Source organism: Pan troglodytes, chromosome 6 (genome assembly GCF_028858775.2).
Source record: "Pan troglodytes isolate AG18354 chromosome 6, NHGRI_mPanTro3-v2.0_pri, whole genome shotgun sequence".
NCBI classification, from domain to species: domain Eukaryota; kingdom Metazoa; phylum Chordata; class Mammalia; order Primates; family Hominidae; genus Pan; species Pan troglodytes.
In genome coordinates, this window is record NC_072404.2 from 27,934,895 (window position 1) to 28,511,610 (window position 576,716).

The 576,716-nt window shown below is 40.8% G+C and overlaps 3 protein-coding genes, 3 long non-coding RNA genes and 1 pseudogene across 18 annotated transcripts; 2 read left to right on the top strand and 5 right to left on the bottom strand.

The window, feature by feature from the left end:
- Positions 1–7,769: 7,769 nt before the first annotated feature.
- Positions 7,770–10,569, bottom strand: LOC134810413 (uncharacterized). The gene is made up of 3 exons (XR_010158355.1): positions 10,482–10,569; positions 8,199–8,251; positions 7,770–7,857 (listed from the first exon to the last, which is right to left on the bottom strand). It is a non-coding gene; the product is annotated as an uncharacterized LOC134810413 (long non-coding RNA).
- Positions 10,570–16,320: 5,751 nt separating this feature from the next.
- Positions 16,321–257,111, bottom strand: RAPGEF5 (Rap guanine nucleotide exchange factor 5). 9 transcript variants are annotated; one of them, XM_024357764.3, is made up of 26 exons: positions 256,787–257,111; positions 217,255–217,305; positions 214,656–214,762; positions 209,234–209,355; positions 207,604–207,772; positions 190,455–190,521; positions 166,615–166,663; positions 129,808–129,881; positions 118,817–118,942; positions 92,899–93,017; positions 92,351–92,439; positions 66,068–66,146; positions 60,359–60,503; positions 58,494–58,591; positions 55,837–55,867; positions 54,803–54,881; positions 52,448–52,597; positions 48,406–48,503; positions 44,906–45,028; positions 43,069–43,247; positions 38,052–38,142; positions 34,968–35,018; positions 34,073–34,160; positions 29,065–29,129; positions 23,642–23,696; positions 16,321–20,547 (listed from the first exon to the last, which is right to left on the bottom strand). In XM_024357764.3, exons 1-26 carry the CDS (start codon positions 257,015–257,017, stop codon positions 20,432–20,434), a joined length of 2,652 nt encoding a protein of 883 aa, XP_024213532.1. In that variant the 5' UTR covers positions 257,018–257,111; the 3' UTR covers positions 16,321–20,431. The 9 variants fall into 9 exon arrangements, 8 of the variants coding, with proteins under 8 accessions (XP_024213532.1, XP_024213537.1, XP_024213535.1 ...); XM_024357763.3 differs by lacking the exon at positions 16,321–20,547 and adding an exon at positions 23,209–23,459 and having other exon boundaries at positions 256,787–257,086; XM_024357767.3 differs by lacking the exon at positions 29,065–29,129 and having other exon boundaries at positions 20,455–20,547; positions 256,787–257,082.
- On the top strand, positions 61,882–64,023 carry LOC129144528 (large ribosomal subunit protein uL13-like). The gene has a single exon (XM_054687416.2). It carries the CDS (start codon positions 62,856–62,858, stop codon positions 63,525–63,527), a length of 672 nt encoding a protein of 223 aa, XP_054543391.1. The 5' UTR covers positions 61,882–62,855; the 3' UTR covers positions 63,528–64,023.
- LOC107975730 (uncharacterized) lies at positions 112,948–114,500 on the bottom strand. Its single transcript, XR_010158354.1, has 4 exons — positions 114,004–114,500; positions 113,739–113,877; positions 113,338–113,549; positions 112,948–113,072 (listed from the first exon to the last, which is right to left on the bottom strand). It is a non-coding gene; the product is annotated as an uncharacterized LOC107975730 (long non-coding RNA).
- On the bottom strand, positions 247,108–247,773 carry LOC743746 (elongin C pseudogene; annotated as a pseudogene).
- A 62,297-nt stretch (positions 257,112–319,408) lies between the features above and the next one.
- STEAP1B (STEAP family member 1B) lies at positions 319,409–400,030 on the bottom strand. 5 transcript variants are annotated; one of them, XR_010158356.1, is made up of 6 exons: positions 399,901–400,030; positions 394,560–394,674; positions 393,115–393,627; positions 392,357–392,520; positions 350,813–350,926; positions 319,415–319,801 (listed from the first exon to the last, which is right to left on the bottom strand). XR_010158356.1 is itself a non-coding variant. In XM_063814115.1 (5 exons), the coding sequence occupies exons 2-4, from the start codon at positions 394,641–394,643 to the stop codon at positions 392,395–392,397; spliced, it is 723 nt and encodes a 240-aa protein (XP_063670185.1). In that variant the 5' UTR covers positions 394,644–394,674; positions 399,901–400,030; the 3' UTR covers positions 319,409–319,801; positions 392,357–392,394. The 5 variants fall into 5 exon arrangements, 4 of the variants coding, with proteins under 4 accessions (XP_063670185.1, XP_063670188.1, XP_063670186.1 ...); XM_063814115.1 differs by lacking the exon at positions 350,813–350,926 and having other exon boundaries at positions 319,409–319,801; XM_063814118.1 differs by lacking the exon at positions 319,415–319,801 and having other exon boundaries at positions 350,846–350,930.
- Positions 400,031–454,269: 54,239 nt separating this feature from the next.
- LOC107975731 (uncharacterized) lies at positions 454,270–466,207 on the top strand. Its single transcript, XR_001719123.4, has 4 exons — positions 454,270–454,368; positions 455,423–455,662; positions 457,198–457,384; positions 462,556–466,207. It is a non-coding gene; the product is annotated as an uncharacterized LOC107975731 (long non-coding RNA).
- The last annotated feature ends 110,509 nt before the right edge of the window (positions 466,208–576,716 follow it).

The following is a 576,716-nucleotide window of genomic DNA, read 5'->3' on the forward strand; positions in this document are numbered from 1 at the left end:
CTCTGTCAGTTGGTGGGATCTGACTTTGAAAACTTGTTCGGGTCTAGCAACTGCGTAAAGGATGAGGACCTTTTCACTGGGATGACTGCCCTTAGCCATCTTCGATTTTGTTTGATTGTACATGTTGGTCAGTACCTTTGATAGCTGTCCATTCATTCTGTCCCTAGGGTTACTGTGTCCTGTCACCCGTCTCCATTAATGTTCAGACTCTGCTGTCACTGTATTAGTAACCACCTAGGTTTTGTGACGACTGACCACAACCACCTTCTCCATTGTTTGGGGCACCTGTTGGCCTCACTGTTGTCTGTGAATTCAGTTTTGTGATGTTCTATTTTATCATCATCCCTTGGCTATGGAGGACGGTCCCAACACCAGTGCATTCTTCATCACTTTGCTGAAAGGTGTGTTCTTCAGGTCCTCCTCCAGAGCAGTCTTCCAGGGGGTTTTCTGGGCTAATAGTGGACCCACTGCAGCATGCACACGGTGATGCTTCTACATGCCAAGGAGCGCCAAACATGGCCAGCAAACCACCACAAATCTCAGTTCATTTTCCAGGGCTGCTGTCACAAACTACCACAAACTAGGTGGCTCAAACTACAGAAATGTATCATCTCACAACTCTGGAGGCTAAAAGTGTGAGATGAAGGTGTCAGAGGCCTGGCTCCTTCTGAGAGCTCTGAGTGAAGGGTTTGTTCTGGGCCACTCTCCTTGGCCCGTGGATGGTGGTCTTCTCCCTGTGTCTTCACAGCATCGTCCCTCTGTGCATCTGTCTTCAAATTTTCCCTTCTTTTTTTTTTAGACGGAGTCTTGCTCCGTCGCCCAGACTGGAGTGCAGTGGCGCAATCTCAGCTTACTTCAAGCTCCACCTCCCGGGTTCATGCCGTTCTCCTGCCTCAGCCTCCTGAGTAGCTGGGACTACAGGCACCCGCCACCACGCCTGGCTAATTTTTTGTATTTTTAGTAGAGACGGGGTTTCACCATGTTAGCCAGGATGGTCTCGATCTCCTGACCTCGTGATCTGCCTGCCTCAGCCTCCCAAAGTGCTGGGATTACAGGTGTGAGCCACTGTGCCTGGCCAAATTTTCCCTTCTTAAAAGAACACCGGTCATATTGGATTAGGAACCCTACTCAGCTCCAGAACGACCTCACCTTTACTTCACTAATTACATCTGCAAAGGCCTTGTTTCCAAATAAGATCACTTTGAGGTGCTGCGGGTTAGGACCTCAACATATGGATTTTGGAGGACACAATTCATACATAACAATACGTATGGTAGCAACGATTATTAAACACCTTTTATAAATTCATGACTTCAAAGAAGAGCTCCTGAATCCCGGTTTTGGGACGCAGGGAACATTACCCCAGTGGTAGTAGCCCACATACCCCCACATTCTGTACTACAGGACACACGGGCAAGCCTCCAGATTCTTGGAGGATGGACCCACGTGGGTGACATCTGCAGGTATAGAATGAAGTACAGGCAAGAGGAGAGCAGGAAATGATTAATGAATATTCATAAACTGTGATTTTTTTTTTAGTATTTTAAAAAGATGCTTTCTTAAACTTGTCTTCTTTTTATATTCTCTTCGATATGTTGCCTCAAGCACAAAAATGAGGAAAACTACTGCACTAACAATCTGATGAAAAAGTTGGACTGTTGGCTTTCCTCAGCTGATTTGTGGTCACTACTGGGCTCTCGTTGTCTTCTTGAAGTCTCACTTTAGCTCCTGCCAATCAGACAGCCTCAAAGCCCAGTGTCGGGCAGTTGGGATCTGAGTCAAGCAGTAATCAGAGCGGTTAGGCTTGGTCAGTATTCTCTGAATGAAAATTTTGCCGATGAACCTTTTTCTGCAGAGAAGTGGCTGGGCACCCTTGCGAGATGAGAACCACCAGATGGCGCTGAATCCTCAATAAGAAAAGAGCCTGGTGTGTCTTTCAGGCCCTGAAGGCATGATAATCTTGGGGACCCACAAAAGTGTTTTCATTTATTTTAAAATCAGAAGAAAAAAAAGTGAATATAATACTCTTGGATTATATTCACTTTTTTACTAATGCAATCATTAAATATACTTTCTTTTTTTTTTTTTTTTTTTGAGACCGAGTCTCGCTCTGTTGCCCACGCTGGAGTGCAGTGGCACGACCTTGGCTCACTGCAAGCTCCGCCTCCCGGGTTCACGCCATTCTCCTGCCTCAGCCTCCCGAGTAGCCGGGACTACAGGCGCCCGCCACCATGCCCGGCTAATTTTTTGTGTTTTTAGGAGAGACGGGGTTTCACTATGTTAGCCAGGATGGTCTCGATCTCCTGACCTTGTGATCCGCCCGCCTCGGCTTCCCAAAGTGCTGGGATTACAGGCGTGAGCCACTGCGCCTGGCCCTACTTTCATACATATACTTTTAAAAAGTGTGTGTGTGTATAGAGGCAGGGGCTCAGGGAGCCAAAGTACGCAGGAGTCATAATGGGGACCCGGCCTGGTTGTTTTTCTGTATCATACGTGGGATGTGGATCAAAAGTGTCAGTGAATTTCATGTCAGGTCCAGGCGTGTCTCTCTTTGTGGACATCTTTCAACTGTATGCATTCATGTATTTGTTTAACTCAATAGGTCCCTTCTCAGTCACATGTTCTTTTTTTGTTTGTTTTTGTTTTTGTTTTTTGAGACCAGGTCTCTCTCTGTCGCCCAGGCTGGAGTGAGGTGTGATCTCGGCTCACTTCAACCTCTGCCTCCCAGGCTCAGATGATCCTCTCACCCCAGCCTCCCAAGTAGCTGGGACTACAGGTATGAGCCACCAAACCCAGCTTATATATATATATATATATATATATATTTTTTTTTTTGTAGAGAAGTGGTTTGCCATGTTGCTCAGGCTGGTCTCCAACTCCTGAGCTCAAGCGATCCACCCATCTTGGTCTCCCAGAGTGCTGGGATTACAGGCGTGAGCCACTGCGCCCAGCCCCACATGTCCTTTTGATTCTACTTCCTAAATGTCTCTCCAGTCTGTCACCTTCTCTGTAAATCCACTGTGGCCACCTTCATTCAGGCCACTGGTACGTTTCTCCTGGACTTTTACAATAGCTTCCCGTTGGGCGTTTTGTTTCCAGCCTTGTCTTCTACATATATATCCAAGGCAATCTTCTAAAAATCAAATCTGCTCATGTCAGTTTTTTGCTTTAAAACTCTCTGTGACTCTTTGCTGCCTAAAGTGGCTGTTTCTGAGGTAGGGTGTGTGTCCTTGAGGAAGCAGGTAAGGTAATTCATGGGAGCGTAGAAGAAAAACAGAACCCTTGTTTGTATTTACCTTTAATTTGATCCTTTAAACACTTGTATTTTTTGTATGCTTTATTTATTTACACAATACATGTACATTATTCATAAATATAACATGTATTATATTGGGAAAGGTATGGGTACCTTTCTTTTTTTCTTCACCAAAAGGATGCATCATCAAAAGTGTTTGGAGACCTTAAGAATGATGTCCAAATTCATTAGAATCACAATAGGCCTCTCTGATATGAATCAGATTTACCTTCGAGATCTTACCTGCTTAGTTCTAGCCACACAGGACACCCCAGCTGTAAGCTCTTAAGCTTTCATGCATTTATGAACATTCCATACACAGAATGCACCTCCCCAATCATCATTCCTCACCTAATCAACTCCAACTCCTCCTTCACCATCCAGCTCCCTGGGATCCTCTCAGAGTTCCTCTCTCCTGTGTGCTGCCTTAGCTGCCTTAGCGTAGGTTGGTGCAAAAGTCATTGCGGTTTTACACAGTGAATTTTAAATCATTAGAACTAGACTCAAACACATCTGCATTAATCAAAACAGGAACCATTGCAATCAACACATTTTTGCCAATGATTAATAAGTTTGTTTATTCCTGTAGTGTAAAAATCCATGCTTCGGGATTCGACGAACTCTTGGAATGCATTTTCTGCATCCTGCTGGTTGGGGAAGCATTTTCCCTGCAAAAAGTTATCGAGATGCTTGAAGAAGTGGTAGTCAGTTGGCGAGAAGTCCGGTGAATGTGGCAGATGAGGCAAAACTTTGTAGCCCAATTTGTTCAACTTTTGAAGCTTTGGTTGTGCATTGTCATGAAGAAGAATTGGGCCCTTTCTGTTGACCAATGCCGGCTGCAGGCCTTGCAGTTTTCGGTGCATCTCATCAGTTTGCTGAGCATACTTTTCAGATATAATGGTTCCGCTGGGATTCAGAAAGCTGCAGTGGATCAGACCGGCCGTAGACCACCAAACAGTGACCAGGACCTTTTTTGGTGCAGGTTTGGCTTTGGGAAGTGCTTCGAAGCTTCTTGTGGGTCCAGTCACTGAGCTGGTCATCACCAATTGTTGTATAAAAGCCACTTTTTGTCGCATGTGGCAATCCAATTGAGAAATGGTTTGCCGTCGCGTTGAATAAGAGAAGACACTTCAAAATGATGATTTTCTTGATTTTCGATCAGCTCATGAGGCACCCACTTATCGGGCTTTGTCACCTTTCCAATATGCCTCAAATGCTGATGTTGAGTTCTTCAGCAACTTCTTGTGTGGTTGTAAGAGGATCAGCTTCAATGATTGCTCTTAGTTTGTCATTGTCAACTTCCAATGGCCCACCACTACGCTCCTTGTCTCCTTGAACTGCCACTGCACTGTACATTCGTTAGCAGTTCCTGGGCCAAATGCATTGTCGATGTTATGAGTTGTCTCTGCTATTTTACGACCCATTTTGAACTCGAATAAGAAAATCACTTGAATTTGCTTTATGTCTAACATCATTTCTATAGTTTAAATACACATAAAATAAACAGCAAGTGATAAGTCATTAGCAAACATAAAGCGATAAATGTCCATTAAAATGATGTATAACATAACCACATTTATTTAAGAATGGATTCCAGTATTATACAGCAAATTCCAACAATTCAAAAACTGCAATTATTTTGCACTCACCTATTTGTTTCATTTTATTTTTCTTTTACCATGTGAGGAGCACGTTTTTGTGTGACTACATTTATAGAGCAGCTATTAGATGCAGGGCACAGTGTGAGTCCATTTCTGTATGTCATTTCAATTCATCTGTCCTCTAAGTGACCAACTCATCTTGATATGCCTGGGATTTTCTAGGTTTTAGCACTGGAAGTTCTGTGTCCCAGGATGCCCTTCAGTCTCAGGCAAACCAGGACGAGTTGTCAACCTATAAAATAATCCATCATGCAGATGAGAAAGTCAAGGCTCAGAGAAGTTTTAAGAACTTAGCTGAGCTCAAGAAGCTAATTAGGGGTGGGACCTGGCTGTATCCCTCAGAAAATCCGTGCTCTGTCCATCATGTTGTCATGCTGCCTGTTCATGGGCAGGGACTGGTCTCATTTCACTTTGTATCTTCATGCCTGCTGTGATCCCTGGCATATCTGATGAATGCATGAATGAGGTCACCAATACATAATCAAACATTTATTACATAGCGACCCCGTGAACTAACTAAGGCATGCCTCCTCCCATCCTGTGATTCTGCATAGTCACAAAATGTTAGAAAATCCGACTCAGAGATGATGACTTGCCCAAGGTCACGGTGCCAGAAGGATGGTAGAGTGGGAGCAGAACCTGTGTTTCCTGACTCATACTCCAGGGATCTTTCTTTTCTTTTTTTCTTTTTTTTGGAGATGGAGTCTCACTCTGTCACCCAGGCTGGGGTGCAGTGGCGCCATCTCGGCTCACTGCAAGCTCCGCCTCCCGGGTACATGCCATTTTCCTGCCTCAGCCTCCCGAGTAGGTGGGACTACAGGTGTCTGCCACCACGCCCGGCTAATTTTTTGTATTTTTAGTAGAGACGGGGTTTCACCGTGTTAGCCAGGGTGGGTCGATCTCCTGACCTTGTGATCCACCTGCCTCGGCCTCCAAAAGTGCTGGGATTACAGGCATGAGCCACTGCACCCGGCTGGGATCTTTCAATTAGAGCTCTACATGAAATAAACTGAGGGGCAGAGGAAATAATGAGAGACGACTGGGCTCTTTTCAACATCTAGCCGAAGACACTAAAGCAGCTCTGAAATGCCAGCATTTGCACTGTTTAAAAAACCCAAAGATTGGGAACTTATTTTCTTAAAAGGAAAGAAGAGTAACACGGTCAAAAAGGAGTGTTTTCCGCATTGGGAGGGCTTTGTACTGGAAAGAAACGGAGGAACTGCCACATTTGGCACCCAGAAGGATGCTTTTTTTTTTTTTTCTGTGTGAATCCTCCCCACTCCCACCTCAGCCCACCCCGCAACAGTCAAGCTTTGGGTCCAAACCAATCTGGCATCTCTAAAATGGAAGCACTGTTTGGAGACAAAGTGGCCAGGCACTGCCGGCCAGAGAAAGGACAATGCCCCACACCCACGGCCTGCCCGCACTGAAATGCCTATTTATCTCCATTTTTATCGACATCTCTTGGCTTCCAGGCCCTGTTTGTGCTTTGTCCTTGGTCCTTATTGACCTATTGGATTCGGAGGGGAAGCTCAGCCGCAGGCAAATGGGTATTTTAATCCACAATGGAAAACATGGGTTCCTCTAGCGCCACTGGCAGCTCCCAGCATCTTGACCCTGACCTTTTCAGCAGCGTGTGGCCACACACTCTACCCAGGCCAAAGAACGAAAGGGCCCCAGGGCACACACTGGGGCCAAGAAAAGGAATTGAATGGTGGAATGTTGCTGACTTTTCCTTCTGGATCTGCCTTTGAGACTCTTGCATGGGGAAAAAAGGGTGAAGAAGGGGCAGAAACAAAGCTTAGTCTTTGTCTGATTCAGTCTTTGCACTCCCCCTGCCCCCTCCTCTGGCAGGCCATGGAGGCCACACCTGGCACACCTGGGTATGTTCCAGATGCTTATAAAGGTCCAGGGAAGCAGGGCTGCTCAGTCATTGTGAGGATCTGGGAAATTCTCAGTCCTCATGGGTTCTGTGAGCAGCCAAGGTGATCAGCCCTGACAGGATGGTCAGGATGGCAGTGAAGAGGCTTGATTGATTGACAGGTGAGCAGACGATGGGACTCTCGGCAGCCCTAATCAGCGAGAGAGTTGCTTCTGAGCACAGCTCAGCTAATGTCCCATGCTGTTCCGGAGCCTCAAGGAAGGATGGGCTGATGGTGGTCCCAGGCCTCCTAGACCAAGTGCAGCTGGCGCAGACCTCTGGCGTGGTTGACTCGGAACCTGTTCTGGGAACGTGAACTTGGATTCACCTTAGCAATAAGTGCTCAGGAATGTGTTGGAATTGCTGCCAGCTCCTGGGACAGGCAGACCCCAGAACACTGGAAGAGATCTGAAGCCCTGGCACCCCTACCAGCCCCATGGGCTCCACACTCAATCAAGCAGGTCATCGGTTATCTCTACCTTCACATGGCCTGGAAGCCCAGCAGGCAGGGTTTGCTCTGTGATGTGACAATGCTGCTGAGTCTCCTGTCACTCACCGCAGCACCTCTGCGTAGTAAACGGCGTCTTTCCTGGGTCTATGACAGTTACCATAGCTCTTCCAGGACCACAGAAGTACCTACCTTGTTCTGGTTTTGTGATCAACACTGATACCTAAATGTAAAGAAGGCAGCCGGTGCTTGAGGGGACATCTAGTGTATTGGGAGGTGAGGAGCAGGCCAACTAGTTCAGAGGCTCTGACTTGGTTGGAGAGGGGTAAACCCAGGTGTTACGAGGGTGCTTGGTTGGGGGGAATCTGGTGTAGGCTAGAGGGGCCAGTGCAGGTTTCCTGGGGGTGCTGAGACCTGGGGCATGAAGAAGAGTTACTTACGTGAGGAGGAGAGAGGAGATCCAGGCCAGAAAGTCCACATCCACTACACCAGAAGCTCCACCCGTTCCGGAACCACACTCCCTGGACTGGCTCTGGAATGTACACCCATGTTTAGCACAGCGCCTCCTAGTGTTCCCAAGTCCCCACTCGCTACTTGGCTGTTGAACAAATAAGCTCCAAGGTCTGGAGGTGAGTGCCTGAATGTTTTAGCTGGGCTGGAGTGGACCTGAGGAAGGTGTCCCCTGGGGTGTGGGGCAGGGACAGGGAGCAGAAGCCAGAGGTGAGGCTGGGGAAGGACAGTGGCTGGGAAGTTGCTTTTGGACACTTGCACTTTCTCCTGAGGGCCAGCGGTCGGAGTGGGGGAAGACTGGAGACCTGCTTCTCCATCCTTTCCCTGCCCTCACTTTCTTCATTTTCTTAGGAGCCAACAGACCTGTGCAAACCTCAGCTTTCCCCCGTTCAGCTCCTTTTCCATCTTCTTGATTTCTGTATTTTAAAAAAAACAAGGCTGCATTATATTGTAGGAGAACAATAACCCACTGGACCACATCCTGGTAAGGAAGAGCTGCAAAGCCATGGCCTCATCACTGTAGACGTAAGCTTCCAACAGTGCCCCAGTGTGGCATTTGATTTAACTCAGCCCTTCAAAAACATGCGTTTCTGACTTAAATTCTGCACACCATCACCATATCCCCAGCAGATGTCGCTAACGTCTCACATTTTGGTCATGCCAGCAGCACGCATCTCAGGCAACAAATATTTATTAAGCAGCGAATGTGCATTGTGCGCCCGGCTGAGCACTTTGTAGATAAAAATTCCTGGGGCATGACCCAGGACATGAAGAAAAGTTACTTAAGTGAGGAGGAGAGAAGAGATCCAGATCATTTTTTGATGACAAAAGAAGGTAACATAAAAAAATAATGGACCGTCTGAAAAGTTCTTTCCCATTGAGGTACAAGTTTGTTTCTGGCTATGCAATGTGAAATTGGAATTGAATGTCTGGGACCACCTCAAAGCTTGTTTCAAAGGCCTATTACTACGTGTCTTTTAGACAGATTTTATTTCAGCTTGCCTAATTGAAGCCTCTGGAATCTCTAATGACAGAAGTGTAATTCATATTTCTACATTTCTTCTGGAAAGGAAGGCCCGAATGAGAAGGCAGCACTAAACAAACTGTGAAGTCAAAGTTGAAGTATGGTTGCTAGAGGAAGAGTGTCGAGAGCCCCATGAGGTGGTTGCCCTCTGAGATGGCTTGTTGCCCAAGTGGGTGGTGTCTATTTGGTTGGACTTGAAGAGGTTCTGTGCATCGAAGTTGCTCCACATGGCTGTGCTGACAATGCTTGGAGCTTGGACCTGGAGGTTTGAAGCATCATTATTTAGCAAGTATTCATCCAGCACAACACCCCAGCTCATAGAATGGCTTTGACTGGTGAAATCCCAGATGTGGATGATGTAGAAAGTCCCCTAAATCAAGCACACAAGTCAGACTTGGTACAAAGAGACTATTGTTAGTTCCAATCCATGTCTATCTAGTGGACATCTCAAACCAAATATGTCCCGAACTGAGTTCCTGCTATTCTCCTTCAAACCTGCCATCTCCAAGGTCTTTTTCATTGCAATTAGTTGCAATTCCATGGTTTCAGCTGGTCAAACCAAAAATCTTGTGGTTAACTCTTAACTTTCTCTTTCTCCATATCTAATTTATCAGCAAACCATATCAGATGTATCTTCCTAAATATATCCAGAATGACTCTATGTCATATCACCCCATGCCACCACCTGGTGGAAGTCACCATGGTATTTGCTTGTATTATTGCAATAAGCTCACTGATTTCCCTCCTTCCACCTTTGCCCCTATTTGGTCTGAAATTCAGTAGCCAGAGTGGTCATGTCCTTCTCTGCTTAAAATCTTCCACTGGTTTCTCATCTGACTTAAGGTAAACATCAAGGCTCCATGTGATCTGGCCCCAGTTATCGCTGACCTCCTCTGCTTCTCTTCCTTTCCTGACTGGCTCCAGCTGCACCAGGATCCTCGTTGGTTGCTGAACTCCAAGGGGCACACTCGACACCTTTGCACTTGATGTTCCCTCTGCCCAGAATGCTTTTCCCCCAGGGATTTGCATGGGTGGGTCCCTCACTTCCTTCAGGTCTTCCCAGCAAAGCTACATGAGTTTCTCGGGGCTACTGTAACAAAATACCACAGGCTGGGTGGCTCAAACAACAGAAATGTATTGCTTCACAGTTTTGAAGGCTGAAAGTCTGAGATCAAGGTGCTCGCAGGGTCTGTTGCTTTTGAGGGCTGTGAAGGAAAGGTCTGCTCCAGGTACTCCCCTCCATCCCCCACCCCCAGCATGAGTGGCCACCTTCATGCTCACATGGGTGTTCTCCCTGCCTGTGTCTGTCTCCAAATTTCCCTGTTAGGAGAACACCAGTCACATTGGATTCAGGCTCACACTAAAACCTCATTTTCAGTTGATTACCTCTGTGAAGACCCTATCTCAAAAAAGGTAATATTCTGAGGTATCAGAGATTAGGACTTTAAATATTAAATTCTAGGGGGACACAGTTAAATTCATAATAAATACCTTCCCTAGTTACCCTACTTAAGATCCCACCCAGTTAGGGAGGCTGGCACTCCCTAATGCCCTTCCCTGCCTTAGCTTTTTTGCTCTTGAGAACCTTATTACCATCTAATGTGCTGCTACATGTTACTTACCTGTTTTGTTTATGGCCTTTCTTTTTCCTTGGATCAAAGGTCCATGAAGAAGAGGTCTTTGCCAGGCGCAGTGGCTCACGCTTGTAATCCCAGCACTTCAGGAGGCCGAGGTGGGCAGATCACGAGGTCAGGAGTTTGAGACCAGCCTGGCCAAGAGACCAGTCTGGCCAATATGGTGAAACTCCGTCTCTACTCAAAATACAAAACTTAGCCAGGCATGGTGGCAGGTGCCTGTAGTTCCAGCTGCTCCGGGGGCTGAGGCAGAAGAATTGCTTGAACCCAGGAGGCGGAGGTTGCAGTGAGCCAAGATGGCGCCATTGCACTCCAGCCTGAGCCACAGAGTGAGACTCTGACACACACACACACACACAAAAGAAGTAGGGGGGTCTTTGTTCATAGTTGTTTTTCCATCACCTAGAATAGTACCTGGCATACAGTAGATGATCAGTACTTAGGATAGAAGATGGAGCTGATGAGGGCCACTGTAGACTAATGTGAATGAGCTAATATTACCAGGTAGAGAGAGGTGCGGGGGGCGGTCAGCTATTGGTTGATTTAAGGAAGAAAAACACCATGCAAGTATAACATGGGGCCCAGGGTGAACCATCCCTTTTTTGGCCTCTCCTGCTTTTACAATGGGGACTTCAACTCAACCCAGGCCTCAGAGTGCAGGCTCTGCCCTTTAGCTTGCAGACTGCGTTCTAAATGAAAGCAGAGATTTCCTCCAAGCACAGAGCACACCACAGAGCACAGTGGACAGCCTGCTGTTTTCAGGCCCTTGTCAGAAATGATGACGCTTCCATGTGGCAAACCGGCAGCTCAAGGTTTGGAAGGGGAGCTGCTGTTCAGGGATTCCTGGCCTGGAGTCCCTGCAGAGGGCCAGCAGGGAAAGGAATGGGGTGGCATCTAGCAAGAGCGCTTTGCCCAGTCCTCAGAGAAGTTGTGGCCCAAGGTCTAGTCAGCATTTTTGCCTCCAAACACAGGAATAATAATAACATGAATACTAACAGGAGTATTATCCCAACTTGGCAAGCTATAGGAAGATACCTTCATGCAGATAAATGAGCCAATACTTAGGGAGCCATTGCTTTGTCCTGGCATTGTGCAAGGCATGAGGGGATTCCAAAAGGAAATCTCTCATATTCGTATTTCACTTTAGCATGAACAAAGAACTCGCACATGCATTGTCCATTTCATTCTCACAACTGCCCTGTGATAGAAATGTTCTATTATCTTGTTTGACAAGAAGGGGAATGAGGATAAGAGAAGTCAAATGACTTACCCACAGCCATGTATATTCAATGATTGAGGAAAAATGTGGGTACACATCTTCTGGCATGCATCCTGTATTAATAATAACAGGCCGGGCGTGGTGGCTTATGCCTGTAATCCCAGCACTTTAGGAGGCTGAGACTGGAGGATCGCTTGAGCACAGGAGTTTGAGACCATCCAGAGCAACATAGCGAGATCTCTTCTCTTAAAAAAAAAAAAATATATATATATACACACACACACATACATACATATAAGCCCAGTGTGGTGGTGCTCACCTGTAGTCCTAGCTACTCAGGAGGCTGAAGCTAGAAGATCCCTTGAGTCCATGAGTTCAAGGCTGCAGTGAGCTAAGATCATGCTGCTGAACTCCACTGTGGGTGACAGAGTGAGACCTTGTTTTTAAACACACACACACACACACATACACACACACACACACACATAAAGTATCACTAATTGGATGTGAACTATGTACCAGGCACTGTATTTCACACTTTATATGCACTTTCTCATTTTACTTTTCACACAACCTTGTGAGGTAGGGAGCATTTTATGAGATGCAGAAACAGCAGTGAAGAGCAAGGTAGAAACTTTCGCCAGTTTTCCCAGCTCTTGATAACGGAAGGTGGTTCCTGAAAGAGTAGCAGGTGCAATCGGCTGCAGGAATTCAGATAAGAGATGGGGGCAGGGGCTCGATGTCAGATGGGTCATCCAGGAGGGCTTCAGAGTGCACCAATCCTTATTTGGTAGGTAGAGAAGGAGTTCTGGGCACACTGTGTCGAGTGGGCAGAGAAGGGACAGGCCAGACCTGAGTGCTGGGGCCCGGCAGGGAGGCTGGGAGATGAGACAGGATGGGGCTGCACAGCTGGAGGCCAGGAGGACAGTGAGGAGCCAGGCAGACCAAGTCCCTACCATTAAGGAGGCAGTAGCCAGCTTGGCACTTGGCAGCATGCCCTGATGCATTGATTCCAGGGGCTTTTCTGTTTGTTTATTGCAGGCATTCATCCCTGGTAGGACTGTGGAGTCAGCAGTGGGCACAGGACAGGGAAGGGGTGAGGTGTTCCTTTCCGGCATCCTCCCACGGCCTTTTCCCTTCCAGCTTCTGAGGCCTAGCCCAGGTCAACTGAATACAAAGAAGCATGAACTGTTCTTATTTCCTACATTAGTCAAGTCACTTAAAAAAAAAAACAACACCAAAAAACTAATTAGTTCTGGCAACTGCAGGTCTACACCAGCTTTCCTAACCACCGTGAGCTGAAAGGGTCTTAAAAGTCTCCTGAGACGGCTGTCATCTGATTTCTGGATTGCCCTTGCAACCATCTCTGCTGGTTGATTTCGGGTCTGTTTGCACATCTCTGATGGGGAAGAGCTCATTGTCCTGAAGGCAATTCTGGTGGCCTGGGCTCCTCTAGTTAGGGCCAAGACACACACACACACACACACACACACACACACACACACACACACACACACACTTACACAGAGGTATATATGCATCCTTCTCAGTCTGGCCTCAAGATTTCCCACCTTGAAAGGGACTTGAGAGTTGAGACACCACAGCCCTGTTGTTGCTGTAGAACTTGGGAAGGGCAGGGCGCGGTGGCTCATGCCTGTAATCCCAGCACTTTGAGAGGCTGAGGCGGGAGGATTGCTTGAGCCCAGGAGTTTGTGACCAGCCTGGGCAACATGGCAAGACCCCATCTCTACAAAAAATACAAAAATTAGCCACGCATGGTGGTACACACCTGTAGTCCCAGCTACTTAGGGGGCTGAGGTGGGAAGATCACCTGAGCCCGGGGAGGTTGAGGCTGCAGTGAGGCATGAGCTGTGATCATGTCACTGCACTCCAGCCTAAGTGACAGAGTGAGACCCTATCTCAAAAAAAAAAAAAAAAAAAGAACTTGAAGAACTTGGGCAGCAGCTCTTGCCGCTGTCTCAAGGCTTCCAGGTGGGCTAATTGCTTTAATTGCTTTTGAGACTTCAATGTCTTTGCCCTTTGTTGATGTTGTTGTTTTGTTTTTTGGCCGGGACCCCAAGAACAAGGTGACCAGTAGAGGGATTTTCTCAGGAAGTGATTTTCACTCAAGTTGGGAACTTTCACACAACTTGGGAACTTCCAGATGTCTGTGAGTAAGAGGGGCCTTCCAGAGACAAGGGTACACTATTACTTCCCATGGTGGCATTTCGGGCAAGCCAGCCTCTGAGGCTGGGACTGCTGTTCAGGGTCTTCCAGGGAGAGGAAAAGTCCAACCAGGAGAGCTTGGCGTTTCTACCCACCCATTTCCAGGTTGGAAACCTGGGAATATAGGAACCACCCTGAGATAATGGCGTGAATCCCCAACAGGGGAGCTTGTTCTTTTAGGGGAAGATTTCCAGACCTGTTGAGATCTTCTTCATGGTGTGGCTGTAGCAGAAAATAATGGTGACATGATATGGCTAGACAGGGGGGACTTGGTTTACCCTGGTTCACAAGTGTCACGTGAGGGGAATTTGGAAGTTCCTTAACTCCAGGCTGGAGGGAGAGCAGTGGACTCAGAAGGTGGCTACAGAGTCTACTATGGGACTGCCGTGGTGAGCAGTGACATGACCTTGTGGCAGAAATGCCCATAAAGCTAACCATAGGGTACTGTCTGAATTCCCAACACTTGGAAGACCCCCATCCCTAGGATAAGGATGGATGATTAGAAGCCACAGTGGGGCCAAACACAGGCCGAGTTTCTCCTGGGCAGGAGAAACAAAATAAAGAAATGCGACTGGACCCAGCTCTGAGTCTGGCTGGATCAGGGATCTGAGTGCGTTCCCCAGGAGCCCTGCACTAGCTCAGTCCTCAGGATGCCACTTTCTGCCTAGAAAGTCAGCCCTGCTGCTTAGGTGCTGGGAAGGGGAACTGCTATGGCTCTGTTTAGGCAAGAGAAATTCCTGCTGCCTTCAGTAACAGGAGTACTTCAGTAAAGAACATCAGCAAGTCTAATGCTTTAGGAATCTCATTTGTTGAAAGTAGTGAATGAAGAGCAAAGGCTCATGGGGTATTCAGAAGACCTCAGACAAAAAACCTCATACGCAACCTCATGCCTTGAGTAGGATTCTGTTGCTAGTGCACCAGGGCCAGGACCAGAAGTTTCATTTTGAGTTTTGCGTTTTGCTAACAAGAACAGGCTTCTGAGTTCACGGGAGCCCTGTGCATCTTCCCAGTACCAGCTATCCCACTCGAAATGGAAGAAAATCTCATCACATCCTTAGCAATGGGTATTTCTCTTTCTTTCCTATTCCCTTCCCAAGCTGGAGCCTAGGGCTTCTTCCCATTCTCCCTTCATCTCCTGCATTCTCCAGGTTCCAGGAGGACCCCATGGGGTCAGCCCCTACAGATGAAGTGATTTAGGGATCAGGACTTCTCTCTGCTTCCAGTGGCTGCCTTAGAGACAATGCCCTTGTGTTTTCTCTTCCCATTTCCCCTTGTTTCACAGAAGTGCCACTTCCTGGTGATTAAAAACCCAAGAAAATTATCTTCAGGTCTTCTTTCCCATTTCTCATAAAAAGCCAAGCCCTTTGCATGGATGTGCGACAACAGGTGGCTTCATCCACGAGGTACTGTGCTGAGCCAATACTGCCGCCCACAAGTGGACAGAGGGAAAGGGCAATTTGTCAAGAAAAGATTGTCCTGAGAGACTGTATTAGTCAGCTGAGGCTACATTCTGCTGAGTAAGAAACCACTACCAGACCTCAGAGACTTCTAGTGATGATGTCTGATTTCTCACTCAAGTTAGACGTCGTTCACAAGCCAGGACTCTGCTCCATGTTTCCTGTGATCCAGGACCCAGGCTGACAGGGGTGCCTTCATCTGGAGCAGGGCAGGTCTCACAGCACAGTAGGCATGGCAGGTGCAGGCTACCTCATAAAGCTTCCACAGACATGTCTCCCCATTTTTCACTGGACAGAGCAAGACACTGGGCCACTCCTGGGTTCAAGAAGGTGAGGTTTATAATCCCCCTGCAAGGGGGAGATGGACACATGCCAAAGGCCAAACTTGACCTTGATGGGCAAGATGTACAAATTTCCTGTTTATACAGAGAGAAGATGCTGAACACTCACACAGTCTGCGCTAGTGTATATACCGCCTGGCATCCCACTGCCCCAGAGCATCCTTATTATCCCTGTGCTGCTCCATCCACTCATGGCTCTTCCGCTGTCAGGACCTCTATCCTGGGCCCCGGGCATCACCACTGGGCTGGTAGCTGCACTCAGTATCTGGGCTGGTGAGGGACAGTTCCTGGTCCTGCTCAAGTAGGGTGAGGCAATGACAATGGTTGCCAGATTCCCCAGATTTCAGACTCTGAGAACACTGATGCAATTTCCAAAATAGGGTGTTTAGGTTCTGCAATAACCCAATGGCAGGATAAGCGATTTAGGCTTCTATGGGCTGCCTGAGAACCTCTTCATCTACTTGTAGCTCTTTCAGTGAGCAAATGACTTCTGAGTTCCAACCCCCTGAGCATCATATGCTGCCAGAACAGAGCTATTTAATCCACACACATCACAGAGAAAGCAAGAAACTAAGAGGCATGAATAGTGTCTTTAACATAGTCTCATATTTGGAAAAGCAGTTTTAAAAAAACAATTGAAAATACAAGATAAGGTAAGGGTTACTTATATAAGTTTTAACCTTATATTGCTTGGCCATTTTTACATATAAATTATTGCTTACTAGCTTCGATAAATACACAGCACAGTCATATATATATATATTATATATATACACAGAGGCAGAAAGCATGGAATATGGGAAAGAAAACACTGTTAATGGCAATTCTGGTAACTCAACAAATGTTTCATATTTACCAGTTCTTTAAATGGTGGAAAACTACCAAGTGTAGTCCCTGAGAAGTTAGGTAGACACCCTGATGGCGGGTTCTCTATCTTCTAATTGTTAATGCAAGCTGACAATATCACAGCAGCCCTAATTAATGATACATTAAAAGGCAAGATTTCTTGCTTCAGGTCACTGATTTCATCCCAGTATTTAATAACAGTGTAATACGAATACAATAAATAGACTATGCAAATAAATATTACTCTGCTAAAAAATGTTTAGTATATACAGCTTTGCTTTTTACAGTAATACATTTGCATCTAACTTTTTGGCAATTTTTAAAAACTTCCCCCCCGCCCCCCCACCAGTTTTAAGCAAAACTGGCCCACTCGCTAAGAAGCAGGCTGAAATTTTAAGGACATGTTTTTGAAACATTTAAAAGAAATCCTGTGTTGGACCACTGCAGAAGACCCGATCGCCCCCATTTTAATGTTTTTGTCCAGTTTCTGAAAAGCCTGGATTGGCTGCGCCATTTAGGAACATTCCGTTCCGGATCTGCGGTGTCTGTGCTGGCTAGAACAGACTTGCAGGGCTGGGATATGGGTAGCAGTGAAAGCCCAGCTCCAGGGATAAGAAGTCATCACTGGTACTCTCTCTTTCATGCCACGATTTCTCCTCCACTCAGAGGCAAGTATATATTCATGCAGCATCCTCTCCCTGTGGACTAGGCAGTGTGAGCACTGACCTTATCCACAGGCTTCTAAATTGGGTGTATGCTCCACACTACCTGTTTGTGGTTCTCGGTCTAGGGAAATGAATTTATTCTAAACATAATTAAGGAAACTAGAAAAAAGTGAATGCAGGTCATGTGTATCATTGTAATCATTTGGCAATTATACAGATGACAAAGAGCAAATTCAAAACACCACACTCTAGGGAACACCTGCAAATGTGTATGTAAAAAAAAATTTTTTTTAATAGCAAGGTTGTGATTTTGCCTACGGGGTCCTGCATTCTGCTGTCTTGTGCTAACTTCTAAGCAGGGCTAGTTTGCTGGAATGCTGACGAATCCAAAGACCCACAGGACTGTCTGAGAGTTGTGCTGTAACAAAAAGAGCCCACTTAGAAGTGCCCCTGCACCACCTGGTGCCGAAGGTGCCAGATTACGTAAGATTTGCAGAGTGAGCGAAGATTTTATGCAATAATAAAACTCCAAATGAGAGCTGGCAAAGAGCTTAGCCATCTTCTAGACCACGCTTCTAGCCAGAACAAACCCTATTCTGAAGAGGCCTTGGTGAATATCCAGAGAGGGTGCATGGCCCATCCTATTAACAAGGAGCACTCAAGCCCCACCACTGTCCACCAGTGAACAGCTCAGATTCCTTAGAAAGAGCTTTCTGTTGAGTAAAATCTGGTTCTCACAATTCGGGCTTGAATTCTTTAATTCCAGATCTAAGATTCTGCAAAGCTTTGGAAGCTTCTGAGAGCTGCTGCCTGGCAAACCTCTGGAGACAGTTGTTAAACTTCAGAAATATGCAGAGATTTTAGACATTCAGAAGACAAGGATGGAAAAGCAAATCTTGACTGCACAAAATCCTCCCTTCCCTCTGCTACCCCTAGGACCACCTAACCACGGCTGGAGGAATTGGTGAACAAGCATCATTTTCTCCCCAGCCAGTTTACACCCATGTCATGTGAGATACTCTGAAGTCACTGTACAAAATGCATTTAAATACCACATTTGTGTAGCTTCATCTGGCTTGGTGGGCATATCTGACTTGGGGTCTGAGCAGCATGCAATATGCTGAAATAGTTCTCCATGGAAAATTAGTCCCCTAAAGGTAATGTTCTACTAGGAGCAATGTAGTTCTAATGTAAATAAAAATCCAAATTTTGAAACACAGAAACAATGTCAGGATGGCCTTATATGATTACACTGGCCAAACCTTAGTCCAGGGCATAGGAAAAAGGTGAGAACACGTGCTTGTGCTGTAAGCCCATGCTATTGTTAGTAACTGCGTGAGGAGGGCTTTGGAGGGTTTGCTCAGCCCAGCCGTGAGGGAAGTCTGCTCTCCGGTTCTCACGGCTCTGGTGTCCTGTGGGCCACATTGCATGACGGCAGCATGCAGCATTTCTCTGAATCGACCAGCCCTGGAGGATGCCCTTCTATAAAACCCTGTAAATGTTCAGGACTGAAATTTTACATGCTGGGCCAAACTAAGTCTCTCTCAAAGTTCCCCCAAACCTTCTCTCCACATGGTTCCTTCCAGCAGTATCTCAAGCTCAGTGTGGTTCCTGAGCCCAGGAAACAGCACTGCTATAAAGATGTCAAAAAGCATTGGACACGCCTCAGTAATGAGGATGAATGAGGCGTTGATGAGACAAAAAGGAAACAGGTCTGTGTGGGCATGAAAGAGATGAACAGGCAGGAAGAGTGAGAAGTGCACCAAGACTCCTGCATTTGGAAAATGAAGGGACCAGGCCCTTGCATTTTAGCAAGGTGACAAGTATCTAGCAGGCAGGGGTGGATTTCATTATTTTGACCCATAGGCTGTTTTGTTCATGTGAAGGTTGAAAGAAATCCTCTAACCAGTCCTTGAAAATATCAAGAGGTCTTATTTGCTACAGGAGCCTCAATTGGTAAAAATGGGAATAATAAGAAAAGATTTTAGAAGACTCAGATTTTGAAAAAAAAAAAAAAAAAAAGGCAAATTATAGAAAGGCTCCCTGCTTTGGCTGGTAGTTGGACTATAGGACTTCTAAGTTGCCAACATTAATCAGACATTTGGCTATTTCAGGGCATTTTTCATTTGCCAAAACACTAGTAATTACCACTATCTTATTACCTAGAGAGTGCTAAGTGCTTCACTCATTAAATGTCACTTAACCTCCCTGCACTGGCTGCTGTCATTCCATAGTGTGGGCAAGGAGCCTGTATGAGGTATGCAAAATGCATCATCAGGCACAAGAATGCAGACTTTTGTGACTCTGTCACCTCAGTAAGCAGTTGGTGAGTGTTTGCAATGTGTCAGGCACTGTGCTTTTTCAAAATCATATTATGTCCAATAAAAGATGAGAGCCTGCTTACAAGTATAAAGAAAATCCCCAGAAATTAAACAATGAGTCAATTTCTTAAAGATTACTATTTTTCCTTACTGGCAAAGCAACTTCATCTACCTTGCCTATAGCTGCAAATCAGTTGTACAGAAACTAATTTCACCTGCAAGCATGTGTCAATAGTTGATTGTGGTGCAAAGTGATGCACACCTTGACATTGTTCATCTGCCCATCAGAGCATGGATGCTAGCTGCAGTCCTCACTAACTCCCTAGACACAAGTGGCTTTTGGTGATGTCACAGGTTGTATCAACAGAAACCTCTCCTCCCTGGAGATCTAGAGATGCTGTCTCTGTCATCAGGTGTTCAAAAGAATGACTTCTTTGACAGCTTATGGACAGTAATCTAAAACTAGGCAAAGTAAAAACTCCTTCCTGTTTCATGCACGCTCTTAATGAAATATTTGGTCATTGCATGTCAAGACGTTGTCTTGTCTTGATGCTGGCACATCTCATATTGAAAACTGGACTGGATCAACGATGTGATCATAAGAAACCAGCCTTCTCCATCTCAAGAATGCTTCTGACTCTCCTTCTGCCTTCTTGTCCCGAGAGTAGCATGGAGAAACCTCTCCCCCTCTCTGGTGGCTGACATCACTTCCTGAACACACTTTGGCTGGCTTTCCTGTGAATGTCTTGGGTTATACTGATAAAACTCAGCAACTTCTTTTCTCACAGGAAAGCAACGTGCTTGGCATAGACATTCCCGTAGCTCAAAGTGCTGCAGATACAGGGGAGGTGAGGCAGTGGGGCTCACACCCGAGGCTCGATCCTGTGTGAGAGCTCAAACAGAGCCTGCTGGCTGTCAATGACATACAGGTGATTAACATAGGACTTTAACTCTTGATGCTCTTTTGGAGACAGGTCACCTGTTGTTTAGAGGGGGAAAAAAGACAATCTCAGGAGAGCAGTAATGCTGTATCTACATACCAACAAAACCCCACACTAAGGCTGAGTAAATGTACCAGGTGGGTTCTCATTAGTCAGAATCCCATAAGAGGTGTCCTTGTCCTACAGTAGAAATGCTTTTTCAGCTCAGAATGGATTCCTCAGGTCAGGCAATCAGACTGGCAGGATACTTATAGCATTTATTACCTAACATTGTATATTATTTAGAAATTACGTTATTATCTCATTCCACAGATGGGGAAACTGAGCACAGTCACGCAGCAAGTTAACTGTCACAGCCAGGATTCGGACCCAGGACAGATGGTTCCTGAGTCCTTTTAGGTAGCCTTTTACAGCAGTTACCTGTTTAAATGGCCAGCACTGGGTCCTATATCTCAGTCTAGAAGCGTTGAAAATCGCTGATAATGTATTTAGCATATGAATGCAATCACTCTTTTTCTGTTGTTTAGATTTTGTACAATTCTTTGGTATTCTCATTTTTTGGAAAAAAAAATTTAATGGAGCAACTGAATGAACAGATACAACAGAACAGACTCTAAGATGTGGTTAACAGACGAAATAGCTTCAGAAAGTATGTGTATGGACTAAAGTCTACCCAGAGAAGGACAAGACAAGGGGCTTTTCCACTCACATATCTAGGGCAGTCATGGAATCGAGGGGCCAAAGGAGGCTTTAGTGCACTGTGAACACATCCACACCCTGCTAGCGTCCGTGCTGATAAGGAACCAGGATGAAGCAGCATGAACCACGAGGCAAGCCCGTGCACCATAGTCAAACACACACACACACAAGCAAACCATTTGAGGCTGGGGAACACTGGCCAAACTGCACTACAGTAAAACAATGGAAAGGTGAGTGGCGAAGACATCATATCCTGTTGCTTTGTAGATTATGCATGGGACAGGCAGGGTGAGCTGCTGGAGCTCAGTTTGAGCAGAGGGAAGGGAAATGCAGGAGGCTGAGCATTTTCTTATAGCATTTTTTTTCTCTTGGTGAAACCCCCTTTTTTCTCCTCTATAACAAATGCATTTTATGAGGAAATAATTTAAGACCTGTATGACATGGGTGGCTTATAATTCTTAGGTTTAATAGAAACAAGGCTTCCTGGTTTTAGCAAGTAAACACACTAGGAGTTAAAGTTTATACCATCCCACCTGTTTGTAAGTAACAAAAAGCTGTTTTATTCCAGAATGCCTTCTCTGGAAGACGTTGAGGAAGTTAAACATTGGTTTGGATAACACGATGCTACAAAGGTAATTTTATGTTAATTTTCAAGCCTTAAAAAGATGGCACAATGAATGGTTCTAACCATGGCAACTGACATTTGCATGACACTTTATAATGCATAAGTGACTTGATTAACATTTTCATATTTTATCCCAAATGCTGACATTGGTTTACTATGCTCATATAAACTGCTAAAATGAATTCGGATAATTCAGTTCCCAAACCAATTTTTTAAAGATACTGTATATAAATATTAGAACATAAACTGGCTTGATAGTTACTTAAATTTCTCCTTTGCTTAGTGCCACACAGAGGGTTGCTCTCTGATGAGTGGGAGGTTCAAGGCAGGTTCAAGGCAGGTTCAAGGCCACACAAGTTAGTATAACTATCACCTTCCTGTCTATACTTGGAGCATATATAAACTAGAGTTCCTTGGTTAAGTGAGACTGATATCTTAGAATTAGCTGAATCCCCAGTAAACACTTGGGAAGCAAAGGAGGATAAAAGCAATACGAAGCTGCACTCATCAGCATTATGCTTATACATTTCAGTCAATCTCTGTGGTGATGTTATGATTACTATTTTTATTGTAACTGCATTGCGCTTGTATGCTTGATGAAGAATTATATAGGTATATTAAAGTGGTACTAATTGATGTGAATATTTAGAAAATTAGGTCCTGTATTTATAAGTCTCCTTCTCAAAGAGAAAACATAATCCACACAGAAGTCCAGTTCCTAACTTACTTTGTTGGGGGACAATATTGCCAGCCTAGACCAGCACTGAACAGAAAAAAATTCTTAAGCAGGTGTACTCAATTGTTAGCAGTACTTTTCTTGAGAAGTAGGACTCTGATTTTCTACTTTATATATACTTCTATATTGTTGAAAAAATTGCTTTACAATGGGCATGTCTTACTTAAAAAATGAAGTTGAACTGAGTGGTTGCCTTTGATTAATTTATAATTATTGAACTCAATTTTCTACTTTTTATTACCCTTTGTATCCACAGGATCTGTAGAGGGCAAAAGAGAGGGCAAGGAGGTAAGGCAGACTCAGTCTGAATAATGGCTAAATAAGTGAATCTCTCTGAGTCTCTGCTTTTTGTTCTACACCTACAGGGTTAATAATCCCCATTTGCTAGGACTGATGTTAGGATTCCATTGCCCATGTGAAAGCTCCTTCAACTCAATGAAGTTGATTTCCTTCCTTCCTGCAATGTTCTAACACCACTTAAACATAGTATAAATTATGGCTGAGATTTAAAAAGGAACAAATATTCCTACATACATTAGTCTCAGTGGGGATTCTACAAAAGTGCTCAGAACCACACTTTTGCAGCTGAAAGGCAGCTCCAGACAGGAAGTTTTTGTTGGAGAGGAGAAAAGATTCTGGAAGGCTGCTTTAGGCACTTTTACAAGCTATAGTCCTATTCCAGGAAGGCTCCACGCAAAGAGGTTAGGGACAAGGTCACCCCTGCTAAACTCACCAGTGATTTTGAGCCAATGGACAAGCAAAGCAAGACACTGTGGGGACAGGAGTCAGCGGGAGTTGCAGGGAGGAGGTTTCTGAGTGTGTAAAGTCACTCTTCACAGCATAAACTTGCTGCCATGAGGGGATAATAATCTGCCATATCTTGTCTTCCTCTGCATCCCAAACATGCAGTGAGGAAACAAAGAGACAATCTACTATATATATACAATATGCATATGTATATACATATGATACTTTTCAATCTGTTTAAATTGATTACCACCCAATACTTGTGACCACAGTTGGTACCAACGTAGAGTCAATTTACATTCCGCACCTGACTTCAATTACTCACCAAACTGGTTAGTCCTGCAGTGTCTCAGGGTTCGGACAGTGTCTGCGATCATATGCTGTAAAGTAGAACAGGAAACACATCAATGGAAGGGTCGTTGAGGGTGTTACTGAAGAAGCAGTGCCTGCTAGGATGGAAGGATAATCTAGCACTCTTGGCTGTAAAGAGAAGAACTGTATTTGGAGCTGGATGTAGCTTTGATTCTATGGAGCTTGGATTATCAAAGAATATTTAGTCCTTATCTGCAAAAACAGTGGCACCAGAATGGGTGAGGTGGCTCTCACCTGTAATCCCAGCACTTTGGGAGGCTGAGGTGGGCGGATCACTTGAGGTCAGGAGTTTGAGACCAGCCTGGCCAATATGGCGAAACCCCATCTCTACTAAAAATACAAAAAAATTAGCTGGGGGTTGTAGCAGGTGCTTGTAATCCCAGCTACTCGGGAGGCTGAGACAGGAGAATCGCTTGAACCTGGGAGGCGGAGGTGCAGTGAGCCGAGATCACATCACTACACTCCAGCATGGGTGACAGAGTGAGACTCCGTCTCAAAAACAAACAAACAAAAAACAGTAGCACCCAATCCGGGTTGCACAGGTTCTTACTGAGCCATGAGAAAATACATTGTAGAGAAGTGCAGCACCCCCAGCCCCAGTCATCCTGTTCACATTTGCACATGTGTTTCACTTCAGGGTATGTGTCACCTCCTCTCCATGAAGCCTTTCTGAGATGTCCCTCCTGGACTTAGAGGCTCCAATCTCAACATCCCCACTGCTCTTCGTACAGCACCTATTGGCTTTGTGTCATTGTCATTGCTGTTGAACTTTTCTCCTTCTTTAGACCAAGTACCACCAGAGGGCTTTGGATGTGCAGAGCCTACTATGTCAGACACATTGACTTACACATAATGTGCTGAATGGAGGTAGGAATTCTTGTAGATTCAAAGGTTCAAGTATCTTAAAGTGTAACTGGAAATGAGATACTGACAAAAGATGAACATTTTCTAAAACATTAACATCATTTTTTTTTGTTTTTTGAGAACGGAGTCTTGCTCTGTCACCCAGGCTGGAGTGCAGTGGTGTGATCTTGGCTCACTGCAACCTCTGCCTCACGGGTTCAAGCAATTCTCCTGCCTCAGCCTCCTGAGTAGCTGGGATTACTGGCATATGCCATCATACCTGGCTAATTTTGGCTAATTTTTGTATTTTTAGTAGAGATGGGGTTTCACCATGTTGGCTAGGCTGGTCTCGAACTCCTGACCTCAGATAATCCAACCAAATTGGCCTCCCAGAATGCTGAGATTATAGGTGTGAGCCACTGTGGCCGGCCAACATCAACATCTTTAGAGACCATTTTCTGTTCATAGTTTATATTCATGTACAGTCTTCAATATTCTAATTTCTTTCCTTGAAGTCCTCACTGATTCCCAGGCAAAAGTCTTCTTTTTTTTTTTTTTTTTTTTGAGATGGAGTCTTACTGTGTCACCCAGGCTGAAGTGCAATGGCGTGATCTCGGCTCACTGCACCCTCTACTCCCCAGGTTCAAGTGATTCTCCTGCCTCAGCCTCCTGAGTAGCTGGGATTACAGAGGCATGCCACCACACCCAGCTAATTTTTATATTTTTAGTAAAGACGGGGTTTCACCATGTTGGTCAGGCTGGTCTTGAACTCCTGACCTCAGGATCCACCCACCTTGGCCTCCCAAAGGGCTGGGATTACAGGCATCAGCCACCCCACCTGGCAGGCAAAAGTCTTCTTAAATGTACCGCTGCTTTGGACAAGATCCCATCATCTTATACTTGTGTACTTGCAAGAGTGAGCTGTCTCTACCACTTTTAGTTTTTCATGTTGAAGGAAGTAGCATTTTGGAAGCATATATGTATATGCCATAAGAGGAACTAGAGTGCAGTATGTTCTCTTCCAAAATGCTATGCTAGCTGGCTTAATTGCCAGAATAATCTCTAAATACTATTGTCTTCATGTTCTAGTTCTCTTGAGAATCAACAGTAGCTCTCTACTTTGTTTCATATCACAATACAAACATCATCCTATTATTCAAGAATTAATATCATTCATATCTGGGCCTCCAATTTGGGTCAACATCTTACATGTCCCAACTATACACACTGAGCATAGGATCACCATATACAGCAAACCCTCAATGAATTATTGCTGAAAGAATATTAAACACTAAAATATGTTCTTACTTAAAATTCAGAAGAAATACAGAAATATTATTGGAATATGACCTACTGATTGAATTGTTGTCATAACCGTATTTCTAATGCCCTTCTATTCGATAGCGGAAAATTGAATAGGACAGTGATTATTGCAGTAGCTCAAGCTGCATTTGTAAAGGAAATGAGACCTGACTCATGTCTGTGCATGTATTGTTCAGTTTCCTTCCCCAAATTTTACCACTTTTCCCAGGTCAGTTTTCTCATTTTAAGCTCTGGCGTCACATTGATTTCTATCATATGCCATTTGCGTAGCTTGTGCAAGGCTCAAACTGATGTAAGGCTGGGTAGTGGGTGTGGCATTGAAACCTGAGTTCTGGTCTTCATCTTTAGGCTTTCTAAAGGGGGAGGGGGTAGACAGGGTAAAAGATGATGCTCTTAACATCGAGGGATAAAGAGAAGAAAAGAAACCATTTGTTTCTTTTTATGAAACAGTTTGAGATGAAAACATTTCCAGTAGCTGAGGCAGCAAGGAATGTAGCATAAAGAACAGAAATCTCATTAGACCTGATGAGGGCTTCTGGATTTTCATGGGGTCTGACTCAGTGTACTGGCCTGCATCAGTCAGATAAAGATAATACACTGAATTATCTGTTAGCTGGCTTAAGTTAATATCCATCATGAGGAATTGACTTTTCACAAGTTAATTCACTTAGGTTCTATTGGTTCATTATCGTGAAAGATGATCCTGTTTTAGCTTTAGAGAAACTCAGTCCATTACTAAGAAATATTCCTTGAAAATAGTGTTTCTCCTAGAAAGGTCAGTCTCATTCTCCAGCATCCAAGTGTAACACAATGCTATATATGACATAAAACTGCTTTTTGTCCTGGACACAGTTTTATCCTGTCTACTCTGTGTAAGGAGGGGTCAGCATGAGGCATGCTGTGGACCAGGAGCTCACTAGTCCCAGGCGTGGAGCCTGCCCTCTGAGGAAATGAAGAGCCCGTGCCTGCCTGACGGGCTTGCGTGTGCGCTGTGTGACTGCTGTGTGCATGCTGAACTGCACCCATTTCTTCATTCTTTTATAAAATAAAATTTCTCTTTAGGAATTTAAAATATTATTTATGCCATGCTATTCCCTTAAACTTTCTCAAAGAATTAAGGGTATGATGATTGACCCTAATAGAAGTCATATCATTTAGACCTCCTTCATTTCCAGCCCTGTGGTTAGTTGGCAGTCTTGGCATATTTGAGAGCTGGCGTTAAGAGGCTTCTGCTGGATTACTGGAGAGAGCAGGGGAGGGCCACAGACGCTGGTCAGAAGGAAGGTGGGAACAAGCTTTCCACAGCTTGTTCCCATTTGTGACTTTATGGACTTGTTCAGGTTTTTTTTTATTATTATCTTGTCACTTTGGTGGCACTATCTGAGGGGGAAATGACATAATGAACTTAACAAATTCACTGGTTCACTTTAGGGAGGTCAACCTCACGTCTGCCCTCAACAACAGGCAACAGCCAGCTGATAAAGAGTTTAGTTGTTCTCCCACGGCCCCTTGCACTAGTCAGGGGAAAGGATTACTAGGCCTTTCCAGGGAATTCCACTTGGCGTGACACACCTCATCCCACATCTTCACAGATGCTCCACAAATCTCATGTGTTGTTCTTAGGGAGATGTGTTGGCCAGGAAGCGAAGTAAATATTGACCAAAGGCTTCATATTCCCGCAATTGTTTCATTAATCCCAAACGACAGGGATTAACCTGCTTAGAGGCAAGAATTCTAGTGCCTGCAGCCTTTCATTAAGTGCCCTGTGATCTTCAGAATATCACACAGCAACACAAAACACGTACAAAAAAATAACACTTTATCCATTTCTGGCTCTGTTGGTTTGACTGTAGCATCTAAAATAACTGAGCTCTGATTCCAAAACACTTACTGCAGAGACAGACTTGAAAATGTATTGACAGAGCCACTTAGAAAAGCACTAGCTGTGAAGTGATGGTCTTCGGTGTGGTTAAAATGGAGATAAAGCAAGATATTCCAAGACTGTATTCTATATTCCAGATGCTTGGGTTTTGGGGGTTGTATAAGAGCCAACTACACTGTTCCCAAGCTGCTTCACCCTACATGTGGGGAGTTGGCTGGGTGAGCAGAGCAATGTACTTCTGAGGCAAAGGTCAGGTGCCAAGCCTCAGCAGGACTCATCAGTTCCCACTGTTCTTTGATCATGGTCTGTGGTCCCTGCCTCACTTAACCTCCTCTCAAGTGCCTGACTCAGTCTCACAGGGAACCAGGGTCAGTTTCTGCAAGAGTTCACACAAATCCATCACCATTACTGAAAAGGTCACTCAAAGGTCAGGATCTGTGGAGCAGGGTCACTGGTATTGTCTTTAACCATGAAGGACAGTTTACTCTATGACACTAAAGTTCATCTGTCAGATAAATCCATTCCTCTTGCAGGCAGGTGGGTCTCTTAGGAGTACTTCTATTTTACAGTTGCTCAGTTCTTATGGGTAACCCCTCCTTTGCTCAAGGGCAAGTCAGAAAGGCTTGGAGGGGCCCACTGTATTACAAAGCACCTGGGAATGCCCTGGAAATCATTCAGGAAGCAGTGGTTCAGAAACATTTAGAGAGGATTGCCCTGGGAACCTCTTCCTTGTGAGGAGGGAGGGTACTTTGCCTGAGCCGCTCTGGCCGTGGTGCTCAGGGATGGCACCCTTTGTCCATAGGCTGATAAAGGAGTGGCCCTTCCCTTCACACAAGACCCTGCAAATTCCAGCCTCACATTTAAGCTTGGAGTCCTGAGAGACAAACATATATCCCCAGGAGAGGAACTTTCTCCCTCTGTGCCTTGAAAGCATGCAGGCTGAGACACTGAGAGATGCCTATAAAGCAGTAAAACATAATCTCCTGAGTGTGGATTCCTCCTGACAGCAGCCTTACAGTTTTAGCTCTGGTTCAATAATATACCCTCAATTCTTCATCTTATCATATTCCATTTTTAAAAACAAAAGGCAGATTTTCATATTTGGTTCACAAAAACCTTGCTAACATACTTGTTGTTAATTGGAATACATTTTATTGGCAGCGTACAACATGCAGCAAATAAGCTCCTTGAATGAAGCAAATAAGCTCCTTGAATTCGCCATGCATCCAATGGAGAAAAGTACTAAAACTATTTGTTTCCTAGAGCAGGAAAGAAAGGCATACATTTCTGTTACTGTAAAAAAGGGAGAAGTAATGAAATTTACGTACCAGCTTTTCAAAATTGACAAGATTATCCAAAAAAGTTTTATTTCCTTCATGAATAAATGTTACATCTGAAAATTAAAAACAAAAAGATGTATGTATCATTAGGAATGGATCATGAGTCAGGGCTGAAGAGGTGTAGGTACAATGCAACTTATTCATTTTTCCTAAACATTATGGATCATTCCATGCACTTGGAGAGGCAATTTGAAATTGGATTTATGTGTTATTTGATGTAAAAGTGCATAATTTATGTGTGTGTGTATATGTGTGTGTATAAAAACAGTGTGACCTTACTGAAAGTATATATTTTGCACTCATAATGAAACGTTTGACTTCAATCTGCTTAATATAAACTAAAGCTAGTCTATAACTTAATTATTCCATTATGTGTTTAAGTCAGAAGACTGAGCAGAAAAGGACTGAATACCCAGAAACAACAGGATTTTAGTAAGTATGTGTTTGCTTTTTACAAATCCCTGGCAAAGTGTATGGGACTTGCTTTACTTAAAACAACTAGTTAAGATATAGATTTAGATGTTTAAATTTAAATTTTTGGTTCCCAAAGTTGATGTCGATTGTGTACCAGGAATAAGTGAGGAAAGAGGCAGGCTTGAAAAAGTCAAGATGTCTGGCCCCATTCGACTAGTAGAAAGCAAGCATCACTGACGAAAATAAAAGGAGGAAAGTACAATGAAAGTGCATTTTCAGAGGAAGATAAAGTTAAATTTGGTTTGAGGCTCACTGCATTTAAATGAGTGAGGATGTTCATTAAATATCTCCTGTTGGCTGCAGTAAACAAAAGAGTGCCTCCTCAAGACATATAGATTTGGAAATTAGTTACATTAAATAAAGGTAGCAACTGAAGCTCTGAGAGTGGATGACTTAGCCATAATCGGATCAGAGGGTGGAAGACAGCATCAGGGAATCCTCGCAGACAAGTATCACAAAAATAAATATACTATAATTTAAAGCATGTGCAAATAATCATGTTATATTACATATATGGAGAACCAACCAAATAAAAACAGCCTTTAAAAATCTTGTAAAAATAACCTGATAGAAAAGAGGGGAAAAGAATGTCTTAAAAACTCCTATAAATAGAAAAAGAATGTATTTGCTTTTAATCAAGACTTTTATTCTGCTGGTCCCTACGGGGTAATTATGAGATAGGTGCTCCTAAAACCTGCCACCAAAACTCTGGGCCACAAAGCTTTTACTGTCACCAGGAGGTGACAATAGTTACACAGTTACAGCACACACTGATGCAACCCTTTCCTCAAGGCGTTATACACAGCTTCCAATGTGGACTGAAATGTTTTCATAAGCTTCTTTTCCTTTCCTTTCTTTTTTTTTTTTTTTTGCTTGTAAACTGATGTCCTAGTAGGAAAACGATTCACAACTAATTACACAGTCTCCTGACAAACTCTCTGGTTATTTTATTATCTTTTGAAATTTTGCTTTCAGAAAATAATTACAAGCTTTCATTCCGTGACACGGTATTTAGAAAAGAGAAGTCAACACAGGTTTTACCTTTTCTGTGTAGCAAATGCAAACCTGTGCACACTGTCTACATTAAACACCACCTGAAGGTCTGGCCTCTACTAACTCTCCAAGAATTCCAGATTCCAAACAGCTTCTCAGAGTGGCTTAGTCCATTTCCCCTGCGTTACAGGTTTATCCCTCACCTGCCCCTCACCCCTCTTCCTAGGGATGATGAGGAGGGCAGTGGCAATAATGACATCTTACATTTATTAACAGTGTTAGACATGGCTCTAAAGAGCTTTAGCTGCATTAACTCATAAGGTAAATTCTAGGAGGTAAGGCTGTGAAGAAACTAAGGCCCCAAGGACGTCTATGGCTAACCCATGCTCACAGCTATATGTGTCAGAGCCAGGATTCAAACAAAGGGAGGCTGGCTCCCCCTCACCACTGCGCCTCTCCAGGCACCTCAAGTGGAAAGGACTTGGCTTTTCTTGCTATCAGGTGCAGTCAACCTGCTCAATTTATAACACATGAGCTGCCCCTGCAACACTGAAAGTGCTTCCCTCCTCACTCCCTTCAGGCAGTCCCTCCTGCCGGCAATCTCTCCTCTTCCTAGGTAGTCCCTCTCACTCTTAGCTCTCAGTAGAGTGTGTGGCGGCTCTATTGAGGGGCCAGGGCCTGTCAGGCTGGTACTGTCTAAGCATAAGGCAGGGAAGGTGTCAAGGGTGCTGGCCAGGTGAGAGGGGAGACAGGCTGGAAGGTGCTGCAGTCCGGGAGAAAGGGAAGAGTTCAACTGGCTACAGGTTTCGATGCAGTTGAATGGCAGGTGCATGACACGGAAGGTATGAGAGAGAAACAAATGAGAGGTTGGGCTGAAAAAAACGAAGATGTCAGAATTTAAGCCATGGGACAAGAAGCAGTTTTGGGGTATGAGAAATGAGCAACTGCCAGGCCTCTTTCACCTGGAGACACCTGAACACACCCCAAACATCTCCTGAAATAGAACTGCTCAATGAAATGACTTTGAAGAGATGGCAAGTGGAAGAGGAGGAAGAAACATCCAAGAGTCCCAACATTCCTTCCCTTCAGAGACCCGCACAAATCTGCAACAATAAACTCCTCCACTCTAAGACACATATATGAAACCCACCACAGGAACCCCAGTTTATCCTCAAACAACTAGATGATTCACTCCATCTCCAAAAATAGCACATGATCTACGACTCCTTAGATCCTTAGCTCAGCTGGGTCTTCTCCCCAGCACTTAGTGTTTCCCATTCGTCCCTTTCTGACCAAGATTCCACACCACAGTAAGGGGAAAGTACATCAAAAGGCAAGAAATTCAAATAAGAAAGAGGAAGATTGAGGGCTGGAAGGATCCTCAGGTAATCCACTTAATTGATAATCTGCAGGCTTATTGGGAACTGACTTTCAAAAAATGCAATATGGGGGGCCTAATCCTTCTTAAACACCAAGGAGTTCAATTTGGTCCCATTTTTCTAATTAAAAGCTACTCAAAGTAGGAGGCACAAGAGAGGGGGAGACAAAGAGCTTACATTAAAAACTAAGTTGGTTGTTCTAAAATAGTTCATTGAAACTTTAAATTACGTGATTAAAAAAGCCTAAGAATTAATGTTGTATATTTTTGCCAAAATGTCTCATCTTAGGCATAATATACATGTTTTATATTTTCATCACATTTTCCTTGGAAATTATTTCAGACAAAAACAGTAACTTTAAGTACAATGAAGTACTAATACTATATGATTTTATAATGACAAAAAATTAAGACAAAGGAAAACTAAGTGCTTATTTAAATTCAAGGAAGCTTCTAATAAGAAAATAACAAATGTTTATTTCTTATTCTTTTGAAATGAGTAAATGTGTTTTCAGTAGAAAAAGGGAAATTTGCCTTGCTGCCAACAGAGGTCTCGATAAACTCAGCAGAGCAGAAAATTGCATCCGAGCTAAAATGTAAGTGTGAGACACTTGACTGCATTAAATATTTTGGGGGGAAACCACTAATATATGGCAGAAGGCTCTGTTCATATCTAATTAAGTTAAAGAAATATTGTCAACTAATTTCTCATTACCTTAAAAGTATGTGTTGTTTCAAAATTTTTTCTTCCTGCAATCAATTCCTTTCCTACATCAGTCCTACTTTCTATTGTCTTTATTTGTGTCTAAATGATCCCAAGTGTTACTTCCCACCTGCCACCTCCCACCCTCTAATTGAAGATATTTTATTCCACAAATAAAAAGCACAGACCTTCTCTTAAAAGCAAATAAATATGAAGAGTCAAATAAACTTTTAAATTATTATTTGGGCACCACAGTGTCTCTTTATTTCACGCATTTGTATTTAACAGAATATTTTCGGCTTGGATGACGCATCTGTGCATATCTATCTCCATTGTCCTAATATTATATTCTTGTTTCACAGAGATTCTTGCTTCATATCTGATGAAGGAAGACTCAGTGAGTAGCTGCACGATGCACAGCAACTCACAATAATTTTCCAAGCTCTGGCTGTTCTTGAGAGAAGCTGAAGAGGAAATGCCAGCTTTATTGGGTAGACGAGGAGCGTGGTGGCAATGGGAGGAAGTGGGGAATGAGGATGGCCAGGCCAACCACCAATCCACTTCCCACACAGCTCATTTCTAGAATCACGTGTATGGGTCCAGCCACTGGGGCCTGGCCTAGCACAAGTTACAAGCCTCTGAAGAGAAGAGGCTGGATGAAAGAGTATTCCTACTAAACCTCTTGAAGGAATCAAAATATGGCCAAGGATAATGCCCACACCCCCTTTCCCTGGAAGCATACAGGTAAAGATTTACACTGAATGTCAGCGGTATACACCAGATTAAAAAGAGTTTCCTTTTATTAATCCCCTCGGTTTGAAAGAGAGATCACTGAAATCTCATCAGTAAATTTAACTAACATGTTTCATGATGAATTATTTGGTGCTTAGTGGGGAGTGGTCAGTGGAGTAACTTGCAGCTATCAAATATTTTCCCAACTCAATTCCACTCCTGAAGAAAGGAAGTACACTTCTCCATCAACACTTTTCAAAAGCTATATTACTTGTATTGACCAAAGGTACTTCTCATACAACAGCAAATTGTGGGCTGCGTCTCTTAAGTTTAGGTTGCAAAAATAGAACATGATTGATCACCATTTGGGTTCTTTATGCCAGCCTTATTCTTGGTTGAATTCGGTGGATTGTTGGCTCAAAGAAAGTAATACAGGGCTTAGAAGTAGAGTAAAAGAAAAACACAAATGTTTCCAGTGCCAAGTTTTGTGAGTCAAGTGAAAATGCTTTGGTGTCTGCTCAAACACAATTACGTATTCTAGGCATCTCAAAAATAATCGGCTATTTGAAAAACAATCACAAGGCAACACAATTAGGTCTGAATGTCAAAATAACTGTAAAGAGACAAAATGAGAGTCCCTTTTTTGCCCTCAATAGTTAGAGTAATAAATTTCTGAAAGATGAAATTACATGGCATAAAAGATAGAAAATCATTACCTTTAAGCAATAAGGGCATGAAAGGGATTTTTGGTGGCTTCATCTTTTTGAATGCATCTCTGTAGGCTTTGTGATTTAGGGAAGGATCCTGCCGAACCAAGCAGATTACAAAGAGAAAGAAAAATCAATGTGCTATAGAAACAATTCTAAATCTACCTTTGCTACACAATTTGAACATAACTTAGATATAGAGAGATTCCTCCTAAGAACAAAGTAGATAAAGGTTTCCTAGGAGAATAAACTCACTAAATTAGGGCAGGAAATCTAGGCAATGAATGAAATTCAAGTTAAAGGTTTACAATAAAGGGAAATGACCGCAAATGAGAGACATCTTTTGATTGTCCTATTATTTTCCTCAAAGAGGTCCTTTAAGTACAGTTTCCTCTGCATAATTTATATCATGAATTAACCCAAAGTCTCTTGTTAGATACACCACCAAGAAAAGCTGTCCTTGTAACGCACAGAAAATGCAGAGAAAACAAGAGGATACTGTTTTTTTGTATTCTAAAAAGAAACTATAATTTTTAAAAATCTCAATCTAAGAAATTGTAAAAAGGAGAAAAGGGAAAAAGAAAATGCATGAGACACTAATTGCATGCTAAATTTATACTGATTAATTTTGCAGGCTTTGAAATGGACTATACTTAAAAGCCTGCCTTCTGAAAAAATCACACTAAAAGGATTATTTTCACTACGTTTTTAGAAGGAGAGGAAGAAGCATTAACTGTCAACTTGCTTCCCTCCATAAGAAGCAAAGCTACAGTTTCATAAACAAGTAAACTAGTCTAGGCTACCTGACACGGTAGAGTACAAATACCAACCACTATAATGTAGAAAGAAACTAGACCCTAGCAATTATTTTGAAGAATAAGTCCCCTTTGGCTCAACTACTTACTGTTAAACTTTCAAGTTCAGAGAAAAGTTTCTTAAACTTCCCAGGGATTTTCTAAAAAACAAACACAAACAAAAAACAGAAGGTCACAGAAGTTGGTTATTTTCAGAGGCATCGAAGGGAGTTTTCATTACGTTGTTTATCTGTGTCACATTTCTGAACATAAATACCTCTATCATCTGTTCTATCCTGATTGCTTCTCATTATACAATTTTCATCATCCCTTTAATGTGATCTTCCTTAGGAATGCTGCTTAAAACAGCTTAAAATAACAGCCACATGATTCAGGAGTCTAGTTGGTTAGACATTCCACATACTGGTGGTCATTTAATAAAAACTTAGATTTCAGTTCCATACCCTACCTTTGACAAATGCTCTCATCTTCTTAATAGTCTTCCTGAGTGGGAAATAATTATGTTGGCTGACATTTTTAGCATAGATGATGAAATTTTATTTCACAGCATCGGGCTAAATAGTGAAGGGCCAGGAAGACCTTAAGTGACGAAGCCTGCACTTTAATGAGTGGAATCAATGAATTGAAGAGCTCAACCATAACAGGTACCATGCAAAGTGACAGGGGATGGAAACATAGGCCATCCTCCCAAATAAAAATTCAGGCCTAAGGCAGAAGGGCCTGGAATGTTCCAGCCTGCTTTTAACATGGCTAAGTAAAAAATTGGGTGCCTTTCAATATTGACTTAGTAATCTTTTGTGGTAAACAGCACATATTTAAAGGCAGCCTGAGTTTGAACTCTGACTCTGCCCTTTCTAGCTATGTGGTTTGGTGTGTCAGCAAGCTCTCGGATCTGTTTCTTCAGCTGAGGATGTAGAGACCACTCATGAAAAGTACACGGTCCTTGGCTGGTACTTAACAAATGCCAGCTATTAACACTAACAACAAAGTATAAGAAGATATTTCCGGGATTTTTTGTTTCTAAAAGGAATCAAAACAATGAGGCAACTCCTAAAATAATTAGACTTTTACATTATTTAGAGATAGATTTTTTTCAATGTGATAATTTTGAATCTGGACTCAGTTTATCACAGCAAACAGGTAGTTTAATCTGTTTGGAAACTACACACACACACACACACACACGCACGCACGCACACACACACCCCAACAAACAGAGGACAAATTAAATGAGAAGACACAAAATGGAGATATTTGCAACTGATTCCAATCTTTCTTCTAAGCTGCCTACCTTAGTCTGTGGGACATCCCTCACAAATGTCCCAGTGGCACCTCAAATCCAACATGTCCGAAGTCGAACTAAGTGATCTACTCCAGAGATCAGCCATGGAACAAATCTAGCCATGAGCTACTTTTAGGAGGTCAAGTTTTATTGGATTGCTGCCACACCCCTTCATTCAGGCACATACTACAGCTGCTCTTTCACTCCAATGGCAGAGTTGAGCAGCTGCAACAGAGACCATGTGGCCTGCACAACCTAAACATTTTTCCTCGCTGGCCCTTTACCAAAGCAGTTTGCTGACCTCTGATCTATTTCTTTTCCTGTATTATCTATTCGGGAAGTGTGATCACTTTCCATTCATCCAGTCACCAGACCTGGAGATCCTGTGGTCACCTCTGCCTGAGATGCCCATCCCCACACTCCAGTAACTCCCAGCTGGACCTCGAAGGCCCTGCAGCTTGAGGCTTCTCATTCAAGTTTTCTCAGCTACCCAGAGGCAGAATGAGTCCCTCCACTTGCTCTGCCCTGGTCCAAGACTTCTGTTATCACAGGCATGCTCAGTTCTCATGTAGCCATCTCCTGTCTGCTATGGCACTGATGCAGTGCTCTGCACATAGCAGGCAGTCAATGCGCAGATTAAACATAAGCTGGTTGAATCTAATTGAGTTATTTCTCCTCTCAATTTTTCCAAATCAGTTTCATTCAAGGTTTAATTCAAATTCGCTCCCCACTGACCCTTGCCAGCCATTTGTTTTCCTCCTACTCTAATGAATCGTGGCATCTGTCACCCATGTCTTTCATCTTGCTTTGTGTGTGAAGGTCTTGTTTGCTTAAGCAGAGCAGGCGGGGCTTTCATTTCTTTTCTTTTGGGCCCCTTTAAGGAGGACTGACTCTGACCCTTGGGTCAGCACAGTGCATTCCTTCAGGGTATGACCCCTGACTGAAAGAAAGCGAATCCACAGGTTGCCCAGAGACCTATTCCGAGAAAAAGATAGCTGGCCTATCAGCTTTTCTCTTGTAGGAGTTTGAGTTGGGAACCATGAAGAGAATGGCACAGTCAGTGATAGGAACTAAATCTGAGAGGACTGTGAGGGAGGCTGAGGAGACCACAGTGAGCCACACGCAGGCTAGAGGCAGAGGCATGATGCTTAAAGAGCAATGATGAGGGGAGAAGTGGTACATAGGAAGGTAGCCAGTCAGGAAGGAAAGGAGAGCGAAGGAAACAAAAGCCCAAGGAAGGACGGTGAGGGGACCATGAGTGAGGCAGAGTCCTGCGCCTGTGTCTGGCTAAGTTTAGGGGTATCCCCAGTTTCAGGTCTTCCCACATGAATGTCGCAGTCCACACGTCAGACCTTGTGCGAACTTGAGTGGGCCTCTGCATCTCAGAACCCAAACAGCCTTCGGCGTGCAGAGCCAGAATGTGGGAGGTCTAAAACTTTAGAACGTTTTGTGGATCCTCTTTAAGAAAAAGAATATAAAATTACTTTGCTTTCGCAAATTTTACAAAAATATACATCATCCATGTGAACACATTGCCAGGGGCCCTGCAAGTGAGAGGCCTCGAAGCTTAAACTCATTAGCATCACAGCAAACGCACTTCTGAGCACACATCATCATGCAGGGAGACTGTGGGGACCAGCCTGGAACGAGAACTGCACTATCAGGCAGGACAGAGGGGAAGACTAATTCTAGCTGGGGAGCACGTTACCATTTTTATCTAGTTCAGACACATTATACAACTGTTTAAAGACCATTTGATCAAAAAGATCCCTACCACCTTGACATATGACTTTCAAACATTTTTAGTTTAGTAGTACTTATCTCATTTAATCCATGTAAATTACTTTATTTCCATTTTATGTGCCCCTCACCATGGGACTCCAAGGCTCACCTCCCAGGTCTGTGACAGTCGACTGACAGAAGCAGTGTTGAGACCCATCACAATGGCAAAGAAAGAATTCAGGTTTCTCTGGGCTTTGCAGCTATAAAATAAAAGAGAGTAGAGGACACTTTGAGGAAACATTCTTTCCCCAGATAATCACAAAAGATAAAGCTGAAAAGACCCTCCTAGGCCACAGAGCTCAGGAATTCTGCTCTACAGCCTACGTACCCCTTACTGCTCTTCAGCTGTCTCTAATGCCAAAGAAATGATTCCAAACGCCTCAGCTCACTCTTACCTAAAGGAAAAGATCTGTGCTCTTGACACCCTCCTCATATTTCACAAGATTCCTCCTTTTTTACCTATGTTGTGTGCATTTACAATTTCAACTGAGCACTCTTTTAAATTCATGTTTCTTTATATACGCCCCACTCTCCTTTTAACAGTTCACTAGTCCTGACTCCTTCATCAAAACACGTTTTTTCATTTTTTGACAGACAAGCCCTTCTCACCTCACAGGTCTAAGCTCCCCCTCCCATTACATTTAGGCACATTTTCTTTGCTACCAACAAAATAGCTACTATAATATGTATATATTTTAAATACGGCATATATTAATGGGAATACTGTTCCACATTTCTCAGTTAAACAAGGAAATGAAATGCAAAATAAGATCATGTTGAGCTCCATTCACTTCTTGAGGCTATCCACTCTGCATAACATCAATCATGCCCAGAGACTTAACTGGTCAACATTCCACTAATTTCCAAAGCCAGCTAAGAGGGCTTGGAATGGCAGGGGGAGCTCGGGATTTCACGGCAGCCAGAATAGCTGTGAATTCCAGGCACTCCTTTATCTGGAGAGCATTACAAAACAACCTCTCTGAGATAGGGCTTTAAAATAATAAAAAAAATTACCCTCCCTTGATCGTTTACTATGTAAAAACATGAAGTACTTAGCAGTAAGCAGAGTGTGTATCAGGGGCCTTGTGATGTTTGTTTAGCTTCCCTCAGATGCCATCCCTTCTGACCTCTCCACCAATGTCTCACATGGAATCTGGGAATAGTGTAGATCTTGCCTGCTTCTTCAGTTAAATACCATGTTATATTATATACTATGGATTATTTACTATCATTAACAGCTATGTAATATTTTATCAAAAGAGCATATTACATAATTTATTCCTCTATTGTGGATGATTTTCAATTTTCCCAGTTACACAGAATGCTGGAATAAACTTTTCACTGTATTTGTGATTTTTTTCCCATTACATTGGACTTCCAGTCATTCCATGATTGGTCAAAAGCTGTGAAGACATTAAAGGTTCTCGATACATAATACAAACCGCTGTCTCCTAAAGCTATACCGATTCCCAGCTGCATACATAGTGTATGAGATTACCTAGTTCAGAATCAGGAGAATAAGCTGAGCTGTGGAGTAAGTAGGGAGACCCACAGCAGCTGTGCTCTGGCAGGCCCTGCCTACACTGGCATGCCCAGAGCCGGCCCCACAGGTTAGGTACTGCCTGAGTCCAGCTACACATGGCTCCAAGCAAGGAAGGCTCAGGCCTGGGGGCATTCTAGAAGTTCCATCCCCAGAACAGTGGAACCTAGAAAGGCCGTGTTGCCTCCACACCTCATGCCAAAGGTATCTGGGGTGGACACACATCTTGCAGGCACCTTGCTGCTGAGCCTCCACTGGGCATGGTCTGTCCCTCTCATGGTCCTCCTGTCCAGCTTTTGGCTCTGCCAGCAGTTCCTTGGTAATTGTGAGGCCCTGTACCTTCATCCAAGTGACCCCTTACGTGGTTTTTTGCCAACTTTCTCCTGGGTCGACCCCACTTGGTATATTCCATGAATAAACTCCAATAAGATACCTCCCAGTCTGTGACTGGGAAACCTACCTGCATTTGAGAATCACTGCTTTCACATGGTGACTCCCCTTCCTCCTGCTGTTCACTTGCCTCATTTTACTTTTTCTGACTCTTCACAACCCTGAACGTTCCCACCAGCTAGAACAGACTTGAGTTAGTGCCATCTCCTCCTGAGTTGATGTTTTGAAATACCAGCCTCCTCTGCAGAGGCTCTTGTGGTCAGTAAGAACTGTTCCATCCCCCTGCTGGAAGCTCCAGTTCGAAGTCTCTCTTGCCCCTGGGTCCCTTCACCTTAGGATATGATGGAGGCCCCACTGCTTATGCAATCTCTGCTAGATAGTAGGTTCCTTAAGGCTAGAGTATACGTCTAATCATTTTTACATTCTGCCCATCACCCAGTTTCCTAGTACACAAGAAGCCTTTTAAACAGCATTTGCTGAAGTAGAAAACAAGAACTTCTGGGGAAATGATTTTATCATTATTCATTATAAAGATGTCTATTATTCTACTTTTTATTGAGCTTAATTTATCTATGTGAAATCTTAGAATTCCTATCTTTTTATCTTTTAGCTCCTCATGAACAATTTTCCTGGTCCATATAGCTTTCTTTTTTAGTCATATTTTAAGGAAAAAAACCCATAAAAACACACATATAACTAACATCTAAATCTGTTAAGAAAAAAAAGGAATTAATACAGACACACTTTCTGGAGAAGACAAATTGATACAGTGCAAATATTAGATGCCATTCCAGGCTGGAATCCTCTGTTAACAAGGGTCATTCATTCCATGATAAGAACAGACTGTCTGACACTAAACATTCCAGTTCAGCAAACACTCCTTTTGTCTTTGTGTGAGGAAATAAAATCCACTCAATCCACAGAGGTGGGGGATGGGGATGGTGAGAAGGAGGGGAAACATGAATATGCAAATAGGATGCCTCAGGCAGGAAAAACGCTTCATGATTGTGGAAATTACTATTTTCCCTTGGTTATTCCTACTAGCATGATTACAGGGAATTTAACTTTATGTTTCTGTTGGCATTCTATTCCATGGGTTAGGGATAGAGACCACTACCATAAAGCATTCAAGAGCATGGGGCCATATGGAGAAGATGTGAATATATTTCATTTCCCTGAGGATAGATATAATCTTATAGTGGGAACTGAGCTGGGTGGTGTCATCTTACTCCTTGGAACATTAATTTCCCACTTATCCACATAATTAGCATTTATAAGAAAGCTTTTTACCCAAAAGAGCCTCACCTTTAGGAATTTTACAAGCCATTTTGGAACACAATGGCCAAATTTTTTTTAAAAAGCATTCACCATAAAAGCAATCAATAAGATTTAGGCAGATCTTGTTATATATCCTTCCATGCCCAGTCACACCAAATACCAGGTCAGGAACCTCCATGGTCTCTTCTTGCCTAAGAAAAATTATCCTCCTCTTGGGGTCTCTTTGCTACAGTTCAACGTGCTAGTTTCAGACCAACCTTTCTGAAGGATAACTCTGATCATGTCTCCTGCCCAAAAACTTTCAAAAAATCCCTTCTCCCTTCTCAATTCAGTTCAAACCCTTCAATCTGAAATTCAAGATCTTTTACAATTTGGTCCCATCTGTCTTTGCAGATCATTCTCCCAAAACTTCCTTACAAATCCCCCTCCACTCTAAATCAGAACAGATTACTGTCTAACCACAGGCTCTGCTTCATTGTCTCCACTGAGTTGGCCTCCCACAGAGAGTGTACTCTTTTGAATTCCTACCTGTCACATCCCACCCAGAATTCAAATAGATTCAAAGGCAACTTCCTTCACCAACGTTTTCCTGATCCTGCTTCCCACACCCTTGGGGTATGAGCTCTCGCTCCTCTAAAGCCTCAACAGACTTAGATCTTCTTCTAGGGCATTCTCCCATTCTGTTTTGCACAGGAGCCAGCTGAGGTATAGAATTACCCACTGACACACTGCACGCCTCACAAAGGCAGGAACTGGTGTAGACTCAGTCTGATTTCCCCACACTACCTTGTACACATCTGTACATGTAAGTGATCAATATATAGTTTCTGAATATGCTGCACTGACATGTACTTGAAAACTGTTTGATATAAAAACTACTTTGGAAGACAAAGGAGAAATAAAACTGGAAGCGCAGGAAGTAAAAGGAGCTGGGGAAGATTTTGATTCATGCTCCCTGCTTCTGCTGGGGAGCTGTCCAAAGAACAGACCCTTGATATGAATCTGATATTTTAAGAGATGCTCCTAGCAAGTTACTAAAATTTCATTCAACATTAACTGAGTCATTGCTATTTACCAAGTTCTGTACCACGCACCCAGGTATAATGATTGATAAGAAATAGCCCCTGTTCTTTGAAAGCGAACACAGCCTAGTGAAGAAATCCTATATAAACAGATAAATTTAATAAATATAATAAGCTTTCAGAAGGTAAAAAGTATATCTGTGCAGAGGGGAAGTAGAGGCAGTAGCAGAAGTAGTACCCCTGCATTTGAAAATCGGGTAACTTCAGGAAGGAAGGAATATTTGACTGAGGTCTTGAAGAATGGTAGCAATTTGCTGGGTGCAAGTGGCCATTCTTGGCAAAGCCAACAAGTGTTCAGGGTTGGAAGATGGTGCTCATGGGAGGGACAGACATTTAGAGTGGCTAGAGCATGGGGTGCACCCAGGGATGAGGCTCAGGGGGTGGGGCCAGCCAGTGCAGGGCCTTCTAATGAACGAGTTCGCAAAAGTTCATACCGTGGGCCTCAAGGAGCAATGAGCAGGTCCTACAATGCACCTGACGTGTAATGATTCCCACTTGTGCACATCATCATCCCCTTTTTTCTTGCCTCCTGTAGCTCACCCAGGCACACTGTAGTTCAGCTGCAGAATGAAGGATGTGTGTACTGCCTGCTTATTAGTGCTGAGGCAGAGAGCACAGTGCTTCTGTCTGATATTTTGACATTTACTTTAAGGTATAAATACTTGAAATGCAAAGACATAAATATTCAAAATTGGACCTTTTCAACCATTTAGTCATTTAACTCCATATTACACGTTTATATCCCAACCCTTATCATCATAAGAAAAAAAGAAAGAAGAACAATGTACGCTCTCAAGAAGACTAGAGGAATGGCACTTCTCACACTAGAAACTTACTGAGCCGCAATTTTGATGAATTTTTTCACCAGCTGCACTCGCTTGCCCAGCTGGCTGCAGAGCAGAATCTCCGTGGCCACCCAAAGCTGGACCTCATTGCATCTCTGGAGCAGAAGGCTGAGATTTGCAGTGTGTTCCCCACTTCCCTGTCTGCTGAACGTGAAGTAGATCAGCTCTTGCTGAAAGAAAATGTATTCATGCCAGGGTTTATTTATAGCAAAGTATGGTTGATACAAAACTCGGTCAAATTTTAAGAGCTACTTCAGGTAGTTCCTCCCATATTATTAATACGCTAACAGAGAATATGGTGAATAGTAATACATTAAATTCAAAATGAGTTAGTTTTAGAGGTGCCTCATTCAATAATGTTCACCTAGAATCCTTATATAAGTGATTTTTCAGAATGTAAGGAAGACATCTTTATATACAAATCTAAGATATCCTGAAGTTTAAATCATAGCATAAAAGGAATCCCCAAATTTCCCAAACTTGTCATGTTGAAAAATTCAAGTGAAAATGAACGCTAGTAGTACTAGTATTTGTTAAGGTGCACATCAGACCCTCACAGGTCTGTTCTCTAAGACAGTGGTCCTCAAATTTTAGTGTGAATCAGGATCACCTGGAGGACTGCTGAAGCACAGATTGCCGGATCCCACCCCTAGAACTTCTGATCCTGTAGGGGTGTGGAGGGGCTGGAAATCTGCATTTCTAACAAGTGCCCAAGTCCCGCTGATGATGCTGGTCTGAGTACCTGCTCTTTAAAAACCACCAATATAAAACATTGTCAAACCATAAATGCAAAGAGAATGAGATTAGGGCAAGGTCTGATAATTTACGAAAGCAAACAAGACCAGTAACTATTTATATAGATGGACCATGTGCAAAGCAATAGAAGAGATTTGTTTTTAAATGTGTTTGTGTGCATGTGTGTGTGTGTGTGTGTGTGTTTTACAGAGGTAATCTACATTCTTCCACTGCATAAGCAGGGATATATCCCAGTCTACTAACACTTCCAAAGACACAAGTCATTTAGTCTGAAGGAATTCAGTACTTGCTCACATTCTGATCATAATATTGAAATCTGTTTAATGAGAAAATATGAGGACATTTGGGTCTCTAAATTGGGCATGAGGTTCCTTCTTCAGAAGGAAAGGCCACTTCAGAATGAAAAATTTCACTACATGGCGAAGCAAATGCAACATATGGTTACAGAGGGCTCTAACATTTTTCATCTCCTGATTCCTGTGAGGGTTTTCTCTGGACAAATGTATTCATGAATCGTCAGTAGCATTTTGCTATTTCCCAATCTATTGTTTTAAAAATGTTATAATCTGTCCTCAAGTGAAAAATTGATGGACATAAAAACTTGAAATATATCCAAAATTTTCAATAAATTACTTGAAGTCTTACAATGCAGTCTAAATTTGTAGAATGTTCTTAAGTAAAAAGATGGATATGTGTGTACATACATAAATATGAATATGATTCTTGTACAACTATCATAAACTTCATGGAAAAAATAAACCTATCAATATCAAAGATAAAATGGTTCATCAACCCCATTAGAGCCTCATCTCCAAATACATATATATATTTATATGCATGAAATACAGCATATTTATACATTACACAAGCATATGCTCACACTAGGGGCAAATAAAAGCATGCTCACATATTCTGATTTTTTTAGAATTGAGTCAGTCTTTCAATATATTTCAAGTCCCCAAATATCTTTTGGACCACGTTATTCTAGCATAATTTCATCACCGCACGCATTGATATTCTTCACAAAGAATTCACAGTTAAAACAGCATTTGTATTTTCACTCCTCATTTACCTCGTGAATTGAATTGAATAGACTCCAATCAAAATTCATTAATTCCAGAGCAAGATCCCAAGTGTTCATTCCCAAAATCCTCATCGACCTTTGCTGTGATTCCTCATTTTCTGCAAATGGGTTCTAAACCAACAGAAGCAAAAAGATCCTCAGTAATTCCCAAATGTTTTGCACTGCATTGGCTGGCTGTGGAAAGGCACTAGAAGCTCAGATTAGCAAAGTAATCTTTTCAGAGTGCACTTAATATTTTCCCTGGTCTGTTCACCTTCAGTGAGTTACAGCCAATTTAGGAAACGGTCTTGGGAACAGTAGAATGTGATCAATGATACTTCAGTGAGTTCGCCCGCTCCTCCCCCATCTCTCTCCCCTACCCCCACGTGCACACATGCACGCACAAATCTGATTATAAAACACTGCCCTGGCAGACAGCATAATGAAAGCGAAAGCCCCGAAATCACTTTGGCTTCTGGTAAGAATTAATGTGCCGGCAGGGTTAGTATAAAAACAAACAGAAGAAATGTCATGGTGCACTTCAATAAAGACAGACATGGCGTTTACAGGAAATATGTTTAGCAAGTCTCATCCCAGACACACATTTACACGTTTTATTAAAATGCCCATAGAAAGTAAAAAAGTTTTAACATGAAATAAAAAATAGAAATTATTTCATTTATATCCCATGGTAGATTATTATTTTAAGTATCAACTGCTTTCCCTACGTAAATAGGGCCTAACAACTATGAGGCTGGTAACAGTATTTCCTTAAGATATGGCATAAAAGTATTAGATGCCATCACAACTTTCAATCTATTTCACCACTAAAGTTATTAAAAAGATTATTTGGCATCTTTCCAAAATAGTTGATGTTTTCTAATGAAAATATAAATTCTCCCATTTGAAGCGTTAGATTTGAATAATAACTTTAAAACAAACAGAAGGAACCTTGCAAAAATAAATGACATAGTAGGATAAAGGGAATATTCCAGGTGCCAAATATTAATCAACATTTCTAAACTGAAAAATAAATAATTTGCATTTTAGAAGTTTTACATTGATGAAAACGTTTCCTATTTTTTAAAAAAAACCTAATGACTGAAGATCTTCACAGAGCTTTCCCACAGATTCAGTCCTCTCAGCAGCAGGTCAAGGTCCACTTTGTCTCTGTATCCCCAGTGTAGGGCACACTGTGGTGCTCGGAAAGCAATGACCAAACGAACCAGCTAACAAATTTAGAGGTGTTGAGGTGGAGGAAAAGCTGAGGTTTCTCAGGGATTGGTCTGGCTAGGCTAAGACCAGACAGACTCTACTGCTGACTTTCTAAGAAAGACCCAGAGTGAGGAAGTAACACACATACCTGCTTAATAATTTGGAGGTGTCAGGATACTTCTACTTGGCTCTTTGTCCCCATTTTCTCCCTAATTGGGTCCCTTACCCAACTCGAGTTATTAACTCTATTTATTCAACGTTGAATAACTCTATTTATTCAAGGTTGTCCATTGCCCTTGCCAAGGAACATTAAATTTTTCTATCTCATTCCTTCAGTGCTCTAATTCCTGTTTTCTAAGAAGATTAATCTATGTGAAAGTGATAGTAGGTACTGGTGTTTTCAGGTATTATTCTTCCCTTACAATGTTAGATTTTAAATGACATCTTTTGGTGATGAAATATCTAAATCTATGATTCCAGTAGGACAATTTTAGGTGGTGTCAAGAGTTGGCAGGGGAGGCTTTTGAGGGTAGGATGGAGTCTGGCTTCTCTTGGAACATATTTCACAGCACCTATTTATTCCATCAAGGCATTGCCCAGGCCTGCCTTCTTTTCTGAAGGTGGCCTTGGACAGTGGTAGATTGAGCCGTGGGGATGCACAGGAGGGAGCTACCTGAGAAGGCCATGTATGGGTGGCAGAGGAGGCATGGAGGATATTCAGAGTGGGGGTTTCCTCTACTGCAACAAGCCCCACAGTAGCTACATGTCAGATCTTCCTCCTTCATGGGGAGCGGTAAAATCAATCTCATTATTTACTCAAAAATGCTGTGCAGCACCCAGTTGGTTATGTTTCACTGACAGAATTACACAGGACTGTGGCCTGCTGAAGGACAGCACAGGAAAGGTCCAAGTAAGGCATGTACAAATGAAAGAAATGTGCAGGGGCTTCAGAGTCAAACATATAATCGCATTTAAAAATCGAAGCACTCTCCCTGACTTGGCTGTATGAAGCTACAGTGGTTACTCAGCCTCTCTCGTGGGGTTACTGGAAGTGTTAAACGAGATACCGTATGTAAATTACTCAGCACATACAGATCTGGTAATAAGTGATTAACATTATTATGATAGCTTAATATCCTGCAGACAACGTTACATAAAATGTCTTTCCAGTAGACATATATCTGGACATAAAACTATTATCAGTAGTTTGGGTTAACCTACGTGGTATGCAGGTTTCTCAATTATACATACAACAGGAGCCAGTGAGAAAGACCCACCCCAGCGATGGCTCCATGAAGAGACGGGGACTCTGAGTTCCAGACACAATCGCAATCTGCTAGAGCCCACTTTTTCTAGATGACAGATCTGAAGTCTGGTCCTCCTATTCAGAAGCCAATCCCAGGACTGAGGTCTTTAGGAACCACAGCAGCAATGAAATCACCCACTTAGGCATAGGTGTTCTTAAATTTTGGACTGAAAGTAACTTAAAGTGTGGGTTCTACATTTCTCCAGACTCTTTATCTTCAGTGGCAGCTAACGCCCCATCACCATGACCCCATTCTACACAGAGAAGGCAGGTCATCCATGCTTTTCTTCAAGGGAATGGAACGAAGTGTACCAAATGTACTGAAACAAGGGACTCTTTCTCCTTAAATCCACCTAGGATGCATTTCTCAGCCTCATCTTCATATACTCACCGAAAAAGAAGAAATGAAATTAAAATTCGATGGGAGAAGGAGTCACCTATCTCAAATCCCTTATTTCAGGGGCTTAGAAAGGGTTTCACTTAGGCAGGGTTTAGAATTCCTCAAGTTGGATTGAACTGAATTGCTCAACCCCTTTTTGATTTGTAAAAGTACTGTTACTTGGGAATTGTATCATTGGATAAGGGAAGAAATAATTTAATTTTTTTAACATTCATTATAAACACATAAAACCTACGCTTTATGTGGTACGTGTGTTCCTTTTTTTTTTTTTTTTTTTTTGAGACAAGGTCCTACCCTATCACCCGGGCTGGAGTGCAATGATGAGATCACAACTCACTGCAGCCTTGACCTCCTGGGCTGAAGAGAGCCTCCCACCTCAGCACACACCTAGGGACAACAGGTGTGTACTGCTATGCCCAGTTAATTCTTAAATTTTTTTGTAGAGACAGGGTCGCAAACTTCTAAGCTGGTCTCAAACTTCTGAGCTCAAGCCATCTTCCTGCCTTGGCCTCCCAAAGTGCTCAGATTACAGGTATAAGCCACCTCGCCTGGCCTGTTTGTTTCAAATACAAGGCTGAAGGTCCTTACCAAAGTGTCCGCCAGGTCTTTCCGGTAGACATATATTCGACCAGATGCCTCGAGGGATTTGGAGATGACTAAGTCATTTGGCTGAAGTTCATGCTTTTCTTTATTTGAAAAAAAAAAAAAAAAAAAGGAATAATCAGAAATACAAGAGTAGCAGCAGTAGGCCTACACAGTACACTTAAAAAGTGAAACTTGCCAAAGACAAATACTTAAAAGTAAATAGAACTTAAAGTGGATTAATTAAGTTCTGCACACTCTATACAATGATACCAGTGGCATCACAAATAGCTCTCACTGCTCAGCGGTCAGAAAGTGGAGTCCTCTTGCAGTTATTTCCTATAACATTTAGTCATTGTTTGGAACACAGAACAGTTTAAGACAAAAAGTAAAATTTACTCATCTAAGATAACAATACCATGTTAACACTGGTTACATTTAGTTCTATTTTGTTCTGATTTTTATATAACCATGTATATATATACACGCACAAATAATTGCATTGATTTGCAATGATTTATGCATATGCATTTATAACTATTGCGGATACACATATACATTTGCAATTATTCCATAGTTTTATATTCTGATATTCTTATAAGCACTTTATCCACTTACCAAAATTATTTACATATGTCATGTTTAATTGGTTATATAATAGTTCATTATACCATCATTTAATCTTTCCTCTACTGTTGAACATTTAATGGTTAATTTTTTTGGTCATATAAATTAGATGGCATGATGTGTGCTAAGTACTGGCACAGGGCCTGGCACATAACTGGGGTTTGGTAAATGGGATCTATTATTATAGCTGCCATAATATATATTGCTGAAGTCAATATCCTTATGTTTAAATCTTTGTCTGCTTATAAATGATTTTCTTAAGACAGACACCCAGTATTAGAATTACTAGGTCAAAGGGAATGAATATTTTTAAAGTTTTTGATACAAACTACCAAATTGTTTTCTGATTTTTATTTTTTAAAAAAGAAAGACAATATATTTTCCTAAAAAATAGGTATAAAACTTGCACACTGACCAACACTGATCATTACTTTTTTTTTTTTTTTTGAGACAGAGTTGCACTCTGTCACCCAGGCTAGAGTGCACTAGTGCGATCTCGGCTCACCGCAACCTCTGCCTCCTCCTGGGTTCAAGTGATTCTCCAACCTCAGCCTCCCGAGTAGCTGAGATTACAGGTGCCTGCTACCACGCCTGGCTAATTTTGTATTTTTAGTACAGATGGAGTTTCACCATGTTGTCTAGGCTGATCTTAGACTCCTGACCTCAAGTGATCCGCCTGCCTTGGCCTCCCAGAGTGCTGGAATTACAGGTGGCAGCCACTGCACCCAGTCTGATCATTACTTTTGGTAAGTTTACTATTTTGCTAATACAAAAAGTAGATTCTCTGTTTACTTTGTGTTTCTTAACTAGTAGGTTGAATATTTTTCATATATTCCTCCTCTATCTTATTTCTCTTGTTGCAAATTGTTCCTATCCTTTGACCATTTTCTACCACAATTGGAGCCCTCTTATAACATAATAGCTTTCTTCCTAGAAAATGCCCTCCTCCTAACCACAAAATGCATATGGGAGTAGGCTAAAGTCATATTAAAGTTTATTTCACTGTGACACAATCAACTTCTCCTAAGGTAGCTGTTCAGTTATGCAGCATGATTGGGAAATGCAATATTCCATATGCCTTTTCTAGATAATTGGCCCAAATGCAAAGTGTTGTTTTGAACATTTCTGTTTAATGCAGAGTATACAAATAATAATCTAATATATTCTTTATGGCCCAGCATTATAAAGATCCACAGTACTATAATGTTGGGCTGGTGACATGTATAGCGGATGGTCTCACACAGCTGGATTCTTAAGTTCCATCTCCTGGGTTCCATCTGCTCCTTCTTTGTTCAGCTATAATTTCTTGCAGCCCTTTCTGTGCCTATGTATACCTTAAATCTGAATTTATGAGAGCCATTTATACTTTATAGAATAAAATGTCATGACTTTCTGATAGCATTTTTCCATTTGCTGAGAAACATTTTTCCCCTTATTTTCAGGTTTGTCACTATAATATGAAAGATTAAAACTGACAGAATTTTAACTTCTGAATAACTGGGTAGTTTATTGTTACTACATACGTATAACTACCCTGGGTAAAAAACAGCTAAAGACTTACTAAAGCTATGAGAATGATACTATTGTTCCTTTTAGAAAAATCCATAAAACCTCTAACATCTCTGATATCTTAAAACTTTTTTTTTGACAAAAACAAAGAAAAAACTCACCATTTCTTTTTGAAGTAGGACTAAAATATAATTTATTAAAAATTATGTAACTAGAACAAGGAATGCATTAAGCTTTTGAGATTGTTTTCTTTGTGAAAACATTATTGTTTGGGGGATAAAAAGATGCAGGCAGAAAGGTTCTCTACAGAAAAAAGGAGAGGATGGAAAATAATGGCACATTGCCAAATCTGTGGGATAATTCAAGAGATATGCTGATATTTCTAGTGATGATTAGCAATGGGTCTATATACATTACAACGCTATTGCCCATCCTGATGAATCTAATTTAATAGAGTGTGAAAATGGTATTTCACAGCCACCAAATAGATATTGGGTAGTGAAAGAGCCGCTCATTAATTGCCAGCTTCTCACGAGGCCCTGGGTTGACTCTCAGTCAGCTCCCAAAGGAGACGGGTCTCAGTTTTGCTGCAGAGTTCATTCAGCTCTTCCTTCTCTGGCACCTTCTGTCTGAATGGGGACCCCAGGATCACTCTCTGTAGTGGTACTACCTTGAGAGGTGGATGCTTAAGCTTAATACTGCTTAATTAAGCAGTATTGATAAAGCTTAATACTGTTTAAAATCCTTTTATATTTTTGGTCACTTGAAAATTAAACATAACATACATTTATCATACCAATTTGAAATATATTATTAAAAATCGAACCACTCTCTGATTAAAATTCATTTAGGCCATATGTTTCTCAAATTCTTTTTTCTAGATCATGTTTTGCTAAGATATACAATTAGAGTCCTGGGAGAGGTGGAGGGATTCTTATGTATTAGGCCCAGGGAGAAGGGCTTCATTTGCATACGTAATCAACCAGCTTGTAGGACCATTTTACCTCCCTGTGAGCAACAAAGCCATAGGAACAAGATACTTTACCCTCAAATATATTCTGATATTCATCTCCCAACTGCAGAATGATAACAAAGGGTAAACAGGAATGCGGTTAATCTGCTCCCCTCCCCTGCCCGCATCTCTGGTTAATTAGCCCCCACAGCGCTCACATTTTTCAACTACTGATGCTAAGTCACTTTCTTTGTATTTTTTTCTCAGGGTTAAGGAGATATTCAATAAAGATTGCAAACCAAAAAAGGAGGCCAGCAACATTGAGATCTGACAGGCTCCAGTGAAAACGAAGGGGTCTGTTCAAGCCGCACAGATCAATAGTGTCAGCTTGTAATCTGTGTGATCTTATTCAAAACAGACAATAAACCATTCTCTGAGGATAAATAAGGCCCAACAGAAGGAGAAGTTGTAACCAGGCCTCACTCCCCACGTCCACCTAAAGGAATACTGCCATGTGAGCTTTCAGCTTATTGTACAGTTTGTCTTTCAATAGGGAGTCTTTAACTATTAAATTGTCAGCCCGCAATAGGACTGGTTCAAGGCCATCTTTCCTTTTTTTTTCCACCCCAAAGTAATTTCACTCTTTAGCAATTTCCCAAGTTAATTTAAATAGGAAAATAGAAGGCTTATCTAGAGTACAAAATATGAAAAGCTTTATAATGTATTTCAAAACACTGGCATGCCTCTCTATTCAGTTCTTGGGGAGGAAATTCAGTATCCCACAGTACCCAACTGTTGTCATGGAAACACTTCTGGTAGGCAGCTTCTTATTGTTACTGTGGTCATCCAGCTGCGGGCCCAGAAGGGAGGAGCTGCACTTTTACTCTACAAAAATGTCAACTCCCTCCTTTTGAAGGAGATCAGTGAAAGATTAATATTCAAGGGTAGAAAACAACTTACCCCCAGAGAATGTGATGGCCACCAGAGCCAGATCCTCTTCTGCATACTGGATCTTTTCTGCCACGACTTTTAGGATCTCTTGGGCTATACTGGAAACTTTTGCCTTCACACTGACATAGGAGTGCTCTGTTATATACACGTGGCAGAAAACTGCACAAGTGAAAAGAATTGTTTGGAAACAGAGAACAGTGGTCACGAGGTATAGACTGTTCCAAATCAAGGCACCTTGATCAACTTTTCTAAATCAACCCACCTTGCTATTCTCTTCAGTATAACACATATAGAGTTAGATTTTTTATATATGTACATGAGCACCTGAGGGTATACGTCTATAAATGTGTGCTTGCAAACACATGAAACTCAGATGTTGTAAAGCCAGCCAACAAGCACAAGTAGTATTTAATCTTTTCATTATGTAATGAGAGACCCGAGTCACGCAAGTGTGTACTCACTGTAGAAACCATCTGACCATAATACAGTGGAAACTGTGGTACACAGACTGTATTTTTAAATCCCTTCTTTGACAGTTGCTGAGATCTCCCAAAGCTGCATATTAAAGGGTCTAATTCATAAATTTTTCCTTTACACTCCATTTCAGGACAATCTCAGTGGCCCAATCAAGAACACCGTATTTTGCTATTAGAATTCTCATAAGCTTATCTAAAAATCTGTCATCTGCCTTGGTTTTTGAGTTCAGCTTTCTCAGTCATTTAAGAATGACTCCATTTCTCCCATCAAGGTAGTGATGAATTTAGTTTCCAAATGGAGGTCACATTTCTAGCCTTTTTAATTTCCTTTTTGTTGTCTGTGGTGCTAATAATTATTACTAGGACATTATCACTATCAGGGTGAATGGGTCCTGAAAAATGTTTTCTTTATGATATTAATAGCAGAAGCTGTTTTAATAGCAATGGAAGTAACTGACACATTACCTCTTATATCAGCTACTATAAATGTATAAAATGCACTAGCTTCTTTCAAATAGACAGAAGGACAATAATATACTTAGATATTCTACTCTTTGGTGTTGCAAAAAAATTGAGAGTGAAGCTTCTGGAGAAATTTTATATGCAGTTTAATTGGCACCACAAAAATAAACCCAGGAATGTTTTCATAGAAATACAAATGAAGCAAAAGTCTAACTATGAGTTTATATGTATAGAACCTCAAAGTAAACACACCATCAGGAGACACTTGACATACTTGGTTTGGTTGGGTACGTCACTAAAACAACAGCATGTAACAAATAGTTGTTTTGTATTTTGCCAATAGACTAGTGAGAGAGAAAAAGGCTCTCCTCCTTCCATAGAAAGATGGAATTTTTAAGCAAGGCAAAATCTGGTCTATAAACCACTATATGCAGGGTAAGTTTACATCTTGCTAAATAAACTGATAAAAAGAGTCTGGGGGCCTCGAAATACTTTGCCTCTTTGCAGCTCAGCTTGGAAAACTACACGATGAAACTTTAAGACAAATGGGCAAGGAAGGTCAGCAACGAATGAATTAGGAAGTTAGATAATTTTATTTTCTCTTTCACTTGGTACGGATGACACTTAATATGAGCCAACAGAACCATGTATCAGCAGCATTATATGCAAACACTATCTAATGTAATAAGCATCCTTGTGACTTCTTTTACAAGTTCCAGAAATTGGGCAAATATTAAATGATCACACTCAGAATTTCAGCATATGAAGAAAGATGAGGCAAAAGAGAGAGTCTGTGAGTTATAATTGCATTAAAATTTTAATTTGCTGTGTTTTCCAGCTCTGTGCTTGACTCAATCTTTATCTAAAAGGAGAAAACCACTGTTAATATTTCTTATTTCACGCAAATAAGCAGTGACTGAGGACACAGCAGATGGGCAGCACTGCCCACACAGCCTGGCCTTGCAGGAGCTTCTACCGTACAGCCTTCTCTCCACAGGAGTTTCTTCTCGTGGACTGAGTCATGGACTGACTCAGCCCAAATCTGCACATTGACTTTGGTGATCCTTCCAGTTAGTCATAGGCAATGGGCTGATGAAGGCAGGGAGGAGATGGTTCTAGGAGGAAAAGGCTGAGTCTCCTGTTCATTTTTACCTCTTCTCAAGAATGCAAGGAGGCTCTAGGCATTGTCTCCTTTCCTTGCTTCCCAAATTATAAGTATCCTTGGTGCTTGGGACAGTATTATGTGATCTAAGAAAACCATAATGCTCAAATAAAGAAAAGAAAAACCATGCTGTTTGAGGCTAACGTGCTTATCTGAGGGGTGACAGCTGGAAATGAAGGTTAGTCAGGCTGATACGCCAATGTAGGAGAAAAATGGTGGCTAACTGCTACCCACCCCCAAACCCTCACTTCAAACCATACTCACTTTCCTCCGTTTCAGTCACAGTTCCTCTATGCTGGAGCCAGTTCTCCTTAAGACTGAATTGGTGGAAAAGGGCTTTATTCTGTGAGATGGGAGAAAGAGAACAATGAATGAATACATTCCTGCCCTTTGGAAAACCATAGCTGTTTACAACATGTTCCAAAAGAACTAGCCAAATTTTTTTTAAATATGAAATCCACCCATCCAATCTTAGAGAAATAAACTGGGAGTCGCCTCAACTAATGCAAGTGGTGGTGGAGATTCTGAGCAATCTGATGGGCCTGGGCTAAGGCCAGCAGCAGGCCAAAAGCCCCCATATTTATTCCCTGCAACATGATTTTTCACATCTGGCTATTACAAACATCCATAGAGTCTCCTGAGATAAACATCATTTCCCCATTCCAACATTAACCTATAAGGTATAAGTTATCACAATCCGATCCTCTGCTATTACATTTTTCATGGAAGCAACTTTGAGATGGTTTCAGTACCTCTGCTGTAGTACAATGACTTTCCTAAGGGACACAGGCATGCTGTTCATTATGATTATCCACCTGATATAGCTGTGTCTCCCAAACTTGTGCCTGACATCTCAGTCCATATTTCTCCCTCATCAAATTGGACTGAGAACACATTCCCACTTGCTACCTTCTCTTTCGGTTGCAAATATTTTCTTTACAAGACTTCTTTCCTCTTAGAGTCAAGATTCCTTCTACCTGGATTTTGTTTTTTGACATAAACATTATTCAAATTTATATCACTCCAGGGATAGCAGGGAGTCCCAAGACTCTAAAATGCACCACAAAATCAGCAGAATGTCAAAAAGCCAAGGGTACACAGCTAAAATCGGATCTGCACCAGCACAGGGATAACTAAAGCAAAGCAGGAAAGCGCAGGGAAGCTGCAGCCCCAGGCGCCCCGCCTTGTCGTGTTCTGCTCGAGGCAGTATTCATTTTAATTATGAAACACGCCAAGGGAGGCAAGGCAAGGTCTCCAAACCGGATCACCTAATTTTAGGTATAGAAGCATCTGCTTACCTTTTTTTGTGGTGAATATTCATCTACAGTGCTGAAAGGAAAAATGGCAAGAAGTCAGTCTTTGTCTCAAACCCAGAATAATGCAGTTATTGTTACGGAAGACTAATTTTCCAGCACCAGGCAGAGGATTTTGCTCTTTAAAAAAAATAAAACACAGTATTCATTAATTCACTATGTACAACACATTTGATATTGGGCTCTGAATTTCAAATGAGCCAGGAAGTAAAGAAGTTATGGATTCAACAGATGTACTTTGCCTTCTACCCACAGAAAGTGAAGCTCAGAAGTGAGGGAGGAACTGGATCTGCTCAGTCCATGGGAATTCAGTCCACAGAAATGAGGATTTTTTAAAATTGCAATATTCAGTCCGTAGAAATAAGTTTTCTCATACAGTGATAGTGACAGATTTTAGGTGAAATTATTGCTATTTAGATAGCTAAGTCATTCAGCCAAGGCACATCTTCTCCAGGATGTGTCTCTGTGTGGTGGAACTGGGAACACTCTGCCCATCTCTGATCATCTCCGCAGATGCCCACCTTCAAGTGCCCTCTGAAGGCCAGCTCCACTTATGAAGGAGCCAGTACTGGGGCCAATTTCATACATCATTAGGTGAACTATAAATTAAAGGTATCAATCTTGCTCTCAGAAAGAAACACTTTCTCCTCTATTTGTGTACTGGGGCTAGAGAAAAAAAAGTCATGAGTTTTACAGTTAGGGCTTGAATCTTACTCTAGAATCTAAAGCTATTTCATAATCTTATAAAAATAGACAAAAATCATTTTTTTTTTGAGACAGAGTCTCACTCTCTCACCCAGGCTAGAGTGCAGTGGCGTGATCACTCTTCACTGCAGCCTTGACCTCCAGGGCTCAAGTGATCCTCCTGCCTCAGCCTCCCAAGTAGCTGGAATTACAGGCATGTGACACCACGCCCAGCTAAGTTTCTATTTTTTGTAGAGACGGGGGTCTCACTATGTTGCCCAGGGTAGTCTTAAACTCCTAAACTCTTGGACACAAGTGATTCTCCCACCTCTGACTCCCAAAGTGCTGGGATTACAGGTGTGAGTCACTGTGCCTGCCAAGAATCATTTCTTAATATCATTTTCTTATTTTACTTTATTATTTACCATTTTTGTGTAGCTTTTAAAATGGAATGTATTAAATTTCCATTAATGTATTTGATGAAATGTGTTTACATGTATTAAACCATGAAATAAAGTTTCCCAGCTGTAACAGGTCTGCCTCATAGCACAGAGCAATTTCCATATGGGGAATTATTTTGAGGACAAGGTTGTCCTTTTTTTCTTTTTTTGATTTCATTCATTAGTTCATATTTTCATATAAGTCTTAGGCTATGGAAACATAATGTAGACTGCAATAAAAGAAGACCACCAACATTTACAACATCCATCTCTAAGGTACAGTGCTAACTTGCACTTTACTTTTAAATCTCTCAATGTAAGATTTTGATGATTGAGGACTATACACATGGTTTGCTACCTCAGATGAATTTGCAGTGAGGTCTCCCTTTACTAAAATTAAGTCAAGCTTTAAATCACAAATTAGTAATCTGAAAGGCTTGAATTAACATTTTCTGAGAGGTGCAATTTGTGACTGTTGAAATCTTAACAGAAGCTTTTCACAACTTGACAATGTATGTGCTTTCTGTTTACGAAATAGAAACTGCACTGTGAATCAGATAACAATTTTCCCTTTTAGATGAACTCTGTGGCTAAATCTGAAAACTGAATGACTTGATGTTTTCTTTTACCAAAATTAGTAAGGGGACTTAATGGTAATATCACTAATAGTAAAGTTGGGTGTTGCCAATCTGAAAGATTAATGAAAGATACCTAGGGGACACTTAGACATGCCAAGAGTCATTGAGTAAATGGCTTTTTAAAGTCTTTCTAAATTGATAAAGAAACCTCAGGGAACCCATAAAATTGAGCTTTTAAAATGCTCCACAGGCCGGGTGTGGTGACTCACACTTGTAATCCCAGCACTTTGGGAGGCTGAGGTGGGCGAATCACCTGAGGTTGGGAGTTAAAGACCAGCCTGGCCAACATAGCTAAATCCCATCTCTACCTAAAATACAAAAAGTAGCCAGGTGTGGTGGTGCACCTCTGTAATCCCAGCTACTTAGGAGGCTAAGGCACGAAAATCGCTTGAACCCAGGAGGTGGAGGTTGCAGTGAGCCGAGATTGCGCTGCTGCATTCCAGGCTGAGCAGCAGAGTGAGACTATGTCTCAAAAAATAAAATAAAATAAAATGTTCCACAACTCCCTGGGACCTATTTATAAAACTTTTCCTCCCCATTCCATAGAGATAGTTACAAGCCCCAAAATGACAAGTTAAACAGACTTTTAAAATTAAGTAATAATTTACTAATTGTTTTTACGTACCTGGTTGTTATGGCCCAGGTTATTTTTACTATATAAAACAGGGTTAAAACAATAGTCAATAAGCTGAATTCCGTGTTCTTTCATTTTGAGTTATAAGAACAAAACACACAATTTACTACTAGAAAAGCTAAGGCATCAAGATGAATCTGAGTCAAAATGTTCAAAATCAACTTTTATGTATAAGGCATTCCAAATTCTATCATATTTGCTGCTGTTTTCTTTCATTAACTATAATTAGGAAAATGAAATACTTACTGACGACGGTGCATTCCAAGTATCTTTTGAAATTCTTTCAATTCTTTTTCAAGTATTGGATATTCATAAACATCATCCAGTACATTCCTATATATGGTCTGGAGAAAAAAGACAAATGACAGCTCAGTGGTTGAATGCCCATTTTGTAGGGATTAAGACTCATACCATGGCTATCCTAACACAGGAAATAAGGAGGGATTCAGGACAATGTACGGGTTTCACCAGGTGCCAATGAGATCCAGAGTGGGATCATAACTCGCAGCTCCTCTCTCAACTGCCATGGCTCTCTATCTGCTTTCAGGGCCATAGGTGGAAATTCTGGAAAGAGAATTCTAGAGATCCCTAGCTGGCTGGCTACTAGAGATTTCCAGCCCATTCTATATCTTAAAAAATAATAGGCCGGGCATGGTGGCTCACGCCTGTAATTCCAACACTTTGGGAGGCCAAGGCAGGCAGATCATGAGTTCAGGAGATCGAGACCATCATGCCTAACACGGTGAAACCCCGTGTCTACTAAAAATAAAAAATAAAAATAAAAAAAAAAAATTAGCCATGCGTGGTAGCGGGCGCCTGTAATCCCCAGCTACTCGGGAGGCTGAGGCAGGAGAATGGCGTGAACCTAGAAGGTGGAGCTTGCAGTGAGCCGAGATTGCGCCACTGCACTCCAGCCTAGGCGACAGAGCGAGACTCCGTCTCAAAAAATAAATAAATAAGTAAACAAATAAATAAATAATAGTAATAATATAGGTTGGGTGTGGTGGCTCAGGCTGTAAATCCCAAAACTTTGGGAGGCTGAGTAGGGAGAACTGCTTGAGCTGAGTACGAGACCAGCCTGGGCAACAAAGCAAGACTCTATCTCTACTAAAAAGAAAAAATTAGCTGAGTGTGGTAGTGCATGCCTTTAGTCCCAGATAGTCGGGAGGGTGAGGTGCAAGGATCTCTCAAGCTCAAGAGTTTGAGGTTGCAGTGAACTATGACTGCGTCACTGCACTGCAGCCTGGGTAGCAGAGCAAGACCCTGTCTCAACACACACACACACACACACACACACAATTCCACATAATCATTTGGGAGAAAAAAGTCAATTGAATTAAATTAAGCAGTTGCTTTGCAAACAACATGAGTTTAAAGAGTTGGTTAGACTCGCTTTTAACTGGATGCCTAAATGACAACTGAATGTTGAGTTCAAAGTAGTTTCCTTCATGAAAGGCTGAGTCTATTTAGGCAGTTGCCTCCTCTGAACTAGAACTCTTCCTTGCTAGAATTCCATTGTATTCCTTCTCTGTCCTAACCTGCAGACTTAATATGATTTTGGTGGCCAAAGGAATCCAACTGTCTTGCTAATCATCTCTCCAGATAATCATCTGTGTTGAAAAGATATTGAAGCCTATTAATTAGAAAAAATAAATCAGTTTGTCTCACTCTAAATGTAAAACTAGATTATATCTATTTTACAAATTATTGCTTAAAATTCTCAAAGTATACCATGTCTGACAAATGTTTCAAAGAACATATATTGTCAATATAGTTTTTAAATGATAAATAATGTTTTATGCAAATATTATATATAGAGGACTGGTTACTTTAAACTTATAATGAATATCAACATATTAAGCTATATCAAATTTTGAATGTTTTGGTTTACCTTCCTTAATTATTTCATTAGCAATCAAAATTTCCATGACTTTTAGATAGAGAATATCAAGCTTCAGAAGTCAAAATAAACTTAAATATTCTCTGAATCACAACTTGACTATCACAAGAAAGCTGAATGACTGTTACCTACAAATGAGATTTTTAAAATGCATAACTAAAAACAGAATCAGTTATTTGGCATCAAAGAATATCTGGAAATGTTTGATTACCTTTAAAAACATTTTTGAATGTTCATCTTCATGTAACCAGTCTTTGTACAGAGCAATCCACTGGGAAACAAGATGCAAGACTTTACGTTTCCTACGCGGAACATCTGAGTTTTCCTCTTTGCCTTGATACTTCTTAGCAGAATAGGTGCAAATGGTTAAGAAAAAATTATATTGTTGAAAATTTTAAAATATGAAGACATCCATTTACTCTTATTTTTACAAAATATGTGAAGGCATACGAGTGTATAAACATGCAGGAAGAATAGAATATGCGTAGGGAGAGCAAAAGGTGTGCACTGAAAAGAGCAAAAGTAAACTGAGGAAAATGACTGAAGTATACTCGGTGGGCAGCCAGGAAGTGAAGGGTTGGACCATTTCACTGACAGCTGCTGACATGGTTTCATAGGCAACATGCAGTTAATGCCAGCCCAAGGAGATACTAGGTGGCCCATTAATTTCAACAGTGCCTCCAAGAAGAGAGCTAGCCTCACTACACAGGTGAATACTATTTCAATACATTTTAGGTCAGAATGAGGCCAGATGCTGTCTAGTCCTCAGAAATTCACATTCTGTAAAACCAGCTGCTTCTAAAGTAGTTCCAAATGAGTATAGATTTCTGCAACAGAATTTGTAACATGATTCAAATGCCCACTCCTAGGAACTTACTTGAAAACATTGGATACATGTGTGAACACAGAGGTAAAAGGGACTGCTAATTTTCATTTTAAAATAAAATGAAAATTATTTCATTTAAAATAAAAAAAGGAAATAACCTAAATGCCTCAGCAACTGAGAACAGTTGACTAAGTTATTATATATGCATTTAATGGACTATTCAGCAGCCAGAAAAATGATGGCCCAGCAGTACATTTACTGACAGAGAATATGCACAATGTATTGTTGAGTAGAAAAGCAAGTAAGAAAAGAATATGTTAGGACGATCTACTTCTGTTAACAATGTTTATTTATATGATTAATGTCACTATCTGGAGGGATATATATTGAATAGTTAACAGTGGTTTCTCAAGGTAATGAGATTTTAGAGCATATGAATTATTTTTATTGTACTTATTAGCATTTCCTAATTTATACATGATGACCATATGTAAACTATGCTGTTAAAATTACATAAAAATAACAACCTCAAAGGCAAAGTGTTTAAATGACTAGGAATGCAACAGCAGCTTGGCATATTCTAAACCAATCTATTCTTGTTGTCTCCAAAATGATAAGTTGAGTGTCTTGGACACATTAAAAAGATGACTAGGAATAGGGAATGCTATGACATCAAACACTTGAGGGTTGTTGGACAGCATTATATATTCTTTAACACTGATATACAATTGCAAAATTGAAATAAACTTTATTTCAGGCTTTGCTAATATTTTAAAATATAATTTAGTCAATGTCTCCCCATCCTGCAAAAATACATTAAGACCATCTTTGATTTCCACCTGTGAAATAAACTCAGGCAAACACAAAAAAAATCTGTTTCTATTTCTTTTAGTTTTTCTCTTGAAAGGCAAAATATAATAACAATTTATCTAGGCCAACCATGGTGGCTGATGCCTATAATCCCAGCACTTTGGGAGGCTGAGGCAGGAGGATTGCTTGAGCCCAGGAGTTTAAGGCCAGCCCAGGAAAGAAAGTGAGACCTCATCTCTACAAAGAAAAAAATTAACTGGGTATGGTGATGGACACCTGTAGAGCCAGCTAGTTGGGATGCAGAGACAGGAGGGTCACTTGAGCCTAGAAGGTTGAGGTTGCAGTGAGCCATGATCGAGCCACTCTACTCCAGCCTAGGTAACAGAGCAAGACCTGTCTCAAAGATTTATCTTACATTATTTCCCCTTAAACAAATGTTCTTCTCTTCTTTTCCTGTGAATATAATACCTTCACTAATATAAAGAAAAGAAATCAAGAAAATTAAGAAATGCAATTTTTTAGGTCATCATATGTAAATGAAGATATGAACTTTGTAGTCAAGCTGCATATATATGTTCTACAATTATGGACTAGCAGAATAAAACAATTTCAAGAAGCAACACTTCAACCATTCTCCATTCATAGTTATCTGTTTTACCTTGTTTTCCTCCCTGCAAGATATATATTTAAAATATATTTACCGGTTAAATTTGCATTTGTATTAATCTGATTTCCAATATTAGGATACAGACATTCTTTTACATTTTGTCTATGCTAGATTACACTGATTTATAAATTTAGCTGCTGATGGAAATAATGGGAAGGCATGTGGTGAGAGTTATAACTTCTATGTAATGCACAGAATATTAGCTGGCTCAGAGCTATGAATTTAATGCTCTTTATGATGCTATTAAATACTATTACAATAAAAATACTTATCTAAAATATCTAAAACCAGCACAAATAGCTTTAATCTATAAATAATGCTTTAAAACCACTGGAAAAAAACAAATAATTTAGACCACTTCTAAGAAGTTGGTTGTAGTGGAATATGTAACACATCTTCACTAAGATGTGCATAAAAATATCTCACATTAAATATAGATTCCCCTTTTCCAAGCGGCTGCCGAAGATGGCGGAGGTGCAGGTCCTGGTGCTTGATGGTCGAGGCCATCTCCTGGGCCGCCTGGCGGCCATCGTGGCTAAACAGGTACTGCTGGGCCGGAAGGTGGTGGTCGTACGCTGTGAAGGCATCAACATTTCTGGCAATTTCTACAGAAACAAGTTGAAGTACCTGGCTTTCCTCCGCAAGCGGATGAACACCAACCCTTCCCGAGGCCCCTACCACTTCCGGGCCCCCAGCCGCATCTTCTGGCGGACCGTGCGAGGTATGCTGCCCCACAAAACCAAGAGAGGCCAGGCCGCTCTGGACCGTCTCAAGGTGTTTGACGGCATCCCACCGCCCTACGACAAGAAAAAGCGGATGGTGGTTCCTGCTGCCCTCAAGGTCGTGCGTCTGAAGCCTACAAGAAAGTTTGCCTATCTGGGGCGCCTGGCTCACGAGGTTGGCTGGAAGTACCAGGCAGTGACAGCCACCCTGGAGGAGAAGAGGAAAGAGAAAGCCAAGATCCACTACCGGAAGAAGAAACAGCTCATGAGGCTACGGAAACAGGCCGAGAAGAACGTGGAGAAGAAAATTGACAAATACACAGAGGTCCTCAAGACCCACGGACTCCTGGTCTGAGCCCAATAAAGACTGTTAATTCCCCATGCGTTGCCTGCCCTTCCTCCATTGTCGCCCTGGAATGTACGGGACCCAGGGGCAGCAGCAGTCCAGATGCCACAGGCAGCCTGGGGCATAGGAAGCTGGGAGCAAGGAAAGGGTCTTAGTCACTGCCTCCTGAAGTTGCTTGAAAGCACTCGGAGAATTGTGCAGGTGTCATTAATCTATGACCAATAGGAAGAGCAACCAGTTACTATGAGTGAAAGGGAGCCAGAAGACTGATTGGAGGGCCCTATCTTGTGAGTGGGGCATCTGTTGGACTTTCCACCTGGTCATATACTCTGCAGCTGTTAGAATGTGCAAGCACTTGGGGACAGCATGAGCTTGCTGTTGTACACAGGGTATTTCTAGAAGCAGAAATAGACTGGGAAGATGCACAACCAAGGGGTTACAGGCATCGCCCGTGCTCCTCACCTGTATTTTGTAATCAGAAATAAATTGCTTTTAAAGAAAAAAATATATATATATAGATTCCCTTTGTGTTTGTGGTATTATTTCATAAAAGGCAGAGTGCAAATATACAGAAACAATCATAAAGAAAGACTTCTGGCTTAAAATGTTTTAGAGTTCATGGGTTTTGATTATCGGTAAAAAGGCTCATAAAAATCTGAACTAAATTTTTGTATATAATATCTTAGTCAAAGACTCAAAACATATATATCCAAGTTAAGTTCTAGAGATTGTTTAGGGACATCCTATAGGACATTAAATTATTAAATGACAATCACAAATAATATTAGGATCATAGTTAAAGAATGTAGTTTAAAGGCATCTCATTTGTTATAAGTATATTTTATATTACTTAATGGGTGGTAATTGTTTTAGAAATATGTTAGCATTAAAATGTAAATGAAATTAGCTCACAGATATTTTTCCAAAACACTTTTGAAGAAAGATGTTCAAAATCTTATCGCTATTGCTAAATGTCTTAGCAACACTCCACTTGAAAGCTGTGAAGGAAATCTGCACATATTATTGAAACTTTCCAAATTCAAAACTAAATAACATTTCAAGATCAATTTTATGAACTGGTTCTAAAAAGTGGCAAAATATCTACTACAGCTTTGTTTGCTCATAGGATATAGTAAAGCACTAAAAGTAATAATCATTTCCAGTTATATATTTTTTTAAGAGAGATGTTACTTTATGTCCTTTATGAAGTTTTAAAGTATTCTTTTAGGTGGGAAAATGCTGTAAAGTTGGGAGACACGTAACAATTATTTAACAGAGAAAGGATATTAAATAAGCATTATCATTAGGTCTTTTGTTTTTGAAGGCAGTCTCCCTCTGTCATCTAAACTGGAGAGCAGTAGCACGGTCTCGGCTCACTGCAGCTTCAACCTCCTGGACTTAAGTAATCCTCCTCCCTCAGCATCTCATGTAGCTGGGACCACAGGCGCATGCCATCATGCCTGGCTAGTTTTGGTATACCTATATATATATATACACCAAATATCTATCTATCTATATACCAAATATATGTATGTATATTATATATATATATTATATATCATATATATATATATATCATATATATATTTTAGAGATGGGGTCTCACTATGTTGCCCAGCTGCTCTTGAACTCCTGGACCCAAGCAATCCTCCCACCTTGGCCTCCCAAAGTGCTGGAATTACAGGTGTGAGCCACGACACCCAGCCATCATTAGGTCTTAATAGAACTTTAGTATACACAAAAGCAATCCATTTTCCTTAAAATTTTCATGTGGTTTAGAGTGGAATCTTCAGTTTCATTTAATAAAAACAGCACAGCAACTGCTTATTTAAACACTTAAAATGCGTCTGAATACATTAAATACTGTGAAGGAAGAAGATCATTTGGAGACTTTCAGTAAGTTTACATGGATTTGTTTTGTGGCATTTCAATGATCCTATGTTGCATCTCTTCTAGTTAGTGAATAAAATTATAAGGCTTCCTTAACTGGTCATTAACCTTCTAATCACATCCATCATTCTAAGAGAGCATGCAGTGACAAAGCTGTGAAAAGATGACAGTTGATTCCAGGGGTTAGGTTCGACCTCCCATGTGGGGGAATGGCCTGTCTCCCCTGAGATACTTGCCAGGAACATTATATCACATATATGCATTTTCCTTCACAAGTGGTCTGACCCTTAACTGATTCTCCTTTAAGTCCATTTATTCCATGATCTTCCCATTCCACACAATCTCTTGACTCTGGGGTTTACCCAGCAGGCCAATTTTGCCTCCAGATTTCTAAGCAATCATGAGGCACAGATGTGAAGCGAACATAATATAAACAGTATAATATAGCCACAACATAGAATGTGAAAACAGCTGTTCACATTTCCAGTTTCCCCTGTCTGTCTCATTTCATCTTCTACCTTGGATATCATTACATTAATATTTAACATATCCACACTCTACTATGGGGTTGAATAAATTAAGGAAGGCAGTTAATTCCTAATGTGGGACATCTGTCTCAGAGGAAGTGGACACAGCAGCCTGAAGATAATGAAGGATATTGCCTTAACAGAGCCTGGCACAAGTCATCAGTTGTCATGAAGACAGTGTACGTGAGAAGGAAGTCATCCAGGAGGGTCTCTGCAAAGGAAAAAAAAACAAACACAAGGTAAGCAAAGAGGTGGATAAGAAGAGCAGCTGCTTATCTGGGCCCCAGAACCATGTGCATGGCAGAAATATGATAAATATTGATAGCTGTGGGAGGGATTAGGAGAATTTTAGCCAGGAAAGACATTATTTATTAAAATTAAGATATGAAAAACTCCTTATATCAAATGCCTCAAGCAATAAGATATTTTTGTTGCAGAGCTCTCTAAACATACAATTTTGTTATCATCTTGTTTTCCTGAAACTTCATTTATATTTGTGGGTAAAGATGATATAGAAAACAAATGCATAAATAATGTGCTTTAAAAAATAAATTTTACAAGACTTCTGAGGTGTACACTCAAGTCCTACAGGGAATAAAGCCTTCATGTGTTAATAAATTAAGGTTTTTTCCAAAGCCATTTACTTAAGTCTAGGGCAAGAACAATGAATAATAAAACCCGGAAGACACATATCAGGTTCCAAGGCCATTCACCTTTATCTCTTAAATGCATCTTTAAGAAGCTGGGAAAGTGATGAGTGATTTTCTTAGTCTTGAAGAGAGACAGAACTGAGTCCAGTTAAAATTGGAGAGCAGGTACAACGTATCACAACATACTTCTTCCTAATTTCTTTTTTCTACCAACCAAACCAGGTTACATTGTTATCATCTTTGTGCTTTAAGTGTTCTTGGAAGAGTTCAGTTTGTATACAATATGGAATTGCTAAAGAGGCAAACTCTGACCTTCAATGTAATTTCCAATATGGTACAAAAGATTATATGCAGAATGTAAAGTGGTGATTTTGCCACAACAGTCATTATCTAGTCTCCTTAACTTAAAATTCATTTTACAATATGATTTAATTTTCATCTTTTACATTCCAGACATCACATTTTTAGTTATATAAAACAGTAATAAATTATTAGAGTAATTAGCTTGTGTACTGTTGTTATGGACTGAATGCTTATGTCCTTTGCAACACCCCCACTCCTGCCACTTTATATGTTGAAACCTTACCCCTAGTATGATTGATGTATTAGGAGGGGGTATTTGAGAGGTAATTAGGATTGGATAAGGCCATGAGGGTGGAGCCCTCATGAATGGCATTGCTATCTTTATAAAAGTCCTGAGAAAGCTCCTTTCCTCTCTCTACCATACAAGTATCGAGGAGACTGTGGTCTATGAACCAGGAAGCAGGTCCTCACCAGACACTGAATCTGCTAGCACCTTGATCTTGGACTCCCCAGCCTCCAGGCTGTGAGAAATAAATGTCTGTTGTTTAAGCTTCCCAGGCTATGGTATTTTGTTATAGCAGCTTGAGCTGACTAAGACATACACTCAATAGTGCTTATGGTCTCCAAGATCTACATGTTATAATGATGATGTGTAAGTAAAAATAATTGCCCAGTATAGAGCCCTATAGCTCTACATTGAAGACTGGATGAAAGAAAATCTCCAGAATTTTTAGGAATAACCAGTAATATTTACTTTAAAAGTTAATCAGAAAAACAAGGTAATATTTATGAACACAAAACTCTGATATACGAGGTTGTGGATGACATCTACAGTTCTATATTAGCTGCAGGGCATAACTTATTTCTGCTTGGTTGCAGAATATCAAGGAAATCGTAATCCACATAGGTAAGTGGTTGCAAATGGTAGGTTTTTCAAAAGTTTGCTTTTTAATTGCAAGATGCCTGTAATTAAAACGAACCAAGGGTGTTAATGAAGAGTATTAACAGAATTTATCTGAAAGATATTTTATTTCTAAGTTCATAGTATTCCCTGTCAAAATAATAAATTCGACAAATTTTCTTATTTGATTTAAAACATGTTTTTAAAAGTCTAAACTTACATTGTTGTATCACACTGCAATATGTTAGCAATCAGTAGTCTAACTTACTATTACTCTATGGCAAAAGCGAATTCCTAAACAGATATACCTGGGCCTTGCTGGGCATAAATTAGACCTAGCACAAAAAGGCTGTGGTGGCGTGCTTGATCCAACAATGTCACATGAATGGACATGCACAGCCTGTGTATGCAGAAGAGCCAGGGGCCCCCTACTAGAGTCTCTGTTTATGGAAGTTTCAAATATATGAACAAGGCACGGGAAGGTTTACTTTACTTGTCTCCAAACAAGTTAACCTGGCAGCTCAAGTTAATCACTGGTCATCCTAATGAGAAATTTGGAATATATAATGTGTGCCTTTCATTACAGTTTTTAAAAATAGTTTCAATTAAAATCAATCACTTGCATATTAGCTGGAAATCAAGGATATTTTGGAAATACAATTTGAAAACGATCCCTCTGGGCCTGTTGAAGAGTAATGTTTACAAATTACAACATTTCTCTGTGTTAAATGTGGTTGATGGAAATCCTCAACCTTTCAGGTCTGATTAGAAATTAAGCTGAATCTGGCCAGGTGTGGTGGCTCACGCCTGTAATCCCAGCACTTTGAGAGGCCAAGGTGAGTAGATTGCTTGAGGCCAGGAGCTAGAGACCAGCCTGGCCAACATTGCGAAACTCCATCTCTACTGTTAAAAAAAAAAAAAAAAAAAAAAAAAAGCTGGGTGTGGTGGCATATGCCTATAATCCCAGCTACTCAGGAGGCTGAGGTAGGAGGATGGCTTGAACTCAGGCGGTGGAAGTTGCAGTGAGCCAAGATCATGTCACTGCCCTCTAGCCTGCGCAACAGAGCGAGACTCTGTGTCAAAAAAAAAAAAAAAAAAAGCTGAATCTTCCCAGATACTCAGGAGGCTGAGGTAGGAGGATGGCTGGAACCCAGGTGGCAGAGGTTGCAAGTGAGCCAAGATTATGCCACTGCACTTTAGCCTGGGTGACACAGAGAGACTCTTTCTCAAAAAAAAAAAAAAATTAAGCTGTTTCTTTTTTGCACTCAATGTTAGACACAAGCAGCAAGGACAACAGAGTAGTTTTTTTGTTTGTTTGTTTGTTTTTGAGACTGTCACCCAGGCTGCAGTGCAAACTTCGCCTCCCAGGTTCAAGTGATTCTTGTGCCTCAGCCTCCCAAGTAGCTGGGACTACTGGCATGCACCACCATGTCCAGCTAATTTTTGTAGTTTGAGTAGAGATGGGGTTTCACCATATTGGCTGGGCTGGTCTCAAACTCCTGGCCTCAGGTGATCTGCCGGCCTTGGCCTCCCAAAGTGCTGGGATTACAGGCGTGAGCCACTGAGCCTGGCCAACAGAGTAGCTTTGAATCTAGTTTAGGGTTTTCAATGGCTCTTGTAGATAGGAGCCACCAATGCGCAGAAACCACTGGGTGACAGCACTGAGAGGGAGCTGGCATTTAAAATGCTGGATGTGACACAGAGGTTCAGACTCTTTGGGGTGTTCTTACACTTAGCTGCATTTAATGAGGTTAGAACTATTCTCTCATCAAGATTTACTTCATTAGTAGCTGAGATTAAAAAGAACACCATTAAACCATTAACTTTGACATAACCAGTCATTCCATTCCAGAACAACCTTAGATAATGAACTGACTACCAGAGTCTGGTTGGATGGTGGCAAACCCATTTGGCATTCAATTCAATTAATCAGCTCACATATGACAATATTTTGTTAAGGGCTTTGACCCAGAAATGCTTATTTTCTCCTAAGCCAATATCATATTTAAAATTCAACAGCATTTACCTAATTATCTGTCATAGAAATATTAATTAAAATAAAAACAATGAGGCTATATAAAAACAGCTCCAGTTGAAGTCCTAATAAAGAAAATAGTTAAAAATTCTAATGAATAGAACAGATTCCCAATACTCATAACTCAAATATCTCTCTATTTAACTACTATATTGTCCTAAATTTTTCTATACAAAGAGCTTTCCTTTATTCTTTTCCAGCATTCATGTTTTTTTTTTTTTCTGCTGTGCAGATTCTGAAAGTAATTGAGTGGTATGAATGAAAATACTATAATCAAAGTGATGCACTTCAAATAAAAGTGCAATTTATAACAGCCATGCTTCCAAAAAAGAGGCTGTCCCATTGGTATTTAGAGATATTTTTAGAACCATGATGGTTATATGAATGATCCCCTGAAGACTATTAGCCGACAATAGCCATTTAGAAAGACTTACAAATCCACTGGCATCCAAATTAAAACACTATAATTATCTATTACACTACATAGTACTTAATAATAATTTAAGACAACAGGCAGAAAAGCATGTTTGTATACATAAAAGTATCTTTCATTTAAACAAATTCATAGTTGCCATACAAATTAACACTCTGAGTAAAAAAAGTATTCATTTTGATTTCTAACTTTGTGAATACCTAAGCATATTAATATGCATATATTACTATACAAAACCTTTTTCTTTCATATCCTTTCTCTTTTTTGAGATGGAGTTTTGCTCTTGTTGCCTAGGCTGGAGTGCAGTGGCACGATCTCAGCTCACTGCAACCTCCACCTCCCAGATTCAAGTGATTCTCCGGCCTCAGCCTCCTGAGTAGTTGGGACTACAGGTGTGCACTACCACGCCCGGATAATTTTTTTATTTTTAGTAGAGATGGGGGTTTCACCATGTTGGCCAGGCTGGTCTCAAACTTCTGACCTCAGGTGATCTGCCCGCCTCAGCCTCCCAAAGTGCTGGGATTACAGGCATGAGCCACGTTGCCAGCCATTTTCTTTGATATTCTATGCACTAAGTAAATTACTAAATCTAATCCTAAATTATTGGCTTATCAATAAATTTTTGGGACTATCCTCCCCACTCCAAAATAAAATAATACTTTCGTAGTGGCTTTTTGAATACAAGAAACATCCTTGCAAGTAAAAAAGTAACATCTTGATAATCATTGAAATTGGAAAGTAAATACTTCTATAGTTTTAACTATTATAAAACTTGAAATAAAATATATATAGAAATGGTTTTGAAATCCATGCATGTAATTAGCTATACTGATGTCATATAGGACTTTTCCCTATCATCTGCTACTATTTTAATTTTTGGGGGTTTTTTTTGAGATGGAGTCTCACTCTGGCACCCAGGCTGGAGTACAGTGGCATGATCTCAGCTCACTGCAATCTCCGCCTCCTGGGTTCAAGCTATTCTCCTGCCTCAGCCTCTGGAGCAACTGGGATTACAGGCACACACCACCATGCCCGGCTAATTTTTGTATTTTTAGTAGAGACTGGGGTTTCACCATGTTGGCCAGGTTGGTCTCGAACTCCTGACCTCAGGTGATCTGCATGCCTCGGGCTCCCAAAGTTCTGGGATTGCAGGTATAAGCCACCGTGCCCGGCCTATTTTAATTTTTAGGTCATATAAAAATAATTATCTAATTTTATTTAATTTTATTTGAATGTATTTCTCTTGTATGTACCAATTAAAACATTTTTCTCTGTCTCATTTTAAGTATATGAAGCTCTAAAAATTCCCATTTTATTTCTGCAAAACACAAGTATCCCTAGAGCATGCTAGAGTTGTGTCAAGATGGAATAGTAAGAGGTTTGGTACAGACCATTTTCATGGAGTTCGGTTACATATAAATCTAATCAAATTTTAAAAACTGATCCAAATGTTACCAAAAGGTCTAAGCTTAATGCTTTCTTTGTAACATAAAAACAAAAAACAAAAACAAAACCCTGAAGTCTAAAAATCACTAAAAGTATAGTGTTACGTAGGAAAAATTATATAAATCTACCTTGGTTATTTTTCAACACTCATAAGCAAAATGCACTGTGATAATGAAACCACTCATCTGTTAAAGTGAATTACCAAGAAAGCAAATTAAAAGAATTTTGACAGGCAACTGCCTATAGTAGCCATTTAATCCAAGTATGGTAATGTGAATATTCAACATTTCTGTATTAACTCATATTCCCTGAAGTACTATTAGCCGTTTTGTTTCACCTGTATTTCTACTTCAGATGTAATGGAATTTAAGGCACTCTAAAATATATTCTACTTAACCTTTATTTTAAGAAGCCAAGAAAAGCTTTGAACATGAAAAGGCCCATTTCTGGTCCTGGAATGTTACAACTTGCCATTATTTTTTGAGAAGCAGTGCCAAAATGTACCATGTAATTTGATTAAGCACAAATAAAATTTTTTTCATGTTCAGGTTGGAATAACAGATTAAAGTGCTATGCCATTAAAAGCAATGCTTCTTTCCCTGTGTATCTTACATTTCTGAAAGTGATATTAACGACCTCAAACGCAGCTTTTTACTACAGCTCTTAAATTCACTTAATCCCTGCCAATTCTTACAGGCTCACCATAGCGTTTTCTTTAGCCATTCTAACATAACCAAATCTTGAGATCTAGCTTTATTTTTAGGTATTTGTGGCAGAAAAAAAGTGCTTACTTATTTAACGCTGTTTATATATCAAATCTTAAAAGTCACCCCTTTAAATGAGAGGAACTTACTACAGACAGGGCTTGGGGACACTCTTCAAATAATCAAATCTGTTTTTATTTTAACTTGTAAAATTCAGTTTTAGAATCCTGTCATTCCTTCTTCAAGAAAGAATGATTTGAATACAACAGGTATTCCGTTCTTAGCTATGCTTAATTCTATACACTGCCTTTTAAAAATGTTACTAGGAGGGGCATAGAGTAATAAACAGGGGGCTTGTCTACCTTCTCCAGGCTGCGGCACTCAGAGAAAGGGTGCAGGTCACCCTGGGACTAGGAGCGGTGAGCGGCCTCATAGCTCCTGTTGTTACATCCCCAATCAGCTGCTCTCAGTGTCTAGGTACAATTGCAGCCCATTCATGGCATATGCATGCGTCTGCCAAGTATGCTGGGAAGCTCAGAAAACAGTATAAAGAATACTATGGAAACAGACAGCTGGAAATCTAACGGGGTAGCCTAATGCATAGTCCTTAATCTCTCTAGGCCTTAGTTAAGTCACCTGTAAAGTGGCTATCATATCTATACCTAGCAGAGTTACAGTGAAGATTAAATAAGACAGTGTATCTAAAGCAACTGGCAGAGAGCCTGGTAAACCCTAGGCACTCTAGATAAATACTACCTATTATTTATTTTTATAAAATAATTTCAACCTTGTCCCAATTCTCCAAGTGCTACCAATCCGCCAACAAAAACTTGAGAACTATGAATTTCCAAGAAGAATTGGAGGAGGAAAAGGAGAAGCAAATGTGAGCAAAGCAACGGATGTGGGTGGGTCTGTGGCTGAGTCACAAACCTGTGGTCTTGTGACTTGCAGGTCTTGTTTAGTCCCTAGAGATGCTTTCTGTGAGTTGACAAAATTTAAAAGTCAGAAGATCTGGCAACACCAGGGCCACATCTCCTATGGCAACCATGTTTAGAGCCAACTTGCCTACTTTATGCAGGAGGCACTCTCCAGTTCATCACCCTTCTGCTCTGGCAGTCTTCACTCACTCACTTTTACTGCCTGTGGACATGCAAGTTGGTAAGTCTTGGTCTACAGCACAGTTGTGTAGTAGCAATAGAAGAGATCACATAGTATAATTGAAAAGTAAAGCTAGAGAAATAGGTTGGAGGAAATTCCTGAAGGATCTTTGAATGCTAAACTAAGGAGCTTGGGGCTTATTCCACAGGAAAAGGGAAGTGAAGGGAGATTTTCAAGACCAGAAGTGACAAGAGAGATATGAGTTAAGCTTGCTTCATCAGGGAAGTCAGATTGGATAAGGGGAGGATAAGGGGAGGGAGGTGAGTTTGCTTTTAAACTTGCTGAGCTTGGGTTCCCCAGGTTACTCTAAGGAAAGCTATTAGGAAAAAATATCAAAGACCAGAGCTTGCCAAAGAGGGTTACAGTTATGATTGTGGGAGCCAGCACCTAAAGAGGATGGCTATGGCCAACATGATTTCTCAGAAAAATAAGCAGCAGTCTAAGGGAGTGGGATATTCATGTTTGGGCGATGGTAAGGGAAAGATGAGTTAAGGAAGGGGAAAGAGAAGGAAGAGAGAAACAGAATAAAGAGAAACGAATGTACAGTCAATAGCCTCCTTTCTGTAAACAAATGGGACACAAATGTAATAACCAACAAGAAAGAAAAGGATTGGAAATGAGTGTTAAATGCTGCTTGAAGAGGCTTTATCGGGCTCAGGACTCAAAGAGCACTGGATTTGTTATGTGGACAGTCCCTGGTTTGATGACCTTAGAGAGATGCCCCTTGGTGAATGGTGGGGGCATACTCTAGTTAAAAGGAACAAAGGATATTCTGATAATCAGTGCTCACACCATATATCACACTGTTTTTTCTTTTTTTCTCCAAAGACTCCTCCTAAAGTTGTAGAGCTCATTGTTTAGTAAGAGCAGTTGCTCTCACAAGGAGCTGGGATGAAAAATTTCTCAATAATCAATACAATTATCATTTTATTTAACTGTATAGATTAGAATGTGGGGATTGTCATGGGCACGAAGCCTTCAGCACCAATCTGCCAGCATCTACCAACAAAAATTAATATCCGGCTCTAAGATTCACTCGGTCCAACTCGGACCTCTCGGAGTTGCTGCATGGTTGTCTGATTAACATCACACACGTGTTCTAAACATACAAGCTGTGTTCCTTAGTGTTTGTCCATTAAATGTTCTTAACTTTCAGGAAACAAAGAAAATTAATTTAAACATAATATCCTAAATTAGAAGCCTGAGATATGGTTATTACAAGCAAATTAATAGTCATTCTAACAACTCAATCAACTTAGGACATTGTAATGTTTTTACCTCTCAAGCACCAAAAGGTTCTGTATTATGAACTTTTTTCAAAACCTGAAATACATCATCATTCTCAATGTTAATATTAGCATTAAATTTCAGAAAAATAACATTTTATTTACTTTTTTTTCATGTATTAGTACGTTCTCATGCTGCTAATAAAGACGTACCAGAGACTGGGTAATCTATAAAGGAAAGACGTTTAAAGGACTCACAGTTCCACATGGCTCAAGAGGCCTCACAATCACAGTAGGGGATGAAAGAGCAAAGGCATGTCTTACATGGTGTGTGCGTGTCAAAGGCAAAAGAGCGTGTGCGGGGGAACTCCCCTTTATAAAACCATCAGATCTCATGAGACTTATTCACTATCATGAGAACTGCAGGGGAAAGACTTGCCCCATGATTCAATTCCCTCCCACCAGGTCCCTCCCATGACATGCAGGAATTATAGGAGCTACAATTCAAGATGAGATTTGGGTGAGGACACAGCCAAACCATATCAGTTGGTTAACAGAAATTCTAGGAATTCTAGACAGACTTATTTTCTTCCAAGTTTAGCAATGAATAGTCAACTGCCTGTTAAGACTAAGGATTGGCAGGATAGCTAGATTATATTAAAGATAAGAAGATATTCTACAAAACTAATTTAAAGTAAACATAAGTAAGCACAATTAAGGCTTTTTGTTTGTTTGTTTGTTTATTTTTGAGATAGAGTCTTGCTCTGTCGCCCAGGCTGGATGGAGTGCAGTGGTGTGATCTCTGCTTACTGCAGCTTCCACTTACTGGGTTCAGGCAATTCTCCTGTCTCAGCCTCCTGAATAGCTGGGACTACAGGAGCCCACCACCATGCCCGGGTAACTTTTTTCTATTTTTAGCAGAGGTGGGGTTTTACCATGTTGGTCAGGCTGGTCCCAAACTCCTGACCTCAAATGATCCACCCACCTCGGCCTCCCAAAGGGCTGGGATTACAGGCGTGAGCCACTGCGCCTGGCCAATTGAGGCTCTTTCGAAATAATCTGGCACAGGATCTTACATTTACCGACAATTTTCAACACAAGAAAATTTACTTTAATGTATTGCCTGTATTTAAAAATACTGCTAGGACAAATATATCAACCAGGGGCTGACAGCAGACATGCCTCTGGGTTCTGGTTCCAGAGCTGTTATTAGTGTTCTTTTCAATAACACACAGCTGCTTTCTTTCTCACACAGGTGAAAGGAAGACTCATGTTTTTGGGTCACAGAGAAAGGTTTGGTCAGCAACCATTTACTGAACTTCTGTGACTAAGGGATGACAACTGTGCCCTCTGCCATGGAGAATGGAAAGTTGTTCACAGAGCTTGGGAATCTGATTGGTGAGATAATTAAATGACCACATAAGGCATCCTCCACACCCCAGGCTGATGAATATCACACTCCTGTGAATGTCTGGGCAGTCCTCCACACCCCAACCCCTACCCAGCATATGTCATTGGCCTTGAGTCACCTAAGATGTTCCTATCAAGTTGTTTTCCATGTAAGTGCCAGGATGCTGAAGTTCCTTTATTCCTACTCAAACTTTATTTTGTCTTTATTTTCTAGGGAGCCCCAAATTTGTTTTGAACCATATCTATCTGGCCATGCACCAGGTAGCCAGAGTGGCTTCAATGGGCAAGGAAAAAAAGTAAGGGAGGAAAATGATAGCGGCCTCACTAGTTAAATATAATCAAAACAGCCACCCTTTATTGACCACAAACTGTGCCAGTGCTAATGATAATCACGGAATCACCACCCAACATTCCACACCTGTTAACACTAAGGGCTTTACCTACATGGCCTGCGCCCCTCATATCCACCCTAGAAGGTAGGTTGCACATTATCTTTTTTGAGGTGACAGCACTGAGGCTGAGATGAATAAAGTGAATAACCACCCAGGGCTCCTCAGCAAGATGATGTCTGAAGGGCCTAAGTCCCAGCCCTGGTTCTTTCATTACACTATGCTCTCCCGAGAGTGTGGACCCAAATAACCCATCCGGTTTATGGGAAAAGAAAATGCAGGAAAGTAACAGAATCTCCAGGTTTGGAAGAGGGAGTAGAGTCACAGACACAAGAAGGTGGTCTTTTATTGGTCTTAAATCACCAAAGATGCCCCTATAAAGTTGTTTTCTAAGTGCCAGGATGCTGGAGTTCCTTTATTCCTACTCAAATTTTATTTTGTTTTTTATTTTCTAGTGGACACCTGGCCATAGCAAATAGATACGAGATCAGCCAATTTGCTTTTCAAAAGGTAGAACTGACAATCATGTGGAAGGACTGAAATGGTCCACAAATTCCTAATGTTTTTAAGATTGACCAGTTACACATATTTATATTTTTTAAAATCGAAATGTAAAGGTAAAAACTAAAAAAATTGTTTACAAAAGGCCAAATCATAAAATTCTTCCCTCCTTTCTAGATGAATTCTCTATATGAAAGATTATACTGAAAAAAACCATTTTTCTACTCTCAACACATCAACTGAGTTTCCTATAATTCAATTCTGACACTACCTGGAGATAGCACAGACCTCACAGACCAGAGGCTCAATCCCACAAGACTGCATCCCACTTCAGATGCCAATCACAAGTCTCAGGTTGTCACCTGTACTTCTGACCAGTGGGCTCTATATCAGGGTTCTCACAACCACCCTCTGCGGTCTGACAAGTACCTGTTAAGGGCTCACTAAACTCAGGGAAACATTTACTCACACTTACTGCTTTATTATAAAGGAGATGAAGATGAACAGTCAGGTGAGTAGTTACACAGCATGAGGTCTAAAAAGGTCCTGAGCACAGAAGCCTCTGTTTCCGTGGGCTTTGGGTTCACTATCTTCATGGCACATGGATGTGTTCACCGACCTGGAAGCTCTCTGAATTTCATTGTTTAGAGTTTTTATAGAAGCTTCATTAGGTAGGCATGATTGATTAAATCATGGACCACTGGTGATTAAGTCAATCTCCATCTCCCTCCCCTCCCCAGACGTTGAGGGCTGGGACCAAAAGCTCCATCCCTCTAGTCATACCTTGTCTTTCTGGCAACCAGCTCCCATCCTGAAGCTATCTAGGGACCCCAGCCACCAGTCATCATATTAGCATACAAAAAGATTCTCCTATCACTCTAGAGATTCCAAAGGTCTTAGAAACTCTTGTGCTAAGAATAAGTGATTAAAACCAAATACTAAAACAAAAGATGCTCCTATCACTTCTATCACTCATGAAATTCCATGGTTTTAAGAGCTCCAGACCAGTGGCAGAGACCAAGTATGTATTTCTTATTATGTCACAATAATAGAATATTATATACAATTAGATACTAAAATCTACTCTATAAGAGTAGATTTATTAATTTGTGCCATTGTTTAAATAATACTTCTTCCAAGCAATAATATATGGAATATTTCTTAGTTCATGTTTAATTTCTTATATGAAAAATGTTTCTAACAATGACAAGAATTTAGAGTGAATGATGTATAGTTCTCAAACATGAAATCAACAGCTCAAATCAGACATAAGAAAAGTACTTACAGCTAACTAAACCTTGCATGCTAAGCATATGTAAGATTATTCTAAATATTCACTTGTTGAGGAGGATATCAGAGATAATCCAAACCACTTCACAGGCTTTTTAAAAAAATGACTATGTCAGAGGCATTTGAGCCAGAGTGACTCCATCTTGAATAGGGACTGGGTAAAATAAGGCTGATACCTACTGGGCTGCATTCCCAGAAGGTTAAGGCATCCTAAACCACAGGGTGAGATAGTAGGTCTGCACAAGGTACAGGTCACAAAGATCTTGCTGATAAAACAACATGTGGTAAAGAAGCCAGCCAAATCCCACCAAAACCAAGATAGTGACAAATGTGACCTCCAGTTGTTCTCACTGCTCATCACATGCTAATTATGATACAATCGCATGCTAAAAGACACTCCCACCAGCACTACGACAATTTACAAATGCCATGGCAACAATCAGGAAGTTACCACATATGTTCTAAAAAGGGGAGGAACGTTGAGTCTCAGAAAAACTCATGAATAACCCACCCCTTGTTTGTCATATAATCAAGAAATAACTATAAGTATCCTTAGTCCAGCAGCTCAAGCTGCTGCTCTGCCTATGGAGTAGCCATTCTTTTGTTTCTCTACTTCTCTAACAAAGTTGCTTTCACTTTACTCTATGGGTTTGCCTTGAATTACTTCTTGCGTGAGACACAAAGACCCTCTCTTGGGGTCTGAATCAGGACCCCTTTCCCTTGACAATTATACAATGCGTTAAAACATAGTATGTCCATATTTCTTTGAAGAAACAAATATATAATTATGGTATTGGGTCTACAGTATCAAAACAAACTTAACATAAGCTTCTATTTACAAAATTACATGCCATTTGCCCCTTTTTTGGGAATCAAACTTTGATTTTTTTTTTTTCCTGGGCATGTTGCTCCCCTGATATTTTAAAGTCACAACAAAACAATATACAATATATTTGCCAGCTTCACTTGCAGCTAGATGTGGCCACAAGACTAAGTTTTGGTCCATGAGGTAAAAGCAGAAGCCGTGTGTGATGGGCAAGTGTGCTCTTCATGACTTTCTTCATCCTGCTGCCTGGACAGTTATGCTAGTGTCCATCAGGGCCCAGGAAATCAAGTTCAAATAAGGAATCTCAGGACTGACTGACATCAGAGTGGCCTTATCGGCTGCGGACTGTATTTCTCCATACTTATTTTCACATGAGAGAGAAATACATTTATACCATGTTTAAATCATCATTAGAGCTTTTCTGTTATATGCAGCTGTGCCTACTCACAAATAACACATGTACACTGAAAATTTCCAGAAGCTCAAGTACATGATCTGCAATATGATCTGGTTCTCAATTTTCTCAATTATCAAAAGTAGGAAAGGTGCATTCAAGGAGTGTTAAGTATTGTTAATTCATCCTGATCTCACTACTGTGGATTTCTAGAATGTGCTGACGAAGACACAGTGCCTTGGATGTTTGTTTGTTGCTTTGTTTGGAAGAACAAACACCCTCCCTGGGAGACTATCAAACAGTGCAAATTGTCATAATAATTCTGAGATATGCACACTATGCCAATCAGCATCGGCAGAACTTGGGTTAACTAAAATTGTTCTACAGAAGCCATCAGTAAATGAAAATGGCTGGCAATGCCTTCAGATACAGATCAAACTGAACCAAGACATCAAAGGTCACATTTTATATATCCAACTCTGAGAATCAGAACCAAAATTAGGATGAAAAGATCACTCTGCTCTCTTTTTCTTAAAAAAACATACGACATGACAGTAAATTTAAAATCTGTAAGCTGCTACACAAAAGAAAATATGTGATATCAAGCAAGACTCAAAGAAAACTTAGGGGGAAAAAGCTTACTTGCTGTCAGTACTACATAAATTCTTCTTCATAACAGGTGAAGAATATTGAAAGGGATATAATAAGAAAAAAATAGCAGAAGCTTACATATACCCATTCATCTAAAACCATATTTGTTTTTAGACTGAGAATTTAGGTAGCAATATCCAGCCAGGTATGCAATGGAGAATTTTAAATTGTACTTTTCATGTTCCCACTAAATGAAGCTCATTTAAAGGATTAAAATATTTCAAAGTCAGAAGATTCACCAAATATCCTAAATGCCAGACAAGAACGCCAAGTCCAAGTCTGAAGCAGAAAAGGCTACAGAATTGTTCTGAAAATTATTTTCTGTCACTATTTAGATTATGACAAGATGTTCTGGGATTTTGGTTGTTGTTGTTTAGTTTCCCACGTTTCTGTCACCCGTATTTAACAACTCTAATTTCATATTTATTTTCGAGATTCAAGGGAAGGACTGCCAGCCAAGTAGCAGCCTTAAGTACAAGGCAAAAAAGCTGCAAACTGAATGAAAGAAAAGGTTTCAATTGTAGAGTAAGAAAGCCTGAGGCAGAAAATGAGGATAATGGGAAATGGGAGGGGAAGGTTATAGTGCCAAAAGGCTGATGGGAAAAATGAAGAGAAGCTCAATTATAGGTAGGTTAAAAGCAAACATTCTCCCACACAAAGAATATCTCTTTTAGACGTGGGCTTGTCAGAGCAATTCTATGACATTACACCCTTTCAATGAAGCAATAATTGATTGAAACATGCTGTGAGAGATTAACATGCAGTGACTGTAATCAACAAATTGCCATCCACTAATACTCCTTCCTCACACTTTATACGACTATCTGAAGTACACACTCTTACACAAAAAAACACTTTGTTCCCCCATTTTCTGATAGAATGCTAAATTTTACTTGAGGAAGATGTCATAAACATTTTAAAATTCAGACAAGGACATCTGATTATCTCACTTTAAATCCAACAATCGTCTAGGGAGATGACACAAGATCTCTGAGAGAGAGAAACACAGAAAGAGAAAGAAGGAGACAGAGGTTTTTCAACCGTCGACACTGTCTTAAACACAGTTTCAAGTAATTTCAGCTGCCGATGTTAGAGTGAAACTATCATTTTGCTAAAATTACTAGGTTGTCAAACCCACAACTGACACAATATCTTGTCTTCATGAATTTCAGTATCTCTTGTTCCCTTCAATTTGCTACTCCAGAAATGCCCCACTTAAATCACACATTTAAACAAGTTCCTGGAAATACAGCCAGACACTAACAAAACCACATGCGTTTCTACTAAAGCGCAATATTAAATATGCCAATAGACACAAAACTTACTGAGAAAATATGGCAATTTACACATTTTTAAAGGTTTTAGAACAGAAATTTCCTTTCAAAAGAAATGAAACCCCAGTTAGCACTAACTGAACTGGGAAATGATGCTGTAGAAATTATTTTTCCAAAGAAATAGAAAAGTAATATATGTAGCCTTCTTCCTTAAAGGGTACACCCTGTTAGGGAGACAGGATATCAAGAGAATATTAAAAAAGGTATTATCTGTCTCAAATTTATTTTTATTAGAAAAAACAAGTTATACTGAGGATTTATGTTTCAAATGCAGCCTTCATCCTACGTCAAAGAGATTATATAGATGTAAGCCAATATCTTATCCATATAACAATAAAAGCAAGGACTATTATTAGGTCCTCATAGTTTGCTATTAGATTTTATATTTGAGGCCGGGAGCAGTGGCTCACGCCTATAATCCCAGCATTTTGGGAGGATGAGGCAGGTGGATCACCTGAGGTCAGGAGCTCAAGACCAGTCTGGCCAACATAGTGAAACCCTGTCTCTAGTAAAAATACAAAAATTGGGCATGGTGGCACACACCTGTAGTCCCAGCTACTCGAGGGGCTGAGGTAGGATAATCTCTTGAACCCAGGAGGGGGAGGTTGCAGTGAGTCAAGATGGTGCCATTGCACTCCAGCCTGGGTAACAGAGTGAGACTCCATCACAAAAAAAAAAAAAAAAAGATTTTTATATTTGAAAACAGATTGTAATTTTATATATTTGATTCTCTGAAACTTGACAATTTGTGTACATACTTATGGCAACTCTCAGTGGAGCAGAATATTTTATTACTTGTAATAATTTATCCTCCAGTTGTTCTAGAAAATTAGAAATTTACTTAACTACAAAGAAAGAACCAAAGTTCTCTATGGAAGTCTAGCTAAAAAGATGAGTATCAAGTTGGGCATCTGAGGTAATGTATTTCAGGTGAGGCAAATTAATGTAAATAAAGGATAAAATGAAAACAACATATGCAAATATGAATAAAGTAGAAAGTCCACTGACTTCTCCATCTTCCATGCTGGCTGCAGTTTACACAGGAAAACCGGGGTTCAGGAGTTGAGGTCAGCACTGAAACTGACTTCGAGGAAATAAGCAGTCACATGCATATGTCATTTAGGTAGAACACCGTGTGCAGGAACCTCCAGATTATCTCACCTTCAGCCTCTAGGACAAAACCTCCACTCTAACCTGTCAGAAAGTGGTTGACATTTTCCTTCAAAGTATTTAAAGAAGAAAGTCCATAAACTGTTAAGATGCCCAAGTTTTCCATAATTCTTATAGTCTGGAAGCTAAGGATCTAATTTCTAAGGTCATTGTTCCCCCTCATGTACTCCTTTTTCCATTTCCTATCTTCAGATCCTCTTGAAATTAATTTCCTAGAACCCTATAATACTTTCGTTTGTTTCTGGCATGCTCTAGACTTCCACTTGAACTTTCCGTTTACAAAGTCTACTGTAAAATGGTCAACCTTTTGTGGCAAAAGCCACATCTGCGAAGCCAACTGTAGTTTCCCTTTAATTAAATATTACAAGTTTAGTTACCCAATGTCTTATTTTCTACTTTATAAATAAATATACATATACATTCCTATGCATTTATCGTAGTAAATTCTAACAGTGGACACAGAATAAACAAGGGTGGAGGATGAAAGCAAATCATAAAATTAAAAGTTTAATGAAAGTATCCATCTCTCCACATAGTTCACTAGAAATATTAGGTAACCATTGAATAAACTACTCTACATTTTTCTGAATACTTTCTTATTTGGAAAACTGTAACATTGGCATAACCTTTCATGCTGAAATTGTTTGTAAAATTAAAATTCAGATAATAAACTACAGCTCAAATGTGGTATAAACATGAAAATGATGCAATTAAAAAATGCATTCCAATGATCCATTCTCATTCTAAATCGAGATTGTTTCCCTGAAAGGTATGCTATACTCCTATTAAATATATCCCTATCCATTAAATATCTTCCTTTGCCCATTGGTTGTGTTGTAATGAAAACTTCCACATTTTTCCGTTATTAATCAGTGTATGTTAATGATCTTATGCTTCAGCTGGGTCTCACTTCACTTCACCTTGCTTCATTAACAACAAGGGTATTAATTAACCCACAATCTACTGGCAGTGTAAAAGCATCAGTTCCCTTGTTATCATACATAATATTGCATGTTCAAAGGTGGTGAGAATAGATTAACCCAGAAGATGAGCACCTCAAATGAAATCCACAGTCAAAATTTAATTTTTAATCACTTCTCATGTGAGTAGTCTGATACAGTGTCAGCTGGAACTAGGACCTCTCTCTCTTTCTCTCTCCTCTCTCTCTCTCAACCTTTTTGAAGCAGTTACCTCATCCAGTGGCCATTCTGCTCACAGCTGGAATCCAAGAAGCAGGTCTTTGTGCTGGAGATTAGAACGCTCTTAAGTGGGTACTGAAGCACCTGATTTGGGGCTTATAGCTTGAGTTGAATGTAGATTTTTACTTCAATTATGCCTTTCATCCATGATTCCAGTCTCTAGCAAAAATAATCTTTGGGATACAACTTGGAATATATTTGGGCTCATTTCCCGATTCAAATGGTGGCTCAATCACTAAGCAACTGAATTAACTTCTACTCTACCTTGGCTTCTATGTCCATTAAATGGGGATAATTATCTTGCAAAAGGATCCATCTAATGGGACAAGGTTTGAATAAATAAACTGGTGTCTGGAGTAATCTTTGAACCTGGTTCTCATAGCTAGAAGGGTCCTCAAATGTCATCTGGCCTAAAGCCTCTGCTTTTATAAGTGAAACAACTGAGAAAATTTCTACACAATTCTAATTATCTCATCACTTTGTCAACACTAATTTATAAAGCCTTCCAATGCTTCAATTATGGTCAACAAATACCGTACATTATATTCTCCATGCTAGTAATTAGGAGAGAAGCTCAAGGAACTACCAAAATCCAAACCAAACCAAACCAAAACAAAAACCACGGCACACACATTATAAAGTAGAACAGAAATCATATTCTAACTTGAGCACTTTTTCTCTCTTGACACCATTTTGGGGATTTGTACTGTCACTGTGGACAGCTGTTTCAAGTCTTTGCTTTATCTGGAAAAACAAGCCCTTACCAAACAGTGGTACTCTTCATCTGCATCTGAGGCACACCCAGGGCAGCTGGAGTTTGTGCTAATGAATTCAGTCTCTCACTGATCTTTTTTTATTAGCATGTATGCAAACAAATTAATCTAATTTTTTTTTTTTTTGAGACAGAGTCTTACTCTGTCGCCCAAGCTGGACTGCAGTGGTGCGATCTCAGCTCACTGAAACCTCCCCCTCTAGCATTCAAGCAATTCTCATGCCTCAGTGCCACCACTTCTGGCTAATTTTTGTATTTTTAGTAGAGGCGGGGTTTTACCACGTTGGCCAGGCTGGTCTCGAACTCCTGACCTCAAGTTATCTGCCCACCTTGGCCTCCCAAAGTGCTTAATCTAACATTTTGAAGTGACAGTTTCTTAAAGCTGAAAAAGACTAAGTAGCAGCCCAGTCCAGTTATTTGCCTTGGATAAAGCGATTTTCACAGTTTAAGATGGTAAAAGGCTGATATCCTTATCAAACATTTCCACAAATGCAGATTCTATGGGTTCTAACAATAGTGATTTACCAACTGGGGATACCTATGCATACTTCAAATTTCTTTTATGTTATTTTTAAAATTTCAATTAAGTGTATTTCTTTTGATTCTGAACTTCGTTGCATTTGACCAGAAGTTTCACATTAATTCTTAAAATACTTTAAATACATTAAAATATCCTCCAGCTTTTTTATTTTTAAAGACATGGATATAGTTATCCCAAATTAGTGCCCATAATGGTATTGGTTATTTAGCAACCCATCATCTAATACACAATATTTTCCTACTTATTTTATTGTCTGATTCCCTCCAATAGAATATAAGCCTTCAGGAGGGTAAAGAGTTTTGTGTCTATTTTGTATCCCTGGCATTTAGAATAGTGCCTATGCATTAGGAGGTCAAAGATATTTAAAGGAATTAAATAAATAAAGGAACTAATTTTTTCTAAGGTATTCAGAAACTCAATAACTAAAATTCACAGTTACATTTTTTATAGAAGCAGTGTATAAAGCTAAAAGTTAAGGAATTGCCGAGAAATGGCTAGTAGAAGAGATATGATGTAGTATGTTTCATCACTGAGGGAAAATTGCTGCTTTTCTCCTGCAACACTATTTCTGAATATCCCAAAATGGCTTGGTAATAAAATTCTGCAAATGGAATTTAGTAGTAGAGTGATAAATCAAAGCTATTCTTTAGAAATGTTATGGCATAATTTCTCAAAGGAACTTAAAAAGTTTCCCATTGGACAAGGTTATATAAAAACAGACTTAAATCATCACCAGGTATGGCCACTGAGCCTTGGATTCTAAGCTTAATACCCCGTTAACATTCTAACAGCTCTACGAGGCTGAAGAAATGTAGCAGTAATATGAAGTTAGACCAAATTTCCTAAGCCCTCGTGCAAGGGCTATGTGATGGTGTTTTCAGCATAAATTGACTTTGGAGGTCATCTACACCAATTCTCAGGTCTCCCTCCCACCTAAAATTCTATGGTTCTGTAACATATTTTGCAAGGAAAGAAAATATAGATCCCTTTGAATCAAAGGGTTTTAGTGATGAAAGATACTTCAGAGATCATTTCATTTATTACTTGCTCAAAGTCTCGGGCTGTTTTTTTAATGGAGCCCAGATTCGGTACTCAAGACTTTAGAATCTCATTTTAGTAACCTTTCTACTCTGCTATATGCATTTTCTCCTTTCTTAAAACATTATTTCTCTCAGAAGCATTCTTGGCTGTGAAACCTAAGGACCATCCAGGAATTTGTGTCATGTGACAGAACCCACACAAAAATCCAAATGGCTTTTCATTATAGTCCCACCTTCTCACTCGAAGAGATGAGAAACCAAACATTTTGTGTGTCCAGTACCTCTGTTCCCTCTGATGGTGTCCTTTTATCCAAAACCACTTTAATGGAAGGACTGGCAGTGTAGGTTTGTCAGTTATGAACTTCTCAAGCTGCAGAACTCCAGGACAGGGGCCAGCGGACATGCGGCTGGACATACAGTCCTGTCAGAGGGGCGTAAAGGGGGAACGTTGTTCCTAACTCTCTGTATATCTATAACCAATAGAAACCTGGAATTGGTCTTTCAAAACATGGAAGTGAGACAATGTTCTATTTCAGTGTCTTTCAACTTGGCTGCGGATTGCATCACCTGGGGAACTTTTAAAGGCCTTAAGGCCTAGGCCCCAACTCAGCCCAACTGAATTAGGATCTCTGGACATTGCTGTTTTGTTAAAAGCATTGCAGGTGCTGCTAATGTGCAGCTACAGATAAGCTACACTGGTCTGTTTATTACATGACCTTACAGAAATAAAAAGATATAAATACAAGATAATGCCATGTGCATATCAATTGTACAAAATCATGAAAAGACTTACCGCCATCTAAATATTTACGTACCCTCAAACATTTTTAGTACAGCAAAAGCCATGCTGCTACGGGGTTATTATGGTCTGGCAACCTGGGAGAAAAAGCCTGGAAGAGAGGCACCCAGGATCATTCCAGGAAAGCTAAAAGGCAAGGTAAGCAAGGAAGAAGTTCACTTACATTGTCTTCTATCTTTCCAAGGGGAAGAAGAAAGATATTCTTAATTTTCCTCCATGAAAATTACATAATTAAATATCAAGGGATTATCATGAGCTTGGTGTTGGCAGGAGACAAGATTAAAAAGTTAATAGAAAATGAGGTGCCTGCCCTCACTTTACTTAATGTTTTATCAGTGCAATGCTTAAAAAACATCACAGCTGGGCGCAGTGGCTCACATCTGTAATCCCAGCACTTTGGGAGGCCGAGGTGGGTGGATCACGAGGTCAAGAGATTGAGACCATCCCGGCCAACATGGTGAAACCCTGTCTCTACTGAAAATACAAAAATTAGCTGGGCATGGTGGTGCGCATCCGTAGTCCCAGCTACTTGGGAGGCTAAGGCAGGAGAATCGCTTGAACTTGGGAGGTGGAGGTTGCAGTGAGCCGAGATCGCGCCACTGCACTCCAGCCTGGTGACAGAGTGAGACTCCGTCTCCAAAAAAAAAAAAAAAAAGTCACTAGGTTGACCATCAAGAGCTTCTGGACTCTATCAGTTGAGTGAGACACTCCTATAATATAAAACAGGCACTTTCACAGAGGTTGTTTCCTCTTTAGAACAGTAACGAACTCACTTTTTCAATCACATGCTCGACCTACTATGTGCTGCTAAACGCCAGCTCCCCAACACTGAGGTGTCTCTGAAAGAATCAAGGCAAGCTGTGTAGACATGTCCACACAGAGGCATGCTAACAGAACATACTGAATGATAACCTCATGAAATAAAAAAAAAAAAAAAAAAGCAGCCATATCTAAAAGAAATCAGGTCAGGCCTAATGAGAATCAGCTGGTAGGCTTTACCTACTCCTACCATTCTATTCTCTGTTGGCTTTTTTTTTTTCTTGGAAACTTGTAATCATAAGTACATTTTCTTCAAAAAGATGAATAAGGAAATGGGAAATAACATATTTCCTATGTTTTCCCTAAGGTAGACCTGTCGTAACACAGATTCAGAAAGAAAAATCAGTAAGAAGGGGTTTCTCCATGTAATCCACAGTTTTCCCCCTGCTTTGAAACAGAAATCATCATTCACTACAGAAGTATCTGTAAGCAAAACACACTTTATCCTCTCTAGGGAGGAGAAAGGGTTAACTAGCTACAGTCACCAGCAGGACCACCACAGAGCAGGACTGGCTGGGCCCAAACCTGCTCCCCCGTCCCTTCAACTCCTCTAACTCACAGCTCCTTGTTTTTTTTCTTTCTTACCTTCCTCGTAATTCTCTCATGTAAACCTCATGCCCAATGATGTTTGCCCAATTTCTGAGAAAAGATAAAGCTCCAGAAATAATTTGATTTTCCTCTAACATTTCAAAATATTTCAAGTCAAAACCTGAACCTTGGGAAAAAAAAAAAAAAGGAAATCTTTGAAAACAGCTTCAATCACTGTCCAGGTTCACAAATATCTAGTTACCAGACTCATAGTTTCCCTACTTTAAACAATGAAGAACTATCAGACAAAAGAAGAAATGTTGAAAAATTTAGATGACAACGAATTTCATTGCTGCTTGCTCTCAGGGAGTGTTATTGCTAACTTAGTAAACAAAAAGGGAGCTTGTCACAGATGAATGAACATTTCAAAACTGGCTGCAAATAAAGACCCAAATGCCTGGTTGGTTTGCTTGTTCCTTATCAGCACTTCCCATTGATCTTCTCTTTAAAAGTTTAGGAAATTCACTCGGCTAGGCAGAGCGGCTCACACATGTAATCCCAGCACTTTGGGAGGCCGAGGCAGGTGGATCACGAGGTGAGGAGTTCGAGACCAGCCTGACCAACATGGTGAAACTCTGTCCCTACCAAAAATACAAAAATTAGCCGGGCGTGGTGGTGGGCCCCTGTAATCCCAGCTACTCTGGAGGCTGAGGCAGGAGAATCGCTTGAACCCGAGAGTCAGAGGTGGCAGTGAGCCAAGATCATACTCCAGCCTGGGTGACAGACAGACACTCCGTCTCAAAAGAAAGAAATTCACTCATTCACTCATGCATTCCTTCATTCCATAGATATCATACTGGATGACTTCTTGCGCCTTTCACTACAAAGGAGGAAAGATACGTACTTGAGGGATTATGAAAATAGTATACATAGTAGGTGTGTGCGAGTCAACTCATTTAAGAAAATCATTAGTAAGTTGCTTTTAAGCATCTCTAGAATTATTTTTCCTTTAAAAAGCTTGATTTGCTGATAGAATACTATATGAATTTAGTTGTTTCCTATTCTATTCTTGAGTCCAGTAACAACAGAAATGCCTTATCTTAATAGCCCTGGCATTCTCCTCCCGGCTATATTCAATGGAGTAAACTTTATCTATTTGTATGTTAACATCAATCAGTAATCACTTCCACTTGTCCTGTGGGAGCACAGAGGGCCTCCTCTATTGGGTCCTGCACCTACATTTTCACAAATTAGTGACTTTTGTGGGAAAGCGATGAGAAATTACTCACATCTCTTGTTCAGTTATCTTCCCCAGCCTCTGGTGGGTCCAAAAATGTAAGAATCCAGAACAGGCTCATCCCAGCCTCCAGGACCATTCCTTTTCTCCCATGGACCCTCTCCTCCTCACTGCTATTAGGCCATGTGGAGGGCCACCATATGGCTACACGCGGCCCCAGATGGCTCCAACTCCCTAAAAGGGGCGCTCAAGAACATAAAAATGCTGCTGTGTACTTTTATTGCAGCCCCTTCTCATTTTCCTCCATCTGTCCTCCATATGGTTTATGCAACTCTCTTCAGCTCCTGCACACCCGGGCCTTTGATAATGAGGGTTGCTTACCTGACCGAGATAAAGAACTAGAATTCACCTTTGTCAGCGACAAGGGGTCCTGTTACTTTAAATATCTGATTTGCTTAGTATTTGAGCTATTAATATCTCCTTTTCTTCAATTTGCACATGACATTTATTTTATATTTATTATATTTCTTATAATCTTAGTAACAGAAACCACATGGTGGATTTTCTGTTGTGTTTTCTCCAAGTGCCGTTCTTGAAGTTTGGAAGAGCTACACTGACTTCCACTTAGGCATCTCTTTTATATACACATTAATCATTTTCTCCAAAGTTGACTTTTCCATTTTCGTAAAATCTTTCTTTGGTGAAAGTTGTTACCATTTTTGCCACTCAGATGTCTCTGCAAAACTCTAAAGTTTCATTTGTGTCTCTCCCCCAAACTCTAAGGAAATGAGCAGGAATTAGGTGAGGTGACCCCAACCAACCCCTTCTTCCCCACTTAGGTTGGTGCTAGGAGAGTCAAGCCATGAAGTCCTGGTCCGCTTGGCTTTGTGAGCACATGGCAGAAGTGACACATGTGATCCCAGGGGTTGGTATAACTGAGAAGAAAGCAAGAATAAGTCACTAGACAGGATGCAAACCACTATATTTCCCAATAGCAGGCAAATTCTGACATTAGCAACAATAATAAGAGTGATTTGTCATTCTCAGTGTTAAGTAGTGGGAACCTGTGAGCACCTGAGCCATTTTCTCAAAAGTAAAGAGAACACAAACTAATGACAATTAAAAAGAAAATGAAATGAAGCTAGGCCTGGGCAGGTTATAATAATTTCCCTGCTTACTAATGTGACCCAGACACAAAGTCTTGCACTATAGAACTGTAGTGTTATTAAGAAGAAGTAAGTATTCAATCTTTCCAAACCTCTACTAAAGTGTCTTTTCCATGACAGATAATTTGTCTGTATTCTAGTTCAAAACACCTGTGTAAAGCAGTCTGGTAATCAGTAGACTGAAAATTAGACCCACCTTCCATGATGATTATATTTGATGAAGCAGAACATGGGAATAGTGCTCAAATGCACAAAATATTAATCTATAGACATACAAAATCAACCTAGCAAATGCCAAGAGAATATGTTTTTCTTTTAGCTGTTTGTTTAGTGCATATAAATGACAACTACTGATTTTGTCTTCAAACATATGCAAAATAAGGTATCTATCTGAATTTTAAAATTACACAATAACTTTACTGTAGGACACATGATTAGGTCATTTTGATACTGTTTTTTTGCCCACTTATGTATTTCACACATACTTGTTTCTCTTATTGTCCTTTAGAATGCAAAATAGACCCAGACATCACCTATGTTCAGACAAAACTCCAGGGACACAAGGAAATTCTTGTTCCCACCTAAGCTGTCATTTCACAATCCTTCTTGCATGGTAAAAACCTAAGGAAACTGTGGGTCTCACAGGTGCTATGGTAGGAGCAAACAGTGCATTTTAGTTAAGGGATCAAGTTGCAAAATGCAGGCTACAGTCAGAGGCCTATTCATTGGAATAACTGCTCCAGCATGGAACAAATTACAAATTCTGGTTAAGAGAAGCAAGTACTCTCCCTTCTGAGATAAAGGAAGTTACAGGTAAGTCATTTTGTAAGTGGAATAGTAGTGTTTCCAAAAGTGTATGGGTAAAAAAGCAAAATGAGTGTTTTACTCTCAGATTAAATTTAAAATACAAGAAGTCTGATCAATAAGGCTTTAGTGCATTACAATTTCTGCTCTGAAAAGCTTTGAGTATCATAGTCTGCACCTCGGGGCTTGTTCTGACCAGGCAGTTTGTAAACCACTTGGAAAAAGGCAGAAGTTGCCACTAAGCATGTAGCTGCTGAGTAGTTGCATTAATTGTTGACATTTCAGCACGGAGGCTGCTGCCCCCAGCTCAGCACTGCCTACATGCCAGGTGAACGCCTGCTAACCCTCCTCCCCCTTGTATTTCTTTCCATTGAACATGGGCTATTGAATGTTGGTCTCTTGCCAACTGCCTTTAGGTGAGATTTGGGAAAAATTGCCAAAGATACAAGAACAGCTGCCTTCATATCATTTTCTTTGTACAGCTACTTCCCAGGGAGCTGCTTGGGATCTACATGTGTCCATTTACTGGATTTAAACAAATCAGCACAAGGCAAGGGACGAGTCGCACAAAGCATATGCTATTTCTCCCCACCCCGGTTTCAGCTAACAGTGGGAATCTTGCCCCTGAGGGTACTGACAAGGGCATCAGCTGCTATCAGTCTGGAAGCATGAGCTACTCAGAGCCTTACCTGTTTCTTTGTCCTGGACTTCTTCCAGGTGCAAGTCATTCAAAAGGTGCTCCAAAATCTTCTCCGGGGTCCCGGACACCACCACATATCTGTCAGAGAGCAGAGAGTCCACTGAGTCATCCTCGGTGGAAGACTGCGAGCGGCTGCTCCATTCATCGTCCTCATCCTCCTCGTCGATGTATTTGAAATAAGGCACATCGAAGGTAGGCAAGGGCAGCTCTCGGTCTGAGAGCGCCGCGGCGGAATCTTTCCTCTCCAAATGAGGGTCAAAGACCCTCAGCCGGGAGCTGCCCATTGTGAACGGTTACTAACAAAGGCATCCCCTAAATGCTAAAAGATCTTGCCATCCCTGTCCTTTCACTGGGAACTGAGTCCATCTGGCTGCTAAGAGCTCTGCAGTCAGCTAGAACGCTGGAGAGGCGGAGAGAAAAGAGAGGGAGGGAGGGTAGAGGAGGCAGAGAGCGAGTGAGATGGAGCAAGGGAAGGGAAGGCAGGCAGGGAAAAGGAAACGGGAGCGCGTGCCTCTGTGGCTGCAGGGAAACTCTCACCTCCAATGGCTCTCCGCACTCCCAGCTGTGGGGGCTGGGCCACAGCACTGCACTTTCTTCAGCACCAGGACGCTCTGGTCTTGCTCTTTAACCTGAACAGTCGTCACTTCATCATCTTGCTTTAATTGTGGACAGGGATGATGGATGAGAGAAGGAAAAAGAGAGAGAAAATTAAAAGTGGGGGGAAACTGGAGCTAACTAAAGCTGTATTTTCTAGAGTTGCTTTACAGTATCATCTCTTCAAAGATTGAGAATAAATTAGGAGTCTGGTCAAAAATCTCCCTCTAATATTAAAGTATCCAGGCTCAAGTGCTATGAAAACTTAAAACATTAGACAGACATAAATACTTTAAAGGAAATAGAAAACAAAGTGGAGGTGGAATTCAGAGTTTATTTTTAAAACTACCTAAACAATTTAGGGACTACAAAGTTCAAAGTTTCAAAAAGCACAACATACTAATTGCATGTATACTATATTCTCTTTTACCTGGTAGATGTTTATTAAACACTCTATTAAAGTTGAATCATACAAAATATACATTATTTAAACATTAAGACAATGAGTAAGCCCTATTCAGTAGTTGTAATCAATACATATATTCATTTACTTTACACCCTTACTTTAAAAGGCGGGCAAGAAAAAAAAACTACCCACTCCATCATTCAATTCAATTTTTTTTCAGACTTGAGATGGCCTTCAAATTTATCATGTACTAGTTTTGCCAGACTATAAGCAAAAATGGATCTCTAGTTAGAATCTCATCTAGGCTGAAATTCGGATGCCATGGATGACTGCACAGACTTTCTTCACCTCAGTTCCTTTTTAAAAAGGAGAGATGGCTGAACCATCATTCATTTCTGCACACACAGCTTCCACAGCCCAGAGTGAGTGTGGCCCGCTGACGTGGCTCTGTCACAGAGGACAGCTTGCTGCTGACCCAGCAGGGTGGCCTCCAACTCGGAACCATGAACACTTTCAGAGTGTTTAGTGTGAAATTCTCCTGATGTGCAATACCCAGTAAGCGTACGGTAGCCCGGGAGAAAGGAACTATAAGATGCATGTCCGAAAATCTAGCTTCCCTATTTCTGAGGATTTGAGCAAAAGATTAAAGGAAGAAAAGTTGACAGTAAGTAGGTTTCACCTTAAAGATGATGTCACCTCTTTTAAAAAGGCACTATGTGCTTAGGGCTCCTAGCACGTTTACCCTACTTACAGAAAATCCTACCTACCTACGGTCAGGTACAAACATGAAAGAGGATATCCCCACCCCCAACAGAGAAAAAAATATCCATTCTGCCTTATTAATTGGTTCTACAGGCTAATCAGGGATGTCAATGTATTTGATTCACCTTTCATAAGAATAGGAAGGCACTAATCTTGCCCTAATTGCCAGCCAAATCACTGATAACAATTGTGACTTTACCTCCTGGTATTCTGATTCCTAAGAAAATGCAATAAGCTAATAATTTAAGTCCTCCAGGATTTTCTTAAAAACGAAAAATATTTGTCATTCTAAACAGCAATATAATTTTATGATCATTCTTTTTTAATCTTTTAGTGGTAAATAATTTCACTATGTAAAACCGATGTATTACATTTCAGCAAGGTCAGACGCGTGCAGTTACTGTGGCAATTAATGCTGGATATTCATTGTTAAACTCCCTGAGGACGACAGTGGGACTCCCGTAACATGAATACCAATGTGTAATTGCTATCTTTCATTTCTCCAAAGGGGTTCCTTTGTTATCTATGTGGCTGAAGTGAAATAAGGTGGCTGGAGAGAAGTGCATATATTGACCCAAAAAAACCCCAAAAAAAACGAAAAACAAAAAACAAAAAAACAAAAAGGCAGAATGAGGGTCTGGGATGCTGAGACACACAGAACAAACAAATAATTCTGTTCTCTGAAAGGACAAAAATCTTTCCCTGGTTTCCTTTAATCATGCGCCAATACTCATTTTATATGAGCTTGCTGTCATTCTGAAGTACGTTTTACATTCTATGTGCATGTGATATATGGCATTATTAACTTCCACAGGCCATGCACATACATATGGATGGGAAGGGCTTCTCTAATGCCTGTGTAACTAATATGTATTACATGGCTGTGCACACAGCAGCCACACTCTGCCAGGCAGGGGAAGAGCTGAATCATATTGATGTACTATCAATAGCATCTATGTCATTGTGATAGTTTTCCATTTTGAAGACCTATTAAAAATAAAGAAGAGAAAAAGCAGAAAAATTAATGTACAAAGGGAAATATGTTATCTAAAATTGCCATAAAAATGTAATAATCCTACGAATTACATCTGGCTCTCAAGAAGGAAAGGTAAATTAATGTTTCCTGACCCATGCATGCTTAACTAATTTCTCATCCTGAGAAGGAACAGAAGTACCATAGTTGAGGTTCTGGGTATGAAATTTTATTCTTGTGCTTGATTGGTTAAGATTAAAAGTATTAAGAGAATTAATAACAGAAAATATATTCAATGACAAATAGTTCATGAAATGCAGGTAAAGTATTAAAACACTTAATTGACATTCATTCAACAAATAGTGAGGGCTTGCTTCCTTTGCATAAGGCACTGTTCTGGACACCAAGCGGCAAGTGAAAATGAGTGAGGCAAGTACCCTGCTCTTAACTGACAAGTTAATAGGCTCCATGACAACGTAAGTATAACTGGGTCAGCACCCTAAGATGTGGCCAAATGCAAGAGACAATGCAAAAGTAGAATCCATGGGATCTGACAATCAAAGATAACTATGGGTGACTGACAGAATGGAAATACCATTAAACAGGGGAGAATGTGTATGAAGGAGCGGCTTTGGTGAGACAGATGCTTCTGATTTTAAACGCTGATGTTTCGTACTAAGACAGCCTGCCTGCCACAGACGTTTAGCAAGCAGTTAGAAATAAAGAACTAGGCCTCTGGACAAAGGTCAAGGGTAGAGACAAATTTATGAATTATTTAAGCTTTGGTAATGGATGAGATTGTTAAGGAGGAACAGTAAAGAGGCAGAACTATGAACATTGGGGATTAAAGGAGCTAAAAACACACTAAGGGGAAGAAGTAAAGTGGGAGAATATTCGAGTCATGGGGGAACCTACTTACAGAGAGAACATGAAGACCACTACCAAGATGAGCCAGGAGGAGAGCCAGGAGAGCGCTGTATCAGGAGACCCCAGGAGAAAGCCTGCCTGACACTGTAACATTTACAAAGATGGTAAGTCTAAGAAAAAGTGATGATGAGGTCACTTTAGGTCAGGAGTGGGGAAAATGTGTTAAACTGTGAGTCAACAAGGAGGAAGAGAAGACTACATCTTGGAAATTTCATTATAAAGGAAATAAGTCAGCTTGAAGAGACCCATTCCTCCAAAATCAAACCTGTCTGAAACAGGCAGTAGAGAGAACCTTTCAGATGGCAAACGCTGAAAATCATCTAGCTTGACACAACGACACTCAAGAAGTCATACAAGTAACACGAGTTCCAATGCTGTTTGCCCTTAGGTCTGTGAACACATTAACTGAAGACGTTAACTGATAGGAAGGCATTTGTAGCCAATGGCTTGTTATACTTCTTTTCATCTCACAACTTTCTTGGCCTAACTCTTATTTATCCCACAAAGTTCACTTCAAGAATCACCTCCTCCAGGAAGCCCCCTGGTCTTCAGTTTGATCTTGTTGGCCCTTCTGTGTGACTTCACAGCACCACATGTACCCTTATAATTCAGCACTCTCAGGAGCACTTACTGATGCACTTTCTGTCCCCGCCTTGCCCAAGCTCACTCGTGGGCAAGTACCCTATCTTCTTTGACTTTGAATTCCCAATAGTTAGCCAGGTCTTGACATTTCACAGACACTCAATTAACATTTACTGAATATGTTTATAAACAAAAGATGAATGAATGCATTTGCATTTTAAAGTGGAGGTTTAGAGAGCAACATATTAAATCTCTTTTTTCTTTTTTTTGGGGGGGTGGTGGTAGGAGGACATTCTCACTCTGTCACCCAGGCTGGAGTGCAGAAGCACAATCTCCACTCACTGCCACCTCTGCATCTTGGGCTCAAGTGATCCTCCCATCTCAGCCTCCTGAGTACCTGGGACTACAGGCACACACCACCAGGCCCAGCTAATTTTTTATTTTATTTTGTAGAGACAGGGTTTTACCATGTTGCCTAGGCTGGTCTTGAACTTCTGAGCTCAAGCAATCTGCCCACCTCAGTCTCCCAAAGAACACCTTAAATCTCTAAGAATACATTTCAATTGGTGAATTGTGATACAGCCCAGAGAGAAGGGACATTTTGCTGAGAGGCGCTCTTCCTAAGGAGGGATCGTCAAACTCTGCTGGTGTTCATCAAACTCCACAGGGCACTGGCCTGCCCTGCTTTGCATCCTGACCATCAGCTTAGCTGAGGCACTCAAATAGACTGGGCTAACCTGAGAAGAACAGCTGGCATGCTTGTTACACTGGACAATGTCAAAGCTAGGCAAGGAGTTACATATACATCAGATCAGAAGACCTGCTTTAATTCAGGGTCTTAGCTTGAGAGTAGCTCATGTGAGATAGCACCGAGCCTTGGCCACTACTTAAGATAATATAAGTATTTTGTGAAGTGTAAAACATCATGCAATTATTAGTTACTGGACCATTAATACCTAATATAATTTTATTCCATAATGGTAGAGGTAATGACAACTCAAGAACTAAGGAGACAACGCTGCTATATGCAACAAACAGAACCACCAGGAATGGGCAATTGGGGAGGAATCAGCCACAACCAGGCAGATAAACCTATGACAACTAACACTTACTGAGGGCTTACCATACAGCAGGCAAAGCTAAGGGCTGAAGATCCACTACTTTACCTAATCACTATAATGATCCTATGAGACTAATGCTATGAAAATTCCCATTTTACAAATGGAGACAGGAGCCTAGAGATTATATAAGAAAGACCACAGAGCAGACAGATGGCGAAGCTGAGATTGAACCCAGACAGGCTCGACACCAGTGCCCTTAACCAGAACCACAGATGTCCCCTAAGATGGCCAATGCTCTATATTCTAGATGACAGCTATCAAAGGAGATGTCACTTTCCCTCGTGCTGACTGACAGTGCAGGGCAATCTGTTGGTTGGTCAGGCAACAGGGAGGTCTAGGCCAAAGTGAGAGTCAAAAGTTCTAGCATAGCCGGTTTTTAGTTCTGGATGGCCTGTCTGGTTTGGGAAAGCCATACAAGGGCTTTCATTCTAAGAGAGGAAGAGAGTTGGCAGGAGCTGAATGCAGTGGTATGACCACAGCTCAACCAGCTCAGATCAGGCAGCACTCAAGACCCAGCAAGGGGAAAATGAAGTGCCGACCAGACCCGAATCAGTGACCAAGGCAGGAACAGAGCTAAACACGGCAGGGACTGGCTTTAGAGGAAGGCTGTATTTGTGGGCACCTATGTCTATGCAACTTGGAACACAGAGACATGCAGGTTAAGGCTGGTGGAGATGGGGCTCCCGGTATATAAGCTGCCTCGGGCCTGATGGGCTCAAGAACTGGGTAGACATGAATTATAGACTTTAAAATGGCTAATTTTATGTTATGTAAGTTTTACCTTAAAATTGAAAAAAAAAAAAAAAAAAAAGGAACTGAGCAGAGATGAGTCTGTGGACACAGATTTGTTGGCCAGGGGACACATGAATCTGCCCCAGGGAGCCACAAAGGGCTCTGAGAAATAAGTCCTGAGAGGTACAGTTCAGGTAGCTGGAAGGTCCGAGAAAGAAGAGTTCAGGAGGATAAATAGCAGCAGATTATTTCCACTTTCTGAGCCACTCTACCCTGTGGGAGAGGAAGCCCTGGAATTACTCATGACATTCTAGAAAGGCGACTTTCCACTAGTGGGTGATGAGATAAAAGTGGCTGACTGGGGACCAATTTAAAGAAGTGCTAACAGCAGAGATGGACCCAGCTCTCTCTCAAGCTGAAGCGGAGTGTATCAACAATATCATAGAACAAATGAAGACGATTCTGGATCAAGAGTCAGGGCTATGCTCTGCACCCTTTCCAACACAAAGATTCTACAAAACTAATCTTGATTCCACTTTTCTCACAGAAGCCCAAAGTGTTGGCTCTCCTAAATAGGAAGAAGGCACATGATTTAGCAGTTAGGTATCTCTTCCCATCTTGTACTATGGAAATTCACATAAAGCCTAGCTGACCAAGCCATCAATGCCCACATCTGTGTCTGTTATATAAATGTGGGTACAGCAGAATTATAAGACTTATCTGAAAAAAAAAATCTCCTCTGGCCAAAAAGAATTTTATTCGAGAACAACCCTTAGATAATTTGCTGACAATGTATCTCATGATTCTTTTTCTCATGAAAAAAAAGTAAACAGATGTTTTTTAAAAAGGTCAAAAGAATATTGCTGGCAAGATAGAAATGATTAAGAGAGAGATTAAGTTAGCAGATGTGTGTCAAGGTGAGCCACTTAGACTCACCCGACCACAAAGGAGCTGGCCTAACAAATATGTCTTTGTACACGATACTCTGGCAGAAGGAGAGTATTTAGATAACGACAATTAGTTCTTTCCTTTTTTTAATCCCACACATATTAAGATTAATAACTCTAATGAAAGCCCAAACAAGATTAATAGGATTCATCATCATTTATAAAATCTAGGTAAAGTCTGACTTTTATAGATATGAAAATAAACATATATTTATTATGGAACTTGACCAAACTCCAACAGAAAACCAATATGCATGACTAAACAGAAAGCTTCTGGCTACTAGAGAAAAACTGTATGTATTAAATCTCATTGCCTCTAAGAATATCATCATACAAAACAACTTGTCTAATAACCCTAAAACCAGAGCAAGCCTAGGAATTTGATCCCAGGGCCAACTTCAGCTAGTAACCTACTGCACAATAGGGCAGAAAAGATGGGATAGACTGTAGCATCTTGAAATATAAAGTCAATGTCTTTTTATTATGAATATATTTCAACATGCTGTATTAGCTTGACAGATCATTCTGGATACTGGCAGGAAAATGCACACTCAGCAAGGGTTTTGAAAGTGTTTAATGAAGGGGCTATTTACAGCTGTGTAGGTAGGTTTGATGAAACTGAGCAAAAATGGTGAGAGATAACCAGGACTAGAAAAGAGGGAGATCTTAACTAGCCCTGGGCTGGAAGGGGTAAGGGGAGGTAAAAAGTAAGTATTGGATCCCTTTGGGAGCTGGAGGCATAAATGAGAAGCTACCAATGAGGAGCTGCAGTCACTGCCAGAACTACAGAAGGAAGCCAGACAGAGGTAGGAGGAATATCATGACCTTTCTCTCCTTCCACCCTCTGATCTCTTGCCGATGCTTCCCACTGGCTGCATCCCATTCAGAGCAGGAGGACAATAAATCCAGGGTGATGCATTCCACAATGTGTGGTGAGGACTCGCTGTCCCAGCACAGTGCAGACGTGAGAATGGAGAAAGGGATGCAAATAGAGACAGCCCAGCATGCTTCACATTTCACAGTTTCCAGAGACGCTTGTGTTAAGTTTTCATTAATTTAGACTACACCATATTGGTCATGTATTTCATCTTCCTGCTGTCCAGAAAACAACTCAAAAATCTAAAAGCTTTAGGGTAGGGTGTGTTAGTATTTTCCTACTTGACCGAATCCAATTTCTACATGCTTTATGGTCTTAACAGTCTTTCTTGTCTAGTGCCTATATCAGTTTACTGTAATTTAGCTTCTACAGCTTGCTTCACACTCTGCACTTCCCATGTGACCTTTGAGAGTGGCCAGTCAATCACACAGGTGTTACTGTTTATCATAAAAGCTTAAATTTTATTAAATATTTTCCAGCAGGCTTCTAGTTCCAATATAAAAGTTCTTGGCTGATGACCAGGTTTGGGAGTGGGATGCAGGGTAGAAGAGGGAGGAGAAATGGCAGGGTCAGTTCCACTCTGATGACAGCTGCATGAGAACAGTGGCTGGTTTGGTTTGGTTTTACATCCAGAACAATGTCTGTTAAATGAATGCATGGCCTGGCAAATGATGGATAAGTGGACAGATACTGTAAATCAGAATGGCTCAAGGTCAAGGACAGAGAGGTCAGCAAAGGCAAAGAGGCAGAGGTTCAGTCTCAGAGGAACTAAGTCCAAGGGGTAGGCTTGGGTAGAAAAGGAAAATTCAAGCTTGAAGTCTGCAGAACGAAAGGACAAAATCTAGTCCACTGTAGCTGGGAACCAAAGCTTAAAGTCAGATCTAGGCTAAGTCTGAGTAATGGGCATAGCACTCTGACAGCAGAAATGGAGCTTGATTCTGACTCCAGGGTCTTTGGAGCCAGTTCTCACCCAGGAAGAGGCCTGTCCTCAAAGAAGGGCTGAGTTCACAGCTGCAGACAAGGCTTCAACCTATACTGAGAGGACATGGGTTACAGGGCTTGCCTTATCTACAGCCAAATCCTGGCAGCCATCCAATAGCTGTTTTGCTGGGAGAATAAAAATATACTCCCCAAATTCCAAAGCATTATCTAAAAAATAAGGGTATTATGCATCTTCCGGGACTTTTAGGCACTAAAAAAGATGATAAAGGCCCAGCACAGTCCCCTGCCACCCCAACTATAGTTCAATCACCAATGACTAGATAAATCTAATTTGTTTAACAATGTACACATCTTACCAAGAACCCTTCCACCAAGCCGCAAGCCAGGGATATCGTCCATTTCTCTCTATTTCATGGGTAATAACCAATTCTGAATAGCATAAAACTTAAACTCAGATGATGGCAGCCCTTCAAAGAACTTACAGCCTGAATCAAATTAAACTGATATCCACCAAAGCAAAGACAGACCTGGTTCAAATCCTAGAGTTGCCACTTTCTAGCTGGGTGGTCTATCTCTCTGAGCATCAGCTTTCTTGCCTGTGAAATGGGATAATCCCTACCTTATAGACCCAGTTGAATACTGGACACAGAGAAAGCCCTCAGTAAATACAGGGCAGAAAAATATACAAACTATATTGTAACTGTATGCCATCCAAGTATACTAACACTGAAGTATTACAAAATTGAATTTCTATCAGGGTCTTGCTATGATTTTGTTTATGTGTATGTGTATATAAATATCATCCAAATTTTAAAAACACACACAAATAACATAAATTTTTTTCCACTGCAATGCAAACCGCTGCCTATGGTGCTGTATGTGCTACTGAGAGGCAGAGGGCATCACAGGAGTTAACTACAGAGCTCACGGAACCTGCAGAAAAGGAGGTTCCAAGCCCCTCTGCCAGAGGAGGACTAGGGATGATGAAATTGATCATTTTCATGGGCGTGTGGGGCTGTTTCTTTCTGGTACTCACCTCCCCGCAAATCTCACTCGCCAAGAAGTGTACACCTCTAGAGACCAAAAACTAAAAGAAGGGAGACAAGGAAGTTCAGTTGTCTCTCTGACTGTTACATTTTTAACACAGAATGTCAAGAGATGGCTAATGCTCTATGGGCTCTTGGTCTTTGGTCAGGGTGACTGATGATCTGCAAAGGCACGGTTGCATCCTTCATTGTTGGCATGACTGGAATATACACAGGAGAAAACACAGCAATGACAAACAAGGTGTGATGCCAGCCACGGTCACCTGAAGTGAGCCAGCTGGAATGCCACTGCTTTCTGCTGCTCCTTGTTCCAGATATGGTGGTCATTTCCTTCTGCAGAGACTCGGAGGTACATCCATTCGCCCTGGTTAGAAGGCCCGAGGGAATAGGCGAAGGGTCAGCCAAACTAGGAAACCACTGAGATTTTTTGAGCCACCTACCACCTGCATGCTGTGGACCAGGGCTCCTCAGCAGTGCCTCAGTTCCCTGAAACCAAGCAGCCTGGGTCAACGGGCAACTGAGGCATGGTACAGTGTGCACACATGACCTGACAGAGGCCTATTTGAGATCACGTCGGAAGAAATGAGGATGCAGAAATCTAAATTAGATCCTTAAGCATTTCCTGAAATGTAGAAGAAGAAAGGGAAAAAAATTGCCAGTAACCCGAATCACTGCTTTTCACTAGCAGCCCAAAGGTAGGACAGAAACCTACACTAAATTATGATTAAAGTTTCTACATTCTGGTTGCAGATATATTTGTCCCGTGGGGTTTGAATAATCCATGGCAGCAGTTTTACAGAAGCCTTTACAACTGAATAACAAGAGGATAACATGACTTTTCAGAGCAGCATAAAATAGCTAGCCCTGACTGGTTCCTATGGCTTTGACTTCTCCTCTCAAATTCCTCCCATAGGATCTGAAACTTAGTTGTGTTTGATACCTCCTGACTCAGTGAAGAACTAATTCATAAACTGAAATTATTTGAAAAAGCTAGTTCTTATGTCTGAGCAGACCCAGCAGAAGTATTCTTCAAACTTAAAAAGGAAATAAACTCTAAAAAATTGAAAGGCTTCAAGTCAAAGAACTCTATCACTCTTCCCAAATTTCCTGTGTGTGTGTGTCAATGAGCATCTGCATGTGTGTACGTGAGGAAATGCTTGTGTGTGTGTGCACACATGCCTGTGGAACTTCCATGAGGGCAAAGTAGCAATCAAAAGGGGGAGTTTCAGTATTTATGCAAGTTATGGAATGAAAAATTTCTAGCTACTGTAGCAGCTGCCAGATCACATGGAATGGGAGTGAGGAGATACAAAGCATCTTAAGTAAACACTCTTGTTTTTTCATGTTTTGTACATTCCTTGGTGTTTTTAGGGAGGCACGCCTTTAGTCTCTGCTGTAGCCATCTCAGAAACTTCATTTCACAGTTTGAAACAAGGTTGGGATAAAGGTAGACAAAGTGGCACTCTTGGTGCATGGAACAGTAACAGGAAGTTGGTATTAAAAATAGGTTAAGAGAATGTAAGATGTAATGAAATATTGCTAAAATGATTTGAGAGGCAAGCAAAAAATTAAACAAAAACCCAGAAGGTAAAAAGGAAGAGAGAAGGTTAAAATAAGACAAAGATGAATTTGCTTGCATAGGGGTAGATCTCTCCTGCCTTTTTTTCCAAGGGAGGGAATAGGTGTGGAGAGAAGAGGAGGACAGACTGGAGGAACAAAAAAGGAATTAGTATTTAAGTGAGGAATTAGTATTAAAGTGATAACACATATGAAAAACAAATTCTCTTTTCCTGAATATTAATGTGCACCTGGAGGGCCAAAGAAGGTCAAAATCCTCACGTACAAACCTCCCCAGGTAAGATCTTTGCTCCACAACCTGTGATCCATTAAAGTCTGAACGTCTGCATCCACTCTTTACCAGGGATGGATTCTTCCAAAGACTTTTCTGTATTACAAAGTGACTACCGGTGATGAACCTTCCTGCCTTTTCTGCTTATCATTTCCAGGTTAATTCTCTAAGGTAGAAAACTTCTTATTTAAAACTTTAAATATCCAATGAACTGAAATCCTGAAGCTGGTACAACTTTGGATTTTTACAGATGTGATTTGAAGTACTTGACTGTGGGAAACATTTCAAACCACCCATAATTTCCTTCTCTATCAGCTCCAGTTCCACAAACACTGACTGAAAGCCTAGTGCTCAACACTGGGGATAAAAGTTCAAATAAAACATAGGCGTGCTCTCAAAGAGTAAATTCTTCACGTGACAGACATGTAAGAGACAAAAATCTGCATGTTTTAAAAACAGTAATTTGGAGCTAGGCTGTGGGTAGCAGCTAATGAACCTAGCCAATATCAAGAACTAGGTTACTTTCTTGGTATTTCTAAGGGTTCAAGGCAGTAAGAGCTAGCATTTCCTTCATTGCAGAGATTTGGGAATTCCAGATTTTGATCCTCCTCAGGACATTCTGATCTCAGAAAAACAATTCCAAATATTTAATGACTTGACTTGAAATATCATTTTAATGTCCTGATAACAGACACTTCTAGCTGGATATGCTAGATCAGCCATCTGTCCCGTATCAACACCATTTCACAGAGTAAATTTTGAGAAGTTCTATCCACTGGAGTATTTTTAGAACATAAAAGAACAGAATGATTCTTGGCATTGATAGACATATTCGATCAGAGTGAAAAAAGAGCTACTCAGAACTTCCTGAGTAATCAATTGGTATCCTTTATAAAATGGTGACATTTTCCCAGAAAGAGTTCAACACTCAAAGCATGGATATTGCAGAATTTGGGGGGAAGGGTGTCTTCAAGTTAAGAAAGGTATTTTAAAGCTAGAAGAAATCTTAGACCTCTAATATCTTAATTTATTAGATCAGAAGACTGAAGCTCAGAGAGGTAAAGTGATTTACTAAATCAGCACTCAACATGTTAACTTGGGAGGCAGTTTGTTCATCACAGAATTTCAATTCTTCCAGAATAAAATGAATGTCTTTGATGCTAGTAATAAAATAGTAAATTAACTGAAGAAAAATTATGCATGTGATAGTTGATCAAGAAATCTTACCTTACAAAAATAAATCACAGCTATATTAAAAAATCCAAGTGAGGCCAATCTCAGTGGCTAATGCTTATAGTCCCAGCACTTTAGGAGGGTGAGTTGGGAGGATTTCCAGAGCTAAGGAGTTGGAGACCAGCCTGGGCAACATAGTGAGGCCTTGTCTCTACAAAAACACCAAAAAATTAGCTGGGCGTGGTAGTACATGCCTGTAGTCTCAGCTACTCTGGAGGCTGAGGTGGGAGGATTGTGGCTCCAGTGAGTTGTGATTTTTCCATCACACTCCAGCCTGGGCAACAGAGTGAGACCCATGTCACAAGAAAAAAAAAAAAAAAGATCTGAGTGAAAAGTGCAACTCCAAAAGGAATAGAAAAAATAAAATAAAATTTTACTGAATGAGGAAGGGATTTCTCATTTTAAAGACAATTTTAAAAATAAAAAACATTTCCACTCATGTGTATAAAAATAACTAATTAGGAAACAAACTAAGTAGAAAACAAACTGAGGGAAACAATATGCAACAAATATGACAAAATTTTATATCCTTCATATGTAAATAATTTGTCCAAATCAATAAGAAAATTTCAGTGAGAAAAATGAGAAAGGAGAAAAATAAATTACTTACAGAAGAAAGAGAAATAGGTTGATATAAGTTGCAAATATTCAACTTCACTAGAGATGTACACTTGAACAAGATCGTATTTTCCTCCCTCTCCCTTGCCCACCATCAACCTGACAAAGATAACATAGTTTCTCCTACTCAAAATTGTAACACTCAATGAAGGTGAAAGCTAGGATGAAGGGATTACAAAACAAGTAATTTCATATATTGCTGATTTAAGTAAAAACTAGCACAAGCTTTATGGAAAGTGGTTGGGTAAAAACATAAAAGATAGTAATGCAGTTTATATTTATAAGTAGTAATTCTGCTACTAGGAATTTATCCTTAAGAATATAAACTTAGGTAAAGATTTTTGGAGAGTTGTGTGTTATAGCTTATAATAGCAAAATTCCCCCAGGGAAGGGTAGCTAAGTAAAGCATGTCATGAAAATATGAGGAAAGCCTCAGAATACAAAGACTGGGGACAGCCGGGGGTGGGGGGAGGAAATAGTGGTTTATCATTAAATTTTTATTTTCTTCCTTGTAACTTTCTATTATTTCTAAATTCTCTATGAAGGGCATACATTACTTTTACAGTAGTAGAACAACTTTAAACAACAAAAATTCTTTAACAGAAATGTGCTATAAATTCCAGCAAGTTGCTTGCTACTTTACTCTGGACTGTTAAACACCTGTAAACCTCTTCCAGATGAAGCCTGTTTTCAAAAACAAATTCAATCAGTGAAACATGCCAAGGACTATGTATAATATACTAAATTTTTTTTGACAAGTATATTTTGTAGCTAGAAAATGGGGAAGGGAATGAATTGTAAACTCCAATATGCAACCTCCTTTAGATTTGAGATTTATAATCTTTGTCATTTATGATTTGTGTCCTGACCTGGCCATAACCCAGGAAGTAAAAAAGATGATGCTTAATTTAGCAAATGCCTTACAGGAATGTGAGAAAACAATTTTCTGGAAACAAACACCTTATTCAAAGTGCACTCTTTCCTCCCATCTGGAAGCCTTTCCTGGCCCTCTCTTCTGTGTGTTTTTGCCCTTCTTCTTTACTGGGTTTTCCTGTCTGGGTTTTCACATGCTTCTGTCTCATTTCACATGCTTCTGTCTCATTAAATGCTGGTATCTTTGGGGCTCACATCACACCTTGCTCATTTTGTCTCTGTTCTATTTCATGTGATGTCTTGTTCATAGGTGCTCAACAAATGCTTTTCTCAGTGAATGAAGGTAAGAATAAATTAATCTTAGCCAGATATTTTAAAATTTTGCTCTACTTATGAAAAAAAGGTTGTACTGACATTAAAATTATTTAGGCCATCAACAAAGTTAACTTTATGTATTGTCACTGAATGACTACACTGGTGGCAACAAGCTAAATAGCTATTTGGTTGTCTTCTATCTTCACTAGTATAACTCTTTCTAATCATCTCTGTGAGTTCAAATGAAGGAATCTGAATTAAGCTGCTGATGGTGGAGAAACTGTCTGATCAGCTCAGCACAGATCATTAGGGATGATCATAAGGGATGCTGGCCTCTGTCTGAAGACCTCAGTGCAATAACCAGTGTGACCAAAATCCCTGTGTCTCTGGCTCATCACACTCAGCTAAGGAATAATTCCCTTCACTGGGTCTTCCACAGGCCTGTGCTGCCCAACTCTTCCTTCTTTATAGGGTTCCCTAGACTGAGATGTCTGCAGCCTACTATCATCAATCACTCAGAAGGAAAAGTCACCATTTTTTGCTTCTCTAGTCTGGATTGAAGCAATCTAAAAACTTGGGTTTGGACCAAAATGAGACCAGCAAGACACTCTTTTGCTACGTTCTTCTCCAAAGATTCTAGGGAAGAACTGGACTAGCCAGATATGGAACGTAAAGTAGAAGTCAGAGCTAAGATGCAAAAATCACCAACCACAAAGGGTGGGGCACCATTACTGGTGCAGCTGCAGATGCTGAAGGTACCTACAGCCACTCTGATCATTATTAATAAGGTTCTTTCCAGGGTGTGGTGAATTTTGTCAGGTCTGTGCACATCTCCTCTATGTGCCAAGATTATGAGTAATACTAAAGGAGAGGAACTTAGATTTACTGACTTGGGATGGAAATGGGATCTACTGACAATTGAGATAAAGGTCAGAGGTGATTGCCAAATTATAATGGCAATGGCATTTAATAGTTCAACAAGTCATGAAAGGCTTCTGTGCACAAACATCTGGCATTCAAGTATGTTCCTGAAAGACAATCAGAATCAAATTGGCTCTCTCTTTTGTTCCAAAGTTTCTTTTCTCAGATTTTAAGGAATAGGCAGAAGTCTGCCTTGTCCAGGCTCAAGATCTTCCTTTTATCCCTTTCTTGGCTTATCCTTTAATCACAATCCTGTAAGCGTAAATCAATACCAACTTGGGCCATATGTGCTCTCATCTCTCCATTTCGTATCCTACAGTTTTTACTTACATATCTTCTAAAATTCTACTCATACATATTATTAGAGAGGACAGTATTATGTGTGTAGCTTCAACTATCCTTCCCCCCCACCATTTTTAGAGTTATACCTGAGTGTTGTTTTAATACTGAGATAATTTTTAGACATGTGCTTCCAGATGGGTGTTTAATGAGAAGAACTGAATGATCCCATTTATTTTTTGCTGGCCAAATTGTTTGTGCCCACTTTCATGAGTCACTAATTTTTGAGGGGCTAACTGCTAATAGGTAGGGGAGGAGTAGTTCTAAAGAAGTGTTGTCTTAGGGCAAGGGTCACGTCAATCAGCCCAGCCTCACTTTAGGGCCCCACAAAATCTAACTTCAGGAACACAAAGAGTTAAAAGCACAAAGCCTGAATTAAGAAGTTCTCTAACAAACTAAAGAATTACACTTTTTGTTAACAAACTATTAACAAAATTGCTTCTGATTACAGAGGCTAAAAGGTATTTACTTTTGCTAGAAGATATTATCAATGGAAATGTTTTAACATTTTCTTGTGACTAATGCACTTCCAAAAGAACTAATGGTCATAGAATATATTTTCCCCTTTTTAGATGAAACTGCTTATAATCCTATTTAGCAGGTGCCAGTTTTAGAAATAAAGTTTTCCTTCCCCAAGCCATCAAGACACATGATATCTAAAGTTCTTTCTAATGCCTATGACTCTCAGAGGAAAACTCCAGACTACTCAGACTGATGGTGAAAAATAATACATCATCACAAACCCCCAATTTGTAATAACAATAAGTTGACTGAGCAGGGAGAAAGTGATAGCATCCAGCAACCATAAAACTCACTTTGGGATTTTATTATGCATTGTGCCATCTGGGGAATGTTAGAATTCTTTATTCACAGGGGTGTCAACATAAAGCTTGTTCTACTTCTCTAAATCCTAGCCAAGGCAAGATCATGAAAGGTTTTAAGAACTATCTGTAGGAAGTACCACTGTCTCCTCTCTTTGATGGTGGAGGGCAAAAATTTTACCTTGACACATTCCACCCCGACTCCCACCTCTGAGGTCACCCAGATATGCTTTATGACTCATTAAGTTTTTTGAGCCTTCTTGTGACTCCATACCTCCAAGCCACTTTCTGACATCTTAATTGTCTCATTATCACCATTATTCTCTACTATTATGTGTTTCTTGGATCTTGAGGTGCCCCTAATCCTTTACTCTGACTCACTTTGCCTCAGTCGTGCCCAGTCATTCCTGGAACCTGAACAAAGAGGACATTTACAAGGATTTGTTAAAATGGTTGAGCCTTGTTCACTTACTTATGTACAAATGTGCCATAAATGAACATACATGCCACATCTTATTTCTCCATTTTTTTTTAAATGTAGGAGGGAAATGCTGGAAAAAGAGGGGAAAACTGCAAAATTCAAAAACCTATTCCAGTTAAACCTAAGTACTGCAACACTGATCTCTTCAGACCAAAACAATCATCCTTTTTGCTTCAAAAAGAGAGCAGATAATTTTAATACAAAAAATAAAGACAAATTTTTATGTAACAGCAAACAAGAACTTGGTCATGTTATAAGTAAAATACGCATATTTCGCATGATTTATTAGAAAAAATGTACTGCACACTTGCCCACAGTCTGTTATGTTCTGTTATGATATTTTCAGCAATCTTCTATTTTTGCTATCTTAAAACAACATTTAGGACTGCTGGATGCCAGATGGAATTTTTCCTTTCCACCCACTTCCCACTGCAAAAGGAAAAAAAGGTTCTTTGCATCCTACATGGACATCTTTTATAAATTTCTTTTCCTCATCTTTAGCAACCAAAGTATATGAATGACTCAGAAATCACCAAACTTTGGCTGAATCAATATGAGGCAAATATACAGCACAGTAAGTTGTATTTAAAGCGAACATATCTGCCTGCATGGTGTTTATTAACAAAAGATATTCACATTATATGCATGCACAAAATTCATTTCTACAAAAACAGGACTGACTCCAAGCCAACTTGTTAAAGAAAAATGGTGATATAGCAGTATATTTTAGGGAAAAGGTAATAAATTAGAAGTGAACTATCACTGGACATTCTGTCTTCCTGGAACTGAAGTCCCCTGACTTGAGCTGCCCACAGCAAATCCTTTGCATGTATGCTGGTTACTACTTAATGTGAAATCGACAGAGAGGACTGTGAGGAAAGTGGGACCAGGAAGCTTTGAAGGAGTGTGACCCATTCTCCTCCTTCAAATCTGTTCCCACATTGCAACGGAGGAATGTTAAAAATTTAAATCTAATCATTTTTCCCTCTTGCTTAAATTCTACACAAAAGCTTCCTATTGCTCTTAGCACACAATGTTTGGATAAACCCACAGGTCCTGCATCCTCCAGCTCCTGCGTCTTCTTCACGGGGCCCTACCTCTCCCATCCACAGTCCACACTTAGGCTCCAGCTGGTTGCTTCTGTTTCTAAAGCTGCTCTCTTCTCCACATCAGGCCCCTTGTGTTATCACGTGTTCTTTTTTTTTTTTTTTTTTTTTAGACGGAGTCTCGCACTGTTGCCCAGGCTGGAATGCAGTGGCACAATCTCGGCTCACCACAAGCACCGCCTCCCGGATTCACGCCATTCTCCTGCCTCAGCCTCCCGAGTAGCTGGGACTATAGGCACCCGCCACCATGCCCGGCTAATTTTTTGTATTTTTAGTAGAGACAGAGTTTCACCATGTTAGCCAGGATGGTCTTAATCTCTTGACCTCGTGATCCACCCGCCTCGGCCTCCCAAAGTGCTGGGATTACAGGCGTGAGCCACCACACCTGGCCTCACATGTGTTCTTTCCTCTGCCTGGAACACCCATCCCTCCTCACTTTTCATAGCTCTCCTGACCCTTCAGATTCTGTCTCTCTCTCTCTCTCTCTCAGGGAAATGTGCATGACTCCCTAGACTAGCCAAGGTTCCTGTTAAATGCTTCCACAGCACTTGGATGCTGACCACACAGGTAAACTGAATTCAGTCTCTGAGTTTCTCGCAGAACATCAGTTCATGAGGTCAGAGATGTATCAGGGCAGTCCTTCGGGAACCAAGCCACACTGTAAATTGCTGCCTATGTCTCTTTACTTCTTGATATCTCTTCTTTTTATTTTTCCAAACCTTGGCAGTATACAGTTATCATGAACAACTCTCCATCTGTCTGTGCATCCTTTCCCTAAACTTTTTGTCTTAAAACATTCATTATAAACCCAAATAACACTAGCCTGACAAAAGTTTCTAGTGTTGCCTGATCAGACACCAGACTACATGGTAGTAACACTGTTACATTAATGCAGATCAGGCCTTGATGGGGGTAAAGAAGAAAAGAATATAAGGTCACCTGGGGTCTGGAGTGAGATATACCACTGGGGGAGGAGGGTGATGGCAAAACAACAGTGGCAAATAACCTGCTTTTCAATACTTCACTTTAATGATTTTTCAAGCATATTGCAGATGATATGGCTATTTTAATTTTACAAGAATAAGAACCTAATAAAGCTAGGAGCAGCATTTGTACAGCAGAGAATAAAAGGACCCTTTGATAACATGAGTTTGATAAATCAAACAAACTGAGCCAGTATCAATGTTCTTGATTGAGCCTTTTAAAATAAACTTGAGCACCGTCAAAAAATAGCATAATGACAAATTCCTCTCTCTTCAAAACCGCTCAAACTAATTTTTTAAAAATGTTAGGACTTGCAGTGGGCTTCTTGTGAAAACCTAAAAATACAGCTAATGAGCAGATGGTTCCACCAGACAGCAGGAGCACACCACTGACTTTCACTGGTAGTTAACTGCTATTTTTCTGGAGGAAAAGCTAGAATTTAAAGAGCACACACAGTGAACCAAACTTGTAAACCTTGTTCCTAAATAAATGAGAAGAGCATGGTTTGCTGCAGTTGTGAAATGTGTTTGCCAGATTTTACTTCCCTCTAAATGTCTTATTTAGAGACTTCATTAAATGCTGTCTTGAACGGTTAACTGTTTTCCATGTATAAATTGTTTCCCCAGCTAGACTGTAAACTTCTTGGAGGCAAGAACTAGCTACTTCTACTTTTTTGTTACTCTGTGGCCATATTATTCCCTATTAAAAATGGACTATAATAACTCACTCCAGGAAGCCTAATTCCAATGAAAAGATACTTTAATACCAATCCAACACAAAGTCAGGATTTTGTTATTAAGAAAAATAACCTGGTTTCAGTGAGGTGATTTCTCAGTTTATAATTGGGCAACTTAATTTATTATGAATTGCCTATTATACCCTAGTTGTGACTTTCAATTCTATTACAGTAATGTTAGAAAGTTCTACTTCTCTTTAGTAAGTAGTTTCTTGGTTAAACTAAATTACTGATAAACTTCAAATAATGCTGGGGTTGCTTGAAACTACTCACCTAGAGGTACAATTATAAGTTTGAAAACAATGATAAAACCTCTTTTCCTTTTAGTATTTCATATAGAGTAAAAAGAGGATTTTCACCTTATATTTAACTGCTTAAAAAGAGACAAAATGAAATTTGGGAAAAGGTAGAGACCAGCTTTTAATATGTAAATAAGTGTGACAGTAGCCAGAATACTCCAAACCACTTCTCCCCTCGTAATCCTTAAACAAGGAACCTTTGACGTAGGCAGAATTCCAGGATGAGGCTGCAGGAAACAGGGAAAAGGAAATTCCGGTTGAGGCTGAGTGATAGAGACCCTACCCTGGCAGCAGACTGTGCCAAGATGCAGTTTCACAGTGTGCAAAATCCCCTTCCCACCCATCCATATTTCATGAGTGAATTAGAAAAGGGGAAGGAAGTAGGGTGGGTCCCCAGACTTAACAAAGGAACAGAAGAAAATGGGGTGGGGCAAGGGAGGGATACAGACAGGATCCCTAGGGAAAGTATTGCTGAACAAAGTTTTCACATACATTTTACAGATACTGCTCATTTCTACAGTTGGAAGTCAGGAAGTCAGGTTAGGAGCTATTGTTGGTATTTCTAATCCACAATTTAATACACTACAAAGCATAAACTACATTTCGGGAAAATACAGGTTCAGTTTTCTGGTGAATAGTGCAGCTATATTCCTGGAAATGGGACCCACATCCATCTAGTCATATACTTTGATGTAACTATTTTACTGAAAATAAAATATGAAAAGTTTATAAGCTTTTCAAATCTAAGTTACGACTGGGCAAGCACCTTTTCTTTTTCTGCATCCCCGCCCCCCAACCCCCATCCCTCCCTACGTATTCTTTCTGTCTCTGTCCTCCAGAGCTGCCCTCTGAGTGCATGCCCTCTTTCGAAGGACTGCTGTGGTTCCGGTTACCTTGGCTTCTGGGCCACCTATCAGTCCTCACTCCAGTGATGAAGGCTGAAGGAAGACACCCTCCAGAGGCAATCAGACTTGAATTCACTCTGGACCCAAGTCTGCTTAATCACTCTTCAGCTCCCTCACTATTCAGTCACTGTTCAGTCAGATTGAAATAATATAATTTATCTCATGAAGGCCCTGCCTCAACCATCTTCCTTAGGAAAAGTTAGAACCCCACCTAACAATCTGTCAGTGAGATAAATACTAACATCTCAGCTACCTGAAGCAAACTGCAGGCAAACAAATGCTCAGTCGTTCCTCATTATTTCTAGAATGAAGTAAAACTTCTCAGCCCTCAAAATCCTCCACAGTCTGGTCCCAATCTCATTTCTCATGAAATCTTCCTTCTCCTGCCTCCCCTCCCACACCCCCAACTCTTGGTATTCTGGAAACATGAAATCGTTTCAGAGTTCCAAAAAACATCTAATATTTTGGTATCTCTGTAAATTTTCTAATGCTATTCTTCCCACTAGGAATACTCTTCTTCAATGTGGATTCTTTAAATCCAACCCAAAACCTAATTTAAGGTCCAGGTCAAACTACTTCTGCCCTATGAAAGAATCCTGCTTTCTCAGGTGTAAATTTTTCTTCAAACTCCTATGTATCTCTCTTGGGATTCTCTTCACTGCTTCCTTGTATCTCAGTTAGTTGTGCTGATATCTTTCCTCCACAACTAGACTATACTTCTTGAGGGCAGGAGCCACATAGTTGGGAGCCACCACAGTTAGCCTGGCTCCTCTATGACATCAGCTTAAACAAAAGTTAGCAAATGAATGGATGACAGAGAGTATTCTAGAATAGAAGTATAGTAACACCAACTCAGATTACAGAGATCAGGAGAGCCACCCTAAAATCCCAGTTAATTCTGAGGAAGGCACACATATTGCAGCAAATGCCAAAGCTCTGGCCAAATATGTCGGTTTATTTGAGAGCTACCAGAGATTCTCTCTGTTTAAGGTATTTTCAAAGGGTTCTGGAAAGAAAAGTTTGTGTAGTCCCCATAGTGTTTGCCAGAACCCCACCTAACAATCTGTCAGTGAGATAAATACTAACATCTCAGCTACCTGAAGCAAACTGCAGGCAAACAAAGCAAGGGAAATTGCTTACGTAGCTTTTTGGCAAAGGTGGTAAGAAACAGAACATTCTTATGTCTGCCACTATACCAAAGAATCCTTACAAATTGCTTAATATAAAATAGCATGCACATCCCCCATTGCTAGTCACTGAATTCTGTCAATTTTACTGTGTAAATGACTTTCCACATTTACTCCCTCCTCAGTTCTTATGGTCATTGCCCCAGTTCAGGCTGGCACCTCTCACTTGACTCACTATGGTAGCTTTCTAAAGGTTCTTTCCAACATTTCCCTCTTCTTCACTCAATTCTTCCTCTAAAGCAATGCCAGAGAGATCTTACAAAGGCCACATCTGATTATGCCACTTCCCTTCTTTGATGGCTTTCCTTTGACCAAAAGGCAAGTTTAAGCTCCTTAGGGTAGCTGGTAGACTTTTTTAGCTTACCAGTCTTTCATAATGGAATTTCAGGCTGACTCCCAGCCCACCCCTCTCCATTCCCTAGGAATCACCAGGACTGCAGTCATGTGTCTTCCCATGGGTCCCTGTGCCTGAAATGCTGTCCCCTGCCTTCTTCTATGACCATTAGTCATTCTTCAGGGTCAAGCTCAAAGGTCCCCATCTGATAACACACGTCCCTTGCTCTGTTGGCACAGTCACAGAATTAAGGCTAGGAAATACAATGCCTACATCAGAGATAATTTCTTTAAAGAACCAACAACTCAATGTTAACTCTACTATCATAATGTTTAGAAGACACAGCCCATTTCTTTCCCCTTCTGAAAGTCCTCCCATAATAATTTTCAACACATAGGAATGAGTGCTTGCTCATTGTGCCTACAGCTAGTTAATAGAAAATAGAAAAATGGAGTGCTTCCTGAGAAGCTTGTGATAATTATACATTTAACTTCTTAAATTTCAGAAACACCTTGGCAAAAGCATAGAGTGAAGCATTTCTCTAATGGCATGCATTTATAATCACAGCATTTAGCAGTTAAGAAAATATTAGAAATGCCTACTGAGAAAGCTGTAATCCCCTTCAATTTGTAACAAGATGTACCAGCAACAAAGGCTTTATTCTATCAAATTTATGTCTTTGCCTGTGCAGTAGTGCTACAAATTAGCTCTCTCTTTGGCATCTATGTGGCATTCTAGAACTGGAAAGTAATGAACGTTAGTCAAAAGAATGACTCAATAGGCAACTTGGATTCTAACTCAAATTTTATCACTGTCGACTTAACTAGCTTTGGCCCAGGAATGGTGGATGAAGTCGATGAAGCATTTTAAAATCATAAAAGAAAGGAAATCTGTATGTAACTTCAGGGTTTGGTCATTATTGTTATAACAAGAAGAGGAAACTGCAGACCTAGGTTTACGTTAAGTAAACTGCAGTTTCCTCTGTCCATGCTGTGTGTCGGAACTGAGTTTCTATGAAGAGCAGATGACTGCTACTGTAAAGAAAGCGAGGACAGGAAAAATGAAAACGCTGCACCACCTTCATGAACACTGTGAACTTAAGGGGTAAGCAAAGGTATAGGCACATCAAATGCCCAAGACATAAAAGATTGAAGTGAATTAGCAGGTGGTTTTTATTCCTAATAAATTACTGCAAAAACTGTAACCATCTAGTACCAAATAATTCATTTAGTGGAGGACTACATCAATATCAGCCTTGAGAGTTGAGAGATTCCACTGGTGTCATCCTGCAGAAGGGAGATGACAGAATGGCTTTGTTTATATTTATCACTAGAAGGAAAGATCCCTAATATTCCTTTCCTTGTTTTAAGCTTCACAGGAAAGTCTACATAGAAAAAGTCATAATTCCAATGTTTATTTACACACCATCTTTCCTCTCAGAAACAAAAACGTTTCAGAGCTGTTAATGCACCCATCATATGACAGTCACGCAAGAAGTAAAAAATGTTAGTGTTCTGTTTTACAAGTGAAATGAAGGTTTAAAGGTGACAGAGCAGATAACCAGAGCAAAGCTGCAAATCTTCAATCACTAAATTTCTGCCTCATGTTAAAAGCCTTTACAATTATCAGCCCCAAGTGTAGATTTCCTTTTTTTTAAATTATACTTTAAGTTTTAGGGTACATGTGCACAATGTGCAGGTTTGTTACATATATATACATGTGCCATGTTGGTGTGCTGCACCCATTAACTCGTCATTCAACATTAGGTATATCTCCTAATGCTATCCCTCCCCCCTCCTCTCACCCAATGAGAACACAAGGACACAGGAAGTGTAGATTTCTATAGTTACAGATTTGAAGAGTATTATAATCTCATTGGCCGTGACTACTTATAATATTCTGGACTGAACTAAATATACAACAAAGACAACACAGAGGTATCTTTTTAATAAGTGCAAAGTTGTTTTGTCATAAGCCTTAATCATAAGCCTAAAGCTTATGATCTCTAACTTTGGTGAAGTGGTACCCTACTGTTCTACTGTTTGATTTTTGAAAGATCTTACCATACCTGAAGTTGTTACTGGTTTACTGCACCTAATTTGCAATCAGTTGTAAGATGCAGCATTCATTTGAAGAACCGTAAGGAAAGAAAAATGCTCACAATTAAACTATGACATGTTTTCATATCATCAATTGTTAAGACTATTGTGGGGGAAATGTGCATCTTGAAATCAATAAAATATGGCATATGAAAACTGTTGCTCATGTAATTAAAATGAATCAAAAGGAAATTTTTTGAAAAATTTAAGCCGCACACTAGGATACTCAAATATCCTAAGGACACAGCAGAGGTTAGGAGTCAGTCTATGATATAGTCAAACTTCAGGGTACTTTTAACAACTTGAACAAGGTGCTAAAGTTTTCAATAGTTCCAAGCAAAGCGAAGGTTGCCTGAGACCTACATCCACACTTAAAGTCAATAGTCGCCTCTGAAATAGTTCAATCACAACGCTTTGAAACTGCCTAATTATTCTCTTTCTTGAGACACCAACTGTTACAATTTGATGTCTCACTGTTAGAGAAGTGCTATGTTATTAAACTAAGCAGCCAGCCAGACTTGAGCATCTTACCTCCTCCCCTTCTCAGTAAAACCCTGCCATTTGTATTAATAGACTTGGAGCAGAAAAAGCATGAAGCAATGTTTTCCCCCTTGGAAAGGGTTGAAAACAAAATCTCAAGGAAAAATTAAAGTCAGAGAAAGACACATGTATAAGCGCAGAGGAATTTTCCCCTTCATGAGCAATCCTGGATAGTGCAGCACTGAGAGTGAAGTCTCATAACCAACAACAACCAAGTCAACAGATAACAATGTGTGGCACAAGAAAGTGGTCCCATTGTCTTCCCAGCATGACGGCAGCACTCTCAGTTCTAAGGCTCAATCTGAATAACTGCTTTCAGGAGGACCAAGCGGAACGTCCCTTTCCTCCAGCTTTAACTATATTCAAACAATATAACTCTTGTTGGAACACAAGCCTTCATAAGATACTGGGAAAACTCCCTTCTGACCCTCCCACTTGGTGAGAGCATCTCTAATCTCTTTTTGTGTTTTCATCTATTTCTAGTGACTTAGGACACATTCATTTGGCAACTAGATCCACCTCTGTACTAAACATAAAAATATGTTGAAATGTTTTTTCAAAATTCATGTTCTACAAACTATATGATAAGGCAAAACTTCCAAAATCAAACTTGAAAGCCACCCAAGCAGGATCATAAATAGATAAGGATTCATATTTGCTTAAATGTGTTCTCATATTTCTACATAATTTACTTTTGAGAAGAGTCTCTTATAAATCCAGTGTCATAAGCCACTTGCTTAGAGCTATGAGCAGCTGTCATTTTTACTAAGGAGGATGCTCTTGGGGGGAAAAAACCCCCCAAACCTAAAGAATCTAAAATAAAATAGTCTTTCGTTCAAACATGCAATCAGGCAAAAACATTTTCCACCCCTTCAAACCTGCATCCCCAAGAGGCAAAAGGCTTACGTGTTCAGACTTCTCCTGTTCTTTTTTGTCCGTCTGCAAAAACTGATAGTTTTCTTTTGCCAGCTTCTGGACTAGTTCAATTCGTCCGATTTCATCTCTTTCCTGGAGCTTGCACATCACCCCTGCCTTAAGAGTTGGAGAAAAAGCGAAGATATACTTAAAACCACAGTCCCAGGACATGACACCACCGCAAAGTTCACCTTATAACAAGCTCATCTTTTCCACTGCCTGGATTAAATCATGGTCTTGGTAAAATACTTTGCCTTTCAAAAATTGAAGTTACATTATTATAATCTAAGAGCACCATGCCAAAAGACTTAAAGTTGAGTCTGCGTATCACTCTACTTTAAGAGGGTGAAGGACAGAGCAAACTAAATCATTTGCTACTAAGTGTGCGCCTGATAGGCTCCTGTTTGTTTGTTCCTGACAGCCTGTTTCCTGTTACATAAGCAGAGCCTAGCAAGAGGTTAAAAACTCATGGGAAAGTTAGCCAGGAACCACACTGGTGAAAGGGTGAACTGATACAGAGCCCTAAAAATAACAATATGCAACACCCCAATTCTTTAGCTCCACAACAAATTATTCCGTATATAAATAAACCCTTAACAAGAAGATCACAAGATAATTTTTTTCACAATTGGAAAGTTACCATGGGGCATTAGTAAAATACCACTAATAGTGCATAAAAGATGGTGAAATATTTTGCTAAAAATAAGACACTGGAAAAAGAAAGCTCGAAATTTCATTCATTGGGGTTTGGAAATGATCCATAAAGCATCATATTTTACATTAGGTCAAAGTGCCTAAATAATAATAGGAGGAGGAAGGTGAATCTAAGACTTTGAAATAGGAAAAAAAAAAAGTTCATTCTAACACACTAATTATGAAGTGTTTCTGCTCAAATTCTTTCCAAAATGGTTCATACTGACATACCAAGACATGATCTAATAAAGAAATCCAAAGTTATACTTGGCAGGAGCAGTCAAAACTATGGAATCCGTTTTCCTCAACATAACCTACAGGATTTGAATATACTCCATAACATGACCAAATACAGCAAAGGGGCCGGCAAAGAATCCAAACTTCATGATCTTAACGGTTTGTGCTAAAGATACCCATGTTGTTGAGTGGGCAGCAGAGAAATGGAACTATCCATGCAAAGCAATGACTAAATCTTTGTTTCCAGGGGCAGTGGTATCTCTTAATCTAGCAGTTTGTCGAACTAGGAAGGAAATAAAAAATTTCTGACGTGGCCCACATCACAGACTCCTAGAGGACAGCAAGTGGAATTCCTCCACCAAAGTCAGAGATTTTTACAACATCCCTCACAAGTGGCTTTTCAGTTCCTTTCTAAAGTTTCCTTGGACAGGGACCTAAGTTTATCTTAAGACAGTCTGTACTCTGTTGGGTAGCCAGGATTGTTGGAAAGTCCCTTATTCTTATCACACTAGACAAAACTGAAACCATTTAACTTCAATCTGTGAGGACTAGTTTTGCCTTTTAAAGCAATGGAAACTAGGCCTATTCTTTATCCAATGTGACAATCTTTCAAATATTTAAATACAAACATTTATTATATTCTCATTTTAATATTCTCCAGATATATATCTGATATGGTTTTGCAGTGTCGCCACCCAAATCTCATCTCGAATTGTAGTTCCCATAATCCCCACATGTTGTGGGAGGAACCAGGTAGAGGTAATTTAATCATAGGGGCAGGATTTTCCAGTGCTGTTCTCGTAGTATTGAATAAGTCTCATGAGATCTGATGGTTTCATAAAGGGGAGCTCCCCTGCACAAGCTCTCTTGCCTGCCGCCATGTAATACATGCCTTTGCTCTTCCTTCGCCTTTTGCCATGATTGTAAGGCCTCTCCAGCCATGCTGAACTGTGAGTCAATTAAACCTCTTCCCTTTATAAATTACCCAATCTCAGGTATGTCTTTATTAGCAGCATGAGAGCAGACTAATACAATATCCCTAGTTCCCTAAATTATTTTATTCATTCATTCACTCAACAGAGTAAAGGATTTATTTGAGCAAGAACCTACTATAAGTTCTGAGAATATGGTAGTGAACATAAAAAAAAACAAAGTTCTGGCCAGGTGTGGTGGCTCATGCCTGTGATCCCAGCACTTTGGGAGGCTGAGGAGGGTGGATCACCTGAGGTCAGGAGTTTGAGACCAGCCTGGCCAACATGGTGAAACCCCGTCTCTACTAAAAATACAAAAAATTAGCCGGGTGTGGTGGTGTGCACTGTAATCCCAGCTACTCAGAGGGCTGAGGCAGGAGAATTGCTTGAACCCAGAGGTGGAGGTTGCAGTGAGCTGAGATCACGCCAGTGCACTGGACGACAGAGCGAGAGTCCGTCTCAAAACAAAAACAAAAACAAAGTTCCTTACGTCCTGGAGCATACATTCATAATGTAACATACCAATAGGAAATATCGAGTGGTAATATATGACAGAAAAAACAATGAAGCAGGGTAAGGGGACAGATAAATAACTGAAGGCATTATTAAGATAAAAATGTCAAGGAAGGGTTTTCTAGTAAAATGACATCTGAATGGTGACCTAAAGGAAATGAGGAAGAGGTGATGTGGATATCCAGAAGGAAGTGTGTTTCGGGCAGAGGAACAGCAAGTACAAGGGCCCTAATGCTCAAGTGTGTTTGGCATGCTCAAGGATAAGCAGAGAGAGCGGCAGGGCTAGAAGAGAGCTGTAGGGAGTAGACTGGTGGCACTGGTTGAGAGGTAATGCAGGAGCCCAACACACAATTTCCTTATAGGCTGTATAAGGAGTTTGGATTCTTTTTCTGAATAAGACAGAAATCCTTTGGAAGGTTTTGAACAGAGAATTAGCAAAATATGATTGACATTTTAGCAGGATCATTGTATGTCCTGGGTTGGACTGGGGGAAGTAGTTGATGCTAGAAGACCAGTTAGGAGCCTGGTTTTCACATAAGACATGGCTTGGAACTTGTGCTAGTGGTGAAGGTGGTACATGTGGTTCTAACCACTGGATATATTTCAAAGGTAGAGCCAGCAGATTTTGCTGTTTGGGAGTCTCCAAAATATTTGGTCTGAGTAACTGAAAGGATGGAGTTGCCATGGGGGAGGCAGGGGTTGATCTGGGAAGGAAAATGGCTATTGACATCCAAGTGGAGTTGCTGAGTTGGAAGTCTGGAGGTTCAGGGGAAGTCCAGGCTGAAGATATGAATTCCAGAGTCATCAGAATACAGATGGTATTCCTCTGGTTTTACCAATGGAATGGTGTAAATCCAGGAATTGAGTCTAGTGTTTCGATACTGGGAAGATGAGGAGTAATCAATCAGAAAAGGAATCTGAGGAGGACTGGCTCCAAGAAGCGAATCTGGAGAGTAGTGAAGCTGCTTCAAGGAGGAAGAAGTGAAAAACTCTATCAAATGTTGCTGAAATATCAAACAAGATGGGCTCAAAATAACTGACACTGAATTTGACAAAAGTAATTGGTAACTTTGAGTGGAGAAATTTCTGTTTGAACTGATAGGGACAAAAGCTTTATTAACATGAGTTCAACAGTAAATAGGACACAATTCTTCCAAAGAGGTTTGTGACAAGAAATGAGGCACTAGCTGAAGAGTGTCCTTGAAGAGAGTTTCGCTTGCTTATTTGCTTTAACATGAGGGCTATTCCAGGATGTTTACCTTTATTAGAATTCCAGTAGACAGCAAAATTTGATGATGCAGGAGGGAGAAGGGGGCATTTTCAAGAGTAATGTTCTTGAGTAGGAAAGAGAAGATAAAGATCTACTCTCAGGAAGAAATATGAATCTAAATATTTCATCCAGTGAAACAGGAGAGACAGTGAAATACAGGGGTAAATATGCAGGTACGTTGGCGTATTTGGTGGTAGGGACATGCAGAAATTCCTTTCTGAAGGCTTCTATTTCCCAGAAAAATAAGAAGCGAGTTATAATCTGAAAATAAGAAATTGTGGGGAGATGCTGCTGGAGGCATAAGAAAAGAAGGCATGTTAATAGTCACTTAGGTTACAAGGACTGGCAAACTATTTTGTAAAGGGCCAGACAATAAATATTCTAGGCTTTGTAGGTCATGGGGTCTCTGTTGCAACTGCCCAATTCTGCAAGAGATAATACGTAAATGAATGAACACAGCTACATTCCAATGACATTTTATTTATAAAAACAAACAGTAGGCTGTGGTTTGTCAACTCATGGCCTAAGAGAAGGGGAAACTGGGCAAGGGAAGTAGAATAAAGATTGCCAAGCACTACTAAAGGCCCACTTGATTTTTATTTTTAGATCCTTTTATGCTCCTAGCCATCCTCCTTAGGGCATATTTCTGTTTGTCAGGATTTTAATGTAGTCCATAATCTGAGACAATGGTAAATATATGGGCCTATCATTAAGATGCTCTTTTAATCTACACTAAGAAGGGTAAAAAAGTTTCAATGGTGTTATAAAATAACCACGAAGGCAGGGAAACTAGGGCAATTTCTACTTACAAATAAACATTACTTAAATGCTTTGACACTTAAATACATTTCTATTATCTAGAAAATTCATGTACGTCAACCAGCGAGGATTTCTTCTCTCTCTTTCCATGTCATCTGCACAGTGTTTAATACACTGTCCTGGCGGTGGAGGGAGGATGCTAATGACCCTCCAAAATGCCAACCTGGAAACCTGTTCTGTGGTTTAATCAGTGGTGTGATGGATTTAGCCCCGATCTTGCTCTGCTCCCCAGTATGGCCCTCCCATACAAAAGACAGCATGTGGGGAATGGAGGCCCAGACAGTGGTGGGACACAGATGAGAGTACTGGATAGCCATAACTAACCCGTCACCATGGGGAGCCTGTTCCCTCCTTTCACCAGCACTGGCTCCAAAGCAACTCAGCTAAGCTCCCACAGACTCGATTTGGAGACAGTCTGTCCTTCTATCTGTAGGTCCCAAGTACAGTGTTTTGGTTTTCTTTTTTTTTTTTTAATCAGCTGATTACAGCATCATCAATAAAAGGCCGAAATTAAATAGAGGAAATTTAAGGTCTTCACTATTTTTTGGATTTCTGTGTGAACATGATTTTTCAAGGAACTCTGAGCATTTTTCACATATTATTAGAATCCTAAATATAAACTTTTCTCTCAGCCAAGTGCAGTGGCACACGCTTATAATCCCTGTGTTTTGGGAGGCCAAAGCAGGAGGATTGCTTGAGCCCAGGAGTTAGAGGCTGCAGTGAGCTATGATCACACCAATGCACTCCAGCCTGGGCAAAAGAGTGAGACTCTGTTTCTCTCTAAAAATAATAATAAATAAATATGTAAATAAAATGAACTTCCCTTTCAGGAGGAAACATTTTCATTACAACCAGATACTTGGGCCCACGAAGCAAATATGTATTTTAAAGGCAAAATACTCTTACTTTTTAAAATGGGCTTCAGGCTAACTTATTTCTTTAATTCTACATCTTATAATTAAAGAGAAAATATTGTGTTTTGATTTTCTGGTTTCCAAATAACTTCTAGATGCATTTTCACAAGGTAATCAATTATATAGCATTCCTTATATTACAACTATCAAAAAAGATTTTCAAGGAGGTTATGAATGCTTCTTCATTCACTGGGAGACTTTAAACCCATATATCCCAGATGATTTATAAGGCAGTGCTATGAGGAAGCATCATGCCAAACTAGATGTTCCTCAGGGTCCCTTTCAGAGCTCCATAATTTAGTAATTTAATTCAAGAAACCCATGAATTTATTAATATATTGTGGGAGCTTTGTTATGGCAGGAGAAGCAAGATAACTAACAGTCCTTGATCTAGACTTTCACATCCCTGGTCTATTTAATTTCTCTGTGTAAAATTAATTATAAACAATTTACCTAACACTGCTAAGCCAGAAAAAAAAATAAAAGATTAATGTATAACTGTCAGAAGAGTTATTTAGGAGCTTTATTTCAAGGTCTGTTTTGAAAAAAAGTCTCCATAATGTATAATTAAAGTTATTCATAGGATTTTCAGCCTTTGAGGAGAGAAATGTTATGAATGTAAACGAAAAGCCTGTTTCCTTTATAAATGGAGTCATAAAAATGTTGGGTCCATCCCCTCAATGGCAGAATGAAGCGTGGACAAGATTCCTGTGGGAAAGGCCACATGGATGATAAATGAGCATCTTACTGGGACAAAAGCACAGTTCTTTGTATTAAAACATTCTCTGCATTATCTTAACTTTAACAACCACTTTTTCTAAAACACCTAGGTAAAACATGCTGCAAAAATTGCTTATCAAGGTCAGGGAAACCAGAAAGAAAGAGTCCACCTTTCATGAAAGCACTTTTGCAATAACAGAATGCTATTCAGTTCAAATTCAGGATATTCAGATAAATTTTTATTGATTACTATGTAATATCTTAATTTCATTAAAAATTAAGCCTAGAAGTTCATATAATTTTTTTGCTATTTTAAACAGAAATATAAATGACAGAATAAAACACTGATGAGCTTAGATGATAAATTATTCTACTGTATGCACCTTATTTTGAAAACAGAAAATATTAAGAATTTTTTTCCAGGAAAATTCAGAAGACAGTTCATAGTCAAAAAATAACAATAATTTTAGGGCAACAAATATTCATTTTCTCAAATTTCTTCAGAGAAAAAAGTTAGACTATGAAAAAGCTCTCCCTGTTAGGGATAGAAGAATATGCCCCCTTGAGAATTGGGAAATGAACCACGAAGCATCCACAGTGAGAAATGTACCTAATGGAAAGTGTGATAGTCAGGGCAGGTGAGGAATCCCTAGGGAGTCACTGGTATGGGCCTCAAACACCATGCTGGGGCATCAGGGAGCTTTAGAAATCATTTCATAATTCCTAGCCCGTCACTGTCCAGGCAAGGCAATGGACATTCAGTTTCTCTGGTCCTACTCCTTTGTGGAATTCCTTGTGTTCAAACATCACCTTTGTATAGGATGGACAGACCCATACTATAGAAATACTGTGTAATGCTGCATCCTGCCAGAGCATGCTGAGAGCTAGGAATAAGGCAGAAACCACACTTACATGAAATTTATGCTGTTATTTCCCTCAAGTACTTTCTTAATCTTTTGTATTTAGAAAATTATCCCTTCTGATTAAAATCAAAATATAGAATTATAAATTTACATAATATATAGTATTATAAATTTATATAATTGAAAAAGTAAGGGGTTCATTCACTTCACATGCTTGATTCCTTTAACATTCAGACTAAAGTAGGGGGGCCACCAATATTTTCTCTTGTTTTGACCTAAGAGAAATTATAGCTCAGACATGTATACATTCTTGACCACACTGGTAAGCAGGGTAGCAAAGTTAAAAAAAAAAATTAAAAAGTTAAAAAAGAGAATAAGCAAACTCAAATAATATCAAACATAAAAGATTTAACAGGATAATCAATTTTCTTTGACAGTATTAAATAAGAGCTTTCTTTAGTATGCATATTTTTAAAAGTTATAGTCTGACTACTGATAAATTAGTTACCAAATATTTAGCAGTTAATTTGTATAATAAATAATTATTATCACTTAATAATAGAATGATTGATTCAAATGGAGGATAGGAGACAATGAAAATATTCACTGAATCCAGTGGCCAATGGCTAATGGAATCAAAGCAAGAATTTCCAAAGTTCAACACATTATAAATTACTCAAGGCCAAGTGTAGTGGCTAACGCCTGTAATCTCGGTACCTGGGGAGGCTGAGGTGGGCAGACTGCTTGAGCCCAGGAGTTAGAGGTCAGCCTGGGCAACACAGCAAAACCACATCTCTACAAAAAATACAAAAAATTAGCTGGATATGGTGGTGTGCACCTGTTGTCCCAGCTACTCAAGAGGCTGAGGTGGGAGGATCACTTGAGCCCAGGAGGTTGAGGCTGCAGCGAGCCATGATCGTGCCACTGCACTCCAGCCTGGGTGACAGAGTAAGACCCTGTTGCAATCAATCAATCAGTCAATTAATAACTAATTAAAGATCTCATTAGAATTCTTAAAAGCTAGAACCAGGCAAATTTTCAGTACATTTTGACAAAGATTCTTAAATCCTTTTATCCTATAATACAGTGAAGGGACTAGAATATTTTGTGTCTGCAAAGATACCATCTGGCAGAGAGTAATGCTGCAACTTGGCCCAGTTAGATACTTTAAATATTCCAACCAAAAAGCAATGAGATAGATGGTCAGAGTGACAATAACTGACAGAGGCTGATTTGTTGGGTGCTTACTGTGTGTCAGGTGCTGTTCTAATTGCTTCACATGTAGTCCTTTAATCTTCAGAACAATCTAACAATTATTTCCATTTTACAGAGGTTAGAAAGGCAGTTTGCATGCTGTTTAAAGCAAGGACATCAGAACCAGACTGCCCTGGTTTCAGACCTGGCCCCGTCCCTTACTGGCACATCTATAAAGTGGTAGTAATTAAACTATCTATCCTGGAGGGTTTGCTGTGATGTTTAAATACATTAATAAAAACAAAGAACCTTAGAGTGTCTAATATATATGAAGTGCTGCCTAAGTGTTATATACAATAATACTGCTCCCAGTATTATTACAGAAAAGGAGGGTAGGAGCACAAGAGAGTTAACTTGCCCAAAGGTTTTTTGTTTTGCTTTGTTTTCTTTTTTGAGATGGAGTCTCGCCCTGTCACCCAGGCTGGAGTGCAATGGCAGGATTTTGGCTCACTGAAACCTCGGCCTCCCGGGTTCAAATGATTCTCCTGCTTCGGTCTCCCAAGTAGCTGGGATTACAGGCACCTGCTACCACGCCCAGCTAATTTTTTTTTTTTTTTTTTTAAAGTAGAGACAGGGTTTCACCATGTTGTCCAGGCTGGTCTCAAACTCCTGACTTCACGATCCACCTGCCTTGGCCTCCCAAAGTGCTGGGATTACAGGTGCGAGCCACCGCGACTGTTACTCGCCCAAGGTTACTGTGCCAGTCAGGAAAAGAATCCAGGCAGTGTGGCCCCAGAGGCAGCGCCCCTAGTCTTTACATTATGCTGCCCAACATTTACTGAAACTCTCCTATGTGCCAGGATTGCCAGGAGTGTTTTATGTTGCTTCATTTCAACCTCAGGACAAGTTTATAATATCTCCATTTTGCAGAGATGAAAACCATGCATGCTAGGTACTGTCTAGCATAGTGGGGACACCATGGGGACAAAGACTTAGGCGACCTACAGGATCTTCCAGGTTTATAGCCACTAAGGAACATCCCTTAAGGAAGAAGGGCTGGGATGTAAACCCAACTCTAAATGCTCTCTTCACTCCACCCACATGTGACAGCATTAAAACAGGGAGTTTCTTAAGCAGAAAAGGTATTTTTAGTGAGAGTAAGAAAAAAGCAGCCAACATATGAGAGATCTCTGGTAGATGGGAAGCCTGTGTACAACAAGGCCAAGTCTCTCTGGGCTTAGTAACCATCTTAACCTTTTATAGACCCAAAGTTTTCAGCAGCCTAGAGGCACATTCCCCACGGTAACATATTTCATCATGTATGCGGAAGAAGGAATCAGAATCCACTTAACTTGCTTAAAATATGCTCTGGAATGAAGACTGAAGTAATCTGAAATACTGTGAAGCCTGGCAAATAGGTGCTCAAGCCATTAAATGTATATACATCAATCAAATAAATTGTACATATAAATTACACACATACGTACATACCAATGAGCATACATTTTTATTTCTAATTCTGCCTATGTATCTGATGGCAAAATTCTAAGTTTTCTTTAAGCTCACCTCGCATGACTTGAACTACTTATTCCATCCAGAGAACTTATATAGATGGGCCTGCAGAATTAAACCAATAAAACTGGTGTTTCCACTATGGTAGCAGATCAAGCTTTCTTAGACACACCAGAGGAGGTGACAACTGCCTTCCTTCCTAACCAGCTTAGGCCTATAACACTCATAATGATGCCATGCTGCCCAGTGAACTTAATTCAACTTTCAAACCTAAGTAGAATCTGTTCCTAATCTAATTATCAATCTACTGGTTTCATGATTTCATCCCTCTGTATGTCCTACAGATACACAGTTATATAATCATTGCTGAATAAAAATCACAAAATCCTGAACAGTAAGGTCTGTGTATCCTTTTGAGAAATAAAATTGCATTCAAACAGACATTTACCCATAGAATAAGTTCAGAACAAATAAAGAATAACAGTATTTTAAATTTAGAAACCCTTGTCCCACTAGTAATTTAAGGATTTAAGAAACTTGGAGAAAGTGGTAAATACACTGAGCTGGGGAATCCCTGCACAGGTTTGCTTGGAAGCCTGCAGTATAATTTTAATATGAACTTGAGGACTGTTCCATGTTTAATATTACCACAGCAAAACAATGTGACTTTATTAAAACATTACTGTCCATGCAATCTTTATTGAAAAAGTTAATGTGATTCTTCTGACCAGAATCAACAGATTTGTAACCTTAAAGGCGAAGTGAGATGAGTCAACTCATCTTAAACTCATTTTAAAAGTCAGAATTTTAAAATGCTCCACTGTTATATAAAGTTAACAGCTGGCAGCACTAGGGTGTCCAAAGTTTTTATGGTGCAATAGTATTTGGAGGTATGCTACCTAAAGCATATTCATGCCGTGATTTAGCTACTGGGAGGTAGCACAGAACCTCTAGCAAGTTGGTGCTGTCAGCTGGCCCATTCTCCACTGCCTTCTTCAGGGGAATGTCTGCCCTTCACTCATTTCCCTTGCTTCCTCTGGGAAGTAAAGTGTGTCTATCTGACCCTCTCCCATGAATCAAATTATAAATATAATTACGAATTTAGGACCCTTTGTGTGAAATACCTTTATATCAAAACTGAGCACTTTATTCCCAATAACATGGCTATTTACAAAACATAAAAGGTAAAACCTATATCATTTTTTAACACCTGCACTGTCTCACCACCCTCAACACAGAAGGGTATGATGAGGGGCTGTCACAGAATTGATCATACCTGAGAATCTGGAACACTTTCGGCTTCTGTTACAGCTACACGTTTGTCATTGTTTTCTTCATCTTGTTCAATTGCTTAAAAAAAAGAACACCATTAAACAAATGTATCATCATACAAAAAATGCTTCAGATAATTTTCTTTCAGATCGCAATTTAGCGGGAAAAATGTTAGATAGATTCACAAAATGTAAACATTGGCATTATTTTTTGTTAATCAAATGTGAAGTTAGCTAATAGCACTGGGTACTTCTCCTGCATATTATCTCATGTATTAAATCAATGGCAGTGAGAAAATTCAATCTTAATTCTGTTCTTCACCTAAACCCATCCAGACATCACCATATCAGCATTGTGCTTTACCAAAAGGGCAGCTGGGGGTATAAGATGAAGACTTCTATTCATTTCATGTGAGAACAGCCATATATATATTTTTAATGTGGCTTTCTGGCTGGCAGTTTAAATGTCATATAATAAAGGAAGCACAGTATTTATATCTGGGTTGCTCAGTGCATTGTTACCACAAAATTCCATTTTGTGGAGTCTTGAATCCGTCTATCCCTTCCCAGCATCCCCCTATCCAAGCCCTTATCACCCTTTCTTCATGGGTACAATGACCTCTTACACAAAGCCCTGACTCCAGCCTCTCATTAATCCAATCCAGCTTGGGAACAATGCTAAAATAATCAGTCTCAAAAAATATAAAAACAGCAAGTGCCAGACTTTGGCTTATGTATTGCTTATCTCATGGCATCTGAACTTCTCCTGCTCATCACTGAAGGGCTTCTCTGAACTCTCTAGCTTCCTCCAAATGTCCAATTTCACACTGACATTCAACACCAAAATGTATTTTACATAACTGGGATCCACACATAATGACTGGATTACTTTTCTCTTTAGATAACATATTCTTCTGTTTTAACAAATATTTACGGAGCAGCTATTATGTCCATAGCAGGAGATGTGACATTCAACAAGCCTGGAGAGAGTAGAGACCACAATAAATTCAGATCTAAGCCTAAGAACATGGGGAACCACGAAAGAATTTTAAATTGGGAAGTGCATGATTTGATGCATATTTTTAAAAGTTCTTTTTTGCTTCTTTGGGAGAACAGACTTGAGAGAAACAAGAGCGGAAGCAGGGAGACCAGTTAGGTGACTGTTGCTGTAATGTTGCCTGCAGATGACAATGACTCAGATCAGGGAAGTGGCAATGAGCAGGAGAAACAGGGAACACTGGAGCTATATTTTTTTAGACAAAATGGACACAACTTGCCAATGAATTGAATATGGAGAGAGAAAAAAGAGATGAAGGAGAAGCAATCAAGGATGACTCCTAAATAGTTATTCCTTGTATCCATCATGCCATTTATCCTTTTTGCCCTCTTCATCAACAGTAGGCCAAAGCATACCAACCTAGCTGACAGTGAGGTCACCCACTGTACTTATTGATTCAGTTTACATTATTCTGTGTACTTTTTTTTTTTTTTGAGATGAAGTCTTCACTCTTTTTGCCCAGGCTGGAGTGCAGTGGCACAATCTTGGCTCACTGCAACCTCCACCTCCCGGGTTCAAGCGATTCTCCTGCCTCACTTAGCCTCCCGAGTAGCTGGGATTACAGGCGCGCACTACCATGCCCAGCTAATTTTTGTATTTTTAATAGAGACAGGGTTTCACCATGTTGGCCAGGCTGGTCTCAAACTCCTGACCTCAAGTGATTTGCCTGCCTTGGCCTCCCAAAGTGCTGGGATTACAAGGTGTGAGCCACCACGCTCGGCCTGTGTACTTTTAAATATTGTGCTCTCTGCTCTGTATTTTTTAAAATATCATTTCATGTACTTTTTGCTTTTGTATGGCATTCATGCCTGCTGTGTGGTGCCCACCATGGAGCCTACCTATAATGCTGTGCATACAGTAGGGCTCTGCAAATGCTAACTGGCATGAACAATGTATCCCCAAGTGATCAAAACTGCACTGCTTGACTATGCCTACTTATATAATAAGCTACTTCTTTTGTAACTTTATGAAAGAAGAAAAGAGATAAATTCTTCTGTTCACGCTTTGGATAACTAGGATAACTCTGACCAGCTGAGCATCTAAAGGCAAGGTAGGAAGAGGTGAAGAGGGTAGAAGCTTTTCTTCTATTTTTCAGAGAAAAGTTCCATTCATGCCTGTTCAAAGGGGGTTCCCTGTTGCTACTGTTGCCCAGCTAGGGAGGAAACTTAAGAACAAAGAAAAACATGCGTGTTTTCTCTGAAAAACTAGAGGCAAGACTATAAAGGGAAAAATAAAACATAGAATAACATCCTAAATTCCACTTAAAAATGCAATGGGCTATAGAAGTAAGGAACTCCACTTAACCAATTGAAATAACAGAAGAAGCCTTTCCTCATCCTGGAATGCAGAGTAATTTTCTTGGAGGGCAAGCTGATCATATACTAATGTGAAATAACTTCACATAAAAAGCAACCATACTTTGGCACTTCATTTGTGCTTTATTTGAATTTTTGCTCTTTAAAGTGCTAATTTCAATGAAAATGAAGAAAACTAAATTTCAGAATATTTTAGCCTACTGAATTCATGTTTTTGGTTTTAAAACAACAATGCTGTAGGGTGTAGGCATTTCTTTTTCTTACCTTATTATACTAGAACATAGAACATGCAGGACACTAAATAATAATTTCAGATTGACAGTTAACACACTTTTTTTGAGGCAGGGTCTCCCTCTGTCACCCAGGCTGGAGTACAGTTGCACAATCATGCCTCACTGCATCCTGGACTTCTTGGGCTCAAGCGATCCTCCCGTCTCGGCCTCCCAAAATGCTGAAATTACAGGTATGAGCCACCTCACCTGGCCTCACACTACTTTTTAAGCTTTAGGAATAATTCTTAATACATAGAAATAGAACTAAAGGAGGAATAGATGAACATAAAAGCAAACCTAGGATAAAGTGTCAGTCCTGTATTTATTTCTAGATTATCCCCAACAACAATGCTATGTTTATTGTCACATCTTTAAAGACCTCAAAATCGGTTGCCTAGCATTACGCCAAAACTAACAGGGTGAGAATTAGAAACACAAGCAAGTTAAGGGACTTGGCAAAGCTAACTCTGTAAGCTAAATCTGCATAATGGACAAACTCTCAAAGTTCTGCTGGACTCAACCTCAACCCCCTAATGACAAAGAGAAGACAGCGTAAATAACATTATTTTCTTGGAAATAGGAAAAATTATAATTCCAAGAATGCATCTTGGGAGCAAAAGTGTATTTATCCTAGACAAGGATTTATGATTATCCTATGAAGTTGCATGCATAAAATACATATGGTCCCCTAAAAGGGAGAACTCTGTTGACCCTTTAGTTCATAGATTAATGTCAAAAAATAAATAAAAACACAATTTCTCTCTTTATGCCTTCCAGTGGTGTGGCTCATGTGGTGGGAAAAGGAGGAAGGAGTTATTTAGATTTTTGAGTTCAATTTTTCTTTTATCTGATCAGAATAAGAGTTGGTTGGGGAAAATTTCCTAGGCAAATATTGATTCTGGGACAGTTCCCTCCAGCGAAACACGTACACAGGAATGACAGCTTCTGGGACCGAGGGAGGCTAGGAGCTTCACTCTCTGCCAACACAAACCATCTCCTTATCTCTCAACACACAGAGTCTAAAAGCAAGTAATGGCCTTTGAAAATAACTTACCATAACAAAAGATACAAGTGCAAGATCTAAAGCATATACTTTGAGTGGTGAGCATTAGTGCCCACAGGAGAACTAAGCATGTATGTGGATTAATTAACACTGATTCGTTAAGGGTACCTAGTTTAAATGTATCTATTTGTAAATTAGCCAAGAGGGATTCAAGGTGAATGACTGTTGAAAGCCTCCTAGGATTGTGGGGCTTAACTTGATAGTGCTTTCTTGTTGCCTTGGGGACAAAACAGGTTTTCTCTCCCCAGGATTTACTAGGATGGGTGCTAAAATGCAAACAAACAAACAAACAACAACAACAAAAAACAACTCTGTCAGTAACTCTATTATAATAATAATACTTAAACACAAAGGGGACTCATGTCCTTTCTAAATGATGTTATTTAATTTCTGCTGATCAACTTTGTAAAGGTAAGAGCCCCACTAACAAGAAAACATTAAACACACAATGACTGTCATGTGCTGACTCTCATCAGGACCATTATTTAAAAATCAACCAACCCATTTCTTTAAAAAAATCTTACGAACCAACCCCAAAGATGACTACAGATAGAAAGTGAGCATTTCAAGCCTCAATGTGAGACATCAGCAAATAGTTAAGAAAAATAACTTATTGGGTACTCTGCCAAGGACTAAAGTTTTGTCAATAATATAATCTTTCACCTGTGTAGCATTTTTACAGAGAGAAAACTCTTTCATTAAGGGTCTCATCTGATGTTCAACCTGAAATGCTGGGCAGATAAAATCACCCCCATTTTACAGATGAGGAAACTGAGACTAGTGAGGTGAAGTAATCTGCCTTAGGCCTCAAACGTAAAATGTACGTGTCGGTGACAGTTCATCACTGCTACAGTCAAGGATGGAACAGAACAGGGCTGGTCAAACTGCACATCAGCAAATCCATTCACATGGATCCTGACCAGGGTTTCTTTTCCCTCTTAATGAAATAGAACAGAATATCATAGGAAGAATAGAAAAATAAAGATCAAAATGTATTGCAACTAGTAAAGTATTTTTCACAAGTATGGATGAGAGGTGTACTAGGTCGGAATCTTTTACATGTTCTGTGGGTTGTGGACATTAAAATGTTAGGAAAACACCATAGTGTTTCCAGGCCACAGGAGGCAGAGCCCAGTTCTTCATTATCTAAATAATCAGCTATTTTTTGTACCATCCTGGAGTGGGGTCACAATATTTACTTTTGGAGGCCCTTCAACAATACTCCAACCACATTCAGCCCTGGGAGATGGCACAGAAACAAGCCTGCAGTGAGAAATGCTTAGACACTATACTCATTTTTGCTATCAATATATAATCATAAATGCTTCCAAATACTCAAATCTTTTCCATTCTTTAAAAAGGAAGAAAAAAGGTAATTGTAACATTTCTGCCTCATCACTGTATTTTTTTAGTGTTAAAATTAGAAAAGTAGGGGTCAGTGTTCACCATCAAGCCATTCCATATGGTATTATAACCTGGCCCATCCAGCGCCATTGAACTTCTCTTTGAAGGTGGACCAATGACCACTACATCTCTGCTCCAGCATGTTTTCTCAACCCCAATCTGTTCAGCTGAACTTGAGACTGTTGACTTAAAACTCTCTTTTCTGTGTCCCTATCATCCTCAAATCTTCTAAAAATGCAAGCTTTCCCCAGGCTCTCTTTTCTCTCTTTGCTTCTTTCCTTGGTGATCTTATCTGTTACTAGGGTTTCCACTTTCACTGCAATACAGTTTATTCTCAAATCTGTCTCCATTTCTGCCCACTTCTCTGAGTTCCAGGCCCACATTTCCAGTCACGAGTTGAATATTTTCATTTCACAGATGGTAACATGTCTGCTACATACAAGCTGCTGTGATAGGTGTAGTGGCACAATCTGCACCTCAAGAAAGAGTAATTGATTTAATACGGTGTGAGGACACGAAGGTCTGAAATCACAAGCATCTTCCTGCTCCTGGGGTATTTCAGTTTAGATCACCACCAAGTACTGAAGCTGCAAATCTCAGGCACCTTCATGGTCCTCCTTCCCGTGAGCCTTCACCTCAATCTCACCCTAAATCCTGTCACTTCTACCTCTGGAATGATTCCACCTGTCATCCTCTCTGCCATGGTCACATCTCATGTAGGCTGCTACGGCATGGCCTCTCCCTCCATCCATTCTCCACACAATTGCTGGAGTTCCATCCCCAGAACGGAAGTCTGATCAAGCCATCCCCCTATCCTGCCTATGCCTGCTTAGAGCACATGAGAGTCACACGGAGATAAATACCAATTCAGGCTCCATAGCCCCATCCCCAGTGTCTCTGATGCCATGGGACTTAGCTCAGGGATGTGCAGGTTTGAAAGCTCTGATACCTGTGATCCCCACTCTATTGAACACTGGCCAATGTTTAGGTGGGAGCCCTCAACCTGGCCTCAAAGGCCAGGCCATTAGGTCTTGGACCCTCCCCCCAGGTGCTGCATCTCTTCCTTTGTACATTTCTTTGTCTCTAACCTAGAATGCCCTTGTCCCTGCCTTCACCCGGTGAAATTACTCTTGTCCACCGGGCTCCCCAGCCCAAACACCAGCTCCTTAATGAAGAGTCTTCTGAGTCCTCATTCTCTGCATCTATGGCCCCTGACAAAATGAAGAGTGCTTCTTCCTAGCCCAACAAAGCTCTTTTTCTGTACACTTGATATTTTTTAGTCAGCAACACAAATATCTGTCTTTGCTAACCTACATTATGAGTTCTTCGAGAGGACAGAGTATATCTTTTCATATTCCCAGTGAAACTGACCCAATAGTCCCACAGATCGTTTTTTTTTTTGTTGTTGTTGGTTTTTTTTTTTTGGATAAACATAGAAATTGACCCTTCTGATCTTAAAGCTTGAGACTTATATTTGTTTTATCTGAGTTCTTTCCTCAGGAAACAACCTTTAGGCTTCTCAAAAAAAAAAAAAAAAAAAAAAATCAAAAGAATTGAAACTCACCAGATCACTGCATCCAGACATGACAGGCCAGACCCTTCATTCATCCTGATTGCTTCCTTTCCCCTCCCTAGTTTCTGCTTTCTTATACCTGTTACATTTCTTCCCTGCTATATTAGCCCCTAGTTTTAGTTGGTCAGGGAAATGGTTTTGAGACTGAGCTCCCAACTCCTCGGCTGCAGCACCTAATTAAAGCCTTCTTCCTTGGCAATAATCCTCGTCTCAGAGATTGGCTTTCTGTGTGGTGAGCAGCAGGACCTAGATTAAACCCCTCATGTTTCAGTAATACCAGCACCTGGAATAATTTCTAGAACACAGAGGTACTAAGTAATGGTCTACTGAACTGAACAAAGGTAGTCAATTCAGACAGTAATAATTATAAGACAGATATAAATAAAGCAAAATGTCAATGCAGTTTGTGGGGAGGGGGTTAACATCATGAAAGGCATCCAGGAAAATGTGGATTCTGATAGGTAAATGAGAAAAGGGGAGAAATGCAGTCGAGAGCTGGCATAAACAAACGTAAACTGAAGAAACCCCTGGGATCTGACATGGGAGCAGGAAGTAGATCATAATTGGAAAATGTTAGAAAACCTCTGGTAGAGGTCCTGGCAAGACTGCACTGAGCCGTGTGGCCATTGAGGGCAGGTTAATAATTTGATACCTCTTTGTGCCAACATTTGTTAAATATCTGTTCAGCATTTACTTATTAGGGCTAGTGAAAAATCAAATTTCTATTAATAAAAGGTGAATACCATTTCTTGGAATTTAGCAATTCACTTTTCTTGAATTATCTCAATTAGGAATTTTTCTGATACTTTAAAAATTATTTTGTAAATTGTAAATTGACAAATTGTAGTTGTGTTTATTTTCTGATACTCATAATTTTTCCAACACACTAAGGAGAGAGGTAAAGCACGTACATGGATAAAATCACATTGCCCAGACCCAGCAACACCCCATGCGTGATCTGGTTTCAGAATTGTCACTACTCACCAACCAAAGCCAAATAGCCTATAGGTTGGTGGCGTTGCCTTGTTAGGCCTTGAGCAATGACATTATGCTCACTGAAAAAGAATACCTCAGTCATTACACAAGCTCAACAAGGAGTATTTATAACTTTTCAGTAAGTAAGACCAACTTCCTTGGCCAAAGTAGAATCCATTTACATTTGACAGTTATATGATTCTTCATTTAAAAAATGAGTTAAATGGGAGCATATATCCATTATACCAGTGATGTTGTAAGGCAGGTGTGTGGTTGGTCCTCTCCTTAATCAGATTCCAAGATTATGCTCACTTTACAGATGGAAAAACTGAGGCTGAGAGATGTCAGATAGTTTGCCCAGAATTATACAGGAAGTGAGTAAAGGAGACAGTTAAGTACACTCAGGTCTGACACTATCTGTACCAATATGTTTTAAAGATTAAATAGCCTAAAATAAATTGAACATAAATGAGGCTGAAAACAAAAAAAAGCAGGAGCTTTACTTCAAACAGTGTAAGCATGAACTGACTTAGATTTCCTACTAAGAACTAAGGAATCTGATGTTTAAAGAAGTGATGTTTGATGAGTCAGTGAGGGATGGGGCTCGGATTGCAATGGAAGCTGGCTGCCTTTCAGTTCCCAGGGCCCTGCTATGGAGATGTGCCCAGGTGGGCCTGTGCTGGGAGAGTGGAGGCAGGAGTGGTCACTGGCAGCAATGTCATTAAGGCCGTAATGACTTACACAATTTTAAGTGTTCCGACCCATTGCCTTCCCCTCAAATCCTCCCTATGCCTTCCAGCCCATGGTTCTATAGAAAAAGATAATAAATGTTTGCTACGTGAAAGAAATGTATTATTTTTATTAACATTTGAATAAAGGCGTGCTGTATGTTTGGGAAAGCCACAGCACTCAGACAGCACAATAAATCTACTGTGGGGAGACTGAAAGCAGAGGTGGCTGAAAAGCTCCCATCTCCCCCATCAGATACTCCATGCTCAGCACACTTGACAAGGGGCAACTCAAGCCACTGAGAGAGTTCTGGGTGGCCTCGCTCCACCCTCCCTGCTGCCTTACTGATTGCATGATTTATCCCTGCCCTACAGCAGAGAGGACTCCATTTCAACTCTTACATCTTTTTTTTTTTTAATAGCTAAGACTCTCCAAGCTTCTCTTCTACTTCTTAATAGGTTTTTACAGTGTTTTCTTTTGATTAAGATTTAATATACGTCCATTCAATGGAAAAGTTATTCAACAGAAAACAATGATAATGTCATTAGAGCAAAAGGTATCTCATATCGGTTCCTTTAATTAGAGCATAAATACTTATCCCACTGGCTTGGGGTAATACAGAGGTAATCAGTAATTGATATCAGTAGCCCGTTTCATTGCCATTCTTATAAGGAAATGTACTGGAAAAAAGGTTTTTTTTTGGCCGGGTGTGGTGGCTCATGCCTGCAATCCCAGCACTTTGGGAGGCTGAGGCGGGCGGATCACCTGAGGTCAAGAGTTCCAGACCAGCCTGCCCAACATGGCAAAACCCTGTCTCTACTAAAAATACAAAAAATTAGCCAGGAGTGGTGGCGAGTGCCTATAATCCCAGCTACTCAGGAAGCTGAGGCAGGAGAATCGCTTGAACCTGGGAAGCAGAGGTTGCAGTGAGCCAAAATCACGCCACTGCACTCCACCCTGGGCATCAGAGCAAGACTCCACCTCAAAAAAAAAAAAAAAAAAAAAAAGTTATCTTTTAATGCAAAGGTGGCTTGTGTATCATCCAACTAAAATAAAACCTTGATAAACAAAAATCAAGTTAACCTTAGCAACAGGTTTGGGTTTTTTTTTTTTTTTCAATATTTTTCTCGAGAGGCAGAAAGGCTTTACTTTTTTCGGTTGTTTGTTTTTTGAGACAGAATCTTGCTCTATCACGCAGGCTGGCATGCAGTGGTGCCATCTCGGCTCACTGTAACCTCCACCTCCCGGGTTCAAGCCATTCTCCTGCCTCAGCCTCCCAAGTAGCTGGGATTACAGGTGCCCACCACCATGCTCGGCTAATTTTTTGTATTTTTAGTAGAGACAGGGTTTCACCATGTTGGCCAGGCTGGTCTCGGACTCCTGACCTCAAGTGATCCGCCTGCCTCAGCCTCTCAAAGTGCTGGGATTACAGGAGTGAGCCACCATGACTAGCCGGCTTTACTTTTTTTTTGTGCCTTTCAATGTTGTGTTCTGGTGACAATACAGATTCAGGTCAATCTGCTATCATCACACAGTAAAATATTGAGCAGCAACGATTCCTAGATATTGCAAAATGTTCATTCACTTAAAAAGATCCTAGTGTACTCCAATACTCTACACAATGTCTCTCAGAAATTAAGTTGTAAAAGATTTATTTCAGCCAGCAAAAGAAAAATGACTCTGAGCCTACCTATGTGTCAGTACAAAGCTCTGTGTGCTTTAGGCCACCTCATTTAGCCCCTCCAACAAGCCCCAGAAGCATGTGCCATTAGCTCCATTGTCCAGAATAAGAAAATGAGCCTCTAGAAGTCACTAAGTCATGCCAAGTGGCTAAGCCAGGACTGAACCTGAGTCTTTTGATTTGCTTTTCACAGCTACTTGATGCTGCCATGGGGATTGTAAACCAGAAAACTCAACAGGTCAGGTCTAAAGGACATTCTTGTTAACTAAAGTTTATTGCAGACATCTACATTTTAAAACATTTATTGCAACTTTTTGCCACTTATATTATGCTCATTAAGTTTTTTTGTTTCTGAATTGTCAGTAATTTTACTGCCAAATCTTCCCAGTAGACATTACAGTGGAATTTTAAAACATACACTGGAGCCACCAAGAATTCCCCAGGTGTCCTTGTGTTTGCAAATACAAGCAGTGACACCAAATGAGCCACTAAATAAATAGAGGGGGCAGGGGCAGTCCAAGAGAAGTCCAGGAAATAAGACTGGAAAATTTGCCTTAACCCCCATCAAAACCTATCCTGCTAGAATTTAAAGGAACTTCCTTTTATTATACATTAGGGAAAATAAAGCATTATTCCTACAATACTTCTTGTACAATTGTTTGTGAAATTACATCAACTCACCAAGTTTCAATTTCATTACTTGTAAACGGGAGATGATAAAAACCTATGGGATGGATGTGTGGAAGGAGGGATGGATTTAAACTACTTAATCAATGGTAGTGACTTTATATTATTATACAAAACATGGTGATATGCTTTTTTGCATTGTTATCTGTGGATGGGATGGTTTTCCTCGTCAGACCCACCTGCCACTGGGGTAGAGTGGAAGATAAGGAATGTAAAAACAAAGTCATTAATATTTATATTCCAACACCCAAAGCAGAACTTTGTGGCAAGACAACAGACTTGAAATGGCAGAATCTGTAGAGATTCTGTTACCTTTCTTTGCATATCATGAACCAACTCTTTAAGTCCCAGATCTTGACCTTCTCTCCTGCGATGCTAAGTTGCAGGCTCCTCCCCTAAAGGAGGAAGTCAGGAAGTGACAGGTTGGAAAAGTTCAAGGCTGTCCCCATATTGCATCAAGTAGACTGTGGGAAGAAGGGTGACAAGGCAACAGAAAGGGCAGGTAAAAAGCTATGGGCCTGATCTCCCTTGGCTGGGCTAGGTCTGACAGGGTGAGGCCAGAGAGATGGCCGAGGGTAAACTGTGGGCAGCGGTGCTGGTTTGCACACAGATCAGTCTCGGCACACAGAGAAGACTGCCCCAAAGTCTGCCCCCAGCACCTCTGGAAGTTAGCAGAGTCACAGCAAGTCAGCAGCTATTTTTCCTGAGTAGCTCTTCTTTCCCAGGATGAGACGGTTCCTAGCACTTAGCAGTTTCCACATGCCCTGGGGATAGGGACTTGCTATGGAGCCTCCCCTTACAAAAGGCAAAGGTCTGGATGGAGCATGTGGCAGGGAAGCCATAGGGTTTAAGTTCTGGCAATATGGGGTGGGGCAGCCAGAAAGGCCTAGAGACCCTGACCCAGCTGAGAAGGGCCCCTGGTCACCACTTCGAATTCACTAGGGCAGAGTGACTGGCATGGTCCATGTGGCTCCAACAATCCCTGCATGCCAGGGAAGGAGTGATCCAAAAGTGAGGACTGAAACCAGCCCCAGGAAGCAGCTACATCTTAAACAGACTTTTCATTATGAAAAGAGTTCAAATTGCTGGGCGCGGTGGCTCATGCCTGTAATCCTAGCACTTTGGGAGGCCGAGGCAGGTGGATCATCTGAGGTCAGGAGTTCGAGACCAGCCTGACCAACATGGAGAAACCCCATCTCTACTAAAACTACAAAACTGGCCGGGCATGGTTGCTATTTGGGAGGCTGAGGCAGAAGAATCACTTGAATCCAGGAGGCAGAGGTTGCAGTGAGCCAAGATCACGCCATTGCACTCCAGCCTAGGCAACAAGAGTGAAACTCCGTCTCAAAAAAAAAAAAAAAAAAAAAAGAAAGAAAGAAAAAAAAGTTCAAATCAGAAACAACTACAATATTGCTCAGTGACAGTGGGTAGCAACTTGTAAGGACCACAGAGCCACTGTCAAAAATAAAGAACATAGCATTTCCCCTCTACATTTCAGTGCAGTTAATAATTCTGAAAGCCTCTATACTACCATTTTTGAATATCAATGTAAGTACTTGCGGCTCACAAAAGAAAGCAATCTCATAAGATTGTCAAATAACGAAACTAAGCCAAAATATATTTGGGGATACAAAAGTTTTTTTTGTTTGTTTGTTTTTGTTTTGTTCTTGAGATGGAGTCTTACTCAGCCAGCCAGGCTGGAGTACAGAGGTGCAATCTCAGCTCACTGCAACCACTGTCTCCCGGATTCAAGTGATTCTCCCAAATCAGCCTCCCGAGTAGCTGGGATTACAGGCACCCACCATCATGCCCAGCTAATTTTTGTATTTTGATAGAGACGGGGTTTCACCATGTTGGCCAGGCTGGTCTTAAACGCCTGACCTCAGGTGATCCACCCGTCTCGGCCTCCCAAAGTGCTAGGATTACAGGCATGAGCCACTGTGCTCAGCCAAAAAAAAATTTTGATAGAGCATTAGTTATCAGCCCAATCTATTTCTTAAGTTTTAATTTTTAATTGACAAATAAGAGTTGTATATATTTATGGGATACAATAGGATGCTTTGATATATGCATACATCGTGGAATGATTTTAGAATGACTATGTATACATTGTCAAGTGATTATATCAAACTAACATATCCATCACCTTCCATACTTATCATTTTTTTACAGTGAAAACATTGAGAATCTATTCTTTTAGTAATTTTGAAATAGATACTACATTATTATTAACTATAGTCACCATGCTGTGCAATCGATATGGAAAAGTTAGTCCTCCTATCTAACTGAAATTTTGTACCCTTTGGTCAACATCTCCCCAGTCCTCTCCTACTGCTACCTGCCAAGCCTGTGGTTACTACCTTTCTACTCTCTACTTCCGTAAGTTCTACTTTCTAAGTTCCACTTTCTAAGATTCCCACATGTAAGTGAGATCATGTAGTATTTCTCTTTCTGTGCCTGGCTTATTTCACTTGGCAAAATGTCCTCCAAGTTTATCCATGTTGTTGCAAATGACATTATTTCCTTCTTTTTCAAGACTGAATAGTATTCTATTGTCTGTGTATATATATACATATATACACATATACGTGTGTGTGTATATACATATATATATACACACACCATATTTTATTCATTCATCTGTTGATGGACACTTCCGTTGATTCCATATCTCAGCAATTGTGAATACCGTAATGCAGAGGTCTTCAACCCCCACGCCACGGACTGGTGCTGATCCATGGCCTGTTAGGAACCAGGCCACACAGCAGGAGGTGAGTGGTGGGTGAGTGAACATTACCGCCTGAGCTCTACCTCCTGTCAGATCAGTAGTGGCATTAGATTCTCACAGGAGTGTGAACCCTATTGTGAACTGCACATGTGATCTAGGTTGCATGCTCCTTGTGAAAATCTAATGCCCAATGATTTGTCACTGTCTCCCATCACCCCCAGATGGAATCATCTAGTTGCAGGAAAACAAGCTCAGGTCTCCCACTGATTCTACATTATGGTGAGCTGTATAATTATTTCATTATATATTACAATGTAATAACAATAAAGTGCACAATAAATAATGTGCTCGAATCATCCTGAAACCATCCCCCTACCCCAGTCCGTAGAAAAACTGTCTCCCATGAAACAGGTCCCTGGTGCCAAAATGGTAGGAGGCTGCTGCTGAAATTAACATGAGAGTGCAGATATCTCTTCAACATACTAATTTCAATTCTTTTGAATAGATACCTGAAGTAGGATTGCTAGGTCATATGGTAATTACATTTCTAGTTTTTTGAGGAAACTCCATATTGTGGTATGGCTGTACTAATTTACATTTCCACCAGCAAAGTACACGGGTTATCTTTTCTTCATATCCTCGTCAATACTTATCTTTCATCTTTTTGCTAATAGCCATTCTAACAAGTAGCAGGTGATAGCTGACTGTGATTTTAATTTGCATTTCTCTCATGAATAGTAATATTGACCACTTTTTGCAGGAACCTGTTGGCTATTTGTATGTCTTTGACAAATGTCTATTTAAGTTCTTTGGCCATTTTAAAATCAGGTTTTCTTCCTATCATGTTGTTTCAATTCTTTATATATGTTGGCTATTAACACCTTATCAAATGTGTGGTTTATAAATAATTTTTACCACTCTGTGTGTTGTCTCTTCACTCTGTTAATTACTTCCTTTCTTGTGCAGAAGCTTCTTAGTTTGATGTAATCTCATTTGTCTTTTTTCGCTTTTATTGCTTGTGCTTTTGGGGTCATTTCCATAAAAATCATTGCCTAGACCAATGTTATACAGATTTCCCCCTATGTTTTCTTCTAGAAGTGTACAGTGTAAATTCACACATTTAAGTCTTTATTCTATTTTTCATTTGTTTTTGTATATGGTGTGAGATAGGGGGTCCAATTTCATTCTTCTGCTTGAGGATATCCAGTTTCCCAGCACCAATTAAAGACTGCCCATTTTGTATATTTTTCAAGTCCATGTTGAAGGCACTAAGCCATATTTCCTCTCAAATAAATAAAAGCACGTGTATTTTGAATTTCCACATAAACTGACAAAACCACAGGCTACTTCAACTATTTGGCTTTCTTCTTAAAATATCAACATAACGCACTCTTATTCAAGATAGTACTGGAAGTCCATGCCAAGCAATCAGGAAAGAGAAAGAAATAAAAGGCATCCAATTAGGAAAACTATCTCTCTTCACTGATACGATTCTATACCTAGAAAATCTCAAAGGCTCCTGGGACTGATAAGTGGCTTCAGTAGAGTTTCAGGCTACAAAATTGATGTACATAAAACAGTAGCATTTCTGTACACCAATAATGTTCAGGAAGAACGCCAAATCAAGAACACAATCAAATTTACAACAGCCACACAAAAAACAAAATACCTAGGAATACATCTAACTAGAGAGGTGAAAGGTATCTACAAGGACAACTACAGAACACTGCTGAAAGAAATCATAGATGACACACACACACAAAAATGGAAAAACATGGATTGGAAGAATGAATATCGTTAAAATGGCCATACTGCCCAAAGCAATCTACAGATGCAGTGCCATTCCTATCAAGCTACCATTGTCATTTTTCACAGAACTAGAAAAAACTATTCTAAAATTCATATGGAATAAAAAAAGAGCCCAAATAGCCAAAGCAATCCTAAGCAAAAGGAACAAAGCTAGAGGCATCATATTCACTGACTTCAAACTATATTATAAGGCTACAGTTACCAAAACAGCATGGTACTGTTACAAAAATAGACACAAAGACCAATGGAACAGAATAAATAACCTAGAAATAAAGCTGCACACCTACACCCATCTGATCTCTGACAAAATCAACAAAAATAAGCAATGGGGAAAGGACTCCCTATTCAATGAATGGTGCTGGGATAACTGCCTAGCCAATATACAAAAGAATGAAACATACCCCTACCTTTTACCATTTACCAAAACCAACAAGATTGATTAAAGATTTAAATGTAAGACGTCAAACTATAAGAATACTAGAAGAAAACCTGGGAAGCACCATTGTGGACATTAACCTTGGCAAAAAAAAATTATTACTAGGCCTTCAAAAGCAATTGCAGCAAAAACAAAAACTGACAAGTGGGACCTAATTAAACTAAAGAGTTTCTGGACAGCAAAATAAATTATCAACAGAGTGAAGAGACAACCTACAACATGGGGGAAAATATTTGCAAACAGTGCATCTGACAAAGGTCTAATATCCAGAATCTATAAGGAACTTAAACAATTGAACAGGAAAAACAAAACAACCCCATTAAAAAATGGGCAAAATACGTGAACAAACACTTTTCAAAAGAAGACACACAAGCAGCCAATAAACATATGAAGAAATGCTCAACATCACTAATCATCCAAGAAATGTAAATCAAAACTCCAATGAGTTATCATCTGACACCAGTCAGAATGGCTATTACTAAAAAGTCAAAAGATAACAGATGCTGGCAAGACTGCAGAGAAAAGGGAATGCTTGTACACTGTTGGTGAGAATACAAATTAGTTCAGCCACTGTGGAAAGCAGTTTGAAGACTTCTCAAACAACTTAAAATAGAACTACCATTTGACCCAGCAATCCCATTACTGGGTATATTTCCAAAAGAAAATAAATCATTCTGCCAAAAAGACACATGCACTCATATGTTTACTGCAGCAGTATTCACAATAGCAAAGACACGGTGATGCGGTTTTGCTGCATCCCCACCCAAATCTCATCTTGAATTGTAGCTCCCATAATCCCCTCGTGTCATGGGAGAGACCCAGAAGGAGGTAATTAAATCATGGAGGTGGGTTTTTCATGTGCTGTTGTTTGTGACAGTAAATAAGTCTCAAGAGATCTGATGGTTTTATAAAGGGCAGTTCCCACACACACTCTCTTGCCTGCTGCCATCTAGGACATGCATTTGCTTCTCCTTCACCTTCTGCCATGATTGTGAGGCCTCCCCATTCATGTGGAACTGTGAGTCCATTAATCCTCTTTTTCTTTATAAATTACCCTGTCTAGGGTATTTCTTCATAGCAGTATGAAAATGCACTAATATAAATAAAACCAACCTAGAGACCCATTAATGGTGGACTGGATAAAAAAATATGGTACATACCATGAAATACTATGCAGCCATAAAAATAATGAAATAATGTCCTTTGTAGCAATATGGTTGCAGCTGGAGGCCATTATACTACGTGAATTAACGCAGGAACAGAAAACCAAATACTGCATGTTCTTACTTATAAGTGGGAGCTAAACAATGGGTACTTATGGACAAAAAGATGGCAACAATAGACACTGTAGACTACTGGATGAGGGAAAGAGGGAGGGCAAGGGCCGAAAAACTATTGCGTACCATGCTCAGTACCTGGGTGACGGGATCATGCATACCCCAAACCTTAGCATCACGCAATATACCTAGGTAAAAAACCTGCACGTGTACCCTTTGACTCTAAAATTAAAGTTGAAATTATTTTTTAAAATCATCAAAGTAAAAAGAAACAAAAAACAAAAACCCTGTGCTAGAGTAGGCCCTAGAAAAATTCCCTTAGAGAGGCCTGGATCATTCCAACAAATGTGATCTTTTGATGACACTGTCCATTTGGTTACAAGGCTAACCACGAAATTAGTTGACTCATGGAGGCCTGTTATAAACAAAACATATCAACTTCAACTAACTTGGATTTAGGTGCAAATGCTAAGCTTGAATTCTAAGTCTTGGGTTAGTTTCAGTGATGAAGCTGAGAACTAGAGATGTGAGGTGCCCAACGTTCAAACTTCCAGACTGGGTGTGTTGCTCTAATACTTGTGAGGCCCAGTGATGGAATCTGCCCCTTCCCTAACCAGACCAGATGGACACACCACTTCCCTGAGGACCACAGGCTGCTAGGACAATGCCCCCAACTCCTCCACTGTCAGCAAGAAGTATTCCCAGCCAGAGATTATTGATAATCTCCTATTTCCTTAATCTTCCTCACTAATCCCCAGCAGGGCAGGGAAGCTTGCTTTCTTAGGCATAAGTGATAAACGTGTGTCTGCTCTGTAAGGCCTCTCACACAGAGGGGAAGAACTTGCACTTAGCTCTACCTCCGGAACTAGGAGGTAGGAAATGAGCCTTGTAAACATGCTAAAACAATACTAAAAATCAAAGTGAAGAAGACTAGAACCTATAAAAGTAAGATGGCAAATTGTATTGGTCATGCTTTGCTCCCTATTGTAGCCAGGGTGGAAGGAAATCGGCAACATTTCTAAATACTACCATCTATTCCTAAGCCTACAAAGACAACCTCAACTGAAATTTCTCACAGTCATTCTTCTACCAGAAAACAATAACAGGATAAGGTGTAAACTTCCTCAACTGATTTTAATAAGTCTTAAAGCAAATGCTTCATTTTTATTTAATGAAAGTTAGCTACTTCTTGGCAAAAGGAGAACCAGACAAGCCCTTGGGACCTGCACACAGTTTACGAGGATATGGCTTAGTTCAGATACACTTAACTGGAGCCAGGCTTAAAGTTATTTACCCTTTTTGTTTTGTTTTGTTTTTTAAGATGGAATCTCACTCTGTCACCCAGGCTGAAGTGCAGTGGTGCGATCTTGGCACACTGCAACCTCAGCGTCCCAGGTTTCAAGCAATTCTCCCACCTCAGCCTCCTGAGTAGCTACAGGCATGCACCATCATGCTTGGCTAATTTTTGTATTTTTTGTGGTAGAGGTGGGGCTTCATTATGTTGGCCAGGCTGGTCTCAAACCCCTGACCTCAAGTGATGTCTCCACCTCGGCTTCCCAAAGTGCTGGGATTATAGGCATGAGCCACTGCACCCCACCTTATCCTTTAAACTAGTGCAAATCCGCTCAAAAAAAAAGAAAAGCCTTGACAAGTTTAGTATAGAAACTTTAGTTAGAATATTTGCTTATTCCTGACTCTCCACCAAACAAAGCTTGGTAATAATTCTCCTTTTATAAAGCTTTTACTGGTAGAGAAACACTGAAAGTTAGGCAATTCTCCAATAAATAAGTTAGTGGCAGAACTATAACATATATGTTTTATTCTATCGTGACTGGTTTCTTAGACCACCAAACACCCTTTATAAAACACCAGCTCATTCCCTAACTCTGCGGGTCATGTAGACTTTTGAATGTGATTGTCAAAGTCTGGCATCTGAATCACTGAGGGCTAACGGCTGGTTAAAATTTAGATGTCAGGGCCTCAGTCTATACTTAAATAAAGCCCCATGAGGTACAGCCCAGGAATTAGCACTATTAAAAAGTGCTGCAGGTAACTGCTATGCAAATTAAATTTGACGACCACTGCTTTAGAAAAAATACAATTTTATTTAGTCAAGGGGGGACTTTGATGTGGCTATCAGAAAGGGACCTAGGATTATTTTATAAAGTATCTATCTATCTATGTTTCCTGATCTCCAAACAAAAACACTTAACAATAAAATGTACCACTTAAGCTGAAATTGTACATGTCTTCATTGTACGTGCCTTCATTGACTGCAGGGTGAAAATGTCTATCACTAATCTTATCCCCAAAACAAATCTTAATCACTATATGACAGTATTTAAAATACAGTATTTTTATAACCTATCTGAAAAATGCAAATAGCTAGAACCAGGGCTTGCTTATCTGCTTAAAAAGACAATGTCTGATTTAGAAACTCTCAAGTGTTAAGTATTTTTTATTACATGAGTGAAAAGAATAGTATATAAATTTCACTTTTGTCATAAGCATCACTTATCCTGGTGGAATTCAGCTGAAGCAAATTATGCACTTTGCATCACTTACTATGGAATATTATTTACTTTTCTTCACATACCATGTTCATGTCATTTCCAGTTTTACTGAGAACAGTTCCATTTGCATGTCTGTTTATCCAATTAGACTTTTAATGTGACAAAGGATGGACACTAGCTGGGTCATACGGCCAGGACAAAGATTTCCCTTGATAGCTCTTACTTGTCAATACAAATGACGGAAGAAAATGTCCCCGGGGGGAAAAAAGAAGGCCTTCAGTAGATTTTTACTAGGAAAAAAGTCGATAAAATGAAAAAAGTTTAGGAAGGAAAATAAATGATTAGTAATTATTATTCTCATATTCTTGTGGAATAGACAGCAATGTATAATTGAGAGAAGGGGAGCTTCCTAGTACTTGGTACTTAGGACATGACCTCCAGCATGGTACTCTAGTCATCGACCAAGCCTACCTCTGCATTTTATAAAAGAATGGAAACATGGAAACTGAGGCTGAAAAAAGACAGTGATTAATCAGGGGGAACACACCCAGTGTAGGAGTCAAATTTCCTGGCCGCACCCCTAGAACTGCTAAATTTTGGTAGAAGCCCATGTTTTCCACAGAATTTCATAACTCTATAAGAACAGCATATGGCAAGGATTTTTCTTCTTAAGGAATATTTTAGTATATAAGACACATGATTTTAGCCATTAAAGTTTTCCATTTAATTATGTGATCTCCTAATATTTCCTCAAATATTTTAATATTTAATATTTTAAAACATCTACAGATTGCAAAAGCAATATAATATAAAAATGTTGTACCTTACAGAGCAGTCACAGAATTGTAAATTCTAAAAATAAATCATAGACAATGCCACCCCCCCAGCAACCACTCATGTGCCCTCCAATGCAAACCTTTATTTACCCAAATACACAGAATTTGTCAGATACAGGGTTATAAGTGGATGCATGTCCTGTTTAGGGCACCTGGTAATTAGCATAATGGCCTCTTGGGCCCTGCCTCAGAATGCTGGGTGGCATGTATCACAGATTCATCTGGGAAGCAGCTTCCACTCACCAGGGAACCAAGGACAAAGGAGCTGGCAGGCTTCAGGGGAGTAGCTGCCCAGTCAACAGTGTATTAAGGACAGCCATTAGTTGCCACAATCAGTTAATTAGCTCAACAAATGCAAAACCTAAATCATTAAATAAAGTGGCCCTGATTGCACTGCTGACTTCTGATTTGTTATCACTAACCCAGCAGGGTGAGAATGAGGTAGTTCCACAAAAAACAAAAACCTGTCCACATTGGGAAAATGATATAGGATGGGATTTCATTTTCATGAAAGTTGAGCCCTGCCAGGAAGTTTCATTGACAAAAAAAAAAAAAAAAAAAAAGAAGTGGAAGTGCCAGGGAGACCTCTGTGTTTATGCTTTGAAATTCAAATCAATTTAAATATAAATTGCTCTCCCCTTTTGTCATTATGAGAAGGAAATAAAATGTGGGTTTCAGATCTCTGGTGTGTAAACGGTCATTAACTTTCATTTGACCTTGGGTACAGAACTAATATTGGATTTATGCTCATCTAGTTTCCTCACAAAAAACATGTTCCCAGGAGCTGCAATGCTGGAAGCTGCTTCTTAGCTCTCAACTAGAAAACTTGATTCTCTCTTTAATGCCTCTCCCCCGCCTTACACCCACCTCTCTGCTCAATGTCTCAGGAAACTGTTTCTCCAGGCTTAGCAATGTGTATAAAACATGAGCAAGAAGAAGTAGGACACTGAAGAGCTTAAAATCATTGTCCTGGACCACACAAGACCAGACAGTAACCTGCTCTGGGCAACGTCACCTTACTGGCACCATCAGTGTTCAGTTCTTCTTCCCAGGATCAAATTCCCTACAATAGGAACAAGCTTCCACTTACAGCAATTCAATTAGCTTTGTCTACTAAGTGTTACACAGCTTGACTGAAGTGCCCCAAGTATTTTTGAAAACCAAGACCTCAAAAACCTTGGATTCTGGAGTATGCGCTGCTGTAGTTATAATTATTCACCTTCTTGGCAAATCTGTTTCATTTACTATCTTAATGGGCATGACCATATTGAAGGATTAAAAAGAAAATCATCTTGCCTTGCTTTCTGATTTTCTTAATTCTAAACAATTCTCAGGGTTAAAGGAATCTAACTTCTTATGCTCACTACTCTCAGATCTCCTGCTCATCAGGAGAAATCTGTGAAAAGGGCTATTTTCTTTTATAGTATGCCATTGAATGGTTATTTATCATTTCGACTTAATAGCTCTAATTACAAAAGATAGTGTCATGGGACTTTTTTTAAAGGCAATTTTCTTTGTATCCCAGTGGGAGAGTTAGAAAAAATTTACAAAGCATCTGCTGAATGCATTTTCAATTATTCCTGGGCTTTACCAGTGCTATTACTTTCTTGATTGTAAGAATTTTACATTTTCAAATATGCTTTAACTTCACAATGCATTAAGAATTACTGTTTTAAGATTCTTATGATGGTTTTATCTCACTTAAAAAAAAAAAAGAAAGATACAGCCCATCAAACATTGAATTGATCACTGCTCAACAAGAACATGCACCGGTGGAGACAGGATGTGAATATACAAAATTTGTCAGCAAGCAGGGACAGAAGAACGATCTCTGGAAATGTTAGAACAAGGAGTTATTATAGCACTGGAGAAGGAGACAGATTTTACAAACTTCAACAATCAGCATGGTGTTAGGCAAAGCTCTCTCTTTTGGGGAAAACATCCTAGGAATCATCAATCAATTAGGAAGACAAGAATGTTGTGTTGATTATTTTAGGGGAAAACACATGACACTTCTTTCCTCTTGGCTGACAAATGCTAAATAACACATTCAGCGGGGTTATCAGACAATTGGTGTTGGCCCGTGCTGACCACAAATGAGAGTGATGGGCGCTGCCGGACACAGTATCGAGGATGTGGCAAAAGAAAAGAAAAGGACAGAAACAAACCATCTGGAAAAATCAATTCTGAGAGGATCCTGGTCCATCCTTTGAGAGGCTGTGAAAGTCTTGGGAAATGTACGTGGTTGAAAATATCACCAAAAAATAAGCATAAACTTTTAATTACTTAAATACGGCCAACAGACTCCTCTTATAATGTAGCATTTTTTAGCATAAATACTCTTTATTAGAACACTCAGCAATTAGATGGAAAGAAGATCAAAAGGAGAGCATTCAAAATAATATCTCTATAGCTTTTTAAGATAACTTAAATTTCTTCCAAAAAAATTGAGCACATATTATCAGAAAGGTAAAGGAAATTTGAGATGGCAATAATTATATTAAGCAAGTCAGCCTGTGTTTGCTGGCCCTAATTTTATTACTAACATCCATTCTAAAATCCCATTTGTCATGCATTCTCCTAAATATTAGCTATGTATTTACCAAAGGATCAAGGTAAAGTCTAATATGGTGCTACGTTAAAAGAAGAACCTGTCAACTAAAAATAAAAAGTAAAAATTTATAAGACCATAAAAGCAGAAGCTATTCCACAGGTATAAAGGTTATTTTTTTCTTCTACACATGGAAAAGGGAAAGCCTTATTTATACTGTTAAAAATATTCTATCATCAATTTCATTTCTTGTGACAAAGCAATATGAATATCTTGTCTTTGGAATATTCTGCTCCAAAGTAGAATATGCCTTTTCGCTGGTGTCCAGTTTCAAACCTCACAAATGCCTCGCATGGTGAGTCCTGCTAACATGTGACTGCTCCCAATATTATATACATATACTTGAAAAGGGGGCTTAAAACCTCTAAGTTTTCCAAAATCGTGTTACTGGTGATGTGATTGTTACTCACAGTAGATCTGGAAAGCTGGGACTTTAGACAAAGGGTAATCAAAAGAAAAAAAAAAAAAAAAGGCCGGTCGTGGTGGCTTACACCTGTAATCCCAGCGCTTTGGGAGGACGAGGCGGGCGGATCACCTGAGGTGGGATGTTTGAGACCAGCCTGACCAAGGTGGAGAAACCCCGTCTCTACTGAAAAAAAAAAAATTAGCCAGGTGTGGTGACACATGCCTGTAATCCCAGTTACTTGGGAGGCTGAGGCAGGAGAATCACTTGAACTCAGGAGGCAGTGAGCTGAGATCGCGCCATTGCACTCCAGCCTGGGTGACAAGAGCAAAACTCCGTCTCAAAAAAAAAAAAAAAAAAAAAAAAATCAAACCCCTCAGATTGTCTCATAGAGCAGTCCTCAACCTTTCTGGCACCAGGGACCAGTTTCATGGAAGACAATTTTTCCATGGACTTGGAAAGGAAGGGGGAGATGGGATGGTTTTGGGATAAAATTGTTCCACCTCAGATCATCAGGCACTAGATTATCATAAGGAGCACGCAACCTAGATCCCTTGCATGTGCAGTTCACAACAGGGGTCGCGCACCTGTGAAAATCGAATGCTGCCACTGATCTGACAGGTGGTGGAACTCAGTGGGTAATGCTGGCTTGCTGCCACTCACCTCCTACTGTGCAGCCCAGTTCCCAATATGCCACGGACAGGCACCAATCCATGGCCCAGGGATTGGGGACCCCGAGTCTAACAGGTCCACCTTGATTACCAGATCCTGGGGTTTCCTACTTGAATGTTTTACCTGGAGTTCACTGTCATGGCAAATAAGAGTTACCAGGTTGTTGAAACCATATGCCCACCCCAAATGCCTATTTAAGCTTGAATATAGGATTATAAGGTCATATAGGATACATTCTTTGAACATAGGAATCAAAGATGTATCCTATATGATCTTAGAAAAAACAATTTAACGTAAAACATTGGCTTCTCTCTTATCCGTTCTAGCCTCTTAAAAATAATAATGTTTTTAAAAGCTAAACACAATAAGCTAGCTGGGCACCATGGCTCACATCTGTAATCCCAGCACTTTGAGAGGTCGAGGCGGGAGGACTGCTTGAGCCCAGGAGCTTGAGACCAGCCTGGGCAACATAGCAAGACCCCATTTCTACCAAAAAAAAAAAAAAATTATCTGGGCATGCGCCCCGTCCGGGAGGGAGGCGGGGGGCAGCCCCCGCCCGGCCAGCCGCCCCGTCCGGGAGGGAGGCGGGAGGCAGCCCCCGCCTGGCCAGCCGCCCCGTCCCGGAGGTGGGGGGCGCCTCTGCCCGGCCGGCTCTTCTGGGAAGTGAGGAGCCCCTCTGCCCGGCTGCCACCCTGTCTGGGAGGTATACCCAACAGCTCATTGAGAAGGGGCCATGATGACGATGGCGGTTTTGTCGAATAGAAAAGGGGGAAATGTGGGGAAAAGATAGAGAAATCAGATTGTTGCTGTGTCTGTGTAGAAAGAAGTAGACATAGGAGACTCCATTTTGTTCTGTACTAAGAAAAATTCTTCTGCCTTGGGATGCTGTTGATCTATGACCTTACCCACAACCCTGTGCTCTCTGAAACATGTGCTGTGTCCACTCAGGGTTAAATGGATTAAGGGCGGTGCAAGATGTGCTTTGTTAAACAGATGCTTGAAGGCAGCATGCTCGTTAAGAGTCATCACCACTCCCTAATCTCAAGTACCCAGGGACACAAACACTGCGGAAGGCCGCAGGGTCCTCTGCCTAGGAAAACCAGAGGCCTTTGTTCACTTGTTTATCTACCTTCCCTCCACTATTGTCCTATGACCCTGCCAAATCCCCCTCTGCGAGAAACACCCAAGAATGATCAATTAAAAAAAAAAAAAAAATCTGGGTATGGTGGCACATGACTGTAGTCCCAGTGACTTGGGAGGCTGAGGTGGGAGGATCACCTGACTCTGGGAGGTAAAGATTGCAGTGAGCCATGACCACACCACTGCACCCCAGCCTGGGTGACAGAATGAGACTGTCTCAAAACAAAAACAAAAGCAAAACCAAAAACACAATAGGCTAAACCATTTTATACACTTTGATATATCATATATATTGTAATATCTTAGTAAAATATTTTGGTACATGAAGAATACTTTATTTAACCTGAATTCCTGGCTGGTTTATCCTAGAAAGAGGGAAAAAATGTTATTACCCACAACTTGAAGAGTTTATGAGTTTTCAATTCATTCCTTTCAATTTCCAGGAACAAAAGCAGAATAAGAATGCCTTTTCACAAGTTACATATTTACTCTCATTATCTTGAAAATTACTAACCGAGAGTGGGAGTGTGGCTGGAAATGCCAGAGACCAGGTGTTGGAAAACCTGAGTTTGCATTCTGCCTGCAGACTTTCTAGCCTGTGTGAGTCTCAGGGTGGCACCTCCTCTCTAAATCTTGTGATTGAGACAGTGCAAACAATTCCTTCTGGGGTGATCACATTACTCTTGCCTGCCCAGCAGCCATTCTCCCCTCTACTGGTGTTCTTTGTAGAGCCATGTATTTTGCTTGTGCGGGGTTGACTTGACCTGTCTACTTCCCCCTGCCATTCTCCTGCTGCTCCAGAGGTGGGCACTTCATCCTTCCAACAAGATCGCTTAGCAAAGCTTCTTTTGGGGCTATCAGGACAATCCCTCGCTGAGACTGTTAAACTCTACAGAGTCCTTGAGGCAAAAAATTCCCTTTTTGGTTTTCAGTTAGTTTTTCTGTCACATGCACCTAAAATAATCCTGAATAAAATAGTCCCAAGGTTGTGACTGAGGTGAATGAATGTAAAAAGTGAAAACATTGTTAGAATAGGATTTTTAAATATTAGAGCTGGAAGGAATCACTGAGGTTACCAGATTTTACGCCAGCCCCTGCAAGATACAAATTGAAATCACAAAGCTAAGGTCGCAAAGACATGTAATGGCAAAAATAAAACAGAGCCTGGAGGTCCTTCTTTCCTTTTCAAACTTTAAAATCCCAGATACTTTAGTTTTAAAACACTTAACTAGCTATGGGCTAAGGACAGAGAGTGAAATTTAAACACTGCCAAGGAGATTTACCACTATGAGATTTCCGGCTTTCCAGAAATAGAAGCCCACCATGGCACAAATTTCATATGATCTAAAGATAATGAGAGCTAAAAGTGCTTTGGATTCCCTGGAAAAGGGAAGTAACACATCTCCCAAGACACTAATGAGCCAACATTAGCAGGAGAATAAGCAATCCAACAACGAGAAAGAAGTGCAAGGATATCTGTGCAAATTTCTGCAAATCTTATGAAGCCTTAAAATGCTATTCACATCCACTAAGGTTCGCTCTTAGGGTAGAAAACTGTTCAAAGGCACATCCTAATGGCCTTTTAGAAAATTACAACAAATGGATTTTTTACTAAGCTACAGCCTTTAATTATTTATAAAACCTACATTGATTGGCAGTTACTTTTATTTCTGTTTGTACAGTGGGCTGAAACCAAAAATTTTTTACATTAATGCTCATTTTAATAACCTCTTGCAGTTAGACATAAATCTGGCAGGACCACTTGTGCCCTAATTAACAGTTTTACTACTAGACATAAGATAGTAGGGTAATCAATTCCTTCTGTCAAGCTCCAGATGTGCCAGCTATCATTTTAAATACTTTTTTATTTGATGTATATTAGCTTATTTTTCTTCTCCTTTAAAAAATGTTCAATAGTTTTAAAAATAAGAAGCATACATAGAAAACACCATTCTGCTGCTGGAACTCTACTTAATTAAGGCCATGCTTAATGGTTCTGCGTTTGATCATCTCCTAAAATCACAATAAGAAGTTTACCTTTCTCTGACAGTCACTGACTCATTAATGCATTCTATTTATGAAACATATGCTATGGTTTTAAAACAGCAGGGGCCATACTTGTCCTTGCTCACTATTGCATCCTGTGTCTTACACTGCATTCAGCTTATAGTTTGTGCCCAGCTAGGGTTTGATAAAGGAACGAATGAATACAATACCTATGACTTAGGCTCTTTTGTACCTTGCCATTGTTCCTTTACATCCACACTCAATGCCAACTCAAGCATTGAGAATGCACAGTGAATCAGTCAGGTATCTCTAATATTTCCATATTTGAATTCTTTGAATATCGTAATATATATGTTGTTGGTTATTTTTACCCCTAGATTGTTTCCCAAATGTATTGTAGTTCAGGGTGGGGAGGGGTTGTAAGAAAGAAATGTCTTTGTTTTTTCCTAATACAATCTTCTTCATTTATATTGCTCTTCTAATCAGAAAACATTATATTTAATTAAAGTCAGGGGCAAAATAAGAATGACAACTATCATTGATATTATTCAAACTTATACTGCAAGGCTCTAATGAAATATTATAATATGGGGAAAAAGGAATTATATGCATTGGTAAACATAGACAAAACAGTCATCACTGACAGATGATGAATTTGTCCATGCGGAAAATCCAAGGTAATTTTTAAGGAAGCTATTAGAACTCATTGGAGTTAAACAATTTTAAGGGACACAAAATCGAAAAGTCTCATACAACAAAAAAAGAGCCAACTAGAAGAGATAATAGATGTAGGTACAGATAAACTGATTCTGAAGTTTTTATGGAGAGAGAAAAAACTGAGAATAGTCAACACAAGATTGAAAGCGAAGAACAAAGTTGGAAGGCAGACACTACCCAATTTCAATACTTAACGTAAAGGTACAGCAATCAAGACAGTGTGGTATTGTTGAAAGAACAGACAAATAGACCAGGTACGGTGGCTCACGCCTGTAATCCCAGCACTTCGGGAGGCCGAGGCAGGCAAATCACCTGAGGTTGGGAGTTCGAGACCAGCCTGACCAACATGGAGAAACCCTGTCTCTACTAAAAATACAAAATTAGCTGGGCATGGTGGCACCTGCATGCCTGCAATCCCAGCTACTCAGGAGGCTGAGGCAGGAGACTCACTTGAACCAGGGAGGCAGAGGTTGTGGTGAGCCAAGATCGCGCCATTGCACTCCAGCCTGGGCAACAAGAGCGAAACTCCGTCTCAAAAAAAAAAAAAAAAAAAAAAAAAAGAATAGACAAATAGATCAATGGAACAGAATAGAGAGCCCAGAAATAGACCCAAATATAGTCAATTGATCTTTGACAAGGAGCAAAGGCAATATAATGGGGAAAAGACTGTCATTTCAACAAGTGGTTCAGAAACAACTGGATATCCACATGCAAAAGATAAAATAAAATAAAAATAGAACCTAGACACAGACATTACACCCTTGAAAATGAACTCAAAATGGGCCCCAGACCTACATGTAAAATGTGAAATTATAAAACTCCTAGACTATACATAGGAGAAAATCTAGATGACCTTAGATTTGGTGATGACTTTGTAAATATAACACCGAAGGCATGACTCATGCGAGAAAAAATTGATAAGCTAGACCTCATTAAAATAAAAACATTTCTGTTTTGCAAAGACACTTAAGAAAATAAAAAGGCAAGCTATGGAGAGAAAATATTTTACAAAAGACATATCTGATAAAGAACTGTTATCCAAAATATACAAAGAACTCAAACTCAACAATAAGAAAATAAACATACCAATTAAAAAATGAGCAAAAGACCTGAACACATACCTCAATGAAGAAGACATACAATAAGCACATGAAAAGATGCTCAACATCATATGTCATTAGGGAATTGTGAATGAAAACAAAGAGATATCACTACACATCTATTAAAATGGCCTATTAGAATGGCCAAAATCTAGAACACTGACTACATCAAATGCTGGTGAGGATGTGGAGCAAGAGGACCTCTCAATTATGCTGGTAAGAATGCAAAATAGTATAGCCACTTTGGAAGACAACTTGGTAGTTTCTAATAAAATTTAACATACTCTTAACACATGATCTAGCAATCAAACTCCTTGGTACTTACCCAAAAGAGATGAAAATTTACATTCACACAAAAATCTGCATATCCAAAGCTTTATTCATAATTGCCAAAACTTGAAAACAACCAAGATGTCTTTCAGTAAGTAAATGGATAAACTGGTTCATCCAGACAATGGAATATTATGCAGCACTAAAAACCAAGGAGCTCTGAAACCATGAAAAGATTCTGAATGCATATTACTAAGTGAAAGAAGCCAGTCTGAAAAGGCTACGTATTGTACGATTCCAACCATATGACATTATGGAAAAGACAACAACTACGGAGAGAGTAAAAAGATTAATGGTTGTCTCGAACTCCTGACCTCGTGATCCACCCACCTTGGCCTCCCAAAGCGCTAGGATTACAGGCGTGAGCCACCATGCCCAGCCCAACATGGTGAAACCCCGTCTACTAAAAATACAAAAATTACCCAGGTGTGGTGGCAGGTGCCTGTAATCCCAGCTACTTGGGAGGCTGAGGCAGGAGAATCGCTTGAAATCGGAAGGCAGAGGTTGCAGTGAGTGGAGATCGTGCCACTGCACTCACTTCAGCCTGGGCAACAAGAGCAAAAACTCCGCCTCAAAAAAAAAAAAAATTAATGGTTGTAGTGGGTTAGAGGAACATAGAGTTGAATAAGTGGAGCACATAGGATTTTTTAGGGCAGTAAAACTACTCTGTATGACACTATAATGGTGGATACATGTCATTATACATTTCTCCAAACCCATAGAATGTACAACATCAAGAGTGAGCCCTAAACTATGGACTTCGGGTGATAACCACATGTCAATGGAGGTTCCGTTATTGTAAAAAACATAACATTCCAAACCAGAGTGGGATGCTGATAGTGGAGAGACTGTACATGTGTGGGGCAGGAGGTATAAAGCAACTCTCTGCACTTTGTATTCAATTTTGCTATGAACCTAAAACTGCTCTAAAAAATAAAGTCTATCAAAAAAAAAAGAGAAATTTCATTAAAGAAAAAGACTGAGGAACCATCACACAATGCAGAGATTAGGACCAGTAAAAAAAAAAAAAAAAAAAAAAAAAAAGATATTACAAAAAATAGTTCATTTACAACAGTAATCAAAACTACAAGGTACCTAAAAATACATCAAACAAAAACGTCGACTTGTACCGGGAAAGATACCCTATATTCACTGATAGAAACACATTATCTCAAAAATACCTGATTTATATAATAATCTATAAGGTAAATACACGTTAAAAAAATCCCTATAGAGACTTTCATGGAACTTGACAAATTAAAACTTTGAAGAGAACAAGAAAAGTAAGAAGAGACTTGCCTTACCCACCCAATGCCCCACTCTCCCCTGAAGTCTTATTATAAAGCATTGGTAATTAAAACAGGATAGTGTAGGCGCAAGGAAAGGTAAATAGATCAGTGGAACACAGAGACCAGAAATAAATCCAAGCATAGCATATATATAAACTTCATATATAATGGAGTAAGCATTATAGATCAGTGAGCAAAGAATTCAATGAATGCTAATAGGGTAACTGGCTTAACAAAAGGAAAACATTTTGATTTCCACATCACACCATATACATAAAATTAATTCCAGAGGACTTAAAGTCCTAAACGTGAAAAACAAAACCTTAACGCTGTCCACAGCTAGCTATTCCACATTTAGTAATTTATTATGAGGAAATAATTGGAAAAGGGCACAAAGAGATATGTACAAAAATATACATTCAGGTTCTTCTATTATTATTCACAATGGAAAAAAAACTAAAAACCTAAATGTACAACCGAGAATTAAACTGCTAGTATATACAATTAATAAAAATGATGTAAAACTATATTACTGATATAAAATTTAGGCTGGGTGCAGGAAGCCAAGGTGAGAGGATCACCACGCACCTTGAGCTCAGGAGTTTAAGACCAGCCTGAACAACAAAGCAAAACCCCTCTCTACCAAAAATAAAAAAATAAAAAAAATTAGGTAGGTGTGGTGGCACATGCCTGCATGTAGCCCCAGCTACTCAGGAAGTTGAAGTAGGAAGACTGCTTGAGCCTGGGAGGTCAAAGCTGCAGTGAGCTGTGAGCTGTGACTGCGCCACTGCACTCCGGCCTAGGCAACAGAGTGAGACCCTGTCTCAAAAATAATAACAATAATATTAATCCTATAAAAATGGATTTTACATATAGCTACAGTAATCAATATGGTAGTATTGATGGATACCAATGGAATCTGTTCAATGGAACAGAACAAAGAACTCAGAAATACTCCCATACAAATATGCCCACATGACTTTTGACAAAGGTGCAAAAGGAAAGATGGTCTTTCCAACAAATGGTGCTGAGGTGACTGAACATTCATAGGCCAAAAAAAAAAAGAGAAACTTGATCTAAGTCTCATACCTTGTATCAAAACTAACTCAAAAGTGATCATGGACTTAAATGTAAAACATAAAACTAAAACTTTTAGGGGAAGAAAAGGCATAGACAATAATTGGACTCTAGACCTAGGTAAATAGTTCTTTGATTTAAACCCAAAGCATTAAAAGACTCATTAAAAATTAATAAATTGGACTTGATCAAAATTAAAACCCTTTGATCTGTGAAAGACTCGCTGAGAGGATGAAAAAGACAAGCTACAGACTAGAAGAAAATATTTGCCAACCAGTCCTTATCAACAAACAAAGGACTACTACCTAGAATACATAAAGAACTCTCAAAACTCAACAATAAAAAACAAAAAAAAAGCAATTCAATTAAAAAATGGGCAAAAGGCATCAACAAACAATTCACCAAAAACAACATTCAGATGGCAAATAAGCACTTGAGAAGATCAACATTATCAGCCATCAGGGAAATGCAAATAAAAATGACGAAAAGGTATCACTAAACGCCTATCAGAATGGCTAAAATTAAAAATAATAATAATAATGATACCAAATGCTGGCAAGGACGCAGGGAATCTGAGAGAATTTGGAGCACTTACACATGGCTAGTGAGAATGTAAAAATGGCACAGCTACTGTGAAAGATAGTTCAGCTGTTTCTCAAAAAACTAAACATAAACATAGAACACAGCAATTGTACTCCTGAGTATTTATTCCAGAGAAATGAAGATAGGCTCACATATACAAAAAACCCTAAATAGGAATGTTTGTAGTAGCTTCATTCAAAATAGCCAAAGAACTGGAAACAACCCAGATGTCCTTCAATTGGTGGATGGTTGAAAGTATTATGGTACATTCATGCCACAGAACACTATTCAGCAATGAAAAAGAAAGCACTCAGCCTGAGCAACGTAGTGAGACCTTGTCTCTACAAAAAATAAACAAAATTAGCTAGGTGTAGTGGTGTGCATCTGTAGTCCCAGCCACTCAGGAGACTGAGTTGGGAAGATTGCTTTAGACTTCCTTGGTCAAGGCTGTAGTGAGCCGGTATCGTGCCACTGCACTGCAGCCTGGGTGACAGAGTGAGACCCTGTCTCAAAACAAACAAACAAACAAACAAACAAAAACAAGGAAAAAGCTATTGATATATCCAACAACCTGAATGAAGCTTCAGAAAATCATGCCATGTGAAAAGAGCCCATTTCAATAGGTTACATACTGTCTGATTCTATTTATATAATATTTTTGAAACGACAGAAATAGAGAACAGATTAGTGATTGCCAGGAATTAAGAAGAGAAAAGAGGTAGTGGAAAGTCAGTGTAGCTATAAAGGAGCAACATGAGGGATCGCTGTGTTGATGAAAAGGTTAATGTTCTGGTTGTGATACTGTACTGTAGTTTTGCAAAATGTTATCATTGGGGGAACTTGCATAAAAGATACTCTGGATCTGTCTGTATTATTTATTACAATTGTGTGCAAATCTACAGTTATCTCAAAAGAGCACATATAAGATGATCCTTTTATTAAATCAGCAGCATATTAATATATAATATATAATATCTGCCTATTAATTTTAAAAATTTGGTGGCTGGGTGTGATGGCTTACGCCTATAATCCCAGCAGTTTGGGAGACAGAGACGGGTGGATCACCTGAGGTCAAGAGTTCAAAACCAACCTGGCCAACATGGCGAAACACTGTCTCTACTAAAAATACAAAAATTAGCCGGGTGTGGTGGTACATGCCTGTATTCCCAGCTATTGGGGAGGCTGAAGCAGGAGAATTGTTTGAACCTGGGAGGCAGAGGTTGCAGTGAGCCGAAATTGCGCCACTGCACTCCATTCTGGGCGACAGAGCAAGACTCCATCTCAAAAAAACAAAAAACAAAAAACAAAAAAAAAAAAGAAAAAGAAAAAAGAAAAAAATAATTGGAAATAGCCAAAATACAAAGAATTAAAATTAAAATTAAAAATTAAAAAATGTTTGGAAATAAAATGAGTATTAGTGGTTAGATTGGTGAGATGATATATAACTTTCAAATTTCTTCTTCATACATTCCTGTATTATAAAAGTTTTTTTCAATGAGCATGCTCTACTATGATAGCAAGAAAAAATAAAGTTATTTTTATCATGAAAAAGAGAATACATGCTACTGTATACAATTTTATTCACTGGAAAAATTACTATATTAATTCTCCCAAACATCATTTTAAAAGCTGTTTAATATTCCAATGCACTGATCTATCAATTTTATTATTTCCTTATCATAAGGAATTAAGGATTGTTTCTACTTTCTGTTAAAAAAAATGCAACAGATATTCTTCTATCTTAATCTTTACATGCATCTCTGATTATGTCCTATAGCCAGACCTCCAGTCATATAAACCTATTGGATTATAGGGTTACCGGAATATACTGAACAACTGCTTTCCTGAAAAGCTATGAATTTATGTCCCCATCATTAGTACAAGTGTATGAGATCACTTTACTCTGTCCCTGAGAAGATGCCAAAATTGTATTCACATTCCAAACTCCATTGATCAAATAAGTAAGGAAAACAGACATGCTAATATCATACAGTGACATCACAACATAATAAAATTGACTTCATACCAGTCTTTGACATTATGCAATCTAACAAGTGTGGGTCTTGCTTGCTCATCTTCATCTCCCTCCACCTCCAGAAAGTTGAAACTTCTTCATCTGACATTGCAAAGCTACCTCTCTCAGCCTCATTCACTTGCCTCCTTGCAGTCTCTCAAACCCATCTGGCATAATGTGTCCACCCAAATACTCTGTGGATAGCCACAGGACTCACTCCCTCACCAACTTCAGGTCTTGGCTCAAAAATCTCTAAATCAGAGGCTTTCCAATCCCACTCCGTGTAAATCAGCCACCCCTTCTCCAGCCTCCCTATCTGTATTTACTTGCTCTTTCTCTGGCAATGACATGCTATAACTTTTTTATTACTTCTCTACTTTATTCTGAAATTTTAAAAAACCAAATCCTATCCTTCAAGACACTGTCATCCCAACTTGTACGGACTGTACATTTGCCTCTTTATCATGACGAGAATCAAGATCAGCTCCAGCAAAATTTATTTCCAGGCCCTCCCTCCTACAATCTTTTTTTTAGAGTTACTTTTTTGATAAATAATAATTGTACATATTTGTATGGTACATGATATTTTAATACATGCAAATATTGTATAATAATCAAATCAGGGTAGTTGGGATATCCATCACCTCAAACATATATCATTTGTATTGAGAACATTTCAAATCTTCTTTTCTCACTATTTTGCAATATAAAATAAATTATTGATAACTATAGCCACGATACTGTGCTATTGAACAGTAGAGAATTTACTCCATCTAACTATACTTTTGTACCCATTAACCAACTCTTCATCGCTCCTACCCTTGCCAGCCTCTAGCAACCATCATTCTACTCTCTATCTCAATGAGATCAACTTTTCTCGCTGCCACATATGAGTGAAAACATGCAGTATTTGTCTTTCTGTGCTAGCTTATTTCACTTAACATAATGTCCTCCAGGCTTATCCATGATGCTACAAATGACAGGCTTTATTCCTTTTCGTGGCTGAATAATATTTCATTGTGTATATGTGCCAAATTTTCTTTATCCATTTATCTATTGATACATACTTGATTCCACATCTTGCCTATTGTGAACAGTGCTGCAATAAATATGGGAGTGCAGATATCTCTTTGATACACTGATTTCCATGGGATTGCTGAATCCTATGGTAGTTCTATTTTGACATTTTTGAAGAACCTCCATACTGTTTCCCATAGTGGCTGTACTAATTTACATTCCCACCAACAGTGTATGAGAGTTTCCCTTTTTCCACATTCTTGCCAGCATCTATTATTTTTTGTGTTTTTGATAACAGCCATTCTAGCTGGGATGAGGAGAAATCTCAATGTGATTTTGATTTGCATTTCCCTCCTGCAATCTTTATTGATGTCCTTTCTCTACACTGGCCTCCACCTCTGCAAATATAATGCTGTTCACTGGGGAGCCTTATTCATGCTGCCCTCTGTTCAATACCCAAGATTGCTATTCCTTGCATCCTCCTCCCCACTACCTTTATAGCTTCCAGTCTCTATGTCCTCAACATCTGCCAAACCAACAAAGAAAGTAATATGAATGTAATAAGCTAATTCACTCTAAGGTCTTTTGGTTCAAATAGTAACTGAGAAAAAATCAAATTCTTAGGGTTTCTAACTGGAAAAAGAAAGATATAAAATGTACAGTTTGTGTTGCTGAGACATTTCCATTCCATTTTATTTCTTCAAGTTTGGTCATCACTTTGATTTTGTCATAGTCTTTTCGCCTGAAACGTCTTATTCTAGTTTAACATTATCCAAGAAGTACGTCCCTTCTGATTTTCATTCCATTCAGCATTGACCTCCTCCCGCAGCAAAGGATGCCTCCTACTGACATTCCTCCCATCTAAGCAAGCATTTTTCTACTTCAGTGAGTCTCCATTTCATATTGAATTCTAACAGATTATGTTTTTTTCTCCTTTAAAATGTATTTGAAAGCCCCCTTTTCCTTTCCACATGTTACTTCCACAGATTATATCCTATAGGTATGAGGAATCAGACCTATCAATCAATCCTAGGAATAATGTTTGCTTTGAAATCTCATTAAGCAATTCAATTATTTTTAGAAGAAACTACTTTGAGATTTTTTTAAAGCCTTATAAAAAAAGACCACCTCTATAGTACCCATTGTCCTTTGTCATTAAGATACATAATTACAAGGTGATCGGCTTACTTTGTCATGTACCTAGATCCTTATATAGTTGCAATGGACTTCAAACATATTTTTAACTTTAAATTTCATTTTTTCTTGAAATCAAAAATAGATTAGAGCAAAGCAGTGACATTTTATCTTAAAGAACTACATATAACATCCTGTGCTATTCTGATGATAGAACAAATGATTTTTAAAAACAAATGGTATAATTCTTTGCATTCTACACCACAACTTCCTGAGATACACTCAACTGCACACTACCAGATGATATGTGAAATACCCCCAAAGAATTAGAATCTTCCTCCAGCCCCATAAAAGATGACTTACCAGACTTCCTTGCTTTCAAAGCAATAACAGCTGCTAGCTCTCTCTGCACCTAATAAAATATTAGGGGGGAAAATCAAATTAGAAGAAGAAAAATGTAGCCATCAAAAGCAGTACTTTGTTCTTAGATATCCAACCCAAATTCAGAGCTGTTGCAATTAAACCTTAGTTTGCTGCCAGCACTTTTTTGATTTTTGCTTGTTTTTAGTACATGGAAAAACCTCTGCATAGAAACTTTTAGAAGAATCATATTGAATTACTTTTTTAAAAGTTACACAGTTGCCAGAATGTATACATTGTAAAACACTGGTATTTACCCTGTGATGATGGGAAGTATCTAAAAAAAACCATATAATATTCAGATATAATGCAATTATGAATTATTAAAATATACATGATACCATAATAAAGATTAAATATTACTTATCCCTCAAAGATGCTAGTTTATACAGAAATTCTAGTAAAATTGATATAGGTAATCCTGGTTTAATTGGACCTCTGCTCAAATATAATGAATGTTCACTGCAAGTCTGACAGGTTTACAGCAACCATTTTGGATAATATGCCACATAAAAGCAAGCATCATCAATGCATAGGGCAGGTGAAATGGGAATATACTAGATGACCTTTAAAATCCTAAATGTCTTTAACCCTACTTACTTGTCCAAAGTTTTTAGCACTTAATCTCACTCTCATCCTTCCCACTTTGAACACTTAACTCCTTCCTTGAAAACATTTTCAAAGCAGAACACGAAACAGTGACAAAAATAAGCACAGTCACTTTCAAAGATAACATGAAGGTATCAATAAAAATTCCATAATGAGGAAGCTCTCTCCCCTTCAGGACACAATCTCTTAAACTCAGAAGTTTGTGTGTTCAGGTGTTTGGAACTGGTGATGGTGGGGTTTTTTTTTCAGGGGGTGGGGGTATCAGGCAGCAGAATATATTGCAGTAATGACACTTTAAAGGGAGTTCAAGGTTAAATTGCAGATTTGCTATTCAAATTAACGTAATCTACATTCATTTACTGGAAGGCAAGTGTAGCAATATGCTAGACCCTGAGACTCCACCTAGGACTGGCTTTCTCAACAGCCAGGGCATCATCACCCCTGCAGAAGGCACCTTGTCCCATCTGTCTTTATTGCTGCACTTTCCCTGATGGGCTAAGTGAAAGTCATTCAAAAATGCATAGTCTTGATTTAGCTGATTCTTTGACACCGTAAGATTCTCTCAGGAAAATTACATGGCAGTGAGAAGACAATCAGTCCCTCTCCAACCTTAGGAGTTTGAGCTCTGAAAATGCTCACAGTTGGAAAGTTTACAGTTAAAGAACTTAGTGGGAAGAGTACCGAGGCAGACAGAAGTGATGAATAACCACAAGAAAACCTTCGTAAGTACTGGTATGCATACTCAAATAAATTTAAAAAGCATCAAAGTAAAAATATCAATTACTGCATATTTTACATATTTTAATTTGTTTGTAAGGTTTATTGTAGTATTACCAGTTCTTTTTAGGATTTTCTTCATTCACAGTGTCACAAATATTTGGAGTTGGGACAAAGAGGCAGATTATAAACATTCACAAGGGTCTTGTCAATGGTTTCTAGATTCTATGATCTCCCAGGGAAAACCCCACTGTGGCACACACACAGGGAGAAGGCAGAGATGGAAAGTCATGCACGAGGTGGATCACTTAATTTGCTCACAAAGGATCAAAACCAGTCATCTCCAGCTTCCTCTTTTAATTTTCCACACCTGAATTCCCTTTATGGGATTCTCAGTTTTTCCTTTTCCAATTAGAAAATGATGCCCAAAATAGAAACAGCTCAGAAAAGGAAAGGATTATATTCCCACCATTGTATAACACTACAGCTTTTCAAAGAGTTGACAGAGAAAGAAAGGAAAGAATGAGATGAGCTAGCAAAAAATGGAGCATTTCCGGGGCACTTGGGAGGGTGAGATACAGGCAGTGAGAAAGGCATGAAGAACTTCACAGTTCAACTTAGAACCTAGGCTGCTTTTTTACATAAAATAAATGAGATTACTGTACTGTACTACACTACATCAACTGAACCTCTGCCATGGGAGGATACGAGTATTTTATGCAAAGTAGGATGTACGATAGCTTCCGTGTTTCTGCACTGGGAGGGAAAAAGGTTTTGACCAAAAAAAAAAAAGAAAAGAAACCCAAAGATAGGTTGGTCTTCCTACAAGACGCAAAGGGGAAAGTGCTGATCAAGCAGAGCACACACTGGGTAAGATCCCTTTTATGCTGCTACAGCATCTTCACAGTTCTTTTTTGTTTTTTTAAATGACCTAGCAATCAATTAATCATTTAAAGTTGTGTAACTAATGCCTATATTTTGGCTGGAAACTCCACTGAGGCAGGGACCTGTTTGCCTTTTCTTCACATTATCCTGGGCAACTGACACTCACTCATTAGCCCACAAGAGGTGGTTGAAGAGACAACCCTATTTATACAAAGACAGAAGGAGAAAACACAGAAAGGACCGAGGGGAGAGAAAAAACTTCCCGAGGGAGGACAATGAAAATTCAGAGAAGGCATTCCCCTGTCATAAGCTACTCCCAGCAGAAATCTTCAGAACATGTTAGAAGGATTCAAAGCTGGCCTTTGCAAATAATTGTTAGGTTTATATGAAACTGAATTGAAAACTAAAACTCTGAGCAATTACATAAACAGGGACTACACTTTTCTTTGTGTGCTAATAAGGGACCCGTTGGCACTGGAAAAGAAATGTCATACTCCAGTGCCAGTTGAGCCTTCAAATAACTGAGGCTCTGGCTGACATTCTGACCACAACCTCCTGAGACACCCTGAGCAGGAACTACCTAGCTAAGGTGCTTCCCAACTCCTAACATGTGCGGGATCAGTCAGATTGGTGGGAAGAACTATAGGGAAAGGACACAAACCTTCTGAAAGGTCGAAAGGTTCTGCAGAGCCCCAGGGGAGAATAGGTGAAGGCAGCTGTTCTATAAAACTGAGGCAGAGGGCAAGGAGTAGGTACAAAAGAATGTGGGGGAATTTATCTTAAACAAGCTTGCTTACTTGTGTTGACCAGGAACTGACCTTTGATCATCTATGTACACCTGACGTTCCCTGAAAGGGGAACAATGAATGTTAATTACCTACAGGTAGTGTTGGCTCCAGGTTTTTGGCACTGTGCCTGCACTGAATAAAAGCAAGCAGCTCCAGCTTCTCAGGGCTGCTCTCTGGCCACTAGAGCCAGGCAGTCACCTAGGTGCTCTCACACTGCTTACCTGTGTCTGAGTACTCATTTCATCCATCTGCCACAGTCTGTGAGACAGACCTGGTACTAACATAATAAATACACGTTGTCTCAAATCTGTAGATTCTGGAGTCATTTGTTATGCTGAAGAGTCTTTTATAGGACAATGATGATTTTTCTACTGTAATCTAACTGTGTTCTTGGCTGACCTGAGTTCCTCTCACCATGCCTGAAATAGAGCCACTGTTGGGTTAGGCTTGAGAAATGTACCAAATGTAGTAGAACCATGTTCTGATACTGGCCATGGTTTTTATCCAATGAGGATACAAAACCACTGCCTAGGTCATTAGAAAAAAATGCATTGTTCTTAATCTGACAGAAGCAGTAAATTATTAGCTTGGCTTTTCCTGTCATAACCCTTCCCTACTATAATCCTTAACTCCTTTTCAGAACTCCCTGGGACTAGATGTATTTCAGAATTCAAAATTTTACACATTTCAGAAAGGTATCTTCAGTGAGGTCTGGGGCAGCAACTTGTAGTCAGATACATTAATATTTCTTCCATGAAATGCATTACTATTGAAATCAAATGGGATAAAGGAAGACTAGAAAAAGCCTAGAGTTTTGCCACCAAACACGTTCAGTTTTGGTTGGATTTTGCCACCAAGTTAGTTATGAAGAACTTTTGTTTTTCAGAGTTTTTCTAATGTAGGACTGTGAATAAGGGACTGTAAACCTCTACTAGTTTTACATTAAAGTTTCCCTCCCTCATCTTTTTCTCATGTTTCTTCTTTTCCAATTGCTATTTGGTCACTACTTTTTGTCTACTTACTAGGAAATGCTTTCTTTAAATAGCTTGAGTTTTCATCTAGTTCAGCAGTTCTCAAACTTGACTGCACATTAGAATCATTTGGAGAGGTTTAAAAAAAATACTGATATTTAGGCCCCAACTAAATCAGAATCTCGGGAGAGAACCAGGCATCAGTGTGCGTTGTTGTTTCCAAGATTCCTAGGTGATTCTATTGCATCCAGGGTGAGAAATCACTGCTCTATTCAACACGTATCTTACTTTCTCCAAGGCCCCATATTTCAACCTTCATTTCAACTGAAAATTTTTAGTCTGTACTTTCTCCTCCTCTAATTTAATTCATTTGTAAAGGAACGTGGCCTTCACTGTATTTAGATATAAAATTATGCTATAATCCAATCAAATAAGATTCACTTACTATAGTAGCAGTTCGACAGACAAGATTTATTCAAGTACAAAGAAAATTGCAAGGAGGCTTTTGAAGAACCTTCAAGTTTAATTTAAAATATAGTTTACTCAATATAAAACAACTATGCAATTCAAAACACTTGCAGCTGACAGTTATATTTGGCCTTGTAAATGTCTAAATAGAGGACGATTAAAGGACTGATAAAACATATCCCCAATTTTTCCCTCTCCCCTAGTTACCCAACAGAAACTAGAGTCAGAAACATGTTGAAATGTTTTGGCTTTCTATCTTGGATAACCAACATGGCTGTTCACAAAATAGCCTTGACATTCAGTGAGAATCAGAGTCAGTCTTATGTCCAGCTTCTGGACATATTCTGTCTTCTTTTTCCTCTGGCAGTTTAATAGTGCCTTTGGTCTTAAAATCCAAAGGCTCCCAGACCTGTTTTGCATCAAAGCTAAGATTCAAGCAAACTCTGAGTGACAAGAGAGTTTCTCCATGGGAGAGGTTAACTGAGAAGACATGAGCAGGCTTCCTGGAAGAGGAGGCCCTTGAAAGCAAGGTATGAAGCTCAATTAGAAAGTCAAGGAAAGTCGGGCCGGGCGCAGGGGCTCATGCCTGTAATCCCAGCACTTTGGGAAGTCGAGGTGGGCAGATCATGAGGTCAGGAGTTCGAGACCAGCCTGATCAACATGAGGAAACTCCATCTCTACTAAAAATACAAAAAAATTAGCCGAGTATGGTGCGCGCACCCGTAATCTCAACTACTCGGGAGGCCTAGGCAGGAGAATCACTTGAACCCGGGAGGCGGAGGTTGCAGTGAGCCGAGACCACGCCATTGCACTTCAGCCTGGGCAACAGAGCAAGACTCCATCTCAAAAAAAAAAAAAGAAGGAAAAAAAAGAAAAAAAAAAATCAAGGAAACTCATTTTGAGAGGACAGAGCAATATTAGCAAAGGTCTTAGTTACCAAAGTGTTGTCCTTACAAATTAATTTTTAATAGAATTGCCAATTCACAAATTCCCTAAAGGTTTTTAGTAAATCTATTAATCTTAGAAACATTTCAATTTTGATGCCATGATAGAAATGTTTTTAAAATACAGAGCCCATTTTTCTCAGTTTCCTAAACTAAATGTAAGAAGAAACATAATCTAATATTCTTCCATGTTTTATTCCCAAAAAATATACAACTTTTAAGCCATTATATAATGTTAAGCTAGTATGGACTTTAAGAATTCTAGAAAAAATAAATAAATATGCTTCTTAAGAACTGTACTTTTATTTTTTATTTTCTTATTTTTTTGAGACAAGGTTTCGCTCTGTTGCCCAGGCTGGAGTGCAGTGGTACGATCTCAGCTCACTGCAACCTCTGCCTTCTGGGGTCAAGCAATCCTCCCACCTCAGCCTCCTGAGTAGCTGGGACTACAGGCACCTGCCACCATGCCCAGCTAATTTGTTTGTATGTTTTTGTACAGATGGGGTTTCACCATGTTGTCCAGGCTGATCTTGAACCCCTGACCTCAACTGATCTGCCCACCTCAGCCTCCCAGAGTGCTGGGATTGCAGGCGTGAGCCACCATGCCCAGCCAAGAAACTACTGTTCTCCACCAAATAGTTTATTTAACAGATAGTTATTTCCCCAGTAGCTGCTGTTATCACATCAAAGAGGTGTTTGTTAAGCATGCTGTGATGATAAAATGTATCTATCCTTACTCATCTGTTTCAAGGCACTTAGGAGTTTTTTTTTTTTTTTTTTTTTTTTTTTTTTTTTTTGAGACGGAGTCTGGCTCTGTCGCCCAGGCTCGAGTGCAGTGGCGCAATCTCGGCTCACTGCAAGCTCCGCCTCCCGGGTTCACGCCATTCTCCCGCCTCAGCCTCCTGAGTAGCTGGGACTACAGGCGCCCACCACTATGCTCGGCTAATTTTTTGTATTTTTAGTAGAGACGGGGTTTCACCGTGTTAGCCAGGATGGTCTCGATCTCCTGACCTCGTGATCCGCCCGCCTCCGCCTCCCAAAGTGCTGGGATTATAGGCGTGAGCCACCGCGCCCGGCCAGGGGTATTTTTAAATCACTTAAATAGACTTGTTTAATGCAAACAAATATGCATGTTAACTTTATTGTAACTGAGATAATAGCTGGCCATTTAAAGACTAATATATGTAGAAGTGATCTGAAACTAACAAAATGAACTGGAATAAAGTCTTCTACGATTTTAAACGTCTATTAAGTCTGCTACACATACACCTAGTATGATAGAGGTTCACATTAAAAAGATCTGATAGTTGAGTACAAGCATACTTCGAGTTAATGGGAGTTGGATTACTTAGAATGGATAACAGTGTTTTTAGGAACATTACTAGAGGTATGACATTCAGGTCACACAAAAAAAATGGACTCCAGAAAGATCAATATCTGGATTGCATTTGGTTTTGTTAAGGTCCATGAGGAGTAGACAGTATCCACAGGAGAATGACCAGGAGATAGTCACCTCCCTGTAGTTCAACTTGACGAACACAGCCATCCTCATTTACCTTGTCGTCTCTGCACAACTTGACTATTACTCACTCCCTTTTTCTTAACCATTGGGATTCCATGGCATCCCATGCTCCAGGTTTTCTCCTTCCTCTCTGGCTACTGCTTCTCTTCTCCAAAGGCTCCCCTTCTTCTGCCTTTTATAAAGACTTTGATGTCCCTTAGTGATTTATCCTCAACCCTCTTGACCTTCTTCTCTTTCCATTCACTCACATGACTTCAATTATATTTGCATTTCCAGCCCGTATTTCCTGGGCCCTAGATCCCCATAGCCATCTACCTTCTGGACCTGAAAGTCCCACTTAATGGCTCAAACTCAACATTTCCAAAGGTGAATTCACTTTTTCTTTTTTTGAGACTGGGTCTCACTCTGTCACCCAGGCTGGAGTGCAGTGGTCCAATCATGGCTCACTGCAGCCTCCATGACCAGGGCTCAAGCAATTCTCCTGCCTCAGCCTCCCGAGTACCTGAGAGGACAGGCACACACCACCAGGCCTGGCTAATTTTTAAATTATTTTTAGAGATGACATCTTGTTATGTTGCCCAGACTGGTCTTAAACTCCTGGGCTCAAGCAATCCTCCTGCCTCAGCCTCCTAAAGTACTGGGATTACAGCAGTGAGCCACTGAACCTAGACTGAAGTCACTTTTTTACCAATTCCACTGCACTCCACAAATCTGCTCCATGAATGGCACCATCAGACACCATAGTCCAAGCCAGGAAGTAAGGTATCCCTGATTTAGCTCAGCCCATCACTGTCTCCTACTCAGGCCTCTGTCTCTAATTTTTCTCTCTCCATCCCACATCATTCTCTACTCTGCAGTCAGACTAAATCATCCTAAAATATAAATTTTATAATATTATATCTTTTCCCAAAAAACTCTTCAAAGATTTCTCCATGACACTATGACAGAGTCCAATGTCTGATACTGCATATATAGTGTTCTTCTGGTCGGATCTTCAGTATCATCTCTATCTCCATTCCTCCTTCCAAAATCCATGCTCGAAGCTTATTAAAATATGGCATTTGCTATTCCCTGGATGGACTATGCTCTCTCTTTGCCCCAGGTCTTTTCACATATTCTGTCTGGAATGCCTCCCCACCTCCCCACCTTGTATGGCTGTCACTTACTTACCCTTCAGATCCCAACTTAGGTACCATCTTCTCCTGAGTGCCACTCACCTCTCCTGTGTGAAGTCCTGTTTATACTCCAATAGCACTCTATAATTGTTTCAATTATAGCATGTATCACACTCTAATGAAATCTCCTCTTTAGCTGGAGGGCTCCAAAACTAGTTTATAAGCCCGCTGAAATGGACTTCTTTATTCATCATTATGAACCTGACTCCTGGCACCATTCCTGGTACATACATTTGTGATCAAGAACACAAGTAAAATGTTTACAGTTGTTACTGAGAAGGTGTAGGGGGAACATGATCATTAACGTCAAGTATTTCAAAGTCTGAGGCTGAAATTCAGACCAATGGAGAGAAGTTGCAAAAGGACATGTTTTAGCTCAATATAAGAAACTTCAAATACCCAGAACTGTCCACAGTGGAAATGGTCTATTGAATTTGTGAGATTCAATAGGAGATGTTTTACATGGGAAGGTATATATCAGAAGTGCCCCAAGGATCGTTCTAAAGATTTGTTTTAAGAATGTCTCATTTCCTAATCACCCCACTACCAAAAGAGAACAAGCATGTTCTCTTTGGAGACCATGGGGGTTGTTCATGTCACCTGGGAGTTGGTGACATCTGTCAGCCTGCAGTTGAACAGTTGGTGATGTTACGGCCATCTAATCCACCTGACAGAAATAGAGGTGGTACAAATCTGAACGAATAGATAAAAAATAACTGTTGGAAACCATTTCTTGTCGTGGAAATCTCATGAATTTCATGGTACAAACAACAGAAGAAACTATAGATGTTTACAAGAACTCAGAAGAACAGGCTAATGACACTAACATCTTTTCAAAAGAGCAGGTGTATCTGTGTCTTCAGTTTTCAAAGCTGCTCTTACAACCTCTGATTGGTAATTTCTCTGAAGCCCTAACTGCTGAGCTACCTGAATTTCCTGATAAATAAAAATTTGTATATAAAATGTATTTTAAAGAAATAAGTCTATATTAGACATTTTAATTTTTGTTGTAATAATAAAATAAAACATTATGTTTACATCATTAAAATTTTAATTTTTATGTCTCAAGTTACTTTTTTTGTTGTTTTCTGGTAGACCCAGTGTATTATTCAATCTACAAAAAGCTCATAAATGATTCTCAGGTGGATTTTCATGATATAGTTTATTTAACAAAGCATCTCCAAAGCCATAATATAATTTTTAAACTCATGCCTTACTATGTCTTTTATTCTATGTTACACACCATTCCATACATATCTTTTCTCAATCATCGTGCCCTTTGGAGGTAAGATTATAAACTATAGCAACTGTGTAACTACATCAACAGTGAAGTCCCAGACATTCTAGGGATCTTCTATGGTAGCAATCTCTCATTTGTAGGGACAGATTCCTGTAGAACCTTGTAGGGATGTTACATTACAAAGACTGATATTGGGATAAACTCAGATTAGCGAAGACTGTTTCCAGCTAGAAATTCTACGCATAAAAACTGCTAACAAGTGAAGCCTCCTAGAAGAAAAAGATTCAGAACCCGAGATCCAAAAATCTAAAACAAGAGTAGGGAATCTCTAATTATTTTATGCCAACCTTGAGAGAAGCTGTAGCTTCCTGACGGTGGGGTGGAATCACAGTCCTCTACCTCATAGGATTGTTGTGAGATTTAGACGAATTAACATGTATAAATCATCGGGACTGACTGATCCGACACAGAGTAAGTGCTATTTGAGTGTTAGCTATTATCATCCTCATCACATTATTAGAATATAGTTGACCTGAATGACAGAAGGACATATCCAGTCTTTAATTGCTTTAATATTGCATATGTTTAAGCCCTTTCTTCCACCTAAATTATAAACTCTTTCACAATCAGTATTTCCTCCATTTATTATATTTCACCTACCTAGCCCAGTCCCATTGCAACTAGAATAAAAGAGGCTGAAGCATTTCAGTGAAAATGTGTAAACAGTGCTTAAAGTGCTTTTTCAGACTTTACTTTCAGACTTTACTTTAAAAATGAACTTTTAGATTTCTATAGAATTCTGAAGCCTTTATAAATGTATGAAGGACAGACTTCAGGTTTCAAAATTCACTTTGAAACGTCAGAGGTATCAATCAACTTAAGTAGCTGCGCCCTGGCAGCTTCTGACATTCAAAAGAGAACTGCTGTATTAGAATCAGGAGATTATGGGTTCAAATTCAAATTCAAATCCAAATTCAAATTCTTGTATTTAACAAGAAATGTGCATTAGTTTAGTATCTCTTCCATTGCAAATTATCCCCATTTTACTGCTTAATATCCGCTTATTATTTCATATTTGTATAGGTCAAAAGTCCAGTTACAGGGTGCCTCAACTGGGTTCTCTGCTTCTCACAAGGCCTCGTGTAAGGCCCAAAGCAAAGTACCTGCTGGGCTGCACTCCTAACTGGAAGCTCTAGGGGAGCATGTTCTTCCATGCTCATGCAGGTCATTGACAGAATCCAGTTCTTACGTCTGTAGGGCTGAGGTACCTGTTTCCTTGCTGGTTGTCACCCGGAAGCTGCCCACAGCTCCTAGGGCCCTCTTTCTGGTTTTTGCACATGGGCTCCTACATCTCAGAGCCAGCAATGACATGATGACCCCTTCTTAGGCTCAGAATTTCTTTCACCTTGACTTCTGCCATATCGCTTTGACTCCCACAAAAGCAAGTTCTCTCCTTTATTTTAAAAGCTCATATGATTAGACAGAGTCCACACTGACAATCTAGGTCTGTAGCCTTAATTATATCTGTAAAGCACCTTTTGCCCTGTAATGTAATATGTGCAGGTACCAAGTGTGGTATTCATGTTTGGGGGACCATTTTACCCGTTACAGAATGACACGGATCCTGAAAAACAATCCCTCAACACCTTGTTAGGGCCTTAAAGTCACTTGCTAATACAGCCTAGCTCTGGAACATGATTTACTTGCTATAAAATCTTCACTAGATTACACCAAACTCTCTTTCCCTTTACAACTTTCTCCAGTTGTACCCGAAAGTCCCAACCAGGGCCCCAAATTCATCTCAAATTAACTCATTTATTTGCCTCCATTTTCACCCCTTGAGATGTCTCTCAAGTCTTACGATCTATCTAGAATGTTCTTTTCTTTCCCTTATCTAGACAAAGCCTGCATTCCAGTTTCTGCGTGGAGCTAACCTTAATTATCAAGACGTCCATAACTTTTCTGATTTTTTACATCTCATCACCACCACACAGTGTGTGTAATCTGGAAAATCTATAATTTATACTTATGTTAATTTTTAAACAAAATCACTTTTTTGTGGTTTTTGTTGGGTAATTTATAGTAATGTAGGTTTATGTTTGAAATTCAGAAAATGGATAAAAGTAGATGAGGAAAAATCATCCCCAGTCCCAGTGTCCAAAGAGCTAATCCTAAATTCACTCACTGCATGTAACATGATGCTAATTATTAGCTATGAGCTATAAAAATTTATTTACCATATTATTTTATCTATTGTCAATAGATGGTTCATGCCAATAATGTTGATTTTAGGAAAAGTATTGGTATCACAGAACTGCAGGCCAGAAATTATAAAAAGGTCACCTACTTCAGTTCTATACTAGATGCCTTAATCCTCTACACTGAGTACAGAATATAAAATAATAAAACAACAAAACACACACTTCCATAGAACTTATTATGTACCTGGGCACTGTTCCAAATATTTTCCATGTATTCACTGACTTAATTTATGTGCATAGTGCCTTTTGTATCTGACCTGTAGTAACCTGCATAGATAAGCTCTTCAAGTTCCATAATTTTTGTGAAGATAATCTAGAATAACTTAAGTTCATATATGCACACAGATCTCTTATATGTGTTTATAATTCCTTACCCAGCTACATAGCCTATTCAAACCTCTTTACAAACCACTGAAACCTGCTACTAATATTCCACTGAATCCATAGGCTCTTCTGTTTTAAAGAGCAAATTTTTGTTATACAACTAGAAGAGCCTAGTAATAGTTTTTTGGAAGGTTTTAGCATCTATTTTTAAAACTGTCTTTTGCCCATTCAATTCTCAGAACCCCACGTGTGTTTGTCCTGACTCTCAATACACAGTTTTAAGTAGATTAAGTGTTAATCCACTTACAGAACTTTCCTACCTGTAGATGCTTTTTAAAAAGTTGAACTTTATTCCTTGATATTTCTTCTAATCCAAATTCAAATTAAATTAAAATGGTGTTTTAATTTTTCATGATTGGCATAGGATCTATTAAGTTTGAAAACTTGCTCTGTTATCTACTAAGATATAATATATTCTTATGCATAGTTTCATATTAGTATTATAGGTAAGAGGATATTAAATGAGATTTGTCCTGTGGTCTCAGCATTTTCACTGAAACCCAAAGTCAAGAACAATTGGTGAAAAGTGCTCAGACCTCCAAAAGATAGAGCTAGGTGCACCCCCACAGATTCCATTAGTCCTGAAGCAGCAAAATTCTGTAAAACCATGTCGGCAACCCTCGTCCCTTCACCCACTTCAAGGAATTAATAGGGAGACTTGAAGATTATTCAGGAGGGATCAACAAAGACCATTTATTTACAGGGAGTTGCTGGAGTGCTACAAGGATAAATATTATACATACGTACAGACTTCAAGTCAAATGACAGGGGTCTTAATCACTTGAATTGGCTGGCATTTGTTCCTAAAGTTTAGGGACTGCTCTCATCTGTAAAAGTCCAAGAGGGCTGGCAAATGGAGCATATGGAGGCAGAGAAAGAGAAAAAAGCTGTGCTGTGTTGGGATGGCCTCCATTTCCAGGGTTTGACAGGACAATAATGCCCTCGTGCTTCCTATGTGCCAGTAGAGAGTTGGGTATAGGTCATTTTGGAAACAGGTCTCCCGAAAAGGTAGGGTGACCCCAATAGAAGAAAACTGTGAGAAGGAAGCCAGAGGCTGGAGGAACAGTCCTAAAGTTTCAGAAGAAGAGGAAATGACAGGGCCATGGAATTATAATCCAGAGCTCTTTAGACATAGGAATATCCACCAATCCACACAATGGACTCATACAGGAAAAAGAAGAGATTTCTACAACTCTCACACGAGAACCCTGAGGCCGGATTGTAACTGTAGCAGTCAAGAAAGACCTTTCTTGATATGGCGTCTCTTCTCTCTAGCCTCTCAAACCCTGGCTGAGCCAGAAGCAGCACAGTGAAGCAGAGGAGGAAGTAGGGAAAAGACAGAAAAATATGATGGGAAATGTCAACAAAACCAACCCTGGCCCTTTTCCCAGGCTCAGGTTGGGGGAAAGGAGATGCTTTGAAGTGGATGGAAGATTGAAGCTCTGATACTGGACTCAAATGGACTTTTAAATATCTGAAGAAATAGAGACTGCTCTGAGAAAGCTGAAAAAAGCTATAGATCTGCATAAAGATTCACCCAGGAGTGGGAATGAACCAGTCAGAACTTATTCGAGGAAACTGGTAAAAAAGGGTAAATTTTTTCCTGCTTTAATCTTGTTGAGACTAGTTCATTTAATGAATCATTCATATGTATATACTTGGTTTTATAATGAGACTGGAAACATATAGGTACAAAAGCCACTTATTTCTTTTTTCCCTCTTAACTTTATCCCCTTTTCCTTGTTTTATGTCTGGGAATGTTTCTCTTACATCCTGAGCTGATGCTGCAGTATGAGTTTAATCTCTGACATCTAGAATGTCAGCCTAACTAAATTTCATTTAAACAATCTAGGTGAGGAAGCAGTGCCTGCTCATCTCCAATGCTGGGGTAATCTTAGGCAGTGTGAAATTCAAAATTTAGTGAAGAAGAAAAAAAGAATATTGCCTGAAAATATACTTCTGACTTTAAGACTGGTTCCATAACTTCCTCCTTTGGCTTAGGATTGGGAGAGAGAGCAAATGTGAAAAACATGAATAAAATTATAGTCTGCATTTTTACCTGACAGACCCTTTCTTCTCTCTTGCTCTCTAAACACAAATAGGGTTCTGGGGTCTCTGAGCAATTCTTTTAATTGCCATGGGTCTTCCTATTCTTATCCGTAATACAAGGGAATTGGAGAAGATGATTTCTTTCTTTTTCTTTTGAGGCATGGTCTGGCTCTGTCACCCAGGTTAGAGAGCAGTGGTACGAGCTCAGCTCACTGCTACCTCTGCTTTCCGAGCTCAAGCCATCCTCCCACCTCAGCCTCCTGAGCAGCTGGGACCACAGGTGCACGCCACCTCATCGAGCTAATTTCTGTATTTTTTGTAGAGACAGGTTCTCACTTTGTTGTCCAGGCTGCTCTCAAATTCCTGGGCTCAAGTAATCTGCCCACCTCAGCCACCCAAAGTGCTGGGATTACAAGTGTGATCCACACTGCACCTGGTGAAGAAGATAATATCTAAAGCCGTCTTCCCTTCTATCCTTGTTCCAAATAAACCAACCATGATGTTCTCAAACTGAAGAATTCCAATTAACTGTAATACTTCCTCATTTTAATTACTGAGGTACACTGCAGAACATGTGGTGAGGAGATACAATGTGGCTATCTGTTCAGCTGAATTGAGATGAGTTCAATGAAACCAAGATAGCCAACAGGGTTTCCTGGGTTAACTTACAAACCTCATTCTCCTTCGTTATTCTAACGCATCTGACAAAGATGTTACTACATAAAGCTTCTTATAGCACATTCCAATCCTCTCAGGAGCCTCACTGGCTATTTCTGTCTACCACATAAAATCTTAACCTCTCCCTCTGCAATTCTAGACCTTAGTAGACACTTCGCTCTGCCCACCGGATACACGGATTCTTTATTACTGCCTTCTATGCATCATAGACTTCTGCTGAACAGAAATGATGGCCATTCCTCAAACATATCCCATCTTGGCTCTTTCACTCATGCTATTCTTTCTAATTAGATTGCTATTAATATTTTCTATTCATTCATACTGTCCTTTATATTCAACGTATCATTCAAGCCATTCCCCCCTCTCCAGGGGACCTATTTTAAAACCCTAACTGAGCACAATGACTTTTTACTTTGACCTCCACAGTACTTTGTATTCACCACAGAGAACCTTTACAGCTATTCACCTCTACATGGTAAGCTCCTTGCACACATGGACCAAGCTGTATTTTTTTTCCTCTGAATTCACACAATGGAATCACAAAACCTGATAACCAGTCTGAATAAACTTCTAAACTGCTAAATCATTTAGCCATGTTTACCACTATTTTATAATTTCTAATAGGTTAAAAATTAAAATGCTATTTAATATAATTCCATGGGCATCATTTCATAAAATCCTTCAAATTAGGAGAGAATTCCACAATTACATTCCCTACCCAACCTGTTAAAATCTATTCAGTAAATATAAAATGTTTTAAGTGATGATAATGTGGAAAACTGTGTTTTCAACGCACATAGATATTATTTTTAATATGGACTCTTAATTAATAACGCCTGTCTCAAATGCTTCATCTCTCCAATGCAATAGTAATACACCCTGTCATGTGAGACTGAAATGTGACAATGTACGACAAAAAGTATCAAAATGCCTGTGCAAGGTAAGAAGTTAACAAATATTAGCCATTCTTAGCCTCTTACCCATTTCTCACTTGGTCTAATGCGTTAATGCAGGATAATGCATTAACAACTGCAAACAAGTCTCTTCAAAGGTTTCCCCACAAAGAAGTTCATCTCTGAGCTGTTCATAACAGCAAAAGAGTGAAAATAAAATCACAATGTTCAAAATAGAAGAAAATGATTTTAAATCTGTGTAATGGGATACTACAGAATCACTAAATATGTTGTGGCCAGTGCTTTTAGCTCCCAGAACATATTAAATAAAAAGTATAGAACACAAAATAAAATATTTAGGGTTTTTCTGCAAAAAAAAAATTATTCTGTAAAAAAATACACACACACACACACACACATGCACACGAAAAATAACCTAGCAAGTAATAATAATTTATTTCTGGGTCATTTCATTATAGGCACTTTTCTAATCTGCATTTAAAAAAAATGATAAAGTCTTTATATTCAAGTTAAATAATACAAATGTCAACTAAATAAAAAGGAAACTGCAAAGCATAATCCACAGTACTGTTATTTCACTGTCAGACTTCTCATTTGACATTTACAAACATAGGAAATGAATTCACACTATTTCTACCCAGTATCCACATAAAATGTCATTATATTATAATTTTTACAACAATATAAAATAACAGAAACTAATTTAAAATTTGTCTTATTCCATCACCACCAAAAAATTCAAGTAATTTTCACTGTTTTATATGCCTCCTGGTTCTCCTCTATATATGGGCATACCATACAAAGCTATAACACTGACAGAAGTATGCAAAACTTACATTTCATCTAAAGCAGCTATAAGAAGTTCTATTTTAAAGAAATGCACAAAGAAGAAGCCAAATATGAAACATTCATGGATCATCCTTTTAAAGCTCCGTTGGCTTCTTTCAAAGAAGATTTCACATTAACACTTCACAAACCCATGACTCTCAATATCCTAATTGAGAGTCAAATGGTATATTTCTATTTCTTGTCAATAGAAAGTCTATATTTTCCATGGGTATTGCATATCAAAGTGATTTTCATCTCAGAAACAGATATTCAAATATCATAACATACATGTATGCAAACACGCACAATCCTCTTTCCCTATTCCTAAGAGATTCATTGAGGCATTTTACCCTTAAATGAGTTCTGCACACTTACATCTTTCTGAACACATAAAGATAAATTTCCCCCTGCCCTGCATTGCTTCATTTCAATAGGCAATCCAGTATGTATCATCCTGCTTACCAAAACCAAACTCTCAGGGCTAGAGTTAAAAATTAAGTTACCACACAATCTGGGTAGATTTTGATAGTTTCTTTGGAATTAGAGATGATGGCTTAGCAATTAACTTTTAAAAAGTTGTGTGTGTGTGTGTGTGTGTGTGTGTGTGCATGTGCAAACCTGTATATTATGGTATTTGGGGATCTATTACCAGGACGAAGATACGTAATAGACAGAACATATAAGAATTTTTTATTGACAAGCAATAGAAATACACTATTCAGCAATCTATTCGGGTATTGACAGGTATAGGTTTGTGACGTGTTACTCTGAGATCCTACCAAAGGATACAGAAGGAGCTTTAACCAGCATTCCACGTGATCCTAGAGACTGACAGTCCATAGCCCAAGGCCCATTGGATGAGGACAGATTGAAACACAAGAAGAGAAGGTAGTATCAAGTCCTATGGCTCCGTATAAACCACAGAAAAAAGTTGCTACCAGAATATGCTACAATTCCACTGGTGCTTCCTTAATGCCCCTTGGAACTAGATCCGTCTTCTCCGGTCTCACTTGACACTTTCCCTCAAAACTCAATCTGCCTGGCCCTTCCCCAAATCATATAGTAGCTCTTAAGCCACCGGAAGGACTGGAGCCAGCCTAAGGATTCCAAGTAGGAATTTTATGTTCCCTAGAAATAAGAAATATAAGGTAACAAGATGTTCATGATCCTGTGGCAGCCAGAAAGAAGGCTTGTCATTCACTGGGGGTGTAACTTTTATTCTTTGAACAGCCATGTCTGATCAGGCTGCGATAGTCTAAGGGAAGGGATTACCTACACTCCATTTCTGCATTCTCCAGGAAGAAAAAGGCAGCTAGCCAGGAAGAAGGGTGAATAGAAATCCATTTTTTTGCATTTTTAGAAAAATATATTTCTAAATGTGATAGAAATTCATCACTCAATTGTGCTTATCACATACAGATGATCCTTGACTTATGATGGGGTTACATCCCAATAAACCCATCATAAATTAAAATGATTGTAAGTCAAAAATTTGTTTAATATACCTAAGCTACCAAACATCTTAGTTTAGCCTAGCCTGCCTTAAACATGCTCAGAACGCTCACATCAGCCTACAGCTGGGCTAACTCATTTGGCAACACAGAGCACCGTGTGGAGTACCAGTCATTTATCCTGGTGACCATGCAGCTGACCGGGAGCCGCGGCTCACAGCTGCTGCCCAGCATCTCGAGAGGGTATCCTACCATATATTGCTAGCCTAGGAAAAAATCAAAATTCAAAATTTGAAGTACAGTTTCTACCAAATGTGTCTCATTTTTATAGCACCACAAAGTTGAAAAATTGTTACATCAGACCATCATGGTCAGGACCATCTGTATTCAACATGACAAATCCCCCCAACTTTCATTCAACGAAGATTACCCCCAGACCTTGCTGACTTGGCACACAATCTCTTAAACAAGTCTCTAAACTTCTCTTTTTAAAGATTCATCAAAACCCAAACCTCATGCTATTACTGAACCAGTATGAATTTAAAAGTTTCCAATCAAAGAAGCTGTCAATGTTATTCAGCTACTGAACAACAAATTCCTGTCCAAAATAACAATTCTTGTTCAAAGATGAATTTCTCCAATATATCAAATCCAAATTGTAGAGTCACCAAGAAGGACAAACTAAAGGAATCCTTGTCATTTTATAACCTCTCTGGATGAAGAAAGGCTGTAGATAGAGTACTGTGAAAGATACACCCTTCAAAGAAAATGACTGAAGTTTCAGGTGAAAGATGAGACAGGACTTGACTGGCAAGTAAGATTTTAGTCCAGTGGTATTTCTCAGAGGAGGGATACCTGAAGCCCTTATGAAAAGCCCTTATGAAAAGGAATTTAGAAAACACCACTAAATGCATCCAAGGCAGAGATCCCACAAGAAAGTTGGATGAACCAAAGAAAATGAGCCAGAAGACAGAGAAGAACCATACAAATAGAAACATCTAAATGGATAAAAGTTATAAACTGGGTGAGTTCTGACATGGAACACAAGGGTGTAAGAGTGCCCGGTTACATGATCCAAGAGTATCAAGTGTTTTTCTCAACCCCATGGAGCTCTCTTCCTAAATTCTGAACACCCAAATTGTAATTTTAATTTATCTCTTAAGAGAGAGACATAAATTCCCCACCACCACCACCGGGTTAATGTTTTATTCCAGACACTCAGACTCTCTTCTCTTTCACCATCCATGTGATGGCTGACTTCATTGAATCTAGCAGCATAGAGGACACATGACATGCTCCCTGTCCCTTTATAAGGACCTCCCACATACCCATCTTACCAAATAGGCATCTAATATAAACAATGCACAACTTAGCCTAACTCACATCACCTCAGGTGTTTGACAATTAGACTATGAACAAAAGTCACAAATTTCATTCAAACCCAGATGAGATGTTTGTCTTTTCTATTTCTACAATTTCCAACATAAAAACTTAGCCTTAAAAAACAGAAACAACCTAATAGGTTTTGTTCTGGTTGTTGATTTTAAGTAAATATGAGATGGAAGTCTAGAATACGTTTTTATCTCCTATTTAAGAATGTTCATGTTTCTATTTCCTGTCTTTGGATGCTTCCCAAGTACTTCTCAGATCTTTTAAATGCTTCAAAGTTTAGCTGATTTCCTAAATTTACATCCTTAAGAACTGTGGCTTTGAAAGTAATACATAATTCACCATAAAAACTTCCCCATATTTACTTTAGGTTTGAGCAAGCAGACCCCTGGGTTGTAATATGAATATTTTAAATTTGTCTGATCAATTCTGAATACTCTATTTGTCACAAACACTGGAAGAATTCATGTTTAAAAATAAAACAATGCTCAGAACTTCAAGGGTGGAAACTGATGAGCTGTGTCATTCAAAGGCCCTTCTTGGCCTGCCAGCTTTATCACAGCAACAGAGACTTGCAGTCGATGAAAAGAGGTTTCCAAGTTAACAAAATGTGTAGCACCAGAGGATATTAGAAAGGAGGCTAAGGTGATAAGTTAGAATGCGGAAAGTCACACTGCTTCCAGATAATTCCTAGAGTGTTTTTGTAGACTTTATGTAATGGAAAGGGACCATTACAGCCATGTCCTTTTTCCTTAAGCTGAAAACTTCTTACAGAGTTTCACTGTTTAGGTTTCTGTATGTCTGACACTTGGAAAGATGGCTCTTTCCTGAAGACCACTAGAAACATGGCTGGAACATTTTAATTGCTCATGTTTATGTACATTTAACAACCCTACATTTGACTGAATTATAAAGACATTCTTATTTCTACACATGCACCATCTTCTCATGTTCCTTCAATATGAAAACTCATGTGTATCCTCTTCCAGAGTAAAATTTCAGATAATATATTTTTAGATGACAGGACTTTTCCTCCTGATGAACCTAAGAGGGAACCAGCAAATAAACTACTGGGGTTAAAGAAATGAGAAATTTTCTAAGATAGTCACATGCAAAAATCCCACATTTGAATAAAAATGGTGAATATACAAGAGGGCACAGTTGACTGTACTGCTGGAAACCACTGTCCCATTCCAATACCCCCAAAAACACAGACTCTCAAAGAGTACATTGGCAACTCTGTATTACAGACGTCACTTCTGCTTTCCTTTATCATGATTAGGGGTCACAGTAGATGAGAACTGTTCCCTAAGTGATATAGGTAAATATCTTTCTGCACACACTATCACCTAGATAACAAAGTTTATATGCCATTGTCAACAGGAACAACTATGTTATGAAGAGGTAGACTGAGTCCCACTGTCCATTAACAAATGCTTCTAGAATGAACAATGGAATTTTAGAACTTGAAGGAACTTAGCAACTGTCTAGTCCAACCACTCATCTTGGCCAAGGTCACATTGTTGGAAGAAATAAGAATCAAGGCCCTTAATCTCAGTACAGGATATTTTCAATTTTGCAGGCCGATTGCCCCCCAGTTGAAGAGATGAAATTCTCCTCTCTGCCATTTATTTTCATTTCTAAATACCACTCCAGCATCTTACCTCATTTTCTTCAGTCTTTTAGCCTGGGGATTTTTCCAGCAAGATTATGTCAACTAAATCCACAGTGAACACTTTGCTGCCCATCCCTTCCTTTTCAGAGGGTCTTTTGAATGTGACCTTCATGGTATAAACCATTCAGTTATTTCCATTTCCTCTCACTGTCCTCTCGTCTCCCTACTGCCCTCTGCCTATGGCTGTTCCCCAGACTCTATCTTCTACTCGGGTCTTCAATCTGCAACTTCTCCGTGACTGGCTTCCAGAAGCTCTCTGAGCTTCAGACTCTTGTCTCCAGATGTTTCCTGCATATTTCTGTTCTTATCTCCTCAAATGCAACATATCCCCCAAAATCACCTACCTTACTGCATAATTTACTCAACTTCCTAAGAATATCATCATGTCCCCAATCATGCAAGTTCAGAACTTCAGTTATCTCACTCCTCCACCTTTACCCACTCATACTGATTTTTTAAAAATCAATTTCTTTTCTTTTCTTTTTTTTTTTTTTTGAGACGGAGTCTCGCTCTTTCGCCCAGGCCAGACTGCAGTGGCGCTATCTCAGCTCACTGCAAGCTCTGCCTCCCAGGTTCACACCATTCTCCTGCCTCAGCCTCCCGAGTAGCTGGGACTACAGGTGCCCGCCACCACGCCCAGCTAATTTTTTGTATTTTTAGTAGAGACGGGGTTTCACCGTGTTTGCCAGGATGGTCTCAATCTTAAAAAAATTAATTTCTTTGTATTCCTTTTTGAAGTCATCTTTCTTTTGGTTCCCACAAAAACCACCATAAACTAGGTTTTCAACAGCCTCTAACCAATCTCCCTATCTTCAACTTATCTTCACTCTTGAACATCTATTTCATCGCATTAATCTGTTGTTCAAAAAAATCTTTCATTTTTCTTAACCAGGACCTTCTTCTCTAACTTGGTGGGTCTACTTACATTTTTTCATTGTACTTTCTCATTCCTATGCTTGCCCACAATAAATTCCACAGCTAGAATACACATCCTCCTAATTATCATCTCGAAATCCTGACTGTTTTCAATGGTGGTTCAAGTCCAGTGTCTGCAGTGAAGCTTTCTGTTGTGGTCTTGAATTTACGACTTTACTTATTCACCACCTTTCTTTATTCACCACCTTTCTTTGTGCACAATTTCCAACTCCTTTATATATTAGCCTTCTGAATATATCTGTCTTATCTTCTTGGTGTGGCTATAGGAACCAAATCATACATGTCTTTATCACTTCTGAAACTATCCCAATAACTACATTACATTATTTATTATATATTTTTAAATGAGGCATAGTAGGAGAATATTGGAGATAAAAATTCTGAGTTCTGACTCTTGTTTTGTTCTTTCTTGCTGAATGACCTTAGGCAAGCTACTCAAACTCTGTAAGCTTTCGTATCTATAAAATAGACATAATACCACCTACTTCATAGTGCTGTTGTACAGTACAGCTTAGCAGAATGTGTATGTATGTGTGTGTACACACAAACACACAACGTTTAACACAGTTTCTGGCCCATAGTGAATGCTTTTTAAACAGATGGCTAATTATAATTATGCACACCACAGGCACTGCTTTTTGGTCAATATTTTAAACCAAAAAGTTCTAAATATGTTTTCAAAATATGCTGTCAAGATTCCATTTCATGTTTTTTACACCATTGATTATCATATTGATATGATTAGGCTTTGAGTCCCACCCAAATCTCATCTTGGATTGTAATCCCCAGGTGTTTAGGGAGAGACCTGGGGGGAAGTGATTGTATCACGGGGGCAGTTTCCCATGCTGTTCTCATGATAGTGAGTGAGTTCTCACAAGATCTGATGGTTTTATAAGTGTGTGACACTTCCTCCTACCCACTCTCACTCTCTCTCTCTCCTGCTGCCATGCAAGACGTACCTGGTTCCCCTTCCACCAGGATTGTAAGTTTCCTGAGGCCTCCCCAAACATGTGGAACTGTAAGTCAATTAATCCTCTTTCCTTTATAAATTACCCAGTCTTAGGTAGTTCTTTAAAGCAGTGTGACAACAAATGAACACACATATTTAATAAAAAATTACTTTTCTAAGCTGCATTCCAGAAGAGTAGGAAAGACACTTTCAATCTTCAAGCTGTGCCCAGTTGACAAGACCTAGTGTATAAAACTCTGTACAGACCAGTTTCATCCTTACACATAACCCAATCAACCATGATTTTCAGCAATTACCATTTTAATAATGGAGTTAAAGCAGAACTAAATAATTTTTGGGGAAGGCTAGAAAAGTTTCCAAACAGCCAAGTCGATAGGTGCAAGTTCGGTGATGTAGGATTGCTAGAGCCTGTCAAAAACTGAAACTCAAGGATTAGTGACCACAGTCAGCTTTTCCTATGAAGAAAGCCATGAACTCTACTTCAACCAATTACAAAGTCTAATCAATAGCTTTAAAAACCACAATGAAAATGTTGCAATATGGTACATTAAAAACTAGCGACCTGGCCTTTTTTGGCTGAAGTAATACTTTTTTTTCCCTAATGAAAGAGTCTTTTCTCCTTTGTGTAGCAGGTCACAACTTTCCTAGGTTAACGCATACTGTATTTAAAAAATCAGATACTACACCTCCACCTCCACAAAGGTTGCAGGAACTTTCCACCAGAAATATCTATGATCTCATGAAGGGAGGCTCCATCCCCATATAGAAAGTCAAAGCCACTGTCTCCCTCTGCCTTGCCTCATACCTCCCACAATGATGAGCAGCCACAGGGAAAATCTCTCTCTACACCATCACCCAAAGAACTTCCCTTCTAGAACCCCAGCTTCATTATTTCTGCACCCCTAGGCAGGAAAATTGCATGGTCTTACCGCAGATGTTAGACGCACAAGTATTTCATCACTGCTTTCTTCGGAGTCTTCAATTTTCTGATGAGACCTTTGGAAAAAAAAAAAGAACAAATTACTTTTCAGTTTTAGTTGCTCGAATTTATCTACCAAGTTAGGAAGAATAAAGGGCAAATAATGTCATTGTTATTATATTAGCAAAAGTACTCATGAAAATAACAAAGGTTGTGATGGTAACTCCATAGGAACATAATCCTCTTGCAGGCCAAATGTTCTCACAAAATCAATTAGCAAGAAACTCTTTACAATGCACCAATTGAATCCTGAGGATGGGGTATTACTCACCCCATGATACAGCAGAATAACCCTGACATGCCAGTTGTAAAATATATGGGCTTGCACAGAAGGTAGATGCAAATAAAAGGTGGTTAAGTGCTGAAATTTCCTCTAAATTTAAATGGAATCCAGATTTTGAAAATATGAAATGTGAACTTTCCACTGAAATTGAGTTTTAGCCAAAACAAACTTACTATAAAACGGTATTATTATAGGCCTAATACCACTATGGGAATTATGAGGAATACAAAAATGCAGAAGTTTTGTATAGCTTTGTATTTGCTTTCTCAAGAGATTACCGCCCAGCTAAGAAGCTAAGAATATTATGCACGTGTTAAATAACTAATGAGATGTGTAACAATGTAAGATCAGTTTGTTTGTTTGTTTGGGGAAAACGATCTTTTTAACTTAATTCATGAAAAAAGACTTCACCAAATGTATATTCTAACAGACAAAATTATCTACTTCTTAAGAACAATCTTATAAACTACATTTTTTCCTAGTTTGGTCAAAGAAAAAAATTGACTAATGCAATTGAATATATAAAATTGTCTCCAAGATCTATTTCCACAAGCAATCCCTTTCAATGTATGCTGTGGACAGGGGGCGGAGGGGGGATTGGAGGTAACTGCCCTGCAGAGCAGTATTAACAGCATCACAGTCCAGCGATTGATTTCAATCTCAGTAACTACAGTGTGTCAGCTGTAACGCCAGCCTTATGGGGCAGGAGGGCTTCTCCCAGCTCATGGGACAGCTGAAAAGCAGCTCTTTAAGAAAGGAAATGCCAGTTGGATCAATTCTGGCATTGCCTTCTTGTTTCTGTAAATGTTATTAAACCCTTTTCCAGAAAGAAAGTCCCACCCTTCAAATCACAGCAATGCACTACAAACCACTGCCTTTACAAAAATTGCAAGATACAGGTATGAAGCAGTGCTGATGTTGTCAAATAACTTAAGCGCTCATGCAGCAAAGTGTTCGAGATGCTTGCTAACAATCTGCCCAATAAAAACTGTGGGAACTGAGCATTATAACTTGGGATCTTTTTTTAATAAGGTTACCTGGATGATGAGTATTTCGAACAAGCTTTATTATTAAGATTCTCTATTCACAAGGCTTCTGTGGTTATACTGAGAACAGACTGGAAACGCTTTATAACCTCAACCACCAAACCAGATTTATGTGATTAAGCTGAGGTGACTGAAAAGACAGGAAATTAAGAACCAAAGGCACTAGAGGCAAGAGAACAAAACAAGGGCTTCTGCTGCTTTGTCTGTGTCTGTAGTGACACATGGGCTGGTTGTGCCTTTTCATGTTTCTCAGGCCCCAACAGACACCCGAAGTATTAGTTAACGAGCATGAGGTATTTTGCACTAGCACAGATTCTCTCATGAATCTGTTTTCAACAAGCTGCTGAAAGGAACTCAAAATTCCAAGAGAAGCTCTTGTATATGAGACTGGTAACTAACAGTTGAGCTGCTGCTGTTTTAGTGACAAACAATTTAGTCCCTGTTTGGAAGCAAAAGTGTCTTTCATTGATCTTCCAGCACAAACCATGCCTTAGCAAAAACATCTCTTAAGGAAATATGTGTAAGAGGGACAGAGTGATGATCTCCCAAGAGCTGTCCCACAGCCCATATCCCACTGTTATCACCTCAATCACCAAGATTTAAGCCCAGAACTCCCAAGTATCTCTCTAGCTTCTGGCTCTCCCCTGAGATTGCCCTGTTTTTCCATCTGCCTTCAAAGTGGCTCTATGTGGCAATTCCAGGAACTTTATTTTCACCCACATGGGTACCTTACAGGCTAATTCAACCTAACTCACACTGAACTCCTCTCTTACCTCCTGCCCTCAGCTCTCCCCTTGGAATCATGGGTCCTGTTCACCCTAGAGCCATCCCTTCCCTCCTCACTCCGGCCTTTGGGAAGTCACCAGATCCTCTCAATTCCCTTCCTTCCCTGCCAAGCCTCTTTGACAGTCTAGGCTCTCAACTTCGCTTGAACAAATTATTTTAACCACCTTCTAACAAGCTTGTCTCTGGTTTCTCTTCTTGTACCCAGATGCCTAAAGATATCAGGATCACCTTTCTAAAACCCAGATCTGGTCCTGCTCTTCTCCAGACTCCAAACCTTCAAGGATTTTCCTCACTTGCCCACTGAGAGCTCTAGAATTCGGAAATGCTCTTCCTTCCCTGCTAACATGCCCCATGCCCCGCTGCACCAGCACGCAACTGTCCCTCACCTGGCGTAAAAGAAGGTCACGAAGGCAGGACTGGTAGCAACAGGCAACAGCAGGAGAGCCTGAAAAGGGGGAAAGAAGAGAGAAGGCAATACTCGGCCACTCTCCTTTCTTTCACCACTACGGTCACTTTTTACCTTAAACCTCCTCCTCAGCTCTAGACTAAATCGCCCAAAAATACCAGACTCTCTTTTCTCCAGCAAATGTACCTTTTACAAAATTTAAACACATCCTGTTTTAATGTGTGTAAATACTTTTCAGTGCAACCCAGGAAAGACAAAGTTCTCACTTATCCAATCAAAATAAATAAGGAAACAGATGCAGCAGAGGAAAAGCAAGTATAACACTTGCATGTTTTCCATTATTACTAAAGGGAGCTGTGCTGCTCGTGAATGAGAGAGAGAGAGAGAGAGAGAGAGAAGCTCTGGGTCTAGTTTGTCAGTGATTAGAGAAAGAAAATAAAGAAACTCTTACTGGAATCAGCAGGTAATGACAGTGACAAGTGACGTAAGACAGAAAGAGAAGAGAAATAGAGTGACCCCTGGAAGGAAGATCCCTCCCTGAGGGTTTATGCCAACAGATGCTCTCCTTTAGGAATTCCCTGGGTTACCTTTCAAGGTCTCTGCTTACCAGTGCCCCAAGCCAGAACTGATAACTCTCCAGGGGAGAGTGCTGAGTCCTGGTGCTCTAGGCAGATGTCTCTGTAAGTTCAAGAGGTCTGCAATATCTAAGGGTGTCACTGTGAGGATGCAGAGATGACAAAAACCTATGGTCCTCCACCCTCATCCCTCTAACCATCAAACTGGATGCATTATCATTATGTCCACTCCTACCCAAAAGGAAAATAACAAAAAGCCCTGCCCTTCCTATAGTCTTCGTCACCTTAATTGATGGCAACTCCATCCTTCCAACTGGAAGTCATCCTTGAACCCCTTTCTCTCATACTCTGCCTTGTATCCACCCTGAAATCCTACTGGCTCTTCAAGACATATCTCTCACCTGACCATGTCTCAACACCTCCATCACTGCCACTGTGGTCCCAGCCACAACATCTCTCACCTGGACCCAGAAGCCAGCATAGTCTTGCTAAAATGTAAGTTAGTTCATGTCCCTCTACTCAAAATCCTTGAATGACTTCCCATCTCACTTAGCATAAAGCCAAAATCTTTTTATACTTAAAAATATGTAATTAACAAAGATATCTATTCAAGGTGTGCCACATGATTATTTGTGAATACACTGTGATTAGCACAATCAAACTTATTAACACCCATCACCACTCATGCTGTACATTAGACCTCCAGAACTTGCTCAATTTAATAAATGAAAGTTTGTATGCTTTGATCAACATCTCCCCATTTCCCCTACCCATGATGTCTATATTCTAGACAAGTAAGTTTTGCTTAACAAAGCAAATTCCTATGAAAAAAGAAGTGGGATGGTGGAAGAATGAGAATTAGATTTTTCTTGAGATCTTTGATATCATGAATACAAACACTGTTCACCTTCTCAAGAGAAGATGATTTTTCACAGCATCCGGCTACTAGTTATGCTTATAGAAAAAATGTACTAAACGGGAATTATGAATGGGAAAGGTTTCATTAAGAGTCCAGAGTGTATAGTTATATATTAATCTAAACTGAATAAAATTAGATTTTTCACATTTGATTTTGAGGATTTGAGTATTAATGTTTAATATTTAATTAGATGGCTCAATTTCAAATGCTAATATAATCAGGCCTAGATGTCCAATTTTTGCAAAATTCCTGTACTACTCTTAAATATAAGTGTACTCTGATAAAGATAAGCAATCTGTTCCCACACCTGAAATAAGCCTTGTCTATAAACAATGGAAATTTTGAAGGACTTAGTGTTTCCTTGGGAGAGGAGGTAATGAGTAATCACAAAGACTAGGACTAGCTGATTTCATAACACTTTTTACAAAAACAGTTTAAAGTAATAAGTGGAAATTTTGTTCACTTATGATGCCAATACAAATCTTATGCCAAGTTCCATCACAAAAATTTTTTGAAAAATACTAAAAAAAAAAAAAGTTTGTTTACCCACACGGTATTTCCTCCTCTCCCAGTGTCATGAGGATCTAATTAGGAAAAGTTAAGTTAGGAGTACAAAGGGTAGGCTTCGGACTTCGGAATAGCAGACTTGAACTTAAGCTCTCTGGCCAGAGAGTGTGAATCCATCACCATTTCAGAAACTAAGGAGGCCAAGGGATGTCTCATGTTGCTAATAAACATCAGGTAGTAAGAAAAAACCAGGCAGGATAAGGAGAACAAAGGAGGCAGAAGTGAGGGGGTGGTGGAGGTGCTATTTTGTATAGGGTGGTAAGAGGAGACAGGGACCTGAATTTTGGAAACCATCACTGTGAGACGATGTTAAGTACATGACTGGGTGAGGGCACATCCAAAGTGAGAGCAGAAGAAATAAGAGAAGTCCAAGACTGACCTCTACTGTGTTTAGAGGTCACTGCTTCAAAATGTAGGTTTCATTATTTAGGGACAGCCAGTCTGAATAATCTGAGGCAAACAGCTCAAGAGATGACTGGCATTAAAAAGACAGATTTTACTCACAGTTCCCAAGAGGAGGGGGGATGACACACAAGGAGGAGCCACACAGGGAGGCACCAGTGTCAGTCAGGAGGCAGAGGACATGGGGGAAAATGTGGGAAATAACCTTTATTGTGATTTCCCCAGAATAGAACGGGTAAGGCAGGGTAAACAGGCTGAGGATAGACTGTTTGATTAACTTCAGCAGGACCAAAAGCATAGGGACTGCCCCTAACTGTTTGGTACCTGGAGCTGGGGTGATTAGGGCAGGTGAAAAGTAGCCCAGAAGGTGAAAGCCCAATAAAAAAAGTGGTTATGTTATGAGCTCTGGAATGGCTGGCTTACCTATGAAAGGTATGCTCCCAGCAAAGCTAGCAGGTAAGTTCTCTACTATCTCTAGGAATGGACTATTCCTGGGTTGGGCAGTCTCTCCAGGGTCAGCAAGGCCCCAGATGTCAAAGCACTGAAACACAGTTAATACAATCAGGAAAAGGAAGGATTAGCAAAGGAGCCTTAAAAGCAGCAGCTAGTGAGACAGAAGAGCCAAGAGATGTTATCCTAGAGGCCAAGTGGAAAAACTGTGTGCCAAATGCTGCTGTCATGTCAAGTAAGATGAGGACGGAAAAATCAGCATTTTGGCATTTGGCAACATGGAAGACTTCTGTGATCTTGACAAGGTTGCCTTCAGTGGAGTGGTACTGTCGAAAGCCTGAATGGAGTAGATTCAGAAAAGAATAGAAGAGGTAGAGAAAGTAACCATAAATATATCTTTTGAAGAGTTTTGCTGTAAAAGGGAACAGAGACATTGTGCAGCAGCTAGAGGGAGATATAGGGAAATATCAACACATGCTGAAAAGAACAATCCAGTAGAGGAAAAAGCTGATGAAGCAGGAAAAAAATGAGATTTCAGAAATGAGATCCTTGAGTAGGGGTGCAGAGACGGGATCAGTGCACAATGTGAGGAAACTGACCTTAAATAAGAATGTGGACAATGCATCCATTTTTATCAGGAGCAAAGATAGAGTCCACCAATACAGATGCAGGCAGGTTGACAGATTTGGTAAATAAAACATGAGAAAGATAGTTTTTAAAATGTTCCTTTCAATGAAATAAAAAGCAAGGAAAAAGAGGTAAGAGGGGAGCAATTGTGATACAGTTTTCTAGGAGACTGAATATACCAAGAAATGAACAGGACCACCCCACAGCATTGAAGACCCACTCAAGATTAAAGGCCATGAATATAAAATGAGACTGATCATCCTTAGACTCCTTAACGAACCACCTCTTCCATCTACCTTTAAAATCTGACAGAACAAGACGCTAGATGGCCATGGCCAGTGATGGCTGAAGAGAGAGGAAGTATTGATCCTGTGATTTTTTTATGTATATAACTATGTCATCTGCAAAGAGAGATGGCTTTATGTTTTCCTCCAAATATATGCCTTTTATCTCTTTTTCTTGACTTTTTGCACTGGGCTGAGCGGAAGAGGTATACTAAAAGAAGATATATTAGCCTTGTTCTGATCTTAGTAGGCAAGCATTTAGTCTTTTACCATTAAGTATGATGCAAGCTATGGGTTTTGTATAAAGTCTTATCAGATTGAGGAAGTTCTCTTATATTTCTATTTTTCTGAGAATTTTTATCTTGAAGGGTTACATTTTCTCTAATTCTTTCTCTGCATCTATAAAATTTATCATATAATTTCTCTATTTTTAGCTTGTGAATATGGTGAATTATATTGAATGATTTTTGAGTGTTGAGCCATCCTTGTATTTCTAGGGTAAACTCCCCTTTTTCATAATGTATTTATAATTTTTATATGTGAGGAAGATTGTGTCTATACTAATGAGTCATACTGTTCTGTTTTTCGTTTTTTTTTTTTTTTGAGATGGAGTTTCACTCTTGTTGCCCAGGCTGGAGTGCAATGGCATGATCTTGGGTCACTGCAACCTCTGCCACCCCAGTTCAAGCAATTCCCCTGCTTCAGTCTCCCTAGTAGCTGGGATTACAGCCATGCACCACCACGCCTGGCTAATTTTTTTGTATTTTAGTAGAGATGGGGTTTCTCCATATTGGTCAGGCTGGTCTCAAACTTCTGTCCTCACGTGATCCGCCCGCCTCAGACTCCCAAAGTGTAGGGATTACAGGCATGAGCCACCGCGCCCAGCCTTACTGTTTTCTTTCTCTGAAATTTGTCATGACAGTGCTGGCCTCATAAAATGAATGTGAAACAGTCACTCCTCTTTAATTTTCTGAAAGAGGCTGTATAGAAATGACATAATTTGTCTATGGTCATACAACCCTGAAGGTGCCCGATCTTGTCCTATCTTAGAGGCTAAGCAGGATTGGGCCTGGTTCGTACTTGGATAGGAGAAATGACTTAAGTTATTTTTTAAATGTTTAGTTAAATCTGCCAGTAAACTTATGTAAGCCCATTGTTTCCTTGTTTGAAGGGCATCAACTACAAATTCAATTACTTTAGTATACATAATTCTATTCAGATTCTTGTTGAAGGACCATAGGTAGTTAATGTCTTTCAAAGAATGTGTCCATTCCACCTAAGTTTTCAAATTAATGATCATATAGTTGTTCATAATATTCATTTGTTAGCTTTCAAATGTAAGTCTGCAGTGATATTCCTTCTTTTATTCCTGATATTGGCAATTTGTCTTTTTGTTTTCTTCAACACTCTGGTGAGAGATTTCGTACTTTTTTTTTTTTTCCAAAGAACCAACTTAGTTTCATTATTTTTTTTTCTAATTTCTTTTCACTTACATCGATTTTTGTTATCTTTATTAATTTCTTCTTTGTAGTTTGTTTTTCTTTGGCTAGCTTTCTGAGGTGGAAGCCCTGATCATTGATCTAAGACATTTATTCTTTCCTAATATAAGCATTAAAATCTATCGATTTTCCTCTAAGTATTGCTTTAGCTGCATCCCATAATTTTGAGCATGTTATGTTTTAATGTACATTCTATACTAAATATTCCTTATTTCCTTTGGGACTTCCTCTTTCACCCATGAGTTACTTCAAAGTATGATGATTTCCAAATAGTAGATTTTACAAATATCATATTACCTTTAAATATATTATTGTATATGCCTCTTTATCCTTCCCGAATTATCTTTTGTTATAATCATAATATGTATTACATCTACATACACTGAAAAGCCCACCAAATGTTTCCTTTCAATAGTCATATATATTTTAAAGAAATAAAAATAAAAAATGCCTTTGATTTTTATCTAAATATCTACCACTTACGTAGCTTTTCCTTTATTCCTGAATTTCCAACTTTCCCTCTGATATTGTTTCTATTCAACCTGAAATTTTTCCTTTAGATTTCTTTTAGAAACGGTCAGCTAGCAAAAAATTCTGTTAGTTTTCCTTCATCTGAGAATGTCTATTTCACCTCCATTTTTAAAATCTGTTTTCACTGTAGAGGATTGACAGTTCTTTCTCCCCCCTCCACCCTCCCCCACCTTAAAGACTTTCTTCCACTGGCTTCTGGCCTCCATGGTTTCTAACATAAAACCTCTAATTATTTGAATCATTACTCCTCCTGTAGGTAATGTGTCATTTTACTCTAGCTGCCTCCAAGATATTTTCATTATTTGTTTCTTAGTTGTTTTTAAGTATCTAGGAGTATGTTTCTCTGAGTGCTCCTGTTTGGGGTTCACTGGACCTCTTGAATCTACAGATTTGTCTCTCACTCAATTTGGGAAGCTTTTCGTCATTATTTAAAAGTTTTTTTCCTGCACCCATCTCTTTGTCCTCTCCTGGGATGCCAACATGTGTTAGACTTTACTACAGTGTCCACCAAGTCCCTGAGACTATTCATCTTTTTCAATGTTTTTTTTTTCTTGTCCTGCACACTGGATAATTTATAATGATCTATCTCCAGGTCACCTCTATTTTGCTATTGAGCCAATTCAACAAATTTTTAATTTCAAGTATGTTTTTCAGTTCTAAAACTACATTTGGTTCTTTTTTTATTGTTTGTTTTCTATTTCTTGACTAACAACTTCTATCCCTCTATTCATTTGAAATTTGTTTACCTAATGGGGCATAGTTAAAATAGCTGTCATCAAGTCTTTAATAATTTCAATATCTGAGTCATCTCAGGGTAGACATTAATTGCTTTTCCTTTGACAAATGGTCATATTTTCCTGATTATTTTGTGTTAAGTAATTCTGTATTACATCCTGGCCATTTTGAACATAATGCTATACAGCCTCAATGATTCCAGCTGCAGTTCAGTTTTCAATGCCTTTTCTATGGTACCTTGGGTCTGTCCCACAGATGTCCAGCTCAGGAAACTCACATTTGTGTAGTTCATACACAAAATTAATGAATCCCTTCCCTAGGTTTACCCTCTCCTGGATTCCCCTACACTCTCAGACTAGCTGGGGCTCCTCTGCCCAGTTCTGAACAAAACCAAACACTCCTTTTCTATCATCTGCCTGCACTGCCACCACCACAGAGCTCTGAACCTGGGACAAACCTGTAAGAAAAAAGGAGAATCAAGACAAGGATTTCTCCATCCACCCCACCCCATCACACTCTTCAAAACTATAGGGACCCATTTTCCTGATTCTTCTTGCCAGAAAGATGGGGTTTCTACTATAGATTTTGACAACTGTGCCACCACTGATCTCCCTGTCTACATCTGAGGCCTGCCTTTGAGGCAACGCTGGGAAATAAAAGAAACGGAAAGGGAAAACTCACACCTGTGTAGGTCACTTCTCCAAAGTTTCACTTCGTTCCATAATTTGCCTGCTTTTGTTTACTTTTGAGGGGCCTCGGGTAGTTATTGTTTGTATTTTATCTAGAGGTTTCAGCTGTAATCAATACAAGAGATAGGCTGTAGTAGACTTGCTCCATCTTGGCCTGAACCTGTAGCTCCATCAATAGATTATTCTTCATAAGACTCTTCAATGGAATTCGTTATTATCTTGCCATAGTTAACGTCTCATAAACAAGAGGCCAAAAACTCAAGGTTTGCAGCAAAAAAATTAAGAGTAGGGCCAGGCGCGGTGGCTCACGCCTGTAATCTCCGAACTTTGGGAGGCCAAGGCGGGTGGATCACAAGGTCAGGAGATCGAGACCATCCTGGCTAACACAGTGAAACCCCATCTCTACTAAAAATACAAAAAATTAGCTGGGCGTGGTGGCGGGCGCCTGTAGTCCCAGCTACGTGAGAGGCTGCGGCAGGAGAATGGTGTGAACCCGGGAGGCGGAGCTTGCAGTAAGCCGAGATCTTGCCACTGCACTCCAGTCTGGGTGGCAGAGTGAGACTCCGTCTCAAAAAAAAAAAAAAAAAAAAAATTAAGAGTAGATAGGCTGAAAATATGCATTTCAGTTCTATTGTTAAATGTAATAAGATAATGAAAATGTAGAAAACACAAAAGACAGGAATAACCTATAACAAAAACTAATTTTCAATAGTTGGGAAGAGCTGAATATTCCACACAGTAATTACAGATTTTTTAATGAATTTAGAAATGAACTGTATGAAATATTTTCATTTCTCAGGAAATAATTTTGTTTTTTTTCCCACAGCTTCAGAACCTTCGTGATAAGCTCCCAGGTATCACTTGTGGCACACGACTTGCCAGCTTGCTATCTGTATGAACTGAGCTCAACCCCTGTTAGTCGCCGAAGGCCTTACATTATTTACATATCGTCATATCCCTCACAAGGCCAAACACGGAAGCTTAAGATCAGTAGATGCCTGGTAAGTAAGTTGCTCCACAGAGTGCTGGTGACAAGTGGTTGTCTTTTCCCAGACCCTCTGCTCCCTGTTCATCTTCCTCACCTAAACATTAAGAGAAGCAAATTCCACGATCTTGTAATCCCTTTTGGATACAAATATGTATGAAGCTAAATTTGTGGACTTTTCAGAAGTGTCAGCCAAGTGGCGACAGGCAGCATGTTTGGTAAAATCTTTCTATCACAGTAATATTAGCCAGTCAGGACAGAGAAGGGGCTGTTTCAGCAGAAGCCATGTGGCTGAACAGGGTGTATATGGGAGCCACAGCCAGACCTTAGGAGTATCAGCAATGCCAACAGACATCTAGGAAGGCCAATCAGCCAGGCAGGACCACCAGCATTAATCAAGCTGACACCCAACTTACACCAGCCTCATGCTCCAACAGCAGACGCCAACAGAATGCCAAGAACAGTTATATCTCAGGGGCACAAAGGAGCTGGCTGCCCATCCACTCGCAAGACCAGTGAGGACGAAAAAATGCCTACTCTGACAGGAGAGCCTCCCCTGTCCTCCTCTGCCAAGGTCAAGGTGCCCAGACCACTCGCTATGTACCCAGAGGCTACCTTGAGAAACAGGGAGAAATACAGAGACTGGGCTCTTTTACTAAAAGACACTAAAAAGTTAACTAGAGAGACTTTTTAAATTCCTATATTAGAATAACTTTACTAAAGGGTGCTTCTTCCCCCCACCCCCCACCCCCCGCCTTTTTTTTTTTTTTGGCCATTTCTGCAGGATGGCAGTTCATGTAGACAAACATCAGATCACTTAGAGAAAAACAAAGAAGCTACATTTTCTTTCCATATTTGAGTGTAATATGAGTTAAATTTTAGCAGTCCTCTATGTCTTAATCACAGCATAAATGTTAACTATTGTGTAAGTGGTAGGATACAGTTTTATGCATTCAAGCTTCACAGACTGTCTATTCAAAGCCCTACCCACTCCCACCCCTGGCAAGCTGGGAGCTGCTATAACCACAGCTGAATTGAAATAGTCAAGTTCCCTCACAGCCTAAAGGCCCAAACAAGGTAGTGTTAGAAGCATCTTACCAGTCCCAAGGGAATAATTAGACTGCCTTTTCCTACGCTGTTATTTCATCATTCCTCACTGATTCTTCCCTGACTCTCTGCTTAAAATAAAAGAGCTAGAAACAGTACATTCTGGATAACTTGATTTGGCTGTCTGTTGGAAGGAGATACCATAACTGTTCTTTTTTCCCCCAGAGATAGTACCCTTGACAACTGATTCAGTCACTTTTTTTTTCTAATTATCTATTCAGTTTGGGTATAAAAGTTATTTTGTATAAAATTCTGTTTCTTCAAACTAGCTTAGAAAACTTCCAACAGCTTCATTTCCCCTCCTGCTTTAAAGGTTCTTTTTTAAATGAGAAAAATCCCCTTTACTATTTTTAGAAATGCATTTGTATGGAACAAAATTGTGTTTACATAGAGCCATTAAATGGCTTCCTTGCATTATTTTGAAGACACTTAGAAGACAGCAAATTAGAGGGGCCTAACGTAGATAGGCTCACACAGGTAGGTATCAGTAGCCTTTAAACGTCAAAAAGGTTATTAAAAGGAACACAAAATTGGGTTTTCAGCAAATGAATGGACAATGTAAGAATCAAGAGGGCACTTGAATAAAATGGATAGAAACAAAGCATCATAGAACTAAGAATGGCATGGAAGCATGGAATTTTTTTAAATACAAAATGCAAGAGCAGTAAGTTACTGAAAGCAGTAGCAACATGGACTGGAGACATCATGGAAGTTTTGTGGTCAAGGCAGGACTGGGGCTTCCCCTTGAGGGCTGGGTAGAATTTGACTGGAAAAAGGCAAGAAGAGCAGAGGAAAGAGCAAGAGTATCACACTGGCATGAGGAAGTAAAGAGGGGTGGGCCAGGGGTGAAAAGAATGGGATAGGATCATGCATGTGCAACCACAGAAAGTACTGGGACAGTGCAACTGAATGAGGACAATGTCCATGGACATCTTTTCTCTGATCACAGTATATTCCAAGTCTAGATAAGCCAAAGCTCAGATCTCCAAAATTAGGCCAAAAACATTCTACCATAACATAAAAGTTGGCTTATGATTGTAGTATTGAAAAAAAAAAAGGTATATACTGTCTCTCTCTAGAAGAGACCTGCAATGGTTTAATAATTTTATCTTTATATATTTAGTACTTTAGAACAGACAGGTCCATAGGTTCCCCAATGACAATTTTGCTGTATGAGTCAGTTACTACTCCCAAATGCACACATTCACACCAACAGAAAAAACTTGCTGATAAACATGGCATGCTATATAGCGATTCTCAACTCCAGAGCCTAAGATTTGTGTTTACAGTGATCAGTATGACAAAAGACTGCAAGTAATCTGGAGTTACTATTAGGATGCAAATTTTATAATTTTTCATTTTTAGAAATTAGAGTAGACCCAAGGTTTCTCTATAACAAGGTCATTTCACTGGCATTCCAATTTGTTTTCCGAGTGGCAGAGAAGGAGGTGGAGTTAAATCACGAGGACAGCTTGCAAGTTTATTTCCACGGTCCTATGCCCCAGTGAATCTGGGCATGCACATGGGATTATGCACACCTCCATCTTGTGTGCAGGACAGGAAAGGCTGGAAGGAGCTGCTGAAGAACGCCAGTCCCAAACAGTCACAGCTAGCCACAGCCATCTCTGGTTTAAAATCATGCCACTCCTTTTTAGGAAGCTTGTTAAAGTTCATTGAACTGCTCCTTGACTTTTCTCAGGACACTTCTGACCTATATTAAGAGCATATCACAATACAGGACATTTCCTAGAGTCAGACCAATTGAATGGTATCTGAATTCTGCTTTACTATTGCAAGGTCCTTTATAGACAGCAGTGATGGGAAATCCATAATCATTTCACCAGAGCTTAGTCTAACACTTTTATAGCTTCTGTTTATAATTTTATAGGAAGGGGTCCTAGAATGATCCCCATAACTTCTGGGGAAGGACACATAATATCAGGTGTTAAAAGCACAGTCATTAAAGCCAGACACACACAGATTCAAACACTAAAACTCCACTTAATCCTTGTGTGACCTTGGACGGGTTACCCGATCTCTGTACCTAAATTCCCCTCTTATTTAATAGAGATAATAATAGTACCTGTCTTATAACATTCTTCTGAAAGTAAAATAATGAATATAAAGCATTTAGCACAGTGCCTGACCTAAAATTCATTCTCTACAATCAACCTTTCTATTAGCACAGTCTCATCAATATTCTGAAGCTTATTCTCCTAAAAACAGTCCATATTAACTATTCAGTATTGTCACTTAACAGGAGATTTTATTTATTTTTTCTCTTTTTTTTATTTTTCTGGGTACAGAGTAGGTATATATATTTACGGGGTACATGAGATGTTTCGATACAGGCATGCAGTGTGAAATAAGGACATCATAGAGAATGGGGTACCTATCCTCTCAAGCATTTATCCTTTGAGTTACAAAAAATCCAATTGCACTCTTTAAGCTATTTTAAAATGCACAATTAGGTTATTATTGGTATGGTTACCTTGTTGTGCTATCAAAGAGTGGGCCTTATTCATTCTTTCTAACTTTTTTTTGGTACCCATTAACCATCCACACCTCCCCACTAGTCCCCAATTACCCTTCCTAGCCTCTGGTAACCATCCTTCTACTGTGTTCATGAGTTCAATTGCTTTCATTTTTAGACCCCACAGATAAGAACATGCAATGTTTGTCTTTCTGTGCCTGGCTTATGTCATTCAACATAATGCCCTCCAGTTCCATCCATGTTGTTGCAAATGACTATCTCTCATTCTTTTTTATGGCTGAATAGTATTCCATTGTGTATATGTACCACGTTTTCTTTATCCATTCATCTGTTGATAGACACAGAGGTTGCTTCCTAATCTCAGCTATTGTGGACAGTGATGCAAAAAACATAGGAGTGCAGGTATCCTTTTGATATATAACCTTTCTTTTGTGTATACACTCAGCAGTGGGATTACTGGATACTATGGTTGCTCAATTTTTACTTTTTTGAGAAACTTCAAACTGTTCTCCATAATGGTTGTACTAATTTACATCCCCACCAACAGTGTACAAGGGTTCCCTTTTCTCTGCATCCTCCTTAGCATTTGTAATTGCTGTCTTTTGAACATAAGCCATTGTCTTTTGAATATAAGCCATTTTAACTGGGGTGAAATGATATCTCACTGTAGTTTTGATTTGCATTTCTCTGATGATCAGTGGTGCTGAACACCTTTTCATAAACCTGTTTGTCATTTGTATGTCTTTTTTTGAGAAATGTCTATTCAGATCTTTTGCCCATTTTTAAATTGAATCATTAGATTTTTTCCTATAGAGTTGAGTTCCTTATATATTCTGGTTATTAATCCCTTGCCAGATGGGTAGCTTACAAATATTTTCTCCCATTCTGTGGGTTGTCTCTTCACTCTGTTCATTGTATCCTTGCTGTGCAGGAAGATTTTCAACTTAATGTGATCCCATTTGTCCATTTTTGCATTAGTTGCCTGTGCTTGTGGAGTATTGCTCAAGAAATTTTTAGCCAGATCAATTTCCTGAAAATTTTCCCCAATCTTGTAGTTTCATAGTTTGAGCTCTAAAAGTCTTTAAACCATTTTGATTAGATTTTTTATATGGTGAGAGATAGGGGTCTAGTTTCATTCTTCTGCATGTGGATAGCCAGTTTTCCCAGCACCATTTATTAAAGAGACTGTGTCTTCCTCAGTGCATGTCTTGGCACCTTGTTGAAAACGAGTTCACTGTAGGTGCGTGGGTTTGTTTCTGGGTTCTCCATTCTGTTCCATTGGTCTATGTGTCTGTTTTCATGCAATTACCATGCTGTTTGGGTTACTATAGCTCTGTAGCATAATTTGAAGTCAGGTAATGTGATTCCTCCAGTTTTGCTGTTTTTGCTTAGGGTAGCCTTGGCTATTCCGGATCTTTTGTGGTTTCATATAAATTTTAGGATTGTTTTTTCTATTTCTGGGAAGAATGTCATTGGTATTTTGGTTGGGATTGCATTGAATCTGTAGATTGCTTTGGGTAATATGGATATTTTAACAACATTGATTATTCTAATCCATGAACATGAAATATTTTTTCCATTTGTGGTGTCCTCTTGGATTTCCTTCATCAGTGTTTACAGTTTTCATTATAGAGATCTTTCACTTCTCTGGTTAGTTCCTAGGTATTTAATTTTATTTGTGTCTATTGTACACGCTGGTGTAAATGGTGGAGGTGAGGTGGTATCAGTGATTCAGTACTGTTTTTTCTATTTCTTCAGTGCTTCTTTCAGCAATATGGAACTATAACCGGGTATTATGAGTGCTCACCTGATTTTTGGTTCTTATGAAGGTGTTTTTTTCTGTGTAGATAGTTGTTAAATTAGGGTCATTGCCTGGGAGACAATTGGTGGAAACTTCAATTCCCTAATCTTGCTCCACCTCCTTCTCAACAGTCAACTGTCATTTTTTTAACTAATAAGAGTTACCCTTGTTATGGTTATACAGGTATTTCTCTCTGAACCTACTTTCTTATCTATGACATAAAGACCATACTGCTTGGCCCACTAATATCATAGAAGTGAAAGAGTCAACAATATGGGAAAGCATTCTGGACACTGAAGTGTTCTGCATATGTAACAGTTTTTAACTGAAATTTTAATCCATAACTCATAATTCTAAAATAAGCTATCACCATGGATAAACAAAGTCATGTCAGAATCACCACATCATGACTCAAGTCCTGTTCCCAAGCCTTCCCTAATTAATTTTAATTCATTTTAATCATATAGTGATTCAGTATCTTCATGTGATGATTCACGTGTTTTAATTTGCCAAATGTTGCTTCTAGATTATTTTCAGAAACATTCTGTTGAGCTCTTAGGAAAGTCACGACTTGGATAGCGAATAGGATGGGAGTTACTATTTTATTCCAACTTAAGCCCAATCATATGTTTTTTCTTAATTTAGATCATCTACTCCTATAACAATGATAATTTAGAAACCACATGGTACAGATGCTTAGGCATAGGCTTCTGGGATTTAAATACCAGTTATTTATTAGCTGGATTTAATTTTCTGCAATTTATTTTATCTTTTTAAATGTGCATCTGAAAAATGGGGATAGTAACTCCCTCTTAAATGAGACAGTGATCTTAAAGAGCAGAATATAGTCCCTAGACATAGTAAATGTTGTCTAAGTGTAAGAATACAATGGCACAAGAGAGCATCTACTTACAGTTCACAGATGCCACCTCTGGCAGGAATGAGAGGCACAAGTTGCAGTAAAAGCTTGACACCATTTTGCCATTCTTCTTCTCTTTCAAATTCACAGTACAAGTAGCTACATTCATCAGAGGAAAACTGGTAGAAAACATAAGTATCTTGAAAGTATAGATGCTGGTCCACTGTTTGAAACAAAAAATATATAGATCAATTTTTTAAAAGATATTACTCAGAGAGTAATAACTCAGATGATAAATTGAAAGCCCTAATAATTGGGAGCAATCAGCGTTAAGACTATAATTATACATTCTAAGCTCATTCATGTTTATAATCCCATTGAATTGGAAAGGACTTACTGACTAGTCTATTTTTACTACTAGAAGCTTTGGCCAGCATATTCACATGTATTTATATTTTTTCTGCTTCAGAGACAGGTGCAGATAAAATCAATAACAATTCAAAGAGGATGGGGAGAAATCTTTTTTAGTGACCCAAAGCAAATTAGTATATTTAATTAATTTAGTAATACAGAAATACAACACAATGGCAAGTTTTAGATCAATGATTCTCAACTTAGGGTGACTGTGCCTCCCCCAGGGGACATTTGGTGACGTCTAGACATTTTTGGTTGTTACATTTGGAGGGCAGAGCGCTACTAGTATTGGAGGGTAGAAAAAAGGGATGCTGTTAAAAAAAACCCTACAATGTACAGGACAGCCCTTCACAACAAAGAACTATCTAACCCAAATGTCAATACTACCAAGGTGGGGAAACCCTGTTTTAAAGGAATCAAGAGCTAGAGATTTTTCCAAAAGGTATTAGTACAAAATGTTTTGCTAACCAAAAGCCTGAAACTATCAAGTATCCTAATAATACCTCCATTCTTCAAAGGTAGTTAACTAATTTTATAAATAAGAGTATTCGGTGCTAGGTACTATTGACTATCGAAGAAGATTACACCCACGTCCATATCTGTACCATTCTTTCACAACAGGACCAAGGGTATGCCCTTGATATTTATTACCTATAGGAAAAAAGTGCTTTTCAGTGACCAACTAGCAGCTGAGAGACTGGGCTAAATAAATAATCCAGATTGCTCGGTTTCTAATCCTTCAGTTCTCTGGGCTCAACTAAGAAAAGAGATATCCGTCATCTATTTTAGTTGCCAGTTAACATCTACTTTCTGTTCAGTCTAAACAGCTAATTTTCATAGGTCATATATCAAAGTGTTCATGATTACTTAGTCAATTAAAATGGCATAACATCCCACTCACAAAATCAGTTTCTGATGATTATCCTAACTACAAGATAAATCACACACTTAGAGCAACTAAAGATGTCACTGATTTTGAAAAAAGTTTGTAAGCAGCATATTGAGTTCAGAAGAAAGGAAGTAGAGGAAGGACTCCTACAGGTAATACTAGTCTATGAATCAGCAAGTATCTAATAATTTTTGCAAGAATTGTAAGAGAAATAAGTGAATCAAAAGATGACCTGTCACTTAGAAAATAAGAGAGAATACAAACATTTATCTTCAAAAATAATTTCCATCCAGACTGTAACATCCTCTAGAAAATCAAGTGTATTTTCGTCTGATAGCTTAATAAAATAATGATGCTGTGCCTTCAAGACATAATACTAACCTGATAACATAATTCCCATGTCCAGTAGGAGTTGCCAGACTCCTATGGCCATAGATCTGCACTGGACGAAAGGACAGTGTTCTAGAAGCCAGTCTACCAGCTCTGACCCAACGCAGCTCCTCCTGAACAAAAGCAAAGCCATTCACAGTAAGATATTGCTGACATCCATTTGCCAAAAAAAAAAATTGATATATAATACCTTTCCTTTCATGTGCTTGCTTTTTTTAGACAAGCAACCCAAGAATAAATGGCATATACCTCTTATTCATCTTTCAGATTAAAGCTCAAATATCACTTCCTTAGGGAAACAAGAGTCAAATTGTCTTCTACTTTTTCATCAAATCACCTAAAATTTAGTAAGTATATATCTTTACAAAGGAACAATATCTCCTTATCCCACTAGAGAATAATTTTCAGGAGAGCAGGGACTTTATATAACTCACTATTAATTCCCAACAATTAGAACAGTCCACAATACACAGTAAGTTGTCAAAATATATTTGTCTGAAAAATGAAGGAATAAATTTAGCAGCCTTTTATATAGAGATAATGCTTTTACCTTGGTAAGCTACATACCTCAAGTTGGTGGTGATAAACTTTGGTTCAATTATTTATAGATTTTTATCTAGTCCTTTTGAGAACAAAATAATTCCAAGATTAGACAAAATTGGGACCATAGTCAGTTGTACAGAGTTTTGTTTGCTATTCTTCAAACAAAGATTGAACCCTAAAATTTACTCCAAGAACAATAAATTTGATTGTTAATCTTTTTAATATAATCAGTGTAACTATTTAAGCAGCCCAGGTCACATAACCATAAACCCAGATGTGTTGGATTCCACTAACCACGCATGAAAAATTATTTTTGTAATCTGTCTTAAAACACACAACTATATTCAAAAAAATGTCATAACCTGGTTATTACAGGCAGTATCATCATGCCTACTTTTCAGATACATATGAGCCTCAGGGGGAAAACAAAAAGAAAAATTTCTGAAGTGTTTTGTCATTTGCAGAAATTTCATCAAATTTCACTCTCCCTTATGAGAAAAGATCATGAAAAAAAATTTTTTTTGAGACAGGGTCATACTCTATCACCCAGGGTGGAGTGCTGTGGTGCAATCTCGGCTTACTGCGACCTCCGCCTCCTAGACTTGAGAGATCCTCCCACCTAAGCCTCCTGAGTAGCTGGGAGTACAGGTGCTCACCACTGGCTAATTTTTGTTTTTTGTAGAGACTGAGTTTTGCCATGTTGCCTAGACTGGTCTCGAACTCCTGAGCTCAAGTGATCCTGCCTCAGCTGCCCAAACTGCGGAGATTACAGGTATGAGCCAAGCACCTGGCCAAAATGTTTTTTTAAAATAATGTATCATATAATGACTATCTTTATATGCAGTACTGAAGGACCAAGAGATGCCGACATTTATTTGTATTTCTAAAGTAGAAAAATATTGCCTATTTTGCTGTCTCTTGTGATTGGCATAGTTACAAATACCCTAGAATCACACCATAACCAACAATATGAACTGCCATGGATGCTACATTTTCTGGGGTGAAGAAAAATAAAGTAGTAAACTTTTCTGCTGAGATATTTGATCAAACATCCTAGCTTTTCATCAAAAGCTAGAATATATTTGGTAAAGTGTCACTATTTGACAGATACTCTAAGGCAATTAAGCCAATTCTAGACATGTTCAGTTGCAGGTTAGCATAAGACAGCATAAAGATTAACAGTCAAATATATGGATTTCTTTTTTTAGAGAAAATGAGAAAACAGATGGCAACAAAACAGGCAATTAGACCAAACAGTCAAGACTTAACTTCTAATTCTATAGGATATCTTTCATGTTAAAGGTTCAAAGTGTTAATTAACTAATTAATTCCTCAACACCTCTGCCAATTAGCCAGCATCTCAGAGCTTTGAAAGCACTTTTATCTCATGGATTAAATACTGTATCATCTTAATTCATATTCTCAAAACAATGCAGGTCCTTAGCCTGCTCTGAGTGTCTGACATCACCTGGACTATGAAAGCACACAATAAAGCATTTACTAAACAAACTAAACTGTCAAACTGCAAAGGTGGCTAGATGGATACAGCTGCTTGTTTGTTCACAGGTGATATGGAAGAAGCTTCTTAGAACAGGGCTTCTCAAAACCCTGCTTAGGAGTCACCTGGGTGATCTTCTTAAAGTATAGATTCTGATGCGGTAAGACTGGGTGGGACCTCAGATTCCGCATTCCTTTTTTTTTTTTTTGAGACTGAATTTCACTCATGTCGCCCAGGCTGGAGTGCAATAGTGCGATCTCGGCTCACTGCAAACTCTGCCTCCCGGGTTCAAGCGATTCTCCTGCCTCAGCCCCCCAAGTAGCTAGGATTACAGGCATCTGCCACCACGCCCAGCTAATTCTTATATTTTTAGTAGAGCTGGGGTTTCATCATGTTGGCCAGGTTGGTCTTGAACTCCTGGCCTCAGGTGATCCACCAGCCTCGGCCTCCCAAAGTGCTGGGATTACAGGCATGAGCCACCACGCCTGGCCAGATTCCACATTCCTAACAGGCTCTCAGGTGATGCTGGTGACCACAAAGCCCCAATCCCCCAGATCCCCCTTCTCATTGGGAAGGGCTCACTCTGTTTTGGGGAGGCAGGGCTCTGACTCAATATGCTAGAACACAGTACTGTCGTAACAATATTAATTAAAAACTGAGCCCCACTCTCAGAGCAAACTCCCATTTCTGTTGCACATGATCCCTTTCTATTTCCCCCACTGACTTTATCAAGTTATGTTTTAAATCACTTATAAGGATCCACCTACCCCAGGGCAAACATAGGAGTAAAAGTAAACACTATCATTAATATCACCAAAGCATACAAAATGAGGTGGTGTTGTCTCTGCATTTAATGCCTTGTCCCCATGTCTGCTATTGGGGAAACTGGTGGTGACTTTTCATTAAACTTAGTCATACCTAAATCCACAGGACTTAGGGGAGATCACTGAGGAAGAAAAGAGAGATGGTTGGAACAGAACAATCTAAACACGGACAGCAGTTCCTACCCACAGTGTATTTTCAGTCTTGTACTCAATCCAGAAACTGCTCCAAGTACATGCAGATTTGACTCCAGTTTCAATACTAGGTAGGAAAATTGTGATATGGAGGTGATCAGCTCAAAGCCCACGTGACTGCTTAACAAAACATGAATTTACCCAATCTCCAGAGTTGAAAATTTGATTTATCTTAGCATCCTCCTGTCTCTAGTTAGATTTTTAGCAATTAATTCATAGTAATGCGACACTAATCCTTAAAATAAATCGGGTGATGGTATTTAGTGATGTATTCATGCAAAGAAATGACGTCTCAGAAACCAGTGTGATTCTTCCTACAGTATAAAGTGAATATAAAGCATTTGAAAGTTTTGAAAGTGAGTTCTCACGTGGTATGTGGGGAATACTTTACCTCAATTTACTACCAGAAAAATGAAAATGATTCATCCCTAGGTAATCACATGAGCACTTCATGTTTAAACCCAGAATATTAATAAGTCCTTAGATTAGAAAAGAATGGTGGTCCTGGCCAGATCACAGGAAAACACATGCTCTCTCCCCATTCTATTCCCGTTAAACCCTAAATCTGTTCTAATTTGGATAGATGGATTTTTTTCCATGAACCTGATTAATGTTCATCTCCCAATCCTTTTTCAATCTCTATCCATGGAGATCCAATAAAGGGGGAAAAAATGAGAATAATGACTGATGTTACACATGGCCTCATGTAAATAAAATGAATACTGTGAGCTTGCTCACGACTATACTCAAAGACTTACACATATAAATTTAGTTTTTTTAAAAAGGAGAAGTCAGATGTTTCTAAACATGATGCCATCATCTATTTTTTAAAGTGAGTTTCTATGTGAAGTAGTCCAACCACCACAGCCCTTTTACTCCCTGTCCTGTCTACTTGGTCTGGGCTCTAACCTCCTGGTTCTCAGACCTTGGGCTATGAATCCCTAATGGGAGGAAAACAGCAGATCTTGGAGCTTTTTAAAGAGCTCCATGAGTCCATACACAGAAAGGCATTGTTTGTAAACAGAATACACATGTCTAGCCTATGGCATATTTTTCAAAACCTATGTAAATGTTAATGTGATTGATTAAATGTGCTTAATTAAAGTGTTAATTCACTGGGGTTTCTCACCACACTTTGGATTTGCTCAGTTAATGGCTCAGAAGAATATAGATTCTGCCAATTTTGTGATGTTAAAAAAATGGTTGCAGGGAATGGTTACTGACTGAAGAGAAGCAGGAAGGAATTTTCTGAGGTATGAAAATCCACTATATCTGGATAGTGGCTAAATGGATAATGATTACACAGGTGTGTAATAAATAAAAGTTCAAGCTGTACATTTAAGATTTGCGCATTTTACTATACAAAAATTATGCCTCAGTACAAAGGGGGTCGGTGGTCTCACTCTGATAGTCTGGGAATTACTATCCCAAAAACCCAAGCCATGATAAAATTTTTTCCATCTCCAGCAAACAGAAAAAACAGAAATATTATAATGAGTTTATCATAAAGCTAAGTTTATTTAACATAAAGGAATATCCTTTATTCTGAGAACTTCCTACTTTTTGGGTGTCATGAATCCTGAGTCCTCTTCTTACTCTTGATGGGTATTGCATGTCATTTCTTTGAAATAGAAGAGTGATAACAAATGGTAGTGGTTTTTCTTTTTGTTTTCTTTCATAGTTTTGGTATCATTTGGTGTGGCTTAATATCTTTATCTGGCAAAACAAAAAGCTAATAATTTACTTTTGGTTTTTTCTTTAAATTGTTCCATAAAATGAAAACACGCACATCAAGTTTTCTAAGTGACCATGCCCTTGGTCCAGCTGTACTTTAAAACTGGCCATTTACCTACCTGTTTACTCTCATATCTCTGTCAAGGTAGACACCTGCCATCCCTATGCCAACCTGTCTTTCCCTGTTCCTTATGCACTCAAGGAGGAGGCCCACTCTCACCTGGAGACTTAGAGCATGTCTCTGCCCAAGGCATCCTTTCAGGGCCTCAATAAGGTCCCTAAAGAGGGGATCTATATTTATTAAAGACCCTAATGTAGCACCACCCCCTCACCCGCTGCAAAATATCACATCTCAGAGGAAGCAGAGCAGAGACTCTCTCAGGAGCCCATCCACACTGGGGGCTGGAAATTCCATACCCTAACTTCAGAACAGGAGTCAAACTGTAAACAAATGCATGACTAAGTTTAATGAAAAGTCACCACCAGTTTCCCCAATAGAACAAACAAACCGTCCTACTACTGATATTGTCCACCTCTCTTTGATCAAGGTTACAATGTTAACACAGGGTGGTTTTTTTTCCTCAAAGAGAATTTCTGACAAGGTGTTAGAAAACTGTGTTACCTGTAAAACCCCTTGAGGTTCACTCTGTCCTTTATCAGGTCAGCTGCTTGAACGATAATAATATTCCTCAATGCTCTTCCTGCACAAGAAGAATTCTCTCCATAAATCTAAATGGAAAAGAAAGTCACTGTAAATATAGAACAATAATGTGACAATTTGTGAACTACCAATAGCATACTATATATATATATATTTATATATATTCATATATTTATATATAAAATCATAACCAAGTCCATAAGGTTGAGACATATTTTAGCCAATACAGCTATAAACCTACAACTATCTTACTTTATTTTAGCTACTGGTCCACTTATGCTGCTAAGCTATAACTATTCTCCAAATGCTAACCTGCTTTATTTAACTGCAGTTATAAATAATTTCCTTTTACACAAAGTTTTCAGTGTAAAACATCCACTATTTTTTAAATATAATATTTATATCAATACAGCAAATTGAAGACTTTATATTATGCATTAAGTCTGCATATTGATAATGCAAACATACACAGGTCTTGGAAGATGGAAAAACAATTTTCTTCCCTATCTAGTGAACATCTCGAACCATGACACAATTTGACAGCAGGCTGCTTTACTCTTAAGCTTCATTCAACTGCAGAGTTCATAGTCAATTCCAAGCATCCGGTTTCATCTACTTCATAATTCCAACTATCAGATAAAAATTTCATTTAACTTATTTTTTTAAATATTCTAATTCCCCCATATGAGTCTCTGGTTCTTGGAGGATGAAGAAGGGTAGTTCTTAGATCTAGAGGGGGCTAGGTCCTACTTTATAATACTACCTCCTTCTCTATAACCAGCACCTTCCCCCAAAGCACAACGCTGTTTCACAAGCAAAGGGGGCTAAATGAAAATAAGCTATCTTCATACGGTTTATGAAAATTAATATATTACTGGGGGTACATGCCTACATAGTTTTACTTTTTTCTTGGTAAACTTTTTATGTATCTACTATATATATATATATATATATATATAGATATAGATTAAATGTGTATCTACTATCTATATACACACACACATATATACATATATACATATACACATGTGTATATATACACAGACATATATATATTTTTTTGTTTGTTTGTTTGTTTTTTTGAGGCAGGTTCTTGCTGTGTCACCCAAGCTGGAGTTCAGTGGAAAGATCATGGCTCACTGCAGCCTAGGCTTCCCAAGCTCAATCGATCCTCCCACCTCAGCCTCCTAAGTAGCTGGAACTACAAGCACACACCATCAAGCCCAGCTAATATTTGTTTTTTGTTTTTTTTTTTGTAGAGACAGGTCTCCCTGTGCTGCTCAGGCTGGTCTTGAACTCCTGGGCTCACACAATCTGCCCACCTCAGCCTTCCAAAGAGCTGGAATTACAGGTGTGAGCAACTGCACCTGGCCAAAAAATCTGACATCTTCTCTCAAGGCAAACAAATTGATAATATAATGATTATGATTTGGCCAGGAACATCAACCCCATCCTTATACTTCTTTAATTTTCCTGATATCATCTCCTAAATACAAGCTGATAAGGAAGTAGGAAGGGAAGCAAATTATTTTTTAACATGTTAAAACTATTTAAAAAAAAAAAAAAAAAAAGCTTCAACAAGCCAGATGACAGAAAGTATTACCGAGGAAGCAGTGTGAGTAAGCTGACACTTGACTAGTCCTGAAAGCATACAATGTTCATTCACTCAGTCATTCAAAAAGTACATAATGAGCAACTGTCAAGTGTCAGATCTATTCCTGATGGTGGGGATACAGCGGTGGAGAAGGCAGAGAAGGTCCCAGCCCTCACAAAGCTCACAGTCTCCTGTTAGCCTAAAAAATGCAACTTTTTTTTTTCTTTTTTTCTTTTTTTAGATGGAGTCTTGCTCTGTTGCCCAGGCTGGAGTGCAGTGGTGCGATCTCAGCTCACTGCAAGCTCCGCCTCCTGGGTTCACGCCATTCTCCTGTCTCAGCTTCCCAAGTAGCTGGGACTACAGGTGCCCACCACCACGCCCGGCTAATTTTTTGTATTTTCAGTAGAGATGGGGTTTCACCGTGTTGGCCAGGATGGTCTCAATCTCCTGACCTCATGATCTGCCCACCTCAGCCTCCCAAAGTGCAGGGATTACAGGCGTGAGCCACCATGCCCAGCCAAAAAATGCAACTCTTTATTGACTGATTCTTTACTGCAACACAATGATAAATAACAAGGAAGTAAATCTCCTTTTACACAAAACTCAGTGTAAAATATATGCTATTTGTAAAATACAGTGTTTTTAACAATAGCTATATTATATTTATATCATATTTATATTATATACATGCTCTGCCACATTAATTCATTCATGTAAAGAACTTGGAAGATGGGAAAATAATTTTTTTCCCTAGTTCGTGAACATCTTGAATCATGACAATGATCAGAGCATCTCAAACACTTTTGCTGTGTCATCCCAGGTGGTGAAGATAATGTGATCACTGCAGCATCCCTGCAAAACTCTATGTGGTCAGGAGCAAAGGGAACAACTGTAACTTGATAATTGTACATCAGAATTTGTCAATCACTATTTCAGAAAAGGCAGTAAAAGAGAAAGGAATCATACCTGGGAAGGCGTATGTTCAAGGTACGGATTAGATATTCTTCTTGATAGAGTCTATTTTAAACAAAGAAAAAAAATAGTTAGAACCAAATAAACTTTTGTACCAAAAAAGGAAAACATAAGCAACAGTGGCCAGGGCAGGCCCCTGCTATGAAAAAAAAAAAAAAAAAATGAGCTTAAATCTCAAGTCATGGTCCCTAAGGGCTTAGCATCCTTATTTTCACTCAATGTAAATATCTGGTCAACATTTGTAACAACAGGACAGGATATTCCACTTCAATGGCTCCCAAGAGAAGTACAGTAGAAAGACTGGGATTTTCTTGGACCAGTCACTTTATTCTTGATGTGTTTTGGATTCCATTTCTCCTTTCCTTTTCCTCACCCTAACTCAGGCCTTCATCACTATACACTCAACTACCTGCTTCAGCTTCCCAGTGGATCTTCCTGCTCTCTAGTCACATCCCCTTTAGGCCATCCTTCAAACCACAACTAAGCAAATCTCCCTAAATCACCCCTTTGACTTATAGAGGATCCCTTATTGCTTATCCGAGTTAATCCATGCCCCCTCAGCTCACCACAGTCTGCCTCCAACAGATTTCCAGTATTCTCTTTCCAACTCCCAGCAAAGCTTCTTCAGTTTAGCAAGACCTACTTGTCAGAAGAACTTGCCACTCATAACCCTGCCTTTAGTCACGTCAGTCTTCATGTTAAAAGCCTTCCATCTTCCTCAATGCTTCCCAGAATCCCATCAGACTCGAAGTCCAGTTTTGTGGAGTCGGCTCCTGCATGAAGTTCCTCCTGCTGGGGTATGCTCCTCTTTAGAGCTCTGTTTTTGCTACTATTCAGGTGCAGCGCCTGGGTGCTCAGCATTGTTGACTGTTTTTCTGTGTGTGCATTTGCCCCAAGGAATCCATAAGCTCCTTGAGGGAGGGCTGGCAGCTTATACTGCCTTGCTTTCGTGGCATCTAGCACACAATTGTGCATAAAGATGTTTATTTTTTCTATTCATTTATTTAGATATTTATATAACTGTATGAACTTAATAAGTATTTGCTGAATGATTTGAATTGTAGGAGCTAATTTTTCCTGCCTAATGATCCAGGAAACAGCACCATCACCTACATACGCTTAAGCACAATACAGAACTATTATCATTTCCTATTGCAGTATTAAAAAAAGAACAGAGAAACTAACATTTATTGAACTTCCAACCTATGTTTAAAGGCTCTTTCCATCTCTATTCTAAGTCTTGCTATCTTTTGAGATCCTATAGTTTTCAGCCTGCCACCTCCATGTCTTAGAATAATTTGCTAAATGTACAAAACATACCCTACCAGTCATCACTTTCCAGCATCTGAACCTTCTACTAAACTTTAGTCTAAAAAGAGAATTCCCATTCTGCCCCTTCCCCAGGCCACATGGCCCTCACATTACTCCTAATTAAACTAAAATAAAATGTATCAACTCTTTATCCAGAAATGCCAATTGATACCCTGTTAAAGACGTGTAGCTTGATTCAAAGAAAATAAATTTTATAAGGTAGAGAGCCCATTTTTAATTCCCAGCCTTCTGGCCTTGTCCAAATGTACTACCAATCAGCCTCGCCTAGGCCTCATGTACCATGAGCCTATGTAATATAGTCCCTTATTGATATACTGAACAATTTAAAAGTTTTAAATGCACCAGATTATATGAAGATGAATCATCATAATTTATTTTTTTCTCCAAACAGGTAGACTTTTAAAATCACTATGGCAGACCAGAAATGACAGTCTTTATTACTCATCTAATTGCCTGAATCAGCTAAGAGAAGCAAAATAGTTTATATAATCTAGTTAAAGAAAAAGCTTTTAAGCAGAAACAAGCTCTAAAAAAAAAAAAAACGTGGGCAGGGGCATTTTCACAAAAGAAAACAAGCCACTTGCCTTCCTGGCCATTGCCAACCGGAATCTGGCTGTCTACACACTCGTGTTACACTCACACAATTCCACTTAACAGAAACCTCCCCCATGGATGGCTTGCTTCAAAAGGTAGGTAAGGTGAGTAAAAAAGCAATGGGGTTCTTCTATACTGAATAGATAGCAACGTTAGATAAGCTACTGGCCCCAGGAACTCAACAAGCTCAACATAATAACTGTCTTTTACAGGACACAATTCCTAGGTTGGCTGTCAGGAACTCCCTTGAAACCCTCTCTTCACTGGTCCCAGGAGAGCTTTGTTTCATTAACACTCTAGGACAGCTGTTCTCAAACTTGTTAGCTGAGCATGGGGAGCCAGAGAGCTTTGTGGAACTCAGTCAAGCACTGACTCCCTAAACTTAAAACGATGATCACAACTGTACTTCCGCAGAGACCACTTTATGTTAGTTTTCAGTACTGACCCAAAATAGCAAGGGCCAAAGGCTTAAGGGAAAAAGAACATGGGGAATATTCCATGCATTACCTCATTTTTAGCAGGTACTGGGAAAGGACTGTTACTTAATTTTATCAGAGAAACACCATGGGCCATCTTACTGCTGCTGTAAATCACTCAAGAACTGCCCTCCCAGCATTTATCAGCAAGAGTACCGCAAAAGCACCCTTGAAAATGCACCCCCCTCTTTCCATTTTAACATTCTTTCCCTGATATACAATCACTCAGCTGTTTTCATCCCATCTTGGAATCCCTTGGTTTTGTTTTTCCTCTCAGCATCCCAGGGCTTCATCTCATCACTCCTGTGGCAACTTACTTCCATTCATTTCATTTTTGAAGCACTTACTCAGCTGAGCACCCGGCACTGTGGGAACTTCCAGAAACACACACATGGACAAGATACCATCCTTAATTTAGAAAACCCATTTGCCAGAAGGCATAGGATCTAAAGAACCTATTAAGCCCATGAATTCTTTTTCTTGATCCTAATCTCCTTATCAATTTTCTCTGCAATCTTAGATGGCCGGTCACTCGATGCAGGGTATCCTCTCTTAAATGGCTCCCACGGTAATCTCTCATAAATATAATGCCCAAAGTGATGATTCCTTTATCCTATGTATTTTAAATTTCCTAGAATTACTTAAGTTGGATGCAATGATTCTTTCATGAAAGACATATATATCCCAGAGAGATGAAAATACTAATAACATAAATGAAAATAGATTTTAAGTCAAATGTATTTCTCCTTTCCATTTTAATGAACCATGGAAAATGTTTCCCTAACTAATTACAGGCAAACCACATATTTTAAATGTAAACTAGGAAGTTGCAATCCTTTAATATTCATAAATGGACTTCCAGAAAAAAAAAAGGCATAACTCCAGAAATAACTGGTTAGCAACCATATATTACATTTTTTAAGTCAGGTATATATTAAAATTAAAGTGTAATAGTTCATGAAGCTGAGTCTGAAGCAGGCATGGAACTCATTCCAGAGTTGCTAAAAATATCTTGCTAAACAGTGTAATAGACTTAAGGCATATTTTTCATTAGTCCTTAAAAGAGATAGGCACAGTTTCCATCAGTTTTTAAAGGAGATGCCTTAATACTATCCTTAGACTCAGTTAAAGTACTTAGGCTACTAAGGGGTGAGAGAAATAAAGGAAAAAGACTGAATCACTTCAGTCACTACAGAAGCACTACCTGCCCTTTTACTAACATGAACCAACAAGAACTACCAAATTTATTGATAATGCAAGAATTAAGTTCATGACACAACTTTCTGCCAACTTCAGCCACTGTCCCTTTTCCTATTCTGGGTGACCAGGCAGAATATGAAGATGAAACAATGGAATAAATACACTTGAATTTCTTACAAACCCAGGAAGATAAAAAGCTGCATAACTAGCAGGCACATATGTAAAGTGATTATACAATAAAATAATAAAGGCTATGATCTATTAAGCTGCCCAGTGGATTTTTAACACAAGAAGAACCTGTGGGCCCTTCTTCAGCCCCCAGATAAACTTACATCTCAACCAAAGCTTGGTCAAGATTACAAGGACCGAATCCCAGCCAGATTACGGCCTTGAGAATTATCCAGTCGTCAAATTTGGGGATAATGGGTCAGGTGCGGTGGATCACATCACTCTATGATAACATGCTGCACATTATTAAGTAATAGTAACTGAGTTTCTGCCGTGTGCCAGAGACTACACCAAGTTTTTGGGGTTTTTTCTTTTTCTTTTTCTTTCTTTTTTTTTTTTTGAGACAGGTTCTCACGGTGTCGTCCAGGCTGGAGTGCAGTAGCACAAGCCCAGCTCACTGCAGCCTTGACCTCCCAGGCTCAATTGATCCTCCCACCTCAGCCTCCTGAGTAGCTGGGACTACAGGCACATACCACCACCATGTCCAGCTGACTTTTATATTTCTTTTTTTTTTGGAGAGACAGGATTTCGCCCTATTGCCCAAGCTGGTCTCAAACTCCTGGGCTCAAGCAATCCGCCCGCCTCAGCCTCCCAGAGTGCTGGGATTACAGGCGTGAGCTACCGCACCCAGCCTATATTAAATATTTTGCATGCATCACATTACTTAATACTTGAAAAACTATGAGGTAGGTATTATAATTAATCCTATTTTGTAGATGACAAAACTAGACTTAAAAAGGTTAAGAAATCTGCCCAAGTTTGCAACCTAGCTGCAGTTATTGTCCCATACATGTCTCTTAATATAGAATGTGATAATTTAAGAGTAATGTGACAAATAAGTGCGTCTAACTGCAGTAAGAAGTCACAAATAGTATCTGCCAGACCCAGCAGTTCTCAACCCTCGATGTAAATAGAACCATCTGGGAAGCTGAAGAAAAACAAATAAAACAGGTACTAAGGACCCACCCCAAACATACTGAATTAGAATCTCTACGAGGAGACCTGGGCAGTCTTTCCTCAAATTTCCCAGGTGGTTCTAAGGTGCAGCCAGGTTTCAGGAGAACTGTAAAAATAAGTGATTGAGAATGGCAAATTGAACCTCTCCTCATCCACTTCAGCTATGGGACTTGGAGCACTGCTCAGACATCACCTCCTGCACATGCCTTGCTGAATGAAGAAGAGGTACTGTCATTTACCAATAGCACGGGGATCCATGGCTGAACCTCCAAGTGGCTTGTGTAGAACAAAAAGCCACTGTTTCAGCAAATCCCGTCCTGCACCTGCTCATGTGGTAGGTGTTTTCCATACCTAGACATAGCCCTAAGCTGAAGTATCTTCATGTCTGCACAGTAGCGTAGTACCCACATACCTTCAGAAAGAGTCTACCCTTTTAATGGCATCCATGGCATTATACTTAATTTTGACTTCCCATTGTTAAAGGGCGCTATTCTAGTAGAAACCTGTTTCCCTACTTAAAAGCTAAGTAGAAAATGAAAGTGGGTTCAAGGAGTACTTATAAACATTTCACAAACCTTTCACTGCAAGGGAGATAAATCAGCAAGAACCAACAGCTTCTGGGAAAATATACACAACAGATACAACAGAAACAAACCCCAAAGCTTCATCAATTTGATTTTATTTAGTTCTTGGGAAAATTTCTTTTGGGCTGTGTTTACAAACAAGAGAATAGTTTCGCCTACCAAGATGGGCCTTCCTGGTTAATGCAATCACAGAGAAACCTTTAAAATTTGAGAATTAAGTAACTAAAGATTTAGGAAAAATGGTTTAATTAGCGAGCTTACTTATCTCCACTTGTCACTGAATTTCCTAGTTTTATTAACAAGAACTCATTCAGTCATACCTGGACTCCAAGATGGACCCTCCCTACAGCAACCAACGTGAAGAAGCTCCCACTGGCCAAATCTGGGATGATTTGAGCAGCAAATAAATGAATTATTGAATTGTAATTCATAAAATGAATAACCATGAGTCCATACTGATACAAGCAATTGAATAAATAAATAAATGAGGATCAGGAAGAAAGGACAGCCCTTCCTCATGGGATTATTTTAATTACTAAATGCAGTAAAAAGAAGAAAACAGAAAACCACCTTAGGCAAACACCATAGTAATAAATGTTGCAGGCAAAAATCATCAACAGATGCTAACATCAGTGGACAAACCTATGATGAGACATAGGATATTTGCATAAGTATCAAAGTATCTCCCGCCGAAATACTTCGTAAGTACACAGGAAAAAATAACAACTTTACAGTGGAGTTTAGCTCACACCACTTTAAACAAATGATAAAAATTATCGCCTATCATGAGACATGTTGACATCTGCCTCCTGATATGATGAACAGAGAAAGGCACTTTTATGCTATTTTTGTCAAAATGCACACCTGAATATAATGATGAAATATCAGACAAACTCAAATTGAGGGGCATTCTTCAAAGTAACTGGCCTGTACTTTGCTAAAACTGTCAAGGTTAACAGGGAACAATAAAAACTAAGGAGCTATCCCAGATGAGAGGAGACCAAAGGAGCCAGACAATTAAAGGCATTATGTGATCCTGGACTAGAATAAGGAACTTAGCAGGACACATGGCAAATGTGAATGAGGTCTATATTTTAGTTAATCGTGTGGATAAGTGCTGGTTTTGACAATTGTGCTGTGGTTATGTAGAAATGTTAACATTTGGAGAAGCTGAGTGATGCTTATAAGTGAACTCCCTTTGTACTAGTTTTGCAACTTTTAAGTCTAAAATTACTTCAAAATAAGAAGGTTCTTTAAAAAAAGAATAATGACCTTCTTCCTCCCCACAAATGTGGTCTCAAAAATTATTCAAATATTATCTCAAAATACAATATTTATTTCTTTTCTGAAAGCTGCACCGCCCCTCCATAACTTCCTTGGGCTGCACAACAGAATGACTCCACTCAGGTCTCTGGCATCTTCGCACGAATTAATCTCCCGAAAACACCTCCCTACATGTCACCTTATTTTTAACACAACAAATATATATTTGTAAGTTTACTCTCCCTGAGTGCTCACAGTGTTCCAAGTCTTTAACCTAGTGGTCCACACCTTCCTTACCTGTCTACAAAGTTCCTGCTGCACTTCTCTACAGACACTCTGCTTCAGCCAGGCAGGTGGTCTCCTTTTTATGAGACAAACCACATGCATTCCCCCTCCATGCCTGAGCCCTTGCCATGATCTCTGCTCTGTGCACTTTCCTGTATTTCTACATTCTGCCCTACAGTCAATCCACACAAATGCTGCATGAAGTCCAACCAAGCCCTGAGCCTCCCATGATTAATCTCTTCCCCCAAACATTCTAGCACTTTCCATATTTGCCACTGAAATATAGTGCCTCCTGGCCCCATTTGCAGGTATATGCCATCTCTTTTCAACCAACCTAACCCACCAGAGGGAGTCATGCCTTCTATAGATCTAGGACCATCAGTATGGAGAAGGAGCTAACCGCTGACTAGCCAATAGTGATTTATTTCCAACATCACACTGTCTGATAACCTGCCAAGTGGTAAAGCATGATATTACCACCTCAAAAGCTATGAAACCCATCGCCACCACTGCCCCACTCCAATCACCACCTATCCTTTTCCCTCATTTCCATCCCTGCCTTAAGTGGTCATGCATAGACAGTGCAGAGTGTGCATACAGAGCTAGCTGAGTATACACAGAGGGAGTAGATATGACTCTATAAATTATATATATGTAATTTTTTAAAGACGGGTCTTGCTCTGTCTCCCAGGCTGGAGTGCAGTGGCACAATCATGGCTCACTGCAGCCTTTATTTCCCAGACTCAAGCGATCCTTCCACCTCAGACCACAAGTAGCTGGGACTACAGGTGCACTCCACCATGCCTGGCTAATTTTTTATTTTTAGTAGAGATGAGGTCTCACTATGTTGCCCAGGCTAGTCTCAAACTCCTGAGATCAAGCAATCCTTGCACCACAGGCTTCCAAAGTACTGGGATTATATGAGTCACCGCACCTGGCTAAATTTTATATACTAAATGACTTATGAGCTTGTTTGAAAACTTAATGATCCACTTGAATACCGATTATTCCTTTGTAGTGAAAAACATGGAAATTGTTTGTGTGCGGTCGTCAACAGGAAAAATGTTCTCTTTTCAATTCCCACATTACTCACAGGTCAGAAATGAGTTAAAGAAATAAACCTTGGAGTAGCCACCTTTCTTCCCTTCTTTGGCATCTGGATATAAACTACTGTCTTAAATGTGTCTTTTCAATTTGTACATAGATTTTTGAAAGCTGCAGAACAATAAAGGTGATAGTGTAGGGTCTTCTGATGAAAAGAAGAATTCAGGATACTTGTTCCACTTTTTATTTTTCAATTACTCAACTAGGATATATGGAGAGCTTCAGAAATGTAGCAGCAGAATGGACCTCCGGGGGTCACCAGGCCTCCTCTAAACGATGTGAGACAGTGGGGATGGAGATTAGGAGTCCACAGACCAAACCCGGTTGCCACCTGTTTCATAAATAAAGTTTTATTGGAACACTGTGTGTTTACATATCAACTCTGGCTGCTTTACTGCTACAACAGCAGAGTTACATAATGGCCACCAAAGCCAAAAGTATTCACTATCTGGACCTTTACAGAAAAGGTTGGCCAATCCTGGTCTCGATTATCAAACTTTAAAGAACAGGAAGAGCTGTATAATCTCCCAGGCAATATATTCTAGTGCTTAACCAGTTATTAGTAAGAACTCTTAATTTTGAATCAAAATTATCTCCCATTGCAATTTAAGACTATTTCCTCCCAAACTATTTAAGGCACAATTCCACCTCTACTTAGGTTACATAAAAGCAAGAAATGGTAGCTAGAAGTTGTTTTGACCTAAGATTAAAACAAAAAGTAGAAGTACTAGTAAAGGGTACAAAGTTCTAATTATACAAGATACACTATAAAGCAAAGCACCTATGGTTAACAACACTGTATTGCACACTTAAAAAGTCTGCTGAGAGAGTAGATCTTATGTTAAGTGTTCTTACCACAAAAAAAATATTAAAGAGGATGAGAGGAAACTTTTGCAGGTAATGGATAGGTTCGTGGCAAAGTTTATTTCCAAACTCAAGTTGTATACATTACATATGTACAGCTTTTTGTATGTCAATCATACCTTAATAAAGGGGTTAAAAAAAGCAAATGAAAAAGGAGCAATTAGTTTCACTAACTCCTTTTAAATTGGGAATTTTCAATCTATAAATAATCTAGACAACGCTTGACTCCAGAAAACTGATGCTAAAGGCCAAATATACAAAAGTACTAGTAAATCCATAAGTGTAAAGTGTTGTTTCAAATATCTGAATCTTGCACATAACACTCTCTCCGCCTAGAATGCCTTTCTACTCATGTTTAAATTTTCCTATAGATTGTAAAAATACATTCATATGCTCAAATCTCCTGTTAGAATTTATGTGTTTCTAAAGCATTTTGGATTCCAGATTCTTATTTACATTTGAATTTCCCCTGATTCATTACATGAATCTTAAAGGTAGGATCTATATTGTGCTCATACTTATAAATGTCCACAGTGTCCAACATGATGCATTCTGTGTAGCTAATTATCATTAAATGTTTATAAAGGAAAAAAATCTAGCCCTTTTAATACCTTCCTTAACGCTCTTCACCTTCCAGAGTTTCCAGTTCCTTCCTCTGTGCACTGCATCCTCTCCTCCCGGGAGGCAGCCTTGCATCACTGGTAAGAGTGGAGCTCTGGGTTCACCTTGCTTGGATTCAAAGCTCATCAGCACCACTTAAAAGTTGTGTCCTTGGACAAGTTATTTAACTTCTTTGTCCCTCTGTTTCTACCTCTTTAAATGAGTGAAATAAAATCTACTTTTAAGGTTGTTGTAAAAACTAAATGACTTAAAATTGTGATTCCCAAACTTCAGCATGCATCAGACATCAGAGACACCTGGAGAGCTTATTTAAAAGATTGCTGGGCTCCAACCCATGGATTTTGGTTCAGTAGGTCTGGGGTGAAGCCTCAGAGTCTCCAATTCTAACAAGTTCCCAAAGGATCAACCACTAATGTAAAATTATATAAAGAGCTTAGAACAGCACCTGCTATGTAACAAGTGCTTGGTGAATGTTACCTATTGTTATTGTTGAGCACTCAAGAAATTTGGAAATTTTAGTATTACTACGTACATGAATGTGGGTCTCCCCTACTAGACCGTAAGCTTTTCAAGGGACAGGATTATATATTTTTCACCCACATCCCTAGGACGTGGCAGAGTGCCTGTCACAAAGCAAGGCCAGTGGGACCCTAATAGAATTCTCTACATACCAAGAGAGAATCCTCTTACCCAAGGTTCCTCCTGGTCAGAAGGGAAAATAGGATGTGTGAGAAAGAAAATCCTCCTCCTGGAAAATTCCCAGGCATTTCCCATCAAGCATGTTTTGGACATGCGCTATTTCATTCACCGGCTTGAGCCGTGAGAGTTAGGTCCCATTTCCCACACCTGGGAGTCTGGAAGAGCTAAACTGGAACTATTCAACTGTTATTAGCTTCTTGGGACCAGAGTCCTTTCCCAAATGGGTACAGAATTTCTAAGGGCTTCTGCCAGTGTAACAACCTGCCATCACCACTGTTTAGAACCCTAAGTACAGTCAATTTTTGTATATACAAACATTTTACCTGGACAGTGACAAGTGGAAATCCTGTAATTGACACTAAACGTATACTATACCTACATACATACCTACATACATACATTTATTTATCTAAACATCTGTTACCAACTCAAAGCACATTTACTGGTGTTAACAGAAAACAGCAAATTAAAAAGCTATCCCAATGTGTAACACCACCACTTGACAATTCCAAAACACTGCTCCCACAGTCTTCTCTACTGGCCTCCCACCAATGGCTTATCAGATGTGATGTTGCCTCTTACTTTCTTGGCGGAGGAGGTCAAGCAGACACAAGCCCTGGCCCCAAAAGCAGGATGCTGTGCAGCTAAGATGAACAACAGGGCAAAGAGGCCAACAAAAGAGTCACCTGATCTTCAGACTGAAGCAACCTGATTGCCTCAAACTTACTGGATGTATTTTTGCCTCCTCTCTAACTTTTTTCACTATATAGGGGGAAAGTCATATTCAGGTTCCAATTTACATGTAATCTGCTCTGTAAGCTCCAAGAGCAACTTAAAGTTATTTGTGTTTACCTCTCCTGTTTAAGCATAATTACTGTAAGAGGTACTTCATAAGGGGTTCTATTTTTAGAATGCTCTCAATTTTTAATTTTAATCAAACTTCATTTTAAACACCAACAACTGCACTCTTTCTGCTTTCAATCTGCATGAAATTAGGTAGCAAACTTAATTTCTTCTTTTATTCAGCTAAGCTAGAGTAAATCACAACCCTAATTTTTTTCAAAGAGGCCCCTTTTAAAAGTATGTTTACACTGATTGATAATCTGTTTCTAGATGAAAGACCTAAAGTTAATAAAGTGGCCTCCACTCCAAAAGTAGATAACTAGGGAATCAGTCAACAAAATATATACGAATTACAGAGGAAGGCACCTGTTGCTAGGGTATGTTTACTACTTAAAAGGATTCCCCTCACTCTGGTTCCTCCTCCCTTCCCGCAGTCTAGTCCAGACACATGATGAAACATTATGCAGCCATTTCAGATGTTTTAAAGAGCCTTAACACATGGAAATATTTTGATGAAAAGAGAAAAATAAAAATAAGTAAAAGTAAAGAGACAGTATAAGATCAACAATACCCAATAAACAAACAGAATGGAATACACCAAAATGCTAATAGAATGGGTTCTGTGTCATAGCTAGATTGCTGTTTTTCCCTCTTCCCAAACTTCCACATTTTTGATGTTGGATATTGTCAGGTCCAGGGTCAGGATCCAGCCCATGCTGAGGTCCGAAGGCAATGGGTGGATGAGTGGCAGACAGGTGAAAGAACACTCAGGGGGCCACAGGCAGGTAAAAGATATTTTTATTCAGCAGTTGTCTTAGACTGTCTCTGTCTCCACTAACTGCTCCCGCCACTCCCACACACAGCTGCATGGCCAGCTCTCTCTTCAGGGTCAGCAACTTAACTCTTTCCCTCTGGGCACAAGCAAACAGAGCTGTGTCCTGGCTCCCCACAGTCCGTCTACAAGACAGCTATAAAACAATATATAAAAAAGCTATAAAGCAACATAACATTTCCACTCTCATAGCCCTGTCACCTCCAACCCTATAAAGGAAAGACAAAGTTCACAGATAAAAATGATGACTCGACACATAAAGGATTAAGAACAAGTCTACAGACAGAAAGAAATCCACAGGTAAGTTAGCTCTCATGTAACTGCAGTTATGGATGGGGGAAAGTGAGTTAAACCTCTAGGTAAAGAGCTGAGAAAGCAGGACAAGGCTGGGGTCTGCTGGGAAGGATGTTGGCACTAATGCTCCCTTTCTGCCCAGTGAAGTCCATTTGGCTTTCTGCCCATCCTGAAGAGATGTAAGCACAGAGGAGACCATGGATGTAAGGGAAGGGGCCCTGTGCAAGTGTAAAGGCAGACAGAAGACAGTGATAACCTATGGTAGGGAAATTTCAAACAGCAAAGCAAGATGAGATGAGGCAGCCCTTCCATTTCTAAATGGCCCTTTGTAGGTAAAGGATACAAACTAGGCTCTGCCCAAGTTCCTGTTCTAAGAACATCATTGTTCGGAGTGTCTTGTGGCCCATTTGCTAAAGTGCTTAGGATCACTTTCTCTTGCCATTAACCTCTGAATAATCAAATCTAACAACATCTGAAGAAAACAATTCAGAAAGTAAATACTGCAAAGTCAAATATCCGTAACTCAGGAGTCCCCCGTATTTAGATTCCATCATGTCTATACGCAACCAGGTTCTATATCAGCTTCAGAAACAGGAGTGTGATATATGCAATGGATTATAAGACAACAGCTACATTTAATACCTGACCTGAAGGCACATGGTCAATGTCGTTTTTAGTAAAATCCAAACTCCCTCTCTGACCCAGAATACAGGTATTGCATTAGCTACTCACTCTGGGGTATGTAAACCGCATATCAATTTTTAAATTAAAATCATGATCCTCACATATAGGACGCTGGCTTCATTAGAGCTCCACAAGCAAGGATTTCAGCTTTGACCCCTGCCCCACAGCCCTCCACTGTCCACCACATTCCCTCCTGAGTCCCGAGTGCCAACTCTCCAGTTCGACACCAGAGAACGTCAGTACTCAGGCTTCAGCATGCAAACTGCGACACAGATAGCAACCTGTGGGAGGAAACGGGGTTTTAAAGAACCCTGAAATACAGATTCAATTAACTACTTTTCCACACAGATCTTTCATTGAGGGTAAGATTAAATCACCAACATAGTTGTTTTTAAAGCAGTTCCTAAGCTGGACTGAAACTATTTTAAAAGTTGTAGATGGAACATAAAATGGAATGATTGAATCTTATTTCTTTTTTCTAAGATATGCCCCTCTCCAAGGTGGAAGGCCCACAGAAGCTCGATCTTTCTATACCCTCTTAAGTCTGATATTACGTGTGTCCTTGAAATAAAAGGTCAACACCCCTTTAAAAAGTTACAGGAGGTGGGCCAAGCACGGTGGCTCACGCCTGTAATCCCAGCACTTTGGGAGGCCGAGGCGGGCGGATCACGAGGTCAGGAGATCGAGACCATCCTGGCTAACATGCTGAAACTCTGCCTCTACTAAAAATACAAAAAAATCAGCCAGGCGTGGTGGTGGGCGCCCGTAGTCCCAGCTACTCGGGATGCTGAGGCAGGAGAATAGCGTGAACCCAGGAGGCGGAGCTTGCAGTGAGTGGAGATCGCACCATTGCACTCCAGCCTGGGTGATAGAGCGAGACTCCATCTCAAAAAAAGAAAAAAGAAAAAGTTACAGGAGGTACCGAGTTGACCAAGAACATTCAAGAAAGAAGGAGTACATTCAGAACAGGGACAGCAGTAAGCAGGTTACCAGTGATTTCCTTCTATTTCTATTGCATAATCCAACAATCATGACTTAGAGGAAACTTGTTGAAAGTAATGGAAAAACTTAGAACATCAAAGTATTGTTAAAATTCTAGGGTAAAAACATTATATTCTTCCAGCTTGAAAACCACATGATTCTGGAGATTGGTTGCACAACATGAATGTACTTAACAATACTTAACTGTACACTGAAAAATGGTTATGATGAAAAATTTTATCTTATGTGTATTTTATGACAATTAAAAGCAAAAAAAATTTTAACTATATTTGACAGATTCTGAAATTACAAATTTACTTGCAAATGATAATCTCCAAAGTTAACTAAAAACAAAACTAAAGCCTCCCGGTTGAAGGTTCTCTACCAGGGCACTCGAACTTTGCCTGTAAATTGCTGTGCCTCCACGCCCTGGGGAGATTTAATGCCCTGTCAAACCTTCTTCATTTCAGTAAGGTTTTCAATGGCAACATTAGAAAGGTAATCATGAGCAAATGAAGCTCCAGGAGTTAATTAGCACAATTGTATCCCCATGTTTTATTTTTACATATGTACTTAAATGCAGTAAAAAAGTCATCATATAAATAAAGCCCTAAATACAAAGGTAAAATGAGGAGTGTTCCACCTACAGAGAACAGGATGTTCTTCTTTCTGTGAAAAGCACTTTCTCCCTCCACTCTCACCCACATTTCTGTAGTAAAGATTCCACGCTAACAAGAGGTTTTCAACAACTGGTTCCCATTTCTTATTATGGACGAGATTTGACACACACAGGAAACTTGTTTTCGAAAGCTTTCCAGTTATAAATTAATTCCATGACTCATGGGAGGCAATTTCTTTCACATAGTCCTCACCTAAGTCCTATGTATCTCAAGCTGGACAGCAAACACTTCTCACAATCACAGTCCTATTAACCATCAGGTGGCACATTAAATCTTTAGCCACCTTCTCTCTGGCTTTCTTACACCCTTTTACGCCTGAGGGAGCAACCCACTACAGGGTACACAGACACACAATTGGAAGAACCTGTGGCTGTTTTCGTAAATCACTGGCTTTCAAACGTTTTTTTACTGCAACCCACTGTCAGGAGTATATTTTATATGGTTACCCAGGTCACACAAACATATGTGTGTAGGTACATAGCTGAAATAAAATGCTTTTAATCATCTCTTACTCTGCCTACCAAGTGAGATCAACTCTGAGCTCATTATGTGATACAGATATATATTCATATTAAATGCTAACATTTCACTATAGTGATTCTATAATTCTCATGTCAAACTGTCACGAAAAAAACTTTTTAAAAGTTACTTTGAGTCTTCAGATCTTCAGTAGATAAATATTTAAGTATTTACATATTTAAAATCAGGTTGAACTGCATGACTATATACCCAGATATAGTGGGGGGTCAGGGGGAGGAGGTGAAAGAGAGAGGGCAACACTAACCAACCTTGGGCCCAAAACAGCATATTCAGTGCATGGGATATACTTAGTCATTAATGTTTTTTTAAGTAAAGCTTCCCTACAAACAGACTCTGATCTAGGTTTGCCAGAATAACCAACAGTCTTAACAATCTTACCTGAAGGGAAAGATTATTTCAACAAAAGAATGGACAGCTGTAGTTTTCTTTGAGCCAAATTTCAAGAATGAAAAGAGTATTTATTACAGGAATCTCCCATTCTTTTTTATTTCTAAATATTAATGCTGCAATTTTTAAAAAGAGGGGGACCTCTAAAAACCTTCATAGGGGTAGGATGGTGTAAGGTATATGAATGTGCTTTGGTCAAGGAATAGGCTGAGGCACACATCCAGGCCTGCATGACTTGGTGGGATTGGTGCACAGCCACACACCTCCACTTGTTATATAACCTGTTTCTGTAAGCTCATATTTGGCTTGGAGCCACTATTGTTTGGAAAAGGTATAACTGCCCTGCTGGCACTGTACAGGTGCTCTTGTGCTGGCACCCAGAGAAACAGAGAGAGAACCAGAGCTGTCTGTCTTGCAGATGGACAGAGGGGAGCCAAGGCACGGCATGGCTTGACATGGCTTGTGCTTGTGCCGCAAGAAACGGTTAAACTACTGACCCTGAAGGCAAAGGAGAGTCGGCTGCGCCGTTGTGCATGGGGGCGACTGGCTTAAGCAGCCAAGACAGAGCGGACAGTGTTAAGAGAGCTGCTAATGAGAGAGCTGCTGAATAAAACTACATTTCACCTGCCTACAGCGCCCCAAGTGTTCTTTCAAGTATCGCCAATCCACCCACACCCCACGGACCTCAGCATGGGCCCGAGCCTGACCCTGAGCATGACATTTGGGTTAGTCGTGGACCTGACAGATGGGTTGGTCTACCACAAGAGTTTCCATCTTGGCTTTTTCTCATTCAACAAAACAATAGGAGGAAAGAGAAAGAGAAGTGTGAAAAATAATCATGAAAACATAGTATTAATAACACACACACACAAAGTGGCAGAAAAAAAAATGAATACACTATTCCTAAGGGCAGCAGTGTAAAACTAAAGCCCAAAATGTAGACAATGAGGTCTTTATGTATCCTCTGTTGTTAATCATGTTCCAGAATCAATGTTTCTGAGAGAACCATGAAGAACTGAAACAAAGTCCTTGAACAAAGATTGGCAATTTCTGATAAGGGAAAAGCTAAGGCAAGCAAAGAAGAGATTGTGGCATAGAAGGAACACCTGCATCCTGGACAGCAGCCTGGCATTTATTTAGCAGCACTGCCAACATACATATGTATACATATAAGATCACTTAGCAATATGTATTTACCAACCACTGATGTACTGCTTATTATTTTCCACTCACTGTTCTAAGCACTTTTTATAAATATTAATGCATTTATTACTCATAACTATCTTTGGAAACACAGAGAGGTTAAGTCACTTGCCCTCAGTCATTCAGTGGGTGAGGGTCAGGGAAACCCTGGCTAGCTGGATCCAGCTTTTACATTCATAATCTCTACATTCTTCCTGTCCTTCTCTAAGAATGCTCTTGGTTCCTGCTCCATTTGAAGCCTACCTCTCCAGCCGTCCAATAATTCTGCAAGCCAACCTGCATCTCAACATCCTTCCAGTAATTTCAGAGTTGGTCTCTTGTTTGCAATTAAGACCCCTGACAGATTCAGTCCCGAATCCAGTTACAAAGAAGAGTGTTATGTGAACACAAAAGCCTCCACTGTATCCTGCCCCAATAGCAAGTCAATTACCTGAGGAACACTGAGAAGAGGCAATGGGTGGGGATAGGCAGGGGCATGCATGTTTATAAACGAGCCAAATCCTTACCTTACAATCAAGAGCACTTGCAAAATTTATGAAAGCAAGAAATAGTGGTGTTCATTTTCAGTTTCAACGAGGCAAGTGGATTTCATGTGATCAGCTACACAAGTTCACAGTTTTCTACCAGACTCTACTCTGACAAACAGCTATCAGTATCTTTAAGCCACAGTTCCCTGGACTTCACACACATAGAAATTTAAGAACTGGGAAAGGCACAGGTAGATAAAGGGAGTAAACTCTCTCCTTTATATCCAGTCAGTTCCCTCTCTTCCCACAAGAGCTATCTTCTACCTCATCTTCTCACACCTACCCCAAGGCTAGGCTTGAGGACAACTGGCACCATGCTGACTGGGCAATGAAGGTGGAGACCTGGCACTGGGCAGATGCAGCCTGGGGACAAGGTGGGGTGGGTGGGGCATCTACTTCCATTTTCCTGGAGGCCACAAAGCCATATCAACTTTAGGGTGGGGGGACACACAGAATGGTCAGACTGCCATCTAGTTCTCCTTCCCTGAACCAAAACAAGAAACAAGCAAAAAAAAAAAAAAAAAAAAAAAAAAAAAAACAACGAAACTTCCAAAGCTGTCCTAAAGGCAAATACCACCATTTAGTCATTTAAAAAGCAACTCCTTTCCTTCTCTGTCACATAAGGTAACTTGCACAACAGAAACAACTTTTCATACAAACATGCAAACAACCACACTTATAATTTCTTAAATAAGAATATTGGGAATCTAAGAGACTTTCTGTATAGAAAAGACAACCTTTGGTCATATTTCTGACAGACTTCTAGTCCTCTCAACACCAGAAACCTATTTGGTGTTCTTGTTGATTTTTAGTTTTTTGTTCAAACAGAAAGCAAATTACTGAATCCTAAGCATCCCTTCCTTCCCAACACCCAGACTTCTTATTCCCAATGCCTCCATCTTAGATCAGGCCCTCAAGCCCTATCACCTGGGCAACAATCCCTAAGTGACTTCCCTGCCTCAACCTCTCCTTTCCCCACTCTGCACACTCTTCAGAAAGAGACCAATCTTTCTAAAGAAATGCTTTTGTCAACTGATGGTGACTGCCACCTTACATCTGTTACATCATGTCCACATATAGTCTCACCTTTATTCTGCCCCAAACCATGTATCTACTACATGAAGTGGTTCCAAAATGCTCATGTGAGGCACAATACGAATAAGGGCAATGAAATTTAATTTTATAAAATTAAATTTACTTAATTATGAAGAAGGGTCCTTTATTCTGGTGGTACAGAAACAGGCTATACCCTACTGGGAGAAGACTGAACTTGAGCAAAATAAAGAAGTTAATTATCAATTACGTATGTTAGACAGTGGTAGAGGAATAAGGCATGGAGAGGAGGTTGATGTTACAATTTTAAGTACAGCGGCCAAGGGGTCTTCAGACAGCCAGCTGGGAAGCGGTCCCCAGAGAAACTCCAACCAGCCTGTGCACTGAGAGGAGTGTGCACTGGGATGGAGCCACAGAAGTTCGTGCCATTTGCAGTGGGGAGGAGCCTGGCCCCTCCTCTTCCTGGGTGGAACCTGGGATTCAGTCTGCCAGGCGGGAAGTGCACAAGCAGAACTCTGGCTTTCCAGAGGATCCCTGTTTCCCTTTTCACCCAATAAACCCTGCCCTCCTCACCTTTCAAACTGTCTGTGAGCCTAATTTTTCATGGCTGTGTGACAAGGACCCCCATCTTTAGCTGAGCTAAGGAAAGAGTCCTACAACAGGCTCACAGAGAAAATAGCCTTTGAGCAGAGAGGTGAATGGATATCTTGAGAAAGGGCTTCAGACTGAGAAAACAAGTGCACAGGCCCTGAGGTGGTGTCACTGCCCAACATGTTCATCTTGCCTGCTGCCCAGATAGAGCCAAATTGTCAAGACAGGGGAATGGCAATACAGAAAGAGTATAATACGCGTCAAGCTGGCTAAATGGGAGACTAGAATTTTGTTATTACTCAAACCAGCCTCCCTGAAAATTTAAAGGCTAGACTTTTTCAAAGACAGTTTGATGGGCAGGGGCTACGGTATGGGTGCTGCTGGTTTGGTTGGGGATGTAATCGCAATCATAGAGGTGTAGAAAATGGTCCTCTAGTGCTGACTCTGCTTCTGGCTGGGGATAACAGGACCAGTTGTCAAGCGTTGTGGGTCCAAGTGGGGCCATCAGGTCATTAGAAATGCAAAAGTTTTAAAAGACATCTTAAAAGGCCACTCTTAGGTTCTACAATAGTAATGTTATTTACAGGAGTAATTGAGGAAGTTGCAAATCTTGTGACCTCCAAAACGGCTGATAATTGGTTAACTATACCTACATCTTAGCAGAATTCAGGACCCCCTCATAATCCTAAACTTGTGGCCTTTTATTAGTTTTATAAAGGCAGTTTAGTTTGGGGAAGAGCTATTATCATTTAAACTATAAACTAAATTTCTCCCAAAGTTAGCTTGGCCCACGGCCAGGAATGACCAAGGGCAGTCTGGAGGTTAAAGGCAAGACAGAGTTGGTTAGGTCAGATCTCTTTCACTGTCATAACTTTCTGTTACAATTTTTACAAAGGTGCTTTCAGTGGGACCATGTCCAGCGTGATGGGCAAAGCCAGTGGGGAGTACAGCAGTGTAAGAGGACAATACCATGGCTCTTAGATCTGAGGAAGAGACTCTTTTGTTTATAAAGCACATTGTTTGCAATGTTAACACACCACTCACATTTATATCTAATGTAAAATATGTCAGAAATCTCTGAGCAAATAAAAGTACCTATATGCAACCTTTGTTGCCTAATAACTAACCCCGATTGTTATTTTACACTTGGCTTTGTTCTTTTCATACTGTAGCAGCAAGTTTAATTTTTTGAGATCAAAGAACTGTCAGTAGCATAATTGCTCAGTAAAAGTATTTTTAGCAAGTCTTCATTAGAAGGATACTTACCTGCTGCATTTCATTTGAACTAGTGGATCTATTCTACTGCTGACAGATTGCTTTAATTTCTTCCTTGAGGTCTCAAAACCAGGTAAGCCTATTTCTTAGAGTTACAACCCAAATTATTAGTTTACCTGTTACTCAGCACATAAAATAAGTCAGACACCAACCTTACCAAGGTAATGTAGCTCTAACTCTGGTGGGTAGAAAACTCCCAGCTCTTAAATCACCTCCACACTGAAGTTTTGCTCTCATTCCAAACTCAGAGAGGTAGATTCTATATCTTTGCACTCCCCAAAGTATTTTCTGTTATTTTATGTTCTAACACTATAGTTACACTATGTATTTTGAAATTTGTAAAATTTTATAAAACTAAACCATAATACAATCAACATGTTTACCTTCCCCACTGGACTTTGAGTAGCTAAGGACTGGGATAACTCCTTTAGTCATTTGTGTATTCTCAACGTCTAATGGCTGAGGTAGACATTCCTAACATTTGTGCTTCTTTTATCCTTCAAGACTCCTGGGAGGATGACACTTTGTTGGTCCCTTAAATGACTGAGACCATGTAACATGCTTTGACCAATGAAATACGAGCAAAAGTCACCTTGGCCAGAGTATTTAAAAGCCCAAGTGCAATTCTCCATTATTTCTTCACATGCTGCATTCATTGTGGAGGAAGATGGTGACAGGGAAACACACACACAGAGCTGCTGTTACAGTTGGTAGCTAGTCAGACATGAGCAGGGCAGAAGAGGCGCCCCCACCACCAGGAATGTCAGAAGACCATCAGGTGAGGATCAGGCGTTTGTTAACTGTCTCTAAAATAATAATTGATCAGAGCCAGTACCAGGGAAAGGCAGCCTCCCAATTCATAGAAAAAACCTGAAGCTGGTGATCAGCAGCTTCCAGATAAGATCTCAGGAGGTGGGTGAGTGGGCTCAAGCATGCGCACTAAGAGGCAAAATGATGGAGTTTAACTGGTGTATGACCTTATGGGAACACTCGACTGGTAAGGGAAGAACGCCTCAAGTGAGCATGCATACAACTTCAGTAAACACACTGTGCATGCAGCCCCTCCCAACCGCTAGCAAGCAACTGCAGACACTCCACCCCAGAGGAAGAATCAGCGGAGAAAGGATGCAACTGTTATCAATAAACCTTCACTCCTGCTCTAAAACTTGCTTCGGTCTCTCACTCTGCCTTATGCCTCTCAGTTGAATTCTTTCTTCTGAGGAGGCAAGAACTGAGGTTGCTGAAGACCTGTACAGATTCACAGCCAGTAACATTGCCACATAGAAGACAGCTCCCCTGAAGAGCGTCCGGATGCAAAATGTTTTAGTAAGAAAGAAAGAAAGTGTTGTGTTAAACTACGAAGTTTTTGTTGGGGTTTTGTTATTGCAGCAAAAGCTGCAATAACCATCCTGATGGACACATTAGAGTAAGTGCATGACACAGATTTTAGAAGGAAGAAAAGATACCAGGAAATGCAAAAGAGGGTGACTGCATCAAACGGCAGTCTGGGATGTGAGGGACAGGTGCTGCCTGCAGTACACACAACAACTAAAATCATTAATCCACTTTCCTTTGTCTTGTGTTTAGCCTTATATTCCCAAAGCTATTATAATTGTTTAAATAGAAGCTTCTACATTTATTACAATCATTACAAAATGAAACTGGTTTTGACTTTCACAATTTCACTTCTCACCTGAGCAATACCTTCTCATATGTATCCTTTGACCAAGGCAGAGGTCACTATTTAAAGCACGTAGTTTTGAAAATATTATGCTAATCAGCAATCAACACATTTGTAACTCTCCACCCCCTAAAGCAGACCAGGTGGATGGTTACTCAAGCCTTTGCAACAGTTCCCCTTTTCTTCTTATGGGAAGTGGGGAATGTGAGAACTTAAATATTCTAAAAAAAAGTAATAGATTGGGTGGGGTGAGGGCTTCTCTGACAGTTTTAACATGCAGAGGTATGCTTCAATCATCCAAACTCCTGAAAAGGGCATCAAGCACCCTCTCCCATTCCAAATGGAGCCCTCAGCTGGGGCCAGGCAAACTGATGGTTTGGTGCCAGGATGAAGAAACAGGAGTGCTGTGCTGGGAAACAATGACAGCAAACAAGCGGCTGAGCTGATTCAGAGAAGAGAGACTGGGAAAACAGCCCACCAGAGAAGCCTCCAGGAGAAAAGCTCGGGAGAGGAGAACAAGACAACAGGAACCACAAAGCCAAAGGAAACCTAACCCAAAGTGAAGATGGATAGCTCATCCAAGGGGAAGTAAGGAGATGAATCTTCACAAACCAGGAAGAAGGCCGATCAGAGACTTCTGAAGGCCAAACCAGAGAAGGAGATGGTAAGCACAGAAAGTGGACCTGAGTCTCTGAACTGGAAAAACTCCTTTCCCAGCTAGGGGGACAGGGAGAACATTCACTCTAGACTGGAGGTGAAAACAAGATGGATTTGCGGGAACCATCCTTGCCCCAGGATCTGAGCCTGGAAAAGGGATTCCTGTATGTCTGGGTCCCCCAGCCCCCACAGCCCCTCCTCCACACTGAGCTCCTCCTTGTTCCCTGACCAGGGCTTGGGTTCTCTTACCAGGGTATTCCGCACTAGAACCCCTCTCCTCTTCCCTCTGGTCCGTTCCCCCTAAGAGGTGATGCACAGGCATGGCCACTTCCTGGAAGCCTTCAACTAGGAATGCTCTACCTCCTTCCTGGCAGATTTGGGCTCCTGTCCTCTGGGCTTCCATTTGCTTGTCTTCTCCAGGTACCCAGCAACCAAGCTTTACTGGAGAAATGACCAGAAAGAAGAGAAAATGGAGCAAAACCAAAGGGTTCATACACTTGAACTTGTGCCACACTGAGTAACACGAGGTGACTTATCATTCAGCTGCATGAGGTCATCCCTTGACTCCCTCACACATCCATGTTTTCTGACATATAAATATAAGAAAACCCAGTGTATTACTCTGTTTTCACACTGCTGATAAAGACATACCCAGGACTGGGCAATTTACAAAAGAAATAGGTTTAATGGACTTGTTCCATGTGGCTGGGGAGGCCTCAGAATCATGGCAGAAGGTGAAAGGCACATCCCACATGGCAGCAGACAAGAGAAAAGAGCTTGTGCAGGGAAACTCCCCTTTTTAAAACCATCAGATCTCATGAGACTTATTCACTATCATGAGAACAGCACAGGAAAGATCTGCCCTGTGATTCAATTACCTCCCACCGGGTTCCTCCCACAACACGTGAGAATTCAAGACGAGATTTGGGTGGGGACACAGCCAAACCATAACATTCCACCCAGCCCCTCCCAAATCTCATGTCCTCACATTTCAAAACCAATCTTTCCTTCCCAACAGTCCCCCAAAACATTAGCTCATTTCAGCATTAACTCAAAAGTCCACCGTCCAAAGTCTCATCTGAGACAAGGCAAGTCCCTTCTGCCTATGAGCCTGTAAAATCAAAAGCAAGTTAGTTACTTCCTAAATACAATGGGGGTGAAGGCATTGAGTAAATACAGCCATTCCAAATGGGAGAATTGGCCAAAACAAAGGGGCTACAGGCCCTGTATCAGTCCAAAATCCAGCAGGGCTGTCAAATCTTAAAGGTCCAAAATGATCTCTTTTGACTCCATGTCTCAAATCCAGGTCATGCTGATGCAAGACAGGGCTCCCACAGCCTTGGGCAGCTCCACCCCTGTGGCTTTGCAGGATATATTCCCCTCCAGGCTGCTTTCACAGGCTGGTGTTGAATGTCTATGGCTTTTCCAGGGGCACAGTGTAAGCTGTTAGCAGATCTACCATTCTGGGGTCTGGAGGACAGTGGCCTTCTTCTCACAGCTCCACTAGGTAGTAGAGAGCTGTCCCCCAGTAGGGACTCTGTTTAGGGGCTCCCACCCCACATTCCCCTTCCACAATGCCCTAGCAGAGGTTCTCCATGAGGGCCCTGCTCCTGCAGCAAACCTCTGCCATTTCCATACATCTTCTAAAATCTAGGCAGAGGTTCTCAAACCCCAATTCTTGACTTCTGTGCACTCACAGACTCAACACAACGTGGAAGTTGCCAAAGCTTGGAGCTTCCACCCTCTGAAGCCAAAGCCTGAGCTCTATGTTGGCCCCTTTCAGCCATGGCTGGAGCAGCTGGGACACAGGACACCAAGTTCCCTAGGCTGCACACAGCACATGGACCCTGGGCCCAGCCCACCAAACCACGTTTTCCTCCTAGGCCTCTGGGCTTGTGATGGGAGGGGCTGCAGTAAAGGTCTCTGACACCTTGGACCTTTTTCTGCTTCACAACAGAAAAACCCTGGAGATATTTTTCCCATTGTCTTGGGGATTAACATTAGGCTCCGCATTACTTATGCAAATTTTTGTAGCTGGCTTGAATTTCTCCTCAGAAAATGGGATATTATTTTCTATCACACTGTCAGGCTGCAAATTTTCCAAACTTTTATGCTCTGCTTCACTTATAAAACTGAATGCCTTTAACACCACCCAAGTCACCTCTTGAATGCTTTGCTGCTTAGAAATTTCTTCTGCCAGATACCCTAAATCATCTCTCTCAAGTTCAAAGTTCCACAAATCTCTAGGACAGGGGCAAAATGCCACCAGTTCTTTGCTAAAACATAACAAGAGTCACCTTTGCTCCAGTTCCCAACACATTCCTCATCTCCATCTGAGACCACCTCAGCCTGGACTTTATTGTCCTTATCACTACAAGTATCTTGGGCAAAACCATTCAACAAGTCTCTAGGAAGTTCCAAACTTTCCCAAATTTTCCTGTCTTCTTCTGAGCCCTGCAAACTGTTCCAACCTCTGCCTGTTACCCAGTTCCAAAGTCACTTCCACATTTTCAGGTATCTTTTCAGTAGTGCCCCCACTCTACTGGTATCAATTTACTGTATTAGTCCGTTTTCATGCTGCTGATAAAGACATACCCTGGACTGGGCAATTTACAAAAGAAAGAGGTTTAATGGACTTACAGTCCGCATGGCTGGAGAGGCCTCACAATGATGGAGGAAGGTAAAATGCACGTCTCACATGGTGGTAGACAAGGGAAAAGAGCTTCTGCAGGGAAACTCCCCTTTTTAAAACCATCAGATCTCATAAAATTTATTCACTATCACAAGAACAGCACAGGAAAGATCTGCCCCCATGATTCGGTTCCCTCCCACCGGGTTCCTCCTACAACACATGGTAATTCAAGATGAGATCTGGGTAGGTATCAACCCAACTACCCAGAAAGAGAGGGAAAAAAATTCCAGGGTTGATTTTTCCTCATAGAGAATTTTTCTTATACCTAAAGAATTGTAACAACAGAAAATTTGAGATTGGTGGCTTGTTTTGTCTTTATATATTTCATTTATTAAGACAAGGTATTCAGATGTTGGTATCCAACCTTTACCACCCCAATATTATTTACAAAAGTTCTGAAATAGTTTCAACCTAGCATGACATTTCAATATAAAAGAACTAATAAACACGCAGAATTGGTATTAGTATGTGTGGTAGTCCTGCTTCATGGTGAGGTTACTGTAGAAAATGATCTGGATGACCCCCCAAACCATGAAAACTGTGTTTTATCTCACCAACACGCCCATTGCTGGAACCTATGGGCAAAGGAACCAAAGGTGTAATTATCCTATTCGACTATTTGTTACTTCATGAATGTAGTTTTGGCAGGCATTTCAGAACATGTTCAATACACGGTGACAAAATTTAGCAAGATCAAAGTCCCACATACAGGTTTTATAATTCCTGTGTATAAGCTGACGATGCTGAGGGTGTCTGCAGAAAAAAAAAGCAGGGGCAGAAAAAACATTGCTAGGCAATTGCAGAGAAGGAATGCCAATTCCTCATATAACAGCTTCTCCGATTCCAAACCCTAGCCACCTATGTTTATGCACAGAAATGGCCCCTGATTCACATTCAAGTAGTCCTAGCTTCTAACCAGAGGTCCAGGGACCCCTCAGGACCCTCTACGGTGAAGCCCAGCATCACTTTCAAGGCCAGGCCTTCCCTTGCCTCTCCCTCTATCCTCCACCCAAAGAGGGATTGGGCCTCTCTGCCTTGCCATCATACTTGCCAGTGCCCATTCTGTTCACGAGTTTCTTCTCACCATGGCTACACCTCCCACTGTCACATTTTCTAGCATGGCTCTTACCTGGGCTCCTCCATCCATCAAGGGTCCTCTAGAAAACAGCCTATCAAAGATGTGTGGGCAAGGTTCAGAGGCCCAAGGAGATGCTACAGCACAAAGGGACCAGTCATGACAAGCCTTGAACAGTTCGAGGCCTGACAGCCAAGGGGAGACACAGCTGTACTGGAGGCTGGAGAGAGGTGACGCGATTGAGGAGGGACTGCCCAGGGTCAGCTGCCATTATAGGCGGTCACAGACACTGCAAGCACCACAGAGAAAAACAGAGTAAGCAGGAAGAATAGATACTCCTGGCCTCTTGCTCCTCCTGACCTACCACTGACTGAACCCAACCTAAGCCAGAGGGCAACAGAGTCCTGGTGATGAACGTCCACAAAGGCAGCCTCCACGGTGCAGACCAGAACAGGGAAGGGCAGAGTGGACTCAGGATGGACAAACAGAATAGCCAGCATAGCTGCCATGGGCGATGATGCTCCAAATCCTCCCCACTTTTTCCTTTTTTTAAACTGCCAGTTACTCTGTAGAAACCACCAAGGGGGAGTTTCCAAAATTATTCATTCAATAAAGTTCTTATAGTCAGAGTCCTCTATTTGGGTCTGGCCTTCATCATGGAGGTGGTAAACAGCCAGGCAGACTCCTGACCTAGGCAATGTTCTGATGATGACAGTCACCAAACTTTTGAGGCCTTCTAGTCCAGTGTTACAAAGTGTGGTCTGTGGATGCAGCAACAGCATACCCTAAAACTTGATAAAAATGCAGATGATTGGGCCCTGTCCATGAGCTGTTGAACCAAAGTCTCTAAGGCTGAGGCCCTGGAATATGTGTTTTAACAAGCCCTCCAGGGATTCTGATGCAGGCTTCAGTTTGAGAAGTTCTGCTTTAGCCCCACCCTTCACCGCAGCCTGAGGCTAACTTCTCAGAGACCCTGGACTGAGAAGCCCAGCCTAAGGGGCTCCTGACTCTTAACTTCCTCATGATGACCTTCAGCAGGATACCAATTGTGGAGCCTCAGTTTTCTTACTTAATTTCTACCAATATAACCAGTAAGATCTCTTTCAGCTCTTCAGAGAGACTAACTCTGGAATCCCTCAGATCTGCAATTTCAGGCACTGATGATGATGACAGCAATGACAACAGCAGCAGCTCAGGCTTACTGAGCATCCTCTACATAACTAAGTGGGCACTGCCTGAGATTCACAGACGGTGAGGCCGCAGCATATAGAAAAGCTCAGTAACTTTTTAGTCTATTAAAAAAAAGACTTTATTCCAGTTATGAAAATAGTAAAATAAGAATGTATATGAAAGCGCTTTGTGAAGGTAAAGCATTATATAAACCACGACGGAGTGAACACACAACTGCAGAGGGGCTTTTTTAAGATCTAGCTTCATTTGAGATACTCAAGGTAGATTAGAATATGTCTAGGCAGCTTTTTTTTTTTTTTTTTTTTTTTAGAGAGTTATGTGCCAAGAGCAGTGGGAAATTTGAATGCTTAAACAGTATCCAAAAGAAGAGAAAACCACCTGGTAAGATCTCTGACAGACACATAGGGTTGCTGCCACTAAGTACTCTTCTGACACCTCTCCCAGAATTCTGTTTATGGCCAAACAAACCATTTAATCTTCTAGAAACAGATTTATAGATGCGTTCTTTTTACTCTTTTGATATGACAGATTCTGGATTTAATTAGATCCCTTTCCCATTTTCAAATGCTCCCTCTGCTAATGCATTAACTTCTCCCTCTCCAACTGAAGAGATGTGGTTAATATTAAAGAACCATCTTTCCATTTGTCTAAGATTCACCCCAAAGTGTCCTACTGGTTGAGGTGTCATCTCAACACAGAACACTGCTTGGACCTTGGCCAGACAAGGAACAGGAAATAAAACCTGATTCCCTATCCCACCATTGGTTCCCATGACAGAATACTGGTATTCCATTTTAAAGACAGAGACTCACAGAGGTTATTTGATTTACTCCAGGTCATGCAGCCCTTAAGTGGTAAACTCATTTTAAAAAATGTTCTCTTACACCCACAGCCAAACTGCATTTTAATAGATTGAAACAGGCATCATACTTCCCCTAAGCTCCAAAAGTTATTATTATATCCTCTTCTCAACGTAAAAAAATTTTTTTTACAGATTTCATTCCTATGTACAAATTCACAGCACAATATAATGAGTCAACCATTTGCAGTGTTTGTTCATTACAGTCAACATTGAGAGTGTCAGAGCAAGCAGAAGTGATAAGCTGTTCACTTCCCTCAACAGTAACGAGAGATAAAATAAATTTGCCGTCAGCAACAAAGTCCTAAGTGTTAGGCAATCACAAGTATTTGCATGTACACCTCATAACAGCTGCAGGTAAATGATTTGACAAGGTCAAATTCAACTGAACAACAAAACCACCAATGGACTGAGTTTAAGTTGCTAGACCAGTTGGAAAAAAATACAGGAAGACAACCAACTAGAACGCAAAAACCCTGGTTTTCAGAATTGTAACTTTAGTAAAGATTTGTTTTGCCTTGGTAGAAGTCCTGAATGATATTTTCTCTACAGATAATACAAACAGTACAAAATGAAAAGGATTTTATAAGCAAGAAGTCAATGTCCCATGAACAAAGCAGATGAATACAAAACAGATTAACTGAGTCACAGAAGGTAAGATCTGCCAACTCACTATACAAATTACAGTGACTCAAAGGCATGTCTATATCTAATGTCATTTAGTTATATTCATGGTTCTCAGTTTTAGGAAATTTATATGGAAAGTTTAACTTTTAAATTTTGCTCTCCTAAAAAAAGCTGTAAGAAAACTGATAATTATGTATATACACACACAGACACACACACATATATATATTTTAACCCCCCCCCCCACTTACAATTTTGGTTTCTTCCACCTTCAACATTACTCTAAGGCTATTAATGCTTTTTTTAGGAAAAAATTTAAATTTATTCTCTTCTGACATTTAAATCATTACCTAAGCAATATCAGTGTTCATATAGATTGTTAATATAATCTTAATTTAAATTTTTCACACTTCATAAATAAATTCGATTGTTTGTATACCCCATGTTAAAGCTGTGATTTACTATGATATTTCTATAAACTACGTAGCTATATTTTTTAAATAAAACACATGGCTTACCATAGTTCCTTTATTCAAGGACACCAATAATTTTAAGATATACCATCAATTTAATAATAGCTTTATAGGGAGCAAAACAGTAAGTACTTCTTCAAATGATCACAGCAACCGTAAGATACATCTCAATTTTGAAAGTGTCAAAATGAAAAAAAAAGACACTCTAATCAAGGACATACATTAATTATCTTATTTAGAGAGAGGATGCAGAAGAAGTGTTAGACTGTATAATATGGAGTCAGCCTTCTTGGGTTCAAATCTGACTCCTTCTCTTATTGGGTGATCTTAGGCAACTCAACCTATGCCTCATTTTTCTCTTTGGGAAAAGAAGACCATGAGACCATCTGCGACATAAGATTGTTGTTACCAGGTCTAAATGAGTTACTGTTCTTAAAGTACTTCAAACAACCTGATATGATAAATGTTATATTAGGATTTGTTAAATTTTTTTTTTTGGCATATTTGTTTATTTCTCAGTTTGTGAAAATGTCCTTAATTTGCTGATGTAGCAAACAAATTTCAACTTTGATTGCTATGCAAAAAAACAAGATAATCTGCTTTGCAATGAACTTTATATAGTTCAACTGCATACAGGCAACATGCTATATATGAAAAAGTTACTAACTGAACTACAGGTATTAAATACTGAAAAGAGTTAACAGTTTATTATAATTTATTTTATTTAACAATCTAGGAAGTTCGCAGCCATCAGCAGTTCCAGTGCAATTTCAGGTGCAATTGGGAATTCAGGAATCTCGGTGGAGCTGTTAGTGTAGCGAACCTTGTACGTAAAATACATGCATACTTTCGATAGCACATGTGAAGGTATCTCTCTAAAATTGACCTCATTGGTTTCGTTCTCAGCAAACTGACCTGGGCCACTCAACATGGCTTTTATCGTGCCTGATGTTAATGCATGTTCTCTTTTTACAATAAATTCATGGCCATCAGATGATATCAATTTCACATACATGGCATCAGGGCCTTCACAGCCACCATAGGTTTTCTCCTCTCCATCCATTTTGTTCTTATGAAATTCTACTTTGCTTCCCCAGGAACTTTAGTAGTTTCTCGTCAGTCCCGCAGCCACCGCAGCTGGGTCCCCGCGTACTGCCACAGCCCCTATCCCAGGGCCGCCCCCCCACCAGGATTTGTTAAATATTAATAGTTATCATCATGTTCAGCACCACCACCTACCAGGGCTTACCAAAGCATTTGCTATATTTGGAGGTGAATGATTTCCAATTCAACACCAGTAAAATATTTTGATTCAAAAAAAATTTGCTAGCAACTGAATGAGTACTTATATCAAATTTTTAGAGGAAAAGGAGAGAAAAGGTAAGATAATTGTAAAACCATGATGCTGCTTTCTGGAAGGCAAGTTAGAGAAGCACTTTCTAACCAGGGGTCTTGTGGCACAGGCTTCAGAACATCCACAAGCCCTCTGAAATGAGATGCAAAATTATGTCTCAATGTGCATTTCTTTTGCTGTGCTATCTTTTGATTCTCAAAAAGGCCTGGAATCCCCCCACCCAAAACAAAAATAATTAAGAGTAATTCCATGCAGGTAATCATAGTGCATTAAAAGGTAAACATACCAAAATTTAATTTCATTAAAAGATACTGTGTATTCTCAATGATTTTATTCTATTGTAAATAGGTTCAGTTACTTTGACAGGTATGTGTACTTCCAACTTCCTAATCTCAAGTTGCTTAAATATCAAGCATGTTACCATCAGAAACATAAATCCTGGGTTACAAGGAACTCATTCTACCTCTTCCAGTTTTTCACACAGGCCAGAAAAGGAGCTTGCATGCCTTATAAATCTCCAAGTAGATGTGTACTATGGAGCTGAGAAAACAATGACTTCTAGGATGAGTCATCCCAAACCTTCATGTTTCTTGTCCAATGGCTGGTATTGCTGGGAGATGGCTGACAGCTACTCTGCTCAAGCCATGGCCAAAGCTTGTGAGTAAAGACTGATCCCTTCTCATGAAGATAGAGGGTACATTGGTGGTTACCAGAGGCCAGGAAGGGTAGTGGAGAGGAGGGGATGAAGAGAGTTTGATTAACAGGTACAAATATACACTTAGATATAAGTGATGGATTGGGTACGGTGGCTCACGCCTGTAATCCCAACACTTTTGGAGGGCAAGGCATGCGGATCACTTGAGGCCAGGAGTTTGAGACCAGCCTGGCCAATGTGGCAAAACCCCATCTCTACTAAAAATACAAAAATTAGCCAGGTGTGGTGGCACATGCCTGTAATCCCAGGTACTTGGGAGGGAGGCTGAGGCACAAGAATCGCTTGAACCCAGAGGTGGACGTTGCATGAGCCAAAACGGTGCCACCGTACTCCAGGCTGGGTGAAAGAGCAAGACTCTGCCTAAAAGAAAAAAAAAAAAAAAAAGCAATAAGACCCAGTGTTCCACAGATCAGTAGGGGCCAAGAGCAGTGGCTCACACCTGTAATCCCAGCACTTTGGGAGGCTGAGGCAGGCGGATCACTTGAGGTCAGGAGTTCAAGACCAGCCTGGCCAACATGGTGAAACCCCGTCTCTACTAAAAATACAAAAATTAGCCAGGCATGGTAGTGGATGCCTGCAATCCCAGCTACTCAGGAGGCTGAGGCAGGAGAACCACTTGAACCCAAGAGGTAGAGGTTGCAGTGGGCTGAGATCCCACCAATACATTCCAACCTGGGCGATAGAGTGAGACTCCATCCAAAAAAAAAAAAATAGGGTGACTATAATTTAACATTAATTGATTGTGCATTTCATTTCAAAGTAGCTTCAAGAGAATAATTTAAATGTTCCTAGTGTAAAGAAAAGAAAAATATTTAAGGTGATCAATATCCCAATTACCTTTGATTATATTAATGTATCAAATTATCGCATGTACCCTGAAAATATGTATCAATAAAAATAAATAAATGAGTGATCCTGGAAGCCATTACTGAAGAGAGTGGAAAGAGAATGAGTTGTGCTTTACACTAAGACTTGAAATGTTTCCTGCATCCATTGTTTCAATATACCATATGTTGTTATCCTTTCAAAGTTTTAGACACGATATTGCAGACAGGCTACAGTCTTTGAAATCAGGTAGTTCTGGGCTCCATTCTTTCTCTGCTGTTTCCTAGATGGTTAGCCATGGGAAAGCTTTTAACCTCTCTGGATTGTAATTTCCTCATAGGTGAAAATACCTCTTCCCTTCAGGGGACTCTGGAGGTTTCAATCTGAAGAAGACCTACCACAGTGGCATCTGTGGATTTTCCCTTGTCCATACCCATTAACGAATGATTTACCATAATAATGATTTGCCACAACAAATTAAGTCATTGATTTTTACTATTTTATCTTCATATAAAATCTTATGATCTCTCAAAAAGTACTTCCAGATCATATATCATTACTGGAATTATCTATACTCCTAACAAAGATTGTTATGCAGTATTGAGGCAAAAAAATCACAAGTGCTCAAAGTCACTACCAATGACTTATATCCTACCTTTCCATCTATTGCTAGCTACACAAGTTGCCAATTACTGCCACATCAATTTAAGAGAAAGTGCAAGTAGAAATGAAGCCTATTTGTTATGGTATCAGTATTTAGACGCTACATAAATACTCACTCTATGTTGGGATATCATGTGCTTTTAAAAAATAGAATCCAACATTGCATATGAAAGCAAAAATGTTTGTGTCTAGATTTCTATAAATATGTCCATGAAAGTCCTTTTGCATAGAGTAAGCATCCTGCCAGGGACATAACTATTTAAGTTCCAATGTACCCAACACTTTATATTATCTCTATTCATGGAAAAACCTGATCCACTGTGTATGTCATTACAGAGGAAGACATTGAGGCTCAGAATGCTCAGAGAATAACTAATGCAAAGATAATAAGTGATAGCACTGGGATTCAAACCCACTCTGAAGCCACAGCCTGTGTCTTTTCCTGGGATCTAATTATGTCACCAAAGTGTGGGGGTTGGGAGGGAAAGGAAGAAATAAGTAAATAAAATATTAACTTGCCATTGAGTTCCTTTGCTAGAATTCACACGAAATTAAATGAATCTACAGTTTCTTTTCCTTCTTCCCAAATAAATATTTTTGAAGTTGGCATCCACAGAGCTTTATTTTATCTGTAGCCATAGCTAACATAGTTTTACACCAAGGATCAGGATAGTAGTTTGTCAGCAAGCAGAGGCAGCGAAGTCAATATTTCTCAAATAAGTTCAGTATGTGTCCCTCATATCTGATCTGACTCACCCTTCCTGGCAGATGCATGCCTCTCTTAATGGCCTTTATCTTCTGGCTGCCATAAGCAGATGAGAACAAAGTAAGCTGGGTGAATTCACAAGGTTTTTGGATTGACCTTGATCAAGTGAGCATGGCTGATTTTGCTTATGACACATGGACGCTGTTTTGTTTTGTATTTTAGTTTTTTGTTTGTTTGTTTGTTTTTTGTAGCAACATGGTCTTGCTTTGTTGCCCAGGCTGATCTTGAGCTATTTTTAATTTAAGTAAATATTAGTTACCTTTCACCTATAACCACAATGCTTCTCCCCGCTTCCCCTAAACCCAATATGTCAACAATAAGCTTCTGCGTGCTCAAATAAAAGTTAAAAGTCTGACATTATTAATGGCATTTATTTACCTCTCTCAGAGTGGTAAGATAATATCAGCAGGTACTATAAGGCTATCATAGTCTAGAGTAAATAGACCCTTTGCCCTCTCAATGCATTTGAGGAAAACTAAAGTTAATTCAGAGCATGGACTTGGCTCTACGGAAACAGGATACCTAGATGCAAACCTCCCTTCTGGCACACACTCTGTAACCTCGGGCAAATTACACCTGTGTTTCAGTTTCTTCATCTGTAGAATGCAAATAGCAGCATCTAACTCATAGGCTTGTAGTGAGAGTTGAAGTTTATATCAGAATATGCATGGTACATAATTAAGTGCTATGATGTTAGCCATTGATTTCAATTTAAATACAAAGAATAAATGACATGCTTTGCCTGTAAAATAGGTGCCTAAAACGGCGATACATTGGGCATACTGGTATATAATTTGGATCGGTTTCTATTTCTCAATCAATAAAGTCAAGTTTCTAGCAGAAGAGGGTATTGAGTCAGAGCTAAAGCACTCCAGCTTGTACAAAGGGAAAGGGATACTTTGTTCCTTTTTGAGAGGGAATCATCTGGGCAAAGAAAAAGAGAGAACCTCACTCAGAGGGCTACCAGCTGTTCTTCCCAGTTTCTCAATTTTGAAGAGCACAGGCCATAAGAACCCTGGCTAGTGAAGGGTGGTTAAAGAGAATTAGGCCCTTCTGATGACCAATCCAAAAGCTGGGAATCACTGAAGGTCTTTGGTGAGCAATTTGGCACAATTGGTGAATCATTCTGGCTGCTGTAAATGAAACAGATACCAAGACGTTGAAGACAGTGGCAGAGGCTGCAGAAAACATCACAGCAGCCAAAGCCCAAAATAAGTCAGTCCCAGCATTTTGACAGTATATATAGAAAAAGGGAATAGCTGTTATCAGTTCTTTTATTAGGGGGAAAATATCAGTCTTAGAAACAACCTGATGAGAAAGATTTAAAAAGAAACAAAAAAGTAAGGTAGGAGGCTTAAGACCAAGGGAAAAATAATGCAACCACTAAGAGAGGTAAAAGATGGGGAAATGAACGATTGTCAGTTAAAAAAAAAAAAAATTCATCAATGCTCCTTGGGAAAATGGCTGATTTCAGGGTTTCAGGTCGGGAGCAGCAGACTATGGACGAGACACACTTAGAATATCTTGCGCCAGAAAAGTAAGAAAGGTATTTGAGTTTACTGGCCATTTAAAAAGTATACAGGAGACAAAGATAAACCAAGCACCAAAAAGGATATTGACTGAAGTGACAGAAACAAATACATTAAGATTCCTAAGTTCTTAATGACACTTAAAAAAGAAAAACTCACTGGTTCTCACTGGAGATTGTTAAAGCACCAAATCATTACTCTGATAGTTAGTAAAAGGAAAAAATTAAGACTTTTCCCTGTCTATCCTGCACATTGTGAATTTCAGGAGACCTAAATAATTTATGAGGGAAAGTTCTTTATAGACCGAATTCCAATTAATAAATGCAAGAAGAATGATGGATTTAGATCATCACCATTTTGCAACCCCTAATGAAAAGGATCTAGGCTACAACGATCTGTGATACTAAAATCATTAAGTAGAAGACAGACAGCTAAGTGACACTACCTAAACTCACGAATCAATCTTTCCATCTCAAAAAGAGAGATATCCAGACATTATGCGTCTCATGATGTGATGCAATAGATTTTACACAGCACCATCCATGAAGGTTACTTGTCTTTGAACCTGAATCTAATCAAACCTCTATATCTAACTGCCAGATCACAGGAAACAGAATAGAGGAACAAGCTAAACATCACCACAAGGAATCAGTCCAGACAGTAGGATGTTCTACAGCACAAATGAACCACTCTCTTCTGCAAATCACTGGCATGAAAAAAGGGAGGGGAAGCTGTTATAAAACAAATTAGATTTAAAATCCTAACAACTAAATACAATATGTGGACCTCGTTTAGCTCCTGTTTCCAACAATCATAAGTAAAAAGACAACTTTGAGAAAATTTGAATATGGAAATTATATTTTTAAATTATTAACATTTTAGGTGTGAAAAAGGCAAAGTTTTGCTGTTGTTTTTAATGTCCTTATCAGGACCGTAAACTGACAAATTTGTGAGTAAGACGACATGATGTATGGAATTTTGTTTTAAAATGCACTAGCCCCTACAAAAGCCTATGGAGGGGGAAAATAAATGAAACAAGGCTGGCAAAATGCTAATAACTGTTGAAGCATAGGTGTTCATTATACCATTCTCTCATAATCTCTGTTATACAATTAAAAAAATTGAAGGGTTTTGTCAGGAACTCAGGTTGTGCATTACTTTGCTACTGATTTTTAAGAGGTAGTTAGGGCCCTCCCACAATGTACAACTTAGTCTTTCCCTCATTTGTCTTAAAGAAGTGCAAAGAGTCTTAACCAGTATGCATGCTGAATTCAACACAACTAGAAGTGACTGAACTGAGGAACCAAGGAACTCAGGCATATTAACCAAATGGCAGTTTGATTTTTTCCTAGTAACAGATAGCCTACAACGTAGTGAGACCCCCAGTCTCTAAAAGAAATAGGAAAAAAAAATTAGCCAAGCATGGTGGTGTGTGCCTGTATCCCAGCTCCTCAGGAGGCTGAGGTGGGAGGACCGCTTGAGCCAGAAGGTCGAGGGTATAGTGAGCTATGATCACACCACTGCACTCCAGCCTAGGTGGCAGAGCAAAACCCTGTCTCAGAAAAACAAAACAAAACAAAACAACAACAACAAAAAAAGCCTATAATGCACCTGGGTTGAGCAACACAACCCACAAAGAACTTTGTTAATGTCAGTTGATGTCAGATTGTCCAGGTTTGTGGGAGCCCAGGGCAGCATGGATAAGGACCACACATATTCCTAAATCAGATCTTGGTCAATATAGGAGAAGAAAACTCAACTAACTTATGTAATGCACAAAGCTGTGTCTTTACTAGTGGTAATGGATTTCTGTTAACTTATCCCTGAAGTCACGCAGCTCCAGTCTGGAGGTATGGTCCATGAGACACAGAGCTGAAGGTCTACAAAAAGATCCAAGCCATGATTTGTTTGCATTAGCATCACTGCCCAATCCAAGGTGGTTAACCAGACAATCCCAGATGCTAACAAGTCACCAACCAACCAGTCTGATACATATTCTACTTGTATCTCTCTTTCTTTCAAACCCCCTGTGTTTTGGACTGTTAAGTGTATGCCCCCTACAAAATTCTTATGTTGAAGCCCTAACCCCAAACATGACATTATTTGGAGATGAGGCCTTTGATAATTATTTAGGGTTAGACTAGGTCATGATGGTGGGGCCCTCATGATGGGATTAGTGGCCTTATGAGAAGAGGGAGCCCTCTCTTCCTCTGCATTTACCAAGGGAAGGCCATGAGAGGATATACGAGAAAGTGGTCATCTGCAGGCCACAAAGAGAGCCCTCACCAGAAACCTAATCAGCCTACACATTGATCTCAGGCTTCCCAGCATCCTGAACTGTGAGAAAATAAATTCCTGTTGTTTAAACCACCCAGTCTCTGGTATTTTGTTATGACAGCCTGAGCTGCCTAAGACAAGTTCATATTTCACTTGTTTTTCTCCTTCTTTCAACCCCCTTCCTACTCCTTTGATGGGGAAGATTCCAAAATCACAAAGGTAGTTCCAAGGCAGAAGAAAGGGGAAATAAACAGTCAAATAAATAGTCAAAAAGTATGGGTTTCCAACACTGGAAAAACTGACAGTCAATCTTCCTTCAATAAAAACTGGCTATGCACTTAAGAAATGTGTTTGGAAAGTCCCAAAAAGAAATAATACAGTATTAGAATCAAAGAGGGTTAATAAAGCATACATTATTTGAGGTAACCACATTCAGAGTAATTAAAAAATAAAACTAAGTAGGTATATTGACAAGGTATACAACACCCTCCCAGGCAGCAAGAAACATGAGTATGAACGCAAATAAATACTATAGATCTATTTATACAGAAACCCTCAGCAATTCTTGTCGCAGACTGCCTGGCAGCCCTCATGTCTTCAGTATTCTGTGCCATGAAAAAGTAACCGTCAAGGATAATAGAAACATAATTTGACCTACTTTTCCCTAGATTCCTGCAAAGTCTATAACTCCAGTTCTTGTTTATTCCGACACCACATCTTGGGGACACATTTCCTCACTTACTTTGCAGGCAATCCTAAATGCCACACATGTTAAGGTCACTTGTGGGCAATTCCTAAACTCTCTGGGTCACTGACTTTAAGAATGTCCCATCACACACAGAGAATCCTCATAACATCTTCTGAGATGGACCTGGGATGGACCATTTTCCACCTGAGATGGAAAATGCCTAGGAAAAGAGAGATGCAGCCTCGAGAAGCTGAAGACCCACATCAGTTCAGACCTTTCCCTACCCAAAGGAGGGCGCATGAAAACAAGTGGTTATCCCTCACTCTCAAGTTTACAAAAACCCATCTCTGAAAGAGCTAGAAGTCTCCCAGTAAGGTCTTGTTTTAAGTCAGACAAGACTGCATTTTAAAAATTACAGCCAAACGGGAAAGAAAAACCACATTGATGCAGCTTCTCATTAAAGACCACTTAATAATAAATTTTTAAAAGATGAGTAGAACCCACCAAAGGTGCCGCCAAACCCTGGTGAGCAGGGAAATCTGAGTAAGTCAGCTCTGTGTCCTGAGGCCCTGGCGGGGCCTCCTAGGTGGCTTCTTAAAGATCCCAGGAGACAATCAGCAGACCTTCCTGCTTCTCTTAAAAATACAAAACATGCCTGACCTGCTCAGGTCATTAGATGCACTTAGAACTCAACGAGGGACACTCCTTCACCAGGAAATCATATCTGAACACACCATCAGGAAGTCAATATTGAAGGTTCTTGGGGGCGTGCACCCTCCTGCTCAAGAGGGTGTCCAGGAGTATTAAGTGCTGGAGACACCGGAACCCAGGAACTGGAAGCTCACCCAAGAGCTTCCGACTCCTGGGTCTGCCCCTCGGCGGTGGAGACCACCAAAACCAGTCTCGATGCCCAGAGCTTGCAACAGGACCTCCGAAACAAGCACACACGTCGCATGCGTCCTGCAAACAGGGATGCCGCTCGTGGGGTCTGAAGCTTGCGGGTGGGACAGGGCTGGCTGGCTGTTGGACGCTGGACACCTGCAGCTTCCCCTCCGAGAAGAGGCAAACAGCTCGTCTTCAGCCGATGCCCGGTCCCGCAGCCTGAATCTGGGGGCCCTGGGGTTAAGTCAGGTGCAGCTCGGTTGGGGGGGAGGTGTGGGGGCGGGGGAAGCCGTCGCTCAAGGGGTGGCACCTCAAAACCCGCCGTCCCGGGCCCCTCTTCAGCCGAGTCCGGCAGAAGGGCGTCCCTTCCGCCACCTCCCCAACTTCCAGACGCCCCCCTCAGCGGCCCGGGGGGTGGGCGCGGGCTCCACGTGCGCGCCGCCCGTGCCCACTCGGACAGGGCCGGGCCACTCACCCGGCCCCCAGCGGCGCTCCGCTTCCTCCGCAGCGTGAGCCCGCTCCGCAGCAGCGCGGGCAGGTCCCTCAGCCGCGGCCGCAGCGACGCCGGCGGCTGCTCGCGCTCGGGCTCCCGGGCGCTGGGGCTGCGGCGCAGGGGGCCGTCTGCCGCCACCACCGCCGCCGCGGCGGCCAGGGCCGGGCTCTCGCACGGCGGCTGCATCTTGACAGAGCCCACGGCCATCCTCATGCCCTGACGGCGCTGCGGCGCCGGGGGCTCCTCTCCACCGCGCTCGCCTCCGCGCGCCGTCCGCGCCTTCGCCAGGAAGCGAGAGGGCGCGACTGCGGCTCCGGCGCGGGGCGCGCTGCCAGCCGCTGCCCATTGGCGCGCGCCGCGGCCCCCGCGAGGCTCAGCCCCGCGCACCTCCCCTCCCCTCCTCTCTCCTCCCCTCCCCGCCCAGGTGCGCCGGCCCCGCCCCGCCCCGCCCCGCCCCGCCCCGCCCTTTCGCCTGCGAAAGCTGCCTGGGACCTGTCCCCCTCGGATCTCCCACTTGGGACCCGGGAGGAAGAGGGCACCTTGGACACCGGCTCATCCACAGGTGCAGAATTCCCAGAATCTCCGGCAAACCCGCTCTTCTGTCCTGTCCCTGTCCCCCTACCCCTTAGGCTGAAAAGTCCTGCTTCACTTCTTCGAATAGCCAGGGGTTGACTTGGACTTCAACCAAGTGTGCTGGAGAGTCGTCCGCCCTCCCGCGCGTTTTGCACAGCCGGGCCCCTCATCGTAATCTTTACTCCTAGGAACTGTTTTGGCCAAGGAACTTCAAAATAGACACGCTACAAGGCAAACACCATAAGGCAAAATTGCTTTGCGCCGACCCTTCTTGGCACACGCATCCTTAAAGGACGAAGGGAGAAAACTTTTGTTGGTTATGATAGGTGTTGAGCAGAGTAGCTGCAAGTCTGGTGACCTGAAGGTGAATCTCTGTTAGCATGTCAGAACCTGACCTTCCCTGAAAGCCCGCTGCTGTGATGAATGTGCTTGGTGAACTGTAAAGGCCTGCTGTGGTGTGAATCATTGTTTACACCCTTCCAGGAGGCAGGAATTCTGGATCATTGAGAGTGAAACTATTCCAGCAGTGCCTTAAACGCCAGGGAGTGTGAATGTTCACATCTCAGCTCAATCTGTCTTCGACAAGGGCCAGCCAGGCTGTTGACTTCTCATCAGTGGGGCACTGGGATCCCCATCTTTGTCTAAGACTTACAAAAGTTGAATAAGCTTATTCACATTTTTAAAAAATGACAAGAATCGTAGGAGGTCAGGGTCCAGAGTTGGTTTACCATTGTGTCCTCAGCCACTCACATGGTAGCTGCTTGGCAAATATGTATAAAAACATGCCATGTAACAAAAAAGGAGGAACGAACTGTGACCTCTACCCTTAAGGAAGGTAAGATTTAACCTAGGAGTAGACAAACATCCAGAAAAACAAAGATATTGCACTTGTACTCTTGCTAATTGCCAAGTAAGTGTAGATAAGACCACTTCAGGCCACAGGAGAGAGAAATGCTTCTGGCCTGGGATGGGCAAAGCTAAATCCATGAAAGGAAGGAAGTTAAACTGCACCTTAAGGGTGAGCGGGGAAGATTCAACCAGGCAGAAGGAGGGTAGGTGTCCTTCAAGTAAGGAAGAAAGACATGAGGCCGGGCGTGGTGGCTCACGCCTGTAATCCCAGCACGTTGGGAGGCTGAGGTGGGCGGATCACGAGGTCAGGAGATCGAGACCATCCTGGCTAACAAGGTGAAACCCCGTCTCTACTAAAAATACAAAATTAGCCGGTCGTGGTGGTGGGCGCCTGTAGTTCCAGCTACTCGGGAGGCTGAGGCAGGAGAATGGCGTGAACCCGGCAGGCGGAGCTTGCAGTGAGCCAAGATTGCGCCACTGCGCGACAGAGTGAGACTCCGTCTCAAAAAAGAAAAAAAAAAAAAAGAGAGAAAGACATGAGAAAAACACAAAGGTGGTATCACACAGAACTCACTGGGCACTGAAAATATGACATGCTAGTGAAGGGAAAGATGACATAATGAAGAAGTAAGAGAAAATACCAGAATGGATGCTAGTAACACACTGCAGAAGGCCTTAAACCCTGTCACCTTAAGCTGTGTGTGTTAACTGGAAAGGACTTTATAATAGGACTCCATAGTCCATTACAGTTTCCAAATACCTATCACATGCATTTATCTAAGGCTGAAATTGCATTTGTATGTTACCATGTCCGACTCTATCCGTTTTTACAGTGTTAAGATATTGCAGCTCCAGTTGGTAACTGGTCATTGTCTTGAGCCCCAGAGTGCCACTCACCCTCAAACCTCCAACTTCCCCATGACATACAACTAAAGGGTGAACACCTGGCCCACTAGAAGCCCTCCAGGACACTCAGATTAGTGGGTGCTTGTGCCCTATCACCCCAATGACAACATTGAATCATACCATGAACTTACTCTACTCCAAAGTAGAACACGTGTTCCGTCTCCTGGTCCAGTTTCCTGGTCTTCAAACCCGTTCACACAGTTGCTCAATGCAAGGCCAACATTCCTTAGATTCTACGGGACAGACCAAGTGTCTAAAGTTCAAGAAGGGCCTTTGGAAAATTGGTTTAGGTTAAGGTGATAAATGACAAATGCCATTTAGCTTCAGGATAAAAATAGGCAAACAACAGGGAATAGTAGGATGTGTACACAGAAGAGCCACGTCACTGTTTAACTCAAATCAAGCAACCTTTATACTCACTGTGCCCTGTCTGGAATGAGAGTCCTCTGCAATGCTGTCCAACAGAACTTTCTACAATGATGCACATTTTCTGTTATCTGTTTTGCAGCTACTAGCCACATGTGACTGCTGAGCACTTGAAACATGGCTAGGGTGACTGAGGAACTTAATTTTTAACTTTGTTTAATTTTAATTCATATAAATTTAGATAGCAGCATATGGCTAGTGGCTACCATGTTGGATAGTGCAGTTCTAGAAATCCACATTTCTCTCAGTCAGTGTCTTCAGTTTTTAAATTCAAATGTCACCATTTCAGTGAGGCCTTCCATGACCATGTGATCTTAAATTGCAGTCTTTCCTATCCATTCCTTTCTTCATCCCCTTCCCAATGCCCCACAGAGCTTACCACCATCCATATTCTATATATTTTACTTATTTATTTTGCCTATTGTCTGCCTCCCCACAACTAAAATGTATATGACATAAGGACCGGGCTTCTTTTCTCTTTTGTTTAGTATCTAGAACACATGAGTTGAATAATTGAATTATTTCATATATAAGAACTAAGTTTTTCAAACAGCTTAATCTGGATTTCTATACAAAATCTGATTTTGCAGTATGAAAGCTTATAAAAATGTAAATCATATAAAAATGCATTAGAATGAATAAGATCTACTGTTGATAGCACAATAGGGTGACTATAGTTAAAAATAATTTACCGTATATTTTTAAATAACTAAAGGAGTGGAATTGGAATGTTCCTAACACAAAGAAATGATAAATGCTTCAGGTGATGGATAGCCCAATTACCCTGATTTGCTCATTACATATTCTATGCCTGTATCAAAACATCACATGTACCCCATAAATATGTACACCTAAGATTTTCCCATAATAATAATAAATTTTTTTTGAGATGGAGTCTCGCTCTGTCACCAGGCTAAAGTGCAGTGGCATGATCTTGGCTTACTGCAACCCTCTGCCTCCTGGGTTCAAGTGATTCTCTTGCCTCAGCCTCCCGAGTAGCGGGGATTACAGGCACGCACCACCACACCCAGCTAATTTTTGTATTTTTAGTAGAGATGGGGTTTCACCATATTGGCCAGGATGGTCTCGATCTCCTGACCTCATGATCCACCCGCTTTGGCCTCCCAAAGTGCTGGGATTACAGGCGTGAGCCACTGCGCCTGACCAAAAAATTTTCTTTTAATGTAAATCATATTTGTGCCAACCACACAAGTCAAGGAGACCACTTGCCAGCCACTTGCAATTTTTCCTACAGGATGGGGTACCAGAGCTGAGTTTTACTTAAAAGAATGAGATCATCAAAGTCAAAGTGTGTGTAAAGACCCATGGTAAGAAAACACAAATTTTAAGGCTATTGGCAGGATAGCGAAATTGAAGACCAGGAAGATAGCTCTGACAATGAGCTAGCTACAAAGTGATGAGGGCCTGAATTCATTGTGGCAATAGAAACAGAAATGAGGGGTTAGATGTTAGACAGTACAAAAGAAGGCTCCTTGGGCATAGGAGCAGTAGAAAAATACTTCAGATGGTGTTGTGGATTGTATTGTCCAAAGATGGACAGTTCAGCATCTCCTATCTTCCAAGCTCTTCTGCAGTGTGATCTTGCCACTCCCCCGTAAAGAGATGGAGTTTCTTTCTCCATCTCTTTGAATTTGAGCAGACTTTGTGATACAGGAGTTAAGAAGAAATCACTTAGGCAAATAGTAAGGGTATGGGAGTCCTTGGAAAGACTTTCCTTTATAATGAAAAGCAGTACCAAATCATTTTCTAACAAAGAGCAGCCTGTAAAGTGGAGCTGCAGATATAGACAAGCAAGCTGGGAGCTTGCACAGGTGAATGCCAGCAGGAACTAGGGTCTAAACATATTCAAGATGGCGGCTCCAACTTCCCTTTTCTCCCAGCCATGTGTACAGTGAGGAGCAGACAAGATGGTGCAGGCCAAAGGGAGAATTCATTTGCATAATAAGATTAGCATGGGGCGACCAGTCTTCCCCACTTGCTATGTAAACGTCACACCTGATCGAACCAGTCTGTGAGCCCTAGGTAAATCAGACACTGCCTCCTCAAACCGAACTATAAAATCCGGCACATCCACCACCAGCCAGTCTTTTCTGCTGGGAAGACCCCCCTTCTCTCTATAGAGATAGCTGTTTTTCTTTCTCTTCTCTCCTGCCTATTAAACCTCCACTCCTAAACCCCTCATGTGTGTTCGTGTCCTAAATTTTCCTGGCACAGGAGGATGAACCCTGGGTATATACCCCAGACCATGTAGCCGTTTCACTGGTGAATGATCTGGCCAATAGAATAAATAGAGGTGACTTCACCTGTTCTGTAAATAGCCCTTGGTTGGCCTGGCAGCTTCCACTTCCTGCTGTCTTGGATTGCTTGGTCTTGGGATGTGCCTACTCAGAACCCAGCCTCCTTGCAGGGAGAAGCCCAAGCCACATGGAAGCCCTGTGGAGGTGATCTGGCAGCTGAGCTCCCAGTAAACAACCGACATGAATTGCTGCCAGTTTGGGAGCTACTTTGGACACAGTCCAGCTGAGCCTTCAGATGACTCCTGTACTAGTGATGTCTGACTGCAATCGTATGTAAGGAGCTCAAGAAAAAACTACCTAGCTAAGCCCCATCAACCCACCAAACTGTGAGAGATGATAAAGTGTTTGAAGCCACTAAGTCTAGAGGTATTTGTTACATAACAATAGATGACCAGGACACATGGCTCAAAAAATGTGAAGAACATACTCCGTTGTGAATGAAAAGGATGGAAATTTATATCCATTTTTGTACATGCATGAAGAAACTCTGGAAACTTTTTCAAGTCGTTGGAATTGGGCACGTGGGGAAAGGAAAGGTGGGAGATTTTGCATGTACCACTTTTTATATTTTTTTGTTTTTTAGAACATGTGAATATATTACCTATCTTTAAAAATAAAAATTTTAAAAATGGCTCCAGATTTAGAGAAGTCAAAGAGGTAGGGGAAGCCGGTTTTGAGGGTTTAGTTTTATATAGCAGTTATACCAACTAAAGGGTGATCAGATGAAATTCCCACCAGCAAGAGGAGGAGGTGAGCTAGAAATGAAAAGAAAGGACTGGAGAGAGACAAGCAAGCTGGGAGCTTGCACGAGTGAATGCCAGCAGGAACTAGGGTCTAGACATGTTCAAGATGGCAGCTCCATCTTCCCTTCTCTGCTAGCCATGTGTTCAAAATCACAATGGTAAACAGTGGAGCTAGACCAGGGTGCTCAGGGGATAGAGGAGTAGCAGGGACACTCTGTCCCTTGCTGAGCTTGAAGAACATGCTGCAGGTGACTTTCCATCCCCAGTTGTATGGAATTTGGGGCACTGACTCTTATGGCTTCTCTCATTTAATTTTTGTGTTCCTACACAATTACTAAGAATGCTGAGGAAATCATCTGTGAGCTGGTCTTTCCCTTGTGTCATTCCATGCCCTGCCTACCTGTCTTCTTTTAAATGTACAGAATGCACATCAGCCTAATGAAGTCTCCCACCACCACAGCTGTTAGGACTTTGATAAGTCCTCTTTGGAATCCATCTCTTCCCAACATCTCCCATTTTTAAATTTACCCCCATTCAAGATGTTTTGCACTGGTTTAACAGCCCTCAAAAACAGAAAACTTGCATATAATTTTGTCTCTCTATTCAACCCTGCCAACCCTCCAGAATGTAATCACCAAAATGGATTAAATATGAGCACAACCTTCCCAAGGGCTAAGCTGGTTTTTGAGGGTTTAGTTTTATATATATATATATATACACACACATACACACACACACACACACACATATGTGTATATATATAAAAATATGTATATATGTATATATATAAATATGTATATATGTGTATATATATGTGTGTGTGTGTATATATGTATATATATATATAGCAGTTATACCAACTAAACTAAAGGGTGCCCAGATGAAACTTCAACCAGCAAGAAGAGGAGGTGAGCTAGAACTGAAGAGAAAGGACTGGAGAGAGAGAGATGCCAGTGTTCAAAATCATGATGGTAAACAGTGGAGCTAGACCAGGGTGCTCAGGGAATAGAGAAGTAGCAGGGACACTCTGTCTTTGCTAAGCTTGAAGAACATGCTGCAGGTGACTTTCCATCTCCATTTGTATGGAATTTCAGGCAGTGACTCTTATGGCTTCTCTCATTTAATTTTTGTGGCTTCTCTCATTTAATTTTAAGAGAACAAAAAGCAGATCCTTGCAGGAGAAACCCAAGTCTTCCCGTGCTGCCTCTGCTGAGAATGCCAGACAGAACGGTTTGAGTACTTGATACTAACTCTATTTTTATGTTATCTTATGGAATGAATATGCAATTGAGAGAAATGTAGCAAAATAAGGAAACATGTTTCCAACCTAAAAATGTTAAGCCTTATTCATTTTATTTCCGTTTTCAAGAATCATAAATGTAACTATCTGCTATCAGACTGTTCATGACAAACCTGTGTGACACTGTGCTATTATTTTTGTAGTACATCACGCACTATGCATCATGCAAATATCCCCCTTGGGGATGATAAACCTTCTTTATATTATTTGCATTGGTGGCTCCAGCCAGAGACAGTGGCTGATAGGCATGGGTGCCAGATGGGGGCTCCTCCCTATAAGTTCATCTTCTATTCATTCACTAATAATCTTGAAAAAAATCTGTCTGTTCATGCCATTTCATATGCTGTTTACTACCACCATCCTGGAAATTTCTTTTTTAAAGTCAGTTGTGCAAATTCACCAGGCCCTTTAGTACTTAGGACATTTTTGAAAAAAAAAAAAAAAAATCTATGTGGTTGAATGCCCAAGAAGACAGAGGAAAAGGGTGATAAGAGAACTAACTTAACCAACAGACAGCAAGAAAGCCAAGACAATGGTGTCCCTTCTTTGCTTGTGGAAATCTACTCATCTTTACACAGGTCAGACAGTAGCTCCTCCTAGAAGCCCTCTCTGTTCTTTCCATTTGGGATTAATCCTTCCTTGGTAAACCTCAGTATTTACCTAAAATTATGATTCCACATTTACCACCCGTGTTATCATAGTCTATCTCTGCATTTGAATTAAGTCAGATTGGCCCATCTCAGCTATGCAGGATTATAAACCCTTTGAGGGCAGAAATTATTCTTTTTTATATTCTCCTCTCGCATCTAATACAGTGGCTACCATGTAGTAGATTATAAGCAAATAAATGCACGCATGAATGAATGCTGGATGGATGAACAAATGAATGAACAAAATCATGATTAGCTAAACACTGCAATCCTAAGTTAAGGAAAGCAAGACAGAGGTCTCAGCAGATGCAGAGTCTCTGAGGTTGTAGGAAAGTACATTATCCCATGGGTGATGGGAGGCTATAAATGGACACCAGATGGTGGCATGTTCAGATCAGCAGGGAAGGAAGATGATTTTAGCATCAATATGTAAAGTGCTTTAGAATAGGGAGACACTGAAAGCTGGGCAGCCGGCAAAGCAGGTTACAGGATCCCAGGCATGAAGTATTAAAATGGTAATCCATAAGATCAAGTTCATGGAAGCTTCTTCTGTGCTTTCTTTTGCTATTTGTATCAGTGCATTCTGCGTACAGAATTTCTGTGCTAATTAAATGAAGTGGTGTTTGTAACACTGTTTGCACACTTTAAAGCTCTGCACAGATAGCACTGCCTTTCTTATAGGATTGAAAGAGAAGGGGCAAATGAAATGATGCCCTGGATAAATCAGGGCCTGGACCAGGAAAATAGGAGAGAAGAGAGTGGAAAAGGAAACAAGGATTCAAAGTCATGCCCACACAGAAATTAGAAACCTTTAAGAATATGCTTCTCTTCTGTCTGTGAATGTTAAGCATTTGTAGCATTGATCCAAGCTAAATACAGAATGAGCTGTGAGCAAACCTGTCTTAGAGGGTACTGGCAACATTATATGAGCTCACATTGGCTTTTGAAGATCTCCATCAGAAGATATAAATCCGGGCCGAAGTACACTGAAAGCAGCAGAAGGTGTCCCAAGTTCTTAAACATAAAGAAGCCTTTAGCTTAGAGAAAATGACAGCACTCAAGGAATGACAAGGGAGTTGTTTTCAAATATTTTGAACGTGTTGAAAAAGAATTGGACTCATTCTATGCAGAGTTAAGACCAAAGTGGGAAACTACAGAGAAAAAAGTTTCTTCTCAACATAATAAGTGTTTTTCTATCCATTTAAAGTCCTTTTTAAACCTGGAGTGGTCCCTGTCCTTGCAAAATGGGGAGCTTAGGCAGGATTTGGTGGGATTTTGTTTCATCAGATGGAGGATTGGACTAAATGACCTGTAATGTCCTTTCTAATCAAAGATTCAGTTATTTCACTGGCCCTAGTACATAATGAAGTGGCTATAGGGCAGGGATTCTCAGACAGTGATCTGAGGATTCTGGACTTGCTCAAAACCCTTTCAGGGGTTTCCCAAGGGTCCTAATAATACTAAAATGTTACTTTCCCCCTTTTCTCTCATTCTGTCGTAAGTATACATTGGTGTTTTCCAGAGGCTAAAGACGCTGGATGTGGCAAAAGACAGAATGTAGGACCAGATACAAGAATTTAGCTGCTTCTCTTAAGCTAGACATTTAAAGAAATTAGTGAAAGTGTAAAACAATGCCAGCCCTCTCACTAAATTTTGTTTTGATTTGGAAAACAGTTATTTTTCATAAAACATATTTATAACAGCATATAATCAGTTCATTTACTATATAAATATTTTGAAGAAATTTCTCAGTTTTAAACTTTAATATGATAAGCATTCATAGATATAGCTATAACCCACATAGATAAAAGGTCTTTGGGGTTCTATATAATTTAAGAGTGTAGAGGGGTCTTGAAACCAAAAAATTTGAGAACTGCTATTATAGGGCATAGTTAAAAAAATTATCTCTGATATTAGGAAAGGAGGGAGATCTGAACAGGCTGAAAAGCTTTCTGCCTTCCCCACTTCCCAGCTACCTTCATGGAGCTAATATCACTTTTATCCTGACACAGAACTAGTGACTTCCTCAACGGTGAGTACTCTGCAGACCTAGGGTGGTAAAATAGAACACCCATGCTCTGGCATCAGATAGGCCTAGTTTCAAAACCAGGTCTTTCCACCTTCTAGGTATGTGCCCTCAAGTTACTTGGTCTGAGCTTCTACCTTCTGTTCTAACACCTATACAACCAGGTTGTTGAGAAGATTAGACCAAATATGTGCGAAGACTCTCATCAGTGAGGTGGCTTGTAAACTATAGCCAGTGCTCTTTTTGGCACCACGTTGTCTCCATATTGCTGGTGGTGTAGTTATTTAATTCCTAGTGAGTCCCAGGGAAGCCGCATAACCTGATGAATAAACCATGGTCCAGATATTATTTTCATCAACTTTCCTTTGCCACATATTCCCCACTCTAGGCAAACTCCGCATCTTCAGATGGGTTATTCTTGAAGCACCTTGTTTACTGCCAACAATGAAAGTATAACTTTTTCATCCTTTATACTCTAAATACAGTTGTAGGGAAGTTGAACAGACATTGAACATAGAGTTGAAAACCCTGAATTAAGTCTTACATTTATGATTTATTAGCTCTGTGACTTTAGCCAAACACCTCACCTCTCTGAGCCTGTTTCTTTATCTGTAAAATAGAGATAATAAAATCCAACCTTCAGGTGGTTCTGAAGGCTAAACGATGCCTATGAATGCCTATGATAGTTAACCCTGTTAACCATCAGAATATGCATAAATGTCAGTGGCTATTAATAAATCTCACCTCTTCTATGTTCAGAAGTGGTGGAAATGAAAAAAAGAATCCACAATGAATATTTAATCAAAATTATCTCCATACAAACACACATACATACACATTTATTGGATAGTCATATGAAATTTGCATATATTTTTACAAGCACCCAAACTCTGTAAATGGTTTTGGTCAATCTCCCAAATTTGTTTTCCTATTCTTAAGCTTCATATCAAGCCCAATAAAGTGAAACACTAAGGCTTATGTAAATGCTTTATTTATAAATAAACCTACTTGAAAGAGGTAATATTGATAAGAGGAGCATAACTTTAAAAAGAATAACTTTCTTTTTAAAAATTTAAATGTGACACTCTTCTGATTCTGTCTCTACAACTAGGTCCCTAGAGAGGGAGGGTTAAAGGAAGAGACACTCCAAGGGGTAATAATTCCTAACTGCTATTAACAGAGCTGAATCTGTTATCTTCAGGTGCTCTATTATGTCCATCCATTCAGAAATGGGAAAAGCTGGCTGGGCACAGTGGCTCACGCCTGAGTGGCTCCCAGAACTTTGGGAGGCCTAGGTGGGCGGATCACTTGAGGTCAGGAGTTTGAGACCAGCCTGGCCAACATGGTGAAACCCTATCTCTACTAAAAATACAAAAATTAGCCAGGTGTGGTGGCATGCGCCTATAGTCCCAGCTACTCAGGAGGCTGAGGTGGGAGGACCACTTGAGCCTGGGAGGCAGAGGCTGCAGTGAGCCAATATCATATCACTGCACTCCAGCCTGGGCAACAGAGTGAGACTCTGTCTTGGAGAAAAAAAAAAAAGTAGGAAAAGATGTTAGTCATAAAGTTTCTGTTTATTCCAGGTGAAATGTCAAAACCTTCATGGTTAAGGCTGAGAGAGTTTGACTCAGTTCGCCAGCCCATTCAGGGAGAGCTAGTCCCCTGGGGTATCTGCATATTTGTTATCTTTGACTGCTCTTTGGCTGTAAACTTCTTGGGGACTGATGTCATCCTTTCTGAATATTACTTTATAGAATAGTTTTCTACATAGTGGGCATTACATGGAATTGTAATTACATGATTCCAGATAAAAACTGATAGTTTCACTTTTCTAATATGTAGATTGAAACATTCTTTCAGATACTTTTTATAATGGCAACAATGGAATTTTGTACTTATTTAAACAGGAGACTCAGGACTTATTTGTTTATAAAGTTTTAATAGTTTTTCTCAGAGTATATGGACAAGATACATTTTTAGGTCTCTATAGTGTCGACATTAGAAGAGAACATGAGATAAATTCAAGAGTCCATGAAATCATAGAAAAGACTTGGAAACATCGTTGTTTTATCTTATTTCCCTTCTTTCTTACCATATTTCCTTATAGTTTCTAATTCTAAATGAGCAGCACTATTGTATGGTGGTCTCCGGAGCCATACTGGCTGGATTCAAATCCTCCTTCTGCCTTTAACCAGTCATGAGATGTTTAATGGGCCACATCTTTGGAATCAGTTCTCTCGTTTGTAAAATTGGAATGATTTTAGGAGCTGCCTCACAGAATCATTGTGGGAATAAATGGGTCATTATTTGTCAAGCACTTAGAATGGAGCTGGCACAGTCAGTATAAGTGTGTTAGAGATTATCTTCATCATTCTTTACAGTCTGGAGTCCATAGGTTTTAAAGGGGCTGGGAGCCTCCTTATATGAAAAATGCCTGTGTACTTTTCTGGCGAAAAGACACAGGCTTCATCAGACTTTCAAAGTAATGAATCTAATAAGGAAATCTTCTAAGACCTACAGTATTTGGGGCAGAGCCTAACTTCCTAAATATGAGCATGCATAGACAGACCAAAAACAAGACAGATGTAAGCTGCCTCGTTTACACTACGAGGCGTTTATTGTGAATTCAACTACAATGCAAAGGATTGCTCTTTATCTTAGAGGATATCTAACTAGTAGAAATGGACATTCCCCACCACCACCAAAGGACACAAACCTGAAAATGAGCAAAGGTCACTTTCCACACTAGTGTTTGTGAGGTGGACCAATATCTTCTGGCAAGGGGATTTTGGGAGGGATTGGAGGCAGTCATCTTGGGAAGGGACAATTCTAATGGAATTCCAAAATATCTGTTTATGCTCAAATCTTAAAAATACCCTGAAGAAGAGACAATCAGCACAGGATCAGATGTGAGAGGTAAAATGGGAGAGGAGAAAATACCCAAATAAAACATTTGCAGGAGGCAACTTTATTTTTTCTTTGAATTTTGCATTTGTCTTTGTAAGGCAGCACAGATCCTCCATGAGAAGAAAAACAGATGGAATGGCAGCATTTTGTGTCTGTCTTCTGGAGCATTTACTAGAGAATTCACGGCTCCTTATAGTTACTGATGGGTACGCATTTGGATGAATTTTCTGCCATGACAACAGGTAATCCTCATAAAATGTCAGTCCCTAACAAGAGGGCAGAGATGTTGCTTTTCTAGCCTTTCTGCCTTTGAGTTTGCATATTAATAGCCTTGAATAGCTACTCAGTGTTCTAAATAATTGAAACTGCTTTGCTTGATACCTACTTTATGATTGTTGCTTTAAAAATGACTAATTCTTGGCAGGGCACAGTGGCTCATGCCTGTAATCCCAGCAGTTTGGGAGGCCGAAGTAGGTGGATCACCTGAGGTCAGGAGTTTGAGACCAACCTGGCCAGCATGGTTAAACCCCATCTCTACTAAAAAAATACAAAAACTAGCCGGGCATGGTGACGGGCGCCTGTAGTCCCAGCTACTCGGGAGGCTGAAGCAGGCGAATCCCCTGAACCTGGGAGGCGGAGGCTGCAGTGAGCCAAGATCATGCCACTTTACTGCAGCCTGGGCAACAGAGCGAGACTCCATCTCAAAAAAAAAAAAAAAAGAAAAAAGAAAAAAGAAAAAAAGAGAAAAGAAAAGAAAAAGAAAAAGAAAAAAAGATTATTTTCCCTGGACAATTTTGACAACTTCCCGAAATGGGCCTTATGTGCTTGAAAATCTCACTGTTGGTCCACATTAGATATCTATAGAATCAAATTAAATATGATGCTGATTTTGCCTTATGGAAGACATCAATATTTAATGTTCTTTTGTTTTCCTTTCTGGTTTAATCATCGATCATGCCTCGTAATCAAATAATCAATGTTTATAGAACATCAGGAAACAGGAGGCAGAGTTGCCTGGAATATTAAGAACTAAGATCAGGACAACTTGGAGGTACCACAGTGACAGGCTGTGAAACAACCTAGGCTACAAAATAGTGAAAACAGGAATGGAAAGGAAAGGCAGAGCTGAGACCTATTGAAGCAAAATCCCAGAAGATGATGATATGGGACAGAGGAGATGAAAGAAAGGATTCAGGCGAAGGTGATACTGGCTCTCCACAAGCTGCCCAATGCAGTCCTGGTGTTCAGTGCTTTTGTCAAGAATAATTAGATTAAATCAAATCCTCCGTCTCAACAAACTCATTTGACATCATTAAAATAAAACAAAAACAAATAAGCATTTTTAAATTTTGGAAAACAAACTCTGGAAAACTGAACAAGGAATTTTGTGCTTCACCATTCACTGCTGACTCCTTTTGCATTAAGTCCAAACTAATACCCCAACAGGTTGATAGGTGAAATTATCCTACTGAACATGTTTCAAAGACAGACAGGATTAAGACCATCATTTTTTCACAGAATGGCCTACTTCAAAGGAAGCCCATTTAAATGTAACAGCTGGATTTACATGGGTTAGTAGATTTACCCAGGACCTATTTGAAATCTTCCCTGCATATAATATTTTAATCAATGCATAAGCTTTTCTGAATTATTAGAGGGAGAATAATAGATTAACATGCACTTTTATTTCCTTTTTACTGGTAAATGAGCAGAAGGCAAATAGGTTGGCTGAGATACACGGAGTGAGTCCGCCACAGCCCTTAAATTGTGGTTCTGGCTTTTATCCCTATGCTGAAGGCCATGCAGTGCTAACTGCTGATTAAAAACTAAGATGGTGGAGCCCTGAACCTTTCCTGTAAATCCCCTAAGCCAGCAATACTTCTTAGGATTTACACACTAATATAAGAGATTCACAAAAGACACAACAGAGAGCTTCTGTGATAAAACCTTTCCAGAAGAGGCAAAGATGAGTGATCTTCCTGGCAAAACCTCCGAGGAGGTTAAATGTGTGGTCAGGTTAGGTTTCACTAATGCACTTCTCTGGAGGTTTCACCCGGAGCTGTCCTCATTCCAAAACTCCAGGATTTGGGTGTAAATAGTTTGCAGAGGGTTAAGGTAGCCCAGAATGCTGAAAGTTACCTAACTTGGAGTGTCCATAGCATTGTTCTGAGTGGTCTCTGAGAAGACCTAAACCTTCTGACATTCACTATGTCAAACTCAAAGGAGAACAGGTTGAGGGACAGTGATGCTTAGCCAGAGCTTTACTGCACACATAGGACAGCTTGTATCATTCCTAAGAAGTGTTGTCTATCACAGTCCAGTGACAGATTCAACCCCTGGACAAACCAAACTTCACAAGTTATTGCAGCAGCTCCATAAAGAAATATACAGCTCAGCCACAAGACAACCTATTAAAATCATACAACACTGATGCAAACACATTTACCCAAAATATAGATATGATGCAAGAGTATGAGCTAATGAAAGTCAATAGGCATTGAAGGGATTAGGCTTTCATGTTTATAGAAGAAAAAAATGCAGAATGGTGGATTTGAGGCAAAGATATTTACATGAGGCAAAGAACAGGACTGTCAGAGCACCCTTCCCTGCAGGTAGAGGCTACAAGAGTTCACCAGAGGATAGACTACTTACTATAGAAAGAACACAGTGCAGTGTATCAACACATTAAATTAGAAACAGCAGGAGCAAGAACCCAATGTTTTTTCTTTCTTTCTTTTTATTTTTTATTTTTTTAAAATTATTTTTAGGCAGGGTCTCGCTCTGTCACCTAGGCTGGAATGCAGTGGCACAATCATGGCTCACTATAACCCTACAACCTCTGCACCCCACCCCTAACCCCTGGGCTCAAGCAAACCTCCTACCTCAGCCTACCAAATAGCTGGGACCACTGTCATGCTATTTTTTTTTTTTGTATTTTTAGTAGAGATGGGTTTTGCCGTGTTGGCCAGGCTGGTCTCGAACTCCTGAGCTCAAGTGATCCACCCTCCTCGGCCTCCCAAAGTGCTGGGATTACAGGCCTGAGCCACTGCACCCAGCCAAGAGCAGCATCTTTAAAATGGAAGCTTTGTGTACACATATCGGTAGCCAGAAAGCAGGTTTCTTAGTTCTAGTTCCTCCAACATTTTCACACCCTGAAATAAGAATTTCAGAGCTAGTAGTTTACTTGGGAGGTGCTCCTAAGAACACCAATAGAAGAGTGGACTTCAACATGATTAGAGAGGGAAGCCAATAAAAGTTTCATTATTAAGAAAGCTACAACTTGGGTAAATGAAGCTTAACCCTGCTAGAGAACACTGGAAGCCATTGTAGGGTTATCAGAGCTACCCCATTTGAGGGTGGGGGAGCTGAGGTGTTTATGTTCCACGCCCATCTGTCATTGGGCATCAATTCTCTGGCACGTCCTGCCTGCTCTGAGCACTGGTAGAGCAGGTTTCAGCCACCAGAAAAAATCCTTCCACATGCAGAGATGCGATGCTGGCAGTTTAAAGTCTGGCTGGGATGTGCTACAGAGATGGGGCCCCAAAGGGATATGGACAGGACACTGACAGGATCTACACACAGGTCTTCCTCAGAAAATCCCCTCGGTATCAGGCTAGGAGACAGAGGTGAGGCAGGGAGAAACATGCTCTTTCTCCAAAGTATATTTTTCTCCTATTTACTTCTGGCAGATACCCACTTCCAAGTTTCTGAATTTGCATGACTGAAAAGAGGCTAAGGTCCAAAGGAAGAAAGGTGTAATCATTTGTGGACAGCAGAATATGCCACGCCACAATATGCCCCTTGGGCATAAGGATTATTTTAAGCTAAAGACACTTCCAAAACCAGCGTGTACAAGAAGGGCTCTCTGGCCCTCCCCTTTTTCTTCCTGAAAGCAGGAGATAAAACTCCTACGTGAAAACTGTCCTCCCTATACCAGAAGGAAAGTAACATTCTCATCCTCAAGGACCGGAAGTTTAAACTGGGAGAAATCGGCACAAACAAACCTTTTTAAACTAACTGTTATCTTCCTAGCCATTTCTCTATGATTAACTACCCTCTTCTAAGCCCCTTTGTCTTATCACCTTTTTATAATTTACTACTCTTTGTCCAATTCAGTTTATAAGCATTCAATTCTAAATGGGGGGTCATTTCCTTATGAAGCTTCCTCTTTCATGAAACATAAATATTTATATATTGTAAATAAAATGTTTCTCTCTTGTTATTCTGTCTTTTGCTATGGGGGTATAGCTGAGAGCTTGGAGGGGTAGAAAGAAAAGGATTTTTTTTCCTTCCCTGTATAACAAAATATTACAGATGGGGTGACTTAAGCAACAGAAATTTATTTTCTCATAGTTCTGGATGCTAGAAGTACAGATTAAGGTATCAGCAGGTTTGATTTCTCCGGAAGTCATTCTTCTTGGCTTGCCAATGACCACCTTCTCACCATCTCCTCACATGACCCTTACCCTGGTGTTTCTACGTATGTCCAGATTTCCTCTTCTTATATAGACAGCTATCAGATTGGATTGGGGCCCACTCATATGACCTCATTTAACCTGAATTACCTCTTTAAAGGCCCCATTTCCAAATACAGTCACATTCAGAGGTACTGGGGGTTAGGAGTTCAATATATAAATTTGGGAGGGATACAATTCAGTCCATAACAGAGAGTAATTAGCACATTCATTCATGCATTTAGATTTGGATTCATGCATATTTCTGTGATGAAAGAAAAAATGTGTATTAACTAGGTCCAAATAAACAATTCGAGTTGACAGTAAAAATATATACAGAACTCTAGCTGTTGTCTTAAGTTGAAAGAAACCTTTTATGAGTTCCTGAAGACCCCAATCCATGATGTGAGGACCATCTGTAATAAGACCCTCTGGTGTTTGGTTACTCCTGGCTCTACTCTATTAAATCTCGTGTGTGATTTGTGAAAGTTCAGTCACAGCAAGAACTAACCTCTGTTGAGTGCCTCTGATGCATCAGGCGCTGTGCTAAGCAATCTACATCGATTAAGTGATTCTTTTACTTGGGTATTAAATAATTAATATTTAACAGATGAGAAAACTGAGTTTTGCAGAGGCAAAGTAACTGAATGTTTAGGTCTTTATTAAAGCAACTGAACTTGTCTCCTATCTCACAGTCATAGAAACACAAGCTTTACGTATACTGCAATTTTTATGTTTAATTCAATAAATATTTAAGGTGAACCTATTAAGAAATGAGCTCAGCCTTGGAGGAAGGCAGGAAAAATGGGGTAATTTACAAGACTTTGGATCTGTCTCCAAGAGGCTGACTCTAATAGGCCTCTAGACTGTAATAGGGAGAAATAGGCCAATAGACTGTAATAGAGAGAAAGCAGAAATGTGCTAGGTAAGAGGGAGATATAATACAACCAACTGCAGTTCATGGCTTCACGAGAACTCAGGCAAAGAAGGTCTAAGTCACAGTAGGGAGAGTATAGGAAAGCTTAAAGAGGCAATTGGCACTTGAGCATGTAAAGTGCCCATAGGGCACTGATCCGGGTGGGTTCACCCACTCCTCCAGGCTTCAACAGCATGTGCTCACAAAGCTGAATCAAGAAGTAGAGCTCAGAACCCAGGAGCACTTCCATGGAGAAGGTAACATTTAAGAACAAGTACATTGCAGCCGAGGCTCTGTGTGGTGGGAGTCAGAGTAGTAGAGGTGGAAGACAGCAGCCCATGGGCTCAGCATGAACTATAAGTATGTGCTGTTGACATGCAGGAGGATTTAATAAAATTATATGCCAACATTTAAAAATTGGAAGGTTTCTCATTGAACTCTAGATTTTTGCCTACTGTGGATAATCAAAAGATCTGGCTGCCCTGGGCCTGCTTGCCTGCCAGATGTGAGTAGCAGCTTCTCTTTCATTAGGTTAGGCTCTCTCCATTTGTTACAGTCCCACCACTCCCCATTTCCTTGCACCAGCTGACCTCACTCACTTAAATTGCCTGCAGGCCCCTGTAGCAGCTGAGGTTGTGTCACCTGACTGGGAATCATGGTGATTCAGAGGACTAAAAACTGAATGGAATCTGCCTAAATCTTGGCTCTAGCTGTATGATTTGCCTCTCTATACCTCAGTTTTCTCATCGGTTATGTGGGTATAATGGAGTACCAAATCTACAGGAACCACTTCACACGTGTAGATTGCTTAGCACAGCATCTGAATCTTTGAGAGCTCTAAATAGAGGTGGGGTCTTAACCACTGTTGTTGTTCCAGGGTTTTGTTGGTGCGTATGAGTTTGTCTTTGGATAATTACCTCCATTAGAGAAAAATGCCAGTGAGCCCAGGTTTTCAGTTTGGAGCATATTTAGGTGAGTTAGTTTTGCACTGTTCCAAAAGCAGTTCTACAGCTCCCACTCAGCCAAGCCAAGCCATTTCATATATGCATCATTACTCCCAATAGACACCAGGAAAAATAGTCCAAAAAAGCATCTCATTGTTGAAGAGGTGAGTGGCATCTTTTATCAGACCAGGCACAAACATTTCTCTTTAAAAAAAGTCAAAAACATATCCAGTCTTTATTAAACTATGGATTTATGCGACAGGCACACTTAATCAGAACAAATAAAACTCTATTCTAAGAGATTAGGTGGCAGACATCAAAATGCCCCTAGTGATAACACTTTAGACAAGATTAAAGTTAGGAAAAGGGCATTACAGTAATACTTTTAACAGTTACATACATGAATCACATATATTCATAATTTTCCTCAGCTAAGAATAACCGGAGTTTACACACAGACAGGGACTGATTTCATGATCAGGGGAGGCAGGTGATAAGGTGTTGGCTGCCAGATTAATCTACCAGGCATTTTAAATTTGCACTGAATAAATCCTACATGGGATGATGAGGACTGGTCTCCCTTAAGAAGTTACATAACCAAAAGTGGCCAGACTGTGGAGGGTACCCTACTCTGTTCCTTTTGCTGCTATAGTACATGGGCTGAAAGTAGGGGCCAGGTTTCAACTTCCACTCCTTCTGTTAGCTGTATGTCCTGGGCAAGTCCCTTAACTTATCTATACCTCTGTTTCCCCACCTAAAAAAGGCATTCAGTGATTATCTCTTGCACTGGGCTGTATTGACAATAAAATACAGAGTGCTTGGCACAGTACCTGACATATAGTAAGCACTCAATGTTAGCCCTTTATATTGTTATTAATTAAAGGTCAATTGATCACCCCTTTAAACAAAATGCCCAGAGTGTTCACCAGAACTGGAAAGAATTCTGTGTCTTTCTGTTTCTCTCCTGAGCTATCACCTTTGTGCCTGGAAAGGAGGAGGAACATTTGTTTTTCCTTCTCAGTGAAATGCAGGTTTACAAAGATTAAAAGGGTACATATGGGTTTAGCTTGGAGCGTCCAGATATCGGAACTGCTACAAAAAAAGAAGGCAAAGTTGCAGAATTGAGAAAATGACAGCAATGGTTGACCTTGAGAGAGAGAGAGAAAGAGAGAGAAGACAGAGGAAACTCAGTAATTATGTTAGTCTTTCCTGTCATCCCAGCAAATGCAGAAGATGCAAATGTTGTAGTCATTATCGGGTACCCAAAGCTTCATATGGGTGAGCAAAGGTGAACATTTTTAGCATCATTTTGAATTATTGAGGTAACATTTATTTGTAGGAACACATGCAGTCAGATTAACATTTCAGCATTTTCAACTAATAATAAACTTTCAAATCAGGTAAAGTTAACCCCACCGAGGACGATTTCCTATGACTTAGGGGGAAATTAACAAAATGTATTTCATTTGTGAGCAAGTTTCAATATCTCAATATTCTGGATTTACAACCAGACATGGGAATAATAGGTCCATGGAGACTTTGTTAATTTTTTTTTCCCGAAGTCAGCTTGAAGAACTCCCTCCCTGTCATGATCAGGAGGTACAGAACCTGGAGCTGAAATCTTGATGGGCCCCAACAGACATGCATGCCTAGCTAATGATTCTCCTCACCTCTCTCTTAACCTGAGGACTCCTGGGCCATTTGGTGGGTAAATTTTATGACTGACACTAATTTATACAGGCTTTAAAAGAGTCCTTTTCTGCCTTGCAGCCTCGTGTCAGGAGACTGGAGCATCGGGGCTGTGGCAGTATAGACTTCAGTAAAATGCAGGGGAGAGGTGCCTTGGGAAATCTAACTTGGAGCAAATGGATCATCTTAGATAAGGGCATTGTTACGGGACTGAATTAAGATGTCAGCTGAATCTGGGTACAGGCTGTCCTTCCCCTGCCAGAGGAAGCTGTCCCTCTGCTGGGAAATAGCCAGGGATTCAGTAATGAGAGAGAGGCTGAGACGCTTGCTGGACAACAAGATGGGAAGCAGGCACATCTAGAGACAATAATTAGCAACCGGAAGTGAACAGACCAGGGAAGAGGAAAAAATAGCCCAGGCACTTGATTTTGCTTACCTTTTCCTATTGTTATCTGAAAATCACACTGATGATCATTGTACTTGAATCTACAGGGCTTGATTGGCCTATTCATCTACCAATTACAGTTTTGAGCGCTTTATACTTTTGTCTTAAGTTCCTGTAATATAAGTGGCAGGCATGGGTTTAGTGATTGCCTGGGCAGCCTCCTGTCCAGCATGGGGGTTCTTGGAAGGAACCTCCCAGGACTTAACCAGGATGTCTGAAAAAGGCAGAGAGGGAGTCCTTTCCACAGTTCTACTGGGAGACTGGGAATGTAAATTCATGCCACTCACTACAAACGCTGAGAAGCTCCTGAGCATTGCATTTGCTTATGAAACATGCTCTCGACTTGATTAAATGAAAAACGATGTGAACTCTGCCCATGGGTTATTTACCCAGCAGTGAATTCTCTGAGTGTCTGAGTTTCTATTACCATGGAAGTCCCCGTGGGCCTTGGGCTCTTTTTCTCTGAATGTAAATAAGCCTGGTACCTTTGCATTTGTCCTCACATGTCATATATTTTTTTTTTTTTTTGAATGACAGAATCATCTGAGAGGCTGTGCTCTGGGAAGCCAGCTCCTGAGGCCAGGGGTCAGCAAATTCCAGCTCACAGGCCAAATCCAGCCTGCTGCTTTTTTTTTTTTTTAAAATAAAGTTTTATTTATAGATTGTCTCTGGCTGCTTTTATGCCACAGTGCAGAGTTAAGTAGTTGCTAGAGAGACTGCCTGACCTGCACAGCCTAGAATATTTCCTATGCGGTCCTCTATAAAAGAAGCTTGCTGGCCCTGTCACGGGGTATGGCCCCCTCTCCAGACTTCACTGGGAAGCCTGGTAGAGAGTAGGATGGAGGAGCAGGCATAACCTAAGTGGGTTCATTTACTCTTCTCTGTGCAAACGGATCCCTCCTCACTCCTACCACAGGAATTACAAAGTTTCTTTTATCCTTCTTTTACCTTTGACCTTCGGGTGCACAGAGGTCAATAAATTATATTCCTCAGTCCATAGTGCAATATGATTGGGACCAATGCTTGCTTTTTTTTTTTTTTTTTGAGACAGAGTCTCACTCTGTTGCCCAGGCTGGAGTGCAGTGGTGCGATCTCGGCTCACTGCAACCTCCACCTCCCGGGTTCAAGCGATTCTCCTGCCTCAGCCTCCCGAGTAGCTGAGACTACAGGTGTGTGCCACCACACCTGGCTAATTTTTTGTATTTTTAGTAGAGACAGGATTTCACCGTGTTAGCCACGATGGTCTTGATCTCCTGACCTCATGATCCGCCTGCCTCTGCCTCCCAAAGTGCTGGGATTACTGGCGTGAGCCACTGCGCCCGGCCAATGCTTGCTTATTTTGCTTTATTTCATTCGACCTCTTGCTCTTCAGCTTCCTTCACTTCCCTGCTTAGGCATGTTACTCTAAAGTGCTTGATATGCGTGTATTCTTATAAAATGTGGTTGTTAGTTGTATGTTCATGTTTTTAACGTACACAAATTATATTGTACCGTAAATCTCATTTCAGTTCATTCTTTTTCACTGCAAACTATTTTTGCTTGGCATCATATTTTTAAGATTCATCTGTGATGCTTGTGTGCATCTCATTCATTGTTTCAGATTACACCTCAAAGCTTTTAGGGGAAAAGGACAGTAGATTCTTCTCTCAGAAGGCGTGGGACCTCTGGTGTGTGAGTTATTCGTAATACCCATTACACAGTAAACCCCCAGAGAAAATACAGATCTTTCAAGAGAGCTTGGATGGGCACAGTGGCTCATGCCTTTGGGAGGCTGAGGAAGGTGGATTGCTTGAGCTCAAGAGTTTGAGACCAGCCTGGCAACATGGCAAGACCCTCATCTCTGCAAAGAGAAAAAAAACAAAAATTAACCAGGCATGGTGGCAAGTGCTTGTAGTCCCAGCTACTTGGGAGGCTGAGGTGGGAGGATGGCTTGAGCCTGGGAGGTGGAGGTTGCGGTGAGCTGAGATCGTGCCACTACACTCTAGCCTGGGCGACAGAGTAAGACCTTGTCTCAAAAAAAAAAAAACAAAAAAACAAAAAAAAGAGCCTGCCATACATAAATCATAATTACATCCATCAATAGAGATCCTGAATTCTTGACAAATCCTGATATCGAGCCTAGTTAGGAGGCAATATTTCTGAAAAGCATTCTGCATATTCTCAATTAACCACCCCACCCCACCAATATATCTCTACAATCTAATTTGTGGCCAGTCATTTCCAACTATGCATTGTCTATATTGGGTTCTCAGTGAAGGCAGACAAGGTTTGGGGCTTCTCAGAAGATGGAGATTCAGGTGGGCCTACCTCCAAAAAGACAAGGACAGCCATGACAATGTTTGTCCTTGGACAGCTGCTGAATCAGTTCTACTATGCCCCCGGTGTTAGACTGACCTACCAGGACTTCAGCGCCCTCTTTCATTCCCACACCATGGCCTCTATAGGGAGGGATTGTTTGACTCATAAGCCTTCCCAGCCCTTAGGCTCTGTGAGCTTTCAAGGGTTGCCGGGTGGGATAAGGAGGGAATCTCTACAATTTACCAAATAAAGGGGGTTCAATCAATGATTTTGTGTTAGACTCAAGGGAAGAGTATTCAACTTCAACCAATTATTATTCCCACAGAATATTGTAAATCGTTTCCTGACCAAAGATTTTAATCTCAGCTCTCATGAAGATTTAGGCTTTTCATGCATCTTTTCTATATTGTTAAAAAAAACTATGTCTTTTGACATTTGATGCTTTTCCAGTATGAGAGTATGTAATAAATGGTAGACTAAAACTAGGGATCTGCATGCACATTTACAGTAATGTTTGAATTTTAATGATGTTAATGTCAGGCTCCTAAAGGAGATCCAGAAAGTTTTTGTGGCGTACCTAATATACCATTCAAATTAGTACTATTTGTTCTCCATCCATCCAGAAATGTCAGGGCATTACTGATTTACATGTAGGACAGTGTCTTGAGAAGGGACAGTAGTGAATTTAAAACGGGGCTGATCTACTGCAGAGCGTGATGGAGCAACCTTATTTATTGGCCCAGAGGGTTGAGGGTCTGCAGAGGAAGGTGGCAAGGGACTGAGCACAAGGCTTCACTGTGGACAAAATTGTCCCCTAATTTGTCCCTTGGGGTCCAGACCAAGGCCCTTGGCAAGGCTACTAATTAAAGAAGGGGTCTTGATGATCCATAATTCACCCTTTTTGCATCCACTCAATACCTCCTTAAACTCAATTTTCCAAACTTATACAGGGAATGGAGGACTTGTAGTTCCACTGCTGGCTGATTTTTCATCTGAACAATTCCATCCCCCCAACAAAAAGCACACACACACACAAGTTAAGCTTGTCTGAATAAGGTAACTCAGGCCAACTCTCTGCCTTTCTATCTCTTTGTGAATATGACTTCTATCTACACACATCTCAGCATTGCAGACAGACAATAATCTTCCCAATTTGCGTTTAACAAAGGTTAAGCAAACCTCTCTAAAATGTAACCTGGGAAGGGCTATACTTCTCGTGTATAGCTGAAGAGATTGTACACTAATTAAATTGAAGTGCCTATCTAGATTAAAGCAAGAAGTTTCATGACAGGAAAAGTCTTCATCAGTGAGGGAAGCATGTAGCATAATTTCATTTAAAAATGTATTTTTTAGGGTAAACAGTTACAATAATGGAGATTTTCACACAGGAGGTCCCTAGTTTGTTCATCCTAATTAGGTATCTTCTTTTTTTCCCTTACCTTGAGCAAGGGCAATCCTTTTAATCATACAGCAGAATAGAAGCACTTTTTAAGCACTTCAGCAAGTCAGCAAAGGGCTTTCTGCTCATCGGTTGCTCTACTAAGAAACCTTCCTCCTCATTCCTGCTCCCATCCCCAAGACACATTCCAGAGTTTAACTTAACCTCTTTGATGGCTCCTAATGATCTTTATTCAACTATTTGTCATCTTCCCACCCACGTTGAAAGTCACAAAATGTCAAATGTCTTTTTTTTTTTAAAGAATACCAAGATATTATAACTCCTTATGATAGCTGGGCCTAATGAACAGCAAATTTTTTACAATTTAAATGATGGCAGGCTCACACTTGTAGTCCCAGCACTTTGGGAGGCCAATTCGGGTGGATTATTTGAGCCCAGGAGTTTGAGACCATGCTGGGCAACATGGCAAAACCCTATCTCTACAAAAAATACACGAAAAAAATTAGCCAGGTGTGGTGTCTTGTGCCTGCAGTCTCAGCTACTCAGGAGGCTGAGCCTGGGCAACAAAGTGAGACCCTGTCCCCACAAAATAAATAAGTAAATGATGGGCAAAAGGGGAAGTGCCAAATACCCATGGAATATGCTGAATTTGTAAATTAAAAAATACATAGAATCTACAATTATATCAAAATAACAATTTTAATTAAAAAAAAAACACATAAAACCCTAATTTACTAGCCAGAGTTTCATGAACTTAATCCTATAAATATATAAGCTCAACACTTTTCACATTTGCTTATTAAAATGAACATACTGAATTCATTTATATCTGCACTTTGAGACATTTTCTAAAGGAAATAATAAGCCACACTACTCCCCCATCACCTAACATTTTGAGATTATTGGTTCCCTTGAATTGTAAATAGTCTCTTGAAAGTTTCAAGGCTGCATTACTTTTCAAAAAGATCAGGCTAGATTGGGAAGCAATGTGGAAGGCAATGAAACGATGCAGTTTTGTACTTGTTGACACTTCTTAGGATACAAGCCACTAAGCTTTTCTGTCATCCCTTCCTCTCCCTCATCATTCTGACTTATTTTCACCTGGAACCATTTGTTTCTCTATCATTACTGAGCTCTGTGCAGAAAAACGAGATATGTGTCAGAAATTCACAAGCAATGAATAGTTAGTATAAGGCTTAGAGTAAGGAGGTGAAGGAAATATTTCTTTGGAGTTGGCTGCTATAAAGGAGGTACTTCTCTGAATCTGGTTTAATCTTAAAGCTGTGCCCCACTACAGAAAGATTATTTGCTTAAGGGTTCCCATAAGTTATGGGATATGCTAACCCACAACTTCTATCAGGCTCCTAGCTGTCTCATTTGAGATAGGGCCCAAATGTCAGAAGCATTCAAAGCACATGTTGAGTTTATAAGAATATTTCCTTTCAATATTCCTTACTCAGATTATTTGCCAGCAGATGTGGTCATTGAAAAGCTGTAATTAGAAACCGGCACTATAGCACTATAGGCTGAGCACAGTGGCTCTCGCCTATAATCCCAGCACTTTGGGAGGCTGAGGCAGGTGAGACCAGCCTGGTCAACATAGCGAAACTCCATCTCTGCTAAAAATACAAAAATTAGCCCGGCGTGATGGTGCATGCCAGAGTAGTCCCAGCTACTCAGGAGGCTGAGGTGGGAGAATTGCTTGAACCCAGGAGGCGGAGGCTACAGTGAACTGAGATTGTGCCACTGCACTCCAGCCCGGGAGACAGAGCAAGACTCCCTCTCAAAAGAAAAAAAAAGAAAAAAAGAAACCGGCACTATATCAGAATACTGTAGTGGACTCGACTTTCCTTAGAAATCAACATGTTTAATGACATTAATATCTGAATAGTAAGTTTCCTTTAAGTTGCTAGAATGTAAGTTTCTAGAGGACAGGGATTCTTATCTGTTTGTTCACTGACATATCCCAAGAGACCAGGGTAGTGCATGCATGTGTTAAATGCTCAATAAATATTTGTTGATTGAATAAAGTTAGAAGACAAGGTTCAGCTGTGTGCATTAGACATTTGTGTTTGGGAAGTGGGAATAAAGAGGCAGTTAGAATCAACTGTTAAAAGACATGCCGTTGACTCCTAATAGATATTAATCTCTTGGGAGGGTTTGCTTTTCAAAAGAGATTTCCCTTTTAAGTGTAACTGACTCACAGTAATGCAGGCTGGCAAAGGAAAGGCTGTAGAAGCAAAAGCAGTGAGGTTTTAATCTGCATGTCTGAACTCTTTTTAAATTCAGTTAACTATGGTCTTTCCCCACTTTGCAGAATTTTGAGTTTTTCTCCAAAAACTTTTCCTTAAAAATTGTTGTTTTCAACTACAACTTGTGTATGTGAAATATGAGCATGCAATGGTCTTTTTTTTTGTTTTTTGTAGATTTTTTTTTTTTTTTTTGATGGAGTCTCGCTCTGTCCCAGGCTGGAATGCAGTGCAGTGGTGGGATCTTGGCTCACTGCAACTTCCATCTCCAGGGTTCAAGCAATTCTCCCGCCTCAACCTCTCAAGTAGCTGGGATTACAGGTGCCACCGCCATGCCTGGCTAATTTTTGTATTTTTAGTAGAGACAGGGTTTCACCATGTTGGCCAGGCTGGTCTCAAACTCCTAACCTCAAGTGATCCACCTGCCTCAACCTCCCAAAGTGCTAGGATTACAGGCGTGAACCACTGCACCCAGCCTGGTTGTATTTTTTGTAGTGCTCAGCCTAGGTCAGTGTTCTAATTATACCTAAAATCCACTACAGAGCTACCTCTATGTGCTCATGAAAATCAGCAGCCCAGAGATAAGGATCTTGGGATACAGCCTCAGTTCAGCCACAAGCAAATTAACAGTGTGACGTTTGACAAGTCAGGGTCTCTCTGTATCTCAGTTTAAGCATTTGTAAAATGGGTTTAAATCCATCTATTCTACCTTCCTCCCAGGGTTCTATGAGAGTCAATGAATTGAAATGGCCATGATATGAAAACCTTTAAAAAAATATAAGGTAAACAAGAAATGTAAGTAAGAAATAAATAGTGTGGTTGGACTGATGTCTTGGCACAATACTTCACTCTCATTCCCGCCCTAAAGACAACTGAAGGAACCAGAATGTTCTGATCGTGTCTCCTAGAAAATGTATGTATATAATTGCCTGCCTTTTGAAGCTCTGATGGAACCCAAGAGCTCTGGAGTTAGAGAAGGTAGCTTTGGTTCAAGATCGGTCTTCCAATTGACAACTACTCCTCCTGTTAGTTAATCTCTCTCAGCTCCAGTTTCTCCACATGGGAATAATAAATATAAAGAATAACTGAGATGTGCAAGTGATTTGTAATAGTAATAATGACAATGTATATTTGCATATTAGTTTTCTGAGGATCTGGGATTCAAACTCAGGTCTTGTAATTTCAGATCTAGTTCCCTTTTCATTATTCAGAGTCAGACTTCTTATTAGATTAACTTGACATTTATCCCATGGGTATGGAGAAAATATCTGCTATTTTGGCATTTTAAGTGGTATGTGCCTTTCAAAAATATCATTCTTAAGGCCTCACCCTTGTAGCAGGTTGTTATTGAAGAGATAACTTGCAGATTTTTTGTGCGATTTGGTTATCAAGCCTTCTTCTTGATGCAAATTTTGCCTACAGCAACCAGTGTTATGACTAATATTGATAGTTCAAACCCTATAAATAACCCATAGTTCACAATTAAATGCAGAGGTATCCAGGATGGTAAAAATTAGACTGCCCCCACCCTGCCTTGAAAAGATCTGGGGACAGTCTGATCACAGCCCTGCAATTCCCTGCCCTTCCTTCTCTGCCTCATTTTGGGGCTGTCCTAACTCCCTGCAGAAAAGATGACCCTGTTGTCAGCTTCCTGGATGTTGCCTTCCTTTTTGAACTATGTCTACATACACAAAGGTTCTAATTTTTTAAAAAGACTGATTTTGTAACAAAGAAAATATTTTTACTGGGTAGGTGGTAGGGGGTGGGCAGGAAGCAGTGTTGAATCCTGTGCACTGCTGTTACACTACTTCTCCAGTCAAATTTTCAAGGCTTTGCTTGTGGGTGCAAAGTCTACCTAGTGCTTTTTGTGGTATTGTGGTCAAATACACATAACATAAAATTTACAATGTATACCATTTTTAGGTGTACAGTTCAGTGGCATTAACTGAATTAGGGCATAAACCCCAACTCTCCATTTCCCTCTTCCCCCAAGCCCCTGATAGCCTATAATCTACTTTCTCTCTCTGTAATATGTCTAGGTGTCTCATGAAAGTAGAATTGTATAGTATTTGTCTTTTTGTGATCAGCTTATCTCATTAGCATAATGTCTTCAAGGTTCATCCAAGTTGTAGCATGTGTCAGAATTTCATCCCCTTTTAAGGCTGAATAATATTCCACTGTCTGTGTATACCATATTTTGTTAATCTATTTATTTGTTGATGGACTTTTGGGTTGCTGTGCCTTTTAGCTATTATGAATAATACTGCTATGAACATTGGTATACAAATATCTGTTTGAGATCTTGCTTTCAGTTCTCTTTGTTATGTAGCCAGTAGTGAAGTGGCTGGCTTATACAGTAATTTTATGCTTAATTTTTTTTTGAGGAACTGCCTTCCATACTCTTTTCCACAGTGGCTGTACCATTTTACATTTCCACAGCCATGCACAAGAGTTCCAGTTTCTCCATTTCCTTGCCAACACTATTATTTTCTATTTTTTCAATAATAGCCATTCTAGTGGGTGTGAAGTGGTTTCATTGTGGTTTTTGATTTGCATTGCCCTAATGATTAGTGATATTGAGTATTCTGTTGCTTTTTGAATTGACTAACACTCCTTGGCTGGATAGCCAGTGCCCTGTAGCACTGCCTCACATCCTATATGAGCACCCTCTCTGCCTAGCTTTCTATTCTCCATCTTTCCTGAGGGGGGGCCTTTCTGTGCCATCCCTTGGCTCACCCCTACAGAGGCAGGGGATTTTGGCATAGTGCAGCTCAGCATCCCAGGATGCAGGTCAGGGTGAGGTAATAGGGAGACTATATCTGGAAGGGAAAATGGAAACTATCCACCATTCCAATACTTTAACAACTGCTATATATCCATCACAATATCTAGGACAATCATGGGCTCATGGTAGATCATGAATACTTACGTATTAGAATATATTTTTGCCAGATGTATTAAAGCAGAAGTTGGGGTTAAGCCTGTGAACTACCTACTTTACCTACAGTTTCAAATGGTTAATGTGGGTAACCAGTTACAGAATCACCCCTGCCATGACAGACAATTGTTTTGCCTTCCAGCAGTTATGAGTCCCATGCCATAATTCCCTCCTCTCACCATCAGTCCACAGGGTCAATACATGGATAATTGTTGAAACTGGACGATGGGGGGGGGGGTACATAATCTTTAATTTTATGTACATTTAGAATGTTCCATAACAAAAAGTTGATTCAGATAAAGATACCAGGCCTCATCACTGACTGTGTGATGGAACGGACCACCTATAGTCTTATTTATCCATCTATTTTTTTGCATTGGGTAATTAATTTGAGATCTGTGGGCAATTGTTATTAAATTTAATTTTTTTAATTATACAATTCTACAAAGTCTAATGCTTAAGGCAATTTCTATGTCTATGATATATAAGCATAAATTATTTTATAGGTCATTATATATAGTCATTTTAATGTTATGCTTATTGTCTGATGAGTATATAAAATAACATTTAAATAGCATTTAAGTAACTCCTATAATTACACTGAAAAATGTTTCCCAGTGTTACTGAAATCGGTTGCAAATCTTAGATACATAAAGTACTAGAAAAGTAGCCAAAAAAAGAGACAGGGACTCAACATGCTGCCAAAAATAATAATAGAACCTTGAATGTTAAACAGCTTTTTAAAAAGCTCTTCTCTGGAATGAAATGCATTCACTCAAGTTGTTCTTCCCCATCCTCCTGCTTCTTGTTATAGACGTGCCTTGCTGGCTGACTTCCTGATCGGTTGGTGGGCCCAGTCCTACTGAGTCACCCGGCTGCAACTGTTGAGTATGAGTGTGTGGAGCTGGTGGAAACCAGGATGGAGAGTAGGCTGGAGACTGAGCACTTGGGAAAATTTTAAATTGGAAAAAAAACCACAAACGAACGAAAGCACTGAGTTGCTGCTGTGAGGGCAATTTGCTCTCTGTAGGCATCACAAAATGTATTTGATGATTGAGGCCAAAATTGGTCTATTTGTTTTGTTTCTTTGGAGAAAAATGAGAATACCAAGGATCGTCCTCTGGTTGGCATCACGTTCCTCTGTGCACAGTTATTTTCTGTTACAAATGGTTTTTACAGGTCGTATAAGGGGTAATGGGCAAGAGTTAATATTTTTCTGTTGTCACTCTGGAAAGTACATCAGGATCTTTCATTTCAATCTGTCCCTCTAAGTCTGGTTGTCCCTTTTCATGTACTCAAAGGAAAATTGGCATGGGGCCCAAAACGTAGTATGGGGTGTACCGATCTCCTTGGTCTGACCAGTTCAGCTTGGACCCTAGAGAAGCTCAGCCAGTGTGGACCAATTTGTGAAGAAGGCCACCCAGTGCTTTCGTCTAGGAAATGTTCCTAAAGTCAAGTCCATGTTTCAGTGAGTCTCCTCAGTTTTAAGAGGAGGCACAGAATGCCACAACTTCTAAGCTGCCTGCTTTTTAAAATGTTAGTAAGTCATTAAAATTAGATAAGACAAGGCCAGGTGCAGTGGCTCACCCCTGCAATCCCAGTACTTTGGGAGGCCAAGGCAGGCAGATCACCTGAGGTCAGGAGTTTGAGACCAGCCTGGCCAACGTGGTGAAACCCCGTCTCTACTAAAAATACAAAAATTAGCCGAGTGTGGTATTGCGCACCTGTAATCCCAGCTACTCAGGGGAATTGCTTGAACCCAGGAGGCGGAGGTTGCAGTGAGCTGAGATCACGCCACTGCACTCCAACCTGGGCAACAGAGTGAGACTCGGTCTCAAAAAAAAAAAAAAAAAATTAAATAAAACAGTGTGCTTAAAGCATGCAGCACTGTGTCTAGCACACTGTAAAAGTCAATAAAAGTTAGCTCTTATTTATGATTATTCTAACTATGAGCACAACGAACTTTATTCTAAATTACTTATTCACTTAGCAAACAACTATTGAGTACCTACCATATGTCAAGCACAGTTTTAGTCAATATGGATGTGGCAGTGTACAATCGAGCCAAGATCCCTGCTCTCAACAAATGGACATGCTTTGAAAGGGAAAACACAATACAATGTTCAACTAAATAATTCCTTTAACAATTGTCATAAATAAAACAAAATGAGAGAGTGGGGATAGAGAGTGACTGAGGGGAATAGGATGGGGAGAAAAGTTGACTCTAGATGGAGTGACCAAGGAGAGCTTCTCCCCAGAAGGGATTGGATGGTGAGATGGAGTTGCCATGTGAAGATGCAGAGGTGCGGTAACCCAGGCAGAGGGAACAGTAAGAGAAAGGCCCTGAATAGACCCCATCTCAACACTGAGCCCTCTTACCACATGCAGTGGATGTCAGGCTGCAGGCCTCTTTGCTGTCCTTTCAATAGTTTCCGTGTTCAAGGCATTTAAGTACTCAACCTGCAATCAGATTAAATTGCTGCCAGAAGAGCTGTGGTCCTTAGGTGAAAACTCACCCATTTCTACAAGTAATGTAGAATTTTTAGTTTAAGCAAGCATGAGAAATGACTCCTTGGATAAGCAGTGCTTGATTGTCACTATTGCCCATTTCACTGGAAGAGCCCACCTTCCATCTTGGGACCAGGCCCATAACTCACTGCTACTCAAATCACAGAGGTAAGAACCAGCAGATGAGATAGGTTGGCTCCTGCTCTGCTAGTAAGTAACCTGCTATATGCTCTTAACCGGTCACTTAGACCTTCTGTGACTTTGTTTGATCATCTGCAAAACCAGAGGAATGGGTTACACCAGTGCATGTAAAACTTTCATGTGCCTTCCCATCTCCTGAAAACTTTGTTACCTGCAAACTCTGTCTTAGGAGTGTGGGGCAGGGCCTGGGATTCTGCATCTCTAACCAACTCCCAGGTAATGCTGAGGCTGCCCACCCTCAGACCACACTTTTGAGTATAGAGAGTTTAGACTAAGTACCTTCTAGCTCTAAATCTAGGAGTCTGCATTCCAAGCTTACTAGGACTTGAACTTCAAGTCCTTGAACTGATCTTAATCACATAAAAACCTGTGATGACCAAGACAGGTATGAGCTTCCTGCAATAACCAAGCTGTGCTTCCTTCTGGGTTGTCCAACCGTTGCAAGTCAAGATCACTGCCTCACCTTAGCTACCTGGTACTGCAACACCTATGCATCCTGTGGCAGGACTGGTGAAACTCATTATCACTTATCAAAATTGATATGATGAAATGAGGAAGCTTCGATTTCATAAATGTGCCAACATTCGGGCTGGGATGGAATGGTTTGTTTACCCGAATAAGCTATAAAAATGGAACATAATAATTTAATTGACATTATTTGATGGATGAATGTAATCACTGAGTGAGATTCTTTTAAAATCACACCAAATTCCATAGAGTTCTGGAAGTTCAGTGAAAGATGTTATTGTTGATTTTACTTTAATTACTCCTGCTGGGATTTACCTTGAGCGGGTTATTAGGCAGATAACAAATCTAGATTTTTTTAAGAGTGGAAAATCTTTCAACTCTTCTGAGCAATATCAGTGTCCCCTTGGCTTCTTATCCCTAAAAGACATAGCTGAGGTGGTCAGTTTCCCGTGGCTCTCAGAAGATCTGCTCTCTAACAGGCCAGAGGAAGCAGAAGCATGATGACAAATAACTCAGGAAATGACAGACTTTTGTTGCACTATTTAGAGTAGGGAAGAAAGGTAGCATAATAGGGCACACTGTCACTGTCATAAGAATGGTTTACATTTGAATATCACCTCACAGTTTTTAAAGTGTTTTCAGGAAGTGACTATGGTTATCACCATTTTATGATGGAAGACTGCAGGCTAGAGGGAGCTGTGAACTGATAATTGATAAACAGAGCATCTGAACTCAGGTCTTCTATCCAGTGTAATTTTCAGCCTGTGGATAATCCTCCAATTACAGAACCTGAACCCAGTCTTTATGCGTTTTCCCAAGCTCACAGAGCATGGCATATAGAGGAAGAACAAGATTCTATCCAGTTCTGTTGATTCTCAGATTGACATCCTCTGTTGTCAACCCCAAGACCTGTGATTACCTTTGTTGGACTGTTAGGACTACACAATCTATATTTCCCATCAAACATGCTCTCCTGTAGAGAGTTCCTTGGGGATAGACTGAGCCTAGCCAGATGTCAATAAATGGCATAAGATAATTAACTGACATTTCATTCAATCCTTCAATGTTTCTTCTCCCAGACATCAGTCCAAAGGTTCAAAGTGTCAAGGGACAGCCATCCAAGGGGAAGCAAACAAATGAAATAGGACTTGTTCTCTCTAATCCCTCTCAGGCTATGCAGGGCACTCCCTGGGGTAAGGCTGGCCATTTCAGAAAACATACTATAAATACTGTCAGTTCTTACCTGCCTTTTCAATCAGCTTTCTCTTTTTTAAATGTTTGCTAGGAAGGAAGATTCTCCACCTGAAGTGCGTGAACATACATTTCCAAACAGGTGATATCGCCAAACATGACTCATGGAGAAGTCAGTTGTTTTACAAAGAACTTGTAGGAAACAAATAGCAAAACATATTAAATATGCCACTTGGCCAAGAATTGAAATCAGTGCAGGGCAATAACAAAGAAGAAAAGTATTTAGCCATGATTTCTACCTATTGTGAGCTCCTTATATTGTTCACAGGAGCTGCAACAAATATTTAGAAACAATCATAATACATAGACAACAATATTACCATATAGCAAAGCCTCAGTTAGTATTGATTTTATTGACTTTCCAGACACAGCAGGTAGTTGTAACTTACAATTATGCCCATAGGTGAGAGTCTCTATTTATGCTATCATACAAGACATTTAAAAAATTAATTCCGGCCGAGCGTGGTGGCTCACACTTGTAACCCCAGCACTTTGGGAGGCTGAGGCAGGCGGATCACGAGGTCAGGAGATCAAGACCATCCTGGCTAACACGGTGAAACCCCGTCTCTACTAAAAATACAAAAAAATTAGCCAGGCGTGGTGGTGGGAGCCTGTGGTCCCAGCTACTCGGGAGGCTGAGGCAGGAGAATGGCATGAACCTGGGAAGCTGGAGGTTGCGGTGAGCCGAGATGGCACCACTGCACTCCAGCCTGAGCAACACATCGAGACTCCATCTCAAAAAATAAATAAATAAATAAATAATTCCATGCCAGGTGCAGTGGCTCATGCCTGTTAATCTCAGCACTTTGGGAGGCTGAGGTAAGATGATCACCTGAGCTCAGGAGTTTAAGACCAGCCTAGGCAACATAGAGAGACCTTGTCTCTACAAAATAATAATAATAATAAAGTTTAATGAGCCGAGCACGGTGGTGTGTGCCTGTGGTCCCAGCTACTCAGGAGGCTGAGGTGGGAGGATTGCTTGAGCCTGGGAGGACAAGGCTACAGTGAACAGTGATCATGCCACTGCACTCCAGCCTGGGTGACAGAGTGAGACTCTATCTCAAAATAATAAAAATAATAATAATAATTTCAACCCTAATGAATCAGACCAAATCACAGGCCAAAATCCAGTACCTGGTATAGAGTTAAATATCCCCGTTCCGGACACAATGGAAAGCCAAACATCAGCAGAAACATTCAGGATTTTTATTATTTTCTTTTGATTTTTAACCTGTCCTCATTCTCTGTAAGATAACACTGGTTTTTATCATTGGCATGCTCAATTGAACCATGGCCCTGGCAAAAATTAAATTGGTCATACCCACCTATCCATTCCCCCCATCCCCATCCCAATGATGCTGGAAAATGGCGAGGAAAATGATGACTATGCAGGGCTATCCAATGGTGGTGACAGTCTCTGAGGACTCCGAGCATCATGCTGCCAGTGGGTCAGCCCTGCCACACCTCTATTTGGGCATGACAAAAAGCAGTGCTTGGGGCAGCTTCAGATGGAGGGGTGGGGAACTGACTTCCCTTCCTGCTGAGACTCCAGGTGGAGTCTATGACCTCTTCCTGCCCTATTGTGTTGGAGTTAGAGAAAGTGTATGTGGCAGGATGGGGTGGAAGTGAGCAGGATGGCAGAGGTATGGACAATGTCCTGACAAGGTGGCAAACTTGAGGAAAAGGCAGAGGACACACCATTTGGACCAGGGCCCCTGTTCCCTTACCTCACTGCCTTTGTCTCATTCTCTCAAAGGACCTGATTATTTGCTAGGAGCTAATACAGGGATCCAGACCCCCCACAGCCACCCACTTTCCAAATAAGCAGTAGACTCATTGATAGCCACAGCAGACGAGTCCCAAAGCTAGGGAATCCTGGTACCAGGAAGAACCTGGATTTTCCCATTAAAAGGACCTTGATTCCCTTCCTCGCCCTCCCATTCTGGTTCAACCGCACCTGATCTGGCTCTCTAGCTGTAAGATACTTTATAGCATGAGGAAATGATGTTCCTCTTTATGGCCTCCCTTTCTTGGTTATAACAATGAGGAAAGAAAAATTCATGCCAGATACCCTTGCTGTGGCCCTGTCTGGGGGGCAGAGGAGGGATCTAGTTTGGCAAAAAGGGTTTCTTCTCCATGCACAAGCTCTTGCCTCACAGCCACAGAGAGATTCTGTGCAGGACCACCGACTTTCTGCACACTTCCTAGAAGCCCCAGACAAGGGGGAAAAGCAGATGGACAGATTTGCAGTTAGCCTTCCAGAACCAAAGCAACTATACAGAATTCCTGCTGCAATGCTTCACCTTGCTGGGTGCAGGCTGCTGACTCGGAAAGGAACCCACCATCAAGAGAAAATCAGAAAGACTTGACTCTTGGCCCAGTAAGACCACCTGAGTTTGTTGAAGCATTTCTAGCCCTTTATGCCCGATTTTTACTTTCTTCCCTTGCTTATCTTGGGTAACCTAGAAAGGAGCTGAGAGATGTAAATAATGTTTCTGATTGTGGAGATCTGGGATCCCAGCAAGGAGGGGGCATGATTAAATCCAGGCTGACTCAGAGATGGCAGGCGAGGACAGCAAGGAGAGCAGACATCTGCAAGGATTTGGGCAACTCGTTAGGGAGGAATTTTAGGAACAGAAAAGGGAGAAGCTGTGGCGCAAACTTATACCGAGGAACAAGAATTACTCCCCGCCCCCAGGCCCCCACCAAACCAGCCTTTCCCTGCACATGACCGTGTTTGGAGACACACAGAGCTGAATCCTGGATGATAAAAACAGTGTGCAATAGGTCTCTATCTATGTTTGAGAAAGGAGGGACTACATTACATTTCAATCCATCAGCATTAACTGAGCACTACGAAATCCCAGGCGCTGTGATCAGAGATAAGACAGAAACGAGAAACAGTTTCTGTTCCCAGCCTAGAAACAGCTTTATAAGATTTAGCCGCAGATCCCTCTATTCACTCCTAAAAAGTAATCAATATTCTTTCATAAAATGAGGAAAAGAAAGCAGTGATCTGACCTGTAAAACAGATTGCTCCGTGCAATCCAGGAGCCTGCTCAAGGAGGGGTCCAGCCCAGCCCCAGTCTAGCATAACCCAGGGACCCAGGGCACCCAGGAATGTAACCACAGTTATTCTATCACTTGGTTACCAATGGGTACTTGAACATCAGTGAACAAAATAGTGAACTGAACAAGCAAACATCTCTGCCTAGTGTAGTTGACATTCTTGGGGGAAGATAAATAACGTTCAGAAGACTAAGCAAATTGTATGGTATGTCTGAAGAAGCATGTATGGAAATGAAAAAAGTAGAGTACGGTAAGGGAATCAGGGGAATGGCCATTTAAAAATAGGGTGCTCATGAAATCAGCCCAATTTTCCAACAAGCTAGGTGCACATAGAACTGAAGCTTGAGCAACTTACATGTGTACAATGAAACGCACCTGCTGCTCGTTGACCAGTTCCTCTTCCTTATCCTTCCCTAATTTCTGTTTTCCCACCTGTGGTTACCAGGAAACATCAGACCCTTCACTTGACCACCTCCTGTCTATTGACCAACTTATCTTCCTTGCCCCACCTGTTTTCCTTCCTGGCTATATACAGCCAACAGGGGAGAGAAATGTAGGATGAATTTGAGGCTTGCCTCCCATCTCTGTAGCTGAGGTCGCCTGAGTAAAGCCTTCTTCCCTGGCAATACTCAGCAATTGGCTTTCTGTGCCGTGAGCATGAGACCTAGACTGAACCCCTGACACTCAGTAACACTCAGGGTAGGCCTCCTTGAGAAGGTGACATCTGAGAAAGGACTTGGGAGTGAGGCCCCCTCCAGGAGTAGATGTTGGGCGTACTGAATGTAAGCCCTGGGCCCTCCTCCATGTGAGTCAATCAGTCTGGAAAGGACCTCCCACTCTACAAAGTTTCCAGCGCCTGAAAAGCAGGCTCTGTGTGCTTTTCTCCTTGCATGTTCTTCTCTTACACGACCTGATACTTAGTAATTGCTCAAAGTCCAGTGCATACACTGGAACAGTCTCTTGGGCCTGCTCTGATTAGGGCTCTTTTTCTGGGCCAAACAAGACTCCGGTGGAACTCCAGACACAGACAGATTGGTGGTGCAACATTCTAGCAAGAGACGACATCAAGCAAGTTCTTAAAAATAATTCCCTGCCTTCATACACTTGGATTACAGTCCCTGTGTACATTCCCAAATGGGATGATGCACCTGTAACCCAATCAACTAAGAAACATTGTCAACAGTTTTCTGACCTGCGTAAGATTGTTATGTAATCTGGCCAGAAGTGCAGGTCTTTCTAATAATCCAGTGTAATCATCTTCAGCTCCTCCCTGTATCAGACCCATCCTGTATGCCTCTTTGCTTCACCTGTCTACCAGGCCCTTAGCTGCTTGTGTCCTGCAGTAGCCATTGTTGAGCCCGATTCTAGGAGTGCAGCAGGCAGGTCAGCCTCACCTAAGCCCCATCTGTGGAGATGGATGCCCAAAGTCTCTACCATGCCTGGATTCCATGAAGCCCTGGGCCAATGGGTGCAAGATCTGTGTCACACCCGGGCCAGATGTTGCAGCAAGAAGTGCAGGGGCATGGAGGGAATGAGCGGGTAATTATCCTCTTTGTTCCAACCTCTCATGGCTTGTTCCAAGAACAGAGAGCACACAACACATAAAGGTAAAATGGTAAGAATTCTGCTTGTACTCCTGGGCACATGCCCCCCAAAGGTATCTCAGCTGTCCTTGCTCTATGCGTAAGACATAGCCATACAAATTCAAGATTAAATCCCATCCACAAGGCTTGATACTTCAACTTTTTCAATAATGACAAACATAAGGGACTCAGATTCCTTCCAGTGAAAAAGACTATATGATTTCTTTCGCTCCTAGAGTGCTTTAAAATGCATACCTCACTAACCCTCCACTTCCCTCTCCCTGGAGGAAATGAACAATAAATGATACTCCTTTAGGTTAGAGGCACTATCTTAGACACCATTAAGACACACACACTTGTGTGTGAGCTCTTTCCCCACTCACAAAACCCAGACAAATGCTTTTAAGCTCTTCTTTGAAATTTTTTAAAATTCAGATAATTTTCCAGGATTTTACTTGGCTGAATTCATCCAATGCTCTTTGTTTTTTCCATCATGGATCAGCAAAGGCAATTTTTCAGAATGACTCTGGAGGGATTATTTATTTAATGCTTTTCTTCCCTGAGAGGAACTTGCCACTTTACCTCATTTTGAGCTGAATCTGACTGACTCAGTCTTGTGATAGAGGTTGGTGAGTGTAAATATCTAGTCTTTTTCGCAACAAAATAGAAAATCTACTTTTCATGACATGTTTCTTTTGCTTAGTGCAGGCTCCTGGGTTCCTATGTTCAAATTGCACACGGAGAGATTCTAGGAAAGTTTTGATGTCTTGAGGCTTACTAGTGCACTCCCATCGATCTATCTGCCTAGTCTCAATAAGTATTTCTTTATAGAGCAGAAGAGGAGGAAATAACTCTCTACTATGGAAGCATACACCTTTGCAGGCCTCTGGGGGCTGAGTATGAAGTTGTGTTATATGAGCATTGCCTTCAAAGCCTCGTTCTAGGCAAGCTGGTCCATGGAGAGTATCTAAGAATACAGGCTGTGTGCAGAGGTTTTCAAAGAGGGATTCTGTGCTCACTTTCAACACATCATTCCATGGCTGCTCCCCCGTCAACCACATTTTAGGGTTATCTCCTTTGTACACATAAATTTAAAATTCCTTAGACTGCATGCAAGACCATTTGCAGAAGAGCTGCCAATCATCTCTCCCTCTTTAATTCACTCCCCTCAGCGGCATCCCTCCAAGACCAGTGCTCCTATTCCAGAGCAGACCCAAATCCACCATCCTCAAACTCATCTTCTGTTTACCCACCTCAGGCTCCTTCCTTACAGAGATCCCACTACCGGAAAGTATCATTCTCACCTTCTGAAAATAATCATACCCACCTTCCCAGGCCCAAATTAAATGGCATCTTCTCCAGGAAGCCTCCTCAGATGGCCCATCCCAACCGGAATTCATCTCCCCTCCTCCAGTCTCCTCACACTCTGTGCTTCTATTTTGTGGGATTTATTAGAAAGATGGGGAAAGGCCAAGGAAGGAGGATCATGAGGTCAGGAGATCGAGACCATCCTGGCTAACATGGTGAAACCCCGTCTCTATTAAAAATACAAAAAAATTAGCCGGGTGTGGTGGCGGGCACCTGTCCCAGCTACAAGGGAGGCTGAGGCAGGAGAATGGCGTCAACCCGAGAGGTGGAGCTTGCAGTGAGCCGAGATCACACCACTGCACTCCAGCCTGGGTGACAGAGCAAGACTCCGTCTCAAAGAAAAAAAAAAAAAAGAAGAAGATAGGGAAAGAAGGGGTAGGGCAGCAGGTTCTGGGGGCAATTAGAAGAAACTAGGGCAAATCGCATACAGGTGTTTTGAATTTCACTCCTGTTTTGTTAGGAGGGAATGTGATTTTGTGAGACTGAAACCTGGCAGAAGCAAAGCAGGAAAGGCCAGTGGGTTTGAAGAAGACAATATGTTCCAGTGTATTCCAGCATCCTTTGGGATGAGATCTCTATGGGAGAGCCAGAGACTGGGACCAAGGTTTTAAAATCCAGGGTTATGGAAAGAGAGCTGAAATTTTATCTGTGTCTGTGTTGGTGGTGATGACTAACGAACAGCGATAGAGAGAAGTTGCCTTACATCTGAAATGCTGTCCAAAATTCTTTGTGTCTCTGAGGTTAAGACCATTAGATTGAGGTGGCTGGAGTTAATAGGGCTAGAGCACTTATCACAGACAGATTGATGGCTCTTGTCTTTGCACCTGTCTCATTCGCTTGGCTTTAAGCATCTTTAGGGCAGGGATCAAGTCTTACTCATCTTGAGACCTCCCACATACTGGCACTCAATAAATAATGGTTGTAGAATTCAACTGGGTTAAATTAAATGAGCCCTGGGAAAGGTTTCTATCCTAATAGTTTCTTAATAGCATCTATAAGAAAACTAGACTCAATTTTATGTAGGTTTAAAACATTTTATTTAGTTTGAATCAGCTTCAAGAAGGCAAAAGCTTCTTTCAAATAGGTAAGTTTGTCTGAAATATAAAACCAGTAGAAAAGGCCTTCATCTGACTAAGCCCTAAGCAACTCAGTCTAGCATTGGTCCATTAATACTCTTTGCTTTGTAATTTTTCAAATATTAAAAAAATTCAGGATCATGCCACAGCACTCCAGCCTGAATGACAGAGCAGGACCCCATCTCTAAAAAATAAACTTCTGATACAGAGAATTTATGTCAACCTTATGACTGGGGGAAAATAAAATATGCATAAAAAAGAAAATTAAAACACCTGTGGCTGGCCAGGCGCAGTGGCTCATGCTTGTAATCCAAGCACTTTTGGAGACCCAGGCAGTTGATTGCTTGAGCCCAGGAGTTCAGACCAGCCTGGGAAGCATAGTGAAACTCCATCTTTACAAAAAATACAAAAATTAGCTGGATGTGGTGGGACATGCCTGTAGCCTCAGTAGCCTCCCAGCTACTGAGGTGGGAGGATCGCTTGAGCCTGAGAGGTTGAGGATGCACAAAACTCATGCCACCCAAAGATAAATGCTCCGTCAACATTTTGGTATATGACTTTCCTACCCTTCCCCTAGTATCTCTGGACCTCCCCTAGGATCTAATAACTAAAGTCTTCCAGGATGCTATTCCAGGACTACGGCTGGCATCCTTTCTGTTTGGTCTTTGCCTGAGTCTTGCCTTGAATGTCACCCTACTTTCTCTTTCTGAGTTCACTCCCACTCATTCTAAAGTTTCCCACTTTATGCTCTCTCCTCTTTCCCTGTCTGTTAAAATTTGTTCCCAGCAAAAGCTCTCACTCACTCACATTAAAGTGTAAATCATGACTAAAGCTTTGCATGCTACCCATTCCAGAAGTATTTGCATTTAGAGCTGAAGCCTTAAATGAAAGAACTGGATCTCCAGCTCTGAGCTATAGAGCCCTAATAAAGTACTTCTTCATATACTATTTCTGGAGGCATATCCAGGTTTTGGCATCCTTGGTGTCAATATTGAAGACCTACCTTAAGAAAAAAAATCAAAATTATAAATATAAAATTAGATATAAAAGAATATTTAGAAGAAAGCCATAAAAGTGAGCATTATGCATAACAAAAGTTCAATATTTAGAAGCTTTATGATAGACTCACTTCTGATGTTTTAAAATTGATCCTTAGCATCCAGTGAAATTGGCAAGGTAGGTACCATTAGCCCCACTTTACAGATAAGAAAACTGAGACCCAGAGAAGCTACACAATCAAAGAACAGAATCACGTACTGATAGATGCTGGAGGTATCTGCCCTAATGAACCAAAGCCAAAAAGAGTTAAATGCTGTGTTGTAACAAAGAAAATATTTGTAGATGAGATCCGAACCCAGATCTCCTGGCTCCAAGCCTGCTGTTCTCTAGTATCCATGCCATCCAGAGGCTGAACTGAGGCTACAAATCACAGCTGCTGAACTTGACTCTCCACGACTTTTTCTCCCCACCCCAGTGTGAACTTACCCCCTAAAAAGAAAAAAAAAGAGATGCTATAGTTGCATATTTGACATTTTCATATATATAAACATGGTGATAACAAAACTAAGAGTATTGATATGTGAGGAGTCCTGAGAGAAATATGGATATGTCAGCTCTCATATGATAGCAGCGCCCAGAAAATTTTCATGTCAAATTTCTATGAAGTAAATTACATGGTGAATAAAGAACTCACTATTTTGAGGAACTCCATAATAAAACCTCCTGTTAAAAATTAAAAGAATTCTTGTCAATCAAAGAATAACATTCCAATTTCTCTCTTGACAGTTTGAACGTTCATACCCAGAGATTTCCTAAGGCAGAGCACAATTGCACACACTAGGAAAAATGCTGGAATTCGGACAGGCCTGTGAGGTGAATGGAAATAAAACCTGAGACATGGTTTAGATTCATTCAACAATAAGAGTAGGTTTCCACGCTGTGAAAATATATGTTGGTCCTGCTGGTTTTGTTTTCATCTCAACCATGTGAATGACGTTGCCAATAAGATTTTTAGTTCTGTCTTTGAAATGCAATTATTCTGCCCGTTCCCATAGAAACTCTGGTAGGTTGATGACAGTAATGGCTATGATTGGCCACACCTGTCTTGGACCCTGGCGCTGCATTGTCAACAATCCTGGGCTAGCTTGCTGGAGAATGAGAGCCAGGAGATTCAGTACCTCCTTTTCCACCCACCATTGCCCTAGCTGACAGCCACTCAACCGCCAGACATGTAAGGCCATCCTAGACCAGCCAGCCGCCGACTGATTTGCCAGCTGACTGCAGACCTTAGCCCAGGCTAAGTCCTTCAAGACTGAAAGAACCACCCAGGCTATCCACACACTCATGAGCTAAATAAATGATTGCTGTTTTAAGGCATTTAGTTTGGGGATGGTTTATTTTCACAATGAACTGATACAGAAAACAACCATAATACATTCCTGCAAAGAATTAGCTACTTTGAGAGCATTTTCTGCTTAAATGGACTGAACTTTTAGCATTGGTGGTTGATATTCCATCCTTCATCTGTTTGAATGTCTTAGAGACCTATAAACTGTGTAGTCTGAGCATAAATAATTCTGCAGCATGGATATATTCACATGGAGTCACTGACATATGTTTGGCAAGAACATTGTTCTGGCAGTCATTAAAATGCAGAAAAAATAAAGTTTTCAGAACAAAGTGAGCTTTTTGATGAACAGATTTGACTAGACACTCACTCTAAAGATTCAGTGATTTCTCTTCCAACATCTCACCAAATAATCAAAACTTTTCAGATAGGCTGTGATTACTAATAAAGTAGGGGTTTGGCAGCCCGGCCACCTATTTTTGTAAATAAAGTTTTATTGGAACACAGTCATGCTCGTTCATTTACATATTGTCTATGGCTGCTTTTGTGTGAAGACAGCAGAGTTGAGAAATTGCAACAGAGACATTGTATCTCACAAAACCTAAACACTGCAGTATACCACAAATACCTTTCTAAAGTAAATTCATTAAAATAGCTATTATTAAGATACTTTCAAATTACAGTCTCAGGCTTGACAAAACCTAACCAATCACATTGCAAGGAGACATAGTACAGAAAGGGAGGAAGGGGCATGTGGGGGGTGTTGTCACAAAAATTGCAGGAATACAACCATTATTGGCCCTATTAGATGGACTTCTCTCAAGCCACAGTTAGGTTATACAAACAGGTGAGCCAGTAGTCATAAAGCATTTACAACAAGGTCAAGCTCTACTGAGCTTTGCCCATCTGTTTTTCTGTAGCCCATTCATTAATCATATTCCTTATGAGTCATCCGATTCCTTTGCCAGAACCATAGTTATGTTTCAAGAATATTAGAACTCACAGCCAGGAAGATAGACACTCTGGGCTTGACATTCATCTTTCAAAGTGTCAGTGTCTTTATAAAGCGACCACCAGGGATGGGCGTGGTGGCTCACGCCTGTAATCCCAGCACTTTGGGAGGCTGAGGTGGGTAGATCACGAGGTCAAGAGATTGAGACCATCCTGGCCAACATGGTGAAACCCCAACTCCACTAAAAAGACAAAAATTAGCTGGGCCTGGTGGCGCAGGCCTGTAGTCCCAGCTACTCGGGAGGCTGAGGCAGGAGAGTCGCTTGAACCCAGGAGGCGGAGGTTGCAGTGAGCCGAGATCATGCCATTGCACTCCAGCCTGGAGACAGAGCAAGACTCCATCTCAAAAAGAGAAACAAAAAACAAAAACAAAAAAACCACTAGGTGCTCTCTGAAGTCACTCCCAAGTTGGACACTGTGACTGTGAGTTGGTGGTTGTGGTGCTGCTTATGTGACAGTAGTTGTGGCAACCAGTGGCACAGCTTCTACAAACCAAATGCAGCCACTGCTCAGGCCTGCAGACCCTAGCTCAGCTCATTGGAGGGAGGCCCTAGGCCTCAAGCTCTGGTAACTCTCACCCTACTGAAGGAACAAGGTGCCTGGCTGGTGCCTCGCTCAGTGAGGCCACAGATGGGAAGATGACAAAATGGTGTGCCACCAGCTTGTCCTAAAAACAGACAGGAAGTTTGTCTTGGCAGGAAGTGGTTCTGTACACTCAAGTTATTAGCAGTATAATTCTGGGTGGTAGGAAGGCCAGTGGTTTTATGTTTTTTTCATCGATGCACATTTTCTGCAGTGGTATGTATTAACTGTATAAAAAAAAACAAACCCAGAAATGATAAAAGGTGTTTTTCAAAGGACCCCAGTCCCATTTCTAAGGCAAATAACGGGCCTGGGGTCCTTTGAAAAACACCTTCAATCATTTCTTTTTGATGGGGGAAGACAGATCACCAGACTTTGCAGCTGCACACTCCCCATTTGGAACCCTGACTACTTTTACCCCTTCAAATCTAGCCTTGATGCTTGTTTTTAAGACACCTCCCATGCACAAAAGCATTACTGGGTGATTTGCCTTGGGCCCGCCTCCTTCACCCCAGGCCTGCTCTGGCCAAACCTTTTGTTTGGGAACAGTTTGATTTTGCTATGGCAAGGACTCCAAAACCTGCCTTGCCATTAGGAACACCTGAAGGAGTTGAATGCAAAATATTATTTCCAGGGGTCCAGACCAGTTTAGTAGCTGAGGAGCAGGATCTGAATAGCTGCCTTTTGAAATTCTCCAAGTGTTTTTAATGATCAGCCCCATTTCGGACCAGATCCTTGTGGAACAACCGCCAGCACCTGGGTCTGATCTCGCTGGGAAGGTAACCCCAGGCTCACGCTGGGCCTTATGGAAGGCAACAAGATGGACACGGCAGAGAGATTCATGGATTACCTCTTGTTCATCACGTTGTTTTCTTTTCTCCAAAGCTGTTTTTCTTCTTTTAATTTTCTTCATTGGTTAAGATCCTGAACTCTGAAACCATTCTGCCTGTGTCCAGAACTTGCCTCTGACACTTTCTAGTTGTGAGAATCAAGGCAAGTTTCTTAATCTCTCTGTGCCTCAAGCTCCCTTATCTGTACAATAAGGATCCTAGTAGTATCTACTCCACAGAACTGTCAGGAGGATTAGATGAGTAAATATAAAAAGTGCTTAGAAGAGTGCCCTGCATATGGTAAAGATAACTAAGGGTGGCTATTTTTTTTTTTTTATCATTGTTTGACTTTTTTTGGCCTATTATGCAGTCCTAGGAGCTCTTGCCTTGTGCCCCTTTCTGAAGGAAGTGCAGTTTCCTTCGGGCACTGTCACCTGCTCAGAGAGGGAGATTTAGGATGGGCTTGTCAGTATTTATTCAGATACAATGCCTAACATGGCATGTAAGCTATGAGGGCAATAATGTGCCAGTGAGCACCTCACAGAGGTATAGGACAGAGGTGGTACAACACAACTGCATGGGGCACCTCTGGGTCCTATCACTGTGTCTACTGCTGGTGACTAGGGACAAAGCAGTTCCACCTCAAGGCCAGCATATGTAGAGGCTACCTGACCCAGGTCACACTCTTCTTTCCCATCTGTAGGGCTGGCTGTCTTAGCCTATTCTGGCTGATATAACAAAATACCATAGACTAGGTGGCTTCTAAACAACAGAAATTTATTTTTCACAGTTCTGGAGGCTGGGAAGTCCAAGCAAGGGACTGGCAGATTCAGTGTCTGGTGAGCATTCACCTTCTGGTTCACACATGGAGCCCTCTAGCTTTGTCCTCACATAGCGAAAGGGGCATGCTAGCTCTCTGGGGTCTTTTAGTAATGGCACTAATCTCAATCTCGATGGGTCTGTCCTGATGATCTAATCACTTTCCAAAGGCCCCCACCTCCTAATACCATCAAATTGGTGATTAGGTTTCAACATATAAATTTGGGGGGCTGGAGGTGGGGCATGGACAAAAACATTGAGACCATAGCACTGGCCATTTGGAAAATACCCAATATTTTAAGATGCAATTATCAAAACAATGGACCCAAAGCAATTGGATAAGTTGAGAAATTTTATCACTTGCCAAGTTTCAGTTGCAAGTGTGGAGTTTTCAGCTTAGTAAATTCCTTACTCTTGTTGATACTAAGGGTTAACAAACAACGATAGCCATAGCTGACCACAGAGAGCGGGAAGCAATGAAAACAACTTTCCTGCAAACTGTCAACTCTGTACCTGGAGCGATTTGGGATGGAGAGCTCCAGAAACAGCAAAAAGCTGCCATTAACAGTGTAAATGTAGTCTTTTACATGAACATTGTGACTGCTTTTTTTTTTTGAAACTACATTATTAGCAACTCACAATGAATCAGTTATTTTTAGTCACCAATCATGAGTCTTCTATTCCCAGATTTGCATTAGATACTTCACCTGATAATTTAATGAGCACACCTCATAAAAATAGCACAATTATCTATATTTAAAACCTGGAAATTTCTAGTGTCACCTTATGTTTGGTGTTGTTAGCATTTACTAGATGCCTTCCAGGATAAATAAATGGTAAATGGTGCAAAGAATATCCCCTCTAGGCATTCAGAGTCAGTCACCGAGGTGGAAAGAGTGGAAGAATTCAAGTGAGACCACCTGAGTGTGAGGCCCAACTCTAAACTTTGTGTCTCTTTAGGCACATGTCTTAATCTCTCTGAGACTGCTTCTTAAACCAGGAATAACAGCCACCTTATGGAGGGTAGCAAAGAAATTAAAGCCCATAAGCATTCCATTGCTCCCCTGCATTTCCCAACCATGCCCAGCTAGGCAGGGCGGGGTGACTAGCCTAGCTAATGAAAGATAAGTGGAAATGATGCTTCACTTCCAGCTGAGGCCGTGAAAAGCCCATGTGTGATTACCCCATCTCTCTCTCCCCTAGTCCAAGAGACTGAAAAGGCCACATTTTTTCAGATGGTGCAGTTTACAAGACGGGGACTCCTCTTTTAGCTTGGGTCCCTGAGTGACTTTGTGGAGCACAGCATTCACTTCCCCTCACCCTTATGGTCTCTTAATGAATAGAGAGCATGAATAAGAAAGTCTTTATTGTGTCAAGGGATTTCCAGGTTACTTCCCCACTCAGCATAATGTAGCCCACCTTCACTAATAACTGGGGTTGTTTTGAGGTGGTAAAATGTAGCAGTAAAGAACAAGGTTTCTGGGGTCACACTGCCTAGATTTGAAACTGAGCTCCATTATTCATTAGCTTTTTGATTGCCCTGGGCCTCAGTTTCCTCACTTATAACATGAAGACGATGTCTTACATGATTGCTATAAATATTAAATCAATAGATAGAAAGCTCTGAGAACAACGCCTTACTCGTAAGTGTTATGGGTGAAAGTATACACCCCCTTAAATTCTTATATTGAAGTCCTAAACCCCAGTACCTCTGAATGTGACTATGTCTAGAGTTAGGGCCTTTAAAGAGGCAGTGAAGGTTAAATGAGGTCATATGGGTGGGCCCTAATCCAGTATGACTGGTGGTTTTTTGTTGTTGTTGTTGTTTGTTTGTTTTTGAGATGGAGTCTTGCTCTTGTTGCCCAGGCTGAAGTGCAAAGGCGTGATCTTGGCTCACCACAATCTCCACCTCCCAGGTTCAAACAGTTCTCCTGCCTCAGCCTCCTGAGTAGCTGGGATTACAGGCATGCACAGAGATGGGGTTTCTCCATGTTGGTCAGGCTGGTCTCGAACTCCCGACCTCAGGTGATCTGCCCGCCTCGGCCTCCCAAAGTGCTGGGATTACAGGTATGAACCACTGTGCCTGGCCATGACTGGTGTTTTTTAAGAAGAGGGGATTAGAACACAAACCTAGAGGAAAGGTCAGTGAAGACAGGGAGAAGATAAACATCTACAAGCAGAAAGGCCTCAGAAGAAATCAAATCCTGTTCACACCTTGATGGTGGGACTTCTAGCCTCCAGAATTGTGAGGAAATGCATTTCTGTTGTTTAAGCCATCCAGTCTGTCATACTTTGTTATAGCAACCCTAGCTAACTAGTACAGTAAGCACTCGATAAATAGCAGCTACTATGAGATACATTGCCAAGCACATACTAGATATTCAGTAAATGTAAGTTTCCGTTTCCACCACTCTCTCCTTTTCCCCTGGATTTCCCCAGGGTGATCCTCAACCCTGGCTGCACATTAAAATATCTTGGAGAGGACTGAAAAGGTGCCAAGCCCACGCTGTAACCCTAGTTTCTCATTTACATGGCTTGGGTGGGACCCAGCACTGATAGGCTCTTATGCTTGTCAGGTGAGTCTAATGTGTGCAGCCAGGGTTGAGAACTACTCTTCCACTCTTGGCCTCAAATTGATGCTTACCTGCTTAATACTCTAAAGTTTTCCCAAATCTGGTAACAACAAAAACAGGGTGTGAGATTCCCGTAAGCCAATATCCTTTCCTAGCTCCAGGAAGGTGGCATTCAAACTACCAAGGGAAAAACCAAGGCTGCATTATGCTGACATGACAGCTGGGCTGACAGTGTGCATTTTTTACTCAAGCCATGGACAGAGCAGCTGATCTGCTTTAGCATTTAACCCATCTGCTGCAGGGAGGGGAGAGGAGGGACCCGAAAGAAATCAGGTTCAGAGTTTTGGTACTCAAGACACCCAGAACTTCAGCTGCCTTCCGTTCTATTTATTCCATTTGGGTTGCAAGAAACAGGAGCTTGCTTATGTGGGCCCAAATAAAGACGATGGGATAGGAAGATACAATAGGCAAGCTCATGGAAATGGAAGGTCCTGAGGCCAGGCCCAGCACAACCACAGGGAGAACACTCCTGGGTAGTCAGGAGCAGAGAGGACTTCCTTCTCCTCCCAGACTCCACACGACTTCTCTCATCTGTGCGCCTTTGATCTAATCATTGTCTCTCTCAACTGGTTTCACTTGCTTCCTCCTCTGGCTTGCTTTTTCCAAGGCATTGAGACTCCTTGGCTCAAATTCCTCCCACAAATTGGTGGCAATATTTTACTTTCGTTCAAATTAGCTCACTAAAATTTGATCATCTCTGCTTTTTTATTTGAGCTGGAACACCTAAATTATAGGTCTTCGATCAACCAACAAATTGGCTGGCCTCAAGTTAGGAATTTACTCCTGGTCTCTTCAGTTATGGATGAGGAAGAAAGGCCATAACACGGAACCATTGGAAGTACCAACTGGGACACTAAGATACTATGGATACTAGATGTCAAAATGAATGGTCATACAGTCATGCATTGCTTAATGATGGGGATACATTCTGAGAAATATATTGGTAGGCAATTTTGTTATTGTGTGAATATCATAGGGTGTACTTACAAAAACCTAGACAGTATAGCCTATTGCTCCTAGGCTACAAATCTGTGCAGCATGTTACTGTGCTGAATACTGTAGGCAACTGTAACACAACGGTAAGTATTTATCTACTAGACATATCTAAACATAGAAAAGGTACAGTAAAAATATAGTATTATAATCTTATGGAACCACCATTATATATGTTCTATTGTTGACCTAAACATTGTTATGTGGCACATGACTTTCAAACAGGTGGTTGAGCACAGCTAGAGTATTTTCAGACTCATTTTGAGGAGGACAAAGAGTAAAGACAGGTTTTTTGCAGAAGTATTTCTTTGGAACTCTACCCCAAAAAACTATTAGAACTAATACACAAATTCAGTAAAATTGCAGGATAAAAAATCAATATACAAAAACCTGCAGCATTTCTATACATGAACAACAAGGTAGCTAAAAATGAAATTAAGGAGGCAATGTCATTTACAATAAGTAAAAAATACAAAGTTACCTGAGAATAAATTTAACCAAGGAGATGAAAGACATCTACAAGGAAAGCTACAAAATACTGATGAAAGAAATCAAAAAGAATACAAACAAATGGAATGACATTCCATGCTCATAAATAGAAAGAATTGCTATTGTTAAAATGACCATACTACCCAAAGCAATCTATAGATTCAATATAATCCCTATCAAAATACCAATGTCACTCTTCACAGAAACAGAAAAAAAAAACCCTAAAATTTGTGTGGAGCCACAAAAGACCCCAAATAGCCAAAGCAATCCTGAGCAAAAAGAACAAAGCTGGAATCATCATACTACCAGGCTTCAAAGCTGTAGTAACCAAAATATCATGGTACTGGCAATAAAAACAGACACATAGACCAACGGAACAGAATAGAGAGCCCAGAAATTAATCCGCATATCTACAGCAACTGATTTTTGACAAAAGTGCCAGGAATACTTGCTGGGGAAAGGACAGTCTCTTCATAAATGGTGTTGGGAAAACTGGATATCCGTATGCAGAATAATGAAACTAGACCCCCCTCTTACCCTATACAAAAACCAACTCAAAATGGATTGAAGACCTAAATGCAAGATCTGAAACTATAAAACTATTAGGAGAAAACACAGGGGAAATGCTTCAGAACATTGGTCTGGGAAAAGATTTTCTTTAACAAGACCTCAAAGGCATACGCAACAAAAGCAAAAATAAGCATTATTATTTTAATTATTTATTATTAGTAAGGATTATAACTATTATATATGAACTATATATGATTATTAATAAGGATTATAATTAGGAAGGATTATATCAAACTAAAATTTTTCTGCACAGCAAAGGAAACAATCAACAGAGTGAAAAGATAATTACAGAAAGGGAGAAAATATTTGCAAACTATTTATTTGATAAGGGATTAATATTCAGAATATATGAGAAACTCAAACATCTCAGCAGCAAAAAAAATAAACAATCTGGTTTTAAAATGGGCAAATAATCTGAAAAGACATTTCTTAAAAGAAGATATACATATGGCCAAGAAATCTGTGAAGAAATAGTGAACATTACTAGTCATCAGGGAAATGGAAATCAAAATCATTATGAAGTATCATCTTGCCCCAGTTAGGATGGCTATTATCAAAAAGACAAAAAATAACAAATGCTGGTAAGGATGCAGAGAAAGGAACTCTTATATACTGTTGGTAGGAATGTAAACTAGTACAGCCACAATGAAGAAGAGTATGGAGTTTCCTCAAAAAAACTACAAATAGAGCTGCCATATGATAATCCCTACTCAGAAAGATTAACATGTGTTCTCTACAGGGACCCAGAGGACTGGTATCTGGTCACATCTGAAAAAGCCTACATGGTCTGTGGCAGCAGGGTAAACAACTACATCTAGGAAGTAACTTTCTATCAGCCCATTCAAGGCCTATGAGTCCTGGGGGTCTGAAGTGAAAACTAGTAGGAATGTTGGCTTGTGCATTCTGCCTAAGGAGGTGGAGTCCCAGGGGAAGAGGTTAGGGGGTGTCATAACAGGCGGGGAGACAATGAAGGGGATCAGGAGAGGCCAGACAAAGGAGAGGTACTATCAAAATCAGGGAGACTATTCAGAAAGGCCCAGGAAAACCTAGGAAAGCAACTTCAAGAGAAAGGTCTAGAGAACGTGATGCCATCTTAGGAAAACACTAGTTTCAGACACAGAAAGAAACAAACCACCAATCTTTGCTCCTTCCTGGGTCACTGAGGGAGCCGAAGAAATTCATGTCTGAATTGAGACTACTTGTGACAAAGTCACCGCAAGATTTCTACCTGAGAGTGACCAGAAAAGTTGTGGTATTGTTCTGAATTTTCATGGAGGAATGGGGGAAAGCAACCCCATTGAACAGGTTTTAAAGGGACAGCAGGAAACAAAAATAAAATTGTCTTTCTGGTTCTGTCCCATGAGTACTGCTTGTTCAACTGATGGGTTATATACAGATGGGGTTAAGGAGCAAGGGGTTGTGGACAAGACAAGTTAGAAGAAGTTACCAGGCAAGTTATGGTATGTATTAAGTATTCTTTCATTTAAAATCAGCTACTAAATCCTTGTGGCTATTTCCAAAGGATCCAGTCCCTTCCAGAAACGAGGCCTTCTTAGGCGAATGACTCGATATTTGTGGTCCAGTTCTATGTCAGTTCACTCATTAGTATGCCGGGTACACCAACAGGACCTGCAATACCCACCCACTGAATTGACCAGCCTAAACATGATTAAGTGATAATCTTCCTAGATGGTCACTTTGGTGGCCAAGGTGACCAGACACACTCATCTATGATCCACCTATAAATTAGTTAGAATTCCAAGCTTCTTTTCTGTTTCTGGCCAGTAATTTCCAAGTGCAGTCAGCTGAGCTATGCAAACTCTACAATTCGACTGTTGGGCAGAGCTCCTGCTCAATGGGGAATGCTTCCTTATATCTCATGAATTAGAAGAGAATGGAGGCAGTTAGTGGCCACATCACATTTCATTTCTAAGTTTATTAATTAAACGACAACAAACAACTTCTGCTAGAGTCCAGGCAATAAAGTTTGTACTACAGAGGATACAAAGGTAAGACAATCTCTCCCCATAATGTATTAATCTTACAATAAAGAGGGCAAGATAATGGGGACCATCCCATTCCAAGAGGAAGGAAAGGCAGGGAGTGCAGAGAAGGGCTGGGATGACTCTCTGGGAAGTTGTGACATTTCAGCTGGCCTTGTATGGGTAGCATTTCAATAAGAAGAGATCATGGGTGATGGCGGGGGCAGAAAAGGCCATTCCAAAGCCACCAGACTTGTCACCATGCCTGGTCTACCATGGGTCCTTTTCCTCCATGCTAAGATAGTGGAGATTAAAAAGTTTCATTTCCTGTGCAAAGTCTGTTCTATTTAGGGGTTGTCTGTAGTGCTCTTTAATTGGAGGTGGGCAAGTACAAGGAGTGTTCTGGACAATTAACACCAATAGAATAGCCTGGGGTATAGGCGCCTAGTGGGAATCTCTGCTTTTCTCTGTGGGCTGTTGTTATATACGGATTCTTAATTTAGGTCCATGGATGGGTATGGAGGGTCATGAATTTTTGAAATGGAAAGCAGATTTTTAAATATTTTGGTAGATTTGGGGGATACTGGGCCAGAGATTTCACCAAATTCCTCAAAGAGATCCATGACCAGGAAAGGTTTAAATCACATAGCTAAAAAACAACAACAACAAAAAAAAAATACAAAAAAAAAAAAAAACAAACAGAAGAAGAAGAAAACAAAACAATGTCAAATTAGGTTGACCTGAATAAAATAATTACAGTAGAGGAGGAGCGTGTTAGGTCCTTTTTGACTTAGAAATGTCACAGACTCAGAATATTCCCTTCCAGAGCAAGACCAGGGCACTAACCTCAGAAGGTCTGGTCTATCTAGGAAAGATGGAACTCTACCAAAAGCAGGGATGGAAGTAGGAAAAATAAACAAGAATAATTTTCTCATTTTCAGCTTTGCCATTGTTAATCCTGTGCTTTCTGACTTTGCTTTCTAATGGTAGAGCAGGGTCGTATCCACCAGTGGATATAGCTTGAGGCCACTGGAAGTCCTACCAGCCCCCAGTTGTCTTCCTTTGGACTTGCCACAATGACTAGGATCACAGGGGAGATCCTGCTTTGTTCTAAGGCGGTGATGACAAGAAGGCTTCAACTCTCACAGAACTGTGCTCTGTTTTTTTGTGGTTGCCTGTAGTGCTATATAAAGATGGATTCTAGACCAAGACTGGGCTGGAGGTAAGATTTGCCTTGTCTGTTTAAAACAATTCTCTCCAAACACTCCTCCTAAAACCCAAGTGCTTTCTGGGGAAAGTAGACAATGATTCCCTTAGTTTTATGTGAATAAGGATTGATTGGTTTGAATAGCAGTTTCTCACAACGCCCTGAGGGTGAAGCCCAGGAGGGCCTGAGCTCTGGCAGAGAATGTAGAGGAGAGGGGGAGAGGGAGAGAGAAAGGGCAAGGGGAGAGAGAGAGAGAGAGAGAGAGAGAGAGAGGCAGAGAGAAGAGAGTCAGGATGCACTTGGGGATACTCTGGGAGGAGGAGAGCATTTAACACTCATCCTTATCAATCATGACATGCAACCAAGACAAATATTAGAAACTAAGGATTTGGTCAGTGAGGATTTCCTGACTGTTGTTAGAAACATAAATGGGCACAGGGCTGCTAGCCTCTCCTTAAAAGTTATTTGCTGGGCAAAACCTCACCATGAATCACTACCGCAGCAAACAGCTCCAAGAACTCAGAAGGAATGCTCACATGTCCTTCATATAGGTAACTGCTCCGAGGGCATGCTCTGTAATCTCTGCACATTAAAACCTGTGGGAAGCTTTTGAAAGATCCCAATGCCTGCCTCCTCCCATGCAACTTAACACAGTGATTCTTAACCCTGGCTACACACTGGAACTTCCTGGGGAGCTTTTTAAATTATTGATGCCCAGATTCCTCTTGAGAGATTCTAATTTAGTGGGTCTAGGGTGCAGCCTGGGCTGTTTAACAGCCCCCTGGGTAATTCTAAGGTGCAGCCAAGGTTAAGAACCACTGCTTAGGAAAAATCTGGCAGAGAGAGATTCTGATTCAGGAGGTCTGGGGTGGGGACCCAGGAATTTATATTGAAACAACCTTTCCAAAGGAGCAGACTATCTCTACATGGTACAAAAACATTAATTTGTCGATACAGGAAAAGCAGATCAATCTGATTATCTGGCTTTGTGTAGATATAACACCTGGTTGACTAGTTGAATTTTCTCCTTTTCAAGTAATTACTTTAATATCGTATTCAAAGAGCCGTCACACACTATCAACTTGGGCGTTTTGATTGAATTGACTGCTCCATCCCATCAGTGCCGATCATGTCATCACTCTGCATCCTTAGGCGCAGCACAGTGCCTGGCACACAGAGGACAATCAAATATTACGGGGAGCAAAGCCAGTAATTACCTAGGGATCTTTTAAAACAATCTCTCAGTCCTATCCTAGACTAAATAAATAGAAAAATTTGGTATGGGCCAGGAATTAGACCCATCAACTATGAATGAAGAGGTGTGTTTTTTAGCCAAAATAACCAAACTAGTGTGTGTAAACTCCATCTATCTCTTTCTCCAATGTTGCGCTCTTCTTCTTCAAGTGGGGGAGGAGAAGCCTCTGGTAGCCTGGCAGATGGGGTACTGCATAAGCCTCTCTCTCCTTATCTTCCTTTCCTAAACTAATCTCCTAAATGAACATGTCATATCCAGGGAGTTTTCGGGCTTGGGAATTTGCAGCTCTCTGAAAAATCCTTCCTTGGCTGACCAGTGGGCTCCTAAGGGGAAATCCCTTAGCATGTCCACAGGCTGGCTGAATAGCACCCCAGAAAAATTGAGCCTGGTAGATCTTCTAAAACAGCAGCAACTAATAATGCCTAGCATACCTGCAGCAAATTTCACTGCTGGGGACAGACGAGCCATGAAATGCTTCACGGTCAGTCCTGGCCATGGGGCCAGGCAAGTCACAGTGGCCCTGTGAGCCAGTCAGTGCTGGACGTCATCACACCCTCGGGCCTTCTTCCACAGTCCTGTGGATGTTTACGGTGAGGCTTGGTGTTCCCAGATGTGCTTGCTCAGATGTTTCTTTGGGTTTTGCTAATTATGACTTTATTGAGAAAATAAGACCTCATCCTAAGATCTTTAATTCTCTGAAAACATTTTGACAGGAATTTGATACTTGAAGGCTTTGCTTTATGCAAGGTTGTGATTTTTTTGTTGGTTTTCCATATATTCTTTGCAAAGAAATTGGTCATTTACATTTAGGAAAAATCTGCTCCATTCTGAGAAGCCCTGCATACCCATGGGAGAAGCTGCTGTGGCTCTCCCTGTCTGACTCTCTTTCCTCGGCCCAGGCTGACACCAGAACAGCAGAACCTGATGTTCACATGGGGAAATGCTTCCAGGCCACATAGTCAATAGCTGCACCCCCAGGTACTGCACCCTGCAACTGCTCTGGCTACCCTCAATCTTCCCTATAGTATAAAGGAGTACACCTGGTTCAATAGGGGGCCCCTAAGACCTGCTCCAGGGCAAGTTTCATTGATTTGGATTGGTCGGTGCCTGTGCTGGACTGGTTCATGACTAGCATCCCTGTCCATTTCATTCCTCCATCCAGACCTGGAGCCATTTGACTACCACCTTCCACTCAACACTGTCCTGTGCTCTGGGATAATCCCATCCAGGAGATGCAGGGATTTCCAATATTTTGTCCAGCCCTCTCGAAATCAGTATCAGCTCACACTTGTTCCCAGCCCAGCTCTGATCTTGCAGTCCAGCTCTATCAACTAACTTTCAGTCTTGTTTCTGAAGCCAAGTTCCCACACTGTGTTCCTGCCCAGCCAGCTCCCAGAGCGGGGGCGTACCCAGTGGATGTGCTTGCCTGGGGGACTTGGCTGAGTTTGGGTGCTTCACAGCCCACCACACATCTAGAAGGGAACAGAGATTTTCTCTGGTCAGCAAGAGTTAGTATGGGATGAAAAGGGATGTGAATATTGTTAAGGAAGGGGGCACAGTAGGGAGATGGAGGAACAAGGATCAAGGGAGCAGGTGTGGGGGCTGGCACAGTGGGGCTCAGGGCATGAGCTCAGAAGGGAGGCTGGGAACAGAGAAAGGATGCCACTTGTAGGTGGGGCCAGCCTTGCAGAGGACAGGTGCACTTGGAGGAGTTAACGAAATCCAGTCCCAGTTACTGAATCCTCACCTGGGCCCTTGTGCCAACTCCCTGCCTTGGTGAGCTGCTTGGCCGCGTTCCCTGCTAGAGGTTGGGTTCACTCCTTCCTGTCAGTCACCCCTGTTTTGGTCCTGGGGTCCAGCTCAGGAACCCACCCTGACATCTGGAACCTGTTTTCTAAAACACACTTCCTAGATAGCAAGAGGTACAGCAAGTGCAAAAGCCTAGGGGTAAGCATGCACTTGGCAACTTCAAGGAAAGACTGGAATAGAATGATCCAGGGCAAGGGATGAGAAATGGGATAGAAGAGGTAGTCGAGGTAACATTGCATGGAGCCTGCTGTGGTTTAGATGCAGTTTGTCTCCACCAAAACTCATGTTGAAAACTTGATTCCCAATGTCGTGTTGGGAGGTGAGGCCTAACGGGAAGTATTTGGGCTACAGGGGTGGATCCTTCACGAATGTCTTGGTGCTGTTCTTGCTGTGGTGAGTTCTTGCTCTCATAAGACTGTATTAGTTTCCAGGGAAATGGATTTATTCCCATGATATTGGGTTGTTATAAAGCCAGGATGCCATCATCCTCTCTTCGCATGCAACCACTTCTCCTTTGACCATCTCCTACCACGTCGTGATGCTGCACAAAAGCTCTCACCGGAAGCTAGGGGCATGCCCTTAAACTTCTTAGCCTGTAGAACCACGAGCTAAGTAAACCTCTTTTCTTTAAAAATGTTCAGTCTCAGGTACTCTTCTATAGCAACACAAAATGGACTAAGATAAGGAATCTGGATTTTACTTTGAGGGAAATGAAGAAGATAATTGCTATTTTTAAAAACTCACAACACTTGCAATCTAAACAGCTAAGGTGATGAGAGATGGGCAGAAAGAAACTGGTCAGAAAAACTGGGATGCAGTCCTGGTTCTATCCATCTTTGTAACCAAAGCGTGATGCAAAGTTCTGTTTCCCCTACACCTGCCTCAGAGTCCTTCCACCTAGAAGCATCCCCATCCTTGGAAGAATGCCCTGGTCCTTCCCTTCTGTCTGCTTTGCCTATGGGCAGTTAGGTCTTGCCTTAAGTCATCAAGTATAAAAAATGTTCATGTCCCTCTTCTCCTTAGCCTGGAGAAAGGGAAAAGAAAGAACCAACAATAGCCCTGGTTAGTAAAGCCTCTTAGGATATGCGCTTTGTGTGGAGAAGGGGAGGCGAGGAGAGGGTACCAAGAATGGGAAGACACCGCTACCTTTAGATGGAGGGGAAACAAGAAACTAGCCCGGAAGGACCATTTTCTCTACATTTTCTCCGTCTGTCATCTCTGCCTGTACCCACCACCATGTGTTGAAGACTTGGTTCATGACCTATTGTCAAATGCAGTGGCTCTCACTTTGTTCATGACAGGGAACCCTGGCCTGATTCCATAGAATATGCACTGGCCGTGTCTGTATATCCTTCCTAGCTACCCATACTCTGCCCTGTACTGTGTGATGACTTTACCTTAGACCTCAACTGGCCCAGAAGCAGGTGATACAGTTATGGTCGAGATTCTAAAAGGTCCTTGTAATCTAGTTATAACTAATGTAGCCCTAAGAATAATCTTCTGTATAGCAAACTTCTGTACAACATATCCAAAATCAGTACATTTAAAAGACAGCTTGGAAAGTGTGTGTGTGTGTGTGTGTGTGTGTGTGTGTATCAACACATATATGTCAAAGTCCTCAATAAAAAAATGGGTAAAGGACACAAAAGACAAGCAATAAAAGAAATACAAATGACTGAAACCCTTCAAAACCTCAGCCTTCCCAGAATTTAAAGAAATGTAGGTTAGAATATTGAGAGTAGCCAGTGAACATAGACAGTAGCCAGTGTTATTTAGAAAGTGGGAAACAGACTCTCTCATACATTACTGATGGCAATATAAACTGATAGGACCTTTCTGCAGGGGAATCTAGCAATAGGTAACAAAATTTTAAAAAGCTGTTCCGTAACACAACAACTTCACTTCCAGAAACTTATTCTTAAGAAATAATTGGACAACTCCGCAAGGACATATGTACAAGGATTTACAGGAAAAGCAAGCCAAACCTCCACCACAGAAAACCGGCTAAATAAATTATGCTACATGCATACTGTGGGATATTCTTTAGCCACCCAAAATAATGTAAATCAGTATTTGTTGACATGAAAATGAGCGTACAATACATGAAGTATGAAAGCTAGATTACAAAAGCATGCAATGTATGATATAATTTTTGGATACTCTATCTGCATTTCTGCATAAAAAGTCTGGAAAAAATATGTATACCAAAACTAAGTCATTATTTGTTTCCTGTGGATTACAGGATTTTGTTTAATTTTTACTTTTTAATATTTTTCTGTATTTCTTTGAATTTTAAATAATGAACAGTAGTGACTTTTAAAATCAGATAAGACCGGTAATATTGAAATGCCCTGGCAAGTGAAATGAAATACTCATCAGCAGATCTCAGTAGAAAGGAAATCTCCTTTCTCTTCCATTCCCACCCCGCAGCCAATCCATCATGCCATACTTCGGATAGGATTACACTTCAACTGTCTCAGGCAGATGAGCATCTATTCTATTTTTAAAAGCTTCCAGAGAAAGAGGCTTCAAAATTTCCCTGGGCAATCCATTCCAGGGTTTATCAAATCCATCTGAAAGAGAAATTGCTCCTTATGCCTAATCCGAAATACCTGTGCTGTGATTTAAGCCATTGCTTTTTTCCTGTAACTTGCAGTGAAAGTAGGAAATGGTGACTGCCATTTGTCCTAATCAAGAGCAATTGTTTTCCAGAATATCTGAAATGATATACATCCTGCAAGTTAAACATACATGCACGCATACACACACACACTCTCAGGACTCTCTAAACAGGCAAGATCATATAAGCAAACATTAAATTCTGGGCCTGAAGGTTAATGGAAGTTGCCATGTAGAAAGCCCACCTAGGCTGTTCTGAAGCACAGAATTACAGCCAGAGCTTGTTCGTCTCACTCATTTCAGTGGTGGCAACATCAAGAACGCACCCTTGAGCAGGAACGAGAGCTATGGATGTTGCAGGAAGCTATCTCAGACTGGTCTAGTTGATAAGGAGGTATACCACTCCCAAGCCTTGAAAAAATGGAAGAGAACAATGGTTTGTTGGTGCTATTGGCCAGTGTGAAGGACGCATTGTGTCAGAAGCCTTTTTATCTCTGTGTCCTGCAACTGCTCCTCTGTCCCTCTCTCCCCTTCTCTTCCTGGTGTTCCCTACCTCCCCACTTCAGACTTCTTTCCTTCATCCTCTCCTGCTCAACATGTTGTCCTCAAAGCCATCTCAGCTAATGTGTGTTGTCTGTATGCTATGTGCTAAACATGTTGTCCTCAAAGCCATCTCAGCTAATGTGTGTTGTCTGTATGCTATGTGCTAAACATGTTGTCCTCAAAGCCATCTCAGCTAATGTGTGTTGTCTGTATGCTATGTGCTAGACACTGTTCTAAGAATGCCACATGTCCTCATCTAAGTCTCCCATCCACCCTGTGAGGTGGACACCATCATCTCTGTTTAAAGTGGTCTCATCCAAGAACTCGCTCCTCTACTCACCGGGCACCAGATGGTCTCCAGAATTACCCTCTGGAGCCACAGGGAGTTTTCCTGTCCCTAGAAGGGTGGGTGGGGAAATGTGCCCAGGAGCCTGCCATGACTAGGGACCGAGGGAGTTGAGCAGAGTGGAGTGGCGGAGACACCACAGGCTTTGGAACCTGGAACAAATGCTGTCATAACCCCACCTATATCCCTTAGACATTCATGTATAAGAGATGACCTCCAGTCACCGGAGTCTACAGCTCTGAGCCTGAGGGCTTTTGCTCCCCAAGCCAGGAAGCCACTGTGACCCTGGGGCAGCCCTCCACCACTGACTCTCAGATGTTGGCATAAAAATACCCCAGCTGCCTCAGCACTTGAGTGGAATAATTCTGGGATATGAGTTTTGTACTGTTTCGCTTGGGACTTCGGCACAGTTGTATGTAGCTGATACAAGCGGCTGATATAACAATGCATCCTTTCCTGGCTGCCTTCCTTTCCTGAGTCGCTTCCCACTGCTCAAGAAACTGCCTCCACTTGAATCATTATCTCAGGGTGTCCTCCTGGGAAAACCTAACTAAGAGTCTATGACAGACTTGGTTTGAATTTTGGCTGCCATGCTTTCATTCCATATGACATTTGACACGCTTTAACTCTCAGAATATTGGGGTGAGGTGTTACAGAGTTAAATTTCTTTGCATTTGAAGTCCTGGTAAATAGGCAGTCAAGAAATGACCATTCTTACTGTTGCTGGGAAAGTGATGCTGTTGCTATATGGTAGCTCTTCCTTTTCTAAACAGGAATGAAAAATATCTCCCCTCCTAACACTTCTGGAAACAACCCCAAGGGCTTGTACCTGGCTGCTCTCCAGCATCGTGCCAGGAAAGTGAAAAGCAAATGTGACCCACTGTGAAATCTTGCTATCAGATGCGTTCCTCAGAGTTCAGTTTCCATTTCAAAGAAATAAAATTGCAAGTAACTTTCAAAGAATGAGTTCTCTCAAATTGTTGCATCTACTTGATAATTAAGAGATGCGAATTCCTTCCTTGGGTAGAGTCTTTTAATGTTGTCAGAATATTTCCATCCAACACTTTATAAACACATTTGATTATCATGTCTGATCCTTGTGTCGGGATAGGCTAGGTTAGGCTCCGTAACAACCAACACAATCTCAGTGGATTAGCACAACACATATGGACTTTTTGTTTGCTCTCTCATGAGTCCGCTGGGGGATCCACTCATCTGCCCTGCCGGATCCATGTTGACAGAGCAGCCGTCACCTGCAGCACGGCTGTTCATTGTGGCAGAGGGAAAGGGCACTGGGTGGTGTTCTGCATGAGCAATCCAATGCTGTGCTCCAAAGCCTCGTTCTCATTTCCTCTCATGTTACTGGCAGGATCTGTCACAAGGTCAGGAAGTTGATCCTACCATGTACCTGGAAGGCAGACAGCAGGAAAGAGTTGATGTATAGAAGTAGTGACTATCACTATATTAATTTGCATCCATTTTATTATGGAAAACATGAGAAATTGCAAGTATACATGCTTTTCTAAAGTCACCAGGGAGTCAGGGCAAAGCTAGGCCTAGAATTCTGGCGTGGTCTTTCCTCGGGCCTAGAATTCTGGTGTGGTCTTTCTCCCTGAGATATCTAAAGAAGACTACATTGTGGGGCAATGAGAGTCCCACCCCATTACTATCTCTCTCTCAAACACAACAAACTTAAATTGTCTTCATAATTGTTCTGTTGACTGGCAAGCTCAGGGGCAAGGATTGACTGATCAATGATGGTGACTCACTGGCTGAACTTGTGAATTGGGTAACAAAAGGATCTTTTAAACAGTAGGCACAGTAAAAGAAAGTGTGTAAAAGTGGCATCTCCCTCTGGCCTACTATCTTGTCCCTAGAACCAGATGGTGTCCTCCAGCCTGGGGGATGATAAAGCACTCAGCCCATATCCTCAATCCATGGTGTTCTCCCTTGGATTGTTGAAGTTTCCACCCAATAGTATCCCACAGCCTGCTCATATCAACCTGTAAGAACCAATCATATGCATCTTTTCTCAGCTTCACATTCAGGGAAGTCACAGGGGTGGCTTGAAGTCAGCCATGGCAGGAGTAATTACACCACAGCAATTGGTGAAGCTACAAATCCGGCTTTGTTCTTCCAGAGAGCTGGTTATTAAACCTTTCCCAGCATATCATGGCTTCTGCTCTCAGTTCTTCACATAAGATTGATTTTTCCTTCATGCTCTTGCATGGCTTGTGGGCATACCTGGATGCTTGAGGACTTGAGAGCTTCTCTGAGAAGGAGGGCTCTGCCTCAACCCTTTTTAAAGTTCTTCTCTTCCTGGGCACATACTTACATGGCACTTGGTATTTGCCTGGCATATTCTAATCACTTACATGTATAAACTCTCTAATCCTTCAAACAACCCTGTGAAGAAGGCACTATTATCTTACAGATGAAGAAACTGAGGCACAGAGAGAATAGGGAAATTATCCCAGACCCCATAGCAAACAAGAAGCAGAACCAGGATTTGCACCCGGGTAGTCTGGCTCTCACATCTGTACTTGTAACCACACTCTACTGCCTCTCTCTTAGAGAACATACTAGAAGAATAGGAAGGTTTAAATTAATTAGAAAAATAATGTTAAATGTCACTTTTCTGAATATCCAATATCAGTTATGTCTGGCACGCACATTGTTAAAAGTGGATTCTTGCCCTTGCTTCATATTCATCTATTGAACACTGGCTGCATGCCAAGCTCTGTGCTAAGTGATGAAAAGGATACAAGGATGACAGTAATATGAGAGAACATTTATTGTGCTTTTATGAAATAGGCACTGTGGCGGGTGCTGAAAGGGCTATAAAGGCAATGATAATGATGGGTGATGATGATGATGGCAATGTCATCATTATTTGAATGCTTAATATGTGCCACACATTGTGCTGAGCACCATTCTGTTTCAACTTTGCTATGTCTTGTGAGACAAATATTTGTCCTTCTGTGCCCATTTGGCAGTTGAGGAAACTGAGGCGTGGGGAGGTGTCAGAAGCCACATAGCACGTCAAGGAGTTCACAGTGGAAGCTGCTTCATCTATACTGTCTGCAAGGCAGTAGAGTTAGGCCCTTTGGGGTTTCTCCCTGTTGCCTGCAGGCAGAGCTAAGCAGTTCCATGGATGTTCTAGCTCAGTTCTGTATATTTACTTTTTGGCCTCAAGCAGAGCTTTGGTGTTGTCAATCCAACACCCCTTTTGAATACACATATAACGAGGGGAAGCCCAGCAAATCAAAAGTAAAAAGACTTTTCTAAACTTTTTTTAAGAAACATGAATCATTAGCATTCAGAAGGCGGCTACCCACCATAGACACCCTTGCTATTCATTCAGTTTAACACATGGTGCCAATGAGACCAGAAACTCATTAGGTACTCAGTAAGGAGCTTAAAACCGAGGTGAGGACCTCTTCTTTCAATGTATACCCCACTTTGTTACTAGAACCTCCCATGGGAAAATCTGCAGTATGGATAAAACTTTGAATTTAGAATTATCACAATTAACTTTGAAATTAAACGTCACTATCAAATAGCTGGATGCACTTTTCAACAAATATGGTAGAACTTGTATTTCTCATTTGAATGTTTTTATCTTTAATGATGTTACCATTGAAGATTATTCTCTTATTCAACTGTGTTACCACTTAAAAATATTGATAGCTCTAATTTTAGAGTTGTTTTCTGGTTTAATCTAGGAAATGTGCAGAAAAAGCAACCTAGTGTGTGTGCATGTGTGCACATGTATGTGCCTGGGCCTGTGCATGTGTGTGTGGCTGTTACTGTGGAGTCCATATTTCTGGTTCTATTCAATCAGCCACCTTACTGAGTATGCTTAGTTGCCCATGACTTTGTGCTCTTTCTAAAAGTAAAATCCACCTGCTACAAACATTGTAACCACAAAGGAGAGCCAAAATAACATGCTACGAGCTCTGCAGGGCAATTCTAAAAGAATAGTTCCCCAAATAGCTTGAGCAACAACGTCACTGGAATATGCAAGGTGAGTCCTTGGAAGATAAACTTACTTATTTGTGTAATTTTTTTTTTTTTTTGAGATAGAGTTTCACTCTTATTGCCGAGGCTGGAGTGCAATGGCACAATCTTGGCTCATTGCAACTTCCGCCTCCTAGGTTCAAGTGATTCTCCTGCCTCAGCCTCCCGAGTAGCCGGGATTACAGGCACCCACCCCTAGGCTCGGCTAATTTTTTGTATTTTTAGTAAAGACAGGGTTTCACCATGTTGGCCAGGTTGGTCTCGAACTCCTGACCTCAGGTGATCCACCTGCCTCGGCCTCCTAAATATTTGTGTAATTTTTTAAAGGGGATTTTTATTCCACTATTTCAAAAAGATTTGAAGCAGTCACTGACAGTTTAAATCAGTCACATTAGTTTATCCTAGCATTTCATATGACAAAATCTCTAGGAAATGCTTATTTTTGTTCAGATGAGAAGAAAAAAGACAAAGCCTTACGGTGAAGGGTGTGAATGGAGATATTTGGAGAAAAGAGATCATAAAAAACTTCATTTAAATATGAATTTGATACAATAAAAAGACATCACAAACAAATGGGATAAGGGGAAATTATTTTAAATCCTTGCCTTACATTATAGAACAAAACAAAACAGAGACAAGTGAAGGAGCTCAGTGTGAAAAATTACAATGACAATGACAAGTGCTGGCAAGGATATAGAGAAACTGGAATATTGCTGATGAGTGTAAAATGGGGCAGCCACTTTGGAAGATAATTGGCTGTTTCTTAAAATGTTAAGCATAAATTTACCATATGTCCCAGCAATTCCACTCCTAGGTATCTACTTAAGAGAAATAAAAATATATGTCCACTCAAAATCTTGCACATGAATGTTCATAGTAGTCTTATTCATAATATCAAAAGGTGCAAACAACCCAAATGCCCATCAATGGATGAGTGAGTAAACATGGCACATCCGTCAGTGGACAATTATTCAGCAATAAAAAGAAATGGCATACTGATACATGCTGCAACATGTCTAAACCTTAAAAACATTGTACTAAGTAAAAGGACTCAGTCAAAAAAGACCCTATATTGTGTGATTCCATTTATATGAAATGTCCAGGAATAGGGAAATCCATAGAGACAGAAAGTTGACGTTTGCCTAGGGCTGGGGTTAGGAATGCAGAGTAGTTACTCAGTTGGGCATGAGGTTTTTTTGGAAGGGGGTGATAAAAATGTTTTAAAGTTAGATTGTGGTGGAGTTTACACAACTGTGCAAGTTTGTTAAAAATCATTGAATTGTATATTTAAAATAGGCCAGGCACAGTGTTTCGCACTTGTAATCCCAGCACTTTGGGAGGCCAAGGCGGGCAAATCGCTTGAGTCCAGGAGTTCAAGACCAGCCTGGGAAACATAGGGAGACCCTGTCTGTACAAAAAATACAAAAATTAGCTGGGTGTGGTGGCACACACCTGTAGTCCCAGCTAAATAGGAGACTGAGGTGGGAAGATCACTTGAGCCCAGGAGGTCAAGGCTGCACTGAGCCGTGATCATGCAACTGCACTCCAGCCTGGGCAACAGAGTGAGACCCTATCTTTAAAAAATGAAAAATAATAAAATAAGTGAATTTATGGTATGCAAGTTATACCTAAATAACACTGTTAAAAATAAGTACTAATACCTTGACTACCTTCTATCGATCTCTGGTTCCCAAACTTACATTTAATGTGAAAAATAACAAAGGGATGATAGATAGAGATTTTACACATTGTAACACAAAATAAAATAAAACACAAAGAATAAATTGACAATAACACTTGCCATACATAAGGCAAAAAGTTAATTTACTTAGTTTGTAAAGACTTCATAGAAATCTATAATAAAAACATAGTAAGATCTCAATATGTAAATAACAAAGGGCATGAACAAACTAGCTCACCACCCCTTTGAAAAATGATGAATAAACAAATGAAAATATATTCAACCCTAAGAATAATCAGAAAATGTAAATTTAAAGAGCTATAATTGTCACCAATTAAAATAGGAAATATATTTTAAGAACATTGTTTCATACTCATCTGGGCATGGTGGGACAAATCTCCTTGTATGCTGTTGGATTAAATATAAAGGAGCACATCATTTTAGAAATAAAATTTGGCCATTTGTCCCAGATACCTGAAAAATATCTACCACCTTTGGCTAAATAATTCCACCAGCTTAAGAAAATAATTTAGGATGTGGAAAAAACAGTGTACAGAGACGTTCAATTGAGGAGTATTTATAATAATAAATAATAGGGAACTACATGTCTCATTATCAGAGAACGTTTAAGTAAACTCTTCAACATTCATACCAAAGAATACCATTAAAAATGTCTGTGAAGAGTTGATAATAATATGGGAAAATACTTGAGTTATCATATTCGGTAAAGAAAAAAAATCACCAGAGTACAAATTGTTAAGTGAAAAAAAAAAAAATCACATTACGATACAGGATCATTTCAATTAATAAAAAATATGTAGAAAAAATGCTGGAAGGAACTAGACTAAAGTATTAACTGTCACCACCTCTGGGTAGGTGAGATTTTCAAATATTCATTATAATAATATTTTTACAGTCATAACACATAATTTAATGCTCTTTTTAAAATGGAACTCTTCAAAGCAAAAGACCAAAGGTGGGTATTCCAGAATAGCTCATTGCCTATGTCTCTAAGGTCATCATAACCTTATCTATCAAAAATCTGCCCTGGGTGAAGTGTCACAATGATTTGGTATGATACATTAAAATTTAACACACGGAACAGAATGCTGTACTCTGTATTGTTCATATACTTTTTAAAACAACTAACTGCTAGATTGGCAGCAGTAAGTTATTTTGCAAGACAAAGTTAGCAAGCCATCCACCAACTGGGGCCGTCCAGTATTATCCATGGCCTATATTTGTTGCATTTGATCATAGCCCAACAGAGCAATTGCTACCATATATCAAAAGCAACCCTGCAATTAAGTCAATTCAGGCCCAAAGTCAGTCAACGCAATGAGACAAATAAGGTTCATTAAAAAAACAGTCAGTTGGCATCATATGAAGCAAAACCGATTGACTGACTGAACTTCTGAGTTTTCAACTGATTTGCATAGTGCTCTGAACACTGTAACTGGCAGCCATTTTGCTTAAAGTACAGACTGTTTCCTGTTACACTATCTCACCAAAGCCAATAATAACTTTTAAAAAATCTTCTATAATTATCAAGGTACCAATGTTTATATTCCAACTGACAACCACCCAAGGTGCAGCCTAAATGAACTGCAGGAATTGGAGGGAAATGGCCTCCTGCCTTAGACCCAGCAGAAATCCTTAAGAAAATAGGCCTTTCGGATTTGACTTCTAGAAAAATAGCAAAGGGGCAGATTCTGACAAACGCTATCCTGCTGAAATCAGCTACAATTCCCAGAACTACTTCCCATTACATATTTACAAATGGCTATTACAGCCCTTAGTGGCTACAAAAGTTTCCTTGGAACCCTGGAGACTGTTATGTTGCTACAGTTGTTTTTCTTCTTTTTTGTCCTTTCTGCCCAGAGATACTTATTAGACTAGGAACATCTGTACCACTAGACTCTCTAAAGGAAGTGGGGCAGCCACCAGCCCAATGTGGCCATTAAATACTGCCCTGGAGGTGAGAAATCCTAGGGTCTGGTCTTAGCAATTTCATTTACAGTAAAACTTTGGTTAAGTCAATCCTTTTGTCTCCTGGGCACTGCATAAAAAATGGAAAGTTTGAATAGTTTAATATTCAGTAATTTGGCAAACCAGATCATCTGAAATTCTTCCCCAAAATATAAAACAAAGCAATAATTGATTGAAATGTATAGTTAATATCACAAGAAAGTAAAGTAAATCCTCAAAGGACAAAAAAAAAATGAAGTAAAAGCATGAATTCATTATTTTTTTTAAATGTTAAAGGCAAGGTAGCCCTGGGAACACTTGAGTGTATTCACTCAGCAGGAAGACAAAAGATGAGGCCTTGGGCCCTTGAGGGTAGAAAATCAAAAGGCAGACACTCCCTTTCTCCACCCCAACTTCATAAGTTAAGTTAGATCTTCAAAAAAACTACCTACAGCTTCAGGGAAAAGGTAAATAACAGCAAAAACGAGAACAAAACTGTCACATAGGGCAGTGGCTTTGGGTAGAGGGGGAAGTAGTCCCCTGGAGAATTAGGAACTTCAAGCCAATACACATGCATTCATTCATCAAGTATTTACTGAACACCTATTAGTGCCTGTCTGTGAGCTAGACATTGGACATAGAGCAGTGAACACAGCAAGTAAGCCCTGCCTTGAAAGAGCTTATATTCCAACAGCGGAAGACAGACAAGAAGCAAACAAAAAGGATACGTCAGGCAATGATGCATGCTAAGAAGAAACATTAATAAGGGTAAGCCTATTAATAAGTGACTGGCTGGGCAGGTGTAAAATTTTACACAGTTTGGTGAAGGAAGGACTGCTGGATAATAATGTAACATCTGAGTAAGACTTGAAGGAAGTGAGAAAGTGATCCATGCAGGTATTGACGGGACGTCAAGTACAAAAACCCCTGCACCAGGCCTGCCTGAGGAATAGAGAGGCAGCTGGAGCAGAGTGAACCAAAGAAGAGGGAGAAGAGAGGGTCACAGAGACAGCAGAGGCCCAGGCCACAGAGGACCCAGTGGGCCATGCAGTGACCTGGAATTTATTCTAAAGAGACGAAAAGACCTTGCAGGATGAGTTAACGTGTAGAAGGCTCACTCTGAGTGCTGTGTGGAAAAACGACTGCAGGGGAGCAGGAGAGGAAACAGAACAGCAGTTATGGACAACAGGCCAAGCAAGAGGCAATGATTTATGACTGACACAACTTGATGTCATGGAGATGACAACCTGGCCTAACTGGAAGGGCCAAAAGGATATCCTGACTGATTGGAAGTGGGTTTCAAGAGAAGGAGAGGATCAAAGGTGACTTCAGGATCATGGCCTGGCTAACTGCAATACAGCTGGTTTCTCTGAGATGGGGAAGGGTGGAAAAGAATAGGTAGATGAATTGGTGGAGGTCCCTAGTTTAGGCGTGGACATATTCACTTTGACAGCATCATGGAGGTACAGGTGGAGATACAATTATTAAAAGAAAATCTAAAGCCTTAAAAGGCTCATGTTAGCATAGAAGAAAGACTGAAAAACAGATGAACTAAACATCCAACCTAAGAGATTAGAGGTAGATATGGAAATTAATGTAAGCAAGAAGAAGGCAGGAAATGTTTACAAAAGGAATGAAGCGAGTAATAAATGTACCTTTGAGAGGCTCGATCCAACTGATGTTCAATCTTTGAAAAGAAACTGGTAAAATTAGCAAACCTCCAGCAAGACTGCCAAGGTAATGAGGAAAGGTACGAGTAGAGAAACAGTAGAAATCAAAGAACACAACAAATGATTTGAAAGAAAGCCATGTATGTTACTGCAAATCTGGCTCTAAGGGAGGCAAATTCTGACACTTTCAGGTTTGTAAGCTGAACTGGGGAACAGTGGCAACACTGATCTCAGCCAGTCCTACAAGGAGCTTCTGTAGGGATGGGCTGGCCTGACAGAATTGTCCAGAATTGAGGCAAGAACTGAGTCTTTAAACTCATGCACTGGCCAGACATTGGATGGAATCTGCCCTGAGAAGTGAGCCTGAACTTAGCACGGCAGCCAAGGGCAATCCTGAGAGAGCTGTCAGCCACCAGTACTCCCGGAATCAGAAGGAATGGGTGCTTCTGTCCTGGGGGTGCTGAGAGAGTGTCTAGGGAGCACAAACCATTATCAATTACGAATGTTATGCCAATACGCTTTGATAAAATAGACAAGTTCCCCAAAAGTGTAACTTTCCAAAACTGATTTGAGGACAGAAAACTTGACTGTTCTCATGACCTTAAAATGAATTCGATCAATGGTTGTAGATTTTGTCTTCTCACAAAGAAAGCATCAGTAAGCTCTTACAAACATTCAGGCATCATACAAGCTCTTAAGAGAAGAAAAAGGACAAGAAGAGGGAGAGGAAGATGAGGGAGAGAAAGAGAAAGGAGGAAAGATGGAACGGTCCAACTAACGTCATAAACCTAATGTACCAAATGGAGACAAGAAAAATTATATAATAATTTCATTCATGAACACAAATGCAACAATTCTAAATATAATATTAGCAAATGAAATCTACCAATATTTAAAAAATAAAGCACGCACCTATAGTCCCAGCTACTTGGGAGGCTGAGGCAGGAGAATCACTTAAACTCGGGAGGGGGAGGTTGCAGTGAGCCACTGCACTCCAGCCTGGAGACAGAGCGAGAATCCGTCTCAAAAAATATATATGTAAAATAAATAAAATAAAATAAAATACATATGACTAAGGTGAGTTTAATGCTAGAAAATCTTTTAATGTAATTTACCTCAATTAAAGGTATAAATAGGCCTTTCACCACAAAGAAATCTTAAATGGTGAACATATGTAAGATGTTCAAGCTCATTAACAAATCAGGGAAATATCAGTTTGAACCTACTGAATTGACCCCAAAACTTTTTTGATCTGACAGTATGAAGGGTAAGCAAGACTGTGGTATAACAAAAAACCTTATACACTTCTTGTGGGAATATAAATGGACACAATCACTTTGGTAAACAACTCATCATTATCCAGGGCACTGAAGGTGCATATACCCTACAACCCTGGCCCTCCACTCATAGGTTTATACCCTGGAGAAACTCTTTCCTGAGGGCACTAAAGGACAAATACAGGAGTATACATAGAGACAAAGTTTGTAAGAGCAAGAACTCTATCCAAATGTCCAACAACTACAACAACAAAAATAAAGTGTGGTACACTCATCAAAGGAGATCACATTTCAGTGAAAAATGAATAAACTAGAGCTACTTGTATCAACATGAATGAACCTCACATCATGTTGCATTTTTTTCAGAAGAATACATAGAGAATGATACAATTTACAGTAAACTTCTGTTATCCACAGGTAATAGGTTCCCCCCAGTATATGTCTGAAGAGTGGGTATTACTAAACCCTATATATACTATAGCTTTTTGACCTGATCACCAAGAGGACTACCAAGTGACTCATGGCCAGGTGATGTATACAGTGTGGATATGCCGTACAAAGGATGATTTACATCCTGAGCCAGACAGAGTAGGCCCACACAAGATTTCATCACGCTGCTCAGAACAGTGCACAATTAAAAACTTACGAATTGTTTATTTTTTTAAATTTCTATTTAATATTTTTAGACCACAGTTTACTGCCAGTCACTGAAACTGCTGAAAACAAACCATGGATGGGGGAAAAGACTGTATAAACTTCAAAAACTTATAAATCTAAATGGTCATATTGTTTAAGATTATAAGTAGTGTGTCCAATGGGCTTAACAGGCCTGACACAGGTTGGGCATCTATATCTGTAGTAAAACCTTACAAAAAAAAATGATAAAAATAAAATTCAGCCAAAGATTTACCTTGAAGTAATGGAGATAATTACCTTGAGGATTTACCCTTGAGGGCAGAGGGCATGAGGGACTAGATTGGGGAACTGACCTACTAGCATCTTCAAAAGTGCCAGGTGTGTAGCACTTCTTAAACTGGTTGTGGATATGTGGGCATGCATTCTTTATAATACAGACATATATGTTTATGTTCTTTTTTGTGAATATTGTATTTGAAAGTTTTAAAAATACAGTGGGTTGACCAAATAACTAAAACCCTTCCTATTGCTTGAAATTCAACCTGTGTGACTTCTCACTGCTCTCACCTGCCTATTGGAAAATAATAATGTTCTCACAGGATTTTGTAAAGATGAAATTAATTAGGGCACATAAACTGCTTGGATTGTACCAGACATATATGAAGTGCTCAATGAATGGAACTAATAGAACTACTATTCTCCTCCTTGTTACCACCAGGACTACCACAAGTGCATCTTTAATCTTACGATTGAGGCAAGGAATTATTAAAATCCCTAAGAAAGAAAGAAGTTGTCAAAGAATATCTTGTATCATTGGACCTTGGACTGTTGGACTCCCAGGTTTCAACATTATTCAGATGCTTGCAGCAAAGTGAGTACATCTTTTTCGCTCCACCCTGCAGCTGGCTTGGTTCTGACTGGAACCGTGGGCTGAGTCCAAAGGCTTGTTTTCGTTAGAGTCATGATGGCTAATGCTGAGAACACAGCCCCATGGTTTTACCTCAACAGCCACGTTTTTCTCAAGGAACGTGAAGAAAGCTGTTCCTGCTGCTTAAAGAATGTGATTACCTCATTCAAAACTGACTGTCCAACCTGCCTCAGGCCTTCTAAGCCCGTCAGACAGACACATTTCTCACCATGACTTGGGTCTTCCTCATTTGCTCATGACCTGCATTTTTCCCAATCTGGTCTACAACAGACATGGAACCCTTGACTCTATGATTCTCAGCATCTCTCTCCCATCAGGCATTTTGGACTTGACCCTGCTTTAGTCTCCCTGTCACTGACATTGCAATTATTCCTATCAAACGATAGCTGGTCTCATCCTATGGTTCTCTGTCTTTTGGGGTGCAATGAATGGGAAAATGTTTCCTGGTTCCAGGCTCAATCCTAGTGGCTTTAAGATGTTTTTGGCTACAAGTAACAGAAACTCGAACTCAAATTGACCTACATAATACAAAGACAGTATTGGCGCAGTAACGAAAAACTACAGTGATAGAGGAAGCTTTGGTGACCCAATGACAACACCAAAGATACAGCTTCTCCTCCTCTTCTCTTCTATGGTGCCTGCTTCACCCTAAGGCTGACTCTCTTCATGTTTGCAAAATGGCTGGAAGCAGCTTTAGGGACTGCTTGTTTCCTCAATTATGTCCAGTAGGAAGTGGGAAAAAAAAATCTCTCTCCCAATAGCTCTCTCAGAAGTGAAACATCTTTTTTTCCAAAAGTCTCTGGAAAGAGTTTCTCTTGATTCATTGGTCTGAATTGGGTTGTGTGTTCTAAACCAAGCGCTGTGGCCTGGCGATGAAGTATGTTGATTGAAGATCAGCTAATCAGAACCTAGGACTATGCTTATGGAGTGAGGTCTCCTCCCAGAGCATGTAGGCTGGTAGAAGAGGCATGATACCTGTGCTCTGTTTGACCTTCACCTTTGCTCCACTCTCTGCCCTAAGAAGCTAACTCTTCAGAATGCATCACTCCAGCTTTTTGATTTCTGACTTCTAGCTGAATTTGATCTTGGGAACACCAACAGAAGATCAGAGGGTGGAGAGAAAACTGGATCAGGACAACTATTTCTCCAGCTGGCTCCTTGCCTTGCTGTGGTTCTGACAGTGGCTGTGTTCCTCTAGAAGGGCAACTCCACTTGGGCCACCCTTCCAGCTCCAGCTCTTGCCAGGCTCTGGTAACATTATTCCCTCCCTTACCCCATCTGGCCCAGAGGTGGTAACAGCTCCCTCCTCTTGCCAGTCCCTAGCTGCTCCAGCATTCCTTGCTGGTCCTTGCTATGGTCTGAATGTTTGTGTCTCTCCAAAATTCATATATTGAAATCTTCACCTCCAAGGCGATGGTATTAGGAGAGGGAGCCTTTGGGAGATGATTAGATCATGGGTAGAACCTTCATCAGTGGGATTGGTGTCCTTATAAAAGAGACTCTAGAGAGACCCCCACCCCTTCTGCCATGTAAGGTTAGAGTGAAAAGATGGCTGTCTATGAGAAGTAGATCCTCGCCAGACACCAAATCTGCTTGTGCCTTGATTTTGAACTTCCAAGCCTCTAGAACTGTGAGAAATAAATTTCTGGGCTGGATGTGATGGCTCATGCTTCTAATCCCAGTGCTTTGGGAGGCTGAGGTGGGAAGATCGTTTGAGGCCATGAGTTTGAGACCAGCCTTGGCAACAGAGAGACCCTATACCTAATAAATAAATAAATAAATAAATAAATAAATAAATAAATAAAAGGTTAGCCAGCTGTGGTGGCAAACACTTGTAGTCCCAGCTACTTGCGAGGCTAAGGTGGGAGGATCGCTTCAGCCCTGGAGGCAGAGGTTGCAGCCAGCTGAGATCATACCACTGACTCCAGCCTGGGCAACAGAGTAAGACTCTGTCTCTAAGGAAAAATAAATTCCATTGTTTACAGGCTACCCAGTTTATGGTATTTTGTGATAGCAGCCTGAACAAATGGATAGTCTTCATTCTACCCATATCTCTGTAATGAGCCCCTTCATTAAACTATGTGATTTGCCGTCTGTTTCCTTCCTAAACCTTGACTAGTACAATACCTGAATGAAAATTGAGAAATTACTACCCAGAAGAAAGAAGAACGGACACTAGGTAGCCAAAAAAACAGCAAATGTGTACATGATCCACTATGGATTACATAGGTGAGCAATATTAAAGCACACACATGTACAATAGCAGCCTTGTCTCTTGTTAGAGAAATGCTCTCATAACTCCCTGACAGCAAAGAACTGCCAGTTGCTTCATGAGCTCAACCTCAGGTAGAAAAATACTCAGCCCTTCAGCTCTGCTGTTCCTGCCAGCAAATGCCGCCTGACTGCTCATAGGACATTTCAGTAATCAACTGGAAAATGAAAAATAGAAAAACACAGGGGAAAGAATGAGAAGAAAGAGAATCCCAGAATCTAACAGAACCTAAATGAGTTATTTCACCAAAAAAAACCAAAACAAAACCCAAAATCAAAAAGCAAACTTCGCAAGCTCCCATTCATTGCACCCCAAAAGACAGAGAACCTGGTAATTTGACCAGACTTCTGTAACAGCCACAGGACACCTTCCCCCAACTTACTATTTCAAGCCCTTCCACCCCCTCCACATAATGACTCATTGTAACCCCAGGGAGAGAGGATTTTCCTGCTCACAAAAGCACAAAGACAGGTTAGGCCAAACCAGTTTTAAGGAGAGGAGATCTATGTAGGAAAGGGGACCCAAATTGTGGATATTTGGGCCTGTCACATAGGAGAACTTCTATTGGGCAGGAAAGATTGCAAAGTATACCTATACAATTAGGAAGCGTATATTGGAAGATGTGAAAGGATAGACAGATTTAGGACTGTGCTATTCCAAAAAGCTACCCACCACTACTCATTCAGGAAAGAATGAGTCCTTGAACTGGTATAACTGGTTGTCAACTGAGATGAATTAAAGAACAAAGCTGCTGGGCTTTGTCATGATGAACATGTGTGTATACGTATGTGTGTAAGATCATCCACCACCAATCACGTTCTCCTTTGTCCTCTCAACTCCTTTGCAGGTTCACAACAGTGTTATGGCGGGAGCAGGGAGGCACCTACATCCATTGGACCCATCCTGACAGCTGGGAAGGATGTGTCCAGCCACCCAGGGATGTGCATCTGGCACCCACCTCACAACAGCTGTTCTAACCACGTAAGAAGCACAAGGGTCACCGGTTACTCTCCATGAGAACAAAAGGCCAAGGATGCAGAGATAATTGCATCAAAGGGATTCAACTTCCTGGATGACCTCATTCCAAAGATCTGCAGAGCCCAGATAAGCATCCCAGGGTTCTGGCAGAGGGCCCCTCCAGGGACAGGAAGGGGACAGGAAGCCGGCTTTCCGTGTCTGTACCGCCTTCCTTGGGAAGGATAGGACACCTGTGGCCATCAAGTCATGATGCCCCATGCCGTCTCCTGCCAACTCCACAAGAAAGTCAAATGAGTGTCACATCGCCCCCAGAGTCATGAGTCTGCTGATCCCACAAGGGCCCCCTAGAGGGCTTTTCCTTCTAGGTCTTCACCATAGATTTCTCATATTTTCATTTAAACAGATTTGTATGTAATTCTTGAATGTTTCCTTTCTTTCATATTCTCAAAAAATACATTAAGACTAGTAAGAATAGGTAAAAAAAAATTGGTACATTTCAGAAGATAATATGTGAGACTAATAGCTATAGTTTGCAATAAAGAAAATTAAATGAGGTTTCTAAGCACTTATGTATTTATTCTCTAAATGTTTTTGAGCCCTTTCTATGCCAGACACAACTCAAGTCCAGAGACGGAAAGATAAAATGTTCCTTATGCTCGAAGAGCACATAGATTTGTTAGAAGTCATAGATACTTAAACAAATGATTATATAATACCTTCTACAATGTAATTTTATCCTTGGGAATTCTGCTAATATTACAAGGCATAATAAATAGTCAAAATAAGAGTCCTTTATCAAAATTTATTTTTATACTGATCAGTTTTGCCCTAGAATTTGTTAATTTATTCAATATGCTCAGCCCAAATCATTCTACAATGGTGGAAAGATTCTAAATCTATGCTGTCCAGTGGAGTAGCTACTAGCCACATGTGGCTAGAAGTACTTGAAATGTGACTAGTGTGACCGAGGAACTGAATTTTAAATTTTATTTAATTTTAACTCAGGTCAATGTAAATAGCCACATGTGGTTAACATAGTTCCAGAGTTCTAGTCCCAGATAGATCTGGCCAGATTTACCAAAACCAGTGAAGGTTAATCAATTGTGATTAAAATCAAGCAACACACCAATGTGAATGGCCAATGAACCATTCAAGAAAGAATCACCTGCCTGCCCACCTGCACCCACTCAACCTTGAATGTCTGGAAGAAAACGAGCCTGTTAGACACAGCAGGAAAGGAGGTGGGAAGTGTAACCATAAGGCAAGGTCAAGCAGCTCAAACAGAAGCACCAGGCACAAACAAACCACAGAGAAAAGCTGGAGGGACAGCACGAAGCTGGTGAGTGTCAAAACGAAAATAAAAGCAAGTTCAGGCTCAAGTCCAATTTTTAAACACTTGAGATTTTAGAAAAATAAGTAGAATCTAATCCAAAAGCCATTTATTGACAACCCTCCATCAGTAAAAGTTTTTCTGAACATTTGCTGTAGGCTCAGCACCAAGGGGGGTGGTTATTAAGAAGTCTATAGTAACATCAGTCTCCACCTTAAAGAATCTTAAAATTTGCTTGAGAGACCAAATGCATACACATAAAATCGTGAGAAACTGAGACAACACAGTATTCAGTAAAGCACTCAATTGTATTTATTTAGCCACATCTAAAGCTCACCTGTACACGATATGCACCGTGGGTAGAGAGGTAAAGAGAGAAGTGAGCGTAGGTTGCTCTCACCTGGATGGGCTTCATGGAGACCAGCAGGTGTGATAGAAGACTCAATTCAAGTTAGCCTGGCCTCCATCTGCCTGCAGTAGCATCCTTTATCAGCTCCACCCTACTCCTGCTTCTGCCAGAATGACTTGCAGTTTCCTAATGTACCTGCCATCTCTCAAGCTGAGCCACTGCGAGGGCAGAACACGGTCTGGTGGACCCGCCTTGCATGCCCAGACTCTGGAGGTGCAGACTTGTGTTGAATTCCAGCCTTACCAATCCTTAGGTGGCTGAACTCAGGCAAATTCCTTAACATCTCTAAGCCTTGTTCCTACTGTGTAAAATGAGAGTAATAATATTATCCAGCCATAGGGGTTTTTGGTGAGAATTAAATTAGATAAATAAAAGGCTTATACAGAGAAATCATTTTTTCCACTTTTCATACTTTTTTAAAAAATCAACTTTATTAAAGTATTGACATACAAAAAGCTGTACATATGTAATGTGTACAACTTGGTGAGTTTGGAGATAAGTATACATCCATGAAACCATCACCACAATCTGTGCCATAAACATCCATCACATCAAAAAGATTTCTCCCATCATCATTTATTTGTGTGTGTGTGTCATGAGAACACTAAAAATCTATCCCTTAGCCATTTTTTTAAATTTAACTTTTAAGTTCAGGGTCACATGTGCAGGTTTGTCATATAGGTAAACTTGTTATGCAGATTATTTCATCACCCAGGTATTAAGCCCACCATGCATTATTTTTCCTGGTCCTCTTCCTCCTCCCACCCTCCACCCTCCAATAGGCCCCAGTGTCCATTTTTCCCCTCCTCGTGTCCATGTGTTCTCATCATTTAGCTCCCACTTACAAGTGAGAACATGTGGTATTTGGTTTTCTGTTCCTGTGTTAGTTTACTAAGATAATGGCCTCCAGCTCCATTCATGTCCCTGTAAAGGACATGCTCTCATTCCTTTTTAAGACTGCATAGTATTCCATGGTGTATACGTACCACATTTTCTTTATCTAGTCTATCACTGACAGGCATTTAGGTTGTTCCTGTGTTTTTACTATTGTGAACAGTCCTGCAATGAACACACAGGTGCATGTGTCTTTATAATAGAACGATTTACATTCATTTGGGTCTATACCCAGTAATGGGATTTCTGGGTCAAATGGTATTTCTGGGGCAAAGATTTCATGATGAAGACAACAAAAGCAATTGCAACAAAAGCAAAAATTGACAAATGGGATCTAATTAAACAGCTTCTGCACAGCAAAGGAAACTATCAACACAGTGAACAGACAACATACAGAATGGGAGAAAATTTTTGCAAACTGTATAGCTGACAAGGTCTAATACCCAGTATCTATAAGGAACTTAAATTCACAAGCTAATTTTAAAGTATACATTATAAACTATAGGCACTGTGCTGTACAAATCCCTAGAACCTATTCATCTCACATAACTGAAACTTTATACCCACTAGTACCTCTCCATTTCCTCCTCTCCCTAGTTCCTAATAACCACCATTCTATTCTCTGTTTCTATGAGTTTGACTATTTTAGATTCCTCAAACAAGTGGTATCATGCAGTAGTTGTCTTTCTGTGTCTGGCTTACTTCACTTAGCATAATGTCTTCCAGGTTCATCCATGTTGTCACATATGGCGGGATTTCCTTCTTTCTTAAGACTGAATAATATTCCATTGTGGGTATATACATTTTCGTTATCCATTCATCTGTCAATGGACATTTAGGTTGCTTTTATGTCTTGGCTATTTTAAGTAATGTAGCAATGAACATGGAAGAAGTGCAGATATCTCTTGGACATACTGATTTCATTTCCTTTGGATAAGTACACAGAAGTAGAATTGCTGGATCATATGACAGTCCTGCTTTTTAAATCCTGAGGAACCTCTATGCAGTTTCCCATGATGGCTGTATTAATTTACATTTCCATCAACAGTGTAAAAGGTTTTTCTCTTCTCCACATCCTTGCCAACACTTCTTATTTGCTTTTTTGGTAATACCCATCCTAACTAGCATGAGGTAATATCTCACTGTGGTTTTAATTTGCGTAACTCTGATAATTAGTGATGTGATTATTGAGCATATTTTCATATATCTATTGGTCAAGTGTACATCTTTTTGGGAAAACGTCTATTCATTTTCTTTGCTCATTTTTTAATCAGATTTTGTTATTTCATTATTGAGTTGTAGGCACACTCTAATATACATTGGACATGAACCCTTTATCAGTGTATATGATTTGCAAATACTTTCTTCCATTCCATAGGTTTCTTTTTCATTTTGTCGATTGTTTCTTTTGCTGTGCAGAAGGTTTTTACTTTACCTGACAATTTTCAACCCATCTTTTAAGGTTCTGCTCAGGTATTTCCTGTCCTGAGAAACTCCCCCACGTTTTCTTCCCTTGTTGTTGGGTTCCCTTCCCAAGGAACAGCATCCTGAGCTCTCCCATGGCCAACAAAGTCATACGCACTGCTTCTCCTGAAATACTTCCAGTATATGCTTGGTGTCCTATGCAGTTTTTAGCACTTGTCCCACATGTTTTATTTTTCTACATAATACTGTTAGTGAAGATTGCATTAAAATAGTTGGAGTAAGTTTGGTAGATGTCCACTTTGTACTTCCAGCTTCTACCATGGTCTGGTCTGCAAGTATGTAAGATGTATGAGCAGGGAACAAGGTTCTCACTTTCATGCATGCTTAAATCTGAAAGATGATCAGCAATAACTTGTCTTTTTTATTGAGATTTTCTAGATGAAGCTGAAACATGTGAGAGCTAACATTTCCCTTTTAAGGGCTTGCTGTTGATAAAATGAAGTATATATAACTCCTAGTCTTGGAAGGTGGTGGGAAATGGATTCCACACTGCTGCTCCTGCCAGAAATTTGGTGTGCCTACCAGTTGTGTCTTGGCCAGCTTAGTGGCCTGAAAGTTGCACAAAGCTACCAGGCTTCCAGTCAGTATAGCCTAGAAAATGAAAAGAAATGATACATTTGGTGCCTGTGTAAAGTATGTGGGAATTAAAAGCCCTGTGATAAGTGTATAATGAGAAAACTGAATACTCTCCTTCATTTATAAAATGGGATAAAATCTCAACTATTTTATTATTTGGTGACATTTTTATTTGGTAATAAATGTTTTCAGCAGCAGCTGAATAAAACAAAAAAAAGTGCATGTTAAATGAAAAACTAAGTACTGAATTTCCATGTAATAAGAAATCTGGTCAATATGTAACTTGTAAATGATAGTAAATGTTTGATGACATTTACTATCCAACATGGGGGGTCCTGGTGATATCACTAACCACGTGAAAACCAGACCCTAATCTACTAAAGAAGCACCAGCTTCTACCTCACACATCAGAACTGTTTTAAGAATGCCGTGCCCCTAAACAACAGTTTCACTTGTGCAGCTGCAGAAGGTGTGTTTACATATCATCCTGTGAAGCATGACTTTTCATCTAGATCAAACAATAATTCTTTAAATTAATTTTGACTATTCTTATTCCAAGTCCGTACATACAAAAAGTGAACTGATACCTGCACATGTGATGGCTACATTAGCAAAAGAGCTGCCACATAGCTGTATGAAGCCCTTTGATATTAGAATCCTGATACTTCAGATTATCAGCTAGTTCCAATGAAGATTTTTTTTTTCATACAAGTCATGAAATCAAAGTAAAACTTTTGGAAGCTTATTCTCAGGTAAAACATCTGACATTGTTGGGACTGCTGCTATAAATTCAGTTCAAAAGTTCCATATTGTTCAAAAGGTCAATATTGAAGACATGTTTTTATAGTAGTAATAGGAATACAAAATTTTGGGGGAGCACAGGTTCATGGAAAAATAATGTTCTTACTAAATTCATAAAGTAACAGACCAGAACTTGGAAGTGATTGTGGGCACATAATTCATAAATGTGTCCAATCCACTGTGATTGATATTCCACTAAAGGAAATAGAAACTATCATCATCAAAAATTACAAATATTTCTACATATAAGGTAACTATAGTATGAAATTCTTGTGGCAGAGCTTATATGAAGTATCCAACCACCCTCTACACCCCAATAAAACACCAGTATCAATCAAATGAAAAAACCTCATGCATCAACAATAACAATAGAAACTTCAGCTTGGGAGTACACATTTTCTGTTGCTCATCAGTAATCTGATTTTAGAAACATTTGAGCCTTTAAATAACCACTTGGCAAATCAGCCTATGCCTTTTGAAATAATTCTTTAAATGTTGGTTGCATTTTGATGAAAATTAATTGGAATGTTTTGATAAATTATTCAATAAATGGAGTACAAAAATTTCAGGTTGTGGAGCTTTTTATGAATTACAATTATCTAAAACGAGCTTACTTAGGGACAATTTGAAATTGTTTCTACCAGATCGAGGGGGGAAATTAACAAATTAAACTGTGGGAGCTCAGAGGTATATGCTACCTTGACTTGTGGGAAGGATCTTTTGATGAAGTTTCTACTTTTAATTGGATCAATTTCTATTCTGTACTGAAATGGAATATAATTAAAAGTCCTGCAATTTTACAACATTTAACTTTGGTGAAACATTCAAAAGAATAATCTTAAGTAGAAATTATTTGACAAGCTGTATTTTGTAATGTCTGATGGGGTATCTTGTAAAAATATTTGTTGAATAAAGATAAATGGGGGCCAAATACATACCCTGTAAAGTTATTCAGGCTGAAATATTAACACAATTCAATATAAAAATGTTAAAATTGAGAATACTCCCCATTTAGCCGCATTTGCTCTTAGCTTACTAAATAATTCAGCATCTGTAGAGAGAGTATTTTCTCAACTAAAAATATTTTGGACCACAAAAAAGGTCAATTTCAAGTTTATTAATCATAAAATGCAAAAATAATATGGCAGACAGTTTTATTTAAAAAATTAAAAGCTTGTTTTCAGAATGTGGCTTAGAAAAGGAATTTAAAAAATAGAAAAATTAAAAGCAAAAGACACTGAAATAACATTCTTCAAATATGCTAGTGACATACTGCATTACAGGTAGATATGACTAAGAAACTGATTATACTATGTGACTATATACTAATAATTATTCCACTTATATTTTCTTAATTTAAAATTATTCATTTAAAATTTGTGCTTTAATATTCTATTTTAAAAAGTAGAATATTAAAATATATGTTAAATTATATATTAAAATTTATTTAAATTTTATATTTTAATATTTAGTATATTTGACATTAAAATATTTTTAATAAAAATTTTTTTCTAAATAGAAAATGTTATTTTCTATCTTTAAAAAGAGTTTTATTTTTATATTTTTAATGTAACTATTTATAATTTACCACTATGCTGGAATTAATTTGTTAGTCAATTCCTAGTTTCAAAAACTCCATAATTTGTATTATTTTAGTATTCCCTTCCTATCTCAAGTGTCCCAGGTTGGATAAATTCTAGGTTTACCCTGGCCACAGCTCACAGCAGCCTGTGTCAGATTGTTTATGCATCATTCTTTCCCACCCTATTGGACTTCCTTGAGAGCATGGATTCAATTTCCTGACTCTGTATCCCTTCAGTTGCCCTTACCATGCGCCAGGCACTGTTGAACTATTTTCATCCTCATTAACCTCTGTGTTGAACATTCTAATTACCCCCATTTACAGATGAGAAAATTGAGATGGGGAAGAGGTAAAGTAATTCAATTACAGTCTGTGAGACAAAGTTGCAAATGTAAGAAGTGAAGTTTGCTCATTTCTGTTTGCCAGCATAATTTCACAAGCCCCTGACTCTGTACCGCTCTCCAAAAGATGCTTTGAAGACAAAACAGGATAGAACACATGGCCCCCCACATCTCTTGCCTGAGTCACTGTATTCCTTAAAATAAATGGCCCTAGTCCTTGCCTTTTCCTACACATAAAATAATGTCTGATGGGGTTAGTGGTTATGCTTCTACAATGTATAACCAAATGTGCTTTAGTAATCTATAACCAGACGTACTCTTACACCCCAACTCTGATGTGAATTTGCACATACTGCAGCTTCACCACCTGTATATAAACTGTGAACTGAAATACTGCTTTGGAGCAGTCTGACAGATGTGCTCCTGGCCTACAGGCCTCAGTAAGACTTTGGAATAAAACTAGCTTTAATTCTTTAAAAGCTTGACTTTTCTTTCTTTAGTCAGCAGGTCCCAAATTCTAGACCATGGGATTTGGGTGGGATTTGGCCACCCTGGGATTTGGCTGGATAGTCCATGCTCCTACGCTCCTACCCACTCCCCATATGGCCCTTTCTGGGTAAATGTTCTCTGTAAGTACTTGTGGAATGAATAAAACCCAAATGAATGAATGAGTGATGAAGAGGGCAATAGTGCTCATTGCAACAATGATGGGTAAAAAGACTGCAGTGAGCGGAAGTGCCTACCACACAGCTTCATATTCATAGCCCAGGACTGAAAGGTTCTGAGTTGGAACCAGCAGTTTTCAAGGGAAAGTGACTGACATTAAGTAAACATGATTCTTTACACAGCACACCAACTGCCAGATGCAAGAAGTCAAGACAACAAACGTGTTTCTCCCAGCTAATAACAGTAGCCTCCTCATCTGGGCTGTTTACTCAGCCACTAAAAACCGGATACTCTCTTTGGCTAAAACCAGGATGCTGTGTACCTGTCCTATTAGGCCCTGACGGCAGGCCTGGCCTGCAAGTTGGGCCTCAAGGACAGGAGTCAGGTCTTGAAGAGCTCTTTCCCAAATACCTGGGGTTGGAGGTGGGGATGGTGGAGTGGCTGAGCTGTCAGCAGAGGAACTGCGGGGGAGGGTGTAAAGGAATGCCGGGTGCTGATCTGACAAAGGACCTGACGATGCCTTTGACAGAGTTGGAATCTTAGAACATTTTCAGGGGAAAGAACACATTGCAGTGACTTTGGGCTTGCTGAGTTTGAGACATTGAGAAAGCCGTTAAAAAGAGAAAATGAGGCAAGGCTGAGAGAGGCAGGGTGTCCTGGGTTGCCGCCATGACAATGAGGAGGACTTGGCAGTGCTCCCAGAAAGAAATAGGAGTGATGGAGACACATTTGCCCCCGGGATGGAAGGAACACAGGATGAGAAGACATCACTTGGAGAAGAAATAGCAACAACCATTGTCACACCGGGCTCACCCTTACCCCCCTTCCCTGGCAATCAAAGAAGCTGATGGCTCCAGCAGCTCCAGCACGGCCTGGGGACAGCCAGTGTGCTTCCGTCTGAGGCTCCTTCCTTCCCTCCCACTCGCTCCTGCCTGTCTTTCCCATGTTTGCCAGGGTCAGATCTGCATAGTCATCTTCCTTTCCTAATCCTGCTTCCTCCTCATCTTTCGCAGGTGTTTACCACAATGAATCTCCTGGAACAACTCTGTTCTACCATCTGCTTCTTGCAGGACCCAAACTGACATGCTTCCCAACAACAAGAAAAGTGACATTCCTTTTTAAAGACCCAGAGAAAATCCTAGTATCATGTTCTTTGGTATGTTCTGGAATCAAGGACCCAAGATTAATTGGTAACTGATTCACTTATTCAGGAATTCATTTAATCAATCACTTCAATAGGTATTAATTAAGCACCCACTGTATGCCAGGAACTGTGCTGGACCTTAGAGCTATAACAGTAAACAAGGAAGACGTAAGTGAAAATCTCATCTAAGCAACTTGGAAAATGAAAGACCATGGGGAGTCCAGGAAGGAAAAGCTGTCTCTGGGTGTGGCTGAACGTTAAAGCAATCTATCCTATCTGATGAGAAAACACACAAAATGATCATTCCAGACCACAGAGATCTCCAATTACAAGAAACATAACTTCCGCCACTGCTATGCCCTTTGCACACTGTACATAGTCAGTTCCTCCCACCAGGAGTCATCGGAGAAAGGAAACCGCACGTGGATGGCAGGACAACAGCACAGCATTGCTGGCTGTCATGGTAGCTGGCACATGCCAGCTCCTTTTTCTGCATTCAGCTCCCTTCTGCCCCATCACCTAAGAGCCAGGCAAAAACACTTCCACTCGGCTGGAGCCACCAGGACTTTGACCTACATAAAGTGCCACAAAAATCACCCAATTGAACAAGCTCTGGGCCAGAGAAGGAGCTGAGGTCCAGCTGAAGGTGATGTCCAGCCCAAGAGGCTGTCCCCATAAACTGACCCTCAGGGGGTGCTGAGTCCCACTGCCCTGGTTTCTCCACATCTGTGTGATATAAGGAAGCCAGAGACCACCACAGCCTCATGAGTTCTTGGAGAAGCCCAGAGCCAGTGGGCCTGTCTCTCCACAGAGAGTCACGCTCAGGGCTTTAGTTAAAGGATCCCTGCAGAGGGAGTGGGTTTGAATTCCAAATCTGCCATCCTCATCCTAGGACAAAGAGCAAGACCTTTAACGTCTCTAGGCCTCAGTTTCCTCTGCTGCAAAGGAGTGAGGGTACCTGTACCTCCCTCATTGGGCTATTGTGAGGACTAAATGAGATAACATATGGAAAGCACACAGCACTGTGCAAGGCAGCTTGAGAGGGCGTGAGCAGGATTGGTGAGGACTATTCTTGTTTGCCTGGCTCTAGCCGTTACCCTGACTTCAATCACCTCTAACTATGCGTCCTTCTATTTTGCCTGTTTCCCTGTTTTAAAAAAAAAAGTAAAAAGAAAATATAAATTCCCTTCTGCTTTCAGAAATGAATTTTCTGAAATTATACCCATCATGGGGATTCCAGGGACCATGGACTCTTTGCAGACACACTACTCAAACCCATGGAGAAACTGCCCGGGAGCCTCTGCCTTGGCCACTCGCAGCAACCCTGGGAGAAATAAGGGCCTCAGACAGAACAATAGCATGGATTGTGCCTCTTGCAGGAATTTCATCTGTCACTGAGTAACAGGTTTTGATCTCAGGCTCGCTGCCAGTTAGGAAGTGAAACCCTTTCCGGAACACTTGCTGTTTTGTTGGTTTTCCCCTGGAGATTTAATGATTTCACCTTGGAGGTTTTAGCTGATGAACTGTGCTCTGTATGGAGCCTACCCATGTGAAAAACCAATCAGGTATTTCATGGGCTCCCCAATATTCTATTTCGTGAGTTTGGAGACCCACTAAGCCAACAATTGGACACCCCCACAAGGTGTGCATTTGCTGTCACCAGAGCGAGCTCTGGGTCTGTCCGCGTGGCACAAGGAGAGCTGTTAGATCAGTCGTCTTCTCTAACCCAGAGGCCTAAGTGAGAGGATGAGAAAGAGAAAGGGCCATTGTTTCTAAAGACAGGTTCACCTGAAGAATTTGGACAATGATGCCGGTTTCAGTTTAAAGGGCCTTTGGGCAGGGTTGGCATTGGGAACAGGGGCTGAGGGAGCTTCTAGACTTTTCTGCATTATGAGCAGAGTGATTACAAATCAGCTCTGCAGATGACAGCACAGACCTCTTTGTGGTGGGTTCTCTTGGGCCAACAGCAGATTTGGAGCCGTGGAAGAACAGCGAGAAATCTCTTCACATGACCTTCATGTCTTCCTCCTGTAAATCGCATTGTATTTCTAACTTCAGATCAAGGGGACTGACATCTGCAACTCTTCAGGGAGGACAGCTGGGCCATGCACCTTTGGGCCTCCCATCCTCCCCTCGTCTTGTCAGCCAGTCGTGCTGGGATCTGCCGGCAGCCTTGTGAGAACCGGGCAGGAACTGGCCAGCAAAGGCAGCTATAAATACTCCTCTTGGCAGCCAGCTTCACTTGGGAGCCCACAGCTGAGGGGCGGAGGCCAGCGGGAAGCACCTGCACCTCTTCAGGGTACATCCGAGCCTGGGCCTGGCTTCCCGCCCTCCACCTCTGAATGGGGATTTGGTCGACCTTTTCCAGCTTGGGGGAAGTCCCCGTGGTGATCCAGCTTCCCAGATGCAAGAGCAGCAGGGAGGGCACTGCTCTCCAAGCAGCCCAACCCCTTTAAACTCAGAGTCAGAGCTATATTCTCACAAGGGCTGATGAAACTGAATAGCTAAGGGTAAATGAGGAGGCAGGAGAGGCGAAGAGGAAGGGAAATAAGCTCTTTTATAGAATGCTTTTCTCCTCCTGATTTCACTTGTGTGGGGAAGCATGAAACAACCACTAATCAGTCTTTCCCCCTGATGAGTCGGAAACTTGACAACTGGAGAGTTTTTAAAAAAATGAATGAATAAATATTTCTTCTTTGGGCTTTATTTATGAAGCATGGGCTAAGAGATCCCTTGTGGGCATTTTAAATAACCAGAAGCAAGTCACAGCAGCAGCTAATGGTCAACTGTAAATGCAGTTCTGCTGTGCAGTTGTCGTTCAAAATGTGACAGTATTTAAAAGCTGGGCTGTATATGAGATGAAGGAGTTCAAAGACCCATTGGATGACAGTTCTCATGCTTCAGCAAGTGAAAGAATCACCTGGAACACTTGTTTATGAGGCAGATCCCCGGTCCCTACCCTCTGAGATTTGATCCTATAGATTTGGGCCAGGACCAAGAACCTGCATTTGAGTCCCTAATTCCAACCTGGATACTCTGGGACAGGACTGCACTTTGCAAGACAATGCCCTATGCCAGTGGTTCACAAAGTGAGGTCCCCAACCTGGAGCCACAGGAAATTTGTTGGAAATACAGATTCTTAGGCCAACCCCAGAAAGACAGAATCGGGAACTTTGGGGACGGGGCCCAAAAATCTGTTTTAACAAACCTCCAGGTGGTTCTGAAGCCTGCTATAGGTTGATAAACACTGCCCTAAGATTTCTTACAAGCAAGTTGTGCAAACCCTGGAATACTGGCAATTCCAATGCGTAGCCAAGATTGAGAACCACTCTGATGGACACTTCCATTGGAATATGAATGCTAATCTCACTTCTATAACCCTTATTTTTCTGAGCACTCACTTTTTTCAGCCAAGATTAGAGTTAATAAGGTGAAGGGGAAAGAATGTGGGTTTTGTTTCAGGTAAACGACTCAAGCCTGGTCCCAAGTTGAACCCTCCCTGAACCTCAGTGTTTTCATCTGTGAAATGGAAGGAATGCTGCCCACCCCACAATGGTGCTGTGAAGAGTAATGAGACAGTATCTGGGAAAACACTTAGCCAGTGGCTGGCACATTGTAGAAACTTGATTTTTCTGTCTCTCTCTACAATATTTTCTAGTTTAATTGGGGTCTGGAACGAGATTCTTAATTTTTATAGGAATATAGCTTAAGGGTTTGCTCTCCAGAGAGCATCAAAAGACTCATTTTAAAATTCATCTCTTGTTTTAGGGTAAATGTCTGAAGAGCTCAGTGAGCACTCTTGATGTTAAAGATGACTGGTAGCCTTAGTATAGAAGCAGCTCTAATTTAGCATGGCCTGGTTCCACTTTGTAACCAGAGTCACTTTCTCTTCTGGGACATCACTGATGTCTCAGTAATGGGCAAAAACCTTATTATATTAGGCACTTTGCACAATCATTTCACTTCCTTAATTGGTCACCATTGCTTATTAAATGCCAGGCCAACTTCCAATACAGTTTGGTGACAGAGGCCTGTCATCAACTGTTATAAAGAAATGACTTCTTGTGTGTGTACTGGTCAGCTTGTAATTCAGTTGGTTGGAAGATCAGTCAATATTGTATATTTATAAAACAGTAGATTCAGTAACCACTTTGGCATGAAGCATGCTGCCTGTGTTTTATATTTTATATAATACATAGTAGTTCTATTGACTCTAAATAAATACTTGACAATGACTGTTTTAATAGATTCCAAAGATGGAATGTCCACAAACACATCATTTGTACGGTAAGGTTGACACAAATCACATTTGTGGGAGTAAAGTGGGAACTCATCCCTGTGCAATAGTCAAATGCTCCACATATTTTTGTTAGGATGGAAGGGTGTTTAGTAAGGTCCTTCATGTAATCAAGACCTGTCCTGGTGTGCAGCCATAGAAGCCAATCTGTTTTACTTCTGGTACACTGACCAGCATCCCTTAGGACAGGAAGAGATGGATATACCCAAATTGCATTGCCACCTAGTACTTCGGCAAACACTTACTAAGGACCTGCCAGGTGCAAAGCACATTTACATGCATGACCTCATCTAAGGCTCACAAACAGTTATCACCGTCTCCTTTTTACAGATGAGCAATTGAGATGCAAAGACATGAAGGCATTGGAGAAACGTCATGCAACCCATATTGGTTTTATTTACCCTAGAAGGGATTTCTTGCTTTCAGTTGTATTTACCCTAGAAGGGATTTCTGGCTTTCAGTTGCTGGTTTGCTTATTCATTCATCTAGTCATTATTCATTTATGGTTTATCATAGCGAGGCAACATTGTTTACTCTCATATCTCCTAAAACAGTTTTAGAAAACTACATATCCTCTTGAACCTTTTTCAGATGAGACTTCAAGTTTCCCTTCCCGTGTTAAATAGTTGCAAAGATGTAATTATGGCACGTAGTCAATATTGACACTTTACAACAAAATGTTAATGAATGCATTTCTGTATGGCCAAAGGAATATAGAAACCAATTATATTTTTCCATTACCCAAAGGAATATAGATAGCAATGATATATTTATCATCTAAAATTTTAAAATACATGAATGATCTTTTAATAGAACTTTTTTCCTTGAACTCATATTTCCATTTCATTTCCCCAATATTACCTCATTTTTAAGGGACCTCACGCTTAAAAATATGTTATCATTCTCTTACAATTCTGTGTAGTAATAATATAAGTCAAATTGATTTTTTTAATTTCCTATAATCTTAAGACTTTAGATGTTAAAATTTTTCTTCTGGATTGGCTTATCATTAAAATTATGAAGAAATTATTCAGAACAACATAAATATGACAACTTTAGACAATGCAGCATAAAATCAGGAGAGGTATACTTTTTTTTTGAACATAGAAAGCAAGCTGGGAAAGAAGAATGTTTCTCATGATATCTCCCCGCAGGCACGTTCTCAGGCCAATCTTATTAGGAAAGAGTACATGTGGAAGTCTGGGATATGGAAATTAATTCTCTGAGATACACCCAATCTAGCATATCCCAGCTGGAAGGCTGCTTCCCTGGGAGCCAAAAGCACAGAAGGTCCTTGAGGGGCCATGGGACACATGAACAAGCAAGCAAGAGCAAGTTAGACACGCCAAGCATTGTATCTGGTAGGGACTAGGTAAGGTAAGAGAGAAGTACCACTTGTAATTTTTTAAATTTTTAAAGTTTTTAATTTAGGGGTATAGAGTAGGTGTATGTATTTATGGAGTACATGAGATGTTTTGATATAGGTATGCAACGTGTAATAATCACATAATGGAGAATGGGGAACCCATCCCAAGCATTTATCCTTTGTGTTACAAACAATCCGATTACACTCTTTTAGATTTTTTTAAATGTATGATTAAATTATTATTGACTATAGTCACCCTGTTGTATTATCAAATAGTAGGTCTTATTCATTCTTTCTATTTTTATTGTACCCATTAACCATCCCCACCCCCTGATCTCCATCCCAAACACTACCCTTCCCAGCCTCTGGTAACCATCCTTCTACTCTCTATCTCCATGAGTTCAATTGTTTTGATTTTCAGATCCCAGAAATAAGTGAGAACATGCAATGTTTATCTTTCTGTGACTGGCTTATTTCATTTAATATAATGATCTCCAGTTACATTCATGCTGTTGGAAATGACAGGATCTCATCCTTTACTATGGCTGAATAATACTCCATTGTATGCAAGTACCACATTTTATCCATTCATCTGTTGATGGACTCATAGGTTGCTTCCAAAATCTTGGCTATTGTGAACAGTGCTTCAAAAAACATGACAGTGCAGATATCTCTCTTTGATATAGTAATTTCCTTTCTTTTGGGTATATACCCAGCAGTGGGATTGCTGGATCCTATGGTAGCTCTGTTTTTAGTTTTTTGAGGAATCTCCAAACTGTTCTTCATAGTGGTTGTACTAATTTACATTCCCACCAACAGTGTACAAGGGTTTGCTTTTCTCCATATCTTTGCCAGCATTTGTTATTGCCTGTCTTTTGGATATAAGCCATTTTAACTGGGGTGAGATGACATCTCACTGTAGTTTCAATTTGCATTTCTCTGATGATCAGTGATGTTGAGCACCTTTTCATATGCCTGTCTGCCATTTGTGCGTCTTTTGAGAAATGTCTATTCAGATCTTTTGCCCATTTGAAAATTGGATTAGATTTTTTTCCTATAGAGTTGTCTGAGCTCCTTTTATATTCTGATATTAACCCCCTGTCAGATAGGTAACTTGCAAATATTTTCTCCCATTCTGTGGGTTGTCTTTTTGTTGTGTCCTTTGCAGTACAGAAGCTTTTTAACTTGATGTGATCCGATTTGTCCATTTTTGCTTTGGTTGCCTGTGCTTGTGGAGTATTACTCAAGCGCTTGTGGAGTATTACTCAAGAAACTTTTGCCCAGACCAATGTCCTGGAGAGTTTCTTCAATGTTTCTTTGTAGTAGTTTCATACTTGGGATCTTAGATTTAAGTGTCTAATCCATTTTGATTTGAGTTTTGTATATGGTGAGAGATAGGGGTCTAGCTTCATTCTTCTGCATATGGATATCCAGTTTTCTTAGCACCATTTATTGAAAACACTGACTTTTTCCCAGTATATGTTCTTGGCACCCTTGTTGAAAATAAGTTCACTGTAGGTGTCTGAATTTGTTTCTGGGTTCTCTATTCTGTTTCATTGGACTATGTGTCTGTTTTTATGCAAGTACCATGCTCTTTTGGTTACTTAGGTAATGTGATTCCTGTAGTTTTGTTCTTTTTGCTTAGGATGGCTTTGGCCATGGGTCTTTTGTGGTTCCATATAAATTTTAGTTTATTTCTATTTCTGTGAAGAATGTCATTGGTATTTTGATAGGGATTAAATTAAATCTGTAGATTGCTTTGGGTAGTATGGACATTTTAACAATATTGATTATTCCTATCCATGAACATGGAATATTTTTCTATTTTGGGGTGTCCTCCTCAATTTCTTTCATCAGTGTTTTACAGTTTTCATTATAGAGATCTTTCACTTCTTTGGTTAATTCCTAGATATTTAATTTTGTGACTACTGAAAATGGGGGCCTGGCACAGTGGCTCATGCTTGCAATCCCAGCACTTTGGGAGGCCAAGGTAGGCAGATCACCTGAGGTCAGGAGTTCAAGACCAGCCTGGCTAACATGGTGAAACCTTGTCTCCACTACAAATACAAAAACATTAGCCAGGTGTGGTGGCACATACCTGTAATCCCAGCTACTCAGGAGGCTGAGGCACAAGAATTGTTTAAACCCAGGAGGCAGAGATTGCAGCGAGCCGAGATTGCGTCACTGTACTCCAGCATGGGCGACAGAGACTCTGTCTCAAAAAAAAAAGAAAAGAAAATTACTTTTTCAGATTGTTCATTGTTGGCATTTTGTACGTTGATTTTGTATCCTACAGTTTTACTGAATTTATCAGTTTTAATAGTTTTTTTTGTGAAGTCTTTAGGTTTTTCCAAATAAAAGATCACATCATCTGCAAACAAGGATAGTTTGACTTTTGTCTTTCCAATTTGGATGCCCTTTCTTTATCCAATTGCTCTAGCTAGGACTTCCAGTATTACGTTGAATAACAGTGATGAAAGTGGGCATCCTTGTCATGTTCCAGATCTTAGAGAAAAGGTTTTGTTTTTCCCCATTTAATATAATATAGCTGTTGGTCTGTCACGTGGCTTTTATTATGTTGAGGTATATTTTATCTCCAGTTTTTTGAGGACTTTTATCGTGAAGGCATGTTGAATTTTATCAAATAATTTTTCAGCATCAATTGAAATGATATGGTTTTTATCCTTCATTCTGTTGATATATCATATTGATTGATTTGTGTATGTTGAACAATCCTTGCATCCCAGGAATAAATCCCACTTGGTCATGACAAATGATTTTTCTAATATATTGTTGAATTTGGTTTGCTATTATTTTGTTGAGGATTTTTGCAGCAATATTCATAGGTATTGGCCTGTAGTGTTTTGTGGTTTTTCAAAAATGTATCTTTGTCTGGTTTTAGTATCAGAGTAATACTGGCCTCTTAGAATGAGTTTGGAAGTACACTCCTTCTCTATTTTTTGCATTAGTTTGAGTAGGATTGGTATTAGTGGTTCTTTAAATGTTTGGTAGAATTCAGCAGTGAAGCCATTGGGTCCCAGGCTTTTCTTCACTGGGATTCATTAGTAATTTAAACAGGGGAAATCCAGTATAAAGAACTGATAGCCAGACAAAGGATGATTAACTCCTAAAAAGCATAAAGGAAAAGTTTAAGATATAATTGAGGTAGAAATTACAGAAGGCTGCTACCACCCTTGACTGAGGGAAAGGTAAGTAAGGAAAGACTCTGGAAGCAAGGGCATGGCTACTGCAGGAAAGAAGAAACAGGCTGCCAGAGGGTGCTCGTCACAGCACCCTGAGAGCTGTCACCACTGAAATGAACGCTGCTGAGACCCTCCACACTCCAATTTGCTCATACTTGTGTGAGAAACAGAAAGAAAGTGTCCCCTCCCTTCCTTTCAGCTTTGCAGGCTCCCTGCAGCGCCCTCTATTGGCAGACAACCCCCCCCCCCCCCCCCAACCCCCGCCCACGCGCCGCTATACACCAAACCCAAACCCGCCGGTCAAAGAAGAACCGGTAATGCGGTAATGTGCAGATTCTAGCTTCAGGATCACAAAGCAAGACAAAAAGGACGGTTTGGAGCTGCAAGGCAATAAATTAACAACTGGAACAAACGTCAAGAGAAAAGTACAGTTAAAGGATTACAGAGAAAGGATAAATGACTTTTACTCTCTCCTCTCCCCAAATCAATAGATTGATAGGCTGGGTCCTGGGCGAACTCCTTCAGTCTCGGGGTAAAAACTGCAGAGTAAGCAGGAACTACATGGTTCCCTTGCAGTGATGCCCAGGGCTGAGAATCTTACCCCAAGCTCGAGAAATCTTGACTTTTCTATGCATGCATAGGGAGCCCGTTTTCTCACGTATTCAGGAAGAACAACCAGGATTTCTGAGGTGAGAATTATTTGTCTTCCTGGCAGTTGCTCATCCCAATACCAGTCCCTGGAGATTGCTTTTTTGCTGAGCTTTTTCTCCTTTGAATCCTGCCCAAGAAGAGTAGGAAGGCAGGGAACAGGGGATAAACTATTTTGATTTCTCATATTTCTGCTCTGTTTCGAAGTGAAACAATTTCATACAGCCCCCAGACTGGCACATGTTCCCCCTTCCACCAACTCCCCTGCAGTCTTTCTCACTGCAGTCAGGAAGACATTATTTTAAAAAATTCGTGTCAGTGCCAACCAACTGCGACAGGATTTTATTTCAAAAATCATTCTGTTGGCTTTCCTCGTATAAAACTCTCTGCCATAGTCTATAAAACACTCCATTACCCATCTCAACCATCTTTAGAAAGAAGCCTTCTGAAAGGTCACATGATGTGCAGAAAGTACACTGGCTTAGGGTAGAAGGCTGAGGCATTTCCATTTCCAGCACCAACTGTGCTATGTGCATGAGAAAAATCACTCAGTTTCTTATTGCCTCCCTCAGCATTTCCCCCTGAACTCTACAGAGACCTCTTTTACAGTCATTGGCCTCAGGGAGGTTGTAAAGTACCATATTCATGTTGTTGAGATGGAAAGGACCAAGGGAATCTGTTAGGGCAGCTCTTGTCTACACAGCTCTGCACCTGAAGCTCTTTTCTGTGACTTTTAATTTATGTTACTTTCTGAAGTTTTAGTTCTAAAATTAGGACATAATATAAAATACACAAATTGATGACCTTTTTGCATAAATATATACCTATATAACAACCTTTGATCAAAACACAACATCAAATAATCCAAAAAGATCCCTTATGTCCCTTCTTAGTCAATATACATCCCTGTCCCTAGATGTAACCACTATTCTGACGTCCATTGACATAGAGTTGTTATATCTCTTCTCAAATTGTATCTCTTTGTATACATGAAGTCTTACAGTATATACCCTTTTGTATCTGGCTTCTTTCACCTAATACTGTCTATGAGATTTATCAACAAGTAGTTCCATCCTTTGTATTGCTGAGTAGTATTCCATTGTATGAATATACAGCAATGTATCCATTCTGCTGTTGATGGACATTTGGGTAGTTTCTAGTTTGGGGCTATTATGAATAAAGCTTCTATGAACATTCTTGGACATGTCTTTTGGTGGACACATACATTTTTCTTGGGTATTGTATCAGTCCAATCAGAAGAGCAAAACTATGTAATAACTTGAATAGGAAAAGTTTAATATAACAAATGTTTATAACAGGAATAACAAGGGATTGGCTAGTAAGAAAGAGAAAGCTAAAGAATGCAGGAAGAACAGAGATAAGGAGCAATTACCAGCCCTAGGGATGAGAGAGAACTCTCAAGAAAGACCCACCTCCAACCCCTGCCTCAGGCCTAATCCATTTAAAATATTTGTTCTCCTTTTACTCCGCCAGTTCAATTACTGCAAAGATCTTATTGGAGAGTGCATAGCCATTGTTCGCCGAATAATAGAGAAGTCACTATAGTGCTGTACTGGTGGAATCTTCTGGAATAGCCCTCTGGAAGTTTCTGGAAATTCATCATCTAGGGTGCCAGAGACAGCTCTTCAGAGGGCATTGTTGTACCTGAGACACTTACTACAAAACTGACTGAAAGAGTAACCCAGAGAAGCTATAAGCCACTGGATGCTGCTGGCTGCCATGCACTGCAGGAGCTGAGAACTGGAGAAGCCCCAAGTGCTACAGGAGCTGGCTGCTGGAGAGGCTGCACATGCTGCAGTTGCTGGAGAAGCCATGTGTATTTTAGGAGCTGTGCACGGCCGAGGCTGCAGGTGCTGCAGGAGCTGGATGCTAGAGGAGCACCTTGCAGGAGCCTGGGGAGTAAGCACAGTGGAACCAGGAAGCAAAACTCTTCTCCTGCAATGTCTCATCAGCAACCTCACCTGACCAAGCTTCAGTACCAACTGGCAAAGAAAATATTTTATATATATATATATATATATATATATATATATTTTTTTTTTTTTTTTTTTTTTTTTTTTTTTTGAGACGGAGTCTAGCTGTGTCACCCACGCCGGAGTGCAGTGGTGCAATCTCAGCTCACTGTAACCTCCGCCTCCCGGGTTCAAGTGATTCTTCTGCCTCAGCCTCTCGAGTAGCTGGGACTACAGGTGCTCGCCACCACACCCAGCTACCCTTTTTGTATTTTTAGTAGAGATGAGGTTTCACCACATTGGCCAGGATGGTCTCCATCTCTTCACTTCGTGATCCACCTGCCTCGGCCTCCCAAAGTGCTGGGATTACAGGCGTGAGCCACCGTGCCCAGCCTTAAAAATATTTTAAAGGCTCACAGAGCAGTCAGAAAGGGTCAAGTCATTGTTGAGAGACCATAAATCAGGATCTGGCACAGGTATGCACACAGAAGAGGAACTGCTGGGTCAGAGTTGTTACAAATTTAGCATTAATGGATTTTGCCAGTTTTCCAAAGAGTTGCACCAATTTACAATCTCACGAATAATGTAGAATTCCAGTTGCTTCATATGCTTGCCAATACTTGATATTGTCAGTTTTTCTAATTTTAGACATTCTGGTGAGTATGAAGTGGCATTTCATTGTGATTTTATTTAGCATTTTCCTTAATGAGTAAAGATGTTGAGCAGCTTTTCATATGCTTGTTAGATATTTGGATACCCTCTTTAGCAAACTCATTAAAGTCCACTCCCCGTTTTTTATTAAGTTGTCTTTTTCTTATTGATTTGTAGTTTTATATATTCTGAATTTCAGTCCTTTATCAGATGCATATATTGCAAATAACTTTTCCCAACATGTGGTTTGCCTATACTACCTTAACAAATATATTCACAGAGGCAGAAGATCAAAATAAATACTGTGTCTTCCAATGTGCTATTTCTCACATATCAATGGTCACCAAGTCATGGTGATATGCTTATATAACTGGAATAAAATAATCTTTTGGAATTCATCTGTGCACTTGCCTAAGAAGGCAAATGAGTATTTCAAGAATCTTCCTGGCCAGGCACAGTGGCTCACGCCTGTAATCCCAGCACTTTGGGAGGCCGAGGAGGGCAGATCATGAGGTCAGGAGATCAAGACCATCCTGGCTAACACGGTGAAACCCCATCTCTACTAAAAATACAAAAAATTAGCTGGGCGTGGTGGTGAGTGCCTGTAGTCCCAGCTACTCGTGAGGCTGAGGCAGGAGAATGGCATGAACCCAGGAGGCAGAGCTTGCAGTGAGCTGAGATTGCGCCACTGCCCTCCGGCCTGGGCAACAGAGTGAGACTCCATCTCAAAAAAAAAAAAATCTTCCTAATCCATTTAAAATATTTGTTCTCCTTTTACTCCACCAGTTCAATTACTGCAAAGATTTCTGAAAATGAGGAAAAGATCCATGGTTTGGATTGATTATGGCAGTTTCTGTTAGAATCAGATTGTCTTCCTCAATTTCCAAGGAAGAAATCCTGCTTAAAAACCAACAGTGTGATAATGCTGCTTCTAAGCATTCCAGTGGCAACTCTCCTTCCCCGTCATGGTGCTTTATAATTATTGGTTGTTTTCCTTTTCACCATTATGCTCCTCGAAAGCAGGAGCCAACCATTCTTATTCATCTTTATAACCCCAAGGCTAGCCCAGGAACTGGTGTGTCCTATGTACTCAGTGAATGTTCCTTGAATATCTCAATTTAGTCACAGTAATCATCTATTTCAGATGTGAGTTGAGACACAAACGGAATTTTTACTTATGCCCATTTTGAATGGATGTTGGTGTTGATGATAGATAAGGGGAAAGATGGGAATCTGAAAGAAATGTCTGACTCCTTGAGTCATGAAAAAAGGGAAATTAGAACCCCCAGCCAATCCTTTCGAGATGAAAACTGATAGAGAGGAAGAAAAGAGAGTCTGGTTTAGGCCAAGAAGGGAACAGAAGGAATCAGATGTAGTGCCACAGGGATGGCTAGCTAGGAGAGAGAGCAAAGCAGAGGGTAGCAGCCAATCTAGGAACCCCTTAGCGGAACTCACCAAGCCCAGCTGCGTGTAAGATTCACCCTGGCTGCATCACAGACCACCTGATTCAGAATGGGGGTGGGATAGGCAGCTATATATATATATATATATATATATATATATATATATATATATATATTTTTTTTTTTTTTTAAGTATCCTGGGTGGTTCTGATGCATGACAAACATCAAGAATGTCTGCTCTACAGCAATGTGAAGATGGACAGCGTCTTCCAAACATTAACCCTGAAGTCTGTGTTAACAAAAGGCCGAGTCTCTAAATGTCCTGGGATAAATCCAGAGGATCCACCAATTAGAGATCTGGGTGCTGCAAAGTGAGCATTAGATCTCAGGGTAGATTTAGGCTTCTGGTACTGAGGACTTAATTGTCTTTCACTGTAAACAGAAAAGCTGTAAAAGGGAGTTCTGATTTTTAACTGGGGGGAGAAAAAATAAATTAGGAATTAGGAAGCAGAAAAGGTGATTACCCTAAGTAAAATGCCACAGTGAGCCAACTGTATTCCTTTTTTGCTGTAATTGTTACAATTAGCCAATGTGGCCCAATTGCACCCTGAGAGTGCCACACACTGTGGTGAAGCCATTGTAGTAATTAAAAGGTTAAGGTTGAGAAATGGAGGGCCTTTAGTGCCAAGGCTAGGAGAGCAGCTGCCTACCAAGCATAACTGCACATTAGGAAATTTGGTCTTGAGGTAAGTGGCTTCACTAGTGGGTCAGCCTCACCTTTAAAATTCTACAGTTCTATGATATGCACTGTAAGATGTGAAGTAATCGTTATTTTTGAATCTGAGTTTTCTTGCTAATGCCAGCGTGCCTTCCTAAGTCACACTTTCCATGTGACTGTACCTGGCAGTTGCTGGAAGGGCTTGGGCCAAGCACAGAGAACTAGAAAACCTACGGGAAAGTTTTAAACTTTGTAAACCTGAAGTTCAGATAGAAAGTGCAAAGTCAACTGCAAGGTCCTCACCTGCCCACATGATGACATGGTGTTAGAAAATGAAAACCAAGGAGGTTAAAATGCATTGTAATTATTGGCGTTACTCTGCAATGAAATCCGCACTGGGGATCCTTTGTCCCCAAAAAACCCCAACAGGATAAACCAGCTCTCCCACCATTTCCCATCCCAGCCAAACTCAGCCAGCCAAACATACAACAGCTTAATTTATTGTAAGTCCAGATGAGCCATTCCAATAAGTTGTCAGGGTTAGGCTTACTTCTAAGAACACCAGACAATATAATGTGGCTGAAGAAGAAAAAATTACATCATTTTGACCATGAGGAGCTCTACTTCTTCATTCAATAAACATATCAGGTGACAACTATGTGCCAGGCACGGTGCTGGGTGCCAAAATCACAGAGGAAAAAAATGTGATCCCATGGAAGTGAATATGAGGAAGAACCAGAGAGAGAAACAAACATATTTAGTTAGTGTACTAAAGTGCAATGGCAGAGAAATGCACGGGGGCCATGGGAGCATCCAGTAGAGGCTCAGAGCCAGAGAAGATTGTAACCAGGGAGGAGGAGGAGTTGATGCCTCAGTGGAATCTTAAAGGAGAGGTGGAGTCGAAGGTGGCCTGAAGCCACTTATACTGGCTTGCGAGATCCAACACATTTTTTCCCATTTCTGCATTCAGTGACCAGATTTGTAGCTTGAAGTCAGCAGTGGTATGAAATATTTATACCTCAGAGGCAAACTCTACACATCAAGCTTTTTTCTCCGCTAGAGTCAGTTGTTAAACACTAAACAGCGCACCACTGGGTAGGCCATAGACAGATGGAGGGAAAGCATTTTGCACAAGGGTACACCCTAAACCAGGCCATGGAAGCCCCAAGAAGCTTGGAGGGGGACTATAGGACTTTAGCTTTTCTAGGCTGTAAAGTGCACAGCTGCAATGGCAGGAGATAAAACAGAAAGACAGCCAAGGACTAGATTGTGGAGGGCATTGCATGTCATGTTAAGGAGTTTCTACTGTTATCCTGGAGGGGATGAGTGGACAAAGAAGTTTTAAGCTAGGGTGTGGTACGATAACTTTTTTTTTTTTTGAGACATCCTAGTTTACAACCACCAACGCCTCTCCTTGATAACAAATAAGTATCTTATACAAACTAAATTGAGATTAAAGAGAATCTGTTCCTAAAATCACCTATAAAGCCAAAAATAGAACAAAAATAATAAAGAAGAGAAAACCTCCAGCAATTGACTTTGGCTCACCTTGTCCAACAGCAGTGCCTCTCAGCATGTCAGACCCATGGAGGTTGGGGACTCCTGTTTGACACACTCCATGCTGTTTCCTCCGAGCTATCTGCACTTTAGTTAGTGCAGAAAATGTCACTCCTCTAGAGCATAGGCACAGGCTTTGATTCAATTTCATGATTCTATCAAAGGATAGGCCTCAGCTTTTAAACTTGGGGCTGTTGCCCATTTACCTTATAAACTTCTTATTTAATTTTGCATCTGGCCAAAACAGATAAAGACAGGGTCATCTGAAAGACGAGAAAGCTGTCATTGGCTTTCCTTGCAGTGTTTTGAATGTAGCTTCACGTTTTCAGTGTCAACTTTAAAGGAACTGCTTTGTACCTTGATTCTAAACCTTATGTTGGCAAAAGGCCCCAGATTATGATTGGGTACCACAGCCATAAGACCTGAGTAATGATGTCTAAATTTTCCACTTATTATGAAAATGTCCATTTTAACAAAAACAACAAAATACGGCAAAAGTTACACATATAGTAAATGATTTCTGTATTTTCCCTGTTTATGACAGTTTCCATATCCTCTCCTCCTGGCACAAAGAAAGTGAGCCAGTCTGTATCTCACTTGCCAGTATTATGTTGGGCCATTATCCTGCCAGGATTCTTCCACCAACATCCTTTTTTAAAACTCGTATCATAAACTTATGCCAGACTCCATCCTTACCCCCGTTACGGGTCCCGTCCTCAGGACTCTCATTAACACCGCACCCCACACCCTCAGTGAGCGCAGCATGAATTTTCCTATTCAGCATTGCAGGCAATTCTCTTTCCATTTTGGTTCATTTCTAGTGACATTTAGTTTCATTATCCAATTTCCCACCACAATAGCGTAATTTGGTTCAGGTTGGTGGCCTGTGGAACGTGTAGCCGTTTAGGTCCAATCATTAAATGGAGGAATTTATGAGACTGTAAGATATGAGGAAAGGCTGGGTGTGGTGTCGCACACCTATAATCCTAGCACTCTGGGAGGTCAAGGTGGGAGGATTGCTTGAGCCCAGGAATTTGAAACCAGCCCAGGAAACATAGTGAAACCCCGTCTCTATAAAAAAACGTTTTAAAAAGATTAGCTGGGCATGGTGGCGCGTGCCCATAGTCCTAGCTATGGGGTAGGGTTGGGGGAGGGCTGAGATGGGAGGATCACTTGAGCCTGGGAGGTCAAGGCTGCAGTGAGCTATGATTGTACCACTGCACTTGAGCCTGGGCAACAGGGTGAGACCCTGTTTCAAAACAAAAAAAAAAAAAAAAAAAAGGAGAGAAGGAAGTCTTTATATGGTTCCTTGGGACTGAGGGAGAGCATTCAAGGAAGGACAAATTTGAAAGAGTTCCCCTAGTTTAGGTGAGGTTCAGCCTAGTAGACAGCAGAGATGGTTGACATGGAGCTCATCTGGAGTTGCTGGGTAAATCAGGGCACTCTCCAGTGTGCAAGCTGGGGAGCGGGCCATCAGGCCTGGTGGCCTGGACATGCTGTGGGAGTCCAGGGCCAGCAGGGGCAGGAGCTCTTAAGAGCGCACAGGCAGTGAGGGCTCTGGTTTTCATTTGAGACCACTGCAGAAAGGTCATTGCTACACCAAGGCTGCAAGCTTGCAGAGGGATGACACTCAGGGCCTGAGGCTGGGGCAGGTTCCACCAAAAGCCATCACACTCACACCAACTCCTTAACCACCCCGGAGGCAGCAGCAGACTTCCTCCTGCAGTGACCCTCCTGTGCCCTCTACTGAAAAAGCTTCACATTTTCAGCTCATTATATACATATATGCATGTGTATATATGTATGTAGTAAGTAAGATATACCTTTTCATTGTATTACTGACTTTAAAGGAGAAATACTTAAAGGAATCTTGTTGCTTATCACAGAGCGTATGTTAAAGGGTGCATCTTGAGCTGAGAGGCAATACATTGATAAATGACACAGGAGGCCCAACATTTGAAAAACTGCCGCTTTCCTGGGTGTGTCAGCTCCACAATACGGAACAGCTAGCTGTGTTGGATTGCTCATACCATCCATGGACTTCAAGGAATTGCTTACCACTCATTCTGGCTGTCAAATAGGAACACTAGACTATGATTGCAGCTCTGAAGAGGGTCGTTTCAGTTTCCGATGAGGTTTCAAGGTGGCAGTGCTCTGTACTCTCATTCACTCCTTCCAGTCACTGAGGGAACTTTTTTTTTTTCTTTTGTAAAGGAGTCTCACTCTGCTGCCCAGGCTAGAGTGCAATGGCATGATCTCGGCTCACTGCAACCTCTGCCTCCCGGGTTCAAGCGATTCTCCCTGCCTCAGCCTCCTGATAGCTGCCATTACGGGCGCCCACCACCACGCCCAGCTAATTTTTGTATTTTTAGTAGAGGGGGGGTTTCACCATGTTGGCCAGGCTGGTCTTGAACTTCTGACCTCAGGTGATCTGCCTGCCTCAGCCTCCCAAAGTGCTGGGATTATAGGCGTGAGCCACTGTGGCTGGCCCACGGAAGGAACTCTCTGGGCAATTCTGCTCCAGCGTTTGACTGACCTTCCCCAAAGCAGTTACAGGTCATTTTTCCGAGATGCTCAGAATTCTGAGTTTCAGAATATTGGATTACACCATGTGCTCTATTTCCCACTGTCTCTCTGGGAACACAAGCAGGCTCTGCTGCGGTAGTTTGATTCTCTTCATGGTGCAAACAAGCTCCTATCACCAGAGGCTGGGGTTCAGAACCCAGGTGCTAAACCAGATGTAACCTATTCCAACATTTACTTAAATTGTGTGTTAAGTCGTTGGAACCTCAGTTTTCTCACGTATAAAATGGGGATAAAAAGCACCTGCCCACGTGACTGTTAGGATTAAGTGAGATCATCTGTGCAAAGTACTTGAAACGTACCAGCCACGTAGTAAACGCTTGGTAATAGTTACCATTACTGTGCTCTACTAATGGCCAAAACTCAGACTCCCAAAGAAATGGACAGCTAAGCTGTTGCCTTTCTCACAATACTAAAATTTTAGCCATCATTTATACTTATTATGATTTTGAGTATCACTACCAACTAAAAAAGAAATGAGTTTTGATGGGTTTTTACTCTCCCCTAGCTTCACTCCTGGATTAGAGAATTTGCAAGGATTTGCCTATGATTTTTCTTTTCTCTTTTTTTAAAATTAATTAATTATTATTATACTTTAAGTTTTAGGGTACATGTGCACAATGTGCAGGTTAGTTACATATGTATACATATGCCATGCTGGTGTGCTGCACCCAGTAACTCGTCATCTAGCATTAGGTATATCTACCAATGCTATCCCTCCCTGCTCCCCCCACCCCACAACAGTCCCCAGAGTGTGATGTTCCCCTTCCTGTGTCCATGTGTTCTCATTGTTCCATTCCCACCTATGAGTGAGAATACGTGGTGTTTGGTTTTCTGTTCTTGCGATAGTTTACTGAGAATGATGATTTCCAATTTCATCCATGTCCCTACAAAGGACACGAACTCATCATTTTTTATGGTGGCATAGTATTCCATGGTGTATATGTGCCACATTTTGTTAATTTAGTCTATCATTGTTGGACATTTTGGTTGGTTCCAAGTCTTTGCTATTGTGAATAATGCCGCAATAAACATACGTGTGCATGTGTCTTTATAGCAGCATGATTTATAGTCCTTTGGGTATATACCCAGTAATGGGATGGCTGGGTCAAATGGTATTTCTAGTTCTAGATCCCTGAGGAATCTCCACACTGACTTCCACAATGGTTGAACTAGTTTACAGTCCTACCAACAGTGTAAAAGTGTTCCTATTTCTCCACATCCTCTCCAGCACCTGTTGTTTCCTGACTTTTTAATGATTGCCCTTCTAACTGGTGTGAGATAGTATCTCATTGTGGTTTTGATTTGCATTTCTCTGATGGCCAGTGATGGTGAGCATTTTTTCATGTGTTTTTTGGCTGCATAAATGTCTTCTTTTGAGAAGTGTCTGTTCATGTCCTTTGCCCACTTTTTGATGGGGTTGTTTGTTTGATAAGCAACTTCAGCAAAGTATCAGGATACAAAATCAATGTACAAAAATCACAAGCATTCTTATACACCAACAACAGACAAACAGAGAGCCAAATCATGAGTGAACTCCCATTCACAATTGCTTCAAAGAGAATAAAATACCTAGGAATCCAACTTACAAGGGATGTGAAGGACCTCTTCAAGGAGAACTACAAACCACTGCTCAAGGAAATAAAAGAGGATACAAACAAATGCAAGAACATTCCATGCTCATGGGTAGGAAGAATCAATATCGTGAAAATGGCCATACTGCTCAAGGTAATTTACAGATTCAATGCCATCCCCATCAAGCTACCAATGACTTGCTTCACAGAATTGGAAAAAACTACTTTAAAGTTCATATGGAACCAAAAAAGAGCCTGCATCACCAAGTCAATCCTGAGCCAAAAGAACAAAGCGGGAGGCATCACACTACCTGACTTCAAACTATACTACAAGGCTATGGTACCCAAAACAGCATGGTACTGGTACCAAAACAGAGATATAGATCAATGGAACAGAACAGAACCCTCAGAAATAATGCCGCATATCTACAACTATCTGATCTTTGACAAACCTGAGAAAAACAAGCAATGGGGAAAGGATTCCCTATTTAATAAATGGTGCTGGGAAAACTGGCTAGCCATATGTAGAAAGCTGAAACTGGATCCCTTCCTTACACCTTATACAAAAATCAATTCAAGATGGATTAAAGACTTAAACGTTAGACCTAAAACCATAAAAACCCTAGAAGAAAACCTAGGCATTACCATTCAGGACATAGGCATGGGCAAGGACTTCATGTCTAAAACACCAAAAGCAATGGCAACAAAAGCCAAAATTGACAAATGGGGTCTAATTAAACTAAAGAGCTTCTGCACAGCAAAAGAAACTACCATCAGAGTGAACAGGCAACCTACAAAATGGGAGAAAATTTTCGCAACCTACTCATCTGAAAAAGGGCTAATATCCAGAATCTACAATGATTGAACTCTTTTCTCTTTTTAATTCAGCTGATAGTGTTGTTCATTATTCACTTGAGGTGGTATTAGAATAAATTAATATTAAAATATTTAAATTTAGAACAATGTGTTCGAAATGCCATTAGGAAGATTTATCACCTGCAATGAGAAATCAGTGCTCCATTAGCTACAAACCCTCTCCAGTGAATTTGGAGACCTCAGGCTCAGATCATTACCCATCACCTCTCCCCCACTCTGTCCCCTGACTGCTGTCTGGACAGCTGTTCGGGTTTACTGAGGGTGTGTTCTACTAACTCACTTTTTAACTTAGTCCTACATCTGGCTGGGGACTCTTTAATACCATCAGTCTAGACACTGAGCTAGGGCCAATAAACAATACAAGGTGTTAAGGGCTGACTTGTGCCTGCCCCCGTCATTCTTACCTTGAAGCCCAAACTCCAGTACCTCGGAAAGTGACCATATTTGGAGACAGTGCCTTTAAGAGGTGATTAAGTTAAATTGAGGTCATTAGGGTGAGCCCTAATCCAATCTGATTGGTGTCCTTATAAGAGGAGGAAATTTGGACACAAAGAGACACATCAGAGATGCACGCACACAGAAAAAACCCATGGAAGAACACAGGGAAGGGAGCTATTTGCAAGCCTAGGAGAGAGGCCTCGGGAGAAATGAAACTTGCTGACACCTTGGTCTTGAAACTCCAGCCTCCAGAACTGGGAGGAAATAAATTTCTGTTAAGACACCAGTCTGGTATTTTGCTATGGCAACCCTAGCAAACTAATATAGTAGCCCTTCCTTATCCTCACAGAACATGCTCCAAGACCCCCAGTGGATACCCGAAACCACAGACAGTACCAAACCCCATATTTTATATATATATATATATATATATATATGTAGGCACAATAAGAGATTAACAATAATAACTAGTAATTCAATAGAACAATTACAACAATATGCCAGCATCACTACTCTTGCACCTTGGGGCCATTATTCAGTTTATAAAAGGGTTACCTGAACACAAGCACTGTGACAGTTCATTTGATCACCCAGACGGCTACGAGGCCACTAATGGGTGGGTAGCATTGACAATATGGAAACATTGGACAAAGGGATGAATTCATGTCCAGAGCTAGATGGTGTGAGATTTCATCCTGCTACTCAGAATGGCCCCCAATGTAAAACTTATGAATTGTTTATTTCTGAAATTTTCCATGTAATATTTTCAGACCATGGTCGACCTTGGATAAGCGAAACCACAGAAAGCAAAACCTCAGATAAGGGTGGACTAATGTACCGATTTTTTTGCTTTTTTAAAAACTTGTAAATTTATGCAACCACTTTTGGAGTACACAGATTACCTGCAATGTGCTTTTTCCAATCAACACTCTATCTTTTAGATTTGTTCATACTGATACGTATCTAGGTCTAGGTAATTCTTCTGTTGTGTAGATTTCCATCCTACTAATACTACAACTTATTTTCGATTTCTTTTGTTATTGTTATGTACGATGTGAACATGACCTTCCTTGCACATGCAGTAGGGGTTCTCTAGGTGTTGTGCCCAACCCCTATTAACCTCAATAGGGAAGGCACCAGGTTCAACAGGCCAAAGAGGAGATCCAGAGCCAGCAAAAGAGACGTGGGGCTTTATCAGGGGCTTGCATATGGAGGAGACAGTCCAGTGGCAGCAGGCTGGACAGGAGAACCGCCTTATGCATAGAAATAGTCCAGTGCTGACAGGCTGGACGAGATAACCGCATGGCCTGTCTAGTGGTGGTGGGCTGGGCAGGAAAACCACAACACTCACCCCCTAATGGCCTCCACCTGGCAGTCTTCATTTACCAAAACTCAGAGCCTCGATCTCCCGCATGGCTCATGTTCCACGGGACAGGCCTGGGGCTCAGACACTTATCATTGATAAGGAATGAATCTTCAGGTTCATTCCCTAGTGCAGAACACACATTCAGGTGTGTGTGCCATACAGGCTCATTCTCAGGGTATGCTGAAGTTACTGCTCTCAGCTCCATTTACCCTTCACTAGGTTACACCTATAATTGAACATTTTGGCTCACAGTGCTAAAATATCCTTTTTTCTAGTTTTAAATTGACAAAAGTTGTATATATTTCTTGTGTACAACAGTTTTTTTTCTACCTTTCCAACTTTTAGGTTCAGGGGATAGATGTTCAGATTTGTTACATGGATAAATTGTGTGGCGTGGGGGTTTGGTGTACAGATTATTTCATCACCCAGGTAATGAGCATAGTACTTGATAGGTAGTTTTTTTATTCTCACCCTCCCCCCACCCTCCACCCTCAAGTAGGCCACAGTATCTACTGTTTTCTTTGTGTCCATGGCAACATGTTGTTTTGAAATATGTACATGTATGACCATGTGATGAGGCAGCAAGAGAGGGGCTGTGTACAAGCCTGGAACAGATTCTTCTATTATGGACCCCAAAGGAAACCAACCCTGCCAGCACCTTGATCTTGAACTTCCAGCCTCCAGAACTATGAGAAAGTAAATTTCTGTTAAGCCACCCAGTCTGGCATTTTGCTTTGGAAACCCTAGTAAACAATTGCACGAGGACAGGCAAAACTCACTTGTCCAAACAATTGTTAAAAGTAATACAAGATGTATTCCAGGGAAGCAAAACATGATTGAGAGCTACATTTCCATCTTAAAGTAAGAAGCAGTTGACAGGGCATCCCACCAGATCTGTAAGGCTGTGCAGTGTGGTTGTTAAAAGCAGACTCCAGAGCCAAACTGCCTGGGTTCAGGTCCAAGCTCTGCACTTGCTGGCCATGAGAGCTTGACCAAGTTACTTTGCCTCTCTTTGATTTTCTCATCTGGAAAATGGGGACAATAGCAACACCTGCCTCCCAGGGCTGCTGTAAGTATTATAGAAGTTAACAAATGGAACACCTGGCACATGGAAAAACGCTAAGGACAAATTTGCTGTTTTTATCTGGTCTTTGAAAAAGACTTAAGAGGAAATATAATTAAAGGTTGTTCCAATTGATTTGCACCTGCCAGCATGCCAGAAGACCCCTTATTTATAAGATCCCTTTCTTGGTTTAGACTTGGCTCCCTTTGCCAATTTTATTTAAAAGGATAATGACCCACTTTTAGTAGAAAGCCCCAAGGATGCTATTTTGAGAGGAAACTCTCAGGAAATTCCCAAGTAATCTGCAGGGGGAAAAGATATCAGTTTCTTAAATCTGCTTAAAAGCCTGCCAGCTCCCAATTAGTCTGCTGTCTTACAAGTCAGAACAGTGGGTTAGTAAGGGCTGGATCTCTGGGGGTGCTGACTGTGAACACTGATCCAGCTGTGCTCTTGTGAGCTGTGCACGTGTGTGTATGCACGTTCAACTTCAATATAAACTTTAGTTAAATACTGATATGGTTTGGCTATGTCGCCACCCAAATCTCATCTCAAATTGTAGCTCCCATAATTCCCTCGTGTTGTAGGAGGGACCCAGTGGGAGATAATTGAATCTTGGGGGCGATTTCCCCCATACTGTTCTTGTGGTAGTGAGTTAAGTCTCTCAAGAGCTGATCATTTTATAAGGGGAAACCCCTTTTGCTTGGCTCTCACTCTTCTCTTGTCTGCTGCCATGTGAGACATGCCTTTTACCTTCCGCCGTGATTGTGAGGCCTCCCCAGCCACGTGGAACTGTGAGTCTATTAAACCTCTTTCTTTGTAAATTGCCCAGTCTCGGGTGTGTCTTTATCAGCAGTGTGAAAATGGACTAATACAAATACCCTACCAAGAGATATAGTTCAAACTCACCCAAGAACCTTTGAATTCCTTCTACATCTTCTTCATGGATATTTGGAAATTCCTTTGGCAAAGAGTTCCAATCCTCTTGAGACTAAGCTGAGGTGGAGGGAGCCCCAGAATGGGACCCCTAAAATATCAGATAAATAAAATATTTCGTATGAAGATATCCCATGTAATACTCAGGACATATTTCTGCTAAAGAATATTTTTTTCTTATTTGAAATTCAAATTTAACTTGGGCATTCTGTATTTTTATTTGCTAAATTCAAATTTCAGATAAATCTTTTAGAATACAGTATAAGTATGTTCAAAATATTATATACTTGGGATTATTTATACTAAAAAAATTTATCTGAAATTCAAATTTAACTGGGTGTCCTGTATTTTATCTGACAAACCTATTCTGAGTGCTTTACACATATTGATTCATTTAACCCTCATATAAACGAATAAGGGAGGTACTATTATTACCTCCATTTTATAGATTAGGAAACTGAGGAAAGGAGGCTGAGTAGTTTTCCCAAAAAATCTGTCAGTACCAAGTACTGACAAAAATGCAGAGCCACCGGAATTCTCATATACTGCTGGTGGAAATGCAAAATGGTACAGCCACTTTGGAAAATCATTCGGCAGCTTTTTAAAAAGTTGAATATACACCTAACATAAGACACTGCCTACCATTTATCACCTACCAAAACACTTTTGGAAGTGTTTTGATTTGATACGATGAGGCTAAAGACAAAGACCTGCACACAAACACTATATTCTAGCTGATAAATATGTATCCTCACAGGGGCTTAGGTTAAAAATTTGGAAATTATTTGTATACCTGAGAGGAATAAATACAGTCACGCATTGCATAATGATGTTCAGACAACAATGGACTGCATATATGATGGCAGTACCATGAGATTATAATGGAGCTGAAAAATTCTCATCATCTTGTGACGTCATAGCCATTGCAATGTCATAGTGCAACACATTATTCACGTGTTTGTTGTGATGCTGGTATAAACAAACCTATTGCACTGCCAGTCATACAAAAGCATTGCACATGCAATTATGTACAGTACATAATACTTGCTAATAACCATGTTACTTGTTTATTTATTATCCTATACCTTTTATGATTATTTTACAGTTTTTTTTAAAGGTTAATTGTAAAACAGCCTCAGGTAGGTACTTCAGGAGGTATTCCAGAAGAAGGAATTTTTATCATGGGACATCACAGCTCCGTGTGTGTTATGATTCCTAAAGACCTTTCAGTGGGACAAGATATAGAGGTGGAAAGCAGTGATATTGATGATCTGGACCCTGTGTAGGCCTAGGCCTATGTGTATGTTTGTATCTTCATTTTTAACAAAAAAGTTTAAGAAGTAAAAAAGAATAAATAATTTAATATATAAAAAGCTTGTAAAATAGGGATATAATGATGTTATACAGCTGTACAGCATGTTTTAAGCTAAGTGTTACTACAAAAGAGTCAAAAAAGTTTATATGGTAAGTTACAGGAAGCTAAGGCTAATTATTGAAGAATGTTTTTTATAAGTTTAGTGTAACCTAAGTCTTCAGTGTTTTATGCAGTCTATATTACTGTACAGAATGTCCTAACCTTTCACTTTCACTCACCACTTGCTCACTAACTCACCCAGAGCAGCTTCCAGTCCTGCCAGCTCTATTTATGGAAAGTTTATACAGGTGTACCATTTTTATTCTTTTACTGTATTTTTACTGTTTCATTTCTGTTTAGAAAGACAAACACTTACCACTGTGATACAGTTGCCTACAGTATTCAATAGAGTAGCATGCTCAACAGATTTGTAGCTAGGAGCACTAGGCTTGCAGATAGCCTACATGTATAATAGGCTCTACCATCTAGGTTAGTGTAAGCACACTCTACAATGTTTACACAATGAAAAACATCTAACGACACATTTCTCAGAATATATTCCTATCATTTAAGTGATGCATGAGTGCATACTGCAGAGCCAGTTTCTCACTATTGGATAAAGTAGTTACAAATATGGAAAGGAGAAAGGCTAGAATAAACTCCAGTGCTGGACTGTAGTTAGTTATCATGCTGACTCATGTTTAAAAAAAAAGATATGCACACTCACATTCAGATAAATACAGAAATAAAAGAGGTGTGCATAGACATAAATTATTACATGTACCTATATTACCTAACTCTCCACTGAGACAGCCTAGACACAATTGCACTCCAGGAGCAATGAGTACATCTATTGTCCATATCTTGGTTTCTAAATACCATTCTCCAATTAAAGTCTCCTTGGAGAACCAGTTAATTCTAGGGCTGGGGCAGAGAAAATACAAAATGAGCCTGGAGTATCTTGTGGTGCAGGAAGTAAAGAAGTGCCATAAAACAAATATATAAAGGATGTAGGCATATCGAAAGAGCACAGGAGCCACCTGAAAGCATCCCCAAAGGCCAAAGTTGACTTGAGGGGGCAAAAATAAGTGATTAGATTGTAACAAAAAGTAAGATGAATATCTATGAGTCCATATTGATATAAATTTACATTGATACACTTTTATTCAAATGAGGGAGAATTGACAAGTCTCCCCTTCAGAAGAATTCCAATTGACAAATGTAGCAGGAATGAGGGAAATAAACCACTATTAGAACACCACAGTAATCGGCAGTAATCCCAGCACTTTGGGAGGCTGAGGTGGCCGTATCACTTGAGGTCAGGAGTTCCAGACCAGCCAACATGGTAAAACCCCATCTCTACTAAAAATACAAAAACTAGCCAGGTATGGTGGTGCATGCCTGTAGTCCCAGCTACTTGGGAGACTGAGGCAGGATTGAATCCTGGAATAGAAAAACTGGTGAAAAACATAGGGTCTGCAGTTTAATTAGTACTATTGTAGTGAGGTTAATTTCTTAGTTTTCATGAACATTCTGTGGGTATTGAAGATGTTAACATAAGCAGGAACTGGGTGAAGCATAAATGAGAACTCTGTACTATTTCTGCAACTGAGACTAAAATTATCTAAAAATAAAACATCACGCAAAAAATATAAAACCCTCATTTCACCCTCATAATCCCTTACTCTAGCAAAAGAAAAAAATGTATTCAAGAGCCAATTTGGGCCTCTAAGAATAGGGTCAGGCTTCCACAATTTGTACCAATAAACGATTTCCCTGGCCTGCTTTCATCTTTAAATTGAGTAAGGAAACCTAAAGAGCCTATTTTTTCCTGCTTTCCTTCTTCAAACTTCTAAGTCAGCATTTCCTACGGAGTGCAGCCGATGCTTTTCCTCTCCCACACAGCTCAGGGCCCAGTGGGTGGGCTGCGCGCCTCAGCACTGTACTGACTCTTTCTAAGTGTGGTCAAGGGAAAACGAGCTCCTTAGAGGTGCCATGTGCTGTTAAAATATCTAAAACACTTCTAGAATTCTGAGGAAAGTGACGCAGAGGAAGCTCACTCACGCAAGAGTTGCAAGGCCTGGTGTTAAGGGTCCCCCGTTTCCTCATTTTTTTTAGGAAAATGACTCCGATCCCTGAATGTGTAAACTGCTGGTGAGTAAACAAGTAAAAACCATCTGCTGCCATCCAAAGATGCTGCCAGATTATGACATTTCATAGCGCTGCCTACCTCTTCAATCTTCCCACAAGGCAGAATTGTTTTTCACCTACCAGATATTTAACATCACTAAGGTATTAGATACTGTATGAGAAATAGACTGCTCCTGACTTTTCAATTAGCTCACAAGGTAAAGGCAAATTTTGATTAACAGAAATTGTTTTCAAGGCCAGGTACGGTGGCTCACACCTGTAATCCCAGTGCCATGGGAGGCTGAGGTAGAATTACTTGAGTTCAGGAGTTCGAAAGCAGCCTGGGCAATATAGCAAGACACTGTCTCTACAAAATATTTTAAAAGTTAGCCAGATGTGGTGCTACATACTTGTAGTCCCAGCTACTCAGGAAGCAAAGGCAGGAGAATGGCTTGAGCCTAGGAATTTGAGGCTGCAGTGAGCTATGATTGCACCAGTGCACTCCCGCCTGGGCAAAACTGTCTCCAAAAAAAAAAAAAAAAAAAAAAAGTTTTCATATTGCTAACGTACATCATTTGAGGTAACTACTTTAAAAGGCTGTGTTTCTGGCTATTGGAAGAATAGGTTAACCACCAAAAAAGGAAAATCATCGCTACTAACAAGAACTGGGTACTTAGGGAGATACCACCTAGGTAGAAACACCTTTAATAGATTCATGACATATTGGAACTATTTATCTTTGGAGGCTCAAGGGATTGTTGGGACTTCTGGAATGAGAAAACTAAATTATTGTCCCTCTTCCCAGACATTAGGCCAACGTAAGCCTGAGAAGAGCACACCTAAGCTTGTGGTAGTTCATCTGTGCAAATGTGGTAAGTTGAAACCCCATATCTGGAAGGTATATGATGAGAGTCTTACATTCCCATGTGCAGCCACCAGCCTCCCGAGTGTGCACTTGTGCCTTAATCCCAGAGCCCCACAGAAGGGTGAAGGCAGGCCGGACACTCCTTGTCATTCCTAGGCCAATAGCAAATGTCAAAAGTACCAGCTTGGAGTCTTTGATGTCCTGCAGGTCAGTGCTACTCAAAAATGTGATAGGCAAGTGATGTGTTATCTGTCCATGATGACATAAGAACAGAGATTGAGAGTTAAGTCTTTAGAAGTTTTACAGCAAGTTGACAGAGTAATTCAACATTGAATCTAACCATAAAAAATAAACCGTCCTTTCACACGTTGCTCTAAACCAGAATTTCCTGACTTTTCTTGTGGTGTGCCTATGAATTTGGCAGAGTTCTGGTGGTGAAAGGAGTCTCCTCTTTTCACAGCAGTCTTCCTTCCCTGTCCAGATCTTTTTGCACCTACCCCACTCCCAGCAGAAACATCTCACACATGTACATCCCATCCTCCCCCTCCTTCCCTGTCATGGCAGTTGGGAGGCTATGCAGGAGAATGGAAAGAGACATGGGCTATGGAGGCGGGAGACTTACGTCTGACTCGCTGTGTAGTAACAGTGGCTTCAGCTGGCATCCAACCTTAGTTTCTTCATTCATAAAATGGAGAGGATGATGATGGTGGGGCCTACCTCATAAGACTGCTCTAAGAGCACCCTCTGCATACTGTAGTGCCTATGCCTAGTGCTGCTGTCTTTGATTGGGCCCTTCAGAAAGTTGATCCTGAAGCAAGCCCAGGGCAGTGAGAGTGAAAGCAAAGGTGGAATTGAAAGAAAGATGAAAAATATAACGTGATGCATTACCGCACTGACCAGGACACCGCAAGTCATTAAGCAGGCATGCTTACCAGGAACACTGGGATTTTCTTTAGATGTTTTGCAAGAAGAAACTGCAACTCACACCAGCCCTTGGAAGGGAAAGAGGAAGGACACCATTTCTAGCTGATCAAGGATTACATCCTCTAGCTCCTGTCTATCTCTCAGAAAACCAGAGAACATATCCCAAATTGTTACATTTCATCTTAGCCTAGATGTAGAAAGTGACTCAGGTGGGTTATGCCAAATAAGGGAGAAAGACAGAAAAGGGAGTCTGAGAAAGCACACAAGATTTTGATTTAATGTGTCAGCTTCCAATGCCACTTCTACTACCATCCAACCTTCTTATACAAACGAGTAAGTGGAATGAGACAAGGTGGAATCTGTGTCTTGAGTGCTGAAATGATGACTGAGACATTTATTTAGGAGACATGTTGAGTTTTTCAAAAACAGCCAGATTTTCTGGAGTTCTTCAAAAATTCTACTACCTGGTCTCCAACCCCAGAGACGACGAACTGGTAGTTCTGGAAGACTGGATTCTGTTTTAAGATGGTACGTTTTTGCTCCATAGATGATTGTGAAGTTAGGGCTGGGACCCATGGTGATAGTTCCTGCATCACTCCAGGCTAGAGGTTCCACAGACTCCCTAGTGCCTCTGTAGACTAGATCACACCAGGAGTTGCAGTCTGGAGCTGTGATGGTGGTGATGGCAGACAGGATCCAGCAGGAAAGTAAAGTCCCGTTCCGCTGCCAAAAACCTGCCTGGGACTGACTAGTGCCCATCCCCGAGGCTGTATGTTGAGAATCAACTCCAAAGGCAGAAAGTAAGTGTATTAACCTATTGGTCACCAAACATGACTTTGTTTTATTATTAAAGGTCAAAGGGGTAATATAAACAGTTACGGGATGCTAAAATCCATCACATTCTGTTGTTGCAGTTCAACCTATATGCCTGGCAGTGTCTGTCGAAGGGAAAGAAATAAATATATCATATACCTACAAATATCGTTCATTGTATATATGAATACCTATATATTTACATTCAAATATGTATAGATGTCCCATGATCATTTAACTTCAGGCCTACATGCTAGAGATGATAAAGCAGTAAAGACCCTGACTTCAGTGGTTCTCATCCTCGGCTGCCCCTGGGAATCATCTGAGGAGTTTGCTAAAAAATACTGATGCCTGGTACCTACCTGCAGAGATTCTGATATTACATATCTGAGATATGGCCGGGACATTCTAGTCTGCATCCAAGTTTAAGAACCACAGCCTTATCTGGAGTCTAAAGCCCTCAAGTTGTACAGTCCTGTGTAATTTCTATGGGAAACCGGAAGAGCCAGCTTCCTGTGTGGCCAGCAAGGGCAGCTACAGGGGTTCAAAATGGTCTGTTGACAGCTCTTTTAGGAAAATACTTATGCAGCTGATGTTGCACTGCCCTGGTACTTACCAAAGATAAGCTAAAACTGTCATTGTATACAGGGTGCTGCTGTTGATGGGCTTCTGTCTTGGTGAGATGCTGGAGCAGGGCTCAAGTTCCTGTAGCCATGAGTTCAAACAAGCTAGAGTTGCTGCAGATGGCTGTGAACTTTGTGCGATTGGTAGCATCTGAGCATCCCTCAACTTGGATAGACCTCCAATCGCCTCTCCCTGACAGCTCACCCATGCCAGTGGTGAGTGGTGAGTGGACAGCTCCCATTCCAGTGGTGAGCCTAAGACCCAGGCAGGTAGCTGTGTGAACATTTGCCCACAGAAAGCTCATCATTATAGATCTGAATTCCTGAATCCAAATGAGAACCATCTCCTGATTACTCAACAGCTACTCACATGTTCTTTGAATGAGCTGATATATTTGGAAGATCAGCTCCCTGATATCTGTCTGATTAACCGACATGCCTCATAGTATCCTCATCTCCCAGAGAGAAAAGTAATGCATCCCTGAGTCCCTCCAGGCTTGAAGGCAGGGGTTCATCTGCATCTCATTTTATCCCCACCTAAAAATGTCACTGCCCTAAGAAGTAGCTTCCTATCCTGGCCTGTGTGTGGCTGCTCCTAATGGGCACCTGGCATCTCCCTGCTGGCCAGTAAACTAGCAGCTCCTGCCTTTCAGACAGCATGGTATACAGTCACATCCGCCTGGAGTCACGACTAGAGGCGCCACACACTCTCTTGCATCAGGCAATGCCGTGTCCCTGCTGCACGCACCTGTCCATGTGGGGCCTTGAGCTGGATTTCGTTCTGAGTCAGGGTCTTCTTCTGTTCTCCAGGCTGGAGTGCAATGAGGATCACAGCTCACTGTAACCTTGAACTCCTGGACTCAAGTGATCCTCCTGCCTCAGCCTCCCAAGTAGCTTGGATTCCAAGTACATGCCACCATGCCTGGCTAGTTTAAATTTTTTGCAGAGAAGGGGCCTTGCTATGTTGCCCAGGCTGGTCTCAAACTCCTGGCTTCAAGCCATCCCCCAGCCTGCATGGTAAACACACCTGAGAGCAATAACGAGCTTTCCCTGAGAATGACCCTGCATGGCAGATGCACCTGAAGGTGTGTTCAGTGCTAGGAAATCTGGGAGTGACCAACCCAGAGATTTATTCCTTGTCTGAGGAACATCTGAGTCCCTGGCCAGTCCTGCGGAACACAGGCTATCCAGGGACTTGAGGCCCCAAATTTTGGATCAAATAAAGGTTGCCAGGTGGAGGTTATTAGGGAAAGGGTGCTAAGTGAAAATGCCATAGAAACTGTCTGCGTTTTGTAAGCAGTTGCAGTTCTCCTGTCCAGCCCACCACCACTGGACTCTGCCCACCGTATGTAAGCCCTCGGTAAAATCCCCCGTCTCATTTGCTGGCTCTTGAACTATTTGGCCTCTTGAACCTGGTGCCACCCCCACTGGGGTGAATTGGGGTTTGGAACAACACCAACTCAGCCCCCCAAAGCACCGGAACTACAGGTGTGAGCCACTGCACTGGTCTGAGCTGGGCTTCATGTCCCATTTGAGACAGTTGGTGGGACAGAGTCTCCCCAAACCCTGTTGTATTACTTCTCTTTGCCATGTCACAAATTACCATAGACTTAGTGGCTTAAGCAACACCAATGTTGTACCAGACCCCTATTAACCTCAATAGGGATGGTACCATGTTTGAGAGGCCAAAGAAGAGACCCAAAGCCAGCAAACAAGACATAGGGTCTATTAGCAGGAAACTTATACACAGGGATGGCCCAGTGGCAGCAGGCTGGACAAGAATCATGTAGCCCAGGGGTGGTGGGCTGGACAGGAGAACTACAACGGCTTGCAAGAGGCACGCAGTTTATGGAGCATTTTCACTTAACATCTTCCCCATAACAGACTCCACCTGGGACCTTCATTTAACCCAAAACAAAGGGCCTCAATCCCCTGTATAGTCCACATTTCATGGGATGTTAGGGACAGGGTTCAGATGTTCCTCAAAGATAAGGAATGTATCTTCAGGTTGGCCACTCTGGATTCCTTAGCTTGGAACTCCAAACACACATTCAGGTGCATCTGCCATACAGGGTCATTCTTAGGGTGTGCTGGAGTTATTGTTATCAGGCACATCTACCATGAACCCATTTATTATCTGGGTCAAGATTCTGAGCATGGCTTAATTGGGCCCTCTTCTCAGGTTCTCAGAGGCTACAACAAACATCATGGCTGCACTGGGTTCTCATCTGAAAACCTGACTAAGGAGGAATCCGTTTCTGAGATCACTCATGTTGGGAGAATTCATCTCCTTGTGGCTCAGTGCCTGAGGGTGCTGACCTTTTGCTGGCTGTTGTCCACTCTCAGCCCCTAGAGGTCACTCACAGTTCCTTGCTATGTGGCCCTCTCCCCAACATGGCACTTTCTTCAAAGCCACATAGGGAGAGACTGCAGCTTTCTGCTAAGTAACCTAATCAAGGAAGTGACGTCACTCACCTTCCCCGTACAAGGGAACCTAATGAGGGCACGCATAGCCTTTGCCATCTTCCACTGGTGAGACGCAAGTCATGGGTTCCACCTGAACTCAAGGGAAGGAGATTCACAAGGGGGTGACCCATTGGGTCACATTATGGTGTGTCTGCCACACTCAGCCACTTGTTTTGACATTGACTGTAAGATTTGCTCTTTGATCCCTCTTGCCAGACCTGAACTTGATCTAAACTTTTATTATTGATCCCTGATGGCTTCCCATTAATCCCCCCACCCAACTCTTTCCCCCTCCAGATGGTCTTGAATGATGTAGTTCAATCTCTTGGTAACATCCAGCCTGACAAATACATATTATCTAACCACTGAGGAAACAGATTCTGAGAAAGTTTAAGTGTCTTGTCCAAGGTCATACAAATCATAAATCTGCTTAGCCTGTGTAGCAGTGATAGTCTTACCTAGCTATTAGGACTGATACTAAAATAACGCATGAAAGTACTCTGCAAATGGAAGAGTATTATGCAAATATTAAGAATTTCATTCATTAAAATAATGGATTTTTGGCTTTTTAATGGATCCTCACTTGCATTTGCCCTTTGACAACCTCATATGTGTGCAAAATTTTGTTTACATAGTTTGCGGGACATCAACAAGAGGTTTTTTTTTTTTTAATGCTTCTTGTGTAATCCAATGTGTCACATGCAAATAGGGAAAAGTTAACTTAAAAAGGCTTTATCTCCTTTTAATCTTCCTTTGTTCTTTTCTGCTTTATCTTACCACATTTCCTACGTAGACCTGTGGTTCCCACGAGCGAGCTACTGACCTTGGGGGAAGCAAGCTGTCTTTCCAGACTTCTTTGTAACTCAAAAAACATAGGGAAAAACACACAGTACTCTTCCTACTCCGTGCCAAGGTGCTGTGCTGCTCAGCTGAACCCAGGGCCCTCTCCACTGTCAATCAGCAAAGCTCTGGAGCTGGGGGCTGCTGGGTGGCCTGAGAGTGGGGTGGGGGCTCAGGGGAAGTTGCTAAGACTCAGGCCCAGACAGGTCCCTGCTGAGGCACCAAACTGGTGAGACCTGAGCCTGGTCACAATTAGTCTTCCATTTGCTGGATAACTGCCGCTCTTCTCAAAAGCAGAGGCAAACAATCCCACCATTGTTTAAGAAGTGTGGGGTTTATCTTCGGTTACTTAAGGCAATGAGGACAGACTGCAGAGATTCCCAAATCTCTCTGGCGCTGAGACTTGTTGCTAAGAAAACAAAGATTCCAGCTCTCACCCTCAGCCTACTGCTCCAAGATAAGCGGTTCTTCCAGTTATTAAATAGTGTCTGTCTGCTCTAATCGTAATGTTCTCACAGGATTTTCTGCACCTTTCTTTAACACAGTCCTATGATAGCCACACGCTGTCACAGGAATAAGTAGTCTCTCAAGTTCTGTCAAGATCTGAGGTAATATGTGATCAAAAATCAGAGAAAACCTCAACTTGGCCATTGGGCATTTGGTTAATGTTAAGCCTCTCTGGGTCTGTATTCTTCATTAAAATGAGAATACTTAACTCACTGGTGTTATAAGAACTAAATGAATTTATACATATAAAAATCTTACTGGGGGGGGGGGCGCTTGGACAGAGTCATCACTGCAGTAACGGAGATGTTCTCTACACTGTCTAGTCCAGTAGCAGTTGCCACATATATCCATTGAGCACTTAAAATGTGACTACTTTGGGTCTTGTTTTCTGAAATGCTTCTCTTTGCAGGAGGGAGGTCAGGCCACTGTGTTCCCTTACCTCAGGGACAGACCACCTCACTTTGTCTGGTTTCAGGAAACAGCTCACTGAGGGGAACCGTGGAAGGAAGAGGTGCACTGTGCAAGTGGAGGTGCTCCGGAAGCCCGGGGTCCTTGCCCAGCTCCCAGCTGCACCCTCAGAGAGGCAGGCCTGGGAGGAGAAGGGCCGAGTGGGGTACCTAGGAGGCTGCCTGCCAAAGCACCCGAGATTAAACTCCCGCTCCACTTGGCAATTTGATTTCAAGAAAATAAAGAGATTTCTTCACACCCAAGGAGAAATGAAGTCATCCATCCTACATTATTACTATCATTTCCACCCAGAAATAACTAAGTCCTGGGGCTTGCTGGGTGGGACTGAATCATAAACCAGGGTGGGGAATTGGGGGAGAGGTAGATGGAAGAAACAAAAGGAGATAGGGGTAGGGGGCAAAACGTGATGCCGGCGCTGCAAGGAGGCAGTCCATGTGCCCACTCAAGAATCCTCGCTGCCTGCCCTTAACAGAATCACATTATGCTGCATAGTATTTTACAATTTGCAGCTCGTTAATAGCCTGTGAACTCTAATAACTAATTCTTTCTGCTAGGTAAGTAGAAAAGAAGACAGATTTTATTCATTACATTATTATCCTTGTAGAGTAACCTCCCATGGAGCAGGCAAGTAGGGGAAACAACTTGCTGGCTGGCCAATCTTTTACGTGTAACTTGCTGACTTCAGACTCCCCTAGTCGCCCACATACTAACTGTAAGCCTCCCGAGGCTCTGAGGCATCAACTTCTCTCTCCCTAGAGTGGTGTTGTGCAAGACAGTAGCCACTCGTCATGTGTGGCTTTTTTTTTTTTTTTTTTCTGAGATAGACTCCCACTCTGTTACCCAGGCTGAAGTACAGTGGTGTGATCTTGGCCCAATGCAGCCTCCACCTCCCGGATTTAAGTGATTCTCCCGTCTCAGACTCCTGAGTAGCTGGGATTACAGGCACACACCGCGACGCCCAGCCGATTTCAGTATTTTTAGTAGAGATGGGATTTTGTCATGTTGGGCAGGCTAGTCTTGAACTCCTGGCCTCAGCTCTTTATTTTATAAAATGATTAGAATTAAAATTTAAAGATTCTCTCCTCACCCACACAAGCCACTTTTCCAGTGCTCAAGAGCCACCCTGGGCTAGTGTCAACCCTGCTGGGCAGAGCAGACAGAGGACATCTCCATCACTGCAGCAAGTTCTGTCATACAGTGTTGTTCTAGAAAGGAAGGTTATTGAATGGACATCTAGAAAAGCATTTTAAATGACTACTTTTTTGGTTGTTCTAAGCAACAACTTATTTTATACTTACAAAACAAGAACAAACCTTATCCTGTTCCAAATCCTACAGAATCGTAAACAGAGTCATAATTGTACATATCATTCTCGGCTAAAGGTAAAAAGTGAGGTCTTCCCACATACACAGCATTTTTCTTTCTTTTGAAAGCTTTAAGTGATTTGCTTCCTGAGGACCAACACTATTCTGAGACTGTAGTCACAGTCTGTGAGCGGCAGCGCCTTGTATCAAGATGTGGTTATTCCACAAAGGCAACAAGAATGTGAGGACACATGCTCAACGTGGGTACTGACAATGCCCGGCTGCCAAGATGGATTAAATTTATGGCAATTTACAGCTCACCCCAGGGAGACTCAGTCTGCAAAAGCTCAGAGACAGGGAAAGTTGCCATAAGGATGCAGGTAATGAAAGCATTAAGCTATCCACTCTATTGAGAAAAATGGCTCCAGGCTGAATTTTCCAGGCATACTGTCTATACCAAACAATTATCCCAATCATGCTATGGTGTTTCCCTCCGTTTTCCCAGTGCTGATGTGCCTTTAGGTGCAGCGGGTTTGTTGCTGTTATGTTTGGGCTTCAGGGTATGATGCTAGCTCCCGTTAGAAACCATGATCTTTAATAGGTGCCAGCTACAGCATGCCTACACAGACTTCTAGAAGCAGCAAGGCCAGAACAGAAGCACTTAAGCCCCATACTCAAGAAACAGAAGCCTGGCCCAGGTCCAGCTCTCTGTCCATGGGACCACAATGAGTCTTTCACAGTGCATGCCTTGCTTGTACAAGGGCAATTGTCTCTGAGGTTATGTTCATAATGGTTACCACTAAGGTGTTCACTAACAGGCTCAGTGTTAAGCACTCAATGTGCAGAATGCCACAGATCCATCCAAAGGCTCTGTGAGGGGAGGTCACTGGATGTCCTCATTTCACAGTAATGTAAACAAGTTAGGTGATACCTCAAGCTGGTGCAAGCAGTGGCTGACCTTGAATCCAGGTGATGTGACCACCGCTATGGGTTTCTGTGGGTCCCTTGGCCCAAGGTCCTGTCAATTCACATATACACCTGTCCAGCCCACCCAGCCTTAGCTTCCCCATTTACATTTAATGGTGAAGAGCACAGACCTCTGGAGCCAGACCACCTGTATTCAAATCTGAGCCCTGCCATTACTACCTGTGTGCCTTTAGCTAACCCCTGGGTGCCTGAGGACCCTGGCCTTTTGCTGGCCCTCTTCTTACAGAAGAGAAAGCAGACCCCAGAGCCAGTTTCTCTTCTGTAAGGGAAGCCTGGAGGCTGGTTTTACCGCTACAAGAAGAGAATGGTATTGATGCCTGGCATCACCTGAGAGCTGTCAGAAATGCAGAGTATCAGGCCCCACCATAGTCCAACAGAGTCAGAACCTGTACTTTAACAAGATCCCTGGGTTGGTTTGCACATTAGAGTTTGAAAAGCACCATCTGATGGCAGAAAATAGTGCCCTGTGATGAATTATTTTGTAAAACACACAAGACTCACGTATCGGTCTGCTTTATAAAGCCAGACATATCACAGGTCTACATTTCAGTGCACTTAGAGGACTATGCCATTGCAGGTGCTCCCCAGATGAACACAGTCACGTAAAGCCAGAGGATTGTGTTGAAAGACAAGGAAATGAAACTAAATCATTGCTCTTAGGACTAAAGTCAATGAGGTAACATTAGCAGCAGTTTCCTGTAATCCTTGAGGGTGGGGAGGAAGCATCCTGTAAGTAAAACAAAGTCTGTTGGCACGTGTTTCCATGAAGATTCATGCCTAATTAAGTAAAACCCACGAAAGCCGGAATCCTGCTCTGGGGAGACTGGGTGGCCACTGTGTTCTCTCTGGAAACTGACTGCTCCTCACAGGGGCCAGGCAGAGCCATGTCTGGGTCTGGTCCTCAGATTCCCAGAGTCCTGCTTGCAAGGGTAGCTGAGTACAGGCATCTCACCAAGTAGCTTTGAACAAAGGGGACTGAGTGGCTCGAACTGTCTTCCTTTCCTGCCCACCACCTCCCACTTTCTGAAAGGGTTCCCAGAAGCAGAGCTTGAGACTGGGCTTCATGTTCCAATGATTTACTGGGGGTATGCTCTCAGGAGAAGGGGCACACATAGATTTGCCAGATAAAATACAGGATGCCCTATTAAATTTAAGTTTTAGATAACCAACGAATAATTCTTAGCACAAGTATGGCCTAAGTTGTTTATGGGTCATATTTATACACAAAATTTTGTTGGCTATCTGAAGTTTAACTGGATTTAGTTATGTTGGTTTGCTAAGTCTGGTAGCCCTGGGAAGAAGGATAGGCAGAGAGGAGAGCTAAGGAGATCTCCCAGCCAGAGCCCAGGATCCCAGCATTGTACAGTGCACCATAGTAGACCCACACTGGGGCCAGCAGCCTGGCGTTCGGTATTCCTGTGCCATTCAGTCACTGGCCAATCTGCCCCCCAGGCACACAGGGGGAGGCAGATGCTGTTCATGGGCAAAGGAAGTGAGTGGATCCCATTTGGCCAAGGGCAATTCTCCAGAGAATGAGAGCAGCTGGAAGCTGCAGACAGCCAATATTGAATCAGAGTGGGGCCTCTCTGGGGTCAGCTCTGACAGTTGTGGATGCTGTCATCCACAACCTCTCCCCACCCTACACACACTCCTACTAGCAATCCTCAGGCCTTTCATAAGTCAACAGCAGTTTATGAGTGGCTTTGAACTGGGGAGACATCCCTGGATCTTGTCTCAGGTCCCTGGGAATAGATTTGTAAGTAGGGCTTCCAAAAATAAAATGAGGTGCACCTTGTCCATTGACTGCCAGATCTGTGCCGCCAGCACATCATCCCACCAACTTTGGTTTGCTCTGGGTGTTTCTGAGAGCTGGATGGGGCATTTTCTTTCCATGCTTCTAGGACAGTCTTTGTTTCACCAGGATGGAAAAGGGGTAGGGAGAGAAGTTTTGGCCCACGTCACCTTCTTCCAAGCAGAACAAACTGTCTAGGAAAAAATGTCAACCAACTCTATACCTCACACTGAGGATACAGGACAAAATTAACCCTACTCATTCTGTCATCTGGGAGAAAAAGTCATCTTAGAAAAGAAAAAAAAATCGCCAGTGTTTTGTTTTGCTATGTTTAACAGATCATTATTCCACATATGGATGAGGGGTACAGGCATACGTTCATTTTTACTCAGATTACAAAAACAGGAAACGTGGAAGTTGCCTATGGGCATGACTCAAGGGGCACTGAGCTGGCCTTTCTGTCCCCAACACAGGCATTCCTCGTTTTCTGCTACAAGTATTGCATTTTGTTTTTGGTTTTGTTTTTTTAACAAATTGGATGTTTGTGGCAAGCCTCTGTCAAGCAAGTCTATTAGTGTCATTTTCTCAACAACATGTGCTCACTTCATGTCTTGTCACATTTTGGTGATTCAATATTTCAAAATTTTTCATTATCATTATTGTATCTGTGATGGTGATCTGTCATCAGTGATCTTTGATGTTACTACTGTAATTGTTTTGGGATACCACAACTCTGCCTTTCACTTAAAGGCTGAGAGGCTATTTAGGGTTACTAACTGGCCTAATTTCAGTGTTGGATCTTGGAATAGGGAGAGGCAGAGAGACACGAAATGGCTGGTCAGTGTAGCAGTCAGAACAAACATTTATTAAGTTCACTGTCTCATACAGGTGTGATTCATGGTGTCCCCAGTTACAATAGTAACAAAGATCGCTCAAAGTTTGTTAGAAGATCAAACTAGCCACTACATTCTCTTAAGCCAAAGCCTAATCCAGAGCAAGGCCCTAAGGCTCTTCAGGTCTGTGAAAGCTGAGAGAGGTGAGGAAGCTGCAGAAAAGCTGGCAGCTACCAGGTTGGTTCATGAGGTTTAACAAAAAATGCCATCTCCATAACGTAGAAGTGCAAGGTGAAGCAGCAAGTACTGATGGAGAAGCTGTAGTGAGTTACTCAGAATATCTAGCTAGGATCATTGAAGCAGATGGCTACACTAAGCAGAATTTCAATGTAGACAAAAATAGCCCTCTTGGAAGATGCCATCTAGGAGAAGTTCATGCCTGCCTCCAAAGCTACAAAGGACAGGCTGACTCTTGTTAGGGGTTAATGCAGCTGGTGACTATAAGTGGAAGCGAATGCACATTTATCATTCTGAAAATCCTGGGGTCCTTCAGAATTATGCTAAATCTACTCAGCCTGTGCTCTAGAAATGGCACAAAACCTGGATGACAACACATCTGTTTACAGCATGATTTACTGCACATTTTAGGCCCACTGTTGAGACCTACTGCTCATAATAAAGATGTCTTTCAAAATATTACCCTCATTGACAATGTACCTGGTCACCCAAGAGCTCAGATGGAGATGCAAGGAGAGGAATGTTTTGTTTTGTTTTGTTTTTCACACCTGCTAATACCATATTCATTCTGCAGCCCATAAATCAAGGAGTCATTTCAACTTTCAAGTCTTTATTTTTTGAAGTATATTTTATAAGGCCAGAGATGCCATAGGTAATGATTCCTCTTAATGGATCTGGGCAAAGTCAATTGAGAATCTTCTGGAAAGATTTACCATTTTAGATGCCATTAAAAATATTTGTGATTTGTGGAAAGAAATCAACATTATCAACATTCATAGGAGTTTAGAAGAAGTTGATTCCAGTCCTCATGGATGACTTTGAGGGGTTCAAGACTTCAGTGGAAAAAGTCAATGCAGATGTATAGAAATAGCAGCAAGAGAACTGGAATTCTGAGTACAGCCTGAAGCTGTGACTGAGTTGCTGCAATTTCATGATAAAACTTGAACAAGTGAGGAGTTGCTTTTCATAGATGATCAAAGAAAGTGGTTTCTTGAGATGAAATCTATTCCTGGAGAAGATGCTGTGAAGATTGTTACAATGACAAAAGATTTAGAATATCACATAAACTTAGCTGATGAAGCAGTAGCAGGATTTGAGAGGATTGATTCCAATTCTTAAAGAAATTCTACTGTGGGTAAAATGCCATCAAACAGCATCACATGCCACAGAGAAATCTTTCCTGAAAGGAAGAGCCCATCGATGTGGCAAACTTCATTACTGTCTTATTTTAAGAAATTGCCACAGCCACCTAGCCTTTAGCAACCTCCACTCTAATCAGTCAGCAGCCATCAACATTGAAGCAAGACCTCCACCAGCAAAAAGATGACTCACTGAAAGCTCAGATGATTATCAGCATTTTTTTAGCAATAAAGTATTTTAAATTAAGATATGTACATTTTTTAGACATGATGTTATTGTACACTTAATAGACTATAGTGTAGTATGAACAACTTTTTAATTTTTTTAGAGATAGGTTCTCACTCTGTTGCTAAGGCTAGAGTGCAGTGGCATGATCATAGCTCACTGCAGCCTCAAACTCCTGACTTCAAATGATTCTCTCACCTTGGCCTCCCAAATAGCTAAATATAACTTTTATATGCACTGGGAAACAAAAAAATCATGCAACTCACTTTATTCCAATAGCCTGGAAACAAACTAGCAATATGTCCAAGGTATGCCTGTATATTTCTCTACATAGTTTGCGTGAAATTCCACCATGAGAAATTCCTTCAAGTCAGTGATTCTGAACTGGAGATGAGTCCGCCTCTGGCTTCCCCTTGTTAAAATAGATTGCTGAGCCCAACCCAGAGTTTGATTCAAGAGGAACCCAAGAACTGCATTTCTAACAGGTTTCCAGAGGATGCTGATGCTGCTGGTTTGGGGACTCCACTTTAAGAACCACCGGTTAAGAGGCCTGAATGAGATAATACACGTACACAGCTATTAGTATACTGCCTGGCATACGTAAGCCTGCCACACTCAGTGGTTCTCAAACTCGGTTGCACATTAAGATTACCTGGAGAGCTTATAAAAATCCCAGTGCCCATTCTGCACCTCAGACCAATTACAGCAGAATCCCAGGGGCAAGGGCACACATCGTTGCTTTTTGAAGCTCCCCAGGTGATTTCATTGTACAGTCATGGCTTAGAGGCACTGCCTTAGAGGTGGTTTACAGAGAAAGTCGCTTGCGTTCACAGAACACTAATTTCTAACAGCCGCTGAAGGAAACTGACTAGAAAGGACCAGACATCCCATTGGCACTGTGGAGTATAGTTCTGTGTCTGGAAGGCCAAATAAACCTGCCTGGCCTTTCATGAAAGGACCAAAGCCAGAGGCAGAATACAGTTTAAGAGAGTTATTGCAAACAAGGCCCTGAGGCCTTTGCTTCTACTTCATCCTCGTTGGCACCTCCTCTGAACCAGCCTGGCTTTGTCGCCTTAAACTTCCTCCTATGCCAACCCTCTCAGAGGGATTCCTAAATGCTCCCTTCTCCAGGCCTCACCCACTCACTTTTCTGCAGTCTACAGCTTGATTCTTCCCTCCTGAAGTGATACTTGTTTTCAGAAAAGCCCCTCTGGTCCTGACCAGTTCTCCTCTTCTCCTGTGCCTGTCCCTCTACCTCAGGCAATCTCCACATCCCTTCCTGCCCACCTTTCACCCTGCCAAGGGGTCATCCTGCTAAACCACATGTCAACTGCCCTCACTCCCTCTCATGCAAGTCCTTCAGGGGCTCCCTCCCTTCCTTTCTAGCCACACTGGCCACTAGCCCTTCCTGGTGGATCCTGTTTCAGGGCCTTCACTCAGGCTGCCCTGGGGACGATGACATCCCACACTCTCGGACTCCTGGCTCAGCCTTCTCAGCTCACTCAGTGCTTTCCCCAGGAAGGTGTCCGTAAAGCTGTACTCCCCACCCTAAAGGCCAGGGTATGATGAAGGCTGTCACTATAAATGTTAAGAGACATCCTAACAAGTATTGGTTTGTCTTTTCACATAGATAGAGGAAGGAAGGAAACAAAGGGTGAAAAGTCTTCTTGGTAACAAGAAACTACCATTTATTTACAGAGTCACCATTATTTCTTCCTCAGCCATGTGGGTATAAAAATGAGGACACAGCCAGGTGCAGTGGCTCATGCCTGAAATCCCAGCACTTTAGGAGACCAAGGCAGAAGGATCGCTTGAGCCCAGGAGTTTGGGGCTGCAGTGAGCTGTGATCGCACCACTGTACTCCAGCCTGGGTGACAGACCAAGACCCTGTTTCTAAACAATAAAAACATAAAGATGAGGACGTGATCTCTGCTCTGAGAAATTTACATCTGATTCACTGGAGAGTTTTCTAAAATGTCACCATGATCACAGGTCTAACCCTAACGACAAAAATCAAGACTTGATAGTTAGATAAAAGGTTTCAGTTACATGAGTATTTGTTTGAAAAAAAAATGTCTTGCAAAGGCATAGAAATTAAAACACATGCCGGGCGCGTTGGCTCATGCCTGTAATCCCAGCATTTTAGGATGCCGAGGATGGCGGGGGCGGGGGGGGGGGTGCATCACCTGAGGTCGGGAGTTCAAGACCAGCCTGACCAACATGGAGAAACCCTGTCTCTACTAAAATTATAAAATTAGCCAGGCATGGTGATGCATGCCTGTAATCCCAGGCACTCTGGAGGCTGAGGCAGGGGAAATCACTTGAACCTGGGAGGCGGAGGTTATGATGAACCAAGATCGCACCATTGCACTCCAGCCTAGGCAACAAGAGCAAAACTCCATCCAAAAAAAAAAAGAAAAAAGAAAAAAAAAATCCACACATAGATTTACTATATTGCCTTTCCAAAAGAGAAAAGAATACAAGTAAAATATAAAACTGAGCAAATTATATTAGCATCTGTATCTCTGAATAATTGAAATCAGGACTGCCCCCAGAAAACCCCATCCACCCCATAATAAAGGGTGACTGGCATTCTAACCCATTTGTGAGGCTGAGAATCTGAAAAGTGACTACTCCCCACACGCCACCCCAGAAACTGCTGTGGCTGCACATACCTCCAACCACATCTGAAACAGGTGGCCAGGCTATTGTCCCAGTCCTCCGAGTCCCTTCTCTCCTGGCCCTTGACTCCACCCCCTCCCAAGGAGCAACTGCCCCATCCACATGGCCTCCAGGACCTGTTAGCCTGGGCACATGCTGTTTCCTCTTCTTCCCTGCCTCACCTATCCTTCCCACAGTGTGGCAGAGGATACCTTCCCAGATTTCCTGCGGGAGCCCTGCATTCTGTGTTTGGGGAAGGAGAAGAGGAAGGGCTTTATCATCTGAGCCACAACCTTTAACAACATACCTCCCTCCCATCTGTCAGTCTATGAGCCAGAAGAAGGTGAGTGCCCTTGCCCTACCTAGTCACCCTCGAGGCTGAGTGCCCAGGGACAGTGGGAATCAGAAGGGCTTGAATAAGTGGACCCTACCCTCATCCTCACCCATGCTGTGTTGCACTGTGGCCTTCTTTCAAAGTGAAACAGTCAACTTTGAAATGCAGACCCAGTGGGGAATTTAAAACAAACACCTCAGCCCTAACAAAAGGGAAGATGGAAACAAAAGTTCTTGGTAGGTTCTGCCATGTTTTCATAGGAGCCACATCACTACAGATGATAATTCCAACAGCCCCTTGAGAGGAAACCACTGCTGACTGGCACCCAGCAGGCAGAAGCAGTCAGGGGACATATGCAATTGCAGACCTGAACTGCACAGACCTTGTCCCTTACACCCCAGTCATGCAGCCCTCAGTTTTCTAGCCTTTGAGCCAGTGCACATGAAGGTGGAGGCTGAGAAGGCTCTTAGAAATAAGCCAGGAAGGTCTTACATCTTGCCACGGACAAGTCCCCACGTAGATCAAATTGTTGAAGAAGCCATAAAAATGACTAGGAGTTGCAAAGACTGGATGCAGTACCCTTGGATAAGTTCTCTTCTACCCAAGGCTTTTTACTGGGAATGAAGAGTCACAGAGCAGGCAACAGCGACACCTGCTGTTCAGAATAGATTCAAACCAGGCAGGGAGAAACCAGAAACCCGAGTTCTCGCCATAGAGGCAGCATCGCCTGCACGTGATTTCACAAAAGAACATAAGACCTAGGGTCTGTCCTCCTATTGATTGTTTTGGGAGTCCTCATTTACCTGGTACAAGTAAGGAAGACACTGTCCTAGCTAATAATGTAACTAGTAGTTACAACATTCATGGACCATGAGTTTTCAGAGAACATAATACGGTCAAAGCACCATACTTAAACAGTACTATATTAAATGGACTCCCCTTAGCAATAGAAAAAGGTATAAGACCCTCAAGAAACATAGTTGATATGTCTGATAATTGGGCACCATTATGGGTTGAATTCTGCCCTCCAAAAAGATGTTGAAGTCATAAGCCCAAGTACCTGTGACTGTGACCTTACTGGGAGACAGGGTCTTTGCAGATGATCAAGTTCACCTGAAGTCATCAGGGTGTGCCCCAAGCCCACAGGACTGGTTTCCTTATAAAAAGGAGAACTTTGGACACAGAGACGGACAGGCACACAGGTGAACAGCATGTGACCGTGAAGGCAGAGACTGGGGCTGCATCTAGGAACGCTGAAGATTGTCAGCAATCACTAGAAGCCAGGAGACAGACCTGGAACAGGCTCTCCCTCACAGCCCTCAAAAGGCAATGTGGGCTCTTTTTTGGTTCCATATGAAGTTTAAAGCAGTTTTTTCCAATTCTGTGAAGAAAGTCATTGGTAGCTTGATGGGAATGTCATTGAATCTATAAATTACCTTGGGCAGTATGGCCATTTTCATGATATTGATTCTTCCTATCCGTATATCTGGGTTATTTCATAATCAGGAAAAAAGCACTAAATGTGAATAAAAGTGCTGAATTATTTTAGTTATAATATTACCTTTCATGGTCCAGCCTCTAAAGTGCTTGAATTCTATACTTCCTACTCATGATCTAACTTTGAGCTTTATTAATTCCATTCCAAGCTATGCGTAATTTCTATTCCAAAAGAATGTTTTCTATCTTTTTGAAAACAATCCAAAAGATCTTTTTCGATTTATCTTTTTCTTCAAAATTATTTTAGTGATTTTATTTTATTTTTAGAAAACTTTTTTTTTTAAAAAACTGACAATTATATCTCAATTTGGTATTAAAACACTATTTTGCTGGTGCTTGAAAACTCAAAAATCTCCATTGTCTACAGTATAAATACAGAATCTTAAAGCTTTTCTCTAGTGTATTTCCAAATTGCCTACCTTATTTTACTTATTATGCCTCTATGTAAGCCCTCTTTTTCTATCCTATTGGCCTAGAATATGTCATTTTTAGTCCTGTCTCTTGTGGGACTCTACTAAATGGTCCATGTTTACTAAATGATCCATTGGTTAGATCCGTTTCCTTTTGAAACCTTTCCTGAGCTTTCCAAACTCAAAAAAACTCTACCTTCTGTAATTATTTATGACACATTATTATTCTCTTGGAACATGCATACTATTTTGTATTACCGTCCTTTCTAGGGTAACTTCTGGATGATTTTGTATATGCACAACACCTAGGAGTGTTTATCCACAATACTTGGAAGCGTCTTACATATTTGGTAAGGTTGTAATGATGGGTGGGCTCATTTCACTTAGACTACATGCCAATAGTCTACCTGAGAGTGTTCCCGTCCTTTCATGAAGAAAGTAGTGTGTATTTCCTTTTGGCAGAGGCATCCTTGCCAGCAAGATACTAGGAGTACACATTTCTACCAGGAAAGCAAAATACAGACTGGAAGCCAAAACTCAAGGAATTCTGGCCAAAGACGTAAAGAGCCAAATTCTCTCAGAAATGGTTTCCTGGAAGTAATTTGTGCTGACTATGCTTCAGTTCAAACAAACTCCTTTAAGAGCAAAATAGCAGTACGTGATATATCTAACCATTGTAGATAGCTATCTTGAAGTAGGAGTATATAACTGTTGGCTAAAATAATCTAGATTATTGCTTCAGCAATTCCGTTCATTTTGAAAAGTAGCAACTCATTTTCTGCAGATATGTAGTAGTAAGTGCACATCGTTTTAGAATTGGAGTATCTTTCTAATTACTGAACAGCTCTTGTCTGGTGTGGACTTTGGTTGAAGCTAGTGTGTTGAAGGTTTCTTTTTAAAACTGAGTGCCATAGTATAGTGACACTAATATCTATATTCATATCTATAATTGTCCAGATATATAATAAATGTTTATTAAATGCAAGCTATGTCTCTCACAGGATGAAAAGAAATATAAGCCATTGTCCTTGCCTTTAAGAAGTTTGCAGTATGGATGGCTAGATAATATGTGTTACTTATTGAAATATGAATTCATAATAGAATAAAGCAGTTCATCATTATTTAAGAATGATACAACAAAAATATCATGAGAGCGAAAGGGAGAGAAAGGAGTTCCTTCAGGCTGGGATGACTATAGAAATCTATACGGAAGTAAACTCTGTCTTGCATTTGAAGAATGGGTAGACTTTGAACAGGAAAGAAGAGAGAAAAAAGGTATTCTTGGTGAATAAAGAATGTGAACAATGTGAACAAGGCAATGGAGTCAAAGTCATTTTAGGAAGAAAGTGAGTAAATTGACTTTTTTGGGGAGGTATAAAATTGTTGATTAGACCAGAAGAATCTGGGTTGAGATTATAGAAAAGTGTGAATGCCAGGTAAGGACTAAGGACTTACCTTTTAAGTGTGAGGACCCATTTAGGGAAGATTTTGAGAAAAGAAAACATATGATCCAAGTTGAGTTTTACTGAAGTTAATTTGTCAGCTATGTTCTGTTTGAAAAGGAAGATAGAGACAGTAATATGAGGATGTTTAGAAGACCAAGAAAGCAGCTGAAGTGTGAAGTAGAATAGAGGATATATGTAGTATTTCTGTTCAGCATCCCCTCTTTTCTGATTCAGTGATTCAGGTGGAGATGACACCATTTGCCCTCAAAAGCCATAGGTAGGCCGGGCACGGTGGCTCACGTCTGTAATCCCAGCACTTTGGGAGGCCGAGGCGGGCAGATCACAAGTAAGGAGATCGAGACCATCCTGGCTAACATGGTGAAACCCTGTCTCTACTAAAAATACAAAAATTAGCTGGACATGGTGATGGGTGCCTGTAATCCCAGCTACTCAGGAGGCTGAGGCAGGAGAATCGCCTGAACCCAGGAGGCGCAGGTTGCAGTGAGCCAAGATCGTGCCACTGTACTCCAGCATGGGCAACAGAGCGAGACTTCATCTCAAAAAAAAAAAAAAAAAAAAAAAAAAAAGAATATTTTAATGCCTTTTATTTATGTCTAGGAAACACTTGTCCTAATTAGAAGCAATAGGGAAAACAACAGGAGAGCACATTATTAACTGGAACAAGTACAAGATCTTTGCTGTTGAAAAACATTTGTTATTTTTTATGGGGTAAAGTCAACATATTCTATATCATAAACACAAAAAGATTTACCTCTTAGGGTTATTTTATATATTATTTACCTGAATATAGTGAAATTCTCTCCATGTCAAAGAGTCACTCACAGATGGAATAGATTCACAGCCAACAGAGCCAGTATTGCCAGTCCCACAATTCCCAGAGACACATAAATCTCCATTCTCCAAACATCATGCTCAATCCAGGCATCTTCTTTATTATGTTGGACCTACCAGAAGGTAAATAAAGAAAGAAGAAATGCAAACAACAGTTATTTCCTTAATGTGAATCTCCTTCTACACTCTTCCCTGTGTCTACTATGAAGCCCTGATAACAGGTCTCCACAAATTTATGACTTTTTTTTTTTTTTTTGCATTCCTCTAAGACAAATGACATAGGAGCTATCACTTTTTTTCTTGAATGCAACATTTCCATAATCTATTAATTTTTTAATAATTATTTGATGGTTTACTTGGATAGAACTATAATGTGCATGCATATGTGGTAAACAAGGAGAAGAACAACAATATTAAAAAGTAATCTTGTGAGGGTGGTAGAAGTTTGAAATATGGCCTTGTCCATGAACAAAATGTTTCTTATGTTGCTAAAGTTGTACCTTATTTTCAGCTTAAAAAACATTTCACAATATAAAACCGACTGACAACCAAGCCCTAGTGTAATTATAACAAAAATTTTAAAATAGATGACTTTTTCAACACAGAGGTTCAACAGGGTTGGGGTATTGATATTACAATGAGAAATGATTAATTTGTTAGGTGACTTAGACTTTTTATTAGTAACAGTATCAACATTGTCATCTTACCTGTTGATATGCCCAGTTTAGCAACTTGTATCTGTAGGATCGCCTCATTGGGTAAGACAGACTATAAATTGCATGCAGGACAGCAAAAAAGAAACTGAGAAGCCCAAACTGCTTTCTTGTTAACATCCATTTATCCAACCAATGTGGAAACTTCTTATACTTGGTTCCATTATGAAGTTGGACAATTGCTGCTATCACACCTGGCAGGTAAACCAATGCCAAGAGAGTGATGGAAACCATTGGCAAGACTTTGTTGATGACCAGGATTGGAATTTTATAAAAATATTGTTGATGGGAAGTTGCTAAAGGGTGAATTACTCCCCTCAGAAGAGTGTAAAGAAAAGTCAGAGATGCTAAAATAGCAGCTATTTTAATTGGCAAGTGCCACTGTGGAAAGAGTTCCTGTGTGTGCTGAAGTTCTGAAGGGCAGTCAAATTCATCAGCATGGGCTGTTTGGTGCAAATGCAAAAGCACAGGTCTTTTTAGCATGCTGGTCTCTCCCGTGTCCTTATGCTACAAAGGAAAGAAAATTAACATCTTAAAATTGAACAAAACAATGGGATATCTCTTGAACTAATTACTTATTGCTCAATCATTGTGCTTCTCATTGAATAAGGGCATTCAGAATCTTGCTTTTGAATACTGGTTAGTTGAAGATAGCATAGTCTATGTGGCACTGAAAGACTTTTGTCTTTAGGACAAAAGAAATACATGCTTCAGACAGGTAAGACAGTTAACTTGAAAAATGAAATTATTTCATTTTATGCACATTGTTACTCTTATAAAGTAAATGCTTGTAATTTATTAATTACTTTTCCCTATTAAAATTATTAAGATTAAATAAATAATTTCTGCTAAAACTTCCATTGAGATAATTCGGAAGTTTGGAACCAAAATTTCTGCCACTTTTTCAGTCAAAAAATGTAGTAAGAAACACTTAATCCTGTGTTTGACCAAAAGTGGAAAAAGTGATTCTTATCCAAAAGTAGATTTATTTGGTTACACAGTGAATTGTCAATTTACTAGATGATCTCTTGGTAAGCTGCCACTGTGTCTATGACAAAAATGCTTGCTTACAAAATTACTGTTATATGGACATTGATGACTTTTTTTTTTTAACTTAGAACTATAGACTGTTAGAAAGAATTGGAAGGGCCTTGGGGATGATCTGGTCCAAGGCTTTCATGGTATAAACAAACTAAGACCCCAGATTTTCAGTAACGTATTCAAGGTTATTCAGCTAAGTCCCTGACAATCAGTGAAGGTACTATTTCTCTCACATATGCTACTCTGTCCTTCACAGTATCAGTGACAGTAATCCAAGTCCAGATATCAGCAGACTAGGGTGAAAAATCACTTTCATAACACTAGGAGATACAGAATGTCATCGAATTATGTTTAAAGATGTAAATTATTATTTATTATTGTCATTATTAATATTTTACCAAATAATCGTTGTCTTCTAAATTTCTCCTAGGCTTCATTTTCCAAATTTCTTCTTGGTTTGTGATGTCTTTTCTGCTTTCCATTAATTCTATAAAATAGTATGGCTTCAGCCACCTGTAAAAATAAAAATAATTACTTTCATGTCTATTCTACTTATGATGTGAATGTTTGATGTAACAATATAAAAAATTTACTTGCTTAAAGACTAGAATGGCAGATAAAGTACAATAAAAATTGAAATAGTGACTGATTTATACATTTAACTTCATATTATAATCTGTAAGTTTCAAACCAATGCCCTCTTATCAACAGTAACTGCTCTTCTTTATCCACTTATTTGTTCAATGAATAACCCAGGTGCCTGTATGGATTACAAAGGGTCAGATGTTGCCTTTTACTTTAGGAAGATTTAATTTCAGGTTTCCATCTGGAGGAAAGCCAACTCCTTTCAATGGCAAACATCATTAGGAATGCATTATATTGAGAGTAATAATGCCATCAATGGAGGCTGGAGGTAGCTGATGTAAGATTTACGTTTAACAGAATTTTGGGGTTGACACTGGAGTCTGAAACAGTATTTTCAGAGTACCATTTTTCTTTTGGAGTAAGAGGTTGGTCCTTGTTTGGAAGATGTGAATTGCTAGTATGTTTCCAGTGGGAATGGTGAGTTGTGCCGAATTAATGATGTGCCCAGTCTTCTGGTCAACCCTGTGGAAAACAACTTTTCAAATTTCTCACTTGATAAAAGAATCTTTTCCTTAGCAAACTCACAGATCCTCATCCAGGATTGGTGTAACATTTTTTAGGGAAAGAAAACATATGTCACAGTACTATTCATTGTTTTTATTAGTTCTGAATTTATTTCCAGAGGAACACATCTTTAATTTACACTTTATGAAATTCAATGAGAAAAACAGATTAAATATACAACAATTTGATTGACAGAAAATATCCCAAGTGTTTCTGAATTTTAGACCACGTGTAGTACTTTTTTAGGTGGAAAGCTGTTTCCAGGAATAGTTTAAAATACAGTGATGTGTCACATAACATTTTGGTCAACGACTGACTGCATATATAACAGTGGTCCCATAAGAGTATAATGGAGCAAAAAAATTCCTATTGCCTAATATTTACAATACTATACTTTTTATTATTATTGTGAAGTGTACTCCTTCTACTTACAAAAAAAGAGCTAACTGTAAACAGCCCTAGGCAGGTCCTTCAGGAGGTCTTCCAGAAGAAGGCATTGTTATCATAGAAGATGGCAGCTCCATGCCTGTTACTGCCCTTGAAGACCTTCCAGTGGGACAAGATATAGAGGTGGAAGACAGTGATACTGATGATCCTGACCCTGGGTAGGCCTAGGCTAATGTGTGTGTGTTTGTGTCTTAGTTTCAACAAAAAAGTCTAAAAAGAAAAAAAAATTAGAAATAGAAAAAAAGCTTAAGGAGTAAGTATATAAACAAAGAAAATATTTTGCATGGCTGTACAATGTGACGATGTTTTAAGCTAAGTGTTATTACAAAAGAGTAAAAACAATAAGTTAATAAAGTAAAAGAGTTACAGTAAGCTAAAGTTAATGTATTATTAAAGAAAAAAAATTTTCAATAAATGTAGGGTAGCCTTAGTGTACAGCGTTTATAAAGTCTACAGTAGTGTACAGTAATGTCCCAGGCCTTTACATTCACTCACTACTCACTCACTGACTCACCCAGAACAACTTCCAGTTCTGCAAGTTCCATTCATAGTAAGCATCCTGTACAAATATACAATTTTTTTATCTTTTATACGATATATGTATGTTTACTATACCTTTTCTATGTTCAGATACACAAATACTTACTATTGTGTTTCAACTGCCCACAGTATTCAGCACAGTAACATGCTATACAGATTAGCAGCCTAGGAGCAATAGACTATACCATCTAGCCTAAGTATGTAGGAGGCTGTACCATCTAAGTTTATGTAAGTACACTCTATGATGTTTCCTCAACAATGAAATCCCGCCTTACAATGAATTTCTCAGAGTGTATCCTGTCATGAAGAGACATGACTGTTCTTAAAACGTTCTCTAAGTTTTAAAGGTTTAACCATAACAAAGAATAACGAGTTGCTTTTACATACACCAACATTTACTTTGTTGAGGTACTCTTGGAATATTTTCCAGATATTATCTATTTCAAAATTACAGAACATTCATGATGAAGATATCTATTGCTTTAGTTTGCCCACATTCTTTTCTGATTTAAAACATTTCCTCCATTTGGAGAAATGCCCTTCCTCCCTCCAATGTGATTTTGGGAGATTGTGCAAAATAGTAACACTCATTCCCTGGTCACAGAAGTGGGTATATGACTCAGGCCTGGGCAATCAGTTTCCTGTTCTCCCATTGATTGGCTTAGCGATGGCACAGAACCTACTTAAACCATGGTCATTCTCTGATATTTATATATGGAAGTGGAAGAGAGAGATGAGATGTCTTTAACATTTTGTTAAGATAGCACAGTATAAGCCTGCCAGGCTTTTTTCTCCATGCTCTAAGAAGGAAGATGTTTTCATTAGAAAAGAAGAAAGCCAACATGGAAGCAGAACAAGAAGCAGAGAAAGACACAGAAGAGTCCTGGTGGCATATTTCAGTATTTAGAGTCCCTAAGACTAGATTCTGAATTTTTCAGTTAGACAGTCAACACATTCCCTGTTTTTTTTGGTTTAAGTTAGTGTGATTTGGGTGTTCACCACGGGCATGTAAAAGAATTCTGAGTAAAGCATATGCCAATCATCAAGTATTTATGAACCCAACTCTGTGACCAACATTAAAGAGGAAAAATAGAAATGACACTCATGTGTTCCTCTGGAGGAAATGACACTCTATCTCCTTAAGAGCATTATTCCAAGTCATTTGGTGACTTAACCAACTGTATTAGGCTGTTCTCGCACTGCTATAAAGAAATACCTGCGACTGGGTAATTATTATAAAGAAAGGAGATTTAATTGGCTCATGGTTCCATAGGCTGCAAAGGAAGCATGGCAACATCTGCTTCTGGGGAGGCCACCATAGTCATGGTGGAAGGTGAAGTGGGAGCAGGCGTCTTACATTATTGCAGTGGTCCCCAACCTTTTTGGCACCAGCGACTGGTTTTGTGGAAGACAATTTTTCCAAGTAGGGGAAGGGGGATAGGGTTTTGAGGTGAAACTGTTCCACCTCAGATCATCAGGCAATAGTTAGATTCTCATAAGGAGCACACAACCTAGATCCCTTGCATGTGCAGTTTGCAATAGGGTTCATGCACTTAGGAGAATCTAATGCCACCGTTCATCTGACAGGAGGTGGAGCTCAGGCAGTAATGCTCGCTGGCCTGCCACTCCCCTCCTGCTGTGCAGCCCAGTTCCTAACAGGACACTGACTGATACCAGTCTGCGGCCAGGGAGTTGGGGACCCCTGCACTAACGTGACAACAGCACCAAGGGGGGATGGTGTTAAACCATGAGAAACTGCTCCCATGGTCCAATCACCTCCCACCAGACCCCAGCTCCCGCACTGGGGGTTACATTTCAACATGAGATCTGAGGGGGAGACACAGCTCCAAACCATATCACCAACATAATAGTTTGTGGGGTGGGGGAGGGAGGTGCTAGGAATGGAAGTGTCACCTACTATAATCAAATGTAAGAAATAATTCACTATGTTTAGAAGATCTTTTAACTTTGAGAGTTGCAGGATGGTAAGGATGCTAACAAATCCACCCACATTTATTCAGTATGAATTCAGTAACTATATTGTGAACAACAATGTAAGGCAGGAGGAATGCAAAGTTAAATGAGATAAAGCCTCTGCTCTGAGAAACCTTGAGGTCTAGGAGAGAAGGCAGGCATTTCAACTGCATGGTAGAGCGATGTATCCTAGATGAGGATAAAGTTTTATAGGCAGATGGTGGCATGGGAAGGGAAGTAGAGGAAAAGGCTCAGCGCTGTCTTCTAGACCCAGTCCTGGGGTAGCTAGCAGGTTGGCAGTGTTTGCTGACTGATTGCCACTACAAACAGAGTCTGGGTGGAAAACCAGAGTGGCCCTGGAGAGTTACCCAGCCATTTGTCTGCATGGTAAGGAGACCACACTCAAGAGCAAAGCCAAGGAAAAGCCCATGACAGTGAGGAAGCTTGTTGACTGTGTGGCCCACACTCAACTCTATGCCCATAAGCCAGGAAAATAAACTATGAGTCAAATAAATTTGTTGGTTTCCATCAGACATTAACCAAAATGTAATTTAAGTTCTACAGTAAAATCTTTTCATAAAAAGAAAAATAACAGAAAACAACCTAGTGTTAAAATGTTAGGAACTCCAGAATTCGACCCAAAGTTCTCTTTCACCCGCTTTTAAAAAAGTGGAGCACATTTCTAATGCGACTGCTGTTTTGCTGTACCAGGATGGCTGCCCTGGTGTTCCTAAATGTTGGCACAGCCCAACTGACTCATGTTTATGTCCCGCAGTTGAGAATATGAAGAAACCCAATGCCTGGAATACACTGTGGGTTGCACTGCATTTCCAACCTTTTATACTTTCAAGTGCACACTTGTTTTACATTTAACTAAGTGAAGTCGAGTTTTTTGGTTTTTTTTTTTCACTGTGCTGTTTTTCTTTTTAAGCATTGCTTTCCCTCTGTGCTTAACATTCATGTTAAATGAATAACCTTTTATTACACGTCAGGATGTGGAGGGAAATGTATTTTACAAAAGTAACAAAGTAAGAAATTTGGAAGTGTACAAAAAATTTATGTCTACAAACTCCTTCCAGTGGATTTGACCAGAATTACATATTTAAAGCCTTGATTGACTATTTTGGAGGGAACCTGAACCCCACCCAGATCCTGAAAGAGTAGGGCCAGTGTTCTAAGGACTGAAAATGAAAACCTCTGTTACCAGGAAACCCGAAGACGAGAAGTAGCACGATTTTAAGTACTGTGCACCAGTCATTCCTCAATGCACAGCAAACTCTGGCGACTTTGCCACGTTAAAAAACTTGCCATCAAAATCCAACCTGAGCACAAACTTAATAATCTACCACAACCTTAAGCCCCTAGCGAAAAGGCTTCCTCTGAGTCCCTGGCTCCCCCCAACCCCCGGCCCGGCCACAACCCAGCTGGGCTGGAAGGCAGGGCGCCCCAGAGCCGCGCATAAGCGAAGAATTGAGCAGCGCTCGCCCAGGAGGGCCGCCGTCCAGGTCACGAGAAGGCTTGCGACCCGCTACACCCCTCCCAAGACTGGGAGCGGGCGCCCAGCCTTGCAGGGACACGCAGGCGGACTCGAGGAGCAAAGGGCCAGTGAGAACGATTCAAGGGACTCACCCACTCCTCGCCGTAGCTTGACCGTGAGTCTCAGCTGCCGCTGCTGCCCGGAGGTGCCAGCCCCACGCGGCGCCTGAGCCTTCAGAGCGCGAAGCCGCCAAGCCTGCTGCAGGCCCCGCCTCCTTGTCAGTTGCGCGTCCAGCGCCACCTGCTGGCGCCCCGCGTCCGCAGGGTTCGGGAACGTCCTTGGAGGCTAAGACTCCCCAAGTCGCACTCCGGCCTCTCCCAGTTTCCTCTCAAATGCCGTCTGCCCTGCCCTTGAGGTCCGTTTCGCGCCCTCCAACCCCTCGCCTTTCGTTTAATCTCCACTAAGGAACGTTTGTGCATTTCTCTAGAGCAGTGGTTCTCAGACTTCAGCGTGTATAAGATTACCCGGGGGCATATTAAAACACCGATTGTTGGGCTGTCCACCCACAGTTTCCGGTTCAGTATGTCTGGGATGGGGTCTGAGATTCTCATTTCTAACAAGTTCCCATGAGATATGGAAGCATTCCCAGATCACACTTTGAGATAGACCGTTTAGAGCTTACAAACCCTCCCACACGTTAGCTTATTTATTTTTATTTTATTTTATTTTTTTTGAGACGGAGTCTCAGTCTGTTGCCCAGGCTGGAGTGCGGTGGCGCGATCTTGGCTAACTGCAACCTCGGCCCCGGGTTCAAGCGATTCTCCTGCCTCAGCCTCCCGAGTAGCTGGGATTACAGGCGCCTGCCACTGTGCCCGGCTAATTTTTGTATTTTTAGTAGAGACAGGGGTTTCACCATCTTGGCCAGGCTGGTCCTGAACTCCTGACCTCGTGATCCACCCGCCTCGGCCTCCCAAAGTGCTGAGATTACAGGCGTGAGCCACCGCGCCCAGCCACCTTATTTAAAACCTAACAGCCGGTCCTGAAGTGGCTGTGATTGACAGTTTGAGGAATCCGAAGCTGAATTTCTGAGAGTGACTTGCTCCCTGAATTGTTCAAATTGTGTACCTTTAATCGCACAAACCCTGATCCCCAGCCGAAAAAAAAACCCTTAAACCCCATGTTTACTCCGTCCCTCCCTTCCTTGCCTCAGCTTTGAAGTGCAGCTTCCCATATCCTAGCTCAATGAAGTATTCCAAACCTAAAGTAAAGTTAACTGTTAATATTCCAAGGTTTTAGAAAAAGACAACTTGAGCAGGGGATTTACTTCTCTCCGTTCGAACCAGCCTCGAGATAGGGTCTGAGGCATGAATTGCAAAATTCTGGGGATTTGGTATACAACATTCTCAGGACTAAGCTGAGTAGAAAACACAAAGGAAAATAAACGCGCAACCACATTTTCCATGATTGTTTTTTATTCACTGCTAGGGCACCGAAGACTGTTCATGTTTTAATATAAGCATTTTCTGTAGTCACTGACTTTCCATGGATTAGTTTAAAGCCCTTTGAAGATTAAATTACCGTGGACTGACACCTTGTGGTGGAAATAGAATCTTACACCTGTTGTTTCTAGTGAAACTAGAAAATAATTTAAAAGTTTTAGAAAAGAAATCTGTGTAATCTTTGTATGTGTAGCACAGACTACAAAGAATTAAGACTTTTTAACCAAGCATTGTTGAGTTTTAAAAGTGATCATGGGTCTTAAATGGTCAGACAAAACGATATGCTTTTATTGTTTAACATTTGGTAGAACAAAGGTCATTCTCTTTTTCACAATCTATTTTCCATATGAAAAGGGCAAAGAGTTATTATTGTGTTAACATAATAATATATATTGATATGAATATGGCTATATAGCAAGCTGCACTTAAAACTGCTTTTCCTTTTCTAATTAAAACATTTAAAATCAAACCCCAAATATTTTTGTTTTATAATTAGACTTTAGCAATTTTATTTCTGCACTTCTTATAAAAGCTTTTTTTGCCCAATATTTTAGTGTGGAGAATAAATAGAGTATGTTCCAAAGTAAAATGATTAAAAGTGTGAGATTATTTATCAATTAGTTTGTAGATATTATAAAAGCAACACAATATTCAATTAAGAAAAACATGTTACTAAAAAGCTTTTATTGAGTCGCCAGCAGTGAGTATCACAGATGAACTATCTGCAGTTTTTGCATACAAATAACCTGTAATTTGAGGTATGAGATAAAGAAAAAAAATGTTTGTGGGGGGGGGGCGGGTAATACAATGCCAGAGCATCTCAGAATGCTGAGTCAGCCTCTTTAGCACATACTTTTAAAAACAAGTGTGGCTTGTGGAAAGCCACATTATGCTATTGCAAATGTTGAAAGGCAAGTTGCTAGTTTTGCTGTGACTCTAAACAACTAGAGGATTTAAAATGGGAGTTCGCCCATGAGTTACAAATAAATTTAGATCTTTCAGAATATTCTGTAATAAACTTAAACTATAGTGAGAGCGCATATTAACATAATGGACCTCAGTGTCATTTGAGGTCAAATACTAAACTGGTGACTTCATAATAACATGCTGTGGAGAAAATATAATTTAGAATCCATGAGTATTTTTGCCTGACAAATAAGCAACCTGATCTTAGAACCTGATGAGACGACCATCTTAAAAGTAAATGAAATACTATGGTGTGAGAGATAAAATAAAAAATATCATACTATTAAAGATAATCACAATGAGAAATAGACAGTAAATTTTAAGTGAATGACAAGAATTATATTAAGTTTTTTCCTTTGGAAATCTAACTCCTGAGGGGACAGCAATTTAAGTAATGATCAACACTATTTCCAAGTCTGCCTCTTACGAAAGAAGAATGGTCAGACTTTTATTTTAAACGACTGCAAAAATTACCTAAGTTCAAGAAGAAATATTTGGTCCAAATGATTGTTTTAAGACAGACATGATAAGGCTTCACTCGCCAAAATTTCTGATTCTGTTAACCTCATATGATACATTCTCTTTACTAGTTCAAGATCTACTGTAATCTTCAAAGTATGTGGTCAGTTTGTCCCTAGTGTCTGCGTTTAAAAGTGGTTGGGGGTAGAGAGGAGGTCTGTTCTTGGGACTGGAGGTTTTAACTATTCTTCTGAATTCTTTCTCCCAAACTCAAAGTCCCTTATTGCTCTTTCACCAAGACAGGCAACAGTAAACATCTTTTCAGGTAGATTGTAAGAGTAGGTGCTTCATTTCCAAGCTCACAGATCTCTGCCTGAGTACTGTTCAGTGATGTTCAAAATGCTGTGATATATTCCATTGGCTTTAAATATGTTGCAATCTATGAAAAGACTAAAGTTCCTGGCAATGGTACCATATTAAGCCTTATCAGTTATTTACGTCCTACTATAAAGAATATTTCAGCTTTTTCTGAAAGTACGTTCTGGCATGGAGAAAGAAATATCAGGATACCGAACACTTACAATAGAAGGTTATGAAGGGGTTATACCTTAGGGAAAAAAGAAGGTATTATTATCCTCATTTAGAGGATATGGAGAAATTAAGGCTCTGTTTCAAAGCAAGTCTGTAAATTCTTTAACATTCTTCCCATCAAGAAGAGAGACCTATCTCCTGCCCTGGAACATGGGCAGCACTTTTGACTGTCTCCGTGCATATAATATGGTGGAAGTGACACTGCTTGACTTGTGAAGCTGGATCACAATGGGTTATTGACTTCCATCAGCCTGTCTCCGGGTACAGGTGACTTCATGTAAGATGTCTAACTACCCTGACAGAGAGTCCACATGGAGGGAGCACACTGTAATAGACAGAGGTGCCTGAGGAGCCCCGGCTGTTCCAGCCGCCAGCTATTTAGGTCTTCCCAAGTCAGGCACCAGAGAGTATGAATGGAAAGGCCTTCAAGAGAACTCTAGCCCCAGCCATCGTCTGATTGTCACTGCATGAGGACCAAAAACTGCCTAGCTGAGCCCCATCAACCCCTAAAGAAGTGAAAGATAGTAATGACAAATGCTTGCTGTTGTTTTATAGCACCAAGTTCTGAGTGGTTTGTTGTGCTGCAGGCTCCAAGAGAAGTAACTTTCTGAGAGCACTCAGGAATTTCTTAGTGGAACTGGGGCTAGAATCAATTAACTGCATTTAATGCAGTATTAACCAGACAACTGTGTTGGGCCCTGGGGACCAGAGAAGAATTAACACACAGCCCAAGCCTTCCCCTGGTCTGAGCTTCCTCTTCCCATCTTCATATTCATGGCAGCTTCTTCTTGCTGGGAGTGGGATAGAGGAGCCCTAGGGCTGCTGGCTTCTGGAAGGAACTGGCTCCAGGGCACCCTGGCTATTCCCTTGCTCCATGCTGTGTGCAGATGGCTCTGGCACCAAGAGGTGGCACCAAACCTGCCGCCAACCTTGGCTTTCTCACCAGTCGGGATCTGATGAGTTGATAGACTGTGTTTGGAATTGAGCATGGCGGTATTACAAAGGCAAGTGGGTACCACACAACCTGCCTGCAGTGTTGCTTTGTTCTGATGAATTACACTGAGTCCCTGGATTCACATTTGGCTGGATTGTCAGGAAAAATATGTGTTCTGGGTGCCAGCTGATCTTTTCATCTAGCTTCTGCCCTCAGGTAAACATTCCCTGTTAAAATTCTAAATGTTCATCTGCTTCCTCTAAAGAGACTGGTAAAAAGGCATGAAACACCTAAGAATCAGTGTTACTTGTAACGAGCCCAGGGCTGCTGCAGGGGGCACCATATACATAGAATAGCAGGTGAGCGGGGTCCCCGGGGCTGAAGTATTATGCTCTAGGCCAGAAAAAGGATATATATTTTTTTATTTCTGGGATACAGATAATGTATTTTCACATAACATCCACGTTTCATGAATTAAGCCAACAAATATTTATCAAGTATCCTTTAAATCCTTTAGTATTTAAAGTATCATTTTTTGCAAAAAAATATATATATCTATGAGGGCCAACTTATTTTTGCCTGTCATGAAATCAAAGGCCAATTAAATAATCACTTCCAAATTTATATTTCTGTTTTATAGGTTTTCTTTATTCAAGGCATTCTTGTACAGTAAAGGGCAGGAAAAGGAGAGGGAAAGGGAGAAGAGGAAGAAGGAGGAAGGTGTGTGTTGGGAGTAGGGGGAAGCTTTGCAAATGGTAAACCTGGGTTATTATTTGACTTTTGGTTACAAAAAAAAAGTTGCATCAAATTAAGCAGTAAGCAATCATGAAGCGGGCAGTGACATGCATAGAGCAGATTTTCCTAAATCATCTTCCCCAGAACACCAATTCGCTAAGATGTTAATAAGCATTTTCCAAATAAAGATTTTCACTTTTCAGATAAATTCAGGACCGGCTGCATCTCCACTCCTGGTGAGTGACAATTCGTTTTAGCATGTTAAAGGCTCTGGAAAATGCTAGGGTAAAAGCAAAATGAAACACAAAACAAGAAGCTTGATCGACTTCCTTTAGCCTGGCACCCCCCAGATGCTGAACCTCTGTTATTGAAGTCGCTGAGGAACAGAGCCCATGGCACATGTGGAAAATCCTCTGCTGGATGAGGTGACTGTGGGATGGTCTCTGCTAGCTCCCTGCTAGGTCAGAGTGGAGCACTGGAGAAACACCAAACTCTTACCCAGGAGGGAAAAGGTCCGTTTCTCTGGCATCCTGCCTTTTGGTAGGGAGAAAAACTTCCAGTTTGAGTCTGAGGTGAAAATCGCTTTCCCCTTGCATCAAAGTCATGGAAACCCTGATGTGCCGTTATACCGTTCAACATTCCCATCCCTGCAGTGCCTCAGGCTTTTGCAGTTTGCCCTCCTCATGCCCTTTCCTGGATCATGACCTTCTTTCAGCTGCCATTCCATTTTCACAGTCATTTCCATGCCCCATTTGGCTAACTCACCACTCCCTCAAAAGGAGATGCCCAGGTCAAAAAGCAGAGCTTTGCCCCATGTCCTTCCTGGAGTCTGGAGACTCCTGCTGAGTCCAGAAGGAGCAGCGAGCATGCCAGAGAAGGGCTCCTGCTAGGGACTGCTTCTGCTGTGAACATTTGGGTCCTGTTCCTGTGCTTTCCCACACCTCTCCCAGATGCTGCCGCAACCTTTACATGAATGCTAAGCCTCAGTTTCCTTCTGTCTCAAATGTCCTTATTTCAGGGTTGGGATAAAGAGTAAAAAAAAATATGTTTAGAGTATTAAGCCTAGTGCCTGCCTGCAATAGGTGCTCAACAAATAGATGCTATTACTGATCATCACTATTCTTGCCTTATCTTCCCAAAGCGCCTCCATACTGAGGATACAAATGAGGTCAGGTTAACAGGACCAATTTAAATCTCACTGACTGCTTGGCCTCATTTGCACCTGCAGACCTTCACACCTCCTCCACCTGTAAGCTCCAGGCCAGTATTTCTGGGACTCTCCAGAGGGTGTCTCATGGGTATGTAAGAACGAGCCCGCTGTCTGTGCCACGCAAGCCTGCTCATGGCTCACTTGTCACCAGAATGCCCGCCACCAGCTGTCACAGCTCCACGGGGTGCAGGAGTGAGGCCCTGGCTCCACCTGGAACAGCAACTCCATGTTGGTGGTTATGGACTGTGTGCCACCCATCTGCTCTTCTGTCCTAAGAACAGACTGTGCTGTGGTCTCTGAGCAGCCAGCTTTTTGTGTTACTGGCTGTTGGACGGGGGCCGAGTAGGGCTCCTTGAGACCTCGCATGTTAGAATTTACTGACAGAGTTTTTCTTTTTGGAATTCTCACCTTTTTCCTCCTTAGGAAAGGAGCTGGGCTAGGGATGGGATGAGTCACTTCCTTCACAGGGAGCTTGGAGTCTCTGCTGTCTTCACCACTGAAGACTTTGTTGTCAGGTCCAGCGTCTTGCTCTGGCACTACCTCATGTGGGAAGTGTTCTCCCCTGGTGGTCTATTCCGTTCCTTACAAGCAGTCAGCCCCCATAGTGGGCCCAGACTGAGTCCTCTTCCAGGAGGCTCTTCTGCCTGTGCGAAGGGGCCACTGCCAGGCCCAGCCCTCAGTGCGCTGGTCTCAGTCTCAGTGGCCCGACCATGGTGCTCGTCTATGGGAGCAAACTCCCGCATCTCCATCCTCCTCACAGCACTAGCCACTGTGGTGACCATGGGTCCTACCCGATCCTGCTGGTGACTCCCTGCCACCATTGCCAGGACACAGCTCTTTCTGGCCCAGAGTGACAATTCTGGCAAATTTAACTTGATATTGGCTATCCAAGGACAAGTATATGGTGAGCACTAAGCACCAGGCATTGTGTCTAGCTTCTGGCTCTCATGGATTTGCTAGGATTCCCCTGTAATGGCGGTGGTGGTGACAGAAGCTTACTCTACCCTGGGCAGGAGCCAGGCTGCAAACCCAAGTCTGGCTAAATCAAAAGTCTCTTTGTTCCTTACTGGAATCTTTGCTCTTATCCTCACACCTGTGCCACGCAAATCCCCTCAGGAGCTAGGCTGATCACGAATGGACCCCGCACAGTCTGCCCAGCATGCTCCTCCCCATTGCCTCTAAGCTGGCCAGGACCCTGGGGGGCTTTCCCCATGCACTACCCTGACACCTTTCTGGGGCACCATAGTAACTATCCACAGCCCCTCCTGGAGTGTGTCTCTTCATCCTGAGGTCTAAAGTCCTGATAATCTCCCCCAGTGAACCTGCAGTTTCTCTGAGGAGCCAGGTCCTCTGAGGACATGGGTCCCCTGGTGACTGCCTTGCCATTACTGGACCTTCCCAGATGAGTGTGCAGACCACATCCCATGATCCCCAAGGAGCATTAGCCCAGAGGAAACACCTGATCAATCCCTGCCAATTTACGCTAAAAGCCACCATTTAAAAAAAACACAAAAAACCCTCATCAGGATGACCTCCTATACCACAAAACCTTGCCCTCAGCAGAACTCTCTACAGGTCTCAAAGGTGACAGTATGAAGCACTGCTGGAAATTCCCACTCTCCTAGCATCCTATTTATTGATCACATAGCTGCCTTCCAGGGGTGGAACCACTGGGAAATGTGTATGAACAGCACTCATCAACCACCACGTTTTTATTTGGCATTAGCTCCATGCCCCGTGAAGTGCCAGGTACAGACTGAGATTCATTTAAAAAATAGAAAGCATGGTCCTGTAAATAACTTGCAATTAACCAGGGAGATACACTTATACTGGAGAATTGAAGAACAGCTACAAGTACGCACCGTAAGTAGGAAAGTTCTACAGCTTCCCTGGCTTCCTCCCACTCTCAGCCCTGCAAGCTCACCCAAGCCGAGCAGCCCACTGGCTGTACCTCAAACGTGCCAAGCGACTCCTACCTCAGGGGCTTCTCCTGGTTATTCCTGTGTCCTGGAAAAACCTTCTCCCAGACCTTCCCAATACTCCCTGCCTCTCTTCCACCCATTCTCTGCTTCAATTCCCCTTCGCAGAGAGGCCTCCCCGGTCACTGTCTCTAAAACAGTTCCTCCTCTTACTCACTCTTCTTACTTTGCTTTAGTGTTTCTTCATAGCACTTGTCACGACCAAATATCCCACTTGTTATTTACTTGTTATTTTGTGTGTATTAACTACATATATATTTCAGTTGAAAGGTCTGTTCAAAACTTTGATCCTTTTTGAAATTTCCTTGTTTTTTATTGTTGCATTTTAGAGTTTTTGAGTTTATTCTGTTTTGTTTACTGTAGTATCTCCAGAGTCTGGAATAGCACCTGCCACAAAGGAAGCTATTTCCTGAGGAAATGAGGGAATAAATGAAGGGATGGATAAATGAATGAATGAATGAGACAGACTATGCCTCGTGGTAGGATTTATATAAAATGAGAATAATATAAAAATAATGCAGTTTTATATTTGCATATACTCATTCCATATATGTGATTGTGAGATGTATCCCATCTGTGTGGTGTGTGTCTGTGGGTATGTGTGTGTGAGTGGTGAGTTTGTGCATGCTGTTTATGTGGATCTAGCCAATTGACCACTGTGCAGGAGGAAGAACTCAGACCTTGGAGTCAGAGGAATCCGGCTTCACATCCCTGCTCGGTCACTTGTTAACTATATGACAGTAAGTATGTTTCTCGACTTTTCCAAACCTGGGTTTATTCACGTTAACATGGGGATAAAAGTACCTCTTTCATAGATTTGTTATGGGGGTGAAATGAGACAACATACAACATAATTAAAACACCTTACAAATGAGAAATGCTTAGAAAAAACTATTTTTTATATGTATGCTTTTCTTTTGATTTCCTAATTTTTAATTTACATAAGGTAATATTCACTGATTTTAGTGTATAGTTGTATGATTTTGGATCCCAATCAAGTTTTGTTTTTGTTTTTGTTTTTTTTTGGAGATGGAGTCTTGATTTGTCGCCCAGGCTGGAGTGCAGGGGCACAACCTCGGCTCACTGCAAGCTCCTCCTCCTGGGTTCACGCCATTCTCCTGCCTCAGCCTCCCCAGTAGCTGGGACTACAGGTGCCTGCCACCACGCCCGGCTAATTTTTTGTATTTTTAGTAGAGACGGGGTTTCACCGTGTTAGCCAGGATGGTCTCGATCTCCTGACCTCGTGATCTGCCTGCCTCAGCCTCCCAAAGTGCTGGAATTACAGGCGTGAGCCACCACGCCTGGCCCCCAATCAAGTTTCATGACCCAAAGTGTTCCTTCTAACTGCCCCCCATTTGGGGCAACTTCTCTCACTCCAAACTGTTGGCAACCACTGATTTGTTCTTCTTTCCTGTAGTTTTGCCTTTTCCAGGGTAGCGTGTAAATGGATTACCATATGTAGTTTTTTGAGCCTAGCTTCTTAAATTTAGCATAATGAATTTGAGAATCTTCCATGTTGCATGTATCAATAGTTTGTTCCTTTTTGTGCCTGAATTTGCTTATTCATTGTGTATCCATTCACTAAAGGACATTTAAGTTGTTTCCAGCTTTGGGTGATTATGGATAAAGCTGCTATATTACATTTGCATAATGGTTTTATATGAACACAAGTTTTCATTTTTTTGGATAAGTATCTTAAAATGACATTGCTGGATCAGATCGTGTGTATTTAAGTTTCTTATAAGAAACTACCAAACTGTTGTTCAAATATTCCAGTGGCCTGAATCCTCACTAATACATTGTACTGTCATATTGTGTTTAAACTTTAGCCTTTCTAATTGGCAGGTAGTGGTTTCAGTTTGTATTTCCCTGATGTCTATTGATGTTGACTGTCTTTTCATGTGCTTACTTGCCATACATATGTATTTTAGTTGAAGTGTCTGTTCAAAATTTTGATTCTTTTAAAAATTTCCTTGTGTTTTTATTGTTGCATTTTTGAGATCTTTTTATATTCCGGATACAAGTCTTTTGTCATATATGTAATTCACAGATGGTTTTTTCCTAGTCTGTGGCTTTTCTTTGCATTATTTTGACAATGTCATTTGCAAAGCAAATTCTTAATTTTTAATGAATTCTAATTTACCAATTTTTTTCCTTGAAAGTATTGTTTTGGTGTTATTAATATAAGAATTTTTGCCTAATTTAGGGATGTAATAATTTTCTCCTATATTTTCCTTTAAAAGTTTATAGTTTTACATTTTATACTTAGCTCTATGATTCATTTTGAGTTAATTTTGTTAAAAAGACTATCCTTTCTCCACTGAATTACCTTCTGTATGTTTTTAGAAATTCAGTTGACCATATTTATATAGGTCTATTTCTGGGCTTTATTTTATTTGATTGACTTAGGTGTTCATCCTTTTGCCAATATCACGCTTGATTACACTAACTTGAAATAAAGTGGTATGAGTTTTCCAACTTTGCTCTTCTTCAAATTTCTTTTGCTATTCTCGTTCTTTTGCTTTACCCTATATACTTTTGGAATCAGCTTGCCAATATATATAAATAATTTTGTGGAGATTTTGATTATAATTGCATTGAACCTATAGATAAATTTGGGGAGAATTGACATCTTGTGAATATCCCATAAACACAGTATATCTTCCCATTTATTTGGCCTTTCTTTGGGATTTTTTTTTAAATCAGGGTTTATAACATATAGATCCTGCTGATATTACATTTACTCTTAATATTTTATTTTATGGCACTATTATAAATGGCATAATGTAAAATTTCAATATAAATTATTTATTGATAGTATATAGAAATACATTTGGTTTTTTTTTTTTTTTTTTTTTTTTGAGATGGAGTCTTGCTCTGTTGCCCAGGCTGGAGTGCAGTGGCATGATCTTGGGTCACTGCAACCTCTGCCTCCTGGGTTCAAGTGATTCTCGTGCCTCAGCCTCCCGAGTATCTGGGATTACAGGTGCGTGCCAGCACGCCTGGCTAAGTTTTTCTATTTTTAGTAGAGATGGGGTTTCACAATGTTAGCCTGACTGGTCTCGAACTCCTGACCTCAAGTGATCTGCCTGCCTCAGCCTCTCAAAGTGATGGGATTATAGGTGTGAGCCACCATGCCTGGCCAAAATTAATTTTTATATATTGATCTTGTTAGTCAATTATGATTATGAGCTCTAGAGCTTTCTTAGAGATTCCTTGGAATTTTCTACATAATGCCTTTTATTTCTTTTTCTGTCCTTATTGCACTGGCTAGGCCTTCCAGAACAATGTTGTAAAAAAGTGGTAAGAACAAAAGTCTTTCTCTTGTTTCCTATTTTAGGGGAATGCAGTCTTTTTCCATTAAGTGTGAAATGAACTATACAGTTTTTTCTACATGCCCTTTATCAGTTTAAAAAAAATTTCCTTCCATTATTAGTTTGCTGAGAATTTGTATAATGAATAGATATTGAAAATTTCAAATGTATTTTCTGTATCTATTGAAGCAATCATGGTTTTCCTTCTTAACCTATTAATATAGTTAATTATATTGATTGACTTTCAAATGTTGAACCAGGCTTACATTCCCAAGACAAATCCTGCTTAGTCATGGTACATTATCCTTTGTAAATATTGCTGGAATAGATTCACTACAATTTTGTTCAGAATTACTTCACCTATGTTCATAAGGGATATTGGTCTGGTTTTAATGCTGGTCTAATTCTAGCCTAATAAAATGGGTTGTTAAAGTATTTCCTTCTTTTTCTGTTTTTGAGAAAAGATTATATAGATTTGTTACTTCTTCCTTAAATGTTTGGGAGAATTACTCAGTAAAACCATCTGGATGTGGAGTTTTCTTTTTTGAAGTATTTTAACTACAAATTCAATTTCTCTAATAGATATGAGACAAATCAAGTTATCTAATTTCCTCACCAAGCTTTGGTAGTTTGTATGTTTCAAGGAATTAGTCCATTTAATTCCTGATTTAACCCTGATTTAAACACAAATTTGTGGTAATACAGTCATTTGTTTTTCTATAGTGATATCCACTCTTCCATTCCTGATATTGATAGCTTTTGTCTTCTCTCTCTCCTTCTTGCTTAGTATAGCTAGAGATTTATGCATTTTATTGATATTTCATTGGCTTTGTCTACTGTTTTTCTGCTTTCATTTTCATTGACTTTTGTTTTTATTTTTGTTAATTCATTTTCTCTGCTTGCTTTGGGTTTAGTTTGTTCTTTTTTTCTTTGTTTTTTTTGTTGTTTGTTTGTTTGTTTGTTTTATGGAGTTTCATTCTTAGTGTCTAGGCTGTAGTGCAACAGCACAATCTTGGCTCACTGCAATCTCCGCCTCCTGGGTTCAATAGATTCTTCTGCCTCAGCCTCCCGAGTAGCTGGGATTACAGGCGCCTGCCATCACACCCAGCTAATTTTTTGTATTTTTAGTAGAGAAGGGGTTTCACCATGTTGGCCTGGCTGGTCTCAAACTCCTGACCTCAGGTGATCCACCCGCCTCAGCCTCCCAAAGTTCTGGGATTACAGGGGTGAACCACCGTGCTCAGCTGTTTGTTCTTTTCTTCTAATGTCTCACTGTGGAAGCTTAAGTTATTGATTTGAGACTTTCTTTTCTAATATGAGCATTTAGTGCTATAATTTTCTTCTCTCTAAGCACTTCCACAGTTTTTTATAAATTGTATTTTTATTATTAATTATTTTAAAATATTTTATTATTGCCCTTGAAACTTACTTGACCAATGGGTTATTTAGAACTGTGTTGTTTAACACAGTTACATCGTGTTCTTTAACTTCCAAATGTTTAGGTATTTTCTAGATATCGTTGATTTTTTATTTTTTTCTTTAACCATTTATGGTCATACATATTATTGTCAACATATTTGGTATGATTTCAATTATTTTAAAATTGTTAAGGTTTATTTAATGGTTCAGAACGTGTCCTCTATAGGTACTTGAAAAGAATGTGTTTTGCTGTTTTGGAGTGGGTTGGCACCTGTTAGTGGTTTTTCCCTTGACTACTGGTCACATTTTGCTGGTTCTTTGTATGTTAAGTAGTTTCAGATTGTATTTTAGACAATCTGATATTATGTAGTGAGACTCTGAGTCCTGTTAAAATCCTCTAGAGAATATTGATTTTCCATAATGACCACCCTGTTATGCAGTTCCACACAACTGGAGAGACAAAGAGAACGAAAACAAAAATTTTCCCCCATCCACTTGGGATGATAGGGAACTCTTTTGAAGATCCTCTGACCAGAGAGACAGTGGTTTGTTTGTTTGCTTTCTCAGTGTTTCAGGTGCTCATGCCACAACTGCTGCAGAGAAGCTCTAGACTGTGGCCACTCCTTGCTTAGAGATAGGAGGAAAAAAGAGGGGAAAAACAGAAAAAAAAAAAAAAGCCTTGGAATATATTCTACACTTTTCAGCTTACAGAGGTCTCTGTATCTGTTTGCTTCAACAAAGGAGATTTCTCTGAGTTTTGATGTCTGCTCCTACTGCTCAGTTCCATAATTAGGGCCATTTTCATTTCAAAGCAGTGAGATACAAAAGCAAAAATAACTCAGGATTCTCATCCTAATACTGGTTTTTCTTCAAATTTTGACTTTCAAACTATCTTCTGGTGTTTACTTTTCAGAGTCCTTAAATAGTTGCTTTCTGTATTCATTTTTAGCTGTAATCTGTGAGAGAGACAGACTATAGAGGGCTGACTTTATCTTGGCCGGCAATGGCAGTCTCAGTAATATTTAACATCTAATAATTATTGAATTCCATGTACAACTCGCATCTCCTATCCTACCCTCTTTAGGAGGGCTTTTAAGAATGCTGGATAGTGGGAATTTTAGAGACATTGTGGGCTGACTTCTGTTTTCACTGGGAGAGGTGGGAACAGCTTTGTTAGGTAAGCATTTTCTGGCATCTACTTGGGACTCATTTTCATATTGATAGCTTCAACCTCACACAAATCATATTGATCCGGTATCCCATGTTTATGTTCACACTCTGGAAACATGTACTACTACTGCCACCTATATCTACGATACTTAGTGTAATTGCTGGTTTATATGTCTGTCTCCTTGAGGTTCCTTAAGGACAGAGAATGTTCTCTGCCTTCTGAGCTCCTAGCACAAATTCTGGCACATAGAAGGAACATAATAATTTTTAAAAATTTGTGACCTTGCTTTAAAATTGAATTTCATATTCTTGGAATGAGGGATAACATTTTTCTTGTCTTAAACAAGTATGATAAAAATACCCCACACATCTCTGAGAACCATCTTGTAATTGCAGCCTTCTCATGCCTGAGAAAGGTAAACACTACACACAAGAGTATCATGGAGTGGCCACACTGTGTCTTCTCTGCTTCAGAGATAGGTAAATCAAGGCACGGGAAAGTCAGGTGTCTTTGTATTCAACCTCAGATTATTAAGCACCTCAAAGAAACTGCAATGGAGAATCTGTGTCAACTCTTTCTTAGAATGGCAGTCCTGATCTCAATTTCCTTCAACTGCATAATAGAATACACAACTCAGTATCTATTTACACATCACTGCTTTTTCTTTTTGCATTAAGACATAATTTTAGAATAGGTTTTCTGACTTCCTCTGTGTCTCTGAGTGCATTAACTACCAAAAGCGTGGCTGAGCCACACTTCACTGACATCATTGTGCTCCCACCTCAAATCATTTTCATCCTATTGTGAAGCAAAAGCCTTAAAAATGCTCTTTAGTTTTTTTTTTTTTATTTTTAAAGGGCATTTACATCCAGCCATTTTATGAGTGCAGTCAAGGCAATTTCATGTTATTTTCCAAGACTTTTACACACTTGGAGAGCCTGGCAAAATGCATTCGAGATGTGTGAGCAAGAGGTCCCATCAGTCATTCACCTGCATGTTTTAAATTGAGTGCCTGCCCTGTCTGGCTGAACGCTTCATTCATCCAATTGCCTGGAACAGCTCCATGGCCCTCAGGAGCCTCATGCACATCTCACACTGTTGCAAAATTGCCTTCAGACAGGATTCTGATTTCCGTCAGAGAATTTTAAATTCCAGCTAATGGAATGCTTTGAAGGCATGTGCCACAGACTTCTGCCCAGTGCAAGTCCTGTGTGTGAGCAAATCTAGCAGGGACTCCAGAGCCTGGACAGCAGAAAGCTGCGCTTCCTCAAGAGGATGCGGGATCCTCTCACTTTCCCAGTTATCCTACAGCTGACTAGTCAGCTGAGGGATTCACCTGGTGTCTGTATCTCCCCACTAGCTTCTTACTGTGGGAAGAGAAAGAATAGGATCCTGCTGGGAGCCGGGAGTCCCTGGGTTTAATTAATGGCCTTTTGGCTTTCTTCCCTTCCCCTCTCCACCGTGTGCACTGGTGGACACTGGTCCCCATCCCTGAGGTTCAGTCCTGCCCTGGATTCCAGGTCTACGCCAAGCCCGAGAAGGTTTTGGATGAGAAGAGCTGAGTAATTTGCTTGGTCAACAATTTTTGAAACAATGCTTGAGATAACCTTTGGAATCTGGGTTCTTCAACTACACGGTTTCTGTCTTACTTTTCTCTTGCAGGAGGGTCAGTGCTTTCATTCCCAGTCAGCTATTCCTTGTTCTTCATGTCCTCTACCACCTAGTCCCAAATATACAATGAGAACTCCTGGATCTCTTAGTTTCTAGGTGTCCAGTTCTACTTCCCCTTAAATTAATGACTTCCATCCAGGGCACAGTGGTTTTGTTTGATTGTATCAATGGATCAGACAGGCCCAAATCTAATTGCAAGCTTTGCCCCTGTCTAGTTGGAGGGCCTTAAGAAAGGCACTTGACATCTCTGAGACCCAATTTTCTCATCTGCAGAACAGTTTTACTAAGATGTCCTAAAGATTAAATTATATAATATATAAAGAGTCTAGCAAAGAGTAAGCCTGTAAATGATGGCTATTATTATTATTTTTACTAGTATTTGACTATCCATTAGTCCATGGATAAATGAGTCTATCTTTGGCTCAACTCTCACATTCAGATATATTCTATGCTTTCACCTGAACTTGGGGATCCTCCATGGATTACTGGTTCTACCTCAATTATTTTTCCTGCTTGTTCTCTGCCTTGTTTGTCCTTCTACTTCCTGAGCCCCTAATTTATTCATGTGAAAAAGCAAAATTGCACAATGTAAATTCTATGAGAACAGCTTCACTCTAAGGTAAATTATAATGTCTTGTCTTATTCATGAAATGACTGAATGTTGATGGTCATGTATATCATCTGCTAAAATGATAGAATGAATGCTTTAGACACTCTAGAAATAGTTTGTTCTATTTTTCTCTACTTGACTGATGATCTCTTGGGATCAGAACAGATATTCACAATATTAAAACTATAGTAAATGGTTTTGTGGTTGTAACCAATGACAAATAATTTTTTCTCTCTGAATCTGACATCCTCCACATCTACTCTCTGGGATGGAAATGTCTTTAGTGATACTGCCAAAAGAAGCATCAGAGAGAGATTAGATAGAGGTGACCTTCCCATGAATTTTAAGAGGAAGACTCTGATATGGTTTGACTTTGTGTCCCCATTGAAATCTCATCTTGAATTGTAATCCTCAGGTGCCAAGGGAAGAACCTGGTGAGGTGATTGGATCTTGGAGGTGGTTTCCCCATGCTATTCTCATGATAGTTGTCACAAGAGCTGATGGTTTTAAAGTGTGGTACTTCCTGACGCTCGCTTTTGCTCTCTTGCTTTCTGTCTCTCTCTCTCTTGCAGTCTCTCTCTCTCTCTCTGTTGCCTGCCGCATGTAAGATGTGCCTTGCTTCCCCTTCCCCTTCTACCATGATTGTAAGTTTCCTGAGGCCTCCCCAGCCATGCAGAACTATGAGTCAATTAAACCTCCTTTCTTTATAAATACTCAGTCTCTGGTGGTATTCTTCATAGCAGTGTGAAAATGGACTAATACAGAGAATTGGTACCAAGGTAGTGTGGTACTGCTATAAAGATAACTTGAGAATGTGGAAGCAACTTTGGAACTGGATAACAGGCAGAGGTTGGAACAGTTTGGAAGGCTCAGATGAAGACAAGAGGATGAATGAAAGTTTGGAACTTCCTAGAGACTTGTTGAATTGTTTTGACCAAAATGCTAATAGTGATTTAGACAATGAAGTCCAGGCTGAGATGGTCTCAGATGGAAATGAGGAACCTATTGGCAGCTGGAGTAAAGGTCACTCTTACTATGCTTTAGCAAAGAGACTGGCAGCATTTTTCTCCTGCTCCGGAGATCTGTGGAACTTTAAACTTAAGAGAGATGATTTAGGGTATCTGGCGGAAGAAATTTCTAAGCAGCAAAGCATTCAAGAGGTAATCTGGTTGATTCTGAAAGCATTCAGTTACATGCACTCACAAAGAGATGGTTTGAAATTGGAACTTACATTTAAAAGGGAAGCAGAGCATAAAGATTTGGAAAATGTACAGCCTGACTATGTGGTAGAAATTTTTCTGGGAAGAAATTCAAGCCAGCTGCAGAAATTTGCGTAAGTAACAAGGAGCCAAATGTTAATCACCAAGACAATGGGGGAAATGTCTCCAGGGCATTTCAGAGATCTTCAAAGTAGCCCCTCCCATCACAGGACCAAAAGCCTAAGAGGGAAAATGTCCTCAGGGCCCTGGGCCCTGCTGCTCTGTGCAGCCTTGGGACATGGTGTCCTGCATCCCAGCCACTCCAGCTCCAGCTGTGGCTAAGAGGGGCCAAGGTACAGCTCAGGCCATTGCTTCAGAGAATGCAAGCCCCAGAACCTTGGCAGCTTCCACATGATGTTGGGCCTGTGAGTATTCAGAAGACAAGAGTTGAGCTTTCAGAACCTCCATCTGGATTTCAGAGGATGTGTGGAAAAGCCTGGATGTCCAGGCAAAAGTCTGCAAGAGGGGTGGAGCCCTTATAGAGAACCTCTGTTAGGCAGTGCAGAAGGGAAATGTGGGTTTGGAGCACCCATACAGAGTCTCCACTGAGGTACTGCCTTGTGGAGCTGTGAGAAAAGGGCTACCTTTTCTCCTCCAGACTCCAGAAAGGTAGATCCACCAACAGCTTGAACCTTGCACCTGAAAAAGCCACAGGCATTCAATGCCATCCCATGAAAGCAGCTGGAGGGGCTGTACCCTGCTAAGCCACAGGGGTGGAGCTGCCCAAGGCCATGGGAACCCACCTCTTGCATCAGCATGCCCTGGGTGTGAGACATGGAGTCAAAGGAGATCATTTTGGAGCTTTAAGATTTAATGACTGCCCGGCTGGGTTTTAGATTTTCTTGTGGCCTGTGGGCCCTTTGTTTTGGCCAATTTCTCCCATTTGGATGGGAATACTTACCCAATGGCTGTACCGCTACTGTATCTTTTTTTTCCTTTTTGAGATGGACTCTCCCTCTGTCACCCAGGCAGGAGTGTACTGGTGCGATCTCAGTTCACTGCAACCTCTAACTCCCACATTCAAGCAGTTCTCCTGCCTCAGCCTCCTAAGTAGCTGGGACCATAAGCGCCGGCCACCACACCCAGCTAATTTTTGTATCTTTAGTAGAGATGGGGTTTCACCATGTTGGGTAGGCTGGTCTTGAACTCCTGACCTCAGGTGATCCACCTGCTCCAGCTTCCCAAAGTGCTGGGATTACAGGTGTGAGCCACTGCACCTGACCCCCTATTGTATCTTGGAAGTAACTAACTTGCTTTTTATTTTACAGACTCATAGGTAGAAGGAACTTGCCTTGTCTTAGATGAGACTCTGGACTTGGACTTTCAGGTTAATACTGGAATGAGTTAAGACGTTAAGACTGTTGGGAAGGAATGGTTGGTTTTGAAACTTGAAAGGGACATGAAATTTTGGAGGGGCCAGGGGTGAAATAATATGGTTTGTCTCTGTGTCCCCACCAAAATCTCATTTCAAATTGTAATCCTCAGGTGTCAAGGGAGGAACCTGGTGGGAAGTGATTGGATCATGGAGGTGGTTTCCCCCATGCTGTTCTCATGATAGTGAGAGAGTTCTCATAAGAGCTGATGGTTTTAAAGTGTGGCACTTCCTGGTTTGTTTTCTCTCTCTCTCTCTCTCTCTCTCTCTCTCTGTCTCACCTGCTGCTATGTAAGATACACCTTGTCTTCCACCATGATTGTGAATTTCCTGAGGCCCCCCCCCAGCCATGCAGAACTGTGAGTCAATTAAACCTCCTTTCTTTATAAATTACCCAGTCTCTGGTGGTATTCTTTATAGCAGTGTGAAAACAGACTAATTCAGACTCCTTCCCTGGACACTAGAACCATGATGGCATTAGAGATGGAGTTATTAATGCATAATAGCAGAAAGCTCTTTACCTCAACATTATAAAGATAATAAAGGTATAGTTAACAATGATTGTACACACATTGTAGATTCCATTACAGTATTAAATTGAGCAATAGTGTTTGCAGCAAACTATGGGCTTTATTCTTTAATTTCCCTTCCCATTAAATTATTCTTTAATTTCCCCTCCAATTAAAGGAGAGGGTGGCCTCTTTTCAGGTAAGTATTGCTCATCTCTTTCTTCTGCATGCCTCATGCCATGCATGCCCCATGCAGGTGTAAGCTAGATGGCATTCTGTATGTCAGGACCATTTTTCATTACTGCAAAATACTCAAACTAAGTTTTAAAGAAAAGAATTTCTATCGTATGCATTGCTATAAGGCTTTTTATTCCAACATATGGTATTAAATAGGAGTTATGTGCTCAATTGTGAATTTATATGAAAAGGAGATTAGGACACAACAGGCATAGAGGAAAGGTCATGTGAAGACACAGGGAGAAAACACTTATCTGCAAATCAAGAGGAAAGATCCCAGAAGAAACTAACCCTGCTGATAGATACCTTGATCTCCAACACCTGTCTGTGGTACTTGGTGGTGGCGTCCTAGCAAACTAACATAATTGTGATGAAACACAGAGGCCCAAGACTGGCCTTTGTGTTTCATTTTAGTGCTCCATGTTCTGGCCAATTGTCTGTCATCTTCCTTTGTGCGTGAATGAGTCCCCTGTGGGCAAAAGCAGAGGCCACCCGTGGAGGCATACCTAGATGGGTGGCAGGCAGACAACAACTATCTGTCATCTACCCAACCACCACTTATGTCCTTTTCCCTCCACATCCCTCCTCTTTCACCATCCCTCCCCTCCTACTCATCTTCTTCAGGTAGCAGGAGTGGGAGGTAGGAAAAAGCAATAGACTTATTAATGTTAAAGATCCAAGCTGCAAACATTTGCCTCTGATTAGCTTTTGGTTTCAGACTCTTTCTCTAGGCAAAATTTTCTCAAAATTATCTGCTACAGGAATTCAGAGAAACATTTAAAACTCTAAGTAGACTGATACCACCACCTTCCCCATCCTCCACCCAACCAGGCTGTGACAGTAGGTAAAATCTGTATACCCAACACCAATTCCCTTGATGGTATTTGGATCCATTTCCAATTGAGAAGCAGTCATCTATCCTTTTTCATTAGCTTCGCCTTCACTGGTGAGAAATTAGTGGGAAGTAAAGACTCTGGAGGCCTGGAGTTGTTGAGTTTTAAAGTTTTATGCCTGGAGGGTAAGTCCACTCTAGTAAATGCGAAGTTATTTTTAAACTTAAAGCCATGGAATACAACTACATTATAGTAACCAGCTATTTTGCAGTATAACCTACATTCATTCATGTATTGTTTGTATGAATGTTCTGTTTCCAGCATAATGGCTTTTAAAAATTAAAAATATAAATTAGCTATTATTAGAGAAACAGCACAATAGTAAAACTCCCATAAATTGGCATAAGAAAATATTAATAACAGACTCTAGAGGGGACAGACAGTCTCTAAAGAATAAACAAATCATTGAGTAGAGAACAGAAATCCCACCCAACCAGTTAGTGCTCTATGCTGATCTTCAAACAATGGGTTCCTGGGTCTTAGCAATAACAACAAAAACAACTCACCACTAACCAAGTGCTTACTGAATCTCATATGCTTTATATGTATTACTTTATTTTTTTCTTCCAAATGTCACTTTTGAAGAAGATACCTTTAATATTTCCACTTTACAGATGATGAAATTTTAAAATGTTATATAAATTGCCCAGCCAGTAAATGGTAAGGCAGAGATTCAAACCCAGCCTTAATATATATATACTATTATTTTGTTCCCCAGAGCACTCAATATAGTGTTGGGTACTTTTAAAAGAATTAAGAAAATGTTGAGCCATATGGGGGATGATTCAGCCATATTGTAGGGACAGAAAACAGTAAAAGTGACCCAAATACCCTATCTTTAAAATTTTTCTATGTTTTAACCATTTATTTTCCACATTATTCTTTTGTGCAATATTTGCTGAGCATCTACTATGTTCCAGGTACTGTGTCGGGTGGAAAACAGGAATAAATAATATACAAACCCTTTTATTAAGTAATTCAGAGTTCAGTGAAAGACTTCAAAGGAAAACAGATCATTTTTAAATGATCGAACTATGTGACAGGTGGAGTGGCATTAGTGGATCACAGAAGGGATGCTCAGGACTGGCTGCTGGCAGGAGGGGACATCTGAGCAGGTGAGAGGCAGGGGTGTGGGAGGAAGACAGGTAAGACCTTAACAGGCAAGAGTACAGTGTGAGCACTGGCAGGAAAAAGAGTTGCTGGAAATTTCCAGCAGTTCATTGTTGCTGAAGCAGAACGTGTGAGGCCGGGCGGGTCCCTGATCGTGGAGTGGAGAAGGGATGCAAAGCATGGAGACCCTTTTAAGGCACCAGACGAGGGAGAGAGATTGAACAAATAGGAGAGGTGGGTGGGTGAGGGAGAGAAGAGCCACTGAGATCATCACAACTCAAACAAAACTAAGACAAATGTAGTGCATGTCCTTGAGTTCTCTTGCTTTGTCCCATTTTCCATGAAAACATGAAAACTAGCACCTTAACACTTTCTGTAATTTCATGACAAATGCTATCACATTTCATAGCCAGCAGATGGCACTAAGTATACATAAAATGAACATTTTGCACACTGTCACTTTTTTTTTTTCTCTTGAGACAGTCTCACTCTGATGCCCACGCTGCAGTGCAGTGGCGCAATCGTGTCTCTCTGCATCCTGGGCTCCAGCGATCCTCCTGCCTCAGCTTCCCAAGTAGCTGGGACCACAGGCGCCTACCTCCTACTTATTTTAAAAGAGTTCAATCCAGGCTCTACTGTTCCCAAGGGACTTTTCTCCATACTAGGAACTCTAAAATCTGACAATGGTCTGGATCTGTGAGATAGGAAAGGCATCTTATAGGTACAGGGTCCTGTCTTCTGCCAGGTTCCACTGTGCTATAGTCTCAGAGGGATTTCATCAGGGGATCCCAGTAAGGTTGTAAAATGAATAAGGTCTTGGTGGCACCATCTCTGTGTAGTGAGGAAAACTTATGTAAAACTGGAATGGGTGAAGGGGTGAAACTAGGAAGGTGTCATAGCTGTTAGAGGAGGGGGAGCAGGATTGGGTGGGTAAAGCCTTCAGCTGTGAGGCCCGTTGACATCTATGAAAGAGGAAGAAAGCAAGAGAGCCTTCAGTTGCGAAGGACGGCTGACCAGGGCTTGGCTTTCTCAGTGAGCAGCTTCAGAGCAAAGATTGCCTGATGAAGCAGTTCAGCATTGGGCCAAAACAGCCAGGCCCTACAGTATCCTTCTCATCTGGTTTGGCTCTGTCCCCACCCAAAGTCTCATCTTGAATTGTAATCCCCATAATCCCCACATGTCAAGGGAGAGACCAGGTGGATGTAATTGAATCATGGGGGTGTTTTCTCACATGCTGTTCTCGTGGTAGTGAGTTCTCACGAGAGCTGATGATTTTGTAAGTGTTTGGTAGTTTCTCCTGCGTTCATTTCTCCTTCCCGCCACCTTGGGAAGAAGGTGGCTTGCTTCCCCTTCACCTTCTGCCATGATTGTAAGTTTCCTCAGGCCTCCCCAGCCATGCTGAACTGTGAGTCAATTAAACCTCTTACCTTTATAAATTACCCAGTCTTGGGTATTTCCTTATAGCAATGTGAGAACAGACTAGTATATCTTCCTTGCTCGGTCATTGGCTGGGGGTTACCCAGGGAGAATGTGACCCAGAGTGAATGCCATGCAGATGCTGATGGCGCTACAGTTGAAGGCTGTCAGTTACCTGTGCTCCCTGCAGCTGGACAGCAGGTTCTCAGAGGAATACCCTAAAGGTGGTGGACTTTTGTGGCTGCCACACCATCCTTGTTAAAGAAATAACTCTTGTGTATGATCTCCATTGTATTTCTTAGGTCTGTATGAAGCTGTATAAACAGTCTTGCTCTTTTCAATAGCTGAGGTGCTTTTTAAATAAAATTCATAGGTTCTTGGATATGATTCAATCCAGTATATTCTGTGAACTGGCTTTGCAGCTTCATCTGAATAATCTCAATATTTACATATAAGTTATATGTATCTCTTGGAAGAAAATTTTAAAAGTAAAAGCCATTATCTATATGTGCTCAAAGGATATGAAAGAATTTTAATCTCAGAAAAGCACAATAAGGAAGTCAATATCTATTTTAATCTCAGGCAAGCATACTAAAGAAGTCAGTAGCTGCAAAAGCTCCTCAAAAAATTATTCTAAGTCAAATATAAATAATCTTATTTGCTCTTTTGGATTATGAATACATCATAGCTTTTTTATTAACATCCAATTTAAAGTTGGCCTATTGTCTGGTGGTATTAAAATGGATCACATGTGTAGCCCTTAACAATGCACATTGACATGGAACACTTGGCTTGATCCTCATAATTCTATGAGGTAGGTATTATCACCTAGGTACAGATGAAGAAACACATCCTGAGAGATGTGAATTTTAATGCAATTTCTATGAATGACATCTTTTTTTCAAAATCCTATGAAACACAATCTGGTAATTTTTAAGACACTGTACCACTCTTTCCTTACACTATATAAAAAAATCAACTCAAGATGGATGAAAGATTTGAATGTAAAACTTAAAACGATCAAAACCCTAGAAGAAAACAAGAAAGGCCATGGACATATGCCTTGGCAAAGACTTCATGACGAAGATGCCAAGAGCAATTGCAGCAAAAACAAAAATTGACAAATGGGATCTAATAAAACTAAAGAACTTCTGCACAGTAAAAGAAACTATCAACAGAGTAAACACACAACCTAGAGAATGGGGGAAAACACCTGAAAGCTATGCATCTGAAAAAGGTCTAATATCCAGCACCTATAAGGAACTTAAATCAACAAGCAAAAACAAACAACCTCATTAAAAATGGGCAAAAAGTGTGAACAGACACTTCTCAAAAGAAGACGTACACGTAGGCAACAAGCATATGAAAAAATGTTCACCATCACTAATCATTAGAGAAATGCAAATCAAGACCACAGTAAGATACCATCTCACACTAGTCAGAATAGCTATGATGAAAAAGTAAAAAAAAAAAAAAAAAAAAAAAAAGATGCTGGTGAAGTTGTGGAGAAAAGAGAACACTTATACACTGCTGGTGGAAATGTAAACCAGTTTGGCCACTGTGGAAAGCAGTTTGGAGATTTTTCAAAGAATTTAAAACAGAGCTATCATTCAACCCAGCAATCCCATTACTGGATATATACCCAAAGGAATATACATTGTTCTACCATAAAAACACATATACACGTATGTTCATTGCAGCATTATTCACAATAGCAAAGACATGGAATCAACCTAAATGCTCACCAATGGTGGAATGGATAAAGAAAATGTGGTACATATATACCATGGAATACTATACAGCCATATAAAAAAATGAGATCACATCCTCTGTGGCAACATGGATGGAGCTGGAGGCCAGTATCCTAACTGAACTAACACAGAACAGAAAACCAAATACTCTCTGTGCTCCCTATAAGTAGGAGCTAAACACTGAGCACACATGGACTAAAAGAAGAGAATAATAGGCACCAGGGCCTACTTGAGGGTGGAGGGTGGGAGGAGAGCAAGGACTGAGAAAATACCTATCAGGTACTATGCTTATTACCTGGGTGACAAAATAATCTGTACACCAAACCCCATGACATGCAATTTACCTATATAACAAACCTGCAAATGTACTTCTGCACCTAAAATAGAAGTTGGAAGGAAAAAATACATTGCACAAATGGAAACAATAAAATCTACAATTTGAACATTTATTTGAATAGCTGGACGTGTCATCAGAACAACTTTTGATGCTTATTTAAGCTCCCAGAGTTACCTAAAGAGAACATGAGGTTTAAGAACCACTGATGAGGAATCAAAGCCCTACTTTGAAGAGTATAAATATATAAGCATTATATACATATATAAACACACATTTTGAAGAATTATAAAATGAACACTTGTATACTTAACACCAAGAAATTGAATATTAACATTGAAGCACCCAGGGCTTCTCCTGTATTGCATTCTTTCCTAGAAGTGATCACCAGCCTATGTTTTGAATTAATTATGCCTACGCTTTCACTGTTTTGCCACACTATATCTTCTATAATATTGTCTTGTTTGCTTTAGGCCAATATATATGCAATGTAAATGGCATATATATTGACATGCACACACATCCCCTTTGATGACTTAGTTTTTTATCTTTAACAGTCTATTTGACATTGGTTCCCACTGATGCTTGTGACTGTAGATCACATTCATTCCTTTACAATATTACATTGTATGGAAATATTCATTTTATCCATTCTGTTGGTGGGCCTTTGAGTTGTTTTCAGCTTTTTTTTCTCAGGTACAAACAATGCTTCCATGAAGATTCTTGTAATTGGTTTCCTTGGTATATTTGTAACAACATTTCTTTAGGGTGAAACTATAAATTGCAGAGACTACATACTTTAAAACTTATTAGGAATTAACAACTTATTTTCTAAGGTGGCTGTACCAATTTACAGTCCTACTATAATTTCATGAGAGTTCTTGTGGCACCCTGTCCTCACCAATTCTATAAATCATGCTGCTATAAAGACACATGCACATGTATGTTTATTGTGGCACTATTCACAATAGCAAAGACTTGGAACCAACCCAAATGTCCAACAATGATAGACTGGATTAAGAAAATGTGGCACATATACACCATGGAACACTATGCAGCCATAAAAAATGATGAGTTCATGTCCTTTGTAGGGACATGGATGAAATTGGAAATCATCATTCTCAGTAAACTATCACAAGAACAAAAAACCAAACACCGCATATTCTCACTCATAGGTGGGAATTGAACAATGAGATCACATGGACACAGGAAGGGGAACATCACACTCTGGGGACTGTTGTGGGGTGGGGGGAGGGGGGAGGGATAGCACTGGGAGATATACCTAATGCTAGATGACGAGTTAGTGGGTGCAGTGCACCAGCATGGCACATGTATACATATGTAACTAACCTGCACATTGTGCACATGTACCCTAAAACTTAAAGTATAATAATAAAATAAAATAAATAAACAAATAAATAAAAATAAAAATTATATTTTGTCATAAAATAAAACTCCCTATCAAGAAATTAATTTAAAATGCTTTTTATTATAAAGTAATACATTCTCACTATTAAATATTTACAAAATGTAGAAAAATAAACCATAGTTCTATTTAATTTTAATATTAAAATGTTTTCCAGTTTTTTTCAATGCATGCCTTTCTTTGTTTTGATTTTGATAAGATGTGGACAAAACCATCAGATGAGGTTTTGTTTGATCATAGGACAAAATTATAAACAAATATTTGGTGAAATCTTTTTATAAACAAAAGCTATGAGGGTCAAATGGAGTTACGTGTATGTGCTTCTCATACCATAACCATATTTGTGTACACTTTGTAGAAACCATTTCAGGTGTTCAATCTTGAGCAAGCTTAGCTTATTCTAGCAAGCAAGGAGGAATATTCTAGTGAATTGTGGTAGTGTGTGTGAAGTGGGTTTAGTGTTTGGAGATTCTTTCTGCAGGTTTCATGGATACTTTATGGAAAATCAACAATGCTTTATATATTATCCTTTTATCCTCTCTTCATGACCTTTTTTGATAACCAGGTTTTAGATCTACGTATGTTTCCAGAGAAAGAAAGGACAGATCAAAAGTTCATCAACTCTCTGATTCTACTATACAGAAGTACAGAAGTGATTCAGGTTGGGGTAGGAATCATCCTCTAAGCTCTGATCTCGTTTCAAGATAACTTTTTATTTAAAAATAGTGACATGCATGTCTGTTCATCCCTCCACACCCCACTTTTTTTTCCACAGAAGAATGGATACATTTAATTGTATTCTCTGTAAACTTTTTAATGTTTTTCTTTCCTTAGGATAGTTCTACTTGAGCATAAGTTTAATTTTCTCCCCGGAATTCTCATTTTAAATGCTAGTAATATACATACCCCGAGGTCTGAATTCAGTATGAAAGGAGTCATAATGTGTGATGATTCTAGACCCTTCTTACAATCTATGCATTTCATTTTTGAATCTACTGCATTTAGCACAGGGTCTAGATGAGGCAGGAACACAATAAAATATTTATTGAATGAATAAGTAAGAGTTTTAGTTTTCTCTTGTGAAAAATACTGTTCCCAAATAAATGTCAGATGAATTCTGTAGAGTTTTTTCATTGAGCCTGAATTCTGGACTTCATGTCTGACCTTTTGCAGCCTGAATTTCTAACAGGTTTCCTCAAATTAGAGTGTGTATTAGAATCACCTGGGGGAACTAGCGGACCATGCAGACTCCTTCCTGGGCCATACTTCCTAGATATTCTCATTCAGTAGGTAAGGTCCAGCCATCTGGGTTTTTAGTAAGTGCTTGAAGTATTTGTGTAAGGTGCTCGTAGGACCACACTTTGTTAAATATCGTTAAAGGTGTGGGTTCAGGCAGATCCAATATAGATTTGTGTTTTCTCTAATTTGGCTGTGTTTCAACTATTTCAGGCAGATATTCTAAAGAGTTGGAGGTGGTTTTAGGAAATGGTCCTATGGCAATCTTTAGACCATCAGTCTGAAATAGATTTCGAAAGACTGACTTAACTGCACATACGGAAATTAACACCTTGTCACATATTATCTTGTTAGCAAATCTCTGTGACATGGAATTTTACTTAAACAGTTGGCCAATATTTTAAAAATAAAATTTCTTAACATCTCGTTATCATGCTTTTATAGAGGAAGGACTAGCCAATTACTTAAAGTCTCTTTGGCTGGCTGAGAAAGACTGACATGCCCTTGACCTATCCCATGCTCCTTCTTTAAAAGCTGATTTGCACCTGTGGTTGCTCTTAGAGTCACCTTCAACACCTCACTGAGGAAGTGGGTGTCTCCATGGCTGCACTTGATTCCTGCGCTCTGAGTGTTACTGTGATTCCCTGATCTGAGTTCCAAAGCACTCCCTTTCCTGCGTAGCTGAAAGGGGAATGAGGATAAAAAATCTGACTGCTGAATTGCCACTTGCAGTATATACAACATCACTTTGCCACAGACTTCTTAAAATAACCATTGTGATTTTTGCATTAAGACATAAAAGAGTACAGAGCATCTAAAAAATATTGATGTTGGCCGGGCACGGTGGCTCACATCTGTAATCCCAGCACTTTGGGAGGCCGAGGAGGGTGGATCACCTGAGGTCAGGAGTTGAAGACCAGCCTGACCAACATGGTGAAACCCCGTCTCTACTAAAATTACAAAAATTAGCTGGGCCTGGTGGCAGGCGCCTTGTAGTCCCAGCTACTTGGGAGGCTGAGGCAGGAGAATCGCTTGAACCCGGGAGGCGGGGGTTGCAGTGATCCCAGATCGCGCCACTGCACTCAAGCCTGGGTGACAGAGTGAGACTCCATCTCAAAAAAAAAAAAAAAAATTAATGTTATGTAGAACTTGGAAAATAAATCTATTATTTTGTATGCAACTACAACAAGAATAAAATTCAGCTTCCAAGTCCCCAACCAACCAAACCAACTCCCAAGTAACTAAATTTTCAAATGGAATAATATTTATAAGTATGTAGAAAAGGGATTACTGTATACATGAGAGCTTTGAATTACTGTGATAATCTGGACATCTGGAAATGAGAATAAGCCTCACTGCCCTGCCTTTAACTGACCATCTGTGACTCAGGTGGACAGAGGAGACCACTTACCTTTCTCTCATGGTGTTTTCTTTCAGGTGAGGGTCACCACTAGCATATCGCTCCTGGCCTGTCTCTGTATCCTGTTCTCAAACTCCCTCTCATGGAGCAAAATCTGTTTAATGAAATGTGGCAGCAAAAATTTGGCATACACATATCTCAGGCTCTTTGTGTTTCTCTTCTTCAGGAGTCAGCTTGCCTGTGAGAACTGCATTTTCTTTCTCTTTTCTTTTCTTTCTTTCCGTTCCCTCCCTCCCTCCCTTCCTCCCTCCTTTCCTCCTTCCCTTCCCTTCCTTCCTTCCTTCCTTCCCCCTCCCCTTTTCTTTTCTTTTTTTCTTTTTCTCTTTCTTTTCCTTTTTCTTTTCTTTCGAGATGGAGTTTCGCTCTTGTTGGCCAGGCTGGAGTGCAATGGTGTGATCTCAGCTTACTGCAACCTGTGCCTCTCAGATTCAAGCGATTCTCCTGCCTCAGCCTCCCGAGTAGCTGGGATTATAGGTGCCTGCCACCATGCCCCGCTAATTTTTTGTATTTTTAGTAGAGACCATGTTGGCCAGGCTGCTCTTGTACTCCTGACCTCAGGTGATCCACCTGCCTCGGCCTCCCAAAGTGCTGCGATTACAGGCATGAGCCACCACGCCAGGCCCGAGACCTGCATTTTCTAGGCCTGCATCTCTGCTCATTTCCCGTTGCCCATCTCAGCAGATGGTCTGTGATTGCTCAGTGCTGCCTGTGTCTAGATGGAAATCTAGTGCTGGATATCATATTGGGAAACGTCTTGTTGCTGAACTCGTTAGCTATGTTCCCCATCATGGTCTGTGGTAGACATGAACATGTGTTACCCAGAGCCCCTCCAAGAAAGAACTCACTGACCAGCTGAGGAGAGGATGGTCAGCAGAATGTCTCCAGCTGCCTGCTTTCTTAGGGTCAGCCTCAGCTGCAAAGTGATGGATGTCTTTGCTCAAGGATATGCCCTTTTCAGAGCATCCCACATCTTGTGACTGAACTAGGACAAGATTAAAAGGCCCAGCCATTTCAACCAACCGTGACATGACTCTAATGGGCAGTCTCACTCTAGAGCTTCCTGCCAGGTTGGCCAAGGCTGTTTTGGGTCTGCATCACAGTTTGACTTTTTTCTCTGCTCCATCCTGCTTCCTCCCCTTCCTTTGATTCTTTATATATGTCTTGAACACCAACTCTCTCTCAGTATATGCACCTGGAGGAGTCAACCTGTGATATGGCCTCTTTTGGTTTAGGGCTTTAAATATCTTTTTGCTAATGTTAATATTTGGTTTTCTTAACTGGTTCAGAACTCAAGTAGAGAAATAATAGTGCCATTTCCAGACTCCTTTAAATCTCAGCAGTGGATATAACTCTGCCTAGGTGAGAGAAACTTGTATCTCATCGAGGCGTAGGTAGTATAAATAAGAATAGGCAGCCCTGAGTAGGGTTCTCAGTGAATACCAGGTAGTCTGGCTATACCATCAGAAGGTACTGTATTGTCTATCTCTGATAAAGAAATAAAAATGATACCCTGTATTGACACATGTAAAACACTGAAAGTATCTTATTTTCAGGCAGACATGACCTACTATTATGCAGGCTTCCTAAGACAGTAAACAGATATTTCAGATCGCCAAAGAATAGTTAAATATCCCAATTTCTATTAAATATACATATTGATTCTTGGCATAAAACATAAATGATTGCAACCTTCTGATTTGTTATAGAGCAGAACATTAGGTGAATCTCAAAACATTGTCAAAAACATTTCTGTAAGGAGGCCCATCTTTCATGGGTAGTACCGTATCAAGAAAGCCCTGAGCCCATACTTGTGAAAAATTAACAATAGCTTCCATCAAGAACAGAATAAGTAGAAAACGAGTTTTAAATACAGCATAACTAGTGTTTTAAAGATGATTTACCAAAACGGGCAATTTTAAATTAGATTTTTCTTTAGAATGTAGCATGTATTCTCTTGCAAATTAAACTTGTGGGCCTAACTATGTATTGTATCAAGGGAAGGGAACAGAATTTTCTCCGGGAAGATTCAGCTTTGGGAAAGTTTCACTTGGATAAATTGGGGAGAAATAAAAAAAACATGTTTAATAAGCCAGATTTGATAACTTTAACTCTGGAATCTAAAGAATGACAGATGTCACAATCAGGCAGCATTCATATTCAGCTAGGTAGTTTGTTTAAATCAGTGGTTCTCAACCTTCTGATAGCATAAAAATTGGCCCAATTGGACTGAGAAAAAATTGGCCTTGCCAAAAACCAGACCAAAATCTTCACCAAAGAACGTAAATACACCATATTTAGAATAGGACAATGGTTAGGTTACATCTTAACCACAAAAATGACTAACACCCCTCATTGCCAGCAACTTTGCCTTTTTGATGATCTCTGCTTATTTATCAATGATAGCACTGCTCTTGGATGAAGACGATTGAGGAACCCAATCACAGAATTTCCCCAATTTCTTGATGTTATTCAATCCAGAAACTTTCCCTGCTTCCCTAATCTCTCCTTAAAATAATCTACAAAAATCCCCCCACCCACCACCCTCTGACTCTTACTGAGAAGCCCTCAATGTTTCCCTGGAGTTTCAGCAAGGTAAGCAGGCCTCGTTGCTTAACTACAGGTGTTTTCTTGGTGGTCTTTATTTGATGGGCTTTGATACTTGGCTGCATATTAAAATCATCTGGTGATAAGGTTTGGCTGTGTCCCCACCCAACTCTCATCTCCAATTGTAATCTCCACAATCTCTACCTGTCAGGGGAGGAAACTGGTGGGAGGTGATTGAATCATGGGGGGTGGTTTTACCCATGCTGTTCTCTTGATAGGGAGTGAATTATCACAAGATCTGATGGTTTAAAGTGTGGCACTTCCACCTTCGGGCGCTCTCTCCTGCTACTTTGTGAAGCAGGTACTTGCTTCTCTTTTGCTGTCCATCATGACTGCAAGTTTCCTGAGGCCTCCCCAGCCATGCAGAACTGTGAGTCAATTAGACCTCTTTTCTTTATAAATTACCCTCTTGGGGAGTTCTTTTTTTTTTTTAGGATTTTTAAATATAATATTAATTTATTAGAAAGAAGCTTCTTTGTGAGAATGAACTAATACATCTAGAGAGGTTTTAAAAATCTTGATGCTGAGGCTTCTCCTCAGACCAATTGAATTAGAATTTCTAAGGTTTAGAGCTGGGCACCAGAATTTTTAAAGCTTTTCAGGTGATTTCAATGTGGAGTCAAGGTTGAGAACCACTGGTGTAAATGATTATATCAGAGGTGGAGGATATACCACATAAATGCCGAAAGTTACTCGTAGTCTTGTGATTTTTTTTTTTTTTTTTTTTTTGAGACAGAGTCTCTGTTGCCTAGGCTGGAGTGCAGTGGCACCATCTTGGCTCACTGCAAGCTCCGTCTCCTGGGTTCACGCCATTTTTCTGCCTCAGCCTCCCCAGTAGCTGGGACTACAGGAACCCGCCACCACGCCCGGCTAATTTTTTGTATATATTTTTTAGTAGAGACGGGGTTTCACCGTGTTAGCCAGGATGGTCTCGATCTCCTGACCTCGTGATCCACCCGCCTTGGCCTCCCAAAGCCTTGTGATTTTTAACTCTGACATTATTTTACATTGTCTCTGGTTGTTGATGTATCAAAATTGTCTTAATGTATCTAAGGGAGGGAGAATGATAAGCTGGAAGCAATGCTTTCTTGATGCTATCCGTGGTTAGGCTGCAAGGAAGTGAAGTGAGATATTGGCAACATTCATATTTGGTTCTTGAAATCAAAGTGAACGAAATTCTTTGAAAAACTCTTAATGTGCTTAGAATGGTGAGAGGATATTTTCTCTTTTCACATTACTTTGCTGGACTATATAATGTTTTGGTTTAATTATCACTTCCTTTAATCTGTTCTTTAAACTGATGTTTAAACATTTAACTATGTTTTTAAGTATTTCTGTTTACAATAAAAATTAATTTCTCCTTCAGGGCAATAGTAATTGTGTCATAGGGACAGACCTGGAACAGGCTCTCCCTCACAGCCCTCAAAAGGACCAACCCTGCCAATGCCTTGATTCCACACTTCCAGCCTCTAGAATGAAGACAGAGTTCTGTTGTTCTAAGCCACAGTGTGTGGTACGTTGCTGTGGCTGTCCTAGGGCACTAATATGGCACTAGTTATGGCTGCTGTCTACTTACATTGTAGCCTCAACTGGAAAGATTTGTGACACACCAGAAGAACGTAAGTGGGTTCTAATCCCACATACCAGCTGTGGGACTTTAGAGCTCAAAGAATCTCAGCAACTTAGTTACCCAATCACCTTGTCTATAAAATGGAAACACCACCAACCTCCTCAGAGTTGACATGCCCCTCGGTGAGCTCACGCATGTGAATGTGGCCTATACATTTGAAAGGGTGGCCATTGCACAGTGTTATCACAAGAAGTATGACTTTTCCTAGGCAGGGACAGATTGGCCAGACCTACCCAGAATAAGCCGTCTATGTGACCCTACAACCACCTTGCTCTATGCCTTGGAAGGCTGATCTGGAAGGGACACATCAATGGCCTTTTGCTACCAACTAGGATGGGCTAAGAGGAGGCACCAATGGGAGGAGAGTGCCCTCTGGCTCTGTCCTATTGGATTGCCAGAAGTTGACTGTATCATCTACAGCAGGCTTCAGCTACTGCCAGGCAACTGTCCTCATACAGCTGCCCTATCGGGATTCCAGAAATGTTTGCATCCTTGACCTCCCAGGCTTAGGTTGTAACAGTCTCCCTGGAGGGGCTAACTCCAAGACACTGAACTAAACATGACTGATTTGCTTGAATTCTGCCCACACCTTGGCAAACAGTCTCTTTAGTAAACATCCCTCAAAATATCCACTTTGAGTAAGCCATCTTTTGCCTGTCAAGACTCATTTAGTAATTAGTTTACGAGGTGGTCCAAGAAACAGCCTCAAAATGCAGTTGTAAGATTATTTTGCACTCATATTTGATGACATCATAGATAAACTTCTTTTTTGAGGGAAACAGAACACAGGTAACTTACGGCACACAGCGGCATCAGGACTAACCAAATGACTTAGCAGTGGCTGCATGGGATAAAGTCCAGACAGAGTGTAAAATATTGGGAAACCAGAGGCCAAGGCAGGCAGATCACAAGGTCAGGAGATCGAGTCCATCCTGGCCAACATGGTGAAACCCCGTCTCTACTAAAAATACAAAACTTAGTTGGGCCTGGTGGCAGGTGCCTGTAGTCCCAGCTACTCAGGAGGCTGAGGCAGGAGAGTCACTTGAACCTGGGTGGCGGAGGTTACAGTGAGCTGAGATCGTGCCACTGCACTCTAGCCTGGTGACAAAGTGAGACTCCATCTCAAAAAAAAAAAAAAAAAGGGAACCAAGTAACTATGGCCCTTCTTTGCTATAGCGACGATAGTGATTGTGATACATAAAAAAAAAAAAAAAAAAACACAGTATGTTGCATATCCTCCCACAAAGAGGTGGAGTTTATTTCTCCACCCTGATCCTGGCCTGAGCCAGGAAAAAAAAGGGGAAAGAAGGTGACCAGCTGACCCACAGAATTGTGAGCAAATAAAGTGATTGTCTTAAGCTATTATGTTTGAGAGCAGTTGATTATGTTCAAATGCAAACTGCAATAGTAACTATGAAGGTGGTAGGTAGACTGGCTTTAGGGAAAAGGGAAACTGAAGGCCATGAATGTCCAACCGAGGACATCACTGGAAAGGTGGCAGCCTTTAAAGCAGCTCTGAGGGAATCCTGCGCCTTCTGTAACCTCAGGCAGATGTGGCTGGGAACCAAGCCCAACACCTGGTTCTCAGGGTTGCAAAATTGCAGCCACAAACAAGAAAGCCCACTGGGTTTCTCAAACTAAGACAGTTTCAAACAGCAGTTGTCACACCAGCAGTGACAATGTCCGCTGGGGACTTGTTAGAAATTCAAGTTCTCAGTCTACTGATTCAGAATTTTAGGGTGGGGTTCTGCACCCGTGTTTTAGCAATTCCTCCAGGGGATTCTGACACAGTCTAGATTTTCAGAATCACCACACTAAGGTAAGTGCTGTTGAGAAAGGGGTGGGACTCTGAGCAGACAGGGATGAAGCTGGGAATTCTGAATCCCCTAATTCTTCTGAAATCTGCCTTGTCTTCAAAGGCAGCTCCTCTTCCACCCCAGGAAACTACCTACATCCGCATAAAACTTTTCCATGACTGCCCACCAGGCAGCTGCTCATAAGGAGGTTCCAGTTCTTTTCAGAATTCATTCTACTCCCGGGCCTTCCACAAGAATTAGATCCCAATGTAGCCCACATAAAAAACACCAGGCCTGCTCTGACCTCATCCATCTGTGTGGAAGGGGTCCAGGAGCACATGAGAATGCATTCTCAGGGTGACGAACAAAAGAGGATGAGATATTAGCACTGGTGTGCTGGAGATGGTTGGACTGGCTCATGACAGCCGATTATTAAATATTTAGAAATGTTGCAAGATAATTGTTAAAAATAGCCCTTATTAAAACTTAAGTCGCATATACTTGTAAGTAGGTATACTGAAAATAAAGGTAATAAACACTCCAAACTCACTGTTAGTTATTATCACTACTTTTACTATTCTATTTTTGAGGTTATGTACCTCTCGGATCTATATAGTGGAAATAGTACACAGTGGTAGCTACTGTGCCTCTGGTCTCAACTCATGTTCAGCTAGATGTCTACAGCTCGAAGTGAGCTGTGGTGAGAGCATTTGCAAACTGAAGTCAGAAAATGCTGTGAGTCAGGCAACCTGGGTGGAATTGGAGGCTATTATTCTAGTGAAGTAACTCACTCATAAGTGGGAGCTAAGCTATAAGACAGAAAGGCATAAGAATGATACATTGGACTTTGGGGGCTCAGGGGAAAGGGTGGGGTGTGGCAAGGGATGAAAGACTATGCACTGGGTACAGTGTACACTGCTTAAGTGATGGGTGCCTCAAAATCTCAGAAATTACCACTAAAGAACTTATCCATGTGACCAAACACCACCTGTTCCCCCAAAAACCTATTGAAATAAAATACAAATTTAAAAATTTTAAAAGTAAAATGAACAACAACAAAAAAGAAAGTACTATAAGCCAGGGCTTTATTTTTTTATTTTTTTATTTATTTTTTTACCGCTGGAGAGCTGCTTGTTAAACACCAGCATAGCTGTGACTATAAGGCTTGATAAAGCTAAATTTATTTTCATGAGTATATCTTCTGAGAGTCAGGATCTAACATTGGCTCTAAAACCTGGGAGTGATGTTTAATTTGAAACCTGGACTCGATGGCTGTATTGGTTTTCTATCACCGCTGTGACAAATTACCACAAACTAAATGGCTTAAAAAAACATATACTTATTATCTTACAGTTCTGGAGGTCAGAAGTCCAAAACGGGTCTCACTTAGCTAGAATGAAGGTGCCAGCAGGACTGCATTCCTTTCTGGAGGCTCTAGAGAAATACCTGTTTTCTTACTTCTTCCAACATCTAGACATTGCCCATATTCCGTGGCTTGAGTCCCCTTCCTTCATCTTCAGGGTCAGCAATGGCCAGTTGAGTCTTTCTCCTGATGACAGCTCTTTGATTCTAGCTCTCCTGCCTCCTGCTTCTTCATTTAAGGAGTCTTGCGGTTACACTGGGACCACCTGGATAACTCCGCGGATTAGCAGTCTTAATTCCATCAGCTCCTATTCTGCCTACCACAGTAGCCTACAGCTAGAGTGCATTCCCAGAACCTCCCGCAAAGGCTTAGAGAAATAGGAACAGTAGAATGAATCTATTATGTGCAACCTGCTCAGCCCCCTCCCCAACCATCCCCATTCAACTGACCCCACTGGAGGATCCTAGAGTAATCTCCACACACAAAAGCTTTGAAAAACATATTGGAGATGGGCCAATTGCACAGAGTTCTTTGGAAAGCTCTGGATGGAACAGGTTCCCTGATCTCAAGGAGAATAACACAATTCTGCTGTGGTAGAGCCCAGGTGGCACCACTTCCCCAATAGTGATACGGTGGCCATAATTACTACACTAAGCCTCGAGAACACAATGGTGCTGCAGGAATTTGTGGTTATGACTGATTATGGTGTCCTTAGAAATGGAATAAGCAGCAGGTAGCCTACTAAGCAGCTGGCTGCTTGACATGTATTGGAGAAAAAAAATAATTCATGGGCAGAAGTCTAAATCAAGTCATCCTAGGGAGATGCATAACCTCTTTCACAGACCTGGAGCCCTAGAATGAAGACCCTGCAAAGCAGTCATAGCATATGATACGAATTTTCTCCCAAAGTTTTCCCAGAGCAAACAGTGGCCATTTACCCTGATAACTGTGATGTGGGAGAGGGGAATATACAAATCTCCCAGGAGTTATTAGATACTGTCTCTTAATTTACATGAGTCTTCAGAGACCACCTTGCAGTATGGGAGCTCCTGCAGATCAAATGCTGAATCGTCCTTGCCCAAGTCCCTCTTACATTGGGTCCAACATGGACCCTCACTGTGATTATACCCTCAATTTCAGGGTGTGTAGAAAGAATAAACTTTGCAACTGGCAGAATGTCCGCACTGGTTCCCTGATCTGTGGAGTAGGGCTATTATAACTGGAAGGGCCAAATGAACTCTTCTGGAACTGACTTCTTTGCCAAAATTGTAAATCAAAAGCAACAGTGCATCCCTAGGGAGCTAGTACTCCGCTCTTTGTGGCTAACCTAAGGGAATAGTCTGGACTGTAACCATTTGCCCTTCCTAGGGAGATAAGAAAAGTTTTATTATCCCTTTTGATCAGAGCAATTAATCAAACAAATGACTACAGACCTAATCCTCACAGTACATGAAAAGTAAAACATTGCTAGGAGAAGGCAAACATTCTTTATCTTTATATTATACACATTTCTGTGTCTCAGGAGGCTACAGCTTCTAGATAGGAGCACTGAGGAATCTAGGGGAGACTTATTTCTCCACAGGTACAAGTGCGGCCCCTCTTACCAGAACCACAGGACTGAGAATAAGAAATGATAGTCACTCCCAAAGCAAGATTTGGGGACTATTGGCAACATAAAAGGGAAATAGAGACTTGAAAGGGCACCAGAGAATGCCCACAATTTAAAGAAATCTCTCAAACCAAATCCAGCACCATATTGAATGGCAAAACCCTAGATATATAAATTCAGAAGCCCATATGGAATGCCCCCATCACTACCATGATTTAACATTATTCTGGAGGCTCTATTAATACAGTTAGACAAAAGAAACAAAATAAGGTTTAAACACTGGAAAGGAGGAAGCAGCGTTATTATTATTTGTAGATATCATTGAACTTCAAAAGAATCAACTGGGAAACTACCAACATTTAAAAGAATTAAGCAAAGTGGCTAAATTACAATAATTAATCATTTTCCTACATATAAAAAGTAGACAGAAAACTAATGAAAGAAAAGAACCAATAGACAACAGCCACAAGAACAAAAACTACCATGAAATGTGCAGACCTTTAATAAAGAAAAATTTAAGTTTCCTCTGCAGTATAAAAGAAGACTGGTCTAAGGAAAATATCTTGTTCTTATACAAGAAACAAATAATGTAAAGATGTCAATTGTTCCCTATTAGTTTATAATTTAACTAAAATCCTAAGTTCATATGGAAAAATATACATGTAATAATAGACAGGAAATTATGAAACAAAAGAATAATGCAAAGAACTAACCCTACTACATATTAAAATGAATTATAAAGCTAAATAATTGAACAGTTCAGTGTTTAATAAGGAATTGTTAAGCCAATAAAAAATATAAAGTTAATAAACAGGCTCAAATACAAATGTGAATTTAGTGTCTGATAAAGCTGGCATTCCAAATCAGTGAGAAAAGAGATTAATCAACATATGACATTAAGAAGACACTTCTTCCATTAGTTTTCTGTCTACTTTTTGTAGTAGAAAATTTATTAATTATTGTAATAAGCCACGTTGTCACCATCTCTTATTTTTTTTTTTTAGCTTTCGTTTTTTAGTTTTTTCATTTGGAGTACAATGACACCTACAAATAATAATGTTGCCTCTTCTTTTTCACTGTTTAATTTAGGAAAAAATTGCTAGATCCCTGGCTTACTCTTTGCATGAAACTAACTCCTAATGAATAAAAACTTAAGTAAAGTCATAGGGGCACTGGATTAAAAATAACAATAACATTGATTGAGCACTTACCCTATGTCAGGCATTACCTCGCAATATCCCTGTATGATAGGTACAAATGACACATCTGAGTTCAGAGAAGTTAAGTTAGCCAAGATCACACAGCACGTGTGATTTAAACACAGGCAGCCTAACTCCAAAGCCCATACACTTAATCACTATGTCATATAGCCTCCCAATTCCAGGAGAAAATATGAAAGAATTTTTCTATACCTTAGAGAAAGGAAATGTTTTCAAAGTATCATCAAAAACTAGAAGCTACGAAGACAAAGGTTGACCATTTTGACTATATAAAAGTTAAAGTTTTTTGGATGAAAAAATTAAGTGAAAAGATAAAACAACTAAGAAAAAAGTCATTTGCAACACAGATGTCAGAGGATTCATTTACTTAACATATAAAGAGCAGCTGCAAATTAGTAAAAAACAAACAAACAAACCTTCTGTACCATAGAAGATTGGGAAAGAAGCATAAATGGGAAAAGACACCTATATGGCTCATAATTAAAGAAATGAAATGATGACAATAGGAAACCACTCTCCTTTGCCTTGCACTTAAGCAAAATATTTTAAAGTTTTTAAAATTAAAAAAACACAAGATGTTAGCAAGGATGTGGAAAATATACATTAAAATATATCATGTAAATTGCAACAACCTCTTTTTAAAAACTCGGCAATACTCATAAAATGTAAAATGCACATAACCTTTGACACAATAGTTCGCTTCTATGAACCTATCCTCCACAATAATTGTACATGTGTAGAAAGAGACAATGACTTCGTTAGGCAAAAAACTGCAAGTAGTCTAAATGCCCATTATTTAGAGGACTGAGTGAAGTAGAAAAGTGTAAGCCAGAATACTTTGATTCATTCTTGGTTAAAACTACAGTTTGAAACTATGGACCACAAGTTTCAATGGTATTATGACAGCTTTGAATGAAAAAGTTGTAGATACGAGTGCTTTTGGTAGATACAAGTAGGGCTTCTGGTTAGCCATGATCCATTGTTTAAAAAGATTAAAGGGAAAAGTTAGAGAATATTTACCAACCAATTACTGCAACATTAAAATAAGTCTATGCTTTTTTCTGTACCTTGTGCAGATGAAGCTAATTTTCTGTCAAAATCAGTTAACTAAAAAGAGCCAAAAGCTTTCCTAATATGTAAAGGTTTGTTTTCACAATTATCTAATGGACTGTTGACACATAACTTTGAGAACATGTATGTTTGTTATTGGAAACTGCACATATGCCTATTTTAAAGGATCTCATTTGTTCTCTTGAAAACTGTGTTTGCATAAGAGATTTCATGGCTCATCAACCAGAATACACTTAATCACTAAATGTGACCTCCTGGGTCTTGTAATAATAAACAAGTCCACATGAAACCTGTGAAATTTTTCTTGGAGTTAAAAATGGTTCTTCATTTTGACTTTCTCCTTTTATTGGCTTATGTAAATAAAATAATCTTTAAATAGTGTGACTGTCAGATTCATTACTTAAAACACAATTCAAAACTCTTTTTTTAAAGAGCTAAATAGGCCGGGTGCGGTGGCTCATGCCTGTAATCCCAGCACTTTGGGAGGCCGAGGTGGGTGGATCACGAGGTCGGGAGATCGAGACCATCCTGGCTAAAACGGTGAAACCCCATCTCTACTAAAAATACAAAAAAATTAGCCGGGCATGGTGGCGGGTGCCTGTAGTCCCAGCTACTCTGGAGGCTGAGGCAGGAGAATGGCGTGAACCCGGGAGGCGGAGCTTGCAGTGAGCTGAGATCGCACCACTGCACTCCAGCCAGGGCGACAGAGCAAGACTCTGTCTCAAAAAAAAAAAAAAAAAAAAAAAAAAAGAAAGAAAGAAAGAAAAAAAGGAGCTAAATAAATTATGGCACATCAAAACAATGAAATAAGAAATGGAGCAAATCTTTTCCTCACCCCACCCCAAATCTGAGCATGGGGTGCTTGTTAAAACACGAACTAACAAGCCTCACACCAGTTTCTGATTCAGCTGGTCTGGAATGGGGCTTAAGAATGCGCATGTCCAACGAGTTCCCTGGAGATGCTGGTGTAGTTGGCCTGGCCACCACACTTAAAGAGCCTTTGCTCTAAAGGCATGCGGTAACCCTCTCTGTATTGATGTAGAAAGATTTCCCAAGACACAGTACCTTAAAGGAACAAAGGGAAGACTGATAGGTTGGTCTCATTTGCTTATGTAGACAAACTTATTCATGCTTGGGAAATGGCTGGAAGGAAATGCGAGGTTGAGAATGATTTTCCTGGGCAGTGGGCAAGGAGTGAGACTGGCCTATGTTGAATACCCGTTTAAACTGCTTCAGTGTACCACCTGCCTATGTTTGCCTTAAAAGAATAAAATAATGATGTCTCAAATTCAAAATTCGTAAAAGAGATGGTTGAATCTGGCACTGCCCAAATATGTCTATCGAATACCCCCTCCTTGTGGAGCCTGGTACCAAGCACAGCCTCAAACTATCTCGACGGTCAGGCCCCTTTCCCAGGTGGTGCCGTGGTGGCCGTGGGGTGAGGAAAATGTATTTTCCTGCAGGAAAATATGTACGGCTGTAGCCCGTCCATTTCTCATCCTGGGATAGCGAGGGGTTTCCGGAGGAGGCGTCAGCGGTGGGAAGTGGGAGAAAGCGAGCAAAAGGGGCGGGGGCGAAGGAGCGGACTCGCCTGCTGCCGTGGGGGCGGGAATCCGCAAGCCAGCCTGGGAGAAGGGACAGAACAGCGGCTGATCCTTCCCTGGGCTAGGGAAGGAAAATAAACTGTGCTGGCCTCGGAGTGGGGGATGGAGAGGGGCGATGGCGCTGCATCTGCAGGACGTTGCAAGGGCTAGCAGCGGGCAAGACTAGTGTCGGGAGGAAGGTAGTGGTGGTGATGGCGGGGGTGTGTGGCAAACAGAGCCCGAGCGAAAGCCTGAGAAGGTTCTGGTTGCCCCCCAGCCTACTTTAGTCCCTAGCCCTCCAGCGGGGCGAGGAGGGAGCGCATCGGAGAGGTACCTGTGCGATGGGCAGCGGTGCTTGGCACCTGAGCGTAGGTCCGATACTCAGCAAGGCACCTGGGTGGGACATAGGAGAAGGAAATCTCCACCCCAACCCCCCAAAACACCGCCCAGAAGTGGGCGGTGAGGCCCAGTGCCGCAGCCCCAGGGAAATGGCAGTGACACAGGTGGCAGCCACCTTCGGAGCGCCAGGCCCCCGCCAGCACATCTGCAGGTAGCAGCTTTGGCCACAGGAAGGCGCATCTGCACTGCCGGGTTCGCAAAAGCGGGGCGTGTGGGCTGAATTCCCACTTTCAGCAGCGGGAGAGGCTGGAAGAGACTGGGTTCCTGCCACTTGGAATTCAAGCCCTGGACTGTGGTGGAGTCTTGGTTTGATAGCCTGATTTTGGTCGCTATTTTTGCCGGCTGACACTTTATCCTCCACCCCTCTTTTTTTGTTGATGGGATTATTGACATAGAATAAAATTTACCAACGTTAAGTGTACAGTTTGAGAAATTTTGGTAATTGTATCGAATCATTTAACTGCCATCATAAACAACATGGAACAGTTCTATCATCCTAAAAGTTCCCTCCTACCTCATTGTTCTTCACATCTCCTGTGACCACACAGCCCCAGGCAACTCCTCGGCTGCTTTCTGTTACTAGGTTTCCCTTTTCCAGAAAGTTTTCCAAATGGAATCAGTCTTTTTAAATCTGGCATCATTCACTTAGTATAATGTTTTGAAATTCAGCCACGTTGTTGTGTGTCTTCTGTCTTGTTCCAGGGTATGGAGATACCACAAGTTGTTTATCCATTCACAAATTGGTGGACATTTGCATTGTTTCCAGTTTTTGAATTTTACGTATAAAGTTGCTATGAACAATTTTATACATTTTTGTACGCACAGGTTTTTATTTGTCTTTGGTAAACACCTAAGGAGTGGGAATGCTGGGGCATGTGGTAAATGTCTGGTTAACTTCATGAGGTACTGCCAGACTGTTTTCCAAAAGGGCTAACCCTTTTACATTCCCACCAGTAATGTAGAAGAGTTCCAGTTTCTCTGCATCACTTGCTATCTCCAGTCTCTTTAACCTTAGCTGCTCTAGTGGACATGTCTGACCATCACTTTTGATTTTACCCCATCAGGTCCAGGGTCTAGAGAAACCCCCTTGCAGAATGCTCCCGCCACACTGCTTCAAAAGCACGAAGGGTGCCGAGCAGTCGGCGAGTCTCAGAAGGCTCTGTGGCTGCAACCTTCCTTTCAGGCCTCCCAAGGATGCTGAGCAGCTGCTACTGTAGAACAAAGTTCTAATACACAGATGAGAGGGAGTGTTCTTATTGAGAGAGAAGTGAGAATGAATACCAGCAATACCCTCAAAAACTTCTGAATGCATTGGATATTTTTACAGCCAGCGGACAGTTGTCAGTTAATTGTGGCCTCAGCCTTGCAGAGACCCATCTGGAAATATCTTTAAATGGATAAACCTCAAATCACTTTCATCATGCCAAATGCATACTTCTATAGCTCATCATATGTACATAGTGAAAGAAGAAAGCCAAGCATGAATGATAGGCTAAACACATCTCTAAAAACATCATAGTGGGGGCGTAAGCACCGAGTTCTCCAGAGGGTCCTGAAAGATGCTGTTGATAAAATACCAGAGCACAGCAGTCCTATTCTAAGTAACACAGAACAGCCTTCTCACTGAAGCAGCGATGCGGAGTCTGGAGCCTTCTACCACATCCTGCTCTCATTCAGATGGGTAGGCTGCCATCTGCAAGAGCCAGCAGATCTGGAACCAGTGCAGGGAGATGGTGGGAGGTGCGGGGAGTTTCTGGTCTCAGATAATGAGAGCGTATTAGTTTGCTAGGACTGCCTAGCAACAAAGTACCACAGACCAGGTGGTTTAACCAATAGAAATTTATGGTCCCACAGTTCTAGAGGTTAGGGGTTTCAGATCAAAGTCTCTGCAGGTTTGTTTCCTTGAGGGCTGTGAGGGAGAATCTGTTCCAAGCCTCTGTCTTGGCTTCTCACAGTTTGCCAGCAATCTTTGGTGTTCCTTGGTGTAGATGCATCAGCCCTATCTGTTTTGCATGGCGTTCTCCCTGTGTGCATGGCTGTCTCCAAATTTCCCCTTTATATGAAGACACCAGTCATATCAGAGTAAGGACCCTCCCTACTCCAGTGTGACCTCATCTTAACTAATTAAATCTGCAAAGACTCTTCCAAATAAGGTCACATTCTGAGGTATTGGGAATTTGGGGGAGACCCAATTCAACCTGTAACAGAGGGTCTGGATATCTTTAAATCAGTTCCTGACTTTACCTCTTCCCAAAAAGAACATGGGTGCTAATGAGGTACCCATTGGGCTGGGTAAATCCTGGACTCAGAGAATCATCAGAGAACCCACATGTCTGACTCCAAGAGGAAATGCACCAGCATGACCAGAAATTGCCAGCAATACTCTGCTGTAAGCATGTGGGTGGCCTGGGCATGGGGTAAGCTCCTGGGTTCTGCTAGGGCTAAACATGCTGCTTCATCCCCACACTCCTCACTCTGCCCCAGGACACCCTGGATGCAGCAGGGGAAACTTAGGCAAGGCTGGCACCAGCACCCACCCCTAAATTTTGCTTCCACGAGCTCTAAGCCAGTGTACAGGTGCAGCAACTTGGAATCCCCTGGAGAACCACCTGCAGATTCTTAGTCTTCCTCATCTCCTTTCACCACCACTCCAGTCTTCCCATTTGTCTCCTTGAGTGACTGCCATGGCCCCCTAAAGTTCCCCTTATTGCCATCCTTGATCCATTATAGTTTATCCTCAACACAGTAGCCTTGGTGATTCTCTTGAACATAATAGAAATTGTGTCAGGATGGGGACCGGGTTAAGCTACTCATGGGAAGGCTAAAACATGTGGTTCACACATATCCCTCCCTAGGACTCTGATGCACTGGATTCAGGGTGGCAAACTCAGGTAAAGCTGCTCTGAATCATTCAGAGTTCATGCCGGAGTGCCAACAAGGCCACCAGACTTGGAAATGGCCCAGTGTTTCCTCTCTGGCCACATCTCCTACAGCTTTTCCCTGGGTCACTCTAATCAGTCACTCTGGTGTCCTCACTGCTCCTAGAATGAGCTATCCCCCTCCCTACCGCAGAGCCTCTACCCAGGTATCTGTGAGGCTTGCTCCCCGCTCCTCTGAGACCTTGTTTCAAGATCACCTTCTCAGTCAGGCCTACTCTCACGGCCTCATTGAAAATTGCACCTGCTCCCAATCCCCATCACTCTGCTCAGTTTTTCCCATAACATTTTTCACCTTTTAACCTGATATCCTTATTCCGTTTATTACCTGCCCTTCCCTGACACTAGAATGGAAGCTTCATGAGGGTGAAGAATTTTTGTTTTGTTCTTGGATATATGCTTAGGGCTAGACCATTGCTTGGCATAGAGTACATATTCAGTTTATGTTTGTTGGACAGATAAGTTTTGAAATAGACACATTCCCGGGCCGCATCCCAGATGTGTGGCATGGAAATTGCAGCACCAAAAGTGCAGTAATCTGCATTGCTGCAAAGCCCCCATTGTGTTTCTTGGGTTCACCAAAATTTGAGAACCAAAGTTTGAGTCCGAGGGGTGATGGAGCTACCCAGCCTCAGCCCCATGTCTCTGAAAAGCACAGAGAAGGGGGAAAATGAACCAGGCAGGATGACATCCTGAGAGTATCTGATCTTCACTACCAGTCCCGGGTCTTAGATTTCCTTAGATTCAGGATGGGTTAAGATGACCTCAACCCACATGGCTAAGCTCCCAGCTGATGGGCCCCCTGCCCCTGAGCTCCGGGTTCTAAGGGAGATAAGGTTCCCAAGCCATAGGCAGATGAGGTGGATTGACAATCGGTTTAGAAGGTGGGTGTATTAGTCTGTTTTCGTGATGCTATAAAGACATACTGGAGACTGGGTAATATATAAAGAAAGGAGGTTTAACTGACGCACAGTTCACATGGCAGGAGAAGCCTAGGAAATTTATAATCATGGCAGAAGGAGAAGGAGAAGGAGAAGCAAGTACCTTCTTTACTAGGTGGCAGGAGAGAGGAGCGGGCACAGGGGAAACTGCCATTTATAAACCATCAGATCTCATGAGAACTCCCTTCACTATCATGAGAACAGCATGGGGGAAACTGCTCCCATGATCCAATCACCTCCCACCAGGTCCCTCCCTGACACATCGGGATTACAATACGAGATGGGATTTGGGTGGGAACAAACAGCCAAACCATATCAGTAAGTGAGAGGTCACAGCCAACTGTTCGGTCAACTACGCAGCCATGGAATTAGGCTCACTGGATCAAATTGAGTGGGAAAATCCCCTGCTTTTAGCTATTATCTAGGACATTTAGAAAGTCTCACAGTGGTGAAGGCAAAGAACTGAAGACTGGAATGGTAGGAGAAGTCTCGTTTGAAGCCAGGGGGAGTGAGAGGAAGTACCTTGTGGCCCCTGGGCTATACTAGCACGAGCTGTGTCACACCTTTAGGAAGCTGGAGACAACATCGGAATTGGATCAGCTGGATGGGGGGCCATCAGGAAAGGCTGGACGCAGACTGACTTTGCTCAGGAAGAGAAAATTTAAAGATATTTTCAGAAGCACTCCTTTTGATTTCTTCATAACCCTAACAATATTTGACTCATCATCAGAAACTTAAATTAATTATGAGAAACTCCAAGGAAATCTTCAGATCATATGTCCCTCTAGTCCATCACTGGCCTCCCTGGGTGTGTGTAAAGGAAGGTGCTTACTCCTGTGGGCTCTCTCAGCCCTGCCATTCTGGGAATCTGGGATTCTGTGTCCCACCCTCCTTGGGCTCCAGGGCACCATGAGTCCATCCATCATGAGCAAGGAGCCTAGGACAGCTCCAACCTTTGACCTCACGTCAGGAAAATGTGGGACTGGACTATCCCATTCCATCTACATCTCGTGCCCCTCCGACCCTCCACTCCTAGTAGACCTCGCCCTTCCTAGGGGCCTTGAGGGGCAAGGGAATATTCTGGCAAGCTTTGTTCACTGTGCAGCAAGGGCCCTTCAGATACTCTAGTGATGAAGGCTAAAGTCCTCCTGAGAAACCCAGAGAATGCTCAAGATGGTTGGATCTGAAGCTGAAACCGTCTAACCTGAAATGACAAAAGGATGTGGTGGCAGCTTATCTTCCTATAAAGCCCTGATCTTTTTCCCTCCCTTTCCCTCCTCAGAGAAATTTAAAAAGCATTCGCCAGAGCTGACTATGTCAGGCATGAGTCCATCAAACACCCCTCGTGCCAGTTATCCATGTATTGTCTCTCAGCTCCAAATTCACCCCCTTTGGCCACATTTGGTAATCCTGGAGCTGTCCCCTGTGAACATGTGTCCTTGCCAGACGGCATGATGCTAAGCTTGGTCAACAGAGGCTGTTGGAGGACACTAAAGGAGCAAGGTGCTTCTGTGCCTAGTCCTGCGATGCTCTCCCAGATTTGCTCCTGGGACACATGTTGGCCAGGAGCATGAGGGACACCCAGTGGTGTCCACCCAGCAGTTTGCAGCAGCAGCCTGTGGGCAGCTTCCCACTGAGTTCCACCAGCATCCCAGGACACAGCTCCCTGCTTACCAGCACTGGCTGGCGGCACTTCGGCAAACGTCTCCACCATCCAGTGGGCCACACCTGCCCTCCCACCATGGAGATTCCCTTCCAAGTCTGTTCCTTCCCTGGTGCTCTGCCTCGGCCCTGGTGCAGGGAGGCTGCTCCCTGCATTTGCTATTCTTTAGTCTCTACCCATTAGTACCTAGTCCCTTGTTACTTGTCATCATTCCCTATATTAAACTTTCCCAGCTGGCCGTGGTGGCTCACGCCTGTAATCCCAGCACTTTGGGAGGCCAAGGTGGGTGGATCACCTGAGGTCAGGAGTTCCAGACCAACCTGGCCAACATAGTGAAACCACATCTCTACTAAAAATACCAAAAAAAAAAAAAAAAAAAACAGCTGGGCGTGGTGGCGGGCGCCTGTAATCCCAGCTGTTGGGGAGGCTGAGGTAGGAGAATCACTTGAACCCGCAAGGCGGAGGTTGCCGTGAGCCGAGATCATGCCATTGCACTCCAGCCTGGGCGAGAGAGCGAGACTCTGTCTCAAGAAAAAATAAAGTGTAAAAAAATTAAAAATAAAATAAAATAAAACTTTCCCAGTTCAGGTAGCTGTGTGGTTCCTGTCTCCTGACTGGACTCTGAAGAACATACCCATGCATTAACTACCTACAGTCCACAATTACTATTTTGCTATGTCTTCTTTTTCACATATGGGAGCCTTTTATTAGTAGTGATCTCTGGCTGCACAGGTCAAAACAAGGCTCATCCTAGGGATAAAGGTGTATTCGTTTGCGAAGGCTGCCACCAAGTATCCCAGACTCAGTGGCTTAGGCAATAGAAATTTGTTTTCTCACAATTCTGGAGGCTGACATTCAAATCAAAGTATTGGTTAGTTTGTTTCTTCTGCAGCCTCTCTCCTTGGCTTGCCAATGGCCATCTTCATGTTCACATGGCATCCCCTCTCTATGCCTGTCTGTGTCCCAATCTCCTCTTATATGGACACCACTCATAGTGGACTGGGGCTCATCCCAGACCTCATTTTAACTTAATTACCTCTGTAAAGACCCTGTCTCCAAATACCATCACATTCTGAGCTGGGGGCTGGGCCTTCAGCATATGAACGTGGGGACACACAATTGAGCCCATCACAAAAGAGATCCAAAGAAAGGTGTCCTTGTGCCCTGTGCTTTCTGAGGAAGATGTGTTCCCTTGAGATTCTCAGAGGTAAAGATGCAACTAAGTCATTTCTTCTGCCCTTCAGAAAACAAAATGAGACAGACATGTACTTCCCCAAAGGAGCCCCCTGACACTGCTGAGCAGGGTGTAAGAGGTGACACTGAAGAGTTGGAAGGAGGAGAGATGAGAGAAGAGAAAATCACGGAACTTGAGTTGGTCTTTGCAGATGATTGGTGTCTCTGATAAGACCAGGCAGGGGATATTTAGAGTGCCCTGGAGGATCTGAGAATGTCCAGACCACTGAGTAAAAGAGCGGGGACTGTGCCAGCCTTACTGGAAGGGCCTTGCTGAGTGGTCTGGAGGTGAAGCAATGGTGCCCAGAAAGTGAGTGCCGCTCAGGAGGGAATCGATGTCTCACAAAGACCAGGCAGGCTGCAGATACCACCACCTACTAGGCCACACGGGATTTAGGAAATGTCATCATGGGACAGGGAGGCTGAGGCAACTGCAGGACTTCGGAAAACTGTGGGCCTTTCTTGAGGGGCAGCTTCCACAAAACACAAAGTCAATGTTGCCCTTTCCTTTTAAGTTCACAGTTCTGGGCAGGCCAGTTATGCAGCAGTGGCTTTCTTGGATTCAGAAGCAAGGGAAGGCTAACCACTCCCCAGATGATAACTCCAGCTCTGCATACTATGGGGACCTCAGCCCACAAGGGACAAAGCTTACTCTTTTGGAAGAAGTTGCCTTTTACTGCATAATAAGTAAGGAGAAAAAACATATTAAGTCCCGAAGAATGTACCTAGGGAACCATTAGGGGAGGAGGAAGCTTGGCCTAGCTCTCCTGTATCCTGGCTCTGTGAGTTCCCTGTTCGATCAGCCTATTGCTGGGGTCTGGGGATGGTGATTAAATCACCTACAATCAAAGGCAGATTCAGGCTAGCATTGGGAAACTGTTTTGGGATGCCTGAAAGAGACCTGACATAAACACACAACAGATACCAGCACTGAGCTCTAACTGGACCCTTGACTCCCTTCCTCACACTTTCTCACTTTGTCGCTGTGCTTTCAAGATTTAGAAATAAATACTTTTAGATCTATCTTGGCTTAATGAAAGGTTTTCTTCACAGTCATATTTTATAAAATAAAAAGGACGCTTGATCTCCCTGCCACACACGTTCACTCCACTAATGGATTCTTTTTCTGATACTGTATTATTTGCAAGGCATTAAGTCTCTAGAGACTTTGCTGACACTCAGAATATATCTATAAGGAGAGTCACAGGGACTACAAAATCTTCAATTTGCATATTTCTCTATCTTCATTTGAATTTCCTATTAGGCTTAATGATGAGGGGTAATCTAGAACAACAAGCTCATCTCTGATGAGGACACAATCAACAGACCTGTAGCCTGCAAAGCACCAGGGCCACCAAGTACAGTCGTTCAGTTGTGCACTGCACAAAGGTGCTGTTCAAAGGGAGTGCTACTCACATCATAGACATCTTCGCTGCTTTGAAATATGTTTTTCTTTGTTGTCTCCAAAGGTGGGCAGTCTGTATGTTTATTACAATAATTTTTAAACAGCAATAAGATATCTTGCTTTAACAAAATTACTATGTTATGATAGATGAGTGTAAAGTGTCTTTCTGATGGGGTAGGTTCAGATTGTTATTCAACTTACAAATGATTAGCAGCATGATACATTAACATCATATTATTTTTATTGTGCTTTAGTTTACTTGTGCTTCCAAACACGTAGGAGTTGACTGATAATCATGATTGGTGAGCATATTAAATAAATGTCCATCTCCTTTGTATTAGAACACTGCTAAATTTACTCTCCATCTTACAATTTATGTCACCTGATACTTGTTACTTTACCTAGATGGTATTATTAAGCTTTCAGCTTACATCTATAGTAGTTTCTATACTATACTATACTATGCTATATATAGTAAGATGAATCATTGAAAAATAATTGATAATTTTCCATTAATAATCCATTAAGTGTTACAAGGATAATTTTTAGAGATTATATTAGTGATATAGTGTGATATAGTATGATGTTTCAAGGTAACTTTACTCAAAGGCACCTTTTTCTAATCTGGACAAAGCCATTTTACAAGCTATCAGTGGCTCTTGTAACCACCAAGAGCCTTAAACCAGGCTGTCTTGATGGCATATATGTGGGGATGTCCTGTTCTTTACCCCCATCCCATCCCCTTCCTTCCAGCTCCGTTAAGGCAGGATTGGGAGCAGGGGTCCAACCTCATGTAGGACCCAAAAGTAGTCCTATAAAATCTCCAAAAGCGGTCACAAAAGTCTGGGCACGTCGTGTGCTTTTACTTTTTTTAGGGCAACTGTCCACGAGGTTCATTGCATCTGAGCCTCTGAAAAGAGCAAAAGTCATTGTTTTAGTTTGCAGCAGTGGTTCTCAAACTTTATCATGTATTAGAATCATCTGGAGGACTTGTTAATACACAGATCCTGAACCTGCCCTCAGGATTTCTATTTCAGTAGGCCTGGAGCAGAGCTTAAGAATCTGCATTTCTAATGAGTTGCCTGGGGATGCTGTTGCTGCTGCCCCAGGGAAGATATTTGGAGAAGCACTGCTTTAGAATGTCAGCCGTGGCTGGGCATAGTGGCTCATGCCTGTAATCCCAGCACTTTGGGAGGTCAAGACAAGTGCATCTCTTGAGGTCAGGAGTTCAAAACCAGCCTGGCCAACATGGTGAAACCCTCGTCTCTACTAAAAATATAAAAATCAGCTGAGTGTGGTGATGCACGCTTACAATCCCAGTTACTTGGGAGGCTGAAGTAAGAGGATCGCTTGAACCCAGGAGGAGGAGGTTGCTGTCGGCCAAGATCGCGCTACTGCACTCCAGCCTGCGTGATAGAGCAAGACCCTGCCTCAAAAAAAAAAGAAAAAAGAAAAAAAAGTGTCAGCCATGGCTATGATCAGTGCAGGCCCACATGGGGCAGAACCCTGGGGATACACTGGGTTTCTAACCTCTTTACCAGCAGAGGGCAAGTCCACGTTTATTCCAACCTGTGTCAACAGTCTCTTCCAACACAAGGTGGCAGCACCGGCATACAAATCTCTATATAAACAGGGGGCCCGTAAACTTTAAATTCAATCACAAAAGCAAGATGGGAAAGCCACGTGAACTGCATTTATTCTATAAATTGGACGGTAATCTAAACCTGACAAATGATCAAAATGTTTCTCTGTTAAGAAAACATATCCATGCAAATCAGGTTTCAAGTATGAGTAAAACTAGACTGCATGGCAGACAGGAAGAGGAGCTGGATGCTGTGCGGCCTCTCTCCTTTAGCCTGGCACCCCAGATGGGATTTCATACTTCTCTGTCTGGTGATTCAGAAATGTTCTTCTGTGGAAAGTCCTAGGCTGGATGCAGCAAAATTACCCAAGGTGCTTATTAAAAATGCAGATTCCCTCTCTCATCGACCATTCTGATTAAGTAGGTATACGATTAGGTACAGGCAGTTATCTTCTTCTTTTTTTTTTTTTTTTTTTTTTTTTTGAGACAGAGTCTCGCTCTATCACCCAGGCCGGAGTGCAGTGGTGCGATCTCAGCTCACTGCAACCTCCACCTTTCAAGTTCAAGCGATTCTCTTGCTTCAGCCTCCTGAGTAGCTGGGATTACAGGTTCACGCCACCCCACCCAGCTAATTTTTGTATTTTTAGTAGAGACGAGGTTTCACCATGTTAGCCAGGCTGGTCTCGAACTCCTGATCTCAAGTGATCTGCCCAACTTGGCCTCCCAAAGTGCTGGGATTACAGGCATGAGCCACCACACCGGCCGCAGTTATCTTAACAGGTGTCCCAGTTGATTCTGAGGCACAGCCCTGTTGTGGCTACCTGCATCTGTATGTTTAATAAACATAAAACCAGTGCTTAGCTATGAATATTTGGCTGTCTCTGCCTTTCACATAGTGGTTCTTTCTAGGTTCTGAACTCGCAAAGCAGTTAAATGCAGAAAGAGCTACACTCTCCCATATGGTAGCTGCCGGCCACATGTGGCTACTGGACACTTGAAATATGCTGTTCTGCCCTGAGATGTGCTGTCGGTGTTAAATAACACCAGATTCCGCAGACTCCATAAGGGAAAAATCATGTAAAATATTTTATTCCTAGCTTTTTATACTAATTACATGTTGAAATGATTTTTTAAATATATTAGGTTAAATAAAAGATATTCTTAAAATTAATTTCACCTGCTTCTTTTCATGTTTTTAATGTGACTACTAAAAATATTAAATTATATATGTGGCTCACAATATATTTCTATTAGACAGCATTGGTTAGAGGATGTAAATAGCTTTGGCAAGAATGGAGGGGAAAGTGGAAATCGGAGAAGCAGAGCCTAACAGGGCTCAAGGGAAGAATTCTTGACCGCATGGAATTCTAAGCGCATTCCTCCACCCGGGCCTCACATCCTGGCAGCCAGGCCTGGAAGAGAAACGTCCTTGAGCCTGCAGCCGCTGCAGTGCTTTAATAACAGTTTATCCATGGGAGAGTTCCAACTTGAGCACATGCTGGCTGTGAACACCCACTCTCCAAATAGGTTGAGTTCTGAGACAGACTGGATGTTAGTCACTTGCCGGCTCTCAGAGGGCATTTCACATAGGAAATAAACGTGGTTCCTGCAGACGGTTGCTGGTATGTGGAGTCCCCCCGCCCGCCTCGGGGCTTACTGAACCTGTGCAGTAGGTGAAATCTCTACTTTTACAACAAAGGAAAGCTTGATGATTCATTGTTAAACAAAACCATATTTCTTTGTTTGTTGTTAATTTATACATAAGAATAAGAAAGAGTATGTTAAAGCAGCTTCTCTGCAATACTAGTACTGTGCTCCAAGAAAGGCAGGTTTATACTTAGCTGTGGTCCTCAGTGGAGTCCCCAGACCTGCAATATCTGGGAACAGCTAAGAAATTCAAATTCTCAGGCTCCAGTCCAGACTTAAGAGATCAGAAACTCTATCTAGGGGTGGAGTTAGCAATCTGGACTGTGACCAGCCCTCCAGGTGATGGTGAGAATGCATCCTAAGATAGAGAACCACAGAGCCACAGAAAGAAGAGGCCCTGTGAAGGGAGACCCGAGGGTATGGAGAGTTGTTGGCTCCAGCTTGGGCGCACTCATTCTCTCTTTCTGTTTCTTTCTTCCCTCTTCCCTTCTGTTCTCTTTTCCCCTTCCGCCTCCTCTTCCTCCCCCTCCTCCCCCTCCTCTTCCTCCTCCTCCTCCTCCTTCTTCTTCTTCTCTCTCTCTCTCCCTTTCTCCCTCCCTCCCTCCCTCCTCTCTCTCCTGTCTGCTGTCATTGGGAAGCTGTGTGGTCAGCCAGTCAAAAAGCAGATTTCGGAGTCAGGAGTTCCAGGGTTCACAGTTGAGCTCCATTCCCTACTGGGTGACTGAGGGCAGTTTCTAAACTTCTCTGATCCTGTTCTACCCTCTGAAGAAGGGGAAAATAACACATCCTGTGTACGATTGTTATTGGGAATCAATGAGCTAGTGTATGGAAGAGGCTGCATGTGGTTCTTGGTACAAAGAAGCAGATTATTATCAGTTACATGTAGGTGAGGCATCCAAAATGCTAGGAGAGAAAACCTGAGCCTCCACACGGTATCGCTGTGTCCATTGTTGCCTTATCTACTCCCATAGCAGGCTCACTTTTTTTCATAGAAATTGTCTATTTTCCATGATTATTCAGTGAATCCACAACAATCTCATTCTTGGTTAGGGACTCATTAAAGTGTTATCAGTCTTATGGAATTATTTAAAACCTGTGAACTCCCCCAAATAATGCTTGAGGGTTCCAACCTTCCCTGCTCCCTCACAATACAGCTTCAGAAGCTGATTTGATCAAGTGAAACCAGTGTGCCTCCTACTTCATTTTCCCGGGTTTGCTGCTTTTCTAAGTATGTCTCACAAAATGTATACTGCTCTTTTTTTCTTTTAGTCTTCATATTGTATATTAGATCCCTAGACTTCTTTGTTCTACACATCTGCTGCTCTGTATTCTGACCTACATCTGCATACTGCTTTAATAGAATGGATGTTTGCAGACGTGACTGTGATATTGGAATATGGAAGGATCCATCCAGGGTCAGGAAGCAGCAGGCTGGCTTCATTCTCAGTGTTTGTTTTCTGGGTCTTTGAAGGAGAGGTGTTGCAGGGAGAAAGGTCGTGCATCAGGAAGTGTCATTTAAAAAGGACCTGAGTTGGGCTGAGTTATCAGCAAATACACGCCATGGCTGTGCTCCCCGCCCCCCACCGTACACTAACAGGGCGGCAGCTCTGATTGTCTAACGAGCAGCAGAGCCGCCCAGCAGCGACCACATTAGGAAGGAGTCAGAAACCAACACTCCGCTGGCTGTCACCCCTTACCCACTTGCTGTCAGGTAGAGTACTTGTTTATTATTAATTATCTGTTTTCAGTATCCTGCACCTGGGGGTGAACATCATCGGTGCTAAGACTTTTTAGCCTATGGGGATCTCTGCTGAGCACTAAAACCATGGGCTTCCCCTTGGGAAGAGGCAGAAAATACACTTCCCGGGTTCTCACTGCCAGCTCTGACAGGCTGAACTGCAGTTGGAGAAGGAAACTGAGGACTGGGCTCCCTTCCTGTCTCCTAAGCCAGGGCAGAGCTGGGCTTCGGGTGATGGCAGGAGACAGAGAAGCAGGTAACTTCCCTGGAGGGAGCTGAGCAGGGCAAGTCCCCTCTTCCAGGGACATTCCAGGCATGACAGAGGTGCACAGGCACAGAAGCCCTGCTGCTTCGGCAAGCTAGGCTGCTCATAGCTGTGTCTACCCCTTCCCGGGACGTGGACCGTGGGGAGTGTCTATTCAGGACCATCTAGAAGAGTTCAGAGCCTTTCAAACTTCTTTTCAACATGCGTTCCTGACTGAGGACACAGCTCAAAGCTGCCTCTCAGGCTTAGAAACACTTCTTAATTTTCACTGTCGAGGGCTAGCTTTGAGTCAGATCCTTTCACCTCATCAAAAAGGGTGTCAGCACACAAGCGCTCCGAAATTACTCACTTGGCTTTCTGCTCAGGGTGACTGTGGTAAAGAGGTTACAGCCCACAGGCAAACCCCAGTAATTGGCCTTGGCCTGGAGCCACACCTTGGAAGCCATCTCCCAGCGGGAGTGAAAGGACTGTGGGGACAGGGCATCAATGTCTGCCCAAGGCAAAATAGGGCGAAGAGTAGCCTGCCTGTGGCACCCTCCCCACCTCTCTTCTAGAGCAGTAACCTTTCATTTTCTCAGCCTCTGCATGGGAAGTCTCATTTAGGCTCCTGAGTTCACCCACACCTTGCTACGACAAACAAAAAATGATAACCATTACAATATATGGAGTCCTTACTATGTGAGAAGCACCGTATAAGGTGTTTTCCACGTATCATCGTGATCTTCACAACAGCTGCTCAAGGAACGCATCATAATGGCCCCTTTGGAGGGAACTACAGGGACCCAGGGAGGCTAAGCTACCCTTTAAGGTAAAACTGGCCAGGCCAGGATTTGAACCCAAGCCAGCCTGACTCAACAGCGAGTGCGGTTTCCCCAACACTATACCATCTACCATTCCCAGACTTCTCAGGCTTAGGCTATGTCTGGTTTCTGCGACATCATAAAATAAACATTATTAATTCATGAAGAAGCAAAGGACATGAGCCATGGGAGTCATTGGGTAGATGAATATTGAATGACTGAATGGACCGGAGCTTCTGTCAGTTCCCTCTCATCCAAAGACTCAGCACCTCCAAGGCTCAGACCCCCAGGGCACTGCTACCTCAGAGATCTCTCCAGGCTCTGCTCACAGGCACTCACCCACTGCCTGACCTTGCAGGCTCCTGGAATTAAGCCATGAGTGGTTTCCTGTCTCTTGACAACATCTACCCAGAACTCAGACTTTGGTTTTCCTTTGTCCCTAGACCACAGCCTGAGGCAGCCAAACCCATTTCCTTGGGGATCCAGCGCAAACCAGACAGTGTGGACAGGCCGATGGAAGAATGTTGGACCAGCTTTAAGAATGGGCTGTTCTAAGTCATGAATATTGTAGGAAGCAGCTCTAAGGACCACAGGGCTGGAGGGTGCACAGGAAGGGGCCAGTGCATACAGGTGAATATTGGTTTTATTTTCAAATTTGTGCTTCAAGGCTCTATCTACTTTTTTCCCTCTGAAATTAGGAAAATGGAAATAAGACACCCCTAGGAGTGCACCATAGCATGGCCTAGCATTTTTTCAAATGATCTTTAGATTCGAGGATGATTCGGAGGAAATGGAGATGCTGATTATTTTGTTAAACAAATGCTGCCTGTTTAGAAGCCACACACAGACAGCTCATGAAGTGGGAGAATGACTAATTGCTATGGCTAAAATCAACTCCCTTCAGCACTGGACTCACAGGGGTCTTTCTCACAAGGCCCAATTATGCGAATTGCTGAGGCAGTCTTTCCCCCCCCCCCCCACCCTCTCCTCATGGCAGGAAAAAAGAAGCTGTTTCTCTTCCTTAAAACTGTTTTATCTGGCCTGAGTAAGGCACAGAGGCAACTTTCCCCTGGGGTGTGCCTGTGCTTGTGACTGTGGGCAGCAGACAGACCAAGCTGTTTCTCCTCTGCCTGTCTACACCTGTTCTCCACTTGCTCACACCCTGCTCTCTCCTCCTCTAGCAGTGGCTGCTGCTTCCCAGTCTCCACGGCTGCCCCTTCCCAGCATCTTCACACTGAAGGGCCAGTGTGCAGTCCTCCACCCTCTTCTTTCTCTTCCTCCCTTGGTGACTTCATTCAGTCTCTTGGCTTTCAATAGCGCCTGCCTCTGAGGAACCCTGCCCAGACCTCTCTTCTGCACCCCTACCCACATTTCCAAGTCCCGATGCATCCTCTCCATCTTCGTGTCCAACAGCCTCCCCTAACTTCCTAGGTCTAATGTGAAGGGCTGGGTCTTCCCCCAAACGTTTCCACAGGAACCTTTCTGTCTCAGTATTCTGTCTCAGATGCAGGGAACAGCATCCCCATCCTCCCAGGTGCTCCAGCCAAACACCATGGAGTAGTCTTTGACCTTGGTACCCCTCCTCTAATGCCCAGGCTATCATCTATTGGGACATCTGCTGGCTTCAAAATATATCCAGAACCAGACTCTTTCTCAATCCCTCCATTACTATTGCTCTCCTCATTTCACTCAAAGTAAAAGCCAAAGTCTCCACAATGGTCTAGAAGGCACTACCAGGCACTTTCCCTCTGACCTCACCTCCTACTTCTCTCCTCCTTCTAACTGCTCCAGCCACGCTGGCCACCTGGCTGTTCCCCAGACACACCAGGCACCTCCCCCGACCTTAGGACCTTGGCGCTGGCTATTGCCACCTCCTCAGGACTTTGGTCAAATATCACCTGCCCGCTGAGCCCTGCCTAGTCACCTCCAGGAATCAGACCCCAGAATGAGGAAGCCCTAGATCCCCAAGCTAGTACTCTCAATTCCTTGCCTTCTATATGAACTCATAACTCTATATAGAAGGTTATCACCTTCTAACATACTTGGTAATTTACTTATTTATAATGATTACTATTTATTGCCTGTCTCACTCACAAGAATGTAAACTCCATGAGAGAAACGGTGTTTTGTTTTTCCATTTTGTTCACTATGTATCCCAAAGGACTAGAACAGTTTCTAGGCACACGGTAGGCAGTTGATAAATATTTACTGAATGAATGAACACTACACAAACACCTTGCTGTTTCGTCTGACTAACACCTGGACCCTGAGTAAGGCATAGATGTGGCTTTCACTCGGGGTGTGCCTGTCCCTGTGGAATCTTAATAAGGGAAAACACCATCCCAGGATTCCCCCTGGGGGAGGCCACTAGCATCCTGCCGACCTTTTTTTTTTTTTTGAAGTAACTTAATTTTTATTTTCATGAATACAAAATAGTTGTACAGATTTCTGAGGTACATGGGATACTTTGATACAACCATACAGTGTATGGCTGAGGTATCCAGCACCTCAAGCATTTATCATTTGCTTGTCTTAAGAGCATTCCAATGCCACTCTTCTCGTTATTTTGAAATACACAATAAATTATTGTTAACTATAGTCATCCTATTGTGACACCAAACAACAGGTCTTATTCCTTCCATCTAACTATATTTTTGTACCCATTAACTAATCTCTCCTTATCTCCCCTCCCCACTACCATTCCCAGCCCCTGATAACCATCATTCTACTCTCTACCTCCATAAGATCAAGGGTTTTGCTCCCACAAAATAAGCGATAATGTGATATTTGTCTCACTGCACCTGGCTTATTTCACTTAACAGTGTCCTCCAATTCCATTGACATTGCTGCAAATGACAGGATTTCATTTTTTATGGCTGAATAATATTCCATTATATATATCTGCCACATTTTCTTTGCCTATTCATCCATTGATGAACTTGTAGGTTGATTCCATATCTTGGCTATTGTGAACAGTGCTGCAATAAACATGGGAATGCAAATACCTCTTTGATATACTGACTTCCCTTCTTTTGGATATATACCCAGCAGTGGGATTCCTGGATCATACAGTAACTCTGTTTTTAGTTTTTTGAGAAACCTCCATACTGTTCTCCATAGTGGTTGTACTAATTTCCATTCCCACCAACAGTATACGAGGGTTCCCTTTCTCTTCATCCTCATCAGCATCTGTTACTTTCTGACTTTTTGATAACAGCTATTTTAATTGGTATAAGATGATATCTCATTGTGGTTTTGATTTGCATTTCCCTGATGATTAGTGATGTTAAGGATTTTTCCACATACTTCTTGGCCATTTGCATGTCTTCTTTTGAGATATGTCTATTCAGATCTTTTGCCTATTCATAAATTGGATTTTTTGTTGTTATTGAGTTGTTTGAGTTCCTTAGATATTCTAGTTATTAATCCCTTGTCAATTGGATAGTTTGCAAATATTTTCTTATGTTCTGTAGGTTATATCTTGACTCCATTGATTGTTTCCTTTGCTTTGCAGAAGGTTTTTAGCTTGCTGTAATCCATTTGTCCATTTCTTGCTTTAGTTGCCTGTGCATTTGAGTCTTATTCAAGAAATCTGTGCCCAGACCAATGTCTTGGAGAGTTTTTCCAATGTTTTCTTCTAGTAGTTTCATAGTTTCAGGTCTTCAATTTAACTCTTTAATCCACTTTGATTTGATTTGTGTATATGGTGAGAGACAGGGGTCTAGTTTCATTCTTCTGCATGTGGATATCAGTTTTTCCAGCACCATTTACTTAAGAGACTGTCCTTCACCAATATATGTTCTTGGCCCCTTTGCTGCTGACCCTTTTTCAAACACAACAAAAGCCATCTCGTCCATGTGTCCATGAGTTCAATTGTTGTAGAAACAGCCCCATATATTTGAAATGAAGCTGAAAAAGGGTATAAGAAATTCATTTCTGCCAGCTTGAATATCCAGCTCATCACACTTAGGCAACTCTCCTAACCTAGCTTGCCAAGAGCCACATGCCCACTTTGAGGACAAGAGACCCTACCAGAACCCTGGAGATAGGCATATTTGGTCGCTGATTCTCCTTGGCCCTCATGACCATGAACTGACCTCAATTCTCTCCAATTTCACTGCCTTGCAAACATTTTGTTGTTGTTGCATTTACTTCCCACACTGGTGTGCATACAGTATTCAAATGGATAGTTTGAATCTTTTTTTGAGACAGAGTCTCATTCTGTCGCCCATACTGAAGTGCAGTGGTGTGATCACGGCTCACTGCAGGATTGACCTCCCCCAGCTCAGGTATCCTCCCATCTCACCTCCCCAAGGAGCTGGGACTACAAGTATGCCACCACACCCAGAAAATTGCTTTCCTCTTTGTTTTTGATAGAAAAGCGGTCTTGCTGTGTTTCCCCAGCTAGTCTTGAGCTCCTGAGCTCAAGCCATCCACCCGCCTTGACCTCCCAAAGTACTAGGATTACAGGCATGAGCCACCGCTCCTGGCCCATCACAAATCTCTTACTCTCTCTGTGCCTTAGTTTCTTCATCTGTAAAATCAAGATTGTGATAATAGTACCCAGCTCACAGGCTTGTGGTGAAGATTGATTGAGTTGATAGTACAAAGTGCTTAAAACAGTGGAGGGCATACAGTAAGTGCTCAGTAAGTGTTAGCTATTATTAGTAGTATTGTTATTATCATTACTATTAATGTTAAACACAGTGTCTGACTTGCATTTTTATTCGCAGCACCTAGTACAGTACCTGGGATATAGAAAGTGCTCAGGGAAAGTTTGCTGGATGGATGAATAAATAAATAAATGAGGATGAGCGATTTCAATGCAGGGGCTGTATATCTTCGTCTCTGTTTAGCACAAACCTAGTCCCTAATAATTCTTTAAAAATGCATGTTGAATTTTGAATCAATGGCACACAAGAAAGTTTCTGCATTTATCTTGTACAGTACAGAAAGCTTTGGAGGAACATAAAAAAAAAAAAATTAGTGATAGCATTGAAGTAGTGGGGGTGTTACCTAAGAAACTCTGGGAGATGGAGAGACCAAGATGTGACTTTGGGAACAATTTTTAACTTTTCTGGGTTTCTATGTTCTCCTCTATCAAATGAGGCTGAGTCTCTGGATCCTAAGAGGGCTAAACCAGACAATGCTTGCAAAGTGCACAGTTCTAGGCCTGGCACCTGCGAACTGCTCATTCAGTAAGTGTTGGCTTTAAAACCATGTGTCAAGTACAGCTGACACATGCCCCTCTGCCCATCAGGCTGCAGGGCTTGACCAGAAGGTGAGGGGCCCTGATTTATGGGACAATAGCCAACTACCCAGGAGCCCATCTTTCTACCCCATCTTTCTAAATATCTTAACCAGAGGCTTCTCTTTCTTGTGCCCTCTTACCCATGATCCAGGGACAATCTAAATAAGTTCCTGCTACTATAACCAGAACTTCTCTAATTGTCATGTGCAAGGTATTTCTCCAAAACCTTTCAAAGAAGTACAGACTAGTCGTACCCCTTCAGCAGACTTTAGAATGAAACTGGGCATTTCCCACTGGTTGCCTTGCCCGCAACTTCCTCCCTTGGACCCTCTCCAAGTCTACGCAGCCGACGGTGTCTTGGAAAGGAGACTCAGAGCGTGATGAATCGAGCACTCAGTCACAGATTATATTCATCTTTATGCTTGCCCAATATAAACCAAACTTTCGCCTTAGTTGGTTTAAATCCAGAAAATACCCAGCAGTTTATAACTTATCTCTGACCATTCTATAAGGTCTGTGTGATTAATTTTTTATATCTTTTTTTTTTTAGACAAAATATTACTCTGTCACCCAGACTGGAGTCCAGTGGTGTGATCTCAGCTCACTGCAACCTCCGCCCCCTCAAGTCCAAGCCACTCTCATGCCTCAGTCTCCTGAGTAGCTGGGATTACAGGCACCCACCACCACGTCTGGCTAATTTTTGTATTTTTAGTAGAGACAGGGTTTTGCCATCTTGGCCAGCCTGGTCTCGAACTCCTGGCCTCAAGTGATCTGCCCACCTCAGCCTCCCAAAGTGCTGGGATTACAGATGTGAGCCACCACACCTGGCCTAAAATGTCATATATTTTGAACTGACTGACTTCTCCAAAAACTTATGGTTATTAGTTGAGAGAGAAAACTTGAGAGAGAGTTTCCCTGCACTTGGATGAGAGGAGAGTGGAACAGCCTGCATCTCTGGTGCTGGGGAGTATCAAACAAGGGGAATTGGGAGAAGGATGGAGGCAATAGCATAGCTCTTTGCCTTTCAAAATTAAAATGGGATCCTGCTTTATATTACAAATCTAAGGAATTAGAAGAGCAGCAAACCAAGCAACTAAGTTTGTTCTCCTTGCATAAACTTTAAAAAGCCAGCTTAAAAGTTCTCAAGCTTAAAATTTGAAAAATGAAAACAAATGCATGGCATGACAGAGGGGATAATTCCTGCACTTTTGGAAATGTTCTCATGTTCTCTTCATTTCATCCTATGAATGAAAATGCCGTCAAAGGGGAATAAGGCTATTCGCAGAGTGCTCATCACCACGGTAACCACTGAGCATCTGTACCCTTTAGTATCTTCATTTTGATTATAATAAATTAGTTACGAATCTATATCTGGGGCCCTAGTTATATATTTGCCATATGTTCACACCACATGCACACACACACACACACACACACACACACTCACATATATGGTGACTAAGACTAAGAGTCAGCCTAAAAGAAGAATGATTTGGAGCAGGAGCTCTTGGAGGGAATGGTAGGAAAATAACAGGGATCCATTCAGTCTCATTTTCTACTAAATTTCAATCATGAGAAGTGTGCTCAGCAAATGTTTATTGAGTATATGAATAAATGAAATGGTGCATTTAACCAGAATTGCATATTTAAATATGGTGGTAGTGTGTACAATATTAGAGGAAGGAAATGCAGGCAACAAGGAGAAGGCTACTGCGATGATCCATGACACTCTGATATTGCCATTCTGTGCAAAGTTGCTCACATTTTGACATTCATGATCATTTTTAATTCCCCAAAACAAGCAACTGAACTTTCAACTTCCTTTTATTACCATAAAATATATGCAATAGATACCCTCACCCCATTCCTCACCCACCCCCCCAATTAGCTTTACCTGGTGCCTAATCCACATCCCATCCCAGACTCACCCTATCCCTCCTTAGACTTCTCTGTATCCTTTACCCGATCCTTCCAGGTGTCCAAACAGTGTCATCCGGTGTCCTGACATGGGGCCCCAATGGACTGACCCAGGGTGGAAAGGAAGAGTGAGAAGAAATCAGACAGAAGAATTCAGGAGATGTGGCAACAGAGTGGATGTAGCAGAAGGGACACAGAGAGTGCCTAAAGATGAGTCTTTGGTCAGCATGTGATGAAAAGAATGAAGACATTGGGGAAGTGGGGAGCAGAAGCGGATGTGGGCCCAGGAGGAAGAGGGTAGGTTTGGACTGGGGCATGCTGAGGTCAGTAGCAACATCAAAGTCCTGAGCACCCTCATATTGTTGCAGATTCCAGACAGCAGAGATGGCAAAAAGATGCATGGAAGAGAGACACAGCAGGGTCGGGTTCTGGCCTCAGGAGCCAAGGGGGAAGTGCCTGAGAAGGAGACCCCCAAATGAGGCCTGTGTCAATGAGGTCTGTAGGGGACTGGTTTCCATGTATGCCAGGCCATACTCCCTGGATTCCCAGCATTAAGAAGACCAAACACTTCTACACATTTATTACTGAAGTCCCCTGCAAGCTGAAGGCGGAGGAAGTCGCCAATCTCCTAAGCCGTGTGTGGCTGAGGCAGTTGTCAGAGCTGTGACGAGGGAAATGTTCATTATTCTTCTATCCCTCACTTGGCCAAATAAAGAACTTCTTAGAATTCTTCCCCTGTGACAAAACGGGGCTGTGATTCGGAAAGCCTCAGGCAAGTTTGCTAGGGCCGCGGTAACCAAGCACCACAGACTGGGTGGCTTCAAGACTGGACGGCTTCAACAGAAAGTTATTGTTGCTCAATTCTGGAAGCCAGAAGTCCAAAATCAAGGTACTTGCAGGGTTAGTTCGATCTGAGGGCTGCGAGGGAAGGATCTGTTGTAGACCTCTCTCCTAGGTTTGCAGGCCTTGGTCCTGATGTTCACAGGGCATCCTTCCTGTGCCTTCACATCATCTTCTCTCTGAATGTATCTCTGGGTCCAAATTTCCCTATTTTAAAATAAGGAAATCAGTCCTATTGGGTTAGCACTCCACCCCTCACTTTAACTTGATTACCTCTGTAAAGACCCTACTTCCAAATAAGATCACATTCTGGGTACTGAGGGCTAGGACCTCAATATCTGAATTCAGGGTGGGTGGATGCACAATTCATTCCATAACATTAAGAAGGAAGGGATAAGTGCCCAAGGAATCACACGCTCGCTTGGGGAGAGTTCCAAGCATGCAGAGCTGGTGGTCATAGCTTAGCCTCAGGCCTTTGGAAATCCCCTGAATCTGGTTTTCCCAGTTCTCATAATCTCATTTCACCAAAATACGGCATCTCAATACATTCCATGCATTTCTGGTGACAAGCTCATTCTGGTGCACGCTAAGCAATGTGCTAACTACGTCTTAACTAGGGTGGTTTAACTGGTTTGGTTAACATAGATCTCTGAGTCATTTCACCCATTCCTTAAGCCTAAACAAATCTCATCCAGGTGTTTAAGACATTGCACAATATTAGACCATCTGAAGCTCCATCTCCTTGGGGCAATGATGATGATGGTGATGAAAGTGGCTGGTGACTGTTCTCAGTCTCATCGCCATAATGGAACCCTATGTTGTGTTCCTCCACACTGGTGTGAGGGACACTACTAAGTGCGGCAGAGTTTGCACTCAGGATAGAGAAATATGGACTCATGCACAGATTCCAGCTGAGTCCCTCCGATGTGCTAGGTACTATGTCCAGCCCCCCAGGATTCACCTGTAAGCAGGACAGTCTTTTGGGTGACAGAGGGAATTCTCATATATCCACAGGCAGATGGAATTTACAAGTGGAAAGACCTAGAAGTTCAGAGACAGGGGGACTGAACTTTTTGCTTTCAGTTAGAATCTTTGCTTATGGTTGTGCAAATGCTTGCATTGGTGGGTTTCCATGCCATATAACGTGCTACATATTTTTACATTACCCTTGCACATAAGCATACTGTTGGGAGGGAAAATGAAGAGGGTGGAGGTGGTAACAAACTCAAGCTAAGGAAATGGGATTTGGATGGGTACAAAGTCCAGAGAATTAGCTTGAGGAAAATGAACCAGGATTCACACAGGAGTTTTCAAACATCTCAATATCAGGACCCCTTTATCCTCTTAAAACTTACTTCATGAGGACCTTAAAGAGCTTTTGTTTGTGTGACTTACATGTATTAATATTTACTATATTAGAAATTAAAAGTAAGAAATGGTTGTAATATGTGTTCATTCATTTAAAATAACTATAACAAACTCTTTATTTTTTAACATTAATAATGGTTTTCATGAAAAGTAACTATATTTCCCCCAACCCCCCCAAAATGTAATGATAAGATTGGCATTGTGTTATATTTTTAGAAATTTATTTAATGTCTGGTCTTAGAGAAGATGGCTAAAATCTCATATCTACTTCTGTATTCAATCTGTTACTTACGTTGCTTTGGCTGAAGTATAAAAAGAAAATCCAGTCTTACACAGTAAATTCAAGTCTTAGATAGGTATACAGTTGGAAAAGGCAGGATTTGCGATCTCTCAGAAAGAACCTAGGGACCCCCAGCGGTCCCCTGGCCATATTTTGAGAATTGTTGGACTAATAGTGGTTTTATAATCTTGTTGTATCCTGATTGGATTTCTCTTTCTAACTATACCGTTAAACGGAAACTCAAATATCAGAATTTTATTCCATAATATGAAATTTTAGATATGGATTAGTGTCATGTAGATACATGCAAAGTCTTAACTCTTTCTACCTCCACATTTAAGAAGTCAGTACAGTGGCATGACTTTGGCTCACTGCAACCTCTGCCTCCCGGGTTCAAGCGATTCTTGTGTGTCAGCCATCCGAGTAGCTGGGATTACAGGCACGCACCACCACACCTGGCTAATATTTGTATTTTGAGTAGAGACAGGGTTTCGCCATGTTGGCCAGGCTGGTCTTGAACTCCTGGCCTCAAGTGATCTGCCTGCCTCAGCCTCCCAATGCCCGCAATGGGATTGCAGGCATGAGCCACTGCACCAGGACTAAAAGTCACTATCTTTTAGTTTGTTTGCGGTGAAAAAAAATAGTTTAAAAAATAAATTAGAAACAGACACCATTACCCAGTATCTATATTTAATCACAGAAATATTTCTTAATGTTTCCAACTCTGAAGTCCCAGACATTCTTAACTATGTACTGTAATTATAAATAATATGAAGGCTGGAGCACAGTGGCTCACGGCAGTAATCCCAGCACTTTAGGAGGCCATGACAGGCAGATTGCTTGAGCCAAGGAGTTCGAGACCAGCCTGGGCAACATAGTGAGACCCCTCCCGCCTCATCTCTACAGTAAATAAATTAGTCAAGTGTGGTGGCAATGTGTCTGTAGCCCCAGCTACTCAGGAGGCTGAGGTGGGAGGATCCCTTGAGCCCAGGAGGTCAAGGCTGAAGTGAGCTGTAATTGCACCACTGCATTCCAGCTTGGTCGACACAGCGACAGCGTTTTTCAAAAAGAAAGAAAATATGTATCCCTGCACCATAGGAAATAGGAAGTATTGTGTGACTTTTTCTTGGTCTTTCGAGGAACTATGTCATATGAATCATGATGACTGCTGAAAATGCACAGGAAGATAAAGAAAAGTGACTTGTTGCTCAACTGTTTCAAGCCCAACTCTGAGTACCAAACTGTGGCTCCCTAAACTAACCCAGAGGGCTTGACTCTGACAAAGCTCTAGGTGTAGCCATAAGACTGACCCTTAAAAATCTTACCTGAGATAGCGACAGTCTCACCTGAAAGCAGACCACAAATTGTGTTTATAATCTAGTGGTTTGCAGGATATGACGTACTACCTAATGAATAGGGTGACCGAGTTTGGTGTGATTAGTCCGCAGATGCCAGAAAGGCTGAAGAAGCCTGCCATGAAACTAAGTTTCTGGCCAGTGGTTCCAGCCTAATCTCAGACCCTGGGAACAGAGAAGCACCCCTTCATCTCCTCCTGCAGGTAGAGATTCACCACATTCACCTTTGTAAGCTCCCTTTCCAACAACCTTGGGCACCTTTTGCAACCTATAAAGGTCCTCTCCTTGAATGCCTGCTGCTTTTCCCTGTGCTTGTCCTATCTCACTCAGATCTTTGATTCCCCTGACGACATTCCCCACCCCCTCCCCACCCCATCTCAGCTGTCCTTCTCAGCCTCGCTATCTACTCTCATTCCTCACCTGAGTGTTCCAGCAAGATCACTGTTTTATAGAGGCTCAGTCTTCAAACTTGCAACACACATTTCCTGGGTCCTGCTTTGTCTCTATCCTCTGTGCTCAGCCCTGGTGTAGGATCAGTGTTCCTGTCACTCCATCTCCTTTTCCAGGGATATTTGCATTTTTAGTAGTAGTCTTCATTGGTGGTCCTTCAGTGGAGTGTCACAAAGAGAAGGGAAAACACTCAGGTACTATGAGGGGAAATGTTGGGGACTGTTGAGAGATCACAAGGACACCTCTCACTCCTACCCCCAAAGCTACCTTAACCTATTCCTGTCAAGACAGAAGGTTGGCCGGGTGCAGTGGCTCACACCTGTAATCCCGGCACTTTGGGAGGCCAAGGCAGGTGGATCACCTGAGGTCCAAAGTTTGAGACCAGCCTGGCCAACATGGTGAAACCCCATCTCTACTAAAGATACAAAAAATTAGCCAGGCATGGTGGCAAGTGCCTGTAATCCCAGCTACTCGGGAAGCTGAGGCAGGAGAATCGCTTGAACCCAGGAGATGGAGGTTGCAGTGAGCCGAGATCATGCCACTGCACTGCAGCCTGGGAGACAGAGCAAGACTCCATCAAAAAAAAAAAAAAAAAAAAAAAGACAGAAGGGTCATGCCCCAGAAAACTCAACCCTGAGTCTTTGATTTGGTGTGAATTTCCCTACTTCCTTTGCTTGAAAGAAACCTACTTTTTCTAGATGTATTTGAAGAAAAACTAATAGTGATCTCCAAGCTTCAAGTGAGAATTTGTAAAGCATGGCCTATAATATCTGGCATTGTTTCCTCCAGGGCTGCTGACAGGGTCCAGGGAAAATCCCAGGAGCTTCAGAAAAGGGGTTTCTTGCTGAGTGTCACTGTGTTTTTGCAACAATGACAAAATGATATTGTGCTTTTAACACTTGATAGGAAAGGATACATTTCTTTCTGCCTCCTGGCAAATCACTGAATCTAGGGCAGTATCTGTCGGGCTGAACTTTTCCAACACACACTCACCTTTCCTTTGTGGTTTGTTTTTTCTTGATAATGATTCCATTCCTAAGTTTTCTTCTTATGTTTATGTCTCTCCTGGATGTTATGCAGCCATCCAATGCCGAGTACGAAACTCCACTGAATCACAGTCAGAATAGTGTTGAGCCACATCTTCACTGCATCCATCAGTAGATTGATGCCCAGACAGATTTCATATGGAGTAGAACTGGCCGTGAGGTTTTCTGAGATGACTGATGGATTCGGCCTCTCACTCATGGAAGGTTTTATAACCCCAGCTTATCTCCAGAGAAGGCCTCATGTGTCAGTCAAAGGCTAAAGAAGATATTCGGTTCTCAATTTTAGTGTCCCATAAAGAAGATTGGGCAAACACAGAGGAAAAGGTCCTGTGTTTACTTTTAAAGAAATGTTAAAGTTATTATAGTTATTGGATTACATACATGGATTGAGCTGTGGATTAGGAATAACAGGACCTCATGATATAATGTGGTTTATTTTAAAATGTAAACACACACTCATATTTCATGGAGCAATAGAGGAAAATTTCTTCGGAAAGAGCAAATATGCTGAGGAAAACCAGACTCATGAATTCCTGCACATTCCTAGCTTTATGACCCCATGGTTTTATTTGGTTAATGTTCACTTTCCACACTTGGCTACCGAAATAGCTTTCCATTCCAAGGTTGTTACTGCAAAGTAAAAAGCTCAAGTTTCCCTCTCACACTTCACAGGATATTAATCGCTCAGAGCTCTTGCCCTCCCTTTCGCAATGTTCCTGATTTTCATACTTCCGATTGAGAAACTACCACACACACTGAGGATATCCTGCTTGGTCAGCAGGCTGGCCATTCTAAGTGCCAACTCTCAGGGGAGATGTCTTCAGTATTTCTCCAGAGTGTTGCTTTGGGGGGCACTCCTGTGCCGTAGTAGTTCTGACACTTATCAGATCCAGATCATTCTACTAACAATGGTCTTGAGCCAACATTTGTCATTCAAAGGTTGCTCTCTTATGGAATTGCCATAGCTAGGCAATCATTTCTTATTTAGAAACATTGGACACTTTTAGGTGTGCTTTCATGGTGATTATACGGTTTTACATTAAGTTATGCAGCAAAATATCTTTTAGGAGCCCCAGATACTCAATGAGGCACCATCACATTGAACAGAAATAATTGCAAGTAGGAAGGTGATTTGAGGAAGTGATAATCCCCCAGTGGAATCTGGTTTTGAACTGTGACGTCTTATAGCATTTCATGATTCTTTTGTTAGTGCCAGGAAATCTGATCTGGGAGAAACATTGGCACATTTTCTAAGGCTCACATCATTAAAGTTTATTTCTTTATTTGAGGGAGAGAGCTTGCTCCAAATTGGAGAAAACCGAGAGAACAGTTAGTAGGACTTAAATTCTAACTCTGTTGATGTCTCAGTTATTTATTACTGTGTAACAAACTACCCTAAAATTTAGTGGCTTAAAACAAAAACCATGTAATTGTTCATGATTCTGTGGGTCAGGAATTCAGACAGGGCTCAGTGGGGATGGTTCACCTCTGCTCCACATCGTGTTGCCTGGGGCTGGAAGATCCAAGATGACCTCACTCACGGGCTTAGGCATTGGTGCTGGCTGATGGCGGGGGGAGCTCACTTCTCTTCCAAGGACCTCTCTCTTTTCTCTCTCTCTCTATCTTTCCCCCCAATCCTCCACCCCACCCTTCACTCTTGCTCTCACTCTATCTCTGTGGTCTCTCATCATTCAGTAGTCATATTTACACTGAGGTAGCTGGCTCACCAAAGGAACTGGAAATGCTCTCAAGGATCAGAAATCAGTGTCACTTCTCCCACATTCTACTGACCTGACCAAAGTAAATCTCAGGATCCACCTAGAATCATGCAGAGAAGAAAGACTCCACTTCTTGGCTGAAAGAGCTGCGTGGTACACAGGGTTTGTTGGTGGCCATTTTTTGCAGAAAAGCTACTACAGTGGCTGACTCCTAGCAAGGTGTTTCTAAGTTCCTTCACTGGACAAATTAATATTAGTCAATTGCCTTAAAGAAATAGAGTTATCTTATTTGGTGGACTCCCAAATGCCATCCACACTGTGTGTAAGATGCACATAGTTTTATGCACTGTTTTAAAAGAAAGCCACCAAATAAAATGGGACATGATATCAATTGTTAAGATCAATTTCAGAGATACTGAATGATGGAGGAAATACGCATGTTAGAATTAATAAAAATGGTAATTATTCACTATATAACTCAACCGAATTTAAAAATGAATGGATAAAAATCTGAGGTGTAAAAATAAGTCACTCTTTTGATCACTGAGTCTATTAATTGAATATCAACTTACATAGATCTTATCCTGACTAAGGTGCTGATGATCTGGCCTACTGTCTAGTAGAACAGGGCCTTAAGGAACCATTATTTCTCCCCCATCCCCTCATCAAACCATGAGGAAAAGCCTGATGAGGGAAGCAAGCAATGAATCAGTAAAATGAACATTGTAAAGAATAAGAGGTCCTGTGAGTGTCTGGGGGGAAATAAAGAAGGTGATGAGGGATAATAACAAACCACCTCCTTTAGACAGGGGTGGTTACCGAAGGGCATGTGAAGAAAGGATGTTGAAGCAGAGACCCAGGGATTAAAAAGAATCAGCCATGCAAAAAGCAGAGGAAGGTGCTTGTATTAGTCCGTTTTCATGCTGCTAATAAAGACATACCTGAGACTGGGTGACATACAAAAGAAAGAGGTTTAATTGGACTTACAATTCCACGTGGCTGGGGAAGCCTCACAATCATGGTAGAAGGAAAGGAGGAGCAAGTGCCATCTTACATGGATGGCAGCATGCAAAGACAGAATGAGGAAGACACAAAAGCAGACAGCCCTGATAATACCATCAGATCTCATGAGATTTATTCACTACCACAGGAACAGTATGGAGGAAACCGCCCTCATTGTTCAATTATCCCCCACTGGGTCCCTTCCACAACATATGGGAATTATGAGAGTACAATTCCAGATGAGATTTGGGTGGGGACATATAGCCAAACCATATCAGTGCTCTAGACCAGGCAGAGGACACAGTAAGTACAAAGTTGCTGAGATGGGAAAGAGCTTGGCACATTCTTAGAATTGAAAGTAGATTGGTTTCATTGGAGCGCAATGAGCAAATTCCTCCATTAAACATCTGTTTAAATATCTGCGAAGCAAAACAACCACAACAAAAACCAACTAGATCCAGAATTTTCCAAGTCTATCAACATCTTTGGGAGGAAAAAATGGGCCCTATAGTGGGTTTTCTAAACCCTCTTACTAGCCAGATGTTGAGAATGTTTCTTGGGTTTATAGGAGTTTATTGATTAAGTCACTGTTTCTTAAACATGAGTAATGAAGTAACCCTTTAAATGGAAAAATATTATAAATCATTAGTGTGGACAAATCATTTTAATTATGTTTCTTTAAGATAAATGAAGTATAAATGCTGTATATGCATAGCTGTTATGCAAATCTAAGAGTAAATCTAATGTAGGAATTAAATACAAACTAAACTACAAAACTAACAAAATGAAAATTATCAATATTAATTCAGAGTAATGGTTGATGTTATTTGCTGCCACTAACTTGTTGATGTTTGGTTTAATAGTAGAAAATAAACTGATGTATTTAGTTTTACTTGTTGCAAATGTTGGCCGTTGGAACTATTATTATTATTGAGACAGGGTCTCTCTCTTTCACCCAGGCTGGGTGCAGTGGCACAATCAGGGCTCAATGAAGTCTCTATCTCCTCGGCTCAAGAGATTCTCCCATCTCAGCTTCCTGAGTAGCTGGGACCACAGGGACATGCCACCATGCTGGGCTAATTTTTTTATTTTTTATAGAGACAGAGTCTGACTCTGTTGCCCAGGCTGGTTTTGAACTGCTGGGCTCAAGCAATTCTCCCGCCTCGGCCTCCCAAAGTGCTGGGATTACAAGTGTGAGCCACCACACCTGGCCCTGGAACCATTATTGTTACTGTAATTATTGTTTTTCTTTTTAACAAACAAAGCTTTTTTAAAACAATAGATCCATTATCTTGAAAGGCCAATTAGCACACTCCAAAATACAATATTGAAATTTTAAAATGCTGTTTAACAAAAGAAAATTTTTTGTTTTTCACTATAGCGTTTACTGCTAATTGATCATTGCTAATTTGTGTATATGAAGACAGGATTTCATAACAAAACCACTGACTGAATTTGTACCTCCAGCCAGCTCTGCAGTCTTTGCGGCTTCATGTAGAGATGTTCCTAGCCATTCATTCTCCCACTGCCTTTCTCTGTGCAATGACCACAAAACCTCAGCATGTGTATTGTAATAGAATGTGGGTTTCCTTGGTATTAACATGACCATATGTTCAATGCAAAGGCCCCTCTAAAACTGTATGGGGGACTTCAGTAAAAGGAGGTGGTCAAGATGTTGCCGGAAAAAGGGGTCCCCGTCTAGAGGCCAGGAGAGGGTTCTTGGATCTTGCACAGAAAAGAATTCAGGGCGAATCTCAAACCACAATGAAATAAGCAAGTTTATTAGAAACTACTCTGTTATTGAGTAGCACATCCTCAGAAAGCAGGACGAAAAACGTGCCGTCCTTTGTTAGTGTCTCTATTTATAAGAAACTATAGAGCTATAATTAAACTTAGAATGTACAGATGTGCTCACTGAAGGTAGGGGTTATTGGTGCTATCAATGACCATTAATTCTTCAACCTAAGCCTGCCCATTAACATTATATTTAAGAAAAGTGGGCTGTACTCTTAGGACATCTGGACATTCTGTAGGCCTGGTGGGAGATGTTCTGTGTGGCCATAATATTCTGCAATTAGAAGAGCAGTCAGCTTACAATGTGGCTATTTGCAGACCATAAGCATTCACTTTATAGGTGCTTTGTGAGTGCCTAGCTACAAGCTTTAAGATGGGGTCGCTCTAGTCACGTTTTGTTAAACTGAAAGCCTAGTAATCAGACACTCCTCTAATGCAGGGATTCTAGAAAGTATTTTTATTACTTTAATAGTATTATAAATAGGAAAACACATTTTAGATTTTTATAGATTTAATGGGCTCTGGGGATATGCCAGAAGGCTCCAGGTTGAGAAGTGGTGCACACGTTAATATTCAGGTCATCTGAACTGATGTACAACCTCAAGAACAATCAACCCAATGTGAGTACAGCCAGATTAGTGCATCATGGAGCCCCAGCATGGGACATCTATCTGGTTTAGAAAGAACATGAATAAGGAAATGTAAAACATATATATATATATAGCTGATAACATATAAAACATATATATAGCTAATAACATATAAAACATATATATATAGCTAATAACAATAATCAGCACTTGTCTACAGTAGCTGCTTAACATGAGGCATTGTGTTAAGCAATTGATAAATATTATGTATGATTAAAATATGTAGTTCATTTACCAGCTACCACAGAGATATCCAACAGAATAACAGAATTCCAACTCGATCACTTAAAAAAAACACACACACACAGGAAGGCAATTTGTTTCTAATTTAACAACATTAGATCTAATGCTCCAAACAGAAATCTCTGAGGAGGAATGCATTGTGGAGCAAATGGGGTTGCTGAGTGCAGAGGCCAATAACTATGGCACTGGCTTTTGAGAAAAGAAAGGCTTCACTGCAAAACCTGCCAGCAAAAAGACAGGGGTTGGGTTCAAATCTATCTCCTTGATTTGGGGTCTGGGGCAAGTTTATGGGCCTGAAGGGCAAGGGAAAGGATTTGGGAATGTTGGTTTGGTCTGATTGGAGGGCTTCAAATTTGGCCATTTATGGTAAGGTATGTTGAGGCAGACTTTAGCCCCAGATCTTCCAGGCCAACGGACCCCTCCTTCTGAAAGCGTTCTGGTGCATTCTGGTGTGTTCTGGTGTTCATGTTCTGGTGATGGTCCGGTCCTCTTGGTTCTGAGTGGAGGAATCATTGGTTCTGGGTGTTGTTAGAGGTCAAAGCTTTTTCTATAGCACATGCCCAGGTTATATGACTTGCAGTTTTTTGGCTCTGTTATACCTACAAGGCAACTCGACACTTTTGTTATCAACAAAGTAGGCTCAGTTTGGGCTGGTCCCACAATTACAAAATTTCCTGCCCATTTCCCAGACCCAATCTGTCCTTGAGTTCCAGACTTGAATATCAAGACATATTTCAAATTTACAACATCAGTGATAGATGTTGTCCAAAGATGGTTGTTTACAACTCTTTCCCTCCCTGCTTCTCGCATCAGGCAGTGAAGCCTTTCTCCCCTTCCTTTGAATAGGGTCTGGCTGTAGTGACTTGCTTGACCAATAAAACACAGCAGAAGTCGCTTTGTGCACTTGTTAGGCTAGGTCATAGGAATGTTTGGAACTTCCACCTGACTTTCTTGGAATGCAACTGCTTGGGACACTCCCTCTTGGAACTCAGCCACTCCTCTGTAAGAAGGCCAAGCAACATATGTTGGCACTGCTGTGGATGGCCCTTGCTCAGCTCCCAGCAGAGAGCCAGTAGTAACAAGAGCCATAAAAGTGAGCCCCAGATGTCTCACTGTAACTGCAAGAGAAAAACAGAATCACCCAGCTAAGCCCAGTCAACCTACAGAAAGATGAAAGATAATAAATTGCAGCTTTAAGTCACTCACTGTTGGGGTGGTTTTTTTAGGCAGCAACAGGACACTATAAGAGTGGCCAGACCATGTCCTTCACTTCCCCTCACAAAACTTGCTCCTCACTCTGCTGTGTATGCCACCTTAGGAAAAAACTTCAGCTTGATCAGGTCAAAAATCTTGGAGTCATCCTTTATCTTTTCTTTTACTCAAATGTCACATCCACTCCATTAGCAAATTCTGTTGGCCCAACGTCCCAGTCATATCCTGAATTTCTCCATTTATTACTCCTTGTGTGACCCCACGATCTTGGCCCTCCTGGGAACTCATGCAGTGACTGAGGATGCACAACTAACCAGGACAGACCCAGAGAAATGGATGGGAGAGCTCTCAAACTCCATCTGGTACAAGGATTCATGTTCCTTTGAAGTTGGTCCTTTGCTCTGCAGATACTTGGACTTTAAGGGTGTGTTACAGGGATGAAGTTGTTTGCAGTAAACATGGATGCACCAACAGAACCTGTTCCCAAGTTTCTGATGGAAGCCAGAGGCTCCACACAGGGATGTGCTTCAAATGCATATCCCTTGGTTAGCTTCACATGCTAACCAAGATTGCTTTGCCCCCATACCACAAAGATTCTGTGTTGGAGTCAAAGAGCTGTAACTCTGTAAGTACTTCAAAGCATTTCAAAAACCCTAAAGGGCAGTGTGTATGTATATTTACCCAGCACAGTGAAGGCAAAAACCACACTCGTGAATATTTTTAGCATTTGGGGCTGTCAGAAGAGCTGGGCCCTTGGCTAAATATATCCAGGCAGTTTCCCTACATTACTAGCAGGGTTTGTTTTCAATTCCTATTTCCTTCAAACAGCAGTCATATTGAAGGAAATAAGCACTGTAATAATAAATACCTCTTTCTGCATCATAAGTTATTATGGAAGTTTTTCCTATGTTTATTTTCTCTATAATTCCTATAAATAATAGGAATAAATAAAAAATAAAAGTGCCTATAAATCATGCTCCTAATATGAATTTTTATTGGTAGGATCTTCTGTGAAGATTCAGAGATGTGGGCCACCAGTTATAAGAAGTAGATGCAATTTCTTACAACCATTAACTAAGTCCTCTTTATACTTCATACATGTGTTAGCTAATCGAACTCTCTAACTAAACTCTGATCTATCACTATCTTTTTCAGAAAGAATGAGAATCATCTAAGGTATCTCAATGATTAATTACAAATGACGATATCTAACACACATTAAATGCTCAGTGTGATGAGTGTTTTACATGCAATATATCACTGAATTCTCAAAACAACTTTGTCAGGTAAACCCTATTATTTTTATTCTATAGAAAAAAATAAACTTTTTCTGTATGTTCACATTCAACACACTTCTGTGACCAGGTATGTGGGTTTTTTCCCCACACATTCAATTCTCCTGTGGACATCAATTGGATGTCCTAAAATTCCATTCAATTCTGATTTTAATCAGAGTTGGCATAGACCTCACCAGTTAATGACTTAATCCCACAAGACTGTTCCCCATTTCAGATGCCAATCACAAGTCCTAGGTGTCACCTGTACTTCTGATGGACTGGCTATTAATCAGAGTTCTCACAACACCCTCCTCAGGTTTGATCATTTGCTAGGAAGGGTCACAGAACACAGAGGAGCACTAACTTACCATTACCAGTTTATTGTGTTAAAAAATAGGATAAAGGATATAGATGAACAGCCAGATGAAGAAATACAGAGGGTGAGGTCCAAAAGGGGTCGGGTGCAGGAGCTTCTGTCCTCGTGGAATTGAAATGCACCATGTTCCCAGCTTCTGTGTATGCTTCCCAACCCGGAAGCTCCCTGAAACTCATAGTTGAGGGATTTTTATATAGGAATGACCAATTAGTAACTCAATCTCCAGGCCCTCTTTCCTCCCTGGAGGATAGAAAATGGGGCTGAAAATTCCAACCTTCTAATCATGGCTTAATCCTTCTGATGACCAGCCCCCTTCTATGAGTCTAGCAAGAGTTGTCTTATTCGAACAAAAGAAGCTCCTATTACCCAGAAAATTCCAAAGAATTAGAAGCTTTGTGTCAGGAATCAGGATCACAGACTAAATATTAGAACAATAATGTACCTAGCACCTCTATCATTCAGGAAATTTAAAAAGTTTAGGAACTCTGTGGTGGTGGCACAGTTATATACATATTTGGTGGCACAGGCCATATATATTTTTTATTGTTACCTTATCATCACCATTTTATAGATGAGGAAACTAAGACACAGTATGTTTTAGTAACTAGCCCAAAGTCTCGCAGCAGGTAACTGGAGGAATTGGGTTCCAATCAACATCCATCTGACAGCAAAGCCAATAGTCATAACCACTGTGCTATTCAAACTCGCTTCAGAGGTCTATCCCACAATGGAGTGTGGGCACAGCAGCGGTTTGCAAGTAGGGCAGCTCCCAACTTGTTTACCCAACATACTGATAACATACATATTTGGTCATTGAGATATTGTGATTTATAATAAGAAATATTATAATATAATCTTAATATAATCTCAGAAGGGTATCTTTTGTATTCTAAGGTGAGATGACTAACGGCTGGGGCCTCCTGGAGAGCCTTGGAGGGAGGCTAGCTGCCAGGGGAAACAAGTATGTAATTAGAGGGTTAGAACTTTCAGCATCAGCCTCTCACCTTCAGGGAGGGGCTGAAAGTTGAGTTAATCACCACGGCCAATGATTTAAATCAATCATGCCCTACATAGTGAAATCTCCATAAAAACCCAATAGGACAGGGCTCAAAGAGCTTCTGGGTTTGTGAATAAGAATCCGTCCATGTGCTGGGAGGTTGACACACTCCAGCTCCACAGGGACAGAAGTTCCCGTGCCCTGCACCATTCCGGACCTCACCCTGTGTATCTCTTAATCTGACTGTTTATCTGTAGCCTTTGTAATAAACCAGTAAACATTAAGTGTTTCCCTGAGCCCTGTGAGCTGTTCTAGTAAATGACTGAACCTGAGAAGGGGGTCATGGGAACCCTTGATTCAGAGTACAGATCACAAGCTGGGACTTGCTACTGGCGCTGGAGTAGGGGCAGTCTTGCGGGGTCTGTGCTCTGTATTCATCAGTGCAGCCTGGAATTGGACATCCAGTTGGTGTCTGCAGAGAACTGGAGAATTATTCCCACACAGAATAACCCCTATACATTTGGCAGCCAGAAGTGAAGTGTGAATGTAAGCATGGTGAAAAATACAGTTTGTTTTTCTCAGTCACTCAGCTGCAGAACCTTCCTCTACCCTCAGACCCCATACTGTTGACATTTCTGGAAAGGGAGCCCCTTTCAGACTGCATTCCTCCCACTAGAGGACTCTGTCCTTCCCCAATTCCCCTTCCTCCACTCTCTCTCTCTCTCACTCTCTCTCTCTCTCTCTCTATCTATCTACCCTCTCTACCCAGTGCAGCTCCTATTCTGGGCCCCTCTCCTCCCAATCACCTGCATGATTACCAATTACCAGCCCTCCAGTTTACTTCCATTAAGGATTCCATCGTCCAGTCTGCAGTCTGCTCTCCAAAGGCATGATTTTCCATAGAGAAAAAAGTGTTAGTTTCAAACAACCAGCTTACCAACAAGCTCTATCCATTCGAATGGTCTGTTCAAGACTATTTTATAGTGAAAATTGCTATCTAGCCACATCTCTCCAAATCTTACAGTGAAAACTGTGCTTTTGATATATGTCAGGATGAAGTTAAGTCAAAGTTTCCTGTTTCACTTTTTACTGTACTTATGTAAATCAATCATTAGTGGACTCTTAAATGGTTTCCTAATGCCAGAAATGATTAGTCACTTCAATGTGTTAATGGCACATTTTGTGAAATCTTTTCCAATGCAAAAACCACACAGCATCTGGGCTTCCTGTTCTGTATTTCTTTCTGGCCTTCACTATCTTGAAATTATCTGGTGCATATTTTTTATTTCCGCTTATTTATTGGCAGTATTTTCATTCTCTACACTTTTCTTCTCCTTATATTCTTTTAGGCTAGTCTTTGAAACGTCAGTCTCTGTCCATTGAAACTAAAATAGGAAAAAAGGAGAAAAGGAAATTGATGTCTTTCAAGTTGTAATAGTAATATGTTTCGTTTATAAAAATCAATTTTTTTTACCAGTAAAACATTAACTTTTGGCCTTCATTAATCAGAAAAGAAAACTGGATCAGTCTGAAAATTCCTTTCTCAAATAAGTCATACCATCCTTAGAACAGTGATGCAGCAGTTCTCAAGCTTGAGAACACATGGGAATCACCTGGAAAGCTTGTAAAAACACAAGTTGCTGGGTCCCATCCCTAGAGTTTCTGATTTAATAGGTCTGCGGTGGTTCCCTGATAACTGACATTTCCAACATATCCCCAGGTGAAGTCGATGCTGCTGGTCGGCAGCACACTCTGAGAACAACTGGTGCAATATCAGAACTCACAAAGGCCTTGGAAATAATTTCTGCCTTACTTAGAGCGCTATTGGTTGCAACTTACAAAATCCCACTCAGACTGGTCTGAGTGAAGAAGGGCATTTATTGGAAGCAGTTGGGATATCTGCCAGACTCCAAAATGAAGTTGAAAAATCAGGCGGAATATGGCACCAGTAGGGAGCACCAGGAAGGATGCGGTTCTCAGAGAAGAGTGGTGTAGGTTCAGCAGAGACTCTAAATAGCGTTACTGCATCATCTCAGCTCCCATTTTTCAAAAGAGAACTGCAGTTTGAGGAAATTAAGAGCTTGCTATGGAGCATACATCTAATAGTGGCAAAGCCAAAGCTGGAAGTGGTGAGTAGCAATCTGTATCTTAGCCAGTGGTATGCTGGAGCTGTGGGTACCAGCCCCAGAGAGCTGGTTGTTAAATATTCAGGAATCTTTTGAGCAGGTCAATCTTGGTAGCTGGAAGCTGGCCACAGTCAGAATATTTACACTGAAATATTGGCTAATATTACAGACCAGGATCTTTTTTCTTCCTCTCTTTCTTTTCAAAGAGCAAGCTAACAGCACACCATTGCCTAATTCCATGTAGGGAGGATTTAGAATCAATGCAGATGTCATATATTGAACAAGAGGCAATCCCAGTGTGCAGTTTTTTCCAGTAGTAGCCATCCCTAATCCCACTATTGGCTGATGGCCCTGGTGCTGCCAGCTAGACCTCTTTATTTTATTTTTACCTTCTTTCTTCTGTCTCTCTTTCTTTCTTTCTTTCTTTTTTCAGACAGAGTCTCACTCTGTTGCCCAGGCTGGAGTACAGTGGTGTGATCTCAGCTCACTGAAACCTCCACCTCCCGGTTCAAGCAATTTTCCTGCCTCAGTCTCCCGAGTAGCTGGGATTACAGGCACGCACCACCACACCCAGCTAATTTTTGTATTTTTAGTAGAGATGTTTCACCATGTTGGCCAGGCTGGTCTTCAACTCCTGACCTCAGGTCATCCACCTGCTCAGCCTTCCAAAGTGCTGGGATCATTCTTTTCTTCTTGAGACGGAGTCTTGCTCTGTTGCCCAGGCTGGAGTGCAGTGGCTCAATCTCAGCTCACTACAACTTCCGCCTCCCAGGTTCAAGCAATCCTTTTGCCTCAGCTTCCAGAGTAGCTGGGATTACAGGTGTGAGCCACCATGCCTGGCCTAGACTCCACTTTGTATGTCCAATCTTTCAAACCTCTCTTCTATGCATGAGTGGTGCTCTCTCTCTAACACACGTCTGCAAAACAAGCCCACCATCTATCTCATTGTCTTTGTGCCTGCTCTTGTTTCCAGATGCAAAGCCAGTTCCTTCCTAACTGTTGAACAGTAGAACTTCAGAATTAAAAGAATAAGACAAGCCTGATTAAGTGCATGTAAGGCCAAAATAAGTGTCTTTAAGAGACTCGCTTAAAAAAAAAAAAGAATAAGGCAGCCAATAAGCAACTTCTTCCTAGGGATATTGACTTATTTATTTATTTATTTTTTATTATACTTTAAGTTTTAGGGTACATGTGCACATTGTGCAGGTTAGTTACATATGTATACATGTGCCATGTTGGTGCGCTGCACCCACTAACTCGTCATCTAGCATTAGGTATATCTGCCAATGCTATCCCTCCCCCCTCCCCCTAGGGATATTGACTTATTGCATAGCTATTTAAAGAAGGAAATTCATGTGCAAATTGCCCTAGACTTCTTTCTCCAGGCTCCCGTTGTGTGGCTTGGCTGCCCACTACCTCATTCCCATCAATGGACAATGGCTGGGAGAGAAAGCCTCCGTGACTGTAAGTGACTCCCCAGACCCTTGGCCTCTGCCACCTGTCACCGAGCCCACTGACGCACCTCCACTGTCACGTTGGCAGTGCTCCATGCAGTCTCTTGTCCCACATTTCTTAAGAGGCAAAAATTACATTTACTTTACTGACCACAAGCCAGCACTGGGAGCTGGGAGGGTCGGGGTGGAGTGTTTCCTTCCAATAATGCTTCCTGGGGAAGGAAGCCTAAAACAACACAAAGCAAAGCTCCAGCCTTTCCAGAGGAATGTGGGGGCAGCTATTGCTGTCGCTGCCGCTGCTGCTGTGATTTTCTGGAACACAATGTCGTCATGAGAACTCCTAGGCACCCTCTCCCATGGCAGACCTGCTCTACTGGCATGCTTATTTGGGATACTGAGAAAATATGAGGATGCCAAGACAAATGAAGTCTTGGCACTCACATCTACGGAGATAAAAGCATTTTTATGAATTCTGATGCTTTTCCTTCTTTTTTTCTCTTTCTTCTTCCTCGTCCTGCCTCCTCATTCTCCCTCTCCTCCGCCATCACCCCCATCTTATAAATAGTTGTTGAACTTCCACCATGAATTTCCACCAACGTACTCAGCTAGGTACTTTGAGAAACACAAAAATGTGCATTGAGGTAAAAGGAACACAGCACAGGGATCTAGTGACCTCCCTTTCTAAGCCTCATTTTATTCACTGTTTTCTCAACAATTCATGTGGATTATATGATTGTTAATGATGAGGTATAACATGTTCTGCCCTTGTAGTCTCCTGGGAGAGGCAGGTACTTGGAAAACTACTGAGAACCTGGAGAAATGCCTTTAATAAAGTGATAAACACAAAGTCCTAAGATTGCATCTAGTTTATTGAATCACAAAGTGTTTTCAATGGATTAGTGGATTGTATAATGTAATCTTTACAACAATCCTGTGCGGTAGGAAGGGGAACAACGTTGTTAGTTTTTGGTTTATCTGTCCCTCCACAGTCCCTGGAGAAGGGAACTTGTTATAGAGTCAGATTTTTATAGTTAAAGGAACTATTGGAAAAAGAAAAGAAAAACCAGCAGCCTAGCACGTTCCTTATATGGATGAGGAACCCGAGGTTGGAAGTCAGCCTGAGGTAATAGAAAAAGCAGAACATTCCACCTGGTCACCTGGGTTCCTGCTCAGTTCTCAGCCATATGCTGGACACATGATTTTGCACATGACTTCTTTATGCCTTGATACCCTCTTCTGTAAAATTAAGTCAACACTATTTTATCTGACTGTCTTATTAGGCTGTTATGAATGTTAAATGAGAGAATGAATATGAAAACACTTTGTGAAACATTAAATGCTATTATAACTAACAATACCTTTTTGTACCAGGTATCATGGAACAGTCTCCACTCCAGGTTATGGATCCACTGTTGGGCAGTTCTACACTGCTCACATCCGGATGCCGATTCTGCCAGCAAATCCATCTGATTCTCTCTCTCTCCGGTCTGTCTAACTCTAGGTTCTGCACATGTCTAACATGTGGTTGTGTGAGTGCCAGAGTGCAAGCTCTTGGGAGGCAGGGGACACATTTATTGATGTTGTATCACCAACATTTAGTACATGCCTGCTAAAAAGTTACTGTCAACATATTTGTTGAACAATGATTACTGGATGGGTGGATGAAACATCAATATGACTTGCCCAAGGGCAGTTATGAATGTCTCCAAAACTATTTCAGGGGTAATTCATGAACATGTCCTCTGAGGATTCTTCTTCCATCTCTAACTCAGTTCCTATGATATGACTACCTCAGGGCAAGAAAGTCACTGTGTCCCTGCTACAACAAAAGATCACTCATGTTTCCTGACCACTCATGTTACCCTCTCTCTTCTCAAGAGGGCATTTCCTTTCAATGATGTGATTTTACATACTGCATGCCTGTATCAAAACATCTAATGTATCCCATAAATATACATATATCTACTATGTACCCGCAAAAATTTAAAAAAAAAAATTTTTTAAAGAGGGCATTTTGGCCAGGTGCAGTGGCTCACACCTGTAATCCCAGCACTTTGGGAGGCCAAGGTGGGTGGATCACTTGAGATCAGGAGTTCAAGACCAGCCTGGTCAACATGGTGAAACCCTGTCTCTACTAAAAAATACAAAAATTAGCCAGGTGTGGTGGTAGGCGCCTGTAATCCCAGCTACTCGGGAGGCTGAGGCAGGAAGAATCGTTTGAACCTGGGAGGCAGAGGTTGCAGTGAGCTGAGATTGTGCCACCGTGCTCCAACCTGGGTGACTGAGCAAGACTCTATCCCAAAAAAAAAAAAAAAAAAAAAAAGAGGGCATTTCCCATTTCTTTTTATAAACTCTATTCCAGTTATGTTGAGTGTCAGCCAAAGATCTGAGGTTGGTGTCCTGCAGCCAGTACTGCTGGAATGGATTGACAGTCATGGGAATGTACCAGGTATCATGGGGGCAGGCCCTGCTCTAGGTTATGGAGCCACTGTTGGGTAGTCCTACCCTTCTCACATCCAGATGCAGATTCCGCTGGCAATTCCATCTAGTCCTATGAGACATTCCCTGGAAATGATGTGCTCATCCTCATCAGCTACGTGATGAATGAATCCAGGGGTGTTTGTCTGTGAAGTGTCTGCTATCTCCTGTGCTTGATTTACTGATGTGGATGTTGTTCTCGAGGTGTGGGTTGAAGCCATGAAAATAAATGCCTTCAAGGAAGGTATGTGAGTAGACTGCAGTATTGGAGGGTACTCACAGTTGGTAAGTAGGGCAGGGAAGAGGAATGAGAAAAGGTAAGAAGGAGAGAGAGAAAGTGAGAGAATGAGAGTGAGGTAGTGACACTAGGAAAGTGACATGTCATGGGAGACAAAAACAAAAACAAAAAAAACGAGAGAGAGACGAAATAACAGTGCCACATCCTGATAGAGTCATCAAACTCTGATGAAAGTCTATTAAATATGGCAATAAAGAGGTCATTAGCAAGATGTAGGAGAAAAGGTTTAGACATGTGATGAGTGAGAAGAAAGCCAGGAGAGATGTGGCTGCCCAGGAAGGTGAGGCAGTGGTGGTGCCTGATGTATTCAAGTATTTGGATAGGAAAGAATGTTGCCCTGTAGTGAAAAGAACCACCAGGTTCAAATGAAGATCATGTCAATGTGGGCAAATCTGAGTACACAGGATGATAGGAGAAAAAGAATCAGAAGAGAGAGGATGTTTCAAAGGGAAGAGTGGCTGAGGGATCCAGATTTTTAGGAAAGGATGGGATTCATATGACTGAGGTCAGAATCCTAGCCTAAAGTTGTGAAATGAGGTCAGTGAAGTTACACTGTCAAACGCCAGCTCCCCAAATGACCATAGAAAACCCTTAGAACCAAGCAAAACTAAGGGGTAGATATTTACAGGGATTTGTGGGTCTGGGTTCAAGTGGTTTAAGGCAAATCTTTTTTTTTCCTATGTCTTGTAAATTTTTTTTTTTTTTTTTTTTTTTTTTTTTACTTTAAGTTCTGGAATACATGTGCAGAACATGCTGGTTTGTTACATACGTGTGCCATGGTGGTTTGCTTCACCTATCAACCTGTCACCTAGGTTTTAAGCCCCACATGCATTAGCCACTTGTCCTGATGCTCTCCCTCCCCTCACTCACCCCCTGACAGGTCCCAGTATGTGTTATTCCATTCCCTGTGTCCATGTGTTCTCATTGTTCAACTCCCACTTATGAGTGAGAACATGTGGTGTTTGGTTTTCTGTTCCTGTGTTAGTTTGCTGAGGATGATGGCTTCCAGTCTCATCCATGTCCCTGCAAAGGACATGATACCACATTCCTTTTTGTAGCTGCGTAGTATTCCATGGTGTATATGTACCACATTTTCTTTATCCAGTCTATCATTATGGGCATTTGGGTCAGTTCCATGTCTTTGTTATTGTGAATAGTGCTGCAATAAACATGTATGTGCATGTATCTTTATAATAGAATGATTTATATTCCTCTGGCTATATACCCAATAATGGGATTGCTGGGTCAAATGGTATTTCTGGTTGTAGATCCTTGAGGAATCGCCACACTGTCTTCCACAATAGTTGAACTAATTTACATTTCCATCAACAATGTAAAAGCATTCCTATGTCTCCACAGCCTCACCAGCATCTGTTGTTTCTTGACTTTTTAATAATTGCCATTCTGACTGGTATGAGATGGTATCTCATTGTGGTTTTGATTTGGATTTCTCAAGGTGAATATTTTAAATGGGGATCTGATTGGGAATCAACAAAATTCATGACATGATTGTTTAGTCTTGGTGGACAGGGCAAGGTGAAAAATCAAGTTTTGGATAAGCAAACAGTGGTTTGACAAGCGAACTGCTTGCCAAGGTAAACAATCTATTGTCCAGAGAAGACAGCTGTTTTCCCAGGTGAGCAAACTATTTGCCCAGCCAAAAACAAATAGGGAAGTTACTTACTGATTTACAGACAATAATTTCCTGGAAAGAATAGTTGTCATGCTGACAGAGATGGTCATAGTGCTTAGTTCTGAGAGGTAAGCTCTGTTCACCGATGCAGGTGGTCTCAACTCGCAACACTGAGGTCCTCCCTAAGAATAAGCATGAACCAGAAACACTACAGTGGTGGTTCCAAACTTTGTTGAAGAGCTTCACAAAATACTGATGTCTGGTTCCCATCCTTGAACATTCTGATTTAGTTGGTAAGGGGTACAACCTGTGCACTGGGATTTTTAAAAGCTCCCCAGGTGATTCCAAACAGCAAAGTTTGAGAACCACTTCATTAGAGTTAAAGGAGAAAGCAGGGATAAAATGACTATTTGGGTGATGGCGATGTGGCCAGATCCCATCTCTATAACAACTTTTTAAAAAATAGCTGGGCATGATGTTGCATGCCTGTGATCCTCGCTACTTGGAAGGTTGAGGCAGAAGGATCACTTGAGCCTGGGAGGTGGAAGCTGCAGTGAGCGATGTTTGTGCCACTGCACTCCAGCCTGGATGACAGAGCAAGACTGAATTAGTCTGTTCTCATGTTGCTAATAAAGACCTACCTGAGACTGGGTAATTTATAAAGGAAAGAGGTTTAACTGACTCACAGTTCCACATGACTGGGGAGGCCTTACAATCATGGGTGAAGAAGAATCAGGAGGAAAGTCACATCTTACATGGCAGCAGGCAAGAGAACTTGTGCAGGGGAACTCCCATTTATAAAACCATCAGATCTTTTGAGACTTACTCACTACCACCAGAACAGTATGGGGGAAACTGCCCCCATGATTCAATTATCTCCACCTGGCCTTGACCTTGACATGTGGGGTGATTACAATTCAAGGTGAGATTTGGGTGGGGACCCAGCCAAACCATACAATAGACCCTGTATCAAAAAAAAAAAAAATTAACAGCATGTTAGAGGTTGAAATCAGACAGGAGGACCCCAGAATAGGTTTGTTCTGTAGCTTCCACCATGAGCAGCATAGAGGGGTGATGGTGAAGACATGCCACACAGGCTGCTGGTTGGTGTGGCAGGCTTTGTGGTAGGTCAGACAGAGGGGATTGAGACATTGGGCAGGTTACTCTGGTAATCAGAGTGGGGAGAATGGACTTGAGCAAAGGGGAGAGCAGACAGCTGAGAGCTGTGATCTGACAGAGAGAAGCCTGAGGTATGAAATCCAGAAGTGGGAGATCCCCCTAAGGGGCATTGTGGAGGAGGAGAAAGATGTGGTGTGATAGAGGAAAACCTGCATGGGGAGAAGAAAGAACGCCATGACAACGTGGAGGTGGCCATGAGCAGACACAAGGCTATAGTATCACTGATTTGAAGAGGACGGCATGGATAGATGACATGGAATCCAAAAGATGAATGAGAACGGAAGACACCTGTGTCTTGGGAAATGGCCTAGAAATGGCCCTGCAGGGTGAGGCAATCCTGCCCAACCACCTTCACTGCTGAGGAGAAGAGGGGGCCTGAGAGGAGGTGAAGACTGCCTGGAAATTCTGCAGGAGGCCCAGGGCCTTTAGGGAGACTGAGAGCCATAGGGCCAAGAGAGGCAGGTAAGGGACAAGCACAGGTTAGCGTTAAGGTGAGCTCGTCCCTGCAAAGCAGGAGTTTCACAGAGCACGAGGCACATAGCAGATGGTGAGAAGGACAGGGTAGAGAGGAGTGCATGAAGTTGGGGAGTAAACTGCTTATGAAAAAGCAGAGAATCAGAATGCAGGTTGCAAAGAGGAAGGAGCAGCTGGCAGGACAGCACTAGTGGGCTGACAACTGCCTTCACTGAATAAGATAAACAGACAAGACTCTCCTAAGAATTAGATATATATTTTTTATTCCTTTAAAGATTATTTAATTTTTTGGCCAGGCACAGTGGCTCACACCTGTAATCCTAGAACTTTGGGAGGCTGAGGCAGACAGATTGCCTGACCTCAGGAGTTTGAGACCACCCTGGGCAACATGGTGAAACCCCATCTCTACTAAAAATATAAAAATTAGCCAGGCATGGTAGCCTGTAGTCCCAGCTACTCGGGAGGCTGAGGGAGGAGAATCGCTTGAACCTAGGAGGCTGAGGTTGCAGTGAGCCAAGAATATGCCAACGCACTCCAGCCTGGGAGACAGAATGAGACTGTCTCCATAAAAAAGTTAGGACATTCAGTCATTCTATGGTTGAAATATCCAAAGGCTACTAAAAAGAAATATAGTCAAAAGCCTCCCTTCTACTTCTGTCTCTATTTAGTCCAGCTCCCATGTCTCCAATAGGCAAGCTTTATTAGTAGCATCTCATGTAACATTCACACAGGAAAGGTTGTGTATACACATGTCAGCATATATGAATACGTGTTCCCCCTCCTGTTTACACAGCAATGGCATATTATGAGGGCAGCTGCTGTTGCACAACTCCAGGGGTGCCATGTGCATAGAATACAATGGAAACGGTGACCCCAAAGTTGTTCAACATGGAAGAATTTGAGAATATGTGCAGTTTTTTCACATAACAATAAGTCTTGGATATCTTTCTATATCAGTACCTAAAATACATCTTTATCCTTTTTTACAGCCACTACTATGCCATAGTATGGATATACCATAATTTATTAAATTTTCTACAATGGACATTTTGTTTATTACATACTTTATAAATAATGCTGAGTATTTCATTTTGCACCTGTCCAAGTACATAAAATGAATTGCTCAAAGTGTAGTTACTGGTCAAACAATTTCTGCTAAAAGTAGATTGGCAAATGTTTTCTGTAAAGGTCCAGATAGTAAATATTTTAGTTTTGTGGGCCATATGGTTCCTGTCTCAGCTCTCGACTCTGCCACAGTAGTGCAAAAGCAGCCACAGACAACATGTAAATGAATGAGCATGGCTGTGTTCCAATAAAACTTTATTTATGGAGACTAAAATTTGAATTTCATATCATTTTCATGTGTTACGAAATAGTATTCATTTCTCGATTTTTGCTGCAAGCATTTAAAAATGCACAAGCCATTCTTACCTCATGGGCTATACAAGGATAGACAGCAGCCCACAGGCTACAGTTTGCCAACCACTGGTTTATGCGGTAGAAATTTTGATAAGTATTACCAAATTGACCTTTATATAGGTTGTATCACTTCATACTTCCAACAGCAATATATAAGTTGCTATTTTCCTCTAAACCTTGCCAATAAAGTGTATTATTGAGCTTTTGGATTTTTTGTTTAATGGGTGAAAACAGTATTTCAGAGTAGTTTTAATTAGTATTTCTCTGAGAATGGGCTTATTTTCATATGTTTAAAAGCCATTTGTAGTTCTCTGTGAACCATCAGTTTATATACTTCGATACACTTCACTTAAAATATAAAGTTTTTATGGGTAAATCTTTTTCTTTAAAAAATTGAAGTAAAAATTAGCCAGGCATGGTGGCCTGTATTTTTCTGATTCTAAAAGTGATTATGATTATATGCTCATAGTAAAAATAATTAAATGAAAAAATTTTTAAGTATTATTTATAATCTCATTCCCAGAAATATCTACTTTTTTGCATTTCTGTGTTTATTTTCCAGGCCATTTTCCAGACATTTGTATATAGGCATTTTTAGAAAAACATGATTCATTCCACAAATATTTATTGTGTTATGAGTATTACAAGGGTCATATGACATATACCATTTTGTAATTGTTTTTCACATAATAGTGGATCATGTAAATTTTATTTTTAGCCTGTCAGTACAGAAAATTGAGTCAGAAAAGTACGAAATACAATTCAACAAGCAATAATGTGGTTTCTGTCATCCTCTCTGGGCTGATGTGTCTGCCTGTTCTGATAGAGACACTTGTTGAACTGGTGACGTGCATTCACAAAGCAGTGTTAAAAGCCACCTCTTTGCTCAACTAGAGTCTTCATTCAAAAGTACTTACTGAGGACCTACTATATGCCAGACTCTATTCTAAAATACAAGGGCTGTAACAAGATAAAAGTCCTACACATTTCCTGATCTTATGGAGCTCAGTGAAGGAGTCAATAGACAAGAGAATCTCAGCCCGGGATGTGTGATATACAGAAAATAACAAAGTGATGTGACAAAGATGGATGAGGGACCTTAGTGGGACCTTCTCTGCTGACCAATCTGCACTAAGGAGGAGACAAATGGGCTCAGACCAGATCGACAGAAAGAAGCTGTAACAGCACTGACTCCATGCTAGAGAAATGCTTGCTCACTTAAACATAATTACTACTTTGCTTGAATTTATAGATTATTTACTAAAAACAGCTTCAGGAAAACAGGACCTTCAACAGAGATAAAAGGAAGTGTGTGCAATAAACAACTCTAGAAACAGGCTGCCAAGCCTGATCAGAATAGGTGACGGATCTGCAGAAGCCACAGTACATTGACCAGGAAAGCAATGACGAACGGCCTGCCTGAGACAGCACACATTTCACAAGAATGTTTTGATCATCATTTCCCCTAATTTCCCTTAAAAACCCCTTATCTGGAGATCCAACTCGGTGAAGTGGTCTTTGAACGCTAGTTCACTGCCTCCCCCAGGTTGCTGGCTTCTCGAATAAAGCTAACTTTCCTCTCATCGAAGCTCTTCTCTTAAGTTTTTGGCTTTCAAGTGACGAGTAGCCTGGACCTGAGTTTGGTTACACAGCCAGCCAGGTAAAGCTGTGGGGAAGAAAACTGCAGGCTGAAAAAACAGCACATCCAACAGACTTGACTGGCCTACAAACAAGAAGATGGCTAATGTGAAGAAGGAGGCAAGGAAAAAGAGAGTGGTATGGCTCAGGCCAGACAGGAAGATGAAGGTCAGTCCATGGAAGACTTGAAAGGCCAGAGCAGGGAGTTTGGCTTTTATTTAGAAGGCAATCGGAAGTCATTGGTGGATTGACGGGATCTGATATACATTTTTTTGAGATAGGGTCTGGCTCTGTTGCCCAGGCTGGAGTGCAGTGCCGAGTCATGGCTCACTGCAACCTCAACTTTCCGGGCTCAAGTGATTATCCCACCTCAGCCCTGATCTATATTTTTAAAGAGATTATTCTAGTTTAGACTTGCCAGATAAAATACAGGATGTCCAGTTAAATTTGTCAGATAAACAATGAATAATGTAAGGAGAATAAAAAATATTTTTAATAATATTTTATATACCAAACATTACCCATTGTTTATCCAAAATTCATTATTAACTAGGTGTCCTGTATTTTTATTTGCTAAGTCTAGCAACACTATTCTGATTACTGTGGAGATCTGGAAAGTGGGTGGATGCAGAATATATTTTGGAGGGAGTCCTAAAAGTACTTGCTGAAAGATTGCTGTGGGATAGGAAGAAAGAAGAGGCATCAACGATGACTCCTAGGTTTTGGACACCTGGGGTGATAATTGCAGAATGCTTGTGGTTTTCTCTGCTTGTTTGTTCATTCTGCAGTCTGAAGATGTGTGGATGCAATAATAATAAGTAATAATAAATAGTAATAATAAATCAAAAGAAGACACAAAGTGACTTAAAGCAAACTAAGGAATCTCTTTCTTATCAAGAACCAGCAGATCTCCATCCCCGCCTCCCCAAATCAACTGACATCAATATACTTAAAGCCTGTTTATTCATTTTCTTTGTTTCGTAGAAAGACAACTTTTAAATTATTATTTGGATGAAGAAAAAGAAGAAAGATAAAATATTATTCGTTAATTAGAACAAGCACTAGTTACATTTTGGCTCCATCCAATGGCCAGTTTCCCATTTTATAGCAAGGAATAAATGACAGTGAGGAGAGAGGGAGTGGAGAGTAGAAAAGACAGACGTAGGGTGCGGAGATGCTAATGGGGACAAGAGTACAAAAGAAAAGGTGATTCAATGGGTGTGGCTTCTAACCCACCTAATGAACAATTTTCTTATTCCTTTGGTTACCCTAAAGTATTAAGGCACCAGTTTATAAGGGCTAACAATAGCAGTTCACTAGCCTGAGGAGTGGGAAGAGAAGAAATATTTATTGAGCCACCTGCTAGATACCAAGGGCATTATATAAGTTTGCTCATTTTTTACAACAATCTGTGAGGCAGGTATGTTTATTCCTGCTTTATAGAAATTAGTGACTTGCCCAATAACACAGAATAAAATGGTTAGATGGACTTGGATTTGAATGCGGGTCTGTTAACTTCCTGAACCCCAAATGTGGATTTTCTGTGACACCATTTTTCTTCACATGGTTTTAAAGAGTTTGAATATCTTCATGCTTGCTAAATATTTATAGGGAATTTCCTGGTTGGCTCTTGTCTTCTTCACAGATTCTTTAATCCCAGAAAACATTTTTATTTTTAACTGTACCATTGGATATAAGTAAGGACAAAGCAGCAGAAAAGTAAATATTTCAGAATGATATTGTTGTGGGAACAAAAATCTACTTACGGATTGTGGTTTGCCAGGTGGATAGTGGATCAATCTTTAGAGGAAAACACCTCTTTTGTTAGAAAGGCTTTAAAAGCCTTTTTGACTGTCTGAGATAAGGCCTAGGCTACATGAAATGGGGAAAGTTGTTAGAAAAGGAGGTAAATGTCATCTTAATAAAGTAAAAAGCGGTCTTCCTTAAGCAGAGAGTCGTGAATTGGGTTTCTGAGGAAGAGAAGTTTTTGCTAGTTTGCTTCAACTAATGTATTTTCATTTTTCTCCACAGAATTTGGGACCTGGGAGTTTGGGAGAAAAGCAAAGAAGGCCTGGGGTTGAGTGAGGCACAGGGTCCCAGCCAGCAGCTAGAACACGAGGAGAAAAGAAGAAAGGACTCACTGAAAGGGAATTGCTGAAGAGGACCTTTATATCTGAGGGCTTTACTTTGTGCTTTGTAATTTCCCTTTGTCATCCTCATCTTTTAGGAAACTGATTAACCACTATAATTTACGTCGTATTAGCAACGCCTTAGAGAATGAAGGAGGAACTGTACTTATTCTTGGAGCGTAGCCTGGAGAGAGGCAGAAGCCTTCAGGAGCTGTTACTAGGTAGTAGGAAATCACTCTCTCTAGAGTCCTCTGAAAGAGTCTGGAAGAGAGTGGATTTCCTGCTGTTGTGCAGGATGAGGGTTTGAGTACAGTAATTTAATTTGCTTATTCAAAAAATGCTGGAAGATGGGGAGGGAGGATGGGTCAGATTATAATATGTCCATATGTCTAAGGCAGGAAATTAGATACAAGATGAAATCTAAGAAAGTTCTGTGATTGGGTTTCTCCCACAGAAGGAGGAGAAAATCCCTGCATCTCTGGTTATGCAAATAATATGCAAATTACAGTGATTACATATTTGCTTAGAAAATTTTGATTACCTCATTTTGACTTCAGGCAGAGTTGGGACACCAAAAGGGAATGTTTGTCAACAGTCCAGAGTTGTTAGATTTCTTCCAGGGGAAATGAAAGGGTAAATTTCTTACCAAACACAAGGGTTTTAAATAAGTTTTTCAAACTCCTTAATGTCTCCCTTCCACAAAGCATACCAAAAAAAAAAAAAAAAATTACAATAGAGTCAAAATGTGATCTGTAGACAAAATGAAGGACAAATGGTTTTCCCCCCTAAATTTTACTCCAGGGTACATTTTCTCCTCTTTCTTTGTTGAACAATGTGAAGTAAGGGCTTGGATTTTGTCCTGCAGATGGTTTTGCAATCATTTCTAGCCATTTCTCTAAGTCTGGGCTTCAAATCTGTCAGTTGAGAGTGATACAGTTGCCTGTCCCATGGTGGTGTTAAGTGAGGCTGAGAGCATCAAACAAATGTCCCAGCTCCTGCCACAGTTGCATCCTTGACACGTTCCAGTGGTGCCCGAGCAACACTGCAAAGACCCCCTGGGATGTCTGTTGGCAAGAAAAGGTGGAGCCACTGCCCTGGGGGGCTGGGAAGGGAGTTAGAGAACTACTGTCTTAACCTAAAATTTGGGCAGAATCTGCCTTGGATCAAATTTAAAATCTTTTCTGAATATTAGCTGACTTGATTAGAAACTAGTTGTCTCTCCCCTTCTCAGCAGAAGACTGTGGAATGTGTCTCCTAGCAACAGAGATGTGTTACTATCTTATGGTAGGACTGTTTTATAAAGCAGCAATCTCCAACCTTTTTGGCACCAGAGACCAGTTTCATGGAAGATGATTTCTCCACAGACAGGGAAGTGGGGGGATGGTTTCAGGATGACTCATGCGCATTACATTTATTGTGTACTTTATTTCTATTATTATTACATTGTAATATATAATGAAATAATTATACAACTCACCATAATGTAGAATCAGTGGAACCCCTGAGCTTGTTTTCCTGCAACTAGATGGTTCTATCTGGAGGGTGATGGGAGACACTGACAGATGATCAGGCATTAGATTCTCATAAGAAGTGCACAACCTAGATCCCTCACATGTGCAGTTTACAGTAGGGTTCACACTCTTTTGAGAATCTTATGCTGCTGCTGAGGTGGAAGGTGGAGGTGGAGGTCGAAGGTGGAGGTGGAGGTCGAAGGTGGAGGTGGAGCTCAGGCAGTAATGTGAGCAATGGGGAGTGGCTGTAAATACAGATGAAGCTTCACTCACTTGCCTGCCACTCAAAACAGGCCACAGACCAGTACCGTGTAGAAGTACCAATCTGTAGCCTGGGGGTTGAGGACCCCTGCTATAAAGGACACTCATTCTGCTGCCCGCACTTCTCCCAATAACTACCAGGAAAGGGTCACAGTCAGAATGAATTTAGCCATTCACCTTCAGTACCAATGCATTGTCCTAAAGAGGTAACAGTTCCACTGGCTTCAAATCTTTTGTATCATTTGTGTCTTCCTTCCCTCTCTTCTCTTCCTCTCTCATTCACACTTTTCTCTTCTTTCTCCCCAATCTCTCAACTCCTTTCCTTCTTTGCTTCCCTGACCACTACCTTTTCAATATCTGTCTTTTGACCTTTCCCTTTCCCTTCTTTATTCCTATCCCTGCCACCATCCTGTGTAAAGTGCTATCAGTTCTACTCCATTCTTCCCTCTACCTCTGCCCTTAACCCTAGTTCCAGGTCCAGGTAGTTCCTTACCCCACCCTCTGGACAAGGCTGCTTCTGGGCTATAATCTCTTTTCAAAATATTTTATCCTACATGCAGCTGCCAAGTTATTTCCCCTACAACAGCAATCTATTCATAACACAGCCCTGCTCAAAAACCTTTAAGGGTTTACATTTCCTATGGAGTAAAAACCAAGTAGTAAGCCTAATGTTCCAGAGCCAAGACAGTATGGTTCTATTCATCTTTTGCAGCCCGGGCATGCTCTGGTTTTCTTTAGACATGCACTGTTCCTGTCAAAATGCCTCTTATCCACCTGTGTCTCTTCTCCAGCTGTTTCCTCTGCCTAAAGTTCCCTCACCCCAATTCCTCCATCTCTGCACATCTAAAACCACCAGGGCTACCTCAAGCTTAGCCTGTTCTGTGCAACCTTTCCTGATATCTCTACCTAATGCTTCTTCTGAACCCCTATAGAACTTATCCCCATAATGAGGTCACCCTAACAACAATCAACCAGGTGCTGCCAGCTCTGTCCCACACATCAATATGACCTTCAGCCCCTGCCTAAGTTCCATTATAGAAGTGTCTCTAGAAGTTCCCAGGGTGCCTCACATGTACTCCCTGAATAAGGACACTTCTTTCAGGTCTTGCCAGTGCTCTGCCATCTCCCCCCAAGCATCTGCTGGGCACCATTGCTCCTGACACAGCTAGGGAGCTCCTACCACGTCAAGGTTTACAGTGTTCTGGAGTAAGTTGCAGAATGAACCTGCAACTCCTCCTTACTGAGGAGTCAGAGTCCACTCTATCAGGGAGATCTCAAAAGAATGTTGTTGATGCTCTAATGGTCTTTGAGGTACTGTAAAACAGTTCTTGCTGCTTATTCCCCCAAGCCCCATCCCTATGGAGCCATAGGATTCCAATGTTAGGTAAATGTGACAGAGCATTGTGCTTTACTTGGAATTGACCCTTCTGCCCAAAATGCTGCATTCTTACTGAGTCAGGTATGTTATACCTGCTCTGTCTTCACACATGGCCTTCGTCAGCCCCTAATATAAGTAAATGAGGGGCTGGACTGCCTATATATTTTCTAGAAAATGTAGTCTTAATGAATCACTGTTATGGTTGGAAATGTATCCTATCCCTCAAGTATGCTGGGGAAGAAAAGTGGTTAAGACATACTAGATTCTATGATACTCCAGAACTGCACTGCTCAACACAGTGGCTACTGGCCACATGAGGCTATAGAGCACTTGAAATTTAGCTACTCCCAACTGAGAGGTGCTATGAGTATAAAATTCATATCAGGTTTCAAAGACTTACTCCTCCAAAAAAGGGTGTAAAATAAGTCATTAATAACTTTTGTAACGTTGACTACATGTTGAAATAATACTTTGTATTAGGTCAAATAACATGCCCTTAAAATGGATTTCACCTCTTCTTACTTTCTTAGTATGGTTTCTAGAAAACTTAAAATTACATACATGGTTTGCATTTGTGGCACACCTTATATTTCTATTGCACAGTGCTGCTCTAGAGCAGCTCTCTAGAGCACTTGTTAGAAATGCAAACCCTTGGGCCCCAGCTCAGACCTACTGAGTCAGAAACTCCAGTAGGGCCCAGCAATCTGTGGCAAACAAGTTCTCCAGCTAGTCCTGGCTCACAGTGACATTAAGCTCTCCACCAAGAAGGTAAGCTCTAAAGCACTGAAAATAAGATCCAGAGCATAACGGGATCTCAATAAGTTTTGTTAAATGATTTAATCTTGATGGTTCCTGTTAAGCTCAAAATTATTCTGTCCATCAGTCAGTCAGTGAGAGAGAAAGTAAACAACAAACTTCGTTCCCAACCTTGGAAGAACAGCTCGCTGGTAACTTCAAAAGTTGCCACTAACAGCCGGGGAGAATTGCAAGTCATTATCAGAACATCTTTAAAAATTCTCAATAGAAATGTATGAATACAATGGCTGTGCCAGAAGCAAGAGATAGTCAGACATGAAGAAAGTATAAAGAAAAATAAAAACATGCTAAGTTATAAAACTGGTCTGGGTGCGAAGCCAGGCTGGCTGATGCTTTGCAATGGAGTAGCTCTGAAGCTGCCTCTTCCAGTGCCTGTGCCCTACTGGACAAAGATAGCCACAGCCTCAGTCCCTCTTTTGGTACAGATACCAAAAGGTCTTGATCAACTGGGACTTCACCGATACAGCCCTCAAGAGCCTGCAGTCCTTGCATATCTCAACCTTACCCCTTCAAGCATTCTGAAATTCACCTCAAGTTTCCATTCCTTGTGACATGTGCCATTATCAAGATTCATTAGTTCGTGACCGTGCTTGAAGAGCACACCACAAAATATGCCATGCACATGACAAAGCATGTCCTCTTTAAGAATGAGTGAGAAGTGTATGGAACAGAATCAAAACTGTCAGAGTGGCCTTGCTTTGAGCACTCCCTAAGTGAAATAATGTTCTCCAAACAGCAGTCTCCTGGAAACTGATAACCATGTTCAACATACTTAGTGGCATTAAAACTATCATCCATGTACTTATTTTTTGCCTTTTTAAAAACTGACATAATATTTTACATATTTATGGGGTAAATGTGATATTTTGTTACGTGGATCAAATCAGAGTTTTGGGGGTGTCCATCCCTTGAGTATTTATCATCTCTGTGTTGGGAACATTTCAAGTCGTAGCTACTTTGAAATATCATGCATTTATTAAAAGTAATTCATGCACATTGTAAAACAAGATTAAACAAGGCAGAAATGGATAAAGTAAAAAAGTTCTCTTCTCTGACTCAGTCCCAATCCCTAGACTATTCTAGATTTTAAAAATGTAGATATTAATAGAAATACAAATAGATATTTTTTTAAAATGAGATCATATGTGCATTCAATTTTGTAACCTGCCTGTCTCACTTGCTCGTATGTCGTGGACAACTTTCCGTGTTGTTTATGTAGATTTACCTCTTTCCATTTGATGTTTGCACAGTGTTCTACTGCATGGATAGTTTATTTAACCACACATTCATCTAACAGTAGTACCCAAAACATAGAAAGCTCTCAATAAATACTGGCTCTTATGTATAATCATAGAAATGTTTTTATATTTCCTTATTTATACTTCCTCACTCCTAAAATGTATTATACTTTTTTAAATTTACAAATTCCCAGACATGTATATTTTATAAAGGATAAACACTAGCTTTTACTCTAGCTTTTATTTATCAATTCTACACTTCAGTTTTCTTTCTGTCTTTATTACTATGTTCTATTTCTTTGAGTTAATTTTATCTTTTTGTTTGTTTTTTTGGAGACAGAGTCTTGCTCTGTCACCCAGGCTGGAGTGCAGTGGCACAATCTCGGCTCACTGCAACCTCAACCTCCCAGGTTCAAGTGATTCTCCTGCCTCAGCCTCCCGAGTAGCTGGGATTACAGGCATGTGCCATCATGCCCAACTAATTTTTGTATTTTTAGTTGAGACAGGATTTCACCATGTTGGCACGGGTGGTCTTGAACTCCTGACTTCAAGTGATCTGCCTGCCTCAGCCTCCCAAAGTGCTGGGATTACAGGCATGAGCCACCACACCCAGCCTAATTTTGATCCTCTTCTTCTAGCTTCTAGAGTTGAATATGTAACTATGTTTATTTTATTCTCCTGTTTTCTAAAAAGGTATTTTAAAGTCATCTGAGGGAACTATTTTCACATGCCTTTGTCTGTACCCCCTTTTTAATATATAGTAGTCTTACCATCAATTTACCTAAAAAAATCTTAATTTCAGTTCTGAGTTCCTTTAGACCCAAGAATTATTTAGAATAATGTTTTTGCACTTCCAAGTGTTATGAGTAGTTTTATTGTCATTGCTAATTTAAGTCTCATTGCACTGTGTTGAGGGAACATGCCTCATATGTTTTCTATTTTTAAGAAATCACTGAGTTTTTCTTTGTCATAGAAAGAACAAGTTTCCTATCACATGTGTTTTCATAGTGCTGATGAGATGTAATGCAGGCTATTAACTGGAGTACGTGATGCAGTACATGCGCTGTTGTTTATAATGGGTTGCCATCTGGAAGAGGGCCTGTGCCTCTGGGAAACAGACCATTGCTTGCTTCGTGCTGGAATACACACCTACGGTTGCGTGGTATAGCCTGCTCAGCTAGAATCACAATCTCATGATTACTGTTCATGTTTGTAAACTATGATACAGGCAAATTGCAGGATCAGCATCAAAGATGTTAGCTGTGACTAAGAGATTCCTGCTGTGCAAGTTGAAAAACAAATGAGAACATATTATGTTCTTTTTCATTAGTTTTGATAAATCAATTTATTTTTTTCAACGTATTCTTTTTAACTAGCAATAATATTCTCAACTGATGACCCTGCCTTATACTCTCGAACTGTGCTGCCCAATACGGTAGCCACTAGATACACATGGCTATTTACATTTAAATTAATTTAAATTAAATAAAATCCAAACTTCAGTCCCTCAGTTGCACCAACCACTGACCATGTTCAATAGCCACATGTGGCTGTTGTACTGGACAATGCAGATATAAAGCATTTCTATTATTACAAAATTTTTTATTAGATATTCCAGCTCTAGGGGTGAAAATAGTGTGATTGTTTTTTGATGTGTCAACTTGACTAGGTTACAGTCCCCAGTTATTCAATCAAACACTAATCTAGGTGTTGCTGTGAAGGCGTGATTTAGTAGGTGTGATTAAAATGCATAATCAGTTGACCTGTAGTAAGGAAGATTATCCTAGATTATTCAGGTGGGCCAGGTCCCATCAGCTGGATGGAAGGCTTCAATAACAGAACAGAGGTGTTTCTGATGAAGAAGAAATTCTGCCTGTGGACATTTCATTTTATGCCTGAGAGTTCCAGCCCTCTTCCTCACAGCCTGCTCTTCCTCACAGCCTGCCCTGTGAATTTTGGAGGTTTCCCACAATCACACAAGCCAATTCCTTGCAATAAATCTCTCTCTATATATAGAATACAGATATTCAGTAGGAGATATATATTCAATTGCTTCTCCAGTTAAATTCTAATACAGAAACTCTCTCATCTATACAACCCCCAAACTACAAACAAACAGACCTGCTCCAAATTCATCTTCATCTGCTCTCCTGTCCACAGGACTCTGGATTCCATTTACTCTCACCTTCCCAAAGGTGTTGCTCCATTAGTTATCCTTTACCTCTTTTGTGTTTCCATCTTTTCCTTTTCTACTGGATCCTTTCTATCATGTTCTAGTATGAGTCAAACACTTGAATGCACGCAGGTGGTTTATCTAGAAGTGATCCCAAGGTGGGAAAAAAAGGGGCAAAGTAAAGAATGAAGTGAAGCCAATACACAGATGCCTTTTTTAAAATCACCTTTACAGGCACCAATCCCATGGGACCTTCTGAGCAAACTTATGCAATGAGTCTTAAAAACTGTCCACCAAAGAGAGAAAAGAGGACAGCATTTATCTATCAGCTTTTATTGCCCTGTAGTCAAGGGTCGTCCCTTGGTTGTCAACTCCCCTGGTTTCTGGGTTGCACAAGCATGAGTGCTGAAAAGGTTCCCTCACATGTTCCCAGCCACAAAACAAAGAAGCCCTAGAGTAGTATGTGAGAGGAAAGGGCTCAAAGCAAGGCATGGCCAAGTTAAGCCTGTAGGAGCTCAGAACTTAGCAAGGCAGTGGCTAGGCTAAGAGCAGAGCCAACAGGATTTAAAGTAACATACAAGAGGTGTCCAATACAGTCCCTTCCATATGCTAACTTGTTTCCTTATATTCCTTCATAGTCATACTTGCTGAAAGACTTGTGTACATATGCTACCTCCACTTTTCATCTCCCATTCACAACTAATCCAACTGTAAGCTGACTTCTCCCACATCTACTACATCTACTATCTCCCAAACTTCTTCTCAAGGTCACTAATGATCTCCATCTTGCCAATTCCATTGAACCTTCTCCAGTCTTAGTTTACTCAATATCTCAGCACCATTCAACACAGCAATCACTTTCTTCACAAAATACTCTTTTCTCTTGACTTTCATGGCACCACACTTCTAGGTTTTCTCCTGGACTCTCCTTCGTGCTGTCCTTTCCTGGCTCTTCCTTTTCTTTTCTTTTCTTTTCTTTCTTTTTTTTAGAGATGGGGTCTCACTTTGCAAGGCTGCTCACTGCAGCCTTGACCTCTGGGGCTCAAGCAATCCTCTAGCCTCAGCCTCCCAAGTGGCTGGGACTACAGGAATGCACCACTGTGGTTGGCTAATTTTTTATTGTTTTGTAGAGATGGGGTCTTGCCATCTTGCCTAAGCTGGCCTCAAACTCCTTGGCTCTAGTAATCCTCCCACCTCAGTCTCCTAAATGTTGGGATCACAGGCATGAGCCATGGTGTCTGGCCCTGGCTTTTCCTTTTCTAACACTGGATCCCCTCAGGGCTCCACCCTGGGGCCCCTTCTCTTCCCACTATATACTCTCCTTCTTAGCTAACTCATGTATTCTAATGACTTTAAATAGGTTTTCCATTCTTTATATACATCACTCCCACATTTATTTATATAACCTTGATTGCTCTTTCAGCTCTAGACCCAACTGCACACAACTGTACCGGAATCTTAACATGTCCAAAATGGAACTCTATATCCTTTCTTGAAAACGTGGTCTTCCTCTAGCCTGTCCCATTCAGTAAATGATACCAACATTTACCTAATTGTTCAAGCCAGAAATCTAGGAGTTAGCCTTGATTCCACCACTCTCACCATCATATCCAATATAACACAAAGTTCTGTTTATTCTATCACTGGAATATCTCTCAAATCCATCCAACTTCTCTCCATCTCCACTACCATCCACCTTGTCCAAGTCGCTTCTCTCCTGAACTCCTGGGAAACCTCCTAATGGTTTTTCCTGCATCCATTTTTGTTCCTATTCCAATCCTTTCTCCTTATGGCAAAGACATAATCTTATATTGTCAAATCATTTTATTCCCCAGCTCAAAACACTTCAACAGACACCAAATGTTTTTTGGTTAACATCTTAGATTAGTAACAAGACTTAGAGGGCGTCTCTGCATGTTTCTCCAGCACAATCTTGCATCCCAGCCCCGTTCCCTCATATGCGCACCTATATCAGCTTCCTTTCAGTTTCTCATGGACACTGGGCCCTTTTCCTTTGAAGTTTGTTGTGTTATTCCTGCTGAGTGACACATTCTTCTCCTGCTTATTCTGGGGAAATCCCATTCTTTAGGTCTCAGCTAACTGTCACTTCCTTAAAGAGGCCTACCATTGTCCACCTCTCTGTAATTTAGCAATTTGTAATTTTCCTTCAAGGAATTCATCATCGTGCATAACTATGTATTTATTTATATAATTATCTGTTATTGCCTGTCCTGCTGCTCCATGAGAGGAGTAAAAACACCTATGCCATTCTTTACAGAATCCTTGGAGCTCAGCATAGTGCCTGGCAATCAAAAAATACTAACTAAATGATTGAAGAGAAGAAGGGAGGAAAGGAGGAAGGAATAAATTATTAAAATCTTATAAAGAAATTAAATTGTATTGTGAGTCTGAAATACTCAAACCTGAACTCCATCTTCCTCATTGAAATAATTGTGTAATGAACACAGGTCTGTGTTAATAAGACCCATCCTTGTTGCTATGTGGACATCTAACCTATTCCTTCTAGCTTCTGTGTCCACCACAAAGTCTTCCCACTTGATACTGAACACTCAGATTGCCTCAAACTCTCCCATCATCATAAGCAATAGCCAATGTTTAAAATGCTACTTTTGAAATGTCTGAAGATGTTTTTAATAAAATTCTGTTAGTGTGAGTCATAAACTACCAGAGTTTTGAAGGATATTTTTCATAATGACTTAAGTACCTAAATTTGGTATTTCCTGCAGTCCCCAAAATAATATTTACAGGCCTTTAGAAAAAAACTGCAAGCACAAAAATGTGCAGTCTCCAATTTGGTGGATGACAAGGGAAATCTATTATTGTAGGCTGAGTTAGGAACTTGACCAGCTGAAGAAAAGGCATAACCAAGATGGCTGCTTCCCAATGGCTAACCTACTCTTGAAGAGAAATAAAGGAGAAAGCCTAGGCAGTCACAACAAACATTTACCCAGTAGCTCAAACCAGAAACCTAGGAATTATCCTGGGCTTACGCTTGACATCATTGTTTCGCCATCTGGGACAGATCTTAGTCACTTAACATTTCTGTCTTGATGTTATTGCTATTTTATTCACATAATCTCGAACTATAATGGTTGGCAGGTTCAAAAATGAAAGCAGCCGTAAAATTATCAGAAAATTTTGACTTTCTGCTAATTCTATGATTACACAGACATTTCACAATAGTTGTTTCCAGATTTCACTCAATGTATCTCCCACTCTGCCTATATCCTCTCTCAATCCCTTTCAATTTATTCTCTACACAACAGCCAGAATGATCATTTCAGAGCTTGCGTTTGATCCCCTTATGCTGCAGCTTAAAAGCCTCTCTGTGGCTTCTCAGCCAAAACTGTAACCTGCTCTCAAAGGCTGGCCCTTTCTGCTGTGTCCTCTGCCTCCCACCCTGCTCCTCTCAACTCTACTTTCTAATTGCACACCGGATTCCCACTTCCTCAAATGTACAGGGCTCCTGTGGGCTCCAGAGCCCACGCACACCCTGCTCTCTCTGCCTGAAAGGCTCCTCTCGATTTCTCCTCCCTGACACCCCCACTCCCAGCCTTCTCATCTCAGACCAAGCATCAGTTCCTCAGGGAAGACTCCCCGGACTTCCCATTAAATGTGCTCATAGACCCTCATACCTCTCCCTGGAGCACTTAAAACAGTTGTAAGTTACACACAGTTCCATGAGACTCTTAGTTCCTGATCATCCCTGCTAGACCAGAAGATCCAAGATCAGGGACTTGCTTAATGTTGCTCTTCATTGTTCCCATGGCCCCGAGTAGAAACCAGCACAAAGTCAGGACTCAGAAAATGTTTTAAATGGATAAATAAATAAATAAATAAATAGCAATTCATATTATTAAGTATACTGTTCTATTTACTGTGATTCAAGACGAATTACAGTTGAAAAGTCTTTGTAAATTATTTGTAATTATCCCCTGAGCTTTCTTTTTTCTGACTGGTTCAGTTCTCTCTTTTCTCACACACAGATTTAGGCTTGTGTGACTGTTTACTTGTACAGTATGGGATTAGGATGGTGAGGGACTGGTGATAACAGCCAGGCTGGAGCACCAGGCAAGACTATCATCTTAGTAACAGTGAATCCCACTGAACAGCAGTGGATATTAGAAGGAAGATGAAAATTGCAGTCATTACTATGGTTCATCTAAGTAGACCTATGGTATGACCAGGAGTGGAGTGACATTTCGGTGCACAACCATCTGGATTGCTGCCTAGTTTATGAATGCTGGGAACAGCCCACTAGACATGGGCAGACCAAAAGTAGTCTTGTCTCATAACACAATCCTGCACCTTTATTCATATCGGTGATCCAGGAATAGATTTGAGTTGGTCAGATTCTCTCTCCCAGGAATTTGAAACCAGGAATGAAAAAAAGGAGATTAGGAGATTAGGAATTCCCAGCATTAAGTTCAGGTAATAGCAGTGGACTCCAGAGACACTTCTCATGATTGTTCAACTTTTGGTTCTGTGAGGTGTCTCTGTAGCCTTCAAATAAATTTCCCCTTCTTTTTTGCAACCAGTCAGAGTCGGTTTCTGTTATTTGCAACTCAAAGAGCTCCACAATTGCAAATATAGAGATGGTACCTCTGTGCATGTGTGAAGACTGAAAAGTGGGGGAGGAGAGAAACAGAGAGAGAAAGAGAAAGAGAGAGAGAAACAGAGAGAGACAGAGAGGAGGAGGAGGAGGAAGATTTGGAGAGAAAGAGAGAGGAGATCAGATGATTAGAATAAGAGAAAGATACTGGGATTTGGGGATACCTAGCAAGGGTATGGACTGAAAAATGAAGTTCTGCTGGAGCTAAAGTTACATAAAGGCCCAAACTAGGGAATAAATCAGACTCAAGAAAAAAAAAATAGATAAAAGAAATCATTTAGTAGAAAAAAGTCCCTTTAAAAATGAAGGGAAAAATTAGACTGCAGTTATTCTGACAGAGCTATCAACCACACTGGAGGAATTAAGGACTGGAATGTACTTCCTGAGGGGTTGGTATTTATTTTTTTTCTGATTTTTAATGTTTTTTCCACTTTCCACATAATCTAGTTTATGATGAGACTTGGTGAAAAATCTGCAAAACAACAACAGCAACAAAACACACAGGTGAGGATCACTGTTGTGACCACAGATTACAATAAATTTTTTTGGCGACTAAGATGACAGAGTCTGTAAATCCTGAGATTTCACGAGGCACAGATGGCACAGAAGTACTCATTTGTTCATTTGCAGACAGAGATGATGTCTGTTCTAGTGATTTCCTCACTGGAAAAAATCTACTGGATTTACAGTAACAGATGGCTTTGCTCAAGTTTGTAAAATAGATTTATTAGGCCACTTTGGACCTTCCAAGCCAGATTAAATATTCATAGCAGCTTTATGCAAAGAAAATATTTTTATTTTATTACTCATCATATATTTTAGAATTTCATAGGTCATACAATAAGAAAATCCTACTTGCTTACTTAGGCAGAATAGATCAGCAACAACTTACATGGCTGACTGATATACAGGAGAAATGAGCAAAGCAAGCTTTAGTACTGCACTATTTACAGAACGATGGAAGGTGTCTTATTCTCTGCAAGGTCCTGCTCACCTGCCCATTCCCCTCTTGAACTTGGTCTCATCTCACACTGTGTTCCTGCCACAATGGGGCCCTTCCATCTCCTCAAGCTGAATTGTGGTCCTCCGGTAATTTGTCACCTGTCCTCAGCCTGGAATGTTATGTTCTAGACACCCATCGCTATCTTCCCCAGCTTCCTTTATTACATGTCTTCATGGGATGGGTGGAGGGTTTCATTTCCTTCATTGGTGGGAGTTATTTGATTGACACTGTCTCACCGCTGGACTAAAGGCTCTGTGAGGGCAAGAACTGTGTACTTTTCTCTTAAATCAAGTGTCCCCAGGATCTAGCAAAATGTCTAGTACACAGTAGGTATTCAATAAATCCTTGTTAGCAAATGGATAAAATTAAGTTATTGTTCAATCTTAATATGCCACTTCTAAAAAGACCAGATGGGTACTTCTTTATTCTGGCCTAGGAACACTGAGGGGTAGGGTGGGCAGAGGGGAGTGGAGGGTTTAGCATTGTTGCCAGCTGTTCCACTTTCTTCCTGCTTCTTCTATTCAGGATCCAAATCCTGTCACCAAGTGTTGAGTAATGCTTCTCACATCTGTCCTCACCTTCCCTTCTAGGGTCACTGTCCCAGGTAACACCACCACATAGATGACTGCAACACTTGTTCACCTGTTTTCTTGGCTTCCCTTGTAATCTCACCTGCACATGGAGTTATCCTCTCAAATTCAGCCTGAATTTCAGTTGGAAATGGTACCCGAGTCCCTCCTGCAACTTTTCCAATTGCTGACCAAAACAGTGGTTCCCTACCTTATATGCCTTGGAATCACCTGTGGAGCTTTGTAGATTTACACTATCTATAAACCAGGCACAGACAGATTGAGAATAGCCTACCCAGTTTTCACCATAACTTATTTTATTTATTTGAATGAGGATAGGAAGGGACTTCAAGTCTGCCCCTTTGATAGACCACTGACTCAGAGAGTCAGTCTTGCATCCTCAAAGCGGCAAATCAGCTACTCCCTAGCCCACGGATGCCACTCTCTGAAGTGCTATTGTTCCTCAGCCCATGTCACCAGCTGGCAAACGTGGAAAACCCCAGAAAACAACTGGACAGGAAGTAAGGTGGGAGATGTGTCCTGGCTTTAGTGAGTTGCTTCCTGAGAAGAAAGGTCCCCACAAGAAAAGCATTGTGGGTGGATGATGGGGAAGAACATGTGGTAAGAGCAAATGCTGGAGAAAGGCTTTCATACGTATGAACCCAATGAACTTGATGAACCCAATGAACCCAGTTGGAGAATCACAGGGACAGGCAAGTAGAGGTAGAAAATGATTCCTCATGACAGGAAACAACATGAAGAAAAAGCCGTCAAGATTTTTGGAATTTGGGTGGGAGATGGGAATGTTTATAACTGTACTACAGAAAGAGATCTGAGAAAACTAATCACCTATCTCCACATCGCCTGAGATTACAGCCAGTGAGATTAGCTTTGCCTTATTTGAGATGAGTAAAAAGAAGAAAACACATACAAACCCAAACCATAATAGCAGCAATAAAAACAGAAGTCTAACAAAAAACAAACAAACACCATGAAAAAAGGAGAGCATCATTCTGGAGATAAGGAAGAAAAGCAAAGCCCCCAAAACTATCTCCTGCAAAATACAGATGACAATCTCAGAAAACTGTTTTATAAAATGTTAAATGACCACCTCCATAGAGAAAGCAGGGAAAAGCTAAAAGAAGAGAATCAGGTGGCATGAAAAAACTAAGATAAGAGGAAAGAGGAGACAGGAAAGAAAGAATTACAAAGAATCTAAAAATGTAAAAGCAAAATTTTAATCCACATTGATGTCAATGAAAACCAGTATTGACACTGTAGGAAACTGACAGTATGGCTGGCAAACCTGGGAAATTTTCACACAAAACAGAAAGAGTATATTGATCCCCAAGGCCCTCACCCAGAAACTCTGATTTAATTGACCTACAGTAGGGCCTTAGAGCATTTTTTGTTGATGTTGTTTGTTTTTAATTTTTATATCCATGCCACATCTCAGACAACTTAAAATAGAATTGCTAGGGATGGAACTGAGGCATCAGTACCTTTTAAACCTCCCCAGGAGATTCCAATGTGCGGTCAAGGCTCTAGAGTTTTGGGGGCAAACTTCTGTAATCTAAGGATTTCTAGGTTATTTTTCATTTATGAAGACAACAGGCATTCAAGTACTTACAAACTACTAATATATCTTCTAGAAGAAATGACTTGCAGATACTCTTCAACTGACTAAAACATGAGATAAAACAAAGAAACAAAAACTAGTAAAGTTATGGTATAAAAGGTGTGGTTCTGGTTCAAAATGCATATATTAATATTGAAAAACTATACATATATACATATACACACATACATATATAATGAAAAAACATAATTTAATAAAACTAATAAATCTCCATATTATATTAGCAGTGATTGAAAATAGAAAGTAGAGCAAGATATATATACACACACATACATATTTAATATATACATTTATATGTATATACACATGTGTATGTGTGTGTGTATATAGGAGAAAAAAGACAAAATAAGAAAAATAAACTTAAGGTACTCATAAAGCTTCATATTCAAAGTACCATATCTCTGAATCAATTTTATACTCAGTTGCCTGGTCATACCTGTAAGAATAACAGTACAACAAGTATTCTGAAACACAGAGTAAAAATTTATTCAGTTTTCAGAATCAAATTTAATTTAATTTAAACACCACCCATAAAAAGATGGAAGGACACCTTTCTTATCTTTCAATCATATTTGAATTTATATCTAGGAAAATGGAGAGACTCAGTCATTTTATCAGTTTTGATTGCTGCTAACTATAATTGTTACTGCAAGGGTACATGGTTCATTCAAAACCTCCCATTCATTTTGACAGCTTTCCTCCCTGTATCAAGTCTAGCAATATCTCCTGAAGCCATATGACTTATTTTCTCAGAGCCTCTGCAATTAAGGGCCCAAGTCTGGACCACCAATGTAACTTCACTCCTCCAGGAATCCAAGTACTGAAAGCAGGCCATAGCCCTTTTCAATCTTTGAAGTCGTACCCATATTAGTGGGCTTTTACTCTTAAAACATAAAGATCAGGGGACTTCTGTTCCTGAATAAAATGTAGTAAGATCGTAGCAGACTAGAATTCCCATTGCAACAATTATAAAGAACCAGATAAATTAAGAAAGTCACATTTTTAAGAATCTCAGAAAATGAGGAAGCAATGAAGGCTACATAAATCACCAATTGTTTTCTTCCCTGGGGACATTTTACAATTCTGGGCATGGACTAAGAATTTGACTTGACTTATAAAGCAGGAATCTACTTGGGGAAAGAGAAACCAGAGAGGTTTTTGGCAGTCACGTGGGGCTGGTGGGAGAAACCAGAAATTTGGTAAGTGCTAAACACATAGCTGGTTTTCCCCCGGGACATCTTCTGGGTTCAGGGGCTATGCAAAGAAGGCTGGGACATTTGTTTAAAGACTTCAAAAAGTCATAATAAAATCTCCTCTAGTTTCATGGTGCTAAGGGGAAAAAGTCTAATTAAAGGAAGAAGTCTTGCCTTTCAAACACACAGCCAGCCACCCTGTTTAGGACATCTTCCAGATTTTGAAGCTGTAATGGGGCAAGGGGTGCAAGGCTAAAGAGCTAAGTTCAAAACCTCTAACGTACAGCACTAAATTCCCCACAATCTTTCAGAACTGAGAAGACAGAATTCCTGCAGGCTGTAATCAAAAGTCCAGAATAGCTATGTTTGAGGAACAGAAAAAAACCAGAAGTGGACTAAGTCTTACTAAAGCTGCAACTTAGCCCCTATTCAGCTCGAAGATAAAACCTTCATCCTAAGAGTGTTTCCAAAGAGGAATGTGGAAGCCCTTTCTAGTATAGGGCATCAGCTGGAGCCTCTGCAGTGCTTCTATTTATAATGTCTGGTTTATAATAAAAAAATTACTAGACATGCCGAGAAGCAGAAAAAATGTGACTGATCATTACAATCAAGAGAAAAGATAAACAATAGAAGCAGACCCACAGATAATCCAAATATTGAAGCTGGCAGATGAGAACTTTATTTAAAAACTCATTAATATACTACACGAAACAGAAGAAAATGGGGGAAATGGATGCAATGATAATGAATATAGAAAGATTCAAATCTTTGTAAAAGAATCAAATGTACATTCTCTAACTGACAAATATAACACCTGAGTTTAAAAACACATTAGGTGCATTTAACAGCAGACTGGACAGAGAAGTAGATAAAATTATTAGACTTTAAGATAGGATTATAGAAAATATACAAATCCAAGCACAGATGAAAAGAACGTATAAAAAGAAAACTGTGCATACGAGATAGTTAAAAGGTATACCATATTTATTTAAAGTTCCGGAATAAAAGGAGAAATAAATGGGAGCAGAAGCAGTATTTGTGGAAACAACAGCCAAAATGTTTCCAAAGTTGATAAGACATTACTCAACAGATTCAAGAAGCTCATCAAATTCTAAGCAAGATAAATAAAAGGAAAACAACAGTTAGACATATTTTTGTCAAACTTCTAATAATCAAGAATTAAAAGAAGCCTTAAAAGTACCCAGAGGGAAAAAATACATTAACTTCAAAGGAGCAACAATAAAATGAATGGCTGACTTTTCAACATAAATTATGAAAGCCAGGAGATAATGGGATAATATCTCAGAGTGCTGAAATAAAAGATTGTCAATTTAGAATTTTATGCTTATTTAAAATATCATTCAAAAATGAAGGAAAAGTAAAGAAATTTTCATCCAAATGAAAATGAATTTTTAACCAACAGATCTTCACACAAAATCAGTTAAAGAAAAAATTTAAAGCAATCATATAAAGGCAAGAAACTGAAAGAAGAAATAAAGAGCTTCAGAAAGTGTAAATATGTGGGTAAAAATAAAATATTATTGTTTCATGTAACAAGAATAATAATGTCTTGTTGAAATTATAACATATAAACAAAATATGTGACAATATCACAAAGGCTAGAGGAAGAGTATTATGTCAAGAATGCATATTATGGTCTCCAGAGAAATCATAAAATAATAACATAATTTATTACTAACCATATAGTAAGTAGAGAAATGAAATAATAAAATATGCTTGATTAATCCAAAAGACTAGAAAAGAAGAATAAATGAGCAAAGAACAGATGAACTGATAAAAAAATAAATAGCAAGATAGTGGACTTAAATCCAACTATATCAGTAATTCCATTCCATATGAATAAGCCAAACAATAACATTTTTTTAAAGATTGTTAGATTACATTTTTAAAACTTGACTACATGTTACAGACAATAATTACTATATATAGAGACACAGAAAGGGTGAGAATGAAAAGATGGTAAATGATATATCACCTTGACACTAACCAAAAGAGAGCTGATGTCATTGTGCTAATAGCAGACATTGCCAAATACACTGTATGTTAGCCTAAGAGGAAGTCTTAACTTTTTTTTCAAAGGATTCAAATTATATGTAATATGTTCTCTGACTACAATAGAATTAAAATATATAAATAAATCAGAGAAAGATAATTAGAAAATCTCCGAAATATTTGGAAATTATGCAACATACTTCTAAATAACTCAAGGATCAAAAAATCAAATAAAATTAGAAAATATGAGCAAAATAACAATAAAAGTGACATATTAAACAGTGATGCCAAAAAGGAAATTTACAGTTCCAAATGCAAATGAATATTTAAGATGAGAGAAAAAAGAAAGACTGAAAATCAATAAGCCTAATTCAGACAAATTTAATCCAAGGAAAACAGAAGAAAAAATATTAATGAGCAGAATTAATAGATTAAAAAACATATTACAGGGAAAGCAAAGCCAAAAGTTAGTTCTTTGAAAATAGTAATACAATTTATAAGTCCTTATTAATGCTGATCAAGAAAAAGAGGGGGAGAAAACACAAATTATCAATATCAGGAATAAAAGGAAAATCATCACTACAGACATTTAATAAACAATCGTGTGTCACTTAATTTTTAAAATTGAGATAAAATAGATAAAATATTGTTTAAAAATAAACTCCAAAATGGACACAAGAAGAAATAGAAAATCTCAACAGTTCTATATCTATTAAAGAAATTGAATCTACCTATTGAATTGTTCTATGTCTATGGAGTTGAATAGTTTATATCTATTAAAGGAATTGAAAGAAATTAAAACTCTTTTCACAAGGGCTTCAATGGTGAATCTTTACACGTATTTAAGAAATAAATAATATCGATCTTACACAAACTCTTCCTCTTCACCTTACTGTGTTTTTTAATCTTTGGCTAGGTAAATCAGGAATTTAGTCTAAAAGGGAGGAAAAAAAAGAAGACAAGTGTTCTTAGAGTTGTCTCCAAAGTGGCCTACAACCTCCCAGCAAATTTGCTTTCTTGACCAGAAACACTACATTTTAAAAAGAGTTTACTCCCCAAGGGGGCAAGGAGAGTTCACACCTTTAGAAACATAATCCTAGTTTTTCTTATTGTGGGTTGGCGATAAGGGATGTGAATTTTTACATTGTAAATCTACAGGGGAAGAAAAAGCTGCAAGCAAACTTTTTCAATAAGTCCATCAGCTCAGTGGTAATATAAAGTGCTTAGGACAGTGCCTAGTTTATAGCAGTCACTCAACATTTTTTTGGTTCCGTTCTCACTTTAACTTTCAAATCTGCAGCTTGTAGTAGACACTTGTTTATTGCCCCTAGCTTCCACTTATCTTCTTGGGCAATAGTCCTCAAATTCTCCTGTGTAGGGACTATCTTACCTCTATTCACAACCCATATATAGATGACCCTGTATTTGGGCTTTAGCGGTCAAAAAGCACCTTGGACAAATGAGGTCCAATGAAACCATGATGGTTAATTTTATATATCAATTTGACTGGGCCACGGGATGGTCAAACATTATTCTGAGTGTTTCTGTGATGATGTTTTTGGATGAGATTGTCATTTGAATCAGTAGGCTGAGTAAAGCAGATTGTCCCCCTCATGTGGGTGGGCCTCACCCTTCAGTTGAAGGCCTGACTAGAATAAAATGGTTGATCCTCTCCCAAGTAAGATGGAATTCCTCCTGTCTGAGTATCTTCAGACTGAAACAGTGGCTCTTCCTGGGTCCTTTGGACTGCAACTACACCATCAGTTCTCCGGCCTTCAGACTTGGACTTTGGACTTGCACCATGAGCTCTCCTGGGTCTTTAGATTTCTGACTCACTCTGCAGATCTTGACGTCTGTCAGCTTCCATAATCATGGGAGCCAATTCTTTATAATAAATCTCTTTATATATGTATATATACATATATATAAACAGATTGCATAAATGTATATATTTATATGTATATAAACATATTTACATATTTTATATATGAGGAGTCAATAGAGCTAAAAGTGGAGCTGCTCAGAGGATGGGGAGCAGAGAGAGGAATCCTGGGGACATTGGCTAAGCCCTCATTTAAGTTGTGCCTGAAGCTCCCCTGGATCTTTCAACTTTTCAGCATCTATCAGCCAATACATTCTTTTCTTTTATGAGAATTTGGGCTGAATTTTCTGTCACAACCAAAAGAAGTGTTTTCCTTAATGAACACACACACACACATACACACACACACGTACACACAGACACATATGGACACACATACACACGTACACATAGACACATGCACATACATACGTACAGACACACACATATGCATACACACACATATACACAAATGTACACACATATACACACACACACAGATGTCCCTGATTTTTCTTTATTTTTATTGCTTCTGATTTAAGTATGCTTCATTTAATAGACAGGGCATTTTGTTTTCTTTTTTTACACCAGCACTGAACAATCAAACTTTCTTCAGGGATGGAAATGTTTTACATCTGCACTGTCCAGTGAAGTCCCTGGACTGGGTAAAAGTGCCTAGAAAGAGAACGCTGACAAAGAAAAGAAGAGGCCAAGGATGGGGGTCTGATGAAGGAGGAAGAGCTAGCAGATGAGAAATGGCCAGTAGAGTTGAAGGAGTCCAGATAAATGCGTCGCACAGAAGCCTAGAGAAGAACACGTCTCAAGAAGGGGGAACCGACCATTCCTACTGTGTGCAGCTGAGAAATCAAAGATGTGGGTAGAGAACTGCTGTTATTGATAAATGCCCATTCAGTGGTGTGGCAGAGATGAAAGCCCATTGGAGTGGGCTGAGGATGAGAATGAATGATGAGGAAACATAGACCTTGGGGTTGGATGACTCCCTCCAGAAATTTTTCAGTAAAAGGAAACAGGGAACTGCCCAATAGTTAAAGGGAGCATGGGATCACTTTTTTTGACAGAGATGATACTAAGTAATTTTTATAATATATGCTAGTAGGAAAGATCCAGTAGTGAAGGAGAAGTCAGTGGTGCACAAGAGGAAGGAGACAGCTTCAGGATTGACACCCTTGAGAAGGTGAGAAGGGCTGGATTCACAACATACACATGCTTCTCTGCAAACAGGACCCTTTGTGTCTAATACAGCACTGACTCAGTAAATAAACTGAAACTTGAAAAGGCAGAAACAGAAAGCCAGTGTTCTTTCCCACCACCATGCCACAGAACTACCTTTCTCAACTTGTACTTTCCTGCTCCTGGACAAAAGCTCCAGAACATCTCACGGCTTTTTCAATTACTCTCAGACAACAACAACAAAAAAATCCATTAGTCATGTTTAGCACCCTGTGTATTATCAACACTCCAAAATTTAATTTTAAGTTTCTCCTCTCCTCTAGCTCTGGCCTTTGCCACACCAGGAAATCACCAGTGAGGGAAGGGTAGGAGAAGTTGCTTCTCCTTTCCTGCTTGCTTCACCTCATCCACAGTCAGTCTGACCTGCTGGTTTGTTTTTGTTTTGTTTTGTTTTGCTTTTTTGGCAGTTCCATGGCTGGAATCCAGTAGGTAAGAAAGGTAAAAGAAAGGCCTTATTCAGTTGGTGTGTTATAATTCAGCATAGATGCCCTTTCAGGATGCAGAATTTAAATACTAATTTTCTCTCTTCTGAAGCATTTTTATAGATTCTTCAAAGACTTCCAATAGATAAGAATCTCCCAAAGAGATCAGCTGGACCCCTGCCTCATGGTTTCCGACAGTTCATCTCCATCTGTTGAGGTCACCTTCTCTCAAGGTCCTCTCGGTGTCTACTACAAAATGATCCAATCCAGTCCCTTCCATGGGGTTCTCATCTGACTGAGGGGAAACACCTTTGCCCCACCAAACCCTGGAAGTACAACTTATGACCAATGAAACTCTCTATTCCATGGCTCCAGAGCAGCAAACTAGAGACAGTCTCCCCTCTTCAAACTTCTCATGTTTTCCTTCATACTCCAGGGGACACATGTCAACTTCTCTGAGAGTTTATCTTCCAGCTCTCCTTAGTTGGTTTGAAATGGCATGTGTATTCCCTCCCCTCCCTCCCCAATGCCCCCACACACTGACAACTCTCTCCAAAGATGCTCTCCACCCTGGCATCTCTGATCCTCTCTATTATGTCACCTGGACCTGGCCAATGGACTAATGCCAGCAACACAGATGTCACTGTCTCTAAGCATATCCTGCCTAGATGGTTCAATACCTCCCTTTGGAATACTGGAATATTTGGTTCTCAAACTTGGGGTACCTGCCAAAACTCTGAGAGCAAATGAATCTCATTTTAATATTCTACAGAAATCCATAAAAAGAGGGTGAGTGCATAAACAGTCAGTGTCACTGCTGTGGCCAGAGTTGGCCTGATATTGCATTTGACTTTCATAAATTATTCCTTCCAGCATCCTTCTTCCTAACCATTTATCTTTCTTATACTCTACAGCAGAAGTAGGAAGGGGCAGGGAGACCACATGCCATTACAAAGGTTGTTAACTGCACAAGGCACCTGGCTGAGGAGGTGAATGATAAATAAAATATAAAGTACTGTTTGTTTTAGGTCCCCAGCTTGGGGCTGCACAGTCCTTGAGGGGAACCTGTTTTATTTCATTCTCAAAAAGGTGTCTCATGGCTTAGCAGAGGCCCTGGAAAGAAGCTACAGAAACACAGGAGGACTCACTCGTCCAAACAGAATGATAATGGCTCTGTGGTAGAAGAGAGAGCACTATAATAGTAGTATGAGATTTATCTTTGCCCAAAAGGATGATGTGACCTAATACAGAAAATCCAGGAGGCACACTGATTGGGGCTGGCGAGAAGGGATAAGCAAAGATAGACTCAAACCAGGAAGAATGAGCAGAATTTGAACTGGATTAAAAAGTTAGTTGAGCCAATTAAATTCAAATGGAGAAGATAACTCATCTAAAATTACTTTCTCTCATTTTGAAATATCATTTGGCATTGGTTCATTGTTTTAAGTATTCAACTATGTTACAGAAATGCCTCTACACTTCTTTGCACTAACAGGATTCCAGACCCTGCCCATGGGGTTAGCAATGCGATCTGAGTACACCTCCCACCCCTTTCCTTGCCTGGAACATTTGACCCTCTGAAGTCATCCAAAAGATCTGGATCAGGGGTGGCTAAGAAACTACGTATGTCTATGAATGGTGGAGGTAATGGCTGTTTGCATCTCCCTTAGGTTAATACTCAGAAATAAATACAAATTCTAGGAAGGAAGCTTCTGATTGTGTAGTTATGGTAAATTACTTTGGTTTAAACTACCAACTGTACCTGGACTGGTGAGAGAGTGAGTGAGAGTGAGCAAGTAAGGCAAAAGAGAGAGAGATTGATTATGGTTATTAAGTTTCTCGAAAACCCTTAGCTACATGTTGACTTCTTCTTGATATAACACAAAACAAACTACTCTCCTAAGTAAATCAAGAATATTAAAAACTTCCTTTTTTTTTTTTTTTTTTTTGAGTCAGGGTCTCACTCTTTTGCCCAGGCTGGAACGCAATGACGTAATCACAGCTCATTGCATCCTTGACTTCCCAGGCTCAAGTGATCTTTCCACCTCAGCCTCCCAAGTAGCTGGGACTACAGGCACAAGCCATCATGCCCAGCTAATTTTTATTTTTTTAAATCTTTTTGTAGAGATGGTGTCCCATTGTGTTGTCCAGGCTGGTCTTGAACTCCTGGCCTCATGCGATCCTCCCACCTCAGCCTTCCGAAGTACTATTACAGGTGTGAGCCACTGCGCCTGGTCAAAAAATTCTAATCCTTAAGAGAGTAACACAAAGCCCTAAGGTAAATTACCTTGTTTATTATAGAATAAAGGTAGACTTAAAGGCAGGTACTTTCTTCTCCTAGCTCGCATTGCATTTAGTATTCAGTATAACCTGCTATTTATAAAGTTATCCAAAGGCATCTTGGCATGAACCAAACCACACAGACAAGATAACATCACTTCCCTGGGAATTGCTAAGCTTCCTTTGGTCTCTCCCCTGTCAGCAGAGGCAGAGAGGTGCTGCCTCAATCCTAGCATACTGGAGACATGATTTTTCCACTGCAAGTTGCATCCTATTCCATATCCACATGGCATCCTGACAACTGAGGACTAAAGTAGACAGTGAGCCTCTGAGCAAATTCACTGTTGATGGGCTTGTCACTAAAAATTCACTTCAGTTGTACAGAACCAAACCAAGTATTACAGGAGAAGGGATTTGCCTCGCAACCAGAAAATAGACGTTACTCTCCATACTAGCCTTAGAGATTCTCAGCACTGCAGGACAATAAACATGAGCAGGTTGGACTCCTTGCCTGATGTGAGAATTCCTCTGCAGCATCCTTGTAAAATTCTCATCTATTGGTAGAAGTAAAATTGCTGGGTAGAAGAAAAGCACATTATTACCTTTATCGGCACTAAGAAATCACACTCCAAAAAGGTTATAACAAGTTATACTCCCTTCAATTAGGTTTTACGTTGTCTCCTATTCTCACTAATACCAGACATTCAACATTATGAGATTATTTAGTTTTGTCAAATCTGATTTACCAAATAGTATATCTGCATATATGCATATCTATATCATATAGAGTGGGTATTTTAATTTTTTTTTTTTTTTGAGATGGAGTCTTACTCTGTCGCACAGGCTGGAGTGCCACTGTGCCATCTCAGCTCACTGCAACCTCGGCCTCCTGAGTTCAAGTGATTCTCCTGCCTCAGCCTCCCAAGAAGCTGGGATTACAGACACACACCACCACACCCAGGTAATTTTCGTATTTTTGTAGATACGGGTTTCACCACATTGACCAGGCTCGTCTCAAACTCCTGACCTCAAGTAATCTGCCAGCCTTGGGCTCCCAAAGTGCTGGGATTACAAACATGAGCCACCACACTCGGCCTAATTTGTATTATTGATATTAGCAGGTTTATTGCTAATTAGTGTTTCTTCTTTGAGTTTTTCTTTTTCCTTATTTTTTTCTGTATAAGCCTTTGATCTGCTATGTATGTTGCAAATTTTTCCCCATCTTTCTCACTTGTTCTTTAACTTTGTTCAGAGTATATTCTGTCATGTAAATATTTTAAATTTTCATGTGGTCAAATATGTTGGTCTTTTAGGATTTCTTGGTTTTACACTGTGCTTAGAAAGGCCTTTCCTATCTCATGATGATAAAAATACTCATTCTTCTGGAGTTTTGTTGTCATCTTTTTGCAAATCATTTATTCATCTAGATAGAGCCTGAATATAAAGATCTAACTTTTTTCTTTCCAAATAGTTTAAAAGACCTCTTATACCTCCATTCTCCAATCTGAATAGCTGAATGAATGAGAGAGTGAAAAATAGTACTGGCAATTAGTTGAATGGGCTCTTACTGTTTTTCACCACCGCCTCAGATCCAGGACAAAGGGAAGGGACTGAATTCCCGTTCTGCAGAGGTTATACCTCCCTCCTTATTTTGTCATATCTTCCCTGAGTCTATATAATAATCAGTTAGCAAAATAACATAATTGGAAAAAAAGCTTCTCTGAGATGTGTAGATACTTTCTCAAATGTGCACTGACTAAGGTCTTATCATAATTTTCTTAAGGAACAACTCTCCTTCCATCCTAAATGCCAGACCAATGATATGATCTTTGGCAATGTACTCTGGAAGAAATAAAGTAGCATCTCATTCATTCCTTGCTGTCTTCAGATGACAGTCTATGGAGTATGGGTGTATTTGTAGGGGTGAAAGTGACAAAAAAGAAGGCAAGCCATATGAAGATTATATCTGCTTAAAATTGACACGTTTAAATTTCTGCAAAGATTCCAGACACTGTTTTAAGACAGCTGAAAAACCACTAAACTATTCTGCCCACATGCCCCAAATATTCTATCTCACCATAACCCTCTTGGATTTACACATACCAAAATGCTCAAGGGCCATTTCCTGAATTTCTGCCAAATGTTCCGATAACACTTCAGCTTAGATTAATTCAAATTCCAAGGAAAACACCAAAGTGATTTATGACAAGGAAAAAGAGATATTTAAACTAAAAACATAATCAACAGTAATTTACAAACTGAAGATAATTTTATGTCACTACTCAATTTTGGAAAAGCAACTCTTGTAGGAATTTCCCTTCTCTCCCCCAGTGTACAAATAGCCAGACTTTTCATGTGGACATCACTATTTACAGTAAATGGAAGACCTTGCATCTCACTTCTAAAAATAGGTAAGATACTCTATAAAAGGATATGTCTCACTTCAAATAATCCCTTTTACTTATTAAAACAGGTATTTATATTTTATCATATAGAGATTATTTCTTTATGGAGTTAAAAAATGGATGGCCAGGTACAGTGGCTCATGCCTATAATCCCAGCACTTTGGGAGGCCGAGGCAGGAGGATCACTTGAGCCCAGGAGTTTGAGATCAGCCTGGGCAACATAATAGAACCCCACCTCTGCAAAATAAAATTATTTAAAAAAAGATGGGTGTGTCACTTAACTTTGTTGAAGCTGATCTAAAGTTACAGGTTGGGCTGAAAATTATAAAATTCTAATTTATTTGAAAAATGTTAAAGTATCAAGTTAGCTTTTATCTTTGTAAGGATATTATTGCATCCTTCATTATACTGAAAAAATTTAAGCTCCTATATTATTTTACTCATGATAAAAAATGGCTACATCAAAACATATTGGCAAATATACATACTTTGATAGATTTTATTAAGCAGTGGTCTTTCACCAATGATTATACAGTCATGCATCACTTAACAACAATGGGGATACATTCTGGTAAATGCATTGTTAGATGATTTTGTCATTGTGCAAACATCATAGAGTGTACTTACACAAACCTAAAGGGTATATAGCCTACTACACACCTAGGTTATGTGGTATAGCCTATTGCTCCTAGGCTACGAACCCATTCAGCATGTGACTGTACTGAATACTATAGGCAATTATAACACCATGGTAAGTATTTATGTATCAAAACATAGAAAAGGTACAGTAAAAATATGGTATTATAAACTTATGGGGCTACTGTCATATATGCAGCCTATCATTGACCAAAACATCATTATGCAGTGTATAACTATTTTTTTAAATTCTCACTCTTATTTCATCCAAGTAGTTAAATTCTTAATGAATTTTGTCCCCAAAATTTGTAAAAAAGAAAAATATAGGAAAACAGTTCAGCTTATAATAGCGGCAGCAGAGGAGAGGGTTATAGCTTAGAAACTGGAAAGAATAGTTCTGTTAAAACAAGCAAAAGCAAAAGACATTTAAGTTACCAAGCAACTATGACAGGAAGATTGTGAGGCTGAGTGAAAATGATTGTTTAGGGTATAGCTTTAAAAATCAGCTGGACTTGTCACCATTTAAAAATAGATTCCAAGCAAAATAATAAAAACCCTTATTTTACAGTTACTATCTAGTCCGAACATTAGTTGCGTTGGGCAGAATAACAGCCCCCAAAGATAATGTTCAGTTCCTACTTGCTGGAACTTGTGAATATATTACTTTATGTGGCAGAAGGGACTTTGCAGATGTGATTGAGGATCTTGAGATGGTGAGATTACAATTGATAGTAAATTATAATATTATCTGTATTATCTAGGCAGCCAAATGTAATTAGAAGGGTCCTTCTAAGAAGGAGGTAAAAGGGTCCAAGTGAGAGATGTGTTGCTAGAAGCAGAGTGTCAGAGAGAGGTTTGAAGGTGTTACATTACTGGCTTAGAAAATGGAGGGAGGGGCTTTGAGCCAAGGAATGCAAGTGATTTCTAGAAGCCAGAAAGCAAGGAAATGGATTCTCCCCTGGAGCCTCCAGAGGGAATACAGCCCTGCCAACACCTTGACTTTAGCCCAGTGAAACTGATTTTGGACTTTTGACCTCCAGAACCATAAGACAATACATCTGTGTTTTGTTAATGCTGCTAAATTTGTACTAATTTGTTACAGTGGCAGTAGGATACTAATATATTAGTGTAGCCCAAGCCATCTGTGAAATGAATACATTTGCACTCATTTGAACAAGAGACCTCCATATGGGTGTCACATCTCTCTATGTGAAGAGCTTTGTGGAACAGTATTCTGGACAGGTAAATGCACAGGGCTAGCAGCCTAGAGGAAATGTGGAAGGAAAAGAGTTGGAGAAGAACTGATGGGTACAAGGGACCACATTTGCAGTAGAAAAGGCCCAAGGTAAGGGGATGAAGGTCACTGTCGGATACCAGTGCCTCTGCAATGAAGGTTTCAAGGTGAAGACCAACTCCAGTAAAGAGCTTGGTGGAGATCCTGGTCCCTATGCTCATTTTTAATTTTTTTTCTCTTTCTTAACCAGCCAATAACAAAACATTTAAATGTATTTGCTGCACTTACAAATGTCTCTAGAAATATGTAATGCATGATTTCAAAATGGGCCTGAACAGTTGTCTGAGTGGGAGACAAACACAATTAGTCTGCGTCCCACTGCCTGGTGAGGTGGCCTGCTGGGGATCCATGGGGGCAGGCTGGTGGAGAACTGAGCTCTTCTTTCTGGCAGTCATTGAACACTCATTGAGGCCAAATACTATCACCCCTGGCTCAGACAGGACCCAGGGCTATTAGGGGAGAACAGAATGGCAGGTGCCTGAGGCTTTGAGTAAGGAAGGAGGCGCTCACCCACCTGCATACTGTCGCTGAGTCAGGCTGCCCCAGAGTGCGGGAATCAAGGGCAACAGATCTCTGCTGCTCCTGCCATCACATGTTCATCCCTCCTGCGGCTGAAGTCACACAGGCCTCTAGGTGACCCGATCCTGGTGTCCCAGGCTCAGCTCTGTGTGGAGTCCACAGAAGCTGCTCCCCAGCCCAAGTGCGCAGGGTGCTACTGGTCAAGCCTCCTGTTCTCCTTGACTGGTTCTTCCAGAAATTCCCTTGTTTCGCCACACAGAATGTGGTAAAGCTTGCTAACAATTGTAAACTGGAATCCTCTGGCATATATGTGTGGTCTACTCTGCTAAGTGGCTTAAAAAATTACTTATAAAATGCTTCAAACATACAAAAAAATACAAGAAATAGTACAATAAACACACACGTACCTGGTATCTAGATTCAATCATTGTTAATATTTTACTGTGTGTGTTTTTGTGGAGAGAGAAAGAGTAAGGGAGAGAAAGGAATTCTGAAATAAATTACAGACATTATCACACTTCAACACTTCACACCTTAGTTTCTTTTCATCTTTCTAATCTACAACAGTCTCCCAGCCCTGGTCTGTTTCTTGTTGTTCTTGTTTTTTTTAATGACTTTGACTTATTGAAGAGACCAGGGTAGTGTGTCTTATAAGACAGCTCATATTCTGAACATGTCTGATTGTTTCCTTGTGGTACACATGATGCTTTAAAAATATATATGTTTTTAAATAAATAGCCTACATTTAGAATTCAGGCAATTTTGAGTAAAATTCTGGATTTCTGGCTTTAAAAACTTTAAAAAAAAATCAAAAGACCTGGCAGTGCCTGGTGTGTATTCCTGGCTGGTTACAATTTGTGGCCCAGTGTATGAGCTGCTGCCTTTGAGAGGGCACCATGTTGTAGCTGAGTGTCAAGTGCTATTCCTTATTGTGTCAAATCAACTGTCAACACACCTCATCCATTTGTGTAGTCCCCAAGGGAAAATGAGTTTATAACTGTATCAGTCCAGGTTCTCCACAAAAACTGGACCAACAGGCTATCCATGAAAGCATTTGTTTTAAGGAATTGGCTCACAGGATTGTGGGGGCTGGCATGTCCAAAATCCACAGGGCAGGCTGGCATGCTGGTAAATCAAGCAGGATTTTGATGTTACAGTCTCTCAGAATTCCTTCTTCTCTGGGAAACTTCAGTTTTGGCTCTTAAAACCAGCACTCATTGGTGAAGCCCACCCACATTGTGGAAGGTAATCACCCCTGCTTAAAGTGAATTGATTGTAGATGTTGATGACATCTACAAAATACCTTCATAGCAATATCTAGACTAGGGTTTGACCAAATGACTGGGCACCATAGCCTAGCCAAGTTGACACACAAAATTGACCATCACAATGACTTTGTTTTAGAACCAAACATGAGAATATTGGTTTTACATAGCTTTCTTCTCCCAAAAGCTTTCTCCTGCTTCATATTGGTTTTCCATCACTGTGTCACAAATTACCATAAACTTAGTGACTTAAAACACAAATTTATTATCTCATAATTTTCATAGCTCAGAAGTCTGGATATAGTGTAGCTGAATTCCCTCCTTAGGATCTTCCCTGACTGAAATCAAAGTGGGGCTGCATTCTCCTCTAGGGTTTGGGGTCCTTTTCCATGCTCTCTGGCTGTTGGCAGAATTCATTTCCTTAACAGTTGTAGGACTGAACTCTGCCAGCTGGGAACAACTTTCAGCCCTTAGAGGTCATCTACATTCCTTACCACGTGGCCCTTTCTCTTCTTAAGCCAATAAAAATATGTCAAATTCTCCTGTGTCAAATTTCTGCCTTTCTTGTCAGCCACCAGCTGGAGAAAACTCTCTGATTTTAAAGGGCTTATGTTATTCAGTCAGGCCACCAGATCATCCCCCTTTCGTAAGTAAACTGTGCCATATACATGACCTAATCACAGGAGTAAACTCCATTACACTCATGGTCCTGCATCATATCCATTATGCAGGAGATGTGTACATGGAGGAGGGTCCAGAATCTTGGGGCCCTCTTAGAATTCTGCCTACCACATTCTTCTTCAAGTTATTTGCAAAAGGTTTTACCTTCTATATTCAAGAAAATAACAGAATTAAAGTGAAATGCTCAAAAATCAATGACTGAGCAAACCCATTTTCCTAAGGAGTATAAGAAGTAGCTAGGGACTGAGCCATACCTTCCCACATAAAGAATCAGGAGAACTATCAAATAGAGCCTCGCTAAATAATGCATTCTCATAAAATGTAAAAGGGATCTCCCTTTCTTCCCTTATACAAACTCTGCCTTCAGAGTAAGAGTTTACTCATCTCTTCCCATTCTGAGATTTATTGGTAGCTTCTTGTAAAACCAGCCTCAGTTGCACCCAGCCACACAGAGATAAAAGACCTATGAAAGCAAAACCAGAGACCAAACAAAGAGCTGCCTTAACTCTTTTGGGATTGTATTTTTAAGTGATCACAAAAGGGGAAAGAAGAAAAAAAATCCCAAGCAGAGGCCCACCAATAGAGAGGTTTTATAGTAGTAATTCAACTTTCTTACACTCAGTTCCTTGTAGATTATTATTTGCTGTTTTTAAGGAAACAGGATGGAAGGTGGAAAAGGCAACCTTAAAGAAGCGTGCAAAAACAAAATTCCAGACTTACAGAAATGATGACTGGATCACAAAATGTGTAGTTACACTTACGGGTGTTATCTTTTCATAACTCCTTCCTGTGTTTCTTCTGGGCCATTTTACCAAGAGATATCATGCATTTATCTGCCAAAAAATACAGTGGCAGCAAATGAGCCACACTTATTCATCAAATTTCTATTATACATAGATCTGTACACTGGTTATACCACAGTCACTCAGTCCTTGCCCCAGAATATTTTCCCAAAAAACCTTTACAGGAAAGTTAAAAAAAAAAAAAAAAAAAAAAGAGGTGCTTCAATTCTTTTACTTTTCTGTTACTGGAAACACTGAAAAAGGAATCCAGGTATCACTGGCTGAGAACTCATTTTTCTATGATCCAATCTATAATCCTATGCAACAGAGAAGAATCTAAGCCATTAAAAGTGGTTTTGAGTACTGCTTATATACCTATTTCAGCCTGTTATATGATGCACTGCATTTGACCATCAACTCAGAGATCTGCTGAAATGAACTGTTGGAAGTTCCCCTCAGGAGAACTTTTCCTCATTGAGAAGCCACAAATAATACCTCACATGAAGTGTGATTAGAAAAGTTTACAAGGAACTGAAATATTCTCATGAATTTCAATGTTTAATTTAAGCATGTCTTCCCCAAAAGAAATCTAAACAAAAACCTTGCCAAATACCTCTGGTAGCAAGGAGAACTAATAATGGAATCTCCTGCCAAGTGTTCCGAGAGGTTGAGAATAATGATATCCATCTCAAGAGAATTTGTAGGTCATGGATTTTCCCTCCAATCCTAACATTTTCAGGAGCTTTCTATTTTTTATGCCCAGGATATTTCCTATTATATTTATTAAATGATGAAGAGGAGAGGGGAGGGGGACAAAGAAATAATTAATTGGTTTTCTTGCATGTTATAACCTAAGGAGAAAGACAGACATGGCATGATGAGGAAGAACATTGGAAGCACAGCCAAGGCAGAGGCTGGGAGGAGTCACTGAAAGCAATTAGTCATCCATCATCCCCATCCCCAAAAATCCTGACTAGGGAACAGGAAAAAAGAGTCTTTTTGCGGGGGTCAGTGTTCAGAGCCCTTTGAACCAATTTCCTTGCCTCATTTGTAAATTAAAGACACTTTTCATCACCCAGACTTTATTTCAAATGAAGGTAAGAATAAGGATCTTATAAACACAAGTCTTCTTGACAACATAAATTATAGTTCACAGAACTTTCCTTCACGTATTCCAATGTTATTACCACTGTTTACCACAATCACAAGCTATTCCCCTAGAGATATCTAAAAGATGAGCTATTTAAGTCAACACCTCCTACAAAGTAAATAACTTCTCAGCTCTCAGCTTTCATCCATCCAACATTTTCTTCTTTACAGTACTCCCTACTCTCCCTCTTGACTAAGGAAAATTAGATTCTCTTCTCTGGCTTAGCATTTTGTTTTGCATGAGTGCTCACTTGCTTTTCTTCATTCCCCTGACAGCTCCATATCTGACAGCATTCCTTCTATGAGGATAATCCTCTTTGAATGAAAGACAAAAGTATTTGTTCAGTGTCTACTATATGTTCATGGTGTTGGCTTAGAGACTAAGGCAGAATCTCTCAAGTTTGCCATTATTGACAGTTTGAGCAGGAAAATCCCCTTTTTGTAGAGGGCCATCCTGTGCATTGTAGAATGTTTAGCATCATCCCTGGCCTCTATTCACTAGATTTCAGAAGCACCTCCCTCCCCAGCTGTGACAACCAAGAAATATCTCCAAACATTGTTAAATGTCCCTAAGGAGCAAATTTGTCCCCAGCTGAGAACAAGTAGACTAAGGGAATTTCAACAGAAATAGAAAAAAGAGTCCCTTTCCTTGAGGAGTGTAAAATCTTATGGAGACATAGATTGTTATACAGAAGCATCTTTAGAGATGATTTATGAATCTTCCTTTTTTATTAGTGAATACATCGAGTGAGGCACAGAGACATTAAGTGATTTGCTCAGTTGTACAACAGAAATATTCCAGAAAACAAAGGTAGCATATAATCAAGCCTAAATTGCATTTGTGTAGACCACAGATGCTATGAAAACCTAAAGAAGGGAGAGACTAATGCTAGTTAGTAGTGGCATGAAAGAGGTAGTACTACACCTCCAAAGATGAGCACTTGAAGGGTGAGATTAGCAGGGAGAAGAAGGAAGGGGATGCCTGGCATGATCATGCATGACTACAGCATATGTAACGGCCTAAAGGTAAGAGTAGAGCATGGAGCTTTAGAGGAATGAGGCAGGGACTAACTCAGAATGGCCAAAGATAAGGTTGGAGAGGTTAAATGGGTCCAAATTCTGGAGGCTGCTGACCTCCTGGATTAAGTCCAAGATCCGATTGAGAGCCCTTCAAAAAATGATTTCTGACATCCTCTTGGGGAAGGCAGAAAAACTGAAAACACGTTAATTGGGAGTCAAGAGATCTGGGTTCTAGTCCTAGCAATTCACTGACAACTGTGTGACTAGGACAAGCTCATTTATTTCCCTTGGCCCCACTTCCTGCATCTGTAAAATGGGGGTCGAACTGCATGACCCCTGAGCTCCTGTCCAGCTGTTGCTTGTTCTGTTCACACCTGCTGTCACTTGCACTAATGGCCAAAGAGCTGTTTGCTGCTTGCCCTGATGTGTCTCAGCAGGTACCCTAAGGGGCCCTTGAGGGGAGGCTGTAACTTCTGGCCCAACCACAGGACATCAAATCCACATGTGAGCAGCCTGACTGCAAAGAAATGTGCTGGAGTACCAAATGTTCCTGATTAGTTGCAGTGTTTTCTGTTATTGAATAAGGCCTGCCATTTCCTGACTTTTACTAAATCCAAGATTGCACAGTTTACTGGGTTCAGAAAAAAGTAATGTACAACAGCTGAAGGGTAAGTGAAACAAGAACAAGGCATCTAACATGACATTGTCATATCATTTAGTAAATTCCAACAAAGACAGTAAAAGGTGTTAGTATAATTTAACATGGATGAGGGCAATCAAAGAAATAAATTAAGGACTTCTTTTCAATTAAGGACACTATCAACAAGATTAAAGGACAGCTGAAAAATAGAGAAAGAAGGCCGGGCACAGTGGCTCACTCCTGTAATCCCAGCACTTTGGGAGGCCAAGGTGGGTGGTCACCAGAGGTCAGGAGTTTGAGACCAGCCTGACCAATATGGTGAAACCCCATCTCTACAAAAAATACAAAAATTAGCTGGGCGTGGTGGTGCACACCTGTAGTCCCAGCTACTTGGGAGACCAAGGCAGGAGAATCACTTGAACCCAGGAAGCGGAGATTGCAGTGAGCCAAGATTGTGCCACTGCACCCCAGCCTGGGCGACGAAGCAAGACTACGTCTCAAAAAAAAAAAAATTAAAAAAAATAGAGAAAGATATTTGTAATGTCTAAAACCAATGAGAGATGGCAACTAGAATGAATATACATGGAATTCCTGAAGGTCAAAAAAAGAAAGCAGTCCCAACAGGAAAATCAGCAAAGGCTATAAATGGACAATTTCCAAAAAAGAAAACCAAAAAAACTATCAAGTATACCATTAAATACTCAAAGTAAAAGATAATCAGTAAAATGGAAAATTAAAGAAATGGTGAGATTTTGATTTATACTTGTTAGACTAGTAGAAAATTAGAAAGCTGTGTAACAGGAAGTGTTGGCAGAAATGTTGGCACTTATGTGCACTGTTGATGGGACTATAAACTGGTACAATCAATGTGGAGACCAATCTGGCAGATACTTAGTTTAACAAAATCTATTCATAACTATGACCTTTGTTGAGTGAATATCTGTATTGGTTCCTTTTTTAAGTTTATTTTTTAAATTTTATTATAAATTAATAATTTATAACTATATGGAGTACAAAGTGATGCTATGATTTATGAATACAATATGAAATAATTAAATCAGGCTAATTAACATATTCATTACCTCAAATACTTTGATTCATATCAAATACTTTTATCATTTTTTGTGGTCAGAACATTTGAAATTTATTCCCTTAGCCATTTTGAAATACGCAGTACACTATTATTAAATATATTCACCACACTATGCAATAAAGCTCAATGAAAAAACACTTATTCCTCCTGTCTAACGGAGACTTCATGCCCTTTGACCATCATGTCTCCATTTCCTGCCCCCGCTCAGCCTCGGTAACCACCACTCTACCCTTTGCTCTATGAATTCGAGTGTTTTAGAATCCACATATATGTGAGAATATGAGGTAATTGTCTTTCTGTGCCTGGCTCATTTTATTCAGCATGTTGTCCAATTCCATCTATGTTGTTGCAAATGACAGAATTTCATGTTTTTTTTTTTTTTTTTTTTTTTTTGAGATAGAGTCTCACTCTGTCACCCAGGCTTCAGTGCAGTGGCACAGTCACTGCAACCTCCACCTCCTGAGTCCAAGCAATGGCACACCAGGCTAATTTTTGTATTTTTAGTAGAGATAGGGTTTCACCATGTTGACCAGGCTGGTCTCAAACTCCTGGCCTCAAGTGATCTGCCCACCTTGACCTCCCAAAGTGCTGGAATTACAAGTGTGTGCCACCATGCCAGGCTAATTTTTCTATTTTTAGTACAGACGGGGTTTTGCCATGTTGGCCAGGCTGATCTCAATCTCCTGGCCTCAAGTGATCAGCCTGCCTCAGTCTCCTGAAGTGCTGAATTACAGGTGTGAGCCAACACTATTGCCTGTTTTTCATTTCTTGAGACAGGGTCTCGCTCTGTCACCCAGGCTGGAGTGATGCAATCATAGCTCACTGCAGCGTCAAACTCCTGGGCTCAAGGGGGCCTCCCGTCTCAGCCTCCCAAGTAGCTGGGACTACATGTGTGCCCCACCATGTCTAATTTTTAGAGAAAAATTTTGTAGAGATGGTGCCTTGCTATGTTGCCCAGGCTGGTCTCAAACTCCTGGCCTCAAGAGATCCTCCCACCTTGACCTCTCAAAGTGTTGGGATTACAGACGTGAGCCACTGCACCCAGTTTTTAAAGGCTGAGTAGTATTCAATTCCATATTTTCTTTATCCGTTTGTCTGTTGATGGACACATAGGTTGATTCATAACTTGACTATTGCATATGGTGCTGCAGTGAACATGGGAGTACAAGATAATTTCAAATCTCTTGGGTAAATGCCCAGAAATGAAATTACTGGATCATATGGTAATTCTATTTTTTTTTTTTGAGGAACCTCCATACAGTTTTCCATAATGGTTGGACTAATTTACATTTCTATCAACAGTTTATAAGGATTCCCTTTTCTCCACATCCTTGCCAAGACTTATCTTTCATCTTTTTGATAATAGCCATTCTGACAGGTGTTAAGTGATATTTCATTGTGGATTTAATTTGCATTTCCCTAATGATTAGCAATGTTGAGCATTTTTTCTTATATCTATTGGCCATTTGTATATCTTCTTTTGAGAAATGCTTATTCAGGTCCCTTGCCCGTTTTTAAATTGGGTTATTTATTTTATTTTTTATTTTTAAACATACTCCAACTTATGTTTTGTAAGTGGTTTCACTAATCATAACTACTAATATTTATTTAACATTTTTATATACCAGACACTGTTCTTAACACTTGATATAAACCATTTCATCCAATACTCCATATAAACCCATTAAGGAGGCACTACGATTACCACCATTTTCGAAATGAAGAATATGAGACACAGAGAGGTTAAGAAACTTTCCCAAGATCACACAAGTAGGAAGTAGCAGGGCAAGGATTTAAACTCAGGCAGTCTGACTTTAGAGTTTACAACCATAATACCATATGGCCTCCCCTATGTATAAAAGATGGTTGGTTTTAATATTTCGATACATAAATATAAAATTATGGTGTTTGGGCCAGGTGCGGTGGCTCATGCCTGTAATCCCAGCACTTTGGGAGGCCGACGCGGGCAGATCACGAGTTCAGATCGAGACCATCCTGGCTAACACAGTGAAACCCCATCTCTACTAAAAATACAAAATATATATATATTAGCTGGGCATGGTGGCGGGCGCCTGTAGTCCCAGCTACTTGGGAGGCTGAGGCAGGGGAATGGCGTGAACCCGGGAGGCGGAACTTGCAGTGAGCCAAGATCGCGCCACTGCACTCCAGCCTGGGCGACAGAGCGAGACTCCGTCTCAAAAAAAAAAAAAAAAAAAAAAAAAAAATTACGGTGTTTAAGGCCTATGACCAAGTCACTACAGCGAGGGATTATCAAACTGCCACCCACACAGCAGTCTCTGCTTCATTGTCCTGGAACAATATGCTAAATTAACTTTAGACATGGGTATCTGAAAAGCATTTCACCAGGTTTCCCACAGAGCCAAGCAATCTCTGAAGGCCATTGAGAAATTGTCTAGAATCTCCACTAGTAATAAAGTATCTCCCAATCTAACGTCTCACCAGAGTTCTAGGCCTCTGTTTCCCACTCCCTACAGCTCAGCACCTACATACTCTATAATCTAATGCGGCAACACTCTCCTCCTTGCACACCAAGCTCCACTTCACTGTCATATTTTCAATGCCTTGAAGTAACTAAGCTCTTCCCTGCTTTACTTCCTTTATGTTTTCCCTCTGCCTAAAATGCTGTCATTTGACTGAATGAAATAAATGAGTGAATGAGTAAATGTATGAATAATGCCAAATTCATTATCATTTTATCCAAACAACTCCTCTTCTGGACCTTTCCCTCCCAAGCACTCACGTCATGCTGGACTTCACTTTCTCCCTCTCCCTGGATATGTGATTAGTCACTATACACAACAGATTCTCCTATGTGAAGTTTCCCGCATGTAGCCATTCCTTTTCTTTACTACGCTAGCCTCAGCTCGTAACACTGGGTGTTTTGTGCAATAGTCTTCTAACTGAACTTTGCCAATACTTCTTTCATTTATTGTTTCACAAATTATCTCCTTTGACTCGGACCTCATGCCAGGCACTGAATTAGGTGCTTTGGAGACAATGATGGATAAGACAGATACATTATCTATTCTTCTGATGTTTCCCATAGCTTATGTATTTACATATTATACTACTGACAGATTAGTTTTCCTTAAATGCCACAAGTTTCCACCCCTTGAAAAATCTTCTATAGCTTCTTGTTGTCTAGAGAAAATAGTTCAAAATTCTTAGTCTAATATTTTCAGTCCTACAAATTCATCTTCCATTGTTCACTTGAGTGTCACCGCTATGCCAGCTATAGATTTCCTGCTTGTAAATGTGCCATACTATCTCCTGTCTTGGTTCTTCTGCTTGAGCCAGTCCCCCTATCTAAAATGCCTTCTCCCTAACTTTTATTTAGGTCTCACTTTTTCCCCCTCCAGTTTTGTTGAAGTACAATTGACAAATAAAGATTTTATAAATTTAAGTTGTAAACATGACATTTTGTTATATATAAACATTATGAAGTGATTACCACAATCACACTAATTAACATAGCTACCTCACATAGTTACCTGGTTTTTTTGTTGCTATTGCCGCTTTTTGGTTTTGGTGATGAGAACGCTTAAGATCTACCCTTAGCATATTTCAAGCATACAATACCTTATTGTTAACTATAGTCACCATGCTGTACAGTACATCTCCAGAACTTATTCATTTTATAACTGAAAGTTTCTACCCTTTGACCAAAATCCCCCATTCTCCCCCTCCACCCAACTACCGGCAACCACCGTTTTACTCTCAGTTTCTATGAGTTCAACTTGCTTAGATTCTACACATAAGTGAGATGATTCAGTACGTATCTTTCCGTGTCTAGCTTATTTCACTTAGCATAATGTCCTCACGTTCATCCGTGTTGTCACAAATAATAAGATTTCCTTCTTTTTTTAAACATTGAATAATATTTCATTATAAATATAATAAATATATAAATCACATTTTCTTTATCCATTTATCTGTTAAAGGACACTTATGATGTTTCCATATCTTGCCTATGGTGAATGATGTTTCAATGAACATGGGAGTGCAGATATCTCTTTGAAATACTGATTTTATTTCTTTTGGGTACATATTGAGAAAAGGGATTGATGGGTCATAATTTTTTGAGAAACCTCCAAACTGCTTTCCATAATGGCTGCACAAATTTGTAATCTCACCAACAGTGTACAGGAGTTCCCTTTTCTCCAAATCCTCACCAACACTTACTATCTTTTACTATTTTTCAAAATAGGATTCCTATTTTGAAAATAGCAATCCTAACAGGCATGAAGTGATATCTCAGTGTGATTTTGATTTGCATTTCCCTGATGATTTGTGATGTTGAGCACTTTTCCATGTACCTGTTTGTCATTTGTATGTTGTCTTTGAAAAAATAGACATTCAGGTCTTTTGCCCATTTTTAAATTGTTTTTTGTTTTATTTTGTTTTCTGCTATTGAGGTTGAGGTTATATGACTTCCTTATATATTTTGGTCATTAACTTTTCATCAAATATATAGTTTGCAAATATTTTCTTCCATCCCATAGATTGCCTTTTAATTTTGTTGTTTCTTTCGTGGCACAAAATATTTTTAGTTTGATGTAGCTCCCCTTGTTTACTTTTCCTTTTGTTGACATGTTTTTGGTGTTATATTTACTAAATCATTATGAAGACCAATGTCAAGGTGCTCTTCCCGTATGTTTTCTTCTAGAATTTTTGGTTTCGGGTCTTGTGTTTAATCCATTTTTAGTTTGTTTCTTTGTATGATAAAAGGGCCCAATTTCATTCTTTTGCATATGGCTATTCCATTTTCCTAATACCACTTATAAAAGAGACTATGCTTTCCCCCATTGTGTCTTCTTGGATACTTTGTACAAGATTAGTTGACCATATTTCCTTGAGTTTATTTCTGGGCTCTCTGTTCTGTTCCACTGGTCTGTGACTGTTTTTATGCCAGTACCATACTGTTTTGATTACTGTAGTTTTACAAGAGAATTTGAAATCAGATAGTGTGATTCCTCTAGCTTTGTTCTTATTTCTCAGGATTCCTTTGGCTATTCAGGGTTTTGTGGTGCCATAAAAATTAAAATTTTTTTTCTATTTCTGTAAAATATGTCACTGTAATTTTTATAGGGATTGCATTGAATCTGAAGATTGCTTTGAGTAGTATAGACACTTTAACAAACACTATTTCTTCTAATCCATGGACCCGGGATATCTTTTTATTTATTTCAGTCTTCCTTAATTTCTTTCATTAATGTTTTATAATTTTCAGTGCACAGATCTTTCACCTACTTAAATTTATTCCTAGGTATTTTCTTCTTTTTGATTCTACAATAAATGCAATTGTTTTCCTAATTTCTTAACAAATTATTAATTTTCCATATATTCTATTGCTAGTATCAGAGGCACAAGTGATTTTTGTACATTAAATTTGTATCCTGCATCTTTACTAAATTCTTTTATTAGTTCTACCAGATTTTTGGTGGAATCTTTAGGGTTTTCTATGTACAAGATCATGTTATCTACAAACAGAAACTATTTAATTTCTTTCCTAGTTTGGATATTTTTATCTGTTTTTCTTGCCTAATTACTATGGCTAGAACTTCTAGCACTATGTTGAATAGAAATGACAAGAATGGGCATCCTTGTCTTGCTTCTGATTTTGGAAGAAAAGCTTTCAACTTTTCACCATTGAGTATGATAGTAGCTGTGGGGTTGTCCTATATGGCCTTTATTACATTGAGTTACTTTCCTTTTATACCCTTTTTGATGAGAATTTTTATCATGAAATGAGGCTGATTTTATAGAATACTTCTTCTGTATCTATTGAGATGATCATATAATTTTTATCCCTCATTCTTAAATGTGGTGTATCACATTTACTGATTTGCATAAGCTGAACCATCCTTGCATCCCAAGGATAAATCCACTTGTTTGGGGTGAATGATCTTTTTAATGTGCTGTTGAATCCCATTTGGTAGTATTTTATTTAGGATTTTTGCATCTATGTTTATCAGGAATACTGATATATGGTTTTTTTTCTTTTAGTGTCCTTGTCTAGCTTTGATATCAGGGTAATACTGGCCTCATAAAAGGAATTTGGAGGTGTTCCCTCTTCTTCAGTATTTTAGAAAAGGTTGAGAAGAATTCATACTAATTCTGCTTTAAATGTTTGACAGAATTCACCCATGAATCCATTTGTTTCTAGGCTTTTCATTGTTGGGAGATTTTTGTTATTGGTTCAATCTCATTACCCATTATTGGTCTGCTCAGATTTTCTGTTTATTCATGATTTAGTATTGGTAGGATGTAGTTTCTAAGGATTTATTCATTTCTTTCAGGTTACCCAATTTGTTGGCTATTCATCCTATTCTCTTATGATTCTCTGCATACATGTGGGATCAGTTGTAATGTCTCCTCTTTTATTTCTGATTTCATTTGAGTATTCTCTCTTTTTTTCTCAGTCTAACTTTGTCTATTTTGGCTGTCAAACTAAAATTGTTTAGTTTGTCAATTTTGTCAATTTTTGTCAGTGTAGGTTTGTTGATCTTGTCTTTTAAAAAACTTTAGTTTTGTTGATCTTTCCTATTATTCTTCTAATCTCTATTTTATTTATTTTTTGCTCTGATCTTTGTTATTTCCTTCCTTCTGCTAACTGTGAGCTTAGTTTGCTCTTTTTCTAGTTCCTTGAGGTATAGAGTTAGGTTGTTTTCTGAGATCTTTCTCTTTTCCTAAAATAGGTGTTTATTGTTACAAGCGTCTTTCTCAGAACTACTTTTGCAGCATCCCATAAGTTTAGGTATGTTGAGTTTCCATTTTAATTTGTCTCAATGTTTTTAATTTCCCTTTGGTTTCTCTTTTGACCCATTGATTGCTCAAAAGTATATTGTTTAATTTCCACATATTTGTGAGTTTTCCAGTTTTCCTCTTATTATTTACTTCTAGTTTTATACCATCATGGTTGGAAAGGATACTTGATATGATTTCAATATTCTTGAATTTATTAAGACTTGTTTTATGACATAATATATGATCCATCCTGGAGAATGTTCCATGCACACTTGAGAAGAATGTATATTCTGCTACTGTTGGATGGAATGTGCTGTATATGTCTGTTGATTCCATTTGGTTTATAGGATTGTTTAAACCTAATGTTTCCGTATTGATTTTCCATCTGGATGATCTATCCATTGTTGACAGTTGGGTATTAAAGTCCTCTACTATTATTGTACTATTTCTCCTTACCAGTTCTGTTAATATTTGATTTATACCAATATTACCAGTTAATGTTGTACTAATGACAGTGTATTGGTATTATCAGTTTATGTTAATATTATCAGTTCTGTTAATGTTTGTTTTATATATTTAGTTGTTCCAATGTTGGGTGAATAAATCTTTACTATTGCTATATCTTCTTGATGAAGTGATTCTTTTATCATTAAACAATTATCTTCTTTCTTTTATTGTAACAGTTTTTTACTTAAAGTCTATTTTTTCTGTTATAAGTATAACCACTCCTGCTCTCTTCTGGTTACCATTTTCACGAAATATCTCTTTCCACCCTCTGCTTTCAGCCTATGTGTATCCTCGAAGCTAAAGTGAATCTCTCATAGGAAACATATAATTGTCTTCTTTTTAATTCATTCAACCACTCTATTTTTTAATGGGAGAATTTAATCCATTTAAAGTCACTTTTCATGGTAAAGACTTATTATTTTATTTTATTTTATTTTTTAAAGACAGAGTCTTCTCTGTCACTGAGGCTGGAGTGCAGTGGCACAATCACACTATCATAGCTCGTTGTAACCTTGAACTCCTGAAACTCCTGGGCTCAAGTGATCCTCCCACCTCAGCCTCCAGAGTAGCAAGGGCTACAGGTGTGTACTCCCATGCCTAGCTAATTCTTTAAAATTTTTTGTAGAGACAGAGTCTTGCTATGTTGCTCAGGGTAGTCTCGAACTCCTGGCCTCAAGTGATCCTCCTGCCTCAGCCATCCAAAGTACTGGGATTATAGACATGAGCTACTGTGCCAGCCTGCCATTTTGTTAATTGTTTCTGACTATGCAGTAGTTTTCTTGTACCTTTTGTCCTCTCTTGCAGTCTTCCTTTGTGGTTTTTTTTTTGTTTTTTGTTTTTTGTTTTTGCAGTGGTATGTTTGATTCTGTTCTCTTCATCATTTTGTATACACTATAGATTTTTGCTTTGTGGTTACCATGAGGCATACATAAAACATCTTATAGTTATAGCAGTCTGTTTTAAGCTGATAACAGCTTCACTTCAGTTGCATACAAATACTATACTTTTGCCTCTCTGTGACCCCACATTTTATGGGTTTTTTTTAGTCACAATTTACATCTTTTATATTATGTATCCACTAATGAAATAGTGTAGTTATACTTTTAGTACTTTTATCTTTTAACCTTTATAGAGTTAAAAGTAACTTACATACCACCATTACATATGAGAATATCATGAATTTGCTATATTTATCAAACATAAAATATCAAATATTATACTATAATACTATAAATACTGTAAATATTATAGTATATTATACTATACCTTTACATGCAAATTTTATGCTTTCATATATTTTCATCTTAGTAACTGTGTCCTTTTATTGCAGCTTGAAGAACTCCATTTAGCATTTCTTGTAAGACAGGTCTAGTGGTGATAAACTCCCTCAGCTTTTGTTTATCTGGGAAAGTCTTTATCTCTCCTTCATTTCTGAAGGTCAGCTTTTCTGGAGAAAGTATTGTTGATTGACAGTTTTTTCTTTCAGCCTTTTGAATATATTATCCCATTCTTTCTTAGTCTGTAAAGTTTCTGCTGAGAAATCTACTGACAGCCTTATGAAGATTCTCTTGTGTCTGGTGTGTCACTTTTGTCTTGCTGCTTTTGAAATTCTTTTTTTTTTTTTGACTTCTGACAATTTGATTATATATATATGTCTCTGTCATGACTTACTTGGGTTGAGAATGGGAACTTTTGAGCTTCATGAATCTGAATGTCTGTATCTCCCAAGGTTTAATAAGTTTTCAGCCTTATTTCTTAAATAAGCTTTCTTCTCTTTTCTCTCTCTTCTATTTCTGAGGCCTCTGTAATGCATATATTGTGGCACTTAATGTGTAAGTCCCATAGCTTTTTTTTTTCTTTTTACTTTTTCTTTTTTCTCCACCAACTAGATGATTTCAAAAGGTTTGTCTTTAAGTTCACAGATTCTTTCTTCAGCTTGATTGACTTTGCTGTTGAAGTCCTCTACTGCATTTTTCATTTCATTCATTGCATTCTTTAGCTCCAAGATTTCTTTTTGGTTCTTTTCATGATTTCTATCCCTTTGTTGAATTTCTAGTTTTGTTGACACATTATGTTCCTGATTTTGTGGAGTTATCTACCTGTGTTCTCTTGTATCCCACTGACCTTTTTTAAAATAATTATTTTGAATTCATTTTCAAGCAATTCATAGACCTCCATTTATTTGGGGTCAGTTATAAGAAAATTATTGTGCTCCTTTGGTAGTGTCATGTTTCCTTGACTTTTGGTATTTCTTGTGGCTTTGCATTGATATCTGCACACTTGAGGGAGTCACCTATTCCAGACATTACAGATTAGCCTCAGTGGGGGAAATACTTTCACCTCCAGGAAGGTGTGGGAATGCCAATTGGGTGGGGTACAGCAGCTCTGGTTTCAGAGAGTGTGCTGTGGTATACTCTTCATGCAGCTCTATCATTGAGGTCAGCACTGGGGACAACTCTAGGAGTCCTAGACAGCCAAGGCTACAGATATCTGAAGTTATGGCAGCAGCAGCAAAGGCTGTTGGGATCCATGGCGGCAAAGACTTCTGGGATCTCCCTGTTAGCTCTTTTTCCTCTAGGGAAAGAAGTCCTAACCAAGGGGATCCTTCTTGGTGCCAGGTCTGGTATGGCCTGCAGGCAGTTGCAGCAGCACTGGATTCTGGGGTATGAGTATTCAGAACAGCAGCAGAGATGGGCCCCAGAACTCTGGTGTGTTCCCCAGTGGCATGGGCTCTGGTGAGAGGATGAAATGCAGTGGTGGCTTGGGCCACAGAAGGCAGGGCACAGCAGCAGCATGGCCCCAGGCCAACATTTCCAAAAGTTTTAACCCATTCCAGCATCAACTTTAAGTTCCAAATCTAATCTAAACATCACCAACTCAAAAAGTTACAAATTGCATCATCTAAATCAGGTGTTGTTGAAATCTGTATGGTCTATCCTGGGCAAAATTCCTCTCCATCTCTGGACCTATGAAACTAGGAAACAAGTTATCTAAATACAAGTATCTAAAATACAAAGGTGGGCTACACATAAGATAGACATTTCCATTCCAAAAAATATTAAATGGAAGGAATAAAGAGGTCACCAATCCCAAAGGAGTCAAAACTGAGCAGGGCAAATTTCATTAGGTCTCAAGCCTTGAGAATAATCCTCTGTCACTCAACACACCCTTGGGGCCCATGGCCGTTCTGCCTTTTGGGTTTGTGGTAGCCCTATCCTCTGAGTCCACAGTGGTCTATCCTTTGGACCTACAGTGGCCTCAGGATCATTCTTTCATTTTCTTAAATGGTAGCAAATATTTACAGCTGACTAGCTCTATTGGCCCACTTTCTGTCTGTAGAAGTTTGGAAGTCTGATAGTGTTCTCACATTTCATCCTGCTTCTATCCTTTTAAAAGTTCAAGCTGGCAGTCTGCAGATACAACATTCTCAAAACCCTTGTGGTTCTCCTGTGGGGGTCCAGGGATTCATGCCATTAGACAAAAGGGTTCTCCACAGATTTCCCATGAGTAACTCATTTATATTTTTGGCTTCTGGTGAGGTGGTTGAGTGTATCCATGAGTCATGCTTTATCTCTTCAGCAAAAGGTTGTCCAGCCATATCCTTGGTCTTCTCTCTAGAACATGCTTCCTAACAGAATTTCCTAACTTTAGCATCCTTTGCAATCTGGGTAGACTGATAACTTCCAAAATAAAAGTGCTTGTTCATTTTTATCTAACAGTTCCTTTCTTATCTTATCTTTTTGCTTGTATTTATTTGACTATAGGCAGCAAGGAAAAACCAGCCTGCATCTTTAATACTTTTCTCGGAAGTCTGCTTTTATTTCTACTCAGAAATATTCAAGCTATTGCTTACAAATTAGGCTTTCCATACAACAAAGAAAACATGATTCAGCCAACTTTTCTGCCCGTATATAAAAGTTGACCTTTCCTTCAGCTTTCAGTAACACATTCTTCACTTCCTTCTAGCAACATTCTGTTTACAGCAATATTTGTATTCTCTTAGACAATAGAAGCTTTGTCTACCATGTACCCTACTTCCTTCTGAGCCCTTACCAGAATCCAGAAGTTTTCTATCCTCTGCCTCAAAATTCTTCCACCTTTGGGTAATTGCACATTACCTAATTCCACAGTCACTTCCACAGTTTTAGGTATTTGTTACAGTAGCACCTCACTTCTAGTCACCAAACTATGTATTCATTTCCTAGGGCTACCTTAATAAAGTGCCACAAAATTGGTGTCTTAAAAAATAGAAATGTATTCTCTCACAGTTCTGGAGGCCAGAAATCTGAAATAAAATTTGCATTCCCTCTGAAGGCCCTATGGGAGAATTCTTCCTTATCTCTTCTGGCTTCTGGCAGCTCAAGGTGCTCCTTGACTATGACTGAACCACTCCACTTTCTGCCTCTGCCTTCTCTTTTCGCTTTCTCTTCTGTCTCTTAGAAGGACATTTGTCATTAGATTTGGGACCTACCTGGATAACCCAGGGTGATCTCTTTTCAAGATTCTTAATTACATTTTCAAAGATGCTTTCTCCCAGTAAGGTCACATTCACAGGTTCTAGGGGTTGGGATGTGAACCTATCTTTCTGAGAACCATTTAACCTACTACAACTTCCCAAAAAGATTCTCACTTAGGTTCATGAGATTCTAGGCCAAAGATACTCACTGCAGCATTGTTTGTGTCAGCGGGGGGTTGTATGTCCACCACTTGGACAGTATGTAGATAAAATATGGTGGATACTCACTATATCAGAGACATTTATGGCTCACTGGCTGCCAACACACTTCTCACATTTCCTAGCCCCTCCCACAGTTGGTCAGGGCCATTCAACAGTTTTGGTCAATGTGCTGTGAATAGCAGTGATATGTGTACTTCAAGTCTGAAGAATGTAAGAATGGATATGGATTCCCTATATTTTTTTCTTCTCTCCTTTAGCAACCCTGAAAGTCATAATTTCCCAGTGACATAGCTATGAAATGGAAGGAGAAGGGATCTCTGAGTTGTGGCTTAAAAAAGAGCTTCCCTGGCCAGGCATGGTGGCTCACACCTGTAATGCTAGCACTTTGGGAGGCCTAGGTGGGTAGATTGCTTGAGCCCTGGAGTTCAAAACCAGCCTGGGCAATGTGAAGAAACCCTATCTCTACCTAAAATACAAAAATTAGCTGGGGGTGATGGCTCATGCCTATAGTCCCAGCTGAGGTGGATGGATCACTTGAACTTGAGAGGTGGAGGTTGCAGTGAGCTGAGATCACACCACTGCGCTCCAATCTGGGTGACAGAGAAAGACCCTGTCTCAAAAACAAAGAAACAAACAAAAAAATAGAGCTTCCATGACCTATGGAGGGAACAGCCAGACTTAGAGGATTCTACATGAATAAACAATCAACAGGGCCAGGCACGGTGGCTCATGCCCATAATCCCAGCACTTTGGGAGGCCAAGGAGGGCAGATCAGCTGAGGTCAGGAATTCAAAACCAGCCTGGCCAACATGATGAAACCCCATCTCAACTAAAATACAAAAATTAGCTGGGCACAGTGGTGCATACCTGTAGTCTCAGCTACTAAGGAGGCCAAGGCAGGAGAATTGCTTGAACCCAGGAGGCGGACGTTGCAGTGAGCAAAGATTGCACTACTGCCATCTATCCTGGGTGACAGAGCAAGACTCCGTCTAAAAAAAAAAAAAAAAAAAATTTGTCTATTAAGCCACTATGATTTGGGGGTTTTTACTTCGGCATAGCCTGGGCTACCTTGATTAATGTGTACACCATGAAATACTATCATTTGTTAGCAGCAACAGATTAGAAATATACATAGCCTCATGGATAGATCTTAAAACCACAGTGCTTAATGAAAAAGTAGGAAAGAGGCTAGAAGGGATACTATAATATCATTTACAGAATTTAAAATAAGGGCATACAAATAAAATGGACATTCCACAAGAACACATCCAAATGAAAAGATACACATTCAAATGGGGGTAGGGGAGAGGAATTAGGGTTAAAAAGGAAATCAGTTCTTCTACCAAATAAGGGATTTGCGAGTTCTAATAATGTGCTAAGACCTAATGTGTGTGTGATAATGTGCTAAAACCCAAGGAAGATGACAAACCAGATGTTTGGCCCTTCTAGGCTGAAACAGAATCTGAGGCAGGCTGGTCTAGGGTAGCACTCTTGGGAGAGACAGGAGAGAAGTCTGAGGCCTGCTGAGAGATAGCGGGTAAAGAGAGAAAGAGAAGAGCCAGCAAAGGTGCCTGAGGAAGAGGAGTCGGAAAAGTTGAGAAGGTAAATAGTCAAGTGAAATGTAATAGGTTCTTGATAAACAATGCGGCTGGGAGCGTGGAAAGGAAGGTGTTGATAAAAGAGATTTATTAAGATAAAGTGCTGTTAAATCCATCATTTTTACCACATTGTACAAGTCCAACGTGGTTTGGCCAAGTTCATCTTTGCTCAGCTCAAACTCCAGACACTGGTCTCTCAGCTGTTTTTTTTAACTGTCTCAGGGCTCAGGTACTTGCAGTTTCCTTTATCATCCCCCTTCTTTTCACGGCCCTTCTCATCATTCAAGTGGTCTCTCTGAGAGGCCCTCTCTGGCTACATTTTCTAAAGTAGCTTCCACTATCACCCTCTCTCCCACTGCTTTATTTTCAGCACTACTCACTACCTGAAAGTAAAGTATGTCTTTACTTTCTATTATCTTTTTCTCCACAAGACTGCAAGCTCCATGAGAGCAAGCCCTTGTCTTGGTTATTCACCATCATATGGACAGTGGTTGGCACAGTGGGTGGCACATGGTAGATACTCAATAAATATTTCCTCCATTAAAGGCTTGTGAAGAAAGCTAAGTGGACTCTGATATGTTCCACCCAAGTGATGGAGTATATGGAGATGCTGTTAACTGAGAGGAATGGCGAGAAAGGGAAGATGTTTTGAGGATGTTCAGTTTTGTAAATGTTGGGTTTTGAGGAAACCCATGACATATCCAGGCGGAGGTTGTCAACAGGTCATGAGTCAAAAATTGGGTGAAACCTGTAGATTTGGGAGCTGTTGGCAGGTCACCATTGAAACCTTGAGGAGAAATGAGGTAGCAGAAAGAGAGTAAACACTGCCAATTGAATGAGGTCATTATACGCAATGCTTAAGCTCCACTGTGGAGCCTAATCTTAGATCTATGAGATCTGGCTCTGAATTCCACTTCCATGTAAAAAATACAGAAGCAAGATTCCACCACATTTGCCCATTGTCTGACAGATTGAGACAGAAACAATCCCTGTCATCCAGGGAGCTTATGCTTAGCTAAAACATTCCATGTACGCTGAAGTTAGGAACACCAATTTCCTAGCCCCTGCTACCTAAGAAGCATTGTTCTGGCTTGGAGTTGCCCACCAGAGCCATCTCAGGCTACAAAGGCTGAAAGATTACAAGAGCCAAAACACATCAGTTTTGAAGACAAAGTTATCCTAACAGTTCTGTTCAGATCAAGATGAACTTTAAATAATCCATATCCACCACAGGCTTCTTACTAAGCAGTTCAGGACTCTGGTCAAATTGCCCACAGTCAGACTGAAAAGAGAGGGGAAATCATGATCCTAAGCACTAAAATAACTCTTGTTTCTGGTTGCACATTAGAATCACCTGGGAAACTTGAAAAACAAACACTGCCTGATTCCCACCCCATGCCAATGAAGTCAGAACCTCTGGGGGTGGGCCTTGGACATCAGTATTTTCTTAAAGTACTACAGGTGATTTTCATGTACAGCTGGTTTCAAACTAAAAATGTGTCACTGGAAAAATGTTCCTTTCTTCTTCCCCCTCTTTCTTTCCTGGAAATAATGAAAGGACATAAAAGTCATCTCAGCATGTATACCTCCCCATTGGTCAGACTTTGGCCATTAGCTCCTCTTGAGCTCTGCCCAAGAGTGGCAGCTGGATGAGTCAGTTATCTCCCTGTTCTCAAGGAGCCACTGGAACCTTGGGAACCCACTGGGGAAATAAGCGGGAAGAAGGGTGAGTAGATCAGACCCCACGAACAGTGGGATAATTTTGCTATAACTGCTGACTCATTTAGCTGGCATTTCCCTTTTCCTCTTCCTTTGCCGTAACAATAGTCAAATCCTAGAACATCAGACCTGTGAGAGGTCTAAGTCCTCGCCTCATCCAAGAATCCTGTTAGTAGTGATGGTAGTTATGGGGACATTGCAGAGTAATGAAGTGACCCATCCAGATCACATGTGTATTCCATGCCTCATCCTATCCCCCCACCATTTACCTGCCTCCTGGAGACATTCAGAGAATATGCACACTAATACACCTAAGGGATGGACCTCAAGTATTCTAGCTACCACTTAGTGAGGGGTCGGGTCTAGAATTAATTTTCAAACTTCTTCAGAAGAACAAGTGTGTCACATTCCAGGAGTGGGAAACATAATGGCCTTAAATACTGTGTTGAATGACAACTGAATGAAAGTATTTGACACAACCCACCATTGCATCATTCTTTTTTTTTTTTTTTTTTTTTTTGAGATGGAGTTTCGCTCTTGTTGCCCAGGCTGGAGTGCAATGGCGTGATCTCGGCTCACCACAACCTCCTTCTCCTGGGTTCAAGTGATTCTCCTGTCTCAGCCTCCTGAGTAGCTGGGATTACAGGCTCATGCCACCATGCCCAGCGCTAATTTTTGTATTTTTAGTAGAGACAGTGTTTCATCATATTGGTCAGGCTGGTCTTGAACTCCCGACCTCAGGTGATCTACCCACCTCGACCTCCCAAAGTGCTGGGATTACAGGCATGAGCCACAGCGCCCAGCCCATTGCATCATTCTTCAAGCCATCTTCTTAGTGACAGGACATGTTCCTGGTTGTCCTCCTACCTTTCTAAAGAATAGTTCCTTCTCCATTGGCTTCTCTGCTCCTCTTCCTCCTCACACTAGCCTCACACTTTTCTTGGGGTGAGGGGGTGGGGTCCTGAGGCTTCTCTGCAGAGTTAGAGGTCTCTTCAGGACAGCTTGAAACATGATCCAGCCTTAGTCCCTTATTTGGCAGGACTGGAAACTGAGGTCCAAAAAGGATAAGTAATCTACATAAAGTCATGGGAATAATTTAGTGACACAGTTGGGACTAGAACCTAGGTCTCCAGATCTCCAACTGCATTCACTACTCAGTTCACCTTACCACTGACTTGAACACAGGAGGAAGAACACCAAAGGGTGTTGCTGATCTATATGAAGCTCTTTGTTCTTCATCTTTTAAGTCCTTGTTATTCAAAGTGTAGTCCATAAACAGCAGGCACTATCTAGATGCTTATTGAAAATGCAGACTCTCAGGCCTCACCCAGACCTACTGAATCAGAATCTGCATTTTAACAAGATGCTCAGGTGATTCTAACACACATTAAAATTTGAGAAGCACTTTTCTAAATCACCATTTAGGTATTCATTCATGCAAGTATTTACTCAACATACACTGTGTAAAACAAAATGATAGGCACTGAGAAGTTTATAATACTAGAAAAATAATACAAATACAACTTGTTTTAACACTTTAAAAATTTTAGAAATAATGGCAAATTAAGGTATTTAGTTGGATACCACTGATACATGTGGATATGATAGTCAATTTCTACATCAAAATAATTTTAGGTTTAAATATTGTAATAACATGATAAAAATAAAAATCCGAACACCCATCATCCTGGTATCAAGTGCATGTGTCAATTTCCAAAGCTCTCAAATCATTCTCCATTGCTATCCAAAGCCTTTGCTTAAATCAAAACCATGATGCACAACTGACTCTGGTTTTGTGTCAAAGCAAAGGATGGAGTACCAATTCTGTTCTCTTTATTGCAAAATTCCTGGCACAAAATAACTTTACTACCCTAGCAATTGTTGCACCTTTCCCAATTTCCTTGATCTTCATGTTGTCAAAAAATGATTTCTGGCATGGAATTAAGAAAACCCAAAGCACACCTGATGTCTGCCAACTTTCCTTCTCCCTTCTCTTATTAACACTGAATTTCAAATCAAGAGCCTTGGCTTTTCCTTGTTTCTTGGCAACAGAGCTTCCAGAGGAAGTGCAAGAGTGAGGACACACACAAAGACTGCAACAGAACAAAGGCAGAGAAGACAAACACATGCACAGGGAAACATAAAACCTGTGAATGTGGGAACAATCAGGCCCCCATTGATATAATGACATTATTTATCAAACCCCAGGTGTCACAGCTCCTCTGTCCTCTGCTCTAGTGCTGTCTTTGTGTGTTCATGCAACAAACAGTATTTGTAACATTCTGGATGATGTTTCTAATAAGCTGCTAATTGTAAATAAGATCAAGTCTGAACTCACAGAAACAAAAGCCCTTGGAGTAAATATAATTGAGAAGAAAAGCAATACATGTACAAGACAGTTATATCAATACAAGCTCTGATGTGACAAAGTAACCACATGAGGAACAAACATGAGGAGCACACAGATTCTCAAAGAAGATGCCCAGACTAGAAGCAAGGGGAGAATTGCCCTTCTTCTCTCTCTGAAGACTGGCCTTTTTTACTTATCCATTTTCATGGCAGGCAGAAGATGGCCACCCTACAGCTCCCAAGCTTACACCTTACAGTCAGGACTATGGAGAAGAACCGTCTCTCACAGTCACAACTCCAAGTTCCCAATACAGGAAATGATTTGTCAGGTGTCTGTCCCTGCACCAAGCAGCAGTAACCAACATCTGTCAGCAATGCCTGACTACTAGGAGTCCATGCCTGTGGACCATATAGAGGAGAGGTCTTCAAATAGAACATTTGTTGACTTGTGACCTGGGCAGATAAACCAATAGTTGTCCACCTGGGAACAAAGAGATGCAGCGACAAACATGAGCATCAGCCAGCAGCAGCACCAAATCCAGGACTATCTGCCTGAGCCAGGGGCCCGGCTGGAACCTCACTGTCAGAGTTATGTGTAGGCAGAACAGCAGCATTTCATAAAAGTTTAGAGGGAATAGTCACTCAAGGCTAAAATGCTGGAATCTTCTCAAACTCACATTCCTTCACCTTTTAAGTCTGTTAGATATTCCATATCTGATTGTTCATTTGTTTGTTTTATCATTTTAGTGCCTTCTTCTCCTGAAACTCACTTTGTCCCACCTTCTCCACTGGGGTTACTACTCTTATAATGCAAATACTCATCTTCTAGTACAAATACATCCAGACCAGAGTCAGGAACGAAAAGCCTCTAGTCAGTCTTCAATTTTCCCATTATGGTTCCTTCTTCGGGTTTATTTTCTAAAGAATGAACAAACATGGGATTATTCAACTAAGGGCTGAATGTTAAAATACAAGTTTCATTGTGGCTCTAGAAAGTTGAGGCCTGAAGTGAATGTGGATCATGTTCTGGACCAATTCTGATGTGTTGATAAAGCTATCATACAATATACCTGCTAATTTATGCAAATTATATGTTGACTGTAGGTAATAAATGATATTGGCAAGTCATCACCTCACACACTATGCTTTAACAGCCCTATCAATCAGCATATTGTGTCAGTTACAATAGGGTGCTTTTGGCTGCAGATAACAGAAAACAACCTAAACTAGCTTAAGTAATAAGTCATTTTATCAAATAACAAAAGGTGAAGGTATGGTGGTCTAGGATTTAGTAGCTGAAAAATATCATTGAGGACCAGAATCTTTTCTTCTTTCCCTTCTGCCATCCTCAGTGTATTAGTTAAACCTGTTATCTGGCTCCCCTCATGACCCCATGATGGCTGCCATAGTCCTAAATGCCAAGAGTAGAAAGGATGATTCCTCCGAAAAATTTGTTTTTAATCAATGAGGAAAATATTTCCCAGAAGTCTCCAACAGACTTCCCCTTCTCTCATTGGCCAGAATTCTGTCACATGCCCATACTTAAACCAATCATTGGCAAGAGGAACAGGACCACTATGTTTGGCTTAGGCCAATTAGAATTCACCAGGGACGAGGAGGGGCCAGTCTCGCCTAAAGCATCTATCTGATACCCAAAATTTTGGGAGTTCTATTAGTAAGGGCTATAAGTAGGCAACCAATGGCGTCTTCCACAGCTCCCACTTCTAGGAAGACATTTCTGGCACTAAAATGAAGATGCCTACCTTTTTTTTTTTTTTTTTTTGGAGACAGAGTCTCGCACTGTCGCCCAGGCTGGAGTGCAATAGCACAATCTCAGCTCACTGCAACCTCCACCTCCCCAGTTCACCCGATTCTCCTGTCTCAGCCTCCCTAGTAGCTGGGATTACAGGCACACACGACTACACCCGAATAATTTTTTGTATTTTTAGTAGAGATGGGGTTTCACTATGGTCTTGAACTCCTGACCTCGTGATCCACCCGCCTTGGCCTCCCAAAGTGCTGGGATTACAGGCGTGAGCCACCACACCCAGCCCGAAGATAACTATCTTATCAAAGATATAACCAGGATTAAAAAGCTGCTTTCACACTGCCAGCTGTCCTGTTCCAGCTATGTGGGAAACTCAACTGTGCCTAACTGTATAGCAATAATAAAAGCAATAATGAAACAATAACAACAATTACTGAGCACTCACCATATGCCAGGCCTGGGTTAAGTGCCTTACACACTAGAAGGGATACTGTGCAGGGTGAGGCAAGTGAAGTGCAAAATTTAAAAAGGTACTTGCTCTCAGGGTTGTTCATGTGCATGTTGGCACCTGAGAGTGGATGCCTCCTTAAATGTCACACCCTAGGATCCCCTCTTGCTTCCCCCTAGTCTCAGCCCCAATGCTGCAATGTGCCACCCAGATCTACCACAACATTCAGAATCAAAGTACTCATTTCCCAGTGTTGGGAGTGTGAGGCTGAGCACTGTCAGCTGAGTCCCTCACAGGGAATTTCTTTCAGCAGAAGATAATTGCCTTGCCCAGGTTCATCCCCTTCCTGGGGGCAGCCCTTATCCAGTGACTGTTGAGTGTAGAAGTATGAAGTTCCAGCACTTTTGCATCAACTTGGGTAAACTCTGAGATGTCATCCCATACTCAGAGTAGCCCACAGTACTGGCTCAGAGCTTTCATGTAACTGCACTGCAGTTCATCTCCTTCTGACCCACCTTATTTTCCTCACTCACAAAAGCAGTCCCCAGTTACCTTTCAGCATGCAAATCTCCATCTCAGAGCCCATTTCTTAGTGAGTATGTCTAGCAAAAGTTGGTGCAGGATTGGTCTAAAGAAGCAACATTAAAATGGGCTACAATGAGGACCTCAGTCCTAGTGATAAGATGAAGCACTGAGATACACTGATTTGTAACCACAGTGAATTTTTTTAAATTTGCACTAGGATGAACTAGGGTGGGAAACAGTAGAAGGGAATGCACTGTCAGATGCAATGTATTAAGTCATTGAGCTATGGGTTGGATAATAATTATAAGAGCTATGGAATTTGATGGCTGTTGTCAGGGAGAGAGATGTATTGAGTAAAAACAGTGAAAGACTGAGTGTGATCAATCACTATTTAAAATTAAATGTGACTACCAGAGGCCTTATTGGAAACACATAGAGAAACTCTCATATCCTGCAGCCAGAGGGCAGAAAACGCTGAGTATCAGACCCAGGATTTCATTATAAAAATAGCAGAATCACAGAGGAAATTGAATTCTCAACCCAGAAGGTATTCCACATCAGAGTCTGGTCTCTAATTATGAAGGGGTGAGACACTGAGACTTGGAATGGGGAAATTTATGTTGATACACTCATAAATCTCAAATCCCCAGATTCTCCACCCCACCCCCAAACTTTCTGAGCCTAAAGAATTGGCTCACTACTTTCTAATAAATTCTGTCACTACCTCTTACCTGAAGACAGGTAAGCCCTCTTCTAAAAAAACACTTGCCTGTGCTGGGCAGTCTTTAAAATAGCCCCAATGGTCCCTGCCTTCTGACAGTCCCACCCTTATGTAGTCCTCTTCTGCTTTGAATAGAGATGACTTTTGTAACCGATAGGATATTTCAGAAACAACAGAGTGTGACTTCTGAAGCTAGGCCACAAAAGGAATTGTGGCTTCCTTCTTGCCATTTTCGGATTATCCACTCTAGGGGAAGCTACCTCCTATGTTATGAGTGTACTCAAACAGCATGATGGAACGATCCATGTGTCAACAAACTGAGGGTTCCTGCCAATAGCCAGTGAGTAACTGAGACTTCATGCCAAAAGCCATGTTATGAACCATCTTGGAAGTCGGCCCTCCATCCCCAGTCAAGCCTTCAAATGGCCACAGCCCTAGCCAACATTTTGACTGAAATCCCATGGGAGACATTGAGCCAGAAATCCTGAGATAATAAATTTTGTTATTTTAAGTTGCTAGATTTTGGGGGTAATTTGTTACACAGCAATAGATAAAATAATACACCCTCTCAGAATCTACTCCTACCTCCCATCTTGGCCATCAGACCACTAACTAGAATTAAATCACAACATAACCCAATTAAGGAAGTTCTGGGTCTTCTAAGGAAAAAAAAAAATCATATTCCCAAATAAACTGCAGTACTTAGCTAGCATATGCCAGCAGGAACTAGAATCATATGTTTGGACAGGATTTAATGCCCCAGAAGACAGTACTAAGACACATGTAGGATGGATCAGGTAAGTTTGGAGAAAACAGTAAAGAAGAAATGCCATAACTGCCACAGCAAACAGTGGAAGAAAAGATCAAAAGGCTCAGAAAAGTAGGCATGCTAGAGCAGACAGACTAAACAAGATGAGAAAATACACCAGATGGCTTTGTTCCATGATAGGGGCGAAAAGGTATTCTGATTATCAAAGTGACAAGGAATACCCTGGTGAGAGGGCCACCAATGTCACTGAGAATTTCAGTAGAAAACATCCTCTACTGAAATTCTCAGTAGAATTCTCAGTGGCCATAGAACCAGGCTGATGGTAGTAGTTGTTATTACAGAGCTGAACTCATGGATAGCAATAGTGGATCCTAAAAAGGATCCTAAAATCCTTTTCAGGAAGAATCCTAAAAAGAGCCCAGGCAGCCACCTTTAACCACTAGAAGCAAGGTGGTCACAACTGTCATAATCCATGGAGACAGTTAATAGAATACAGGATTTCTAGGGCAAGTCAGTAAGAGTAACGTTCAATATATAGACCCCCACCTCCCCCCACCCCCCCAAAAAAATCAAGGATTCGTTATTAAGAGACTAAGGGCAGCCCAATGAAAAGTCATTATCCCTGGCCCAGTTTCTGGATCTGAGCCAGTGTTCTGACCAAGAATCTACTGACTAAAGGAGGGGCAAGTTCTCTAGGAGGGAGGATCCTGTAACACCATGGTAAGTATATATAGTAATGATTATCTCAATCTTTCCCTAAAAGAATCTATGATCCTTTACTCAAGTAACTGTACACTTGGAAAGGGGGAAATCCCAAGCATTTTGAGAATGGCTGGACACAGAACACAAGTTTGCACTGAAACCCAGGGATCCAAAGTAACATCATGCTCCACAACCACCCCCACCATTAGAGTGGAGTCTTAAGGGGGCCAATTAATAAACGGAGTTCTGGCTCAACTCTGGCTCACAGTGGATACACTGGTTCCCTGGACTCACTTAGAAATTTTCCTGTTCCTGTATTCATAACTAGAATCAACATACTTGGTTGTTGGCAGAGCCTCCACATATCACAGTGGGAAAGCTAAGTAGAAGCCACTGAAATTGCCTTTCCCACCCAGCCATGATAGTATAATAAATCAAAAACAGTATCATATCCCAAGGGGAACAACAGATCTAAGGATGCAGGGTGGTGATCCCCTTCACATTCCTACTTAATTCACGAGTCTGACCTTTACCAAAGCCATGTGGATCCTGGAAGATGACCGTGGACCAGCAAACTCAACTAAGCACTATCCACAACCGCAAATGCTTTGCCAGATATGATATCTTGACTACAGCAGATTAGTGTTGCCTCTAGTACCTAGTTTGCAGTCATTGATCTGACAAATGCATTCTTTTCCGTCTCTATCAGAAAGATAGATCATAAACAGTTCTCCTTCACTTGGGACAGACAATAGTATACATTGTCTTACAGTCTTGCCCCTGGGCTGTGTTAACTCCTCACCCTCCATCAAAATATAGTCAAAAGAAAGCTGGGTCACCTGCTATCCTGCAAAACATCCTATCAGTCCATACTACTTATGACATTATGTTACTGGGACCCAGGGAGAAAGAAGTAGCAAGTATGCTGGGGGCCTTAATAAGTCACATGCCCTTCAGATGATGGGAGATATACTCTACAAAGATTCAGTGGCTTGCACCATTGTTGGTTGCTTGCTTTCACCAGATGACACAATAAGTTTCCCATTAAATGACAAAGTGTGGCTGCCACCCAGTTGCTTCACATTCCTCATACCAAGAGAAGAGTAGACAAGAAAAAGAGTCAGCCTCCTGGCATGAGTAATTGATTCTGATCCCCAGGAAGTGAGAGGGCTGCTTTGGGAGCAGGGAAAACTATGTTTGGCACCCAGGTAAACTGCCTGGGTGTCTCTTAATGGAAAATAGGTAAATACAGCTGTCAGAGCCTAGTTTTATACCTGCCAGGTAAACCACTTGGACCAGATGGGACGGGGAAACTAGAATAGGTAGTAAAGGAGGAAGACAATGAGCATCACTTGTAGCCACCAGAGCAGCGGCTGTGGTGAGAGCACTAGGTCATTCCATTCACCTTCCTCTTGTATGTTTCCCCAGGAAAAGAAGACCACCAGAATCTAGAAGAGCTGCTCTCAGAACTTATGATAGGAAGCAAGTGACTCTGAGGTGCAAAGAGTGGACTGCGGTGAACCTGCAGTGTATCACCCAGGTTTATCGCCCCCTTCAGGACTCAAGCACTCATTTCCCCACCTGCAGGGAATGTTGGTGGCTAACAGCTATCAGCTCTTGCTCTTCAGGCATTGCCCTTTGCTGAACAGTTTCTTTGCCCAAGATCACATCCCCATCCCAGGGACATCTGATATCCAATGATTAACTGATGTAGGGCTATAAGACCAACCTCAATTCAAAATAACCTTGAAGGGTTATGGCAGCTACACAGCCACTGATGGGATTAGTGAAGTTTTCTTACAACTGCATCAGAATTCTCCTTCTCCCTGTGCCCAGTAATGCTATCTACACTTTCCCAAAAGTACCGATCTCAAAAGGACTCCTCAGTAACGTTCCTGCATGCAAATCTCCATCTCATAATCTGTGTCCCAAGGAACCCAACCTGCAATGCATGCATTGTCTCATTTGATCCTCTCCACAAGATCAGAACTGCTATTATCCCTATTTTACAGTGGAAATTCAAGCCCCAAGAGCTTCAGTAAACTTGCAAACTCCCTGATTTTAGAGTCTATGCTCTTAACCAACCTGGATCAGCAAACTGTAATCCCTATGCTAGAATTAGGCAAATACTTCCCTGGATGAGACGCTCTAGGTGCAGCCAGCTGAGCACTAACTCGTCAGATGTTTCTTTTCATCATGTGTTCCCTGGGACCTACCTGGAAATTTCAAAGGAAGGTAAGAGAGAACTTCCGCAACCCAGCTCCTCTCTCCAGGCTCTTTAAGCCTCCTCACCTTATTGCTCTGGGTTCCAGGGGTCTTCTGTGAGCTCCCAATCAAGTTTAGCATTCTCTCCTGTGCTTGTGATGCTGTGCAGAGGAGTCCTCCTGACATGATCAGCTGCCACCCCAGCCACCTGGGTCCCAGATCTCAAGATAACTGGAGTGACCCAAATGCAGATCTTGGTCTTCTGAATCCAGTTGTTTAATAAGTGATTTGTGGCTGGACAGTTACATAACTGTAGAGATCACCCAGGTTTGTATGGGGTCTCACTTCCCTCTCCACCCTCAGATTGTCTGTCCCTCCCTAGAGTAAAGCTACGTCACATAGTCTCCCCCAAGTTCCAATGTGTTAGTGCCAGATATACGGAATGCTTGTTGGGAATGTGGCTTAAACTGTCTCTACTGTGACAGAAGGACAGACTGTCATCAACTGCTGCAGGTAACCTAGAAACCCTTTGTCTTTCACAACAACTTTTTGTTATTTTATTCTCTGAGCCATCTCTTAGACAATGTCTGGATTCCCATCAACTTCTGCACATAAACAATATTTATAAGTAACCAGGCAGAGCAATGGAGTGTGTTTAGTCATTTTGCATAAGAACTTCCCTTGCACAAGTTCTATATATAACTCAGTTGGCAACCCCCTTTTCTACCCATTGAGGCACCAGTGCAGAACATGTTCTTAGGAGCACTCACAGCCCCTCCACTGTGGGTTTCTTGAGGTAATGGAAAGAAAATTCCAGGTGTTACTGTTCCCCAACCCCTTAAATACACAGCCCCCAGTGTCTCCTACACTTAGCCCCCATTACTCCCAATCATGGTTCCTCTGTTTATGAAGGTCTGCCTCCTTCCTCTGCCCCACGTGTCAACCTCATTTCTGTCCTTGTTCTCTTCCCATGGCACTTTCCAGCCTTCTCCCCACAGCAGGATCTCCTTTGACTCTCTTCAATAATCTGCATACACTGTGTGCTTCCCCAAGATACTATCCCTGAAGAGCCCCATTTCACTCTGACTATTCACAAAGCCTCATTAGCATGTTCTTGTACAGTACTCACCAGCTTTGAATGGAACCTGATGCCCTTTTAGAGTCAGAATACTAAGTTCAGACACTGCCACTTACAGGAATGTGATCTGGGGGAAGTTCCTTAACTTCTCCAAGCTTCACTGTTTTCACGTGTAAAATGGCAATAGTAAAGCCTACCCAATGTGCTTGCAGAGAGGACGAATGAGGTAACGCAGTAAAAAGTAACCTTTAAATTTTAAAGTTCTATATGAATGTGAGTTATCATTATTGTGTTGTTTCTCCCCTCTGAGCTCTCTGAGGTCACATCTTTTACTTCCTTTCTCTCCCTGGGTCACACACAGTGACAGTAACACTGTAAGCTAATATTAGATGCAGAATTAAAAATGAATAAAAGAAAACCACTCACCAATCAGAATTAGGCAAAATCCTAACCATATTAAATCTATTGTAGACTGTTCCACAGAGTCAATCTAGAAACTGCTCTATAGGGAAACATCCTGAAAAGACATGAAAATTCATTTACAGTCCATGCTTGCAAATTTATGCTGAGAGGAAAAGGAATAGCATCAAAACACATCCACTCTTCCTTCTAACACAGGGCCAATGCTGCTAACGAGACAGGCTGGCCTCGGGAACCCTTGTTAGCTTTTCCCAAAAAGGCTGCTACCTTTAAATGACCAGTTATCTCCCTTCAAGAATCATTTTTTAATCCCATAATATCAGTTCCTCTTCAACATCTGATGCAACTCTTAGTGTTTTCCATTGCTTTCTAGCTGTGTCAGATTTCCCTAGAAGACAGAAATGAAAGTGATGACTAAGAAGATTGCACTGAAATTTCAAATATTTGGCCTACACATTGATTCCCCCACCCACCCCTCCTATTCCGGTCTTCTTGCCCTCCACAGGGGGAAATCACTATTTCTGTGCAGTGTAAAACCTTCAGCTTTCACCATTACATGTAGACTTACAATCTTTAAACACAAATTGAGTTCATTTAGTTGGAACCACACAAAGTAGAACCTACTTGGAGATTTCAGATTTTTTTTCTATTTCCCTGATGATCTTCTAAAGATATAGAAAGTTACATGTCAGAAGTATACCAATCATGATCAGTTTCCCCTGTCACTTAGAAGCAACAAAGCATTTACTTATCTCCTCCACAGTGGCCCATTTTCTATATCGCAATCTTGCCTCCAAGTCAAATTGTTCGAAGCACCATGTCTGGAATGAAGAAGGGCACTGGGAAAAAAGAAAAATAGCAAGATGGAGGAAATGCCAATCATATGGAGTATTTCTTCAGGCCATCTCAACATACTTCACATTTCCTTCACAGGAACAAGGTAAGATTTCTCAACTGGGTATTTCTTTTAAAGGTCCAAACTTGGCACTACTTTAATGAATATCTAAGATAATTAAATGATTAGGGTGACGTATTAATATAGGTCATCGGACGGGCGCGGTGGCTCACGTCTGTAATCCCGGCATTTTGGGAGGCCGAGGCGGGTGGATCACTTAAGGTCAGGGGTTCGAGACCAGCATGGCCAGCACGGTGAAACTCCATCTCTACTAAAAATACAAAAAAAAAAAAAAAAAAAATAGCCGGGCGTGCTGGGGCACGCCTGCAGTGCCAGCTACCTGGGAGGCCGAGGCAGGAGAATGGCGTGAACCTGAGAGGCAGAGCTTGCAGTGTGCCGAGATCGTGCCATTGCACTCTAGCCTGGGTGACAGAGCAAGACTCCGTCTCAAAAAAAAAAAAAAAAAAAAGGATATTTTCCAGTTTCCAGTACACCCTGTTCCAGATATGCTCACTCAAGTCAAAATTACCGAGTGTAGTGGACATTTTAGCCCTACTCTCAAGCAAAAGGCAGATTTCCATAGGTCCATTTCTACCATTATTTCACTAGGTCTCCCAAGCTTCCAAAAGGTAGATCATGTGCTCGCTTCAGCATCACGTATACTAAAATTGCAACAAAACAGAGAACACTAGCAATTTTAAAAAATAAAAATAAAGCAGATCATTAGACGACCAAAACTGTCATGGAGGGATCTTCCACATGAACAAGTGGTACCCCCGGTGTAGTTCAGAGCATCCCACAGGAACTCTACACCACCTCGATGTAGTGATTGAAAGCCAGGCACTGGAAGGACAAAGTTGAGCAAAACCACCCCGAAACATAAGAAGTTCCTGGTCCTAGGCTGACTCCCTAGCAGGTCATTTTACAGCAGTCAGGGAAAGACAGACAGAGGGGCAGGAGTTGAGGGGGAAGTGGGGGCCCAGGGAAGGGGTTATCTGATCAAGTCTTAAAGGATAAACAGGAAACCGGACAGCAAAAGGGGAAAAAAGTAGCCAATCCGGGCAAAGACAGCACCATCAACAAAGAATCAGGACGAACAAGAGAATGTCCTGTGCAAACATCAGCAAACGTCTGCCCCGCATGTGTTTGTGTGCGGCCGCCAGGTGTGGCGTCATGGCTGCCATTTTGTTCTTCTCTGGTTGGCTCCTTGGGCGCCTACAGCCTGTGAAGCACTGCCTGACGCCTACCGCTCGCCCGCCTCCCCGCCTCCTCCGGGCGCTGCAGCCTCCAGGGATCCCTCAGCCCCCCACCCCCGGGAAACCTGGAAGTGGCCACCCGGCCCGGTGGTCCGAGGTGAGCTAGGGAAGGAGCTTTACCCCCCTCGTGGCCCGCAGTGATGAGGCGGCCCGAGCAGCGGGTCGTCTTCCAGAAGAGTCAGAGAAACAGACCTGGCTTGCTTCACCTCAGCCCCCTGGGTTCCCTCCAAACCAGAGGACGCAGAAATGCCTGGGTCTGAGGGGGCTGGGTGTGCTCGGCCTGGGTAGTCTCGAAAGTCGCCAAGGCTACCTCAGAATCCCCCGCCCTCCGGCCGAGCCCCGGGCTTTGTGGTGGGGCCAAGCTCCTCTCCCCGAGGCGCCGCCGCACGCTCCTCGCCGCCCTTCCCTCTGCCTGGGGGCCGGCGAGCTTGCGGCCGCCCAGATACGCCTGGATCCTCGCCGGGACCTCGGTGGAGCGCTTCCCGCCCTCGGCACCCCTACCCCCGGTGGCCCAGACGCGCCCAGGTCCTCGCCTGAGGAATCTCCGAGGACACCCGACCTCCCGCTCGCTCTCAAACCGCCCCCGTTCGCCCCCCTGCCCGCGTCGTTTCTTTCTCCTGCTCTCCAAATGGCTTTTCCACACCAGAAACTGAACAGCAAGTGCGGCCTGGAGCGTCTGGGGACAGGGTGGAGGGGGACTGACAGTTTTACACTCTTCAGTAGTTGTGAGTGTTGTACTGTTGCGTGTGGATTGCTTATTCCCGAAGTGTAACTTGTTTGGAAAATTAATTGCGAAAGAAAAGTCGTTTTTTTGAGCCCCAGAGTTTTCAGAATATTTTGCGCAATGCCAGACTGATGCTCGCCTTCCCTTTGTACTCAAAAGGCTTCATTGAAACGAATCACACTGGTTAAAAGTCAGTGTGGTGTGGTGTGGTGGTGGTGGTGAATGAGTCACATAGATTAAAAACTCAGTTTGTGGTGGCAGATCTCAGATACTAAACCCACTGTGAGATCTTAATCAAGTGTCTTTACCGCTCTGTGCCTCAGTTTCCACATGTGTAAAATGGGAATAATTATAGTACCCATGTCACAGATTTATGGTGAGATGAAATGAACTCACGTATATGAAGCACTTGGTGTCTGCCACAGAGTGAATGCTGGAGAATGGCTCACTGTCATTATCCTTATAGATTGCCGCTCACCTCTGTCACCTTTTGCTCCAGTCTGTGGTGAGAAGTTTCAGGGAAGTAAAGCATGCCTCTGAGAAGGATGATACGTGGATTGAGTAGAAAAATGGAATTCCATGTTGGTCAAAGGGTAAAAATTTTCAGTAATAAAATGAGTAAGTTCTGGGAGTCTAACATATAGCATAGTGACTATAAATAATAATATTGTACTGTTTACTTGAAATTTCCTAAGAGAGTAGATCTTAAGTGTTCACATACACACAAGGGTAGTTATGTGATATGATGGATGTGTTAACTTGATTGTGGTAATCATTACTCTGTGTATGTGTATATATGTGTGTATATATGTGTGTGTGTGTATATATAAAGTCATCACTTTGATATACCAAATTTTTATTTGTCAATTTACCTCGATAAAACTGGAAAGAATGAAATTTGAGAGTTTTCAAAACCTTAATCTCCATCCTGCAGGAGAAACATTTCCTTTCCCCTGTGGCACACAGGACAAAGTATAGGAGCTGAGTCAGGGACAAGGGCCCAAGCCCGTGCTCCTCCACTAGCCTGTGGGTTGATTCTTCGGCAAACTGCCAATGTCTCTAAGCCTCAATTTGTTCACATGGAGCCAAGTGAGCCCCATGTGTATGAAAGGGCTTTGTACCCACTAAAAGCCTGAAAATTTGAGGTGCAGTTATTTTGAAAATACACAATTGATGGCCTATAAATAGAACAGGTGAGTTAAGTGGAACACTGACAACCATATGGAAGTTTATACAGTGCCACGAGAAAAGCTTGATTTTTTTGTTAAAGCTCAGCAGCGGTTAAATCAACTGCTAAAGGAAGAGCCCCTTCCCAGAATGTTTTCTCTTTTTTTGAGACAGAGTCTCGCTCTATCATCCAGGCTGGAGTGCAGTGGCACGTTCTCAGCTCACGGCAACTTCCACCTCCCAGGTTCAAGTGATTCTTCTGCTTCAGCCTCCCAAGTAGCCGGGATTACAGCCACATGCCACCACATCTGGCTAATTTTGGTATTTTTAGTAGAGACGGGTTTCACCATGTTGGCCATGCTGGTCTCGCCCTCCCAACGTGCTGGGATTAGAGGCGTGAGCCACCGCACCAACCCCTCAGAATGTTTTCTTGATGGGGTTGCTGGCACTTGCTCTTCTGCCACTGCGGTAGGGTAGAAAAGCCCTGTGACTCTGAGAGATTCCCTTTCTTTCTCTTCCAGATGTTTCCTCTGCGGTCCACACTCTGGGTCCTTTCATATCTCTGGAAATAAATTGTCCCCTTCAAATTCAAAGCACCAAAACATACTGCAAGTTCCCACAGTTCAGGCTGCAACTACTTTTAATCAGTTCTAAGAAATCTCAGGGAACCAAGTTCATCAGTTCCGTGACTTCAAAATAAGTCACCTAATCTCTCTTGGCTGCAGCTTCCTTACAAGGAAAACGATATACCTCAAATTCTGAGTCACATGAGCTTGGCAGAAATGTAAACAGAGTTTCCACTGTTTCCTATCTCTCTATCCTTTTCTGGTTAGTTCCATGAACTTCCACCCCTAGACACAGGCTGAAACCCACCTCACCCTCAGCAACCTTGGATTTTGAAGAAGGTGGGGCCTGAGTTGTTTTGAGTTCTCAGTTGCAAAGTGCTGTTCTCAGGCCAGCCCTGGCCTACGTGCCTAGAGCTATTGTTAGTAAATTCTTGCTTAGTGAAGAGACAAAGGAAAAATGCATGTCTGAATGGATTAGCTTGATCACTCTTTCAACAAATATTTACTGAGTGTGTCTATTATTTACCATGGCTTACAGTTCTCTAAGGAGGTGATCCACCTGTTAAGTGGAGGTGGAGGGGGTAGGGGAGGCTTCCCTGAGGAAGTGAGACCTGAAGGAAGAAGGGGAGTAGTCAAGAAAGCCAGTCCAAAGCCCTGCAGTGGGAAAGAAGGAAGTAATGAATGGATGAATGAATGGATGGATGGATGGATGGATGGATGGATGGATGGATGAAAAAATGAATGATTGAACAAACGAAAGGACAGACCCCTTGGTTACTGGCACGCTACCCTCATTGGATTTCTTTCTCAATTAGCACATCCTATTGCCAGGCACATGTGATTACATTCAATCCTATAAAGCAGTTATGAGTCCTGGACACCTACCACTGTGATGAGAAGAGACTTCTGCAGCACTTACACCAACATTTCCCGGGTTCCTACTGGTTGGAAAGCACTCATTATCCAAATGAAGGGCGGAGAAATCTCAGACTTTTTCTACTTCAGAGGAGCCATTCCTTTCAGCTTTTCACATTCACCCCCAATTTTTCTAGTTAATAGCTTCCATTTCAGCCCTCTCCATTGTCAACATCATTGAAACATCTCATATGGGCTACAGAATTTTCATTTTTTGGGTTTGGTTTTGTGTTCTGGGTGTGTGTATGTGTGGTGGTTTTCGGTTTTTTGTGTGTTTTTTTGCAATAAAATCCAGTAAATACCATATAGACTTCAACTGTGTCTTTCTTTCATGGTAAAAAATACTCAAGGGAGTTAAGTTCACTACATAGAAAGAAGAAAAACTTTTGCTATTCCTGAGAAGGGGAGAAGGAGGGAAAAACAAAAACCCCTGTAAATGTCACTAGTGACTAACTCCATCTATTTTTAGAAGGCCCTAGGGGGTTTTAGGGCTTTCCATGCAATAGATTAAATAGTAACATTCCTCTGAAAAGGAATGTGCAGCCGTGCTCCCTGGAGTGCTCACCTGCAACAGCTGTCATTAAGGGCCCAAAAGGCGAGTGGAGTTGATGGGGCCCAGCGCACAAAGCTTCCATCTTCACCTCCACCAGCTCTCAGGGACCATAGAGCATTGGCATCTTTTAAGCCCATGAGTCAAGTGTGTCCCTTGTCTGCTAGGTTTCCCCAGGCCACTGTGGACATGTGACTGTGCCTTTTTAGCACCTGCTTCTTCTGTCATGAACTCCATGCATACCTGACTTAAGACAGCAGACCTCTCAGGTCAGATGCCCAGGTTCATTCCCATGAGCTTGCCCTGAGCCCTATCAAATCAATGTGTCTCCAAAGAAATATACCGCTGTCAAAATTTAGAAAGCTCGTTATTGTTAAAAAAAAAAAATCACATTTGTATTATGCTGGTATTTGTTGGAGGAGGAGTGGACAAAACAGCAAAGAAATATGACCTGGCTGTGGTGTTTAAGTACCACCATGTTTAAAAGGACTTATACTTGGAACTTTGTTTTTTCCCATACCAGGTTGAAGGTGTTAGGTTAAAAATAAGTTTTTACAACGGTGGTTCATTATATGAATCTCTCTACTTTTGTGTAACTTCATGCTGGAAATTTTCCACGATAAATGGTTACAAAAAGAAAGATAAGTAACACAGCATTTCACATGCCACAGGATCCTTGCTGCTTTACTTCCCTTCTTCGGCTCCACTAAGACTCCACAACTAGCAACCTCTGAAAGATGAGCTTCCAGCTGTGTTATGCCTTAACACCTGGAATCCCGGATGTTGCCACCGGAATCCCAACTCATTTCATTTCAGTTGCTTAGAAGCAGGGCTCAATTTTTTACATCTTACATTTTACCAATACTTCCATAAAGGAACTCTGTCCTCACCATGATAGAAATTAAAGGTTCTATTAAAGTTTTTGTCTAAGAAGAAAATTACATATTAACAGGCATTCTGGTGTTATTTTTACCCTTTATTTAAAAGGTTAAGGTTCTAAGGACATTAAAAAATTGCAATAGTATTATTGGGAGTAAATTTCATTCCCATGTTTAGGAAACATAAATTAGCAAATGATGATGTCATAGTTGAATTTTGCAATACAATTAAGGATTTTATAACTACCTTAAGTCTAAATCACAATACATATAAGGCATGGAAAATAAATTCTATAAATGTCATTGTCACAAAAAATCCATTGAACATTTACAAAGTTAATAATAATTCATAATGTGCTTATGAATAATCATGAAGGTGAAGTATATTAGCTTAAGAACTTCTTAAGAATTGTTATAAAAATTCCACATTCCATCTACACCACTTCTGGTTAGCAGGGGTATTCTACTCCTAATTAAAAACGCTTCTCTTAGCAGATGTTTTCTAATACACCCAAGGCCAGAACAAGTTGGCTTCCCCTTCCCTCCTGCCCTGTAGATGGAGACTGGCAAACACATGGATGGGACAGACAGCTGAGGACTGAATGCCAACCTTAACCAGAGCACTATCCCACCCCATTCCACAGCTTGGCCCTGACATCAAACCAGCTTCCTGGGCTCCAGATTAGAACAGCAAGCAAATTCCTCATGTTCCATTAAAGTGTCCTTAGATAATTCAAAAGAAAACCTTAGAATCTGCTTGAAAATATGGGTCATTTTGAACTAATAGGATGACAGCCAGTCTGAATTCATGAAAACCCACTTTATACTTTTTTTTTTTTTCCATAAAAAGTGCTGCTACACCCCTGGGCCCATCTGCAGACGAGCTGCCCTGCCCAAGCCTTTGGGGAAGCAGCCCCCTTTATGCTTTAAGTTATTTATAGAAGTTTTTAAAAATATTTTTATTACTTTCAAAATCATGATGTAATTTAGGATAAGCTGGCAAAGTACTGTTTTATGGGTATTTCTTGCTTAGTGGCTGGGTACGAAAGACTTCCAAGGCAACCATTCATTAAGTTCTAAATTTTCTAAATACAACTTGGAAATCATTCATTCTTTGAGTTTTGTTTGTTTTTAAGCTTTTAATAAAATTATATTCCCACTCAAACATAATAACAATGGTTCTCACCAGTTAGAATTGAGATTTACCACTGGCCACACTGTCTTAATTAGGCTATGACCTCTTGTTGGCGCAGGAGTTGCAGGCAAGCCTTCAAAAAGGCCATGCTGCACCACCTGGGCTTTCTCAAGAAACTCTGCTCGGGAGGAGAGGACCTGGCAATCTGGATATGCAAATGCAGAGCAAAGCGTGACTCAAGGGCATCAGTGCAGCTTCCCAGAGGTGCCCAAGCAGAGCAGGGGTGCCATGTTGAGGATGAGTGCATGCTGTTATTTCAGCATACAAGTCAGTTCGGGTCGCATCACATCCATGTCCCTCTCTCACCCTCACACACACAGCAAGTGCACTTGCTCCATGTATCAGCCTTCTTTCTCTTGCCCACAGCTGTCCTGCAGAAGTTGATATATTGACCCACATTCCAGAATCCTGAGGAAGCCTAGCCCAACTTCTTGAAAGCCAGCACCAAAATACTCTTATTTGTATATTAAATGAGAGAATCTAAATTCCAGTATGCTTTGTCTGATGAAAAAGATGCAGGGAAGTGAAGCTCCATGTAAACAATTACACAAGTTCAGAAAGGCATGATTTGGCCAAGCAGATATGAATCATTATAAAAGCAAGACTTCTAGTTTTACTTGAAGAGTTAAAGATGTGTGTTTATTTCCTCCAAACCTACTTAAAGGACATTACAAAAACAAATTTTAAGAAAAAATAACACTAAGCAGCCAAGGCAGTCTGCCTGTAGGACTCCAGCCACCAGAGTGGGCAGAGTGCAATACCAGCAAAAAACAGGATTAGGGGATAGGGTCAAACTGGAATGAGGAAACATGTCCACACACATCCACACCAATATTGCCCATGTTGTCAACCTTTTGGAGGCTCAGCTTCAGAATGCTTGGAAGGCAAGTTTATGTCCTTTAGGCAAGAGATTAGACAACTCCCCTCAGGGGAAACTAAATATCAAAGGGAAACCTGCCTTTGCACATTTAAATGTACCCCTTGCACATTTAAAGTTCTTCCAATGGAAAAAAATGGGAGACCTGCCAGATCACCCTTCAGAGAAGCCCAGCAGCTAATGAAATCCCCCTAAATAAGGCTTCCAATCAACATTTTAGTGCCTCTCCCTTAAAAATAAGTGACCAGTGCTGGGTGGGGTGGCACAAGCTGGTAATCCCAGCTACTAGGGAGGCTGAGGTGGGAACATTCCTTGAGCCCAGGAGTTTGAGTCCAGCCTGGGCAACAAAGCGAGACTCCCATCTGTAAAAAATAACTAAAAAACAAAAATAAATAAGTGGCCGAGATATTTGTGAAAAGCAACTCTCTTGAAGGAAACTAACAGAAATAAGAAATTCAGAAGAAATAAACAAGGAGATAAAAAAATGTTTTCAGGTATTAATGTCCTCAGAGAGAAAGAAGATACATTCATGAAACAAGACATTATTTTTAAAAAGAGAGCTCTTGGTAATTCTAAATGTGATAGCAGAGATTAAAAGCTCAATGAAAGGGTTAAATAATAAACTTGAGGAAATCTCACAGGAAGTATAAGATAGAGACAAAGAGATTGAAAAGGGAAAGAAGATTTTTTAAAAAACAGGATCCATCCAGGAAGGCCAATACCCAGAAGGAGAGAATAAAGAAAACAGAATGAGAGAAAGAGAAATATAATCCTGATACAAAATGCACCTCAAATGCAGTTAGGGCTGACATAATTTAGCACATCATAGAATGTTGAGGTCTCAGCCAACAGTGGCAAAAACAGAAAACCAACAAAATTTACAACGCAGAGTCCTCAACAGGCTCAGGAACTGGCAGTTTCAGATAGTGTTTCTGAAACTGAAGGTTACGGTGAAAGAAACCAATCTAGGATGGGCTGGGTAAAAGCTGTGTGAGAAGCAATCAGAGTCTTCATTCCCCTCTCTGCTCCACATCACTGAGTATGTCCTCTTCCCCTCCCCCATACAAGATGGCAGGTTTATTCTTTGAAGGAATCCTTCCTGACCAGAGGTCAATTGGCACAGCGGTTGATTTGAGAACAGTAACACAAACCATAAAATGGTGAGACCCACAGCCCTTCTTCCCCAGCTCTGTTTCCCCAATTGGCCATCAAAACAGTGACAGCATACTTGTAACCTTGGCGGGAGATTAGAAAGGTTTCTTTCTGAGGAATCTGACCAGTCCACGAAAAAAGGTCAGAAAATACTGAAGCAAAAAAGTTTCCTAAAACAAACAGTGCTTCCAGCTCACCCTACAGTGAAGCTCAAAGTCAACAAGCCTTGCCTGCAAGTTGAGAGCATCCAATCCACTTTTTAGTCCTCTAATCCTGAACAAACATCCAAGGGTGCCAGATGTCTAAGGAAAGCCCAGGGCAAGAAAACTGGAGAACAAAACAAATAGATAAAAGCAACTCGGAGGAAATAAAATACACAGTGACTAAAACTTTAAAAGTATCATGAATACCCTCAGGGAAATAAGAGACAATGACATACCTTTGAAACAAGAGTAGGAAACTATAAAAAGGAACATAGGACCAGAAAATAGAATTGAGGCATTCTAGAAAGGTGAGTAAAATGACAGAGGGGAAAACAAAAACAAGAAAATGAAGATATTAGAGAACCAATCCAGGGGTCTGAATATCTGATTAACAAGAGTTTCCAAACAAGGGAGAAGAAAGCCAACGAGAGGAAATCGTCAGTAAAATTATTCAAGCAAATTTCTCAGAAGTGAAAGACTTAAGTTTCCAGATTTCCTGAAGGGGCCACTGAGGGCCCAGAATAATCCAGGCAGATTATTGTGAAATTTCACAACACTGGGGACTAAGGGAAGATCCTTTTTAACCTGATTACTGGAGGATGTTCTCCCCCAAAATAAGAGAGTAAACCAAAAAAGAAGAGATGAGGAATCCAACTTGGGAGAAAAATCTAGAGAATTCCAAGGTCCACAGTGAAGGAAAGACTCAAGATAGATGACAGCTCTGCAACAGCCTGGAGAGCATTCAACTCAGAAGAGGAAAGGGATCGGGGGTGGGGTGGGGAGTGGGCTATCCTAAGAGAAAAAAAGAAAGTGATAAACCCTCCAATGCTGGTGTCTATTAGAAGGTGCGTCTGCTAGAAGAGGTACAAAGAAAATTAGGCAAATAGGAAAAAAGGCAACAATTTCAGGAAAAACTAGAAAAGGCAACCATAGTTCACAGTGCTCAACTGGAAATTGTATTTGCATAAAAAGTTAGGTAAATACAGAAGTTTATTTAATCAAAAATTGTATTATCTTGGGAGGGTGGGGCATGGGAACAAAAAGGAAGGATAGTATAAGAGTTGGATGTTCATCTATCATAACAGATGATTATGTCTAAAAGTTACCATTGCAAACAGTATATCTAGGCATATCATTTAGAAGTACTGAGATGTATATGCAAGAAGAAATGGCTAAAAGAATCAAAAGTAGTTGCCTCTAGGAAGAAGCAACGAAAGAGTGTGAAGAGTGATACAGGGAACCATTGTAATTTCTTTAATACTATTTAACAATACTTTTATTTTTATTTATTTATTTATTATTTTTATAGAAACAGGGTCTTGCCATCTTGCCCAGGCTGGTCTCAAACTCCTGGGCTCAAACAAGTCTCCTGCCTCAGCCTCCCGAAGTGTTGGGGTTACAGGCATGAGCCACTATGCCTGGCTTAACTTTTTCAAAAACTAAAATTAAAAAAAAAAAAATTCTTTTAGAGACAAAGTCTCACTCTGTTGCCCAGGCTGAAGTACAGTGGTGTGATCACAGCTCACTGCAGCCTTGAACTCCTCGGCTCAAGCAATCCTTTTGCCTCAGCCTCCCAAGTAGCTAGGACTGCAGGCATGATCACCAAGCCCAGCTAATATATTTTTTATTTTTAGGGATGAGATCTCACTATGTTGCCCAGGTTGGTCACAAACTCCTGGCCTCAAGCAATCCTCCCACCTTAGCCTCCAGAGTCACTGGAATAACAGACATGAAGCACCATGCCTTTTTAAATTATGTGCATGTATACCTTTGATTAAAATGTTTTTTTTTTCAAAAAGAGACAATAAAACAAATATAAAGGATGGTAGTTCTTAACTAACTCAACTTATCAACTCCTCCAGATAAGGGGTCTTATTCCCCTTCTTCTCAGCATCTGGCACAGGCACTCAACAAATGTTTGCTGTTTAATTGATTGCTTTATTGATTAATTGAAACAAGCAGTCAAAAATATTCATAGGTTTCTTGAGCTACACTGATAGAAAATTCTAGGAAAAAAATTAATAGCTAACACTCTTTAAACACCTACTATTTGACATCCTCTGTTCTAAGTGCCGGGCATTTATCATATTGCTAAATCCTCAAAACAATCTCACGAGGAAGATACTGACATTGTTCCTGTTTTATCAACAAAGAAACTGAAGGACAATGAGGTTGTATAACTCATTCCAAGTCACACAGCCAGGAAGTATCAAAGCTGGGTCTAGGCCAGGTGCGGTGGCTCATGCTTGTAATCCCAGCACTTTGGAAGGCCAAGGTGGGTGGATTGCCTGAGCTCAGGAGTTTGAGACCAGCCTGGGCAATATGGTGATGCCTCATCTCTACTAAATTAGCCGGGCGTGGTGGTAGGTGCCTGTAATCCCAGCTACTCAGGAGGCTGAGGCAGGAGAATTGCTTGAACCCAGGAGGTGGAGGTTGCAGTGAGCCAAGAACACGCCACTACACTCCAGCCTGGGCAACAGAGCGAGACTCCGTCTCACCAAAAAAAACCAAAAACGAACAAAAAACAGCTAGGCCTAAACCCAGGCTGGCTGACTCTGAAGTCTCTACTCTTGACTGATGAGCTTTATAACCAAGAAGGAGGTGTCCTGTGGTCATGCTACAACTGGAATATTATGTTCTGTTTTGAACACACACACACACACACACACACACACTTCAGAAGTGGAATGTAATCACAGGAAGTTGAACAGGATGTGAGGAGATCAAAAACCATAACAGTGGGTGTGAGGAATGGTTTTTAGATGAAGACAGTCTAATCATGCTTGAAGAGGGCTGATAAAGAACAGGGATTGGATTTGTTTTTTATGTCCCAAGTAGTAAAACCAGAATCAACAGTAGAGATTAGTTGGGGCTATATTTCAGTTTAAGGAAGAAATTTTCCACAGTTCCATAGGACATCAAGTGCTTTGGAAATAGTTTCATTACTGAAAATCATAAGCCCATCAACCTCCAGGCTTGGAAGAAACTAAGGAATTTCATCCAGTCACCCTCAGGATGCTTGGATCACCTTTATAGCACACTCCTAAAAGGTCTTCTCAAACATCCCAGGGACAAAGAACACACCAGAGATGGCACACGCTTTTCTTTTTTAATCAGAGTTACCTGTGCACATAGTTGAGTCAAATCTATAAGATTCATTAAGAAAAGCAGAAGTCCTTCCCTAGAGGCACCCACTTTCAATTTTCTTTGGTAATTCTTTTAGAAAGATTTACCTCTGTATTTCTAACTAACATGCTTGTATTGCTATTTCTTTATTTTTCCGTGTTAGGTATTCTCCACTAACCACCCACAATGTTGGATGAAGATTTCATTCTTTCATTCCACATACACAATACACACACCCTCTCCATGTTCTTATTATTCCAACATAGTTTATGTACTGATTTGGGTTAGATCAGTATTTAGTGTTCACATTATTATAACTACATAAACACTATTCAGAGCTGAGTCATGGGGTAAATCATAATTATTTCTCCTCTTCTATACAACTCTTGTGTTTCCCTGAAATTAATTGAAGAAACTTACTTTTTGTTTTCACTTAGTTTTTCATGTATTTATCAGTAATTCAAACCCTCAATTTTCTGCCAAATGTCTGAATTTCCTCTCAAGACATTCAGACACATCGGATATTCAAGCCATTTCACCTCTTTGAAGAAGCCTCTCTCAGAGCCTCTGGGCCTATTCTAATGTGAACTGATTACCTCCAAGCCTGGTGCAGAGTTACCATCTGGGAATTTTCCTTTACCATTTCTGGAGATTCCCTTTACCCTTCTCCCACTTTCTGTATCTCCAGTCTTTTTCTCCTTTGGTTTTCTCCATTGTTTTAGTGGTGCCAGAGTGGCTTCCTGAGAAAGGCTGTGTGGGAGGTAAACTTTTTGAATCTTTTCAAGGCTAGATATGTCTTTATTCTACCACAACTTGATTCAAAATTGTATTCCAGCTTCTCTTGTTGCTACTGAGAAGTCTAGAGTCATTCTGGTAGCTGGTTCTTTGTATATGACCTGTCTTGTCTTCCTTGAAGCTTTTTTTTTTTTTTTTTTGAGACCAGGTTTCACTCTTGTTGCCCAGGCTGGAGTGTAATGGTACGATCTCAGCTCACTGCAACATCCGCCTCCCAGGTTCAAGTGATTCTCCTGTCTCAGTCTCCCTAGTAGCTGGGATTACAGGTGCCCACGACCACGCCCGGCTAATTTTTGTATTTTTAGTAGGGACGGGGTTTCATCATATTGGTCAGGCTGGTCTCGAACTCCTGACCTTGGGTGATCCGCCCACCTCAGCCTCCCAAAGTGGTGGGACTACAAGCATGAGCCACCGCGCCCGGCCTCCTTGAAGATTTTAATATCTTCCTGAGTGTCCTGAAATTTCACAATGCTGTGTTGGGTGTGGGTCTATTTTCTTGCATTGTGGTCGGCATTCAGCACCACATTCAGTTTCCAATTTCAGTCAGGAAACTCATGTCTTCTAGTTCTGGGAAATGTGCTTGAATTACTTTGTTGATGATTTCCTCCTTTCAGTTTTCTCTGTTTCCTCTTTTGAATAGTCGTATTCAAATACTGTACTTCCTGTACTGATCCTCTAATTATTTTATCTTACTTATTTTCCGTCTCTTTTCTTTCTCTTCTAATTTCTGAGATGTTTCCTCAACATTACCTTCCAGCCATTCTATGGAAATATTCATTTTTGATGTCATTATTAATTTCCAAGAGCTTATTTTTGTTTTGTTAATTATGTTTTCTAGCATCCTATTTTCATTTTGCAGTTAAAATATTTTATTTTCTAGCTATAAAAATATTAATAATTTTTTCCTTGAAGGTTTCTTCTGCTTGCATAATCCTTTTTCCCCGCTCTGAGTTAGCCTTCTCCCATTGTTTATTTGAATGTTTTGGTCTTTATCTTTCATTTGAGGCTATTCTCAGTGGTCTGCTATTCTTTGATTGTCTACTCTTTAATAGAGGGATTAAAAAGCTGATTGGAAGCTCTGATCTTTGAATATGGCTGTCCAATTTTGGCTCCACGGAAGGGTAATCTAGCTGAGCTGTTTGCTGGGGGAACCTCCAACCTCAGAAACATCAAGTATTTCTTCTTGGGCTGGTCAGATATGGAAGGGTATGCTCTTCTGTTCTTCTGTTTGGAAACTGGAGTCCTGCATGACAGAGTCTAAGAGCTCAGGGTGTTTTGAGACAATACCTCGGCCACTGCCTTCACCTATGCTTGAATCCACAGTTCACAGACTATGTTTTATCATTTCTAGAGAAAAAAACCTCCAGGCTTCTGCTAAGGTTAAAGTGGGGATGGAGCAATGATCTAGCATCGCTGAATTGTTGGAAGGAGAGACCCAGCACTCCAACTACTTCTCAACTTCTCTTTACTCTGTTTCCGTAGATACGTAGCTGGTGCCACCAATTCCAAAGTTTTTGAGAGATTCAAAGTTAAAATCAAGGATTTCACAACGTTTCCCACTACCAGCTTAACATTCACCTTGCCCAGATGTGTTAAGTTGGTTACCATTTGTCCATCACTTGCTACCTTCAAAATATTTTTGCTTGAGCTCCTGTCTCATTCTCCTATCCTTGTGGGTCTGTGCCACTTAAAAACAATCTTTATTTTAGTTTGAGTGGTTTGGAGAGAGAGAAAGAACTAGAAAGATATGTTCAATCTGCCACCTTTACTCCAAATCTCCCCCATTCCACTTGTGGGCAGCTATAAAAGAGAATTTCTTCATATTGGTGTAACCTCTTTGTGGGAAAACTGATCATGCTATCAAAATTTTAAATGCAAATAACTTTTAGTCCAGTAATTTTACTGCTAAAAATTATTCTGAAGATATATTCATAAAAGTGGATGAAGAAATATTCACTAAACATAAATACATAATATATAAATACATAATAAATGAAGTACATCAATACTTGAAGAAACAAACAGGAAATAGTCTGTATCTATCAGTAGGAACGTGAATAAATAAATCACAGTACAGTTGTCCCTTGGTATCTGTGGGAGCTTGATTCCTGGACCCTGTCGGATGCCAAAATCCATGGATGCTCAAGCTCCTTATATAAAATTGTATAGAATTTGCATACAGCCTATACATATCCTCCCATATACTTTAAATCATCTCTATATTACTTATAATAGCTAATACTATGTAAATGCTATGTAAATAGTCATTATACTATATTTTTAGGGAATAATAACAAGATTAAAAGGTCTGTATATGTTCAGTACTGGTGAAACCATTGCTTTTTTTCCAAATTATTTTCAATCTGCAGTTGGTTGAAGGCTCATAAAGTCTAAGTAAGTTGTCCAAAATTATTCTGTGATCAAAGGCAAGTCATTTGACCCGTCTAGTCCTCAGTTACTATTTTTTTTTTTTTAGATGGAATTTCACTCTGTTGCCCAGGCTGGAGTGCAGTGGCACAATCTCAGCTCACTGCAAACTCTGCCTCCTGAGTTGAAGTGATTCTCATACCTCAGCCTCCCAAGTAGCTGGGATTACATCGTGGCGCACACCACGATGTCTGGCTAATTTTTTGTATTTTTAGTACAGATGGCGTTTTCCCATGTTGGCCAGACTAGTCTCAAACTACTGACCTCAAGTGATCTGCCTGCCTTGGCCTCCCAAAGTGCTGAGATTACAGGCGTGAGCCACCGCGCCTGGCCCTCAATTACTTCTTTTATAAGGACCTAATAATGCTATCAGGAAATTTGCAAACTTTGTGTTTTATATAGCTGAGCACATGTATGTTTGAAGATGTGTGTGCACTTACACATTAATCTGCCTCTACCCCAGAAGAGAATAATGAAAACCTTACAGATGATATCAAATGACCTCTCCCAATATGGTCTCAAAAACTGTGACCTACATTTCTTCTCAGTTGAAATACCATGAGCTTGTGAATGATCGTGTGTGTGTGTGTGTGTGTGTGTGTACACATATTCAGCTTCCCCTAACTTAATTTCTGTCTCAGTGGTGCTGGGAAAAGAAATCAGTTATTTGACAATTACGATAGGTCAGCCCTTAAGATAAGACAGATGAATGAGATGTGATCCCCAAGGGTGGAATATCTGAGCACACTTGAAGGGAACTCAGCCCAAGCAACGTGGACTATGCCTGTCAGTCAGTGAGCCCTGAATTATCTCACCATCGCACTGCTTATCTCACTCCTCTCCTGACAACTTGTCACTGCGTGGGCAAATCTGCCATAAGTGCCTTCCTAGCAACATTCTACTCATGCACAGGAGTCTTCCAAAAACACACCCAAATTCCTGGAAAAACCATCCCCACCCTATTAACAGTCTTCCTCACTAACACCCTGGCCCCAGTACCCGAAGCCCCAGCCCCATCAGTTGTCATAGCTCCACCAATTAATCAGAAAGAGAAGGTAGTTTCCTGGAATCATACCCTTCCACACATTCAATGGAGGCAAGTATTCCCAAAGAGTAGCTGTTTACTGCTGGTCTCTTACCTTGCTGGCTTTCATCATTCTTTCCACAGATAAGTCTAAAGAGGGTAAAAACGGTGTCCTACTTTTGGGAAGTACCCAGCACAATGCTACATTCTTTCTATTTATTCATTCTTCCATTGAACAAATGGATACTGAGCATCTCTCTGTTCAAAGCTAAATGAGAGCCTCTGACCTCTGGGAACTTATAGCTGAGAAAGAGACAGTGAACGCAGGCAATTACAGTACAGGAAGACACTTGCTCCGTGGAGCTGCTTTTAAACTCACTCATGTTGTTTGCAGAATTCATTACCTTGTGTCTGTAGGACTGAGGAGCCTATGCTTAAGGGAGAGGGAGGCAGGGAAGACTCACAAAGGAGGTAGCATTGAGGCTGTTCCACTCTTCCCAGGTAGATAGGAAGAGGGCACTTCAGGAAAAGTAAACAGTAGCACAAGGGCATAGCATACAACGTATTAGTATCAGACATACAAATGTCTGATAGTTCAGCATTACTAACACTCAAAGTTTCAAGACACAGTGGCCAGGTGGTAAGTCTGATCAAGTAGGCAGAGGCCAGATTATGAAAGGATTGCATGCCAGATTAACAGCTTGAAATGGGGAACCACTGAAGCAATTTGAGGTTTTTGTTTTGTTTTGTTCAATTAATTTCTTCTTAATTGACAAAAATTGTATATATTTATTATGTATAACATGATGCTTTGAAATATGTATACAATGTGGAATGGCTAAATTGAGCTAATTAACATATGCATTAACTCACATATTTTTGTGGGGAGAACATTTAAAATCGACTCTCTTAGAGATTTTTAAGAACCTATGTTAATGACTATAGCCACCATGTTGTACAAGAGATTTCTTGAACTTATTCCTCGTAACTGAAATTTTGTAGCCTTTGACCAACGTCTTCCCTACCCCTCAACCCCACTGAAGTATTATGACTCAGAGACTGATATGAACAGATCTTGTGTCAGAAAGATCTCCCTTCTTACCCCCACCCCCACCGCCAGCAATGGGAGCAGAATAGATGGAGGGGAAGAAACAGAAAGGACTTAAGGCAAGATCTGGCAGGTTATAAGGGTGTAAACTAGGGCAGTGACCATGCAAGTGGCGGGAAAGGAACAGATCAAGGAGAATTAGGCAGAACTCACTGGCAAGGCTGAGGAGAGACATTGCCTCATCAATACATAGACTACAGAGGGTGAGCAGAGTCTGAGTCCAGTTTGGGACCTGTTGACTTGGAGATGCCTAGAGGACATGCAAGTGGGGAGATCAAGGAAGGGTGGACTAGGGTCAAGGGCTCAGTCCAAGGTTGGGTTGAGATAAGCATATTTGGGAGTCACACCCATGGAGAATACAAAGTAATGGCTGAAACCACAGGAGATGATGATGCAATTCCCCAGGGAGAGTGAGGGGAGGGAGGAGAAGAGAGGACCCAGGATGGATTTCTGGGAACACAAAAGCAAGTCATCTGGAAACTACAAACAGTTTGTAACAAACAACAAATGTGGTTGGCTCCACCTTTGGATCCTGACATTGTTTCTTCTCTTTCATACAACGTAGGTATGAACAAACTAGACCAATAATACCTTGTACATTATTGTACTGGAAGGCTTAAAGGAGTATGCAAAGTAAAAACTTACAGCAAACTATGCTTCCTTCTATGCTCAAATCAAGGTAGAGCATGCTTGCCCTACAACCATGTGGTGGTGTTTTCACAGTGGCTGTTTGCATAGTTGTCTTTGCTTGGGCCCAGATACATTACTCTGTGAGTAAGGGTAGAGTCAGAGAAAGACACAGAAGGACTATTTCCCTTTTCTGGAGCTGCATGGCAGGGAGGTGGGGGTGGGGGTGGGTGCAAGGGGAGGCAAGAAGGATATAAGCATCAAGACATTGAGCTAAATGGCACAAGATATCAAGAGGGATAGAGGTGAGGCTCTAGGGACTCACAACTCGGAGAAAAGGACAAATACCTCAGTGACATGGGGAAAGGCATTTCCTCCCCTTTATTATAATAGCCATGTATGTCTATGCAAGTGTAGCTAATGAACACATTTCAAAGCCCAGTTCCCACCATGTGAAGAGCAGTAACATGTAATTTCTTCACATCTTGATTTCTATGGAGCAGAGGTTTCTCACTTCTTAGGAAACTCAAGAATAGGCAAAATCTAATAGCTGCTATTAGAAATTATGACAGTGGTTACATGTGGAGGGCAGTTATTGACTGGAAATGAGCTAGACAGAGTTGCATGGAGTAATGGAAATGTTCTAGATCTTGATTTGGGTAGTGGTTACATAGGTGATAAATATGTAAAACTTCTTCAGGCTGTACATCTAAGACTTGTGCATTTTAAGGTGTATACATTCCTTATCAATAAAAATAAGCAATATAAAACAAATTAAATGTAGCACACATTCCTACACACACACACACACACACACACATGCCCCAGATGGCTACAAAATAAGGTCTATGTATGCCCAGGAAAGAAAATGAAATCAAAAGAGGATTAATCCATTTGAAATCCAGGGAAGTGGAAGGAACTGGAGAACCCAGGGAGATCCAAGAGTGATGTAATGAAAAAGGGAGTAACAAAGCTGTGATCAGGGTGGAGTCAGCAGGGTGAAGCACCCCTGCTAAATGGCAAAGTCCAAGATGGGGCTGTTGGTGTGAGAGGCAGCAATGAAAAAGAGGATCATTAGAACTGAAGAGGTCTCCAGAGGAATGGAATAATAGAAGCCTCTGCTGCGTGGTCACTAAGGCTCCTTAAGAAGAGAGCAGAAGAAGCAGGAGAAGACCCCAAAGCATCTGGGGAAGTGGCCAAGGAAATGAAATGGCAGATTGAGATAGTAACAAACCACTCAAGCGATTCATGAAGATTTTTTGATGAGAGTGAAGGGGGGAATGAAGCACCTGGTGTAGGGTATGATAGTGTTTGAGAAATGGGACTTTTAGGTGAAAATAACAAATTAAAGGTTAGTGTTACACTTTTGAGAGGGAAGAGAGAATTGTTGGTGTTGGGTCACCTCTGCTTTGCTTCAACAGCCCTCTACGCTATTCAATCAATCATAATAAACCAGTTAGACTCCCTCCCAACATCCCCACCCCAACTAGGAGTTTCTTAAGGAAAGTGCCTGTGGTGCAGTGAGTGCCAGGGAATGAGAGGAAGAAAGGAATGAAGAAAGGAAGGAAAATGCCAGGGAAGGGTTTAAATTCTAAGGAAAACATCAGATTACAATTTTTTTGTACAGAGTCTGGCTCTGTCCCCCAGGCTGGAGTGCAGTGGTCCAATCTCGGCTCACTGCAACCTCTGCCTCCTGGGCTCAAGCCATCCTCCCACCTCAGCCTGCCAAGTAGCTGGGACTCCAGGTGCACACCACCACACCTAGCTAAGTTTTGTACTTGTTTGCAGAGACGGAGTTTCGCCATGTGGCCCAGGTTGGTCTTAAACTCCTGGGCTCAAGCAATTGCCCACCTTGGCCTCCCAAGGTGCTGGGATTACAGGCATGAGCCACTG

Coding starts and splice junctions, on each gene's coding strand:
- LOC129144528 (XM_054687416.2), top strand. CDS start 62,856: ATGTGCATAAAAATATCTCACATTAAATATAGATTCCCCTTTTCCAAG.
- STEAP1B (XM_063814115.1), bottom strand. CDS start 394,643: ATGGAAAGCAGAAAAGACATCACAAACCAAGAAGAAATTTGGAAAATG. Junction 393,628..394,559: donor TAGAAGACAACGATTATTTG/GTAAAATATTAA, acceptor TTTCCTTTGTAG/CATAAGGACACGGGAGAGAC. Junction 392,521..393,114: donor TAAACTGGGCATATCAACAG/GTAAGATGACAA, acceptor ACCTTCTGGTAG/GTCCAACATAATAAAGAAGA.
- RAPGEF5 (XM_024357763.3), bottom strand. CDS start 257,017: ATGAGGATGGCCGTGGGCTCTGTCAAGATGCAGCCGCCGTGCGAGAGC. Junction 48,504..52,447: donor GGCCATCACATTCTCTGGGG/GTAAGTTGTTTT, acceptor TTTCAAATAAAG/AAAAGCATGAACTTCAGCCA. Junction 38,143..43,068: donor TTCATCAAAATTGCGGCTCA/GTAAGTTTCTAG, acceptor TTTATTTTATAG/CTGCAAAGCCCAGAGAAACC.